This window comes from Chiloscyllium punctatum, chromosome 10, assembly GCF_047496795.1.
Source record: "Chiloscyllium punctatum isolate Juve2018m chromosome 10, sChiPun1.3, whole genome shotgun sequence".
Lineage (NCBI taxonomy): Eukaryota > Metazoa > Chordata > Chondrichthyes > Orectolobiformes > Hemiscylliidae > Chiloscyllium > Chiloscyllium punctatum.
The window spans coordinates 67158800-67635902 of record NC_092748.1 but is presented as its reverse complement, the minus strand read 5'-3'; the positions used below and the strand labels follow the sequence as shown (position 1 = coordinate 67635902).

Sequence of the window (477103 nt, the reverse complement as noted above, 5' to 3'; positions counted from 1 at the left end):
CAAACTAATTCTCAGTTCTCTGTGAATGGAATTTGACACATTCACAACCCTCAGAAGAAATTCTTCATTGTCTTAAATGGGTAACTTCTTACTCTGATACTGTGCTTTCTGGTCTGAGACTCTCCCACGAGGGGAAATAAACTCTCCACATCTACCCTGTCAAGTTCCACAAAAATAAAATGTTTCAATAGGTTGCCTCTCATTCTTTTAAACTCCAATGAGTACAAGCCCAATCAATCGGACCAATCCAGGAAATCCTACATACCTGAGATCAATCGAGCGAACTATTTCTGACTGTCCCCAAAAGCCAGTGTATCTTTCCTAACAGAAAATGGCCAACTCTCTTCCCAGTATTCAAAGTCAGGTATGACTAGTGCCTTCTAATGTTTTGGCAAACCTTCCTTATTTTTGTATCAAAGGGAATTATTCCACATGGCTTCCCTATTACCCACAGAACTTAGATGGTAGCTCTTCTCTTTAATTCAAGCATAAGGACCTCTAAGACCCCCTTCGCTTCACCTTCTTGGAGCATTCACTTTCAAACTATATACAGCTTTTCTGTTCTTCCTACCAAATTGCATAACTTTACATCTTCCAACAATACATTCCATCTACCATGGCTTTAGCCGTGCCTCAACAGTCTATATGCCTTTGTGCATTGTGTTATCCTCACCACTTACTTTGTCACCTAGAAACATAGAATCCCTACACTGCAGACAAAGTCATTTGGCCCATCGAGTTTGCACTGGTCCTCTGGAGCCTATCCCAACCTATCCGCATAAGCCTGCATTTATCATGGCTAACCCACTTAGCCTATACATTCCTGGGCACCATAGGATATTTTGGATGACTAATTCACCTAACCTGCACATCTTTGGACTATGGGAAGAAACCAAAGCGCCCAGCAGAAACTCAAACAGACACAGGGAGAACATGCAAACAAAGCTAAGGCCAGAAACAAAGCTGGGTCCTTGGCGCAATGAGACAGCACTACTAACCACTGTGTCACCTTATTTGTGTGTCATTTACAAATTTGGTGATAGTACATTCTCATCTAAGTTATTCATCTAAATAATTATGGTCCTAGTTCAGATCCCTATGGCACTTTAGTAGTTAGAGATTGCCACTGTGAAACTACTCCCTTTATCCCAATTCTGCCATCTATTAGCTAAACAATCCTCTATCCATTCTAACATTCCACTCTCAACATTATGGACTCATTTTATTAAGTGGTCTTATGTGCAGTATCCTAACAAATGACTTCTGAACATTAAAAAAATTACATCCACAGTTTCCCCTTTATCTATATGACTTCTTACCTCCTCAAAAGAATTCCAATAAATTTGTCAGGCATGGCTTCTTTTTGATGAAGCTATCTTGACTGCACTTGATTATAGCTGAAAATGTGTTGCTGGAAAAGCGCAGCAGTTCAGGCAGCATCCAAGGAACAGGAGAATCGACGTTTCGGGCATCAGCCTTTCTTCAGGAATGAGGAATGTGTGTCCAGCAAGCTAAGATAAAAGGTAGGGAGGAGGGACTTGGGGGAGGGGGTGTTGGGAATGCGATAGGTGGACGGAGGTCAAGGTGAGGGTGATAGGCCGGATTGGGGTGGGGGCAGAGAGGTAAGGAAGAAGATTGCAGGTTAGGAAGGCGGTGCTGAGTTCGAGGGATTTGACTGAGACAAGGTGGGGGGAGGGGAAATGAGGAAATGAGAAATCTGAGTTCATCCCTTGTGGTTGGAGGGTTCCCAGGCGGAAGATGAGGCGCTCTTCCTCCAACCGTCATGTTGCCGTGGTCTGGCGATGGAGTCGTCCAAGGACCTGCATGTCCTTGGTGGAGTGGGAGGGGGAATTGAAGTGTTGGGCTACGGGGTGGTTGGGTTGGTTGGTCTGGGTGTCCCAGAGGTGTTCTCTGAAACGTTCCGCAAGTAGGCGGCCTGTCTCTCCAATATTGAGGAGGCCACATCGGGTGCAGCGAATGCAATAGATGGTGTGTGTGGAGGTGCAGGTGAATTTGTGGCAGATATGGAGGTGTCCCTTGGGGCCTTGGAGGGAGGTAAGGGGGGGGGGGCGCAAGTTTTGCATTTCTTGCGGTTGCAGGGCAAGGTGCCGGGACTGGAGGTTGGGTTGGTGGGGGGTGTGGACCTGACGAGGGAGTCACGGAGGGAGTGGTCTTTTTGGAATGCTGATAGGGGAGGGGAGGGAAATATGTCCCTGGTGGTGGGGTCAGTTTGGAGGTGGCGGAAATGACGGTGGATGATACGTTGGACATGGGGAGGTTGGTGGGGTGGTAGGTGAGGACCAGTGGGGTTCTGTCCTGGTGGCGGTTGGAGGGGCAGGGCTCAAGGGCGGAGCACAAGGGCGGAGGAGCGGGAAGTGGAAGAGATGCGGTGGACGGCATTGTCGACTACGTTTGGGGGGAAATTGCGGTCCTTGAAGAAGGAGGCCATCTGGGTGGTACGGTTTTGGAACTGGTCCTCCTGGGAGCAGATGCAGCGGAGATGAAGGAATTGGGAATATGGGATGGCGTTTTTACAGGGGGCAGGGTGGGAGGAGGTGTAGTCTAGGTAGCTGTGGGAGTCGGTTGGTTTATAATAAATGTCCGTGTTGATTCGGTCACCCGAGATGGAAATGGGAAGGTCTAGGAAGGGGAGGGAGGAGTCTGAGACGGTCCAGGTGAATTTGAGGTCGGGGTGGAAAGTGTTGGTAAAGTGGATGAACTGTTCAACCTCCTCGTGGGAGCACGAGGCAGCACCGATACAGTCATCGATGTAGCAGAGGAAAAGGTGGGGGGTGGGGCCAGTGTAGCTGCGGAAGATGGACTGTTCCACATATCCTACGAAGAGTCAGGCATAGCTGGGGTCCATGCAGGTGCCCATGGCTACTCCTTTGGTTTGGAGGAAGTGGGAGGATTGGAAAGAGAAGTTGTTCAGAGTGAGGACCAGTTCAGTCAGTCGAAGGAGGGTGTCAGTGGAAGGGTACTGGTTGGTACGGTGGGAAAGGAAGAATCGGAGGGCTTTAAGTCCTTCGTGATGGGGGATGGAGGTGCACAGGGACTGGATGTCCATGGTGAAGATAAGGCGTTGGGGATCAGGGAAGCGAAAATCATGGAGGAGGTGGAGCGCGTGGGTGGTGTCCCAAACGTAGGTGGGGAGTTCTTGGACTAAGGGGGACAGGACCATGTCAAGGTATGCAGAGATGAGTTCGGTGGGGCAGGAGCAGGCTGAGACAATGAACTGCAAGGACCGCAATGTCCCTCCTCTATATTGGGGAGACAGGCCGACTACTTGCGGAACGTTTCAGAGAACACCTCTGGGACACCCGGACCAACCAACCCAACCACCCTGTGGCTCAACACTTCAACGTCCCCTCCCACTCCACCAAGCACATGCAGGTCCTTGGACTCCTCCATCGCCAGACCATGGCAACACGACGGTTGGAGGAAGAGCGCCTCATCTTCTGCCTAGGAACCCTCCAACCACAAGGGACGAACTCAGATTTCTCCAGTTTCCTCATTTCCCCTCCCCCCACCTTGTCTCAGTCAAATCCCTCGAACTCAGCACCGCCTTCCTAACCTGCAATCTTCTTCCTGACCTCTCCGCCCCCACCCCACTCCGGCCTATCACCCTCACCTTGACCTCCGTCCACCTATCGCATTCCCAACACCCCTCCCCCAAGTCCCTCCTCCCTACCTTTTATCTTAGCTTGCTGGACACACATTCCTCATTCCTGAAGAAGGGCTGATTACCGAAACGTCGATTCTCCTGTTCCTTGGATGCTGCCTGACCTGCTGCGCTTTTCCAGCAACACATTTTCAGCATCTCCAGTCCTCACTTTCTCCACTTGATTATAGTCTGTATATGTAAGTGTCTTATTACATCTTTTACAATATATCCTAACATTTTCCTAATGGCATATCAGCTAACTGGCCTATAGTTACGTATGTTTTTTTTGATCTCTCTCCTTTTTTGAATGAAGGTATTACACTGGAAACATTACTACTAGTACATCCATCCACTATCTCTACAGCGACAATCTTTAGTATCCTAGGAGGCAACCCATAAGGTCCAAAGCAATTATTGGTCTTTAGCTCCATTAATTTTCCTAGTACATTTTCTCTAGTATTCTACTGCATTCATATCACTACATTTGACCCTTTGATTTAGTATTTTGAGTGCTATTAGTTTTGTCTGTGAAGATTGATGCAAAATATTCATTCGACTTCTGTCATTTCCTGGTTCCCCATTATTATTCCCCAGCCTTGCTCTAGAAAGAACATACGTTCATTTAGGCCTCTCACTTTCCTTTTTTTAAGTTATACAATGTTCATTTTTATATTACTTGCTCGTAAACCCTCAGTTGATTTCTCCCTCAACTCTTTCTTGTTATTCTTTGTTGGCTTTTAAAACTTTAACAGTCCTCTGGTTTACACTAATCTTGACCTCATTATATGCTTTTTTTCTTTCAATTTGATACTATCGTCAACTGTCTTGGTTAACCATACTCAGTTTATCTCCTTCCAAGTATTCACTTTCCTTATTAGAATATATCTTTGCTGTTTTATGATTTATTTTCTTAAACATCAGCCATGTTCATCAAACGTTCATATGCTAAACTTGGTTCTCAGTCCACTCTGTCCTCATTCCTTTACAATTATCTTCAATTTACTTAAATTTTCTTATCTTTTTCTTGGTAATTATCCATAAACCAGATCGGAGGTTGCTCAAACTGTAAACATTTGCTACACTCATTCAATCTGGACGATCATAACGCCCAGCCGCTCCCACTCACTGCTGCAGCAATACATCAATCAGCCTGCCACTTTTTTTTTAAATCACCTACCCCTACTCTTCACATTTTATTTATTTTTACATATTAATATCAGTTAACTCAGTTGGCTAGATAGCCTGTTTATGATGCAGAGTGATGCCAACAACACGGGTTCACTTCCAGCACGATCTGAGATTACGATGAACAACTCTCTCCTTCTCAATGCCTCATCTCTACTAAGGTACGGTGTTACCTTGTATGAATGGAAATCACAAATTGCCCTTGAATATATTGTGCTAAAAGTCTCAAACTAAAGAAGACATGAATGTTTAAGGAGAAAGTACGATTCATGAACATTAATAAAATACAAGGCAGTGTCTAAAATAGCTGATTTTCATTTGAAGAATTAGCAGTGATATACAGTTTCAACGGCAAGTACATAATGCTCAGAAGAAGTAGAAGAAAATTGAACAGAAGTCAAAATGTTAGATCTAACACCAAAAATAAGATCAGGAATAACGTTTGTTAAAGGAAACCACTGAGCTCTAAATTCAGTAGCTCTACAGCTATTGAAAAGTAAGCAACTGCTCTGTTATTTGTCATTTATACCTGGAGACCTTTTGCCTGTCCATGCATGCATACTTAGCGACTGGCGTGGCAACAGTGGTGAGGATGGAAGTGACATGGACACTCCTTTAGACATGTTCATTTTGCACGTATCCTCTTGAATGGAAAACTGGCCAGAAGCATGATCTGACATCCCAACTTGCCCAGAACGATCAGTATAAAAGTCACCTGTTGAAAATAAATAGTGTACAATAACCATTTGCTAAGAATCAAGGATGATAGAAGACTATCAATATAACAGGTATAGGATGAGTCAACATCATTATGTCCAAAAATAAGCTAGAAATGGTGAAGGAAGACAAAAAGAGAAGAGAGAGAAAAAAGGATGACAAAAATTAGGAGACATTGTGGAAGGCAAGATGGCAAAGGAGGTTACAGAACAGCAGAAACAACTATCTGAAGAAAAGTGATTCCTAATTTTACTACTCTATTTGGTCTAGTTTCAACTTTACATAATGGAGAGGTCGCAAACAACATTGTGAATAAAGACATAAGGGGTTTGCAGAAAGATATACATAGGGTGATTGAGTGGGCACATTTCTGGCAGATAAAGAATAATGTGGGAAATGTGTGAAGTTGTTTACTTTAGCAGGAAGAATAAAAAAGTTTATTATTAGTTAAATGGAAGTAACTGCAGAAATCCAAGGCACGGAGGAATTCAGGTGTCCTAATACATGAATCACAAGTAGTTAATATGCAGGTACAGTACATAGTCAAGAAAGGCAATGGGAAGCTATCCTTTATTGAGAGAGGAAATGAACATAAAAGTAAAGATGTTACGCTGCAGTAATAGAAAACTGATGAGACTACAGAGAATCCCTACAGCAGGGAAGCAAGCCATTTGGCCCATCGAGCCCACACCAGCCATCTGAAGAATATCCCACCCAAACACGTCCCCTACCCTATCCCTGTAACCCTGCATTTCCCATGGCTAACCCGCCTAGTCTGCACACTCCTGGACATTATGGGCAATTTAGCATGGCCAATCCACCTAACCTGCACAGCATTTGGACTGTGGGAGGAAACCGGAGCATCTGAAGAAACCCCACGCAGGCACTGGGACAATGTGCAAACTTCACACAGACATCTTGAATATGGCGTGCAGTTTTGGTCACCTTATTTAAAGAAGGATATAAATACTTTGGAGGTGGATCAGAGAAGGTTTGTTACTTTGATACTTAGAAGAGTGGCTCGTCTTATGAGGATAGATTTGGATAAGCTGGGTTTCTCTCAACTAGAGTTTGAGCGATGATTTCATGGAAAAATAGAAGAACTTGAATGACCTTGTGAAAGTGGATATGGAAAGAAGTTTCCTCTTGTAGGCAAGTCTGGAACTGAAGGGCATCATTTAAAATTAGGGGTTGCCCATTTTGGACTGAGATGAGGAGAATATTTTCAACCTGAGCTGTGCTATTTTGAAACTGCTTGTGCCAGAAGGCTGCGTCATTGAATATTTTGAAGAGAAAGGTAGATAGATTTTTGAAAACCGAAAGAACTGTGGCTGCTGAAAAATAGACAAGAAAACAGAAATTACTGGAAAAGCTCAGCAGGTCTAGCAGAATCTGTGGAAAGAAATCAGAGTTAATGCTTTGGGTTGAATAACCCTTCCTCAGAACCGTTCTGAGGAAGGGTCACTCCACCCGAAATGCTAGATAGATTCTTGTTAGGCAAGGGAATCAAAGAATTTGGTGTATTGCAGACCCAGAGATGGTGTTGCTATTGTTGGGGCCATGGTCTGTAAAATATGATTCCATGAGTTTGACTACACAAGACAATTGCTTGACTAGTCTGAGACATAGGTCAGTCAATTTTGGCATGAGTCCCCAAAGTTTAGTCAGGAGGACTTGGTCGAATCAAAAGGGCTGAGTTGCCATAGTCACCAGTTACATAGTTTTGTGATTTCTTATAGTCCGTATTTTTAAAAACTCTCATGTCCACAGTGAACTGAATGCATCCCACCAACGATCGGGACTACTCAAGAATGCTGATAAGAGTGTCTGATGCAATTTCTGTAAGATATAATTCTGGGAGTATGACTATGCCAGAATGTTATTTAGCTTATCCATGCGACAGCTCTTCCAATTGTGGTACAATTTGCTCCTAGGTGTTACTAAAGAGAACTTTGTAACATCAACATCGAGCTTGTCATTGTGCATTTAGAGTTATTGCATGTTATTTAGACAAACACCCATGATGATAATTTGGTCAAAGTTAAATTTAAAATGATTGGAATGACTGAAAATATGAAGATGAGCGAATATCCAAAATATTTGTCTTACGAATAGCAGAATATGCAGCAACAAGTCAAGTTTTGCTGAATTCAGAATCTTACAGGGTAAACTTTACGTTCATCACTTGAGTTTTCAAACAAAAGCAATATCCAAAACTATGCTTTATTTTTAAGGTGTAATATGGACTGTTTCAACGTGTATTGCATTACTTGCCTTTCTTCTGCCGCTGTTGTACACCATCAATTGAGGGGTGTGGTTTCGCTCTCTGTTGCTCCATTTTGTACACATCTGCTTTATAAGAAAATTAAATGGAAAATAAACATATAAAAAGTGAATTCAATTACTGCATATTATAATACAAATCATGATTTAAATTCAAAATGAAATTCCTAAGGCTTTCACTACTTTTTGGATAGAGCCTTGTCACAATGTTGAATTGTTGAGAGATTTTAAACAGTCTTTGCAATAGAAATCTAAATATTAAAATCTACACAAAATCTTCACTGGGATTATCCATTGTTTCACATGATTGAGTTGGTAAATGCAGTGTTAGAAAAGGACAGTACTGTGTCAACTGAAGAGTGATAAAGCACACAACGGATCTGCAAATAACCTCACCTACTGCTTTGACTCCATGAAACACGAAGACTGATTCAATGCAAGGTATATCCTTTGGGACATTTTTCTAATGTTTAATTTCCTGCCTATCACCTTTGCCACCTCCTATTGCCACTGGCAAATTTCAGAATAGTATATTCAGTTAATGCATTATTAGGAACTGGGCTTTAACACAAATTGCCAGAGTACTCGAAGTCATCCCATCTTAGAACTTGTAAATTTCTGAAATCGGGCTAAAAGAAATGAGAATTAAATGATGGCCTTTTTCACCAACTAGTTATAATTTTCCATACTTACAAATGCTTGTTTTAATTTAAAAAGTGTGAGCAACATAATTCTTAAATAATAACAAAACCTTTAGATCCCAAACACGATTCCAAGATTCCATATCTTGAATATAAATGAGACCAAGGTTAAACACGTTAAAAAGGCTGAGAATAACCACCCAACGAGTAGGTGATATTAAATTTACAGTGTCAATAAGTGTAGCGTTGGAAAAGCACTGCAGGGTTTATGCCCAAAATGTCGACTCTGCTGCTCCTTGGATACTGGCTGACCCGCTGTGCTTTTTCAACACCACACTTTGACTCTGAACTCCAGCACCTGCAGTCCTCATTTTCTCCTATGAAATTTAGTGTTGAGAAAGATTTGAGAGAAGGTTTAGAGTCACCATGACAAGGCAGCAAAAATAAGCATGTATTCTAATAGTTACTTCAGGTGAAGAGGACATGGGAAGGACTGAACAGGTCTCAGAATTATGGTGAACACAGTTTCAAATTTAAAATGATTTGGATTAGGAAACTGAAAGCAAAGATGTCAAACTTATTATTAACACCCAGCTAAGAGCAGCATTAAAATCACAGCAGCAGCAGCAGCTCAAAAAATCACAGCAGAAGCAGCCAAGTAAAAGGTGCAAGTGCAAAGAAAAATGGCAGATGAAACCAAAGCTAGCAAAAACAGCAGCACACATCCTCCTTGAATGGTGCTGAAATAGTTGAGAATAAAGCTAAAAAAGGTTTAACAGACTTGAAATATCCAACAGATGCACAGGAATGATGAATGCCAGTGGCACAGTTAGCACTGCTGCCTCACAGCACCAGGGACTCTGGTTCAATTCCAGCCTTGGGTAGCTGTCTGTGTGGAGTTTGCACTTTCTCCCAGTGTCTCTGTGGGTTTCCTCTGGGTGCTCCAGTTTCCTCCCACAATCCAAACATGTGCAGGTTAGGTGAATTGGCCATTGTGTTCAGAGATGTGTAGGTTAGGTGCATTAGTCAGGGGTAAATGTAGAGTAATAAGGTAAAGAAATGAGTCTAGGTGAGTTACTCTTCAGAGGCCAGTGTGGACATGTTGGGTCAAATGGCCTGTTTCCACACTGTAGGGGATTCCATGAAAAACCACATGACACCATTCTGTGATTTTAATGAAAATACTGAACTACCTAACTGAACAATTGAGAAGTCAAGAAACATCTGACCAAACTGTTGGGGTCAGGCCACCTGAGTTTTATATTCAGCAGGCCGCACTGCAGTCTGCAGCTGGTTTCAATTGACAATACACACACATGAACCACATGCTAAAGACAATGCACAGAATAGCAAAAGGTCTGAACAACAAGACTGAAAATAAAATCTTTGCAACCTGGAAACATATGAAAGGTGATTTGAGGACATTTAAGATAGTTAAAAAATGTAAAAAGTAAATCCAGAATATTGAAACTTTTGTGTCATTCCTTCACAGGACATGTGCATTGGTACGAAGGCTGGTATGCAGGGCCAATTTTTAGTTACTGAAGATTGGTGATCCTTTTCTTTAAACACTGCAGTCCTGGGATAAGATCAGTCAGGATTGTTGCACATGGTGCAAACAAATAAAATGCATCCTCCGTGAACAGCAAACATGCATTAGAGACAGAGAGAAAACACAAGGAAGTGAAATCCAAACCAGAAACTCAAACTAAACTCAATTGTTTTTAATATTCTGCCCTATTTGCAGCAGGGCCGTCTGGCATATCAGCCTTAGTAAACATCTATGTACCCACTAGAATAATTGGGTGGACAGTTGGTCTGTAATGAGACTAGCATCAATAGCATAGACTCAACAGCGACTAAGGTTACCATGAAGGTCTGTCCTCCTTGACCTCTTCCCTTCACCTGAGGCATGGTGACCCTCAAGTTAAACCACCTCCCATCATCTCTCCCTAATGAGAGTGCAGCTCTATGGTCCATTAGGACTGTTGCAACTTTATAGAAGTCACCCAATAAGATGATCAAGTCTGCTCCACCAATGAACAAGATCACGCTGATCTGATAATACTCAATTTCACTTTCCTGAATTCTCCCCACAACTGTAGATTCCCTTACTGATTAAACAAAATGGCAGTCTTGGTCCACAGAATAAGTAAGTTCACACATTCACTACCTTCAAGAGAGAAAACTTTCTCATTTGTTTGAAGTGGGTGACACCTTATTCTGTGATGATGACTTCAGATTCAAGACTTGCACAAGAAGAAACAACTTCAGCATCTACCCTGTTTCAATTTGGTCACTTCTCATTCTTCAAAACCTCCAATGATTAAAGGCCCCACCTACTCAACCTCACCTCATTATAAAATCTCTTGCATACCCAGCATTAACTATGGGAATCTTTTCTGGACTGCGTCAAGTGCCAACATATCACTCCTTAGGTAGAGGAACAAAACTATTCATAGTATTCTAAGTGCCTTGTATAGGTTTAGCAAGAATTCCCTACTTTTATAGGCCATTCCCTTTGATCAACATTCCATATCCCTACCCTATTATCAGGGCTTGGACACCAGTTTGTAATTCACTTACAAGGACTCCCAAATCCCTCTGTGGCTTTTTGCAGTCTTGCTCCATTTAAATAATGTTCAGCTTTTCTAAACATCCTCTCACATTGTATTCTATCTGCCAATGTTTGACAGGTTATTACAGAATCACAGATAGATTGCTACAATGCTGTCACTTTAAGAAAGTTATTTCGGCCTCGGTTTTTTTTGAACAGAGGTTGTAAATGCAGAGCTGCCAAACTAGCTACTGAAAACAGCTTAAGTAAATAACTTAGGCGGCCTTTAGGCTTTCTTTAAACTGTTGTAACAATGGAACAAGAGTGGCTAGCTCTCACAGACCAGGTTTTCTAGTCAGAATCTGTTTGGCATACCAGAAGAGGTGGAAGCTTCAGCAAATGATTTCTAGCTGCTACTTTCTCTGAAACTTCTCGTTGTTACCTTCTGGCTTGATTGATTTATTGTCACATGCACTGAGGTACAGTAAAAGTTTTGCCTACAAGTAGTACAGGCAAATCATAGCAAGCAAGGATGTACAGATCAAAAAGACTTCGAGGTATACAGGTTACATTGCAGAGTGTGCACTAGTCAAGATCAGCATTAACAAGATCAGTATTATTTGAGGCTAGAGTTTATTCATCATTCTAATAACGGTTGGGAAGAAGCTATTCCTGAACCTGCTCGTGCGTGTTCAGACTTGGGTATCTTCTGCCTGATGGAAGAGATTGTATGAAATCATGACCATGGTGCAACAGGTCTACAATGATGTTGGCAGCCTTTTTGCGGCAACAAGTAGAGCAAATGAAGTCCATGGATGGAAGGTTGGCTTCCATGATGGCCTGGGGTGTGGACACCACTTTCTGTAGTTTTTCTTTTACACTCCCAGACAGAGCAATTGCCATACCAGGCTGTTGTGCACCTAGATAGTATGCTTTCAATGGTGCATCTGTAGAAGTTGGTGAGGATCCTTATGGACATGTCAAATTTCCTAAGCCAGCAGAGGAAGAGGAAGCGTTGTTGCACCTTGTTGACCATCACAACTACATGGTTGTCAGTTAGCGTCACTAAGGAACTTAACGCTTTCTGCCCTCTCGACCTCCGTTCAGTTGATGTAGATGGGGTTGTCTGTCTCTTTTTTTTCTCTCTTGATATCTCAGTCACCCTGACCAGTCCTGTGTAGCACTTGACTGGCATTGCTGTCTCTCCAAGTGATGCCCAGGATATTATATAGACAATTCTATTGAAAGATGTCTGATTATGTGACACATTGGCTGTTGTATTTCATGCTTTACTGGCATAGATTACAGGTCCTACAATGGATATACAGATTCGCGGTTCATGCCACATTGGTGGTGTTGGATACCAAAAATGTGCAGAGTTGCTCAAACATTTATAACTGCTCTGCCAATTCCAGTCAGAATGTTGAATTTTACATCACTCTTCCTGGAGATGTTGCTTCTTAGTTCTGTCGCCCAATGGTGATGAAAAGATCTTGTTTGCTATCCAGTCTTCACTTTCATGACTTTCTCAAATTGGATGCATAGAACAACCTTGGCACTGCTATAGTCAAAACTGATGATCACGTCTTTGATTCCATACAATTCTATGGCCAGCAAGGAGATGTTACTTATGAAAGTTAGGTGGGTCAATTGGTGGCGTTGCCAGAGGATGCCAAAATTTCCAACCACCATCACCTTTTTCATGACAAAATTACTAACCTAAAGGAAAGGAATAGGGAATATTACAAAATCTTTCCATATCATGTGTTGGTGTTGAAGGAGGCTGTGTGTCTTGATGTAGAAGTTGCAGAATAAGGGATTGAACATTTGATATAGTACTCGAGGATGTTTTACTAACCCTATGCTGGACCAAAGTGAAATGCCAATGGATGTCATCAAAAATCTTCTTGAAATCAGTCGAGCTTATAATGAGGTCAAATAACATTGAGGAAAGGGGGAAATCTTCAAAATAGGGATTAAAGAGTGTGCATAGGGGACTATATTGGGAGAAGAGAAACAAATAAAGAACGATGGATACTATAGAGTGTAACATTATGCATTAGTTTTGAAATTAATTTTCTACTTGGCAGCGTATTTAAACAAATAACAGTCCAGCACAGAAACAAACCTTTAGCACACCAAGGCCACATGACACACTATGCCCTTTCTAAATTAAATCATTTTGCCTTCACATGGCCCATATTCCTCCATTGTGTGTCTTTTCATATATCTTTCAAGATACCTCGAACACTTATTGTATCCAACTCCACTGGCAAGTATTTTCTGCCCTGTGTTTTAAAAAAAAAATTACCTCTCACACCTCCCCTAAACTTTTCCCCATTTACCTTAACCCTTTGTTCCCTAGTTAATAATTAATATTGCTACTGTGGTAATAAAAACTTCTACTCACCACTCTATGCATGACTCACATAATTTTGTAAACTTCTATCAGAAAACTTAAGCAGGAACTATGTTTTAAAATAGTTTCACTTCCTCGCATTTTCTACTTAAACCATTATGTTATAACATGGAGAAAGGCAAGCAAATCAAATCAGCCTCTCTAACCCTGTAAAACTAAAATGCTCAATAACTGTCAAAATTAACCACAATGGCACCAGCCAGAGTTTTTGAATAACCAATAGCAGACACCAGGTTTCTAGCTGAAATAAAAGATTGAATAATTTCATTATAATACAGTAGCTTTCGCAGAGCAAAGGTAAACCACATGTTAATCCAATTAATATGCAAGATTTAAACTTAAACTTCTTTGATTCTAGTCCTCCACTCACAAAGACAAATAATCTGACACAATAAAGGAATAAGTCAGAGTCATGGAGATTTACAGCAGAGTAACAGACCCTTCGGTCCAACTTGTCCATGGCGACCAGATATCCCAACGCAATCTAGTCCCACCTGCCAGCACCCGGCCCACATCCCTCCAAACCCTTCCTATTCATGCACCCATCCAAATGCCTTTTAAATGTTGCAATTGTACCAGCCTCCACTACTTCCTCTGGCAGCTCATTCCATACGCGTACCACCCTCTGCGTGAAAATGTTACCCTGTAGGTCTCTTTTATATCTTTCCCCTCTCATCCTAAACCAATGTCCTCTAGTTCTGGACTCCCCCTATCCCCAGGGAAAAGACTTTGTCTATTTATCCTATCTATCCCCCTCATGATTTTATAAACCTCTACAAGGTCACCCCTCAACCTCCGACATTCCAGGGAAAACTATATTGGGTCTGGGTGGGTTACTCTTTGGAGGGTCATTCTTCGGAGGGTCAGTGTGGACTGGTTGGGCCAAAGGGCCTGTTTCCACACGGTAGGAAATCTAATCTAACCTAACAGCCCTAGCCTATTCAACCTCCCCCTATAGCTCAAATCCTCCAACTCTGGCAACATCCTTGTAAACCTTTTCTGAACTCTTTCAAATTTCACAACACCTTTCCGATAGGGAGGAGACCAGAATTGCATGTAATATTCCAACAGTGACCGAACCAGTGTCCTGTACAGCCACAACATGACCTCCCAACTCCTGTACTCAATACTCTGACCAATAAAGGAAAGCATACCAAATGCCGCCTTCACTATCCTATCTACCTGTAACTCCACTTTCAAGGAGCTATGAACCTGCACTCCAAGGTCTCTTTGTTCAGCAACACTCCCTAGGACCTTACCATTAAGTGTATAAGTCCTGCTAAGATTTGCTTTCCCAAAATGAAGCACCTCACATTTATCTTAATTAAACTCCATCGGCTAATCCTCAGCCCACTGGCCCATCTGATCAAAATCCCATTTGTAATCTGAGGTAACCTTCTTCACTGTCCACTACACCTCCAATGTTGGTGTCATCTGCAAACTTACTCACCATATCTCTTATACTCATATCCAAATCATTTATATAAATGATGAAAAGTAGTGGACCCAGCACTGATCTTTGTGGCACTCCACTGATCACAGGCCTCCAGTCTGAAAAACAACCCTCCACTACCATCCTCCGTCTTCTACCTTTCAGCCAGTTCTGCATCCAAATAGCTAGTTCTCCCTGTATTCCATGAGATCTACCTTGCTAACCAGTCTCCCATGGGGAACCCTATCGAATGTGTTACTGTAGTCCATATAGATCACGTCTACAAAAGGAACAAAAAATTATTGAGATGCAACTGGTCAGTTCACATAAGCTTACCCCATGATCCATAATATCATAGATATATGGGATTGCAGCTTAGTCAGTTCCTGAAGACACCAAAACATGCAGATAGTTTGCAGGATGCTCATAATATTCATTTAATTCTTATAATGGAGATTCTATGCTTTGAACTTTTAATAAGTTGATAATGAAGGGTCAACCGGGGAGTAATCTAACCTCCATTCTGTAGCTTTTGTAGTCACAATGCTTCTGACCTTAACAGAGTTCAAAAGTAAGGTCAAGTTCTGGTTTCTACTTATTAGACTGGGTGTCTCTATAAGAGACTACTGTTACCATTCAAATATCTTCCATCTGCTTGAATATAATGCTTCTCTGGTGTCAAACTGTCTATATAGCACTCGTTTCTACAGTCAACCAGCAATCACCTCCAGGCCTAGCCTCAAAAAACAATTATTTGTTGAAGAAAACAAGCTGCTGTTCACAATTCAAAGCTCACCTTCAGCTCTCAGGTCACAGTTCACAGCTCCAACCCAAAAATGATAAACGTAAGAGAAAAATCAGGTGAGTTCTAGTAATTAAGAAGTGTGCATTCCTAATTAAAATATATTCCCCTACATACCAATCTCTTTCTTGCTCCCTCTTCCACCTTCACGACTTTTCTTCAGAACAGCTTTGAACATTGCACACGTTTTCACAACTCCCTCGTTAGTCTGCAATAGTAGAGGAAACATTACCTGTACAACAATCACAATTTGATATTGCCAGATTTTTCAGTACCTTCTGGAAACAGTAATATCATCATTAACAAATATAAACTTCATTTTAACCAAGTTAATCTATTTGAGAAATATCCATTTAAAGTAATAATCTTTGTTCACAAAGTGATTAAATTGTTTCACCATCATTAAGATCAATCTACAGTATTCTTTACACTGATAAGTAAACTTGAATTTTAAGTATTTAGCTACAGCTTCAGCAAAAATTGCCTCTGCGAGTCCAGATTTCACTATGATGGGGAGCGTTTCCACATTGGCAATAGTGGAACAGCCCAAAAATCATAAGTCTTGCCTGAAATGACACTCCCTATTTTCACTGTGATGGGAACAGGGAAAGTTCATCTGACTCTAACACACATTTACTAACGCAATGAGCCTTTAAGTCATCAGCTGCTTTACCTGAAGTATATTTAGGAAGTGTGCACCTTAAAATGTGCAGATCAGCTTAGTAACAGCCTATCAGAATTTTGTGGATGCATTGAATTACCAGTGGGGTACCTTTAGGGGAGGTAATGAGCCCTTTGGTCTGTCAGGTGAACTTGGAAATGTTACAAGTCATCACAAACATGTAACAAGTTCATTAATACGCAACAATCACGTTCATTAGATCTGTCAACAGAGTGATTAAAATTGACAGTCAAAAGCACCATCTAGAAAGTCTGTCTATTTGGTGTATGTTCCATTACCCGGAATGAGTGGATTGCCTCAGGAGGAAAGGCGAGGCACACAAGATTCTGAGGGGACTTGACTGAGAGGATGTGGAAAGGATGTTTCCTTTTGTGGGAAAATCTAGAATGAGGAATTATGGTTTAAAAATAAGGGGTCACCCATTTTATACAGAGATGAGGAAAACGAATTTGAGGGTCGAGGGTCTTTGGAATTCCCTTCCTCATTGGATTCAGAATAGTTAAATATTTTTAGGGCAGAGACAAATAGCTTCTTGATTACCAAAGGGATAAAAGACCATCAGGGGTACGCAGGAATGTGGAGTTGAGATGAAACACAAATCAGCCATGATCTTCTTGAATGGTCGAGCAGACTCAGAGGCAAGTGGTCTAATTATGCTCCTTATTTGTGTGCTCGTAACTGATTATGGGCATTTTATTTTCCATCCCAAAAAGGATAGTAATTGTAACAAACTTAGTGTGGTTGAAGTCTCTGCAGTGCACAGGATTTATTTACGATCTAATTAACAACGTAAGTGGTCACGGATGATCTAATCTTGCAACTGGGATTTGCATTCATCAGTTTTAATTTCAAGAGTAGTTAATTACTTCTAGTAATAGAATATTTGCTTGAATTAAGATTTGCAAGTGTTCCTGTTCTAAGCTTAACAAACACTCTCACCTAACATCATTAAAAAAGGGTGCAAGCCCAAAAAGTCAATAGATTTCAGAAAATCCTCTGTACAAGCTCAAAAGCTATTGACTTGTTAGAAATATGCACCACAAAACTTTATTCTCCATTTTTCATCTTGAATATAATTTGCACCATTAATTTGCTAGAAATGTAGGCTGATAAGTCAAAACAGCATCGGAAACCTTAATAACTTAGAGAACAAACAATTGCTTACTGAATTCTCAAATCTAAACCCCAATTTGTCTGGGTACAGATCTGCATTATTAGTTTGTCTTTACGTCACTAATGTGCAATCTCATTGAGAAGCCACGGAATGCTAACAATTGAAAAGTAAAAATGTACAAGTGTCACCCTTACTGCAGAAAGGGTAATCTGAACAGGAGGCTGAAACACAATGAAATTTTGTACTCTATCACATCATACTACATCTCATCTGGCAGAACAGGATTTGCATACCAAGTAACTGAAACAGGATCATTCAATGAGCCAAATGGCATTCTTCCATGCCATAAATGATTGCCTTCCATTAATATTCTTCACTTTGATGGACACAAGAAAATTATAGATTACTGGCACAAATTTTCATAAATAGCATGTTAGGCAATTATAGGTGGCACGATGTTTGATCAAGTTCTATGATCAGGTCTCACTTGAGTACAAAGGTAAACTACTAATGGCAGCTGTACCCCTCATATAACTTTAAACAGTTCCAGTTGGCAAGTTATCTCCAGCCCTTAAAGGGTGATACATTTTGAAAAGAGGTACAGAACATATTATGAGGGATCAGGTAATGTGGAATCATCTATAAATCCAAACTCCTGATCTGTGAGCAGTGCATTCACAATCTCAAGACCGGTTATTGGCTTTGCAGCTAATTTAACCCTCTTGCCACACTTACTAATTCTTCTCCCCATCATACACACCAAGGTATGCCCCATATTTTCAAAGGATTTCCACAGGTCACATTATTATCCCACTCTCATTTGTCACAAGAGATAGTGGCTTCAAGGGCAGGAGGGTGTTCCACTAGATTGAGAACTTGATGTCTGAGCAAGGCTCAGCTGTCACTATTGCTGTGGGAGGACACACAAGAGATAAAGCAGCTGTAAACTCTATACAGCAAGTTGTTTGCATATATTCCTTTTCTTTCTGGATCTAAATACCTCTTTCATTCTGATGAGTCACATCTTAGTTGAAAGTTAGACAATCAAACAAAAACAGTTAAGCATGGATATTGCATTTTATTAATTTGCAAGACTCATTACAGCAATAATGTTGCACTATTGTCACAAGCATGTGAAATATTAACTTATTTTGAGAAAGCAAAACATAGTTAACACAGTTTTGAACAATAATATGTTAAAACACATAACCATGTGTGTCTGCCATATCTGAAACTAAACCAATTTGTGAGGTCAAAACAAAGCTCAGTGCAGACGCTTATATGGGAAATGAGATGCATTAAAAAGTCTGAAATTTAACCATGATGGTTCCCGAAGTTCAACTGCCTTGAGAAAGGAAAATATATGAGGGGATAAAGATAACAACTGGTCAGCCAGGTAGATCTCAGAATATGGGGCATTTAACCTGGTCCAATCAGAGTCCTGGCTGACAGATATTCAGAGGAACCTCGATTATCTGAGGAAGGCTTCAAGGCTCTGTAAAAAGGTTACATCAAAGAGGTAAGTGTATTTGAATTATCTGGATGAAAGAACATGCGAAAACACTGGCAAAAACAAAAAAACACCAAGCAGCTCAAGCATCAGTGACTGCATTTTTTTAGGCAAGGTTTTTTTTAAGATTAGATTAGATTACTTACAGTGTGGAAACAGGCCCTTCAGCCCAACAGGTCCACACCGCCCCGAAGCGCAACCCACCCATACCCCTACATTTACCCCTTACCTAACACTACGGGCAATTTAGCATGGCCAATTCACCTGACCTGCACATCTTTAGACTGTGGGAGGAAACCAGAGCACCCGGAGGAAACCCACGCAGACAAGGGGAGAACGTGCAAACTCCACACAGTTAGTCGCCTGAGGCGGGAATTGAACCCGGTTCTCTGGCACTGTGAGGCAGCAGTGCTAACCACTGTGCCACCATGCTGCCCACCGTACTGTGTAACGGTTGTTACACAGCCGTTTGCAAAAGTAAGTGTTTCACAGTATTCCCGTCACTTTACCATGCCATTCATGAAATAAATGGCCGAGAAAGTAAATGCATGCGCAAGGCAGTACTTTTGTCTTTCTATCGCGAGACTGAGTTCCCAGAAACAAGACAAATGTTCATGATCGTAGCAGCTGTTCGGGACCTTTTTAATGTGGTCTTCACAAATCCTTACCAAATGCTTAACTACTGCTGCATTTTTAAAAAAGTTTTCTCGTGTTATCATTGCTTTATTTTGTTCATCACATGAAATCTGTATCCTCTTGCGCTCAATACATTAAAAGCATGGATTTAAACAAATTCTCCAGTAGACCACAACATTATATCAGCATGGCTTCCCTTGTTTAAGGTAAAATCAATTATCCGAATAATCAATTATCAGAACGAAATAATGCCTGGCCATCTCGTTTGGATAACCAAGGTTCCTCTGTGAACAGGAGTTTCAGAGGTTCTAAATAAAAAGTGGATGATGTAAATCAAAAACAAAATCAGAAATTGCTAGAAAAGCTCAGCAGGTCTGGCAGCATCTATGGAGAGAAATCAAAGTTAACATTTCAGGTTGAGTGAGGAAGGGTCTTGGTAATAAAGGAAGGCAAATGGAATTTTATAGAGACATACAGCACAAAAACAGACGATCAGGTACAACTCATCCACACCAAACAGACATCCCAATCTGACCTAGTTCCATTTGTCAGCACTTGGCCCATATCCCTCTAAATCCTTCCTATTCATAGACCCAACCAATTGCCTTTTTTTAAATAAATATACTAGCAAATTTTTTTTAACTTTACAAACATATAAAATTATTGAAAAATACAATAAATATCAGTATAATAAAAAGAAACAACAAATTACAATACAACTACTGTCTACTAACTACTAACCTACCCTATAATACAAAACAAACCCCAACACTGTGCAAAGCAACACCAATAAATAAGTAAATAACTAATAAATCAAAACAAACAAAAAAAAACACATAATACAGAACAGCTATGCTCGGCACAAAGCTCCCAAAGGAACGAGAGCATTGTACATATACCCATATTAACTCAGGAGACCCCCTCCAGGGCTGAGAGCTCGACAAACCTAACTGTCCTGGTTAAACAAATGCCCTAGATTAAATTAGATCCCCTAGAGTATGGAAACAGGGACTTTGGCCCAGCAAATCCACACCGCCCCTCCTAGTTAAGAAAGCTGAAAAAAGCTATATCCAAATAACTCAAGTAGGACTTCCATGTCTTATAAAAATGGTCTGTTGTGTGGTGCACCATGTTTGTAAAAAAGGTCCAAGGGAATGTGCTCCATAATTAATTTCTGCCATCCCAGCAAGCCCAACGGGTTCTCAAACACTCAGTTCATCACAATATTCTTCCATGCACAGTACGTAAGAATATTAAATAGTTTCTTCCCATGCCTGACTAAAGAATCCCACAGCTACCTAAACTACATCTCCTCCCACCCTGCTCCCGGAAAAACGCCATCCCATATTCCCAATTTCTTCATCTCCACCGCATCTGCTCCCAGGAGGACCAGTTCCAAAATCGTACAACCCAGATGGCCTCCTTCTTCAAGGACCGCAATTTCCCCCCAGACGTGGTCGATGATGCATTCCACCGCATCTCTTCCACTTCCCGCTCCTCCAACCGCCACCAGGACAGAACCCCACTCGTCCTCACCTACCACCCCACCAACCTCCATGTCCAACGTATCATCCACCAGCATTTCCACCACCTCCAAACGGACCCCACCACCAGGAATATATTTCCCTTCCCTCCCCTATCAGCATTCCAAAAAGACCACTCCCTCCATGACTCCCTCGTCAGGTCCACACCCCCCACCAACCCAACTTCCACTCCCGGCACCTTGCCCTGCAACCGCAAGAAATGCAAAACTTGCGCCCACACCTCCCCCCTTACCTCCCTCCAAGGCCCCAAGGGACACTTCCATATCCGCCACAAATTCATCTGCACCTCCACACACATCATCTATTGCATCCGCTGCACCCGATATGGCCTCCTCTATATTGGGGAGACAGGCCGACTACTTGCAGAACGTTTCAGAGAACACCTCTGGGACACCCGGACCAACCAACCCAACCACCCCGTAGCCCAACACTTCAATTCCCCCTCCCATTCCACCAAGGACATGCAGGTCCTTGGACTCCTCCATCGCCAGACCATAGCAACACAACGTTTGGAGGAAGAGCGCCTCATCTTCCGCCTGGGAACCCTCCAACCACAAGGGATGAACTCAGATTTCTCCAGTTTCCTCATTTCCCCTCCCCCCACCTTGTCTCAGTCAAATCCCCCGAACTCAGCAGCGCCTTCCTAACCTGCAATCTTCTTCCTGACCTCTCCGCCCCCACCCCACTCCGGCCTATCACCCTCACCTTTACCTCCTTCCAACTATCGCATTCCCAACGCCCCTCCCCCAAGTCCCTCCTCCCTACCTTAGCCTGCTGGACACACTTTCCTCATTCCTGAAGAAGGGCTTATGCCCGAAACGTCGATTCTCCTGGTCTTTGGATGCTGCCTGACCTGCTGCGCTTTTCCAGCAACACATTTTCAGCTCTGATCTCCAGCATCTGCAGTCCTCACTTTCTCCTAGGACTTTTAACTGCATAGCACATGCCCTATTCCAGATTGAGATCTTGCGAGCATTCTCCCATATGTTGTCCCATGTTACAGAAGAGATCTCCACTCTTAGCTCTTGCTCCCAGACCTCTCATAACCAGTTAACATCCTGCCAGGCCCTGCCACCCAGCAGGCGATAGAGGGCACTAACCAAAAGGGTGCTTGTGGAACGTAGCAACAACCTCTCTGTATCGGGCTTATAGGGCTTAGTGAGAAGCATAATCTTCTTCAGGATGAAATCCCTAACCTGAACAAAACGGAAAAGATCTCTGCTGGGCAGCCCGTATTTGCGGCTCAGTTGCTCAAAAGACATCTTATAACCTCCTCCTCAAACAAGCCTCCCAAACTAGAAACTCCTCCAGCTGCCCACAGTTTAAACCCTGAGTCCATCATCCCTGGTCAGAACCCTGGCATGTCAACTATAGGCGTAAGTGGTGAAGTCTTGGATAAGCAACCCTCACTCTGACGCAATGCCCTCCATGCCTTGATTGTTCTAATGAAAGTGGGGTCCCGGAATGGTCCATAACTGTCCTCATCTTATCCAAGAACAACAGGTTAATAAGAGGGCACTTTGCCCGGGAGACCTTAATATCTAATCATATTGAGTTCAGATCATTACCTACCAAGTTGCAAACAAAGGACAGCGGGATACTCAATTGATACCTCCTGATGTCTGGGAAATCAACCCCTCCCTCTCCTTGAGACAAATGCAATTTAGTGAGTTTGATGAGGGGCCGTCCACGATGCCAGACAAAGGAACCAAACCATTCCATTAGCTTCCGCAGCGTTGACCTGGGAAACATTATAGGGAGCTTATGCATAGGATAAAGCAAATGAGGAAGAACATTCATCTGAATGGGAGATATTCGGTCCAGCTATGAAATTGGAAGAGCCTCTCATCTCTGGAGATCTTGCTTAATATTGTCAAGCAAATGAACAAAGTTAGTCTGGAATAACAGATCAAACTTGGGGGTAATAAAAATGCCTAGATACCAGAACCCTGCCCGTGACAACTTAGGGCCACCTTCAACTTCTGGCACATTCTTAAGGTTCCCCAAAGGCATAGCCTCTGATTTTGAAAAATTAATTTTATATCCTGAAATAACCCTAAATGAATTGGTACATTGTATCAAATGGGGTACAGATGCCATCGGGTTCAATAAAAACAGAAGGACATCATCCGCATACAGTGTAATCTTGTGTGCCCTCGATTCCCACTTCTGACAAATGGCCTCTGCCAGCGCCTCTTTCACCAACGTAAACAACAATGGTGAGAGGGGGCAACCTTGTCGACTACCCTACAATCCTAAAATGCCCAGACTTCACCCCGTTGGTGACGACCACGGCCAGAGGTTGGCGATATAAAACCTCCACCCACCTAGCAAAGACTCCACCCAACCCAAACTGTTCTAAGACTCAACGTACGGCCATTCCACCCGGTCAAACGCTTTGTCTGTGTCTAAGGAAAATCGCTAACCCCTGAATCGATTGTTGCTGACAAACTTGGACCATATTCAGCAACCTCCTAATATTATTAGAGGACCTTCTTAAGCCTGTCTAGTCCTCTTTAACAATATGGGGCAACACCATTTCCAATCTCAGCACTAAAATCTTAGACAGAATCTTGAAATCTGAATTTAATAGAGAGATGGGTCTGTATGAGGCACACTCCTCAGGAACCGCCCCCTTCTTAAGAATAAAGGAAATATTAGCTTCTCTCAAAGATAATGGTAAGCAATCATGTATATAGAAGTGATTGTACATCTCCAACATTGGCCCTGACAGAATCCCTATGAACTCTTATAAAACTCACCCAGGAGACCATCAAGGGCCAGGTGCTTTCCCGCTCTGAAGTTGCCTAGCTGTCTCCTGTATTTCCTGAACTGTCAAGGGGGTATTAAGGAGAGAGGCCTGTTCGAAGGTTACCCTGGGAAGTCCAGGTTCTTAAAAAAGGTCTCCATTTTAGCCCGCCTGTCTTCGCAACCCTTAGACCGATACAATTCAGAGCAATCATTAATCATTTTAGCTTCGCTGTCTCCGATTGTAGTAATGGATTGAGGAGCATGCTATTTTCTAATCAGGTACGCTAAATACTTCCCTGGCCTCTCCCCATATTCAAACAGCCTTTGTCTAGCAAAAGCAAGTTCTTTCTGCGTTTTGTGTCAGTATTGAATTCAAGGCAGCCCGGAGGGCCGTGACCCGCTGTAGCTTAGTCGCCGAAAGCAGCACAAAACGTGCCGCCTCAATATTGTTCCTGTTTCTGTCATTTCCGGCTAGCCGAATAGGAAATAGCTAATCCCCTAGCAAAGGCCTTAGCGGTGTCCCACAGCATAGACTGACTACTAGCCGTGCCTGAGTTGATAGTCAAGAATTCCTGAAAGTCTTTCAGGAAGTATTCCACAAATTTGGAAACCTTAAGGAGAAAAGGGTCCAAACGCCAATGCCGCTCACTCTTGGCCTTAACCTCCACCTTTGAGAGAAGCTAATATTTCCGTAATTCTTAAGAAGGGGAAGGTTCCTGAGGATTGTGTCTCATATAGCTGCGTGATCAGAGATAGCTATGTTCCCAATTTTACAATCCATAAATCCAATCCAGAAGGGTCAAGGGAGCCAGAAAGCGATCATTCCTCGTGTGACATGTGGGTTTGAAAAAAAAGGTGAAGTCCCTGCCAGTAGGGTGAAGACATCTTCAAATATCCACCAGCCCCAACTCCTCATATAAGTCAGCCACCTGCTTGGCCTGCAAAGAAATAGTCGAGGGCCCACAAGGCATCCTGTCCACTGTTGGATCCAAAAGACAATTAAAATCCCCCACATAATAATATGCCGTGTTCCAAAGGCACTCAGCTTAGAGAAAGCACCAGTCAAAAATTTGAGGAAATGCGCCGGAGGACATTTAAAATGCCATATTCCGTCCCTCGTATCAGGGCTTTAAGTATCACAAACTGTTCCTGCTCATCTTTCACCTGCTCTAATAACGTGAACGGAAGATTTTTCTGGATAAGTACTGCCACTCCCCTACTTTTAGTTGTAAAGGATAAAAACAATATCCGGTCATAACGCCCCACTGAAACTTCAGATGTTCCCCATCATCAAGATGGGTTTCCTGCAACAAAGCGATATCAACCCTTTATATCAACCCTTTCCCTGTTAAGGCTAGAAAGCACTTTTTTCCTTTTAACATGCAAATGACTTCCTTTCCTGTTCCAGGTGCACCATTTAGTAAGACATTTAGCCATATCCCCTTTCAGAGACCCTTGAACCCCTGGGAGGGGGAACCGGAAGGGGAGCCCTGCTTACAAAGCGCTGAGCACAAGTAAATAAAGCTTCAGAGTCGAAGAATTATGTATACAAAACTACTCTATCATAACTATAAACAACTATTACTACCAAAAAGCTAGAAAGAAAACCAACTATAAAACCTTGAGTGGAAGACTCTTCCCACTGCCCAGAGGGGGCACTCACCCTACCCATCCCCTCTTCATAGCTCCTTCAAACCCAGACTGTGCTCCAGCCTTAGGCCAGGGGAAAAAAACAAGGAGATGATCCTTCAATCAACAGAAAAAAAACAAAGTCAGGATGAGCACTCCGCCCATCTCTAGCTTCATGGCACCCCTACTTGAGAAACAGAACAAAAAAAAAGAGACAACAAACATCCACAAAATTTCCCATTATAAAATCCAGTTATAAAAAAAGGAACTTTATTCCAAGTTTTTTTTCTCCCTTTTCCAAAAATAGAAATTATTAGGGAGAAAGAAAAGAATAAAAAAAAAGGGAAAACATAGGGAAAGATAGAAAAGAGGGCGAACATTACCCATATTCTTCAGGCCAGTCCGTCTATGTTAAAATGTCTACAAAGTTTTTAGCTTTATCCGCTGAGTCAAATGTATAAATTGAGCCCTCGTGGCTGAAACAGAGCACTTAGGGATACTTCATGGAGTACCGGATGCCCCATCGAAGGACTTCCTCTTTAGAATTAAAGCTGCCAAGAAATCCTGGAAAAACATGATTTTTTTTATCCCTTATACAGCAGTGCCTGCGGATCATTTCCCAGTAACCTGGAGGCTTCTATTACTTTTTACTTGTCCTTATATGAGTGGAAGTGCATGAGGACCGGGGATGGGGGGCACTGCACTGGCCCTGACCTATGCACTGTAACCAGATAAGCCCTTTCAAACTGCAGCCTGCTGGACTCAATGTGGAGGCCCAAAATCTTTGGTAGCCAACTTTCAAAGAAGCTGACTGGCTGCTCACCTTCCCCACCTTCAGGGATCCCGACAATTCAGAGATTTATCCTCCAACCTCAATTTTCAAGGTCATCAATATAGTCTTGCAAGGCCTGCAGCACCTGGATCTGACTGGATGAGGACTCCATCGCAACTTCAGAAGCCTTAGTTCGACCCTCCACCTCCTCCCAGAGGCCTGGATCTCCTACTCATGCTTCTGCAGCATGGATGTGATAGGTTGGACCTGGGCACGAATCTCCCCACAGATCTCCTCAGTCACAGCCAACTTTCAAGGTAAGTCTCTCCATCACCACAGCCAACTCCTGTGAGTCTGTCAGGTCGGGGAGGTGGAGGGATGCGGTCAGGAGGCGCTGCTAATGCTGCTGTCTCTGGTATGGCCTGGTACTGCAGGGGAGTGTCCTCCCTGCTGCTGTTTGCTTGCTCCTTTTCCCTTTGGCATCCTTCCCACTCCCAAATATTAACAAATGTGTTCTGTAAGGTTAGAAACTAATAATTCCACCACATAAGTTGGCCGGGGATGGCAAAAAAAAACATATCAGTATGCCTTAGCTGTTAGGCAGAGCTGTCCAAAGCAGTTCTACAGAATCGTCGCCATCTTGCCAAGTCCCCCAATTGCCTTTTGAAAGTTGTAATTTCACGCGCCTCCACCACTTCCTCTGGCAGCTCATTCCATACACACACCACCCTTTGTGTAAAAACATTTCTTCTTAGGTCCCTTTTAAAGCTTTCCTCTCTCACCTTAAACTAATGCTGTCTAATTTTAGACTCCTCCACGTTAGGAAAAAGACCTTGGCTATTCACCCTGCCCATACTGCCCACCATTTTATAAATCTCAACATGGTCACCCATTAGCCTCTGATGCTCCAGAGAAAAAAAGGCCTCAGCATATTCCTCTGACCGGCTCTTCCTTCCAGCTACCAACCACATTAACTCCTCCCATCGACCAACCAGGTCGAATCCTCTACCTGTATTCACCCATTCCCTCACCACTTCCACCCAAAACCCTCACCTACCCACTTTATCTGCAGCTCCCCTATCACCCACCCCCAAGGCCTGAAGAAGGGTTACACCCAAAACGTTGGCTTCTCTGCCACCTGATGCTGCCTGGCTAGCTGCGTTCTTCTAGCCTCCTGTTTGTCTGACTTGGATTCCAGCAGTTGCACTTTTTTTGTTTCTAACTCCTCAGCCCATTGGCCCATCCGATCAAAGTCCCATTGTACTCCAAAATAATAACCTTCACTGTCCACTGCAACAGCTATTTAATGTCATCTGCAAACTTATAACCATATCTCTTATATTAACATGTAAATCATTTTATACAAAATGATGAAAAGCAGTGGATCCAGCACAGATCCTTGTGGCACACCTCTGGTCACACACCTCCAGTCGAAGAATAATCGTCAACCACGACCCTCTGTCTCCTACTTTCAATTTTGTACCCAATTGGCACTTATTACTTTAGCAATGGAGTGTGACTGTAAGGAAGCAAAACTGCAAACTATACAAGGCATTAGTGAGACCATACCTCATGTCTTGTGTACAATTTTGGTCCCCTTGGGGACAGAGGTAGTCACACTGATAATAGATGCAGGAGTAGGCCATTCTGCCCTTCGAGCCTGCACCACAATTGGAGGCAGTTCAGAGAAGATTTACTAGATTAGTTCCAGAGAAGAGGGGTTTATCTTATGAACAGAATAAAGAGATGAGACTTGGAGGTATATTAGATGCTAATGGGGACTGACAACGTAGACATACAGGGGATGCTTCCATCCATGGGACAATCTGGAATGAGAGGTCAGAGTCTTTATTTTAGAATATAGAATAGCAGATTTATAGTAGAGATGAGAAATGACTTCTCTCAAATGGTTGTGAATCTGTAGAATTCACTATCCCAACACATGGACTAAATTTAAGGAGATAGGTAGATAGATTTTCAATTATTAATGGGTTGAAGAATTGTGGGGAGCTGGCAGAATAGTGGAGTTGAAGATGGGATGAGATCAGCCATGATCATACTAAATAGCGAAGCAGGCTCAAAAAGTCTACTCTCACGCCTAGTTCTTACATAACATTAACAACAAACATTCACCATTTGTTCAGAGAAGTGCTCTAAAGTTCATGAGAAACTCAACAATAAAGTAAAGTTGCAGCTGAATTGCCATTTGGTAGCAATTAGAAAAGGGCATAAGTAGAAGAAAAATATCTAGATGAAAAGCTATGGCAAATCCTGCACAGAAAACAGATGCCATAACTGGCTTAGCTTCCAGGACACAGATGATCACTGCAGGCTGTCACATAGCAGAAATGCAAATTCTTAGAATAATGCATTTGTATCTAACACAGCAAGACAATTAAATTTTAATTCTCTTAAAAACAGACTGACTATTTACAGAACAGTTTGCAGCTGAGAATGACATATTCACACCACTGTCGCATAATAACATATTACAGAATTGTGTTTTCTGAACATATACACGCTGCATTTCAATTTCAATTTCCACTAAAATATTTGCACAATAAAGCCCCATCTGCAAAACTCAACAAATTACCATAGAACAATTTCAGAGAATAAAAGTGACCTGGGAGCGTAAACATTTGCCTTTATTATATCAAAGCAATCACTGTAAAAGCAAAATGACACGAAATAGAGAAGCTAGATGAATCAATTCAGCTTAAAAACATTTATTACAATTCCCCAAGTATTTCGATATTTTATGAGAAGCTATTACACACAAACTAAGCTTCCAAGAGAAAGCAAGAATTATCTGCAAGAGCATCACCTATCAATGGTAAAATGAATCATATATATGAATTTCTTTATATTAGGCAAGAGATAGTGCAAACTTTGCTGCTTCTCAAATCAACATGAGGCTAGCTGAGGTGCCACAAAAGCAGTTCTGTTCTATTTTCCCCAACTAGCTACTGCTCATCAACTGGTCCAGCTCCAAAACACCATATCCCTGTAGCATTTTCATTCCCCGTGGAGGTGCTTTGATAAAACCTGTTAAATTCAGGAGTGTCACCTTGGCTCAGGTGGTAACAAACTTAGTTGAGTCACACCTTCAAATCCTATGGCATAACTGGCACAGTATATAAAAAAAAAGTACAACATTGTCGAAGGTGCCACAGTTCAGATGAGACAAACTAGACCTGTAGTTGAATTGGAACTCTTCAAAAATTCAGAAATTAATCATTCCTCCATAAATTAACAATGCTTCAAATTATCAAGTTACTGATATGTTGCTTGCAGTACACTGCTGTGTGCACTTGCTCCTGTCATGTTTATGTAGTTTAAAACACGAGTGTACAACTACAGGCTCAAAGTGGATTACAAAGAAACATGTCAAGACATGTAAAGACTTTGTCCAGGAGGTAACCTTTCACTGATGACTCATTGCGAAAATATACATTATGCATTGCCCAGAACTAAAGCTAAGAACCACAGGTGGGAAAAGGACTGTTTCCAGAATGCCAACACTGTATATGAAAGACAATGAAAGGCGCTTTCTGTGAAGGTCAGCTAGTTATCATAGAAAAAGACTGACAAAGAGATATTACATTTCGAACCATCCAGAGCATTCTCTCTTTCTTACTTTGAGAAGAGGGGTAAGAGAGAAACGGAAGAGAGATATGCTGCCTGATCTACTGAGTTTCTCCAGCACGTCCTGTTTTTATCTTAAAACAGCTAACAGCCCACTGGATGAAGTAACTGGGCAGCTAAAATAGGTAAAAACAATGACTGCAGATACTGGAAACCAGATTCTGGATTAGTGGTGCTGGAAGAGCACAACTCACATCATGAGCTCCTCAGATGCTGCCTGAATTGCTGTGCTCTTCCAGCACCACTAATCCAGAGCTAAAATAAAATGCAATGCCTGCATAACCAGAAACCAGGAATCCTCCCTCTCCCAAAAACGGCTGACCTGTTGGGTTTACCTGTACTTCAAAAAATACCAACTATTCAACTACAAGAGGCATCTTAGCTGCCAGATTTGACTTCAAGTATAACAGCCACATGTCAGCAAAAAGGAACCCAAACAACACAGGGGCAGGAGGTGGCCATTCAGCCCATCAACCTACTCTCCCCAACCCCAGCAATAGGTCCAAACACGATACCATGGAACTTAGTGGAGCAGGCTTATCTTATAGGTGTTTGTCTGATTGATATTTGTTTCAAACTTGATAGTAATTTTTAATTACTAACTTTCTCTTTATTCTTAAGGAGGCTTCAGTAATAGCACGTAGTAAACTAATGTTTAAATTGCTTAAACAAAAGCTAGACTGCTGGTCCATTTTAACGCAATTCATTAAAATACAAAAGTAGCTTTCAAAATAGGAAGAATAAAGAAATATAGTTTCTGTTGTGGTTCTGTTCGCCGAGCTGGGAATTTGTGTTGCAGACGTTTCGTCCCCTGTCGAGGTGACATCCTCAGTGCTTGGGAGCCTCCTGTGAAGCGCTTCTGTGATCTTTCCTCCGGCATTTGTAGTGCTTTGAATCTGTCGCTTCCGGTTGTCAGTTCCAGCTGTCCGTTGCAGTGGCCGGCCACTGCAACGGACAGCTGGAACTGACAACCGGAAGCGACAGATTCAAAGCACTACAAATGCCGGAGGAAAGATCACAGAAGCGCTTCACAGGAGGCTCCCAAGCACTGAGGATGTCACCTCGACAGGGGACGAAACGTCTGCAACACAAATTCCCAGCTCGGTGAACAGAACCACAATAACGAGCACCCGAGCTACAAATCTTCTCACAAACTTTGAAAATATAGTTTCTAAAAAGCATTATGTAATCAAATGAATTAGCTTATTGCAAGATGCTGATCAAGTACTCATAAATGCAATATTGAGAATGCTGGCACACAGTATTTAAATACGTTATCCAGACTATGAAAATGCAATTACAAGTGTTCATGCACTTAATTTTGAATCCAAGTCATCATCTTCATAAAGACAAAAACCAAAAGAACTGCGGGTGCTGTAACTGACAGACAAAAGCAGACACTGCTGGAAAAGGTCTGGCAAGATCTGTGGAGAGAAATCAGAGTTCAGAGGAAGGTTCACTTGACCTGAAACATTAACACTGATTTCTCTCCACAGATGCTGAGCTTTTCCAGCAATTTCTGTTTGTCTCTGATTTACAGCATCCACTGTTCTTTTGGTTTTTATCTGTCTTTAAGATAGCCTTTTTATGAGTATTTGACGAATCCTGTTGAAAGTTCAGCTACATTGCAGTTGGATTGACAATTCCTCAAAAGGTTCAGGGCGATTAATCCGACTTGATCTTTTGATTCTAAACCTAAATTATCAAGACTAAAATCATACAAGTAACTTATAGTTTTTCTCCTTAAAAAGAAATAATTTTACTTTACCCTGTAAATAAAGACCAATTAATCTGTAGTTGCACCTCGTTGCATGATAAATTTTTGTAAATCTTTCGCTGTGCTTGCCTGGCTCAATTTCAATAGTAGTACAACTTTATTCACTACCATGGGGTTGCAGACAAGAGATACGTATACTTTCAGGTCAAGTGGCTCTGTTTATTCATCCTCTCTTGAGGAGACATCTAATGTTAGTCTACCAAATTTACTAAACACTGTTTATTAGCAGTATGGAGTACAGAAATGATATTTAGAAACTAACCTTGTCTGTGCCTTTGAGGTCACCACTCAGGTAATTCCTGTGCTTTGGAAAATTGCTGCCAGACATTTCCGATTTACATAGTTTCTATCTACCAGGAAGTTTGACTTGCATGTATTATTATGGCAACACCTTGGTGCTCCTTGAATGTAACAAACGTATGTAGGGAATTGAAGCCTTCTTCCTTGCTAAATAGCTTTAGCTGACAAATCAGATTAGCTCCAGAAATCATTGTCATAGAGTCAGAGATGTACAGCACAGAAACAGACCCTTCGGTCCAACTCGTCCGTGCTGACCAGATATCCCAACCTAAATCTAGTCCCATTTGCCAGAACCTGGCCCATATCCCTCAGTCCTGATGAAGGGCTTTTGCCCGAAATGTGAATTTTCCTATTCCTCGGATGATGCCTGACCCGCTGTGCTTTTCCAGCACCACTCTAACCTAGACTCTGATTTCCAGCATCTGCAGTCCTCACTTTTGCCCATCCCTATTAACCATTCCTATTCATTTACCCATCCAGATGTCTTTTAAATGCCATAATTGTATCAGTCTCCACCACTTCCTCTGGCAGCTCATTCCATGCATGCACCACCCTCTATATGAATAAGTTGTCCTTAGGTTCCTTTTAGATCTTTCCCCTCTCACCCTAAACCTATGACCTCTAGTACTGGACTATCCGACTCCAGGGAAAAGGCCTTGTCTATTTTCCCTATCCATGCCCCTCAATTTTATAAATATCTATAAGATCACTCCTCAGCTTTTGATGTTCCAGCCCTAGTCTATTCAGTCTTTCCCTATAGCTCAAATCCTCCAACCCTGGCAACATCCTTGTAAATCGTTTCTGAACCCTCTCAAGTTTCACAACATCATTATGATAGGAAGGAGACTAGAGCTGCAAGCAACATTCCAAAAGTGGCCAAACCAATGTCCTGCACAGCTGCAACATTAGCTCCTATATTTCATGCTCTGACCAATAAAGGAAAGCATACCAAACACTTCCTTCACTATCCTATCTACCTGCGACTCCACTTTCAAGAAACTATGAAAGTGCACTCCAAGGTCTCTTTGTTCAGCAACACTCCCCAGGACCTTACCATTAAGTGTGCAAATCCTGCTCTGATTTGCTTTTCTAAAATGCAGCACCTTGCATTTATCTAAATTAAACTCCATCTGCCACTCCTTAGCCTATTGATCCCATTGTACTATGAGATAACCCTTTTCGTTGTCCACTACACCTCCAATTTTGGTGTCATTTGCAAAGTTACCAACTATACCTCCTCATAACATTTATATTTAAGAGCTTATGTATGGCATAGATTTTGACAAATGCAAATTAACATACAGCTTTGCTTCCAGGAAATTTTCATTATTTTCTGATCTTAATTGACAGAACTTAGTAGGGGGTGCACATGAAATCACCGATGTTGATGATTGTTAAAAAGATGTTTCATGCCCAGAGCACATAATTTACAATTTCACCTCAATTAAGAAACTGAATTTTAAACAGTTGTTTTACCAAAGCACTTCATCTTAACTAATCAGGACAATTTACAATAATACTAATTTTAAGGGGAGATAAAGACACTTAGACTCTATGAAAGAAAGGTACTGACTGGTTGGCAAATGGACTCTGCTAAGCAGAGGAGATGCCATGGAAAATGCACTAATGACTGGCAGTTAATCACCAGGCTTGTTAAAGTGCTTATGATTCTGATTGCTCTCTAAAATACATTTGTGAACTAGATGGGTTTTTATGACAATCAACAGTAATTTCATGGTTGCCATAAAGCAAACTTTCAATTCCAGATTTTATTGAATTCAAATTTCACAATCTGCCAATGTGGGATTTGAACAATGCCCCTGGAACATTAGCCTGGGTTTCTGGATTACAAGTTCAGTGACATTACCATACCCCACCATCTCCTCTTTCTAGGGGAAAAAGAAATCTGCAAAGAGAAGCAGGGAAAGAAGGGCTTCGAGGGGATGAGGAAAGAAGAGAGGTAGGGAATGGAGAGGGAGGCCACTTGGGGAGTTTAAGGTAAGGCAGTCGCTGCAAGGAGACAACAGTGAAGGAACACCTATGTACAGAGGAACCTTGATTATCCAGCATTCGATCTTCCAAGTATCGAATTATCCAGCAAAATCGCAAGGTCCAGGTGCTTAGCTAAACTATGTTATCCGGCGTTCAATTATCCGGAATTCGATTAACCGAACGAAATACTTCCCGCCCGTGTCCTTCAGATAATCGAGGTTCCTCTGTAGTTCCAACTCAAGATAGTGGATGGCTTGCAGAGGAACCTGCAAGAAATGGCATTCCTATGTATGTAGGGGGTGCACATGCAATCACTGATGTTGACGATTGTTAAAAAGATGTTTCATGCCCAGGGCACATAATTTACAATTTCACCTCAATTAAGAAACTCAACTTTAAATAGTTGTATTGCCAAAGCACTTCATCTTAACTAATCAGTTAATCAATTGAGACTACGGGATTAGAAGATGCAGTCCATGAAGCCTTGATGCATTATTGCAATACATTTTGTAGATTGTATACTCTGCTGCCACGATACAATAATACTGGAAGGAGTGAATGCTAAAGCTGATGAATGGGGTGCAAATCAAGTGAGTTGTTTTAGCCTGGATCATATAGAACTTCTAGAGCTGCCTCAGCAGGCATGCGATAAGCATTTCAGCATGTTCCAGACTTGTGCTGTGAGGAGGATAAGGCAAAAATGAGGACTGCAGATGCTGGAGATTAGAGTCAAGATTAGAGTGATGCTGGAAATGCACAGCAGGTCAGGCAGCATCCGAGGGGTAGGAGCATTCCTGATGAGGGGCTCCTGCCCAAAACATCGATTTTCCTGCTCCTCGGACGCTGCCTGACCTGCTGTGCATTTCCAGCACCACTCTAATCTTGACTGTGAGGAGGATATGACAGGTATTAGGGGTGAGGTGCCCACTGCAGAATTCGCAGCCTCAAAATTTATATGGTGGTTCACTTCATGGCTTAGAAAGGGTGGACGTTGGGAAATTGTTTCCGTCAGCAGGGATACTAGGACTCGTGGGCACAGCCTTAGAATTAGAGGGGGGTCAATTTAGAACAGAAATGAGGAGACATTTCTTCAGCCAGAGAGTGGTGGGCCTGTGGAATTCATTGCCACTGAGCGCAGTGAAGGTCGGAATGTTAAATGTCTTCAAGGCAGAGATTGACAAATTCTTATTAGATCAGATTACCTACAGTGTGGAAACAGGCCCTTCGGCCCAACAAGTCCACATTGACCCTCCGAAGAGTAACCCACCCAGACCCTTTTCCCTCTGACTAACGCACCTAACCTATGGGCAATTTAGCATGGCCAATTCACCAATTCATCTTTGGACTGTGGGAGGAAACTGGAGCATCCAGAGGAAACCCACACAGACATGGGAAGAATGTGCAAACTCCACACAAACTGTCGCCCAAGGCTGGAATCGAACCTGGGACCCTGGTGCTGTGAGGCAGCAGTGCTAACCACAGAACCACCGAGCTGCCATCTCTCAAGGAATTAAGGGATATGGGGAGAGTGCGGGTAAGTGATGTTAAAATGCCTACCAGCCATGATTGAATTTTGGAGTGGATTCGATGGGCCGAATGGCCTTACTTCAACTCCGATTTCTTATGGTCTTATTTTCTGGTCAATGATAACCCCCTAGGATGTTGACACATGAGGATTCAGCAATGGAAATACTAATGAATTTCAAGGGACAATGATTACACTATCTCATGTTGGAGACTGTCATTAAGTAGAACTAGGGTGAGCAAATGCTTTTTTGCCAATTTCACCCCAAGCCTATACATTATCTAGGTCTCACTTCACTTGGACACAGACGGTTTCAGCTTTGGAGTATTCATGAACAGTGCTAAACATAGTGATAAGTGCTGATGACTGCACAGTCTTATTATGGAAGGAAGATCATTGATGAAGCAGCTGAAGATGGTTGGGCCTAAGATACTACCTTGAGAAACTCACGTTGTAATGTCCTGGGACTGAAATAATTGACATTCAACAACCACATCATCTTCCTTCATGCTAGGTCTGATTCCAACCAGGAGTGTGTTCCTTTAACTCCCAATCGCTCTAGTTTTGCTCGTGCTCCTCGATGCCACGCTCGGTCAAATACAGCTTTGATGCAAAGGGCGTGCATCCTAATTTCCTCTCAAGTTCAACTCTTATGATCCATGTTTGGACTAAGCCTATAACAAGGTTCAGAACAGAGTTGGCCTGCTAGAATTCAAACAGTACCAGTGTGCAGGGTAAGAGTCACTTGATAGCATTGTCAACAACACCTGGCATTATTTTGCTGATGTTTCAGAGTAGACTGATGGCACGATAAATGACCAAGATTTATCCTGCAATTTGTGGACAGGACAAACCTGAGCAATCTTCCACATGGAGAAAGTGAGAACTGCAGATGCTGGAGATCAGAGTAAAGACTGTGTTGCTGAGAAAGCACAGCAGGTCAGGAAGCATCCGAGGAGCAGGAGAATCGACATTTCGGTCACAAGCCCTTCTTCAGGGATGAGGCTTGTGGGCCGGGAGCAGAGAAATAAAAGGAAGGGGGTGGGGGTTGGGGGGTAAGTAGCTGAGAAAGTAATAGTTGGATGAAGGTGAGGGAGAAGGTGATAGGTCAGGGGAAGATTGATGGACAAGTCAGGAGGGCGGGCACCGAGTCAGAGGCTTGAGCAAGTCCATCACTCCCCCCCTGACCTATCTCCTTACTCACCTTCATCCACCTATCGCTTTCTCAGCTACTTTCACCCAACTCCACCCCCTCCCTTTTAGCAAGGGTGCAGGTAGTTTTGGAGCACAAGGTTTAAAGTATCTGTGATGCTGAAGAGTTCAGCAGGAGGTCGATATGGATCATCATTCTGCATGTCTGCCTGAGGGTGGATGCAAATGCTTCAGCATCATCTTCTGAACTGACATGCTAAGCACCTCATCAGCAAGCATGGGGCTAACAGTGGAGCTTCCTCATCTCTTCCCTTCCTCCCCCTCCAATGAGTTGTTTACTTGTCCACCACTACTCATGATTAGACGTGGCAGAACTGTAGAGCCTAAGTCTGATCTATTGGTAATTGTTTCAGTTAAAGGTTCAACATGTACCTAGTCCTGTATTGTAGCTTGACCAATTGAAACCTCATCTTTAGAAATGCCTGGTGCTATGAGTGGCACACTCTCCTAGATTCTTAATTAAATCAGGGTTGATCCCCAGACTTTGTGGTAATGATAGAGATGGTAATGTACGAGACCACGAGGTTACAGATTGCCCTACAGTGCCTCGTGGATTTGGAATGGTAATTAAATTGGTAAAGATAAGATCAAGATAGGTTTTTGCCCTCACTACCTGCTGCAGACCTAGTCTCGCAATATACTGTTTAGGATTCGTGCAGCTCAGTGAGTAATGGTGCTACAATGCCACTCTTAGTGACGGCCATTGAAGTCCCGAATCATGATACAATTCTGTGGCTTTACCACTTTGAGTAAATCATCCAAGAGGTGTTCAATATGAAGAAGAACAGATCCGTCAGCTGAAAGAAGCAATAGGTGGTAATCCTAAGCAAGTTTCCTTGCTATCAGACATCATGGGGTTGAAAATCAATGTTGAAAACTCCCAATGTAACTCGACCCAACTTGTATACCACTGTGCCACCACCTCCAGTGACATTGGTGCCTGGGGCATTATCTCAAAGATATAATTTTGACACAATATGTCAGGCTCTTCCTTGGTTAATGTGTGGAAAAGCTCTCCCAATTTTGATTTTGAAGGGTTAACAAGACACTTGTATATGCAAGAGTCAACTTCACTGCTGTAGATCTTCCTTTAAAGGGCATTAGTGAACCAGGTCAATTTCTATGACAATTAACAATAGCTTTCATGATCACCATTAAGCTAGCTTTTAATTCCAGATTTATAGCTTAGCCTTTTCAAAATGCCTTCGATAAATCTATTGTATAGCACAGTCAAGGCTGTGGCAATAGCATATGCAGTAATGTGAAAGTTTCAGTAGTAAGTTAGCTATAGAACAGGAAATGAGTTAGGCTTGAGGGGTGTTATTCAGTTACATAGTGGCAAGTGGCATTACAGAAGGATTATCACCAAGACTACTTTTGTTCAGGAGATTCAGAAGAATAATTTTAAAATTGGCACATAACACAAAATTAAAGCATAAACTAATGAGAAAGACTGCAATAACATACAAGATAAGAGTAATTTTCAGAATGGGTATAACTGGCAAATGTAGGTAATTCTGAGAAGCAATTTTTTGATACAAATAGCAAAAGGGTCACATACCACTTTCATCATGAATCAAAATAGGATAAAGGAGCCAAGTGATCTAAATCAACAAGTGGCTACACTCGTAAGCCTTTAAAAATGATAAAGTACTGGGCTTCATTCTGTCATTAAAAAGCAAAAAAGTTATTTAAACTTGTACAGAACCTTAGATGAGACCACATGGAGGACTGCATTTTGATTTGATCACCATATTACATTAGCAATATTCTGACACTAGAGAAGATACAAAAGATCCACAAAATAGTACTAGTGCATATCAGAAAAGGCTGAATGATGCCTTGAGACTGCTCTGCGAATCAATAACATCGTGATGAATCGGACCTTGGCCTCAACTTCACTTTCCTGGTTGTTCTCCATAACCATCGGTGCACCTACAGCTAAACAATCTGCCCATAGTCAAAAATATCTTCACTGACTCTCACTCCACAGCTCTTCAGGTTGGAGAATCCCAAAACATTATGGTGGTATAAGAATTTCATCCTCAAATTTCTAACTGGCTGATCAGTTATTCTGCTTCTGTACCTCCTTGGTCAAAACTCCCCAGACTGAGTAATCCCCCAAGACAATGCAGATGCGACATACCTCTGGCCAGAAAGCATTTCAGAATGGAAGAGAACGAACAATAGTTTAACTTGACAATAACAAGGGGGTGTAGTTGCAAATGACTGTATAATGGGGGTGGGGGTCATTCGCATTCTTCCCTGACTGTCATCCCCACTCACTTCCAGAATGTTCACTCAGTGTAGTTTAACACTTTACATGTAACATTAATGTCCAGAGAGATATTATCATTTAACCTTTTAACATTACAAACCTAGTGAATATTCGGTGAACTAGTTCCAATGCATGTATATCTGGACACTGTGGTAGGGTCCCTATCTCTGGCCCAGAAGGCCCAGGTGAAAGCCCCACCTGCCTCAGATGTATCTGAACTAGCCGATTAAAAATTATCAACCAATTCTCAGTACTTAGCATGCGTGGTATCCCCTATGTCTGTACAGAAGTAGCAAGCCTTCCCCATATCTCTACACTCCATCACCTTAGAATAAAGACCAACATCTCACTTACCTTTTAATTTTGGTAAACTCTTTTGTTCTTTGAAATATTAATAGAAACTGTCCTTTTTGTTAGTTCTGGTCAGTTTTCTCTCATATATTTCCCCCATCACTAATATTTTGGTCATTCTTTCATCTTTTTCTCTTCTGCCCAATCTTCTGACATGTCACCTACTTGTACACAATTATTTGTTTTTTCTTCAAATTTGATACAATCTTTGACATTTTTATTTAGTCAAACATGGATGATTGGTCCATCCCTAGGAGTGGTTTCTTTTTGAATGCACCTGTCTTTTCCAAAATATCCCCTTAAAATGTCTGCCGCTGCACTTCCAATAACCTACTTCCAATAACCTAATTTACCAATTCAGTTTTGGCATCTCTGCTTTCATGCCCTCAAAACTAGCCATTTTTAAAATTTTATTTTATTGTCTCAGACCCACCCCCTTTCCTTCAAAATGAATGTAAAATTCAATTCCACTATGGTCTAGGATACTGCATGCACCTTTGCTGACAAATCATTAATACATCTCATGACACAATATCAGGTCTCATATGCATCCTGATCTCTGGTCATCTATAGAATAGGCAAGCATATATTTAAATACTTACGAAATACTGAGAGATTTTCTGCTTCTACCATATGACAGTGAGCGAAAAGGCCTTTTTGCCACACATCTCCTTTAAATCTTTTGTCCCTTTCCTAAAGTCTACGCCCCAGTCATTGATCCTTCCATCAAGGAGAAAATTTTCTTCCTGTCTACCCTATCTATTCTTCTCATAACTTTATACGTCTCAATCATATCCCCTCTCAATGTCCTCTGCTCCAAGGAAAATAGCCTCAAGTCTGTCCAACTTCTCTTCATCAATAAAACTTTACAGCCAGACAGCATCCTGGTAAGTGACATCTGCACCTTCTCCAGTGCTATCACATCTACTCTACAATGAGGACTCCAGAACTGCACACAATACTGTTGCCCAACCAGTTCCAGCAAAACCTCCCTAACCTTAAACTCTATGCCTCAATTATTCAAGGGAAGTAGATCATATATTGTCTTAACCACTTTTTCCACTTGTCCTGACACCTTTAAGGAGCAGTATACATATATACACCAAGGTCCCTTTGATTCTGTGCTTCCCAGAGGCCACTTATTCATCATGTATTCCCTTTTCTTGTTTGTCCTGTCCAACTTAATCACCTCATTTATCTAAAGTGAATTCCACTTGCCACTGAACAGCCTGACCAGACCTATTTACCACTCCACCAATTTTTCTATTATCTGTGAACATACTCATCATACCTACATTCAAATCTAAATCACTTACATAAACCATAAAACAGCAAGGGCCACAATGACCCCACTGGACACGGACTGCCAGTTAGAAAAACAAGCTTCAACCCGTTACCCTCAGCTTCCTGCCATTCAGCCAACCGTGGATGCAATTTGCAAAATTTACTTGGACTTTATGGGCTCTTATCTTTTCTATCAGTCACCCACGTGGGATCTTATTAAAAGCCTTGCTGATGTCTAAGTAGATTGCTTCAAAAGCAATGACCACATCTACACATCAGGTGACTTCTTCAAAAACATTCCTCTCCTCAGAGATTAATTCTATCCCTCAGAATTACTTCCAATGGTTTCCCCATCACCAAGGTTAGACTAACTGGCCCATAGTTTCCAGATTTCTCTCTTGGTCCCTTCTTGAATAATGGTATCACTTTGACTATCGTCTGGCACATCCCTTGTGGCAAACAGGGATTCAAAATTTCTGTAAGTGCCTCTGCTATTTTTCCCTTGTCTCTCAACTCTCTGGAATACATTTCAACCAGCCCTAGTGAATTATCTACTGTTAAGCCTGCCAGATCATTAAATCTCCTTTCCATATTAAATTTCCTTAATTGCAACACAGACCTTCTCCCTGATCTCTATACCTGCATCATCCTTCTCATTAGTAAACACCAACCCTAAGTATTCATTTAAAACCCTACCTACATCTTTTGTTTCCACATACAAATTACACTGTGGTCCTTAATGGCCCCAACATTTTTCTCCCATTATCCTTTTATTTTAAATGTACTTGCAAAACTAAGGATTTTCCTTGATTTTTACCTGCCAACATCCTTCCATGTCCACTTTTAGCTCTTCGAAACATTTTAAGCTCCTTCTTGCACATTCTATACTCCGAGGGTTTCTGCTGTTTGAGCCCACATTATCTGCTATAAGCACTTCTTTTTCTATTCATCCATTGCTGCATATTCCTCGATACTAGTGTTCACAGGATTTGACGGTCTCACCCTTTTTCTTTATTGCAATGTGTTGGCCCTCTACTCTCCCTATTTCCTTCTTGGATGGATCCCACTCCTGTGAGATGGTTTAACAGCAAGCATTTACTCCGAGTCTACTCTAGCCAATTCATGTGACTTATTAAAAATCAGCCTTTCCTCCAGTTGAGAACTTAGATTTCAGACCCATCCTTATCCTTTTTGAAACATGCAGGACTCTTAAAGAGCTTGACTGAGTAAACACTGAGAGGATGTTTCCCCTCATGTTACAGTCTAGGAGCACAGGGTAAATTCTCAGAATAAAGTAGTGCCAATTTAAGACTGAGGTGAGGATGAATTTCTTCTCTCAGAGGGTTGAGTGTCATTGGAACTCATTGCTACAGAGGAGTGGAGTCAGAGACCTTGTGTTTATTTAAGGCTGAGATAGCTAGATTCCTGATCAGTAGAGGAAATCTAAGGTTCTAGGAAAACACAGGAAAGTGGATGAGAAATGACAAAGCAGGCTCGAGGGGCCAATTGGCCTAATCCTGTTCTGTTTCTTATGGTCTTTTCCATAATAATCTCAAATCTAGTGGAGTTACGATCCCTGTTTGCAAAATGTTCCCATGCTGATATTTCAAGCCACTTGCCCTGTTTTGTTACCTCAAGTTAAGTCAAGGACGGTCAATCTCTTGGAGGGCCTTTCCTCTGGCTTAAAAGCTATTCTCTTCTGCTAAACCTTTCACATTATGGCTACCTCAGTTAATGTTGAAATAGGGGAAATTGAAATCCCCTATCACTACCCTATTATTTGTACACGTTCCTGAAATCTGCCGACATATCTGCTCTCCTACTTCCTTTGGACTATCAGGAGGCCAATAGTATGTTTCCAGCAATGTCCTTGCCCCTTTTCCATTTTTAAATTCTACCAACATGGCTTCATTTAAGGAGCCTTCTAAGACCTCATCCTTCCTTACTGCTTTAAGATATTCCTGACCAAAATTGTTACATTTCCTCCTCCCCTGTCCGACCTGAAGATGCTGTATCCTGGAATATTAAGCTATCAATCCTCCTTCAACCATGTCTGTTACAGCAATGACACAATTCCCCTATTTTCAATTTATGCCTTTAACCTGACTTGTTTGTCAGACTCCTAGAATGAGAATAAATACCATCCAAATTTGTCAAATTCTCTTGTGCCTTAAGTGGCCCAAGAAGTCTATCATCTTCCTGACTCACTTGCTGTCTCTTATAATTTTGGCTGTTCATCTTTGCCTAAACATTCTTTTTGGATCCCACTCCATGCCAAGTTAGGTTGAACTCTCCCCAAGAGCACTAGGAAACCTCTTCATGATGATGCTGGTCCATTTCAATTCAGGTACAACCTATCTACTTTGTACAAATCCTACCGCCCAAGAACAGTCTCAGAGATCAAAATCTCTTTCTCCTCGAGCACCTCTCCAACCATGCATTCATATGGATTAACCAATTTTTTCACTCATTCACACATGGCACTGGTAGATTACTACTTTTTGGGTCCTATTCTTTAATCTGCTTCCTAGCTCCTTAAATTTTGCTTTCAGGACTTCAGTTTTTAGACCATAAGGCATGTGACCAGAAATTAGGCCATTCGGCCCATCGACTGCTCCATCATTCGATCGTGGCTAATATGTTTCTTAACCCCATTCTCCTGCTTTCTCTCTGTAACCTTTGATCCCCTTGACAATTAAGAACCTATCTATCCCTGTCTTTACATTACTCAATGACCTGGCCTCCACAGCCTTCGGGGGCGTGGCAATGAATTCCATAGATTCATTATACTCTGGCTGAAGTTTCTCCTCATCCTCATTCTAAAGGGTCTTTCTTTTACTCTAAGGCTGTGTCCTCAGGTCATAGTCTCTCCCAATGTCAACTATGGCCAGGCCATTCAGTATTCTGCAAGCTTCAATAAAATGTATGCCTTTAAAAAGATGCACAAGATGTCAAAGTGTAGTTTCAAATCTAAGCAACAGTTCCACTGCTAATAATTTATTGGTTACCACTAAATGCAGCGAGGAATTACAATGGATGGATAGGCTAGATGGATCAAAGTCTTCTACTTGAAAATATTACTTCCAAAACGTTTTAAAAACAGAATGCCATTATTCAAACAACTCAACTGAATACCTACTTGTAACTATCATCTATTCATTTTGCATAGCAACATCTGAAAAATAGCTCTGTGACCAGCAAATCAATGAAAGAAATACACGTGACAATTTTCTTAATGGAGGAAGTTATAAACTTCAAACAGACATGGTCTCACTTGTTCCTACCATGGTGACATTGTTAAACATCAAAAAAAAAATTACATTTTGGAACTCAAAGGTATGACTTTGGCCTCCCCTGCTCATTTCAGGCCTGTTCCATCATTCCATAAAGACTACAGTTGATCTGAATGGGGTCACAATTTATTTTCCAGTTTGCCCCCTTCTACTCTTGATTACTTTGTCTCTCAAAGGATCTAACTAATTCAATAAAAGCCAAGCCTCGAATAGTTTCTGAAGAAGAGAATTCTACAGTCAACACCCCTCAAAACAATTTGCACCTCCATCTTAAAAGGAAGGCCCCCATACCTTTATAACTGTGTCTCCTAGTTCCAGTCTCCATAGCAGAAGGAAACATCCTCCTTGTGTTCACCCAAACAAGTCATCTCCGCTATAAAATCCTCATTTAAATGAAACTGGATGGACCACCTGGCATCGACCTGAGCACCAGAAAAGACAGAGCTCCTTCTGCTGTAAAGTTCTCCTTACTAACAACTGGGGACTAGTGTCAAAATTGGGAGGGTTGCCTCACAGACTAGTCAAGCAACAACCCGACACTAAGGTATGAACCTGTGAGTACGAATATGTCAGAGGCACCATCACCATCCCTGGCCATGTCTTGTCTCACCAGTAGGACAGAACCAGCAGCAGTGGTATGCATTCAGGAACAAGTTGCTCTGGGAGCCCTCAGCATTGATTCCTGACTTCATGAAGTCACATGGCTTCAGGTTAAACACAGTCAAGGGGAGAATCTGCTGGTTGCCACATACTGCCCTCCCTCCACTGATACATCAGCACTGCTGATAGGGCTGATCAGATCCTTAAGGACACAGCTGCTAGCAAGTGCTGAGGGAACCAAGCTGGAAAACCATACCTGGCCTTCCTTTTAATCTGCCAGTTACAGATGCATTGCTAACACTAACTACCGCATAACTGCATAGTCCTTTAGGCACCCAAGTACTCCCTTCACATTGACAATAACCTCCATAGTGTTGTGAGATATTATCACTCTGCTAAGTAGGACAGACTTCGAACAGAGCCTGCAGCTCAAGACTGGGCATCCATGAGGCCCTGTGGGCTATCAGAATTGTACTCCAGCACAATCTGCAACCTCATGGCCTAGCATATCCCCTACTCAAATATTACCACCAAGCCAGAGGATCAACCCTGATTCAATGGAGAGTGCAGGAGGGCTTGCAAGGAGCAAAACAGGTATACCTAAAAGTGAGGTATTAACCTGGTGAAGCTTCCAAACAGGACTACTTCTATGCCAAACAAGCAGCAAGAGATAGACAGAGCTAAGTAATCCTACAAACAACAGATCAGACCCAAAATCTGCAGTCCTGCCACATCCAGTCATGAATGGTGGTGGACAACGAAACAACTCATTGCAATAGGCTTACTGTTTAGCAAGTCATCTGTGAAAGACTGGTCAAATGAAACTAGATAGAAGGCAATTCTTTTTGGGAATTCAAGATTTACAAGTTTACAATTTGCATAAGGTGGACACAGTATCCCTTTAGCAAGTCCAATTTTTATGAATTTTTCCAAATTAACGGCAGGGTTTCAAAATAGGAATCTCCAGATTACACTCATTGGCAGGTACAAATCAGTACAGAAATAAATGAATAAGACAGCTGCAGACTTGTCCAGAAAAATGGTGTGGGTGGGGAGGGAAGCTTGTGTTGTAGCCCAAAACAAGCTGGGATAATAATTAGAGGGCATAGTTTTCAATTACAAGGCCAATAGAATAAGCAAAGAATAGAAGTCCCAATGACTTAGGTTTTAGTGGTTTCTAAGAAATTTAAAGATAAGTTGATAAAAGTGCAAAATGGAAAGATTTGGAAAGTTGAAAATAATTTGGTGCATACACAGAGGTGCCAGATGGAAGAGAAACCCTCCTCATGCAAGGAGATATGCACAGCAAAAATGCTTCCTGATGGTACATCTAAGCAAAGTGGCACAGGGTTTTGATAAGAAACTTGGCGATCTGAATACAAAAGTAGACTCCCCTACAGCAGGGAATACAAGTCTTAAGATATTCTTAGATATTTTTAGCAAACATATTTCTCAGTGTAAATCATGTGAATTAAAAGATGCATTCTTACAATGGAAAAAAAATTTCAAAATGAAATCACTGTAGGAAACTGGAAATATAAAAGGAAAACTGTAGAAATTGAATAAGAATATCTATTGTTTGAATAATGAATTAAGGATGTGGTATTTCCATCCTGCTGAAAGGGAATTGTATTCAGTTAAAAATTGTCTCAGCCACCCTTTACTGGTATCTCATGAAGAATCTAGCAGGCATGGTGATGATGTACACGTAATATTTGGCTGCATTCGCTGATGCTGTGTAGTATGCATGCTATTCCCCATGAATTTGCATTAAATAACAGATGCAGCTGTGAACTTGAAGGAGGGAGGGATCAGACTGTCAGTTCAGATGGGTGGTCTAATCTCATCTGTCCCACTCCCCACCCAATCTTGTCCCAGATTGATCTACCACCAGTCCCATCCAATTCCCATTTCAATGTCATATCTGTTTTATGAACATGTGCAAATTACACACTGCACATCTCGCAATGACATAATGGGTGTGGCACTGTGCACAGTTGCAGTGGCAGCAATCTCTGCTTTTATTTTCTGTAGACAGGTTCATTAGAATTAATGTATTATAGATTTTTAAAAAGAAATTTAAATTTGTAGTCAAGCGCTGGGGGAGGTGGTTTGCCTTACTTAGGATTAGATATCGAGCAAATTAAATCTTGAATGACCTTGGATCAATGATTCTGGATTAGTGGTGCTAGAAGAGCACAGCAGTTCAGGCAGCATCCAAGTAGCTTCGAAATCGACGTTTTGGGCAAAAGCCCTTCTTTTGCCCGAAACGTTGATTTCGAAGCTACTTGGATGCTGCCTGAACTGCTGCGCTCTTCCAGCACCACTAATCCAGAATCTGGTTTCCAGCATCTGCAGTCATTGTTTTGACCTCTTGGATCAATGATCTCCACTTAGATGTCCACCACTTCTCAATAAATAGAACCAGCTCATCACAAAAAGAGAATGCCACACCCAAGGCACAAACAAAACTGTTAAGAAGTTTGGTCAGCAGGGGCAGCACAGTAGCTCAGGGGACCCAGGTTCGATTCTAGCCTTGGTAACTGTCTGCGTAGGTTTCTGCTGGCTGCTCTGGTTTCCTCTCACAATCCAAAAGATGTGTGGGTCAGGTGAACTCGCCACGCTAAATTGTGTGTAGAATCCAGGAATGCGCAAGCTAGCCATCGTAAACACAAGGCTACAGGGATAGGGTAGGGGGATTGAGTTTGAGCTGGAAACTCTTTGGAGAGTTTGGACTCTCTTTGGGCTCTTTCTGCTCTCTAGGGATTCAATGATCAGTTGAACTGGTTGTATACTCAGGTCATAACTAGCATTATAGAGTCATAGAGATGTACATCATGGAAAGAGACCATTTGGTGCAACTTGTCCATGCCAATCAGATATCCTAAATTAATCTTGTCCCATTTTCCAGCACTTTGCCCATATCCTTCTTAACCCCTTCCTATTCATATACCCATCCAGGCACCTTTTAAATGTTATAATTGCACCAGCCTCCACCACTTCCACTGGCAGCTCATTCCATTCACAGACCATCCTGGCATGAAAAGGTTGCCCCATAGGTCCATTTTATATCTTTCCACACTCACCTTAAATCTATGCCCTCTAGTTCTGAACTCCCCTAGCCCGAGGAAAAGACCTTGTCTATTTACCCTATCCATGTTCCTCAATGATTTTATAAACCTCTAAGATCACCCCTCAGCCTCTGACACTCCAGGGAAAACAGCTCCAGCGTACTTAGCCTCTTTCTACAGAGGACTTTCCAGTCCTAGCAACATCCTGTATATCTTTTCTGAACCCTTCCAATAGGAGGGAGACCAGAATTGCACACAACATTTCAAAGGTGGCCTAACCAATGTCCCGTATAACTGCAATATGACCTCCCTACTCCTATATTCAATGCTCTGACCAATAAAGGAAAGCATACCAAGCGCCTTCTTCACTATCTTGTCTAGCTGCAACTTCACTTTCAAGGAATTATGAACCTGCACTCCAAGATCTCTTTGTTCAGCAATACTCCCCACAATCTTATCATAAAGTGTGTAAATCCCACCCTCATTTTCCATTCCAAAATAAAGCACCTCACACTTATCTAAATTAAACTCTATCTGCCACTCCTCATCCCATTGGCCCATCTGATCAAGATCCTGTTGTAATCGGAGGTAACTTTTTTCTGTCTCCACTACACCTCCAATTTTGATGTCATCTGCAAACTTACTAACTATACCTCTTATACTCACATCCAAATCATTTATAGAGATGATGAAAAATAGTGGACCCAGCACCAATCCTTGTGGCACTCCACTGGTGTCCACCACCACCCTCTGTCAGTCTAGCCTACGGGAACTAAACAATGTCAAAACATACTCCAGTTAAGAGAGATTTCTGCAGCATATAAAACATTGAAGAAATTAAATCCAAATCAATATTGAAGATATGAAATTTGGCATCTTCAACAATGCTTCACATGCCAATGCTTCAGATGGATATTTGAAAACAATAGTACCCATCATGGTGGGAAAGAATAAGAAATGTCCATTAGGTAGAAAAGCAAAGAAAATCAAAAAGGTAGTTAAAAGACCTCAGCTGCTGAAACATTAGCACCAGTGGAAGCAATAGGTATGGGGGGTGTAGTTGTCTCATCGTCTGATTTCCTTCAGGTTATCAGAATTGTTCTCTTTGGGAAAATGCTAATTTGATAAATGGCACTGCTGTGGGAAGAAAATCCCCCAATTAGTTTCTGAATAGCAAGCATCTCTTTTGTAAAACAGTCTAATTATTGGTAATTTGTTTTATTTGGAAATCTCTTTTCTTCTCAAAGTAGTGTAGCGTTATGGTCCAGGAGGGGAAAGAAGATAGCTACCATCAAATACCAAACTATTGTGTCCAAAACAGTGACTAATCTCATTTCATCTCCAGGTGAAGCAGCATTTTCCCCGCACTTCACTCAATCTAGTTGACGTATTCCCTGCTCACAATGTGGTCTCCTTAACACTGGAGAGATAAAATGCAGACTGGCCGCCTGATTTGTGGAATACCCACATTCTGTCTGCAAAAAATGACCCTGAGCTTCCAGTTGCCTGCCACCTCAAAACTCCACTACATTCCCTGGCCAGCAGCTCTGTCTTAGACTTGCAGATGTGCCTCAGTAAAGCTCAACACAAGCTGGAAGAACAGCATCTCATTTTCTTAGGCTTGGGAACCCTTCAGTCTTCAATATGAAGAGCAATAACTTTAGGACATTAACATCATCTTCAGTGTTCTTCTCCCACCCCACACACCAGGCCTTGTCATCACATGGGCTGCTTTCGCCACCCCATTCTCATCCATTAATAGCCCTCATTAGCAGCTTTTCTTTCTCCCTGACTCACCATTATTAATTCCTTTGTCTGTCTAAGCACTATTCTGTCCCTTTGGGCTTCATCTCCACTGATTGTTTACTTCCACTCCTGCTCAAATCTTCAGCATACAAACCAACCTTTTCCAAGTTATAATCAATTCTGAAGGGTCATTGGACCGGAAACATTCATACTACTTCCTCTCCACAGAAGCTGCCAGCCATACTGAGTTTCTCCAGCTATTTCGGTTTATGTTTCAGATTTTCAGCATCTGTAGTTCTTAATTTTTGTTGCCTGTTAGGGTCTTATGGCTCAGTAAGCTCACCTTTCATTGTTTTAAACTTGAAGGACTACAAAACTAATTTCGTCATGACTTTTTTTCCATTAAGACCTGGAATCAGCCCACTGAACATTCTCAGAACTGCCCCCAGTGCAAGAAGAAGAAATAAGGAAACCAAAACCATACACAGTACACGAAATCAATCTCAATTATGGGCTACACAGTTGTAGCAAAACTAATATAACATTCCATTTTCTCTTGTAATAAAGGCTACCATTCAACTTTATTTTCTCCTTGGGAAAAATGCCATCATGAGGTTTGGTTTCCAAATTATTTCCTCTATCCATAAGCTAACTTTCTGTAATTTATGTATGGGGACACAAATTACCAATAATGTTTGTTTCATTCTTCTGACCAAAGCAGTCAACTTTGCATTTTCTCCACACTGCACTTCATCTGCCAAAATTTTGCTTACACAATTAATCTATTACAACCCTCTGCGGGCTATCTTCACAAATCACTTTCCTTCATTGTCAGCCCATTTGACGACAATACACGCGATCCTTTAATCAAAGTCATTAATATTTAATCTGGCACCATAATTGCACAGTACTTTCCCAGCTACTGCTTAGTAGCATATGCACGCAGTTTAATGGGAATGTTGGTAAAGGGTTTTAATGTGTTGAATGGCTGCAACCCAAGATATTTGGATAAAAAAGTTCAAACTATAATAATGAAAGGTTATTGTACCCATTTTCCCTCTGTAATGCATTTGTCATATAAATTCTACCCACCCTGTTGTAAGTTTTATATCTCCAACTTGACCTCTCTCTGAACCAACACCTAAAAATGAATTATCTGGTCACTAGTTCACTACTGTTTCTGGAGTAATATCCATAGATTGTTTGCTGCATTTAATGTAGCAATGACCATGCTGAAAAAGGCACTTCATTGGCTGTAAAGCATTTTGGGATGGCCAGAAGTCCTAAAAGGCACTTTACAAATGTAACTTTTTAATACATATCCAATTTAATCTTCATAATTAATGTCATTGTTTCCTTTAATCACTAACACTAGAAGTTACTGCCACAATGTCACAGCTCTTATAAAAGCAAAGAACAGGTTGAGTGTACAATGCATGGTGCCTGTTCTGTCATTCAATTAGATCATAGGTGATCAATACCTTAGAACTACTTATCTACCATTGTTCCAAACCTCTTGATAACGATTATTTGAAATAGCAAGGACATACTACAGTCTTGAAAGCTGAAATGAATCCAGCATCCATAGCCTTTGAGGGAATTCTAGATTTTCACTATCCTAAGAAAAATGTTTCTTAATTGCACCATTAATATCAAAATTTAAGATTGTGCCCTCTGATATATATGTTGTTTTTAACTAAGCATCATACTAACATATCAAGTAATATCAACAGGTAAACATTACAAGTACTCAAATCCTCTACCTCTGAAAGCCAACATCCCATGCTATGCTATAAATGACCAAGAATAGGATTTATCATGTAGTGGTCTTAAAAGAACGCCATCCATGCTAACCTGAACCAGGTACCGACAGCACAGACCAGCAAGAACCTTTAACAATCGTGAAAAGAAAGTTATCAAGGGAAACAGACTAGTGCACATTTCTGTTATAAAATATAGTGTAAAGGAATGTATGAGGCCTAAGCAAATAAGGGAACAGCATAAATACATATTGATAGTTTAATTAAGAGTTAATTAGTCTCAATTGGCTACATAAATACTGAGAGCTGGTGTGTGCTTTTTGATGTGTTTTTAATTGAAGTAAAGCTCTCATTTAAAAAAACGTGAAATTGGACTCATGTTTAAATAGCTATCATCTAGTGTATAACAACTTTGAGTGAGTGGGATCTTTATCAATCTGATTTTAAACCCTAAAATTGCTCCTTTTCGTTTGGATTTCATTTCCTTATCCCTTTGCAACTCACCCATCTCTTCATTCAGACACCTCCGCATACAGTGACATTTGGTATCAACAATGCTTTTTTTTGTAGAGTAAGTATAAATCTCCCTATCCCACCTGTCCAGATAACAACGCTAATAATATTTCTGTTCTGCTCTGAACTTGAGAATTCCAATTATCCCACCTTGACTTTATAGTGCTCCGTACAGACTTCTTTCCCAATACTTGTGGATATACCTCTTGCATTTCTTCTCTCCATCAATAGCATTTATTCCTTGAATAGAACATCGTTATGCAAATAACTAAGATGCTGAAAGGCATAATCTCCTAATGTCTTTTCATTACCATATTCAAGATTTTAATTCATACGTACAGACTTCTACTTTATTATGCCATTTTCAAATCATCCAACCCACTAAACCCCATAAACTCACTACCACGGTTGCACCAAGATAATCTTCTAATGTATAACAATGTCAAGCCAAATTGATCTCAACCCCAAAACTGCTCCCATTTATTTAGGCTCCTTTTTTTTTAATACCCTTGCAACTCACATTTCACTACATCCAAATACAAAGCGTCCTCAGCTCCATACAATCCAATTACAAATAAATCTAGGTGCTGCCAACATAGCAAGTAAACATTTCCCGGGGGTGGGTGAAATGTAGTAGACAAATTATTGTTGTGTGTGCGTACCTGTCTGTTGGTGTGCATCTGCTTGTGCCTGTGTGGCTCAGTGGTTGGATACCCAAGTTTAATTCCACCATTGGGTAAGTATCCGTATGAAGTTTGCAGATTTGCCTAGTGTTGTGTGGGTTTCCATCAATATGCTTCGGTTACCTCCCACAGTCCAAAGATGTATAGGTTAGATAGACTGGCCATGCTAAATTGCCCATAATGCCCACAAATGTGCAGGTTGGGTGGATTAGCTATGAGAAATGCAGGGTTACAAGGATAATGTAGGGAGGCGAGTGTGGTTGGGATGCTCTTCAAAAGGTAGGTTTGGAGTTGATGTGATATTAATGAGTTAATTTCATCTGCTGGTCTGCAGGAAATTGCAATGTCCCGAGGAGAGGGTGAGATGGCTCTGATTTAAAAATCAATTGTAAAAAAAATTACATCATCTCCTATGATTCAGAGCCATTTACATCATCATCTCCTATTCAAAAGTCAATAAGAACACTACACTTGGAATTTGACTACTCTCTAAATGTTGAAACAAAATTCACACCAGATCTGGCCATTAAAGGATGATCTGCATTACATTATTTCTGGAGGTGAGGTGGTCACTGCATTGTGTCTTGAATGGCATGTGACTGTGAAGGAGTGACTGGGGGCTTGTCTTGTGAGCATTACTGACTGTGACGTAAAGATTTTGTATAAAGGAAGAACTGTTTCCTTTGTTCAGGGCAACCTCTCAACACACTTCGCAAGCATGGAGAAGAGTGTTAAGAGTTTCTCCACAGCTTGAACTGTATTTGCTTAATAGAATTTGGTTGTTGCTCACAGAAGTTAGCGTACTGCAGTTGCATCAAGTGTGTAAGAATCTAAGACAAAAAGAACTTAACATTGATGCACCGAACAGCCTGCTTCCATGCTGCTGGGATCCTATGATTACTAAGCATGGGGTCTAAATGCCCTGCTTTGCAGGGAAACTCCAGGGATTTTATGGGCTGAATAGCCTCTTTTCTGCTGTTAGTGAGCATGCCTATAAAAAAATACAGTAAATACATTAAGTCTTTTCATTTCAGGAGTCAGCTGCAATTGTCTAATTGTCTCTCACCTTTTGGATGGCAAATTGCATTGAGCATGATTATTTTGCTTGCCAAAACGAGAACAAAAGGTTAAATGATCAAGGCTCCTGGGAACTGGTTTACAGAGAAGAGGATATTCAAGTTTGGGAGAAGTCATTTACATAAATGATTTGGATGTGAGCATAAGAGAAATACACAGTTAGTAAGTTTGCAGATGACACCAAAATTGGAGGTGTAGAGGACAGTACAGAGGGTTCCCTTAGATTACAACAGGATCTTGATCAGATGGGCCAATGGGATGAGAAAGAGCAGATGGAGTTTAATTCAGATAAATGAGAGGTGCTGCATTTTGGGAAAGCAAATATTAGCAGGACTTTATACACTTAATGGTAAGGTTCTAGGGAGTGTTGCTGAACAAAGAGACCTTGGAGTGCAGGTTCATAGTTCCTTGAAAATGGAATCACAGGACGATAGGATAGTGAAGGCAGCGTTTGGTATGCTTTCTTTTATTGGTCAGAGTATTGAGTACAGGAGTTGGGAGATCATGTTGCGGCTGTACAGGATATTGGTTAGGCCAACTGTTGGAATATTACATGCAATTCTGGTCTCCTTCCTATCGGAAAGATGTTGTGAAACTTGAATGGGTTCAGAATTGATTTACAAGGATGTTGCCAGGGTTGGAGGATTTGAGCAATAGGTGGAGGCTTTATACAGCTTTACAAAATCATGAGGGGCATGGATAGGATAAATAGGCAAAGTCTTTTCCCTGGGATCGGGGAGTCCAGAACTAGAGGGCATTGGTTTAGGGTGAGAGGGGAAAGATATAAATGAGACCCGAGTGGCAACTTTTTCACGCAGAGGGTCGTACGTGTGTGGAATGAGCTGCCAAAGGAAGTGGTGGAGGCTAGTACAATTGCAACATTTAAGAGAGTCATTTGGATGGGTATATGAATAGCAAGGGTTTAGAGGGCTATGGGCCGGGTGCTGGCAGGTGGGACTCTCTTTGACTAAGTCCTCAGAATGAATGCCTAGTTGACCGAACTGTATTTCTGAAACCAATTCTTGCCTAAGCAAAAAATAGCTGTTCGTATACTTAATGGCTGTATATGCTGCTCAAATTTAATATTCAAGATGAATTTGTGCTTCAAGTCTTTGTCAGACCTGAATCAGTCTGTCTGTCCACAATCTCCAAGTAATGGGAGTGTGTGAGCAATGGGAACAAGTTTGACTTAAAATGATGAGAAGGTTGCCTGGCACGTGATGCAAATTCGGCTGACAGCTCAGGACCATACAGAAACCTCATCACCTCAGGAGTTCCCCCATCCACAGCTTCTAACCTCATAGTGCGGGAACCCCGCACTGCCCGGTTCTACCTCCTTCCCAAGATCCACAAGCCTGACCACCCTGGCCGACCCATTGTCTCAGCATGCTCCTGCCCCACTGAACTCCTCTCTACCTACCTCGACACTGTCCTATCCCCCCTAGTCCAGGAACTCCCCACATACGTTCAAGACACCACACACGCCCTCCACCTCCTCCAAGACTTCCGTTTCCCTGGCCCCCAACGCCTCATCTTCACCATGGATATCCAATCCCTCTACACCTACATCCGCCACGACCAGGGCCTCCAAGCCCTCCGTTTTTTCCTCTCCAGACGTCCCCAACAGTACCCTTCCACCAACACTCTCATTCGTTTGGCCGAACTGGTCCTCACCCTTAACAATTTCTCCTTTGAATCCTCCCACTTCCTCCAAACCAAAGGGGTAGCCATGGGCACAGTATGGGCCCCAGCTATGCCTGTCTCTTTGTTGGCTACATAGAGCAGTTGATCTTCCATAATTACACCGGCACCACTCCCCACCTCTTCCTCCGCTACATTGATGACTGCATTGGCGCCACCTCGTGCTCCCGCGAGGAGGTTGAGCAATTCATCAACTTCACCAACACATTCCACCCTGACCTTAAATTTACCTGAACCATCTCTGACACCTCCCTCCCTTCCTGGACCTCTCCATCTCCATTAACGATGACTGACTTGACACTGAGATTTTTTACAAACCCACCGACTCCCACAGCTACCTGGATTACACCTCTTCCCACCCTACCTCTTGCAAAAATGCCATCCCGTATTCCCAATTCCTCCGCCTCCGCCGGATCTGTTCCCAGGAGGACCAGTTCCACCACAGAACACACCAGATAGCCTCCTCCTTTAGAGACTGCAAATTCCCTTCCCACGTGGTTAAAGGTGCCCTCCAACGCATCTCGTCCACATCCCGCACCTCCGCCCTCAGACCCCACCCCTCCAACCGTAACAAGGACAGAACGCCCCTGGTGCTCACCTTCCACCCTACAAACCTTTGCATAAACCAAATCATCCGCCGACATTTCCGCCACCTCCAAACAGACCCCACTACCAGGGATATATTTCCCTCCCCACCCCTTTCCGCCTTCCGCAAAGACCATTCCCTCCGTGACTACCTGGTCAGGTCCACGCACCCAAACAACCCACCCTCCAATCCTGGCACTTTCCCCTGCCACCGCAGGAACTGTAAAACCTGCGCCCACACCTCCTCCCTCACCTCTATCCAAGGCCCTAAAGGAGCCTTCCACATCCAAAGTTTTACTTGCACATCCACGAATATCAATTATTGTATCCGTTGCTCCCGATGCGGTCTCCTCTACATTGGGGAGACTGGGCGCCTCCTAGCAGAGCCCTTTAGGGAACATCTCCGGGACACCCGCACCAATCAACCAAACTGCCCCGTGGCCCAACATTTCAACTCCCCCTCCCACTCTGTCGAGGACATGGAGGTCGTGGGCCTCCTTCACCGCCGCTCCCTCACCACCAGACGCCTGGAGGAAGAACGCCTCATCTTCCGCCTCGGAACACTTCAACCCCAGGGCATCAATGTAGACTTCAACAGTTTCCTCATTTCCCCTTCCCCCACCTCACCCTAGTTCTAAACTTCCAGCTCAGTAACTGTCCCCTTGACTTGCCCGGACTTGTCCTACCTGCCTATCTTCTTTTCCACCTATCCACTCCACCCTCTCCTCCTTGACCTATCACCTTCATCCCCTCCCCCACTGTACTCTATGCTACTTTCTCCCCACCCCCACCCTCCTCTAGCTTATCTCTCCAGGCTTCAGGCTCACTGCCTTTATTCCCGATGAAGGGCTTTTGTCCGAAATGTCGATTTCGAAGCTACGTGGATGCTGCCTGAACTGCTGTGCTCTTCCAGCACCACTAATCCAGCTCAGGAAAGAGACATGACAATAAAGTATGAATAGAGGAAGTTGCAGAGCATCGAGCCTGCCACCCATGAGTATGCCACATTAAAACAACGGTCAGTGGAGGGATCCAAACAAGTCAGCAGTCAGATGGAAGGATGTAACCCTCACAGCAAATGACAGCTCAGTTAAAAAGCTTTAAGATCACAAAAGTTAAAAATGATCCAGGAGGGAGCTTGTAGAACTCGAAGGCTGCATTTCAACAAATGATAGGCAAGTGGAATAGCTTCGGTGCAAGAAACTAGCGCTTGGAAAATTTTATTTTAAGATGCATATAGAAATGTCGAGGGTATAAAGGGGAGCAGGGTTAGGGTAAAAATTTGCAAGTGAATAATTTTAACATTCAGAAGGTGAGTAAACATACAGGACTTCAATATCGAGCAAGTCCTTGTTTAAAATGTTCCTAATTAATATTATTTTGTCTCAAAATTAAGAGGTAGCAGGGTGTGTAATTAACACCTTAATTTCAATATTTTTCTTACACGACCAAATTGCTGCCTTTCCCACTCCTAGTTGCAGTCTTTCTACATTTTTACTATCCATGGATGTTTGTTTTAAAAAAAAACAACTTTCAAAGCTGTTTCTGCTCTGCTCTTATCTCAAGCACTTACTACACAAATAGTCAGGAGAGGGAAGCAGTGAGCGACAGCATTTAAATAGATTATAAAAACTCCAGCCCTTATTAATCACATCCCATTAGATGCAATAAGTTCAATATTCAATTAGTTAATCACTAAGCTGAAGGATTTTCTCTTTCTTATTAACTGGGGTATGAACATTAAGTCATTTTTTCATTTTTTTGAAAATGAATCCTGAGATACAGATGTTCTTCAATGAACAAAGTACTTTTGAAGTGTAGTCATGACTGCATAGTTCTGTAGGAAAGTGCAACCACAATCAATTAGCAAATGGCAAGGTTTCAGATTGCTACAATTGACAAGTACTCTGCGTTAATAATGTTGGGTAAAGGATACACATTGCTCTTTATTTAGATTTATAAACTATGCTGTCATTTTATTTCATTACTATATACTATAGTGACTAATATATAACTACAAGTAATAGTAGCTCAAACTATTTGGAGTATATGGGTTACTGCCCTTAAACTAATGGGACAATTTTCTGCATGGCAATGCAACACAGAAATGCAAATCTCTCATTATCGCTTACACTGAATCATCTTACAAATCTATATGAGTGAGAAGCTAGAAGTATCAGTGAACAAGCTTAAATTTTTGCTTTTCAGGAATTCCATACAGGAATGCGGATTTAAAAACCAGAACGAGAAGTTTAAACATGAAACATTGCAGTGAAATTGCAGTAAATGCAGGTTACACCACTGTTATAGTCTAACAGATTTATTTGGAAGTACAAACTTTTATAATGCTGGTCCTTTGTCAGGTAGCTCAACGCAGCAAGTTACCTGATGGAGCAGCGCTCCGAAAATTTGTACTTCCAAATAAACCTGTTGGACTTTAAAGTTTGACCACCCCAATTCAACACCAGCATCTCCACATCAATGCAGTAGTAATAGCAGAGCAATGGACAAGTGGGATTTAGTGTAGAATAAGATTTGGTCAGCTTAGTTTTGAATTAACTTTTTAGGATGGCAAAGAAGTCGACCAATTCAGCACTGAGATAATCATTAGTGGAAATGACAAAAGGACTGAAGATTAAACTGCAATATACCAGGACATGCATCAGGCTTTGTTAGTTCTCAGAGTGAAGACAGCACTGCAAGGCCTGAATCAATTACTCTTCTCAATAAAGCATTGACTATCCTCCAGCATAATGTTCCCAGAATGGACAGGAATATTGTAAGATATGGATCAGTGGCAACAGAGAATCTAATTCCAGGTCAGAATAAGGCCAAAAATCACATGACACCAGGTTATAGTCCAATAGGTTCATTTGAAAATACAAGCTTTCAGAGCATTCTCCTTCATCAGGTGCCAAAAGCTATCGTTTTCAAATAAACCCATTGGACTATAATCTGGTGTAATGTGATTTTGACCTTGTCCAACCCAGTCCAACATCGGCACCTCCACATCGGGTCAGAAGACTGTGTGACTGGTGTGATTGCAATCAAAAGCTGAACTTCAAGTCAAACTGGGCAGACAGGAAACAAACAACCTAATTCACCCTGAGAAGCTGATGGAAAAGATATGGTCTGTGGCAGAGACAAAGCCAATGCTCATGTTAATAGGAAAAATTAAGACCCATCAAACATTTAACATCAAGCAAATTATTCAACAAAGTAGAGGTCATCAAGGTATACGCCATTGATACCACATATATGATATTGTGACTACAAACAATCATAAAAGAAAAGCACATAGCTGAAGGCTGCAGGAATACCTTCCTATATTCCAGGAGGTGACAATTGTAGAATGAGAGGCCATCACTGAAAATGCTGTGGCTATAATTTCATAATTTAGAATGGAATCATTTGGAAATTCACACAGTTGGTGAATCCAAATAAGATGTAAGGGAAAAAGTGTGGCCTTATCAAAGCTGCAGAGAGGAAAAACAGGAATAGTGCACCAGTTATATATTTGGTGCCAAAATAATTAAGAGAACAGAATAGCTTTTAGACTTTAGGGCTGGCAAACATAACTGCAAACGTCTTTTTAAGTCCTATATATTTTGCATTCACCTTTCAAATTATTTTGAAAATGGTCGCAATGAACTTTGTTCTTCACATAGATGTATTTGTGATACAAGAGTTAATCAAATTATAACATCTGATAGAAAAGTTACATATGGTAACACCTATCTCCCATATAATAAGTATTATGGAAAGATGAATAGTATACAAATAGTCGCATTTCTGATGCAGAAATATAATCATGATCATTGTAGGAAGATCAGAGAGCAAGTGAAGAAATAATAGCAGAGAGAGTAGCACTAAATAAAGAGGAACCCAGAAGTTTATAAACAGACATATGCAAAATAAAAGAGTAGTAAAATAATGGATGAGAGAGCTAACAAAGGTTCATGGTAAAACAGAAACCATGGCTAAGGTGCCGTAGTTAGACCAGCACCACCACCATCTGTTCCTCAGCTACATCGATGACTGTATCGGCACTACCTTGTGCTCCCAAGAGGAGGTTGAATAGTTCATCAATTTTTCCAACACCTTCCATCCCAACCTCAATTTCAACTGGACCATCGCAGACACCTCCCTCCTCTTCCTGGACCTCTCCGTCACCATCTCCAGTGATGAACTAACCACAGATAACTACAAGCCCACCAACTCCCATAGCTACTTAGGGTGGGAGGAGGTGTAGGCTATCTCCTGTAAAAACGCCATCACTTACTCCCAATTCATCTGCCTCTGCTGTATCTGTTCCCAAGATGACCAATTCCACCTCAAAGTCCCAGATGGCCTTTTTCCACAATCGCACCTTCCCTTCCCACGTGGTTGATGATGACCTCTAGCGCATCTCCTCCACTTCACGCACCACCACCCTTGAACCCCACCAACTTCCGCATACGACGCCACTTTCACCACCTCCCAAAATATATTTCCCTCTGCAACCCTATCAGCGTTCCAGAAAGACTCCCTTATCAGGTTCACGCCCACCCATCCCCACTCCTGGCACCTTTCCCTGCTACAAGTAGTGCAATACCTGTGCCCACACCTCACCCCTCACCTCCGTCCAAGGCCCCAAGGGATCTTTCCATATCCAGAGATATACTTCCATCCCCACTCCTATCAGCATTCCAAAAAGATCATTCCCTCCACGACTCCCTCACCAGCCCTCCTGGTACCTTCCCATGCCAATGCAGGAGTCGCAAAACCTGCATCCACACCACCCCCCTCACCTTCATTCAAGGCCCCAAGGGATCTTTCCACATCTGTCAGAAATTCACCTGTCCCTCTACCAATGTCATCTACTTTATCCGTTGCACCCGGTACGGTCTCCTCTACATCAGGGAGACAGGATGCCTCCTTGCAGATCATTTCAGATAACATTTCTGGGACACCCACAACCACCAACCTGCGGCTGAACACTTCAACACCCCCCCACCCCATTTTCACTCCATCTAGGACATGCAGGTCCTGGGCCTCCTCCACCGCCAAACCATTATCATCCGTACCCTGAAGGATGAACGCATCCTATTCCACCTTGGGATCCTGCAACCACATGGGATAAATGTGGATTATAACAGCTTCCTCATATCCCCTCCCCCCACATTATCCCAGTCCCAAGCCTCCAACTCAGCATCCCTCTCCAGACCTGTCCATCACTCCCCCTCTAACTTATCACCTTCTTCCTCACCTTCATCCACCTATTGCTTTCTCAGGTACCTTCCCCCCAACCCTACTCCCCTCCATTTACTTCTCAACCCCAACCCACAAGCCTCATTCCTGATGAAGAGCATATGCCCAAAAACATCGATTCTCCTGCTCCTCGGTTGCTGCCTGACCTGCTGTGCTTTTCCAGCAACATGCTCTCGACTCTTCTCCAGCATCTGCAGTCCTCACGTTTTCCTAAGGTGCTCAAACACAACTTAGAATCTGTCTTTTCTTAGATGTTGTCAATGTCAGATAACGGCTTAAAACAAAAGTGTATTAGAAAGGTTGATAAAACATGGAGCTGAAAGGGCACAGCAGGTCAGACAGCATCCAAGGAGCAGGAAAGTTGACATCTTGATGAACAGTCCCAACCCAAAATGTCGACTTTTCTGCTCCTCTGACCTGCTGTGCCTTTCCAGTTCCACATTCTATTGACTTCCAGCATCTCCAGTCCTTACTATCTTCAGTATTAGAGAAGTTGTTACAAAAGTTGATAAGTCACCAGGACTAGATGATATGCAGCTGAGCAGAGGGAAGGAGGCAAACAAATTAGAGACACTGGCCAAAACCATCCAACCCTCCTTGTATATGGATAGTGTCAGAGGAACTGCAAATGTTATATGCACATTCAAAAAAAGGGTGCAAGGATAAACCAAACCAGCCAGTTTATTCTCAGTGTGGGAAAGCTTTTAAAATAAAATTATTCAGGGCAAAGTTAAGTTACTTGAATAAGTGTGAATCAGTGCGAAATCAGATCCTTTAGAACAACTCGTCCGCGCTGACCATACATTCCAATTGATCTAGCCCTGTTTGCTAGCGTTTGGCCCAGATCTCTCTAATTCCTTTCTATGCATATACCCATCCAGGTGCCTTTCAAATCTTATAATTGTACAACCTCCACCACTTTCTCTGGCAGCTCATTCCATACATGCAGATTCCTTATGTGAAAAAGTTACCCCTTAAGTCCTCTAAGTCTTAACCCCTTTCATCTGAAAACAATGTCCTCTAGTTTTGGACTCCCCTACCTGAGGAAAAAGGCTTTGACTATTCACCCTGATGGTTTTTCTCTCTAAAGGTCACCTTCAGCCTCCAACGCTCCAGGGAAAAAAAACCCAACCTATTCAATCTCTCCCTCTAACTCAAACCCTCCAGTCACAGAAACATCCTTGTAAATTTTTTCTGCACCTACTCAAGTTTAACAACATCTTTCCTATAGAAGGACAACCAGAATTGTGCAGTATTCTAGAAGTGGCCTCACCAACATCTTGTACAAGTACAACGTGACATCACAACTCCGATAGTCAACGTTCTGATTAACGAAGGCAAGCATGGTAAACACCTTGTTCACCACTCTCAGTACCTGTGACCCTACGTTCAAGAGTCAATGAACTTGTACCCCTAGGTCTCATTGCTCGGCAACACTCTGCAGAGTCCTATTAGCTGTGTGAGTCCTGCACTGGTTTGCCTTACCAAATTGCAATATCTAACGTCGACCTAAATTAAACTCCATCTGCCACTCCTTGGTCCATTGGCTTATTTGATCGAAGTCCTGTTGTATTAAGGTACCCTTCTTCAGTCCACGGCACCACCTATTTTAGTGTCATTGCAAACTTACTAATCATTCCACCTATATTCACACCCAAATCATTTACATAAATGACAAAAAGCAGTTGACCCAGCACAGATCCTTGTGGCACACTGCTGGTCACAGGCCTCCAGCCCAAAAACCAACCCTCTACCACCACCCTTGGTCTCCCATCTTCAAGCTAAGTTTGAATCCAATCGGTTATCTCCCCCAGATCCCATGTGATCTAACCTTACCAGCCAGTCTATCATGCAGAACCTTACCAAATACTTTGAAGTCCATATAGGTGTCCTCTGCTTTCAATCTTCTTTGTCAACTCTTAAAAAAATGAAGACACTATTTCCCATGCACAAAATCAGGTTGACTATCCGTAATCAGTCTGTCTTTCCAGATGCATGTAAATCTCGTCCCTCAGAAGCCTCTCCAACAAGTTACCCACCACTAACAATAGGCTCACCAGTCTATAGTTCCCTGGATTTTCCTTACAACCTTTCCTAAAGGAACAGCATCACATTAGCCAACCTCGAGTCTTCTGGCATACCATATCCCAGCCCAGCAATCTCTTCCCAGTTTCCCACAAAGCTCTGGAGAAAACCTGATCAGGTCTCAGGGATTTATCTACCATTGTGTTTTAAGATTCCCAGCACATCCTATTCTGTAACATTAACTCTTTTTAAAAGATCGCTATTTATTTCCCCAAGTCCCCTAGCTTCCATGCCCTTCTCCACATTAATGAAAGTCAGCAGGGATTTGTTAAAGACAGACAGCGTTCAACGAACTTTATTGAGTTTTGAAAGGAGTTGTAGCTCAGGTTGAGGTTCTGGATGTAGGTTTGTTCACTGCGCTGAAAGGTTCGTTTTCAGATGTTTCATCACCATACTAGGTAACATCATCAGTGAGCCTCCAGATGAAGCAGTGGTGGCATGGCCCACTTTCTATTTATGTGTTCCGGTTCACTTGGGCTGATGATGTCATTTCCTGTGGTGCCATCATTTCCTGTTCTTTTTTTCAGGGGGTGGTAATTGGTAGTATTTGTTTTCCTGTAGGCGCTAGTTTGAAGTCCCTTATTGGCTGTTTGCTCTACTGCGACATGTAGGAATGGTAATTTGTTGTTCAAAGTTAAAAGTCACACAACACCAGGTTATAGTCCAACAGGTTTAACTGGAAGCACACTAGCTTTTGGAGCGACGTTCCTTCATCAGGTGCTCAATCCTAACAGAATTTATAGCAAACATTTACAGTGATGTAACTGAAATTATACACCGAAAAATTGATTGCCTGTTAAGCCTTTCATCTGTTAGAATACAGTGATAGTTTCATTTCTTTCATGTGTAAATCACATGTGAGTCCTCCACTATCACCTGAAGGAGCGTAGCGCCGAACGCAAGTGTGCTTCCAATTAAACCTGTTGGACTATAACGTGGTATTATGTGACTTTTAACTTTGTACACCCCAGTCCAACACCGGCATCTCCAAATCAATTTGTTGTTGTTTTCCTCATCAATAATACCCTTACTGGCATAAAATTCACTAAAGAGGAGGAAAGCAACAACAAACTGCCACTCCTAGATGTCACAGTAGAACGAACAGCCAATGGGGAACTTCAAACCAGTGTCTACACGAAAACAACACATACTGACCAAATACTCAACTGCAGAAGCAATGATCCCAACACCCACAAATGAAGCTGAGTTAGAACGTTATTTCAATGAGCCACACTCACTGCAGCACAGAGGAACTACGCAGAGCAGAGGGAAATCACCTATACCGTGTATTCAAAAAGAACTGGGACCCAATGAACACAGTCCACCGATTTCTCAGCAACAAACCCAAACAGACAAAACACGTCCAGAAACCCTTGCCACTATCCCCTACATCAAAGACTACTTGGAAATGACTGCCAGACTACTCAGACCTCTTGACATCATAGTAGCCCACAAACCTACCAACGCACTAAAACAGCAGCTAATGAACTTGAAAAACGCTATACAGACAACAAGCAAAACTAATGTCATTTACAAAATACCTTGCAAGAACTGTAACAAACACTACATTAGACAAACGGGCAGAAAACTAGCCAGCAGGATATATGAACATCAACTAGACACAGTAAGACATGACCCACTCTCAGGTATCCTTACATACGGATGAGAAAGGACACCAGTTCAACTGGGACAACACATCCATCCGAGAACAAGCCAAACTGATACATGCACGAGAATTCCTAGAAGCATGGCATTCCAACCAGAACTCTATCAATAAACACATGGACTTGAATCCCATTTACCACCCACTGAGAAAAACAGGAAATTATGTCATCATACGATATGACATCACCAACAGAAGGAAACTTAAACACAAATAGAAAATTGGCCATACCATTAGTGCTTCATCCGAGGCTCAATGATTATGTTAACTTAGTATGGTGACAAAACATCTGAAAACAAACCTTGCAGCTCAACGAGCAAACCTACTTTAGTGATATTTTAAAATAAACGTAGCACAGGAAATCAATGAAAGTGATACAACCAAGTTGGTGGTATATGGACTTGCAAAAAAGTATTTGATAAAATGCCATGCAATTGTATATACTGGAATTTCCCAGAGATCTGTTATTAGACAACTACTTTTCTTTACATATTGACTTGGACACAATTTCAAAATTTACTAATCACAAAACTTCAGAATGGTCTGAAGGAAGATCAATGGACTTGAAACCTCAACTTTGCTTTCTCTGCACGAATGCTGCCAGACCTGCTGAGTTTCTCCATCAATTTCTATTTTCATTCCAAATAACCTAATTCCGTACCATAACCATTCTATGGTCTGAACAATTTACAACAGCGGGTTCTTGCTGCGTAATATTAAATTAAGACGATCAAAATGTACTCGGTTCTGAATAAGTGAAAAAAGAAATGTCATTTTTTTTAAAATGTCATCGGTTCTGAATAAGTGAAATAAGAAAGAATTAACGATGAAACAAAATACTCCCAAAACAGAGCTGTTGAAACGAGTGGGATCGTCTGTTTCACACCCGTCCGCCAACAGCCACATCAAACAAAACTTGTTCATTTCGCGGTCAGGGCGTTCCCATTGCATCAGGAACAAGTCCTCGCATTTCCAGTTCTTTGCCAGTCCGCACCCTACCGTCCCCAACTGGTGACATGAGAACCAGAGCTTTCTCCTCTTCCACACCCAAAAAAAAAATACAGCATGGCAACCTCAGTAGAGCCGGCTCTCCGTACAACCCGCACTCCGTCCGCCACTCAACTTTTCCAGAACTTTCCTACAGTTCAATCCGTGCCGCTGCGGTAACGGGATCTCAGCTCGATACGGTCAGACAGCAGTTCCAACTCACCGACATTAATCGTTCCAGCTCATTATCGTCTCCGAAAATAAAATCGCGGTACGGAAGGAGGGGGGGGGGGGGGGGGGGGGGGAATTCCAACCGACTGCGAGGAAAGAGGCTCTCAAGCAACTATGGCACTCACTCCTCGGCTCAAACTTTAAAACTTACCGATTGTCGACGGAACTTTGCCGAGTCACAGCCGCACCAGGAATGACCACTGTCCGTTCGCCGCCTTTGACTGCACTGTAAATAACCACCGTCACGCCTTGGGCCACACTAGGAATAACCGCCGTCCGCCCGTGCTCGGTCCCGCCGTCCACCAGCCGCTCGCTCAGCTCTCTCTCGCGCCCCCCCCCCCAATATGAGGTCATTGGAAGAAACTCCAGCGTCAACACGCTAGACCCGCCCTCCCCCTATCGCCATTGGTCAATGCGCACAGCCTGCGGGCTTTCCTGAGTGAATAATTGGTCTACAAGGCATCAATCATTCCTCTCCCCCCGCCCAAATCAGAGGAATTATTAAACAAAATATTAAACAAAACAAGAATGTGCTGAGATCAGAGATGAATTAACAAGAATAGTAGGAGCAGTGGGAAACAAAGTAACGCTTAACCCCTACACAATTACAGTTAAATTTCATTAATTAAATTACAAGGAGTAGGTAATAAAGGCCATAATTTGAAACTAAGCCTGGGGTGAGGTACAAACAGGAGCTCCACAAATCTTTAAGGAGTATCATTACTTTAGGACAGTTGCCTCCAGTATCCATAGAACAGCTGTCTCAAAATTTGTATGTCCTTTTCAAACCTGTCACTATCCTCCACAGATAGGCTAGCGGAAGAAAAAAAAAACATCCTGGAAGTTGCAATCTCATGTAAAAGCGTGTGAAGTGATAGTTTTTTGGAAGGAAGAACGGAGCTGTTGAAAATGATGTGTCGGAAAGATGTTTAGTAGCAGAGACCAATAACCTATGTACTCAAGGCCTCGCAGATGGCAGAGCAGGTTGAGGAAGTAGAACTAAAGCAATAAAGTTATGGTAAGACTAAAAAAAATTATGTTCAAATCTTTGCACACTTTCGGAGGGATGTGAAAAAAACAGGAGGTGCAGAAAAGATCTGTAAAACGTTAATAAGAGACTTCAGTTATGAGGAAACATTGGAGAAACTGGGGTTGTTTACCTGAAGAGAAATGCTGAAAGGAAATTTGATAGAGATGCTCAGAAGCTTGGGGGCTTTAGACAGAGACAGGGAGAAACCATTTCCATCAGATACAAGAAGGAGAGGAGACAAAAGAAACACGACAGGATGACGATTGTTATGCAGTTAGCGGTTAGCTCTGGAATGCGCTGCCCAAGAATGCGCTGGCAGAATATTCAATTATGGTTTTCAAAAAGGGTATTAGATAATTCTGAAAATATTTACAGGTTTATATAGAAATTGGAGTGCAGCTAGCAAAACTGTACAGAACGTTTTTTTTATTTACAAGGTGAGGACGTTGCTGCCTCGACCAGCATTTGTTGCCCAGAGGGCAGTTAAGAGTCAAACACATGGTTGTAGGTCAGGAGTCGCATGTAAGCCAGATAAAGTGGGCAGTTTTCTTTCTTAAAGAGCATTTGTGGTTCAGATGGGCTTTTCCTGATGATCTACATTAGACTTCAGATTTTTTTTAAAAATGGAGTTCAAATTCCACCATCTGCCAGAATGAGATTCAACCCCCCCCCCTTACTAATCAAACACCAATCTGTCTTAAATATACTCAATAACTTAACCTCGCCAGTTTTTTAAAGGGCTGTCCCTTCACTGAGGCTGTGCCTTAGGTTCTAGTCTCTCCTCCTAGAGAAAATGTCTTCTACATGTCCAGGTCTCTCAGTAGTCTAAGTTTCAATCACGTTCCCCCTCATCATTCTAAACTCCATTGAGTACAGTCACAGAGTCATCAACTGCTCTTCATATGACAAGCCCTTTCTCTCTGGGATCATTCATGTAAATCTCCTCTGGATGCCTTCAATGCCAGTACATCCTCCCTTAGATATAGTACACAAAACTGAGTATTACAAATGGATTTTGAGCAGAGCCTTTTACAACCTTAGCAGCATATCCCTAGTTTTGTATTCTAGCCCTCTCAAAATGAATGCTAACCTTGCTTTTGCCTTCCCAGCTGTCAACTGAACCTGCACATTAGCTTTAAGAGAATCCTGAAGTAGGAATCCTAAATCCCCTTGTGTTTCAGGTTTACAGAGCCTCTTCACATTTCGAAATTAATCTTTGTCTCTGTTCTTCCCAAAGTGCATAACTTTCCCATGTTGTATTCCATCTCCCACTTCTTTGCTACCCTTCTATCTTGTCCAAGTCCTTCTGCAGCCTCCTCAATTCCAACACTAGCTGTCCCTCCACCCATCTTCATGCCATCTGCAAGGACTGCTCAGAAACAGCTCATGGTGAGATTAGTCTGAGGGTCACCATGCCTCAGGCAAGAGGTAAGATAGTGGGATCTTCAGTAACCTCAGCCAGTACAGGTATCTAACCTATGCTGTTCACATCACAAATCAACCATTCAGCCAACTGAGCTAACCAACCCCATGCATTAACCATTCTACGAAAGGATTGACTAATCTCCAGTTACTTAGGGGACATCCTGGGAGATAAACATAAGTTTTTGCAGTGTGATGAACCTGGATGGCTTTTTATTCATCTTCTTTGAAGTCTACGTAGGAGTAGCTCAAATTGGTTCCGAATGGTAGGACTGGCATGATCCCAGCTTTGTTAATATGGAGTCAAATCCAGGAGTGAAAACTGGCTCGACAGAACCCATTTACCTTTGTGTTAAAACCAAGGTCATTCACAAACATATTCACAGGTCTGCAAGTAGTGTACTTTTAAATAAGGTTTATTAAACAAGAAAAACAAACTATAGTCTCCCAGATTTAAAAAGTTGGAAAGATCCCAGTACAAACCCCAGAATAATTCACTTTCGTTATGTCTTTCATTGCAGACAACATCCTTACAAAAATCCTAGTGAAGATTCATCCCTATCTCCATATCAAGGATTTATGCTTAGGTTAGCACAGCAACCAATTTTCTTCTAGAGAAAACTTCTAAGTCTATAGTATAAGTAATCCAAAGCAAACGAAAATCACTTGAATTTCAGAGAAAACATGAGTTCCCGACACAGTTTTCAACAAGTTTTTTCTAAAACATTTCATTCTCCCATTTCCATTCTTTGGCACACCCATAATGACCATTTCTGGATTTCTCTCCCTGGATGAGTGTTGCTCCAGTGATTAAAAAGGTAGATGATACATTTATTGTAAAAATTCTAAAATAGTGTAAGATTTCAGTTCTATGGTGGTAAAATATTTTAAAGTCAAAGTAATTTGGAAGTGAACTAAATACATAGCTTCCAACAAACATGCCACTTCTCAAATTACTAGCAGAATATCTGCAAAGTAAACTGATGATGAGTTTTGAAAAAGTTTACATTTTATAAAATTTCTCAAAAAAGTTCAGTTCAGAATCATGAGAGGTTTATAGAATCATGAGGGGCATAGATAGGGTAGATAGCCAAGGTATTATTGGTTCTGGGTAACGAACCAGGCCAGGTATTAGAACTAGAGGTAGGTGAGCACTTTGGGGACAGTGACCACAATTCGGTGATTTTTAGTCTCGTGATGGAGAGGGATAAGTGTGTACTACAGGGCAAGAGTTATAGCTGGGGGCAGGGAAATTATGATGCGTTGAGGCATGACTTAGGATGTGTGGATTGGAAAAGTAGATTCCAAGGCAAGAGCGTAATTGATATGTGGAACTTGTTCAAGGAGCAACTATTGAGTGTCGTTGATAAGTACGTACCTATCAGGCAGGGAGGAAAGGGTCGTGTGAAGGAGCCGTGGTTTAATAAGGAGTTGGAATCCCTTGTTAAATGGAAGAGGGCGGCCTTTGTAAAGATGAGGCGTGAAGGTTCAATAGGGGCGATTGAGAGTTATAAGGTAGCCCGGAAGGACCTGAAGAGAGAGCTAAGAGCAGCAAGGAGGGGACATGAAAGGTCCTTAGTTGGTAGGATTAGGGAAAACCCTAAGGCTTTCTATAGGTATGTTAGGAATAAAAGAATGACTAGGGAAGGAATAGGTCCAATCAAGGATAGTAATGGGAAGTTGCGTGTGGAGGCTGAAGAGATTGGGGAGGCGCTGAATGAATACTTTTCGTCAGTATTCACTCAGGAACAGGACATTGTTGTCGATATGAATACTGAGGCACGAATAAGTAGAATGGATGGCTTTGAGATATGTAGAGAAGAGGTGTTGGAAATTCTGGCAAGGGTGAAAATAGATAAGTCCCCTGGGCCTGATTGCATTTATCCTAGGATTCTCTGGGAAGCAAGGGAGGAGATTGCAGAGCCATTGGCCTTGATTTTTGTGTCCTCTTTGTCTACAGGAGTAGTGCCAGAGGACTGGAGGCTAGCAAACGTGGTTCCCTTGTTCAAGAAGGGGAGTAGGGATAATCCTAGTAACTATAGGCCAGTGAGTCTCACTTCTGTTGTGGGCAAAGTCTTAGAGAGAATTGTAAGGGATAGGATTTATGCACATCTGGATAAGAATGATGTGATCAAGGATAGTCAGCATGGTTTTGTGAAGGGCAGGTCGTGCCTCACAAACCTTATTGAATTCTTTGAGAAGGTGACTAAGGAGGTAGATGAGGGGAAAGCGGTAGATGTAGTATATATGGATTTTAGTAAGGCGTTTGATAAGGTCCCCCATGGTAGGCTACTGCAGAAAATACAGAGATATGGCATTGAGGGTGAGTTGGAGGTTTGGATTAGGAATTGGCTCTCTGGAAGAAGACAGAGGGTAGTAGTTGATGGCAAAGATTCATCTTGGAGTGCCGTCACTAGTGGTGTTCCGCAAGGATCTGTTTTGGGACCATTGCTGTTTGTCATTTTTATAAATGACCTGGAGGAAGGGTTAGAAGGTTGGGTGAGCAAGTTTGCGGATGATACGAAAGTCGGAGGAGTTGTAGACAGTGAGGAAGGATATGGCAGGTTACAGCGGGATATAGAGAAGCTGCAGAGTTGGGCAGAAAGGTGGCAAATGGAGTTCAATGTAGCTAAGTGTGAAGTGATTCACTTTGGTAAGAGTAATAAAAAGATGGATTACTGGGCTAATGGTAGACTACTTGGTAGTGTGGAAGAGCAGAGGGATCTTGGTGTCCATGTACACAGATCTCTGAAAGTTGCCACCCAGGTAAATAGTGCAGTGAAGAAGGCATATGGCGTACTGGCTTTTATTGGTAGAGGAATTGAGTTCCGGAGTCCTGAGGTCATGCTGCAGTTGTATAAGACTCTGGTGCGGCCGCATCTGGAATATTGTGTGCAGTTTTGGTCGCCATACTATAGGAAGGATGTGGAGGCACTGGAACGGGTGCAGAGGAAGTTTACCAGGATGTTGCCTGGTATGGTAGGAAGATCCTATGAGGAAAGGCTGAGGCACTTGGGGTTGTTTTCTTTGGAGAAAAGAAGGTTTAGGGGTGATTTGATAGAGGTGTACAAGATGATTAGGGGGTTAGATCGGGTTGACAGTGAGAACCTTTTTCCACGTATGGAGTCAGCTATTACAAGGGGGCATAGCTTTAAATTAAGGGGGAGTAGATATAGGACTGATGTTAGGGGTAGGTTCTTCACTCAGCGAGTCGTAAGATCATGGAATGCCCTGCCAGTAGCAGTAGTGGACTCTCCCTCTTTATGGGTATTTAAGCGGGCATTGGATAGGTATATGGAGGATAGTGGGTTAGTGTAGGTTAGGTGGGCTTTGATCGGCGCAACATCGAGGGCCGAAGGGCCTGTACTGCGCTGTATTGTTCTATGTTCTATGTTCTATGTATTTACCCCAGGGTAGCTGAGTCCAAGACCAGAGGGCATAGGTTTAAAGTGTGAGGGGACAGATTTAAAAGGGACCTAAGGGACAGATTTTTCACAGAGAGTGGTGTGTGTATGGAATGAGCTGCCAAAGGAAATGGAGAAGGATGGGACAATTACAATATCTAAAAGACATCTGATGGGTATATGAATAGGAAGGGTTCAGAGGTACATGAGCCAAATGCTAGTAAATGGGAGTAGATTAATTTAGGATATCTGGTTCGCATGGACGAGTTGGACTGAAGGGTCGATTTCCACACTGTACAGCACTACAACTATGTCAATTCAGGAGAACTGTTCCACTGTAGCTAAAGGGGTTTAGCTTGTGAAGTCTCCAAGCTGTCAGAACTGAAAGGACATTTAGATTATCAGAATTGGAAAGAAGTCTCTCAGACATCAAACAGGAATTGGATCAGACAAGAAAGAAATTAAACATAGTGACATTTCACTGAGATTAAAGTATTTATAAAAAAGGACATTGGTAATAAACAAGTTAAACCTTTGTTTTGCTGTTTATGATCTTTCTAAACTGTCATGTAGTTCTTTAAGCTTGTATGACAAAATTTTTGTTGAAGGTCATTGGCAAAAGTGAGAAAATGTTTAGTGATTAACCACCATAGTAACCAACTACACAAATTAAGCTTCTGATCTATCAAGCCAAATTTCACTCTAGCTGGCTTGTCCATTATCACCATCAGTTGGGATTTAACATGAGGCAGTTTTTCGCAAGTTTAAATACACTAAACTTTAAGGACTGTAAAGCCTCACAAAAAAAAACACAAACAGGCTTCCAGACCTGTCACAAAGCCCATAAAAACAAACATAAGGGGTGATATGGTTTTAAAAATACAGAACTAAATTTAAGTTAATGTTGTTTGTAAGTGTGTTCTGGCTTTTGTCATATTGATCAGGTAAGATCTTCTTCACATAAAATTAGATCAAATTTTTAAATGTTATGTACGCAACAATAAAAGCAGACCATTTAACCCTTCAAGTCTGTCCCTTTAGTCAATGAGACCAAAGCTGATTTGCAACATAACTTCACGTACATGCTTTGTCCCCCTTTCCACAAGACCCAAAGTTGTAAAATCATGAAGTATTTCCCCAATCATGCAATGAAGTCTTTCCATAATTTCAGCCACAAAGGGCATGGTTCTGATCTTTTTAGATCAAATGACTATTTGTCCTCAAGTCGCCAACCAGAAGTCGTTTGTCTATCTGCGTACCACAATAACTTTGAACAAACTCCATTTGCCTTGTATATTCAAAAGATTGGAAACAATTGGTTTAATCTCACCTTTTTAGAAGAAGAATGCCTACAGTGCAAAAACAGACCATTCAACCCAACAAGTCCACACCGACCGTCCGAAGACTAACCCACCCAGACCCATTCCCCTACCCCATTACTCAACATTTACCCCTGACTAATGCACCTAACCTACACATCCCTACTCTATGGACAACTTAGTATGACCAATTCACCTAACCTCTTTAGATTGTGGGAGGAAAGCGGAGCACCCAGAGGAAATCCATGCAGACATGGGAAGAATGTGCAAACTCCACGCAGATTGTCACCCGAGGCTGGGATCGAACCCGAGTCCTGTGAGGCAGCAGTGCTAACCACTGAGCCACTGTTCTGCCTTTTTAAATTTGTGCCCCATGTGAGGATCGAACTCATGACCTTCAGATTATGAGACAATTGTATTCCAAGGCTAATATATCTCAAGGTGCAGTGTCCAGAACTGCGCACAGGAAATATTCTAGGTTGGGGTGGCACAGTGGCACAGGGGGGCAGCACGGTGGCACAGTGGTTAGCACTGCTGCCTCACAGCCACCAGAGACCCGGATTCAATTCCTGCCTCAGGCAACTGTCTGTGTGGAGTTTGCACATTCTCCCTGTGTCTGCGTGGGTTTCCCCCGGGTGCTCTGGTTTCCTCCCACAATCCAAAGATGTGCAGGTTAGGTGAAATGGCCATGCTAAATTGCCCGTAGTGTTAGGTGAATGGGTAAATGTAGGCGAATGGGTATGGGTGGGTTGCTCTTTGGAGGGTCACTGTGGACTTGTTGGGCCGAAGGGCCTGTTTCCACCCTGTATCTAATCTAGTCTGACATCAGCAAACCTTTCTATAGCGTTGCAATCTCAAAGGACAGAATTCCATTAATTTTTTTACAAGCATATAACATTTAATGATCCATGTGAATATATACTACTGCCACAAGCTAGAAACAGTGAAAGACTAAAGAAATTGTTTAAAATGGACCTAAGACAACATGATGTGGGTAACCTCATCCAACTGTACAAACCCATTTTCCAAAGCCTTGTCCATTCACTTTGTCTTTTCAATTTTAAACTGCAGCCGATTGTTTCCAATCATGAACAGAGTTAAAGCATCAGCATTGTTTGCAGTTTTCTGTGTCATCCAAGTCAGTGAGATCCTAATGGATTCACACCCATTGTCCCTTTGATTGACACCCATTCCTTTTCTATTCAATTTCCTAACTAGGTCAATCATTTCCCAATTTCACGACCCTCAAACTTCACTTAAAGTTGCAAATGAAAGCAGTATTTTATGAAGCCTTAAAAAAAGGTTTATTTAAATAATATTCATATTGTCCAATCTACTTTAGTCATCCACTTAAAAAGGGAATAATTCAATCATGCTGGTCAAACGTGAGTTACACTTTTACAAATTAATGCTAGTTCTCTAATAACATCCTTAACCAGAAACGTGAGTTAAAAATAACAACACCAGGATATAGTCCAACAGGTTTATTTGGAAGTAGTAGCTTTTGAATGGCTGCTCCTTCGTCAGCTCGTGCTTCCAAACGAACCTGTTGGACTTTAACCTGCTGTTGTTATTTTTAACTTTGTCCACCCTAGTCCAACATCAGCACCTCATGAAAAGTGTTGGGACTGCATTACATTTTCAGGTGACCACTCATTTCCTGATTATATATTAGGATAATTGACCAACAATTCTGACTTGTAAATGGTGCAGTGACATGTACAATTTTCCAATCAAAAATATTCTCAAATCTACTGAAAATGGAGGATGATTAGAATGTCAGCAATATTCAACTTTTAAAATCCATAAATGTCTTGGGATTGGATACTCTTTAGTACCATTATTTGAGTATGATTTGGAGATGCCGGTATTGGACTGGGGTGTACAAAGTTAAAAATCACACTAAGAGAAAGTGAGGACTGCAGATGCTGGAGATCAGAGCTGAAAAGTGTGTTGCTGGAAAAGCGCAGCAGGTCAGGCAGCATCCAAGGAGCAGGAGAATCGACGTTTCGGGCATAAGCCTATTCCTGAAGAAGGGCTTATGCCCGAAATGTTGATTCTCCTGCTCCTTGGATGCTGCCTGACCTGCTGCGCTTTTCCAGCAACACATTTTTCAGCCCTAAAAATCACACTACACCAGGTTATAGTCCAACAGGTTTATTTAGAAAAACTAGCTTTGAGCGCTGCTCCTTCATCAAGTAGTTATGGAGTATAAACTCATAAGACACAGAATTTACAGCAATAGTTTACAGTGTGATGCAATTGAAATTATATATTGAAAAAGAACTGGATTGATTAGATTTTTCGAGATGTTCAGCATGGAAACGGACCCTTCGATCCAACTCGTTCATGCTGACCAGATATCCCAATCTAATCTAGTCCCACTTGCTAGCACCTAGCCCATATCCCTCCAAACCCTTTCGATTCATAAAACCATCCAGATGCATTTTAAATGTTCCAATTGTAACAGCCTCCACCACCTCGTCTGGCAGCTCATTCCATACATGTACCACCCTCTGTGTGAAAACGTTGCCCTTGAAGTCTCTTTTATATTTTTCCCCTCTCACCCTAAACCTATGCCCTCTAGTTCTGGACACCCCCACCCCAGGGAAAAGATCTTGTCTATTTTTCCTATCCATCCCCCTCATAATTTTATAAGCCTCTCTAAGGTCACCCCTCAGCCTCTGACGCTCCAGAGAAAATAGCCCTAGCCTATTCAACCTCTCTCTGTATCTCAAATCCTCCAACCCTGGCAACTTCCTTGTAAATCTTTTCTGAATCTTTTCAAATCTTGCAACATCCTTCTGATAGGAAGACCAGAAATGCACGCAATATTCCAACAGTGGCCTAACCAATGTCCTGTACAGCCGCAACATGATCTCCCAACTCCTGTACTCAATACTCTGACCAATAAAGGAAAGCATACCAAACGCCTTCTTCACTATCCTATCTACCTGTGACTCTACTTTCAAGGAGCTATGAACCTGTACTCCAAGGTCTCTTTCTTCAGCAACACTCCCCAGGACCTTACCATTGAGTGTATAAGTCCTGCTAATATTTGCTTTCCCAAAATGCAGCTTCTCACATTTATATAGATTAAATTCCATCTGCCACTCCTCGGTCCAGTGGCCCATCTGTTCAAGGTCCTATTGTACTCTGAGGTAACCTTCTTTGCTGTCCGCTACACCTCCAATTTTGGTGTCATCTGCAAACTTACTGACTATACCTCTTATGCTCACATCCAAGTCATCTATATAAATGAAGAAAAGTAATGAACCCAGCACCAATCTGTGTGGCACTCCACTGGTCACAGGCCTCCAGTCTGAAAAACAACCTTTCACCACCACCCTCTGTCTTCTACTTTTGAGCCAGTTCTATATCCAAATGGCTAGTTCTCCCTGTATTCCTTGAGATCTAACCTTGCTAACCAGTCTCCCATGGGGAACCTTGTTGAACGCTATACTGAAGTCCATATAGATCATGTCTACCGCTTTGCCCTCAATCCTCTTACTTCTTCAAAAAACTCAATCAAGTTCATGAGGCATGATTTGCCACACACAAAACCATGTTTCCTATTCCTATTCCGTCTTTGCCTTTCCAAATACATGTACACCCTGTCCCTCAGGATTCCCTACAACTTGCCCACCACTGACATCAGGCTCACTGATCTATAGTTCCCTGCCTTGTCCTTACCACCTTTCCTAAATAGTGGCACCACGTTAGCCAACCTCCAGTCTTCCGGCACCTCACCTGTGACTATTGATAATTCAAATGTCTCAGCTAGAGGCCCAGTAATCACTTCCCTAATTTCTCACAGTGTTCTAGGGTACACCTGATCAGGTCCTGGGGATTTATCCACTTTTATGCATTTCAAGGCATCCAGCACTTCCTCCTCTGATGGACATATTTCAAGATGTCACCATCTATTTACCTACATTCTATACCTTCCATGTCCTTTTCCACAGTAAACACTGGTGCAAAATACTCATTTAGTATCTCCCCCACTTCCTGCGGCTCCACACAAAGGCCACCTTGTTGATTTTGAGAGGCCCTATTCTCTCCCTTGTTACCCTTTTGTCCTTAATGTATTTGGAAAAATCTTTTGGATTCTCAACCCTATTTGTTAAAGCTATCTCATGTCTCCTTTTTGCCTTCCTAATTTCCCTCTTAAGTATACTCCTACTTCCTTTATACTCTAAGGATTCACTCAGTCTACCTTGTCTATACCTGAAATATGCTTCCTTCTTTTTCTTAAACCAAACCGTCAATTTCTCTAGTCATCCAGCCTTCCATATACCTACCAACCTTTCCTTTCACCCTGACAGGAATGTACAGTCTCTGGACTCTCGTCATCTCATTTCTGAAGACTTCCCATTTTCCAACCATCCCTTTGGCTGTGAACCTCTGCCCCCAATCAGCTTTTTAAAGTTTTGCCTAATACCATCAAAATTAGCCTTCCTCCAATACATATCTCTACCTTTTAGATCTCGTCTAAACTTTTCCAACACTGTTTTAAAACTAATAGAATTATGGTCGCTGGCCCCAAAGTGCTCCGCCACTGACACCTCAGTGACTTACCCTACCTTATTTCCCAAGAGCAGGTCGAGTTTTGCATTTTCTCTAGTAGGTACATTAATATACTGAATCAGATCATGTTCTTGTACATTCTTAACAAATTCCTCTCCACCTAAATCCTTAACACTATAGCAGTCCCAATCTATGTTTGGAAAGTTAAAATCCCCTACCATAACTACCCTATTATTCTTACAGATAACGGAGATCTCCTTACAAATTTGTTTCTCAAGTTCCGACTGACTATTAGGGTGTCTATAATACAATCCCAATAAGGTGACCATCTCTTTCTTATTTCTCAGTTCTACCCAAATAACTTCCCTCGATGTATTTCCAGGAATATCCTGCCTCAGTACAGCTGTAATGCTATCCCTTATCAAAAATGCCACTCCCCCTCCTCTCTTTCCTCCCTTTCTATTCTTCCTATAGCATTTGTATCCTGGAACATTAAGCTGCCAGTCCTGTCCATCCCTGAGCCATGTTTCTGTAATTGCTATGATATCCCAGTTCCATATTCCTGACCATGCCCTGAGTTCGTCTGCCTTCCCTGTTAGGCCTTGTTATGAAGATATGAATGAACTATACCTTTTAAGAGAGTTAAAAGTTAGTAGTAACAGCACCAAGTGTTCTCTATAAGACACAATGTAACATGTGCTCCAGCTACTGGAGTAGCTGGTTGCCTAGAAACCAAAAAAAAATTCAAATTTGGCCAATCAGTTTAAATCATACCCTGAAAAATACCAAATTCCAATCAAGTTTGAATTGTGTACATTGACAATCTTAAAAGCCAATGACACAATCCGATCCTCTAGGGTATAAGACTGGGGGGAAATTGAACAGTTGAGAGGAGAGCTGCCAAGCCCCAACATGTACACAGACTGCCTGAAAAATAGCTCTCTTAAAAGGTACCTTATTGATCAGTAACTTGTGAAGCAGAAATCCCAAAGAAGAAAAGACAACATAGGAAGATTCAAATAGAAGAACCAAAAGCTGCCTGGTTTTGAGATAAGAAGTTTTGTTTTATAAATCCGAATTGGGAGTTTTATCAGACGAGCATTATAGAAGGGAGGGTAAAAGAAACGTTAGAGGAAGGACTTGTCATTTGTTGTTAATTATTCTGCTATACTTAAAGAAATAAAGTTGTTAATTTTTATTTTAAATAGTTCTTGCCCACTCTTTTTACAGATTACTAGGCATAAATGTTGTGTGTGTTGCTGGTTTTAAATTAAGCAGGAGGGTTGACCCTGTGTCATAACATTCTCTTACATTGAAATAAAAGCAGTTTTATTTATCTACCTTGTTCTCTGCTTTGTCCCTGCCTGCCCTGACTGTTTGAGAAGAAAGTGAGGACTGCAGATGCTGGAGATCAGAACTGAAAATGTGTTGCTGGAAAAGTGCAGCAGGTCAGGCAGCATCCAAGGAGCAGGAGAATCGACGTTTCGGGCATGAGTCCTTCTTCAGGAATGAGGATAGTGTGTCCAGCAGGCTAAGATCAAAGGTAGGGAGGAGGGACTTGGGGGAGGTGTGTTGGAAATGCGATAGGTGGAAGGAGGTCAAGGTGAGGGTGATAGGCCGGAGTGGGGTGGGGCGGAGAGTCAGGAAGAAGATTACAGGTTAGGAAGGCGGTGCTGAGTTTGAGGGATTTGACTGAGATAAGGTGGGGGGAGGGGAATTGAGGAAACTGGAGAAATCTGAGTTCATCCCTTGTGGTTGGAGGGTTCCTAGGCGGAAGATGAGGCGTTCTTCCTCCAACCATCGTGTTGCTATGGTCTGGTAATGGAGGAGTCCAAGGAACTGCATGTCCTTGGTGGATGGGCACTTCGATGGGCAGTATACGCTAATCATGTGTGTTCGCTCCTCCACCCGCCTTAATCTATTCAATTAGGTTGTGATTGCATTGTGCTGGCATTTTGGTGGCCCCAGGCAATGGCTATGTTTGCTCTGCTTTCTCCATGGTCTGGCAGCCATCTTGTGTGTCCATGTGCCTAGTGTCACCTTGCCCTGTGCCATCTCCCACTTCACTCTCCTCTTTGTGGTCAAGGAGGCAACTTTGGAGATCTCCCACAAACCACCCAATTTACATGTAGTGGTAGGTCATCTCTAGGAGCTCCTCCTCCTGAGGGGTGTCATGGAGTGTTAATTTCACTGGGGGCTCTTCCATAGTGACACTCGCTGCTGGTACAGTTCTCATCAGTAGTGCCTTACAGCAGAGCTTTAAACACCTGAGGCCCACACAGAATGAGTGCAATGAGGAGAACTATCCAGTGTGCCAAATAGGTTCCCTAAGATTTACCTATCAACCAATTTAGCCAGCTGTCTGTAATTGTGGCTCCCTGTCAAAAATTATCTAGCTGGTCTCGGATATTCTTGATGGCTTCTGTAATGTTATAGGTGGCATCAATAACATGGGTGATACAATTGTCACCAATAATTGTACAAGCCCCTCCTTGCTGTACTAATTGATAATCCACTGGCGATACGTGTCTGCTGTGTGTAGAGTCTGAGTTCAGCCAGCTCTGTATCAATCGTTTCCAGAGCTTTTGAGGTATTATTGCCTAAGATAGTCAGGCCACACATAAGGTAATTTTGGTTTTTAGTGCTGACAACCCCTGCTGCACACCCCAAAGATAAGGATCCCAAGAACCCATATCCCAATGATGAGCCCAAAGTGGTGGGGATCTGCCAATCAGCACAGAACTCCTGACTGATGGAGCGGGTCATTACCCTTCTCCAAACATGTCCCAGCTGGGGCATGGTACAGTAAGGGGTGCAACTGTCCATACTGCAAACAGGTTTGGGAGGTCTGGGGTGTCTGTCACATAAGTCCCCTTAAATAGAAAGACAAATCTCTTCGCAGTTTGGTAACATAAAATATCCTGTCCTTCAGTCTGTCTGTCCACCCATGTCGTCCCAATCCCCCAGGTGCCTCCCCAAGCTGGCAGGGGTCCTATGGGGCAGAGCTGACATGAGTGTCATTGCAGTAACCACATATGAATTGTCTGCCCGTGGTCACATTCACTGCAGGTGCAGATTAACGGTCTCTTGGTGACTGTACAGTGCTGATAAGTGCACTGTGTCTGGATGCAGGAGTCATTTTTGGGAACCAGGGCATAAATGTATCCCCATCCCTGTCCTGTGAATCAGAATGGGTAATGACAGAGTTTTAAATGGGTCTTCCCTTCCCTAGGCTGGGGGGCCCAGCCCCGTGGGCCAGTGGTCCTGCTCAGCTGCACACATCTACCCTGGAGCCCCCATTTGTATTTTCCTAACCTCCCCTTACATGGCATTCCCGAGGTGTCTACTGTATACAGGTCGTGAGGGGTCCACACCGGGGTGGCCACAAATAGGGATTCTACTGATCACACCAGTGGGTAGCAGACAGTTCAGTTCCCATGCAAATTTAAGTGTGTTTTATAGAAGCATTATCTTCAAATCCTGACATGCTCCCGACAGCTGCGACACTTAAACACAGTAAAATACATACAGGTATACACATTTTGCAGTTAAAATAAAGTTATCAGTCAAAGTCTTTGTTTTTGTCAGGAGATGCAATCATGCTTCTGTGTGGCTTGTTTTGTTGTGTTTTCAGCCAGCTTCTCCCCCCCCCCCCCCTAACCAGGATGACCATCTTGTCTGCTGTTCCTGTCTGCACCTGGAGAATGGTCAATGACAGTAGTTTGGTCACAGGAGTCTTTAAACGGTTTTAGTTGGGTCCAGTGCTTCCATGTGCCTTTTCCTTTCATGTCTATTCAGGCACAGGTGTCCCCACTTATTACCACATTGTATGGCCATTCCATTTTGGGACAAAGCCTGGTTTGTCAGGCAGTGCTCACATCAGGACACGGCTTCCTGTTGCTGGGACCTCAGGGAAGATTTCAAATTCCCTTTGCTTTGTCCTTTTTGTCCTGTTTATCAATTACAGATTTCCACATCCCTTTCAACTGGGTGCTTAATGCTATCATATACCATTAAATTTTGTCTTTTAGTGGACCCACATTGGTGCCACCTGTGACTATTGTCTCTGACAATTGCATTGCTCGCCCGGTCATTAATTCATATGGTGTTAGCCCGGTTGCCTGGTTCATGGTGGCTCTTTATTTCATTAGTATGGCTGGCAGCACTTCAACCCATGTTCAGCAGGAGGTTTGCAATAGCCTTAACTAAAGTGTTATTGAATGTTCTGTTCATTCTCTCTACCCGGAGGTCTAGGGATGATAGGGAGTGTGAAATTTTTGTCTAATGACAAGTAATTGGCAGACAGTCTTCAAGACCTTGCCTGTAAAATGCGTCCCTTGGTCAGGGTTGATCTGGAGGGGTACCCTCCCCCTCCTCGGCATTATCTCCTCTGCTAATATTCTGGCTACAGTGATCACAGTGCAGCTTTTGGTCGGACTGCCTCTACCCACCGGGTGAATTGGTCTATGATGAACAGGCTATATGTTTTCCCATGGGAAGGTAGTAGTGGCCCTATAAAATCTATCTGAAGGTATTCCCAGGGTCACCTACATCTGGGCTGGTGTCCCATTTTAACTTTTATGCATCTCCCTGGGTTATGTTGTGCACAAACCATGCATCTGCAGCAGTACTTGGCTACATCTCTTCCCATTCCCTTCCATCACCACACTCTCTAGGCTTGCTATCATGGCCTCTCTACGTGTATGGGGGAAGAGCCCATGGTGCAGTTCAAGCATTGTGTTGTGTATCTATGCTGGTGCTACCACCTTGTCTGCTCACCTCCAGACACTATCTCCCCTTTGAATGCCCCCTGCAGTTCCCAATGCTCTCTCTTCCTGCCGGGTGTCCTCATGTAGCTGCTAAATTTGGATAGCGTCTTCTTCTAATTCAATAGTGGATACTGCAGCCTCATCAATGGCTTCTTGTTGTAGGGCTTTCTGAGCTACTCGGTCTGCTGCCTCATTTCCATTGAATTTTAGCCAACTTGGATTCTCTTTTGCTGGCTCCTTTTGATGGACTTTTGTTTTTATTACTGCAGACTCTTTTGGCTGTTCACTGGCATGCAATAGTGCCCAAATTCTTAACTGGTGTCTGATAGGTGAACCCTCTTCTATTCCATGCCACCATGTAGTCGCAGACTACACAAAGGCATATTGACTGTTTGCATACATATTCACAATTTCTCCTTTTGCTAGTTCCAGTGCTTTGGTGAGTGCTAACAATTCTGCTACCTGTGCAGACTGACTTACATCAATCCTTCCTGACATAACTGTTTCTAACTTATCATTTACCTCAGCCCATCCTGTTCAGGGTGACCCTGCTACATATTTTCATGACCCATCCACAAAGAGGGTCTCCTTGGTTGTGTCTGGGGGGGTAGGGGTCTCTTTTACTCTCCCCCAATCTCCATCCACATCTATATACCCACAGTTGTGCATTTCCCATGTCTAGAAGCCCCTCAGCTGGGTTTTCTCCCATATCCCAAACTATTATCATGGACCAACTTGGGGGTAAAAAGAAGTGCCTCCTACTTTGCCCGTCTCATATTGGAGATGGCCCTCAATTTCCGTGTTGAGCATCTCTACTAGGGGTGTGTTTAGTGTGGAGGATGACATTCCCGGTCATTATTATGGGCTTCGCTAACCCTAATGGCCCAAGCAGCACAGTCTAAGGCTGCTATGCACCTGAGCAACCTGGTGACTACTGGCCCTTCTGTAGTTGAGTCGTACCTACGGGACTTCTCCTGCTACCGTGGTCTTGGATGACTAGAGTAAAACTCTCCCTCATTATTACAGTGGATATGAAAATCCTTGCTGGGATCTGGCAGCCCTAGCCTGGGGGGCTGATAAGAGTTGAGTTTTCAGCTGACTGTATGCCTCCTCCTGTTCTGGCCCCTAGGTTACAGGTTGCAAGGCAGGCTTGCCTCCTTTAAATTAATCTCTGGATCAGTTCAGCCAATTTTGTGAGCTCGGGTATAAAGCTCCGACTGTAGTTGAATAGCCCCAGACCTTTCAGACTCCCCTGACAGTGGCAGGTCGTGGCATCTGTTGGATTGCCTTCTTGCAGTCGATAGCATTTCTTTGAGTCCCTGGGATATAAGGTGTCCCACGTATAAGACTTGTATTTTGCCAATTTGTGCCTTTGTGGGGCTAACTTTTAACCCACCAGTTGCCAATTCCCATAATACTAGACATAAAGCTTCCTGGTATACTGACTGACTCAATTAGGATATCATCTACATATTGGAGGACAGTGCTACCCTCTGGTTAATCTATTCTCTTCAGAATGCTGCTCGTCACCCTGTGAAAAATAATGGGGCTGTTGTGGAACCCTTGTGGCAGGTGAGTCCATGTGTACTGCCTGTCCCTTGTGTAAAAGCAAATTTATTCTGAGACTCAGGGTGTAACGGGATAGACCAGAACCTGTTGGCTATGTCTAAAATAGTAAAAGTCCTGTACTCAGGGGTCAAGCTGTTTAAGATGGTGGAGGGGTCTGCTACAATGGGTTGCAATTTGGGGGGGCACCTTATTTAGTCCTATATAATCAATGGTGAGCCTGTAACACCCATCAGGCTTTATTACTGGCCATGTTAGAGGGTTAGTCATACTTACGGTTGCTTTCAGGATTCCCTGTCTCACTCATCCTTTCACGATCTCCACAGCTGTTTTTTCTGCATATATCCCCATGAAATTCTATGTATGCCAAAATAACAATAATAGCATTTCACATTTCCCGCTCTGCTGTTACTACAGGCATGTAAATTCTCCCCTCTCCCTTACCCTCACGAATGGGGGCAGCTAGTTGTCAGCTGTACTGAGCTCCAGATCCCCGAGGTCCCTGGTGATGTTTGGGGGTGCCCCATGCTTTTCCCCGCACACTGCTGCTATCTGTCCTATTCTGTTGCAGTGGCTGTAGTACTTTAACTTGTTCCCTGACTATTATCATTCTGCATTGACTCCGCATCAAACTGTTAGCATTTCTATCAAAGGTATGGGCTGGACCCAGACACTTCAGCCGGCAGTATACGCTACTCATTTGTATTCTCTCCCCCACCCACCTTAAACTAATCAATTAGGTTGGGAGTGCATTGTGCTGGTATTCTGGTTGCCCCAGGTAGTATCAGTGTTTGCTCTGCTGTCTCTCTACATAGACATAAGACCACACTATGTGCCTAATGCTCCCCTACCCCATGCCATCACCCACTTCACTACTCAAGGACTTTTTTTAAATTCCTGCCTACCTCGCTTTATTCTCCCTTCAGAATCTCATCCTTTTCGCTTCCTATGCCATCGGTTTCAATGTTAGCCCTCTCCCTAGAGGACATTCTGCACCCTCAGACGTCCTTGATGCTGGCACCATGGAGGCAGCACACCATTCTCATTTTTCGCTGCTGGCCACAGAAACATCTGTCTGTGCCTTGAACTAGACAGTCCCCCCCACACAAATCAATCTCGGAGAACCCATTGGCTCTAATACAGTGAGGGGTATCGTCTCAAAACCAGAAACTTGGCTGTTTATGCTACATACCCAAGAATCCATCACTCCTTACAAATTCCAAAACAGCAAACTTGTTTGAAATGGGGATAGTCACAGAAGACTCCTGCACTGCCTCTCTTGCCTTTCCTGGAGTTAACCCATTTATGTGACTGTGTCTGTGACTTATCTCCCTTCCTATAACTGCCATCCATCACACCCCCTTGCTCTTGTAAATTCCTCATTACCTCTAACTGTCACTCCAACCAATCCATTCAATCTGATTGGATTCACAGCCAAAGGCATTTATCGTAAACTCTCCCTAAACTCCCACATCTAACAAGAGCATATCACTAAGGGTCATTTTTGCTTCTTCCAATCTACAGACCCAGGAAAAAGCATCTTATTCCTTTACAAAAGGCTGCTCCAGGCTAACTTAAAATATAAGCCGTAAGTATTAAGTTTAATCAAGGGACATCTCAATAAAACAATCAAGAAAACCCACCTCTACTCACAACTGTAGATTTACAGCAAGGCTATACTTAAATCTATTCACATCTGTTTCTGTGCTGTGACCTCTCCCAATCAGGTTCCTCCAAGATCAGTTGTGAATTTCACTGTTTGGAGTGCACCTGGGAAAATTAACAATGTCCAATGATACATGAATTCAACAAAGGCAGTAACTGCGCAGTTTCACTGCTGTTAGTTAGCAGTGTGGGTTTCTCTGTTTTGAATGCTATTTTATATGGTTATTTTTCAAATCATAATTCAAATGCCAGGCTTCACGTACCAACCAGATCTTGTATACTTCCATGTTACAACTTGAGAAACCCAAGGAAATACCAAATGCCAGAATTAAAGATGTTGTTCACAGCTGCTGCCAATTTTCCCCAGGTCTGAATTTATAGAGTAATAAGCAACTGACCTTGCATTTCCTTGAGTTTCTTAAATTGTAACATGGAAGTATACAAGAGATCGGTGATCAGTAACTCCCCATCAAGGTTAGAAGGTGTATCACAAGCATAAATTCTCAAGATTTCTAACGAACTATAAATGTGTGCATGTCATAGACTACAGAAACAGACAGTTCAGCCCAATTTGTCTATGCTGGTCAAGTTCCCTAAACTACTACCTTTTGCCTGCATTTGGCCCATCTCCCTCTAAACCATTCGCATTCATTTACAATGTCCAAATGTCTTTTAAATGTTGTAACCTTACCTGCATCTACCACTTCTGGCAGTTCATTCCACATGTGGACCACCCAGTGTGAAAAGGGATTCTCAGGTCCTTTTAAAATCTCTCAGCTCACCTTAAAAAATACCCTCCAGTTTTGAACTTCTCTACCCTAGGGAAATAATCTTTTGTATTCATCTCATCTAAGCTCATGATGTGTTTAAGCCTCAGTAAATTGTAAGCCTTTAAATATGGAAAAATTGCTCAAGCAACATTTATACCTTTTAGCTAAGCAGACTACTGCCTATCATCTGGAAAAAAAAATCAATGAATCCAATTAGAATATATTGGCACAGATCTTCCAGGCTCCTGAGAAGTCTATTATTCAAGTTGTCATCTGATTGAAAGGATAAACCCAGGGTGTTTAAGAACTCTCAAGATGGACAATTCCTTACAGTTTGTGACCTGCAGGAACTTTGGCCTGGGTTAGAGCAAAGACTGAAGGTGCATGTATATGACTTGCCTTGTCAGTACACACAAAACATTAAAAACAGGTTAAAACCTGGTAACTCCACAACCAACCAACTCCTTGACTGACTGTCTTCCAATGGAGGGGTGGATGGGTCAATCTTTAAGTACATACTGGAAGACAGCAGCTACTGCCACAAAAAGACGGAATGTCTTCTCTTCCTGACTCTGCTCTCAGGAATTAGGCAGGAAATGCTATGGCTGTGCATTTGACAACTGGGATTAGAAGAACTGGATACCAGCACAGATTGGGAAAGTTTGCATGTGCTGCTTGCAGCTAACTGGAACAACTGACCCTTTTACTTCAAAAGGAAATTGGAGCAGGAATAGCATTTCAAGCTCCACCAGGAGATCATAGTCAATATGTTTCGACACCAACTTCCTGCATTATTTGATATTTTTAATATCTCAAAATCATTGATCTCCATATTGAAAATTCTCAATGCTCAAGTCTCCTGGGCCATTGGGGACAATTCCAAAGATTAACCAAGTGAGAAAAATTCCTTCTCATTTTGATCCAAAAATGGCTTCTTATTCTGTAATTGTGTCCCCTGGTTTTAGATCAGAGGCAGGCAATACCTTTCCTGCATCCATGCTGTTAAACAAGAAATTCTTACAAGATTCAATGAGATCACCTTAGATTAGGATAATCCCTCCTTCTCAGGAGGGAGTTAGGTGAACCTGGTTTTAATCCCTCTATAGCAAATATTTTTTAGCTAGGTAAAGAACGATCCACAATACCCCAGACATGATCTCACCAAAGCTCGACATATTGCAGTAAAATAAAATCCTCTCACTTAAATGCTTTTGAAGGTGGAAACACAAAGATGGAAAATGGAAACTAATACCACTGCAAATGCAAGAAAGTTTATTATCAATTCAGAGCAGGAAGGAGGATGGTGCAGTTGGTGAGACACAGCAAAGTCCTCATTTTGGTTCCTTGCATATAAACAGATTCAATACTTTGAAATAATCATTTGAAGTTTCTGCTGTCATGGGACTACTTATCATTTGTCATTCCTCAACATCACTAGGTTAAAAAAAAAGTGATGAAAAAAACTTAAGTTTCCATTGTATCATTTTAAGTAGTCAAATTTAACCTCAGGAGACACCAACTACATAAATCTGGTACACTAATAGACATATTGAACTAATATTGGATTTGGTCAAGAAGGTTTCTAGCAGGTTAGGCTATATGGAAGGCACTACATTGAATTATACAGCTATGGAGGAGACTGTCATTTATATTTCAAATACCATCATTGCTTTCTTCAGTTTGAATGGTGGCTGTCACATGGTGCAGAGTTAACCTCTTGAATCAGCATTTGCGTGGCTGATGAATAGTGTGAAGTTGTCTTGGTAGTGGAATCTTCTCCAGAGCAGGCTGAAACTTTTGCTGTGCAGCTTCAGGTGGAAATTTACGACTCAGCTGAAAAGAAGTGGAGAAAGACTAATCAGCCTGTAAGGAACTGCAGAAAAATACCTTTGAAGCATTTAAGGGCATGGGATCAAAAGGCATTATTTCACCTGGCATGTGCCCTGGAATGCTTTGCAAGTTATGAAAACAAATGAAACCACAGCTAGTCTGCCAAAAAATTTTTAAAATCTCAATATACAATTTAGTAGTTGTGCTGTGATTGCACCTGGATAGATGCCATTTTCAGGATCAGTGGGAGGACCTCACTTACAAGACTCTGGGTTAAGAGCTACCTCACAACAGGAGGCTGAATCTGTTTGCTATTTCTCACTGCCTTCTCAAATACTTTCTAAGTATTAACTGCTTGACCAAGTGTTTTGACACTGCTTTAATGACTCAAATGTACTTGTCTCATGGCAGGTCATCTTTGGTACTCACACTGTCAGGCAGCATACTGTACTATATTTAAACATTTTCTATTACACTTTGACAGGACGCGGGTTTCACTGACAAGACCAACATTGCTCTCAAGGTGGTAGTGATCACCTTTTTGATTTGTGGTCTGCATGATGTATGTACTCCTTCCTGTTAAGTGTGGTATTGCAGGATTTTGATTTAGTGACAAAGACAAAAAAATGTCAATACTTCCAATTTGGAATGCTGTAGTTTTTGGAAGGGAACATGCAAATGGTGCTCACATGCCTGGGACATTGTTCTTTGGTGGTGGTAAAAGTTGCAAGCAAAAATTGCTGCAATATAGCTTGGAACATAAAAATGTTGTCATGGCAGACAAGGTGCCAATTAAATGTGATTTACTATGTAGATGGTTGAAATGTATTTGTCAGGATTTCATTTACTTGCTGGGGAATTTCTAGCCTATTAACCTGCTCTTGCTTTGTGCACTTGGTCAGTTTGTGTTTCAGTTTAAAGTGTGAAAATTCAGTGACTATTTGAATACTGCTGTTAGATGTAATGCATTGAGCATTACTCATCTGCTAAGGAAAGAGTAAACTTACAAGTTCAAAAAATCCAATTGAAAAGATGAATAAGGATTATACTTTGGTGTAAGAGAAATGTAAGGATGTAATTATTAGCATGTTTTCCAAATGAAATTTGGTCTATTATCAATGCTTAAATTTAGCACAATATTTGGATACAGCAAGCTATTAGAACTAAATAAAGAGGCCTGAACTTTCCAATTGACTTTTGGGTCAATTTCCCAATAACCAAATACTCAACTCGCACAAAAAAAGTAATACTTCTAAACAAAATGTTTGGGATTGAAACTAAATGTTAGCCCTAGGTACAAAACTAACCAAATCCTGAAATCTGAGTGTTTCTCATCATGCTCATTTGAAGAGCCAAAAAGTTACATCATAAAAAGTTCGAATACAGTTTCAAATTTCCCAAGAAGCCCTCTTGTACTCAAAGGTTTTGTTGAAAATAGCATTAGTGGATTAATAGGTTTAAAATGCTTACTTTTGATAAAGCTAGGTTCAGTTGCAATAAATTAAACTAACTTAACACTTGAAAACAATGAGGAATTTAAACATCTTATTTTGAGAAACATCCAGTTGTGTTGTGCTGTGCTGGCTTACGGCTGGTGTTTGGTAATATGCACTGTAGAGAAACTCCGGAGCAGAAAATCTGTACAATTTCCATTGGTCCGTACAGTGAATACAAATTAGTTTACACTTTCACACATGGAGTGACACTTGAGTTTAAGCTAGAAACATGTTACCATAGATTAAAACTTCAGTTTAATTGGTATAAACAATAGTTTGTAAAGTCACCTTCACTCTGGTAGACACTTTGAAAGGTCAAGAGTATCAAGGAGCCCAATAGCAAAGTTTAATTTTTCTGATTCATTCATGAGATGACAACATAACTGACTGGGCCAGCACTTATTGCCCAATTGACCTTGAGGTGGTGGTGAGCTACCTTCTTGAATTGCTACAGTCCAGTTATTATAGGCATACCCACAGTGCTGTTAGGAAAGGAATTGCAGGATTTTGATCCAGTAACAAAAAGGTACAGCAATACACTTGCAAGTTAGGATGGCAAGTGTCTCAAGGGAACTTGCAGGTTGTGTTGTTCCTGTATATTTATGTTTCTTGATATCAGGCAATTCAAATACAGAAAAAGAAACAAATAACTCAGATTCCCAAGATTATCCAGCCAACAGGAGTGCCAGATAAAGTTTACCCTCCAATGGTTATATGAACCACAAATCAAATAACAAACATATCAGGGTTCATGTAATAAATGGTTACTTCAGAACTATTCTACAGCAAGTAATGCAATGAGGGGAATAAAAAAAACAAATTTAAGACTTTTTAGAAGGTACAATAGAGTGTGTTTTAAAAGAGGAGTTTTTTTTTAAAAAAAAAGAAAAGACAGGCTGAACAATCATTCTAAAAATACTAGTTAAGTTCCAGTGCCTTAAAAATCAGTGTGCAAGAACTGACATTTGAACTGCTGGGTTGAAGGGACATTCAGAAGAGAGGAGAAAGAAAAAAAAAAGGCAGAAAATAAAACTGAGTTACAACCAAAGATTACCCTGATTTCATCCATTTCTAGAATTGATTGACTCAACTGGAAATCAGAGTATATTCATTTTTAAAAAAATGCTATGTGCATATTGTGCAAACATTTTGAATTAAAATGCCAGTAAAATTGTTCCATATAATCCATTACTCACCTTATCCATAGTTTTAGCCAAATCAAAACTCCTTATTGACAAGTTGACAGAACTGGAAATAAAGAAAAGTGATGTAATTGAAGTAACCAAGTGGAGATTGAACTAGTTTGATTCATACATGGATGAGAAACCAAATAATCTTGCTCAGCCTTTTTGACTTTGAACTGCTTCCCAACATTTTAAAAGTGAGGTCACATTTTCAATTCCCTCAATTTTGTTCTCTAGTCCAAAAAAAACAAGCCTGTTCTCCAGGGCTGGGCTTTATTTGGACCAGCAGATCCACAACAGCTTTACAGAACCTGAAGGATTTTGGAAAATCACAATCAAGGCATCCATCATCTCTTGCTACTTCCTGGAAGACCTCAAGATGAAAGCCATCAGCTGAGGGCAAATCAGTCCTTAGATAAGGGGTCTTTTGTGGTACAGTGGTAGTGTCCCTACCTCTGAGCAAGGCAGCTTAGGTTCTGGTCCCACCTGCTGCAGAAATGTGTAGCAACATCAGTGGGCATGTTGATTAGTAAATCTCAGTCCTTTTTTCTAATAGTTTTCCCAGTGCCTTTTCCTCATTGATATTCACATTCCTTCCTCCCTTTACTTCTTGACTTTTAAGCATTCTTGGTTTATTGAACAGAATGAATAAGCAATTCAACAACATCACTTGCAGCTCACTCAATGCCAATTTGAAACTAATGTCAGGAAATATGAAATTCATGTCACAAATTGCTGACTGTGAAATCTGGACCAAAATCTTCAATACATATTGAAGTGTTTAATCCAGTTACCACACATTCAAGCACACCTTGATATAAAATTCTAAAAGCATAATACTGTTGATACTCACTCAAATTTGAAAAAAAAACAAAAAAATACTGGAAACACTCAACTGGTCAGCCGCTGTGGGGAGAAACAAAGGGAATGTTTCATGTTTATGGCCCTAAAACTGCAATTGGTTTGAACCAATAAAAGAGTGGATAAGGTCAGAAACGGAAAGGCTGTGATAAATGTGGAAGCCAGTAGAAGTTAGAGTCAGCGTGAGTAGCTAACAGCCGGCTGAAATGGAGCATAAATAGATAAAAGGAAGAAACAAGTGAACAACTTCCTTCTTTCTTGCCTGAAACATTGGCCTTTAAGACCTGCAAGGTTTTCTGCCATATTACAAGATCAAAGTTAGTTGCAGTCAAGTTAAATAAAAGTCACAACTAGAACAAATTGGAAAGACAAAACCAGTAAAAAAAAATAATTAAAAAAAGGTCAGATTATAAATCCTGTATTATGGTCACCTTGGTAGTGAATCAGGAAAACATTCTCCAGGAGTTCAACTCATTACCATTGCCAAATGGAGGAAATGTATAAATATGCATGGTCAGACATAGCTGTTATTTGTTAAATAGATGTGCTGCAGCCAAGTCCAAGTCAAAAATTGTTCAGTTTAGGAATCTTGCTTATATAATTTGGGAGAATATCAACCCCTAAACAGTCATTGTCAGAGTCAAAGCTTTAAATCAACCACAAAAGAAATTGCAGCATGCATCAACATTATCCATGAGAAATGTTCCTGCCAGCAACGAAGGATAATTGTCGTGAATAGGAAGGACATCTTCAGGTGAATGAATAGAGAATAATTGCTTCAGACAGGCATCAAGATCCTGTTTCTATTATATCCCAATTATCACAAATATTTTCCTGCTCTCTGAATAGTAGTTTTCCTCTTACTCCAGTTCAAATAAAAAAAAAGGGCATAAATTTACTTACCTCGAGCCCAGAATATATTTTGTGGTTTTTTGCTCACTTCCATTTTCCTTTTGATTCCTCATGACACCACTCACACCTTTCAGGAATAGAAAATAAAGTTGTAATTCAGTGCATGTTACTTGTACAGTTACAAAATGCTTGCAAGAGTATGGTGTTGTAGCATTTTGGGGAAAAAAAAAGTTAGATTGAAGGTCCATTAACTTTCACTAGAGAAAAAAAAAGTTTCAGAAGGGCTTTCAAGTTGACGTGGTTTTGGGGGAGGGTGCAGGTAGGTGACAGACATTGAACGACAACAGGATGAAGTGGTGTGCAGCCATTTCTTGTGTAGACACAGTATGCACACTTTCATTTTTAAAAAAAAAAAGTGATGAATTCACATATTAACTTATTTTCTTGCAGAAGGGGCAGCACAGTGGCAGCACTGCTGCCTCACAGTACCAGGGTCTCAGCCTCAGGCGACCATCTGTGTGGAGTTTGCACATTCTCCCTGTGTCTGCGTGGGTTTCCTCTGGGTGCTCCGATTTCCTCCCACAGTCCAAAGATGTGCAGGTCAGGTGAATTGACCATGCTAAATTGCCCATGGTGTTAGGTGCATTAGTCAGAGCAAAATAGGTCTGGGTGGGTTATTGTTCAGAGGGTCGGTGTGGACTGGTTGGGCTGAAGGGCCTGTTTCCACCCTGTAGGAAATGGAATAAAAAAACCTTTTGATTTCAAATCCTTATAAAATTAGAAATCAACAGGAATCAGATGGCAAACTCTGCTGATAAGGAGACATAACTAGCATATAGGAAGATGGTTGTGGTTGTTGCAATCCTGATAAAGAGCTTATGCTCGAAAGGTCAATTCTCCTGCTCCTCAGATGCGCTTTTCTAGTACCACACTTCTTACCATTGACCAGAAACTCCAATTGATTCACCATGAATACAGTGGTTACAACTGCAGGTCAGAGGAATACTGCAAGTAACTTATCACCTGACTTTCCAAAATCTGTCCATCAACAACAGATCAGGTGTGTGATAGAACACTCCCCACTTGCCTGAATAAGTGCAGCTTGAAAATCTCAAGGAGCTCATCATCCACAACAAAGCAACCGGCTTGATGGGCACCACATTCACAAGCATCCGATATTCATCAGTAGCACCACGTAATATCTACAGAAATTCAAAAGATCCTCAGACAGCACCTTCCAAACCCACAACCACTACCATCTAGAAATAAATTAGCAGCAGATACATGAGACCACCATCTGCAAGTTCACGTCCAAGTCACTCACCATCTTAACTTGGAAATATATCACCATTCCTTCACTAAATCAAATTCCCTCCCTAATGGCATTGCAGCAGTTCACCACCTTCTCAAGGGCAATTACAGACAAATGCTGGCCATCTACTGACACCCATGCCCCATAGGAGAATTTAGAAATATTGTTGAATTGCCAATAGGGGCAAGAACTCTGCAAGTGAAAATCTATCAAATGCTAGCACATAGTGGCTGGTTGGACAACTTCTTCCAGATAGCAAGAAATATTAAACAGCAGCCATCAAACAGGTAGGCAAGGCCTTTGAAATCTCATGACAAGCAACAACCATTAGACCAGGGTCATAGTTGATGAGTAGATAAGTTCCAAGTTGCCTTCGGGCTGCACGATAAGTGACAGTTGATTCAACAGTAGTACATTCACTTGTTGAATCAAGGTTTCAAACCCCATTCCAGAACTCCACTTCCAGAGCTGAAGCTATGCAGGGCCCAGAACCAACCAATTCCCCAGTGGAAAATATCATAGCCTTTGCTGCTGCCAATCACTGGAATGAACCATCTGTATTGCAGCTGCCAACTGCCAGGAGAAGCTGACTGTTCTGCCACTGGCACACATGCTGACGTTTAGAACAAAGAAAATACAGCACAGAAACAGGCCCTTTGGCCCTCTAAGCTGACCACCGCATTTTCCTTTTCATATGAAAATTGCCTTCACTTACAGGATCTGTACCCTCTATTGTCTTCCTATCGAGGGATTTGTCGAAGTGCCTCTTGAATACTGCTTATGTGTCTGCTTCCACCACCACCTCTGGCAATGTGTTCCAGACATTCTCCGCCTTGTATGAAAAGCTTGCCTCGCATCTTTTAAAACCCCAACCACACATATACAGCTTGAACCTGTCCCCCCGCTCCCCCACCCCCAATAACTGACACTTGCACTCTGGTAAAAAGCCTCATACTTTCCACTCTATACCATTCACAATCTTAAGCTTCTATTAGGTTGCCTCTCAACCTCCTCCATTCCAGTGAAAATAAATCCAGTCTATCCAACCTTACTACTTCGCTGAAATCTCCTGGTAAAAACAATGACTGCAGATGCTGGAAACCAGATTCTGATTTGTGGTGCTGGAAGAGCACAGCAGTTCAGGCAGCATCCAAGTAGCTTCGAAATCAACGTTTCGGGCAAAAGCCCTTCATCAGGAATAAAGACAGTGAGCCTGAAGCGTGGAGAGATAAACTAGAGGAGGGTGGGGGTAGGGAGAAAGTAGCATAGAGTACAATGGGTGAGAGGGGGAGGGGGGGATGAAGGTGATAGGTAAGGGAGGAGAGGGTGGAGTGGATAGGTGGAAAAGGAGATAGGCAGGTAGGACAAGTCCGGACAAGTCAAGGGGACAGACACTGAGCTAGAGGTTTAGAACTAGGGTGAGGTGGGGGAAGGGGAAATGAGGAAGCTGTTGAAGTCCACATTGATGCCCTGGGGTTGAAGTGTTCCGAGGCGGAAGATGAGGCGTTCTTCCTCCAGGCGTCTGGTGGTGAGGGAGCGGCGGTGAAGGAGGCCCAGGACCTCCATGTCCTCGGCAGAGTGGGAGGGGGAGTTGAAATGTTGGGCCACGGGGCGGTGTGGTTGATTGGTGTGGGTGTCCCGGAATGTTCCCTAAAGCGCTCTGCTAGGAGGCGCCCAGTCTCCCCAATGTAGAGGAGACCTGGACCATCTCTGACACCTCCCTCCCCTTCCTGGACCTCTCCATCTCCATTAACGATGACCGACTTGACACTGACATTTTTACAAACCCACCGACTCCCACAGCTACCTGGATTACACTTCTTCCCACCCTACCTCTTGCAAAAATGCCATCCAGTATTCCCAATACCTCCGCCTCCGCCAGATCTGCTCCCAGGAGGACCAGTTCCACCACAGAACACACCAGATGGCCTCCTTCTTTAGAGACCGCAATTTCCCTTCCCACGTGGTTAAAGATGCCCTCCAACGCATCTCGTCCACATCCCGCACCTCCGCCCTCAGACCCCACCCCTCCAACCGTAACAAGAACAGAACGCCCCTGGTGCTCACCTTCCACCCTACAAACCTTCGCATAAACCAAATCATCCGCCGACATTTCCGCCACCTCCAAACAGACCCCATCACCAGGAATATATTTCCCTCCCCACCCCTTTCCACCTTCCTCAAAGACCGTTCCCTCCGTGACTACCTGGACAGGTCCATGCCCCCCAAATAATCCACCCTCCAATCCTGGCACTTTCCACTGCCACCGCAGGAACTGTAAAACCTGCACCCACACCTCCTCCCTCACCTCTATCCAAGCCCCTAAAAGGAGCCTTCCACATCCATCAAAGTTTTACTTGCACATCCACTAAATATCATTTATTGTATCCGTTGCTCCCGATACGGTCTCCTCTACATTGGGGAGACTGGGCGCCTCCTAGCAGAGTGCTTTAGGGAACATCTCCGGGACACCCACACCAATCAACCACACCGCCCCGTGGCCCAACATTTCAACTTCCCCCTCCCACTCAGCCGAGGACATGAAGGCCCTTGGCTTCCTCCACTGCTGCTCACTCACCACCCAACGCCTGGAGGAAGAACGCCTAATCTTCCGCCTCGGAACACTTCAACCCCAGGGCATCAATGTGGACTTCAACAGTTTCCTCATTTCCCCTCCCCCACCTCACCCCAGTTCCAACCTTCCAGCTCAGCACTGTCCCCATGACTTGTCCTACCTGCCTACCTTCCTTTCCATCTATCCACTCCACCCTCCTCTCTGACCTATTACCTTCATCCCCTCCCCCACTCACCCATTATACTCTATGCTACTTTCTCCCCACCCTCCTCATTTATCTGTCCACCCTTCAGGCAATCTGCCTCTATTCCTGATGAAGGGCTTTTGCCCGAAACGTCGATTTCCTGCTCCTCAGATGCTGCCTGAACTGCTGTGCTTTTCCAGTACCACTCTAATCCAGAATCTGGTTTCCAGCATCTGCAGTCATTGCTTTTACCTAATTTTCCAAGTGTTGCCTAACCTTCAGTGATCTGTGGACCTGCACACCTAGATCCCTCTGCATATCAGTACTCTTATGGATTCTGTCATTCACTGTATAATTTCCACCTGTACCTGGTCTTCCAAAATGCATCATCTCACATTTGTCCAGATTAAACTCCATCTGCCAGTTTTCTGCTCATGCCTCCAACTGATCTATCCTGCTGTATCCTCTCACTATCCCAACTCCACCAATTTTTGTATCATCCGCAAACTTACTAATTAGACCAATTATGTTTTCCTCGAAGTCATTTATGTAGACCACAGAGGACTCAGCACTGATCCTTGTGGAACACCCCTATTCACAACCCTCCATACTGGCCCAACCAGCAATATCCACATCCCACAATTGAGAATATAAAGGCACCCTTTTCCTTCTGTTCTCCAAGTTGTTTGAAATTTGGCATCTGGTATTTGTCCTGATGACAAGAACACAAAAACTTCAAAAGCATACCCCTTCTTTCAGCAATATTGAAGTCCTGTACTCAGTGAGTGTTTAGCTGCATTACAAACTCCAATAAATTGCTTGTTTGATTTTTTTTGTCTAATAGTTTAGACGCTTAAGGAGCCCAAAAACGACACCACTTGTATTCTGACGTTTGCTCTTCCTAATCTCCTCTTAGATGAAAGTGAGACCGCGGAGGTTGGAGATCAGCATCGAGTGTGGTGCTGGAAAAGCACAGGTCAGGCAGCATCCGAGGAGCAGGAAAAATTGAAGTTTTGGGCAAAAGCCCTTCATCAGGAATCCGACTTTTGCTCGAAACGACGATTTTCCTGCTCCTCTAATGCTGCCTGTCCTGCTGTGCTTTTCCTGCACCACACTCGATGCTGATCTCCAACCTCCGCGGTTGGAGCCTACTTACTCTAATCTCTTCTTCAGCCTACTTACTAATGTCATGTTTTATCATTAGGCTACCCTGTCCTGTTTGCCCAATCTGTCCACCTTTTTTGAAAATGTTGTGTACCCTGGAATGTGTTTCTCCTGACCATGGTCACTTGATAACCATTATTCCATAATGCAAATTAGATCCAAACCTATGAGGCATCTATCTTGTTAGGAATGTTCCATATATTCAGATGGTGACTTTTTTTTAAAAAACAATTTCTTGTATGAGATCTTAGTGAATGCACTAAGAAAACTCTCCTCCTGTTCCACTGTCTTTTAAAAAAAGTACATAATCACCTCAACTTTGAACTGAATTGTATATCGCTGCTGAGCCAAAATCATTTAGAGCTTTCCTTTCCCCTACTGACCATACTTAACGCATTATGTTTGTACATTTCATCTTTCTGCAACACACTAGTTACCATTCACCATTGCGTTTCCCCTTAAAATCTTCCTCCTCAAAATACCCTTCTCTCCTTCAATACTATTAAAGCCCTCTCCACTGCTGCAGTCATATGATGCACCAGGACATTGATCCTAGCACCCCTCAGAGGTGAATACTGTCCCATTGATGGAGCTCCCTTTGTTCCTAAGTACTGGTGCTAACAATTGAAATCCATTTCTTCCATAATCTGAATCATGCATTCAACTTTGATCTTATTTACTCTATACTCATGGCTAGGAGTACGAAGACTCACCTTCATGCAGTGTAGGAGATTCTGCTTTCAATTTAGTTTTAATTGTTTGTAGAACAGCTTTGACATCAGCTGGAGAAACTCAGCAGGTTTGGCTGCATGTATGGAAAGAGAAACACCTGACATGGAGTTTGCTTTGACTCTTCAGAAATGAAAGATTTGGAAAATATAATTTTGACAGAAGCAGAGTGCATGAAGAAGGCAGCCTCCTTCTTTAGGGACTGCAATGTCTCTCCCCATGTGGTTGAAGATGCTCTCTAATGTATCTCACCCACATCCTGTACCTCCGCCCTCAAACTCCACCCCTCCAACTGTAACAAGGACAGAACTCCCCTCACCTTCCACCCTACCAACCTTCGCATAAGCCGCATCATCCGCCGACATTTCCACCACCTCCAAAACGGACCCCACCACCAGGGATATATTTCCCTCCCCACCCATTTCTGCTCCCTGCATGACTACCTGGTCAGGTCCGTGCCCCCCAATAAACCCGCCCTCCCGTCCTGGCATCTTCCCTGCCACTGCAGGAATTGCAAAAACCTGCACCCACACCTCCTCCCCCACCTACATCCAAGGAGCCTTACACATCCAAAGTTTCACTTGCACATCCACCAATGTCATTTATCGTATCCGTTGCTGTCTCCTCTACATTGGGAAGACTGGATGCTTCCTCACAGGGCACATCTCCAAGACATCCGCACCAATCAACCCCACCGCCCTGTGGCCCAATATTTCAACTCCCCCTCCCACTCTGCCAAGGACACGCAGGTCCTGGGCCTCCTCCACCGCCGCTCCCTCACCACCTGATGCCTGGAGGAAGAACGCCTCATCTTCCACCTCGGAACACATCAACCTCAGAGCATCAATGTGGACTTCACCAGTTTCCTCATTTCCCTTCCCCCTCACCTTACCCCAGTTCCAAACTTCCAACTCAGCACCATCCTAATGATCTGTCCTACTTGCCGATCTCCCTTCCCATTTATCTGCTCCACCCTCCCCTCTGATCTATCACCTTCATCCCCACCCCCATTCACCTATTGTACTCCTGGTTACCTGACCTGCTGTGCTATTTCAGCACCACTCTAATCTAGATCATATAGAGGCCCAGTGAAAAAGACAACAGCATTAATTGTGGAGCAAGAAAAGATAGAAGGTTGTTAATGAGACAGGCTTCGTCCTTCCTACTAAGTAAACAAGATACAAACAGGTCAGTTGTGGGGGTGGGTAGAGAGAATGTAAGAAAAAAAATTTAGAGCCACTGAATTCAATGTTGACAACTCAAGACTGTAGGAGAAAGCAAGGACTGCAGATGTTAGAGATCAGAATCGAGAATGTGGTGCTGGAAAAGCACAGCAGTTCAGACAGCATTTGGAGAGCAGGAGAATCAACGTTTCAGGCATAAGCCCTTCATCAGGAATCCATGAAGGGCCTTTGCCCAAAATACTGAATTTCCTGCTCCTCGGATGCTGCCTGACCTGCTGCGCTTTTTCAGCGCCACACTCTATCTCAAAACTGTGGACAGGCTAGGTGGAAAATATCCACTCCCTCCATGACACCCTGGTGCACTCTTCCCTTAATACTTCCTCACTCCCCATTGCATTTTCCTATATAACTGGGAAGGCAAAACTGAGCTATTCACCCCCTCCTTTCTCACTGTAGAAGGCCTCAAACAAACATTTTCCAGATGAAGCAGCATCGCATTTGTACTACAGAGTACCATATTTGTACTACTTATGGACAAGACAGAGCAGAGAGCTGCACTGAATAAGATGTTCAAACAAGTGCAGTGCTCACACTCTGCACCAAACGTGTTCTGCAGCTACAATACATAATCTACAAAGCAATTTACAAGATTACTTCGCACCTGTCCACAAGTGGAACAGCAACATTAAACAGCAATAAGAATGCAATAATCTTCAAAATTAAAAACACATTTAGACAGTGAACTACTGGCAGTAGGCAAATGATTAATTTCCATAATCTGCTGCAACAATTCAAATAGAAGGAACCACAGCCTCAAGAGAACAAGGGTCGATAAAAGTGGAAGAATGAAGCACCTCTACTCCAAACCCAAAAAGGAACTTTAAAAAAATCAAATAAGTAAGGCCCTTAGGGGTGTCGCTGAACAAAAAGACCTTGGAGTGCAGGTTCATAGTTCCTTGAAAGCAGAGTCACAGGTAGATAGGAATGTGAAGGCGGTGTTTGGTATGCTTTCCTTTATTGGTTAGAGTATTAAGTACAGGAGTTGGGAGGTCATGCTGCAGCTGTACAGGACATTGATTAGGCCACTGTTGGAATATTGCATACAATTCTGGTCTCCTTCCTATTGGAAGGATGCTGTGAAACTTGAAAGGGTTCAGAAAAGATTTACAAGGATGTTGCCAAGATTGCAGGATTTAAGTTATAGGGAGAGGCTGAACAGGCTGGGGCTGTTTTCCCTGGAGCATCAGATGCTGAGAGTTGACCTTAGAGGTTTATAAAATCATGATAGGCATAGATAGGATAAATAGATAAAAAGTCTTTTCCCTGGGATGGGCGAGTCCAGAACTAGGGGGCATAGGTTTATGGTGAGAGTGGAAAGATCTAGAGAGACCTAAGGGGCAACTTTTTCACTGAGGATGGTACATGTTTGGAACAAGCTACCAGAGGAAGTGGAGGAGGCTGGTACAATTGCAACATTTAAAAGGCATTTGGATAGGTATATGAATAGGAAGGGTTTGGAGGGATATGGGCTGGGTGCTGGCAGGTGGGATATCTGGTCAGCAAGGAAGGGTTGGAGCGAAGGTTCTGTTTCCGTGCTGTACATCTCTATGACTATGACTAAGTAGAAAAGGATGTGTACAGAATCGATCAAAGTGCTGAAATTTTAGAATTGTTTGCTCAAACTCAAAAAAGGAATGCAAATTAGATAAACCCAATTTCTCAAACTCTCCTTTCATTCTCTTCTCCCCTCCACCCCCAATTTAATGACTAAGCATGGGAAATGACTGCAGACACAGGCAACTCTACTGGTTCAATGATTATACACAAATTCTCGTCAGTAGTTATTTCTACTGTGGGTGGGTTTATGTGAGTTAAAAATCAAAATTCAAGCTGTACCCAACCTCCAGATAGCCAGAAAATAGCTCCTACAATTGATTGTACAACTAGCAATTGTACAACATTTATAGCAACCATGAACTAATTCACAAAGTGAAGGTGTTGATGTTGGACTGAGGTGGACAAAGTTAAAAATCACAACATGATTAGATTAGATTAGATTACTTACAGTGTGGAAACAGGCCCTTCGGCCCAACAAGTCCACACCGCCCCGCCAAAGCGTAACCCACCCATACCCCTACATCTACCCCTTACCTAACACTACGGGCAATTTTAGCATGGCCAATTCACCTGACCTGCACATCTTTGGAGTGTGGGAGGAAACCGGAGCACCCGGAGGAAACCCACGCAGACACGGGGAGAACGTGCAAACTCCACACAGTCAGTCGCCTGAGGCGGGAATTGAACCCGGGTCTCTGGCGCTGTGAGGCAGCAGTGCTAACCACTGTGCCACCGTGCCGCCCACATGAGTTTATTGTCCAATAGGTTTTATTTGGAAGTACAAGCTATCGTTAGGTAGCTAGTTGGCCAGGATTCTGTATCCTACAATCCTGCCCCAATAGCTACCAGTGGAAGGAGCAGCTCTCCAAAAGCTTGTACTTCCAAATAAATCTGTGGGACTATAACCTGGTGAGATTTTAAACTAATTCAGTATAGGCCCCAGGATCAAATTACCTTTGAGCTTTAAAGATTTGAACATATAGCATTAAACAAATTACAATTAAAATTAAATTACAATAATTAAAAAGGGCTGAGAGATTCTACTGAAAAATATATTTACATTGCAATACCTTCACTTTAAGTTCAATTTGTTTAATACATTCAAGCAATTAACCTGATGGTACACAAGGGATTTCAAGTGCAACTCTGGTGGTTTGCTTCACCAATCAAAATTAACCATAACTGAAGAAATCTAGCCAATTAATAACTAGCGCACCCAATCAGGTACTCAATGTCTAAGTACAACCACCATTCAATAGATAATGACAATCAAAATTTCCATAAACTCAAAACTATCAAGAGAAAATGGAATTGAAAGCAGCAGACTCAAAGTTTAGAAATAAAATCAATGGTAGATAATGAAAGCCAATACAAAGAATTCCAGAATAAAAAATGAGACAACTCAAAATGGTTATGAATGGTATTGAGACATGTAGCTAAGGCTAAAGTCTTAAAGAGAGATCTAAAGTTTTAAAAAGACACTAAGTCACTCATCTTGGAGTATGTAAATTTGGAAAAATCTCTTTCCTCGTATTCAGTTCCTCCCCCCTCCTCCCCCTAAAAGACTAATTACTATTTTTGAAGTCAGATATAGTTAGTTCAAGCCTTCAGTAATATCAAGACTACACATCAAAAACTTTAATTATTAACAATATTTCACAAAAACTTTCTTGCACTAAGTTACATCCTTCATAAACTATCAAGTAATTTCAGATCATGAATTTCACACCAGGACACTATCATAATAAACTAGAACACTAAAAAAAAAGTGGGAAAACTACATCCTAACGAAAGGCAAGTTAAAAATAACTAACAAGAATATAAAGCGAAAGCTTCCACATTAAATTCGTGTTAAAAGAGAATCTGAAAAGGAAAGCCAGCCGAGTCAAGTACCTCTCCTTTCATATGTGAAAGATAACGAGCTACACTATGTAGAAATTAGCGCTCACCTCTCTCGAAATTTGACCAAAGGGTTTTAAGACCAAAATAAATGTAGCTAGCCTGTGCTTTAACGAATAAAACTCTCGCCTACTCACTTTACACGAGCCAAACTAATCTACAACGCCGAAAAGCTACTTATAAGCAATTCTCCTCACTTTTTTAAAAAACCAACTGGAAACGGTTGATCCTGCGCGTTCACAGGTTTGTTGCTGAAAAAAATGAATGGAGTCGTCACCATTGATTTGTGTTTCCTAGGAGCAATAACCTTACTTTAAAATGAGTTACATGCAAATTACCTGTATCTGAATGAAAACTCATTCTATGCTTCGTATTAATTGGAAATTTGGAAAGACCGAAATCGTAAAAGGCGTCTACGATCGGACCGGTCCAGTTAATGTGACACCTGTAGAGTGTTTCAACAAATAGCGAATGACGCCAATGCCTAATTGAAAACGCTTTAAAACAAAATCCTAGATATCTCCGAATGGATTATCCACACCTGCCCCTCCCTACATTTAAAATCGTCACTCAACTCATCCTTCCTTCTCAGTTTAATTTTTCACTCGATTCTCTGTGCACCTGGTAACTTCTCATCCTTAAGGAATGTGATAATGTTTATAAACATCCAAAGCTTTGGCTCGCTGAGGTATGGGCTGATTCTTCTACTTCTCCTGTCGCTGAGGTGATGTTATTCCACTGGCTATTCATTAAGAGAAAGTGAGGACTGCAGATCAGAGTCCAGAGTGTGTTGCTGGAAAAGCACAGCAGGTCAGGCAGCATCCAAGGAGCAGGAGAATCGACGTTTCGGGCATAAGCCCTTCTTCAGGAGGACTGACTAATCATTAGGCCAGCATTAATGGGCATTAGCAGGGTTCAATCTTAGCAGACTGGAAAAGATTTGATCAGAAAATTAAAGATTCTGGTAGGCAATTCCCCAACGCCTAGAAATTTCCGAAAGTCGCCACATAATTTAAAGAATTGAGGGTTTTGATGAAATTAAGTACATAATTACTCAGGAAAAGTTAAGACTATTAAATAGAGTCACTCACACCTCTCTCAGATCCTGACCCATCGACCATACCCACACCCCCCCCCCCCCCCCCCCCCCAAGTCCTGCATCCTTTTGTGACAAAAGCACAGGGATGGAGTAACAATATATGTCAGAGATTGCCACCCCTTAGAGACATCTATTTCTCTCTACCTCTGGCCTCTTCTGCATTCCCAACTTCAATTGTTTCATGATTGTGTCCCTCAGCTACCTCATCTCAGGTTCCAGAATTGTTTTCTTACATCTCTCAATCTCATTTTCCTCCTTTTGAGATATCGTTAAAACTTCACACTGTCACCAAACGTTTGATTATCTTTATATGGTTGGTATCATTGTTTTGTAATGCTTTGCAAAGTGATTTGGGATGTTGCATTATGTTTACAGTGATATATTCTTTGATTGTTCTGCTCCTTTGCTGCACCTCATCTTTTTTTTAAATAATACATTTTTATTAAGAAATATAGATTAAATATTACAATAAATACAAAACAATGCAATTCAAAACAGTACAAAAATAGTACAAAACTAAACCCAAATAATAAAAAAATTCCCCAACCCACCCTCCTATACGAATGTATAAACATATATAGAGAAGTATAAAATTTAAAAAAAAACTAAACTAGCTATTTAACTAACTAAATAAATACCGAACAACAAACAAATAAATAGTAATAACTCAGCCCAGCCAAACAAAACACTCATACATTCATGGTTTCTCCTCCCTAGCTGTTGGACTCATGAAACACAATTGTTACGGCTATATAAAAGCCCTTGTTAGTGTGGCAGATAAATCTGTGTTCAGGTATTTCAAAAAGGGTTGCCATGTCTTGTAAAAATTCTCAGTTTTGTGGTGTACCATATTTGTGAGAAAATCCAGGGGAATATGCCCCATAACAATCTTCCGCCAACCCAACAGGCCTGGGGGGTTTTCTGATATCCAACCTAGCAAGATAGTCTTCCTTGCATAGAACGTAAGAATATTGAAAAGTTTTGCCTTATGCGAGTCTGCAGGAAAGACAATGGATAGGCCCAAAAGGAGCGACATAGGTTCCTTCTCCACCTCTACACCTAAAATCCTCTCCATTGCACCCACCATAGCGCTCCAATATGTTTGAAGCCTGTCACAAGACCAAAGACAATGGGTAAGAGTACCCATACAGACCTTGCACTTGGGACATGCTGAAGATACCCCTGGTTTAAATTTTGACAAACGGTCTGGGGCTAAAGTGGACCCTGTGGAGAATCTTCAACTGTAAAGCATGGGTCCTATTGCAAATTGATATCTTCCTTGCATTCTCCCAAATATCCTCCCATGCCTCTGAAGAAACTTCAACACCCAGCTCTCTTTCCCACATCTTGCAGAGTTGATCAGACTCATCTGAGGTGGCACCCCCAATTGGTGATATAAAGTACAGACAGAGAGTGTACTCTTAGCCCTTGGTACCCCTCTTTCTATGTCAGATTTGTAGGGATCAGTCAAAAGTGTTTTTTTTAATAAAATCCCTAACTTGTAAAAACGAAAGAGGTCTCTATTAGGTAACTCGTACTTCCGTACTAACTGATCGAAGGACATCATTACATCTCCCTCAAATAAATCACCCATGCGAGATATACCCCTAGCTGCCCAACGTTTAAATCCTGAATCTATCATACCTGGTTGAAAACTAGGCATACCCACTAAAGGCATAAACAAAGATGTTTTGCCAATATTACCTTCCCTCTGCCAAATTGCCCTCCATGCTTTAACAGTATTGATGACTATTAGGTTATGGCAATATTCCCTAACTGTCCTCACCTTGTACAAGAACAGCAAACTGTAAGGGGGCACCTTGCCTGGGAGACTTCGATATCTAGCCATATTGAAAGAGGGTCCCCACAAACCCAATCACTTACGTAGGTCAAAAGTGAGCTTAATTGGTAATTTTTAATGTCCGGAAGGTTTTCTCCCCCCAGTCTGTGAGGCAACTGCAGTTTGGCTAATTTAATGAGGGCCGTTTACGGTGCCAGATAAAGGAGCTGAACCAACCGTTCAGTCTCCTGAGTGTTTGTTTATTGAAAAATCAGGGGGACCATCCATATAGGGTATAGCAAACGAGGGAGAATATTCATCTTAAGTGCTATCCGACCCAACCATGAGACTGGAAGTGCCTCCCATCTTTGGAGATCTTGTTTAATTTTTTCAAATAATTGAGTAAAATTGGCTTTGAACTGGAGTAATGAATATGCCCAAATACACAAAACCACCCTGTGACCACCTAAATGGGAATCTATAGTCACTTTCAAGAGCCAACTCTTTCGTAAGACCACCCATAGGCATAGCCTCTGATTTAGCAAAATTAATCTTATACCCTGAAAAAGCACCAAATGCGTGAATGCATAGTTTCAGTGCCTTGCCTGATACAGCTGGATTTGTCAAGAAAATTATCTGCATCTGCATACAGCGAGATCTTATGTAATTTTGACCCCACTTCTGGAGCTGATATATTGAGATCCCCACGAATGGCTTCTGCCAACGGTTCAATCACCAACATAAAAAGTAATGGTGAAAGGGGACAGTCCTGCCGGCTGCCCCTAGAAATATTAAAATTGCTTGATCGTACCGTGTTGGCAATGACCGCAGCTAGGGGTACACTGTAGAGAACCTTTACCCATCTTATGAAAACTTCGCCCAGACCAAACCGGTCCAGAGTATAGAAAAGGTACGGCCACTCAACTCGGTCAAATGCCTTCTCTGCATCTAAAGAAATCACCAATCCCTGTACTGACTGTTGTTGACATGCTTGAATTACGTTAAGCAGCCTCCTAACGTTATTTGAGGATCTGCGACCCTTTATGAAGCCCGTCTGATCCTCTTTAATAATAGAAGGTAACACAGTCTCTAGCCTTAACAAGGATCTTAAAGTCCACATTTAAGAGCGAGATGGGCCTGAATGAAGCACATTCTTCTGGATCCTTCCCTTTTTTAAGAATAAGTGAAATATTGGCCTCTCTCAGAGATGGTGGGAGGCAAACATGACTGTATGAATCATTAAACATATTCAGCATCGGGCCTGACAATATACTTATAAATTCCCTATAGAATTCACTGGGAAGTCCATCAGGACCGGGCGCCTTTCCACTCTGAAGCTGCCTCACAGCTTCCTGCATTTCTTGCTCTGATAATGGGGCATTCAGAAAGGACTGTTGTTCGGGAGTCACACCTGAGAGCTTCAGATCTCTAAAAAAGGATTCCATTTTGGCCTGCCCCTCCTCACAATTCTCAGATTGATATAATTTAGAGTAGAATCTCTAGAACGCCACATTAATCTTTTTAGAATCACATGTTAGGTTCCCAGACCCTTCCCTAATCGCTGTAATGGTTTGTGGGGCACTTCTCTTTCTGGCAAGGTATGCTAAGTATTTGCTTGGCTTGTCACCATGCTCGTATAACCTTTGCTTTGCAAAAGCCAGCTCCTTCTTTGCCATCTGTACGAGCACGGAATTTAGTGCAGACCGCAGTGCCGTAATCCTCTGTAGTTTGACCAACGAGGGTCTGTCAAAATAGGCCTTCTCGGCTGCCTTCAACCGTGCTTCAAGGAGACGTTGCTGCTCACCCTTCTGCCGCTTCCTACTTGTGGAATATGAAATAACTAACCCCCTGGCATAAGCTTTGGCAGTTTCCCAGAGAACAGATGAGCTATCAACCGAGCCTATGTTGATGTCTAGGAATGCCTGAAATTGCCTAGAGAAAAACTCCACAAACTTGCTGTCCATGAGAATAAAGGGGTCCATTCGCCAGTACCTTGAATCCACTGTAACATCCTTAATCTTAACTATGAGATACACTGGACCATGATCAGAGATGGCAATATTACCAATCGTACAGGATGCCACCAGATCCAGAGTTACTGCAGGGGTCAGAAAAAAAATAAATCCTTGTGTGACATCTGTGCGGATTGGAGAAAAATGTGAAATCCCTACCTGTAGGGTGGAGACACCTCCAGACATCCACCAATCCTAATTCCCCACACAAAACCAATAACTGTTTAGTTTGTGCAGAAGATATCAAGGGACCTTTAGGCAACCTGTCTACTGTGGCATCCATGAGGCATTTAAAATCTCCCCCTATAATGATGTACCGAGACTTGAGACTTATCAGTTTAGAAAAAGCATCTACCAAGAATTTAAGAGGATGGGCTGGGGGACAATAAACATTTAAAATGCCATATCCCATTTATCAAGGCTTTAAGAATCACAAACCTCCCGTATGTGTCTTTAACACATTCCAACAATTTAAATGAGAGATTTTTCCTAACCAATATAGCCAATCCCCTACTTCTGGTATTAAATGATGAAAAATAAACTCTGTCAAAGCCATTCTGCTGTAATTTCAGATGCTCCTTGTCATCCAAATGTGTCTCCCGTAACAAAACAATATCCACCTTCTCCTTTCTAAGACTCAAGAGTACCTTCTTCCTCTTAACTGGTGAGTGACTTCCCTTGATATTCCAGGTACACCATTTAATCAAATCATTAGCCATAATCTTCTGCAATTACATTTAAATTCCGGAGAGGAGGAACCCGAACCACAAATTGCTGAGCCTTAGTGTCACATGATCCACCAAATATTACAAACTACATAAACTAAAACCACTACATTTAACAAACATACAAAATTATTAAAAATAAAAAACCAGAAAACAAACCAACATATAAAGCGCCAATAGCGCTGAGTAGGGGAGCTCACTCCCTGCCCAGAGGGGGCAACTACCCATCCCGAACTGCCCATAAATAGGCATCTAACCATCTCAGCTGAAAATGTGTTGCTAGAAAAGCGCAGCAGGTCAGGCAGCATCCAAGGAACAGGAAAATCGACGTTTCGGGGCTGATGCCCGAAACGTCGATTCTCCTCTTCCTTGGATGCTGCCTGACCTGCTGCGCTTTTCCAGCAACACATTTTCAGCTCTGATCTCCAGCATCTGCAGTCCTCACTTTCTCCATCTAACCATCTCAACCACCTTCACTTTTCCCAGCTAGAGTCGCATCGCAAGCACAAGCTAAAAAGAATAAATACCCCATAGAATATCAATATGAATAAAAAAAATTATTTTATAAAAAAAAAGGGGAATAAATACCCCATCCATCCTTTGGTATGTCCTAACTTAGAAATTTAAAATGTACATCTTAACCACCGCCAGACATAGTTTGAACCAAATTATTATCCATAGAGGTAAAAAAAAGGGGAAAAACAAAGTTCCAACCGGATTTCCTCCATTTCTTTTACAGAATGATAAATGCATACCCAAGCTACGATACTTATACATACTACAATTGTTTAACTTAGGTTAGTTTGTCCACAAAGTCTCTTGCCTTCTCCGATGTGTCAAAGAGATGCATGGATCCATCTAAGGTGATCCGAAGCACTGCCGGATATCTCGGAGTACTGAATCCGAAGCTCCTTCAATCTCCTCTTGACACCGTCATACAATTTTTGTTTCTGGATCACCACCGCTGAAAAGTCCTGAAAAAGCATGATCTTAGACCCCTCGTAAATTAGGGCCTTTGGATCCTTCCCCTGGAGTCTGGAAGTCTCCATGACTCTCTCCTTATCCCGGTAAGGATGGAACCACACCAGGAAAGGACGAGGGTGTTGACCCAGACTCGACCTCCGTGCTGCGACCCAGTGAGCCCTCTCTATCTTCAATCCTCTCCTACCAGTCTCCAAGTCAAGGAATTTCGGAAGCCAATTTTCCACAATTCTGCAGGCTGCTCACCTTCCTTACCCTCGGGCAGACCGATGATCCGAATGTTTTTTCTCCTGCCCCTGTTTTCAAGATCATCCACTTGGTCATGCAAATTACGAACCTGCGTCTTCAGGGCTTGGATCTCATCCTTGAATGAATTGGCATCAGCTTCCACCACTGTGACCCTGTGCTCCACCTCATCCGTCCTCTTCTCCAGGTCTCCCAGCTGCTGCTCGTGCTTCTGCAGCATGAGAGAGACTGGAGCCAGCTTATCTTCAATCTGTTTCCCCAACATCTCGCGAGATTTCGAGAGCTGGTTCACCAGGTCCTGGAGAGTAATCGGCTCTGAGGCTGCTGCAGGCTGAGCTGCAGGCCCGGCCTCAGATGTTCCTCCTCCCTTTTTAGGCATTTCTGGACAGCTGAAAATACAGGCAAGTCAATTTTTAAATGTTTCTTGGGGCTCCACAATCTTTCCAACACCAAGAAACCCCAAGAAATCCTGATGACCTGGGTTGGGTGGGTTAAAGGACCGTCCTGCTCCCGCTGCGATACAAAGCTCTGCAGTGTGAACTTCTCAGATCACCGCCATCTTAGATCCCCCACTGCACCTCATCTTAAGGTGAATCTTTAAATTCCGTGTCACTTTGTAGTACCCTGGCTATAGGTGTGTTTTAAAAATAGCTTATCAGACATGAAGTAACCATTATGACAGTAAACTCAGAATTTCCTTATGTTGCCCAGCCTTCTGAAGCCATCACTAACCAGCTCCTAACTACCAGGTAACTTAGTGTGTACAGAACCTTAAAAAAAGTAGGGGACTAGAACAGCACAACAGATCAGGTAGCATCTGAGGAGCAGGACTGTTGACGTTTCAGGCATAAGCCCTTCATCAGGAATTCTTGATGAAGGGCCGATGCTGACAATATCGACTCTCCTGCTCTTCAGATGCTGCCTGACCTGCTGTGTTTTTCCAGGGCCACACTTTTCAATTCTGACCTCCAGCATCTGCAGTCCTCACTTTTTTCAATGCACATGAGTTACATTATTTAAATATAAATGACTCTAAGTAAGTAAATTTTCCATTGGAGATAATGTTCGACAGCATTAATGTTCCATGGGAACTACCATGGAACTTTAAGATCCTTGCGCTTTTGTACCTGTAAACCAATACTATACAAATTCAATAAAACAATATCAATTATTAAGGGGATCAAGGCTTAGGGAGTAAGCAGGAGAATGGGGTTGAGAAACATATCAGCCATGATCAAATGACAGTGCAGACCTGAGGGGCCAAATGGATTAATTCTGCTCCTTTATTTTATGATCTTTCAAAGCATAAGTAACCATCCTCATCAGAACACTATTGCATTATATCACTGACCAATGAAATTGAACCATCAGCATTATCACAAAAATGTACCAATCGAAGTTTTTAGTAGGCGGTTTTAAACTCATTCTGCTCAGCATTCTGAAATAACCTAGGATATGATGACATAAAAGTACTAAAGAAGACATGAAAATATTTTAATAGTCAGTTAATGGCACTTGAACCATGTTGTGATGTGGTTTATTAAGGTAGTGCTTTGATTTATCCCTTAGAGGGAATACTGGAATTTGTCCTGAAGGCATTTTACTCATTAAATGCAACAATTTGTAGAGAAATTAGAATTATTGCATGCCTGCAGTTAATTATAGAATGTGATTCTGGTATCCTTTAAAATTCAAAGCACGATCCAAATAGTGTGATAACATTGAGAAAGTTATTAGGTTCTGCAAATAACATTAATGTTTTGTAAAAGATCAGCTGCTGGATATGGGGATTGTGAATATTAAATAACATGACAATTCAACAGAAATCAGTTATACTTTCCTCCAGTGAGGAAAATTGGTTTTGAAGTTATAATTACATCATTGCCTGGATTAATTTTGGCTTAATGCCAAATGTTTTGCTCTAACTATTGTTGCGATTAAGGTGAGAGTTACTTTTGGGTTGAATGTGTAATGATGGCAGGGCAATAAAACAGGCATCAGTGAATCAGATACCATTTATTCACTTTGTTTAATTTGTGTCCATTCACATTAGGGGAAAAGAAATAGAATTTAAGTTCCTGCATGTAGCTTTCATCTTTTCATGGGTATGGTTATTGCAGAAAGCCTAGCTACTTTTGTCAAAATAAATGGAACTGCAGAAGTGCTTGAAAGATTCTTACTATTTGTGTTTTATACACCTCAGCTGAAATTGGTGTTTGTATCTTACTATGGAAGATTCAGCACATGAAGCATAATTTACCATGACATGAATACATTTCAAAATAGTTGAAAATTTATAAATCCCAAATATCAGATATACTGGGCCAAATCAATAAACAATGATAAAATAACATAGCTGTTGTTTAAATTTTAACAAAACAATGGCTGAATACAAAACAAAGAAATATCAAAAAATTAACTTGATTCTTTAAAAAGAATTCATATCTAGTACATTTGAAAATTATGATGGCAGCTACAAAAATTCTTGTGAATTTATCATAAGACACTATTTTGAAGTCAATTTTGAGCATCTTGGACAACATTTCAAAGTTGGCTGATAAATGGAAATTAGTGTTTGCGCCAAACAAGGCAATGACCATCTCAAACATGAGGATCTAATCAATATCCCTTGACATTCAACAGGATTACCATGGATGAACAAAACACCATCAACATTCTGAGAGTTACTAATGACGAGAAACTTAAACAGCATTAGCTATATATAAACTGGTTACAAGAGCAGGAGAGGGGTTGGGAATTCTGTAATGAATAATTCACCTCCCAATTCCCCAAAATCTAGTCACCACCTACAATATAGTCTACAAAGACCTAAGTTCAGTGTAACAGAATATTTTCTATTTGCCTGGATGGCTGCAGCTCCAAAAACACGCAAAGCTCAATCATCCAAAGCAAAGCAGCCCACCTACCCCCTCTTCACAAAGGAGAAAACTGATACAAAAAAGACAAAGCTGAGGGGGTAGGAGAGCATATAAGGAAAATGGAGGACAGACATCAGATGGCTCGTTTCTGAAGTTATGGAATTCAATGTTGAATCACAGAGGCTGTAAACTGCCTAAACAGAAAAGGAGTGTCATTCCTCGAGCTTGCTTTGTGCTTCACTGGAACAGGACAGAAAGGCAAGCATGAAAGCAAGATAGTTTATTAAAAATGGTAAGCAACTGGAAGGTTGGGGTCATTCCTATGGATGTAGTAGAAATGTTCTGTGAAGCGGTCACTGAATCTGCACTGGTCGTATTCATATAAACCCTTCTTGTCTGGACAGATTGAAGCAGATCTGAAGGCTAGTGCCACTAGCCCTCACCAGTACCACCTTAAGTACATTCTGTGCTCTTGCTGAAGTAGGAATGGTGACATGACCTATTTTTTTCAAATTCCCATGTTCTAATAATCCTGTTCAGATGTCAGATTGATGTGTCACCTTGCAAAAGTTTTACTAGTTTAAATATCAAAAATGCTTTTGTTTGCTTTACAGACATACAAAGACTGTCAATATTATCTCCATATTTTAAAATCAGCTCGAGATAACATTGCATGAAAATCACTGGGAACTGATTAAGAAATTGCTGAAAGACAAATCTGCGTCACTGTAACTCAAACTGCCAATGCAAGGATGCATTGTCTTGCTAAAACCTTTGAAAAAAACTGACAAGTATATTAATTGTCACTGATCATCTCTGTAGCAGCATCGTGGTGATCTTGACATGAAGCAGCATGCAAGGATTCCTTTGGCATTGAAGGTTGTTAATGTGGGCACTTTGAAGTTATAAGCTGCAAATAAAAGTACTGCAGTAGATTTCCAAAAAGTGATGGAAAAGCTGGACTGATTCATGGTACAGAATTCAAGGCCCCTCCAACAGTGGTTCATTTGCCCAGGAAAAATGAATCATGTCGCCAATCAAAAACAGATCACCTCCATGCAGGGACTTGAGTAATTTTAAAAGCTGCTGCTCTAGCGATCAAAGGCTGTTTTTCCTCTGCAGCAAATGCAGAGAAATACTCTGTGGTTAGAGCAGCAACAAGAAGGTAAGTAGCAACATTGAATAAGGCTGGTGAGGCTATGCACAGCTGCCAGTCAAAGCCCTGCTGGGGGCTGGGATTTAGTCATGGGGATGTAGTTGTGGTTTGTCATGCAAAGCCAGCAGGAGGGAAGCAGCCAGATAGATTGTTGTTGGTGGTGATGGGGTGGAGAGAGAGAATTGAACAAGAGTGTGCAGACCGAGATGAGGGGTCGATGTCAACAAAAGGAGGAGAGGACAGGGTGGGTGGGTGAAAGAGAAGCAAGAGACTGCAAAGGGTACATTGGAAGACACACAACTGCAAAGGTGAAACAGAAGGGAAGTTGCCAAGGAGGACCTGTTAAAAGAGCTTAGCTAAGGTATACTTTGTTAGCTGGAAACACTGAAGTCACAATGAATTGATTGCAAATTAATCTGGTTTTTTAATGGAACGGAAAATGTGTTAGTAATTGAAAGAAAAATATTTGCTAACTTATGCCTGTTGTCTTGAACCAACTGTGGCGTCTAGGAAAGTTGTGCTTTCCTAATGTGGAGTGTGTATTGCTGGAAAAGCACAGCAGGTCAGGCAGCATCTGAGGAGCAGGAGAATCAATGTTTCAGGCAGAAGCCCTTCATCATGAATGAGGCTTGTGGATTGGGGCTGAGAGTTAAGTGGGAGGGGGTGGGGTTGGTGGAGGTAGCTGGGAAAGCAATAGATGGATGAGGGTGAGGGTAAAGGTGATAGGTCAGAGAGGGAAGTGATGGACAAGTCAGGAGGGCGGTGCTGAGTTGGAGGCTTTGGACTGGAATAATGTGGGGGGGGGGAAGAGAGAGAGGAAATGAGGAAGTTGTTGAAATCCACATTTATCCCATGTGGTTGCAGGGTCCCAAGGCAGAATAAGAGGCGTTCCTCCTCCAGCCATCATTTGGTAATATCTTGGAGGTGGAGGCGGCCCAGGATCTGCATGTTCTTGACTGAGTGGGGGAGGGCAGGGAGTTGAAGTGTTCAGCCACAAGGTGGTGGGGTTGGTGGGTGCAGGTGTCCCAGAGATGTTCTCTGAAATGATCCGCAAGGCAGCGTCCTGTCTCCCCAATACAGAGGAGACCACATCGGGTGCAATAGATGCAGTAGATGACATTGGTAGAGGTACAGGTGAATTTCTGACGGATGTGGAAGGATCTCTTGGGGCCTTGAATGGAGGTGAGGGGAGTGGCGTGGGTGCAGGTTTTGCAATTCCTGCAATGGCAGGGAAAGGTGCCAGGAGCGGGGTGGGGGATGGTGTGGACCTGGTGAGTTGAGGAGGGAATGATCTTTTCAGAATGCTGATAGGAGCGCAGATCGAAGTATATCTCTGGTGGTGGGGTCCTTTTGGGGATGGGGAAATGGCGGAGGATGATGCGATGTCTGCGGAGGTTGGTGGGTCGGAAGATGAGGACCGGGGGGTTCTGACCTTGTTGCGTTGGGAGGGGTGGTGTTCAAGGACGGTGGTGTGTGGTGTGTGAAGTGGAGGAGGTGCATCGGAGGGCATAGTCAACCACGTGGAAAGGGAATGTGCGATCGTGGAAGGAGAAGGCCACCTGGGACTTTCTAGATGGAATTGGTCATCCTGGGAATAGATGTGGTGGAGGTGGAGGAATTGGGAATAAGGAATAATTATTGAGGAACATAAGAAATTCTTTTAAATCAGCTTCTGAACTCAAATACTCCATACAATACAAATACATGACTGTGCCTTGCCTAATGAAGAAGTTTGTGAGAATGAAAAATAGCCCCCCAAAAAAAGTCAAAAGGTAGCTCGAAGAGAAATATTTAAGAATGGCCCTCGACGTAAAAATAATTTGGATTTTGCTCTGTTGATGGGCTTGTTTGAAGACTTTTTTTTAAAAAATGAATTTGAAAATTAATGAATTAGAATCAGAGTCATAGTTGCAATTTATTAATTACCAATGGTGGGTGAAAAGTACAAGAACAATGAGTGCTAACTCTTAAACAGCAGTGATAGGAGAGAAATAACTCAACTTCTTCACTATATGTATCAACATATACCATGGAAAACACTTTATAGTCATAAAAATAAAAGGCTGGTTGGATTTTAAGATGAGCTTTTCCAATCTGGAAGTACCAAATTAATAAATATGCCCATGTAGATACCAGATACACCAATTCTACCTTGAATTTTTCCAATAAGCAGAAACTTGAGCACAAAACGTCAGTGAATGAAATGATCACATTTATTTATAAATGCATATTGCAAATGGCAGTGAAAGTAGCCACAGAATGGGAATGGAAAAATAAGTATTCAGTTCACTGAGAAATGCATGTTCTTTGAAATTCCAAAACTCGTTTAAAACAAAATGTGACTTATTTTCATTTAGAATAATTCATCTTTTGTATATCACTTAGATTTTTAAATTTAATTTCGATATAGGATACTGCTTTCTGAAATAACAGCAACCCTTGTTCATATGGCATTTCCATATTTACACCAAAGAAAGCAAATTTACAAGGGGAAATGGAATACATAATTTGAAGGCTCATTATTTCAGTTAAACAAGAAGGGTATATATTCAAAATGTCTGTACAAACCAACAGAGTGAGACTATTCACAAAAGTTTCATATTTTATTTGGCCCATACTTTCTCCAATTATTTTCTTCCACCACAAACCTTTCATCACATGGCCTACACCTCCACCAAATTACAAGAGTTACACATAAGAAATCTAACATCTATACAGAGTTATAGACTCTCCCATCAATCTTCCTTTGCACTTACTTCCATGATTTCAATGTTAAAAATCACATCCTGAATTCCTTCCTGAAAGTTACATTCACATTGTCTCCACTAGAAATCTCTTACATCGATGATCACTTATAATCAGAAACAATCAGAGCAATAATATATTGTTCTTTTATTTTTCCTTCCAAGTGTTAAACCCAGGAATCTGGGGATCCTGGGTATTGGTCTGCTCTGTAAGGCGGCCGTGTAGCAGAGTATAAGTCCACGTAGTTAGTTGATGTTTTCAGTCCATGTTGTGATGCATAATCAGTGGCAGTTTGATAATGAATTTGGTCATCAAAATAGGGGTCATCATAACAGTGTGGAGACTGCATATACAATCTATATGCGTCATAATTTCTCCTGATTGATTCTTCTTGGCCATAGTACATCTGTGGATGCTGTAACAAGGAAAAATTAACAGATGCACAAACATCAGTGGTATAATGCTATTACATACATACTTAATATCAGCAAAAGAAGAAAAATATTTAAACAAATGAATTAAAAGCAGAGCAGATGTGTCCCCATTCAAGATATATGAAGTTTATTCAGTATGTTTCATTAACATGCAAGAGTGTGTTAGTTGGTTGTATTTAGTACCTTGCTTGATGTGAACAGCAAATGGAACAGGCTATTTGATACAATCTACAAATATGGACTGAAGGGTCTGTTTTCGTGCTGTATATCTCTATGACTCTATTTGGGATCTACGTAGCAGGCCAGGCTTGGAAAACCCAGTATCCAATTTAGATAGGATTCTGCATAAATAATCTTGAATGTGCAAAGAATTATGCTAATAACCTGATTAGTCAGCCATGCAGTATGGTGCACTTGTACATTCTGTGAGCTACATATATTAATACACAGGTTCCATTTCTTTGCAGACAGGAAAAATATGTACATATATTGCTCCTTTTCAACTCAATAAACCAGGGGACAGCCACACACTTGATTCTTTCTCTGGCAATGCCAGAGTCAACATGCCTTGTTTAAAATTTAAGCAAGACCTGCAGTCAACTGTCAGTCTTCACTAACAAGTGCATTTTCCATGGCAACACCTCTACTAAGAAGGTCCACTTGCCAACCAATCAGCATTATCTTCTTATCCAGGATAATGTTGTTTTTCCCTATTTCTTAGGTAATTTTTGCAAGTTGCCTTGATGAGTACAAGATGAAAAGCTTTGAAAAGAATCTGTCATTTTTCAACAATATTCAAGTTCTGTATTACCAAATGATTAAAAATAAGTGGCAAAACTAGAATTCATAATTCTTCTCAACCATCAAACCTGTGAGGAAAACAAGTTAAACCTAATGCGCTTAACTAGAAAATGAAGACTGCATTCAATGACTTGTCACAAATTCCTGGATAACACAGAAAGCTCAGATACAATACTGAGTACTCATCTAATGCTTTCCAGCAAATTTACTTGTGATCCTAACCTGCAAATGGGTTTGCACAATATTAACGTTTAATGAAATTTTTAACATTAATTTATCTGTTGGTCAAAATATTTACTGCAAAATAGATAGATCCTGCATAAACTCAATTCATAATAGACTCAACTGCTAGAGAGAAATGCACGTGTGTCTTTTTTTATTGTTGAATCTAAATTACAGGTAGTACTTTTGATTTTCTGTCTCGGACTTTGTATTATACTGCTTAAATGTTCTACTTATTTTCCTTAGAGGACTGTAACACTTACATGAAGTCGTCTTGATTCCTCTCTTGCTGGTGAAGAATAGGAACCAATGTAAATAGGTGACGGCTTACTGGAACCTACATAACAATACATTTCGATTAATATGGAAGAGGAATGTATTAGTTGTGTTTACAATTAGTAGCCAAAAATCAGGGTATGTAAGCCAAAAGGTTGTATGTTAGAAAGAAAATTAAACCATGGGAAACTAAGTATTAGAAAATAAAAAATGCATTGCCATTCTGAATTTACATTAAGAATTTATAATTTTAGATTGGCAATGGTAAACCTAGTGATGACTGAGGAGTAATAATATTAACCTTTATTAGGACAGGAAGTCCAGCTGTGCATTAACATTGAAAAGTGCAAAGAAGAGTGAACAAGACTGAATACAAAATGTTGGCAAAGTTAAATAAGATTAAATACATGTGACAAAATATTATAAAAGATTTCCTGTAATATCCTGTCAACAAAAGTAAGCATTCTAAAATGGTTAAACACTACCACTCAGGTTCGAAATCTTTGTGCCACGAATGTCTCATGAAACTGGAGGTAAATAAAATTTACTTCAAAGTACTTAGTATTTTTAAGATAGTTTAATAAAGAATCTGTTTAGTAAAACAAATAGAAGGTACACATCATATATTCTAATGGAGCATCAGTGTGAAGTTGTATATCTTTAAGGGACATGTTCATGACATCATCCCTGGATAATAGATTATGACGTAAGATCACAAACTTCATCTAACCCCAGATCACTTGAAGCTTGACGTTCTACTATAAGCATCTACTCTTATATTCTAACAGTTTAATGTTATTGCAAGCACTCATGTGCTTGTGATTGTAATGTTTGTATGTAATAGCTTGTTGTAATAGTGTCCATTTGATTCTTCAATACCACAATATCCACATCTAATGTGAAGCAAAACCCACATGACTTTGCACCAATGCTAAAACGCTACACATGAAGTTGACATGGTGACTGTTAGATGGGTCACAGACTATGTGGACAGCTGCATTTCAAGGTCCAGGACTACGTGGTAAGGAATGTGCTAAAGGCTGGGGAAATTGCAGCAAAGATTTCATGCAGGCTCCTAAACTCCAAATTAAGGCCATCCTATAAAGTACATTGATGGGCAGTCCCTCATGTAACAGATATTGTAAATACAATGAGGCACCTCAGAGTGCCACAAACCATGTGAAATACATTAACTGTATTGCATTTTATGACATTTGAAACATCACAATGTACTTTTTCAAATAATATGAATAACTATTTGTTGAACTCTAATTTCTACTCCAAAAAACTGCCAGACTTTAAAAACAAAACTGTCATTGCTCCATTCCTTACCTATAGTTAAATTTGTCTGTGTCATATTGTCTCCTGGGCTGTTGTAATATTGCATAGACGTCTTTGCCTTTTCGTAGTTGGAACGTTGATCCTTAATTCCCAAGAGTGCTGGTGAAGAGGTTGTGCTCGCCACTGTGAGCAAGATTTATATTTACAGCAAATTAGAAACCAAACTTCAAAAACTCTTGCCCTTTATGTAGCGCCTTTCACAACTCAAAAGAGCTCAAACAATTTACATCCAACAATTTATTTATGGAAATGTGGCATCAAAATAGCTCACACCAAAATTCTACAGACAGAAATGTGGCAAACCAAAAGCATCGAGTGGCAGGACACTGCAGAAGCTGTAAACCAAAAAATAAAATAAAAATTCCAGATATACTCAACTCTAGTAAATTCTGGGGAGAGGATGTTCGACTAAGTTTTCTTATCTTTTCACTCTTTGTCACAACCAGAAAGTCTTACGGGTGAACAGTGGCAGTGGAAAAAAATGTGGAGAAAAGGTCTCTATCATCTATGTCATTTTCAGTTTCTTGGTCCTAATTGTATATATTTCACTATGGGTATTCAATCATTTTTTTCCCCACTACCCCCTCCACTAGAAATTGGACATGTGGTACTCTGCTCTATGAATTGTGAGTCAACAGTGTGGTGCTGGAAAAGCACAGCAGGTCAGGCAGCATCCAAGAAGCATGACAGTCGACGTTTTGGGCATAAACGCTTTCTGATTAAGGGCTTATGCCTGAAACGTCAATTCTCCTGCTCCTCCGAAGCTGCCTGACCTACTGTGCTTTTCCAGCACCACACTCGACTCTGATCTCTAGCATCTGCAGTCCTCACTTTCTCCTCGACGAATATAGATCCAATGAATTTTCATCCATCAGCACTGTCTTCTTTCTTATGACTGAATGTGTTCTCTCATTTCAACATGGTTTTTAATTTCATAAACTTCCTCCAAATAAAAGATGTTGCAATGAGACCTCAAATTGGGCTTCGGTAAAGAAGTGCTGCATACCTTATAAAAACCACATAGCAAGGACCAGTGGAAGACAACCTTCCCAGTAGTTGAAATCAGTCAGCGTTGTATTCTGTTCTAATCTTGAGCTTAGAATTTCATTAATTTTATTTCTAGTTTCCATCCATTTTTTACTTTTGCAAGGTTCATCACTGACTCCGTCCCTTCCTCGGCTTCTCTATTTATAGGGACAGCCAACTTCACACTATTTACTGTGTTTCCCTTGCCTTGTTTGTCATCTTTAAATGCATCATCTCACAAGTCTCTGGACATTTTTCCATGCTCCACTTTCTGTCTACCTGACCACTCCACAGATAAGTTCCACCCATCTTCCTCTGATTACTTCTTCTAAATTTAAGTTTATATCAGTGATATATGCCGCAAAATGCGAAGGACCTAACATTGAACCCTGCACAACTTGGTAGAAATAATATCCCCGTCACAAAAACACTTGTCAATCCATAACGACCTCAACCTCTCCTCTCAGTTCCTCGTCTCACCTACTCAGACAATGCCACTTTTAAAAAATTTTTTTCCTCTCAAAGATTTCTCTCAATGGTAGAGCACATTGCAGTGTCTATTCTATTTGCACATTTCTCAATCATTCTCCTAAGTTCTTCTGCCTCATTGATATTATATTTCAAAAGAAAATTGCCCACCACCTTTGTCACAATCCCGCTTACCAAATATACTCTTTCTTCCCTTCCCAGCAATCTGCAGGACTGTGCTCTCCATGATCACCTGACCCACTTCACAATTAGCCCAATATCAATATCTACTACTTCCAACACCATTTCCTACTTCTGTTATCTCCTAGTATAAACGCAGCAGATGAAACACCAGCCCTTTCACTTCATACATGACCATGCTGAGAGCCAAAGACACCCACCGGGCGGGAGTTTTAAATGGTACTTTTTAAAAAAAACTTAACCTACTGTGCTCTTTTAGTGGTCTCCTTTACATCAGACATGTTAATTGCAGATGGCATTGCACATTTTCACTCTGGCTGGCTGTGAGATCCACTCAGAATATCTATTCCATTCTCCTATATTCTACTAAATATAGAAACTCAAGAAAGAGCACCTTATTTTCCAACCAGATAATTTATCACCTTTTGACCTTAATAACCATAATACTCAATTCTCTCAAACAGCCAGAATGGGGTTCCACACTTTCCAGAATGGGGTTCCACACTTGTCCAGCACAATGTTGTGTAGCAGTGATTTCATCTGCCTTTTATTTCTAACACTATCCTGGCCACTAAAATCATCTCGACATATTGTCCATACTTTCCTTTCCCTCTGCTGACCTACATAAAGATTTACACATCATCCATGTCATTGATATTTTTTAATTTCACTGTTTATTATTCTCTTTCATCCTACACAATTATCACTTCTGTCACTTAACTATTGCTAGTCCTCAAAACTGAAATACAGAAGTTTCTTTCCTGCTACCTTTTCCATGCATTGGGCTTCTTATATGTGAAGAAAAACATTTAAAACTTCCAGTTCCAAGGAAGACCCACAAGACTTGAAATTTAGCCCCACCTTTAACACTATCCACAGAACCATCCCACTCTAACCTTTGCTTTTGGCCTCTACATTACTCCAACAAAGCTTAATACAAAACGGCAGGTGCCCTCCCTTCCACATTAAATCTAAGCCTGAGGCAATCTAAAACTCTGCTGCCTGTGCCCAAACTAATGAAGTTCTGTTTACCCGTCACTTCTACACTTGCAGATCTACAGCAGCTCCTAGTTAAGCAACATTTTACTTTTAAAATTCTCATCTTTGTTTTCAAATTGTTCCATGATGTTGCCTTTCCCATATGTGTAATCTCCTCCAGATACATGGTCATGTAGTTCTGGTCTCTTGAGCAATCTTGATTTTGACCGCTATGTTACTGTCGTTATGCAGGTGCAAGGGGTACTGTACCTTTAAGAGAGTTAAACCAGCAAAACTACCTGACACAGCACCAAGTGTTCTGAATAAGGTAACAATGTAACATTTGGTTGAACAGCTGGGTTAGCTGGGTTGCCTAGAGACAACAAAACAAATTAAAATTCGGCCAATCAGTTTAAATTATACCCCCAAAATACCAAACTCTAATCAAGTTTAAATTTAGCATATTGACAATCTTAAAAGCCAATGACACAATCTGAAACAAAGTTGAACAGTTAGGGGAGAACTGCCAAAAGACCAACAGATGTAGGCTGCTAGCAAGAACTCTGAGGGGTACCTATTTGGTGAAGGAGTTTGCACAGGAAAAAAGATTAGCACAGACCTGAAGAGCAAATCAACAGAGGAAGATACCAAGAGAAGATTCTACAGTTGACTGGTTTTGAAATTTGAATTTTTCTGTAAATCCTAAATCGGGGTTTTATTGGACTAGTATTATAGAAGGGAAAATAAACGATAGGTTAGAGGGAGGAGTTGTAAATAGCTGTTAATTATTCTCGGTTAGGTTTTAAGAAGTAAAGTTGTTAACTTTTACTTTAAATACTTCTTGGCCTCTCGAATTACTGCACTGGGTAAATCTTTTCTGCATTGCTGGTTTAAATTAGCTTGGGGGGGAGAAAGGGAGAGGTTTAATTCCATGTGATAACATTATTAACAGATGTGCCTTCTGCTGCCAAGGCCTTAAGTGTTGGGATTGCCTCCTTAAAAAAACTCACTTCTCTCTCCTCTGTCTCTTCAAATAATGTGTGTACTGCATATCTTTAAGTGTCATGGCTTACTGTCACATTTTCTTGAACAACACTCCTCTGAAGCAGGTTAGGAATTCATATTATTCATTCATGACTTGGATATATGACTTTCTTATGAATTATCCAAGTGTGCTGTGACACAAGTTAGGCAGCATGGTAGGGAGTGTAAATGAAAACAAAATTACAAAGGGATATTAATAGATTAAATATTGATTAAATAAAGATATATGGTTCTTGGAGGGACTACAATGTAGGTTTTACAATAAAACTTGGTCTTCAGGAGTTTTGAGGAGATATTACACAAGTTAGACCTATTTTCTCTGGAATTTAGAAGGTTAAAGGGTAATCTGATCAAAGTCTTCAAGATCTCAATAGGAAAAGACCAGGTAAATAAAGATAACCTATGTCCAGTGGTTGGGGATTCTAGGACTAGAGGACAAAATCTGAGAATTAGAGCCATACTGTTCACGAGAGATGAGTCGAGAGTGTGGTCCCGGAAAAGCACAACAGGCCAGGCAGAATTCAAAGAGCAGGAGAAATCGATGTTTTGGGCAAAAGCCTTTCATCAGGAATTGAAGGGCTTCCTGAAGGGCTTTTAGTCAAAACGTCGGTTCTCCTGGTTCTCGGATGCTGCCTGACCTGCTGTGCTTTTCCAACACCACACTCTCGACTCTGATCTCTAGCATCTGCAATCCTCACTTTCTCCCTGTTCAAGATAGAGTTGTTAAGAAGCACTTCTATAGACAATGGATAGTAGATGTTTGGGACTCTCTTCCACTAACAGCAGTAGATGCTTCATCAGTTGTTAATTTTAAATCTGAGGTAGATGAATTTTTGTTAAGCAAAGGTAGTAAGGGATATAGCCAAAATCAGGTACATGAAGTTAGGCCACAGATCAGCCATGATCTCACTGAATGGCAGAACTGGCTTGAAGGGCTGAATGGCCTCCTGTTCCTATGTTCTGAAATGTACTGTATTAAAAGTGCTATATAAATGCAATTAGACTTGCTTATTGTTTTTAATATTTCATTTATAACATTTATGTCATTAATATTACAGGCATTTTGAGCATCAATAACAATTGAAGTGGCATTTACTAATACAAAGGTTTAAATTGCCTCAATTTGACTTATTCTGAAACTTGATTCTGTTTTGACATTGATATTGGTGAAAGCTTGCTTTGCATTTTCCTGAGAACCTCATTAGCACATACTTGTACATAAAACTGTGCAAATTAAAATTGTGGGAATCAGCATAAAGAATTGGGGCTGAGAAAAATGTAGTTCTGCATGAAATAACATTTCCAAAGAAAAACGCAAGAGTGGAATTTTCTTTTTTTCAGTATCATGGATCCTGATGTCACTGTAAAGAAAGCATTAAAATATAAAAGATACAGTGCAAGCCTCAGAGAGGAAGAAAAATACAAGAGCGGCTTTGGTCTTTGTGCTTAAAGGTTTGGGCTTAAAATTGACTGAACATTTCAATTTAACATTAATAATGTGAGAATTTAACAAGTTGAAAGTTTAGTTAATTTACTGAACAAAATTAAATGAAAAAAATTGAACATTAGCACAGATAAACTAGTATACTATCAAGCAAGAAATGCATTTTTTGCTGTGGTTTAGACCCCGAAAGTGCAGATTTTATATTCTAGCACATTTATAATCTGAACAATTCACATGAAATTTATGGACCCAGTCTAAGGCAAGCATTTATCAGAAAAAGTTTGAAGCTGAATCACTAAACAGCTGTATAATTCTGTACTACACGTGCACTAAAAAAATAAAGTTGTTGAACAATATCTACAACAATAGCAAGATCAAACAAGTAATATACCAATAGTAATGGAGCTTAATCCAAAAGGTCAATCAAAATAGTTAACACAATGAAGATGGTGTTTATAGAATGCAGTACTGGATTTCTTACCAGCAAGTTAGAGAAAATAACACAGAATATACATTATAGAAACAGGCCACTTAGCCCAAACAGTTCGTACTAGTCTTTATTCTCCACTTGAGCCTCCTCTCATTTTTTTGCATCTCCCTGGAATAGTGCGTGCAGAATTTGGTCTCCTTTTCTGAGGAAGAACGATATTGTTTTTGAGGGAGTGCAGCGAAGGTTTACCTGGCTGATTCTGGGGATGGCAGGACTGATGTATGAGGAGAGGCTGACTAGGTTAGGAGTGTTTTCACTGGAGTTCAAATGAATGAGTGGGTGGGTGGGGAAGCTCAGAGATTCAAAGTTCTAACAGGACTAGACAGGATAGATGCAGGGGGAATGTTCCCATGGTGGGTGTGACCAGAAGCAGGGGGTCACAGTCTGAGGATTCAGACTTGACCATTTATAACAGAAATGAGACATTTCTTCACCCAAACAGTAGTGAGCCTGTGGAATTTATTACCACAGAAAGCAGTTGATGCCAAAACATTGAATATTTTCAAGAGGTAGCTAGATATAGCACTTCGGACAAATGCGATCAAAGGTTACAGGGAGAAAGCAGGATTAGATCGTTGAGTTGGATGATCAGCCATGACCGTAATGAATGGTGGAGCAGGCTCCAATGGCTGAATGGCCTCCTGCTCCTATCTATGTTTCTATGTTGTCCAGCTTGCTCTTAAGAACATCTACAATATTCATTTCAACCACTCTCTTTTGCACAGTCCCAAATTCTCACTACTATTTAAGTAATTTCTTTTAATTCCCCATTGGATTACATGGCAACAATTTTATATTGATAATCTCCAGCTATACTCTATACAAAAGATATTTAAACATTCTTTTCTATATTCAATATCAAAACAGAAGCACATCAGTATTAATACAGAAATGGTATTGGAGGAAGTAATAGGATTAAAGACTAATAAATCACCAGGGCCTGACAAGCTAATATTCCAGAGTACTTCAGAAAGTAGCCCGAGAAATAGCAGATGCATTGGCAGTTATCTTCCAAGATGCTTTAGACTTTGGTACAATTCATAGACTGGAAGGTAGATAATATAACTGCACTCTTTCAAAAGAAAACTCGAGGTAACACAGGGAATTATAAACCAATGAGTCTGTCGTCAGTTGTGGGGAGGATACGAGAGTCCATTATCAAGAATTTTATTGCAGAGTACGTGGAAAACAGTGATAGAATGTGATAGCAAACAGAGTAGGAGTAAACAGGACTTTTTCTGAATGGTAGGCAGTGACTAGTGGGGTACCACAGGAATTGGTACTCTGATCCCAACTAGTCACAACATACCTTAATCATTAAGTTGAGGAAGTTAAATGTAATATATTAAAATTTGCAGATGATGCGAACAAGAGTGAGCTGTGAGGAGGATGCACAGATGTTGCGATGTGATTTGGACAGGCTGAGTGGGCAAATGCACAGCAGATATAATATGGATAAATGTAAAGTTATCCACTTTGATAGCAAAAATAATAAAGCCGGTTATTATATGAATGATTATAAATTGAGAGAGGGGAATGTTCAATGTGACCCGGGTGTCCTCGTGTGCCAGTAAGCACGCAGGTGCAGCAGGCAGTAAAGGTGGTAATTGACCTTTGTAGTGGGAAGATTCGAGAAGAGGAACATGGAAGAGTTGCTGCAATTATATAGGGCATTGATTATGCCACACTTGGAACATTGTGTGTTAGTTTTGGTCTCCTTATCAGAGGAAGGATGTTCTTCCTATAGAGGGAGTGGAGCAAAGGATTACTAAATTGATTCCTGGGATAACAGGACCAATATTTGAGGAGAGATTGACTTGGTTAGAATTGTATTCACTGGAGTTTAGAAGAATGAGGGGGAATAGCACAGAAGTCGACAAAATTCTAGGACAAGACCAGTTAGATGCAGGATGGGTGTTTTGATGCTGGGGAGTCCAGAACCAGGGATCAGTTTAAAGATAAGGGGCAAACCTTTTGGTACTGAGATGAGGAGAAATTTCTTCACCCTGACAGTGGTGAGCCTGTAGAATTCACTACCACAGAAAGCAGCTGAGAACAAAATGTTGTGATTTCAAGCAGGAAGTAGATGTAGCTCTGTGGCTAAAGGGATATGGGGAAGGGCAGAATTAGAGAACTGACGTCAATGATCAGCCATGATCATATTGAATGGTGAAGCAGGCTTGAGGGGTCAAACGGCCCATCTTACTCCTACGTGTCTACATAAACCTATCAGATCACCCCTCAGCCTGATTTTTAAAACCAAGAAAAGATAGCCAGCCTGCCAATCCTTTCCTAATATGTATACCGAAGTATTTCAGGTTACTATCCTTCTAAAAGGTACTCTGTACTCTCTCTAATGGGCCTGAGGTTTAGTAGTAAATAAGTGAGCCTGTACTCCAGAGGCCTAAGTTATTCCTTTTTGGACAAAGGCTCAAATTTCAGGTGCCTGCTGGTAAAGTTTAAATTCAATTATTAAATTGAAAGCCAGCCTCAGTAATGCTGACCATGAAAGTACCATTGATTTTTGTTAACAAAAATTCATCTGGTTTACTAATGTCCTTTTGAGATGTTAAAGGGTTAATTTGTTCTGCTGACCTGTAAGAAATTGGATGTCCTGGGGAGGGGGAGGGGGGAGGGGGGGGGGGGGGGGGGGGGGGAGAAAGGGTGGTATATTTCTGACTTGCAGAGAGAATGTAAAAACTTAGATAGCCATTTCCTGCAGTTAAGAAACAATTTAAATCAGATCCTGTAGTTAAAGAATGATCTAATCACATTGTTTCCGGAAATAATCAAATCACTACATTGTGTCTTTGGTGGCATGTGACTGTACTGTAAAAGCCTGTAAAAAGGAGGACTGTTCCCTTGTTTAGAGAGATCTCTTGACATGGCTCCGCAAGCCTTGCGAACTGTGTTAAGGACTCCTCCAAAAACTTGTACTTGTTTAATAAATTTTGACTGTTCACAGGAGTTGGCATATTGCAGTTGCATCAAGTGTTTAAAAATCTCAAGAAAAAGAACCTAGCACTTTAAGAAAGGATATCTACTGTCCTAACCCAATCTAGCCTAAATGTGAATCTGACCCACAGCGATGTGATTGATTCTTGATGATCCCTGTAAACATTCAGTTCAAGGGCAATTGGGCATGGGGGAATGAATGCTAGCTTTCCTAACAATGCCCTCATCATGAAATAATAAATCCATCCTTTTTATTATGCAACGATTTAAACCACATGCATTACTCCAAGGGTGGTCAAACCAAAACCTGATGTACATTCAGACTTTCAGACTTTTCAAATGATGTACATTCAGCGTAACTTTCAGACTTCCCTCTGCAAATAAAATCTGGCATCTGGTTCGCTTTGTTTTAAAAAAAAACTCTTCAGCCTTGCTAACTTGTAATGCAACTTTTAGTGACTTATGTATTTATACTTAGGGATTCATTTGTTCCTCTATCCCACCTAAACTTGCACTAGACAAGGCACAGTGACTTCCTTAAATTTTCCAACTAAGTATTCTATCTGTTGAACTGCATTTTTCAATTATTGTTCTTCTGAAATTCCTTGCAATTTTCTTTATTACTGATTACTACACATGATTTCATAAACTGGAATCATTTGCAAATTTAGAAATTGTATTTTTGATTCCAAATCAAAGTAAAATCTAAATTGTGACAGTTGCTATGATGCAGCTTCACTAGGCTGGCACCTCAGTTAGAAAATATTTGCATTACTTTCACATCTGCAGAGTAGCAGTTCACTTTACAGCATTTATATTATTTAGGTAACCACAAATTACTCACCAGATTGAAGAACAGGTGACATATTCTGATTAGTTGTTGATAAGGATGGGTGGGATGTAGAGAATTTGTGTCTGTCACGTTCCAGAGTAGAAATTGGAGTAATGAAATGGCTTTGATTCCAACCATCCTGCAAATACAAGATGATCAGGTGGGAAAACTATAATGATTAGATTATTGACTTCTAAACATAACAATGCTTCTTTATGCTATTGCAAGTTACCTTTTTGTAAATGCTGCGAAGGTCACGATATTGCCACAACGTGTTTAAAACTTGAGCTGCTGCTTTTACTACTTTCAGCGAATACCTTCATAAAATACCAAACAAAATGTCAAATATGAAAATTAAAATTGGGCAAATAAGCCTCCAAAACTGGATGGTAACCCCCAATGCTGACAAGCATTTCAAAATAAAACCTTAGTAAAGATATGCAACACTTGTCTGCTGTAAGATTGATTGAAAGGCCATACAGCCCATTCCTGTTAATATGTATAGCTTATTATTTCAGTTTAGCTTGCAAGGGTGACCATTATTTCTAGTCACTTAACATTTAATTGTCCATCCCACTCTATCACATTCCTACACTGCACCTCCTGTACTTTTCTCATGAAGTTTTACAGATACTCAAGGAATGGCATCTCATTTGTTATCGGATACATTATAACGGTCCTAACCCAGCATGTTGTTCGACAGCATTAGATCACAGTCACTGCAGCCAAGATTTCTGCCAATAGATTGTGAAGAATATATTGCTGTCATTTACAATTCATCTAGACCCAAAATGGAAACATAAAAAGTGTCAAATATTCAGCTTGTCGGGCAGCATGTGTGAACAGAAGTAGAGCTAACGTTTCAGGTTGGTAACCCATCCTAATGATAAATCAAAGCATTCTTGATAGCTATTGTGTCTGTTCAATCCCTGGGTGTACTGGCAAGGGTCAAAATGATAAAAGACAACTTCAGTTTGAGAAGGCAACATTAATTTCTTGCCATTGAAAGCCTCAACTCTCAGGCACTATTAAACATGACTAATGTCAGAGTGGTTAATTTTTATTGGTAGGGCAATGTTTTATCACCTTGCAAAATTTCTGTTTGAGCATCCTTCCAGGAGAGAGGATAACTGCTAGTTGAGAAACTTTAAATTAGCTAGATTAACTGTTGGGTCATTTGTGTTTTGCATGATCTGTACTTTAAACGTTGGTACCATCATCCCAGAGAAGTGAGTAGAAATGGTCAAGTACATTTCACCTTCTTAAAGCAAAGTTGTACTAAGAGCTCTTAGGCCAACAGGTTATATTATAAAATGTAAAGTTAATGCACAACTATAGCCAACAGTCATCAAAAAGAAGACAAAAAAATTCACCATAGGCTACAGAACAGTAACTAATTTGTAGCTTAGATTTGCTATACATTAACATAACGTACAAAAGATAAAGAGGATGATACAAAATGCAGTATTTATCACAATGTTTTTCAGTTGAATACTTGCCTTTCTCCCTTCCCCCTTGTAATATTTACAAGTTTCTCGACTCCTCCAGCATCAGCTAAAGCTTTGGCATTTTCCATATTCTTAATAGTAACCTCATGTAAAGCACAACAAACAGCAGCAACAGTATCATCAGAAAGCATTATTAGTGTTGAACCGCCTGGAAGACGATGCACAAGATCCCGCATTGCATACTTGCCTGGACCAAAAAAAGTTAATATTGAATTAATAAACAACACTAATTGTATTTCCACCTGTGTTCTTTATTGCACAGTGGTTCTATTACAAACATGTCAACATTCAAAAGCAAACAATTAACCTGAAACAGCCTAAAGCACGCTGCTCCTCTCCCACTGCAATATATGTCTCTTGCCTTTTGTTGCACTAACACTACAATGGCAACGGTTATTGTGACTTAGACAAAGTATTTGCTAATGTATCAGAATCTAATGTACTGTGGCTTTTCCCTTTATTTCTTGGAGAAATTTTGGGCTGTTACAAATAATTCTGAGAACTCTGTTAAACTGGATTGTTAATTTGTTCATTGCTGTCAGAGATTAAAGATACCTTCCCTGCTCTTTAACCATCCAGCTCATTGTGCAATTCTCTTTGGTTCTCTTTAATTCATAGTAATGTTACTGGATGATTTCAAATGAACACTGATGAGTGAATGCATGATTAGTGAACAAATTTCTTGAGTATAATAGAACCATGAAAAGGCGAGTGTTTTATGATGTCTAACTTTCACCTTAGAAGTATTGCAAGTTCTTAAAGATTGTTACAGTCACATTGCCTGCCCTGAGAAATTAGGATGCCATGTTGTATGTACCAAAAATGCTTGAACCCATTTCTAGCTATAACTCTTTAATAACACAGAAGAAATCTGTAAACATTTTGTTTGGCTAGCTTTCCTTAGTATACCAAAAAAAATTCATACACAGAAAGACTTGCACATATGAAGAAAGAATTTTAAGAAAGACAGAAGTCCAGAAAACACAAGTAGAATACACTGGTTGTAACACAAGGAACACTGCAAACACAATTGGCTAAATTGACAAAATACATCTTAAAGGAGGCGAAGTAGTCCAAGAGAGGCAGCCATCTATGGTCCCTTTGGATTATAATGCAAATTATTTGGAAGGAAAAAGTCTGCACAATTCATAGCTTCATCTTTAGAGTAACTTCAGCTTGAACTATATATGGCATGCCCAGGATTCCTGGTGCCTCATGAATCAACCATCATGTTTTATTACATAAAAAGACCCAGAAATTGATGAAGGAATTTTGCAGGTCTGGCAGCATCTGTGGAGAGAAAGCAGAGTCAACATTTTGGGTCTAGTGACCCTTGTCATTACTTTATCATGTTTTATTAATTTGTTTAAAGAACCACCATTTGCAAGTTCATGTTGATTTGCTCAAGTACCCAATTAGCATTAGACAGCTAGGAACTCTACCACAACCAATAAGAAAGTAGTAAGCCAGCAAAACCACAAATTATTTAATTACAAATCCAGAACCATAGATAACCACAAAACAAACAAGATTTTTACAACTCCTTTCAGTAGCTATGTCTTTTCAGCTTGCATGACCAAACTGCTGCACTGTACAGTCCCTTGTTGTGTAGCCATGCAAGCATGCACCTTAAGGGCACCACAGCTTTTGCAAGGCCTTCTTGTTTCTTGTATGGTCTAATTCTAATTGCTCCATTGACAGACACATAAATTGCTGAGTGATGTTCCATTCATGTTGTCCCCACAGCCAATAGACTATATTATATTAACATTACTTAAATTATAACATCAAATGCATGAGTTTACGGTAAAATTGAGCACTCAAAATTCTATTAAAATCTACTTAGGTTCATTCCAAATGAATATCTCTTCTCTGGGAATAATGCTCCATTACAAACTTATAGGTCTTCCTCAGGTTTGCTCTTGGGTCAAGTAGCACTGGTCACTCCTGTAAGCACACAATGTAACCTACTTCTATGGTGGCTCCAGCATTCATATTATACAGTAAAAGGTAAAAAGACATTGCAATCATTATGAAATATCATGTTTTCTGAAAGTCAACTTTTTTGGTCTCAGAGATTCAAATCTCTTCTTATTAAATGAACTTGTCAAAATGAATATGCACAGCTAGTAATAATCAAATCTCAAACTTCATTGCTTTGAGACTCATAATGGGCATAGTTCCTTCCTTTCTCTTAGGTCCTCTTTTCAAATCTGGCTTGATAAGCTGTCTATATTTTTCTTCTGTTATGAGGTGATGAGCTAGACCTTTTGTGATTCACTGGTTTGTGGTCCACCACATGAGAAGTTCACTTACCCTTCCACGAAACAGATCAACAATATTCTTAATGCCCCTAGTCATCGGGACAATGCCATCTCAAACTTAATTTTTAAAAAGTGATTAGATTATATTACTTAGATTACTTAGTAATCTAATCTAATCACTTTTTAAAAATTAAGATTTAAAAGATTTAAAAAAAAGGTTAAAAAATTTAAAAAGTGATCTTGGGCAGAAAGTATGATTTCATGTCATAATAAATTATAATACTTTAATCATGACCCACTCAAACTTTCTGTACATAAACGCAAAAACATATCCCTCATGGAGCTTTTGTTCTATCTGGAGAAGTTATAATTACCAAGGAATTAATACTGAATTATTGTGGAAGTGCTGTATTCCATTTACCATTGAAGCTTACCTGTTGATCGTTGTCATCATATTTAGACCTTAGTTTTCTCACTATTTTGTTGTCATCTCTGAAAGGTTAGGCAGGATGTTTTTTTAGCAAATTCAAGAGAAAGTAGGTTCACTTTTGTCTACTTTAAATGCTTCCCAAGTTTCCTCATTCCTTGAGTAATATTGGAATTCATACACCGAGTCCCCAGAGGCCGAATCTTGTTATAATATTAGAGCATGGAGAGTAAAGGGTAAAACCATTCCTGAACTGTGTCACCTTTTCCTGATGCCTCCCTCAAGGTCCTAACTATGGTTATGCCACACAGGAGAGGGAAAGGGGTAAGTTAGAGTAAGGTGGGGTCAGTATCGTACAACACAAAAACAGGTCCTTCGGCCCAATTCACATCTGTGGACATGACGCACAGCTTTCATCATCATTATTATCACCATGAAATTAAAAGCCAAAGTGCAGTGAAGGTTGTAAATCTCCCAATTACAGGTTTGAAATTGAACCCATAAGTGGGCGGAATCCACACATTCCAATAGTCAGAACTGTGAGAGCCTGTGCGTGCAAGGCCACTGCTTCATGTCTAGATGAACGAAAAGAGCGGCCCTGTGTGTGGCTGAATCCAAGTAAGCAGCTGAAATCACCACCCAGGCTAGAGTCCCTCTGACTTCATCTGTAACCTGTCTACACTCTTCTTTACATCTATGCAGATAAGGTTGAAAGGATTTTTCAATCCAACCAAGAGAATTTTAGCCCCTCACCAATGATGGAACAGATCTGAGTGCTAACCTGGAACTGCAGTAGGCCAACTAATGTGGAGCAGGGAGTAAGAGCTGTTACTATATTTGGGCTGGAGCTGGTAAAAGGATTCAAGTAATGAAGAGGTTTTTTTATTTACAATAATGGTTTTTCCAGAGCTGCGACATTGAAGCCCTTTTTGTTTTTGACAGTGTTGACAATGATAGGAGAATGCATGTTTTTATGTCCAAGGCTTACACAGTGGAGCCTGGAGGTTTACCAACCCCTTGGAGATCTTTGTCAGTGGACCAAGGCCTTTTGCTCCATCAGGTCCTTATGGTAGCTGATGTACAATTGCTACCCCATGTTAAAAGGCATCTTCTACCCTTCAAAAAAAAAATTAATAACATGGAACATTAGGAACTTATGGACAACCCCTCCAGCAATAGGCTGGAATATTGTACTGTGATTGCCTGGGAGCACAGATGTTTTGATATTGATAGCGCCACCCTGAGAGAGCAATGAGGTGGTGATTAAATGATCATCAGGAGGAGTGCTGCTTTTATAGGGTCGTCTTTACCATTAAAACAAATTAATTAGCCATTTCAGAGTCCCGATGTGGGGTAAACAAACATCTCATGACCCTTTGGCTCACTCTTGCCCAGAAATAGTGTGCTATAGTGCTTAATGGGTATAACACAACAGGACGTGAAATTGCACAATCTCAAACAATCCCTGGCCTGGGCTCCAGCAAGTGACAGGCTAATCCTTCTTAGTAACTTCATCCCCAGAGTTGGATAGGGCATAGACCTGTGGGTAGAAAATCTATGAGTAACAGTACTCTACTCTTGACAAGGTGTATAGAATCTGATCTTGTACGCAACACTTTGTTCTGTCAAACAGACAACTACAAGGCCTTGTGGGAACACCCACATTCCTTGCACTGGCTAGGACATGATCCAAGTGAGGGATTGCAAGGATATGTTGTCCATGCCATTACATCTGTAATTCCACTGGGCTAATCAATCCCTAATGGAATGAAAGACTTCTGCAAACAAGGTGAGCAACGTTTAGTACAGTATGATTGCAAGACTGCCTGAAGGGAGGGGAAGAATTGGATGTACTGTTACTTAAACACCAAATGGAGACCAATAAATTCACACTTGACCTCCAGCGTTAACGTACACATCACTCCACACCATATCTAACAGAAACACCTAGGGGTTAAGGTTCATAGCTCTTGGAAAGTTGCATCACAGGTAGATAGGGTGGTTAAGAGCGTATTTAGAATGCTTGCCTACTGACTACTGAAGAGAGGAGTTGGGATGTCATGTTGAGGTTGTACGGGATGTTTGGTGTGGTCATTTTTGGAATACTACTATAGGAGAGGGTGCAAAAAAGATTTACAAGAATGTTTCTGGGACTGGAGGGTTTGAGTTATAAGGAGGGGTTGTAGGCTAGTACTTTTTTCACTGGAGCATAGGAGGTTGAGGGGTGACCTTATATAGGTTTATAAAATCGTGAGGGGCTTAGATAAGGTAAATAGGTCTTTCCTTAGGGTAGGGGGCTTGTATGCACATTAATTTTGAAGGTGAGGGGAGAAAGATTTAAAAGCCCTCTGAGAGGCATCTTTTTCACACAGAGGGTGGTTTGTATGTGGAATGAACTGCCAGAGGAAGTGGTAGATGTGGGTACAATTACAACATTTAAGACATTTGGACAGGTACACGAATAAGAAAGGTTCAGAGGGATATGGGCTAAATGCAGGCAAATGGGACTAGTTTGGGAAACTTCGTTGGCATGGACAGGTTGGACCGAAGGGTCTGCTTCCATGTTGTACGTCTGACTCAATTACAGCAGAATGAACTACAGCCTAATTTATTCTTCGTCACCAACATGAATTATGGCAACAACAGCAACAGAAAGAATCAGCAGGAAAATCAATACAGATGGATACAAAGACTCTGCTAAGAGTCCCCTATTCAATTAGCACCTCCGTACCAACCTGACAACTCAGAGTGACGGACAGTACCGATAATTCCTGGTATGTTCAGCCTGGTCTGAAGGCCTTCATGATCAGTTCTTGCAAAGGGATGATCAGTCACTCAACAAGGAAATACCAAGTCCAGTTCAATAAGAATGATGAGTTCCAGGAGCTAATAAGCCATAAGTGCACAATATGCCTGAATCTGAAACAATGACCCATCCTGAGAACTAGAAAGCGCTCTATCAGAAGTGAGAGATCCAGCTAAACAACCCATGACCTATTCAGCAGGAAGTGAGTAGAGAAAGTGCAGGAAATTCAGTAGCTAGCCAATATCATAGTGTGTGGCTTCTTTAGCGTAGTCAAGATTATCTATAATTCACACACCCAAGACCTTATTCCACTCCCAGCCAAAATGGAGAGGTGCTCATCAAGGACAGAGAGGCAGTCAATACCTACTTTATTGAGCACTTTAAAGAGCTCCTAACAGAGACCCCAAGTTCAATGCTAGTGGGCTCAACTCCATCCCACAGCATGCTACCCACCAACATCTCAAACAACACAAACATATGCAGTAGAAAAAGCCATGCAACAGCTCAATGACAACAAGACATCTGGAGCAGATTTTGTTGGAGAAGCATTATTAATGTTATTATATTCCCCAAATTCTCTTAACTGGAAAGAGAAAAATATGCCAGGAGATTTCCCAGATGTTGAAATCATGACCATCTTCAAGAAATGTAACAGCCTTGACTGTGGTCACTAGAGAAAACAAATTCTCTACCGTCGGTCACAGTGAAAGTTAATGCAAGAACCTCAATTGCCTTCTCTATGTAGCTGTAAAGTTAATTTCATAGTGTAATGTGATTTCTGCCCTCAAAGGGGCACAACAGACAAGGATCTTCACCACATGGCAACTACGCGAGAGATACAGGGACCAGCATCAATCATTATACATGGCCACCTTTGACTTCACCAAGGCCTCTGATACTGAACTATATGGGATTATATGCTGATAATTAAGGCCTTTAGACCAGGCACTCTAAATACTGTGGGTCACTGGGAATTGTCTGGTTGGCACTGAGGTGCTAGCCGAATAGGGCACTCTTATCAGAGTCTTTGTGTCCCTTTGTACTGATTCTTTCTGTTGCTGCCATATTGAGGTGGGTGACAGAATGAATTAGGCTGTAGTTCATTTTGCTGTAATTGAGTCAGAGTCATACAGCACAGAAACAGACCACTGTTTTTACACAGTGGGTGGTACACATATGGAATGAGCTGCCAGCAGAAGTGGTTGTGGCAGGTACATTAACTTAGGTCTCCTTGCTAATGGCAAGCTGAAGTTGCGTTGATAGAGAATGGGCAATGTGAGCATCGTAACCTATATTCCCCCAGTCATGGTCTGTCCCACCTATGGCATAGATTGTAGATCATGTATTGGGCTCTTCAGTCACCAGAGAACTCATTTTTAGTTTGACCATGTGGAACTGCCCGAGAAGAATGTACTTGCATATGGTAGAGTGAGAACTAATTGCATAGCTGCTGCAAACTCCCAAGTTAGGCATTATTAATATATCTTCTTTAATTTAGACTAAGAATTATGAGGCATGGCAACTGCTAAAATCTTTGCACACAAACAAGTTTCTGGCAAAGGGAAATCTGGATATGTTGAATACTGGAAAATTCTTTTTAAAGCTTTTTTTTTTGCCATTCTGTCAATACACACTAATACTCAGGTTCAAGCCACTGGCAGATTTTAATGCCAACCAACATACCACCAGGGATCCCCTGTGAGTTTACTGTACACCATTAGCATTGCAGAGGGTCATCAAATTGAGTGGGGAGATAAAAACACAAATACTGACTTATCAGGTTAGGCAGCATCCATGGAGAGAAACAAACAGTTAATATTTCAGGTCAATGACCTTTTGTGAGAACAGAACTGTGCTAAATGTGAATTCACTTAACGGACCCAAGGAGGGCACAGTAAATTACTTTCCATGTGCAAAATTACATACATCACTATAATGTCATGACTGGGAGTAGAAAATACTCAAGGCAGCTGATGAAATGCCATCCTTTATATCTAATGATATAGAATACAAGAGTGTAGAAATAATGCTTCAGCTACATAAAGTCCTGGTTATTCCATATTTTGAGCACAGACAAATAATGCAGTCCCAACAATTTTATTTTTACCAAGAACTTAATGCTCATCATTGGAGGTGGAAAAAAACCCCAAAATTTATTCTTATTATTTGTCTGCTTGACAGTTGTTTACTTACTGTGATCAGGTACCTGATCCAGTATTTGCCCACCAGTGAGTTGGACAAATAGCAATGTTCTTCAGTAAATACATTGAAAACAGTCTACAGCAGAATTAGATTTATTTCTCTCTCTGTACATGATTTAAAGAGAAGGTAACGAAGGAGAAACATGACAATAAAAGTGAAAAAAATTAGTTTTTACTTTTAAAAGAAATTGAACACTACTCTGAACAATAGTCCAATTTATTGCGCCTTAATAGTGAACACTGACAGCATCATCATTATTCTAAAAGCAAAATCTGGAACAAAGCATTTTGGACTTGTGAAATACGGTTTAATTTTCACATACCTATAAGTTCTTTGTTTCGTACATCAAGAGCCATGTTTCTCAATGCAGTAGCAACAGAGCAAACAACCCGATCATTGTCCATTCTCAGAAGTTCCACAAGGATTGGAAGGCCTTTCTCTTTTCTGACTGCAGCACGTATGTATGCTGCCCACTGACATCAGGATAGGGAAAGATAAAACTAAATTGAGTCAAAACTTCAAAGCTTTAAACTGAAGCACAATACCTTTAAACACATCTAGATTTAGTTCGACAGCCACTTTTAAACACAAATGTGTAAGATATCAGAGCCAGTTTTCATGATCATCTAAAATTTTCTAGATTTTCATTCAGTTTTCCAAAAGATTAAAATCCAGTTATTGTGCATTATTACATCCTGCATCTCTCAGATCTTTTGCAACAGTGGGATTGATAGAACAGATTTACATGAAGGTATGACTAATTATTATCTAGAATTGCTGTTTCCAAGTAACCCAATTACAGCATGTTATACTATGAAACTGAACAGGGGAAGGCATAATGGAGCAATGATCAGTGCCCACAATGCGAGAAAGCATGGAAATTAGATGCAAAGCTATGTCTTCTGTTGTTAATGTCTAAAAGAGTGACGTCACCAGCTGATAGTACCAATAAGTTGCAGCTGTAAGACTACATGTGGACTGCTTCCCCTTCACTTGTTTCCGTCATTTCTTAATGTCCTACCCAATGAGCACTGATGGGTTGAAATGATTTTAAGCCCTTCTGAAGGATGCTGAATTACATTTCTTAATTCTGACACTTGCTTTTTAATTTTTTCCCATCCCATGGAGTTTAATTTACATTCAATGTCTACTACTTGTATGCTTCCTAAACCTATATAAATATGAAACCAGATTGCTGCATATGCAATTACCTCACCAAGGAATGTAAGCACTGTCAGAACTTTACTAATCAGGAGTTAGCAGAAATATTACATAATCACTTAAGAAGTGTCCAACAGATGAAAATCTCTGCATCTAGCACAGGTATTCTCATATTTTACTTCTGGTAGAACTGGATATGGCAATAAAGTTTTATATTTATGTAATATAGCTAGCATAAGCTATGACCAAAATAAATATTTTCCATTTTTCAGACCCATCACAACCACTTCTTCTGTTCTATCATAAGCTTATTCATTATTCTGTTAAAAAAAAACAAAGTTGGACAATTTAAGGCGGCATGGTGGCTCAGTAGTTAGCACTGCTGCCTCACAGCACCAGGGACCCAGGTTCGATTCCAACTTCGGACGACTATGTGTGTGGAATTTGCAAGTTCTCCCCTTGTCTTTGTGGGTTTCCTCAGGGTGCTCCGGTTTCCTGCCACAATCCAAAAGGATGTGCAGGTTAGGTGAACTGGCCATGCTAAATTGCCCAGTGTTCAGGGGTGTGTAGGTTAGGTGCATTAGTCAGGGTTAAATATAGGGCAGGGGAATTGGCCTGGGTGGGTTACTCTTCGGAGGGTCGGTGTGGACTTGTTGGACTGAAGGGCCTGTTTCCACACTGTTGGAATTCTAATTCTAATTAGAATTTTAGCAATGCAACTAATATTTCACATTAACTTTACACAAATGTAATAGAATTTACTGATACTAACTTAATAAAACTTCAGTGAAGTGCCTAAAGATACATGTTCCGTCAAAAGAATTCAACAAAAAGTCTGAGTTAATTTTAGTGTTTTGAAGCTAAAGATACAATAAAGGTGCACTTAGGCAGTTTTAGTGAATATCTAAGTGAAACATACCAAGAGGCTTTTGTTTGATCCTGTTACTACTGAGTTATTTTATCTTCAGTGGATCTCAAAGAATCAAAATTATACAGATTAGTGGAAGCTGTTTGACTCACTGTGTCTGCACTGTGTTTATTAAAGCTTTTTACTTCTACTCAGATCTTCACTTTTCTCCATATTCTTTCAAATGTTTAATTTTGAATTATTTCTTTTCTTCCAAAATATATGACAAATTTTATTTCCACTAACGTTGCTAGTAAAGCATTCCAAGTCCTAACAATCTTCTGCATAGAAGAAAAATTCTCCTAACCTTTCCCTTCATTCTTCTGGTATCAATGCTCCCTGCTCCCTCAGTTTGTATTGTTTCCATATAAGGTGTGCCTCTCCCAGCTGCAGCCTTTCCTGATGCCTAGATGCACTATATAGGTGGAACATACAGAATTTAATATATAAATAGCTAGACTGAATAGCCATAATATGCAACAACAAAACTGCTCTGTTGAGGATAAGACACATTCAATTCTATTAAACCCTGACTGGGATTGCAGGACTTTACGTGACTGAAAATACCATTTCCATGGTACATGCACAGCTTTATTTTTAGTCTTGGCCTGAAGTTGAACTATTGGGATGGATTCCACAGACAACAGACGGAGGACACAAACTAAGAAGGTCAAAATAGACTACCTCCCAATAATCCTTTTTGTAATAATGTCACACAAATAACAAAGATTATTAACGATGTAGTCTGAAATTTGCTTTAAATCAGTAGGCAATTTACTCATGAAAATTTAACATAAAACTGAGTTGTGCCAAACACTGAACAGGGAAGGGGAAGGGAAGAAAAATCCAAAATGAAGCTGCAAGTGAGTCACTGTGTTATATCTGTACCAACTGCTAGTTTCAAATGGAGAAATCTGGAGACAGAAATCTGTGTCCTACTGTTCAGAAATGAAAGAACATTTCAACAATTTCCATTTAAGTTTAAAGTCATAACAATTCCACACAGTGGCAAGGTTAAGGTACTACAAGGCAAATCATTTAATGCATTTGATTTTGCATCGCCAAAAACAGTAGCATATTCAACAATGACAACTATTGAACATTGGAAGATCTCTGTAACTTCCAGAGTGCATACGCATTGCAGTGTGGTAATGACAAGTTGTTTTGAAGCATCCAATTCCACTCTGAACGTTTTGTTACTTCAAAATCAAATTAAGAAACTGGCTTTTATTTGGGACAACTGCCTTAATTCATTACACTTTTAAATTTTACATCCGTATGATATATGGGGCTTCGTCACAACTTCAAAACAATTTACAAGCAGGATCTCTCATTTTAAAGTTAAAATGGATATATGAAATAGCTATCAACATAAAAATTCCCAAAAATCTTAAATTTGTTAAAAGGTAACTTCTATGACATTTTAAGCGTGATGTATCAGGCTTTTACTTTATTACTTTTAAAGATGAGTTTTCTGATGAGAATTATATATGTAAACTGCTCACATTTAAAAATTTGTAAAATTGACAATATAATAAATAGTCTTGTCCACCCAATATAGCAGCCATTTTTTGTAACCATACCCATACTGCCTGTCTTTCAACTTGAGCTAGCTTGTGCTGGTGTGACTCTGTAACTTTCACCAGGAGAGAATGATGCCACAGGTGAAATTCTTGTTCCCTGGATCACAGTAGGGTCATGTAGTTTTATTTGATTTCAATGATGAATACTGCTATTACATAAAATCTAGGTTATTAATGTTTGTACTGGACAAAAAGCATGATCTGCACCTACTACAACTACATCTTGATCAAGTGTAACTTCACAACAACCGGACTTCCCTTTTGGCAGCCTCTATTCTCAGCAAAGCCTGGGAAATATAGTGCCACCTCAACCCTTGTTAAATTTAGCTTAGACAAAATAACGGCAATGCTCCCTCTTCTGACATTAAAAATGGGAGGACAAGTTGAAAAAAGTCATAAAATGTGTGGAATTTTAGGTTTAATAGAATGAAGACCGATAACAGTAATGTCAAGTCTGCATAATTTACTGGCTAAGTTACAGTAATAACATTGCTTAGCTTTACAACATTTTCAAAGGAACATCAAGGATACCAAGAGGTTACAGACATGATGGCCTGAGATGATAGAGTGGTGGGACATGAAATTTTAGTTATGGGAGATTAGAATTTTTATTATTTCAAATGAAGAGAGATGTTAAAGCAGTTTTGATATCTAATTTGGGAAAAATATTTCTACTGAATGGTGAATTTTTATCTAGGTTGACAAATTTAATATCACCAACAAAAGGAGTTTTCTTTTATACAGAGCTTGGAATATTCTACTAGAAATATGCTGAAAGTAGAATCTGCAATTACTTCTTCAAAAATTAGACAGAATATAAAACAGAGGCACTGTTCATTTGGTCAACCAATCCATGCCAGTGGTTGTATATCATGCAAGCTTCAGATTGGGAAAAATACTTGGTTATGGTGAAAGGAACAGGATGAAAGGGATTGGAACAGTGGGCATCGTTTTCCAGAGAACTGGTACAGTTGATGATGGACCAAAGGATCAACTTTGTAATGTAAAATTTTACAATTCTATGGTCAGCTGCAATGTAGTGCAGTGGACAAACACAAAAGAATCTAACTTTTTCCCAATAGTTGAAAATTGCCTGTTTGAGAAAGACATAATGCAGTAGATGGTATTCTTCGTATGCTGAGCCTGAGTGCAAGGGAGCATCAGCCTGTATTTGAATCTACAAACACTGATATACAACCACTAGATACCAAAACAAGGAGGGAAAAGATATTGTAATTTATAGAAAGGACATTACTTACTCTGAGCATTAAAATGCATAAATTGTTATTTTTAAATAATTATACATTGCACATGTCATTTTTGACATACCTTCCAGTTTCCTGCTGATAGGTTCTGTAGAGATCCAGCAGATCCTTCCAATGTGGCTGGGTTTGAACTTTCAGCAAGAAGAGTGAGATATGGTTTCACTATTGATGGATGCCACAACATTTCAACTCCTTTTGGAGATTTTGAAAATCCGGGTATTGGACCTACTCCATCCCACTGTAAATGAGAGGTATTGGTTTAAAATGTTGCAGGATCCCTATAAGTGCATTCTATTCATCATTGAAAGTTGATAATTCGGCTATCTAACATCATACTACTTAACTGTGATACTATTTATTTAATTCAAATTATTTCAAGATGTCCTTTTTTCTTTCAATAATATTTAACTATGGTCAAGTAATTTTGCTCTGTATGACTGCAAGTCTCAGCCTCAAGTTTTTTCCTTTGTTTCATTAGAAGTGCCATTAACAGCAAGAACAAATAATATTTCTTTACTGTTGGAATACTAACTGTATCATAAGACCCTGCCATATTTATTGTGAAAGCTCATGACCACCTGTTTGAGGCATTCCAACACCCCAAAGTCTGATGGAGGCCTGCAACAAGAAATGAAGCAAGTATTCTTACCCAGTTAATACCTCCAAACCTTTCTCATCACAATGTGAAGTTAAAATTGGGCCACATAATTACCTTGATTAATCTTCTTAACGTACTTCCAAACAAAACGAAACTTCTAGAAATGGTTAAATTCTGAATGACGATCATGAATCTGCAAATGTCGAGCAGCTCTTGAGATAAATTCAAATGAACTTAAGGAGTTTGAGAGTCCATTCATCCAATTTAGGACCCTCATTTATTGATGATTACACTATTTCATCTAACTTGGATTAACCTTAAACATGTGGTGTATTCACCAGAGAATACACCATGTAATTATTGATAAGGAAGGCTTCTGACACTGGATATTCCAATGAACAATTCAGTCATGCATTTAAGTGACTATTTTATAATCACAGACAGTCTGTTACCATTGTTTGGGACCATTCTCTTGCTCTTCACTTTATTTGACCATTCAATTTTTTAAATTATTTAGATCCAATTGCAGCTTACAAACAAAGCTCCACTGAAGCAACCATTTACCTGATCTTCCTGGGGTTCTTTCTTTTTCTTTTTCTTCTTCTTACCCCAGCAACCAGTTTCAGCATCTTTATTGGGAGAGTCACTACCAAGTAATCCATCAAGTTCACTTGTTCCTATCAGTCGAGCTTGTGGAACCTCTAGTTCTAAGCGATAGGACAGATTTCTCAAGATGCAAACACAGTTTTCAACAGTCTGAAATAAGAAACATAGTTATAGTGCCACTTATTTAAATAAACATTGTCAAGCCACTGTAGCCAACCAGTCTCCAATTGCAGAACTCACAACAGTGTCCATTATTAGATGTCATCCTGCAATTGAATAACACTTGTTGGATAATCCTGAAATCTTATGAATCATGCTGAAAACTAATTCAGGATTATCAGTTGGAATCAGTGTGGCACACTAGTGCATACTGAATGCTACATATAAAACACAAAGCCCTGTTCTTTGTAGACAGAAAGAACATGAACATGCACTGTGCCTGTTTCAACTCAACAAAACAGGTAACAGCCATTCTCAGTTCATTTTTCAGGGCAAGACTCTGAGCCAGACTCAATCTGTCTGGTTTAATATCAATCAGCATTAATGGGTGCTCTCTTTGTTGCAACAGCTCTACCAAAGTCAATTTGCCAACCAACCAGCACTTTCATCTGATGCAGTATGATAAGTTTCCCCATGAAATCGTAGATATTTTTAATCAAACTGTTCAGAGATCTTATGACTCTCCTGGGACATGGGACTCAAATCTGAGTTTTCTGACTCAGAGATAGGGACATTATCACTACATCACAACAGCCCCCAACCCCCTGAAATTGTATTCTTGCAAAACGAGCTGAGTGCAAAGTAAAATGTTTCAACAAACAGTAAGTCTCTTTTTGGCAGTAATCATTTCTGAATTATCAAACAATAATTGAAGGAAATTTGGAAGATTACAAACAATGCATTCACACACTCTGTAGCCACTTCCCTAAAGATCCTAGCATATAGGCCATCAGGTCCCAGCCTTTAGCCTTATAAATTTCACTAATACTTTTTCTCTCATAAGGTTTTAACATTTGTCCTTAGGATGTGGATACTGTTGGTCAGGCCAGTATATATTGCATACCATTAATTGCCCAGGCGGCAGTTAAGGGTCAAGCATATTGCTTTGGATCTGGAGAGAAGTTAGCCAGACCAGGTAAGGATGGTAAAAGTTCCTTCTAAATATTAGAGAACTGGATGGATTTTTATGACAATTGATAGTGGTTCCATATTACGATTCGACTAGCTTTTTACTTCAGATTTTTTAAAAATTCAATTTTTAATATCTGCCATGGTGGGATTCAAAATTAGCCTGGGGATACAAAAATATCTGTTTTAAGATTTCTGCTTTATTATTTCCTCTGTCTTCTCCTTTAAGGAATCAATGTTTACTTTCGTTACTTTCTTCCGTTTTGAATATTTGAAGGTTTTACTGTTGGTTCTTACCTTCTCTAGCAGAGTGTCAAATTCTAATTTCTTCCTGCTTACCTTTTCCTTATTTCTAAATATTTCTCAATCTTGTGGCCGTTCACTAATCCCTGCATCATCAAATGCCCTTTTCTTTCTATTTCATATCTTTAACTTCTTTAGTGAGGCACAATAGTATGTCCTTCTTGTGGAATCTTTCTTGGAGTGGAATACACATTTGTTAAGTTTTACAGTATCTCCATAAAAGTCTGTCTCTGCTTATCTTCTATCTTATCTTTTAACCTATTTTCCCAGCCCACTGTTTCCTACCTTATCTTCATAAATTTAAAAAGATAATTACAAAAGAGAACGCATTACTTTCAGACCCAAGTCTCTTGAGAATTCATGTTATGATCACGCTGGTAGAGGATTCTTTAATGAGAAATCATTGAATAATCCTGTTTCAATTAGGTTCAATATAGTGTACACCTGGTTGGTGCAAGAACACAAACATATTCTAAGACACCATCTTGAATACATTCTATGTGCATCCTCAAAGGTACCTTTTCAAATTTGATTTGTTCAATCAATATGCAAATCAAATTACCTATAGTTATTAGTTTAAAATCACACAATACCAGGTTATAGTCCAACAGGTTTAATTGAAAGCATAGTAGCTTTCGGAGCGACGCTCCTTCATCAGGTGATTGTCAGATGAAGGAGCGTCACTCCGAAAGCTAGTGTGCTTCCAATTAAAGCTGTTGGACTATAACCTGGTGTTGTGTGATTTTTAACTTTGTACACCCCAGTCCAACACCGGCATCTCCAAATTATAGTCATTAGTGTATCTTCCTTATAATCCCCTCATAGTTTTTGAGTTATATTATGTTTCACAGTATAGCTATGATTAGGGGCCCTATGAACACTAGTAACTACTATTTCTAAACTCCACCTAAATCTGATTCCACACCTTGGCCTGCTGAATCAAGTTAATTTCTTATATTTTTACTGATCTCATCCTGTATTAACAGAACTACCCAGCACCACCTCGTTTCTTTCTAAAATGTCAAAAACTCTCGAATATTCTGTTCCAGCTTTGGTTATTTCACAACCATTTTTACAATACCTGTCACATCATAATGATTTATTTCTAGTTGTGCTATCTCACCTTGCAAAGTGGACCTTGGATCTGTTGTTAAGAAACATGCTGGTGGCTTTGTGTGAAAGCCTGCCTACCCTCCTTCAGTTAAGGGATTACCACAAATCTGTATTGTTAGTAATTTATGGATCCTATCATTTATCTCAAAAATTGAAAAAAAAATTTTACATCAAAAATAAAATTCTATTTTATTCCATTCGATAATTTTTGTGCTCAAAGAAATCGAAAAATGAAAGACTACAGAAAAAATGGAAACGTTGCCACTATCTGTGATGTCATGTCAACAAAATTCAGTGCCCTCAAGACAGAAGTGGAGACTAGGAGTGAAAACCAGGAACTAAAACAAAATGAAGTGCTTTTAACAATTTATTGTCAAATTCTGCTCTGTAAGTGTTTTGCAATTCATACAGAATCAAATTAAAATAATGAATACAAGCTTGATTAATGAAGTGCATTACAGGAAACACCCTGACCAGGAAACACAAATCACAAACCTTGCTATCATAATCTGCAGTGTTAACGCACATCTGGATCACATATAGTAATGAATCCACCAATCCCTCACAAGATCGGATCTTCTTTCGAGCCTCTTCACCTGCAGAGCTAAGATTTCTGCAAGATGGCAAACTTGTTTAAAAAAAAGCTCGCCAACACATACAGGTAATGATAAACATTTCATTGAATTTAACATAATAAAATTAGGCACTTTTTGTAAAACAGCCACTTGCATGAGGCATTGGTTGCCCCTGGCATTAAAGTCCAGGAGATTTAACATCTTATTTAGCAGTGACAAAAAAAAGGAAGACTGACAGATGAAATGAGTGAGAAGACAAAATTACAACATAAATAACCACTTCATTTAGCTAAAAGCAGTTATTTGAAAACAATTTTTGTACTTGAAAACATGCAACTACAATCCTTCACAATATTTCCATACTCATGAGTGAGGGGGTTAATGAGGATAATTTAGTTATTTACCTTAGACATCCAGTAGTATTTCGTAGTACTAAAGAAGTATGGAATTTCACTTTTCTATCTTCATCAAAAGAAGAACTGCTCCACCCTGAATGAGGTATCACTACACTATTTGTGAGTGTTGTTAGAGCATCACGAATAATTGGCATCTTCACTGCATCGCATGAAGACAAATTCCACAGAACTCCTTGAAAAAAAAAATTGGAAAATGTCATAATTTCCCAGCATTTTCTGGTTTGACCCCAGAAATTTTCTCCCCTGCAAAGAGTAAAAGCTGTTTAAATCTTCAAAACTGGTTGCATGGGGTGCAATGCGCATACACTGATTTACGCAAAGCATCACAATTGGGTGTAGCAGGCTGAATGGACCAAAGTTTGTTTCCCCTGTTTTTAAACTACAATAGGTCCTCACTGAAGTTGAGGCTGTGTTCCTGAAAATGATAACATTGAACTAATGTTAAAATGTGTTGTTAAGTTCTGCAGGACCTTACTCAGAAAAAAAAATAAAAACAGTATGCCTTCTGATTTAAAATATTTTACACTGCTAAATTCCTATTTTAAGAACAAATAGCAATACAACACAGGAACAGGCCCTTCAACCCTCCAAGCCTGTGCCAACATATTTTGCCCTTCCATACTAAAACTACCCTTACTTAAATAATCCATATCCCTCTCTTCTCTTCCAATTCATGTATTCTTGAATGTTGCTATTGTATCTGTTTCCACCAACTTCGCTGGCAGCATGCTTCAGGCACTCACCATCCTGTGTATGAAAAACTTGCCTCGCATATCTCTTTTAAACTACTTTCCCCAACACCCTGAGCCTGTGTCCCCTAATAATTGAGCCTTCCACCCTGGCTAAAAAGCCTCATACATTTTATTCTATCCGTGCCATTCACAATTTTATAAACTTCTTTCAAGTTGCTCCTCAACCTCCCAGTGAAGATAAACCCAGTCTATCCAACCTTTCTTCATAACTAAAATCCCCTGGGCCAAGCAACATCCTGATAAACATTTTTTGTACCCCCTCCATAGCATCCATATTCTTATGGCAGTATGGTGACCAAAACTGTATGCAATTTAGTATTAAAAGTATTTGACACTGTGAGGATTAAATTAGGTTAAAGCGATAAGACATGGCAGGAGAGTTCCAAATCGTAGTCCGATCCTCCTGCTTGATGTGCAAAGCCAGGCACATTTTCAGTGCCCGGGACCTGCATGCGTTAAAGAAATGTCTCTAGCTGCAGCTTCTGGAAGCCAGAGTTTCAGAGGTGAAGCGGTGTTTGGAGTCACTGTGGACCACTCGTAGGGCAGAGTGGATTGTGAATAGCATGTATAGAGAGGTAGTCACACCGCAGACTCAAACTCCACAGGTAGCAATGGAATGGGTGACTGTCAGGCAGAGCAGGAAGGCTAAGCAGGCAGTGCAGAGATTTCCTGTGGCTAATCCCCTGCAAAACAAATGCCCCGTTTTGGATACTGTTGAGGGGAATGGTCTTTCAGAGAATAACAGCAGCAGCTAAAACATGGCACCATGGTTGGCTCTGCTGCAGAGGGAAGGAAAATAGACATAGAAATGCTATAGTTATGGGGAATTCAATCATATGGGGAATAGATAGGTGTTTCTATGACTGCAAACAACAGTCCAGGATGGTGTGTTGCCTTCCTGGCGCTAGAGTCCTGGATGTCTTGGAGCAGTTGCGGGACATTCTGGAGTGGGAGGGCGAACAGACAATAGTCATGGAACACTTTCACACAAATGACACAGGTTTACAAAAAAAAAGATGAGATCCCAGAAGCAGAATAGAGAACTAGGAAGAAAGTTGAAATGTAGGACCTTAAAAGGTAGTTAGCTCAGGATTACTATCAGTGCCACGAGCTAATAACAGCAGAATATACAGGATGAACACATGTCTGAAAGGATAGTGTGAGGTGAAGTTTTCAGATTCGTAGGGTATTGAGACCGGTTTTGAGGGAGGTGGGACCTGTACAAACTATACAGGACTGTGGACCGATGTCCTTGGGGAAGGTTTAACTAGTGTGGTAAGGGGATGTAAACCAGAGGAGTAGAGCAGTTGATGCAGAAATTGAGGGAAGAGTTAGAAACCAACGCAAACATGACTAAAAACAATAACAGACAGTGGAGATGTTCTGAAATACATGTGTTTCAATGCACAAAGTAAAATAGGCAAGATGGGATGAAATTAAAGCTTTGGTTAGTATGTGGAACTATATTATTGCAGTTATGGAGACTTCGCTAAAAGAGAGACAGGACTGGCAGCTGAATGTCCCAGGATTTACATATTTCAAGTGTGATGAAAGGGGATGTAAAAAGGGTGGGGGAATTGACCCTAGTAAAGGAGTATCTCCCAGCTCTATTGAGTCGTTCCTCATGCGATGCTCCTGAAATGTGCAACTTTAAATGAAACAATGTTAACTTGACTACTGGATTACCTCATTGCAACCAATGCAAATCAGAGACCTGTGCGGCAAGGCAATAAGGGTAGAACTCAAGAACAGGAAAGGGGAAAATCACATTGCTGGGATTATACTACAGACCTCCTAACAGCCATGATAGATACAGGAAAAAAAAATGTGTAGACAGATTTTGCAAAGATGCAAAATCAGCAAGGTTGTTGTGATAGGCGATTTTAACTTCCCCCACATTGAATGGGACTCACTTCATGCTAGGGACTTGGATGGGGCAGAATTTGTAAGGACCATTCAGGAAGGTTTCTTGACAGTATGTATTAAATAAATTTTAATATAAACTAAGTTTAAAAACATGGAAGAAAAGCATAACTTTCTACCTATAGCCAACTTGCTACTTGTCCAGTTTCCTGAATCTCCTGTTACCCAATTCTCTTGCTTGTGACAGATCCTCTCTGCTCTCCAACCCTCCATGTTGTTAACACTGCCAACCTTCAAACCACTGACCCATTAAGTCTCAGAAGTATCCTTTATTTCTTTGAATTATTTCCATAATGCACGCTTTCCATGATCCAAAGTCTGGAGCTAGAAATAAACACAAATTGTAGACATTTTAAAATATTTCTGTAAAAATGTATTAAGGGGTGATGATGGCAAAGTGGTAATGTCATCAATAAGGGACTAGAAGTCCAGAATCCTAGTGTAATCTGCTGCCGACATGGATTCAAATCTCATCACAGTAGCTGTTCCTTATCCAGTTTGACCTACACATGACTCCAGAACCACAGCAATATGTTTAATGCTTAATTACTCCCTGAAATAGCCTAGCAAGCCAATCTGTTTAAGAGAAATTTGGAACTGACCACAAATGATGCCATTGCCACTGACATTCATGTTCCACCAAAAAATAAAGAAAAGTCATTCTTGAAGCCCTTAAAATTAGACAAATCCGGGCTTTAATTTTCCAGCCACTGCTTAAGCAGTTAAAAAATTGGTGTTTCCTTTTGGAGTTATCTTTCAACTGCCTTTCTAACATCTCTATTCTGCTGTTAACTGTTATTCTCATAATAATTTTTGTACAATTCCTCATCTCACTTGACCTTCATTGCTGCACTTTTACAAATATGTCTGTTGGTCTCCATGAGCTTTAGTGACTTTGACTTTGTTCTTAAAATGTATATTTATAGTGGTCCTTGTACTGCAATAAAATATTTAAGACTATTCACAGTCTTTCATTTTTAGTTATTCCCTGTAAATTTCAATTTGTTCTTTACTTGGAACATTCCTCTCACTGCTTCATCAACTATATTCAGATTAGAAGCTCAATACAGCAAACATTTTTCTTATAGTAACATTTTAAACTTTTCAGATTTATAGATGCCCTATTCCCAGTATTTAGGAATCATCTTAAAAGTGCTGCATGCTATTGATACAAAGGTTTTCAAATGCTACAGCTTTGATGCATTTTCTCTTAAACCAAAATACAGTAGTTCCTCATGCAATGCTCCTGAAATGTGCAACTTTAAATGAAACAATGTTAACTTGACTACTGGATTACCTCATTGCAACCAAAGCAAAAGCTTCAGTTAGGTTCTGCAGGATCTTACCCCTCAGAAAAAGAACATTCAAACATTATACCCTGCAAGTTTGGACACCCCTGAAATCCTATATTTCACATACTAAACTATATAATCACTAAACTAAAGGAAATGTTCAAGCATATTAAAAACCACTAAAATAATTATCACTGCTGGTGATGTTTCCTATACTTTTTCAGAGATTTCATTATTATGTTTCCTTCAAAATCCCATTTGTTAAAATCACATTAAAGCTTTACATTTAGGCTTTTCACTGCAGCAACAATCCAATTACTACTTTACAACCTTTTTAATCCTTATTTAGGGAGGCATTACTTAATAGCATTATTATAGCTGAATTCCCCACTATCAATATTCTGGCAGTGACCACTAATCACACACTCATCTGGGCCCATCATATAAACACTGTGACTACAACAGCAGGTCAGAGGCCAGCATCCCTGCAGTGAACATCTCCTGCCTCCCCAAAGCCTGTTCACCACTGACAGGGCACAAGTTGAGAATGTGGTTGAATACTCTCCATAGTCTGAAGGGTTGCAGCTCCAATCACAGTCAAGAAGCTTGACACCATCCAGAACAAAGCAATCCATTTGATTGGCACCCCATCCCATCACCTTCAATATTAATTCCCTTCACCAACAGTGCATACTGCTACCTGTGGATCTACAAGATTCACTGCTTTAACTTAAAGTTCCTTTGTCAGAATCTTCCAAACTTGTGATCCCAATCACCTAGGAAGACAACAGCACATGCACGAGAACCTGAAATTTCCCCTTCATACCACACAGCATCCTGACTTAGAACTATATTATCATTCCTTTACGGTGACTGGTTTAAAATCCTGGAACTCCCTTCCTGACAGTACTGTGAATGTCTTTACATCTTAAGGAGAACAGTGGTTTGAGAGGCAGTTCATGAATACTTCCTTCAGGAGAATGAGGGACAGGCAGTAAATGCTCACCTAGCCAGCAAAAACTATATCCCCGACAAATAATTCATTGTGTGCTACACTCTCCATGCAGATTTACTTTTGGTGAACCGTTTGTATGCCTGTAGCAGAGCACTGAATGCAGCCAATCAAGAAGAGAAGGTAAGAGTGCTTAAGGTGAGTAGAACAAGAGCATTGGGATGCTGGAGAGTAGTTGAGTGCAGTAACGAAAGCAGGGAAAACACACAGGGACTAGGAGAGTGCCAAAGACAACACCACCAAGGTGTCAGAGCAGAGTGGCATACATTAAATTTAAAATAAGCAAAAACAGAAAATTACAACAAAACTTACCACTTAAAAAAGGTTGATAAAGAAAGAGTCAGATGGACTTATGCTACCTATATGGGAGAACTGGAAAGCAAATATAACAGTAATGCAAGCATATGTTATTTCAGATAATAGTAAGTATTGCATGTCAGAAAAAAATGATTACAGAGGATATGTGACAACGGGAATGTTTCATCATAAGAAAATTGAGTGCAGAAGCAGGCAAACAAAAATACTTGAGGGCAAATGTCCTGTGATATGTTATGATAGGGTCTATCAACAGTCTGTAATTGAAGGTGATGAATATGTCATGAAGTGTATGAACATTGAGCAATCGGTCCCTCTTTTGTAGAGTATTAGAGTATTAAAAAGGAACCTGTGTCCTCCCATTTTGGTGGCTGCTGCATTTTTACATGCCAACTGTTAAGGCTTCAGGAATGTATACCATAGCAAGTTAAAAGCTGTGGTGAAAAGAAAAAAATTGCAGCAGGACATAAAAGTATGCAAGATGTCAAATGTACAAGTACAGAAATGCTTAGTGTTTTAAAAAATAGAATTAACATTCAATTAGATAGCAGAAATAGACAATATAAAGATAAGCAAGGTACATTTCTGTGTCAGACATCCACTTTATATGGGTTAAAGTACACATTCAATAGCGGGGAAAGTCCTAAAATTCAAAATGTGATCTTATTTTCTTAGTATTTGAGGCTTGTCCATGCTTGCTTATAGTGCAAAATCAGTGCCCAAAATCACATAACTGCATGTACACAAATACAGCAAGCAAGGTCAAGAAATAATTTTTTCTGAGCTGCACAAAATAACAAAGGGTTTCCATACAAAAGCCTCAAAAATTAACATTTTCAGGAGAAATTACTTCTGTATCGGAAATAAATAATATAAATTGATAGATTTATTAATTTACAGAATATAAATTGAAAAAGTAGGGAGATAGGACTAGTAAGTCTTTATGGACTCCTTCAAAGGGCTCCCTCTAAGCTACTAATACATAGAAACGAGATTCTAAATATGCAAAGCAGCATTGGCAATGTTTAACTTGAAACTATTCGACACAATAGTTCAAGTGAACATAATTTTTTTTAGAAAAGGTTACATTACTATCACAATCAGAATCATATTGCACTGGGGCATACAAGACAAAATGTTAGAAAAAAATGTCAATGAAATATTACATTGATTTATACCAGGCTTGTCCAACAGGCAGCCTGATTTCAACCTGATTCTAAATACAGCAAGAACTGGAAAATTCAACAGGATGCTCCTCCCATGGGATGTTACTTCTCACCTGCATTTCCTGCTATCAGCTCTTCAGTGGCATCTAAATACAGTGCTGAGAACTATGAAAACAGCAGTTACTGGGATCAGGCTGAGCCCTGAGCAATGTAAGTGACAATAAAGAGTCTTCTTGGAGGGTCAGTGAGAATGCAATGGAGGGGACTTCTGGAAGCCTGATGACAGTTACAGGGAACAAAGCTCTGAGTTAGCAAGCAACTCAGACGGAAGACAAGGCTCTGCTCTTCCAGTGCAGGCACTGAGTGCCCAAAAAGACAACTATCAAGATGGCAGAATAGGTTTCTGAAATAGTGAGGGTGTCAGGGGTACGTGTGATCAAGGGAGGGAAAGTGGGGGATGGGGGAAAAGTAGGCAAGAGCAAGAGAGACAACACGCACGTGACAGTGTTTGCGAGAGATCAGGTGCAAGAGAGAGCTGGAGGGATGAAGAGGGAAGAAAAGGCTGCAGGGAAGGAGGGAAATTTGAAGAGTGTAGGTAGCCTGAGATGAAACCAGCCTCTTCCCGCTCCTACTCTCTCCCCTAAACCTATAAGGTGATGAAAACCCAAGCTGAAGGGCAACCATTTTCTCACTTTCATGTGATTTCTGCTGAGGCCAGCTCAGAATGTGCCGTGCCAGAGGCAAAAACAAGGTCATTCTAAGTTAAACCCAGCTCCTTAGACGGATCCGCAGATCCCTCCCCCTCCCTGATCAGGTCAAAAGTCACACGACACCAGATTATAGTCCACATTCCTGTCTGGCCCATTCACTTGGGGAACACTTCAGCGGTCAAGGACATTCAGCTTCCGATCTTCCAAAGTGGCCATTGTGATACACAACACAGAATCGCCAAGTGAAAACTGATAGCCAAGCTTCATACCCATGAAGGCGGCCTTAACTGTAATCCTGGGTTCACGTCATGCTACATGTAACCCCACTATACCGTTTTGGTCTGTAAAATCTTCCTTACTGTACTGTTCTGGCACAGTCATCTTGATAACTTATGATCGCTTTACTCCTTAGTTTGTACAGTTTTGGATTACTTGTTACTTTGGTTAGACCCTCAGCATGTGATTCTTATACCTATAATATTATTCCATCCATTTGATTTGTTTACAGCATTATTGTTATGAAGTTGAAAACATGTATTGTACCTTTAAGAGAGTGAATGCTGTCCTGCACTAACAGCCTACAAGAGCAGTCTTGGTATGTACTGAAAAAATGAGAATATGTAACATTTGGAAATAGATACCGAATTGGTTGCTGTTTTGACAACAATTTGAATTTAACCAATTTAAATTATGCCCTAGGAGATTAAAACCCAACCGAGCTTGAATTTATTGTTTTGTCAATATCAAACCAATGAGAGGATCTGATGTTTGGGATATAAAAAAGGCAGGCGTTTTGAAAATCAGACAGAGCAACTGTCATTAAGACAGATCCAATAAATTAGGAACAGTATCAAAGCTATCTTTTCATATGAAACATCTTCACAGTAAAAAGAAAGATAACTACTCAGGGAGATCTTCAGCCGGAAGAAGAAAGACACTGAAGACGACAGCGCTATGTGGTTTTGAATTAAGTTGATGTAATTTTAATGAGTATTTTATTGGGACAGTATATTGTTATAGAGTTAGAGGCAGGTAATAGGCAGTTAAGAGAAAGAAGGGCTTAGATTTGTGAATAGTTGTTGTTTAACGTTCACTTTTAGAGTTAAAGAATAAATTGATTTTATTTTCTTTAAATAGTGAAATTTGGAGAGTTCTCGGTTACTCTTTTCAACAGATTACGAGATGAGGTGAGCTTGTTTGGCTGTTTAGTTTAATTAACAGAAGGATTCACTACTGTGTGTTAACATTTCCTTACTTTTAACTTTTCAGAACTGTCTCTACCTCAATTAATCAAATTATTAGTAATTCCTTCACTTGTTAGTCAGCTGTTGACACTTTACTGTCAGTTTTGGTCACCTGCAGAGACTTATTATTCAGCTTGTCAAAAATCCACTCACATATTTGTATTATCTTTTGATCTCTCTGCCTACAAATTCTGTGCCTGTATGCTTTTCTTCACTCCATCTGATGAAGGAGTTGTGCTCCAAAAGCTTGTGATTTCAAATAAACCCCAAACAGACCATAACCTGATGTCATGTGACTTCTGACCTTGCCCACCCAATCCATATCATGGCTTCCCTACTCATGACTTGGGGCACGGTCTGCTCCTCTCTAGCTCTGCTTCTTGACTAAAATAAAGCAAAACAATGAATTAGATCTGCTGCATGAAACTTTTCAATAGCTATTCTTAATTACTTATTTAACTTATCAATTTATTGACTGGATTGTTCTTCCATGAAATGAACAATTACAGTTAAATCTTTCTGAAATTTGCTCAGCAATTAAGTGAAGACAAAACTCAAAAATGCAGAACGGTTGGACAAGCCTTTGGTACCGGTCCTTTATCTTGGAGACTGGAACATCCTGGGCCATAAACTTCCCATCATAGTGAATGGATGTACTCAACAACTACAATTAGTAATATTAGTGCCCATATTGCTATACAAGCTAGAAAAATTGCCTTTTAAAAAAAATGTATTAACCTGGACCTGCCTTCAGATGGCTCATGGACTTATGCTAGGGTAAAGAGCTATATAGAAGTTTGAAAGGATGCAGTTTTGAGCAGTTGTCAACAAAGCATACGATGTTAGCTGGAGCAAAATCACTTCATAAACAGTAGTTCCATAGTCATAATTTATAGTGTGTGAACACTCACCAGTAATGAGTTCCCGCATTTCTGCATCCACTGTCTTTCGTAACAAACGCAATAAGGCTGGAATTCCACCGGCATTTTTTACGGCTATTTTATTCTCATCAGTTGTTTTTCCATAAACCAGGTTCCGAAGTGCGCCACATGCATTTTTATGTACTTCGAGGACTTTATGATCCAGAAGATCAACTAAGTGTTTAATTCCACCTAACATACACACCTTGGGGAAATAAATAAGGTACATAAAGAATACTTAAATGTATTACTGTACACAAATATACAATTTTGAAAACATGCATGAATAACCCGAGACAAAATATATGCTCTCTTGAACTTCATGGATTCATCCTTCCACCACCAAACCTTCTCATTTGATAGATTTCTGTGTATGACAAAAACATTTGACAATAGAAGGACAAGATATGGAAAGTAGATGACTGTATTTGTGAGAAAAAACACATTATCAAATTCTTCAGAAGTTATTTATAGATATCAAGGATGGTGAAAAACAGGCATAAATGAACATTCAAATTTTCCTCACCTTGACAAATAGTCTTAAATGTCATATTAACAAACCAGTGTACAAATTACATAATTTCACATGTTGTGGGTCATAATCAACAAGGTTATCAGCTAAGCTGAAATTGCTTCCAGGGCATTTTCTAGTTTTATCCAAAATATCACATTCTCCTCTACCATTCACCACTAACAGGCCATTAGATTTAGTCAAATGTAATACTAATTAGTCACTATGAAATCATTAGAAGCAAAAAAAAAGAAAAATAAACTCTTCAATATATCTCTCCCTCTTTGTAGGGGAAGTGAGTTTTTACATGTGAGAGCACCTTATCACACCCACAACAGAATGATCAATATCAGCAACTTGTACATGAACTTGATGTCAAAAATCATTAGATGCTGTCCCAACATTATGTGTTGTTACTAAACTATGACATCATTTCAAAATTAAAGTTTACATAATTAATTACTTTGAAATTGATTTCAGTAGATATGTGCAACAGTTTGATGAATTGCACACCCAGAGCTAGTCATCATTGAAATATATGACAATTATTTTTTAGCCATTAAATGCAGTAATAGCAATTTTACTTGCATACATTAATCACTTTCAAATATAAAGTTGAATGCTGTTTCTCAATGCACTTAATTTGGCAATTTGCATGCATAGATGGCAATACAATATACAAGAAAAAGTAGTGGAGTAACTTTGTACCAAATCCTATTATTGCAAGGGCAAAGTATGCAAATATATGGCTTGGTTGATTGTTTCGAGGTGATACTGTGCAGAAATTATGAGCAGAAATGTAGTTGTTCCAAAAACAAAACTTCTAACAACCAGAAAGTAAATGCTCTCAATACCTGAGCAAATGATTTCACACATGCAGTATGAACACAGAAAATGTAGGCAGCCATTCAGTATTTTAAGCCTACCCTGCTATTCAATATGATCATGGCTGGTTGAACACTTCAATGCTCTTTACCCACTCCATCTGCATAACCCTGCGTGCTGCTGGTAATCAGAAATCTATCAAACTTTATCTTAAGCAGACTCAAATGCTGAGCTTCCACAACCTTCTGTGGTAGAGAATTCCAAAGGTCTATAACCTTATGAGTAAAAATCAATTCTTCATCAATGTATAAACTGTGTTGAAGCAAAAAAAAATTTTGGCTTTGTAACTGCATTAATGTTGCAGCCAACAACAACAGACAAGTACGTTAGAACAAGCCACCAACACTAAATAACAGCAGACCAAAGCAAAGACTAGCCCTGCAAGAAAAACTGGCCAAGCCCTAAACAGCAATAACATGGACAACTCAGACTTGGATAAAGAACCTGTCTGACCAACCGCTGTCAGACATGGAAGAAGCCGTCCTAATACAAGGGATAAACTTCAACCACAGGGAGCCAGACTAAAAGGACTTCCTAGCAGCACTGGAATCCATCCTGAAAGACAACAGAATTACAGAAGAAACCCAACAGGTCATCAGACAGATAGAAGCAGCAACACTAAGCAGAAAGAAAGAAGGGGATACCTTTAACACACTGGAAAGAAAAGCCCTGGGAGAACTCAGAAAAGACAGAAATATTGTAATTGTAGCTGCAGACAAAAGACACATGACCGTCATCCTGAACAGAACATAACACCTGTACATTGAAAAAGCAAACACTACTCGAAGAGAACAACAGACTCTCCTTCCTAAATGTCACAGTAAAAGGAGAGCTGCAGACCAGCAAGTACAGGAAAGCCACACACATAGACTACTGGAGCAATCATCCCAACACCCACAATCGGAGCTGCATCAGAACTATTTAAACCAGCCACAACACACTGCAGCATCCAGGAGCTACAAGAAGATACTAACAGGTGGCGATGGACCCGACTCCACAGCAAGAAAACCACATTACAGCATACAGAACAAAACTACACAAAGCAAGTGAAATTAACAAGACAGATCTCCAACGAATGAAACATGAAGGATCCAACACACTCCGTTTCTACGAATTGCCAAAGTACATAAACAAGGACCACCCCGCTCAGACCATAATCTCACTTCCAAGTACACTGACATACAGACTAGTAAAGGAGCTGCAATGCAAACTGAAACACCTAGAAGACTCAACCCATACCCTCCACTCCACAGGAATTCCTTAACATCAAAGGCACCAAGGTAGAAAACAACAAGGTCATGGTTTCCTTCGACGTGATGACCCTATTCACATCAACAATCATCACCCCAGCCAAAGAAACACTGGCCTCACTGCTAGACAAACAAAGGACACAAACACCTGACAACACCAAATCCATCAGCAAGGACAGCATCCTCAAACTGTGCCTCACAACTCACCACCTTCAATGACAAGATCTACAAACAAATCAATGGGATGCCTACAGGATCGCCAATATCAGGACGCTTAGCAGAGGTAGTTACGCAGAGGTTAGAACGAACAATCCTTCCCATGATCCAGCCCAAGCTTTGGGTCCGTTATGTGGATGACACCTTTGTCATCACGAAATGCAATAAATTAAAAGAAACACAAACATCCTTACCAAGAAAGTTCACCAAAGAGGAAGAGAACAACAGACTCTCCTTCCTAAATGTCACAGTAAAAGGAGAGCTGCAGACCAGCAAGTACAGGAAAGCCACACACATAGACTACTGGAGCAATCATCCCAACACCCACAATCGGAGCTGCATCAGAACTATTTAAACCAGCCACAACACACTGCAGCATCCAGGAGCTACAAGAAGCCAAGAAAAATACCTATACAACATATTCAGCAACAACTGGTACCCAATAAGCACAGTCTGCCAATTCCTGCACAACAGACCTAAACAGGAAGATACAACATGCCCAGAGACTCTAGCCACCTTGCCATACATCAAAGACATCTTGGAGATGACGGTCAGACTACTCTGGCCCCAAGGTAACATGGTAGCCCACAAACCTACTACCACACTGATACAGTTCTTGATGAATTTAAAGGACCCCATACCAACAACCAGCAGAATGAACGTCATATACAAAATACCCTGCAAGGACTGCAACAATCATTACATTGGACAGATGTGCAGGAAAGTCACCAGGACACATGAGTACCAACTAGTCATCAAAAGACATGGCCGACTATCACAGGTATCCATACAGACAGATGAAGAGAACACCAGTTCGACTGGGACAGGCTAAACAAAGACATGCACAGGAATTCCTTGAGGCCTGGCATTCAAACTGGAACTCCACTGATTTGGACTCCATTTACCAACCTCTCAGAAACAGAACCAGAAGTGTCAATCCCCACAACAGACCAAGCCATACAAATAGCAAGGACAGAACATCAATGTTTCATTGGAGATTCACGATGATGTTACCTAGAATGATGACGAAACATCTGAGGCAAATCTACCAGCTCAGCGACCAAACTTTCAATCTTGTAGCCAACAATTTGAAACATTGAGGTAATGAACATTATAATTATGTTCCCTTAGTGACGCATTTGTCACCAAGATAACCTAGTTAATAAGGTAAGGTTCATTCTAAACTTCCTCAATTGAATATAAGTTTGTTATTAATTTTATAGCAACTTGAACTAGGCTTTCTACTTTAGTAGTGAGTGGGTGTTCAGATAGCTGGGGTATGGATGCTAGGGCAGTTGCTTGCTCCTCCTGCATAATGTGGCAGGTGGGAGACATGGCACACGTCTCCGCTGGCTACATCTGCGGGAAGTGCATCCAACTCCAGCTCCTTGAAAACAGTGTTAGGGAATTGGAGCTGGATGAACTATGGATCATTCGTGAGGCTGAGGGGGCAATTGAGAGGAGTTACTGGGAGTTGGTCACTCCTAAGGCTCGGGACAAGGATAGATGGATTACAGTTAGGGGGAGGAAAGGGGACAGACAGACAGTGCAGAGATCCCCTGTGGACATTCCCCTCAGCAATAAGTATACCATTATGTACACCGTTTTGGATACTGCTGGGGAGTGGGGGGGGGAGAAAAGGATGACAAGCATGACCTACCAGAGGAAAGCCATAGTAATCAGTTCTCTGGCACTGTGGCAAAGAAGGGAAGGGGGCAGAATAGAAAAGTACTTGTAGTAGGGGACTCGATAGTTAGGGGAATTGACAGGAGATTTTGTGGTCAGGATCGGGATTCCCAGGAGGTATGTTGCCTCCCTGGTGCCAGGGTCCGGGACGTCTCCGATCAGGTGTATAAGGTTCTAAAAGGAGAGGGCGAACAGCCAGAAATCATGTTACATATTGTCACTAATGATATAGCCAGAAAAAGGATTAAGACCATAAGACATAGGAGTGGAAGTAAGGCCATTCGGCCCATCGAGTCCACTCCGCCATTCGATCATGGCTGCTGGGCACTTCAACTCCACTTACCCGCATTCTCCCCGTAGCCCTTAATTCCTCGAGACAACAAGAATCTATCAATCTCTGCCTTGAAGACATTTAGCGTCCCGGTCTCCACTGCACTCTGCGGCAATGAATTCCACAGGCCCACCACTCTCTGGCTGAAGAAATGTCTCCGCATTTCTGTTCTAAATTTACCCCCTCTAATTCTAAGGCTGTGTCCACGGGTCCTAGTCTCCTCACCTAACGGAAACAATTTCCTAGCATCCACCCTTTCCAAACCATGTATTATCTTGTATGTCTCTATTAAGTCTCCCCTTAATCTTCTAAACTCCAATGAATACAATCCCAGGATCCTCAGCCGTTCCTCATATGTTAGACCTACCATTCCAGGGATCATCCGTGTGAATCTCAGCTGGACACGTTCCAGTGCCAGTATGTCCTTCCTGAGGTGTGGGGACCAAAACTTGACACAGTACTCCAAATGGGGCCTAACCAGAGCTTTATAAAGTCTCAGTAGCACAATGGTGTTTTTATATTCCAACCCTCTTGAGATGAGTGACAACATCGCATTCGCTTTCTTAATCACAGACTCAACCTGCATGTTGACCTTTAGAGAATCCTTGACTAGCACTCCCAGATCCCTTTGTACTTTGGCTTTACGAATTTTCTCACTGTTTAGAAAGTAGTCTGTGCTTTTATTCTTTTTGCCAAAGTGCAAGACCTCGCATTTGTTCACGTTGAATTCCATCAGCCATTTCCTGGATCACTCTCCCAAACTGTCTAGATCCTTCTGCAGCCTCCCCACTTCCTCAGTACTACCTGCCTGTCCACCTATCTTTGTATCATCGGCAAACTTCGCTAGAATGCCCCCAGTCCCTTCATCCAGATCATTAATATATAATGCGAACAGCTGTGGCCCCAAGACTGAACCCCGATTAAGGATATAAAAAGTGATTTCAGGGAGGTAGGATGGAAGCTGCAAAGCAGGACGAACAGAGTAGTGTTCTCTAGTTTACTACCGGTGTCACGAGATAGCGAGGCGAGGAACAGGGAGCGGGTGCAGCTTAACATGTGGCTGCGCAGCTGATGTAGGAGGGAGGGCTTCAGATACGTAGATAATTGGGATGCCTTCTGGGGAAGGTGGGACCTATACAAGAAGGACGGGTTGCATCTGAACTTGAAGGGGGCCAATGTCCTGGGCGGAAGGTTTGCTCGAGTAGTTCGAGAGGGTTTAAACTAGTATGGCAGGGGGGTGGGAACCTGAACTGTATACCGGAGGTGAGAGCTGATGCAGATGAAGCAATAGCAAGAGGTAGACCAGCTAGTGGGAAGGATTTTCCTGGGAAGGAACCAAGGGATCAGTTAAAGTGTGTTTGGCTTTAACGCAAGGAGTATCAGGAATAAAAGTGATGAATTTAGAGCATGGATCAGTACCTGGTGCTATGATGTTGTGGCCATAACAGAGAGATGGGTTTCTCAGGGGCAGGAATGGTTGCTGGGTTTAGAGCATTTAAAAAGAATAGGGAGGGGGAAAAAAAAAGAGGAGGAGGTGTAGCACTACTAATCAGAGAGGGTATCACAGTTACAGAAGCTTCCATTGTCGAGTAAGATCTGCCTACCAAGTCAGTATGGGTGGAAATTAGGAACAGCAAGGGAGCAGTCACCTCATTAGGGGTTTACTACAGGCCGCCCAATAGCAGCAGGGAGATTGAAGAAAGCATAGGTCAGCAGATTTTGGAAAAGTGTGGATGTAGTAGGGTTGTTGTAATGGGTGACTTTAACTTTCCCAATATTGATTAGAACCTCCTTCGAGCAGAAGATTTGAACGAAGCTGTTTTTGTAAGGTGTGTTCAGGAGGGTTTCCTAGCTCAGTACGTTGACAGGCCGGTGAGGGGAGAGGCCATTCTAGACTTGGTGCTCGGAAACGAGCCGGGGCAGGTATCAGATCTTGTGATGGGAGAGCATTTTGGTGATAGTGACCACAACTGCCTCACATTCTACATAGCTATGGAGGAGGAGAGGATTAGGCAAAATGGGAGGATAATGAGAGGCATAGATAGAGTCGATAGCCAGAGACTATTTCCCAGGGCAGAAATAGCTAACACTAGGGGTCATATAGTTTTAAGCTGGTTGGAGGAAAGTATAGAGAGGATGTCAGAGGCGGGCTTTTTACAGAGAGTTGAGAGAGCATGGAATGCATTGCCAGCAGTAGTTGTGGAAGCAAGGTCACTGGGGACATTTAAGAGACTGCTGGACATGCATATGGTCACAGAAATTTGAGGGTGCATACATGAGGATCAATGGTCGGCACAACATCGTGGGCTGAAGGGCCTGTTCTGTGCTGTACTATTCTATGTTCTAAGATTGAGATTGCCTCTGCTACTTCCTTGACTTCTGCTAAGGACAATGGGTCAAACATCCACTAAAGCTCACTCCACTCTACCCTGAACTTGTATCTTTTTTCTTATTTATTTCCTATTCCCCAGTGAACCCTCTCTGAGCTCATGTTGGTCACGAGACCGATTGTTTGTTCCCTTCACCTAACTCCCATTAAACCACCAGCCATTAAGGATCCCTTCATGAATGAATTTATGAATTAGCTTTATTGTCATATGTACTCAAATGAGTACAGTAAAAAGTTTATAAGTTGCCACTTACAGCACCATCTTAGGGACAAGGGTATCTAGGTACAGCTTCTTTGTTACAAAATTAGTTACAGCATAACAATGTCACCAACACATGGTGCCACCTTAGGTACAAAGTACATGGACATAATCCCTGGTTACAGAATAGAGGAATGAAGAGAAAGGTTACATTACAGCTATGTATCATATAACCAAAGGTCAGAAAAACAAGAAGCAAAGTTAAAAAGACAAATATCACAATCTCTCTCCAAGAGCTTTCTGCAGCAGATCAATGCATTTGGTTTCCAAATGGTCTGACCACTGGCTGCCATCACGCTTCCATACCAGTCCGCTGGCTGTCCCACACTGCTCTGGACGGCCAACCACTGACCCAATTTTAGAGGACAGCAGTCAGAGGCTGGGGCCAGATGTCGGAGGCCAAGGGTCCGAGAAGGCAGACAAGAAGAGAACCACAGAAGGGAGGAAAAGACGGATAATGAAGGAGATGTGATTCAGGGCTTTTGGGGTGCCATGATAGTGCCCCTACCTCTGGACTAGCAGACTCTGGTTCATGTCCCACCTGCTCCAGAGGTGTGTAAGAACATCTCCGTAGTAGGCCTAGTTACAAAATATCTGTAACACAAAAAAAATTCAAGGAGATGACTCTCATGCCCCTGCAACCGAGTAACTGTCTGGGCCATTTCAAAATCAGCCAGTAATTAACCACATTGCAATGGGTCACAGGTAGGCGCGATCAGATGACCAAGGCTGCACATGAGCACAAAATGGTTGACAATTGCCAAAACAAGCTCTGCAAAATATTGCTGACAATAGTTACAGCGTATGGGAAAGTATTTGCTTAATGTAGCCTCAGCAAGTCGGCAATAGCAGCTCTGTAAGGATCAAGGTTACTGGCTGAGATAGAATGTGCAGCTGCAATTTCTTACATAGAAAAGAACATTTTCCACAAAGTTGTTCTTCTTTTGAATTATTTAATCAACCTGTTACAATATTAAGAGTAGGTTTCAGTTACAATTCTTCAGACATTCATAGATATAGATTCCATTGTAGCTATAGATCCATATATATATATATATACAAAAAAATCATTAAAAAGATAATATTCAGGCATTTGAAGTGATCCCTTCCTTATTTTTAAAGTCTGTAAAAACATCATGACCAGGACTGGACCACTAGTCTGTCCATCTCTAAGATGTAACAGAGAGCCAATCACAGGGATAATCTGGTGCTGCTGACCAATAATATCAAAAGGGGACATGTACAGTTTTAACAGTACATAATCTAAAATTTGTGTGCAGCTTACTGCAAAGAAAGTCTGTAGCTGTCACAAAGTTGTACCTGAATCTACCACTGGATTCAGACTCTAATTGGAAAATATATGAGATCGAACAACTTGGTGCTGCTAGCAGGGTCACTGGACCAAATCTCAGACAACAGACCCATGCCAACCGCTGGGGGTATTTTCTTCTCCTTTTAAACGTTCTTGGTCGTTGTCTAAATTTGGTTTATCCTCCACAAAATTACAAAATTCTCCAAATGATATGCAGCTCCAGGCCCCTTAACAGATGTCTAACTTAGCAGAGAAAATAATATTTCTGGCCCTCTGACTATATGGCTAGCCTATAACTCGAGACCCATTGAAACTGATAATCATGAGAAATAATGACAGGGTAAACGAGACAAGAACTTCCCACAACAACAATGGGTGGGCAAGCCCCACCTGATATATCAGATGATGAAATTTTACAGAACTTGAAGGAATATATACAAAATAACAAATCGACCCACCTAAAACCTCTGTGGAAATCAAGCAAAAGTACAATACTTTCATGGGACAATGGTCTTAGGATGATATTAAAAAGGGTCTGAGGAAGGATCACATGCATGAAAGAATGAATAAGGTGATCCCTCATTCTAATGGGACAGCTCTGACAATGGAAGGAGATAACACAGAAGTCAAGTCATGACAGAGAAAAAACAGAGTTGAAAAGCCAATAATAGATGTCTGAGAGGAATTGAAATGCACCAAAAGGAGCCTGGAAGAATGGGAAGAAACGTCCTGACAAAAGAATCCAGATCCCCAACCAAGCTCTCCTAATCCTACTATCCTGAAACTTGTTAGAAGACTGCTCTACACCTTGCTAAGGCAATTGGAACGCGAAATATGAAATGAGAGCCTAATCTTCCGCTGACTCAGCAACGACGAGACACCTGTTTAGCCCCCTGATGGACCAAGCAATGCAAAACCCTGTCCCAGCAAAAAACTGAAGGAGCGGGGAGGGTCAAATACAAATAAGATTGGGCCGACTGATACAGACAGGACTCAACGCTGCTTTTGAATTATTTAATCAACCTGTTACAATATTAAGAGTAGGTTTCAGTTACAATTCTTCAGATGATCATAGATATAGATCCCATTGTAGCTACAGATCCAAATATATACAAAAAAAAATCATTAAAAAGATAATATTCAGGCAGTAGAAGTGATCCCCTCCTTATTTTGGATGGTGGACAAATGGTCCAAAGAACTACACCCGCCACCAAAAGGGGAGGCCTAAAGGCTTAAAGGCTGAAGGGGATCTACAGTCTGCACCTATTGAACAGATACTAAATGTTATGATCCTTGTCGGTGCATGCTGACAGCTTGTTAGAAAGGTCAGGGATGCCTTAAGAGAAGATGGACATAGATTAGAAGAGGGAAGGGAGGCCATCTGAAAGCAGATTGGAGTTTAGTCCAGTCAAGACCAACTAGGAAAAGATAAATGCCTGCCAACAGAAAGGTACTTAGGATGGTCTTATGGTCTTATGTGTTAGAATACAAGGAGTGATTTAAGGCAGCCTGACTGGAAGATTTGGGATTGAATAACAGGGCCAGTCAGGATGTAGACCAGAACTGTTTAGGCTGTTTTTATGATGGGACTAAAGCCAACTGTAAAGCTTGGATGAATCTGGAAATCCACTCCCTACTGAAGGCCAGATGTGCAGCATTCAAGTCGGATGACCCAGGTCAATACAAGAAATCCAGATAATGACCTCCGCAAAGCCATCAGAGATGCCAAGAGGCAGTACTGGACCAGGTTAGAGACCCACACCTACCAGACACCCAACACCTAAGGCAAAACCTAAAACAACATTACAGGATACAAAATGAAGCAGAGCAAGACAGTGGACAAAGGCACATCCCTCCTTGATGCGCTCAATGCTTTCTGTGCCCAATTTGAGCAGAATGCCAATGGAGTGATGCCTGCCCTGACAGCTCCAGATACACCTGTTCCCTCATTTACCACTGAAGACATCAGATCAGCTTTCCTGGGAGTCAACGCAAGGAAAGCGACAGGCCCAGATGGTGTACCTGGCCAAGTACTCGGATCCCTTGGGGACCAACTGGTGAAGATATTCATCAACATCTTCAATCTCTCCCTACTACAAGCCATAGTCCGCACCTGCTTTAAAGGAGGCTGCCAACCCCGTACCTAACAAAGCACATGCCATATGCCTTAAATGAGTTCCACACAGGGGCTCTGACCTCACTAATCATGAAGTGCTTCAAGAGGCCGGTCATGGCCCACTTTAACTCTAGTGTCCAGCTGGCCTCGATCCCATACAACCTGCCTTTAAATTCACTTGGTGTATTTTGGACACCTCCCTCCTTTTTCTTGACTTTTCAGTTTCCATCTCCAGCAACAGTTTATGAACTAGCATTCACTACAAACCCACAGACTTGCATAAATACCTGGACTCCAATCCTGTATCCTGCAAAAACTCCATTCCATTTTCCCAATTCCTCAGTGTCTGTCACATCTGCTCTGATGAGATGATGTGCCCCTCCCAAGCTTCCCAGATGGCCACCTAATTTAAAGGTGCTTTTCCCCTTTCTGGTATCCAGATAGCCCTCCACTGCACCTCCTCCAGTCCCTGCTCCACTGCTCTAAACTTCCTCCCCTCCAAATACAAAGACAGGGCTCCCCTTTGTCCTCACTTTTCACCCCATTAATCCAAACATCTAACATATCATCCTCAAACACGTCTGCTAACTCCAACCAGTACCCACCACCAAGAATGTCTTCCCCTCCCAGCCCTCGCTGTCATCTTGGGGACAGCCCATATCACAGTACAGAAGATGTTGGACATATTTGAATGCATGAAGGTAGATAAATCTCCTGGTCCTGACCAGATATATCCAAGAACCCTGCAAAAGGATAGAGAAGAAATTGCGGGGGCCCTGGCAGATATTTTTGCATCATCGTTAGCCATGGATGAAGTCCCGGAAGACTGGAGGATAGCAAACATTGTGCCATTATTCAAGGAGGGTTGCAAAGAAAAACCTGGGAACTATAGCCTCATAAGCCTAACAACCTGTGGAAGGTAAGTTACATGAAAAGATTCTGGTTTGATGAGTAGTAAGCATGGCTTTGTTCAGGGGCAATCATACCTCACAAATTTGTTGGAGTTCTTTGATGAAGTGACTGGGAAGATGGATGAGGGCATGGCGGTAGACTTAGTCTACATAAGGCCTTCAATAAGTTTCTGCATGGAAAGCTGCTCTGGAAGGTTAGATAATATGGAATCCAGGGACAGCTGGCAAATTGGATACACCATTGGCTAGATGGTAGGAAGCAGAGGGTAATTGTGGAAGGATGCTTATCAGACTATCACCAGTGGTGTGCCTCAAGGGCTGGTGCTGGGCCATTGCTGTTTGTTATCCATATTAATCATATGTATGAAAATATACAAGGCATGATTAGTAAGCTTGCAGATGACACTAAAATAGATGGTATTGTGGACAATGAGGGATGTTATCAGAATTGCAGCAAGGCATTGATCAGCTGGGGTAGTGGGCTGAGAAATGGCAAATGGAGTTTAATATTGATAAGTGTGAGGTCTCTACTTTGGAAAGCCAAATCAAGGTAGGAGTTTCATGGTGAATGATAAGGCATAAAGAAGTGTAGTAGAACAGAGGGATCTTGGAGTTCAGGTGCATGGTTCACTGAAAGTGGAGTCAGAGTCATAGAGATGTACAGCATGGAAACAGACCGTTCTTCGGTCCAACTCGTCCATGCCACCCAGATACCCCAACCTAACCTGGTCGCACCTGCCAGCACTTGGCCCATATCCCTCTAAACTCTTCCTATTCATATACCCATCCAGATGCCTTTTAAAATGTTGCAATTGTACCAGCCTCCACCACTTCCTCTGGCAGCTCATTCCATACACGCACTACCTTCTGCATGAAAAAGTTGTCCCTTAGGTCCTTTGTATATGTTTCTCCTCCAATCCTGAACATATGCCCTCTAGTTCTAGAATCTCCGACCCCAGGGAAAAGACTTTTTCTATTTACTCAATTCATGCCCCTCATGATTTTATAAATCTTTGTAAGGTCAACCCTCAGCCTCCGACACTCCAGAGAAAATAGCCCCAGCGTATTCAGCCTCTCCCTAGAGCTCAAATCCTTCAACCATGGCAACAACCTTGTAAATCTTTTCTGAACCCTTTCAAGTTTCACAACATCCCTCGAAGGGAAGACCAGAATTGCATGCAATATTCCAACAGTGCTTCGAAATCAACGTTTCGAGCAAAAGCCCTTCAGTTTTATTCCTGATGAAGGGCTTTTGCCCAAAATGTCGATTTCGAAGCTCCTTGGATGCTGCCTGAACTGCTGTGCTCTTCCAGCACCACTAATCCAGAATCTGGTTTCCAACATCTGCAGTCATTGTTTTTACCTCATATTCCAACAGTGGCCTAACCAATGTCCTGTACTGCTGCAACATGATCTCCCAACTCCTGTACTCAATATTTTGACCAATAAAGGAAAGCATACCAAACGCCTTCTTCACTATCCTATCTACTTGCAACTCCACTTTCAAGGAGCTATGAACCTGCATTCCAAAGTCTCTTTTATCAGCAACACTCCCTAGGACCTTACCATTAAGTGTATAAGTCCTGTTAAGATTTGCTTTCCCAAAATGCAACACCTCACATTTTTCTAAATTAAACTCCATCTGCCATTCCTGAGTCCATTGGCCAATCTGATCAAGATCCCGTTGTAATCGGAGGTAATCTTCTTCACTGTCTATTACAACTCCAATTTTGGTGTCATCTGCAAACTTATTAACGATTTCTCCCATGTTCACAGCCAAATCATTTATATTAAACAAAAATAGTGGACCCAACCCAGCACCAAGCCTTGTGGTAATCCACTAGTCACAGGCCTCCAGTCTGAAAACAACCTTCTGCCACCACCCTGTCTTCTACCTTGGAGCCAGTTCTGTATCCGAAGGGCTAGTTCTCCCGGTATTCGATGAGATCTAACTTTACTAACCAGTCTCCCATGGAGAAACTTGTCGGATGCCTGACTGAAGTCCATATAGATCATGTCCACCGCTTTGCCCTTATCAATCCTCCTTGTTACTTCTTAAAAGAACTTAATCAAGTTTGTGAGACATGATTTCCCATGCACAAAGCCATGTTGACTATCCCCAATCAGTCCTTGCTTTTCCAAATATGTAGAAATCCTGTTCCTGAGTATTCCCACCAATAACGTGCCCACCACAGATGTCAGGCTCACCTATCTAGAGTGCCCTGGCTTGTCCTTACCACCTTTCTTAGACAGTGGCACCATATTAGTTAACCTCCAGTCTTCCGGCACCTCACCTGTAACTATCGATGATACAAATATCTCAGCAAGGGGCCCAGCAATCACTTCTCTAGCTTCCCTCAGAGCTCTAGGATACACCTGATCAGGTCCTGGGGATTTATTCATTTTTATGCATTTCAAGACATCCAGCACCTCCCCCTCTGTAATACAGACATTTTTCAAGATGTCACCATCTATTTCCCTATATTGTACATTCAGGAGGCTCCTGCACTCCTGAACTCAGGTTCCCCCTACTTGCCTCACTTACAGTCACATTCTGATGTCCCTGATCACTAACTGAATGTGAATTATTTAATCTCCCAGGTGTGACTGCCTCCTGAAACAAAGCGTCCAGGTAACTCTCCCCCTCCCGGATGTGCCTCAGTGTTTGAAGCTCAGATTCCAGATCATCAACTCTGATCCAGAGTTCTTCCAGCAACCAACACTTGCTGCAGATGTGGTCACTGCCGTTCACAATGGGATCAGCCGGCTCCTACATCATACAGCTACAGCACACCACCTGCCCAGCCATCTCTGCTTAGTTAATTATTTTATTACTTTGTACAGGTTTGAGTTAAAATACTTTCTGATACAACATTAACATTTAAATGAAACTTGGACAAATACACAAATAGGAAAGGTTTAGAGAATATGGGCCAAGTGTAGGGAAATGGAGTTAGTATGAATGGATATTTTGGTCAGCTTGGACCCATTTGGACCAAAGGGCCTGTCTTCATGCTGTATGACTCTATGATTCTTTCAGAATGCCCTGGAGGTACTTAGAAACATTGTTGACTCACAGGAATTTAGCAAATCGGAACAGAAATAGATCATTCAGCCCTTTCAGCATGCATTGGCATTCAGTGTGATCATGGCTGATAATCCAACTGAGTACATTGTTCTCATTTTCTCCCATATCCTTTAACCACATTAGTAATAAGGAATTATATCTAACTCTTTCTTGAAAACATTCAATTTTTTGACATCAATCGTTTTCTTTGTTGAGAATTTCACAAGCTCACTACTCAGTGAAGAAATATCTCATTCTCTCAGTTCTCAATCACCTGTGTCAGATTATGCTGTGGCCTGTTTCTGGGCTCCCCAGCCATTCAGTGACACCTTTTAGAATGGGTTTGCTCATTTTGGCTCTTTAATATGTAAACCTCAGAGCTTGTTTTAATTCGCATTCTCAAGATAACTTCAGGTTTTCTAACAAAGATGCCACCTCAGCTCAGATAATGCATTAAATGGTATGAAGTTAAAGTCTGTCTCTGCCCCAATCTTGAGTCAGAGTGGTGCTATTTCCAAAGTAGGATGTGTAGAATATTACATGGATTGACTGTAGGTTATGCATTTTTTGAACAAAATAGAATCTATCTGCAAATATAATTCTGCAGATACAAATTCACCCCATAAACTTATATGTGTGCCTGTGCAGGAGAGACAGAGTGAGTGTGTGCGTGCGATTGCATGGGAGAGAGTGTGTGTTTGCATGTGATAGGGTATAAGCCTGTGAGAGGGTGCTTGCGTGGGTGAGAGTGTTGGGCGAGTGTGTGTACGAGACAAAGCTTGTACGAGTTTTAAGTTTTATAAAATTTTAGGTCTTCATGACATTCCTGCCTTATGCTTCTTAACTTAGCATCCCAATTGATCTAACCTCTCTGGGGGGGTGGGGGGGCTGGGCTCAACCATTGCCAGCTTTTTTTTTCTTTTTCTCTTTACTGCTGTTTTTGTTTTCTCTTAAAGCCTGGAGAATGATGGGTGAAGATGGTGGTTTCGGCAGCAGCGGTAGCAGCAGCAGCAACGCCAGGACAATCCTGACGTGGCTCCCGGCGAGCAAGGATCAGGACCTAGACTTGAGTCTCCCACCTAGTCTCGCAGGTTGAACCGAACCTTCAGGTCTGCAGCTAGACCCAGGCACCTTAAGAAGTAGTGGTCTTGTCCCGGTGTGAAGGTCTCATTCCAGTGTGGAGGTCTTCTTCATCTTCTGCTTTCAGGTATTCCAGTGGGATTCCGCAGACAGTCTCAGCCACATAACAATCTTCAGCAGATGCTTCTTGTCCAATATTCCAAGAGCCTGCTTCATCCGGTGTGACATTCTTGTCCCAGCTGCATCAGCTTATTCAGCATTCCCAGAGCACAGAAGCGTTTAACCGAATGTTGTCTTATTTTCATTTCCTTTTTATTATGAATGACTTCTGTCATTAATATTGGCATTGTGGTTGGGTGACAAAATTTTTCATTATTTTTAATGTAAGAGTACACGTGACAATAAACTTTTATTATATTTATAAATCAGTTCTGCCTTCCCAGAAATCAGGCTGGTAAATCTTTATTACGCTCCCTCCTACGCTAGAACATCCTCCCTCATAAAGAGATCAAAACTGCACACAATACTTCAGGTATGTTATCACCACACCCTGTACAGTTGCAGCAAAACATCCCTGCTTCTGCAGACAAATCCTTACACTATGAAGGCCAATATACCATTTGCCTTCTTCATCTCATTCTGCAGCTGCATGCTTACTTTCAGTGACTGGTATACAAGGACAGCCTGGTCAGCTGCACATCCCCCTTTCCCAGTCATTCAAATAATTATTTGTCTTCCAGTTTTTGCTACCAAAGTGGATAACCGCACATTTGTCCACATTATACTTCATCTGCATGCTACCTGATACCAGGGAGGCAACAGACCATCCTGGTTTCACATGTGCAGTCACAGATATGTCCCTCTATTCCTCTTACATTGGGAGACATTAAAATAGCTTTGATCAAGTCTGTTTAAGCAATGTGACACTGAGAAGTTGTAACTAAGCAGTTGATTACTCTTCTTAAAGTTTGCTCTCATGAATCTATATTCTTTCTCCCTACACCTTCTGATGATATTTTTTACATTGAAATCTAATGAAATGAAAATTGCTGGTGTGTGCCTGACATCAGAAATTAGATGGAACAGAAGTTAATTTCACACAGTTAAGTCTTGCCAATGTCAATGTCAATGTCAGAGTGGATGAAATAATCAGTAATGTCAAACTATGTTGGGATAGAAAGGAATGCATGAGGAAGATTCTCAATTTGTACTCCATTAATGCATAGCTGAAATATAACAAAAATTAAGTAGCAATTCTAAGGCACAAAATGCTACAATGCACATTTCAAGATGAATGATTTTGTACAAAAGGATTCAATATCTCAGTTTGCAGAATTATTGTAGTTTTGCAATTTGAATAAACTGTAGCGCATTTTTCTGCACTATTTCAGAGCTCTCTTAAAACATGAAACAGAAATACTATACATATGCACCATACCTCTGTTTTCACTTTGTTATCACCAAAACAGAGGTGCTGCAAATAGGCTGCTGCATTTGCTTGAACAGATGGAAACTGGTGTTGGAGCATATGAATCACTTCTGGCAATTCTGGGTCACGCCAAGCAAATTCCCTGATTTAAAAATTGAAATGAGAAAATCCCAGTTAGACCACATAGGTGCAGGAGGTCATTTGACCCACTGAGTCTGCTCCATCATTCAAAGAGATCATGGGTAATCTGATAATGCTTAAATCAATTTTCCTGTCTGTCCACCATAACCTTTGAGTCGTTTACTGATTAATAATCTACACCATAATTGTTAACCCACAGTACAAACTGACACACCATATCTTAGAAAATCTCATTGCAAAGCATTTCCATACGTAATGTTAATAGAAATGCCTCAGGTGTAATCAAACCACCATTCCAGGAAATGCAGTTGTGCTTCTCCTTCTTCAATAGTTATAAGAAATTTAAAAAAACATTTTGGTTTCTGTTTCACAATAAGTCTACAGTCTTTAATAATTAACTAATTCTCTGAGCCACACGTACAGAATACCTTAGTTCTTTGCAGTCAAGCATCCTTATCTAATGTGAAAACTGGATATTTTTAATTGGTTCTGGGGAAACAGTTTTTGTCCTGTGTCACAAGGTGGTCTTCATTTGACTCTTCATAACATAAAAATCAGACACTGTTTAATTAAAACTGAAATTAATTACTTCATTGATTTGTAGGCGTGTGCTGAATTTCTCCGCATTCATTTTATTGTATTTCCAATTTAAGCTTTGTACTTTTCAGCAAGTTTACATACTCAGTGTCAGCCTCTAAAACCATCTACAAGGCACTTAAGGAATGATGGAATACTTCTGCCTTGCCTTGCTGAGGGCAGCTTCAAAAACACTCAAGAAGCTTGACTCATCCAGGACAAAGTCAGCTGCTTGATTGGCACCAGATCCACTCCCTCCACCACTGACACTCAGTAGCAGTGTGTACGATCTATAAGATGCACCACAGAAATTCAATGATCCTTAGATCATCTTCCAAACTCAAAACCACTTCCCTCTAAAAGGGAAAGGGCAGCAGATAAATGAGAACACCACCACTTGCAAGTTCCTCCCTAATAGCATTGTGGGTCTATTTACAGCACATGGACTGCAGCAGTGCAAAGCAGCAGCTCACCCCACTTTCACCAGAGCAACTTAGAAAAATTCTGGCCAGCTAGCAATGCCCCTGTCCCAAGAGTGAATTCAAATAAAACAACATTCAGTCATCATCTCCCATTTGACTGAACTTATGCTCTAATTTAAACTTTTTTTCAATTCCATCTCACACTGGCCTTTGCTATGCCTGCTTTTTACTGATTAAAAAATGAATGTCCACTTTTCCAACCCTTTCTAGATTCACTCCCTGGGCCTCTTTTTCCATTCCACTGATAACTGTTAATTGCTTCTTCTTGTGTCTGTTTAATCAAAAATGGGACCTGTTTAATGAATGGATTAAAATAGGTCAGACGGGCTTCCTCAATTGTTTGTATCTTTTGGCACTTGCAGTAACTTGAATTAATGGGATGCTAGAGAGGAATTTACTAATCAATTTTCTTGTTCACTTGTAGTTTACGAATGCTTTACTAAAGCCAGCATAAAAGCAACTTCTGTTAGCAGGGTCTCTCAAAACCCCAGCTACACCTACCTTGGATCCTTCTGAATACTGTCAATTGATGGAGATCTTGTAGTAGTTTCATCTGCTGGAATGTTGTAATGATATCTGGAATAATTAGATTCAGATGGTCGGTATGGAATTGCTCTGTATGGATCAGTGTAATTACCCACTGAATTTAGAGCAAAATTATTTCTTTGGTAAGTCATAGGGCCACGTTGACTAGCTGATCTCTGCAGGTTTCCAGTAGCTAAAAATAAAAAGAAAGTATATCTTAAACCTACATCATTCTTTGGAAATATTAGAATATTGCAATGACAGATTTTTAAGCACATTTTCTATAATACAGACATAAGCAAAAAGATTGACTAATTTACTCAGAACAAGGTGAACAGGATGCAGTTAATAAACTGGTTCAACATTATGGCGAAGCATGACAAGCTATTTATTATTTTAACAGGTGGAAACAATTTTATTTGGATCCCAATAATTAATATACACAAACCTACAAATAGAATGCCAAATGCAATTGCTGTCTTGCATTACAGATTTCATATGTTTCTAATTTCACAGCAATTTCATTCATTAATGTACATGGAAACAGTTTTCTTTTCTCCCATATACATTATTCATCTTTGTTAAATTCAAGTGCAATTTAGATCCTATTGTTAATGTTTACACCACAATTCGACTCGACTTAATTAAACCAGAGACTTTAATTATTATCCTGAAAAGCCCGAATGAAATATTTTCCAATAATCGTATCTGCCCTCAAGTTCTGATATGCCAACTTAAAATAGGCTAAATTTAAATTGTTTAGACACAGGTTATCAGCTTCGTGGCATGGGCATTCAGCTAGGATCATATCAAAGAAATATCATAATTTTACGTGGCCTGTAGTTTTTGCCAGAATAGGTTTCAGAGTTTATATTCAAATACATGTTTTCTAATGAAAACAATATAAACCACATTCAGTAGCCAACTTCAGCAAAAAAAAGCAAATGGAATTGCTCCATACAAAAATCATTTGGAGGTTCTCACTGCTTTTAATAAACTAAATTGTGAAGTGATGTTGCAGCTGTACAGGACTTTGGTTAGGCCACATTTGGAGTACTGTGTGCAGTTCTGGTCACCTCACTTTAGGAAAGATGTGGAAGCTGTGAAGAGGGTGCAGAGAAGATTTACCAGGATGTTGCCTAGAATGGAGAATAGGTCGTACGAGGATAGGTTGAGTGTGCTAGGCCTTTTCTCATTGGAACGGCGAAGGATGAGGGGTGACGTGATAGAGGTTTATAAGATGATCAGAGGAATAGATAGAGTAGACAGTCAGAAACTTTTCCCCCGGGTACAATAGAGTGTTACAAGGGGACATAAATTTAAGGTGAGGGTGGAAGGTATAGGGGAGATGTCAGGGGTAGGTTGTTTACCCAGAGAGTGGTGGGGGCATGGAATGCGCTGCCTGTGGGAGTGGCAGAGTCAGAATCATTGGCGACCTTTAAGCGGCAATTGGATAGGTACATGGATGGGTGCTTAAGCTAGGACAAATGTTCGGCACAACATTGTGGGCCGAAGGGCCTGTTCTGTGCTGTATTGTTCTATGTTCTATAACATAATTCAAGACATTGAGAGGCACAAGACACTGACAGGCAGTCAGCATCACTGCATAGTGGGGTGGAGAAAGAAGTGAAGACCCTTGCAGAGAATTGGACAGATTGGTGGTGGACCCGACTCAGGATACTTAAGTAGGAACAAAGGTAATATAAAAGCAAGAGTCATGTTCTGTGCAGTTAAGCTATGGCTGGGGAGCTCTGCGGTTTGTACACACTGCACTATATGGTAAATTCTAGACACTCTTGGTAGTTTGAAGACCATGTGTACAAGAGGTGCCTCCAGCTGGAGCAACTCATCCTCTGGGTTTTGGAGCTTAAGCATCAGCTGGGGACAAGACAGTGCATTCATGAAACAGAGGGGTTCATGGATGGCACACTTCAGGTTGTTGTCACCCCACAGCTTAAGAAGTTGCAGGCAGAGGGAGTGGGTGACTGTCAGATAAAATAAGGAGGTCAAGTAGGTAGGGAAGAAATCCACCAAGTGTATTCCACTTGCAAACCTTTTTTCAGTCTTGGAAATCAGAGAATGACAGTTTATCTGTGGTGGCCAGCCAGGACCAAGGACAGAGGACTGTGGGTGCTCCAATTGTGTGGGGGGTGTTGGGGGAAGAGGGAGAAGAAAATGCAGAAGGATAAAAGAATTAGGGAATTCATTAGTGAGCAGAGTAGACAGGTACCTTCGCAACCATAAACATGACTTCAGATGGCATGTTGCCTCCCAGATGCCAGGGCCAAAAATGTCACAGAACTTTTATGGGGCATTCTGAAGGAGGAAGATGAACAGCCAAACATCACGGTTTGTGTGGGAACCAATAACATTGGAAGGAAATGAAATGCAGTCCTGAAAGCAGATTTTTATGGAGCCAGGTAAGAAACTGAAAAGCAGGATCCAGAATGCTTCCAATGCCACACGGTAATGAGCTTAGAGATAGAAGGACAAAGCAGTTGAATGTGTGGCTGGTGAGATGGTGCAGGAAGGACGGCTTTAGATTCCTGAGGCATTGGGGCAGTTTCTGGGTGAAGTGGAAACTGCATACATTGATTGATTACATCTAAACTAGAATAGAATAAGCGTTCTCATTGGTAGGATGGGTGGATTTAAAATAGATTGTCAGGGAGATGAGATTCTTAAAAGATGTTCAGAGGGAGAGAAGTGGAGTTGCAATAAGAAGTTAAAACATGGAGTAATTGAGCTTAGAAGGCAGAGGACACATTGGCTTGATAAGGAAGAACCGAGGCCAGCAAGGTTAATAGAATAGGTTTTAAGTCAAGGAATCTGAGGACGAAGACAGACAAGCAGATGAAGGGAAGGTAATGGCCTAATGGTATGACCACTAGACTATTAATCCAGAAACAAAGTGTGGTGCTGGAAATGCACAGCTGGTCAGGCAGCATCCGAGGAGCAGGAGAGTTGACGTTTCGAGCACAAACTCATGCTCAAAACGCCGACTCTCATGCTTCTCGGATGCTGCCTGCCCGCCCCCGCCCCCCACTGTGCTTTCCCAGCACCACACTTTTTGATTGTAATCTTCAACATCTGCAGTACTCACTTTCTCCTGTTAATCCAGAAACTTATGTAATGTTCAAGGACCTAGTTCAAATCCTGCCATAACAGTTGGTGGAATTTTAATTTATAATTCTTCATTCTCAATCCAGTTCTCCTGTATATGGGTCAATGACACAAAGGTATTTCTATTTTGGTACAATTGCCAAGGTTAGCAGATAAGCTTAGACCAGCAAGGACTGTAATCGCATATCAGCGCCACCATCCCGAGAATAGTGATTTGTGGACTAGAGCCTCTGGCACTACAGATGAAGAGAGAAATAATGGGAGAGCGTATTCCATAAAGCAGTGCAGTTACTCGCTTGAGCGTATAAGTGACAATGCAGTGTTCTAACCCAGAATTCTCTGCCATTTTTTTGATGTGCAATGTTGGACAGGTAATTATTGAAAATAAATTGTTACTTTGATGTAATTTAGGTACTGGAGAATAGTTTTACTTCATAACTAGATTTTAGGGTTTTGTTTTAATGAACAGTGATAAACAGAAGATCACAAGTTAGAAATGTTTGACGGATCCAAAGGGTCATTCTTAGAATCTTAAATAACTTAAGATAAATAACTGAATTAGAGAGGATATGCTAGGTTGCAACCTAGTTTATAGATAATAATAAAGGCAATGAAAATGAGAAAACAAACAAGTGATTGTTGCAGTTGAAGGACTCTTGCCCAAAATGTTGATTCTCCTCCTGTTCCTCAGATGCTGCCTGACCTGCTGTGCTTTTCCAGCACTACACTCTCAACTCTTGCAGTTTAATGCAGATATGTAACTGACTGATAAATAAATGAAATATTATTTGAAGTGGAAAGGCCATACAGCATGTTGATTAGGAGGTTGCCAAGAGACTTGATGTCTTAAGCACAACAATAGCAACAGCTGAGTAATAGGGTAGATCCAGTCCATTACTTGAAAACAATATTAATGTCAGCCTAGATTCTTGGGACTATGCTGCATTGTGCAAGGTTGGGGAGGATTTGAAGCTGGCATGCAATGGTCAACAATGACACTTAACTGAATAATGAATTGACTGTATGAAGATAAATTATTTCTTGTTTCCACTCAGTCCTTGTGATTGATTTCAAAAAATGTGAAAAACCCTAAAACACTTGAGTAATAAAACAGTTTGCAAATCAAACATTTAAAAGTCTACTCCAGATTACACCTTACACAGAATCTACCATTTTACCTCTAAGCATTTTTAAAAAAAATTCACTTCCTGTCCAAAACATTCAAACAGATGGCCTTAATTTAAGATAGTTTTCTTTAGTAGTTTGGGCTTTGTCATTATCTCAAGAGAAAACAAACCCTACATAACCAATACCTGAGCCTGTGCGAAACACTGCAGTTTGATTGCCATGAAGAAGTTCCACACCTGCATGACTAGGACTACGATAAACTGGACTTTGAAGTGTTCTTCCTTCATAGATTGGAGTAATATGCAAATCAGGAGACACAGTAGAACGCAACTCATGTCCCAGTTGACTATGTTGACTGGCATATGAACTACGCAATCCTGAAAAACAGAATCCATGGGTGAGTGAATCAAAGCTGATTTGCACTGAGTGTAAAACAATTGTTTAAAAATAAAAATGCTTTGATATGCTTATTGATTAGTATATTTTTCCACTAGGCATAAACAGTGGTTTTAAAAATAAAGATGCTCTGGAAGTCCAAAACAGTACTAAACACAATAGGATGTTAAAGAGTGGGAAGAATGTGGAACTTTCCCACAAGGATCAGATGAGATGTATAGCAGTGCATTTAAAGAAAAATTAGATTCATTTAAATTAAGTTTAAGGGAGAAAGAACAAGAATATACTTAAAGATTCAATGAAGAATCGTAGGAGGTCTTTTGCTGCAGAGTTTTATGTCTGATTCCATTTGTTTGCATTCAAAACAGATTGATTGAAGATAGGTAAATAGGATAGTGAAGGCAGCGTTTGGTATGCTTTCCTTTATTGGTCAGAGTATTGAGTACAGGATTTGGGAGGTCATGTTGCGGCTGTTGGAATATTGCGTGCAATTCTGGTCTCCTCCCTATCGGAGAGATGTTGTGAAACTTGAGAGAGTTCAGAAAAGATTTACAAGGATGTTGCTAGGGTTGGAGGATTTAAGCTATCAGGAGAGGCTGAACAGGCTGGGGCTGTTTTCCCTGGAGCGTTGGAGGCTAAGGGGTGACCTTATAGAGGTTTACAAAATTATGAGGGGCATGGATAGGGTAAATAGGCAAAGTCTTTTCCCTGGGGTGGGGGAGTCCAGAACTAGAGGGCATAGGTTTAGGGTGAGAGGGGAAAGATATAAAAGAGACCTAAGGGGCAACTTTTTCATGCAGAGGGTGGTACGTGTATGGAATGAGCCGCCAGAGGAAGTGGTGGAGGCTGGTACAATTGCAACATTTAAGAGGCATTTTAATGGGTATATGAATAGGAAGGGTTTGGAAGGACATGGGCTGGGTGCTGGCAGGTGGGACATCTGGTTGGCATGGACAGGTTGGACCGAAAGGTCTGTTTCCATGCTGTACATCTCTATGACTCTATACCAAGGCCTGGGCTTCTTTATAACATGGTTTGTTATACATGGGCATGAAGCTTACATCATTACATTATAGACAAAAACAAAAACAAAAATTGTTGGAGAAACACAGGAGGTCTAGCAGCACATTGAGAGAATCCTAGAATCTCTATAATGTGGAAACAGGCCCTTCGGCCCAACAAGTCCACACCCACCCTCTGAAGAATAACCCACCCAGACCCATTCCCCTACCCTATTACTCTACATTTACCCTTGATTAATGCACCTAACCTATACATCCCTGAACACTATGGGCAATCTAGCATGGCCAATTCACCTAACCTGCACATATTTGGACTGTGGGAGTAAACCAGAGCACCCGGAGGAAGCCCACACAGATACAAGGAGAATGTGCAAACTCCACACAAACAGTTGCCAGAGACTGGAATTGAATCCGGGTCCCTGACACTGTGATGCAGCAGTGCTAACCACTGAACCATTATGCTGCCCTTAATGGAGCTTATTGGAAATGCCGGGGATTGAACCCAGGACGTCACACATGCAAAGCGCGTGTTCTACCAGTGTGCTACATCCCCAAGAAAACAGTGTTAACATTTCAGATGCAGTGACTCTTCTTCAGAACTTATTCCAGCTAGGAAAGAGTTGGTCGACTGGGCTATCACTTTGCAGAATACAAAAACTACTCAATTTTTGGTTGCCTGCCAATACAACAAACCGACACATACCCTGTCCAACATAGTTATTTCGGGCTTGCTGTGGTGCTCCAGCAAAGTTCAGTGCAATCTAGAAGAACTGTACCTCATTTTTGTTTTGTTCAGATTTCCAGCATTTGCACTTCTTTGATTATTTTATTTCATAAATTATATTGCTCGTCGACTTCACTTGGCCAGACTTCATGCTCCTGCCGTGCTCTCCAACTGTTTTTTTGAAACCCTCTCTTTCTCAGTAACTCCATTAACACACTGGTGTGGCCACGCTTGGAGTATTACATACAGTTTTGGACACCACATTATAGGAAAGGTGTGGAAGCTTTGGAAAGGGTGCAGACGAGATTTACTAGGATGTTGCCTGCCTACTGGGGGCGGGGAGGGGTCTTATGAGGTAAGGCTGAGGGACTTGAGGTTGTTTTCATTAGAGTGAAGGTTGAGAGGTGACTTAATTGGTGGGAACACTCTGCCTTCAATAGTAGTAGATAGGCCAACTTTAAGGGCATTTAAATGTTCATTGGATAAACATATGGATTAAAATGGAACAATGTAGCTTAGATGGGCTTCAGATTGGTCCCACAGATTGGTGCAACATTGAGGGCTGAAGGGCCTGTACCGCGCTGTTATGTTTAATGTTCTAACAATGTCATTTAAATGCCCAGTAAGGAATTGTTCTGTGACCTCATTGCAAAGTTGCTCCAGGGTCCTAAAGCTTTTACACAGGAGACAGTGAGGAGTGTGGAGCATAGACCAGTTGACTGAAAATGAATGATTTTATTGTCACGTGTATTTTAGTGAGAAAACAGTAAAATACAGTGAAAAGCTTTTTCACTGTCGACATGATTCAATGCCACTTTGAATAGTTTTAAGAATAAGGGAAAAAAAAAGATATAGATTAAAGACAGTCTGTCATTGCTGAGCCAGCTCATCATCACTGGTGCCTGCACCGCCATCCATCCTCTGGGCCTAAAGGTCTATTGCAATGCAGTAAATATATTAAGAATGAGGTTGACTCCATAATGTGTAGAAGTCAAGAAACTGATTAAATTTGATGTACTTTGCGATCAATTATTTGCATTTACATTCCACTTATTCTTAAATTCTGAGCTTCGAAATTTGAAACAGGAGTATACACTCAATGGAAAGACAAATAATATCCTAAAAATATGACTATGATGACAAGTCAGCTACTTTCTTTACCTTCCTAATTTAATGGATAAACATTCAAGGCTGGAGAAATATCAGGATTTTGTCTGCAGTCAGATTTGATCATTTTCATACAGATATTTGCTAAAACAAATGGAAAACTTTGTTCACTGAGTCAGTTTTCTGCATGTTCATTTGAGAGCCCAAAACTTACTTAATGTTTTTTCCCCAAATACAACCCTTTTATTGACTAAATAAAATCTGGAGACAGGATTTAAAAATAGCAGAGGAGAGAAAAAGAAAAATTGTTTTGCAGGCAAAAGTGAAATTAATGAAGGAGGAATAAAAAAAAAATCAACACTATGCATAAGTGGAACCAGAAATAAAGCTAGGTTCAACCACTTATTCATAAACCTCTAAACTGAGCAATGAAATTAACAGATATCATATTTAATTAATTTGTTAATTATAACTTTTGAAAGTAATTAGCATTAAATTTGTAACCATAAACAATAAGTGTATCAAGTAAATAACGGTAGCACAAACATTACATTGAGTCATCAGCAAGGGCATCATTTATACAACATCTCAAATAACCAAAGCTTTAAAACATATGTAGGTCTCAGATTTTTCTGTCAAAATAAAGTGAAATTTGCAAATAATGCTCACCATTATGTATACACAGGAGTACAGAAGTTTGAAAAGAGCAGAGACAACATGCATTTGTTGTGATCAGTTGTACTATTTTGTCATTAACCTTTCATTGCCTGACACTCTACTGACATTCATTACATGCTACAAAGTTATTGTTTTGCATGGTAAACTCAAAAGTAAAACCAAGTCATTAGAAGCATCCTTTAACAATGTGATAATTGATGTATTACCATTCTTCCCTGTGGCACTGAAGAATTAATGAGCCTAATGTCCCTCAAATTGTATAGATCTGAATCATGTTGCCTCTCATTTCCTCCATTCTGCTCCAAGGAAAACAACCTCAGTCTATCAAATTTTTCTTCATAACAAAGTCTCCAGCCCAGGCAACATCCAAGTATATCTCTTCTGTACCCTCTCCAGTGCTATCACAACCCTCCCAACATATGGATTCCTGAACTGCATACAATACCTAATTGAGGCCTAACCAATATTTTGTACAGTTTCAGAATAACCTCCCTCCTCTTAAATTCTACACCTCATTAATAAATTCAAGAATACGGTATGCCTTTTTAACCACTTTATCCACCTATCCTCATATCTTGAGGAACCCATGTACATGATCAGGAACCTGAAGAAGGGCTTATGCCCGAAACGTTGATTCTCCTGCTCCTTGGATGCTGCCTGAACTGCTGCGCTTTTCCAGCAACACATTTTCAGCTTAGTGGGCGGCACGGTGGCACAGTTGTTAGCACTGCTGCCTCACAGCGCCAGAGACCTGGGTTCAATTCCCGACTCCGGCGACTGACTGTGTGGAGTTTGCACATTCTCCCTGTGTCGGCGTGGGTTTCCTCCGGGTGCTCCGGTTTCTTCCCACAGTCCAAAAAGTGCAGGTCAGGTGAATTGGCCATGCTAAATTGCCCGTAGTGTTAGGTGAAGGGGTAAATGTAGGGGAATGGGTCTGGGTGGGTGCGCTTCGGCGGGTCAGTGTGGACTTGTTGGGCCGAAAGGCCTGTTTCCACACTGTAAGTAATCTAATCTAATCTCCAGCATCTGCAGTCCTCACTTTCTCCTCGAACCCATGTACGTGCACACCAAAGTCCCTCTGATCTTTGGTGCTTCCCAGGGTCCTGCCATTCATTATGCATTCCCTTGCTTTGTTTGTCCTACTCAAGTGCATCACCTCATTTTTCTAGATTCAATTCTATTTGCAAATGATCTGCTCATCTGACTAGCCCATCTATATCATCCTGTAATCTAAGGCTATCCTCACTATTTACCAACCCACTAATTTTTATATCATCTGTGAACATAATGATCAATCCTCCTAACATTCAAGTCTAAATAATTTATATAAACCACAATCAGCAAGGATTCCAACAATGACCCCTGTGGGACTCCACAAGACACATACTTTTAGTCAGAACAATACCTTTCGATCATTCCTGCCAGTGAGCCAACTTTCCTTGGATCTAGCAGATCAAATGTAAGTGGTATGTTACCTTTCCCACAAAGCGATTGGATTATAATATTAAGGAGTTTTAGTGTTATTATAAAAGTGAGGTTATGCCTAGGGAACTGTATGTAGTTTTGGTTGTCCAAGAATGAACATACTTGCCCCGAAGGAGGTGCAACAGTTTTGCAAGAATGGTTCCTGAGAGGAGGGGTTGAGCAGAATCGATCTATTTCCCAAGAAGTTACAAAGAACGAGAAGAGATATAATTGAAATGTGGAATCCTAAGGGTCTTGATTGGGTAGATGCTGAGAAAATGTCTCTCTGGCTGTGGAATTGAGATCACAGAATCAGAGGAAGGTAGACAAAAAAAAAGTACAAATTAATAGGAGCTGAGAGGGTCATTTTACTTTTAAAGTCTGCTCTGGCATTTAACAAATCATGGTTGATCTTCCATCTCAACTCCACTAACCTTTTAATTCTCTTAGAACGCGAAAAATTTATCAAGCTTTTCTTTTAACATATTCAATGACTGACCACCATTTTTATTGAGGGGTGCAAGAGAAGAGTGAAGGACTGCTGGGAAGGTGGGTATAACAGTTTAAAAAATTTACCTCAGGCCTTGGGGCTTCCATTTGGTGATAGGTGCAAGGGAGGAGCGAAGGACTGCAGGGAAGGTGAGTAAAAAACAAAATTTTTTGAACAGAGCAGTGAGGAGAGAGGGCGGAGAGAAACAAGGGCTGCCGGGAAGTTTTTAAGTGGGTGAGATCTAAACCCGAGATCCTACATCCTAGGGCCTCCCTCCCACCCACCACCTCAAACTGAGTCTGTAAACTCAGTAAGTTTTCAGGCTTTCTCCTTTTTTTTCTCTTCATTGTTTCATCCTGCGTGGGTTTTCAGATTAGCGGGATATGGATGTTAGGGGGAGGTGAGAGACACTACACATGTCTCTGCCGACCACATCTGCGGGAAGTGCACCCAACTCCAGCTCCTCGAAAACCAAGTTATGGAACTGGAACTGGAACTGGAGCTGGGTGAACTGTGGATCATCCGCGAGGCTAAGGGAGCAATTAAGGGGATGTACAGGGAGGTGGACACTCCTCAGACACAGAATAAGGACAACTGGGTTACAAACGGGGGAGGAAATGGAACCAACAGATATGGCAAGGATCCCGGTGGCCATCCCCCTCAGCAATAAGTGTACCGTTTTGGATACTGCTGGTGGGGATGGCCTACCAGGGGAAAGCCATAGTTGTCAGGTCTCTGGCACTGAGGCTTGGAAGAGAAGGGGGGGGAAAGAACAGAACAGCGCTGGTGTTAGAGGACACAATCGTTAGACGGATTGACAGGACAATTTGTGATCAAGAATGGGAGTCCTGAAAGGTATGCTGCCTCCAAGGTGCCAAAGTCCAGGATGTCACCGATCAGGTTTACAGGATTCTGAAGGGGGAGGGCGAGAAGCCAGAAATCGTGGTACATATTGGCACCAACGATATAGCCAGGAAAGGGACTGTGGATCTGAAAAGTGACTACAGAGAGCTAGGTTGGAAGCTGAAGAGCAGGACGAGTAGATTAGTGATCTCAGGTTTGCTACTGGTGCCACGAGATAGTGAGGTGAAGAACAGTCGCGAATGCAGCTTAACACGTGGCTGAGGGGCTGGTGCAGGAAGCAGGGCTTCAGATACCTAGACCATTAGGATGCCTTCTGGGGAAGGTGGAACCTGTACATGAAGGATGGGTTGCATCTGAACTGGAGGAGTACAAATGTCCTGGGTGAGAGATTTGCTCACGTGGTTTGGGAGGATTTAAACTAGTTTGGCAAGAGGGTGGGAATCAGAGCTACATATCTGAAAGGGGGGTAGTTGTACATGGGGCAATGACAGGATGTAGTGAATCTTTTGGGAAGGTTTCTCACACGATGAAACAAAGGGATCGGTTAAAGTGTGTCTGCTTTAAAGCAAGGGGGGAGTGTCAGAAATAAGAGTGATGAACTTAGAGCATGGATCACGACTTGGGGCTATGATGTTGCAGCCATAACGGAGATGTGGGTTTCACAGGCACAGGAATGGTTGCTAGATTTTCCAGGGTTTAGAACGTTTAAAAATAACAGGGAGGGTGGAAAAAGAGGAGGGCGTGTAGCATTGCTAATCAGAGAGTGCATCACAGCTACAGAAACAAAGATTGTTGAGGGAGGTTTGCCTAGCGAGTCAGTATGGGTGGAAGCTAGAAGTAGCACGGAAGCAGCTACCTCATTGGGGGTTTTATACAGACCCATTAACAGCAATAGAGATATTGAAGAACTGATAAGCCGGCAGATTTTGGACAAATGCGGATGTAGCAGGGTCGTTGTTATGGGTGACTTCAACTTTCCCAATATCGACTGGAGCTTCCTTAGTGCAGATGGTTTGGATGGAGCCGTTTTTGTCAGGTGTGTTCAGGAGGGTTTCCTTACTCAGTATGTAGACAGGCCGACAATGGGAGAGGCCATTTTGGATTTGGTGCTCGGCAGTGAGCCAGGACAGGTGTCAGATCTCTTGGTGGGAGAACACTTCGGTGACAGTGATCACAACTGCCTCACATTTACCATAGCCTTGGAAAGGGAAAGGAGCAGTCACCAAGGGAAGATATTTAATTGGGCAAAATGAAATTATGACACTATCAGATAGGAGTTTGGAAGTACAGACTGGGAGCAATTGTTCCACAGAAAGGGCATAGCAGAATGTGGAGACTGTTTAAGGTGCAGTTGTTGCAAGTGATGCACAAATTTGTTCCCCTGAGACAGGTAAGGAGGAGTAAAATTAGGGAACCTTGGATGACAAGAACAGAGGAGCTTCTCGTCAAAAGGAAGAAGGCAGCTTACAGAAGATGGAGGAATCAAGGATCTAGCACAGCTTTAGAGGATTACACGCTTGAAAGAAAGGAGCTCAGAAATGGACTGAGGAGAGCCAAGAGGGGTCATGAGAAAGGCTCGGCAGGAAGGATTAGGGAGAACCAAAAAGCATTTTAGTCAGACATGAAAAATAAGAGAATAATCAGGGAGAAGGTAAGGCTGATCAGAGACAGCGTAGGGAACTTGTGAGAGGAGTCTGAGCAGATAGGGGAAGCCCTAAATGAGTTTTTTGCCGCAGTTTTCACTAAGAAAAGGGACCCTGTTGCGAATGAGAACTTTTGAGGAACTGGGATATGGGCTTGAACAGATCAAGATTGATAAAGTTGATGTGTTGGAAATTTTGGCAAACATTAAGATTGATAAGTCTCCGGGGCCAGATCAGATTTATCCTAGGTTGCTCCGGGAAGCGAGAAAGGAGAGGTTGCGAAGCTGCTGGTAAAGATCTTTGCTTCCTCACTCTCCGCAGGAGCCATACTGGAGGATTGGAAGGAGGCGAATGTTGTTCCTCGTTTCAAGAAATGTAATAAGGAAATCTCTCGCAATTACAGACCAGTCAGTCTTACGTCTGTGGTCAGCAAGATTTTGGAAAGAAGGCTGACGGATAGGATTTATGATTATTTGCAAAAGCGTAGCGTGATTAAAGGCAGTCAGCATGACTTTGTGAGGGACAGATCGTGCCTAACTTAATCTTATTGAGTGCTCCGAGGAGGTGACAAGACAGGTCGACGAAGGTCGAGCAGTGGATGCGGTGTATTTGGACTTCAGCAAGGCATTTGATAAGGTTCCCCATGGTAGGCTCATTCATAATGTCAGGAGGTATGGGATACAGGGTGATTTGGCTATCTGGATTCTGAATTAGTTGGTTGACAGAGAGCAGACAGTGGTTGTAGATGGAAAGTATTCTGCCTGGAGGTCAGTGTTGAGTAGGGTCCCGCAGGGCGCTGTACTTGGGCTTCTGCTATTTGTAGTTTTTATAAATGACTTGGAAGAGGAGGTTGACGGGTGGGTTAGTAAATTTGCAGATGACACAAAGGTTGGAGGTGCCTTTGATAGCATTGAGGGCGATTGCAGGCTGCAACGTGACATAGACAGGATGCAGAACTGGGCTGAGAAATGGCAGATGTAGTTCAACCTGGATAAATGCGAAGTGATGCATTTTGGAAGGTCGAACTTGAACGCTGAATATAAGATTAAAGACAGGATTCTTGGCAGTGTGGAGGAACAGCGGGATCTTGGTGTTCAAGTACATAGATGCCTCAAAGTTCCTACCCAAGTGGATAGGGTTGTTAAGAAAGCATATGGTATTTTGGCTTTCATTAACAAGGAGATCAAGTTTAAGAGCTGCGAGGTTTTGTTACAGCTCTACAAGTCCCTGGTGAGACCACACTTGGAATATTGTGTGCAGTTCTGGTCACCCTACTGGGGGAAAGATACAGAGCGTGTAAAGAAGGTTTACCAGGATGCTGCCTGGACTGGAGGGCTTGTCTTACGAAGAGAGATTGACCAACTCTGACTTTTCTCTCTTGAGAGAAGGAGGAAGAGAGGGGACCTGATCGAGGTATACAAGATAATGAGAGGCATGAATAGAGGCAATAGCCATTGATTTTTTCCCAGGGCAGAATTGACTGGGACAAGTATCATAGTTTTAAGATATTAGGAGGAAGGTATAGAGGAGACGTCAGAGGTAGGTTCTTTACGCAGAGAGTTGTGAATGCAGGGAATGCGTTGCCAGCGGCGGTGGTGGAAACAGAGTCATTAGGGACATTTAAGCACCTGCTGGACATCCACATGGACAGCAGTGATTTGAGGAGTGCATAGGTAAGGTTATTTCATTTTACGTTAGAATTAATCCTCAGCTCAACATTGGAGGCCGAAGGGCCTGTTCTGCGCTGTACTTTTTTAATGTTCTATACTTACGATCAGTCCTAAATGTTGGAAATGTGACGAGGAGTCACATTCCTAAGAGAACGCTATACAGCTGGATATCCTTACACATAGATTCCAAGTGAAGAGCTCCCTATCAGCTCTCAATGTAATGGAGAGAAGGTTTTAAGCTGAAGAGCTCTGGTGAAGTCTAATCAGCAGCAGACATCATTAAATGACCTTCTGTGCAGAAACTTAGTTCTAAAATAATAACTCTTCTTCAGAACTGATTATAGCTTAGAAAAATGGTATTTATATTGAAGATCGAGGTGGGAAAGATGAAGGAGACACATGATAGCTGTAGATGGAACCTGGAAATAAAACAGCAATTGGACAAAGGAATGGATAATGTTGAGCTGCTAATGGGGATCATCAGTGGGTGAAATGGTCTGTGATAAAAGCTGCCAGGGACCATGCACTCAGAGACACCCATGTCCACTTCTCCACTCCTAACACCTCTTACACCCAACACGGTACTTTCCCACGCACAAGGTGTAACACCTGCCAGTTGACTTCCTCTCTCCTCAATATCCAAGATCCAAGACACAGCTTCCAGGTGAAGCAGCAATTTACCTGCACTTCACCCACTCTAGTCTACTGTATTTGCTGATCACAATACGGTCTCCTCTATACTGGGAAGAAACAACAGAATGGGTTACTGCTTTGCGGAACATCTACATTCTGCCCACAGAAACCACCATGAGATTCTAGTTGCCCGCTACTTGAACACACTATCATGTTCTCTGGCCAACATTTTTGTCCTGGGCCTGCTGCAGTGTTCCAGTGAGGCTCCGTGCAACCTGGAAGAACAGCATCTCATTTTCTGCTTGGGGCCTTGCAACCTTCATGACTCAATATCAAGTTCAACAATTTTAGGGCCTGAACACCTCCATATATTGACCCCACCACTACAACCCAGGCCTAGTCATCAAATGGTCAACCCATTTTCACCCCCTGATGGCTCCTATTAACAGCTTTTCTTTCTCCACAACTCACTATGATTATTCCTTTGTTTGCCTAACTGCTGCTCTTTTCCCCGCTGGGTTCCATCTCCACCTGTCAATCACAGGTGGAGATACTGCCATACCTGGAGTTCTTCAGCAATTCCTGCTCTTATTTTAAGCATCTGTATTTGTGTTACAAATTTCTGAACTATTTTTTAAAAACTTCAGGGATGCACCCATAGCTTGGAAGGGAAGATCTTTCCAGTTTTATTTTCAGCTTGTGATAGTTCTGCAGACAATTAGATTTGTCAATACTGAATTAATTTAGAGTAAGGAATTAGTATTAGCCCCAGTGTGTCTTTGGACAAAACACTAATATTATTTGAAGCTGAGAACATTTAAACTAGGAGGCTGCTCTCAGATTTTACAGACTAGGAGTTAAAGTCAAGTCATACCATAAATAAAAGTCTAGTTTATTTGATTTCTTCATTTCTTTTGCTTAATAAGCTTCTGCTTTATTGTTAAAATCAAATCTGCAGCATTGCATGTTTATATTTCAATAAGAGTCAAATAAAACATTATCTATTGAACCACATTTCAGCCTGAGATTGAACTTGTCCAGTTCAACAATGTTACAGGAACATATAGAAACATAGAAGACAGCTATTCAATCCCTTGAGTCCTTTCTGCCATTCAATACGACTGTAACTGGTCACTATCATATTCAATACCCTAATCCCACCCTCCCCCCATATCACTTGATCTCTTTAAATCACAAGACCCCCTTCTTGATGATAATAAGAACAATGCTTTGATCTCAATTGCTTTCTGTGGGAATGAATTCATAAGCTCATTGGGTGAAGAACATTCTCATCTCAGTCCCAAGACATTTACCCCTTAGCCTGAAACTATGACACCTGGTTTTGGACTCCCCCACCATTGGTAACATCCTTCCTGTCTCGTCCTTTAGAATCTTCATTCTGATAAACTCTAGTGAATACAATTCTGACTCAATTTGCATCTGTCCTGCCATTCAGGAATTAATTTGGTAAACCTTCACCACATTTTCTCGATAACAAGAACATCCCCTCCTTATGTAAAGAGACCAAAAGCCACACAATTTTCCAGGTATGGCATCATGAACGTCCTGTATAATTGCAGCAAGACATCCTTGTTTCTGTACTCTAATCCACTTGCTATAAAGGCTAACATATAATTTGCCTTCGTTACTGCCTGCTACCCTGCACAATTACTTTCAGGGTCTGGTGCATGAGGATACCCATGTTTCTTTGAACATACCCCTCAATTTCCAACCAAATAATAATCTGCTTACCTATTTTTGCTATAAAAATGTGGACAACCTCTCATTTATCCACATTATACTGCATCTGCCACGCATTTGCCCACTCACTAACTCTGTCCAAATCAAACTGCAATATCTCTGATCCACCTCACAGATTACCTTGCCACCCAGCTTTGTGTCATCTGCAAATCTCCAGATATTACATTTAGTTCCCTCAACTTAATTATTCTTATATTGTGAATAGCTTGGTTCCTCGTACCAATCCCTACGGCACCCCATCAGTCACTGCCTGCCATTCAGAAAAAGATTGTTTTACTGCTGTTGTGGTCCCTCCCTGCTAACCAATTTTTAATCCATCTCAATATGCTGCCCCTAATTGTGTATGCTTTACTTTTATACATTAATCACTTGTGGGACTTTTGTCGAAAGCCTTCTGAAAGTCTAAACAAACCACATCAATTGGCACTCCTGATCAAGGCAACTAGCCAGATCCTCGAAGAATTCCAGTAAATTTGTCAAATGTGATGTCAAAAACTACATTACTTTTCACCAATATTTTTCTTTACACACCTGTAGACACTTTTACAGTCAGTTATTATGTTCCCTGCAAACTTACTCCTATACTCTATTTACCTGTTCTTAATCAATCCCATAATTCTCCTCTGCTCATCAAATGGTGCTGCAGACTCAATCGGCTGAATGGCCTAATTTTACTCCTGTATCGTATGGTCTTCTAAACTGTTCCAAATCCTCAGGTCTAATATTGCTTTTCTTGTCAATTTGTATTACAAGCTAATCTCTGACTTCACTCATAAGCTATACTTTGGCCACTTCTCTCTGCATTATTTTTTGCTAGACAGGAATAAACAATTTTGTAGTTTACCCATTCACTCATTGACTGTATGCCATCACCTATCCACGGTCATCCCTTTCAGTAATATTTATTAATCCATCACGACCACCTCATGTCTCACATATTGTAATTATTAAGAACCCTAATCTCAGAATCAGCTACCTCACTTTCCATATTGATGAAGAATACTATCACATTATGGTTGCTCACCCCCAAGGGGTCTCCTGAAATTACATTACCAATTATGCCTTTCTCATTGCATAATATCCAGTTTAAAATGGCCCATTCTCCAGTTGGTTTTTCAAAATATTTCTCCAGGTGGTTTTTCAAAGTATTGCTCCAGAAAACTATCCCCTATACACTCTAGGAATTCCTCCATGGTATTGTTATTAAATTTAATTCATCCAATCTATATGCAGATCAAAGTTATGCATAAATACATAAGCTCCTTCACTGTATCTATTTGATTTCCTAGTTAATACTATTACCAACACCAGCACAGTTTGGTGGTCTATATACCACACTCACTAATGTTTTATGTCCCTTGGTATTTCTCAACTTTACCCCCACAGATTCTACATTATCTGAGTTAATGGTTTTGCTCAATATTGTGTTTTATATTCTCTTTACCAGTAATTCAAATATACAACAGATAATTTTCTAAGTGCCTTGTTGCTACCCCATGAATAATGGGTTCCAGTACTGAGAATGTGTATTGGAAATAAGCAGGCAGGGAAAGAGTTAAGTCTTGATTTTTGTGAATCAAGTGGTTCAGCTGAGTATGAATCAGATCAGATAAGAACTCACAGTTAACAATGGGTGTTGAAGGCAAGGGTAATTGGTTAACAAGGTGGAAAAGCAGTCATTATGTATCACCATTTAACAATATTGAAAACATTCAGCATGCAAGGTCTGCTAATAAGGGGGAAAATCCATTGTATGAGTCCAGTTAACAAAGTTAAGAACACCTATTGTATAACAGTAAAGGGCTTGGCCTTTTCTATCGATACTCATTGATTTTAATGGTCACCTTATTAATATGTATGTTGCCTTATCTGGATGCAACTCCCTGTAAAAGGCTATATAATTCATTGAGAAGTTGTTGTTTGAGAGAAGACCGTACGCATGGGTGATTGTTTTCTCTCTCTCTCTCCCTCTCCCCAGGGCCTGGAATAAAAGAAGGTAAAAGAACTGTGTCTTCAAGTGTTTTGCTTCAATTGAAGGGGGAGTGGGATGACAATACTGGCATAGTCGGCAGGATCTAAACAGATAGTTACAATCAGAAGGTGTCAGCTGGAGCATCAATGTCTCGAGACGGATGGGCCCAAAAGATAAGATTTTAAACCTTGGTCCCTCTCAATATTCCTATGTGCCAGAGATGGTCCCCTTGTTCAATTGCTTTCTATCCTACGGATTCCTTGAATGGTAATTAGCACAGTCGCAAGACAGTTTCGCAAGCGCGCTAGCAGGCAGGGGTTAGAGTCCTCTGCATTGCATGGGGGGATGGGGGTGAGAGTGAGGTTTGAGTCCTCTGCATGGTACTGGAGTTCGAGTCCCCTGGGGTGAGAGTGTGAGAGTGAGGTTTGACCCCTCTGTGTGGTACAGGGATTAGAGTCCCATGGGATGGGCGTATATGAGTGAGGTTAGAGCTTTCTATGTTTATGCGAGCTTCGAGCTCTCTGTGCTGAGGGTTGAGTTTTCTGTATTTAAGTGGGATTTGGTTTTTGTGTGTTTAAATGGGATTCAATTTAGGGTTATGATTGTTAAATCTGAAACAGTTAAAGTACCTTTAGTCAAATAGGACAGTCACCTGAAAAATTGGGTCTTTTGTTCCTGTGAGGAAAAATCTGTCGTGATAATCCATATGATGAGTTAAATTATCGTAGGTTGAGCACCCGACTGAACAAAGTTTTGGGAAATGAACAATGGCCATTGGGGGGAACTTGGAATCTAGATAAAATGTTCACAAGTGGAAGATGAGGTGTGGAATTCTAATATTTTACAAAAGTGGAAAGATTTAATTACTAATTGGAGAAATGGTGGCCACCCAAACAAACAAAAAATCCCATCAAATTTCATGGAAACACACCGCTAAACAAAAATATTCCTACTACTGATGATAAAAAGGAAAACCTGCCATTGGGAGGTTTTGAAGGCATGATGTGAAATGTACAATCTTAAATCTCAATCTCAATCAAGACAAAAGTGAGGAAAGAGTCTCTCAGGCACCACCGGACATGTCTGGACTGTAGACTTTATTTGATAGTGGGGAAGATTCCAATGAAAATTGTTTGCCCCGTAACCGCCTTATAGCACTGATGGCAAACCTTCAACCCCAACCTGACAATCAGATCCAGAACATCTCCTCCCCCCACCAAAAGCTCCACCACGGCCCCCTAAGTTTTCCTTGAACTGCCCTCCCCAGCCTTAGAGGCTCAGCTCAGCAAGGCTATTATCCCAGTCACACACACTGACCAGTCTGTTGCCGGACTCGCAGTCGTTCTAATCATGGTAAACCAAAATTGAAGCCTATTCCTAACACCCTCCATGGAAGCCTGAGCGGTTCCCAGAAACTTCGTCAAAACATGTATTTGACTGGTTGCCTAGATCTTGATTCCTTGAGTAGAACACCCGAATCTGACTCTAAGACTGACTTCCCCATGAGTACTAATGCTATAACTAATTGCCCCAACAGCATGTTCCACCGCCCAGAACCTGAACCACCACACCGACAGTTTCCGCTGCGCCAAGTACCCAATCCAGACTCCAACACTGTTGTTCAAAGGCCCACAATCTCAGTCTATACCCCATGGAAACCACAGGAAACGTGGATGATTATGAATGGCACCCAAGACAAAAAGACCCAACCAGAAGATTTTATTGAACATCTTGTCAGTACTATCTGAATCTACCAAGTCACACCCTGGGACCTTTTTAGTCTCTGTTGCATGACACTCACCTGAAAAATAGCAACAGTCTTTGGGCAACCATGTGACTTGGGAGGCCTTTGCTGCTGCTGTCCTGAGAGAAAATGATCAGACAGATGCAATATGAAATGCCCTTCAAAAGTGCCACATCCTTCAAAAACCCATTGATCTTACTAAAATTCTAAACTGTAAACCTAAGAAAGATGAACACGATCTGGACTTTTACAACAGGTTCTGTTCCACTTATGACACCTATGCTGGCGATACCTCCTTTAAATGTGGGTAACATCTCTGCCCAGTTCTGTGCACTTTTAATGCAGTGTCTCCCTAACAAAATAGGTAGATCAATCCACACTCATGCCCTAGATTGGTCAGAAAAAAAGTAGGCCCCAGATGAAATTACTGGTCACCCACTTCTGGAGTTTGAATAAGTCTGGCCCGCCTGTGTCTGTTAAACATGAAATGGTTCAGAGACCTGTCTGCAATATGGCCCCATGATATGACACCACAGGCTATCAAATGGAACCAATGTTCTGTGTTCTGGGGTGGGCTAATTCATACAGCCACAGCTACACTACATACTCTATAGGTCCTGCAATACCCCCCTATACAACAGGCATCCCTCCTCGCCCTGGGCCAGATACACGGGATTTTCGAGATCAGGGCCGGGAACCTCAACACAGCCCCCAGCCAAATTGTTTCACTTGTGGTTCCTTTGGCCACTGGAGGCGCAACAGTCCACATAGACAGTCCTTTGTCAGGCCCATCGAAACCCTTCCCCCACACAGCAAAAGGCTGAGATAGGACCCCGACCACCATGCCCCTTTCTCCACCCACAGCCCGTTCTCTTACTGCCTGGCACTCTACAGACAAGAACACAAATTTTCCCGTCCTCACCTCCTCTGAGAAGGAGCACATCCTTTACCTTTGGGTCGAGTCTGCCTGCTTACCCTTCCTCTTAGACACCGGTGCTACATCATTTACTCTAGACGCCGATGTCTACTCTTATTACCAATTCCCCTTAACTGCTCCTCTCTGGCCTTTCCTCCCAGGTCCAGGAATTCCCCTTGACCTCTAAACTCATGGTTCGTTATGGGCAACAGAGTTCCCTTATTCAGTTTGTGGTCACTCCCTTTCTGGGCCTCAACCTTGCTGGTAGAGACATTCTTTGCCATTTGAATCTGTCAGTCACTTGTGTGGATAGGGGAATTAGTATTTCTAGTATTACTGACCACTGCACCTTTTGGGTACATAGACCACCCCAACGGTGGTCCTTAGACATCTCTGACTTTTCCCTGCCACCTGACGTACACCCACCCAGTGAAAAACTCAAACCTCATGTTACTGTTGCATACGATCCCTCTGGACGTTCTGATATACTAAAAGCCCTGTTTGCCCCTTACTTAGGACTGAACTTCCCTGTTACCATCTATGCCCTTGTTAACGGCAATGCTGGGTCTGCACTGGCTGTTAAGGTGCCTAGTTTCCTTTGGTACCAGTTACCAGGCATTAGCCCTCACATTACACTGCTTGTGCTTAACGGCCATGCGGCCCGTGAAATGGGGCCCATGATTTTTAATGCCCTGGCTAACTCTGTGCTCTGCGGTAGTCCACAATGGTTCAGGGGATACTATTCTCCCCTACTCCACATTAAGTTCAAGTCGTGGAATCCTCCATCACCATCACCATCACTGACCTGACCTCCTCCCCATCATCCAGGGTCTGGGCAATATCCAAGACAGACGTTGGGTTAACCTCGGTCGATCCTGTCGTTATCCGCCTACAGGAAAATGATATACCCCCATGCGTCTCATGGTATCCCCTTAAAAAGGGAGCAGTAGACTGTCTCCGCCACCGATAAAGTCCCTATTGCAACAAAATGCCCTTGTTCCTTGCCTTTCACCTTGTAACACCCCAATCCTCAGCATTCCCAAGCCAGGGAGACCTGAGTTGCACCTAGTTCAGGACCTTCAGTCCATGAACGACATCATTGCGCCCCTCCATGCCACCGTCCTTAACCCTGGCAGCTGTTTCACCATCAGTGATTTACAGCATGCTTTTTTTCTCTATCCCTCTACATGAAAAGTCACAGTATCTCTTCGCCCTTCACATTTGAAGATAAATAATATATGTGGATCCGTTTATAACAAGGTTTCATCCACTCCCCCACCATTTTCTCTCAAACTCTGTGGTCAACTCTGAAACTTGGAAATCTCTATGGATTCTGCCCTGGTCCAATATGTTGATGACTTACTTTTAGCAAGTAATTCCAATTAAGCCAATAACGTTGACAAAAACTTGCTCTTAAATGAGCTTCACTCCCTAGGCTGTCTTCCCACCCAGTAAGATTAAACGTGGTCAATCAGAAGTCACGTTTTTTGGGTATTCTACTGAGTGCTCAGAACAGGTCTTTCACCCAAGACAGAGTGAGTCATATCACCCTAATCCCTACCCTGGGAATGCCCAAACAGATGTGGAAATTCCTTGGATTAATTAATTTCTGCAGGCAATGGATCCCGATGCTGCCTGCCTTCTGGAAATCCTGAGCTCACTGGCCTCACCTAACGCAACCTCACGTTTCACACTCAATTCGAAACAGTTAAGTGCATTTGAATCCTTAAAGGCTGCGCTTTCTTCCCCACCAGTGCTGGTATGACCTTGATATGACCGACCCTTTTACCTCTACGTGTCCATTGTTTGATGGCTGCACATCCGCCGTCCTAGCACAGAGCCATAGTGGCAGCAAGCGACCCACTGCTTACTTTTTGGCCCAACTCAACCCAGTCGCCCATGGGTTTGCCCCCCCTGTACCCAGATTCTGCCTGCCATTTACCTTATCGTCACTGCTGCAATGAACCTGACCATCCAGCAGACTGTCACTGTGTATTCTTCCCATATGATCATAGCCCTTCTGATGACTCACCAGTCATAGTATCTGACATAGACACGCTTTAGCAAATATGAGATGGCCCTACTTCACAACCCTCTCTTGACTTTTGCCTGCTGTATGACCATTAATCCTGCTACATTTGTTACCCATCCTCCCGAGGAACTCTCCGAACCCCCTCATTCATGTCCAGAACTAAATAAATCACTATAATTGACCACATTTTATTGGAAAGATCAACCAAGAATTGTGTACCATCCTTAACAGTGACCAACAGTTCCATTGTGCATATCATCCTAAGGCAGCAGGACGAGTGGAATGTGCAAATGGAATCCTGAAGGAAAAACTTGCTAAACTCAGTCTAGAAACAGGACTGAATAGGCTAAAGATCCTGCCCCTCACCCTGTACCACATGCGCATTACTCCCCAAACTGGTACTGCTCTCACAGCAGCTGAAGTAATATATGGTCGCCCTGGATGACCTCCATGGGATGGCAACCAGGAAACTGGCGACAGGGTCTTAATCAGAGACTGGGAAAGGCCAAAACTGGGACCATGCTGGAAAAGACTGTGCCAGGTGTTGCTCCAAAACCCCACCACAGTGAAGGTTAAAGAAGAGGATCGCTGGATTCATTTGAGTGACTGTACACAGTGGATCACGGATCATGAGGAGGAGGCGGAGGCGGAGGCGAAGGACCAAAAAAAGACAGATTTTAAAAAAACCTTTAATCTGTACCTCTATTTCCAGCCCTGCTATTGATACACGACGTGTCCACCGGTAAGGTGATGGGATGGGGTTGTCAAGGGAGATGAGCATTATGATAGGCTTAGCAGGAATGTGTTTAATTCTCTCAAAGCAGGGTATCAAAGGGAGGGTCAAGATTTTCAGGTGAGATAGACGTAACCAGGTCTATTTACGCAGGGGAGATGTTCTCGCTTGTACCAATACGCAAGGGAACCAGTTTGGGATATACAATGTGATTAAAATAGTTACTGTAATAGACTGCTTGCCCAAACAGATCACAAGTTGATCCTGGACCAAAGAAATGTGTGGCAACTCCTGTGTTGGCACTGGGGCTGCAAGTTTGACTTTGCCTGCAGAAGGGACTCCTGGAAGGGAGAGACCATCACCTATTGTATGATGGGAAGTGCAATAGGGAGGGTCTGGAAGATAACCCCTCCCTACAAAGAACATCCTTCCCCCCCACACCCCCCCCAAATGTCCATGACTTGGTCCCGCGGAGCCCGCCCCTACATGGAACAATCCATACTGACTGTCCAGGAATACACGGTTGGCAATTATTTCTACCAAGTCTTTCAAAGACTCTATGGCGATGGCACTGTAGCTTGCTTCTTCCGACCCGCCGGAGTGAACTCTCTTCTCCATTTTTCCTCAGTGGGATTGTGGCCTACACTATCAGTGTGCTCTGGCCAGCAACAGTTGGCCACAGTCCTAAAGAATAACTCTTCAGTACGAACGTGCACAGGCCCCCATGGCAGACTGCATGTATTTTCCCCAACAATCTGACCACACAGACAGGGATTGGCTGAAGGCGGATATATGGTGGGGAAGGCAAAAGAGGGAAGCTCCCTAGTAACCAGGATATGAAAGATGCTTCACTGGTCATGTACGGGGATGTTTGGAAGTGTTCATCTGCAAGGAAAAAACCCTTGCCTTTACCAGTCCTGCCACTGTCACAAGCGCGGACCTACCCAGGACATGTGAGGTATAAATTGCCATTGCGACAGATCCAATTATATTTCCTTCAAAAGAGGTGAACAGCTCCTATGTGGAAAAGTCAATTGTACCCACCTTACAGTGGATGACTGTGTCTTTACCCTTCCTCAAAAAGGTGGAAACCCACGCAGACTCAGGGAGAATATGCAAACTCCGCAGAGGGACGCTCAAAGATGGAATCAAGCCTGGGTCTCTGCCGCTGTAAGGCATTAGGGCTAATCACTGAGCCATCGTGCCGCCATCACCTGATGGTGATGTTGGAATTAAGAAAATTTTTAAAGTTAGCCTACTGAGATCAAGTTTAACACTCAATTGTTGTAAAAATGCAGATACTGATCCTGTCCCTTATTTGGTTTAATAAGGGTTCTTTTGACTCTGAACCCACAGTCCTCCGAACAAACAGGAGGTCTTATGCAAAATTGAGAGAGATGCCCCATGGATTAGTAAAGAAACGGCCTGACACAGTCATTTAATGGTATCATACATTGCATATCATGTCTGAGATACCCAGGGTTGGGGATGATGTTTTATCCTGCCCCATCAGTGGGATGGATCCTCCACAGGTGGTGCACAATGGTACACAGTCAGGGAGTAATTGCCCCAGAAGACCTCAGCATTGACTCTTAACGTACAAAATCCATGTCTTTTGGCAACAGGGTGCAGCAAGGGATTATTATTATGTATCATCGTGACTCAGCTGATGAATCAGTATTTCATCATGTTGAACACCATGTGGAGTGGCAAGGATACAGAATGTACCCTGGGTGAGGGTCTTCCAAGTTTATTGCCAAGAGTGACTCAATAACACAGCTACTATTTGTGTCTGAAAGGAAATAGCTATTAGGCTGGATCTATGATAGGTGAGGGAGTCAACAAGAGGGAAAAACCACTTGACCTAATCCATACCAATTTATCTGTCTTAGGTGCCTCCATCTATGACTGCATTGGTAGGAATGGCCACCACATAACCCTTGTGAAGATAAAGTCCTGTCTTCATATTGAGGATATCCTACCTTGTGTTATGTGGCACTATCACCATGCCAAATAGGATAGAATTCAAACAGATCTAGAAACTCAAAACAGTTCAACTATGAAGAACTTCGGGTTCTTCGCAGCAGCAGAATTGTATTCAGCCATAATTTGTGACTTCACGGCTCAGCGTATCTCCCAGCATATCTCCCACTCTACCATTAAGTCAGGAGATCAATCCTGGATAGCGCGGTCGGTAAGCCAGGAGCAACACCAGGCATAACCAAAATGAGATCTCAACCTGTTTATGCTATAACACAGGACTATTTCTATACTAAACAGCAGAAGCAGCATGCAATAGTCAGTTTTTAAGTGACTTCACAACCAATGGATCAGATCTAAGCTCTGCAGTCCTGCCATATCCAATTGCAAATGGTCATAGACGGTTAAACAATTGAAAGGACATGGAGGCTCCAAACATATCCCCATGCTAAATAGGTGAGCCCACCACACCAATGGAAAAGACAAGTGTTTACATTAATTTCTAGCCAGATTTGCTGAATGGATGATCCCTCTTGGTATCCTCCTAAGGACCTCAGCAACACCGACATCACTTCAACCAATTCAATTCATTCCACCAGATGTCAGAAAACATAATGATATTGGATTCTGAAAAGCCGATAGGCCTTGCCAAAATTCCAACAACAGTACTGAACACTTATGCCCTAGAACTAGATGCACCCTAGCTAAGGTCTTTCAGTACAGCTACAACACTAGCATCGACCAACAATGTGGAAATTGCCCACATTTGTCCTGCCCACAAAAAGCAGGACAAATCCAACCAGGCCAATTACCACCTTATCAGTCTACTCTTGATTAAAGTTATGGAAGTAGTCACAACAGTTGTCAAGCAGTACTTGCAAACGAATGACTGATGCCCAGTTGGTTTCCACATGTCCCATCAGAAGTCTCCAAATCAAATCTCTTTGGTTCTGGCTTGAACTGAGCGAGAGACAGAGGTGCTCAGACAAATAAGGGACAGGATCAGTATCTGCACAGCTTGCTCTAAACTTTGATCACATTTTGATATGAGTTGCAGGTGAGCTAGTGTGACTGCAGAGTAAAGGAAATTATAGTTTACCAAAGAATGAAGATCTATGGAAAATGAGAAAGATGCTTATACTAACTATCTGAGAGGATATAGAGCAAGACTGTCTGAAGGGCAGCCAAAATGCTGATGTTACCCACCCTTGATCAAAAAGTTATTAAAATGGGGGAAGAGAGAGAAGGCAGAAATAGTGAGTGATTGTAAAGGATGCCACAATTTGCAAGGGTGGGGGTGACACTATACCATCCTTTGTAAGTAAGAATGATGTATACTGCCTAAATGGTGCCAGAAGGGAAAAATGAATCTGGTTGAAAAAAATGTTTGGGCAGGAGAGTGGCTAAAGATCCTGATGCTGCACCAAATAAGCAAGAGATTTTGTTTGAAGAATACCAGAAAAAGGAGTTAAACTAAAGGACAGGACCTTAGATTTATGATCTCCAGATTACTGCCTTAGCCATTTGGAAATTGGCACAGGGAAATACAGATGAGGGAGGTAAAAGCTGAAGAAGTGAATTTCGTGGTTGAAAACTTTGCTGCCATTTTTTGAATAGGTGACAGAAAATCAATAAAGGCTATACTGTTGATGTTATGAACACAGTCTTTCAAAAGCATTCAAAACAGTGCCGCACAACAGACTGGTGAGAAAAGTTATAGTTCAAGAAATAAGAGACAGTGACAATAGGGACACAAAATTGCCCAAGTCATGGGAAATAGAGAATAGCAGTCAATAGTCAATGCATGTTTTTCAGGCTGAAAAAAAATTTGTAGTGTTGTTTCCGAGGGTGGGCATTGAGACCCTTCTTTTCCTAATATATATTAATGATCTAAATTTGGTGTACAGGGGACAATTTCAAAGTCTGCAGATGGTAAGACACTTAGAAACATTGTAAACCATAAGGAGGACAGTGTAGACCTTCAAAAGTGCATTGATAAATTACTAAAAACATAATGCAGAGAAACGTGAGGTGGTGCATTTTGCTAAGAACGTGGGAAGACAATATAAAATAAGAGGATCAATATGAAAGGGATGCAGTAGATGTGTACATAGATCACTGAAACTGGGAGGACAAATGGAGAGAACAGGTAATAAAGAACTTTTATTAAAGGAGGCACACATTCTAAGAGCAGGGAAATTTGCAGAATTTGTACAAGTCATTTATTAGAACTCTGAGCACTGTGTACATTTCTTTGCACCACACAATAGGATGGAATTGTACATTACACGTTATCTTTCTTCAAATAATCACCTAGTGTTTATTTGAATGCCTTAACTGACTATCTTCACCACACTTCTAGGCAAGACATTCCAGACCCAAACCATGCTTTGTGTGGATTCCCACGTCATACTTGCTTTGTTTGCCAATCTGTTTAAACCTATACACTGTTGTCCTTGATCCCTTTACAGTTTCTTCATATCCAATCTATCCAAACTGGTTATGATTTTTGAAAACGTATATGCAATTTCCTCTTCGCCGCCACCGCCTCTCTCCCTCAGTATACAGAATCTCTACAGCATGAAAGCCCATTGAGTTCACACTGACCCCCTGAAGAACATCCCAACCAGCCATGTAACTCCATATTTCCCATGGCTAATCCACCTAGCCTGCATACTACAGGGCAATTAAGCATGGCCAATCTATCTAATGAGCAAATCTCTGGACAGTGGGAGGAAACTGAAGCACCCAGTTGGTGCTTTCTTTGGTGGTGCTGGTGGTTACAGGGTCAGTGTGCAAACTCCACTGAATCTGGGTTCTAGTAGCGCTAGCCACTGAGCCACCATCCTGTCCTTATACTCACTCTATTATTTGATTGTCAGCCTTGAGTGAAACCTGAATGCACATCCTCTGATTCAAATGCGACAATGTCAAGGGAAAATGGGACAAGAGAATAAGTGAATAAGGATGTAATCACTTCAATAGTAAGAAATGACTTTCCAAGAAATAGACAGGCAGCCGTGACTAATGATTTAAAAAAAACAGAAATGGGTACAGCAATGTTCATGGGGAATGCAGAAGAACACATACTGGAGTCGAAGATAATTTCTTGTATGTGTCAGAGATAAGATTTTTGTAGCAACACACCCTTATATAAACAAGGAGGCATGCCACAGTGCACTCAGTAATGAGTGATGGGCAGATTTAGTCAACAACCTATCAGTGCATGAACATTTATCAATCAGCAATCATAATTAATGAGTTCAAAGTTGTCTTTGAAAAGGGAGGAACACAAAACAGCAAAGATCTGTTATTGGATAAAGCTAATTGCAACATGACAGACTATCCACTTCATGCTCAATAAATCTACTAATTGAGAAGATCTACTAGCTGGCAGTGACCAAAAAAAAGAATTTAACATTATACAAGCAAGACATAAGAGAAAACATAAAATTTTTAAAAAACACAAACATGCATAGATCCTGGTAGAACGGTTAGGAAGAAAAGCAAACGGCAACAAATACATATTGCAATAACAGCTATGAAAAGGGACCATGAAAAAAGAAATTTCAAAACCACGTAGTTTTTTTAAAAAACAAACATGTTAGGAAATAAATTCTGGATTAGTGGTGCTGGAAGAGCGCAGCAGTTCAGGCAGCATCCAAGGAGCAGCGAAATCGACGTTTCGGACAAAAGCCCTTAATCAGGAATAAAGGCAGAGAGCCTTAAGCGTGGAGAGATAAGCTAGAGGGTGGTGGGGGTGGGGAGAAAGTAGCATAGAGTACAATGGTTGAGTGGGGGAGGGGATGAAGGTGATAGGTCAGGGAGGAGAGGGTGGAGTGGATAGGTGGAAAAGAAGACAGGCAGGTAGGACATGTCCGGACAAGTTATGGGGACAGTTACTGAGCTGGAAGTTTAGAACTAGGGTGAGATGGGGGAAGGGGAAATGAAGAAACTGTTGAAGTCCACATTGATGCCCTGGGGTTGAAGTGTTCCAAGGCAGAAGATGAGGCGTTCTTCCTCCAGGCGTCTGGTGGTGAGGGAGCGGCGGTGAAGGAGGCCCAGGACCTCCATGTCCTCGACAGAGTGAGGGGGGAGTTGAAATGTTGGGCCACAGGGCAGCGTGGTTGATTGGTGCGGGTGTCCCGGAGATGTTCCCTAAAGCGCTCTGCTAGGAGGCGCCCAGTCTTCCCAATGTAGAGGAGACTGCATCGGGAGCAACAGATACAATAAATGATATTAGTGGATGTGCAAGTAAAACTTTGATGGATGTGGAAGGCTCCTTTAGGGCCTTGGATAGAGGTGAGGGAGGAGGTGTGTGTGCAGGTTTTACAGTTCCTGCGGTGGCAGGGGAAGGTGCCAGGATTGGAGGGTGGGTTGTACGGGGGTGTGGACCTGACCAGGTCTTCACAGAGGGAACGGTCTTTGCGGAAGGCGGAAAGGGGTGGGGGAGGGAAATATATCCCTGGTGGTGGGGTCTTTTTGGAGGTGGCGGAAGTGTCAGAAGATGATTTGGTTTATGCGAAGGTTGGTAGGGTGGAAGGTGAGCACCAGGGGCGTTCTGTCCTTGTTACGGTTGGAGGGGTGGGGTCTGAGGGCAGAGGTGCGGGATGTGGATGGGATGTGTTGGATGGCAGAACGCCCCTGGTGAATACCGTGAATTCATGCATGTTAGCCTTTTATGTGGAACTATGGAAAATGTATTCTAGAAATCCAAGTACAGTACATCAACAAACTCTTCATCCCTAGCACATGCTGCTCCTTTAAAGAATTCTAACAAATTGGTTAAACATGATTTCCCTTTCACAAAATCCACTGTCTCTGTGATTACTTTGAACTTTTCTATTTGTCGAGTTAAAACCTTCTTAATGAATCTAACACCTTCCCCATGACACACATCAAGCTAATTGGCTTATAGTTTTCTCTCTCATGATTTTGGTCTTCCCTTAAATATAGATTTTCTACTTTTCATTCTGATAAGAACTGGAGCCATGACTCACCTTCTCTCATCCTAGTATAAATACCTCCCTATTTCTCCCTTTTTTTGCTTTGACAAAGGGTCAGTTAGACTCGAAACGTCAGCTCTTTTCTCTCCTTACAGATGCTGCCAGACCTGCTGAGATTTTCCAGCATTTTCTCTTTTAGTCTTAAAATGTTGTAATTTGAACCCCTATCCACCAATTCCTCAGGAAGTTAATTCTACACATGAATCATCCTGTGTAAAACTTTGCCGCTCAAGTTTTTTAAAAACACTCTCCTCTCACCTCAAAAATGTGCCTGCTCGTCTTGAAATTCCCTATATTAGGGAAAAGACAACTACCATCAACTCTATCCATACCTCTCACGATTTTATGAACTCTTATCAGGTCAACCTCCTATAGTCCAGTGAAAAAAGTCCCAATCTTTCTTTAGAACTCAGACCTTCCATACCAGCAACATCCTGGTACATCTCTTCTGAACCATGTCTAGCTTAATAATGACAACACAAGGTTATAGTCCAAAATACTAGCTTTCAGAACACTGCTCCTTCATCAGGTAGCTGTTGAGCAGGATCATAAGACACAGAATTTATAGCAAAAGATCACAGTATCATGCATGCAACTGATACGATATACTGAACAAACCGAGATTGCTGTTAAGTCTTTCATCTTTTAGAAAGGGTTGCAGGCTTCGGTTCATTAATATGTAAATCCCAGAACATTTTTCAAGTCACAGTCTCGAGATAACAAGGTTTTATTAAAAAAAAGTGACTTCTCAGCTCAGACATGTATGCGGCAGGTATTTGTGAGATTCGGCCATCATTGTCTATCTCATATGCTGCAGGCAAGGATGACATAAGGTATGGTACATTATCGAGACGCAGCATACGCTAGGACAATGGACAAATGAGTACTGCCCAACAATTGCTAGACAGGGATATTTTCTCCTAGTTGGACATTCGACCTCAGATCTTAGGGTGACCAGCCTCTAAGGCGAACGTCAGAATATGTAGCAACCCACAGTGGTCAAGCAGAAACTGATAGCTAAATTTGGTACCCATGAGGATGGCCTCAAATGGGACCTTAGGTTCATGTCATACTACAGGTGACCCCACTACACTACTCAGACACTCATTCTCTCTCAGACACGCATGCAAACACCCGCACACACAAGTCTATGGGGTGAACGTGTATTTGCAAAATTGTAATTCCAGATACATTCTATTTTGTTCAAAAAGCACACAACCTGCAGGCAGTCAATCCATGTAACATTTTATAAATTCCTATCTTGGATACAGAACCAGTCTGATTCAAGATTGGGACACAGACAGACTCTAATCACATCTTTAATGAACTGTCGGAGCTGAGATGTCACTTTTTAAAAAATAAACCTTAAGTTATCTCAAAAATATGACTTGAAAGTAGTTCTGGCATTTACATACTAATGAATCAAAACCTGCAACCCATTCTAAAAGATGAAAGACTAAACAGCAATTTAATTTTGTTCAATATATCATTTCAGTTGCATGACACTGATCTTTTGCTATCAATTGTCTTGTGATCCTGCTCCACAGCTACCTGAAGCAGACCTCCAAAAGCTTCCAAATAAACCTGTTGGATTATAACCTGGTGTTATGTGATTAGTAACTTTGTCCATCACAGTCCAACACTGGCACTTCCACATCATAGCTTAATAATATTCTTCCCATAACAGGGCAACCAGAATTGGATACAGTATTCCAGAAGAGGCCTCACTGTACTGTACAACTTCAATATAACATCCCAACTCCTTTATGCAAAGGAAAGCAAGTGTGCCTAACGCCTTTTTAACTACCCTGTCCAAATGTGATGCAATTTTCGAAGTATTATGTACCCAAATCCCTTTTGTCTACAATACTACCCAAGGCCCTACCATTAATTGTCTAATATTTTGTACCAAAATGCAGTATCTCGCATTTATCCACATGGAACTCCAACTGCCATTTTTCAGGGAGGAGAAGGTGAAGACTGCAGATGCTGGAGATAAGAGTCAAAGGGTGCGATGCTGGAAAAGCACAGATGGTCAGGTAGCATCCAAGGAGCAGGAGAGTCAATGTTTCGGGCATCAGGATGAGGCTTGTAGGGCCAAGGGGGCTGAGAGATAAATGGAAGGGGTGTGGGGCAGGGCTGGGGGAAGGTAGCTGGGAAGGTGATAGTTAGATGAAGGTGTGGGCGAAAGTGATAGAGGACGGTGGAGCAGATAGGTGAGGAGAAGGTAGGACTGTTCGGGGGGGGGGGGGCTGAGTTGGGACATTGAGACTGGGATAAGATGCGGGGGCGGGGAAAATGAGGAAACTGGTGAAATCCACATTGATCCAGTGTGGTTGGAGGGTCCCAAGGTGGAAGATGAGGTGTTTTTCCTCCAGGCGTGGGTGGTTAGGGTTTGGCGATGGAGGCAGCCCAGGAGCTGCATGTCCTTGGTGGGGGGGTTAAATTAAAATGTTCAGCTTCTGGGCAGTAGGGTTGGTTGGTGCAGGTGCCCCAGGGATATTCTGAAATTATCCACAAGTTGGCATCCTGACTCCCCAGTGTAGAGGAGACCACATCAGGTGCAATGGATGCAGTAAATGATGTGTGTGGAAGTGCAGGTAAATTTCTGTCGGATGTGGAAGGACCCTTTGGGGCTTTGGATGGAAGTGAGGGTGGAGGTGTGGACGCAGGTTTTGCACTTCCTGCTATGGCAGGGGAAGGTACCGGGAGGGAATGATGGATAGGTGTGGGGCGTGGACATGATAAGGGTGTCGCAGAGGGAATGGTCTCTCCGAAATGCAGATAGGGTTGGGGAGGGAAACATATCTCTGGTGGTGGGGTCTGTTTGTAGGTGGCGGAAATGGTAGAGGATGATGCGGTGTATCCAGAGGTTGGTGGGGTGGAGGGGTTCTGTCCTTGTTGTGATTGGAGGGGTGGGGTTCAAGGGGAGAGATGGAGGAAGTGGAGTAAGTTTTTCAGCCCACTGCAAAAGAATCTTGATCAAATGAGTCAATCTTAGAAAAGCTTCAACACTGTCTACTATGCCAATTTTGATGTCATCCATAAACCTAACGATGCCTTCTGCATTCTCATCCAAAACCATTTATATAAACGACAAAAGATGACCCAAGCCAATCTCTGCGGACGACTGCTGGTCACAGGCCTCCATTCCAAAAGGCAACCCTTCACCATTACGGTCTCCTGCCATTTAGCCAATTATGAATCCAATTGGCAACCCCACCCTGAACCCTATGTGACCTAACTTTACTAATTAGTCTACCATGCAGAACCTTGTCAAAGGCTTTACTAAATCCAAATAAATGACATTTGCCACTCTGCCATCAACAACCCTTTTGGTAACTTCCTCAAAAAACTCAATCAAGTTTGAGAGACACGATTTTCCTCAGACAAAACCATGCTGACTATCCCTAATCAATCTTTGCCTCTCTAAATGTCCATAAGTCCTATCTTTTATAATCGCCTCCAACAATTTACCCAACTGAAGTCAGACTCAAAACATCGAGAGTTCCCAGTTTCTCCTTACAACCTTTCTTAAATAAAAGGTACAACATTAGCCACCCTCCAATCATCAGGCACCTCACGCACAGTTTATAAATGATGCAAATATTTCTGCAAGGGGTTTCGCAATTTTCTCCCTTACTTCCCACAACATTCTGGGATACATTAGATTAGTGTGGAAACAGGCCAACGAGTCCACACCGACCCCCAGAAGAGTAACCCACCCAGACCCATTCCCCTACATTTAGCCTTACTAATGGACTTAACACTATGGGCAATTTAGCATGGCCAATTCACCCGACCTGCACATCTTTGGACTGTGGGAGGTAACCGGAGCACCCGGAGGAAACCCACGGGGAGAATGTACAAATCCACACAGACAGTGATCCAAGGTGGGAATCGAATCTGGGTCCCTGGAGCTGTGAGACAGCAGTGCTAACCACTGAGCCACCATGCTGCCCCAGTTAGATCAGATCCTGGAGATTTATCCACCTTTTATATTCTCGAAGACCTCCTGAACTACTACTTCAGGAACGTGAACTGTTTTAAAACATCAAAGTTTACTTCTCTACATTTTCTAGACTCCACCTCTTTCTCCACAGTAAAAACTGACAAAATATTAATTTAGAATCCCTCCCATCTCCTGGGGTTCAACACAGATGAACTCCTTCATCTTAAGACCTTCTACCCTCTCTCTAGTTACCCTCCTACTCCTAATGTACTTGTAGAATCTCTGGATTATCCTTAACCTTATCTGCCAATGCTATCTCACATCCCTTCTTTGCCTTCCTGATTTCTCTCAATCAATACACAGAGTGTAGTGCGTTCTTAACAGATTCAATTGAACCAAGGTGTGTATATCTAAAATATGATTTTCTTTTATTCTTGACTAGAACCTCAATAGCTTTATTCATCCATTGTTCCTTAATCTTACCAGCCTTACCCTCCACTCTAACAGGAACAAAATGCCTTAGCTCTCATCACACTCGAACACCTCCCACCTGTCAGATGCTCTTTGCCTGCAAACAGTCTAATTCAATCAATTTTTGCAAGTTCTTGTCTCATACATTAAAATTTGCCTTACTCCAATTAAAAACTGTAACTTTTATGGAAGGCTTATTCTTTTCCATAACCATTTTGAAATTAATAGAATTATGATCGCCGCACTTTTACTTCAATCACCTGCCCTGTCTTATTGCCCAAATAAAGATCTAGCTTTGCTACTCTCATAGAAGCATCCACATATTGATAAAGAAAATTTTCTTGAACACATTTGACAAATTCTTCAGCATCCAAACCTTTAATACTATGGTAGTCCCGGTCAATGCTTGGAAAATTAAAATCCCCCATTATTATAACTATTATATTTATCTGCAAACTCCCCATGTATTTGTTTCTCAATTTCTCTTACTGCTGGCGGGCCTATTGCACAATCCCAAAGTGATCTTTCCTTTCTTATTGTAATTTCTACACATTTTACCACTGGACATTTTTTAGAAAAATCTTCCCTAGTGACAGCAGTAATGTATTCCTTAATCAAAAATGCCATCCCCCGCAACCGCTCCTCCTTTTCTACCCTGCCTATAGCATCTAAAACCCAGAACATCAAGCTGCCAGTCTTGTCCATCTCTCATGCAAGTTTCTATTATAGCTATGATGTCCCAATCCCATGTTCTTAAACATCGCCCTGAGTTCATCAGCCTTACCTGTAAGACCCCATGCATTGAAATAAATGGAATTTAGTTATTCAGCGTTACTACATACTCTGACTCTCTCATCTTTCTTTTCTAACTGACATGCTCTTCTAACATTCAGAACCTTCCCCATCAATCTTTCCATTTCACTGCCACTTAGAGGTGGTGAGTGGAGGAATTCTCAGTATTAAATGTCCCATAATAGAGTGAGCATTTCTCCCTGCTAAGACATTGGTCCCTTTCCAGTTTATGTTAGACCTATCTGTTTTTGAACAGGTCTTTTCTATCCCAAAAGACATTCCAACTGTCCACAAACTCAAATTTCTGAACAATACACCAGCTCTTCAGCCACTGATTTATCTCCTTTAACCTTTTGTTCCTTTCCTCCATTTGAGTTTGGTATTGGGAGTAAACCAGAAATTACTACTTTTTAAAAGTTTTTTTTAATCTTCTACCTAAATTCACTCTCTACTCCTTTAATCTTTTCACCAAAAAAACCACTCCAACCAATGTGTACACTAATTTCTAGCTTCTCAGTTTCATCTTTAACAATATGGCTTGAAACATTTAGAGATGTCCTTTATCCGAGCACCAGGAAAGCAACAAACTATGCTAAATTTACGCTCACTGCCACAGAATATCCTGTCAATGCCCTTGACATGAGGGGCTACATGAACAATAATTCTATTAAATGCTGTCAAACGCTGTCTAACATAATTATTCCAACTGTCCAACAACTGACTGGCCCTTCCATTTTCCTCAGACAGACTATTTCTTTAACAGTTCCAAAAACTGAATCTCTATTTGATAGAGCAATAACCACAAGAGACTTTTGAACTACTTTCCTACCTTTCCTGACAGTCACCAACCTGACTGATCCTGCTGGGTAATAACTTTTCTAAATCTACTAGCCATCTTACTGTGTACCTTGTATATGTCCTTAATAACAATAAGCTTAAAAAAAAGGATGCTTCAATAACACCTTATAAATAAAATAAACTACCTTTTATTATCTACAGAAAATAATGTGAAAACAGAAAAAAATTAAAAATGTATTTATATATCCATATCTCAAACATACAAAACTTAAATAAAATCAACCACTTAGCTCATTAACTGAATAAAAACAATCCCTCTTCAATAAACTTCTCAAAGAAAAAAATCTTCTCCAGGGCTGACAATGTGTAGGACTCTCCAGAAGGAAAACATAACACCTTATTTAAAAAAAACTTCAGCCTTTTCAAAATAAAACCGTTTGCAATGCTAAAAACACACCCTTCTAAAACGGACTTTAATTTCTGAATTAAGAATAAAAAAAAGCCATTCGCTGTAGGCCCTTAAAAAGCTCATTTTGAAAAAAAAAAATCAAGTTTTTGATTTTTTTAAATGATAATAAAACAAAAGGGAGAAAAATCTTCTATTAGTAAACTATAATGACTATAATAACTAAAAAAAACTTAACTAAGCCTACAATCCCAGGAGCAGCTGCATGATTTTCACTGCTCCATATATTCACTGCAACGCCTTTTCTTCCCCTTCACCTTTGTTTTCTCTGCCTTCTAGATTCACCCAGCAAATGTTTTTGCTGTCTGTTTTCATTTTAGATTTTGTCCCATCTGAATCTACCTTCTGGTCTCCACCTGCCTGCCAAATTAATTTCAAGTACTGAGTACCATATTCTAAGGTTCAATACTGCAATTTTCCTTTAGCAGCATCAAGCCATTTCATTGATATTTTTCAAAAAGCTTTGAATTAATGGATCAAAAACTAAAAATTGAAGCAATGTCAAAGCAATTGCAAAGTCATGACCTGACCACATGACCTCCAAATTGGACTCTAATTTGACAGTAATGTGATCAATTCCTCTTTTTTTTGATGTTGGAAACTGGTGTAACCAATGTCGTAATTTAAAGAGGAAGCAGGTGTGAATTGCATCAAGAGGCAATCTGCAATACTCACAAACTTAAATAAACACTCCCTTGGGCATGGCATATTACTTTGTTCTGCCACGTACACAACATAGCTATATCCCATGGTGTTTAGTTGTCATGTTATTCCCTGCAATGCTTGTTTTTCTTAAAAACAATTATTCAGTCAATAATTCAAGATTACTCTAGGATTAATGCTTATGAAATAAACACTGCTCCCATGGTATTAATATGTAATCTAAATTGCAGTTACTCGAATTACTAAGGAATTCAACTTTTTAAAAGAAGTGTAGGAAACTGGTTTGGATTAGTAGGATTAGTAATATTAGGCAAACAATAGAGAGAGATCAGTTCTGGGAATGAGGAGCAGAGTCCTGATGGATGAGAAAAGAACTCAAACTTTCATGATATTTAGGGGGTGTAGGCAGGTAAATTAAAGACTAGATTTCAAACGTGCAGCAAGGGTGGGGAATCAAAGGAGGTCCATCTATTACAACTGGTCAGGCGAGATAATGGGTCAAGAGAGGCAGAGGAGTGGCAGAATTGGGCATCTATCTTATGTGTAGAAACTGTCTTTGCATCTGTAATCTCACTGCAGATAATATGCAGCTAAGGATGTTGTTGGAGGTGAAGAGAAGTAAGGATTGATTATTAGGAATTGGTCATGAATCTTCAGGGACAAGAAAATAACATTTTACTGAGTATGTTCAGGTTGGTTTCAGATGTCTCAGATCTCCTAGGCATGGAAATAGGAGTTAAAATTCTTAGGGAGCATTTGCTTCAAAATCTGTAATTGAATCTTATACCACAGATTGGTTTTTCAACTTGCCATTCCAAACCACAACCAACAGGTTCAACACCTACTGCCACAGCTCGAAATCTAAATGATCCAGGTTTTTTGGTCCATTTGGGCACATCTAAACATCTCAATCCTCACATGTGTTTGTACATACTGTTGCTGCTAGTTAAGGCAGCCCTTCATAGTAAGCTAGTAACAGACATGCTGTCATCTTGCAGCCTTTTGTATCAGATGTATGTTGTCAGATGATGGCATAACTTCAAGATATAATTCTTAAAATTATCATGTTTCCACCACTGTTTGGACATTTACTTTCCTTATGTTGTGATCACAAAGTGTTTTATGTGGATGAAAAATCATTCATCCCTCTATTCCCTTTTGTCTAATTTCTCACCTAAATTTCTGTTCAAATTCTTTCATGAGTTTATACTCTGAGGCTATACTTGTGAAACCACTGATAAACTCCTCCACAATTATGATCTTTGAACTTCTTGACCTATCTTACACACCTTTTTAATGCAATTTTCCTTCACTTCATCAGTATTGTCCTCAAGCAGTTGTTACTCTTACTTGTTCCAATGCAACGAGTTCTTAAAAAAAAACCCACAGTTCTCACAGGGTCATTTGAGATATCCTACAGGATCCATCCTTGGCCTCTCTCCCTTGCGTGTATACCAAGTTCATGGCACCAACACAAACATGGAGCATACTTCCATGTTTATGTTTTTTCATTATCAATTCTATTTCTCCCTTCGCTTTACCACCAACTTATCTTTGTGCTTCACACCAGACCTGACACACCTAACTCCCAGCTGGAGCTGGTATCCCCTTCCTCACCAGACCTGGAACTACCTCCTCTGCCAGATTGGAAAGCATCTCCACTGTCTGACCAAACCAAAGGCATTACGATTGGACAGCTAAAATTCAAAGTCTAAATGCATCAGAACCCTTGGTGTGTTTGAATAACCATGTGCAGGAAGGGGCACTATTTGTTTGAATTCAAGCTAAATCTATTGAACCTTGAGAAATGGCTTGAATCACTGGAGGCCATAGGGTCTAATTTTGTACCGGAAACAAAAATTCTGTAAAGCATTTATGTTAAAATGATTATTCATAATCCAACATCTGCTGCCCATTAGCAATTATGGACTTAACGTATGAGGAACTTAATGGTGAGAAAGTAAGGGCTATTACTCGTGTTAAAAGTATCAAAATGCAGTGGTGAAGAAATGACTGAGTAACTGGGTAATTGCAAGTGCATTCTGGCAGAGACCAGAGGTGAGCTAATTGGCAGTTTAAAATGATTTGGACAAAGATTTTTCAAGGATGAAGACAAAGAAGTGGAAGGAAGATGATATAATTGCTGAGGGATATCAGGAAGTGATCAGAGTTAGCCTCATCTGTGACTGAGGCGGTGGATATAAAAAAGACAACTTGAATTGGCGAGGTTGGGAAGGTGCCCCTAAGTAGGTAATCAAACTTTTGTTTTGCTTGCCTCATTTTGTGTCCTCGCATTCAGGAAGGAAAGTAACACTATTTCACGGAGCTGAAATTTATAATGGTTATCAAGATATCAGTAGTAAAGTCAGCATAAATACAAAATGAATCAACTTTCACTTTTTCTCAGTTGGGACTACTTTTAAATGGCTGCAGTCTGTAGCATTTTTATGCAAGCATTATCATGTTCCTCAAATTTTATTATATAATTTTTCACTTTTTTTAGGATACATTAGAAAGTTTGAGATGTTAACTGAGGATTAAGTGCTAGAAAGTGTTCAGATTACATATCATTTACCCACTAAAATAAACCTTTCCATGAAAAGAGTTGTAGTTTATACTGTTATCACAAAACAGACCTGCAAGGCTGTCTGGTCGTGGTGGAACCATCCTCTCATAGATTTCTGGCGACTGCAGACAATAAAAATCAGTATCAATGGCATGGGATCTTTGCAGTGGTGCTGCCATACGTTGAGGAACAGCAGTCATAGTGGACCGTGCAGGAGATGATGATCCAGTTTGAGCTTGGGGTGGAGAATTTATTCTTGTTTGCACGTTTGCCAAAGTGAGAGGTGAACCCAGTCTCAGTGAAGAACCTAAAGCCTGGAATGGAGAGGTGGTTCTGCTGGAGTTAGTGGGTTGTCTTGTAACTGAACCAATTCGTCTAATTGTAGCTGGTGATGTAGATCTCTGCGCAGTATGTGGAGAGCCTGCTCTTTGAGCTGGCAATGTAGAGGACAAATACACTGTAGAGTTATTGGACCGAGGTTCAGTTAATGCTGGTGACCCATAAGCACTCCCAAGAGATGTTCTCAGAGATCCCCTTGATGGTGACATTCCAGTACCATAAGCTGGTGATTGTGTTCTAGATGGAACTGAACTAACTCTTCTCATTGCCCTACTGGCTGTAACAGCAACATTCATTGGACCCTGTTTAAAACAAAAGTTAATGTCAATTGAATTAACAGCATTTTTTTAAAGATAAAGATGAGTGCATTGATAATACACCTGGTCAAAAGGTAGTTGGGATCCACAAACATTCCTCAAATACCGTCATCCTTATTTTTGTCTTAAATTTGATAAGGTGGAATGCCTTCTATGAACAATGTTTACATCCTATCAATTTCATCCTGTGAAAACTTGTCTTCAATCAAGCTGAGCAATACAGCAAAGGGATTCTTTGCATAAGGTTCCTCTATATTATCCCAGCCATCAGCAAGATTGACAATTCACCCACATGGAGCTTGAAAAACATTTTCAATTTTTCTCTATTTTATTAGTAAATTTGAAATTGGACATCAAATTCACAGTTCATGAGGTCTTGTGCCATCCTGTTATTTCAAAACATGAGCAAAATCAAAGTCAAATATGGAAACCATAGTTAGAAACACTAAAGAAATTAAGTCAAAGTTCAAGAACAAACATAAGAAACAGTGTATGTTGAAGTTGTGCCATGGAGTGAAAAGGAAGAATATCAATTTCCAAACTCTCAATCTCACCCATGTTGCTATAGGAAGACACCTACTGGAGATAAATCACCTCATCACTGGATGGCCAAGACCTGAAATATTAGTTGCTCATCCTAACATTACGTTTGCAGAAACTATGTGTGCAGCCCAGGGAAAATAAAAGTCTGTCCTCAACCACCTACTAATGCTCTCATAGTAGAAATTTTTCTCATGCACTTCAGAAGGTTAATGTAGCATGTTAGTATTGGTATTTCCAAGTGTATTGTTACAAATGCATGAGTTAAGATTATTTTTATCTTGGAAATTGTAATGCTTAAATGTAAAATAAATGAAAGAACACCAAGTCTGACAGGAATGCAGACAGGCCAGGTAATTATATTTCAAAGGGAGTTAAAATTAAACAATGAAGACTCCATTAACTCTCTCAAGGGACTAATTGGTCTGTGAGGGGTTATATTATTTGTATAATTTCTTTGGATTAGCAAAGGTTGAAGGCAATTGTTTAACAGGACAAGGTTTTAAACTATGCTTTTCTGATCAAAGGACATCTTTGAAGTTAAAAGGTAACAAAGTACAGGTGGGCTTGACAGTTTTTTTTGGCTGTCAGTCCGTGAGGCACAAGTTTGGAGAAGGCAGAGGGAATAACCACAAAGAACAGAGGGTTATAGGAATTGGGCGATTTTGATTTAGACTCACTATGCAAAGATGCACTCAAGTCCAATGCTTAAAGTGTAGAAATCCAAATGTGAGAGATGTTGAAGGTAGGGGTGGAATGTTTGCCTATCTGGATGCTCATGGAAGCTTTCCTAGGACAGCTCTCACTTTGAAGGGGAGAAAAGGAGAAAAACCACAAGGTGAATCACTGGGCGCCAAGGCACATGACACTGGGCTGGGTCCAGGAGAATTGAATGGACACTCAAGGTACTTTTAAGTTTCAGATTCATGGTTAAATCTGAAAGTAGAATACGTAGGGGCCATTTTGGGTGTTTTGTTTAAGGTATTTGAGATAAATAGTGCTTGTTCTTCGTTGGTTAGTAAAGGATTTTTGTGGAAGGGTCATAGAATCACAGAAGCATAGAATACCTACAGTGTGAAGCAGGCCATTTGACCCATTCAGTTAACACAGACTCTCTGAAGAGCATCCCATCCAGATCCCCACCCCATCTCCACACTCTCCCTGTAACCCTGCATTTCCCATGGCTAGTCCACTAACCTGCACATGCCAGAACACTCAATTTAGCATGGCCAATCCACCATATCTGCACATCTTTGGATTGTGGGAGGAATCCATGTTGGCTCAGGGAGAATGTTTAAACTCCACACAGACAGTTGATTAAGACTGGAATCAAATCTGGGTTGCTGGTGTTGAGACACAGCAGTGCTAACAACTGAGATGTTAGGTCACCTTGCAGCAATCTTTTCAATTAATAAATGGGAATTTGAAGTAAAAAAAAAATCACTGTCGACAAAGGTCTTATCACTACTTTAGTACAAAATCACATCTGCATTCAACTACGATTTCTCATGATGATTTCCAAAGTTTTGAAATAATCTTTGTGAAAACTTCACCAATTGAACGTGATTAGCAATGACCACTTGACACAGAATTTATTATTTACTGTGACATTTAACATAAACAAGCTTAGTTTTAGAAAATAATTATATTTTGGACCCAAGACTCCACAGGCTACTCCAATAAACATGTAGACCAGAAGTAAATGCATGCCAATTAGGCCACAAAGTGGAAGCGAAAGGACATTGCCTCAGATGCCACTTTCTGTGGGGGTTTGAAATGGAGTATCTTTCTGTTTCAAATATGCCTCCCGACAGAGTAGGAAAGGGGAGTCCCGGGGCTTCCATGGACAGAGATATGCCTGGTGGCTATTCAATACACTACAGCATCTCATTTGGTGGACTTGGGGGAAGAAAAGTGTACACTTTGTTCTTCAGATCTATACCCTGGAAGCTAAAAGACAGGAATCAACTGATAGAACTCAAAAGGTTGAGGAGTCTGAGGTTTTGATCACTAGAAGAGTAATAGTTCTTAATTTTCACCACTTGCTATGGCAGGTACCCAGTATTTACCAATAGTGAAAAGGGTACCTATCAGAAATACTTAAAATGAGTAAACCATATCTATTTGCCAGGGAAAATGAAATTTGTTATGACCACATTCCAATGCATATGCCTGAAACAACAGTTGTGGATGATTTTTGCCTATACAGTTTAAAATGCCAACCGTATAGAAGAGATTGATATGATGATTGTGGAGAAATTAAATTAAGGCATCAGCTTCCTGAAAATGTAGTACCTGGCCAACAGTCTGTCCCTCTGGCCTCGAATTTCGCACCAGATGATTACTGTTGGTGCTGCTCTGAACAGATTCCTGTAGGTTCCTTGTGTTAGTCTTGATCAAGTTCTGGCTGCTATAATAACTGCCTGCAGTCTCCTGGTAACCACTATCAGAATAGGAGTTCATTTGTGTGGAGCTTCGGGAGTTTCCAATAGATCCTGCACAGTTGGAGCAGACAGGTATAGCTTGTTATAATACAGGTGATTTGAGGAAATGTCAAAGTACATTTTATTTTAGAACAGAGGATCTGAAAAAGTTGGTATTGGTACAAATTGAAATTCATATACAACAGACCCTCACTTTCATGAAGAGAAGTTTGTTCAGGCACAGGAGTTGGCAACTTTTCACAGCCTGCTTCAATACTAAAGGATTGGGGATGAGTGTTTTCAGTAATTCTGCGTCTATTAATTCCTCCTATTGGTTCATCTGCAAGAAAAGTTAGGTGTTTTAAAATTCATTTCAAGATTAAAAAATCTCTCAATTAAGACTTGTATTTTTTTTCTTTAAGAAGTTAGCTATGCTGTTTCCTTTGATTAGAAATGATTGGTTTGTAATTTGGTATCTACACTTCTAACCACATTCTCAGGTGAGGAACTGTAGTCTGTTTCTGCCCTGCAAATTCCATGTAATCAGCAAATTAATATGATAATTCAAACAAGGATATACAGAATCCCATTGTCATGGATAAACCACCTCAGATGTCAGGAAGCATGCTTGGGAACACTGGAGACCTTCACAAAAGGACCCCAATTTATTTTTGTGACGGTCAAATATAAATGCAGTTTTGAAGAATAAAAATGGACAAGTCAAATTTGGGCAAACTTCAGCACAACACAATGACTTTTGGCTGCTCATTACCCAGCCCACAATAAAAGCTCCCCTTCAATAGACAAAATTCACTCCACACATATTACCTACCACATTGATGATAGCTATTAAAAAGGGAAAGATGGTAGTAGTCGTCTATAGGACTAACAGTAGCTATACTGTGGGACAGAGAATAAATCAGATGGCAAGTAACAAAGGAATATGTCGACCATGGTAACCTTTATCTTCATCTGGATTGGGATAGCTGGATCGGCCAATGAAACCAGGAAGAATTCATAGCGTATTCAGGATTTGGAGGTGCCGGTGTGGGACTGGGGTCTACAAAGTTAAAAATCACAACACCAGGTTATAGTCCAACAGGTTTATTTGGAACCACTAGCTTTCAGAGCACTGCTCCTTCATCAGGTGGTTATTTGTAACTATCAACCCACCTGATGAAAGAGCAGTGTTCTGAAAGCTAGTGTTCCAAATAAACCTGTTGGACTATAACCTGGTGTTGTGCGGTTTTTAATCTAGTGCATTCAAGACAGTTTCCTAGAACAACATACGATGGATCCAATGCGGGATTAGGCCATTTTGGATTGGATAATATGTAATGAGGCAGGCTTAATAAATGTCATAATAAAAGATTCCCCAGTGACCATAACATGGTAGAATTTCAACATTAAATTTAAGAGTGAGGAAGGTAGAACACAAAGCAGAGCAGCACAGGAACAGGTTCTTAGTCAACCATGTCTGTGCCAAAACCTGGGTTGAAAACAACTGTGCTAGGTTTTCAAAAAAAAAAGGGCAATTACAAAGAAATGGTGGCAGAGCTGGCTCGAGTGGACAGGGAAAGGATATATCCCAGTGAGGAAGAAGGATTCTAAAAAGGGGATAAGCTCACCATGGTTAACCAGCAAAGATAAGAATAACATCAAATTGAAAGAAAAATAATTACAAAATGACCATGATTAATAATAAGGTAAAGGATTGGGAAAGGTTTAAAAACCAAAAGATGGCAAAAAGAGACGGAGAAAATAAACTCCGAGTTTAAGGTTGCAAGTAATATCAAAATGGACAGCATAAAAAGGAAGTGAGAAACCAAAGTGAATAAAAGTCTTTAGAGAATGAGGCTGAAGAAATAAGAATGGGAAGCCAAGAAATGGCACAGGTGTTACAAATAAGCAATTTGCATCAATCTTCACAGTAGAAGACATTAACAATATTCTAAAATTACTGAATGATTGAAGGTCAAAATGAAATAACTGCAATAACTATGACTGGAGAAAAGTGTTAGGAAAACTATTGAGGTTCAAGACCAAAATGTCTCCTGAACCTGATGGAATGTATCCTAGGAAATTAAAGGAAGTAGCTACAAACATAAGGGACATATCAGCAGTAATCTTCCAAGTATTCTTAGATTCTAGAAAAAAATAGAGGGATGAAAAACATGCTAATGTAAAACCTTTATTTAAAAAGGGAAGGTGACCAAAAAAGGTAACTATAAGCCAGTTACTATGTATTTTAGTTTGAAAATGTGAGAATCTATTTTAAAGGATGTAATAGCAGAGCATTTCTCAATATAAAGTATGATTAAGCAGCGTCAACATTACTTTATGAAGGGGAAATCATGCCTGACCAATTTAGGAGAATTATTTGAGGTGGTGACAAGCTGGATAGATAAAGGGGAAGTGGTGGATGTAATATGTTTGAAACTTCAGACAGGCTTGAAACAGTACCGTACATTAGATTACTTAAGAGTCCATAGTGTTGGAGGTAGGACATTGGCATGGATAAAGGATTAGCTAATTAATAGAAGACAAGAAGTTGAGATAAGGATAGCTTCTTCAGAATGGCAACTTGCAACTGGAGTACCACTGAGATCAGAGTTGGGGCTCCAATTATTTAGAATACACATTCATGACTTAAATGAAGGAACTGAATGCACTATTACCAAGTTTGTAGATGATACTAATAGATGGGAAGGTAAGTAGTGATAATGGCAGGAAGAGTTTGCAGAAGAATGTGGACAGGTTAATCGATTGGGTGAAAAACTTGAAGTGAGGTTAGGCAGTTTGGCAGGAAGACCAGAGGAGCGAAATATTATTTAAAATGGAAAAATGGCCCGCAGAAGCTACAGAACAGAGATTTGAGAATCCTCGATCTTGAATCACAGTAAGTTCAGCATGTAATAATGAAGGCAAACAGAATGTTGACCTTGATTTTAAAGGGAATGGAGTATAAACATATATATAATTTTGCCAAAAACTGTGGACAGTTTTGAGTCCCATATCTAAGCAAAGATTTACTAGCATTGGAGGTTGTCCAGAGAAGGTCAATTAATCCTGGGTGTGGTCCTTGTTTTATGAGAGGTTGAGCAGGTTCAGCCAGTACCTTTTTAAAATTTGAGAGAATGAGAGGTGACCTTGCTGAAACATTCAAGATGCTTAGTGATTGACAAGGTGGATACAGAAAGGTTGCTTCCCTTTGTGGAGACGTCTAGGACCAGAATGCATTAGCTCAGAATAAGGGGTTGCATAGTTATGACAGATGAGGACAAATTTATTCTTTCAGTAGGTAGTGGAATTATTTACTGTACAGGACTGTACAGGGTGGGTTTTGAAGCATACACAAAGCTGAGATACATATTTTTAGTCAATTAGAGAACCAAGGGTTTAGCAAAATGTAGAAAAGTGTCATCTCTGACAAGAGAAGTCAGGAGCAGCATATTAGCCAAGAAAAAGCATACCATTTGGTGAAGATTAGTGGGAAGCCCAAGGACTGGGAAACCTTTTAAAACCAGCAGAGGAAAACTAAAAAGGAATAAGTGAGGAGATAAAGACATATGATGCTAAGCAAGCTGGCAATATTAAAGACTGCAAGAGTGTTTTTTAGCTAGAGAAAAGAGAAGCAAGAATGGACATTGGGCCACTGGAATATGAGGCTAGAGAAGTAGCAACAGGAACAAAGAAATAATGGAGGAACTGAACAGGCACTTTGCATCAATCTTTACAGAGGAGGACATCAGTAACATACTAGAACTTCAAGGGGGTCAAGGGACAGAGATGAGTGTTGTGGCCACCACTCAGAAAAGTTGTTGAGGAAGCTTAAAAATCTGATGGTGGAAAATTCCACAAGGACCAGACAGATGAGTAATTGGAGACTGGCTAATGTTGCGCCTTTGTAAAGAGAAGTCTAAGAACTAAGTCCTGACAGTCTGACTTCGGTGGTGGGTAAGTTGTTCGAAGGGATCTAAAAGGATAGGACTTATGTATTTGGAGAGGCAAGGAATGATTAAGAATAGTCAGCATAGTTTTGTGCAAGGGAGTTAGTGTAGAATAAACTTTGAATTTTTTTGAGGAAGTCACCAAGATGATGGATAAGAGCAGAGCGATAGACATTATTTACTTGGATTTCAGTAAAGCGTCAACAAGGTTCCACATGGGATTCAGGGCGAACTTGTCAATCAAATACAAAAATTGGTTTTACGACTAAGATGTTAAGGGATTAATTTGCTCTGCTGACCTTCAATAAATTGGATGCTCCAGGGGTGGGGTAGTATGTTTCTGTCTTGCAAGTACAGTGTAAAAAAATTTACATTGCCATCTCCTACTATTCAGAGTACATTTACAATATCTCCTATTTAGAATGAATAAGAATATTTTTGAAGTCAATCAGGTCACTGCATGGTGTCTTGAGCGGCATGTGACTGTGGGGGATTGGCTGGGGGTTGTCTTGTGGGCATTAGTGACTGCGATATAAGATTTTGTATAAAGGAAGTAGTCGCTTTGTTCAGAGAGCTTCTCTTGACATGCTTCGCAAGCATCCTCCAAACCTTGTACCTGCTAAATAAATTTTAGCTGTTCACAGAAGTTGGCATCTTGCAGTTGCACCAAGTGTGTAAGAATCTCAAGAAAAAGAACCTAACATGGCAGGAGACAGTGTGATGGTAGAGGGTCGTTTTTCAGACTGGGGGGCCTGTGACCAGTGTTCCACGGGGATTGGTGTTGGTTCCACTTTGGTTTGTCATTTATATTATTTTGATATGAACAGAGAAAGCATGGTTAGTAAGTTTGCAGTTAACAATAAGATTGGTGGTATAGTGGACGGTGAAGGTTATTTAAGATTACAACAAGATCTTGATCAATTGGGTCAATGAGCTGAAAAGTGGCAGATGGAGTTTAAACTAGATAAATGGGAGGTGTTGCATTTTAGTAGGGCAAATCAGGGCATGACTTATACACTTTACTATTAAGTCCTGGGGAGAGTGTTGCAGAATGAAGAACCCCCTAGGGGTGTAGGTTCATAGTTCCTTCAAAGTGGAGTTGTAGGTAGACAGGGTCGTGAAGGCAGCTTTTGGTATGCTTGCCTTTGTTGGTCAGTGCACTGAGTATAGGAATTGGAAGTCATGTTGCGGCTGTACAGGACACGGATTCCAAAAGTTGCCTAATCAATCACCTTTGGTTCAATTCTGGTCTCTCTGCTGTAAGAATGACGTGAAACTTGAAAAGGTGCAGAAAAGATTTACAAAGATGTTGCCAGGGTTGGAGAGTTTGAGCCATAGGGAGAGGCTAAGTAAGCTGTGGTTATTTTCCCTTGAGCGTTGAAAGCTGAGAGATGACCTTTTAGAAGCTGATAAAATGATGCAGGGCATGGATAGTGTGAACAGTCAAGGTCTTTTACCCAAGTTAGGGGAGTCCAAAACTAGAGGGCATAGGTGAGGCAATGAGCTCCACAGATTCCCCACCTTCTGGCTTCAGAAATTCCTCATCGGAGTCCTAAAGGATTGTCCCTTCAGACTAAGGCTATGCCCTTGGGTCCCAGTTTCTCTTCCTTGCAAAAAGAGCTTCTCCATGAGCACTCCATTCAGGTCTCTCAGCATTCTGCAAGTTTCAATGAAATCCCCCCTCATCCTTCTAAACTCTATCACGCACAGACCCAGAGTCCTCAACTCCTCATTAGGAGGAACCTTTCATCCTCAGAATCGTTATAAGGAGAGGCTGATTAGGGTGGAAATTATTTCCCCTGGAGCATAGGAGGCTGACAGATAATCTTGGAGGTTTATAAAACCATTAGTAACAGAGATAAGGTGAACACCAAAAGGTGCTTTTCCCACAGTGTGGTGAGTTCAAAGCTGGAAGGCATAGGTGAGATGAGAAAGATTTAAAAAAAGGACCTGAGGGGCAACATTTTTTTTAAAAACACAGAAGATAGTGCAGATATGCAGTGAGCTGGCAGAGGAAGTGGTAAAAGCAAATACAACTGTAGCATTTAAAATACATTTGCACAGATACGTGGATAGGAAAGATTTAGAGTGATATGAGCCAAATAGGACAAGTTCAGTTTAGGAAACCTGATTGGCATGAATTAGTTGGGCTTAAAGGTGTTTCTGTGCTGTATGGCTATCATTCTTGTAAAGCTCCCCAGACCCCACCAACAAGCAACACCTGATGCAGCCTCAGCAGTACATTGCTGCTGCTGCTGCTGTAATCTAGACATCTTGAAATTAATGCAAACAATGCACCTGCCTTCCTAACTGCCAATGAAACCTGCATGTTAACCGTTTGTGCTTAAGATTTCTAAAGCCTTTTCCTGTTTAGAAAATGGTACATGCCTCTATTCTTCCTAACAAATCCTAAAGGATTGTCCCTTCAGACTAAGGCTATGCCCTTGGGTCCCAGTTTCTCTTCACATTGTATTCCACCTGCCATTTCTTTGCCCACTCTCCTAGCCTGTCCAAGTCCTTGTGCAGCCTCCACACTTCCTCAACACTACCTGTACTCCACTATCTTGGTATCATCTGCACATTAGCAATAATGCCTTCAGTTCCTCCATGCAAATCATTAATGGATAACATGACTAATTTTGGTCCCAACATGAAATTCTGCAGAACTCCACTAGTTAACGGCTGCCATCCTAAAAACAATCCCTTTATCCCTGCTCTCTGCCTTCAGCCAGCCAATCCATATCCATGCCAGTGTCTTGTCTCTAATATCATGGGCTCTAATCTTATTTAGCAGCTTTCTGTGCGGCACCATGTCAAAGGCCTTCTGGAAGTCCAAATAGATCTCAGCCACTGGCTCTGCTATGTTCAACTTTCTCGTTACCTCCTCAAAGAGTTTAACAGACTTGTCAGGCATGACTTCTCCTTGAAGCTGTGCATGCTCAGCCCTGTTTTACCATACACTTTGAAGTATTCTGCAATTTTGTCCTTAATAACGGACTCAAAACCTTACTGATGACCAAAGGTCAGACTAACTAGTCGGTCTCCTGCCTGCCTGCCTCCCTTCTTAACCAGCCGTATTACATTAGCAATTTTCCAGTCTTCAGAGATCTTCTTGGATACCAGTGATTCCTGGAAAATAACCACCAATGCCTCCACAATCAATTCAGCAACCTCCTTCAGTACCATGAGTAGTAGTCCATCTGGTCCAGATGACTTATCTACCTGCAAACCTTTCAGCTTTCCAGCATTGTCTTTAAAGATGGGCATGACACTGACCTCTGCCACCCAACCCTTGAAGTTCTGGTTTTTCCCAGCGTAAAGACTGATGCAAAGCACTAGTCATTTCCTTCACCATTTCTTTGTGCCTCATTACTAATTCTCCAGCCTCATTTTCCAGCAGTTCATGGCCCAATTTTGCCTGTCGTACACCTTTTTCTTTTAAATAAATGCATTCATTGAACATGGGCATCACTGGTCAGTCAGCATTTATTGCTCATACCTAGTTGCCCTTAAGGTGGTAGTCCACATACTACAAGTTGACGACATACCTTAAAAAAACTCTTGCAATCTTCTTTTATATTACCAACTAGCTTACCGTCATATTTCATCTTCTCCCTTATTGCTTTTTCAGTTATCCTCTCCTGGTTTTTAAAGATTCCCATTGATGTTCATCACACCATATGCTTCTTCTTTTACGCTGTCTCTGACTTTTCATCAGCCACAGTTATAGAGTCATAGAGATGTACAGCACGGAAACGGACCCTTCGATCCAACCCATCCATGCTGACCAGTTATCCCAAGGTAAAAACAAGGACTAGAGTCTAGATTAGAGTGGTGCTGGAAAGGCACAGCAGGTCAGACAGCATCCAAGGAGCAGGAAAATCGCCGTTTTGGGCAAAAGCCCGTCATCAGGAATGTTCCAGCACCACTCTAATCCTGACCAGTTATCCCAAGCCAATCTAGTCCCACCTGCCAGCACCCTGCCCATATCCCTCCAAACTCTTCCTATTCATATACCCATCCAAATTCCTTTTAAACGTTGCAATTGCACTAGCCTCCAACACTTCCTCTGGCAGCTCATTCCACACACGTACCACCCTCTGGCCTCTTTTATATCTTTTCCCCTTTCACCCTAAACCTATGCCCTCTAGTCCTGAACTCCCCCAACCCAGGGAAAAGACTTTGTCTATTTATCCTACCAGTGCCCCTCAATTTTGTAAACTAAGGTCACCCCTCAGCCTCCAATGCTCCAGGGAAAACAGCCCCAGCCTGTTCAGCCTCTCCCTTTGGCTCAAATCCTCCAACCCTGGCAACATCCTTGTAATTCTTTTCTGAACCCTTTCAAGCTTTACAACACCTTTCCGAGAGGAAGGAGACCAGAATTGCACGCAATATTCCAACAGTGGCCTAATCAATGTCCCGTACAGCCACAACATGACCTCCTAACTCTTGTACTCCATACTCTGGCCAATAAAGGAAAGCATACCAAACGCCTTCTTCACTACCCTGTGACTCCACTTTCAAAAGGAGCTATGAACCTGCACTCCAAGGTCTCTTTGTTCAGCAACACTCCCTAGGACCTTACCATTAAGGTGTATAAGTGCTGCTAAGATTCGCTTTACCAAAATGCAGCACCTCGCATTTATCGGAATTAAACTTTGTCTGTCACTTCTCAGACCACTGGCCCATCTGATCAAGATCCAGTTGTAATCAGAGGTAGCCTTCTTTGCTGTCCACTATACCGCCAATTTTGGTGTCATCTGCAAACTTACAAACTGTACCTCTTATGATCACATCCAGATAATTTATATAAAATGACGAAAAGTAGAGGACCCAGCACCGATCCTTGTGGCACTCCACTGGTCACATGCCTCCAGGATGAAAAACAACCCTCCACACCACCCTCTTGTCTTCTAGCTTTGAGCCAGTTCTGTATCCAATTGACTAGTTCTCCCTGTATTTCGTGAGACCTAAGCTTGCTAACCAGTCTCAAATGAGGAACCTTGCTGAACACCTTATTGAAGTCCATACAGATCACATCTACCGCTCTGCACTCATCAATTCTCTTTGTTACTTCTTAAAAAACAAAGCCATGTTGACTATTGCTGATCAGTCCTTGCCTTTCCAAATACATGCACATCCTATCCCTCAGGATTCCCTCCAACAACTTGCCCACCACCAGGCTCACTGGTCTATAGTTCCCTGGCTTGTCCTTACCACCCTTCTTAAACAGTGGCACCACGTTTGCCAACCTCCAGTTTTCTGGTACCTCACCTGTGACTATCGATGATACAATTATCACAGCAAGAGGCTCAGCAATCACTTCCCTAGCTTCCCAGAGAGTTCTAGGGCACACCTGATCAGGTCCTGGGGATTTATCCATTTTTATGCATTTCAAGACATCCAGCACTTCCTCCTCTAATATGGCCTTTTTCAAGATGTCACCATCTATTTCCCTACATTCTATATCTTCCATGTCCTTTTCCACTTTAAATACTGATGCAAAATACTCATTTAGTATCTCCATTTTCCACGGCTCCACATAAAGGCTGCCTTGCTGATCTTTGAGGGCCCTATTCACTTCCTAGTTACCCTTTGGTCCTTAATGTATTTGTAAAAATCCTTTGGATTCTCCTTAACTCTATTTGCCAAAGCTATCTCATGTCCCCTTTTTGCCCTCCTGATTTCCCTCTTAGAGTATAAAGGCAGTAGGAGTATACTTAAGGATTCACTATCTATCCTGTATATATCTGACATATGCTTCATTTTTTTTAACCAAACCCTCAATTTCTTTAGTCATCCAGCATTCCCTATACCAGCCTTTCCTTTCACCCTAACAGGAATATAATGTCTCTGCACTCGCGTTATCTCATTTCTGAAGGCTTCCCATTTTCCAGCCGTCCCTTTACCTGCAAACATCTACCCCCAGTCAACTTTTGAAAGTTCTTGCCTAATACTGTCAAAATTGGCCTTTCTCCAATTTAGAACTTCAACTTTTAGATCTGGTCTATCCTTTTCCATCATAATTTTAAAACTAATAGAATTATGGTCGTTGGCCCCAAAGTGTTCCTGCACTGACACCTCAGTGACCTGCCCTGCCTTATTTCTTAAGAGTAGGTCAAGTTTTGCACCTTCTCTAGTAGGTACATCCACATACTGAGCGAGAAAATTTTCTTGTACACACTTAACAAATTCCTCTCCATCTAACACTATGGCAGTCCCAGTCTATGTCTGGAAAGTTAAAATCCCCTACCATAACCACCCTATTATTCTTACAGATAGCAGAGATCTCCTTACAATTTTTTTTCTCATTTCCCTTCAGACTATTAGGGGGTCTTGCCTTGCCTCCCCTTCGTATGGTTCTTTTTGTTGGGATGAATCTCTGCTGTGCATCCCGTATTACTCCCAGAAACTCCAATCACTGCTGCTTCACTCTCTTCCCTACTTTTTCCTTCCAATCAACTCTGGCCAGCTCCTTTCTCATGTCTTTGTAGTTCTTTACTCAATTGTAGCTTCTCCAACTCAAACTGCAGGGTGATGTCCAACACATTATGGTCACTGTCCCCAAAGGGCTCCTACACTTTAAGCTTCCTAATCAAGTCTGCTTCATTAGACATCAAATCCAGAATTACTTGTCCCCTAGTGGCTCTGCCAAAAGCCGCTCAAAAATAAAAACATCTCTTAGAAATTTTACAAATTCACCTTCATGAGATGTACTACTACCCTGCTTTTTCCCCTCAGTCCACCTGCACATTCAAGTCCCATATGACTGTTGTAAAAGGTGGAAGAAAAATAGTAATTCTATTTCACAGAATTTGAAACTTGAAAGTAACAGCACAGTGCAGTTTTGCTGGTCAACCGAATTCAAAGCTTTATTGGAAGTATTGTTTGCAGTATTTCAGTACAAAATTTTAAAATACTTCAGAATTGAAAACAAGGGAAATAAGGCATCATTGTACTATTACAGAATTATTCAAACTTTCAAACAGCAGAATTTAAGCAGTGTTGGCTTACTCTAAGAATACAAGCCTAAAGATGCATATTACATACAGCACTAATGCTACAAATGTAAAACACTTTTAAAAGGATCAATAAACAGAGATTATTTCTCCTTCCATTTCTTCTTAAAGATTCCAAAGAGATTTAGTCTCAGATGAATCAAACAGAACATAATTGACTTGGATAAAATAATTCCTATGGTACAGAATTGTTTTAAAACAAAGTATTAAGTTTGGAGCTGAATAAGTTAAATTGTATTTCATTTCCGGTATTTGACCTGCTAAAGAGTAGTGTTAACATCATGGAACAACAGAATTTACAAGCAGAGGCAATGCCCTGGCAATGACAAAAGAATGCTGTGTATGCAAAACTGTACGCCATTTCAAGAGAATCTGTAGAAGTCGGACACAATTTAAGCATAGTAAAAATTCAAAAGCTAATTCAAACAATGACAGCAAGCTTGGACCACCTCCAGGAGGAAAACCTTGAGCCATTCCTACATGACAGCGACTTTCACGTAGTCCATTTACATCAATCTTAGAGTCATAGAGATGTACAGCATGGAAACAGATCCTTTGGTCCAACTTGTCCATGCCGATCAGACATTCTAAATTAATCTAGTCCCATTTGCCCATATCCCCCTAAACCCATTCTATTCATATACCCATCCAGCTGCCTTTTAAAATGTTGCACACCTCCTGTGGCAGCTCATTCCACAATTTCAGCTTCGTACATGAGCAAATATCATTGTCCCATCACATCAAATACCATGGCTGAAGAATCAGATGTTACAGACCTGACACTACACAGCAAAAAAAGAGGAAATACTGAATATTGCAGGCATGCTACAAGAAATGCCATAAAGTATCAGAAAGTACAGAATGCACACACAAAACTACCAAGAAATCAAGCCAGAGGGCATGTTAGAAACTAAAACTAATTTTAAAAGTTGAACAATAGGCAAGACAGGAGTAAATAGTACATTGGACAAAGAAATGTGCTAAATTGTTCACAGAATATGGTTTACTTGAACTTTCAGAAGGATGTTGATAAAGTCTCACATGCGATATTTGCTTGTAAAATTGAAGTGTATGGGATTTGAGGTAGTGAACTAAAATAGATGGAGAACTGGTTTGCAGACACAAAGTTAGGAATATAGATAACCGGGGGTTTGAGTTGCAGCCAGTGACTAGTGTGGTACTGCAGAAAGCACTACTCGGACCTCAGCTATTCACTACATATAATATTAATGATTCAGATGAGGGAACCAAAATGTAATATCCCCATGTTTGCAGACAACAAAACTTGGCAGGCGGGTAAAACATAGGTAAAAACGAGGACTGCAGATGCGGGAAACCTGAGACTGGATTAGAGTGGTGCTGGAAAAGCACAGCAGGTCAGGCAGCATCCAAAGAGCAGGAAAATCGACGTTTTGGGCAAAAGCCCTTCATCAGGAATAGGACTCTATTCCTGAAGAAGAGCTTTTGACCGAAACGTCGATTTTCCTGCTCCTTGGATGCTGCCTGACCTGTTGTGCTTTTCCAGCACCACTCTAATCCAGAGGCAAGTAAAACGTGCAGAGGATACGGATATGCTTTAGTGTGATTTGGACAAGTTGAATGAGTGGTCAAGTGGATGGCAAATGATATATTATGGATAAATGAGTTTTATCCACTACGGTATCAAAAACAGGGGCAGATTATTGAATGGCTTGGGAAAGACTTCATGCAAGTGATGGACCAATGTTCAGTAAGGGGCAGCACAGTGGCTGTGAGATTAGCACTGCTGCCTCAGTGGCAGGGACCTAGGTTCGATTCCAGCCTTGGGTGACTGTCTGTGTGGAGTTTGCACATTGTCCTAGTGTCTGCGTGGGTTTCCTCCAGGTACTCTGGTTTACTCTCACAATCCAAATGTGTACAAGTCAGGTGAACTGGCCATTCTAAATTGCTCATAGTGTTAGGTACATTAGTCAGAGGGAAATGGGTCTGGGTGGGTTACTCTTCTGAGGGTCGGTGTGGACTTGTTAGGCGGAAGGGCTTGTTTCCACACCGTAGGGAATCTAATCTAATCAATCAGAGAGATGCCCCTCATAGAACAGGGGCATCATAGCCCTTTTCCAAAAGAGGGAGGATTGGTCTTCCTCAGCACGGACTATAATATGGTTGCAAGGCAAAGTCTTCCTGCCCTGTACCACGAATCACATGGTTGACCCTGACCATTCTTACATAGTTCCAGGCCGGATCATTTATGACAAACATTCATCTCGACTGGGACCCGATTCTCATCTTCCAGAGCGCTGGCCCACTGGCCACCTTCCTGCCCTTTTATCAGGAGAACGCAGCACCAGGGTAGAGAGCAAATATTTATTGGGAATTCTATATGCATTCCAAATTGGGATGCAGTTTGTTGCCTGGACTCAACTTCTGTATGCTGCTACACAGAATGTCTCATCAAGGACAATGTGTCCTTAATGTGCCCATTCATTTTGGGAGAGGTGTCGTCTCAGGACTGTCCTTACCTGGTTAGTAATTTTCTACTTGTGTGGAACCACTCCTGCACCTGTTTTGAAGAATATTGGCAGGATTGGTTCTGCGTAGGTCGAGCTTCCTGGTAAGCTTTTTGACTTACTGTTAACATGCTCATATTCAGAGCTAAATGATGCATGTTGGATATGTGCACGCAAAAACATGCACACAATAGTGTTCTCTGCAAGGAACACAGCTGGGGAACATGTTCCAGATTCAGTCAGTGGCAGATGGATCACCTGGGATGAACCTGGAGCACAACCTCCCCCTATATAGAAGTTTATTTTAGATCCGTTGAGAGATCCTGGCTGGTCAACTAGCAACAGCCAAATGCCAGAATCACCACTCAAGGACTGTTCTACAGGAGTCAAATATTGGCCTGAAATCAAATGATCTCTGCCATGTTGTGGTATGTGGTGGTCACTTTGATTCCTTCCCCAGAGTTTGACACAAGATGTGTATAGATTTCTTCTGCGACAAAAGGCAGCACACGGTTGCAGCTGAGGTTCCAAATCTTTTTTTTTGGGGGTGGGGTTCAACGTGGGTGCATCTTCACACCAAGATAGTGTTACCGCAGGGTTTGAAATCAGAAGCTTTCAGTTAAGCCTCCTTCTATGATGTACCACAGTGACATATTTGTTGCACTCTGTGCAGTCTCATACAGTTCTTGTCCATATATGGATATGATCTCATTAATTCAACACAGGAGCTGCCTGGCTTTTAGCAGGACCTAATTAATGTTTGAGACACAGTTACTGTGCATGGAAGTAATGTCATGCAGCATAGATTAAACTTAATTAAACTTGAGTGTTGCTGAACAAAGACCTTGGAGTGCAGGTTCACAGCTCCTTGAAAGTGGAGTCGCAGGTAGATAGGATAGTGAAGATGGCTTTTGGTATGCTTTCCTTCATGGATCAGAGTAAGAGTATAGGAGTTGGGAGGTCATGTTGCAGCTGTATGAGGCATTGGTTAGGCCACTGTTGGAATATTGCGTGCAATTCTGGTCTCCTTCCTATCGGAAAGACATTTGTGAAACTTGAAAGAGATCAGATTTGGCCATTAAGGGATGATTTACATTATATTGTTTCTGGAAATGATAAGGTCACTATATCGCACCTGGAGTGGCATGTGACTGTGGGGGAAATGGCTAAGGGTTGTCTTGTGGGTGCTACTGACTGTAAGGTGAAACTCTTGTCTTGTATAAAGGAAGGACCGTTTATTCAGGGAGATCTTTGACATGATTCCGTAAGCCCTGCTAAGTGTGTGCATATGTTAAGCGTTTCTCCAAGAGTTTGCACTGTATTTGTTTAATAAAATTAAGCTGTTCACAGAAGTTGGTATATTGCAGTTGCATCAAGTGTGTAAGAACTTTGACAAAAAAAAACCACTAGAAGGACCCTCTCATAGGTCAGTTTTTGGGTCTAGTAAGGGTGGTCATTAACAGGTCAAGGCAGCAGACTGAGGAGAGTGCTGCACACACTGCCTCTCATCTGTGGTTATGTGCATGGCTGTGGGGCCAAGGTGGGCACTGCATGCTCTTCAGTATTGTTCAGAAGTTCTATGACCAGCAGGTACAGACAGTGTATTCTCAACCCCCATGTTTCCCCACCAAGCTGGGGAATGATACATGTCAACAGAAGGGGTGGAAAAAAAATTAAGGCAGACTATAATTTAAGCTCTCAAAGGAATAAGGATTAATCATAAATGTTATCAATATGGTAAACATTTTTAAAAACATTAGCTGAAGTATTAGAACAAAGGGACAAACCTTTTGCAAGTGGTCAAGGAATATGATGAAGAGGTAGTTGTGAACAGATTGCCCTGACTGGACAAAGATATGGAAGAGTTTTAAATGTTAGTATAACAACCGTATTACTTGTCCTTTTTCTTATGATAAGCTGGGACTTTGGCATAGATGGTATAATTTTGCAGATGGTACAAAACTTTGCAACATAGTTCGACATGGAGCAGGATAGCAGACAGATGAAACAGGTAGAGACCAAGCAAATAATTTAATATGGATAAATACAAAATAAAACATGAAAAGAAAAATAAAATAGGGGCAGTAGGTTCAAAATGGTACAAATTTTAGGGGTAGTAAAACAGCAAAAGGACTTTGGGCAGCATACTCAAGTTTCCTGAAATTGACGGGGCAAGTTGATAAGGGGGAAGACCCCATAGGGATACTCAATATTACAATTAAGTCGATAGTTATTGATGCATGGGCTACAGGAAACAGAACAATGGAGTAGAAACTAATTTACAAAGATCAGGTTGCATGTTTTCTCACTGAGCTGGAAGATTTGTCGTCAGATGTTTCGTCACCATGCTAGGTAACAGTAAGCCTCCAATGAAGCGGTGTTCTGTCCTGCTTGCAATTTGTCTTGTTCTGTTATGATGGGTGATGTCACTTCCAGTTCTTTTTCTCAGAGGTTGGTAAATGGGGTCCAAATCAGTATGTTTGGAAATGGAGTTCTAGTTTGAATGCCAGCTGCTAGGGATTCCCATTCATGTCTTTGTTTAGCCTATCCTAGTCGAAATGGTGTACCTCTGTGTGTATGGATACCTGTGATGGCTGGTTATGTCTTTTGGTGGCTAGTTGGTGCTCATGTATCCTGGTGACTAGTTTCCTGTGTGTCTGTCCAATGTAATGTTTTTTGCAGTCCTTGCAGGGCATTTTGTTTATGACGTTCATTCTGCTGGTTGTTGGTATGGGGTCCTTGAAACAGCTCCTGCTGAATTTAAGTGTGGTGGTAGGTTTGTGGGCTACCATGATGCCTTGGGCCAGTAGTCAGTTGTCATCTCAGAGTGGTCTTTAATGGATGGCAGGGTGGCCAGAGTTTCTGGGCATGTCATCTCTTCTTGTTTAGGTCTGTTCCATCAGAATTGGCAGACTGCGCTTATTGGGTACCCGTTGTTCCGAATACGTTGTACAGATGTTTTTCCTCTGCTTCTCATAGTTCTTGGGTGCTGCAGTGTGTTGTGGCTGGTTTAAATAATGTTCTGATGCAGATCCATTTGTGGGTTTTGGAGTGATTGCTCCTGTAGTCGATTATTTGGTCAATGTGTGTGACTTTCCTGTAGAAATCTGAAGGATCCAACACATCCCGTTTCTACAGATTACCAAAAGGTACATAAACAAGGGGCTCCCCTCTGACCCTTAGTATCACTTCTGGTACACTGACATACAGACTAACAAAGGAACTGCAACACAAACTGAAACACCGAGTAAGACTCAGCCCACTCCACCCAGGAATTCCTTAACAAAGACACCAAGGGAGAAAACAACGAGGTCATGGTTTCCTTCGACATGATGGCCTTATTCACATAAGCAAACATTACCCTAAACAAAGAAACACTAGCCTCACTACCAGACGAACAAAGGACACAAACGCCTGACAGCACCAACTCCATCAGCAAGGACAGCATCCTCAAACTTGTAGACTTGTGCCTCTCAACCCACTTTACTTTCACAACAAGATCTACAAACAAATCAATAGGACGACTATGGGATCACCAATATCAGGACTCTTAGCAGGAGCAGTTACACAGAGGTTAGAATGAATAGACCTTCCCATGATCCAGCCTAAGCTTTGGGTCTGCTATATGGGTAACACCTTTGTCATCATGGAAAACAAATTAGAAGAAACCCACAAACACAATCATCCTTACCAGTATAAAGTTCACCAGAGAAAGAAAACAACACACTCCCCTTTCTAGACGTCACAGTAGAATGAAAAGCCAATGGAGAGCTGCAGACCACAGGAAAGCCTCACAGAGACCAAATACTCAACTACAGGAACATTCACCCTAACACCCACAAATGGAGCTGCATCAGAACATTTAAAATCAGCCACAACATACTGCAGCACCCAGGAATTACGAGAAGCCAAGGAGAAATACCTATACAACATATTCAGGAACAAGGGGTACCCAATAAGTACAGTCCACAGATTCCTACACAGACCTAAACAAGATGACACAACATGCCCAGAAACTCTAGCCACCCTGCCATAGACTAAAGACAGCTTGGAGATGACGACTAGACTACTTCGGCCCCAATGCATCATGGTAGCCCACAAACCTACCACCACACAAACAGCCCAAATTTAAAAAGAACCCATACCATAAACCAGCAGAACGAATGTCATATACAAAATACCTGGAGAGGACAACAACAAACATTACATTGGATAGATGAGCAGGAAACTAGTCACCAGGACACATGAGTACCAACTAGCCACCAAAAGACATGACCAACTATCACTGGTATCCATACACACAGATGAAGAGGGACACCAGTTCGACTGGAATGATATATCCATCCTGGGTCAGGCTAAACAAAGAAATGCACAGAAATTCCTGGTGGTTTGGCATTCAAACTGGAACTCCATGAGCAAACATATTGATTTGGACCCCATTTATCAACCTCTCAGAAAAAGAACCGGAAGTGACATCACCCACCACAAAAGACCAAGACACAAATAGCAAGTGGGACAGAACACTAGCGCTTTAATCAGAGGCTCACTAATGATTTTACCAAGTATAGTGATGAAACTTCTGAGAACAAATATACCAGCTCAATGAGTAAACTTACAACCTGATCCAACCCAAGCTACAAATAGTCTCCAAGATCATAGTTTACAAAGACTTAACATAATTAGTGAGAGAACTACTTTGTGGTGGTAAAGAACAAGTAGTATGAGCAAAAATTATTCCATAATCTAGAAAACACTAACTGAAAAGGGTGAGGAAACAGATTTAAATCAGAACTTTGAAAGACAAGTAGACATGCATTTGAACAGAACTATTTCACTATTATTACAGAGTAAAAGATGAGGAAAAGGATGAAACTGAACATTTCTGTCAAAGAACCAGTAGAGGCAAAATAAGCCAAATTGTTCCCTTTGGATCTGAATATTCTATAATACTAATTTTATTTATGAACTGTATCTCTGGATGCATGTTATTAATTTGTATGGTTGAGAAAATCTTTAACAGATCACATAACATGTGAATTTTCAGACTTGGTTAACAAAAATAAAAAGATTGCAGATGTATTTTGAGCACATTGTTGGAAAAGGTAATATCAATAGTTAAACCGCTGTAAACCAAGATCAAGTATTGTAGAAATGGAACAATGCAAACATGCTAATTAAAAAGGAACATTCAATGTTCACTTTTAATAATAATACTTTGGAAGCATTATTTGTTATAAAGATTTCAATCAGATAAACATATTTCATATTCTTTGAAGGGTTCAACGTGCTTAAAGCAGTCCAGCTGAACCTGAAACTCACTTGCCCAAATTGGCCTTTTTGCTAAAATATAACCAGGAAAGCAAGAACTTATTTTTTTGATGACCTACAAAAGGTACTGAACTGCTAATACCAATTATCTATGCAGGAGTTAAAGTTCAGGAAGTTTAAATGTTCACAAAAGGCTTCGTTTTTTATGGATAAGATCAATAAAATAGCAACTAGTGAAGTTTTGTAAATTTGGGAATGTAATAATTTTCACAACATTTAAACCAAACATTTGTTCCAGATTTCTTCCATCCTGAAGACATTCCCTCATCGTGGAGTGGCTATCCACTGTGAAGGCCGAGATTTCTGAATACTTGGAAGTGTATGGTAAAATAAGGCAAAGTCAGCATGATTTCATCAAGGTGAGGTCATGCCTGACAAATCTGCTAGAGTTCTGAGAATTTGTAAGGAGATCTCAGTAATCTGTAAGAATAATAGGGTGGTTATGGTAGGGGATTTTAACTTTCCAAGCATAGACTGGGACTGCCACAGTGTTGAGGGTTTAGATGGAGTGGAACTTGTTAAGTGCGTACAAGAAACTTTTCTGATTCAGTATGTGGATGTACCTACTAGAGAAGGTGCAAAACTTTTCCTACTCTTGGGAAATAAGGCAGGGCAGATGACTGAGGTGTCAGTGCAGGAGCACTTTGGGGCCAGCAACCATAATTCTACTGGTTTTAAAATAGTGATGGAAAATAATAATAAAAGTTGAAGTTCTAAATTGGAGAAAGGCCAATTTTGACAGTATTAGGCAAGAACTATCAAAAGCTGTTTGGGGGCAGATGTTTGCAGGTAAAAGGGACAGCTGGAAAATGGAGAGCCTTCAGAAATGAAATAACCAGAGTCCAGAGAAAGTATATTCCATCAGGTGAAAGGGAAGGCTGGTAGGTGTAGGGAAGGCTGAGTGACTTAAGAAATTGAAGGTTTGGTTAAGAAAAAGAAGGACGCGTATGTCAGGTATAGACAGGATAGATTGAGTGAATCCTTAGAGGAGAAAGGAAGTAGGAGTATACTTCAGTGAGAAATCAGGAGGGCAAAAAAGGGGACATAAGATAGCTTTAGCAAATAGAGTTAAGGAGAACCCAAAGAATTTTTACAAATACATTAAGGACAAAAAGGTAACTAGGGAGAGAATAGGGCGCTCAAAGATCAGCAAGATAGCCTTGGCATGGAGGCGTAGGAGATGGGGAAGATACTGAACGAGTATTTCACATCAGTATTTACTGTGGAAAAGAACATGGAAGTTATAGAATGTAGGGAAACAGATGGTGACATCCTGAAAAATGTCCATATTTCAGAGGAGGAAGTGCTGGATGCCTTGAAACGCATAAAGGTAGATAAATCCCCAGGACTTGAACAGGTGTATCCTAGAACTCTGTGGGAAGCTAGGGAAGTGATTGCTGGGCCTCTTGCTGAGATATTTGCATCATTGATAGTCACAGGTGTTTTACCAGAAGACTGGAGGTTGGCTAACATGGTGCTACTGTTTAAGAAAAAAGGTGGTTAGGACAAGCCAATTAACTATAGATCAGCCTGATGTCAGTGGTGGGCAAATAGGAGGGAATCCTGAGGGACAGGATGTACATATATCTGGAAAGGCAAGGACTGATTAGGGATTGTCAACATGGCTTTGTGCGTGTGGGAAATCATGTCTCTCAAACTTGATTGAGTTTTGAAGTAGTAACAAAGAGGATTGATGTGATCGATAGGGACTTCAGTAAAGCATTCAACAAGATTCCCCATGGGAGTCTGGTTAGCAAGGTTTGATCTCATGGAATGCAGGGAGAACTAGCCATTTGGATACAGAACTGGCTCAAAAGGTAGAAGACAGAGGGGGATGGTGGAGGGTTGTTTTTCAGACTGGAGGCCTGTGACCAGTGGAGTGCCACAAGAATTGGTGCTGGGTCCACTACTTTTTCTCATTTATATAAATGATTTGGATGCGGGCATAAGAGGTATAATTAGTAATTTTGCAGAGGACACCAAAATTGGAGGTGTAGTGGACAGCAAAGAAGGCTACCTCAGATTACAATGGGATCTTGATCAGATGGGCCAATGGTCTGAGAAGTGGCAGATGGAGTTTAATTTGATAAATGTGAGGTGCTGCATTTTGGGAAAGCAGGATTTATACACCTAATAGTAAGGTCCTAGGGAGTGTTGCTGAACAAAGAGACCTTGGGGTGCAGGTTCATAGCTCCATGAAAGTGGAGTCACAGGTAGATAGGATAGTGAAAGCGGCGTTTGGTATGCTTTCCTTTATTGGTCAGAGTATTGAGTACAGGAGTTGGGAGGTCATGTTGCGCTGTACAGGACATTGGTTAGGCCACTGTTGGAATATTGCGTGCAATTCTGGTCTCCTTCCTATCGGAAAGATGTTGTGAAACTTGAAAGGGTTCAGAAAAGATTTACAAGAACGTTGCCACAGCTGGAGGATTTGAGGTATAGGGAGAGGTTGAATAGGCTGGGGCGGTTTTTCCTGGAGTGTCGGAGGTTGAAGGGTGACTTAAGAGATTTATAAAATTATGAGGGGCATGGATAGAATAAATAGACAAAATCTTTTCCCTGTGGTCAGGGAGTCCAGAACTAGAGGATTTAGGGTGAGAGGGGAAAGATATAAAAGGGGCAACTTTTTCACTCAGAGGGTGGTACGTGTATGGAATTAGTTGCCAGAGGAAGTGGCAGAGGCTAGTACAATTACAACATTTAAGAGGCACCTGGGTGGGTATATGAATAGGAAGGGCTTGGAGGGATATGGCCAGGTGCTGTCAGCTGCAACTAGATTGGGTTGGGATATCTGGTCAGCATGGACAAGTTGGACCGAAGGGTCTGTTTCTGTGCTGTACATCTCTATGACTCTGACCTGAACTGATGAGCAGGTAGACCAAATATAGCCAGTGGATGTTAACTACCTGGACTTCACAGCAGCCTTTGACAAGATGTCACACAGGAGGCTACTGAGTAAGAAAAGGATCCATGAAGTTAGAAGCAAGGGTCTAGCATGGATAGAAGCTTGGTTGTCCATCAGAAAGATGATAGAGTTAAAAGTGTATTTCTCAGGATGGCAGCCAGTGACAAGTGATGTTCCACAAGGTTCCACAATGTTTCACTTCATACATTAACGATCTAGATGTAGGAACTGAGGGCATTTTGGCTAAGTTTGCAGAGAATATAAAGATAGGTCGAGGGTCAAGTAGCATTGAGGTAGTGGAGAGGCTGTAGAAAAACTTGGACAGGTTAGAACAATGGTCAAAGAACTGGCAGATGGAGTACAACATGGAAAAGTGTTGGTAGGAAGAGAAGCATGGACTATTTTCTTAATTATGTAGAGGTGCCAGTGCTTGACTGGGGTGGATAAAATTAAAAATCACAACCCCAAGTTATAGTTGAACAGGTTTATTTGGAAGTACAAGATTTTATATCTACCTGACAAAGGAGCAGTGCTGTGAAAGCTGTACTTCCAAATAAACCTGCTCAACTATAACCTGGGGTTGTGATTTTCAACTATTTTCTAAATGGAATGAAACTTCAGAAGTCTGAAGTGCAGTGTGTGTTTTGGGACTTTTCATTCAGGATTCTCTCAAGGTAAACTTGATGGTGAGTACCAGTTTGGAAGGCAAATGCAATTATGGCATTTGAGAGGACTTGAATACAAAAGCAGGGATATATTTCTGAGGCTCTAAAAAACTCTGGTCAGACCATATTTGGAGTATTGGGCCCAAAATGGTGCACAAAATCTCAGGAAGGATGTACTAGCCCTGGAGCATGTTCAGAGGTGGTTCACGAGAATGGTCCCAGGAATGGAAAGGTTAACATATGAGGAATGTTTGAAGACTCTGCGTCTATATTTGATGGAGTTTAGAAGGATGAAGGGAGATATAATTGTAACATAGAATAAATCACCTGGACAGCGTAGATGTTGTGAAGATGTTTCCATTGGTGGGAGACACAAAGAGCAGAGGGCAGAGCCTTAGTGTAGTGTAAAGGGAAAACATTTTAGAATGGAGAAAAGGAGGAACTTTCTCAGCCAGACAGTGGTAAATCTATGGCATTCATTGCCACAGAAGACTGTGGAGGCCAGGCCACTGAGTATATTTAACATAGATACATAGGTTCTGGAGTATCAAGGGGCTCAAGGTTTACAGGGAGAAAGCAGGAGAATAAGGTCGAGAAACTTATCAAACTTGATTGAATGGAGGAGCAGACTCCATGGGCCAAATGGCATAATTTCTGCTCAGATGTCTTATGATTTGGAGATGCAGTGTTGGACTGGGGTATACAAAGTTACAAATCACACAACATCAGGCGAGTGTCCAACATGTTTAATTGGAATCACTGGCTTTTGGAGTGCTGTTCCTTCATTAGGTGGTTGTGGAGTGCGCAACTGTGAGACAGAATTTATAGCAAAAGTTTACAGTGTGATGTAACTGAAATTATACATTGAAAAATACCTTGTTTGTTAAGTCTCTCATCTGTGTTAGCAACCCCTTGCAGATGTACATTGTACTTTGCTCAAAAACTGCATGAGCCCATGTAAGACTCTTAATGCACCTTTTAGATTTGAATCAGTCTAAACATTATGGTACAGACAGGGAACACAGGGGGCTAACACCTTGAACATCTCAACATCTTACCTGGGCTGACACCAATTGTTACAGTTAACCTGAGAATGTACCTTTTAAAAAACCTTTTGCGATTTACATATGAAAGAAGTGAAACTATCATGGTCATTCTAACAGATGAGAGACTCAACAAACATTCAAGGTATTTTTCAAAGTATAATTTCAGTTATATCGCACTGTAAACTTTTGCTTTAAATTCTGTGTCTTACAATTGTGCACTCCACAACCACCTGAAGGAGCTGTGCTCAGAAAGCTAGAGCTTTCAATTAAACCTGTTGGATTATATCCTGGTGTTGTGAGATTTGTAACAGGTGTCTTATGGTCTTGTAGATCACCAGGTGGAAATGACCAGCTTCAAATAACATATCAAAGTTCTGATTTATGGTAAACAGAAGTTGCTGGTAAGCTCAGCATTGTGGACCATCCCCAATTGTTAAGAGTCAACTATATCTTTATGGATCAGGCATTATCAAATCAAACCAAGAACAATAACAGATTTCCTTCAATGAAGGACATTCAGGTGAATAATCTCATTTTACAATAAATGAGAGCATCTTCAGAGGCAGAGGCATTCAGGACTGTTCCAAGGTATCAAGTATTAGAACACAATGTTACAGGGCAGTACAGGCCCTTCAGCCTTCGATGTTGCGTCGACCTGTGAAATTAATCTGATGCCCATCTAACTTACACCGTTCCATTACTGTGTTCAATGCCCATTTAAATGCCTATAATGTTGGCAAGTCTACTACTATTGCAGGCAAGCCACGCCGTGCCCCTACTACCGAGTAAGGAAACTACCCCTAATATCTATCCTAAATCTAACACCCCTCAAGGTAAAGCTATGTCCCCTCGTGTTAGCCTTCACCATTCGAGGAAAAAGGCTCTCACTGTCCACCCTATCTAATCCTCTGATTATCTTATACAACTCAATTAAGTCACTTCTGAATCATCATTTCTCCAACAAAAACAGCTTCAGTTCCCTCAGCCTGTGCTTGTAAGACCTTCCTTCCATAGCAGGCAACATCCTAGTAATCTCCTCTGAACCCTTTCCAAAGCTTCCTCATTCTTCCTATTGTGTGGTGACCAGAAATGTACGCAATACTCCAGGTGCAGCCTTACCAGTGTCTTGTACAGCTGAAGCAGGATCGCGTGGCTCCGAAACTCAATCCCCCTACATACACTATACGCCTTCTAACAACCCTATGAACCTGGGCACTAACTTTCAGAGATTTATGCACCTGGACACAGATCTCTTCACCTACACTGCCAAGAATTTTACTATTAACTCAGTACTCCGCATTCCTGTTACTTCTTCCGAAGTGAACTACCTCATACTTTTCCACATTAACCTCCATTTGCCACCTCAGCCCAGCTCTGCATCTTATTGTCAAGGTTATGACCAGTGATGTACAGATTAGGAAACAATGAACTCCTGGTGTGTACAATTTTAGCTCTAACAACCAGCAAGACCTTTACCCAAGTTATAGGTTACCAGATTTTACGTTGCAATTTTTAACCAATAAAAATAACCTTTGTACCAGATTGTTCCAGGTTTTAAAAAGCTGAGTATCTCGTCCCTTTTAACTACACTTGAAGCTGAATTAACAATTAAAATGTTCCAAATTACATGGGCTGAATTTGATTCAGAAGACGGAGTTCCAAGCTGATGGACCTGTAAGTCAACAAAAGTTTTCAAATGGGTGGGAAAGACTCAGACTAGAATCAAGTGATGGCCAACTTGAGAAAGTTAAGACCTCAGGTTTGGGCCCTTTTGTAGATTTCACAGATCATGCTGCTTCTGGTGTCAGCAGATGTTTCCCTTAGCTGCTGAGCTTGTATGTACAACATTGTGATTTTCATTAAGAAAGGAAGGCAGATTTATAAACTCTGTTCAACAAACAGCGTTGTTTTACACTGGGGTGTTGGAACAATGATCGGTGATTATATTTAAAAATTTTTAAGTTTTGCTACTCTTGGCTCATTCCTGTGGTATTTGATTTCAGAAAACTCGCTCTGATGTCACTGACATCAGGTGTATGGAGTTTAAATTGACAAAAATTCACTGGTTGCTATCTTACATTCTGCCCCTCCAATTGTTCCAAATCAACAACCTCTGCCACCTTAATGAAAATCAGCTGCTTCAACACTGAACTTCCACTTGTTGGGAATCAGACAGCCTGTGTTCCCTGCTCCCCAGTTGCTCAAATTGCCAAAAGGAACAACTAATTCCATTCATCAGCAGGCAAATTATTAATTGCCTTCTTAGCTCTTTCAAATTAGCTTTCTGCTACAATGATGCAGGTTTGTTGTCTCACTATCTTCTGGTCACAAACCCCACATGGTGGGTTGCACAAAATTCTGTCCAAAGTTTCCCAGTATTTGACATTTAGGTATGTTGGTTACCTTCAGCCCTTTCCCCTTTACCAACAGTCCAATATCTGTAACCTTGGAGTTTTCTGGCAGTAACTGTATATCGAGGAATGTTTGAAACATTGTACCTGGACATGAATTCTGATTCTTAATTATCTTGATATCTTCATTCATTTACTTTTTTACTCTGCACTCAAAGACTTCCCTTTTAAGATTCCTTTTCATTTAGATAGCCATGAAGGATAGACTGGATCTAAAAGATGAAGTTCTAAATTGGAGCAAGGCCAATTTTTATGGTATTAGGCAAGAACTTTCAGAAGTTGATTGGGGCAGATGTTTGCAGGTAAAGGGGTGGTTGGAAAATGGAAAACAGTCAGAAATGAGAAGAGTCCAGAGACAGTATATTCCTGTTAGGGTGAAACATGTAGGGAATGCTGGATGACTAAATAAATTGAAATTTTGGTTAAGAAAAAGTATATGTAAGGTATAGACAGGATAGATAGTCAATCCTTAGAGTACAAAGGCAGGAGTATACTTAAGAAGGAAATCAGGAGGACAAAAAAGGGACATGAGATAGCTTTGGCAAATACAGTTAAGGAAAATCCAAAGGGATTTTATAAATACATTAAGGACCAAAGGGTAACTAGGCAGAGAATAGGACTCCTCAAAAGGATAGCAAGGCAGCTGGTGTGTGGAACTGCTGGAGATGGGAGAGATATTAAACGAGTCTTATGCATCACTGTTTACTGTGGGAAGGACATGGATGATATAGAATGCGAGTAAAAGATGGTGACACCTTGAAAAATGTCCTTTGAGGTGTTGCTGGATGTCTTGAAATGCATAAAGGTGGATAAATCCCCAGGACCTGATCAAGTGTACCCTAGAACTCTGGTAAGCTAGGGAAGTGATTGCTGGGCCCCATGCTGAGATATTTGTATCATCGATTGTCACAGGGGAGGTGCCAGAAAACTGGGATGTTGGCTAACCTGGTGCCACTGTTTAAGAAGGGTGGTAAGGACAAGCCAGGGAACTATAAAATCAGTGAGCCTGACATTGGCGGTGGGTTAATTGAAGGTAATCTTAGGAACCTTGAGGAACAGGATGTACATGTATTTGGAAGAGCAAGGATTGATTACGGATAGTCAACATAGCTTTGTGTGTGGGAAATCATGTCACACTAACTTGATTGGGTTCTTTGAAGTGGTAACGAAGAGGATTGATGAGCGCAGAGCAGTGGATGCGATCTATATGGAATTCAGTAAGGCATTTGACAAGGTTCCACATGGTAAGCTAGTTAGCAAGGTTAGATCTCATGGAATACAGGGACAACTAGCCATTTGGATACAGAACCAGCTCAAAAGGTAGAAGACAGGGTGGTGGTGGAGGGTTGCTTTTCAGACTGGAGGACTGTGACCAGAGGTATGCTACAAGGATCGGTGCTGAGTCCACTACTTTTCATTTATATAAAACCGATTTGGAAGTGAACATGGAGGTACAGATAGTAAGTTTGCAAATTACAACAAAATTGGAGGTGGTGTACTGGACAGTGAAGAAGGTCGCCTCAGAGTACAATGGGTTCTTGATCAGATGAGCCAAATGGGCCAAGGAGTGGCAAATGGAGTTAAATTTAGATAAGTGAGGTGCTGCATTTTGGAAAGGCAAATCAGGGCAGGACATATTCGCTTAATGGTAAAGGCCCTGGGGAGTGTCGCTGAATGAAGAGACCTTGAAAGTGGAGTCGCAGGTAGGTAGGGTAATGAAGGCAGCGTTTGGTATGCTTTCCTTTATTGGTCAGAGTATTGAGTACAGGAGTTGGGAGGTCATGTTGCTGCTGTACAGGACATTGTGCAAGCCACTGTTGGAATACTGCGTGCAATTCTGGTCTCCTTCCTATCGGAAAGATGTTGTGAAACTTGAAAGGGTTCAGAAAAGATTTACAAGGATGTTGCCAGGGTTGAAGGGTTTGAGCTATAGGGAAAAGCTGAGTAGTTTGGGGCTAATTTCCCTGGAATGTCAGAGGCTGAGGGGTGACCTTGTAGAGATTTATAAAATCATGAGGGGCAAGGGTAAATAGACAAGATCTTTTCCCTGAGGTGAGGGAGTCCAGAACTAGAAGGCATAGGTTTAGGGTGGGTAGGGTGGGTGGGGTGGGGGGGGGAACATTTAAAAAGGGACCTCAGGGGTAACTTTTCATGCAAATGGTGGTCCGTGTATGGAATGAACTGCCAGAAGTGGGAGGAGGCTGGTACAATTACAATTACAATATTTAAAAAGGCATTTGGATGAGTATATGAATATGAAGGGTCTACAGGTATATGGACCAAGTGCTGGCAAATGGGATTAGATTAGAATGTCTGGTTGGCATGGATGAGTTGGATCAAAGGGAGTTTCCGTACTATACATCTATCTCATTACTCAACAGTCATATTCTTTGCCCTTAATTCCTATTTTTGATCTCCTCTGTGGATTGTTCCTCCATTGAGGAATGACAATAATTATAAGCCTTTCTCAGTTTCATTTTAGGCAAATTATTCTTTAGTTTTAAAAGGACACTTTAGCTTTGGATGTCCATCCACCCTCCTCTTAATAAAATGGAATATACCAGAATTCTCCTTTTGAAGAAATCCCATTGTTCAATTACGTTTTAGTGGCTTGATTCCAATCTACCTGGGCAATGATCTCTAACCAAAGCACTGAAGTTAGCCCTTCTTTGGTCAAGTATTTTACACTTACTTTTCCTTCCATACAAATGAAAATGGTGCTAAAAGTTGAACAAAGGAAATTAAATTTCAAGGGACAACTTGATGGGCAAATTGGGATTATATGTTAATGTATGATGGTATATAAGCAATGGATAATCTTCAAACATTACTATACAGTATACATCAATTATTCGTCCAAAGCAAAAAACACCAAAACTTCTGTCAACAGTGGCTTTAAAAAAGTTACAATTATATAAAGATGAATTGCTAAATTGCCTTGTAGTATCCAGGAATGTGCAGGCCAGGTAGACTAGCCATGATAAATGCAATGTTATGGGGATAGGTGGTCTGGGTTTTGGTGGGATGCTTTTCAGAGAGGGTCAACATGGACCTTGACAGAATGGCCTCTTTCTGCACTGTAGGATTCTGTTCTAGGAGTCTATGAAAATGAAAGGCATATAAAGTTGCCAGGAACAGTAATTAACCAGAGAGGATTTTAGAATACAGCAAATAGGGACCAAGAAATGCTAAACACAATGAAAGCAAATTAGTAAAAAAAAAACAGGATTGTACAACTTTATACAGATATGTAAAAAGCAAACATTTGCCAGAGGCAAATGTAGGTCCCTCATATTCAGAGATAGAAGCAGTCAAGTCAGTGGATGCAGTATACATGGGACTTCCAAATGGCTTTTGATATAGCAACCCCAAAAAAGGTTAGTATGCAAACTTAGAATACATGGACAGAAGTTATAATGCTCATGAGTAACATCCTTATATTACAGTAGGTTTGGCAAGCACAAATTTCTCATTCACAAATCCATGCCAGCTTATGCACAGATCATTACTATGCAAATTGCCCTTTATCACATCTTTTACACTTATAACAGGAGAGGGAGGATTGAATCCACAGGTTGAAATGAGCAGAAAATGCCGATGGGGAGGAAAACTAATGGAAGCACAAAACTTTACAACCAGAGATGCTCATGGATGTCTTCAGGGTACAAACACAGAATCTGGAAGGGAAGGTGGACTGATGCATGGTTACAAAGAATGGGGGAGGGGAGCACAGCAAGAGGCCACAGCATGTTGAATGCACTGTACTCTGCTGGGCAGGACAGTGGATGGCAAGTTTTATTGGGTTTCATGTTGACAATTATGATTAAGTTAATATGTAAATGGTCATTTGACTGAGAAAACAATCAGGATATCTCATTTTAGTGCTCATTTCCCAAAGACTTGCATAGCATATTAAAAAAATGACATCTCAGCTTAGACAATGCATTAAAAGGTGTGAGGCCAGAGTTTGTATGTATACCAACCTTGACTCAGACTCATTCTATTTCCAAAGTAGGAATTTATAAAATGTCACAGATTAAGTCCTGCAGATTGTGTGCATTTTGAGCAAAATGTATCTGCAAGGACAATTCTGCAAATTCTCCCCATAGACACACATGGGTCACCCACTCCAACCTCTCAACCATCAATACACAGCCCTCCACTTCCTCGGCTCCAACCCCAACATCAAACCAGTGGATAAAGAGGGGGGGGGGGGGGGGGGGGTTGGTGGTGGTGGTGCAGTGATAGTTTGGCACACTGACCTCTACACCGCTGAAGCCTGGCATCAACTTGAAGACACCTCCACCACGACCTCACCCCCCTATCACCAAACCATCATCTCCCAGATCGTACATAACCTTGTCACCTCAAGAGGAGGAGATCTCCCACCCCCAGCTTCCAACCTCTGTTCGGGAACCCCGCACTGCCTAGTTCTACCTCCTACCCAAGATCCATATGCCCGACTACCCCAGCTGACCCATCTTCTCATCTCCATATACCTCGATACTATTCTATTCCCCCGGTCCAGAAGCTTCCCACATACGTTCAGGACACCACCTTCAAGACTGGTGTTTCCTTGGCCCCCAACACCTCATTGTCACCATAGATGTCTAGTCCCTATACATCTCCATTTGCCATGATCAGGGCCTCCAAGCCCTCACTTTCTTCCTCTCCCAACGTACCACCAGTACCCTTCCACTGACTTATTCATTTGGCTGAATTGGTCCTCACCCCCAACAATTTCTCCTTTGAATTCTCCCATCTCCTCCAGACAAAAAGGGTTAGCCTTGGGCACCCACATAGGCCCCCAGCTATGCTGGTCTCTTTGTCGGCGATATGGAACAGCCTATCTTCCGCAGTTACACTGGCACCACTTCCCACTTTTTCTTCCACTACACTGACAACTGCATTGGCGCCACCTCGCGCTCCCACAAGGAGTGTGAACAGTTCATCAACTTCAACACATTGCATCCCGACCTTAAATTCACCTGGACCATCTCTGATACCTCCCTCCCGGCCCTCTCCATCAACAGGGACCGACTCAACACCGACATTTTCTATAAACCGACCGACTCCCACAGCTACCTGGATTACACCTCCTCCCCACCCTATCTCCTGCAAAAACGCTATCCCTTTTTCTCAATTCCTCAGCCTCCACCATATCTGCTCCCAGGAGACCCAGTTGTACAACACATACGAGATAGCCTCCTTCTTTAAAGACTACAACTTCCCCTCCCACGTGATTGGTGACACCCTTCAGCGCATCTCATCCACTTCCCGCACCTCCAACCACAACAAGGACAGAACCCTCCGGTCCTCACCTTCCACTCCATCAACCTCCACATACGTCACATCATCCTCCGTCATTTCTGCCACTGACAAATGGAGCCCACCAGAGATGCATTTCCCTCCTCACCCCTACCTGCTTTCCGTAAAGACCTTTCCCTCTGTGATTACCTAATCAGGTCCACGATGCCCAACAACTCACCCTCCCCTCTTGCACCATCCCCTGCAACCACATGAATTGCAAAATCTGCACCCACACCTCCCCGCTCACCTCTGTCCAAGGACCCAAAAGGAGCCTTCCCCATCCAAAGTTTCACCTGCACTTCCATGTGTCATTTGCCCTATCTGTTGCTCTCAATGTGGTCTCCTCTACACTGGGGAGACAGGACACCTACTCGCAGAGCGCTTCAGAGAACATCTCTGGGACACCTGCACCAACCAACCCCACTGTCCAGTGGCCAAACACTTCAACTCCCCCTCCCACTCCGCCGAGGACATGCGGGTCCTGGGTCTCCTCTATCGCCACTCCTTTACCACCCGAAGCCTGGAGGAAGAACACCATCTTCCGCCTTGGGATCCTCCAACTCCATGGCATCAATGTGGATTTCAACAGTTTCATTTCCCCTCCCCCCTGCCAGACCCCCCCGCCAGACCCCCCCAGCTTATCCCAGTTCCAACCTTCCAACTCCACACCACCCTCATGACCTGTCCATCTTCCTTCCCATCTAGCCGCTCCATCTTCCTCTCTGACCTATCACCATTACCTCAATCTCTATCCATCTAATGCACTCTCAGCTACCTTCCCCCAGCCCCACCCCCTCCCATTTATCCCTCCACCCCAGAGTCTCCCAGCCTCATTCCTGATGATGAATTATGCCCGAAACATCAATTCTCCGGTTCCTCAGATGCTGCCTGACCTGCTGTGCTTTTCCAGCACCACATACTCACCTCTGATCTCCAGCATCTGCAGTCCTCACTTTTACCTATACAGTGTAATGGGTCACCTGTAAGGTGACATGAACTCAAGTCCTGGTTAAGGCCAGCTTCATGGGTATCGAACTTGCCTATCAGTCTCTGCTCCGTCACTCTGCATTGTTGTGTATCCCAAAGTCCGCCTTGGAGGACAGCCACCTGAAGATCTGAGACCAAATGTCCCTGTCCACTGAAGTGTACCCCAACTGGAGGGAACATCTGGGTTTTCATCCCAGAATAAATTCTCAAAAAACTCTTTTGCAATCTCTAATGCATTCACATCTTCCTAAAGTGTGGTGCCTAAGATTGTACACATTATTCTAGCTGAGGTCAAACCAGTGTTCTATTTAATTTCAGCTACAAGTTCCCCTGCTCTTGTACCCTATGCCCCTATTAATGAAGCCTATAATACCGTATGCCAGATTGTGAACTGCTCTGCATACCCAGTGACTTTTAATGACTTGGGTCAGCCCTTGGAGTAAATCCAAGTACCTGTAGTTGAAACTAGACACATTCATCATTATAATTTTTTAAGCTATGTGACAAATACCAAAATTACTGATATTTTGTATGAGAAACTATCATACATGAGAGACAAATCATGCATTGCTAATTAATACCTGTTGGTCTCCAGTGGAAGGACTTTTCAGTTGAGCTGCAAGCAGAAAAAGAAAAATTATTTCACTTAATTATACTCCCAAAATTTACAACAAGTAAATGTACATTCGCATGTACAACAAATGCATGTTTGTCATGGTAATAAAAAGCATTTTCTGAAAAATTTCCACCAGTCCATTCTGAAGGCCAGCTTTTGAAATACTCTAAATGTTTAGATTTTGGGATTAATGTCACAGTTTCTTTCAATCAAACAGAAGAGATGCAACTATGTTAGAAATAGCTTGCGCATTGAGATATACAAACAATCCTGAACAAATTTAAATTACAGACACTTAGGTGGGGGATAGTTCTGGAAAATGTATTGATATATTAAAATCACTCAGAACAGTGGGTAAGGCAGGAGTGGAAACGGAGATCAACAACTGGGACAGAGCTGTTGAGGCTGCAAGTAATGGGCTCCTTTGAGCAAATGTGGTGAATAAAAAAGGGCTCGAAAGAACTCAGATGGATATGAAGCCATGTGGTGATCATATATCTGGGCCAGGAGCAAAGGGCCAGCTCAGAAAAGGAGGCAGAACCACAAAATGGTACAGCAGAATAATATGCAATTTAGTCCACCCTAATCTGCACAGCCCATTCAAAATGCAATCAGTTAGTCCCAATCTCCTGCTCCTTCCTTTCAAGTACTTAACCAACTTCAGTTTGGTACATTAATGAGGGGTACAATTTCAAAAATCACATTTGACTAATTCTGAAGTATCATAACAAGGAGGATAATGATAAAGTTAGAGGTAAAGTTTAGTGGAATGAGCATACACATTGCTGATATTTAATGCAGAAAAGAGCAGTAGCATATTCATGAGTGAAAAAGAAAACAAGGCAATGATATATTGCAAGTGGTACAAGACAGAAATATATCTTGTATTTCAGTACAAAAAAGGGCAGTTTGAGAAAAGGAACTAACAAAGCAAATATGTTTTCAAGAGGTCACGCTAAGGTGATATAAAATGTGAATTTAGCCCCACCTGGTGTACCATACCCAATGCTGGCATGTGAAGGCTGATGGAGGAAAAGCATAAAAAGGGTGCATAGATATCATTTTGGAGATCAGATTTTAAAATACTGGTATGACTGTAGTGGCTACATTTCTGAAGTGATTTCTTTTTTACAAAAAAACGTCAGAGTCCTTCCACAACAGTGACCTGATCCAGCGATCAAGAGCAAATGACTGCAAACCTCTGGAGTATTAATGCAACAAAATAATTACACTGTGGAGTGAACATGTAAAGTAAACATGGGTCCCTTGTTTTCATTTCAATTTAATTTCAGAAAACCAGAGATTAAGTTTTTAATGCAGCTTGGAGGCAACCTGACTGGGTCAGAAATAAATTTAGTACTCTAATAAAAATGGACTTTCCAGAGTTGTTCAGGGAATAGGTTCCTTGAGCACAGTTTTAGTCTGTGCAGAATCAAATTCATTCACAGGATGAGGGCATCACTGGCTAGGTAAAAACAATGACTGCAGATGCTGGAAACCAGATTCTGGATTAGTGGTGCTGGAAGAGCACAGCAGTTCAGGCAGTATCCGAGAGGCAAAATCAACGTTTCAGGAAAAAGCCCTTCATCAGGAATAAAGGCAGAGAGCCTGAAAGGTGGAGAGATAAGCTAGAGGAGGGTGGGTGTGGGGAAAAAGTAGCATAGAGTACAATAGGTGAGTGGGGGAGGGGATGAAGGTGATAGGTCGGGGAGGAGAGGGTGGAGTGGATAGGCAGAAAAGAAGATAGGCAGGTAGGACAAGTCATGGGGACAGTGCTGAGCTGGAAGCTTGGAACTGGGGTGAGGTGGGGGAAAAGGGGAAAATGAGGAAACTGTTGAAGTCCACATTGATGCCCTGGGGTTGAAGTGTTCCGAGGCAGAAGATGAGGCGTTCTTCCTCCAGACGTCTGGTGGTGAGGGAGCGGTGATGGAGGCGGCCCAGGACCTCCATGTCCTCGGCAGAGTAGGAGGGGAAGTTGAAATGTTGGGCCATAGGGCTGTGTGGTTGATTGGTGCGGGTGTCCCGGAGATGTTCCCTAAAGCGTTCTGCTAGGAGGCGTCCAGTCTCACTAGTGTAGAGGAGACTGCATCGGGAGCAACAGATACAATAAATGATATTGGTGGATGTGCAGGTAACACTTTGATGGATGTGGAAGGCTCCTTTAGGACCTTGGATGGAGATGAGGGAGGTGGTGTGGATGCAGGTTTTACAATTCCTGCAGTGACAGGGGTTGGTGCCAGGATTGGAGGGTGGGTTGTAGGAGGGTGTGGACCTGACCAGGTAGTCACGGAGGGAACGGTCTTTGCGGAAAGTGGAAAGGGGTGGGGAGGGAAATATATCCCCGATGGTGGGGTATTTTTGGAGGTGGCGGAAATGTTGGCGGATGATTTGGTTTATGCGAAGTTTGGTAGGGTGGGGTCTGAGGGCAGAGGTGCGGGATGTGGACGAGGTGCAGGATGTGGACGAGGTGCAGGATGTGGACGAGGTGCGTTGGAGGGCATCTTTAACCATGTGGGAAGGGAAACTGTGGTCTCTAAAGGAGGCCATCTGGTGTGCTGTGATGGAACTGGTCCTCCTGGGAGCAGATACGGCGGAGGAATTGGGAATACGGGATGACATTTTTGCAAGAGGGAGGGTGGGAACAGTTGTAATCCAGGTAGCTGTGGGAGTCAGTGGGTTTGTAAAAAATGTCAGTGTCAAGTCGGTCGTCATTAATGGAGATGGAGAGGTCCAGGAAGGGGAGGGGTGTCAGAGATGGTCCAGGTGAATTTAAGGTCAGGGTGGAATGTGTTGGTGAAGTTGATGAATTGCTCAAGCTCCTCGCGAGAGCACGAGGTGGCACCATGCAGTCATCAATGTAGAGGAGGAAGAGGTGGGGAGTGATGCCAGTGTAATTATGTAAGATCGACTGTTCTACGTAGCCAAAGAGACCGGCATAGCTGGGGCCCATGTGTGTGCCCATGGCTACCCCTTTGGTCTGGAGGAAGTGGGAGGATTCGAAGGAGAAATTGTTAACGGTGAGGACCAGTTTGGCCAAATGAATGAGTGTCACTGGAAGGGTATTGTTGGGGACGTCAGGAGCGGAATAAACGGAGGGCTTGGAGGCCCTGGTCATGGCGGATGGAGGTGTAGGGTTTGGATATCCATGGTGAAGATGGGGCATTGGGGACCGGGGAAACAAAGTCTTGAAGGAGGTGGAGGGCGTGAGTAGTGTCTCGAACGTATGTGGGGAGTTCCTGGACTAGGGTGGAATAGAACAGTGTCGAGGTAGGTAGAGAGGAGTTCCGTGGGGCAGGAGCATGCTGAGACAATGGGTCGGCCAGGGTGGTCAGGCTTGTGGATCTTGGGAAGGAGGTAGAACCGGGCAGCGCGGGGTTCCTGGACTATGAGGTTGGAAGCTATGGGTGGGAGATCTCCTGAGGTGATAAGGTTCTGTATGGTCTGGGAGATGATGGTTTGGTGATGGGGGGTGGGGTCATGGTCGAGGGGGCAGTAGGAAGAGGTGTCGTCAAGTTGGCGTTTGGCTTCAGCGGTGTAGAGGTCAGTGCGCCAGACTACCACTGCGCCCCCTTTATCTGCTGGCTTGATGGTGAGGTTGGAATTGGAGGGCTGTGCGTTGAGGGTGAGGTGTTGAAGGGGGGTAGACAGGTTGCGGCTGTTAATGTCCTGGCGGCAGGTGGAAAGGAAGAGATTGAGGGCAGGTAATAGGCCAGCGTGGGGTGTCCAGGTGGATGCAGTGTGTTGGAGGTGGGTGAAGGGGTCCTCGAAAGGTGGGCGGGAGTCCTGATTGTGAAAGTAAGCTCGGAGGCGGAGACGGCGAAGTGTTCGACGTCACGCCGTGTATTATATTCATTGATGCGTGGACGGAGGGGGATGAAGGGGAGTCCTTTGAGGTTCCAAGCTACAAGCATTTGGTTAAGAATCTGTAGATTATTAGAAGCTAAAGACCAGACAAACACCTCTTGGTGCCGGCTCATAGTTCCTGGAAAGTGGAGTCACAGGTATACGGGATAGAAAGGCAGCGTGTGGTACACTTGCCTTTATTGGTCAGTGCACTGAGCATAGGAGCTGGGAGGTCATGTTGTAGCTCTACAGGTCATTGGTTCAGCCACTTTTGGGATCCTGTATTCAATTTTGGTCTCCCTGCTTTGGAAAGGTGCTTTTAAACTTGAAGGCATGCAGAGAAGATTTACAGATTTGTTGCAGGGGTGGAGGGTTTGAGCTATTAGGAGCAGCTGAATAGACTGGGGCTATTTAACTTTGAGTATCGGAGGTTGAGGGGTGACCTTAGAGGTTAGAAATTCTGATTGGAAGATGGTAAATAGACAAGGTCTTTTTCTCAGGGCAGGGGAGTCCAAAATGACAAGGCATAGATCTTGATCGAATGGGCCAGTGGGCTGAGGAGTGGCAGATGGTGTTTAACTTAGATAATGAGAGATGCTGCATTTTGGAAAAGCAAATCAGAGTAGGGCTTATACACTTAATTGTAAGGTCCTGGGAATTTTGCTGAATAAAGACCTTGGAGTGCAGGTTCATAGTTCATTGAAAGGAGAGTCGCAGGTAGATAGGATAGTGAAGGCAGCAGTTGGTATGAATATTGGTCAGAGTATTGAGTACAGGAGTTGGGAGATCATGTTGCGTCTGTACAGGACGTTGGTTAGGCTACTGTTGGAATATTGCTTGCAATTCTGGTCTCCTTCCTATTGGAAGGATATTGTGAAACTTGAAAGGGTTCAGAAAAGATTTACAAGGATGTTGCCAGGGTTGGAGGATTTGAGCTATAGGGAGAGGTTGAATACGCTGGGGCTGTTTTCCCTGGAGGCTGAGGGGGGACCTTACAGAAGTTTATAAAATTATGGAGGGACATGGATAGGATAAATAGACAGTCTTTTCCCTGGGGTGTGGGAGTCCAGAACTAGAGGACATAGGTTTAGTGTGAGACAGGAAAGATATAAAAGAGACTTCAGGGGCAAATTTTTCCACATAGAGGGATGAGTGTGTATGAAATGAGCTGCCAAAGGAAGTGGAGGCTGCTGGTTAAATCGCAGCATTTAAAAAGCATCTGGATGGGTATATGAATAGGAAGGGTTGAGAGAGATACGGGCTTAGTGCTGGCAAATGGGTCTAGATTAGGTTAAGATATCTGGTTGGCATGGACAAGTTGGGCCGACAAGTTGCCTGTTTCCATGCTGTGCACCTCTGACTGTACATAAAAGGGACCCAAGGGGCAACCTTTCCACACAGATGGTGGTACATATATGTAACAAGCTGCCAGAGGAGGCTGTGACCATGATAATAACCACAACCACATTTAAAAGGCATTTGGATGGATATGAATAGGAAGGGTTTCAGAGGGAGATGGACCAAATGGGACTGCATTAATTTAGGAAATCTGGTCAGCACGGATGAATTAGACCAAAGGGTCTGTTTCTGTGCTGTATAACTCTGACTATGAAAAAGCTGAAGCTGCCAGCTTTGAGTATTTATATAAAGACAGCACGGTGGTTCACAGACAAAAAAAAGTGAATTTAAGATTTGAGGTATACATAAAAAAGGGTAGTCATGGTGTAGTAGTACCATTGCTAGACTATTAACGTAGTAACTTGGCTAATGTTCTGGAGACCCAGGTTCCAATCCGAACATAACAGATAGTAGAAATTGAATTCAATAAAAAAGTATTTGGAATTAAAGAATCTACTGGATGACCATGAAACCATTGTCGCTTGTTGGAAAAACCCATTTGGCTCGCTCATTCTTCAGGAAAGGTAATCTGCCATTCTCACTTGATCCGGTTTACAAGTGTCTCCAGAGCACTGCAATGTGATTGATTCTCAACCACCCTCTGAAATGTTGTATCATTTGTTATGAAGTCTCAACAAAAGTAGAAAAACCGTACAGATGACCCGACAGCAACCTAGGCACCAGAATAGATAATGACAGAGACCTATTAACACTGCAAAGTTCCTTCTTAAGATTTGGAAAAGGGGTCTCAGACTAGTCAAGCAATAGCTTGACAATCATTCCCAAAGAAGCATACCTGACAGTGTCTCCCACACTATCATTGTACATGTCCTGTCCTACTGGCACTTTGGGGAGGGAGTTAGCCTGGGAGTCAGAGGTGTACAGCATGGAAACAGACCCTTCGGTCCAACCCATCCATGCCGACTAGATATCCCAAACCAATGCAGTCCAACCTGCCAGCACCCCACCCATATCCCTCCAAACCCTTCCTATTCATATACCCATCCAAATGCCTCTTAAATGTTGCAATTGTACCAGCCTCCACCACATCCCCTGGCAGCTCATTCCATAAACATACCCTCAACATAGATTCTGGACCCCATGAAGTCTCATGGCTTCAGGTGTTTCTCGTGCTGGTTTCTACATACCATCCTCCCTCAGTTCATGAGTCAGTACTCCTCCACGTTGAACACCATGAACAGCACTGAGATAAGCAAGGGTGCAAATCATATTCTGGGTTGGGAAATTCAATGTCCACCACCAAGAGTGGCTTGGCAGCAACCCTACTGATCAAGCTGGTAGAAACCTAAAAAGATATAGCTCCTAGACTGGGACTACAGTAGGTGGTGAGGGAAACAGACAAGAAAAAAAAACAAACATTCTTGACCAGATTCTTACCTATTTTCTGGCTGCAGATGCACCTGACCAAGACAGTACTCGTAAGAGCGATCACTGCACAGTCCCTGTGGAGCCAAAGTCCCTCATTCACATGAAGAATACACTCCATGTTGTGTGGCACTAATCAACGTGCTAAAATGGGACAAATTTCAAATAGATCGAGCAACACAAGACTGGGCATCCACATGGTTTTATGGGCCAACACTAGAATTGTACACCAGCACAATTTGTAATCTCATGGCCCAGCATCTCCCCCACTCAACTCAGGGAATCGACCCTGGTTCGACAGAGTGTGCAGGAGGGCATGCCAGGAGCTGCACCAGACATAACTAAAAATGAGGTGCCAACCTTAAAGCTACCAAGACTACTTAATGCCATACAGCATAAGCATTAGTTGACAGAGCTAAGCAATCCCACAAACAACATATCAGAATTTGGCTCAGCAATCCTGCCAGATCCAGTTGTGAATGGCGATGAAAAGTTAAACAACTCACTGGACGTGGCAGCTCCACAAATATGCCCATCCTCAATGAGGAAGGGCTCAACTCAGTGCAAAAGAAAAAGGTTGAAGGATTCACTGCAATCTTCAGTCAGAAGTGTTCAGTGGATGATCCATTTTTGCCTCCTCCAGTGGTCCCCACCATTAGATTCCATCAGCTAATTTGATTCACTCTACGTATTACCAAGAAATAGTTGAGGGCACTGGATAGTACAAGGGCTACAGGGCCCAACAACATTCTGGCCTTGAGTGCCAGAAATTGCTGCTCCCTTAGCCAAGCACCTCCAGTATAGTTTCAACACCGGCATCCATCCAATGTGGAAAATTGCCCAGTTATGTCCTGTACAAAAAAGACAAAACAAAATCCAATCCAGTTAATTACCATCTCAGTCTACTTTCGATCAGTAATGGAAGGTGTCATCAACAGTGCTATCAAGCAGCACCTGTTCAGCAATGCCCAGTTTTGGTTTGCCAGGGCCGTTCAGCTCCAGATTTCATTACCGCCTTGGTTCAAACTTGGACAAAAAAAAAGGTGAATTCCAGGTGAGGTTAATGACAACCCCTGACATCAAAACTGCATTCAACTAAGTGTGGCATCAAGGATCCCTAGCAAAACTTGAATAAATGGGAATCTGGGGCAAACTCTCTGCTGGTTAGAGAGCTAGTGACAGATAGGAAGATGGTTGCCATTGTTGGAGGTCAGTCATCTGCGTTCCAGGATGTCTTTCGTGTAGTGTCCTACAGTGTGTTGCTGGAAAAAAAAGCACAGGTCAGGCAGCATCTAAGGAGCAGGAGAATCAAAGTTTCAGGCAGATGGCCTTCATTAGGAATGTGTGGGTTGAGAGATAAATATAAGGGGATTAGGGCTGGTGGAAGATAGCTGGGAAGGTGATAGGTAGATGCAGGTGGAGGTGGGGGGTGGGAAAGAGAGAAGGAGTGTGGTGGTGATGATGATAGGTGGAGGGTGGAATGGATAGGTGGAAACGAAGATGGACAGGTAGGACAGTTCAAGAGGGTGGTGCCAAGTTGGAGGGTTGGATCTGGGATGAGTTGGGGGAAGAGGGGAGATAAGGAAACTGGTGAAAATCAACGTTGATGCCCCGTGCGGTCAGAGGGTCCCAAGGTGGAAGATGAGGCCTTCTTCCTCCAGACGTTGGGTGGCTCGTGTGATATTTAAGAGTTTATAACTTGTTCTGCTGACCTGCAGGAAATTGGATGTCCTCAGACTAGGATGGGATGCCTCTGACCTACAGATAGAATGTAATTTACATGGTCATTCCTTGCCATTCGCATCATCATCACCTTTTCAGAAGTCAGTTGGAATATTGCAATTGCAATTCTGACTGCACCCTATTGTTACAAAAGAAAATGATTTGCAACAGATTTGACCATTAAGAAATGATTCGCATTACATTGTTTCTGGAGATGACGTGGTCACTGCATTGCGTCTTGGGTGGTGAGAGACCGTGAGGGAGTGGCTGGGGGTTGCCTTGTGAGCATTACTGTGATGTAAAACATTTTGTATAACGGAAGCACTGTTTCCTTTATTCAGGGAGAGATTCCCTGGACATGCTTCACAAACTTGGCAAATAGTATCCAGGATTTCTCCAAAGCTTATGTGGTATAAAATTTTGGTTGTTCGCAGAAGTTGGTGTGTTGCAGTTGCATCAACTGTGTAAGAATCTCAGGAAAAAGAACTTTACATGAGGATTTGGTGGTGGAGATGGCCCAGGACTTACATATCCTTGGCAGAGCAGGAGGGGGATTTGAAGTGATTGGCCACAGGGCAGTGGGGTTGTTTGCTGTGTGTTCGTCTCAGATGTTCTCTCTCCCAAAACGAAGAGAACCACATCAAGAGCTGACACAGCAGGGTCCTATCCGAATCATCTTCGGATGCTTCAATGACCTTCCCTCCACAAGTCAAAAGTGAGAATGTTTGCCAATTATTGCACAATGTTCAGCACCATTCATGACTCATCAGATACTGAAACAGTCCATGCTCAAATTAAACAAAGTCTGGACAATATGCAGGCCTGACAGATGGCAAGTAATATTCGTGCTACAAATACCAAGCAATTACTATGTCCAAAAGAAGAAAAGCAAACCATCGCCCCTTCACATTCAATGGTGTTACCATCAATGAATCCCCTACTAATCAAGATCTTTGGGGTTGCCATTGACCAGAAGCTCAACAAGACTCACTATATAAACAGGCTACAAGAGCACAGAGGTTAGGAATCCTGCAGCACATAACTCACTTCCTGACTCCCCAAAGCCTGTTCATCTTTTACAGGGCACAAGTCAGGAATGTGACAAACTCCTCGGTTGCGACTCCAACAAAACACTCCAAAAGCTTGACACCATCCAGGACAATAACAGGCCACTTTATTAGCACCACATCCACAAGCATCCACTCCCTCAAATCACTGATGCCCCAGCAGCAGCGTGTGTGTTATCTACAAAATGCACTGCAGAAATTCAAACAAACATCGAAACCCACAACTACTTCCATCGAGAAGGACAAAGGCAGTAGAGACATGAGAACACCAGAACCTGCAAGATCCCCTCCAAGCCACCTCACCATTTTGACTGGGAAATATATTGCCACTTCTTCACTGTTGCTGGGTCAAGATCCTGGAATTTCCTCCCTAATGGCAGTGGGTCAACGTCCAGCACATGGACTCTGGCCGTTAAAAGCAGCAGCTCACCACCACCTTCTAAAGGACAACTAGGGATGGGCAAGAAATGCTGGCCAGTCCATGTGCCATTAATAAATATTAGAGTAATTTCTCTAGATTGGAATTGTAAAAATAATGTGAAAAAGTAGGTCAAAATTATTATTTAAGATCTTTGTATACTGTACTTTAAATTCAAGTAACTTACTTTTATTTGCACAATAAACATCTGTTGTTAAAGAAAACATGCAGCCTTTTGTAATTAGAATTTAGTGATTACTCACTAAAACAATATATGAGTTTTAAAGTCGGGTTCAATTCTGGAATCTGACTTCTCCAGTAGTACCATCAGCTGGGGGCACAAGAGATTGCCTAGTTTGTTTCGAAGGGCAGGATGGCTGTTAGAGGGGTAAAAACCGACAGGGCACAGAGACCCACAGACAGGGCACAGAGACAGACAGGCGAGAGTAGTCATTGCAAACAAGTTTTCAGGGGAAGCAGTTATGACAACGTTAAAGTTTAGTTTGTACAATTTCCAGACCAGGTGTTTGGTTAGAAATCTGCAGAAAATATTTGAAGCCTTAGCAGGACTTTATACACTTAATGGTAAGGTTCTAGAGAGTGTTGCTGAACAAAGAGTCCTTGGAGTGCAGGTTCATAGCTCCTTGAAAGTGGAGTCACAGGTAGATAGGATAGTGAAGGTAGCATTTGGTACACTTTCCTTTATTGGTCAGAGTATCAAGTACAGGAGTTGGGAGGTCATGTTGCAGCTGTACAGGACATTGGTTAGGCCACTGTTGGAATATTACTTGCAATTCTGGTCTCCTCCCTATAGGAAAGTTGTTGTGAAGTTTGAAAGGGTTCAGTAAAAAGATTTGAGGATGTTGCCAGGGTTAGAGAATTTGAGCTATAGGGAGAGGCTGAACAGGCTGGGGCTGTTTTCCCTGGAGCGGCAGAGGTTGAGGGGTGACCTCGAGGGGCATGGATAGGATAAATAGACAAAGTCTTTTCCATGGGGTGGGTGAGTCCAGAACTAGAGGGCATAGGTTTAGGGTGAGAGGGGAAAGATATAAGAGAGACCTAAGGGGCAACATTTTCAAGCAGAGGGTGGTACGTGTATGGAATGAGCTGCCAGAGGAAGTGGAGGAGGCTGGTACAATTGCAACATTTAAGAGGCATTTGAATGGATATATGAATAGGAAGGGTTTGGAGGGATATGGGCCAGGTGCTGGCAGGTGGGACTAGATTGGGTTGGGATATCTGGTCGGTATGGACGAGTTGGATCAAAAGGTCTGTTTCCGTGCTGTACATCTCTATGACAGGTTCAGTTCAACATGACTTCATGATTTACAGCAAAGAAAGAGAGAGAACCAGTCACATCAAAATTAAAAAGGTTTGATAAAGAGGGACAATTTCTTCAGCTGCAGGCAGCTTAATAGCATTGGGAAATGCGATGACTTTTTGCTGATGGGTGAAGAGCTTCAGGGTAGAGGAGAGGACCTGGGGGTTGCAGTGAGGGGGAACCTGACAGATTCTTGTCGAGAGAGGAGGAGAACTTCAAGGGTAGGCAACCTTGCAAGATTTGCAGTAAGGTCAAATTCAACTAGGCAAAAAAAAGTGACGACTGCAGATGCTGGAATAGCATCTGGATTTGAGAAAAAGACCTTGGATATTCATCTCATCTATGCCTCTCATGATTTTATAAACCTCAATGGTCATCCCTCACCCTCCTACAGTCCAGGGGAAAAGTCCCAGCCTATCCAGTCTCTCCTTCTAACTCATGAGTCACAACTGAAACAGGCTTCAGATAATAAATCTGATCAATCCAAGGACAAGAATCTGAAATTTAACAATCAGATCACTCCTCCAACAAAACTTGTGTCAAACAACCAAATACCCAGCTAGTGTGATTTTTCACTTGCAAAGATTCACCTCTCCCAAAACTCAGCTAAGTTCATGGTCACGCGATAGTTTTTAGGCTAGAGTGAAATTCATCCGGGGGGTCAATATTGTGACCCTTGCTTTTCTGGATAACTTATCAGGATGTACAGGGGACAATTTCACAGTAACTAAACTCTGAGGAATTGCAAACTGATAGGATGATAATGTGAAAGTCCAAAAGGATAATGACAAATTGTGAAATGGGCAGATCAGGTCCACTGTAGAGAAATAGTAGTGAAGTGATGCACTTTGGTGAGGAGAATATTGAAAGACAACACAAAATAGGGTATACAATTTGAAGAGGTGCAGCAGAGGGACCTGGGTGTGTGTATACATAGACACACACACACACACACACACACACACAATCTTTCAAGGTGGCAGGTCAGGTGGAGACAGCATTTGATAGAGCAGTGTTTTCAGCTTTATAAATAGCGACAGAGTATGCAGGAGCAAGGAGGCAATGTTGAACATGTATAAGACACCTGTTAGACCTCAGCTTAATTATGGACAATTGTTGTTGCCTATTATAGGCAATATGAATGCACTGGAGCTAACAAAAAAAAACTTAAAACGCTTCCAGGAATGAGAAACTTCATTTATGAGGGTAGCTTGAAGAGACTTTCAAGACAATGACGGACTGGACAGAGTAGACAGGAAGAATCGGCTCCTGCTTGTGCAAAGGGAAAACAAATTTGGGCATGGGTTTAAAGTAACATACATAGCAAGGGTTATGTGCAGCAAAAAAAAAAACTCATACACTGAGTAATCATGGTATAGATTGTACTACCTGGAAACATGGTTGAACTGAGGCATGTAATAGGTCATTGGAACATTTTAAAAAATGGTGTGCAGGCATAAGGGGAAATAAAGACAGGAGACTGGCACTAGGTAATAGAACTGTGAAGGAATGATGGGATGACTGGCCTGCTTCTGGGCAGCATAGTGGCACAGCAGTTAGCACTGCTGCCTGACAGCACTAGAGACCCAGATTCAATTCACACCTCAGGCAACAGTCTGCATGGAGTTTGCACATTCTCCCAGTGTCTGTGTGGGTTTCCTCCCACAGTCCAAAAATGTGCAAGTTAGATGAATTGGCCATGCTAGATTTCCCATAGTGTTAGGTGTAGGGGTATGGGTGGGTTGCTCTTCGGAGGGTCAGTGTGGACTTGTTGGGCCGAAGGGCCTGTTTCCACACTAAGTAATCTAATAATCTAACATTATAACTCCATAAAGCAAAAGAAAACTCTTACAGGCATCCAATTTGTGCCTTTCTAAAAAAAAAGGACTTCAACCCGAATGAGACTTGCTATTTCTGCTTTTCACTCAAATATACATTTTCTCTCTAGAATCTCTTCTTCCTTGCATTATCAGTTTGTGTGCATGAAGTAACGCATGATGCTGCATTTAGATTTCAGCATGTTGAGTGTAAACAAGTTATTTTCTTCAGATTTAAAATCTTCCAAGAAAGACCGTATTGCACTTAGTGCCAAAAATCCCAATACTTAAAAGGATTTAAAACCCATCTTGTTGTGGACACTTGCAAGGCAAGAAGAAAGGGGGAAAATTATTCTACCATCTCCCTCCCTTTCTCTCAAAAAGAGGGGCATGCTTGCATTACCCTGGGGGGTTACCACTGACCTGAAACTACTTAATGAGCCATTAAAAAACTGACCACAAAGTTCATAGTTCCTTGAAGATGGAGTTGCAAGTAGATTAGGATAGTGAAGGCAGCATTTGGTATGCTCTTTTATCACTACATTGAGCATAGGAGTTGGGAGGTCACACTGCAGCTGTTCAGGACATTGGTTAGGTCACTTTCAGACTATTGCATGCAATTCTAGTCTCTCTCCTATGGAAAGGATGATGTGAAGTGTGAAAGGTTTCACAAAAGATTTAGAAGGATGTGACCATGGTTGGATAGTTTGAGCTACAGGGAGAGGCTGAATAGGCTGGGGCTGTTTTCCCTGGAGCTTTGGAGACTGAGATTTACCTTATAGAGATTTATAAAATTATGAAGGGCATGCATAGGGTGAATAGACAAGGTCTTTTCACTGGAGTGGGGGAGTCAAGAACCAGAGAACGTGGATTTTGGGTGAGGGGGTAGAGATTTAAAAGGCACCGAAGGGACAACTTTTTCCACGCAGAGGGTGGTGTGTGTACGGAATGATCTGCCAGACAAAGTGGTGAAAGCTGGGGCAATTACAACATTTAAAAAGGCATCTGGATGGGTACATGAATGTGAAGGGTTTAGAGGGACATGGGCCACGCGCTGGTAAATGGGACTAGGTTAATTTAGGATATCTGATTGGCATGGAAGAGTTGGACCAAATGGTCTGTTTCTGTGGTGTACATCTCTAAGACTTGATAAGTGGTTCAGCCGCTAGGAATTCTGTGGGAAGTAACACATCACCTTAATCTTCCATGCCTGTCCACAGAAGTGCAAATCAGGAGTGTGATGGAATACTCCTCACATACCTGAATGAGTGCAGCACCAAATACATCCCAAGCAGCTTGACATCAGGACAAAGCAATATTCGATTGATACCCCAGCCACCACTTCAACATTCACTCCCCGGGAGCAGTACATATCATCTACTATGTTCAATACAGTAAGTCAAGACAATACTTTCACCATCTTCCAAACCCATGACCAAACTTTAAAGGAGAAGGGCAGATGCATGGGAGCAATGTTGCCTCAGAGCATGCATGCAATACAAAACTGTGCACAGGACACAGATTGTGGCACTAATTTCCAGAATTGGATTAGACGAGCTCTGCAGTACTCTGTTCTGTAACTAGTTCCAGCGTACGGGAAACAAATTTTTGCTTAGCAGCTACAAAAGCTAACCATGTGTCTGTGAAAACAGACATCAGAACAAAGATTCAACAGTTACATAACGTATGTAAATAGCATTCATTACCAATCTTAGACAATAGCTTAAAATGTTTTAAAGCCATGCGACACAGCAAGTTGCCTTGTAAAAATTTTAAAGATGTTACAGAATTTATTTATTAAAATTTCTTCTCCAAATTTACATTCAAAAGCAAATGCTACATTTAAAAGACCAAAAATTGGGAGCCAAAAAAGATCAATGTTACAGAACTAAAATGCACATAGCCATTTATAACCATACTTACATAACAAAGGGATGGATTTGTTACTGCTGCTCAGCATGGCAGCTTCAACAAACTCCATCTCTGAATAAAGGCATGTTGCGCACAGAAAAGTGTCAGCTAAGATCCTGGAGCTCAAATGAAGCTCAGCAGCATTGAACTAATCTGCATGGACTTCAGTAGGCCAAAAAAGGGCCCTGTGTGCTACGTAGAGAACAGGAGGAAGAACAAGCTGCACATTAATAACAATAATGGAGAAAAATTTGCAGGTGAAATCAAGTAGAACATAGCATAAATAAAAAAAAGCTGCCACTCAATGATAGAAGTGTGTTTAAGGATGAAATCAGTAATTTTCTAGGTTCAATATTTTTAACCACTGCATAGTTGCATTCAAGGTCAAGAATGAAATACAGAGTCAAAACATCAGAATCCAAGTCAACAAAAGGTTAAACTATATCATGCGTGTTGACCTTGTACATTGCCTAGTGACAGAGCAGAGTTCTAACACCGGAAACTACTGAGAAGAATTACACAGAAAATTCCTAATATCAAGTATCACAATAAGGAGTCAAAAAGAAAAACGTCAACACAGTGGAAATAATTCTAAACTTCATCTTAGAGATTGTCAATAGAGTCAGCAATATGCAAAAAGTCAATTGACAAAATTTCCTTAAACCAGGAGGACATGGGTTGAAACTACACAAAGTTCTGGTATAACATGTTTCATTAACACGAATTAGTTATAATGCGACTGATGAATTGTGGATGCTGTCTGGATAATGCTAACTTTCTACTGTATGGGTATAACTATTTTCCATAGCAATTGTGCAGAGTACAAATTTTCTATAGTGGTTTTCCGTAGTGCGATATTACATAGTGCAGGGTTGCAGAGGAACGCAACTTGCGCATTATATCTGAATGGCTTGTACAAGCAATGTGGGGTTCACTTTTCACTTTGAGGTGGCACGATGGCTCAGTGATTAGTGCTACTGCCACACTGCACCAGGGACCCAGGTTCGATTCCAGCCTGTGACTGTGTAGAATTTGCATATTCTCGGTGTCTGCATGGGTTTCATGCAGGTTTTTGGGTTTCCTGCCACAATCCAAAGATGTGCAAGTTAGGTGGATTGGCAAGGGTAAATTGTTGAGAGTGTCTAGGGATGTGAAAGCTAGGTCAATTAGGTATGGGAATCACAGGGTAAGGGTCTGGGTGCAATGCTTTTTGGAGGATAAGCTGTGGACCTGATGGGCCAAATAACCGGCTTCCACACTGTAGGGATTCTACAAAGGGAAAAATGGAGACACAGTAAATATGTCAAAACTAGACAGCACACGAGTGAAGTACACAGCAGAATTTCTTTCCGCTTTGCCTTACTAGTCATTAGCACAACATTTTCTTTCACTCAAAATATGGACTTGGAGCGTATACAATGAATCAGTTTGCTTACAGCATGAAATTTTGCAATAAATAGATTTTTGGATTTAAAACTAATAAGCGCACTGAAGAACCTTGCCTTCCCCACCCAAGGTGGGACTACATTTCATCAATATTGAATACAAGTGTATTAGAATCTTAAAATTCTGAAGTACTCACAGCAAAACACTATACAATAAGAATTACAGAAGACTTGATTTGTATAGCAAGTTCTTTAGATATTAATATACATTCTATAACTGTTATCCAGTGCAACAATGCAACTTGTGCAAATCAATGTTCAAGTTTTGCATAATTAAATTGTTCACGCCAAGGCTGTCACTTTAATTCTAATAATTGCATTGATAAGTTTGTATTTGAAATGCACAGGTTTATATCTAGAATATTAATAATATATTACTGACTTCAATTCTTATTTTCTAATATTTGATTAGGAAAAATACTTCTTTATAGATCTCTTTTCCATATTATCACCATAACATGCAATATTAGAAATTATGAACCAAAAGGAACTTCGATGTATAGTCAACTTGAATTGGAAAAAGGAGAATCCTTTCTGCAGCCATCACAAAACATTTGATGGTAAATTTAGCAATAATTTATTAAATATTGTTTTAAAGTTAAGCAAATAATTATGAATTTATATATATATTGCACAGACTTTGGATAGGATGGCCTGCAGTGGACCAATGAATAAAGTCAAAGAACACAAAACAAGGATGAGCAGTTGAACAGGTTGCTTTCTGGCTTCAAGAGAAGCCAAGAGTGTGAGTAAAAGGGTAGTTATTCTGTGTTGTATAAAGTGGAGGGTGTTGCATAGAGGTCACTACTGGAATGACTGCTGCCCAAGATCATCCACATTTTTTTAGACACTGGAATCAAAAGAACCAAGGGATCAACGGTATTGGCAAAGAGGATTTTCCGAAAAGAATGAGAGATGGATTTTTAAAAGGTCAATATGTTGAGGAACCAGATAGTAGGCCACCATAGGCTTGGAACATTTGATGACAATGTATTAATTAAGTCTTTTTGTGCAGGGTCCCTGGGGGGGGTGAAACAGGGGAGAAAGGGGAAGGGGAAAGAGCACAACCATGACAGAATTCTTCGTTAAATACAGAATGTGAAGGACGCAAAACAAAAAAAAACTTACCACACTGAATCTATACAACAGGAATAAGGGTATGAGACACAAGTTAGTAAGGGTAGACTTGGATACCTTAAAAAGATGTTGACAGTGAATAAGCAAATGGTTCATACGTAAATAATGTGTGCATAAATTATAACAATCCTTCTTTCCTATCTGTTTCAAAAGGTGGCACAATCATAGCTTACAAAAGAAAATTAGGGATAGTATTGATCCTAAAGAAGAAACAAAATTGCCAGTGAAAGCAGCATGCTTGATGACTGGAAACATTTTAGAATCCAGCATTTAAAGAAAGAGCAAAGTTTGATCAAGATGGGAAAAATAGCATACAAAATTATAAAGGCAGGGAACATAAAAACTGACCATAAAAGATTCTAATAAATGTGTGAAGAAAAAGACATTCGTAAACAGAATGTAGGTCCCTTACAGTCAGCAAACAGGGAAATTAATAAGGAACAATGAAATGTCAGAGGGATTGAACACATTCATTGGTTCTGTCTTCACAAAAAAAAGAGGGCACAAATAACTTCAGAGAAATATTAGGGAATCATGCATCTAAAGAGGGACGAAATGAAGGAAATCCATATTAGTAAGAAAATGCTGCTGGGAAAATTAATAGGGTTAAAGGCTGACAAGTAACCAGTTCCTGATAATCTATGTCTTGGAGAACTGGAAATTCTAGATGCACTGGTCATTTTCCAACATTCTTCTTTACAGATCATAGGGTGGCAAATATATCAGTACAACTTAATTATAGACCAGTCAGCTAAAACAAAAAAAAAATCAGTAAATGGGAAAATGGTAAAAGACAAAACACATTTGGAAAACATTAATGGGAATGGACAAGTTCAGCATGGACTTCTGAAAGGCAAACCATGTTTAACAAATCTATCAGAGTTTTGAGGATAAAGAGAACCTGCACATGTGGTGTATTTGAATTTTTACAAGGCTTTTGTTAAGGGAGTGCAGTGGAGGGTTTACTCAGTTAATATCAGGGATGACAGCATTTTCCTAGCAGGAGGGATCAGTTAGCCAGCGACTGTGCCTGCATTCACTAGAGTTCAGAAGGGACCAGATTGAAACGTACAAAATTCTAACAGGGTTGGACAGACAAGACATGGAAGAGGTTTCCCCTGGTTGGGAGGTCGAGAACCAGGTGATTTCAGAATTTGGGGTAGGCTGTTTACAACAGATGAGGGAAAAGTCTTCACTGAATGGGTAGTGAACCTGTGGATTTCTCTACCAAGGCAGGCTGGAGAGCTAAGTTACTGAATATATTAAAAAAAACACGAGAGTGAGACATTTCTAGATTTTAAAGGCAATGAGAAAATAGAAATATGGTATAGAGATAGAGGATTGTTCATGATCATACTGAATACTCCATTGGAGCAGCAGCTATGGCAGCAACAGGAAAGAAGCAGAATGAACCTGATAAAAAGCTTGAGGGGTAGGGCCTCGATCAAGCTCAGTTGCAGCAGTGGCAACAACAGGTGGGAAGCTGAGCATATCTAAACTTTGGGCAAATTGTTGATGCCAGACTTGTTGATAAATGGAACTTTTCAAAATTTAACAGCTTTAAAATGAAATGCCTAAAAATGATACAATTACATGGTTGAGGACAAAATGTGCGTGCTACTAGTTTAGCTTTAATTTCAGACTGTATTGACATGGGGTGGTATAAGTTAAACAATTCATATGGCAGGGATTGCCCATAAACGGTGTGAAGCTTTAAGCGCATAGCATAATTTAAGCTTGTCACACTTTCAACTGTCATAATTAATTTGTATTAAAACTGCAAGTAGTATTTTGTCAGCAATTAGAAAATAGTGCTTAAAAACTGACCAAAACATCTATTATTCATGACAAAGTTCCCAACGTGATTGAAAATAACAGCTGGCAAAACCCTTTTTAAAAAGTGTTTTATTCGCATGAATGTTGTATATAACAAATCATAAGATTCCTCACATTTGCCCTCAACTCTGGAGATGGAAGCTAGCCGAATCAGAGCATTTTTTTTACTTTGTTTGAAATTGTCAGATATCTCCTTTAAATTTCTAAATTTAACATACAGAAAGATGTATAGTTTGTCATCTCCCAGAACTGACTGTTCTTAGTTTGCTGATCTTGCAAACACCCTTATTTTGTACTTTGGCTATTCAAGGATGATACAAGTTATCACAAGATATTCATTCAACAACTTCTGTGAAGGCAATCCTAATCATCAAAACAATCTTTATCAGCAATAACAGAGTACTGTGTACAATTCTGTACCAGGATACCAGTGATGGTTAAGTTAGCAGGCTTCTGAGTTGACATGGTTACAAGAACCACTGCTGTCTTTTCTCACAACAGTCCTATTGTCAATCAAATCACATCTTTGAAGCATTACTCGCTTCAAGAAACATGAGTTGCAACAATTTATATAGCCCCATTATACATTGCCTTTGTTTTTTTTTCCCAATACACATTTCAATACAAACATTTATTACTTTGTTCTTGGTACAGTGTATTTCATTCCTACTTTGTAGTAAAGTTACTGTTTTTGGAACAATGTTGACTGTATAAGTAGCATGCCAGTTGACAATTGCTTTGTGAACTAACGGAGAAAAGTATTATTCAAATCAATTCATTTTAAAAAAAAATCAAATCCACGAGTCCCTTTTCAATTAACTAATTAAAAAATTAAAAACCCTCAGCAGTTTGTAGTTAGAGATCCCACCAAATCAGACTTAAAAGCTCCACCAAAACATACTGTTATCAATGATAGCACTTAACTTGATAAAGAGCATTTATCATTGGTTAGAATAAAAGGAAAAATCTATTCAAGCATCTCAACATAGATTCTGATACTCTGCACAAGTGACAATATCCTTTCACTGAATGTTATGAATTAAACAAGGAAAGAGAAAATCAAATAAGAAATCCATTTGTAAATGGAAGAACACAGTCAGGAATAATATGTCGAGGCAATTGAATAGCAATAAATAAAAATGCAGGTCTTTACCTGATACTAGCAGCACTCGGTGATTCAGTTCCCAGCTTGCATCTTTCTAGCTGATTTGCAACAATCTGCCGTTCCAACTCAAGCTCTCGTGTAAGCCTTTCAAACTGGAGCTCCTGCAGCAAAGAACAAGATTGTAAATGCACTGGGTTACAGACAATATTCAAATCTGTTGCATACCAAAGTTTTATTTACTTTAAATTGCCACATGTCACTGTGTTCAATGCAAACATTTTCACTTATCTTGCCCCGCCCACTCATTAAGAAACAGCCTGCAACAAGATTAAGCTTTCCATCTCAGAAGATCATTCAGCAGGAAATCTCTACCCTTTTACTTGAACTCAGATGTTTAGGGACTTGTACAAAATATCTACAGGCATTTACTAATTCCCTTGCACGCAGTTATTTCAGCAATCCTTCCCAGAGTTCCATCGATTACTGGTACTGCAGCATATGATAGCTGGAGTACAGACTCCTTCCATTTTGTCTCAACTGAAGATATATTTTTCAGCAATCATTTTTAATCACAATTTAATTTTATTTCAATGTTCAAATTAGCTAATACATTTAATATTTAGACTACTGATGAGCACTGCCTGTTTCTTAAAAATTTCATACTGGAGAGAATTTTCGCTCAGCTCTATTGGACAGATTCAGCAGCATAGCTTTGCATCATAATAGCTCCCATCTCCGAAGCTGGTCACATGTAAACTGTGCTGGAGAAAACAGACAAATACACAAAACTCAGCTTTATCTCCTGAAGACGCTGTTACAATAGGATCCCATAATTTTGATGTTTTAAAGAAAAAATTTCAAGACATCCAATGCATGCAAATAAAAATAAGCTGTTGCCTAGCAATTTAGTAATACCACATACCATCATGTTTCTTTGCACAAAGTCTAGTTGTTTCATACATAAAAAATACTTTAAACCACTCAAGGAAATTAATATTCATTCAAATTATAGTTTTTAAAAATCTAGTTATTTCTATCAGCATCTGAACATACCAAATATTGATATTTTATATCTGTTTGGATTTTATTGAATTGAATTTTAAACATTCATTGAGGGCTCAGTCAACATATATTTACATAAAACTGGCATGCAAATTGCTCTACCTTTCTACAGCCAGTCTCCAGCTGTGACAAGAAATGTAGTTACATCATACTGACAGTTTTTATCTAGATATTTTTAAACCAACTGGCTCAGAGGTTATTGCACATCTGTACAGCACATTGAATTTGAACCCAGGCCTCCTGGATAGCAAATTTACTGCTAGGCTTAAAGTTTTGTATCAAGTAGTACTTGAATCACATTTACAAAATTTCACTCAACTCAAACTGTAGCTAATTTTACATAAATGTTAAGTGACTTTTAAGTAGCAGGAATCAGCTGATTGTTTGAAACAAAGTAAAAAAGGTGTGCCCCTGCTGAATAAATCAAGAATTCAAAAGAAGAAATCAACTAAGATGGACTGTAAAATTGAAGGTTAACTTGTTCAAACAGAAAGGTGCAATATCCAGAAAGAAACATTTTTCCCCTTTCCATAATAGAGACCCTCAATAATTTTATCATTTCCATAGGAACTGTGAACTAAGTAAGCTGAATGAGATCTTTGAATGGCGAGAAAGTAAAAAGAGAAAGTACTGTCATATGTTTGGGGCCAGAAGTTAATGCAACCTGATTCTTGTTCAAAGTAGACTTTTTGATTCTGGCAAGGTATAAAGCTCAAACAGATGACAGTTGTTTGAATGTTAATGGAAGCCTGGTAGGGAGGTCGGTGCCAAGTGACTGATTAATAAAAGAGAGAGAGAAACCAAAATCTATTGGTTTTGAACTGCACTTTTGTCAGAGAGACTGTGGCTGTGAAAGTTACAGGATGAGGTTTAATTGCTCCTGGTTATCCAACTGCCCCCTCCCCCCATTCCCTTCCATGATCAACTTACTCAAAAGTTTAGTGAATAGAAGATCAGTTATAATGATTAAGTGAATGTACTTCACAACTTACTGGAAGCTGTTTGCATTGACCAGTGTCTTCAGAATCCAAGCAAAATACAATCCCACATGCCTGTGATATTACAGATCATGGAGACTACTTAAATGAACTGGTCAGTTCTATCTCCGTCAGCTTTCCTCTCATTTATCCCTTAATTATGTCTGCTTGACTGCAAGTCTTTGACAGTGTGAGGGGCTAGAATCAAAGAATTTGGGTTTAAATCACAGACATTTAGATTATCCTGTTATTTAAACTTTGCTCAGTGAAAGCCACTGTATTATTAATGAACTTAATTATTTTATTGAAGCTATCAACTTGCTAACTGGTATTGGTTACTCAAAGTCTGGTATTCATTTTTTTTTCTAAAACAAAAGTCTGCTTGGGAACCACTGGGCAATTTTGATGGTCATTGAATAGTTTATGTTGCAAATATAGAGATAGGGAGGCTCCATACCATAATATTAAACACTGATGTAAATGATTTATCATTGGCAGAAGGAAGGAACTACAGTTAGGCTGGTCCAACTGGCCTGAGAGCACATTTTCCAGAGAAGTTTACGTCCCTCCTGCACAGTTTTGCTTAGTGCAGCTATGCAGGTAATTATGAAACAAACACAATTATCCTCTAAAAAACTAGAAATTAGAACTTGTGAAATACTAATCTTTAATAAATATTCTAAGTAATTCTAAGTAATGGCATAATTAATTAGATTAAATTCAAACATTAACAGCTGTTCAAATTAGCATTTTCCAATTGGATGTTATAGAATTTTTAGTCACAAAGCAGTGTAATTATACAATTATGATTATGCATGCACAAAAGGGCTTATTCACAGTATCTTAAACATTGTTAAAATTGCTGAAAAACAGTTTCACCTTTTCAGTAATGCTGAAGTTCCAGCACATCTTTGAATTTCGATACAAAATTAATCCTGCAATGTGATATCAACTGGGCTTGATACTGTATGGAATACAGCTTCAATATAGTGTTAAGTTTATGCACTCTATTCTTGTAGCTGATGTGAACATTTCAAGAACATAGATAAATATGATGAAGGCAGCGAACAGAGTCCTAGTGGGTTTCTCAAACCATTCACATGTAATAGGCTGGAATGAAACTCTGAACTCGGGCATTTAGCATAAAGCTCCCTATTCTACAAAGATTTACTAACAATCTCAGATTGTTAGCGAACATATTCATATCCTGAAGTACTGCTGGGAAATGACACATTAGTCAGAGACTGAACTGCAGATTACCACTCAACAGGTGTAGCATAACTTGCTAATGCGGGGGGAACTTCCTCCCATGTCCTAAATTCAAAATTTATCCCAGCACCCGAGCAATTTTCCCCCATATTCCCCAAATAATTTGCCAATTAATGCTGAGTATGTTCTATAAATGAACGTATGTGTACAATCTCATTACTGGTCTTATTTTTAATAAGTCTTTGATGGCATACAATGCCCAACAGTATGGTTTTCTACAGATTTCAAAACATAGGATACCACAAAGTATTTTGTTGTTATCCTGAATAATTTCAGAAATTTTGCCACTGCCTGATTAACTATTCAGTTTCAAACATGACCAGATATTCTGTGTATAGAAGACAAATCCTGGCTTCAAGAGAAAAAAATAATTTATGCTGATTATATTGTGAAAGCAACTTTGGGAGATGGAAAACCAACACTTGTAATAAATTCACATTGCAACGAATTCACACTCAAATGAAAGAGTACACAAAACATTTAAATTCCACATCACAACTATTGTGCCAATATTTGTACTAATCCCCAGTTCGGATCATTGATAGTTTACTCTCAGAAGTTTTAATTGGCAATTGCTTTGGCCCTCAACACCCTATCCTCTTAGGTCCTCTACTTTGCTCTTTATGCTAATATCCATTGTTTCACATTTTCTTGCTATGGACTTATTCAAAAAAAGATTGGTTCCAAATAGTCATCTTGTACGCAGCAGAACTATAATAGCCTCAACTCTTCCTGGCAGTTCTCTGTTTAAAAAAAAATCACAACAGCAGGTTATAGTCCAACAGGTTTAATTGGAAACACTAGCTTTCGGAGCTAGTGTGCTTCCAAGTAAACCTGTTGGACTATAGCCTAGTTTTGAACAATGCACACCCCAGTCCAACACCGGCATCTCCAAATCATGGCTGTTCCCTGGTATGGTTTATCACCACCACTAAGTCCAACTGGCAAACCAAGTCTAATTAGGTTAGCCATTTGCTGCTACATTCTTTCAAAAGAAATTAACTTTCTGGAGACCAAGAACGATCCTTGGCTTCTTAGCTCCATTAAAATCCTGCCTTTATACTTTTGTCTCTTCAATTTTAACTATTCAATGTGAGAGGCAATGTTCTCATTACAGATAGAGACCATACATATTCAACTGCTTCTAATAACTTGGTTATCAAAACAAGCCTCCCTACCAAGTCACCAATCAATTCCCCTCCAAACATACAAGTCTACGTCAAGGCCACAGCTCTGCTCAAGCACATCCCGTCCACCAAGCCAAAATGCTACTCTCAATGGTGTTTCTACTAAACTTGTAAACACCAAACTTTCTTCATGACCCAAATAGTATAAATGGTTCTTTTCTCAGATACTAGCATCACCCTTGTGACCATGCAAGATACCAGCAATTTCCATTTGCCTTGAAAGCTCAAACTTAATGCATAACCATTTCTCAGACATGTGCCCATCTCTTACTCTCAATTTTTCCTACAGTACAAAAACATTCAAAAAAAAATCAAAATTATATTCTTACTAACTGAGCAGAGAACAACTGTTACACCCCTAACCACTCCATTCTCCCAACATCTCTCATCTCCAGTTATGTGCAACAACCCTCACTTAGCTTCCTCTAATCTAATTTTAGCTACAAAATCTCCAGCATGTGTTTTTCACCATTCCCATCCTTAATCCACATTGTTTTTTGGGGACATGACTCAGATGGGGCTCAGCTTCCACAAATACACTAAACTCCATCACTGACCATCTCCATTACTTGGCATCCTGTCTTAAACTAGCCATAATTTCCTCAAACACCATTACCAATGTGCCATCTGATAAATTTTCAGAACATGCTTTAAAAAGGGCATTAGAGTCATACACAATGGAAATTGATCCTTCAGCCCAATTTGTCCCTATCAACCAAGTTTCCGAAACTAAACTGTGTCTACTTGGCCCATATCCCTCTAAACCGTTCCTATCCATGTATCTGTCCAAATGTCTTTTAAAAGTTCTAAGTGTACTTGCCTCTACCATTTCCTCTGGCAGCTGATTCCAGAAAAGTTGCTCCTTAGAATCCCTTGAAATCCTTCTGCTGTCATCTTAAACCTAAGTCCTCTAATTTTGGACTCATTGAGGAAAAGACTTTTGCTATTCACCTTATCTATGCCCCTCAAGAGTTTATTAAATCTCTTCAAAGTCACCCCTCAGCCTCCTACACTCCAAGGGAAAAGTCCCAGCCTATCCAACCTTGCCTTGTAACTTCAACCCTTCAGTTTCGGTACACTGTTGCAAGATGTCCAGAATTGTACACAGTAAGTCATGCGCCCCTAGGTCTCTGTTTGACAAAAATGGCCCTACCGTGGGCAGCACTGTGGCAGTGGTTAGCACTGCTGCCTCACAGTGCCAGAGACCTGGGTTCAGTTCCCGCCTCAGGCGACTGACTGTGTGGAGTTTGCACATTCTCCCCGTCCTGTGTGGGTCTCCTCCGGGTGTTCTGGTTTCCTCCCACAGTCGAAAGATGTGCTGGTCAGGTGAATTGGCCATGTTAAAATTGCTCGTAGTGTTAAGTTAAGAGGTAAATGTAGGGGTATGGGTGGGTTGCACTTCGGTGGGTTGGTGTGGACTTAGTGTGGAAACAGGCCCTTCGGCCCAACAAGTAATCTAATCTAATCATTAACAGTTAAATTCTGCCTCGGTTTGGTCTTGTCAAAATGCAAGACCTTTGAATTCAATGCAGATAAATACAACAGCCATTTCTTGGCCCAATCGAGATCCTGTTTGCACAACCTTCTTCACTGTCCACTACACTGCCAATTTTGGTTCCATCCGCAAACTTACGAACCATGCCTCCTATAAACGATTTGGATATGAATAATGAAACCAGCACAATCCTTGAGACACACCACTGGTTTTGCTCTACACAACCACCTCTTACCACCACTGAGTACTGTCAAGCCAATTTTGTATCCAATTGGTTCTCTGTCCATGGATCCCATGTGATCTACCCCTACTGACAAGTTTACCATGCAGAACCTTGTCTAAGGCATTGCTAAAGTCCATGCAGATGAAGGCACAGCAATAGACATTGTCTTTTTTTTTTGAAGAGACTAAAAAGACAGACAATCGTGTTAGCAAAACACAATTTCCCATGTACAAAACCATGCTGACCACCCCCTTTAGTCCTCGCCTTTCAAAATGCATGTAGATCCTATCACTCAGAATTCCTTCCAACAATTTACCCACCACTGATATAATCTTCACTGGTCTGTAGTTTCCTGGCTTTTCCTTGCAGCATTTAAATAATGGGATAACGTTAGCCACCTTCCAGTCTTCCAGCACCTCACCTGTGGCTATCAATGTTATAATTAATTCTGTTAAGAGCTCTGAAATTTCTTCCCTAACTTCACACAATCCCCACACTTGATCTGGGATTTATTTACCTTTATGCATTCAGACCTCCAGCAGCCCCTTTTTGTAATGTGGGCTCTTTTTAAGACAATTTATTTTCTTAAGTTCCCTAACTTCCATATCGTTCTCCACAGTAAATATTGATGCAAAATATTAATTTTAGGATCTCACCAATCATCTGCGACTCCACACAGACCACCTCATTGATTACAATTTTAAAAATCCGTACACTGGGAATCAAGTTACAAAACATCTTTTCAAGATGGAGGTCATACTGGCCATGTCTGTTACAGTGGACTATTTCAAATGCTACTGAACTACAATACCTCTATCAAGTTACAAAAGGAAGTCTTTTAGAATGTATTTGTCCCTGGGCAACGAAAGATGCCCTTTAAGTTGCAAAACAGTGTTTTGTGCCTCAACAGGGAACCAAAGTGATAACAATGGTACTTGAAAACCTAATTGCCTCAACTAAAAATACAATGAAGTCCAGTCCCAAAATTTGAACTAATCATCCTTCACAGCTGGAAAGATGACGCAGTCAGGAACAAATACTCTTATAAATTGATATGCATGCAACTGTCTGTATAGCCATCTTAATGTGCAGAATAGAAAAGGCTGCAACTTTGAGCAATCACCCTCAAGAGATATTAGACCAAGGGGACAAAGGTAAACAAAATACTGCTCCATTGGAAATCAGGCAGAAGAAATCAAAATCACAGAACTGGTGAATATGGAACTCTTTCCTTCCCAAATTTGCTGTTGAGGAAACTTTGAGGAAAAACACCACCTATTCAACCACAGAATTTATTGCAGCTGCTGGATTTGACTTCTTGCATTAATCTTTTCACATTAACAAGTAATGGGTCCAAACTGGACAAGAAAGTCCCGATATGTCTTTAGCACAAATATCCTGGTTTTATCAGTAACTGGAGTCTTGGTTCTGCAATTTCACCTTGTTGTCTCTGAAGTTCTCTCTGTAATAACTTGCAACAAACTGACTTGTAACTTATTTAAACGAAAGCTTGACTGCTCGTCTACTCCAACTGCATCATTATAAATAAAATGGAGGCTACACAAGTTATATTAAATTATGGTTGATGAACACTTAGTGGACACAGCTGGTGCTCATGACAACTGGGCAAAAAAAAAATCAGTGAGATCAAATATTTCTGATCTTATTTTTTCCAATCACACAGTACTGACACTCATCAACTACCTTGCATCCCTATCTGAGACCACATATTTCCGAAAGCTTCCTGTTTATTCGATACTTCAAAACCATTGTATGGTCAGTTTTTGGTCAACACTCAGCTGGATGGGAATATTCTGCCCCATCTATGTGCTGCCTTTCAGTGACACATTCCAAATGAACAGTGCTAGGTTTCCCACATACATGAGAATTATACAACTCCACATTACCACCATTACTCCCTACTGTTAAATCAGAAAACCATCCTGAATGAGAAGAAGTTTCCTCCTGATGACAGACAGACCACTGTTTTCCATCACTGTTCCAAACTATTCTCTAGTGACATATTCTATCCTTCTCCTGGCAATAGTCTGCGATAAAGCCAGTCTGTTTGCAACTGTGGAGTCATATGCAATTCTGAAATAAACTGCCAAACTCATTACTAAAGACAAACATCACAACTTCACCAGGCTCAGCTTATCTTCTGAAACCTGTGTTATCTCTAGATTTGATCATTCCAATTCACTCCTTCGTATCTCATTTATCTTCCAAACTAGAGGTCATGAAAACTGTTCTAGGTCTTAACTTGCAAACATTTGACAGATCAGATGGAAGCCATTGGCCCATTCTGTCTGTGCTAGTTAAAGATCTGATTATACTAATTTAGCTAGTTTTGAGAAGATGTACAGCTCAGATGCAGGTTTGCTCATTGAGCTGGAAGGTTTGTTTTCAGACATTTCGTCACCATACTAGGTAACGTCATCTGGAGGCTCACTGATGAGATAATTCAATTTTCCATCTTTTGGACTATAGCCCTGAGGCTATGGCAACGTAGGTGAATGCCTACATACAGCTCAGTGTTACAGGAAATTCTGACTCAACTATCTCTTCATGCACCAATTTACATTCTCCCTTCAGTTTCCAAATGAGAAAAGAAAATCACCTCAACTTTCCTCTTTCTTTAAATCTATACTCTCCAGTTGCTGATCCCTCTAATTAATGGAAAAATGTTCCTTATCTATCCTATTCCTCAATCCTATACTCTTGAGGTCTGCTCTCAATCTTCATAATAACCCCAGCCTGCCCAATCCTTCCTCCATTGGGCTGGAGGTCTGGGCTATCTAGTAAATTTCCTCTGCAAGCTTCAGCGCAATCACATCGTTACTATCACATGGTGACCGAACCTGTACAGTACTCCAGTTATGCAGTAACTAGATTATGAGTTCTAGCATAACCTCATTGCTTTTGTAGTCTATGCCTCTGCTGAGCCTCTATCACCTTATCTCTTGCCCTGCTATGTTAAAGGATCTGCAGATGTGCACACCACGATCCTTCAGATCTTCAGTACTTCTGTCAAAAGCATTTGTTCCCATTAATCAACACACAAGGGCTCATTACTTTAAAAAGTAAAAAAAAGTAGGAGGTTGAGGGGATTTGATGAAATGTTTTTACACCTAGAGGGTGGTGGGGAGCTGTAATGCACTGACTGGAAAGGTAGTTGTGGCAGGTAACCTCAATCTTCAAAATGTATTTGGATGAATACTTGAAGTATCACAACATTCGAAGCTTAGTGGCCCAGTGTGGGAAAGTGAACTAAAATGTAGGTAGCGATTTTTTGGCAGTACAGACCATCTAGACTGAAGGGCCTCTTCTGTGCTGTATGATTCTACAATTCCAGGCTCCTACAATTGTTAATGCAATATCTTGCCTTGTTGGCCCACCACAAATATATTACCTCACTTTTGCAGGATGAATTTAATTTATAATACAATATAGCACAGGAACAGGCCCTTCAGACCTCCAAGCCGGCACCAATTCACGTTCCTGATTTATACCCACTACTTAGTGTCCCTTCACTGTATGCATCCCTCTGTTCATCTCAGATTTGTGTCCATCAAGATATGCCTTAAAAACACTTGTCTGCTTCTACCACTGGCATTCCAGGCAGCCACTACCCTGTGTAAAATGATTTTCCCCCTACACTTCATCCCTAAACTCTTCCCACACCCTCAACCTTAAGCCTGTGCCCTCTTGTAATTGATCACTCCACCCTGGGAAAAAGAATTTGACTATCCACCCTATTTAAGCCTCAATTTTGTAGACCTCTATCAAGTCATCCTTCAGCCTCAGTCTTTCCAACGAAAACAGTTCGTCCAGCCTCTGCTCAGAACCAAAACCCTCCAAGCCAGGAAATATTTTGGTAAACCTTCTCTGCACCCTCTCCGAAGCATTCATGTTCCCTCTGGGGGTGTGGCAATCAGAATTGCACACCACATTCCTTAAGTTTTACATAGCTGTCATACAACTTGTCACCTTTTTTGCCTGTCATTTCTCTGCCAAAATCTGCAACCTATATCCCACTGTCTCTTTTCATAATTCTCACTCTTCGCAACTTTACCAATTTTGGCATCGTCCACAAACTTCTTAATCAGGCCACCTACATTTTCTCCCAGATTATTTATATATATTACAAAGGTCCCAGCACTGCTCCCGGCAGTACACCATGAGTTACCAATCTCTACTCAGAAGAGTACCCTTCCACCACTACTCCATCTTCAAACCAGTTTTGAATCCACCTGGCCAGCTAACCCCAAATCCCATGAGACTATCTTCTGTACAAGCCTGCCATTAAGTACCTTATCAAATGCCTTAAAGTTCATGTAGAGAACATCCATTGCCCTTTCCTCAAATCATTGTCATCTCAATAAAACTAACCCAAATTGGAGACATGACCTTCTGAACACAAACCCATGCTGCCTATCACTAACAAGTTCATTAAATTCCAAAATACAAATAAACCCGGTTTCAGTATCTTCTCCAACAGCTCTCCCACCACTGACATTAGGCTCAGCAACCTGCAATTATATGAATTTTGTGTTTCCCTTCTTAAACAAGGGAACAACACTGACCATTCTCCATACCTCTGGATCTTTGCCTGTAGCAAAAAAGGATGCACAGGTATCTGCTAAGGCCTCAGCTATTTCCTCCCTTTGCTCCTACCATATCCTAGGATATATCCTGTCTAACCCTGGGAACTTGTCTACCTTCTACGTATTTCAAGACACCCAAAATTTCCTCCATGGTGTTCACCTGTCCAACAGTATTTACATACCTTTCGCTAACCTCAACATCCTTCTCTTTAAAGAATACCAATGTGAAGGGTGCAAAGATCTCACTGATTTCACACAACCTCCCTATTTTATCCTTCAGTGGGCCTACTCTTTCCCTGGTACATGTATAAAATGCCTTGGGATTCTTCTAACCTGATGGCCAAAGACATTTCACAGCCCCTTTTAGCTTTCCTAACTCCCCATTTGAACCGCTTTCTACTTTCGATATTTCTCAAGGACTTCATCTGTTTTTAGTTACCTAGACCTTATGTAGACTTCTTTTTTTGACTAAGCTAATAATTTCACGTCATCCATGGTTCCTAAATGCTGCCATTTGTCTTCATTTTCACAGGATTTTGCCTGTCCAGCACACTGACCACCTGCTCCTTAAAATACTCCTATGTCAGATGTGGATTAACCCTCTAAACAGATATGACCAATCCACATTCTCCAATTCTTGCTTAATTTGGTTATGGTTGACCTTCCTCCAATTTAACACCTTCAATCAAGGTCAATTATTGTCCTTCTCTAAAAGTATCCAAAAATTTACAGAACTTTGGTCACTATTCCCAAAATGCTCTCCCATTGAATATTTTAGATTAGATTACATTACAGTGTGGAAACAGGCCCTTCGGCCCAACAAGTCCACACCGAACCGCAACTCACCCATACCCGTACATTTACCCCTTACCTAACACTACAGGCAATTTAGCATGGCCAATTCACCTGAACTGCACATCTTTGGACTGTGGGAGGAAACCAGAGCACACTGAGGAAACCCACGCGGACACGGGGAGAATGTGCAAACTCCACACAGTTAGTCAGTCGCCTGAGGTGGGAATTGAACCCGGGTCTCTGGCGCTGTGAGGCAGCAGTGCTAACCACTGTGCCACCGTGCCACCCAAAATCACCTAGACAGGTTCATTTCCATTTCCACATCCACTCTCACCCCCTTTCACATTAGAATATACACTTCCTGTTTCAAAACACCCTCCTGGACTCCCCTAACAAACTGCTCCCTTCCAAAGCCCCAGCACTAAAGTACACATGCGTGCATGCAGCAGAGTTAAAATCACCTACTGCAAAGCCCTCTTTTCACATCTTTCCAGAAACTGACTACATATCTCATCCTCTATTTCCTGCTAGTAGCTGGGTGGTCTCTAGTACAGTCCCAGCGTTGTGACTATACCCTTCCTATTCCTGAGCTCTATCCATAATGCTTAACTGCAAGATCCCTCTAGCATATTTTCTCTCAAAATAGCTGTGATATGTTCCTTACCCAGTAATGCAACTCACCCATTTTTGCTTCCTTCTCCATATCATCTAAATATTGGAGAATGTTAAGCCACAAATCCTGCCTCTTTCAACCGCATCTCCGTGATAGCAACATCTTAATTATTTGCATTTATCCAGGCTCTAAATTCATCCATCTTACCTATTATACTTTTTGCATTGAAGCAAATACAGTCCAAGCTTATTTCTGCTGAGCTCAACAACTTCTCCCTGACTGCTCTTCTGCTCAGCTATATTTGCCTTAGACTTGAGCTCTTCCATCTCTATACTTACTGACCTGCTGCTCAGATGCCCAATACCCCACCACACTAACTTAAGCCCAGAATGTCACTATCAAACCTCCTTGCCAGGATATTGGTGTCCCTCCAGTTTAGGTGCAACCCATCCTTCTGGTACAGGTCCCATCTTCCCTGGAAGACACCCCAATGATCCATACATCTGAAGCCCTCTCCTCTACACCAGCTCTTCAGCCACTTATTACACCAGAGGTACTATTTTATTCCCTGAAGTGTCATTGCAGGACCTTGTCACACTGTCTATATTGGCACAAATGATTAAGTAGGCAATGACTGTGTACCCTCCCACTTCAGGATGCACTGTCCCCGCTCAAGGGCATCCATGACCCTGACACAACGAAGACAGCAGACCATCCTGCCACTGCACTGTCTCGCCGACCAGTCCACTGATGTTATCCTGCAGTTTATAAATAGCCTCTTAAATCATACCTACTATACTTAAGTTCAAATCAAATCAAATCAAATCAAATCAAGTACATCATGAACAGTAAAGGCCTCAATACAGAATTGTACCTAATGCCACTTTTCTTGAATCTGCCCTGAGAGACCTTATCAAAAGCCTGGCTAAAATCCAAGCAGACCACAATGGATTCATTGCCCTCAACACTCCTAGTTACCTTCAGAAACTAGTACAGTAACAGATCAGTGCTGCTGGTCACGATTATTTACTACATATAAAAATGACAAGTGGTGAGGGTGACAATGAGTCTATTGGAAGGATATAGACAGGTTAGGGAGTGGGGCAGAGACTTTACAGATGGAATATACTGTGTACACAGTAGAAAGAATAGAAGAGTAAACATTGGGGAATAACTGCGGAAAGAAATTAGTGAGTCCTTGTGCTTGAATTGCAAAAAGTACCATCCAAAGTTCTTCCGGTAATAGGGAAAGCAAATGGTCTGTCGGCTTTTACTCAAAAGAATCAAGTATAAATGAAGAGGGGGCTTTGCCAATACTACACAAGGTACTATAGCCAGATCAAAACAAAAACAATAAACAATTTTAACCCCCTTGTTCAAGGAAAGATTCATTGTACAGCCTCCAATGCCAGTGCAAGTTTATTTGCTTGATTCTGGGTATGGAGAGTGAGCATGAGCAACAAAAAGGAGGAATTTTTAAACATTTGTTTACGGGAAGAGGGCAGTCAAGAGTCAATCACATTGCTTTGTTTGGAGTCATATGTAAGCCACACCAGGTAGAGATGGCATCTTCCTTCTCTGAAAGGACATTAGTGAACCAGATGGGGTTTTCAATTATCTACAATGGATTCATGGTCATCGTGAGACTCAACTCCAGTTTTGCATTCAATTCAAATTCCATAATCTGCCATGGCTGGATTCAAACTTGGGTCCACAGAACATTTGGGTCTACAGAACATTTGGGTCTTTGGATTAACAGTCCAAGAAGATTCACTAGGTCACTGCCTCCCTTTTTTCCTGGATTAGTATCTAAAGTATGGGGAAAAAAAAAGCCATTCAACCCACCAAGTCTACACCAACTTTCTAAAGAGCATCCCTCCCAGATCCCTGACACGGAGGAAGCAGTGCTAACCACTGAGCCACCACGCTACCCAAAGACGGAAGGATCTGCAAAATTTCTTACCACAGAAATGTGTTGAGACTGGGTCATCAAATACATTCAAAGGCAGAGATGAAAATTTTCATTAAAAAGGATCATGGGGAAAGAGACAGGGAAGTGGAATGAGGATTATATCAGATCATTATTTCATTAATTGGCAGAGCAGACTTGTTCAGATAAACTGCCTACTTCTACTCCTAGATCTCATAGTTGACCTTAATATAACTGAGCCCCAAGCTTTGGAATATCTGTTCTCAACCTTCTTTCCTCCAACATATTCCTTAAAGGCAGCTTCCTTAACCAACTGTAAAATACAAAAAAAATGTCTGCAGATGCTCCAAAAGCTAGTGGTTCCAAATAAACCTGTTGGACTATAACCTGGTGTTGTATGATTTTTAACTTTGTACACCTCAGTCCAACACCAACACCTCCAAATCAAAACAAAATACAAATTGCTGGCAAATTCAGATCTGGCAGCACCTGTGGGAGGAAGACAGTAACTGTTTTGAATCCAATGGTTCTTCTTCAGAACTAAGTGTTTGATCATCTGACCCAATATCGGACACATCATGCTAGTTTTAAAGTTATTGTGAAGCACCTTAAGACATTATTATGACCAAAAAAAGGTACTATTTATTATTTTTCTTTCATGTTGACATCCTAACTTCTATAATGCTCATGTCCTAATGCTGCAGCCAAATCTATTGGCAAGTTTGGCCTGTCCACCATCTCTTATTTTTGATGCAGTGGCTCAGATTCCCAATGTTTGCAACTTTCATAATTAGGTTAAAGTGTCCCACAGTCTTGCCCTTCAATTAAATCTAATTTCTTGCTGTCCGATAACTCTACCGTTCCCACATATAAAATTCTCAATTCTGGCATGCATCCACCATTCCACTTTCCACGTGTAAGGTAACCTTTATCTAATCAATGGGTCACTCCTCACATTTCCATTTTTGTTTGGAAAATATTTTTAGGTTGATTACCCTGATATTTGTTTTTGATTTTTTGTTGATTTTAAGAAGTAAAATACAGGTCTTCCACATGAAGTCCAAACATTAAATCTGTTAATTTAGTTATCCCTGAAGAATGTGGTTAGTTGTCTCCAAAACAGCCAAAGAAACATTTGTGCAAATACTTACCAAATCCTGAAAACAAAAAGTAGCTGTTCTTCAAGTACAAGTAAAATTCCATACTTAAAATAGTATTGAACTAACATACCTACACTACTGTTCATGGCAAGTTAGGTCACTGAAACAGTTGCCTGGCTGCTACAACTGTCTCAGTCTTCAGATGGATAAAGGCAGGAGGACAGATTTTCTACACACTGGTTGCTCTCCATTAGTTACTAGTAGAGTAGGAAATTGACTAGTTTCTAATAAATTAAGCCAGCTGTTGCTCAGTAGACAAGCTCAAGGGAATTACTTTCCAAAACTGCTGACAGCCACAGAAAAATAATACAGCATAAAACCATTTCAAATAAAATGTGCAAGGAAGGAAAAGTAATGCAGAAACATTTCTTACATTAAATTACATTTTCTGAGTGTAACTAAAAATGAAAAGCACAAATACTAATTAGAAGATGCCATTAAGATCAACATCTAAAAGTAAACAGTTAAAAAGATATAGGTACAATTCTGCTTCCGGCGCGACTTTCATGCTGCACTTCTCAGCTCGTATGGTCAGGTATTTGACGAGTCCGAGACACATTTCATTGCATAGAATATGAATGCTTCACATCAATGAATCTCACCTAATAATTTAAAAGTTTGCCAATTTCACAACTGTTTCTTTGGAGCCCTATCAAGCCTTGTATTTTCTGACACTAACATTTAAAAATATTCATGAATTAAAGGCAACAGCTTTTATAGTAATTCCATTTATATCATCTATGCTCCAGAACACATTCATTCAGTAAATCCATTCTAAAAATACAACTGGCTTCACTGCATTTCTCTAGTAAACTTCACAAGTGAAAAGAGCTAGGAATAAGAACAAAAATAAATTTAAACAGGATGCATCTTGCTATTCAGTCCTTTTACCTAATACAATCTGGACATAATGAGATACTGCATAGTAACATATTCATGTGGCTATATCTGTAGTTTTAAATCATTTCCAACTAAGCTAAGATTTAAAAAAAATACAGTTCAATTGAGTTGTCAATTAAACGGGAATTATCCAGAATAATATACAAGGACGACAAATCAGCCTATAATATCTATAATTAAGCAAAATTATAACTTCTGTACCTGTTCTTTGACTGAAGCCAAAATGGTAGTTGCTGTGGTCTCAGACTCCATGGCTGGATCAGTGGGAGGTTTTCCCACAAGGGCAGTAGCCCCTATTCCCTCAACAGGAATGTGTCATCAGGAGCTGACATGTTACCTAAATGTAGCAAAAAATAAAGGTCATTTGAAAATGGTCTTAGTTACCATTATTTTCCTTGAGATAATCTATAAAAACAGTAGACACAAGGCGGCATTCAACTCCTCTTTAATGCCTATTCTCTAGCATTTATCCCGAAACATTATCCTTAATTCTTCCACATATCTAAATAATATTGTCAACAGCCAATAGAAGTAGCCAACTTGCAGAAACCAAAGAACTGAAGATGCTGAAAACAGCTGAAAGCATCAATGGAAAGTTTAGCATAGTTAACACTTAACAACGCAAAATCATTCAACATTGGTTAGGCCACTGTTGGAATATTGTGTGCAATTCTGGTCTCCTTCCTATCAGAAGAAAGATGTTGTGAAACTTTAAAGGGTTCAGAAAAAATTTACAAGGACGTTGCCAGGGTTGGAGGATCTGAGCTACAAGGAGAGGCTGAACAGGTTGGGGCTGTTTTCCCTGGAGCTTTGGAGGCTGAGGGGTGACCTTATGGAGGTTTACAAAATTATGAGGGGCATGGATAGGATAAATAGGCAAAGTCTTTTCCCTGGGGTCGGGGAGTCCAGAACTAGAGGGCATAGGTTTAGGGTGAGGGGGGTGGGGGGGTGGGAGAAGATACAAAAGAGACCTAAGGGGTAACTTTTTCAGAGGGTGGTACATGTATGGAATGAGCTGCCAGAGGATGTAGTGGAGGCTGGTACAATTGCAACATTTAAGAGGCATTTGGATGGGTATATGAATAGGAAGGGTTTGGAGGGATATGGGCTGGGTGCTGGCAGGTGGGACTAGATTGGGTTGGAATGTCTGGTTGGCATGGACGGGTTGGACCAAAGGGTCTGTTTCCATGCTGTACATCTCTATGACTCTGACTATTCTGTATAAAGTTTACACAATCGAAAGCAAGTGACAGGAAGAGCTCATTATCCACTTAGCACTTTACAGGCTTCTGGGTGGAACAATTTCAGACTACTTTTTTCTCCATTTGATAGAATAGAGGCAATGGAGGAAGGTCTCACATCATACCCAAAAAAACTTCCAACAAGTATACTGGGGAGGTGACGGCCTCATGGTATTATCAGTGGTGATCCAGAAACCCAGGTAAAGTTCTGGGTTTGAAACCCACTATGGCGGATGGTTGAATTGGCATTAAATTTTTAAAAATTTGGAATTAAATATCTAATAATGACCATTAATCCATTGTCGATGGTCAGAAAAATGTCCTTTAGGGAAGGAAACTGCAATTCTTACCTGGTTTAATCTACATGTGACTCCAGACTTACAGCAATGTGGTTGATTCTGAAATGCCCTCTGGGCAATTAGTGATGGGTAATAAATGCTGCCCAGCTAACTCCCTCGCCCTACGAGTGGATTTTTTAAAAATTATAAAATAAGTACTCGACTAACTTATCACAATGCACTGTGGACCCTTTCATGGCACAGAATGCAGTAGAACCAGGGAGAAGAAAGAATAAAAAAAGCACAGCACAGCAACAGGCCCCTCAGCCCATCAAGACTGCATCAATGATGGATAACTTTCTAACTAAAAACCTTTTGCCACTTATACAGTCTGATTCCCTCTCTTGCCTGCCTACTCAAATCTGCCAAAATGTCTCTTAAACATTACTATTGGATCCACCTCCATAATGTCCTCTGGCAGCACACTCCAGGCACTTGCCACCCTAAAAAATATTGCTTCTCACATCTCCTTTAAATTTATCCCCTTTAACCTGAAACCTACAAACTCTAGTAATTGGCATCTTTATCCTGGAAAAAAAGCAATTATCCATGCATCGCATAATTTTGTAAACTAAGATTACCCCTCATTCCTCAGTGTTCAAGTCAAAACAAACCAAGTTTGTCCAATCGCTCCTTATAGCTAATACCATCTAAGCCTTGCAATATTCTGGTAAACCATTTCTGTATCTTTTCCGAAGCCTCCACATGTTTTTGTTAACAGGCAACTGAACTGTATGGAGTCCATGTGGAGGAGGATTCATGGGCCCAGAGTCAGTGAGCAAGAGAAAAAGATCTTCAAACAAGAATTCAAATCGAAAGGTCAACAGATAAAACTAACTGAACAGTTCAGGTGCAGTCAAAGAAGAAAGCAAGAGGAAAAGGAAGAATTCAGAATTTGGTGTGTAGCCAACTGAAGGTACAGCTACCAAATGGTGGAACAATTATTATTGGCAGTACTTAAAAGGCCAGAATTAGCTTGGCACATATTTGAAGGTTATATGTTTGGAACATATAAAGTAATGTCATGGAAGGATTTGAAAAAAGTTAAGACATTGCTTGACCAGAACACTAGATCAAAGCTCCACAGCAATAGAGAAACAGGATTGCTCCAAGTTAAAAAAGCAGGTAGAGTTTTGAGTGGCCAAGTTTACAGAAGGTAGAAAAAAAAGGTTAAGGGCAGGTGGAAGTGCACTGGAATAGTCAAAGCTAGAAGAAATTGATATGGTTTCACTAGATTGCCTGAGACAAGGAAGCCAAATGATGTTATGGATGTAACGCAGCAATTTTAAAGATAGTGTGAATTAGGTCAGAAGTTCACCTCAATCAGATCTGACCATGTTGTGAACAGACTGATAGTGAGGAAAAGTATTAGAATGGACAGCTAGGAAACAGTTTTCAGTCCCTGCGCCAAACTATGGCTCCAATCACTCCAACATTTAAAGTGAAGAAAACTGCTGCTCATCCAATATTAGAGGTTAGATATATGGTCCAATGATTTCACTACACTGGAGGAACCAGGTTAGATGGAGTTGGATGCCTCAGTTTACATATCGTAAACTAATGAGACTTTTTGATGCCATCACCAGGGGGCTGCAAATAGATCAGAGGTAGGAAGGGATCAAAGATTACTTATGATCCTTTGGGAACACCAATGATATGGGGACAGGAAGAGAAGATATTGAAAATTTTCTAGCTTGAAATAATCAAAGGCTGATATTTTGAGGGAGAACTGATGATGGCTGATTATTAGAAAGGAAAAAATAAAGGATCAACATATGAAATGAGAACCATTTATCAGGTAACATTGGGGGTGGGGGTGGGGAGAAGAACAGAGAAATAGTGATGAGAAATTTAGCTGTAATAGAATCAAGGGGAATAAAGGAGCTGTCCCTCAGTACAAGATGGAGCTCAGGCTAAAAATCAGTTCAGCTCAGTGATCCAATTTACAGGCGCAGAAATGTACATACACTCGTGAAATCATTACTGGAGTGCAGTTTCAGAGTCCAAGGAAGCAGAAACCCAGGAAGTGTGACTGCCTAGCAGTTGAGGTAATACATTGTGGAACAGATTGAGGGGGTGCAAAATTTGATGGTCTGGTACAGAATCATAAATTGTGATAGCGTACTAAATGCAATGTACAAATAATTTGTTGTTTAGCTTGGAAGGATTATTTGAGACCTTTGACAGCAGAACAAGAGCTTTTTCACCACCTCCAAACCATATGCGGAAATGTAGGTTAGTAAAAAAAATGTTGTGGGTGAATGAGAACAGGACCAGGGTTCTGCCAACGGGAGAAAAAAACTCTTCAGAATACTAAGGAGAGGGAGAGGATATGTTTGATGGTGGCATCTCAGCAGTCAATAGAAATGGTAGAGGATGATCTGTTGAAGAGAGGCTGCAATGGTGAGAATGAGAGAAGTCTTATTGTGGTTAATAGCTTTCCACATGAAATGGTGGCTACAAACACCAAGGAATGGAAAGAAAAGAACTGAAGATGGGCCATATGAATACAAGAGGAGGCTGGAAATTGAAAGCAAAGTCTTCAAATGGTGTGGTTTGTGGAAAAAATAGAAAGCGATGCCAATATGCTGAATGTATAAGAAAAAAAAAGGAGCGAGGGGGCAGAGGTCGACTGAAAGGGCAGGCACAGCAAGGACCCAAGCTGCTACCCACAGCAACACTCTTTGGGGAGTAGTTGTTCAATGTGAGAAGTCAGCCATGGTTGGTTTGCAGTTAAATGAGAGAAGCAGATGCTCTCAGACTTTCTTGGTGGGGAATGGCTGTTGAGATAATGTAAATTTTTTTTGTTCCTGAAGGACTGTTTGATTTTTTTTTTAAAAAGCCATTAAAAGTAACCAAGTTCATATGCCACTACTTTGTAACCCAGACTCAGTGACCAAATGTGCTAGAAATAAGGGATGCTCTGAATTGTTAATGGCAATGTTTTTGAACTGCGGTGGCTTACGGCAGATGGGATAAAAATTTCAGCTTGTGTTTGGTTCAGGATAACGAAGGACTAATTTAGAAAGCCCAGAGATTTTAAACAGTTTGAAGGAGACTTGACTGGGAGTACTGGCAGAAAGAATAAGAGCATTTTGAGTAGTAATGGAGACTGTGTACTAGGAAGAGATTCAACTGCCAGACAATAACAGGTCATTGACAAATGTTAAAGTTAGACCAGAGAGATTAGAGTGCTGCAGAGAAGTACAGTAGTTTAGAAGAAATGTGATTAGCACAGAAATTGAGATGTGAGGACATGACAGCAGCCCTCAATAAGTAGGCAAGAGGCCAGGATGTGGTGACACCACAACGGTACATCCTTCACATGTAAGGAAAATCGAAATTAGATTGTTCAATTTCAGATGGACAAAGCATGGAAGCCTTTAACCTAGCTCAGTAACTGGGAAATGAATGGGATTACTAATTAGGCAAAGCACAGAATATCATACAATGAGAAACAAAATAAAAATCTTTTTCTTCACTTTTCTGCCTTTACATTGCATTTTTTGTCTTAAAATGGTGGATTAGCGACATTACACAACACATCACTATTTTGTAACAAGATACACATGGCAATAAATCAATCAAGTATCTCCTGGTTTGTTCTTGGAATATCACCTGTAGTTTTATTGCACAGGTGATTTAAATGCATGGCTTTTTTGCTGTATACACAGCAATTTAATACAGCTGACTTGTGCATGATCTTTCAGGTTGCTGTGCAGTTTTAAAGTGATAATATCCAATGTATTTCAGAAAAAAACTTTGAGCCAACTTGCTGGTTTGGGGGCTATTTGATGTCATACTTTGTATTAAACAGTCAGAAGTTATCAGATGAATCATAGAATAGCAATTTATCTCGTGTACTTACATATGAAAAAAGTGAAAAGTTTTAAAAGCTGCCCCACCACAATACCTACAGTGAAAGTAGTTATACATAAAGTAGTAACAACAATACAATCAGAACAATAAACTCTGGCATTGGTATGCTTCCCTTATCATTCATACCTTGCAGCTTTTGGTGCTGGACTAATTTTTTTCTCTCTGCTTGGTTTCATCACACTTATTCTGGTCTGGGTCCTGGATTTTCCCACTGACATCAATCTAATCAGAATGACCCTGCTTCATTCTGGTACTTAGCAAATTAACCTCTCATTCTCCTCAATTACAGTCAGTCAGTCTTATGGTTGGTGATCCTGCCTTTGACTGACCAACAGTGATTTACACAGCTGTTGCAAATATTACAATCCAAATAATGCCCTTTGTAGTAACCATCTCAATAGGCTTCGACATGGTGTTTTTTTAAAAATCTCAAACATCTACATTCCACCAGCAGTTTCTCTCAACATCTTTCAGACTTTTCTTTGCTGCAGCAAGCTCATGTGACTAACTCCCAGAATCCAAGTCTTCCATTTTACTACAGTATAACAAAGAATATTCCGAATAAAGTTGGTGTTAATTTCTAGCACTTTAACATTGTGTTCTGGTTATCTCCTTAAATTTAGAAATTTTAGTGTTTTCAGAAAGAAAAGTCAAAGAGATGATATCCCACCTTAACAAGGGGGAAGGGAATTACAGATATGATGTACTGAGAAAAGTATTAACTGTAACAAGATTCCAAGAACAAAGGGAAATTCATTATGAAAGCAAGCTCAGTTCATTAATTTACCTTCATCTGAAAGTAGAAGTGCAGTCAAAATCAAAATAAATTGAAAATGAGAATCAACGAGAAAACAAGGTATCAGATGCTTATGGATTAAGGAAAGCCAATATAGATTTGCTGGAAGCAAATCATTTTTAACTCGACTGAAGTTAAAACAAATGTGAATAAGGTGTATATAGACTTAAAACAAAAGGAGGTATTTCATGAAATGCCACAAAATGGACTTTACATTTGAAGCCATTACAATAAAATAGGATCCTTGAGCTCATTGATCAATCTTACTGAATTTGTTTAGGCTCCATCTCAGCCAGGGGAAAAAAAAGTCGTAATATAAACTTGGAGGTTTGATTAAAAAGATTTTAGGAGGAATATTTCAAATTGTCTCCCAAGGAAGAGTTATCAATACCATTGGGAGAGTTAAATCAGCAGTAAATCTCAACTAGTGTTACTTAGGATGTGAATACGTTGGGGTCACCAATAGGACAACCACAGAGCAAACAAACATGTTCAAACTAATTCAAAAGAAAAAAGTTAACATGGATGTTCAATATCAGCAGATTTAGAGTAATTAATTAGTTGTATAGAAGACAGGCTGAATACAACTCAGTTCAAGTTAATACTAAAGGTTGCGACGACCAATATCCACAGATTCAAAACAAAAAACATGGCTTGGTGCAGAAATGTAGGATGCTGCAAAAACAAAATATGTTTTAATACAGCATCCACATTCTATGAAGGAAAAGGTCTCCAGATGATGTTACTGGCAAGTACAGTAGTGCCTTGACATACAAACAACCCCGTTCACGTACAAAATCGGTTTAGGAACAGGATTGTATGTAAAATTTTGCTCCAACGTACGTACGAAATTCAAGGTACGAACAAAGGTACGAACGCAAAAAGCCCGTGTGCAACCACATGGTTTCATTGTTCTGCTTTGCTACACGTTTGTTGAACGCAAGCGCTTTCGGGCCCCGCGTGATCTCATTCAGTTCGTCTTTGGCGCGTGCACTGTGAACAGCCATCCGAACAATGGGAAAAATTGATTCAGTTCGCGAACTGGGTCCCGGAACGGATTAAGTTCATAAGTCCAGGCGCTACTGTACTTGATTTAGCAGTCCTCAAGTCATCCAACTGCCAATCTTCAAAGCGTAAAGAGAATACGTTCTCGAAGAATTGTGAAAAATCGCCAGACCTCCTGAATTTGTGAATTCAGAGTTTAAGGGTGAGATGGAGAACAGTAACTGTAATTATACACATGAAATGTATAAATGGTACCAATAGAGCTTGGTGGGATAAAGAAATATTGTATAAGGTAATGGTTCTGAAATGATCAACGTCAGAGAACGCATTAAGTTCCACTCAGATGATACCATCAGAACTTGGTGGCAAAAAGGCAGAACATCTTAGATTCTTGTAGAATGAAGACCCTATGGTTTTCTAAAAGTAAATAACAGTGTACAACTTTCAATCAAGTTTAATTGGCTAATATGCAGTAAACTAAAGGCAAGAGCTTCTTCTCAGACTCACTAGAACATTTCCTCTACCACTATTAAATTGGCCCTTTGATCCAAATAAGAGGATGGTAGCAAACCAATCTGACCACAAGGTGGGAACATTAATAAGACCAGCTTTTTAATCTATATTACCTTGACATTGAAGTGGAAGGTTTAAGTTGTAAAGAAAGGCTGGATAGACTGGGACGTTTTTCCACTGGAGTGTAGAGGTTGAAAAGGTAACCTGACAGAAGTTTAGAACATAGAATATTCCAGCGCAGTACAGGCCCTTCAGCCCTTGATGTTGTGCTGACCTGTCATACCAATCTGAAGCCCTTCTAACCTACACTATTCCATGTACGTCCATATGCTTGCCCAATGACAACTTAAATGTACTTAAAGTTGGCAAATCTACTATAGTTGCAGGCAAAGCATTCCATACCCTTATTACTCTGAGTAAAGAAACTACCTCTGACATCTGTCCTATATCTATCACCCCTCAATTTAAAAGCAATGCCCCCTTGTGCTCACCATCACCATTCTTGGAAAAAGGATCTCCCTGTCCACCCTATCTAACCCTCTGATTATTTTATACGTCTCTATTAAGTCACCTCTCAACTGAAAACAGCCTCAAGTCCCTCAGCCTTCCCTCCATACCAGGCAACATCCTAGTAAATCTCCTCTGCACCCTTTCCAAAGCTTCCAAATCCTTCTTATAATGCGGTGACCAGAACTGTACACAATACTCCCAAGTGCGGCCGCACTAGAGTTTTGTTCAGCTGTAGCATAACCTCATGGTTCCGGAACTCTGTCCCGCTATTAATAAAAGCTAAAACACTGTATGCCTTCTTAACAACCCTGTCAACCTGGGTGGCAACTTTCAAGGATCTGTGTACCTGGACACAGATCTCTCTGCTCATCTACACTACCAAGAATCTTACCATTAGCCCAGTACTTTGCATTCCGGTTACTCCAACTAAAATGAATCACCTCACACTTGTCCGCATTAAACTCCATTTGCTACCTCTCAGCCCAGCTCTGCAGCTTATCTATGTCTCTGTAACCTACAACATCCACAACTCCACCGACCTTAATGTCGTCTACAAACTTACCAACCCACCCTTCTACGCCCTCATCCAGGTCATTTATAAAAATGACGAACAGCAGCGGACCCAACACCGACCCTTGTGGTACACCACTGGTAAATGGACTCCAGGATGAACATTTCCCATCAACCACCACCCTCTGTCTTCTTTCAGCAAGCCAATTACTGATCCAAACTGCTACATCCCCCACAATCCCATTCCTTCGCATTTTGTACAATAGCCTATTGTGGGGAACCTAATCAAACGCCTTACTGAAATCCATATACACCACAACCAGTTTACTCTTATCTACCCGTTTGGTCACCTTCTCAAAGAACTCAATAAAGTTTGAGGGGCACAACCTACCCTTCACAAAACCGTGCTGCCTATCCCTAATCAAATTATTCTTTTCTAGATGATTATAAATCCTATCTCTTATAACCTTTTCCAACACTTTACCAACAACTGAAGAAGGCTCACCGGTCTATAATTACCAGGATTGTCTCTACTCCCCTTCTTAAATAGGGGAACCACATTTGCTGTCCTCCAGTCATCTGGCACTATTCCTGCAGACAATGACGATTTAAAGATCAATGCCAAAGGCTTGGCAATCTCCTCCCTGGCTCCCAGAGGATCCTAGGATAAATCCCATCCTGCCCAGGAGACTTATCTATTTTCACACACTGCAGGATTTCTAATACCTCTTCCTTGTGAACCCCAATCACACTAGTCTAGTAGCCTGTATCTCAGTAATCTCCTCGACAACATTGTCATTTTCTAGAGTGAATACTGTCAAAAAATATTCATTTAGTGCTTCCTCATCTCCTCTGACTCCACACACAACTTCCCACTACTATCCTTGATTGGCCCTAATCTTACTCTTGTCATTCTTTTATTCCTTAAATACCTATACAAGGCCTTCGGGTTTACCCTGATCCTATCCACCAACTTCTCATGTCTCCTCCTGGCTCTTCTGAGCTCTCGCTTTAGGTCTTTCCTGGCTACCTTGTAATCCTCAAGCGCCCTAATGGAGCCTTCACATCTCATCCTAACATAAGCCTTCTTCCTCTTGAAGAGAGATTCCACTTCCTTCGTAAACCACGGCTCCCGCGCTCTACAGCTTCCTCCCTGCCTGACAGGTACATACTTATCTAGGACACAGCAGCTTTTCCTTGAATAAGCTCCACATTTCTAATGTGTCCATCCCCTGCTGTTTCCTTCTCCATCCTATGCTTCCTAAATCTTGTCTAATCGCATTGTAATTGCCTTTCCCCCAACTGTAACTCTTGCCCAGTGGTAAACACCTAACCCTTTCTATCACTAGAGTAAACATAACAGAATTGTGATCGCTATCACCAAAGTGCTCACCTACTTCCAAGTCTAACACCTGGCCAGGCTCATTACCCAGTATCAAATCTAATGTGGCTTCGCCCCTTGTTGGCCTGTCTACATACTGTGTCAGGAAGCCCTCCTGCGCACACTGGACAAAAACTGACCCATCTATAGTACTCATACTATAGTGTTCCCAGTCAATATTTGGAAAGTTGAAGCCCCCCATGACAACTACCCTGTTTCTCTCACTCTTATCGAGAATCATCTTTGCTATCCTTTCCTCTACATATCTGGAACTATTTGGAGGCCTGTAGAAAACTCCCAACAGGATGACCTCTCCTTACCGGTTTCTAACTTCAGCCCATACTACCTCAGTTGACGAGTCCACAAACATCCTTTCTGCAACTGTAATACGGTCCTTGACCAACAATGCCATGCCTCCCCCTCTTACCATCTTCTCTGTTCTTACTGAAGCATCTAAATACTGGAATCTGCAACAACCATTCCTGTCCCTGCCCTAACCATGTCTCCGAAATGGCCACAACATCGAAGTCCCAGGTACCAACCCATGCTGCAAGTTCACCCACCTTATTCCAGATGCTCCTGGTGTTGAAGTAGACACACTTCAAACCAACTTCTTGCTTGCCGGTGCCATCTTGCGTCCCTGAAATTTGATTTTGGATCCCTACTCTCAACCTTTTCTATACTCGAACTAGAATTTTAGTTCCCATCCCCCTGCTGGATTAGTCTAAACCCACCCCAATAGCCTTAGCGAACTTCCTCCCCAGGATATTGGAACCCCTCTGGTTCAGATGAAGACCACCCTGCTTGTAGAGGTCCCACCTACCCCAGAAAGAGCCCCAATTATACAAGAATCCAAAACCGTCCCTCCTGCGCCACCCCTGTAGCCACATGTTCAAGTCCTCTCTCTCCCTATTCCTGGTCTCACTAGCACGTGGCACAGGCAACAAACCAGAGACAACAACTCCGTTCGTCCTAGCTCTAAGCTTCCATCCTAGCTCCCTGAATTTCTGCCTTAAATCCCCATCTCTCTTCCTACCTATGTCCCCTCCCCCTTAAGATCCCAAAAACATGATCAGAGGCATCACACCAACAGTGAGTCTCTCTCGTCCCCACAGAACCTCCTATTTGTCCCCCCTAACAATGGAGCCCCCAATGACTACTGTTCTGCTCCTCTTCCCCTTCTGAGCAGGGACAGACTCTGTGCCAAAGCCCTGAACCCTACTGCTTTCCCCTGGTAAGTTCCCCCCCCCCGCAACAGTATCTAAAACTGTATACTTATTGTTGAGGGGAATGGCCACAGAGGATCCCTGCACTGCCAGCCGGTTCCCTTTCTGTCCTGACTGTAACCCATTTGCCTTTTTCTTGTACCTTAGGAGGGACAACCTCCCTGTAACTCCTCTCAATAACCCCCTCTGCCTCCCAAATGATCCGAAGCTCATCTAGCTCCAGCTCCAATTCCCTAACACGGTTTGAGGAGCTGGAGTTGGGTGCACTTCCTGCAGATGTAGTCAGCAGGGACACTAGTGGTGACCCTTACCTCCCACATTCTGCAGGAGGAACATCCCACTGCCTTAACCTCCATTCCCACTGTTCTAAATTCCCAGACTGATGAATAAATAAGAAATAAAAAAAAAGACTCGTTACCTTACCAATCTGGCGTACAGGTCCCTTTTTTTGGGTTAGACGAGGATGGGTGGGAGACACTACTCGAGTAGTGTTTCGGGTAACGCAACCACACAAATATTGACTTCCCAGAAGTCCTTCGCTCCTCCCTCGCACCTCTCGGCAAATGGAGGCCCAACTCCTGAGGCAAGTCCCTTTTAAGTTTATAAAATAATGACAGGTATAGATAAAGTTGATGGTAGTCTTCTTTTCCCTAGGTTGGGGAATTTCAAGACTAGAGGGCACAATAAGAGGAGAGATTTAAAAAAAGACGTGAGGTAATCCTTTTTTGAAAAGGTGGTTCGTTTGTGGAATGAACTTGAGGAAGTGGTGGGTGCGGGTACAATTACAACGTTTAAAAGATATTTGGATAGGTAAGGGAAAGGTTTGGAGATATGGGCCAGAAGCAAGCAGGTAGAACTAGTTTAATTTGGGATTATGGGGGTCGGCATGGACTCGTTGGACACAAGGGTCTGTTTCCTTGCTGTTGGACTCAAAGGTGTCCTACAAAACCAAAACCTTTAGCCGACAGTATTGAGAGCTGTGGAACTTAGTTATAGACATTACAATATACCATAGAATAGAAAGGGAAGACGCATAGCAGATAGTGATATAAAAAGAGACAGACTGACAAGAGTTGTGGCAAACTTTCACCCTGAAAGTAATATAGCAAGGCATAATGTTAGTACTCTAGACTGTCTTTAGAACACAATCAATTGAGGTACCAGAAATGACAATGACAAACCTAGCCCCATTAATCCAGCAAAAATCTTCCTTACAAATGTCAGAGCTTATCAAAATTGGGACAGCTATCCCACAGACTAGTCAGACAATTGTGTGACAAGGTAAAACTTTCAGAATCATGCGAAGTCCCAGACACTATTACTATCCCTGGACATGTTCTCACCCACCAGGACAGATTCAGGTGATATAACAAAGAACAATTTGGGATAAGCAATCAATGAGAGCTCACGGTGTAGGTAATAGCATATTAGCATGGAAAAAAAAGATTAAGAAACTAGGCAAAAATTGGTCTTTTTCAGATTGGCAAGTCAATGGTTCAGGAATCAGTACTGGAATCTCAACTATTTATAACGGAGAAAAATAACTTGGATGAAGACATTTGCCAAAATTTGCAGAGGGCACAAAGAAAGGAAACTTAAGTTTTGAAGAGGACATGAACAGGGTACAAAGATACAAATAAGTGAGTGGGCAAGGATGTGATGAGACGTGAAATTGTCCACTTTGGCAATAAGAATAAAAACATGCATTCCCAAAATGAAAATTTATAGGGTTGGAAGTGCAGAGAGATCTGGGTACACTACTGTATGAATCACAACAGGTTAGTATGTGGGGACAGCAAGCAATTAGGAAAGCTAATTAAAAAGTAAATTATTGCAAGCAGTTTTAGCAACGAAAGGTGGTGGTTATGCTTTGTTTACACAGGATATTGGTGAGGTCACATATTGAGAACAGTATATTGTATTGGTCTCACTACTTACAAGGAGATTGTAAATGCTTTGGAGGCAGTTCAGAGATGGTTTCCCAGACCAATACCCGGAATAGTTGGGCTATTTTCAGGAAAGGCTGGGCAGATTAGGCTTGAAATTGCTGAAGTTTAAAATGAGTAAAGAGACAACTTGATTGAACACAAGATCCTGAGGAATGCTTATAGAGTGGCTGTGAAAAGGAGGTTTCCTCTTATCAGACGTTCTAGAATTGAAAGACCACCATTTAAAAATAGGGGTCACACAATCACAATGGTAAAAGGTTACTAGAGTACAGGCTGACCTTGATTATCTGAACGAGACAAGCAGGGTGTATTTTGTTTGGATCACAGAGTTCGGATAATAGATAGCATTTTTAACGGAACCTTGAGATCTTGTTCGGATAATCCAAAATTCAGATAATGGACGTTCAGATAATCGAGGTTGTTCTGTCGTGGGATATGGATTTGTGGTTTCAGTCAGATTAGCCATAGTCTTAATAACAGAGGTGGCTCAAGGGGCTGAATGGCCTGCTCCAGCTCCTTGTTCATGTTTGTATGTGACAGACTGCACTGGTCACATGCAAAACTATTCACAGAAGCAACTGTTTCACTGCACTCGATTCAATATACTTCATATGCTAACAGTCAGAAAGAACAGGTCAAATTATCCAAAATATGAACTAAAAATAAGTGTCACGAAAGACAAGTAACATATTATAGTGCTGTTGCAAAACTGGTAGGTTACTATCCAGAAATGATGATTATACAGGCTTCAGCGGATTCTATTTTGAATACTTAGATATTAAAGAGTTAATTTGCTCTGCTAACCTGGAGGAAATTGGATGGCCCAAGGCTCGAGTGGTACGCCTGTCTTACGGGTAGAACATAAGCAACTTACATTCCCACCCCTTGCCATTCAGAGCCATTTGCATGGCCATTTCTTAGTTACTCAGTAAAAAGAATTATATTATTATCCCCACTCAGAAATCAATAAGAATATTGCAATTAAAATTCTGAGTACTTCCTGCAGTTATTAAACAATTCACAACAGATCTGGCCATTAAGGGATGATTTACATTACATTATTTTTGGAAATGTCGTCACCCCAACATTGCGTCAAGTGGCATGTGACTGTGGAGGAATGGCTGAGGGTTATGTTGTGGGCATTACCAACTAAGATTAAACTCTTGTGCTGTATAAAGAAGGACTGTTTCCTTTGTTCAGAGAGAGAGATCCCTTGACATGACTTTGCAAGCATTGCAAAGTGTGTTAAGGGTTCCTCCACAGTTTGTACTTGCTTAATAAAATTTTGGTTATCCACAGAAATTGGTGTATTGCAGTTGCATAAGATGTGCAAGAATCTCAGGAAGAAGAACCTAATCAGTTACTTCATGCCAACTGAAGAGGATAATAGATTTTGGACAACCATATTGTGTTTGCTGCATAGATTGAAAAACAAATGCAAATGAGTATTATTAAAATATGAGTCATGGTGCTTCTATACTCAAGCTCTTGTCTTATACTTCTATACTTTGCCTCTTGTCCTTCACTTTGTGTTCATGTTTGAAAATGAGGTGACTTTATTGGAACAGGAGCGGATTGGGTGGATACTCACAGCTAGTTTCTTCTTGTTAGGAAGAATAAAATTATAGGTCTTCCCCTTAAAACAGATTAGGAGATCTTTTTCTCTCAAGCTCATCGGAGTACAGATTTCTATTTCAGAGTGGTAGAGGCTGGATCTTTTAAAAATAAAAAAAAATTATTCTAGGCATAATTCTACAATTGTAGAATCCCTACAGCATGAAAGCAGGCCATTTGGCTCAATAACTCCACTCCAAACTCTATCCCTAACCCTGCATTTCCCATGGCTAATCCATCTAGCTACTCATCCGTGGACATTTTGGCCAATTGACTTCAGAGTCCAAAAGTGTGCAGGTTGAGGAAACCCATACAAATACCACAAACATTCACCCGAAGATGTGGTTCAGGTGTAGGGTGTAAGGACTACAGTTGGGAGAAGGTGCAGCTGAGTTGTATGGGGTAAATAGTCGGTTATTCTCAGTTGTTACCAAGGAGCAGTTACATCCGTTAGACCAGCTTTTTAAAAAAATTCTCTCATTTTTCCTGGGTAACTATGAACTATAATGGAACCCTCCATATTCAGACTAAAATGAATGTTTTTAGAGGATTCCAGGCAGAGGAATCATCTGCTGGATGATTCAATTTCCTGGTGAAGTCAACGTTTCAGGTCTTCTTCAGGACTAGGAGAGGATGTGCCAACCAAGTCGTACTCTCTACCTGTGTTCACCTATCCCTACCACACCACTCTGCACCCTCCCCCCTACACCAACCCCAGCCCTGAAGGAGGGTTACACCCAAAACGTTGATTTCGCCACCTAATGATGCTGCCTGGCTTGCTGTGTTCTTCCAATCTCCTGCTTGTCTACCTTGGATTCAAGCATCTGCAGTTTTTTTTTGTCTCTATTCAATTTCCTGAGCAGTATCCTTGGAGTTTGTCAAAAATTCCATAGGGCCTGATGCACAACTCCATCTACACTGCAGAAATTAATATTTGGCTATTGGAAAATCTGGGACTTTAAGTCACATCATTGCTGAGTTTAAACAATTACTCAGTTATCTGCTGTAATAAACATGGCTTATTTATTTTAGCACAAGGTATTTTAAAAAGTTACCCAAAAAGAGGAGCTCCACTATAGGCAATATACTTAAGGGATCAAATCAAACACATCACGTAAATACAATGTTTAAAAGGAGACCGACTCAAGTTATCTGCTGCAATTCTTTTTGCCTTCTATTCCCAACCCCATTCATATTACCTACAGGTATCTGATACCCAGCTGATCAGCATTCATATCAAGGCTTAGCTAGCAAACTCCGCTTATACATGGAGCAAACACCATGCCTTCATTCTATTCTGCCATTCTGGCTGCCAGTTCAAGTAAAAGAAAAAAACAAGTGAGGACTAAAGATGCTGGAGATCAGTCAAAAAAAAAGTGTGGCACTGGAAAAGCACAGCAGGTCAGGCAGCATCTGAGGAGCAGTAGATTCGATGTTTTGGGCATAAACGCTTCACAAAGGGCTTATGCTCGAAACAGACTCTCCTGCACCTTGGATACTTCCTGACCAGCTGTGCTTTTCCAGCACCACACTTTTTGACTGCTACTTCAAGTAGCCTGGACCACTGGCTTCCTTCTACTTTTGATTAATAACCATGATGCTTTAGCTTCTTGTTCCAGTGCACTCTATTAGGCACCTCTTCATCCTACTGTGATGTTGCCCCCTCACTTCCTCCTTTCAACCCACAAAAAAGAAAAAAAAACACAAAAACCACTACTGCAGACAATCTATATTTGGTTGACAGTAATTCGACACATCGGGTGCTAAAGCAGTTGCTTTGGTGCCATTGTTCTTTCAGGTTGCTGCTTTTACTACCATCTTTCAGGATTACTTATGATCTCTTGTAGAAATTTCCAAGAGTCCCTCAAAACTAAATGTACCATGACATTCCAGTATGCATTCAAAAGTGACAAATTGCTTTATTCCGTTACCAAACTTCAAATCAGGCTCAGAGACCTGGACAAAAAGTTTTTTTTAAACCAGAAGTATGCTCATTCAACTTAACTGGAGTTAGCCTGAGCTGTGATTCAGGCTGCATTGAAATTTGTTCTTATGCTCAAGAAGCTTAATGCTCTCCCAAGATGCAAAGGATCTGGAAAACTGTCTAATTACTTACTATATAGAAAAGATATTTTTCCATTTTTGTTTGTCAAGCACTATACACGTATCATCTGGTCCTTCTACCAAGGTAAAAAGTTTCTTTTCCACCTGTCAGGAATCCTCTTTCTTGAGCAAATCTATAAAATTTCCTTTTAACCTTCTCATCTGAACTTTAGCTTGTCCAACCTTATTTAGGTAGCTCAGGATTAATTACAGGGACTAATTTCCATGAATTTATCTGATCCTTTTGAATACTTTTAAATGTTCCTGAAGTGCAGCACCCAGACTACTACTCAAGACAGAACAAGTCTATTGTATGTCTGTCATGACCATCTTGTTTCATACTCTAAATGAATCAAATTTGCAATTTGGGCTCCATCTCCACTTATCATTTACTACTCCCATAACAGCATACTACTAACTTTTTCATAGCTAAAATTAGCTTTGAAGTGGAGTCACTGAAGCCGAAAATGTTAACTGTGCTTTCCATTTGAAATTTCCCTTTCATTGTTAATCTCAAAATTTATTATATACTGGACCCATCAGCTTTGCCTTATGCAGCTGGCAGGGTTGGGTGTACAGCTACCTTCAATTTGAAAAAAAAGTAGTCATTTATGCGTAGTGGGGTTGGTTGGGATGGGATTGGGGGATCATCATGCCTCAGATGTGGGGAGAGTTTGAGAAGTAGAGTCCTTCATGGTAACTTCAGCTGGTGCAGGAACAGAACCCACGCTGTTGATGTTACTTTGCATTGCAAGCTTGCCAGTCAATTGAGCTAACCGACTCCACGTTCAAATAGTAATGAAGAGTTTGCAAAACCTTCAGTATAAAATCAGTCACAAACATTTTAATATAATTAATGGTGTGGATCAGTGATTAGTCAAGTTACTAACATGAAAATTTCTTCAAAGCAACATCCCAAAAGTTCTTAACTGTGTTTTGCTGGATTAGACTTGCCTTACTCAAATACCACCTAAGGATGCTTCTGCCCCAAGGCAGTTCTGAATTTTTTTTGCTAGAATTTCTTTTTCCTGGTCATAAAGTTTCATTACTATTAACTATTTTTCAGCTGAGAGAATATGTAATCAGGTTCCATATCTGCATTCTCACCTAGATGCAGTGAAGTAGTAGTAGTTGCTAACCCAGGAAACTTTGTTCACTTCCTATTTTAATAAAGCCCTTGCCAAGTCTTGTTTGATTAAAAAAAATAGTTTACTAAATCGTGTGGCTGAACTTGCAGGTTAGTAACTTGACTAACTACAAGTCACTGATCCAGGCCATTCATCATATCAAAATCACTTAGTTCAATTGACTGGCTTGCTCACAATGCAAAGTAACATCAACAGCGTTAGTTCAGTTCCCCCACTGAGGTTCCTGAAGGTCTCTACTTCTCAACCTCTCCTCACGTCAAAGGAATGCCAACTCTCCGGTTATTCACTACCTGCCCCATCCCAACTTACCCCACGTAAATGACTAATTTCTTTAGGCTTGTGAAAGTGGCTATACACATTCCCATCCTGAAATGATAGCAAGGCCAGTATAATGGTGCATAAGACAAAGCTGACACATTCAATAATTCGTTATTAATTTCAAAATCAGATGGGAATTTCAAATAGGAAGCACAGTTAACATTTTGGGTCCAGTGACGCTTCTTAGAAGAAATTTTAGCTAGGAAAATGTTATGTGCACTGAAGATGGTATGAGGGGAAAGAGTAAACGATAGGTAGAGATGGAGACCAGATATTCAAATGATTCAATTTGCAAAGAAACAAGGAAATGATAGAGTATTCTAGGCACTGCACTTCAGGAACATCTAAAAAGTGCCTTAGTAATCCAGCCATACAAATTCTGAAGAAGCACTAATACAACTTTTAGTTAAAGCATTAAAACACATTCCAGTTCAGTGTTGAAATCTGGTATTATTTGCATTTTTGCATAGCTGAACTGATATATCAGAGAGGTAAAAACAATAACTGCAGATGCTGGAAACCAAATTCTGGATTAGTGGTGCTGGAAGAGCACAGCAATTCAGGCAGCATCCAACAAGCAGCGAAATCGACATTTCGGGATGAAGGGCTTGTGCCTGAAAAGTCGATTTCGCTGCTCGTTTGGACGCTGCCTGAACTGATATAATCAGAGAATCAGGCCATTCGGCTTATCAAGTCCACACTAAACCTCCGAACAACATCCTACACAGACCCAACTGCCTACTCGAACCCTCCATTTTTCATGGCTAACCCACCTAACCTACACAGCCCTGGACACAATGGACAATTTTTGCATGGCCAATCCACCTAAACTGCACATCTTTAGACTATGGGAAGAAACTGGATTACCCAGAGGAAAGACACGCACACAGAATTGAACCTGCGCCCCTGCTGCTATGAGGCAGTTGATTGGTATGGCTTCCTCAACATCCAGATTGCTAAGCAGCAGCCAACAAGTTGCATTTAAATTTGGCTTATCATCCATTCTGAGGACAAATAGCTTTCGCTTGCTGAAAACAGCATTACAGCTTCTCCAATAATGTATTACTGAAACGCTGATTTCATTAGAGAAATTTGGACGAGAAATATTCATGATTCAATTTCTTATTTGAGCAAGATTGAACATCTTACACAGTGACAGTTAGGACAATACAAATTTCCTTGGGTACTTCGGAGGAAACAATATATGTACACAAGACAATGCTTGCTACTGAAATGTTTGTCGAATTTCTTCCGTTAAATCATTTGATGCTCGGAACAAACAAGCGGTGTTTGCACCTAGCAATGAGATAATGCTCTACCCTAACATTACGCTCATTCACTTCAGCAGTCACCTTAGAAATGAAGTAGGACTCCCTGGATACAAATGAAAACCAGGAATGGAAAACAAAAAAAGTCAGCTGCACCTTTCAGTTCAGACTATAGTACAGAAACTGACCAAACTCAAAATGAATTAGTAAATAGTCACTCTATAAAAGAGCTATTTGTTCCAACCATGGTATGCACAAAAAAGATTAATCTTTTCATTTTTGCCACAGATGCTCTCTGACTTGGGACAGTTTCCAATAGTTTCATTTATGTTCAATGCTTAGCATCTACAGCATTTATTTTTGCAGCAGCCATATTGCTTCAGTTCCTTCTCATTTGAAAGGTTACAAAAATCTTGAATAATTTCAACTGACAAGAGTAGTTCAAGTTACATATGCTGGACTGGTGCATATCAAGTTAGCGAAAAATGTGCATGCTAGTATCAACTAGATGACAAAATACCTGAAAGCAGTATTCTGATCTGAAAAGCATTTTCTGATCTTTTAATAAAAAGATCTCTTTAATAATGAACCAAAATTAGAGAACTGGTCTGGTACTGAGTTATCAAATAACTGAAGACCCATCTAAAATAAGACCTCAAGGAATTTCAACTGCAAATAATCAAAAAGGGACACATCATTCAGAACCTATTCCACACCAGAAGAGAAGTTCGGATTCTGCTAGATAGCAAGTGAAAAATAAATAAGGCCACACATTAAGGATTTAATTACCAAAGTTTAAGAAATCCTGACAAAGTTCATCACCCTTGCTTTGAACAACAAGTCATGGATGTTTATAAGGTTCAGGTTGGCAATGTTTCTCACAGTTTATCACTGAAGTACCCAGCCATTCACATTACCAATGTAAATAGCCAAAACAGAATGGTACAGCAACTAGAGAACTGGGCATTGGCCTCTCATATCCACCTGGTATCTAGGCCATGGTACTAAACAGCCAAAGTACATACATGGGGTACCCGATTTAAGAAAATCTAACTTACGAATGCAAGCCCATAGTGATATAATTTTAAAGACACTTTTTGTCATGAACGACTACTTTATATTGTTCTGTACTGCGAGCCGATGTACAAGCGGACTCTGATGTGGAACCCACTTGCAACACAGGACTGCCTTTTTTTTGCACATGACCGGAATGCTCAATAGCAAACAATCTGCGACAAAGAATTATTGCTCACCTACTCCTGAAAGGAATTTCTCCATTCAACAGACCCAGTGATGCAGACGCAAGATTAGAAAGGTGTTGTTCATCACCATAGCCCTGAAACCCAAAAGAGGGGCCATTAAGGCTCGTGGAAAACAGTTACAAGCATTACTGAGAAAGTAGTAAGGACTACAACTGCCCCCCAAAATTAATTTTTTGCTCACTTGAAATTGAAATATCACAAACATTTTGCACAGATATAGCAAACTGTATCATGCTGGTCTCAAGAAAGCAAGGAGAATTTAATGTCACTTATAATTCCTTTGGTAAAAGATTAGCACAGTGGCAGGTAACTATTACCAACACCACTAAAAATAAAACTGAAAAGCTATTTGAGTTTTGCTCTGTCCTCTACATTTGAGTGGCCTTCACCACTCGAGAGAGAGGTAACACAGCACCAAGCCAAAAATCAATCAATAGTACCGATACTGAAGTTTCCAAGATTTAGGGTTAGGTGGACAGTGGTGAGTTGCTAAACTCGCAAAATCACCAACAACAGGATACTCCCCATAAAAACTGAAATAACTACAGCTGCTTAAATTAGAAACAAAAAAATAGAAATTCCTGGAAAAAGCTCAGCAGGTCTGGCAGCATCTATGGGGGAAAAAATTAGAGTTAACATTTCGGGTCAAGTGACCCTTCCTTAGAATATTCCCAAAATTGATTTAGATCCTATATGTTTATTGGAGGAGTTCTGGTTAGAATGGCATGCGTCCAAGAATTCTTGTTGGTGTCTTTGTTTCACCTGTCCTAGGATGTGTGGGGTGTCCTTCTTTGTCTGTATATATGAAAGCTAGTGATTGTGGGTCATGTCTTTTAGTGGTTAGTTGGTGTTAGTGTATCCTGGTGTCAAGTTTCCTGCTTGTTTGCCCGATGTAGTTTTTTTAATATAAAACAGTTGTTGTTCTGTTCGCCGAGCTGGGAATTTGTGTTCTTGCATGGTATCTTGTAAATTATGTTAGATTTGCTGGTAGTGTGTAATGGGTCCTTTAGTTTCATTAGCCACTGCTTGGGTGTTGGTAGATTCTACTTTCCCTTGAAAAAAAAATCGGAAATGGTATCACCCACCTTAAGAAACCAAGATCTATAAATAGAGATGTGGGACATATCACCAGCACTTCACCGGGGACTCTCACTGATTATGTTACCTAGTATGGTGATGAAACATCTGAAAATAAATGTCCCAACTCAGCAAGCTAACTTACACTTATTATAAAGGGATATCAACTTGCCCAACAGTAACTGGGGTAATCATTGTGAGACAGGTTTAGAGGGAGAAGGGTTGTATGAAACAATTCCTGGAGAGCTTTCTGAGCCAGTACATAGAATGTCCTACCAAAAATGGGGTGATACTGGACTTAATTTTAGGTGACGAAGCCAGGAAAGTATGGGAACATTTTGCACTCAGGTTCAACTTTGTATGGAAAAGACTGACCTGAACTCAAAATTCTAAACTGGGGGGGGGGGGCAGATCATTTTATTGACCCTTTGACCCTTTCAAAAGTAGGATTATTGTAAAGGCAAACAAGTTCCAATAAACAATGTGATCAACATCTCTAACAAATCCTATATAAAAAGGGATATACAGGATTGGATAACGGCGAAAAAGGGAGGCTTATGGTAGATACAGAGGGCTCTAAAAGGAAGTACAGAATGTGCAAAGGAAAATTTAAAATTAGATGAAAAAAAAGGGGCAAGAATAATGGCAGGTAAGAAAGGAAAACCCTAAGCAATATTTTACAAGTTCATTAAAAGGGGAGCTTTTTCCACTCGGGAGGGGGATAATGTGGGTGTAGAAATCAGGGAGAAAGATTGTGACCTATTTAAAGAAACTAGCATACAAAGAAGATTGAATTCTGAGGAAAGGTCACTCAACCTGAAATGCTAACTGATTTCTCTCCACAGATGCTGCCAGATCTGCTGAGCTTATCCAGCAATTTCTGTTTTTGATTTATAGCATCTGCAGTTCTTTTCCAGAGAAGATGATGGAGTTGACTAGCAGACTTAAAAGTAGATAAATCTCAAGAATCCAGATGAAATGTATTCCAGGCTGTTGAGTGAGGCAAGGGAGGAAATACAAAAGGACACTGAATATTGTTAAAAATCACAACACCAAGTTATTGTCCAACAGGTTTAATTGGAAGCACACTAGCTTAGAGAGACGCTGCTTCATCAGGGGATAGTGGAGGGCTCAACCCTAACAGAATTTATAGCAAAAATTTAGTGTAAATGTAACTGAAATTATACATTGAAAAATTGATTGTCTGTTAAGCCTTTCATCTGTTAGAACACAGTGATAGTTTCACTTCTTTCATGTGTAAATCACATGTGAGCCCTCCACAATCACTCGAAGGAGTGTCACTCCGAAAGCTAGTGTGCTTCCAATTAAACCTGTTGGACTATAACCTGGTATTGTGTGATTTTTAACTTTGTACACCCCAGTCCAACACCAGCATCTCCAAATCATGACAATTATTTGAAAGATGTAACCACGTGTACTTTTGACAGTCTATGTGGGTTTCAGCAGGGCCCTTAAGATCCTGCATAATAAACTGATAGTGAAATTAAGGGCCCATGGGATCCAAAGGAATTTGGATAATTGATCCCAAATTGGCTGATGACAGGAAGCAGAGGGTGTTGTTCAAGGGCTCAGAGACTGGAAGCCAGTGTCCAGTGGGATTTCACAGGGATCAGCATTGTGGCCCTTGCTGTTTGTGGTAATATATAAGTAATTAAACTTGAACTAAGTAGTATTGATCAGGTTGACCAGGATCCTATAGAAATTCAACTTAATTTCACTACTTAGAACATAGAACAGCACAGCAACAGGTCAACTGCCCACACCCTTCCTAATTCCTATGAGCAGACCCTTCGGCCCACCATTTTAATGCCATTCTAAACTCATCCAATTTGACTGCATATGGTCCATATCCCTTTATTCTGTGCCTATTCATGTATTTGTGGAAATGCCTCTTAAACACTGGTATTGTCTGCTTCTACTATCTCACCTGCCATGTATTCCAGGCACTTAGCACCCTCTTAAAAAGAACTTGCCTAACATGTTTAAATATTTCTCCTCTATCATAAACCCCATGTTGAGAGAGAAACGGATTCCTGATGAAGGGCTTATGCCCAAAACGTCAATTCTCCCGTTCCTTGGATGCTGCCTGACCGGCTATGCTTTGCCAGCAACACACTCTTGACTGATCTCCAGACCTTATTTCTCCTCCTCCATAAACCCACGTCCCCTAATACAGTAAACTATTAACCAGCACCTGTAGGACCAGGAGTGTGCCAGTTGATTAAATATTCTGGATAATCAAGAGGTATGCACAACCACAATAAACCCTGACCAAGCAAAGATTTAAGACATCATTCCTCAAAATAAACTTCAATACACCTCCTAAATTCAAGGTAAAAACAAAGTAACAGAAACAATGTGGTGTTATACTTTATGTACAGAATAAATCACTGAAAAAGTAAAGCAACTTTGCCTCCAATAAAAAAAAACTTAGCAGCAGAGCCTTCTCACTCTCACCTTTAACTGACTAGTCCAGTGAAGAATGCGATAATACAGTCAACTTTCAGTATACATTTTAATTATGCAGACCTCTTGATCAACTGGAACACTCAGTCCAACAGGTGCCAGTTAATAAACACAGTTTGTCATACTATCATAATTTTCTTTAAAATTCAATGTCACTCTCCATCCTAATGAAGAAATCAATCATATCGTAGTTACTTTTCCCCCCAAGGGCCCACACAAAACTGGACTGTCAATTCCTTCCTTGTTACATTATGCCCAGTCAAGGATGGCCTGGTCTCTAGTCAGTTCAACATTGATTCGCAAAACTAAAATAGAAATGCAAGCATTCCTACTCTATGGTATTGCTACAAATTTGATCTATATGCAGACGGAAGTCAGTCAATTACAGCTACACATTTGTTACTTTCTCTTTTTTTTAAAAATCACTTCAATTTTACTACTACAGTTTGGTTGTCTATACAATTTTTTTTGTTTTCTGCCCAGCGGTGTTTCTAATCTCAACCCATATGGAGTCTACTTTGCCAAGGCCAAGGCCAACATCCTTCCTCACAAATCAAATTTATTTCCTTTTTTGATTAGAGATACACCACTTCATTTTCATTTTTGTCTGTCCTAAAATCAGTAAACTCCTGGACATTCATTTCACATTCCTGGTCACCCTTCAATCACTCTGCAATCCCTACATCATGCCCATGTAGAAATATGTGCATGACAAATTCATCCAGTATATTGCAAATGGTGTGTACATTAAAAGGCACAAGACCTTAAGGCTGGTCTTTTTAACATTCTTAATCCCATTCAGTGCGGTTTTACTCAATTCCAGCCCTTTAATTATTTCCCAACCACTCTTATTTCACACTTTTTTTATTTCAGTCTTGCTACCATCTCCCTGTCATTTTAGATTAAACCTTCCCTGACCACACTTGCAAATACACCCCCTAGGATAACTGTTCCAATCATGCCCAGGTGTAACGCATGCATTAGGATTGAAGTTTGGATTATCTAGGGAAACAAAAGCAAAACAAGCAAACAAATGTGACTTTTACTTACCTTTCCTTTTTTTTTGCAAAACACTTAATTTTGTAAAACAGAAAAGTCTACAAAATTATTGAATATATTTTATCTACAGCAACACTGGTAAGTGAAGCTTTAGCCCAGTACACCACCATAAAATAAGCTGGATCTCCAACAAACTGGAAACTTTATTAAAAGACTAATGTGTGCAATAGAACAGTTATCAATTTGTTAAGAATGGAAGAGACTGAAGACCTTTTTTTAAACTGAAAAAATAGCAGTAAACAAAAAAATGCACATTAAACCAAAGTATACCAAACTTGGTTTTAACCAGCACCTTATCAACTAGGAAATATTCTTGAAATACTACAAAATACTGACAGCCAGAATGTGGTGGTAATGTATAACCATGATATGTACAGCCCCTGCCATATGCTTCTATCACTTAGCTTGTCTTTTTACAATGGGTTTAGGAGGCATATTTGATATTTTTACATAAATTTTTAGAGGAGCATCAATGCTGCGAAGCATCACTTGGTCAGAGTTTATTGCAGTTGTATATACCTCTTGATTATCTGAATTATTTGATCAAACTCCTGGTCCCATGGGTACCAATGAATAAAAAGTTTGCAGTTTAAGTGACTTCTTTTCAAATCTGCCATCACACCTTCATTGTCAAAGACACGCTTGACTGTATGTCCTTGCTAATTATAGGTAGTTAGAGTTACAGACAACACAGAAACAGATGCTTCGGTCTAATTCTTATTTACTGATCAGATATCCTAGATTAATCTAGTTCCATTTGCCAGCACTTGGCCCATATGCCTCTAAACACTTCCTATTCATATACCCATCCTGATGTCTTTTAAAATGTCATAATTGTACCAGTTGAACAGTCCCTCTTCAGTACTTAGCCAGGCACTGTGCCCCAACTCTTCCATAATTACATCAATAACCGCATCAGGGCAGCTTCCTGCACCCAGGCTGAACTGGAGCAGTTTATCGACTTCGCCCACAACTTCCACACAGCCCTCAAATTCACTTGGTCCATCTCAGACACCTCCCTCACCTTTCTTGACTTCTCCATTTCCATCTCAGGGAACACTGTCTCCAGATGAATGTTTACGAGAAACCCAAAGACTCCCATAACTACCTGGACTACACCATCTCCCACCCAGTACCCTGCAAAAACTCCCATTCCGGTCTCCCAATTCTTCTACCTCTGCTCAGATGAGAATCTACCCCAGATGTCCACCTATTTTCCTCCCTCTCATCCAAACAGCCCTTCACTGCACTGCCTCCGTTCCCCATTGCACTGCTCGAAATCACCCCCCCCCCCCCCCAAACACAATAAAGACAGAGAACCCCTTGTTCTCATCAACCACCCCACCAATCTGTGCATCCAATGCTCCAGGGAAAACAGCCCCAGCCTATTCAGGCTCTGCCTATAGCTCAAACTCTCCAAACATGGCAACACTTTTATAAATCTTTCCTGAACGCTTTCAAGTTTCACAACATCTTTCCTGGAGGAGAGACCAGAATTGCACGTGCACTATTCCAAAAATAGCCTAACCACTCCTATACCTTTCTCCTTTAACACTGTAGTTGCATTCCAGCAAAACCATGCTTAATATAAATAATGGGGCCTATGGCAAAAGTGGGGTAAGGGCTGACCAGCAAAAAAAAAGTCACTCAAAAATCACCCAACACAAAGTATAGCACAGCCTGAATAAAATGTATAAAGTAAATTTAACAGTACATTTAAAAAATATTGTTAATGCAAGGACAGAGGGTCATCATGAAGTAACGTAGACTCCCTCATTCCTGTTAAGGAGTGAATGTCAAATAGCTCACTTAGATATTTATAAAGGCTTTTGAGCCTAACTTCTTTTCCAGTGTTACAGCCTCTTGTGTTCACCACCCAGAACATTAATCACCAAAATGTTTCTTGCTAACACTAGTCACTTTACTTCTATTTTTGAAAAAAAAAGGTAATCTAAGAGTAGTGTACCTTTCACAAGAAGCTGCTCAATGTATCTCTCACAAAAAGCTGCTCTGTCGGCAGATAACATCAGCACATGCACAGAATGGCACGAAGACTTCAGCACGTGCACTGAACGAAGTGCACAAAACAATCACTGCTGGAAATCACACTATTGCCAGAAGTGTTCCCATAACTCTCCTTTCTTAATTCCTCAGTGACATTAAGCAAATTGCACGGCCAGAACACACAGAACTACTTGTACTACCCAATCTCCAATTTTTTCCACCTGCCAAATTTTTATCAACCTAACCTCACCAAATCTACTTAAAGTGTCTATTAATTCATTCTCAACCCAGTTGGAGTAGAAAGCTATACCTTTTAAAAAGGTGACAATCAGAATAATCTTTGCAGCAGTTACATGGGCATATAGAGGTCCTGCTCTCATCCTACAGCACAAATGTAAAGCAGACTGGGAAATTTAATTGGCATGGTTCAATGATACCATACTCAAAGTCGGAAACTTTATGAAAAGCTGAAAATTCTCTCTAGCGTCTTGGTTGATTTTTATCCTTGAGCCAAGAACTAAAAGCAAAATTATGCACGCACATTACAGTTGGCAGGATCTTACCATCTACTAAGTGGCTGCTACTTTAAGCACAGTTTACTTGCAGGCACAAAATACTTCTCCAAAGTTGTGCAATCCACTTATTAACGAAGTCACCTTCATGTTGACAGCCTATACTGGTCATGAAAGGGTTAGGGCTGCTAGTCTAGCAAATTACTCTTTAAAATTTTCAACCTTGCTTTCAAATTATTCCATCACCTCACTCCTCCCATATCTGTAACCTCCAATTCTGGAACTCCCCCATGATCTCAACTGGACTCCAAATCTGGCTCCATCTCACTGATTTTAAGTTGCACCAGAATGAATGCATGGGTTTTTAAATTATCCCAAACTCTGGAATTCCATTCTTGAATCTCACCATCTCATTACCTCTCTTCTGCTTTAAAAAAAAAGGTGCTCCTCAAAACATAAAAGTCTTTGTCTAAAGACTGTAACAGTACCAAAGGCAGTTCACCACCACCTTCTCCAGGGCAACTGGAAATGGGATAAAATGTCCACATTCCATGAACAAATTAAACAAAAAGTCTTGTGGCATCTGTCCTAATCTCTCATGGCTGGCTGTCCAATTTGACAGCACAATGCTTCTGTGAAATGCCTCAAAACCCTTTATGTCTAAAAAGTGCTGGATTATAGATGGTTGCTGAAGTGAAGCATTTTTGGACAGAGGTTATGAATTTGAGGCATGTGGGAAAAGCAGTTGAGGCGGGGGCTGTATAAACCAAACTGTGCTTACAAATTAGGTGCAAATAATTTCAAAAATTGTGGCAAATGTTTTTCTGCATTCTCTATCTTCATTTCTAACCTCATGTATTAATCCCTAGAAGAACAAGCAGCAACTTGGAGTATTTTAATACACTATTAGCATGCTAATACTTGCAGTCACATTCCACAGAACAAATCAGAGGTTACTGGTAAGGAAGTAACATGGAATTGCCCAAATGAAAATTTATTACTCACTCCTGATTAATATTAAAAAGTATGTACTTGTCACCAGATCAAAAGATGACGTGCTAACTAATCTCAATTCATTCATCTAAACTTTACTACTAGCGCCGAGAAAGATAAAGTAAAGGAAAAACAGAAGTGATGAGAGGTAAAGAGTTGGAAGTATCTAAGAATGATATGAAAACAGACTCATGCATGTCTTGGATTTTGCTGTGGAGGTGGAGACAAAAGTGATTGTTTTAATTACTGCCCCAATGAAATATGTATTTCCATATTCCACAGACAAAAGCAAAAATCCAGAAGTTGCTCAGTTACTTGGTGGCAAGTCTGAATATTGCTGAAGAGGGACATGCAGCTGAAGCATATAATCTTATACGTTCAGACAGAATTTTTTACACTGCTTTGAAATTTATTGTACACCAGGGGCACCAATTCCGAAATGTCATTCTCACCTTTGTCCAGTGTGTTCAAGATAATAAAACTTTTACAAAACAGCTCTTTTCAGAAATATTTGAGTTGGTAAGTGAAATGGCTCTCCAGAGCAAGTGTTGGACAGGTTTCCACAAAATTCCCACCCATCCAGGTAAATTTCAATGTAGAGAAGAGCAAGGTGACACTTTGCTAGATGAAACATGGAAAGACAATTTAAAACAGGAGGAGTTGGGGGTGCAGGAGTAGAGGGACCTGGGCACAGATTACTAAAGGTGGCAGGAAAAGTTGAGAGCGCAGTAAATAAAAAAAAAGCATACAATGTCCTCAACTTTATTAAAAGCAACATGGAGTATAGAGGAAGGTGATGGTGAACTTGCATAGGACACTTGTTAGACCTCAGCTGGAGCTGGAAAAGCACAGCAGGTCAGACAGCATCCAAGGAGCAGGAGAATCGATGTTTCGGGCATGAGCCCTTCTTCAGGAATGAGGAAAGTGTGCCAAGCAGGCTAAGATAAAAGGTAGGGAAGAGGGACTTGGGGGAGGGGCATTGGAAATGCATTAGGTGGAAGCAAGTTAAAGTGAGGGCGATGGGGCGGAGAGGTTAGGGAGACGGAGGAGAAGACGGAGGAGGAGGAAAATGAGGAAACTGGAGAAATCTGAGTTCATCCCTTGTGGTTGGAGGGTTCCTAGGCGGAAGATGAGGTGCTCTTCCTCCAGCCATCATGTTGCTATGGTCTGGCGATGGAGGAGTCCAAGGACCTGCATGTCCTTGGTGTAGTGGGAGGGGGAGTTGAAATGTTGAGCCATGGGGTGGTCAGGTTGGTTGGTCCCGGCGTCCCAGAGGTGTTCTCTGAAACGTTCTGCAAGTAGGCGGTCTGTCTCTCCAATATAGAGGCGGCCACATCGGGTGCAGCGGATGCAGTAAATGATGTGTGTGGAGGTGCAGGTGAATTTGTGGCGGATACGGAAGGATCCCTTGGGGCCTTGGAGGGAAGTAAGGAGGGGGGGGGGGGGGGGGGGGAGAAAGGAAGGTGTGGGCACAAGTTTTGCATTTCTTGAGGTTGCAGGGGAAGGTGCCGGGAGTGGAGGTTGGGTTGGTGGGGGGTATGGACTTGACGAGGGAGTCACGGAGGGAGTGGTCTTTTCACGCTGATAGGGGAGGGTAATATTTCCCTGGTGGTGGGGTTTGTTTGGAGGTGGCGGAAATGACAACGGATATGATGTATATGGAGGTTGGTGGGGTGGTATGTGAGGACCAGTAGGTTTCTGTCCTGGTGGCGATTGGAGGGGCGGGGTTCAAGGGCAGAGGAGATGCGGTGGAGAGCATCGTCGATCACGTCTGGGGGGAAATTGCGGTCTTTGAAGAAGGAGGCCATCTGGGTTGCACGGTATTGGAACTGGTCCTCCTGGGAGCAGATGCGGCGGAGACAAAGGAATTGGGAATATGGGATGGTGTTTTTACAGGGGGCAGGGTGGGAGGAGGTGTAGTCTAGGTAGCTGTGGGAGTCGGTTGGTTTATAGTAAATGTCTGTGTTGATTCGGTCGCCCGAGATAGAAATGGAGGGGTCTAGGAAGGGGAGGGAGGAGTCTGAGACAGTCCAGGTAAATTTGAGGTTGGGGTGGAAGGTGTTAGTAAGGTGGATGAACTGTTCAACCTCCTCGTGGGAGCACGAGGCAGCGCCGATACACATCGATGTAGCAGAGGAAAAGGTAGGGGGTGGAGCCAGTGTAGCTGCGGAAGATGGACTGTCCCACATATCCTATGAAGAGGCAGGCATAGCTGGGGTCCATGCGGGTGCCCATGGCTACTCCTCTGGTTTGGAGGAAGTGGGAGGATTGGAAAGAGAAGTTGTTCAGAGTGAGGACCAGTTCAGTCAGTCGAAGGAGGGTGTCAGTGGAAGGGTACTGGTTGGTACGGCTGGAAAGGAAGAAGCGGAGGGCTTTAAGTCCTTCATGATGGGGGAATGGAGGTGCACAGGGACTGGATGTCCATGGTGAAGATAAGGCGTTGGGGATCGGGGAAGCGAAAATCATGAAGGAGGTGGAGGGCGCGGGTGGTGTCCCGAACGTAGATGGGGAGTTCTTGGACTAAGGGGGACAGGACTGTGTCGAGGTATGCAGAGATGAGTTCAGTGGGGCAGCAGCAGGCTGAGACAGTCAGGTTTGTGGATTTTGGGCAGGAGGTAGAAACGGGCAAGGTTGTGGGACGATGAGGTTAGAGGCGGTGGATGGGAGATCCCCTGAGCAGATGAGGTTATGGATGGTCTGGGAGATGATGGTTTGGTGGTGGGATCATGGTCAAGGGGGCAGTAGGAGGTGTCCGCGAGGCTGGCATTTAGCCTCAGCAGTGTAAAGGTCAGTGCGCCAAACTACTACCACGCCTTGTCTGCCGGTTTGATAGTGAGGTTGGGGTTGGAACAGAGGGAGTGGAGGGCTGCACGTTCCGAGGGCGAGAGGTTGGAGTGAGTGAGAGGGGTAGAGAGGTTAAGGCGGTTAATGTCGCAACTGGCTATGAAGAGATCGAGGGCAGGTAAGAGGTAGCACAGGTGTCCAGGTGGATGGGGTGTGTTGGAGGCGGGAGAAGGGGTCGTCAGAGAATGGGCGAGAATCCTGGTTGAAGTAGAAGACGCGGAGGCGAAGGCAGCAGAAGAATTGTTCGATGTCTCACCGCGTGTTGAACTAGTTAATCCGAAAGTGTAGGGGAATGAAGGTGAGGCCTCTGCTGAGGACTGATCTTTCATTCTCAGAGGGGTAGTTCTGGAGGGATGGTGAAAACACGGCAGGGCTGGAAGCTAGGAGCGCAGGGGCGGAGATCGGCGTGGGGGTGGGGACGCATGCAGCGTGGTCGTTGTACAGGTGAGTGATATCACTGGGGGCAGAAGTGGCTGTGGCAATGGCAGAAACTGTGTTGTTCCCGACAGCCGTGCATCCCGCGGAGGCCGCGAATCTGTCGGCAACGATCTTCCTGGCGATCGTGGAGGCAATCGCGGTGGGGGCGGAAGCGACGTCATGGTGCGCGGCAGTGGTTGCTGCCGCAGGCGCTGCAGCAGCCGCATGGTTAATGGCGCCAGAGTGATTCCGGAGGCCGATGGAAGATTCTGGAACAGTTGAGGAACCCAGAGTGTGGGGGTAAGCACATGAAAGTTTTTGGTACTTACTGTCTTTACCTCAGCTGGAGTCCTGCATACAACTGCCACATTTTAGGCAAGATGTGACTGCAATGGAATGGTTCCAGGAATGAAAAACTTCAATATATACAGATTAAGCAGCTGGAAGATTTTTCCTTGGAGAGGAGGCAGTCAAGAAAAGATTTGACAGAGGCTTTTAAAATCATGAGACAGTTGAATACCATAGCTACTCAGAAGCTATTCCTACTATAAAGGAAGAAGGAGGGCAGAGATTTAAAGTTATGTACAAGAGAGTGATGCGAGGAAAAAACAACACAAACTTTCAATCAGTGATTCGTTAGGGTATGGTATACACTACCTGGAAATATGGTTGATGCAGGGTCAACAATTGAGGCATTCAAGAAAGCATTGAATGATAAGGGTGCAGAGGAAAAGCAAAAAAAAAATTGGCTCTAGGTAATTATGCTTGTTTGAAGGGCTATGTAGGCACCATGGGCCAAACAATTTTATGATCCTATGTTGAATGATTTTTAAACTAAAGTTGTTGTTAAACACGTTATAGGCTCTGAAAAGAACTTCATTTGCAATTTCTCAATTATAATTAAACAACAGTCAGCTGAAAAATTAAGTTTTAAAAATAAAAGTTTTCATGTCAATATTGGGTATCAAATCGCAGTTGGTTTGCTCTCAAAATTCAGGTGAAGAATTGATTATTTTGAACTTCCTGGCTTGTCTGCTGAATACTTCACTGTGTTTGGAATATTTATAAGTAAACCTATTCAGAGATGATATTTTATACGTCTACAGCAACTGGGACTTAAATCTAGACCTCTGGCTTGAGGTAGGGGCACTATCACGATCACAACAGTCCCCTCCATGTGATTGGATGCTTAGCCTGCTTGCTAATATCATTGCTATTACACACCGAAAGATCCTTTTGTTTTTGTAAATATATTAGCGAAATAAATTTTGACTTCACAAAAAATAAGTTACTAAAAACACAATCAAATACCAGTATAGAGAAAAAAATTACAATATAACTACTGTCTGCTAACTTCAAATCTACAATACAAAACAAAACGTAACTGTGCAAAACACCAATAAATAAGTGACTAACAGATCAAAGAAATAAAAGCAAAAGGAAAATAATAGCAATGCTAGACGCAAAGCTCCCAAACAAAAGAATGGGAGCATTGTTTTTATACCTGTATTAACTCAGGAGTTCCCCTCCAGGGCCCTGGGCTCAACAAACCTAACCACCCTGGTTAAACGAACATCCTAGTTAAGATAGCCAACAAATCTATATCCAAATAACTCAAATAGGGCTGCAGTGTCTTATAAAAATGGTCTGTTGTGTGATGCATTGTTTGCAAAAAAAAATCCAAGAGAATGTGCTCCATAATTAATTTTCACCATCCCAGCAAACCCTGCAAGTTCTCAGACACCCAATTCATCAGAATATTCTTCCGTGCACAGAAGCAAGTAGTTTCTTCCCATGCCTGTCTAGAGATGATAAATTCTGTAGACCTAAGAGGAGAGATATCAGGACTACTTCAACCCTTAATACCCTCCCTCTCTCCCGCCACAGCGCTCCAAAAAAACAACACGGAGCCTGTGGCATGTCCAGAAGCAATGGGTAAGAGTACCTACACTTATTTTACATTTGGGGCACATTGAAGATGTCCCTTTTTTAAACTTCGCCAGATGGTCCGGTGCTAGATTATCCCTGTGCAGAACTTTTAACTGCGTAGCACATACCTTATGAAAGATTGAGATCTTTTGCGCGTTCTCCCATATTTCAGAAGGGATCTCCACTCCTAGCTCTTGGTCCCAGACCTCGTAGAACTACTTAGTATCCTATCAGGCCCGACCACCCAGCAGATGATAGAGGGTACTAACCGAAACTGTGCTTTTGGAACATAGCAACTACCTCTCTGTATCAGGCTTATAGGGCTTAGTGAGAACGCAGTCTTCTGGATGAAATCCCAAACCTGCAAAAAACAGAAAAGATCTCTGCTGGGCAACCCGTTCTTGCAGCTCAGTTGCTCAAAAGACATCATAACCTCCCCTTCAAACAAGTCTCCCAAACTGGAAACTCCTCTCACTGCCCATAGTTTGAACCCTGAGTCCATCACCTCTGGTCGGAACCCTGGCATTAGTGTAAGTGGTGAAGTCTTCTAAGCAACCCTCACTGACGCATCGCCCTCCATGTCTTGACCGTACTAACAATAGGGCTCCAGCCCATTGAGATACCTAGTGGAAAACTGTGGTTGTAAAATTTTCAGAGTCACAGTCAGATGTACATCATGGAAACAGACCCTTCGGTCCAACCTGTCCATGCTGACCAGGTATCCTAAATAAGTCCAGTCTCATTTGCCAGCGTTTGGCACGTATCCCTTTGAACCCTTCCTGTTCATACACCCATCCAGATGTCTTTTAAAACATTCTAATTGTACCAGCCTCCACCACTTCTTCCGGCAGCTCATTCCACATATGCACCATCCCATGTGTGAAAAAGTGTATATTCAGTTGGTTCTGATATAACAACAGTTCTCATGCAATCCTGCATTACAAAAGAAATCATACAATAGCCGCACCATGTAAACTAATGGGGTCGGAACTGCATTATAGCCAATATAGGTAAAGAAAGTGGTAGAAATTCTTCAATCGTGTTAAGCCAATTCACGTTGAAGAAACATGCATTATAGCAGAACCAACTAAATTCTCAAAAAGGTAGTGCCGTGACTTAACAAAAGACAGCACAATGATTGTACCACATTGTGACAGATGGTGGAACAATTTATAATTGCATAAAATCCCCATGAGATCAAAATGACCAGTTTGCATAACTGACTTACCTTTCTGTTGCTGAAAAATCTTGGGAGTTGCTTTGGCACCGAGGTAACTATTCATCATAACACTCCAGTTTAAAAAAAACACTTATAAAGAAAGGATTTCTAAAGCCTTGCAAGTAAAATCCAACCCCTTCAAAACTCCAAGTACCCACAAAACATTTCTTAAATTAAAATAAATTTGCTGAGAATTGAATCAACACTACATTCCCTACTGTAAAGGGCTTTCAGAAAATCTGAAAAGCACATTGGACAGGTAGTTGAAAAACAAAATGGCAAAGCAATGGCAGAGTTTAAGAGCACAGATACAACCCAAAATACCTGCAGCCAGCATTATATTAGAGACAAAACACCCCTAAATCTAGAAAAATATAGGTCAATTAGCTTCAGTGTCGGGACAGACAAAATTTTGCTACAGGATGAAATAACAACAGAACAATTGATAAATAATCACCAGCATGGAATGTTAAAAGGAAGCAGTAACGTTTAATCAACTTCGCTATCCCTTAGAAAAGGCAGACGACATGAGGTGAGTGTTGAAACATTCTAAGTCAGAAAGTTGCTTCAATTTTTTTGTTTCAATATGCCCAGAATAATGAGTTGAAAAGATAGAATATTCATTAATCAATCAAGAACAATATAAATGGGGGAATATTGAGACAGTTTCACATTTCAATACTAACTTCCATGTGGAATGGATGATGCCTGATACAAATACATGAACAAGATACAGACTCTCACTTTGGATGAGAACTTACTCGAGGAGCTAAATGGCCCCCCCATGTTCCTGTCAATACTTCAGTATGATAAGAAATTGTCATTAATGCAGTAAAATGGCATATATGCACCATAACCGCTAGTATAACCAGTTGGGTCATAATATGCTGTAAGTTGCACATGTCCCATCTCAGCTATCTGAGATCATTATTTGCAATTATAAAGTTGTACAGCACCAAAGCAGACCCTTCAGTCCAATTCATCAACGCCAACCAGATATCCTTGATTAAATTGGTCCCATTTGCCAGCATTTGCCCCATATCCCAAACCTTTCCCATTCATGTACACATCCAAATGCCTTTGAAGTGTTGTAATTATATGAGCCACCACCACTTCCTCTGGCAATTCATTCCATACACCCACCACCCTCGGCATGAAAAGTTGCTCCTTAGGTCCTTTTTAAATCTTTCCCCTCTCACCTTAAACTGATGCCCTCTAGCTTTGGATACCCTATCTATGCCCCTCACGATTTTATAAGCCTCTATGAAAAGGTCACCCCCTTAGCCTCTGACACTCCAGGGAAAACAGCCCCAGCTTATTCAGCCTCTCACTATAGCTCAAACCCTCCAACCGTGGCAACATCCTTATAAATCTTTTCTGAACCCTTTCAAGTTTCACAACATCATTCCTAAAAAGGAGGGAGACAAGAATTGAATACAGTATTCCAAAAGTGCCCTAACCACAAAATGGCATTCCAACTCATACTCAATGCACTGATCAATAAAAGGCAAGTGTATCAAATGCCTTCTTCACTACCCTATTCACCTGTGACTTCACATTCAAGGAGCTATGAACTTACACTCCAAGGTCTCTATTCAGCAACACTCCCCAGGGCACTACCATTAAGGACAGAATTTCTGTCCTTATTTGCCTTACCAACATGCTACACCTCACATTCATCCAAGTTAAATTCCATCTTACACTCCTCGGCCCATCTGATCAAGATCTTGTTGTACTCATCTTTCTTCATTGTTCACTACACCACACTGAAGTATTCATAAAAGTTGAAGAAAGAGAAGGTACTGTGCAAGTGTCTATTAATTTTTTTTGCTCAACACTTTAATCTGACAATAGTACTTGCTTGAACAAGAAGTTAAATTTGGGAGGCAACTTCTATTATTGCTGCTCTCCCCACAATGCCACATCTGCAAATCTAACAAAAAAAATCCCATATTTTATGTAATTTGCTTCTCTCTCCCGGCAGTTTTTTTTCCCACCAAGAGAATGCAAGATTTAATATGTTTTCATTTGGGGCTAGACTTTTTACAGGTGCTCCAAACATCATAGGTTCAGGCTTGAAAATCAAAGTACATTATTTATAAATGCTAAGCATGTAAAGAAAGCAACGAGTGGGTTAAATTGATAAACAATATATTCTGTCTGAACAAGGAACTGGTCTTCCAAAACTGACTTTTGTAAAACTCCCTGTAGAAAAACACTCCTGTTGCACAAAATAATTTTATTTGCCACTTTTGAAGTGAAAAGTCACTAAACTATCTGGAAATAAGATTGCCCTGTAAATAACCCAATTTGCATCACGCTTACAAAATGTCATTCAACAGCCAAATTCAGAGGATTTAGCAGATATATTGGAGATGTGCAGTCGACAATGCTTCGCTGTAGGTTTCTGCAGTGTCTCGAATAGAGTTGCTTGAATATAAAAATGATTTGGAGCAACTACGAAGAATATTCGACATTAACACAAGTCGACGAACGAGTAGAAAGTTAAACAGCAACCACAGCCACACACACACATTTGGTAACGCCCAGTTACCGCACAGGGACTGTTTTATCACCATTAACAATCAAGGATCGTATTCTCGACAGACCAGTACAGCCAATGCAGCACATTGGCGCAAAGGCGTATTTTTCCTAATAATGATGCTAAATAAGCGCTCAAACCCCTTCGATTGGTTTCTAAACAGTGGCCATATTCTATTACCATGGTTCTGAAAAATATACAGAATAAGGGGCAGGGAAGAAAGATATGTAGCCAACAACGGACACGAGGTCAAAATGCAGATTTATCTCAACAGAAATTTTCATTTTATTGCCGCCACACCTTCACTGCAGGAAGGACTCGTTCAAGTGAAACAGTCCGCAATCGCGGATCACCGCGGCACCATTTTCAATTAAAATGCATCATTTCGGGAGTATTCTCGCCTCGGTTTTCATCAAGAACAATAGAGACCCAATGGTCATTGAAGCCGTTCCGTTCCTTGCCTTTGAGCATTGGGACACGAACGGGAGAAGGGTGGCACGAGTTGGAAATAAATAAAGCACCCGAGCTCTGGATCAGAGCCACCCAATGAAATGTTTCTCACCTTCCTCTGGCCCGTGGGTATGTGAACACCTGTCTGCGACTCGTGAACGAACCAACCCCCCTGTTCACTCACTCGCTCGCTCCCTCCCACATACACGCTTTATTTAACACCGAAACACTTACTGCTCTGGCTGACCGGGCCTGACTTCGAAAGGAAGCACCATAGAAGATCAGACGGGAACGGTAACCCCGTTCCGACACCCACAAGCTCTCACTCTCACATCTCCCAACTTCAGGGGAAAGGGGGAAAGAGAAAAAAAAGAGAGAGAGCGAGCTGGCTCCGACCGTCCCTGCGTCACCGCCCTGCTCCCAGGCACGGCTTGGCCGCATTGGTCAGCCCACCAACTACCCTCGCCTCCATTGGGCGCTGCCCTCGCGAAACGAGCCAATTGGGAAGGGCGTACTTGGTTGCCATCGCGGCATCGCCTGTCAACAATCCGCGGTTGAGTGAGGAAGATGGAAAGGTGAGTGCGGCCTCCTCCACTGCAGCGGGCTCACCTGGATCCCCCAGCACTGGAATCCGCCTCTGGGAAAGGCTCACCCATCAGTTTGACCTGCCAGGACTCCTGAGATGGGAGTCAAATTTCCACCAGTTTACACAGTAAAAAGGAAGAAGTAAGAGTAAATTGTTTTCCTAGTTTTTCGCTCCGGAATGTTTTTGTGGATGATGTACGTTAGCATTGTGAGTCCAAGATAAATATTGGCGGCAAGATAAACTGGCGTTTTACCATTCATTGCAAGGTATGGTGACTGATAAATAAGTAGCTTCGTAAGTATGTATTTTTTAATTTCTCATAAATTCCGTTGTTAAACGTTATGCCAAATGTTCAGTCTAATGACTAGGTTCCGTAGATTGATCTTACAAAAATGCTCGAAAAGGTAGTGTCTGATTTGTTCTCTTTCTCCCTGCCAGAAAGATTAGCTTCTTCTTGTGCTCTTCGCTGTCCACAACCTCCACATCTGCCATTTCCACCTCTTCCAGAATGAGATCATCCAAGTATATTTCTATTCTTTCCCTTATCAGCATTCCAAACGAACCATTCCCACAGCAACGTTCTAGTGGGCACCTTAAAATCAATTAATTCTGAGACCATGCCAATACTTCTCCCTGTTCCCAACTTCATCATTGTTATAATGAAATACAATCAAAACTTACAAACTGCACATCACTTCGAGATTGATGCCCAAAGCTTAAGTGCCACTGTTGAGTTTGATTTCAGATTGTAGTCTGTCGCCTATTTTCACATAGTAGTGTTAGTGATGATTCTACTTATCCAATTTATACTCAGAATTTTTATTCCTTTACTTGCTTTTGCTTTATTCCTTTTGCTTTATGCAACCATCCCATTTGTTATTTAGTCTCTCTAAGCACAGATCTCCCTTCTAAGTTCCATCCGTAAGCTTTGTACTTAAAATTTGTTATCATTAATATTTCAAAGCCGGAAAATATCATCAACCGAAGATCCTATTCTGTTTATCGCCACAGGTGCTGCCTAATGAGTATTTCCAGATTTTTAAAAAAGAAAACAAAGTGTAAGCCTGCTAGGAATTTCACGCTGTGCATTTCTCATGTTAACATTTTCTTTCTCTTCTTGTGAAGGGATTAGCTAATTGTTAGATGGCTGGTCACTTTACAATATCTTGCATCTAGTTCATTAACTGGTGCTTGAAGCCACAAGTAATTTTGAGAGTTTTGAATGAACATTTCAGCACCTTGTTTCTGGACAAAGCAGGAATTCTTTTTTCCCTATTTATTGACATGACTACTTTCAATCTCTAGTGATTGTCACCAAAACATTCAGTTTCAGAGTCACGTTATAAATTTCATATTTTGGTTCGAGTGAATCAGACTAATTCTAAAGAAGAGTATCCCATCACCAAGTCCTCTATCGATACACAAATAGTCCTTGACTATATTACTGTCTCATCAAATCAATATCTGACAACCTTTTTATGTCAGTCAGAGCTCTCTAATTAAATGAGATTAACAATCCCTATCAGGGGACTCATTCTACGAGGTCCAGCTGGCTGATCTCGTTGTAATTACTACATAAACAAATTATTGCATTTGTGCAATAAATGCAGTCAAATATTATGATGCATTGAACTGTAGTATTGTGCCAATGAGCTAAACTCCAGACATTCAACATTCTCCATCTCACTATATTCAACCTCAACTAATTGTATTTCCATTGGCATCATTGCTTTCAGATTCCTGCCAATTTAGGTATTGACTCACTCAGAAGCCAGATAATGAGCATAAAACCAAACAACAACTGAATGTTACTGGGATTCATTCACCAAATGTTAGTCCAATTCTGTTGTAGAGCCAGAACTGCAAAAAAAAACTTCATTCTTGTGAAAGCTGCTGGAAATCTCTACTTTTCCAGGAATCTTTCCAAAGAGCAGGGATTTGATTTTAAAAAAAGGCTATCTTCGTCAGAGATAGAGCACAAGTTAAGACCAAGAACTATCTATTTGACACATCAGCAATTTAAGTGTGACTCATCATGAAGAAATTTCTAAATTGTAGAAGCTATTACAGAAATTGAGTCTTTAGATCCATGACATTGCCCTATTAACCATTCACCTTTTGAAATCTATCAATTTAACCATGCTTCATTTGGTATCTAAGAGATGGTCTTTCTGGTAAATTTCATCCATGAAGCTTAGAAGATCCAAAACAAATTGTCAGCTAGCTGATATAATACTTCATTTCCAATTTTTTGATTTCCGCCCCCCCCCCCCCCCCCCCAAATAAAAGAAATTATGCTAGTCCTTGTGTTAGTCCAAGTCCACATAGCCATTAAACTTTTTTCCCCACATTTCACAAAATTCAGATTCCAAGAACATGGTGGGTAATTTACACTTAGTTTCAGCCATTATTCACGAAAGTAATTCATTAGAATTTGATTTCCCATCCACCACTTCCCAGCTTTTACCTTAAGGCAGTATTTTCTGCTATATTTTCATTCTGAAGCCATATAGGGAAGTAGAAAACCAGTCAATAACTAGATTTAATCTAGACTTACTCATTATATCTGCGTGTCTCCTCAGCATTTCAACAGTCTCTTTATATTTTAAATAAATATGTAACAGTCAATTACACTAATTTAAAAGTCATAAGGCTCTTAAAAGGACAAAAGAGTTCAAAAGAAAATTAAATTAATTAAAATGTAATATGTGCAATGTTTGAGCAATGTAATTCTGACTGGTTGCCCATCTTTTACACTCCATGGACTGCTCCTCAAAACTCTGCTGCCTCATTTCTTATTGATTCATCACACTTTATGGTTGCTAGCTCCCAGTTTAACCAAACATGCATTTTAATACAATTATTCCAATCCTTCATGGTCTTTCCCTTCCCTATCTTTGTAACCTCCTCCACCTGTACAACCATCTAGACACTCTTCCTTCCTACATCATTAACTTCACTACCAATCCTTTCCTTCATGCTATCATTGAAACATGTTCCTGCAGTGGTCTGAGCCCTAGGTTATGAATTTTTCTGTTTCTCTATTTGTTCATTTCTCTTTTCCTTTGAAACACTTCCTCTTTATAACAAACTAAACATTTGGTCACTTTCCTGTAAAGCACCATTTGCTACATCAAAGGAACTATATTAATCCAAGTTATCGTTAAACACCGTGGCGGCACGATGGCACAGTGGTTAGCACTGCTGCCTCACAGAGACCCGGGTTCAATTCCTGCCTCAGGTGACTGACTGTGTGGAGTTTGCACATTCTCCCCGTGTCTGCGTGGGTTTCCTCCGGGTGCTCCGGTTTCCTCCCACAGTCCAAAGATGTGCAGGTCACATGAATTGGCTATGCTAAATTGCCCGTAGTGTTAGGTAAGGGGTAGATGTAGGGGTATGGGTGGGTTGCGCTTCGGCGGGGCGGTGTGGACTTGTTGGGCCGAAGGGCCTGTTTCCACACAGTAAGTAATCTAATCTAATCTAATAGCTTGTAGCTGTTATCTCATTAGAGACCAGGAATTGAACTTGAGGCATGTTTGGGCTAGAAGATTCATGTATTCACTGAATAACATGTATAAGATAGCTAGCACTTGAAAGGGTTAGCACATCATGAGCTAGGCATTGCCAATCAAGATAGGAAGAACATTAGACCACTTTCGGAAAAGTGGGTTCAATTTTGATCTATCTGCTATAGGAAGGATGTTGTAAAACTTGAAAGGGTGCAGAAAAGATTTACAAGGATATTGCCAGAGTTGGTGGGTTTGAGATATAGGGAGAGGCTGGGGCTATTTTCCCTCGAGTACTGGAGGCTGCAGGGTGACCTTAGAAAATCTTGAGGGGCATGTATAGAGTCAAGGTCTTTTGCCCTGTGGAGGGGAGCCCAAAGTAGAAGACATAAGTTTAAGGTAAAATGTGAAAGATTTAAAAGGGACCTAAGGAGCAACTTTTTTCAGGCGGAGGGTGGTGCATGTATGGAATGAGCTGCCAAATGGGGTGGTGGATGTACAATTACAACATGTAAAAGTTATCTGGATGGGTACATGAATAGGAAAGGTGAGATGGATATGGACCAAATGCTGGCAAATGGGATTAGATTAATTTTGGTTATCTGTTGGCATGGAAGAGTTTGACTGAAGGGTCTGTTTCCATACTGTACATCTCTATGACTGTTCTTTGGAAGAACTGTGTATCTTTACCAGTATTTGTATAGTTTTTCATAGTGTGTTTTAATGCTAAGTCAATGTAGTTAACTATAATGTGCATTTTTATGTTGAACCTGATGTCTTATAAGAGACATCCTATATCCCAGATGTAATTCAGCTAGCTTAAATAATAAAACTATTTACTTTTCATCAAGATCAAGCTTATCTTCTACCAAAGACATCATGTGGCCAGCCATCACCACTTGGTACTTGTAGCTGAGACTAATGCCAATACAAAAGTATGTGGCAATGAACTTTTTCAAAGTTTCTGAATCACACCAATATAGTGTGCTGAGAGCTTAGAGCCACAACATTGTAATAGGTAAGATCATTAAACCAAATCATTTTGTTCTGATTCTTTTCCAAAGTCTTTTGAAAACTCACGCCAAAGCAGATTTATCAATTAGCTGTATATATTAATATTATTACTAAAACTTTTCAAATTACAAGAAATATTCTATTATCATTTTGTTTGATAATATGAACAGTAAAAGTACTAAAGCGGCCGAATTTTCATTTTTCTTTGGCTAAGTGTCAGTTTCACCGAGTTTTGTGAAGAGTTTCTCTCTGCAAGGCCAATGAGGCCGTTGCCACATCTTATAAAACTTACCTTACTAACCACTTACTCTGCTCCTATTGCGCCCATGTTATCTGATTCTAGCCCTGTTTTACCACTTGTACCGGCAAAAATTCAACTTTGTAGAAATGGTCCAGCAACCCTAACGCCATCTTGAAAAGGCCATTGTGGATCCAGACAGGCTCTGTCTGCTTGGACCTGCCATGCATGGTCACCGACATGAGCTCCAGACATGGTAGAGAAGGAAAAATTAGTGACCTGATTTGCATGTGGGGACCTGGATGACCTATTGAACAGGATGGTGCCAGGAACAACCATGTAGCCATTACACCAAAGCATGGTCCAAGGTTGCCCTTTTGGCCAGTGCAGTCTTTGGAGGAACCCACAGCACTGTAGGAAAATGGTCAATGGCCTTCACTCCATCAGTGTAAGCACCACAATTTTCTCTCCAAAAATTTGTACTCACTTTGTCTCTGCTGCTGGACCCATCTCCAACCAAGGCTCATGTTGTACTGTACTCACGACTGCCTGCAATATCAACCCTCACTTGCTATAACTCACATCCCCTAACAGCACTAATCTAGCATGCCCTCTGTGCTGCCTACTCACACATCTGGGACACCTTCTCTTACACTGCTGTGCCACCCACTTTCATCTTTCTTAGTACCTGTCCCTTTCAGTCATTCCAGGAGGGAAACAGATTACAATAGGGCAGGAAATGTCAAGATGGGTGCCAGGCTTCCTGACATTTGGCTGAAACTCCTTATGAGATGATGATCTTGACTCGGACCACTGAGCAGCTGACTGTGTCCAAGTCCCTGACCAGAAGTTATCTCGTTTGACCTAACTAAGGTCGCTGACAACCATGACAAGCTGCTTGGTTTCATGTCTGTGCTAGATGGCATAGCAATACAGCAGAACTGTCAGTTTGATACCTCTGGCAGGATGGATAAATGCAAGTAAAGAGAAGGCAAACATGAATGCTTTGAGCATCCAAATAGGATTAAAGTGAGTGAATGTGAAAAGAGCAAGTCGGGTTGGATACCTGAACTTGAACACAAACTGTTCTTGCTGGACCGTTACAAGATAGTTTCCATTGAACCCTGAAGTATAACAGCGAAGTGCAGAAGCTTACTGTAAGTGGATTGGAAATCTGTCATTAGGGTTTTTAGAGCCTGACATATGCTGGATGCCAATGTTTGGGCTAGTATATAGAGTGCATGTACCCATGTAGTGTACCCTGAGATCATAGAATCCCTACAGTGTGGAAACTGGCTAATTGGCCCAACTATCCCGCACTGACCCTCCGAAGAGTAACCCACCTAGACCCATTCTCCTACACTGTTACTCTACATTTACCCCTGATGAATGCACCTAACCTACACATACTGAACACAATGGGCAGTTTAGCATGGCCAATTCACCAAACCTGCACATCTTTGGATTGTGGGAGGAAACCGGAGCACCCTGGGAAACCCACACAGACACGGGGAGAATGTGCAACTCCACACAGACAGTCGCCCGAGGCTGGAATAAAATGCGAAGTGGATACCTGATGTTGGTGCTTGCTGTTCAACATAGAGTTCCTTCAGAGCAAGCAGTGAACTAAAGTTGCCAAATACTTTCTGTGGCTTCCATGACAAGAATTAATGGCAGTTGGAATGATGGAAAGTTGCCTATTAATTGAACAAGATGTGCAGTTAATAAAGTCATCAGCGAGCAACAATCTCCCTTAATAGGCAACTTTCAATTCTCTCGTGAGAATTTTGCCTTAACTGGAACTTAATTAAAGGATACAGAATGTTATTCCTGATGTTGAGATGGACCTAATCTACCACACCTCTAGCCATTCATTTCCCTGTAAAACTCTGCCTGTAATACTTAACTTACATTGACAACCATTAAAGATAAGAGAAAGTTCCTGATGAAGAGCTTATGCTCGAAACGTCAACTCTCCTCCTCAGATACTGCCTGACCAGCTGTACATTTCCAGCACCACACTCTTCGACTCACACCATTAAAGATAGGGAATCAATAAAGATGATTGTGTTAAATGAAACAAAAAAACCCAGAAAATGCTGAATAACTTAAAACCTCAACGACAATGTATTCCATTTTGAATTGTAACTCTAAATCTTAAATAATTTGTTGCTTCATTTGTATATAGACTAATATTTCACATGATTATACTTGAATTTTGTCACGACTCATAGGAGTAATGCACTGGAAATCAAACTCCTGTTTCTGGAGTTGTCACAAATGTGGAAATTTGTTTAAAACTTTGAATTTTCCAATTGTACCTATGTAATTCAGGTTATAAGAATATGCACAGCTGGCTTTTATCATTCCTAAGAAAATCACTAATTGTTAAAATCAAATTGTGTTCAATCAATGGCAAGAAAGAACTGTGAATTGCTAAATCTATAACTTAAACTCTACCCCTTTTTAAAAAGAATTCCTATACACATAATACGAACATAAGAGATATGACAAGAATATTAGGGGTAGGAAAAGAAAAAGAGAAACAATTTAATAACATCAATCTGGCTGCAGGAGTTAGAGTTGTTTCTTTTTGGTTTCTGCCACTTTCTTTCATTTTCTGCTGATCATATGACTTTGTTTGCACATTGATGTTGTCTTTTATTCACTGGTTGAGAACTTGCTCCTTTTAGTGTCTCTGAAGGTGGTTTCCTCAACCTTTGCCCCCCTTTTTCCTTTCACCAGGCAGTTCGCAAAGTCAGCAACTTACAGGAAAATAGCGAGAATAGTTCCTTGGAGCTTTTTGTGTTACTTGAGATTGAGGTGCTTTTGGTTTTAACAGGTTAGGTGTTTCTGTTCTATTATTCACACCCAGGACTGTAGCCACTTTCCCAGGAGCTAATCAAGTGGCTTTTGCTATGCTGAGCCCCACACAACAGCTGTTCAGTTGAAAAATCAAGCAAATGACATTCCTTAGGCAATACTGCCTGAATGCACACCTGGAGTCAATGCTTCTGGAATTCTCCCCCAACTATTTGAATAAGGCAACATTGTACATCCAACTCAGAATGAGTTCTAGTAACTTATTAAAATTGTAACATCGTCTTCCACACATTGCTTGGTTTAAAGCAATATCCTTTCCAACATTTTCGTCTACAATCCAAAATAAGTAGTCTTTACAATTATCTGAATGTTTAAAAATTCAATGTATAAAACTGGGATAAACTGTGTTTTTTTTCTTCAGGAGCAATGAGTGGAAGGGATCTTCGAATGTTCATCACAAATCACAGAGCAGATGATGCAGGTATTTATGAATATTCTTTAATAGTAACTCACCTAGTTACTCAGTTTTGTAACCCATTCAATCCAGGTTTGATTTCCTCATTAGTGCATTAGGTCATCTATCGTAGCTCAAAGATAACATTTTCAGAAAGGAAAAAATCTTCCAGCTTTCCCAATTCTGACTCTGATGTCTGGGCTGGTACAGGCAGTGATCTTCTGAGGTATACAGACCCAGTGTTTCACTTTGTTCAGAGCTAGCTGATCCTCAACATATCATATCATATATTTAAATAATTTGTCACCATTGCTGTCTGGTCTCTCTCAAGAAAAAAATGACATGTGGCAAGGAACCCGATAAATTTGACAGGAATCATTATTGGGAGAAAAGAAGTACAGATTAGAAAGTAAACTAGCAAAACAATTTTCAAATCCTTATTCTCTAAGTATATTTTGGAAATAGTTTTTAGTTTTCTTCAATTTAGATTTATTCAAAATATACATGTTTAATTGCCTGAATGTTATAAGCCAACCTGTTAAAAATATAGTATAAAATTTAACACTGGCATGATAAAGCCATAATTTTGATTAAGAATAGAGACACAATATTAGCGAACATGCAAATGATCAGTGGCAATTACACTATTAAAATCCAGAGCAGTTAAGTACAAGACAATTTTACACTCATGTTAAAGTCTGTTCTAGATCAGACCAAACCCCCTCAAATCATGTCAAAGATATAGCCTAGACCCTTTTTCTTATTTAACATGCAAGTGCAGTGTGTTACATTCTAGATGCAATTCAATTGGCCAAACTGTCGGACATGAAACAAAACACGGTTTATTCATACACTCTAATTAAAATACAAACAAAAGAAAGGATTGGAATCACTTAACCCTATTGGAAAACTTAACAGAATGATAGATTATTTAACTGTTAAACAGCAACTGTTCCAATATAGTAATATACCATAAACATGCCCCTGACAAAGACAAATTCAGTAAAATAGGCTGTCTCACAATCAGTTCTAGCAGCATGAAGAGAACCCAAGCTTTTAGCTGTAGCAAAGAGAGAGTGAGGGAGATATAGCGACTTCCACAACTCCAGTAGTAACTAAAAGCTAGACTAAAAATCCTGGTTCTGTGGGAGCATGGCCCCATCCATTCAGACTACTTCTATTAGAGTCCTAGAGATGTACAGCATGGAAACAGACCCTTCGGTCCAACCTGTCCATGCCGACCAGATATCTCAACCCAATCTAGTCCCACCTGCCAGCGCCTGGCCCATATCCCTCCAAACTCTTCTTATTCATATACCCATCCAAATGCCTCTTAAATGTTGCAATTGTACCAGCCTCCACCACTTCCTATGGCAGCTTATTCCGTACATGTACCACCCTCTGTATGGAAAACGTTGCCCCGTAGGTCTCTTTTATATCTTTCCCCTCTCACCCTAAACCTATGTCCTCTAGTTCTGGACTCCCTGACCCCAGGGAAAGGACTTTGCCTATTTACCCTATCCATGCCCCTCATAATTTTGTAAACCTCTATAAGGTCACCCCTCAGTCTCCGACGCTTCGGGGAAAACAGCCCCAGCCTGTTCAGCCTCTCCCTATAGCTCAAATCCTCCAGCCCTGGCAACATCCTTGTAAATCTTTTCTGAACCCTTTCAGGTTTCACAACATCTTTCTGATAGGAAGGAGACCAGAAGTGCACGCAATATTCTAACAGTGGTCTAACCAATGTCATGTATAGCCGCAACATGACCTCCCAACTCCTGTACTCAATACTTTGACCAATAAAGGAAAGCATACCAAACACCTTCTTCACTATCCTATCTACCTGCGATTCCACTCCAAGGAGCTATGAACCTGCACTCCAAGGTCACTTTGTTCAGCAACACTCCCTAGGACCTTACCATGAAGTGTATAAATCCTGCTAAGATTTGCTTTCCCAAAATGCAGCACCTCGCATTTATCTGAATTAAACTCCATCTGCCACTTCTCAGCCCATTGGCCAATCTGGTTAAGATCTTGTAATCTGAAGTAATCTTCTCCGCTGTCCACTACACCTCCAATTTTGGTGTCATCTGTGAACTTACTAACTATACCTCTTATGCTCACATAGTTCCTTGAAAGTAGAGTCGTAGGTAGATAGGATAGTGAAGAAGGTGTTTTGTATGCTTTCCTTTATTGGTCAGAGCATTGAGTACAGGAGTTGAGAGCTCATGTTGCAGCTGTAGAGGATATTGGTTAGGCCACTTTTGGAATATTGCATGCAGTTCTGGTCTTTTTCCTATTGGAAGGATGTTGTGAAACTTGAAAAGGTTCAGAAAAGATTTACAAGGAAGTTGCCAGAGTTGGAGGATTTGAGCGATAGGGAGAGACTGAACAGGCTGGGGCTGTTTTCCCTGGAGCGTCAGAGGCTGAAGGATGAACTCATAGAGGTTTATAAAATCATAAGGGGCATGGATAGGATAAACAGACAAGGTCTTTTCCCCAAGGTGGGGGAGTCCAGAACTAGAGGGCATAGGTTCAGGGTAAAATATAAAAGGGAGCTAAGGGGCAACTTTTTCATGCAGAGGGTGATGTGTGTATGGAATAAGCTGCCAGAGGAAGTGGTGGAGGCTGGTACAATTACAGCATTTAAAGGCATCTGGATGGGTAAATGAATTGGAAGGGTTTGGAGGGATGTGAGTCAAATGCTGGCAAGTGGGGCTAGATTAAATTAGGATATCGTCGGCATTCATGAGTTGGATTAAAGAGTCTGTTTCCATGCTGTATATCTCTATGACTCTAAATACAAAACGGAGATAGTGAGGATAAAACTAGATTCAGGAAATACACAAATAATTTAAACCCCATTTTGGTGGAGTACAGTTCATTAATTTGATGGTACGTTATCACAATGTATTGTTGAGACCAAATGTTTATTGAAAGTATTCTTGAGTTGTTGTTTGTAAAATTAATCACTGGATTATTTTTCTTATCCTTCATTTTCTGTACTATTTGTTATGTTAACTGAAGAATCAGTAATAATGATAGAATTATGAATCAAAACATACTTAATTCAATATTGTGTGTAATGTCATTGTCAACATTTCAAGGTGTTTTGAGTCTGACTTCTAACTGTATTTTAGACAGTATTTTAAATTTTTTTTCCATTTTGACACTAGGATTTTATATATTTTGTGAATTTTCATAATTAATATAATTCCAATGGGTTTAAAAATCATTATGTCAATAAAAGAGGATGTCCTCCACTTAAATACTTTTGCGTCAGTGAGGTGGAGCTGCATATTCTGTCAAAAGTGGAGCAACAAGCAATTAAAGTAATCCATATGAATCAACAAAGTAAAGGTGTTGAAAAAGAAATATCAAAGATGATTTTGGACCATAAAGGGGACCTAGGCAGGGAGGCAGAGGGCATGTCAAAGGTACTAAATGAGCAGTTTGCATCTGTCTTTATTGAGGAAGCTGCTGCTGCCAAAGCCGTAATGGATGAGAAGATAGTTGAAATACGAGATTGGGTAAAAATTGGTTAGATAAAGATACTGAGACAGACTGCCTGTGTTAAAATTGTTAAGTCATCAGGACCAGATTAAGTGCAACAAAGATACAGGGAAATAAAGTTAGAAATTGTGAAGTAATGGCTGTACTCTTCCAGTCCACCACCACTTAGGGTGGTGCTTGAATAGAACAGAATTGCAGATTGTTGTTCAAAAAAAAAGAATCAACCCACCAACTACAGGCTGGTCAATATTAATCTTATTTGGTGACAAAGTTTTTTAAAATGATAATTTAGGAGAAATTAAATCACTTGAACAAGCGTGGGTTAATCAAGAAAACATATGAACTTACAATTTAAGAGCAGGAATAGGCCATTCAGAGTCTTGAGCCTATTCCACCACTTGATGAGATCATGTCTAATTTGTTTGTGGCATCTACTGTACTTCAGTATCTAGCCCCTATACCTTTTCATTCCCTTTATTAGTCAATAATCTAATTCAGCTTTAAAAATATAAAGATAGTTACAGATATGAATAACCCTCAGAGAAAAATCTCATCCTCATTGCCATCTTAAATGGAAGACACCTTATTTTAAAGTTTAGTATCTCACATAACAAGATTGTTGGCATTCATCCTGTCAAGTTCTCTCAGCATCATTTGTTTCAATAAGATTACCTCCTATTCTTCTAAACTCCAGTTAATATACATTCAATCTGTATAGTCTTTTCTCATTAAGTAATTCCCTCATCCCAGGAAGAATGTAAGTGTAAAAGTATTTAATTTGAGTAATTTCTTTTGAAGAGGTAGCACAAATATTTGATGAAGGCGATGTTGTTGACGTGCTATACATGGATTTCTAAAAAGTATTTGGTAATGTACCATGTAACAAGCTTGTCAACAGAGTCGAGCCCATTGAGTAAAAGAGACAGCAGCAGCATGGATACGAGGTTGTTTGAGTGACAGGAGACAGAACGTAGTGTTTGTTTTTCAAAATGTAGGAAGGAATATAATGGGACTCCCCAGTGATCAGGTTTAGAACCACGCCATTTCTGATTTTATGAATTTTGATTTTAAAACAAAATTTTATTTTATTCTTAATGACCTAGACTTGGGCACATGTTCAAACTTTGTACATGACAAAACTTAGAAATATTGTGTACTGTAGGATATTGGTAGATTTTGAGAAGACATTACTGATGGAATGGGTGCAGGGGAGTGGAAAGTAACACATGTTGGTATGAAAAGTCAAAATAAGCAATACAAAGGATACAATTTCAAAGGGAGTGGAGGAGTAGAGGGACCAAAATATTGATGAATTGTTGAAAGTAGCACAGCAGGTTGAGATAGTGCTTAGAAAAAGCATATGGATTCCTGGGTTTTATATGTGGAAACATAGGGTACAAAAGCAAAGAAGTACTAATGAACGTTTATAAAGACCAATTCAACATCAACTGGAGTATTGTGATAATAGAGTCATAGGGTTTTATGACATGGAAATAGATCTTTCAGTCCAACTCATCCATGCCAATCAGACATCCCATTCTGTCCTAGTTCCATTTGCCAGGATTTGGTCCAGATCTCTCTGAACCCTTCCTATTCATATGTGTTCAACTTTGAGCACAGCACTTCAGGAAATATGTGAAAGCTATGGAGATGTCACAGAAAACAATGATGAGAATGATTCCAAGAATGAGACTTCAGTTAAATGGAGCAATTAGCAAAGATGGAACTGTTCTCCTTAGAGAAAAAAGATTGAGAGAATATTTGATAGAAATGTTCAAAATGATGAGGGGTCTGGACAAATTAGATATGGTGAAACCATTTCTATTCCTAAGAGTGAAGAGCTAGAGGATACCTATTGAAAGTAATTGCCAAATGAACCAGAGGCAACATAAGGTAAATAACATAAGTGCATGATCTGCAAAAGGCTGATGTGTAGGCCTAGCAAGTAATTAGGAAAGCTAATGTTAAAATTTATTGTGAAGGGAATTGATTCATAAGAGAGGAGATTATGCTTCAGTTTTACAAAATGCTGGGAAGATCGAATCTGGAATATTGTGGAAGAATTAAGATGTCAAACTCAAAACCAATATTTTTATGTGCTCTTTTATTTCAAATTTCTATGCGTAAATAATCGTGACACTGCAATGAAATTTCTAATGCTTTAATAATTTTCTATTAGAGAAACTGGTTATAAGAATGAAATATGGCCTTGGAAGTCAGAAGTATAAGCCAGTTGACTATGAACAACTTAAGGCTCTTGCTGAAGCTAAAAAGGTGGCATGTCTTCACACCGATCTTAAGGTAAATAAAATTTATGCAAAAGTAAGAACAAAATGCAATACCACAACTAATAATAGTGAATGGTAAATAAAAGTATATCAACAAAAGAGAATATGACATAATGATAATGTCACAGAATTTGTAATCCAGACACCTAGACTGATGCTCTGGGGTTCTGGTCCAAATTCCATCATGGCATCTGATAGAATTAAAGTTCAATAGATGAAAATGTCTGGAATCAAAAGCTAGTAATTGTAACCCTGAAACTACAATTGATTGCTATAAAAACCCATCTTGTTCACTGGCATCCTCTAGCGAATGAAATCTGCCATCCTAACTTGGTCTGCCTTACATGTCATACCAGATCAACAGCATTGTGATTGACCATAAGCTCCCCTCTGAAATGCCTTAGCAAGTTTTTCAGTTCAAGGGAAATTAAGGGTGTGCAACAAATGCTGACCTGCCAGCAAGAATCATATCCTGAGTCAATAGAAAACCTTTTTGTTGCTAATATGAAACTAAGAACTGTGGATGCTGGAAATCTGAAACAAAACAGGAATTGCTGGCAAAACTCAGCAGGTCTGGTAGTATCCATGGGAAGAAAGCAGAGATAACATTTAGTGTCTGGCAACTCTTCAATAGCTTGTTAAGTCTGCTTTCTTCTTGGACCTACTGAGTTTCACCAGCAATTCCTGTTTTTGTTTCATTTACTTATTTCTCAAAGAGAACAAAGAAAATTTACAACCCAGGAACAGGCCCTTCCGCCCTCCATGCCTGGGCCAATCCAAATGTACTGTCTAAACCTGCCAGTCAATTCCTAAGCATTTATATCCCTCTGCTTCCCACCTACTCATGCATCTATCCAGACGTATCTTAAATGAATCTACCGTGCCTGCCTCTACCACCTCTGCTGGCAACGCGTTTCCAGACGCCCACCACCTTCTGTGTGAAGTACTTGCCACATGTATCCCCCTTAAACCTTCCACCTCTCACCTTGAAAGCATGACCTCTCGTTATTGAATCCTTCACCCTGGGAAAAAGCTTGTCTCTATCCACCCTGTCTATACCCTTCATGATTTTGTACACCTCAATAAGGTCCCCCCTTAATCTCCTTTTTCTAGTGTAAATAAACCTAACCTACTCAACCTCTCGTCATAGGTCACCTTCATACCAGGCAACATCCTCATAAACCTTCTCTGCACCCTCTCCAAAGCGTCCAGATCATTTTGGTAATGTAGCGACCAGAACTGTGCACAGTATTCTAAATGCAGCCGAACCAATGTTTTGTACAATTTTAACATAACTTGCCAGCTCTTATACTCCAATGAAGGCAAGCATACTCGATCCACATGTGCAGCAACCTTCAGGGTACAATGGACCTGCACTTCCAGATCTCTCTGCCCATCAACTTTTCCCAAGGCTCTTCCATTCATTATATAATTCGCTTTAGAATTAGACTTGCCTAATTGCATCACCTCACATTTGTCTGGATTGAAAGCCATCTGCCACTTTTCTGCCCAACTCTCCAGTCTATCTATATCCTCCTGTATTCTCTGACAGTCCCTTACGCTTTCTGCTACTCCATCAATCTTTGTGTCATTTCAAACTTGCTGATCATACCAACAGTGCCCTCTTCTAGATCATTCATGTATATTACAAACAACAGTGGCCCCAATACTGACCCCTGTATAACACCACTGGTCACCTTTCTCAAATTTCGTGAAACTCCCTTCAACTACTATTCTGTCTCCTGTTGCTCAGCCAGTTCTTTATCCACCTAGCTAAAACACCCTGCACACAATGTGACTTCACTTTCTCCCTTAGTCTACAATGGGGAATCTTATCAAACGCCTTACTAAAGTCCATGTATATCACATCAACAGCCCCTCTTTCCTCTAACAACTTGGTCACTTGCTCAAAGAACTCTATTAAGTTGGTAAGGCACGATTTCCCCTGCACAAAACCATGTTGCCTATCACTGATAAGTTCATTCTTTTCTAAATATAAATGGACCCTATCTCTCAGTACCCTCTCCAGCAACTTCCCCACAACCGACGTCAGGCTCACTGGTCTGTAGTTACCCAGAATATCCCTATTTCCCTTCTTGTACAGGGGGACAACATGAGCAACCTTCCAGTCCTCCAGCACCTCACCTATATTTAAGGATGCCACAAAGATATCTGTCAGGGCACCAGTTATTTCCTCCCTCGCCTCCCTCAGCAACCTGGGATAGATTCCATCCGGTCCTGGGGATTTGTCCACCTTAATAACCTCCAGCATACCTAACACATCTTCCCTACTTACGCCAACGTGATCCAAACTAATTAAACTTCTATCTCTAATCTCAAGATTCATCGTGTTCCTCTCCTCAGTGATCACTGATGCAAAGTAATCATTCAGAATCTCACCCATTCTCTCAGCTTCATCACATAGCCTTCCTTCATTATCTTTTAGTGGACCGTTCTCAATTTGGTCTAGTTCATGGGAGAATTGTGTTGAGACATATCTCGGATGATAATTTCTGCATATTTCTCCATATTGACTTCCAGAAAGCAGGTTGCCAACTCGCCCTAACAACTTGAAAACCTTGTATAAACCTTACTTTTTTTATAGATACACAGTAGAAAGCATTCTATCTGGATTCATCAGAACATGGTTTGGCACTGCTCTTCCCAAGACCATAAGAAACTACAGGGAGTCATGTACACAGCCCAGTCTGTCTCGCAAACCAGCCTTCTATCCATTGACTCTATTTCCTGCTGCCTTGGGAAACCTAGCAACACAATCAAAGACTCCTCCAACTGGGTTATACTTTTTTCCAACCTCTTCTGGGCAGAAGATATTAAAGTCTGCATACACATGCGAATAGCTTCCAGAACAGCTTCTTCCCCACAGTTATTAGACCTCTGAACGGACCTCTCAAGTTTTAAATTTAATGTTGATCTCGCTCCCTGAGCACCTTCTCTGCAGCCTTAACATTATATTCTTTGCTCTGTTCTATAACCTTAATGCACTTTTTATGTACTGCAGGCAAAGCAAAGCTTTGCTATACCTAGGTACATGTGACAATAAGAAATCAAATCAAATTAAATCAAAAGAATGCAGTATTTTAGAGCAGTAACTCAAACAGGTCTGCATACCAGCTATGGAAATGTTAGTTCATTTATATGTTTAATCTTTGGACTGATAGAAACTTGCTAACTGGGTTTTCTTGTTCATCTCTTGTGACTTTGAGATAACCATAAGAATACAGTTACTTGAAGATTAGAAACTCAACTTAATGCAACATAGAGACAATTTTAAAGTTAAAGTTCTGAAGACTGATCACTGGTTCCAAAATGTTGACTCTGTTTTCTCTACACAGATGCTGCCAGACTTGCTAAGTTTCTGGAGCAATTTCTATTTGTTTGTGACTTTAGAGAGTTTACACTGTTTTTCTCTTTCCTTTCTTCCTTACCATTTTCTTGCACACACAAGGTAGAAAAGACCATCATTCTCAGTCCATTAGACAGTGGAACCTCATGCATCACCCTCTAATGTATCTAGTAAATCCCATCTTGGGGAATGCAATTACATGTAAAAACATGGTCAATTTTAAAAAGAATTGAGAAATTCATGCCTGAAACTGTAAGGCAATCCAGATGAGTGTGGTATGTAACAGATAAACTAATTATTCCACTCATGAGATCTAATTTTCTTGGAAATGTAGACTATTACAGGACCAATTACAAATATTTTCATCTGAATGACTGAATTCAAATGAACAAACTAGTTATTATCTCTAATCTTCAATAACACCTGTCTCCCTTTTAAAGCTCTCCCATTGGCTTGGCCAAATGGTTAAAATTTTCTTCAGCTTTTCTGCCATTGAAATCATTGATAAATAATCTGGGCTGTACTAAGAAACCAGAAACCAATTTACAATTATTAATCAGGTTCAAAATGTGATACATTTGGGTGAGTTAAATTTACATATAATAATAAAAAGGCAAAATAAATACGCACATCCATTGCACCTTTATCGTAGGGAAAAAAAGGGTTCATGAAGCCAATTCATGCTACATTCCCATGGTAAAACCCTGACTATTTCGAGTCTCACTGCTTGGTATGAGAACTAAGATTGCCAATTAACTGCATGTCCATGCCAGTGACGGCCCAAGGAGTCAGCACTCTCCCCTGATTCTGCATCAATCAGTCTCTACTTTTTTCAAGTTTTTGCGTCCTGATGTTGTGATGAGTGCAATATGAAAAACTTTGATTCCGTGTCCTGTTTTAACAATTTTAATGTTCTGTTCTACCAGAAAAAGTATTTAAATGCATCACTCATAATATTAAATCGGTTTCTAGTATAATTTGTAGCACATGTGCAGCAAATGTTGTCTTTTGGCTCACTCAATTTCTCCTAACCAGGTCAATAATTTGCCTTCAATTTTATAAATTTTAGTTGGCACTCTCATGTGGAATTTATCAATTGCCGAAGAGAAGTCCATGTAAGCTATACAACATCATAGAACAGTTCCAGCATGGAAGGAAACTCATCATGTTTGTGCCATGTCTCTGTAACAGCTACACAGCTAGTCCAATTTCCCAGACTTTTCACCATAGATCTGCAACTTTTTGTTTGTAAATAATTATCTAATTCCATGAGTAATTCTGCCTCCACCACAGACTAACGTTTTGCTGTGTAAAATAATTTTTCCTCATGTCACCTCTGTTTCTATTGTCAATTATCTTAAAATAGAGTCCTTTGGTCCTTGACCTCTCCACAAATGTGAACAGTTTCTCTCTATCTACTCTGTTCCAAGCTGCCATACCTTTTACCATCTGTATAAAGTACTTCCCTCAACCTTCTCTTTTCAAATGGATAGTTCACTTTCCCACTCTATCCATGTAACTGATATCGATTGTCATCAAAACCATTCCTGTAAATTTCTTCTGCACCCTCTCCAATGCCTTCATTCTTTTGTACAGTAAAGTGTCCAAAACTGGAGACAATTATCTTTTTAAACTCAGATCAGTGATTTATAAAGATTCATCATAATTTGTTTCTGTACGCAAGATTCAGGTATGCCTTATTAACTGCTTTCCCAATATGTAGTGCCACCATTAAGGATTTCAGAGTCTCTCTGCTACTGTACAAATTTTAATATTGTGTCCTTTGTTTAATACTGCTTTCCCTTGTTCTTCATATGAAAATGAGTCAATTTGCATTTCTTTCTAGTAAATTTCATATGGTATTTTTCCACCATTCCATTACTGTTCCCATTTCTACAACTAGCTATTTCCTTAAAAATCTCTGTTAAGATTAAATATGAGCTGCATTCTATATATTTACATTAGCTCTCTCTAATTAGCTAAAATTTCTATGAAATGCTCAGTTGCTCTGCACCTCTCAATCTAAACATGTCTGCTTTTGCTAAAAGCCTTTCCACACTATGACATAATACTTTCTACCACTTGGTCACTGCTATTGGTAACCTAGAAGTTCCATTGCAGTTTTCAGTGCTGTCTTCATTTATCAATTCTGATAGTTTCTGTTGATTGCATTCTATTCCTTATACCTTTTTCTAATTGTAAGAGATTCATTCTTTTCCTTGCATTTTCTTTTACTATTGTTCAAATAGTATTTTGTTATCAATGAAATTATCTTTCCTGTGCCACTTGCATTCTTGTCTTTGAACAGCCAACGTTGGATGACTGACTCAATTAGTTTAAAACAAGTATCTCCTTTTTAAAGGAGCAAAAACAATTCAATATTTGCTGTAAAACTAAAATAAAATTAATATATCATATCATAATATTATTGTTCATATCAGCAGTGCACCACACCAGTTCCAAGATTAGATTTGAAATTTGGGAGGTCCATTCAGAAGTCTAATAACAGCAGGGAAGAAGCAGTTCTTGAACCTTTTGGTACGTGTTTAAACTTTTGTGTCTTCTGCCTCATGGCAAGGTTAGAAGAGATTACAACCAGGGTGGGAAGGGTCCTCTTATAGGAGAACATAGAACTAGCACTATTTGAAAATTTGTGGTGACCCATTTAAACAGAGATGAGGTGATTTTTTTTGTGGGGATTGTGCATCTTTAGATTTCTCTTCCTGTCAAAGTAGTGGAACCAGAGTTATTGAATATTTTTAAGGCAATGGTAGATAGATGCATGTTATGCAAGGAAGTGAAAGCTGATCAAGAGTTATGTGAGTGTTTGGATTTGAGCTTCTAGTCAAATCAGTTATTGCAAGGTGTAACAGGCTCAAGGGGATTGAATTACATACTCGAGCAATTAATCTGCATGTTTGGGAGCAAGGTAAACAATTACATTTGTGTTGTGGCTCGTGGAATAATGTAACTAGAGAAAGACAGTGCATTTCTCCCATCTTGGTCAACACAAACCTTGTGCTATTCTTTGTCAGAACAGTGAGTAATTCATATGTCTGAAGAATTAAGTCTCAATAGGATCATAGTAATGCTCTGTGCATTTGTTTATTAACTAACTATTTGGGCAAAAGACCCTGACCTGTCCTTCTGCCCTTTTGCTGTCTTCTTCATATCTCTCAGCTTCAACATATTATTTTTTGATTCTGCTTAAATACTTACTTTAATGTTCCTTTCATGTAGAGTATGCCCATCACCGTTAGTGATTTGAATTCTGCACTTGCCGTTTTCATTTTATTTAGTGCTTTAAGATATTTTTACTTCTTTTATAATGACTTTGCCACATCTCACCTGCTCAATTTTTTTTTAAGAATTCCTAATACTTAAAGTTAAATGTTTCCATTGGCCTTATTCCATCATCCGTTTTGGATGCTAGCCTAACATGACAAGTAATTTAAAATCTGACAAAACTGATTTGAGCGGGTCATTTTTGAAATGACTGTTTTGGAATTGAATACGTATTGCAGTAGTATAAAAATTATTCTGCCTAAGGTGCCAAACTTCAGGTACCTTAGGCAGAATATAAGAATATAACTTTTAAAATATAGGTTTTATGCTCTATGGGCCAATTCAATTTAATGTAACAATTCTTCAAAAGTAATTGGTTTAAAGGAATAATCTTCTAATAGCCATGTAATGGTACTGAGACACTAATTGAAAAATACACTTTATTATTTTGTGGCTAGATTTAGGTTTGTCTTCCCAGTTATCTAACCAAGCCCACATCTGAACCAGATATTAACTAAGAAGGTTGGAGGAAAAGTCCAATGGCATGTCAAACAACTACTTATGCACCTTCTAATCGTTGATTCAAAATGAATATTTTTAATGCTGTGGTAGTAGAATCATTTTCATGCCTTTTCTATTGCAAACATGCACAGCAATAACAGGAATTTGATTCTTTGGCCGGTTTACAATACCACAAATGTTTAATGTACAGTAGCTACACCATTCAGTTTTGCAGAACTAGTCTATTGTCATGGACATATTGTCACACACAATGTTGAGTAGCGATGTTCAGGTATTACTAGAATCTTCCACACATGGTTTAATGTTAACGTTATGTCTATATGTAATGCAGTGACCCATGCCAATATCAATATTGTGTGTGGCCTTTAAATCTCTTAAGCAGAATTAATTAGTTCTTTAAGTAAAATTCACCAACGCTTTGGTATTAAATTATATAGGTATTCCAGCATTTGATTTGGAATTTTCAAAAATTAATACTTTAGATAAGTAGGTTAATATCATATCAATTCTAGCCTACCTGCCTCGATCCTTTGCAATTCGCCATAGATACAACAGGTCCATGGCAGACACTATCTCCCTGGCTTTACACTCATCCCTGGAATATCTGGATAACAAGGACACCTACGTCAGGCTCCTACTCATTGATTAATATTATAATTTCAACCAAACTAATCCCCAGAGTCTGAGACCCAGGTGTCTGCTCTGCCCTTTGCAACAGGATCCTTGGCTTCCTGACCCATAAACTGCAATCAGTGAGAATAGGCAAGAGAACTTCCTCCACAACTATCCTCAACACTGGCATCCCAAAAGGCTGCGTACTCAGCCTCTTACTATATGCCTTGGATACTCATGACTGTGTGGCCAAATTTCGTTGTAAATTCATCTACAATTTTACTGACATCATCATCATTATAGGCTGGATCTCAAACAATGACGAAACAGAATACAGGAAAGAGATAGAGAGCCTGGTGGCATGGTGTAAAGCTACCAATCTCTCTCAACATCAGCAAAATCAAAGGGCTGGTCATTGACTTTAGAACACCTATCTACGTCAGCGGAGCTGAGGTGGAGATCATAAGACCATAAGACATAGGAGTGGAAGTAAGGCCATTCGGCCCATCTTGTCCACTCCGCCATTCAATCATGGCAGATGCGCATTTCAGCTCCACTTACCAGCGTTCTCCCCGTAGCCCTTAATTCCTCTAGACAACAAGAATCTATCAATCTCGACCTTGAAGACATTTAGCGTCCTGGCTTCCACTGCACTCTGTGGCAATGAATTCCACAGGCCCACCACTCTCTGGCTGAAGAAATGTCTCCGCATTTCTGTTCTGAATTTACCCCCTCTAATTCTAAGGCTGTGTCCACGGGTCCTAGTCTCCTCGTCTAACGGAAACAATTTCCTAGCATCCACCTTTTCCAAGCCATGTATTATTTTGTACGTCTCTATTAAGTCTCCCCTTAATCTTCTAAACTCCAATGAATACAATCCCAGTATCCTCAGCCGTTCCTCATATGCTAGACCTGTCATTCCAGGGATCATCCGTGTGAATCTCCACTGGACACGTTCCAGTGCCAGTATGTCCTTCCTGAGGTGTGGGGACCAAAACTGGACACAGTACTCCAAATGGGGCCTAACCAGAGCTTTATAAAGTCTTAGTAGTACATCTCTGCTTTTATATTCCAACCCTCTTGAGATAAGAGACAACATTGCATTCGCTTTCTTAATCACGGACTCAACCTGCATGTTGACCTTTAGAGAATCCTCGACTAGCACTCCCAGATCCCTTTGTGCTTTGGCTTTATTAATTTTCTCACCATGCTTTTATTCTTTTTGCCAAAGTGCAAGACCTCGCACTTGCTCACGTTAAATTCCATTAGCCATTTCCTGGACCACTCTCCCAACCTGTCTAGATCCTTCTGTAGCCTCCCCACTTCCTCAGTACTACCTGCCTGTCCACCTAACTTCGTATCATCGGCAAACTTCGCTAGAATGCCCCCCGGTTCCCTCATCCAAATCATTAATATATAATGCGAACAGCTGTGGCCCCAGCACCGAACCCTGCGGGACACCGCTCGTCACCAGCTGCCATTCTGAAAAAGAACCTTTTATCCCAACTCTCTGCCTTCTGTTAGATAGCCAATCCTCAATCCATCCCAGCAGCTCACCTCGAACACCATGGGCCCTCACCTTGCTCAGCAGCCTCCCGTGTGGCACCTTATCAAAGGCCTTTTGAAAGTCTAGATAGACCACATCCACTGGGTTTCCCTGGTCTAACCTACTTGTTACCTCTTCAAAAAATTCCAACAGGTTTGTCAGGCATGACCTCCCTTTACTAAATCCATGTTGACTTGTTCTAATCAGACTCTGCTCTTCCAAGAATTTAGAAACCTCATCCTTAATGATGGATTCTAGAATTTTACCAACAACCGAAGTTAAGCTGTTTGGCCTATAATTTTCCATCTTTTGCCTTGATCCTTTCTTGAACAAGGGGGTTACAACAGCCATCTTCCAGTCATCCGGGACCTTTCCTGACTCCAGTGACTCTTGAAAGATCTCAACCAATGCCTCTGCTATTTCCTCAGCCACCTCTCTCAGAACTCTAGGGTGTATCCCATCGGGGCCAGGAGATTTATCAATTTTAAGACTTTTTAACTTTTCTAGCACTATCTCTTTCGTAATGGAAACCATACTCAACTCAGCCCCATGACACCCTTTAATTTTTGGGATATTACTCATGTCTTCCACTGTGAAAACTGACGCAAAGTACTTGTTAAGTTCTCCTGCTATTTCCTTATCTCCCATCACTAGGCTTCCTGCATCAGTTTGAAGTGGCCCAATGTCTACTTTTGCCTGTCGTTTGTTTCTTATGTACTGAAAGAAACGTTTCCTATTATTTCTAATATTACTGGCTAGCCTACCTTCATATTTGATCCTCTCATTTCTTATTACACTCTTTGTTATCCTCTGTTTGCTTTTGTATCCTTCCCAATCTTCTGATTTCCCACTGTTCTTAGCCACTTTATAGGATCTCTCTTTTTCTTTAATACATTTCCTGACTTCCTTTGTCAGCCAAGGTTGTCTAATCCCTCCCCGGTTAATCTTTCTTTTCTTGGGAATGAACCTCTGTACAGATCGTCAAGAGGGTCAAGTTCCTGGGTTGATGATTGCCAATAATCTGTGTTGGTCCACCCTCATTGATGCAATGGTCAAGAGAGTGAAACAACATCTCTACTTCCTCAGGATGTGAAGGAAATTTGGCATCTCCATAAAGACTTACCAATTTTCATTTTATAGATGCACCACAGAAAGCATTCCATCTGATGCATCACAGCTTGCTATGGCAACTGCTCTGCCCAGGACCATAAGAAACTGGAGAGAGTCATGAACACAGCTCAGTCCATCATGCTAGCCAACCTTCTATCCATTGACTCCCTCTATACTTACAACTGCCTCAGAAAGGCAACTAACATAATCAAAGACCCCTCCCATCCCAGTTATAATCTCTTCCAACCTCTTCCATCAGGCAGAAAACATGACAGCTTAACACACATACAAACAGGTTCAAGAACACCTTCTTTCTTACTATTATTTGACTTCTCAAATTTCAAATTTAATGTTGACGTTGCTCTTTGTACACTTCTCTGTAGCCATAACATTGTATTCCTCATTCTGTTCTATTACTGTTGTGCATTTTGTATGGTATGATCTGCCTGTACTGCATGCAAAACAAAATTTTTTGCTGTACCTAGGTACATGTGACAATAAATCAGATCAAATTAAATATAGTCAATTTACATTAATGAGAAAATGTATTGTCCAGGGTACTTTTGCACTATGCTATGGAGTGGTTGAAAACAAGTGTGATCTTCTCCATCTCACTGAGTTCTAGATTTCATTTGTGTTGTTGAGTTGAGGGAGGGATAAGTAAAACGTAGGGAGGACAAAGATAACATAAGAGTTACCCTGTGTGCACCTCATATTTTCTTAGGAGTAGATAATGGTCTGGTTAAGCAGACAGAGGTGATAATAGAAGGCAGACATAATAAACATAATGTCCTGTTTATGGATGGAACAGATCAAATTCCCAGACAAATTTCTGTTTACAATGTCAGATCTTAACAAGTGCTATCTCTGCTCAAATTCATTTACTACTCGTAAACAATTGTGTTTATAGTCCTCACTTGATTTTGCAAGCTTTGATTTTGTAAATGTTGAATTCAGACCATATTTTACAATAGCCTACATTTATATGGTATCTTTAACATAGCAAAAGTTGCACAAAAATTGGTATTAGGACAGATGATAAGCTTGGACAAAGAAATAGGTTTTAAAGTCGGTGAAGTAGTGGACAGTGTGGAAGAATGTTGCAGGTTGCAGGGGAACTTGGATAAAGGCAAAATACTGGGTCAATGGAAAGATTCTTGGTAGTGTGGATGTGCAGAGGGATTTTGGAGTCCATGTACATAGATCCCTGAAAGTTGCCACCCAGGTTGATAGTGTTGTTAAGAAGGCTTACGGTGTGTTAGGACTTATTGGTAGAGGGATTAAGTTCCGGAGCGGTAATATCATGCTGCAACTATACAAAACGCTGGTGCGGTTGCACTTGGAATATTGTGTACAGTTTTGGCCACCCCATTACAAGAAGGATGTGGAAGCATTGGAAGAGGTGCAGAGGAGATTTACCAGGATGTTGTCTGGTCTGGACGGAAGGTCTTATGAGGAAAGGCTGAGAGATTTGGAACTGTTCTCATTGGAAGGAAGAAGGCTAAGAGGGGATTTGATAGAGACATACAAGACGATCAGAGGATTAGATAGGGTAGACAGTGAAAGTTTTTTCCCTAGGATGATGACGTCAGCTTGTACGAGGGGACAAAGCTACAAATTGAGGGGGTGATAGATTTAAGACAGATATAAGAACGAGGTTCTTTACTCAGAGTGGTAAGGCATGGACTGCCCTGCCTGCTAATATAATTAACTCAGCCACTTTAGGGAGATTTAAACAATCCTTGGATAAGCACATGGATGCTAATGGGCTAGTGTAGGGGAATGGGCTTAGATTAGTTCACGGGTTGGCACGACATTGGGGACTGGAGGGCCTGTTCTGTGCTGTATTGTTCTATGTTTTATGTTCTATGTTCTAAGGAGCACCTGGAAATATAAGTGAGTGTGTTTAGGAAGAAATTTCACAGCTAAGGACCAGACAGTCCAGCCAAAGTTATACCCACCAATGGCAGAGGTGAAGGAAATTGGTTGAAAATGAAATTGAAGTAAAAGTTTCCAAGGCTGAAGGAGGTAACAAAGATGGGGAAGAATGAAATGCAATGGTTCACTATTTTAATTTTTTCTTCTGTTTGAATCATGCGAACATTTTTCCTATACAGCTAATGCTGTATAGTCCTCAGTTGTTTTACTTTGGTGGCTATCCTTCATGCTTGAGTTTTTCATGAGAAAAGTTTGGTAATTCATTCCACAATGTTGACACATCATAGCCGTTCATGATGTTGGCTTCAACTTAGCCCACAGACAAATAAAAATTTCACGAATGGATGGTTAAAGACAAAAACTTGGCTGACATTTTTTCCCCTCATCCCTTGCCAATTGTAGTGTTCTTACTGTTGTTTGAGGTCAGATGATTTAACATTGATCAGTAACTCTCAATTTCCATGACTCAGTAGTCCATTTCCTTGCGCAATTTATTGATTGAAGAATGGGGATTCATACTATTTTACCCCTTTAATTTTATGTATAGATTCAGAAAATCTTGCAAGCAGGAAAAGTGAACAAAGAACATACTTTGATTAATCAACATCAGCGGGTATGGTGGAAGAAGCATCCAAGACTGATGGAAGTAAGGTGAGAATAAACACCTGAAATGTTCATATAAGGTAAAACTTTCATCAAGTGATACAAGAATATCTTTGTCATCATCAAGATTACAACTAATATAGAACAGTGCCACCACCTTAAACAAAGGTAGACAAGCAGGAGGCTGGAAGAACAAAGCAAGCCGGCAGCATCAGTAGGTGGAGGTCAATGTTTCAAGTGTAACCCTTCTTTAGACACCTTAAACAAAAACAGTAAGTGTTGTAGAAACTGAGCAGGCTTGGCAGTATCTTTATAGAGAAACACAGAATTAATATTTCAAGCCCAGTGACCCTTCATTGAAACTGAAAATAACTGGGAAAAGGTGATACTTATGCTGATGAGTGAATAGAAAACATGGAGTTGGTGCCCGACAGGGAGATAGAGGAAGAAAAGTTAGTAAAAAAGGGATAGGCAAACATGGATTGCTGATGTCAAGCCAAGGGAGATATAAATGCTGGGTAGAATGTTAATGAGAAATGTAAAATTTGAAAATGGGTTGGCTGTGCTGAGAGCAACCCATTCAAAACAGGAACTAAGGGTGTTGAGGTAGTGAATGAACATAGAGGAGAGTATTCATATTCGGAAATTGTTAAACAGTGTTCAGTTCTGAAGGCTGTAAAGTAATTGGGTGAAAGATGAGGTGTTATTCCTGCAGTTTGTATTGAACATTGCTGGAGTACTGCAGCATGCCTGATTCAGAAATGTTGGCATGTCCTCTTACTATTCCAAATTCAGTATTTTCTGTGCAATACGCAACTTCATAAAATAGCGTTGCAATAGCAAGTAGCCTTCTACCAGCATAAACAAAAGAACAAAAGGATTGTGAAGAGAAAACAGAGTTGATGTTTTGGGTCCAGTGATCCTTTTCAGAATTGGTTCAGGTCACTGGACCTGAAACATTAACTCCATTTTCTCTCCACAGATGCGAGACCTGCTGAGTTTTTTACAGAAATTTCTGTTATTGTTTCTGATTTCCAACATCTGCAGTTCTTTATTTTTTTAAACAAAAGATTTATCGGTGCCTCATTTCCCAAGTGAGGTTAGTTCAAAAGAAGGTTTTGTTCTTAGAAAGTTTGAAAACTAATCTTCAGTTGGAGGCAGGCAAGGTTATCTGCCATCATGACTAGCTGTCCCATGGTCATTGGCTAAAAGGATTCAGAACTCTGATTGACTTGCTGTAAGTTATTGACCCCTAGAAATAGAATATATTAAGTCATGCTCAGGGAATAGGGTTCTCCTGAATGGGTGGTCTTCATCGGGCAGTCCCCAAAGAACTGTCTTCTCTAAATGGAAGATGAGCTAGAAGAGGAGGAAGATACGGTAAAGTGTTTCCTAACACTTCAGCTAGAGAGCTTGATGCTGCCTTCACAACATTAACAAGACTGACACATTACACATTAACAATCCGTTTGTCTTCTGGTGTTAGTGAACCATCCCAATTGTCATGGTTCTATACTTTTTTTGTCTACTTTAACTAATGTATCATATTTAAACTATTGCTTTGTAACAAATTCAATAAACTGTCAGAAAACTGCTGCAAATCATTGACTGCTTATAATAGATAACTGATCAAAAACACACCAAAAATCAACAGTACGTCAGGAGTGGGACATCGCAAAAGTCAAGGATTAATTGGTTTTAAGTTTGAGAAGCTGAGAAAAGCAACTTTGACTGAACCTATAATGGTACTGGGATTTTTAAAAACAGAAATGGTAGATAGTTCAATGGAAAAGTTATGATAGTAGATAGCAGGAGCTGTACTGAAAATTGGAGAAATGTGTGATGGTAATTACAAGTGTATCTGACAGGTTTTCAAAAGAAATGAACAATTAAAAACAGTCCAGAATAAATTAGCCATCTACTGTAAGGATACCCAAATTTGTAAGGATACTACAAATCTGAAACCTTCAACAATGATTCTCTTTCCAGATCCTTCGCTCCACGCTATCAGCTATGCACCGCCATCTACTCTAACATCTACTACAAGCCCACTGACTCCCACAGCTATCTAGACTACACCTCCTCCCACCCTACCTCCTGTAAGATCGCCAGTTATTCCTAATTCCCCTACCTCCACCGCATTTGTTTTGAGGATGACCAATTCCACCTCCAGAAAATCCCAGATGACCTCCTTCTTCCATGATCACAACTTCCCTTCCTACGTGGTTGATGATGCCCTCCAGTGCATCTCCTCTACTTCATGCACTACCGCCCTTGAAACCCATCCCTCCCAAAGCAACAAGGACAGAACCCCCTGGTCCTCACCTTCCACCCCACCAAGCTCCGCATACATCGCATCATCCTCTGCCATATTTGCCACCTCTAAAAGGACCCCACCACCAAAGATATATTTCCCTCCCTACCCCTATCAGCATTCTGAAGAGACTATTCCCTCTGCGACATCCTTGTCAGGTCCATGCCCCACCCACCAGCCCACGTCCTGCCACCTTTCCTTGCCACTGCAAGAACTGCAAAACAAAAGATTTATCAGTGCCTCATTTCTCAAGTTCGGTGTTTTCAAAATAAGGTTTTGTTCTTAGAAAGATTGAAAACTAATCTTCAATGGGAGGCAGGCAAGGTTATCTACCATCATGACTAGTTGTCCCATGGTCATTGGCTAACAGGATTCAGAATTTTGATTGACTTGCTGTAAGTTATTGGCCCCCAGAAATAGAATATATTAAGTTATGCTCAGGGAATAGGGTGCTCCTGAATCCACACCACTCCCCTCACCTCCATCAAAGGCCCCACATCTGTCAGAAATTTACTTGTACCTCTACCAATGTCATCTACCGCATCCGTTGCACCCGGTGTGGTCTCCTCTACATCAGGGAGACCGCACGCCTTCTTGTGGATTGTTTCAGAGAACATCTCTGGGACACCCACACCCACCAATCCTACTGCCCCGTGGCCGAACACTTCAACTCCCTCTCCTGCTCCATCAAGGACCTGCAGGTCCTGGGCCTCATCCACCACCAAACCATTACCACCTGACGCCTGGAGGAAGAATGCCTCATATTCCGCCTAGGGACCCTGCAACCTGACTGGATAAATGTGGATTTCAGCAGCTTCCTGATTTCCCCTCCCCCCATATTATCCCAGTCCCAAGCCTCCAACTCAGCACCATCCTCTGGACCTGTGCATCCCCCCCTCTGACCTTCTCCCTCACCTTCATTTACCTATCGCTTTTTCAGCTACCTACCACCCCCCCCCCCCCCACCCCACTACTTATCTCTCAGCCCCAACCCACAAGCCTCATTCCTGATGAAGGGCTTTTGCCCGAAAATGTTGATTCTCCTGCTCCTCAGATGCTGCTTGACCTGTTGTGCTTTCCTAGCAACACACTCTTGAGAATAAGTTAGCCTTCAGTACCCATTTAGGTTTTTTACACTGGATAAGGAAAATAGAGATCTCTTTAAAAAGCTAGCCACAAGGCAAGACTGCCAGCAAGAAAACAATATCCCATTCATGTGTAAGAAGAAAAAAGCTGCAGGTGGACCTAAGTTTGCAATTGGAGATGGGCCAATGAGCTGAGAAGTGGCAGATGTAGTTTAATTCAGATAAATGCGAGGTGCTGCATTTTGGGAAAGCAAATCTTAGCAGGACTTATACACTTTATGGTAAGGGCCTAGGGACTGTTGCTGAACAAAGACCTTGGAGTGCAGGTTCATAGCTCCTTGAAAGTGGAGTCGCAGATAGATAGGATCGTGAAGAAGGCATTTGGTATGCTTTCCTTTATTGGTCAGAGTATTGAGTACAGGAGTTGGGAAGTCATGTTGTGGCTGTACAGGACATTGGTTAGGCCACTGTTGGAATATTGCGTACAATTCTGGTCTCCTACCTGTCTGAAAGATGTTGTGAAACTTGAAAGGGTTCAGAAAAGAATTACAAGGATGGTGCCAGGGTTGGAGGATTTGAGCTACAGAGAGAGGCTGAAAAGGCTGGGGCTGTTTTCTCTGGAGCGTCGGAGGCTGAGGGGTGATGTTATAGATGTTTACAAAATTATGAGGGACATGGATAGGATAAATAGACAAAGTATTTTCCCTGGAGTCGGGGAGTCCCGAACTAGAGGGCATAGGTTTAGTGAGAGGGGAAAGATATAAAAGAGACCTAAGGGGTAACCTTTTCTTGCAGAGGAAGGTACGTGTATGGAATGAGCTGCCAGGGGATGTGGTAGAGGCTGGTACAATTGCAACATTTAAGAGGCATTTGGATGGGTATACGAATAGGAAGGGTTTGGAGGGATATGGGCCGGGTGCTGGCAGGTGGGACTAGATTGGGTTGGGATATCTGGTCGGCATGGACAGGTTGGACCGAAGGGTCTGTTTCCATGCTGTACATCTCTATGACTCTATGACTTCTCCCCTGATAAAGCGAAAATCAAAACATGTCAAGCAGAAAGCTGTGAACAGACAGTAGAAGAGACTGAGATTGTTACTGACAGAGCTTCACCCATTGATCCTGTCCTTATGTAGTAATGAGATGAAACTGGACTGCAATGTTAGTCAAGACAGAGCATAAGATCATAAGAAATAGAAATAAGAGCAGTCCCCTTGAGCCTGTTCCACCATTCAATAAAATCATGGCTAATCTGACACTCCTAGCCTTTCCCCTTAACCCTTGATTTCCTTGATCACGAATGTGGAAACAGAGGCAGAGGCAAAGGATCTTAAGCACAGTTGACAAAGAGGATTAAGACCTGTTGAATTTCCTTTCCTCCAGTGAAGTTAAAACAACATCCTGTGAAAATTGGATGATGTTCAGAGAGAATTCCCACATCTGATACAGTCTGAAAGCAGGTTTATTTATTCATTTTGTGGAATGTGGCATCACTGGCTGGCCAGTATTTATTGCCCATTCTTCGTTGCCTTTGAGAAGATGCTGGTGAGCTGCCTTCTTGTACCGCTGCAGTCCACCTGCCATGGGTTTACTCACAATGCCATTAAGGAGGGAATTCCAGGATTTTGACCCAGTGAAGGAACAGCAATATATTTCCAAGTCAGGATGGTGAGTGGTTTGCAGGGTGATGGTGATGGTGTTCCCATATATCTGCTGCCCTTTTCCTTCTAGATGGAAGTGGTTGTGGGTTTGGAAGGTGCTTTCTCAAGACCTTTGGTGAATTTCTGCAGTGCATCATGTGGCTAGGACACACTGCTGCTACTGAACATTGGTGGTGGAGGGAGTGGATGCTTGTGGATGTATTGTCAGTCAAGCAGCCGCTTTGTCCCGGATGGTGTCAAGCTTCTTGTGTGTTGCTGGGGCTGTGCTCATCCAGCCAAATGGGGAATATTCCTTCACACTCCTGACTTGTGCCTTGCAGATGGTGGACAGGCTTTGGGGAATCAAGAGGTGCATTACTTACTGCAGTATTCCTAGCCTCTGACCTACTCTTGTAGCCACTGTGGAGAAAGTGAGGACTTCAGATGCTGGAGATCAGAGTCAAAAGGTGTGGTGCTGGAAAAACACAGCCCGTCAGGCAGTATCTGAGGAGCAGGAGAGTCAATGTTTCGAGCATGAGCTCTTCATCAGGAATATGGGTGGGCAGCCCAAGGGGGCTAAGAGATAAATGGGAGGAGGGTGAGGTGGGGGAAAGGTAGCTGGGAATGTGATAGGTAGATGAAGGTAGGGAGTGATTGTTATAGGTCGGAGAGGAGGGTGGAGTGGATAGGTGGGAAGAAAGATGGACAGGTTGAACAGTTCAAGAGGGTGCCAAGTTGGAGGGTTGGATCTGGGATAAGGTGAAGGGAGGGAAGATCAGGAAACTAGTGAAATTGACATTGATCCTATGTGGTTGCAGGGTTCCAAGGTGGAAGATGAGGTGTTCTTCCTCCAGGTATTCAGTGGCAAGAATTTGGCGGTGGAGGAGGCCCAGGACTTGCATGTCCTTGGCAGAGTGGGAGGGGAAGTTGAAGTGTTCGGCCATAGGGAAGTGGGGTTGATTGGTGCGTGTGTCCCGGAGATGTTCTCTGAAATGTTCCGCAAATTGATTTCCTGTCTCGCCAGTGTAGAGGAGACCACATTGAGAGCAACAGACGCAGTAGATGACGTGTTTGGAAAAATCTTTGCCAGATGTGGAAGGATCCTTTGGAGCCTTGGATAGAGGTGAGGCGGGGAGGAGGTTTGAGTGCAGGTTTTACACCTCTTGCGGTTGCCTCCTCCACTGCCAAATTCTAGCCACCTGATGGCTGGAGAAGGAACACCTCATCTTCCGTCTTGGGACTTTCCAACCACAGGAGATCAATGTCTATTTCACCAGTTTCCTGATCTCCCCTCTCCCCACCTTATCCCAGATCCAACCCTCCAACTCAGCACCATCCTCTTGAACTATCCTACCTATCCATTTTCCTTCCCACCAACTTACAAGGACATACTTGGGCAATTTTCCACTTTTTGGATATTGGAAGAGCTTGGTTAGGGAAGTGGCAAGTTCTGGAGCACAAGTCTTCAGTACTATTACTGGAATATCGTCCTGGTGTATTGTCAAAAGGGATGTGTGAGAAGCCCGAAGTCATTGTCAACATCAGTAAGAGCAACATAGTTAGGGAAAGGGTTGAAGTTTTTCAGAATGAATATAGGAAGTTGGGTAGAAGGTTAAAAAGCAGAACTTCAAAGGTAGTAATTTTTGGATTACTCCTGGTGCCATGTGCTAATGAGAGTATGAATAAGAAATAGGGCCGAAAAATAATTGGCTGAGGAGATGGTGCATTGGGCAAGGATTCAGATTTTTGGATCATTGGGATATCTTCTGGGCCAGAAGAGACCTGTTCAAAACAGACAGTTTTCACCTGAACTGGATGGGGAACCAACTTCCTGGCTGGAAGATTTGTTATTTCTATATGGGAACCTTTAAACTAGTCAGAAGTGAGAGAATAGAAAGACAGATGAGGATGGCTCTGAAGTTAAAGAGAGCAAGTTAATTAGAAAAGATAGGCAAGAGCAAGTAGAGAAACTGGTAACTCTGATGAATTAAACTGCATTTATTTCAATACAAGGGTTCTTACAGATAAGGCAGATGAACTCAAGAGAATGTATGGGAACATGGGATGGGACATCATAGCTATTACAGGAACATGTCTGAGGGACGGACAGGACTGGCAGCTCAGTGTTCCGGGGTTTTAATGCTATGGGAAGGATAAAAAAGATAGAAAGGGAGGCAAGAGAGGAAGGGGAGTAGCAACACCATTTGGGAAACCATTACTCTGTATTTAGAGAGGATATTTCTGAGGGATCGTCCAGTGAAGCTACATGGGTGGAACTCAAAAATATGAAGGGGGTGATCACCTTGATGTATTGTAGGTCCCATTAGTCAGTGGGAAACTGATAAGAAGAGCAAATATGTAGAGAGATCTCAGATCATGTAAGAGTAAAAATGCTTTAATAGTAAGGGATTTTAACTTTCCAAAGACAGACTTGGACTGCCATTGTGTTAAGGCATTGAATGGTGAGGAATTTGTTAAATGTGTTGGAAAAATGTACTTTATCATTATGTACTGTCTAGAGAAGGAGCAAAACTTGACCTTCTCTTGGAAAATAAGGCAGGGGAAGTGACTGAAGTGTTGATGGGGGAGCACTTTGGGACCAGTTATCATAATTCTATTAGTTAATAAATAGTTATGAAAAAGAATAAGCCTTGTTTCAAATTAAAGTTCCTAATTGGAGTAAGGCAAATTTTGATGGTATGAAACAGGAACTTTCAAAATTTGATTGGAATAAACTGTTTGCAAGTAAAAGGATGACTGGCAAGTGAGAGGCTTTCAATAGCGTGGTAATGAGAGTACAGAGACATTATATTCCTGTTAGAGTTGTTATGGACCTGGCCAGACCCCTCAAAATATTAAGAAAGTAGCCCAGACCCTAACTTGTATTTTTTTAAAGGCAGATGTAAAGTAGATATTCTAGGAGTGGTGCAACTGATCAAACCACTCAACTTCAAACAAAATAGAATTTATTTACACACTATGGTTGAAACACAAACAAAAGAAAACAGAATTTAGAATAACTTAACCATTTGAAAACCCACCAGACTCAAAATCGCAACTTAACGAAGCTGTTCCAATTTCCACAACATCCCATAAACACACCACCTGGCAAATGATAAGTTCAAACACCAGTTCTTACAGGCAAGAGAGGTTTCAAAGAGGAAGTTCAGGCAAGATCTCTGTTGAAGCATGGAACCTCTTTTCACTATAGCTGCTTCTCTGCTACCAGTCGCTTCTGACTGCTAGCTAAAACTAAACCAAACTAGAAAAAACCTGAAGTGGCAGAACTGGCCACTCCCCTTTCATTGTGCAACTGTGTTAAAAACCTAAAGGGCTCCTCTTATTGTTGACTTAGGCAGTGTCTATTAACCATTTCAGCACTACTGACTTTACAACCCCTCTTCAAAAGGGGCAGCATCGTCACAGAATGAAGGACAAGGCTGGTCAGAGTAGGGGACAATGAATTAATAAAGATATTGACGCATATGTTAGATATAGACAACTGGGATGAAGGGAAGGTCTTAAAGAGTTTAAGGGATGTAGGGGCGTTCTTAAGAGGGAAATCAGGAGGGAAAAAAGGGAATATAAAATGGCAGATAAGGTTAAGGATAATCCAAGGAGATTCTACAAGTACATTAGGAACAAAGGTGAAAGCCACAGAGAGTGGTTTGTGTGTGGAATACACTTCCAGAGGAAGTGGTGGATGTGGTTACAGTTACAATGTGTAAAATACATTTAGTTAGATCGATGAATAAGAAATGTTTGGAGGGATATAGGCCATGCACAAGCAGGCGGGATTAATTTAGTTTGGAGTTATAATCGGTATGGACTGATTGGACTGACGGATCTGTTTCCATGCTGTATGACTCTATGACTTTATGAAAGAGCAACTAGGGAGAGAATAGAATCCCTGTAAGATCAGCAAGATCATCTATATGTGAAACGATGGGAAATGGGAAAGATACTAAACAAATATTTTGCATCAGTTTTTACAGCGGAGAAAGATATAGAGGCTAGCGAACTGGGGGAAATAAATATTGATGTCTTGAAAACAGTCCACATTACAGAAGAAGAGGTGCTGGAGGTCTTAAAAAAACATAAAGGTGGATAAGTCTCCAGGACCTGATCAAGTATATCCCAGGACATTGTATGAAGCTAGGGAAGAAATTGTGGACCCGTAGCAGAGATATTTGTATCATCTATAGCCACAGGTGAGTTGCTGAAGGACTGGAGGGTGGTTAATGTTGTGCCTTTATTTAAGAAAAGCTGTAAGGAGAAACCTGGGAATTTTCGCTATAGGGAGAGGTTAAATAGGCTAGGGCTGTTTTTCATGGAGTATCAGAAGCTGAGGGGTGACCTTTATAGAAGGTTATCAAATCATGAGGGGCATGGATTGGGTGAATAGACAAGATCTTTTCCCTAGGGTGGGGGAGTCCAGAACTAGAGGACATAGGTTTAGGGTGAGAGGAGAAAGATATAAAAGAGACCTAAGGGACAACCTTTTCCACACAGAGGGTGGTGTGTGTGTGTGGAATGGGCTGCCAGAGGAAGTGGTGGAGGCTAGTACAATTGAACATTTAACAGGCATTTGGATGGGTATATGAATAGGAAGGGTTTGGAGGGATATGGGCTGGGTGCTGGCAGGTGGGACTAGATTGGGTTGGGATATCTGGTCGGCATAGACGGGTTGGACCGTAGGGTCTGTTTCTGTGCTGTACCTCTCTATGACTCTATTGACCAGTCTGATATCAGTTGTGGGTAAGGTGTAGGAGGAGATTCTGCAAGCTAGGACTTACAAGTATTTGGAGAGGCAATAACTGATTAGGGATGGTCAGCATGGTTTTGTGCATGGGAAATTGTATATCTCAAGTATACGAGTTGGGATGTTATGTTGAGGTTGTACAGGATGCCAGTGAAGTCATTTTGGAGGACTCTGGTCACCTTACTATGGAAAAGATATTATTACATTGGAGAGGGTTCAGAAAAGATTTACAGGATACTGCTGGAACTGGAGGTTTAAGTTGTAAGGAGAGGCTGGATAGACTGGGACTTCCTTTACTAGATTACAAGAGGTTAATGGTTGACCTTACAGAGGTTTATAAAATCATGAGCAGGATAGATAAAGTAAATAGTAAAGATCTTTCACTCGGCTAAGGGAGTTTAAAATTAAGGGGCATATTAAGGTGAGAGTAAAAAGATTTAAAAAGGACCTGAGGGGCAACTTTTTCACACAGAGGGTGGTTCATAACCGAAATGAACTGCCAGAGGAAATGTTAGATGCAGAGATAGTTACAATATTTAGTGGACATTTGGATAATGTAGTGATTGGAATCGGGTGGAGCCTATTGACTACAATGTCCTTGATTGGGAGTGTTAACCTGGGCCAATCAGCAAAGCCCTGGCTGACCAATACTAACAGGAAATGCACTTTGTGTCTTTCACTGTGTCTCACATCTACACACACACACCATGGGTGCTGGGGAAAAATAAGCACTAAGAGGAAAAAAAAACAGGAGGAAAAAAAATACTAACAGGAAATGTAGAATCTCCGTAGTCTAGGGGATTGACTATTAAGTGGCTGGTCACAGCTAGTGCATTGCCTGCAAGTAAATAAAGGGTGACTTTGTGATGGGATTCTGGTCTCTGTGAAGTAATTTCAGTGGAAATGAAAGAAAACAGTATGTGCCTGAAGAACATTTGCTTGCAACAGTCATTGTGGAGTTGGATTAAGCATTTCTAGCATCATGCCTTTATTTGGGAAACTTGACTCATTTGATCTTGCTGTTAAAGACTGGGGCCAGTATGTGGAAAAAATGATTTTTTTTTCTGAGCCACTGGCATTGGGGCAGATGAAAACAACAAGTAATCTTTCTGACTGCTTGCAGACCTGCAGCATTATTGATTATAAGGGGTTTAACTTTCCCAAAGGCACCAGACACTTGAATGTTCCAAGAATTGATGCAGTTGGTTAAAGAATATTACAATCCCAAACCTTTTCTAATTCTGAGATGCTATTGCTTTAATTGGCTATTAGAGAACTGGAGAAATCTGTATTGTGACTTTTGATGAGGTTGAAATGGCTGGCAGAGGCATGTAATTTTGGTTTGACCTTGAATGAGATGCTGAGAGACTGTTTGGTGTGTGGGATTAATGATGTAGCCATGCTGAAGTGCCTATTACCTGAAGCCTAACTGTAGTTCAAACAGGCATGACAGCTGGCATTGTCATAAGAAAATGAGGAAAGTGGAGCATGGGAGCTATAGGGCATCCCATTGGAAGTGGACTCCATCACTATTTGAGTATAGGCAATTGCAGAGGCTCACGCAGGGCATATCTGGAGTAGAGGGACCCTATGCCAACCCACAGCAGAATCCCACAGCAAAGTTGAGCTTTGGCCAAGTGGCTAAAAAGTTCTTCGGGATGTGGGCTGGCAAACCATTGTAGTCACTTCTGGTATGCGGAATTGAGACAGCAAAGGGGTTCTACAAGGCCTGACTTGAATAAGAAAACTTATAGGCTGAGAGAGTGCACACCCTGGAAAGTCCACCTACGTGTGGGTTCGAACTATTAAATTGCTTCGTGACATTCAAATCGGAACCGATTTAAAATTAATATTTGTTTAAATGTTCACCCAGTTCCCATGGAGACCAATACCGGCGCAGCTATATCTGTGGTTGCAGAATCTGTCTTTAACAAGATTTGCTTGGGACTCCAACCCTTAAGTTTGTGCAAGACTTCAGCCAGACTGAGACATGTGTTAGGGACGAGTTGCAAATTAAGGGTTCAACTTCTCCTATGAGAAGCAGTTGGTGCAGTTACCTCTGAAGGTAGTAAAAGACTTGGGCCCAAGCCTATTGGGGCAGAATTTGTGAAGAAGATTCACCTAGATTGGCTCAAATTTTTTGATGAGAAAACGGCTGCCTCAGTGAAGGCCTAGTGAAATCCCCAGAAACTTTTCAGGAAAGGCTTGGGACCATCAAAGGGACCAAAGCTGCTTTACATGTTGACCAGGAAGCGATTCCAACATTTTGCAAGGTCCGCCTGGTGCCATTTGCCTTGTCAGCAAAATAGAGGCAGAAATCAGGAGGCTGGAGAATGAATGAATCATCAAACCAGTGCAGTTTGCAGAATGCATAGTACCGATCATACCGAATGTGAAGCCTGATGGCTCAATTTGTCTTTGTGGGAATTTTAAGCAAATGGTAAACCACTTCTTGCAGCTGGATAAATACCCAATCCATTGCATAGAGGACATGTATACAAAGGTGGCAGGGGGCTGTCCTTTACGAAGTTGGATGTGAGCCATGCCTCCCTGGAATTGACTGGCTGAGTAGTCCTAGAAGTACGCTACAATTAATACCTACAAGGGTTTGTACCAATATACAAGACTGCCATTTGGAGTATCATCAACCCTTTTCCAGTGAACCATGGAGAACGTTTTACAAGAGTTACTCTAAGTTGCCATTTATCTGGATGATGTATTAATAACAGAAATGACTGATAAAGAGAACTTGGACATAGTGCTTAAATGTTTCTCCTAGGAGGAAGAAGGCAAAAATGTATGGTCCAGGTGCCTCAAGTGACCTACTTCGGTTACAGAGTTGACAAAACCGGGTTACACCAGTTGGAAGATAAAGTGAGGGTGCCTCAGCTCCCATGTCTGTACTGGGGCTTATGTCTTTCCTTGGGTTAGTGAGTTACTATGGAAAAGTCAAATGTAACCTGACCTCTATCTTGGCACCCTGACACCTGCTATTAAAAAAGTGTCAGCCTTAGAAATGGTTAGGGAAGTGAAAAAGCAGCTATCCTCAACTAAGGTGTTGGCCCATTATGATCCGAAGTGAGAGATAGTGCTGATAGTGATGCCACCCTGTATAGTATTGGGTAGTGCTGGTGCATTGGTGGCCCAGTGGAGAGGAATGCCCATTAGCGTATGCTTCCCAGGCTTTGACTGATGTTGAATACAAATATGCTCAGACAGAGAAGGAAAGTTTGGCAGTCATCTTTTGGTGTGACGAAGATTTGCCAGTATCTTTATGGCCAATAATTTGTCATAGTAACAGATCATAAACCCCTGCTAGGGTTGCTGAAGGAAGACAAGGCAATTCTGGTAGAATTCACATTGGGTCCTTTTTCTTGGCATATACAATACAAGTTAGAACACTGTCCAGGAAGCCAAATGGCTAATGTGAATGCCTTGAGGTGCCTCCCATGGAAGACACCCTACCAGTCACAGCTGACAATATCTGACTGTGGACACAAAAATTCTGTTCTAGCGAAACTAAAATGACTGGTGGTAATGGGGGAAACAGAAGGGCCATTGCAATCAGAATTGAAACCTTTCTGCACCTGGCAAGACCAGATCACCATTGAGGACAGCATATTACTATGGAGAACAAGGGTGATTATCCTGAGTAAAGGTCACTGCCAGATACTGGCCAAACTCTACCAGGGTCAGCCAGGCATTTCCAAGACAAAGATGCTAGCAAGAAGCTATGTTTGGTTGTCAAAGTTGGATGCTGACATAGCTACATTGATAGGACAGTGCCCAGAATGCCATCAAGGTCAAAAATTGCCACCGCAGCACCATCACATATGTGGGAATGGCCAGGTAAATCCTGGACACCATTACATGTCGTCAATGCCAGTTCTTTCATGGGCTCAATGTTCTTGGTCATCATGGACATCCATTCAAAGTGGTTGGACGTGCATAAAGTTCATTCAGCAAACTCGGGATGCCAATTGAGAAGCTGCGAGCATTATTTGCGATGCACAGACTCTTGCAGATATTGGTCACGGACAATAGGATGTAATTTACCAGCAGGCAGTTGGTCTATTTCCTAAAGTCCAATGGCATAAGGACCGCTTCATATCAACCATTGTCCAATGGCCTAGGAGAAGGAGCAGTTCAAATGTTGAAGGCAGGCATAACGAAGCAACCTACACATCACTTGATATCAAACTGTCCTGGTTCCTATTCAATTATAGGGCCACCCCTCATACAACAGGGATATCCCCAGCAGAGTTGCTGACTGGGAGAAGACTCTGCACCAGGTTAAACCTGATATTTCCAGACCTGGATGGAAGGGTGAAACTGCAGCAGGAACTCAAATGCTGGCCACAAGCGTACTGTAAGTGAGAGAGACAATTTAAATCAGGGGTGGGGGGAAAACAAAGTTTGGTGTCAGAATCATGGAATTGGCTCTGTATGGGTTCGAGAGGTCAGGTCCTGTGACTTACAAAGTTCAGGTTGGCACAGCAGTCCTGAACAAACAAACAGATGACCTGAAAGCTGTAACCGCACAGACTGAGTAGGAGAAAAACATACCTGGTCCCTCACAACAGCTAGAAGGCCTGTTAAACTGTAGTTTCTCCCTCCTCCATCTAGTGTTGAGGAAACCTCAGAATCTGAGATGGATACAGCCTTCATGCTGTTACTGCAGGAAGAAGAAAAAACTGTCCTGTGATGCTCCGGATGCAAGAGATGGTCCACTGTCCAATACACCTCGCCATGTCACAGTCTAAGTCAGAGGAATCTGACCTGGGGCGTAAATGATACCGGAAAAGCTACAAGAGAAAGACCAGGCCTACATCCCCGGAGTTGGGTTGGGATGGGATGAGGGTGCAGTGATTGTTAACTACTATGTCCTTGATTTGGGATTGTTAACCTTGGCTTTGGCTACCAATATTAACAGGAGATTTAGAATTTCCTTCCTTGAGGGGACTGACTCTGAACTGGTTGGCCACAGCCAGTGCACTATGCACAAGTAAAGGGTGACTTGGTGACAGGATACTGACCTCTGTTCAGTTATTTCAGATAGGTACATGAATAGGACAGGTTTAGAGGGGTCGGCATGGATGGGTCGGACCGAAGGGTCTGTTTCTGTGCTGTACATTTCTATGACTCTACGTCTCTATGTGGGCCAAATGCAAGCAAATGGGACTAGTTTAGTTTGGGGAAACTTGGTCGGCATGGACAAGTTGGACCAAAGCATCTGTTTCTGTGCTGTATGACTGATTGACTATGTGTATAATACTAAATTTTTACCATGGCCCTCTGCTGTGCTAAATCACTGTTCTTTTTCAAATCCTTTGCATTTTTGATATAAGTGTAATCACCTTGCTATTTCTCTCCAAATTCATTTGTGATCTGTATCTCCCGTTTCGTTAGTAGCTTGGAAATTTCTCTATTTTGTTCATCGTGTTTTCTTTGATATTGTGGAGTATTATGAAATACCAAAGAATTAAAGAAAGAAGAAACTTCCTTTTCTTCGTTGTCAACTTCGTGAAGGCAAAATATGGTTCATTGATTATCATACAAATTATACCATTGTTAATTCTCCTCCTGAATAAAGCCCTCAAGTTAAAGTACAACAAAATCCCATGATTTCACTCAAGAGTTAAGAAGTGCAACAACAGTAATGTTCCTTGTCCTGCTTACCATTCAGCAACATTTGCTGGTACAGCAGATACGATAAATGAATATATGTATCATGGTGATACCATAAATGAGTATCAGTGATATTACAATATATAGCTATAACTATACAACTTAATAATTTTTCTTTTTACAGGAAAAAGATAGAATCACAGCTTCAGCAATTACTTGAAGATGGGAACACTGAAAATGTGTTCTATTTTGAAATGAAAGAATATGGTACGTGTAATCCATGTGTATAGTGAATTTTGGTTGTTTGGAAGATGAAATTGGGGAGTTAATAATTAGGAACACAGTAGTGTTGAAGTCACTAAGTCAATATTTTATTTCCATTTGTATATTGAAGGGCACTACTTGTTACTATTGGAATGCAGATTTTATAGAAAAGGAGGTATTTAAGGGGAAAATCTAGGCGGGAAAAGTACTGAACTAGCTATTGGAATTAAAGGCAGATAAGTTTCCAGGGTCTAATGGCCAACATTCTAGCACTTGAAGGAAATGGCAACAGAGATTGAATCCATTAGTTATAATATTCCAAAGTTCCCTGGACGTGGGAAAAGTTCCAGTGGATTGTAAAATTGCTAACACAACAAACCTATTCAAAAACGAGGTAGTCAGAAAGTAGGAAACTACAGCCCAGTTAGTTTAACCTGTGTTGTTGGAAAATTGTTAGAATTCAGGTTTGTTATTTATTGACTAACACTACAAAAATAGAGATAAGAGCTTTTTGTTTGTACAGAGTTGGATCATCAGGGAAGAGCATCTTACCACCCCATCTGGTTCAGCTTCGGTGGTGGTAGATTTCCTTCTTTGATGATCCAACTTGGGAGTATCCTCTTTCTTTATCATCTCTTCAAAAAATGTAATCAAGTTAATGAGACATGATTTCCCACACAAAACCATGTTGACTATGTAGTAAACAATCGAATCCCTAGGACAGATCCTTGCTACACTCCACGAGTTACATCATTGTCAGCAATGTGCTGATCAATCCTCAATCCATGCTAATACATTATCACCAAAACCATGAGCTGCTAGTTTGTGCAATAGTATTTTGTGTGGTAACATATCAAATGCCTTTTTTGAAATCCAGATATAGCACATCTACCAATTACTCTTCTTTTATCTTTGCTAGTTTTACCTTAAAGAGCTCTAGCAAATTTGTCAAATATGATTTCTCTTTCACAAAGCTTTGTTGGCCCTGGTTGATTGCATTAAGCTTTTCTAAATGCTACTTAGAGTCATAGAGTCATAGAGATGTACAGCATGGAAAAAGACCCTTCGGTCCAACCTGTCCATGCCAACTAGATATCCCAACCCAATCTAGTCCCACCTGCCAGCACCCGGCCCATATCCCTCCAAATCCTTCCTATTCATTTATCCATTCAAATGCCTCTTAAATGTTGCAATGGTACCAGCCTCCACCACATCCTCTGGCAGCTCATTCTATACACGTACCGCCCTCTGTGTGAAAAAGTTTTTGTTTTTTTATATATAGTAGCCCAGTGCAGGTTGCATCTGGCCTCTAATTTAAAAGGATATTTTAAAAGGATTTATGGACTCAGTCTTGGCATAATATCAATACACCTGCTCTGGTATGGAATGTAAAACTGGCTTCTCCCCAATTACTTTCTGCTCTATGTCCCAAAATGCATCCTCTGGAACTATACCAGCAAAGAAATTAAATCCTTGTTGTACACCTCTCTCATCTCTACAGAAGAGTTCATTCTGCCACTTTTTCTCCCTTACTGGTGGAAATCTGCTATGGCTATTTTTAATTTTGCATGCTGCTTCTGCTCTCTTACCCCAGCATTGCACTCATGACTTTCTCTAAAACTGGTTGGGTTGTCAAAGTGAAGTTCCTTTATGGCTTGGATCACACCTGGCTCCTTTGTGCACTTCCCATTGGTGTATTTTGCGTGTTCCTTTCTTTCCCATCCCTAAGTTTTGTCTGTAATATTTTACTTATTGTCACTAATTTATTTCTTCCTGTTGCTAACTGCGTTCTCTTTCCCACACTTCCTCCAACTTCCTATTCCATGGTTCAGTGCCTAGGTACACCTTGAACTTCCTCATCAACTTGCCTTTATCAGCATTGAGCTTCTCTTCAGGTATTTTCCTCACCGCTGGGTTTTGATTTGTCACCTGGCCTCATGGTTTATTGTTACTTGTCTTCAATTCAGCCTCTTGTCACCAGCCTTAGGTTCCATATCTCTGATCACTGTTGCCATGTAGTAATATAAGCATAATGTGAATATATTCATGTGAGCAAACAGGCTTTATTGAATAGAACTGTATATAGTCAGGGCAGGCAGGGACAAGGTAGGACTATAAATTAAACTGCATTTATTTCAATGCAAGGGGCCTAACAGGGAAGGCAGATGAACTCGGGGCATGGTTAGGAACATGGGACTGGGATATCATAACAATTACAGAAACATGGCTCAGGGGTGGGCAGGACTGGCAGCTTAATGTTCCAGGATTCAAAAGCTACAGGAAGGACAGAAAGGCAGGCAAGAGAGGAGGGGGAGTGGCATTTTTGATAAGGGATAGCATTACAGCTGTGCTGAGGGAGGATATTCCCGGAAATACATCTAGGGAAGTTATTTGGGTGGAACTGAGAATTAAGAAAGGGATGATCATCTTATTGGGATTGTATTATAGACCCCCTAATAGTCAGAGGGAAATTGAGAAACAAACTTGTAAGGAGATCTCAACTATCTGTAAGAATAATAGGGTAGTTATGGTAGGGGATTTTAACTTTCCAAACATCGACTGGGACTGCCATAGTGTTAAAGGTTTAGATGGAGAGGAATTTTATAAGTATGTACAAGACAGTTTTCTGATTCAGTATGTGGATGTATCTTCTAGAGAAGGTGCAAAACTTGACCTACTCTTGGGAAATAAGGCAGGGCAGGTGACTGAGGTGTCAGTGGGTGAGCACTTTGGGGCCAGCGACCATAATTCTATTTGTTTTAAAATCGTGATGGAAAAGGATAGACCAGCTCTAAAAGTTGAAGTTCTAACTTGGAGAAAGGCCAATTTTGACGGTATTAGGCAAGAACTTTCAAAAGCTGATTGGAGGCAAATGTTCGCAGGTACAGGGACGGCTGGAAAATGGGAAGCCTTCAGAAATGAGATAACAAGAATCCAGAGAAAGTATATTCCAGTCAGAGTGAAAGGGAAGGCTGGTAGGTATAGGGAATGCTGGATGACTAAAGAAATTGAGGGTTTGATTAAGAAGAAGAAGGAAGCATATGTCAGGTATAGACAGGATAGATCGAGTGAATCCTTAGAGGAGTATAAAGGAAGTAGGAGTATACTTAAGAGGGGACATGAGATAGCTTTGGCAAATAGAATTAAGGAGAATCCAAAGAGTTTTTACAAATACATTAAGGACAAAAGGGTAACTAGGGAGAGAATAGGGCCCCTCAAAGATCAGCAAGGCGGCCTTTGTGTGGAGCCACAGAAAATGGGGGAGATGCTAAATGAATATTTTGCATCAGTATTTATTGTGGAAAAGGATATGGAAGATATAGACTGTAGGGAAATAGATGGTGACATCTTGCAAAATGTCCAGATTACAGAGGAGGAAGTGCTGGATGTCTTGAAACAGTTAAAGGTGGATAAATCCCCAGGACCTGATCAGGTATACCCGAGAACTCTGTGGAAAGCTAGAGAATCCTGGGCCTCTTACTGGGATATTTGTATCATTGATAGTCACAGGTGAGATGCCGGAAGACTGGAGGTTGGCAAACATGGTGCCACTGTTTAAGAAGGGCGGTAAAGACAAGTCAGGGAACTATAGACCGGTGAGCCTGACATCGGTGGTGGGCAAGTTGTTGGAGGGAATCCTGAGGGACAGGATGTACATGTGTTTGGAAAGGCAAGGACTGATTAGAGATTGTCAACATGGCTTTGTGCATGGGAAATCACGTCTCACAAAATTAATTGAGTTTTTTGAAGAAGTAACAAAGAAGATTGATGAGTGCAGAGCAGTAGATGTGATCTATATGAACTTCAGTAAAGCGTTTGACAAGGTTCCCATGGGAGACTGATTAGCAAGGTTAGATCTCATAGAATAGAGGGAGAACTAGCCATTTGGATACAGAACTGGCTCAAAGGTAGAAGACAGAAGGTGGTGGTGGAGGGTTGTTTTTCAGACCGGAGGCCTGTGACCAGTGGAGTGCCACAAGGATCAGTGCTGTGTCCTCTACATTTTGTGATTTACATAAATGATTTGGATGCGAGCATGAGAGATACAGTTAGTAAGTTTGCAGATGACACCAAAATTGGAGGTGTAGTGGACAGCGAAGAGGGTTACCCCAGATTAGAACAGGATCTGGACCAGATGGGCCAATGGACTGAGAAGTGGCAGATGGAGTTTAATTCCAATAAATGCAAGGTGCTGCATTTTTGGGAAAGCACATCTTAGCAGGATGCATACACTTAATGGTAAGGTCCTGGGGAGTGTTGCTGAACAAAGAGACGTTGGAGTGCAGGTTCATAGCTCCTTGAAAATGGAGTCGCAGGTAGATAAGATAGTGAAGAAGGCGTTTGGTATGCTTTTCTTTATTGGTCAGAGTATTGAGTACAGGAGTTGGGAGGTCATGTTGTGGCTGTACAGGTCATAGGTTAGGCCACTGTTGGAATATTGCGTGCAATTCTGGTCTCCTTCCTATTGGAAAGATGTTGTGAAACTTGAAAGGGTTCAGAAAAAATTTACAAGGATGTTGCCAGGGTTGGAGGATTTGAACTATAGGGAGAGGCTGAACAGGCTTGGGCTGTTTTCCCTGGAGCGTCGGAAGCTGAGACGTGACCTTATAGAGGTTTACAGAATTATGAGAAGCATGGATAGGATAAATAGACAAAGTCTTTTCTCTGGGATAGGGGAGTCCAGAACGAGAGGGTAAGATTTAGGGTGAGGGGGAAAGATATAAAAGAGACCTAAGGGGCAACTTTTTCTCGCAGAGGGTGGTATGAGTATGGAATGAGCTGCCAGAGGAAGTGGTGGAGGTTGGTACAATTGCAACATTTAAGAGGCATTTGGATGGGTGTATGAATAGGAAGGGTTTGGAGGGATATGGGCTGGGTACTGGCAGGTGGGACTTGATTGGGTTGGGATATCTGGTCGTCATGGACAGGTTGGACCGAAGGATCCGTTTCCATGCTGTACATCTCTATGACTCTATAACTCTATCAGCTTGGTAAGAGAAGACATCTTATTTAGAACCCTACAGGTCTATGATTGAATTCCATGTGATGTAATGTCATTCTAACATAGTTCCCTTTGCATATTCTCTGTAGTTGTACCTAAAATAAATGTGCAATTTACGTTACAATCTCCTACAGTTGGTGCCAAACCCTTCACTCTATGGAACCTCTCTCATCATCAATCACCTCTGGCCTGTGTCAATCATGACCCTTCATCCATCACTCCCTGGTGGGAAAACTGAGCAAAAGAGTTGTTTGTTTCTGTATGGCTGGCCTAAGGGTGCTGACCCCATGAAAGGCTGCCAGCGGCCTCCTAATTACCCGGTTGTCTCAATTCAGTGGATCATCTCCAAAGGAGACAACAGGGGTTACATACTTCCTCCAGCTGGCAGCTGAGATCACTGCTTGTGTTACTGTGATTCCCTCTTATTATTACTCAGAAACAGGTTGCAGAGTTTTGGATGAGCTAAGGACTGTCAGATATATGTTATTTTGAACACCAGCAAGAGCTTAGTTTTTTCACAGTTGAGGATGAAAATGCATGGAATGGAGCAAACAAGTTATAGTTTAAATATAAATAAAAAATTTCAGTGATAGTTGAACACAATGTTAAACCAATGTCTTTTATACTCAGCAACATAAGTGTTCTGCAGTGGAAATAGAATGAGGGAAAGTGTTTGCACTATGAACAACTAAAAAATTATTGAACAAAGATCAATTTTGATTTGGTTTTGTTTCATGGGGCTGCTTTTCGTAGGTCTCACCAAGATAACTCTCCCTTCTCATAGTTCATGTGTTTCATCATGTCTCATCCATATATGTCATCCTGAGCCTTTTTTGAATAAGGATGTGAAACAAATGCTGGCCTTGCCAACAATGCCTACATCCTGTGAATGCATAAAATAAGTCTGGAACTGCTGATAAGTTCATTTTTTAAAAACTGTGTTAATTGTTCTATGAAAATTTAAGTAATTCCTTGTACATTACTACTTTCACATGAAAGTGGTAAAATATCACTACAGGGATTGAAGAATTTTTAAAATGTATTTACCCTTTCAGTAGTAGAGTGAAATTGTTCAAACTGTATCCTTTTAAAGAATCATTACATAGCAGGCACATTGAGAATTTCTCTCTAACATAAGGTGCAATGTTGCAAAGAGACCAAGAAGCTTTTAGAACAGCTACAGTGGATCCAATCTTGCAATTGAAAAAAGACTTGAAACAAAGGCTAATTGAAATACAGCATTGTTACCAGGGTGATGGACTTAATTCCTGCCAGATACAGCAGCAGGTACAAAACTATTTAATTTAATTTTTATTTACTTTGGGCTTCATAGCAAGTCATCAAACAATTTTTGCATTACTTTGCTTTGCATTTAACTTACTGTCAGTGAACATTTATGCTCATTAATGTCTAATTTCTATATTTATATGTAGAGATTACTGAAAAAGGTAATGTATTCTAGAAATAGAACAAAATCACAAAAATCAGGTATTTGTGTAAGTTGTCCTTAATTTTGGTTTAACAAAGCAACAAAGAACAACTTGTTTTTAAATAGTGCCATTAATATAACAAAATATCACAAGGCACTTGACAAGAGTGTTCTAAAACAAATTCCAAAACCATCAAGTTGCATAAAGCGTTATTAGGCCAGATGACTGACAGCTTGTTCAAGACATAGGTTTCTAAGGTTGTTTTTATTGACGTTGAAAAGATTGGGAGGTGACTATATTGAAAGAAATAAGATTCTAAGGGGACTTGACACCGTTGATGTGTCTCCTCATGGGAGTATCGAGAACTGGAAGCACACTTTCACAGTAAAGAATCTCATTAGAGAGAAAAAGTGGAACTTCTTCTCTTAGAGGGTCATTAGAGTCATGCAGCATGGAAACAGACCCTTTGGTCCAACCAGTCCATCCCAAACATAAACTATCCCACCTGCCTGTGCTTGGCGAACATCTTTCCAAACATTTTTTATTCATGTACTTATCTAAATGTCTTTTAAATGTTGTAACTGTACTTGCATCCACCACTTCCTCTGGCAGTTCATTCCACACATGAACCACTTTTTTTTGTGTAAAACAAAAATTGCATCTCAGTCTTTTTTAAATCTTTCTCCTCTCACCTTAAAAATATGCCCCCTTGTCTTGAAATTGCCTACCCAAGGGAAAAGACTTTTGCCTTTCCCCTTATCTATATTGCTCATGATTTTATAGAACTCTATAAGGTCAACTCTCAACCTCTGTGCTCCAATGAAAAAAATTTCCAGCTTATTCAGCCTGTCCTTTTTTTCTCAAACCCTCCACTTCCAGCAACATCTTGGTGAATGTTTGTATTGGACTGATTTGACCAAAGGGTTTGTTTCTGTGCTCTATGACTCTGTCAGAAGGTGATTTACATGCCTCAGCGTTCCCAATCCCAGTACCCGTGGCCACTGTATTCATATGGTAGTTCAGTTTCATTTCTGATCAATGGTATACCCCACAGATATTGATAATAGGAGGTTTAGCAAAGGCAATACAATTGAATGCCAAGGGAAGATTGGTAGATTCTGTCTTGTTAAAAATAGTCATTGCCTGGAACTTATGGTCTGAATGTCAAGCCCTAGACTGACTGTTGGCTAGATCTTGCTGTATAGGAACACAGATTACTTTGGTATCTGAAGTGTCATGAATGGCACTGGAACATTCTCTGATAATCTGTAATCCCTTCTTCTGACCTTACGATGGTGGGAGGTCTTGGTGAAGCAGTTAATGATGGTTCTTATGTTTCTATGCATTATACTTCTGAAAGCCTCTGGTACAAGTGGTTTGAGAATAAGCTGTCCCCAAGATTGTTGTATGTTTTGTCTTGGAGCTATGCAGAGATGGCACTAGTTTTCATGTGTGTAACAAAAATTTATTCACAATACTTCAAAATATCTTCATAGCTTCATAGTAATTGAAACATTAGTAGACCTTTTGGCCTGTCGAGCCGGCTCCGCCATTCATTAAGATCATGGCTGATTTGTCTATCATCTCAGCTCCTCCTACCTGCATTCTCTCCAAAACCCTTAATTCCCCTACCATGCAAAAACCCATCCAATTGTATCTTGAATCTGCACTATATTTGTGGCTTTTTTGTTTCCAGCAACTCTATAACCTTTTTACTTTTCTGTGAATCCTGAGCCAGATTTAACAAATCAAGCATAGTGAACATCAGTAGTAAACAGACTCACATAATCAAGCACAGAGCTTTTCAATGATCTTTAACAACCGCCAGGACAGTGAATAGAAGAATGCAAATGCCAGTAATAGCACTGCTCGCTTCTGCACAAGTTCACCGGTTCTAACATGCTCCTGGGACATTTTTACAGAGATGGAATGGCATGTCAGCAGGGCTACCCACTGCATGAAGCAGAAAACCAATGGCAGTAATTAAGGGTGACTTAAAAGCTCCTAAAGGACTATGACTGACTGGCATTTTCCACTCAGCCACAAGGTTTCCACAGGAGGCAGAAGCTAGTTTACCTGCCTGAATGTGACCACCTCGTGGTCAACCTAAGAAGGAAGAGAACATAAATGTCAGTCAAAGCTTTCCAAAATTTCTCAAATTATTACTGTTTTAAATTACCTAGAGGGGAAACTAATTGTAACTCCTCAACACTTGCTATTCTTCTGCTTATGAAACACATATATTTTCTTGATCTTTATATGCAATTAGGTGGAATCTGTAAGAACCCAACAGAAAATGATAACAGACATGCTTGAACAAGAGAGAAGCATCTTGGAAGAACAGATCAAAAATATTGAATTTGAGGTAAATAATAGTATCCTTTCCTCTGGTTCAGAAAGTCTTGGTACAGATCCAGCCTGTCACAGGTGTGTCATAACATATCCAAGCACACTGATAATGCATTAGAAGAAATTGTGATAAATTATTGCTGTGACAACCTCTAAACTGGAAGTACTACAGTAAGGAAAATTCCCTTAATATTCTGTGGAGTTTGCAAGTCTTTTCAAGAATGTTTAATTAAGTCTTTTAGTAGTTTGTATAAATCATAAAGTGGTTATTAAATATATGTGTGTGGAAGGTAACTTTGCCCCTCATGAAAAATTGGCCAGAAGTATGTACTCATAAGATAAGTAAAATCTCTGCAGTTTTTCTGCTCTTGTTTCATGCTCACAAGGAAATTAACTTCATTAACCTTATTTCAGATATTATTGGACATTAGGATCATTAGGTGGAAAATTATAGCAACGGTCATTACTTTTCATAATTTTCTCTCTTTCTATATAATCAGGAAGAAATCTCTCCTCATCTTGATGAAATTCCAGAGGATGTGCACTACTTGGAATGTCCATATCTCAACTTGAAGGCCTCTGTTCTGCAAGAGTTCCAGAACCTGAATGCAAAATACAAATCTCAGCTAGAGGAAATAAATCACCAACTTAAATTTATGGACAGGTAGGATAACAATTACACAAGAAATGAATAATGAGATTAACCTAATCCACAAGTGGTCTTCCTGCCAATTAGATTTTTAAAAATCCTTCACCCTGCAGCGGATGTGTTTGCATAACTATGAAGCAGAGATTTTCATCTGCCTGCCACCCGACTCATGCTGAAAATCAGGGGAGTCAGTGGATACTTAAGGAAGAGCTCCCAACTTTCAATTGCAAGCATTCTACTAGATATGGTTTTAGGCAAAAACTCAACAAGGATCAGAGTTGCATTGTGTTTCTCTGCAAATGTTGTTATGATCCAAGTAGATCAGCGACTTTTTAAAAAAATAAATTCAATCATTCCAGTTATTCAGAAATTCCAGTTATTTATTAAAAGAATAAAGCTATAATAACCTACAGTTAAAAACTAAAGATTTTTTTCTTCCACAAGAGTCAATAAAGCAAATACTATCTTCATCACCTATACTCTAAAACAAAAAAAGTAAATGTTAGTTAAACATGAATCAACTGCGAGTTGTGGTTTATTGAAGACTATAAATTTACACATTAAGTGGCAGGTACAATTAAGATGCATCATGTGATTTGACTCAATCATAGAGTTCTTCAAAGCTGTGTTTTCCTTAAGTATTTTAGCTCCTTGCTTTCCAGGATGTAGATTAATCCCAAGCTACTGTAAGTGCATAACCCACTTGACCAGATGGTCTTCACCAAATTGGCACGTGTCTGCAAAACCTCCTCAGCTTGATCTGGATGGCTTAGATCACTAGTGTTATTTGTGAATAAAAGAAATAGCTCCAGCAACTGGCTGTGTCCATCTCTTCCTCAGCCAGATGGCAAGTGCTGCAGAGGGGGTGGTGTGAGTGAAACACACCACACTGTGAGTTACACTTGATTATGTTACCAGGATGAAGCCATCTCTCTTTTGTTCTCATTCGATTTATAATTCTACAGTAATATTGTTTGACATTGATTAGTCTTCTGTGTATTAATGGATTGTGGTAAAGACTGAAAAGAAAGTTGTAGGGTAAGTAAGCACAATAGATATTGTCATGAACTGGGCCCATAGTCCATGTGGGATGATGATCATTGAGGCTTCATGCTTCATGTGCTTGTGTAGCAATGGGATGATTGAAATGTGTGTGCTCACTGGATAATTTATCTCTCTAATGGAAAGCCTGGGACATTGCTTTTTGCTGAGTCAGGTTGTCCTTGTAGCCATCAGTCAATTGATTGTTCTGAAGCCTATATGGCTTCAGCAGCCTCCCTTCAGTATGTGGATCCTGACTTTCTCTGAGATGCCTCCTTCATGCTACTCATCCCTGTCCAGCTCTGAGCAAGAGTGTTGTATCAGTCCTTTTTCCTGATCCAGCTCTACACCTCTTTATATATCTCTTGTTGTGTAGTGATGTTGTGGAGCATGCAGCAAAGCTGCCACAAAACTGGACATTCTGCCTGGCTAATACTGGAGGACACTACTATATTAGTGAAGGCAAAGGAAGCATATCTTCAACGTGCCAGTAGTCTGCTCAAAGCAGGTCCATGTTGAAAGATGATTTTGGTAGTCACACCTCTCTGCTTCTCTGCCTAGATAACTGACAGGAACACAACACCAGGTTATAGTCCAACAGGTTTAATTGAAGCATGCTAGCTTTCAGAGCGTCGCTCCTTCATCAGGTGGTAGTAGAGGGCTCAATTCTAACACAGAATTTATAGGAAAATTTTACACTGTGATGTAACTGAAATTATACATTGAAAAATTGATTGTCTGTTAAACCTTTCATCTGTTAGAATATCATGATAGTTTCACTTCTTTCATGTGTAAATCACAAAGCCTTTTTTTAAAAGGTTGGTTCTCAGGTTAGCTGTTAACAATGGTGATAGCTAGACAATATGTTGAAGGTGTTAGCCCTCTGTGTTCTCTGTCTATGCTATGATGTTTAGATTGATTCTAATCTAAAATGTGAGGTACGCAGACGTGCACACAGACACCCACACACACCCTTACAGCCACACACACTCCCACACTCACACATGCACCCCCTCACAGACTTAAGACACTCTGCACTCACTACACACACACACACTTATACACACTGAATTCATGCAGTTTTTGAGCTCAGAGTTCTACATGAATGCATGCAGTTTTTGAGTAAAGTACAAATTCACCCCACAAACTATATGTGTGCATGTGGGGTCTTTGTCTGTCTCTGTGTCTGTCTGGGTTGGGGGTTGTTAGTGTGAGAAAGTGTGTGTGTAGTGAGTGCAGAGTGTCTTAAGTCTATGAGGGGGTGCATGTGGGAGTGTGTGTGTGTCAGTAAGGGTGTGTGTGGGTGTCTGTGTGCGCGTCTGTGTATATGTGTGTATAGGAGTGCCTGTGTGTGTGAGAGAGGGTGTGTGTGTGTAGGAGTATGTGTGTTTAGTGCAGTGGTGGTCACCTGCTGAAAATGTGTTGCTGGAAAAGCGCAGCAGGTCAGGCAGCAGCATCCAAGGAGCAGGAGAATCGACGTTTCGGGCATGAGCCCTTCTTCAGGAATGAGGAAAGTGTGTCCAGCAGGCTAAGATAAAAGGTAGGGAGGAGGGACTTGGAGGAGGGGCATTGGAAATGCGATAGGTGGAAGGAGGTCAAGGTGAGGGTGATAGGCCGGAGTGGGGTGGGGGCGGAGAGGTCAGAAAGAAGATTGCAGGTTAGGAAGGCGGTGCTGAGTTCGAGGGATTTGACTGAGACAAGGTGGGGGGAGGGGAAATGAGGAAACTGGAGAAATCTGAGTTCATCCCTTGTGGTGGTCACCTGTAATGTGACATGAACCCAAGATCCCGGATGAGGCCCTCCCTACGGGCCACTTTTCGCTGCTGCCTGTCCCAAAGTCGACCTTAGAGGATGGTCACCCGAAGGTCCAAGGTCGAATGTCCTGGACCACTGAAGTGTTCCCCAACTGGGAGGGAACACTCCTGTCTGTTGATTGTTGTGTGGTGCCCGTTCATCCGTTGTTGTAGCCTTTGCTCGGTTTACCCAATGTACCATGCCTCCAGGCATCCTTGCCTGCAACGTATAAGATAGACAACATTGGCTGAGTCACATGAGTACCTGCCATATACAAGGTGGGAGGTGTCCCCACGCGTAATAGTGGTATCAATGTCCACATTCTGACACGTCTTGCAGCGCCTACCGTGACAGGGTTGTATGGAGTTGTGCTGAGAGCCGGGCAGCTTGCTACGAACAATGATCTGTTTGAGGTTTGGCGGGTGTTTTAAGGCAAGTAGTGGAGGTGTGGGGAAGGTCTTGGTGAGTTGCTCATCCTCATTGATAATGTGTGCAGGTCACGAAGAACATGGCGTAGTTGCAGCTCACCAAGACCTTCCCCATACCTCCACTACTTGCCTTTAAATAACCACCAAACCTCAAACAGCTCGTTGTTTGTAGCAAGCTGCCAAGCTCTCAGGACAACTTCATACAACCCTATCACGGTAGGTGCTGCAAGACGTGTCAGAGTGTGGACATAGATACCACCATTACGCGTGGGGACACCTCCCACCTTGTACATGGCAGGTACTCATGTGACTCAGCCAACGTTGTCTATCTTATATGTTGCAGGCAAGGATGCCCAGAGGCATGGTACATTGGGGAAACCGAGCAAAGGCTACAACAACGGATGAACGGGCATCGCACAACAATCAACAGACAGGAGTGTTCCCTACCAGTTGGGGAACACTTCAGTGGTCCAGGACATTTGACCTCGGACCTTCAAGTGACCATCCTCCAAGGCAGACTTCGGGGTAGGCAGCAGTGAAAAGTGGCCGAGCAGAGGCTGATAGCTAAGTTCGGTACCGATAGGGAGGGCCTCAAACGAGACCTTGGGTTCATGTCACATTACAGGTGACCACCATTGCACTAAACACACACACACATACTCCTACACACATACACCCTCTCACATACACAAAAGCACTCCTATACACATGGACACACATATAAACAGATGCGCAAACAGACACCCACACACACCCTTACAGACACACACACTCACACATGCACCCCCTCACAGACTTAAGACACTCTGCACACATACTCCTACACACACACACACATTCTCACACTCACAACCCCCAACCCAGACAGACATACACACACAGACAGACAAAGACACACATGCACACATATATTTTGTGGGGTGAATTTGTACTTGCAGGGTTACATTGTACTTTACTCAAAAACTGCACGCATTCATGTAGAACTCTGAGCTCAAAAACTGCATAAATTCATGTAAAACTCCATTATCTCACAATTTAGATTAGAATCAATCTAAACATCATGGCATAGATAGAGAACACAGGGGTCTAACACCTTCAACATATTGTCTAGCTATCACCATTGTTAACAGCTAACCTGAGAATGCAACTTTTTAAAAAAAGGTTTTGTGATTTACACATGAAAGAAGTGAAACTATCATGATATTCTAACAGATGAAAGGTTTAACAGACAATCAATTTTTCAATGTATAATTGCAGTTATATCACACTGTAAATTTTTGCTATAAATTTTGTGTGTTAGGATTGAGCCCCCCACTACCACTTGATGAAGGACCGTCGCTCCGAAAGCTAGTGTGCTTCCAATTAAACCTGTTGGACTATAACCTGGTGTTGTGTGATTTTTAACTTTGTATACCCCAGTCCAACACCAGCATCTCCAAATCATGGCAGGAATATGGACCACCCCTTTAGGCAATGAATATTATCACCTAGCAGCTACCCACAGAGTCTGTGTGTTGGCTTGAAGATGTGCAGTAGCTAGTGCTCTCTCAGGAACCAGGTATTATTACAGTTGCCCTGACTGTAGACATGTAGACAGGAATTGAGTGAGTGGAGACCATTTCTACTGAAGAATCGAGTTTTCTGGTCTGTTTGGTGTCTTAATAGCTACTTGGATGCAATTTTTAAACTCCTGGAGCTACAAGAATCCAGTAAAGCAATCTCACAAATTCCAATTAACTTGCCGTGCCTGCTGACTGAAAATCTGAAACTGTGACAATGGGGCCTTTTAATGAGCACCATGACCAAGCACTTCATTAGTGCCATTGTTGGTTCCAGACACTTTAAAGCTGTTTAATTAGTACCCCAACTGCCACTACGTTCAACATTAACTCCCTTTTGCACCAATGCTGAGTTGCAACAATATACACCATCTGCAAGATGCGCTGCAGCAACTCACAAAGGCTCCTCCACTAACACCTGCTAAACCTGCAGCCTCTACCTCCTATGACGAGGACTGTAGTAATTCAAGAAATCGGCTCATCATACCTTCCCTAGACCAATTAGATATGGGCAATAAATGTTAGCTTTGCCAGTGAAGCCCATATCATGAACATTTTTTTTCTAAACCTTATTGGAAGCGTGGAAGTTGATGTCAACGATAACTTGTTCTTGCACAGGTCAATTGTTACAACTTATGTAAATATAATCAGCACAGAATCTGTGCTTGGATTTGAGCTTCAAGTTATTATGCACTATTCTCAGTAAAATCCATTGAAGCTGTTATGTGTTGTTGAATAAAGAATATGAGATTTTAATTACAGCTCAAGCCATATCAGTGATGAATAATCTCTCATCTCTGACAAACCAATATTAGAAGTCTGGATTATCATTTCATCCATTCTGTTATAAAACTTACAGAGAACTTTTCTCAAGTTTGTTTTGTTTTCAAGGTATGGCACTAACCCAAGACCAGTTGGAAGCTATTTAACTTTGCAGAAACCCTCCTGAAGTTTGATGAAATGGAGGCATTTTATTTCGTTTGAAAAGATGGGGTGGTACTGTTTGTGCAAAGCAAGCTCTCTAACAGAGCTCAAAGTCCATGTCATGCTTCCTGAGGAGGCTTCTACAGATTGTAAGAGGGAAAAAAAAGGTTACACTTGGAGCATATGAGTTAGCCTCTGAGGCTTACAGGCAGAACTTTTGGAATCTCTGGAAGTTGCTGAATACTTTTTAGTTAGAATTAGTTAGAATTTAAGAGGGTAAAGCAAAATAACTTTGATCGTTGGATGTAGGCATTAATGATAGAGATTATGTTTGAGACCCTTACGGAAATAACTCCCTGGAAGAGTTCAAAAATCCAGTGTTTCCAATTGTAAGAATGCATATTAAAAGCAAGAGATTTCAACTGCCAGACAAGCAGCTAAAATGGGCCTGTCCATAAGCCCAAACCCTTTTCCATCACCACAAACCTGAGAAAGATAAGCGTGTTAAAAGGAGAAAAGTAGCTAAAGAGGAGAAAGGACAGCTGAGAATTCCCTGGGATCTCCAAATTAGCCCTGAAAGGAAGGTGCTAAGAGTGGAAGTAATGCCCTTTAAGGCTTTGTATGGATTGCTGGATGTTTCCAGATAAACCCATAGGACTTGCCAGGTTCACAAAGTCTTTTTTTTATATTTCAAAAATATACTTTATTCATAAAATAATTTGATGGTCTGTACAGTTGGTCATGCCATACATACATAAACATTTACATACAGAGATCAGAATTTATCATTTTTATACACAGGTCTGTACATTTATCCATCATATATCCATATATTTAGCTGAGGCGTCAGCAGAGCCCAAATGAATGCGTGGGCCCCCTGTTCTTCTTAGGCAGGCAAATGTTACACGGTGGTCTTTCCCCACCGCGCCTTGGCGGCAGCTGCCCCAAGCTTCAGTGCGTCCCCTAAAACGTAGTCCTGGACCTTGGAATGTGCCAGTCTGCAACACTCAGTCGGGGTCAACTCCTTCAGCTGGAAGATCAACAGGTTTCGGACCGTCCAGAGAGCGTCCTTCACCGAGTTGATGATCCTCCAGGCACAGTTGATGTTCGTCTCGGTGTGCGTCCCAGGGAGCAGACCGTAGAGCACAGAGTCCCGCGTCACGGCGCTGCTTGGGACGAACTTCGACAAACACCACTGCATTCCTCTCCAGACTTCTTCTGTGTAGGCACATTCCAGAAAGGGGTGTGTGACAGTCTTGTTTCCCCCCCCTCAGCCGCTTCGAGGGCAGCGTGCGGTGCAGCTGAGAGTCCGGGCATGCATAAAGGATCTCACAGGCAGAGCCCTGCTCACCACCAGCCAAGCCATGTCTTTGTGCTTGTTGGAAATTTCTGGCAATGAGGCATTATGCCAAATGGCTTTGATAGTCTGCTCAGGGAACTGCTCGATAGGATCCACCCTCTCCTTTTCCCGAAGGGTCTCAAGGACACTACGTGCTGACCACTTCCTGATGGACTTGTGGTCAAAGGTGTTTTTCTTCATAAACTTCTCCACGAAGGACAGGTGATAAGACAGACAAACTTGTATATTTGTTTACGGTACAGAAGGCAACAAACTATTTTGCTGGGGATTAGCATATCTCTTTCACCAGAGAGCACATTGAATGGTTTTAATGAACAGTATTAGCAGGAGTTTATCTCACCTTTGTACTGACTCCTTCCTAACGTGACCTAAAATCTGAACTGTAACTGTTTGTAGTTTGCCTATAAGTAGAATTGACTTACTCTTGGGGAGTGATGGCTGGAGTGAAAGTCATAACTTCTCCATTAGTAACAGAAATACCAAGTGAGGTCAAGAATACAAAGCAGTTGCAGAAAAGATTCCAGGGCTTTATCCTTTATGTGTAGTGATCTGAGCAGTGACCAAACACATTCCAGCAGCAGCCACATTGGCATCACAGAACCTGACACAAATGGCTGTCTGAGCCTTTCTTTAGGGAATTGAATAATCTGAAGGAGATGTTCAATAAGCTTTCTGAGGATCAACAGACTGATCCAGACCTAACTAGTAGAACAATTGGCTCAAAATTAAACTGAAGGGAATTCCAGAATGTTAAAAAGGGTTCTGACGAGGAAGTGGAGACTTCCTTGCAGACGAGAGAATGAAAAGTACTCAATATTTTGCCAAGAGTGGTGCCACCCAAATATTTTCAGGACATATTAAGCATAGCCCATGAAGTTTCTATGGCTGGACATTAAGGGATCCAGAAAATCGAAGCACATGTCAATTTTGTTAATGACCAGGATTTCATAAAGGCATGGTGCAGTTTTGTAAATATGCCAGTGTGTCAGACTGAGGGAAAACAGAAGCTTCCATACAAATTGTATCTCTCAGTCCCATGCCAGCTTTTGGGAAACCATTTAGTAGGTTGTCAGTGGACTGCATGGTACTAGAAAGAGACAGTACACTGCTCCAATCTTGGTCAAAACATAAAACTGGGGGCTTGTCCAAGTCATAACACTAATCACTCTGTCAATATGTGTTCTTATATGCAAAGATCTATGCACATGCCCCTTAAATCCTCTTCAGTGTACATTCTTTAGAACAAACCTCTATTGTCTCCCTCAATCATTTCTGCAAAATAGATCAGCTTGCAATAATCTGTATTCAATTCCATTTGCCACTTGTCTACCCATTCAGCTAACCTATTCATGTTCTACTACAATCAATTTATATCATCTTCACTGTTTAACACTCTTTCATTTTGGTAGTTTCAAACAATTTCACTCTGCATTCCAACATCCATATCATTTATATGCATCAAAAAGCAGTTGTCCTAACACCTACCGTCCTACAGTCTGAAAACTAACAATTTATCACTACTGGCTCTTTTCTGTCTTTAAGCCAAATTTTAAAAAATTCAAGCTGACAATGATCCTCCTGACCATGAGGTTGATCACCCTTTATATGGTACTTTATAAAACATTTCAGTTAAAATCCATACAGACAATGCTCATTGCATTAAGGCTCATTATCAACCTTCTCATTAGTCCATAAAAAAATTTAAAAATTGAGCGAGAGTAAGCTTACTTTTGTATTTGTACACCACGCGAAAGATAGACAGTTTTTAGCTATCAGCAAGAAAATTCTGTTGCTAATTGTATTATTTGCAGCAGTGACTACGTTTCGGTATACTTTTCCAAACTCAAGGTCCTACGATGAGGTGGGCCTGTATTTCTTGGAAGGATGCCTTGAGCTTAGGCTGACATTCTGTACATGCAAATGCATGTAGGTTCAGATTAAGTCATGTACAATGTACATGCACACAACAGAATGCTGTGTTATAGAGCAATTTGTGTCCATAGAGACAAATTATGAAAGGTTAGCTTGCAAATAGAGTAACTAATTAGAAAGACAAAATGTTTCTTGAAAGGAGAATGGTTTATAAAAATAGTAAAGCTTTTGTTAGAACTGTACATGGCATTGCTGAGACCAAACCTTCAGTAGCATATGCATAAGAATAAAAGGTGATCATATGATAAGATTGTGATGGTACTTGACAGGGTAAGTACTAAGATGATAGTTGCCTCATGGCAAAATCTGGAAAGAGAGCATAGTTTCAAATTAAGGAACAGTAGCACCTTGACGTACGAACGAGCCCATTCATGAACAAATCAGTTTACGAACAGGATTGTACGTAAAATTTTGCTTCAACGTATGTACAAAATTTAAGGTACGAGCAAAGGTACGAACACAGAAAGCCTATGTGCGACCACGTGGTTTCATTGTTCTGCTTTGCTACGCGCTTGTTGAATGCAAAAGCTCTCTGGCCCCACGTGATCTCATTCAGTTCGTCTTTGGCGCGTGCGCTGTGAATAGCGTTCGTTGCTACGTCCAAGCATTCTTACGCTATCTGAACAATGGGAAAAATTGATTCAGTTCGCGAACTTTTTGGTTCGCAAACCGGGTCCCGGAATGGATTAAGTTCGTAAGTCGAGGCACTACTGATCTTCACATTTAATGTGAAGATCAGCTGGAATGTCTTCTGTCAGAGGGTCCTGAATATTTGAAATTCTTTAACATTGGAGGGTGGATCATTCAATATATTCAAGATTAGAGTTTTGATCTACGAAGGAATCAAGGGTTTGTGGGAACTGGCAGGAGAGTGGAGCTGAGGCAGCTACAATCCTATTGAGTAACAGAGCAAGCTTGAGGGACCAAGTAGTCTACAGCTGTTTCTTTTGTTTTTGTTTTTGCATTTTTATATTCCTTAACTGACGAGTAGCTACATGCAATGTGTGTCCATCACAGGAGGTTTCCAAAAACATTATAAAACCCAAAAAAGCCATCCTGGAAAAATTTTCTTTTGTGCTTGAGCAGTCTAAATGCATTAATAGTGGGGAAATGCAACCTAATTAGATTTTCTTTCTGATACTGCAAAAAAAAATTTATGTTTAACTTTGCTGTTAAAGGCATTTCTCCCTTTTTTTCAGGAATTGTGGTTGGAGTGAAGAAGATCATTGGACATTTCTAGTTATTGTGGATTTGTACTCTCATGAGACACAGAATCGAAATATGCTCTACATGGATATGCTGTTGAGGTTGTTGCCACATAAGTCCAGGCAAGAACTGGTTAGTCCCTTACTTTGAATTTAGAGGACCTATATGTGGGATTTTGAAATGTTATTCTAAGATTATTTCCTCTCTTATAGTGTCCACTTTTGGTTACTATTTACAATGGGAACATTCAGTGCTTAGAGACAGTTAAGATGCTGTTATCAAGTGTCAGAATTGAACTCTAAAGGAAACCCTGGCCTATTAAACCTTGAACTTCAGCACCTTGCAGTGCTGAACTCATTTTGGCATTTACCAAATTGGATCACCTGTGATAACTTCCACACTTTGAGGCATGAACTAGTCCTCTGTGTGTTTCTGATTGTCCATGTTGCTGTCTCTTTGACATCTATGAATTGTAGAAGCATAATTACTCCACTGTTGTGGATGCCATTGACTAATTCAAAGATTAGTTCAGAAATCTTTTGATAGTATTTCTTCTGTTAAAGATCCCACAGTCCACTGCCAGTCCCTCAACCATTGACCCTCCCTATATGAACATAAAACATTACAGCACAGTACAGGCCCTTCGGCCCTCAATGTTGCGCCGACCTGTGAACCAATCTGAAGCCCATCTAACCTATACTATTCCATTCCTGTCCATATGCCTATCCAGTGACCATTTAAATGCCCTTAAACTTGCTGAAACTATGATTATTGCAGGCATTCCGTCTCGACCCAATTTTCCCTCCTCCCGCATCTCACCCCTACCCCCACCACACCACACACAGCCTCACCACCACCAACCCCCCAGACTCTGTGTCAGACGGAGAGGGAAGAACCAGGGAGACAGAGTGAGTCAGAGAGAGAGGGTAAAGAAACTAAATTTTGACATCTGTTCTATATCTATCACCCCTCAGTTTAAAGCTATGTTCCCTCACGCTAGCCATCTCCATCTGAGGAAAAAGACTGTCACTATCCAACCTATCTAACTCTCTAACCTTATGTCTTAATTAAGTCACTTCTCAACCTTCTCTTCTCTAATGAAAATAGCCTTCAGTCTCTCAGCCTTTCCTCTTAAGACCTTCCCTGCATACCAGGCAACATCCTAGTAAATCTCCTCTGAACCCTTTCTAAAGCTTCTACATCCTTCCTATAATGAGGTGGCCAGAACTGTACACAAAACTTCAAATGTGGCCGCACTAGAGCCGCAGCATGATCTGATGTTTTCGAAACTCAATCCCTCTACCAATAAAAGCTAACACACTGTATGCCTTCTTAACAACCCTCTCAACCTGGGTGGCAGCTTTCAAAGATCTATGCACCTGGACACTGAGATCTCTCTGCTCATCTACACAACCAAGAATCTTACCATTAGCCCAGTACTCTGCATTCTAAAGTTAATCATCTCACGTTTCCGCATTAAACTCCATTTGCCACCTCTCAGCTCAGCTCAGCAGCTTATCTATGTCTCTCTGTAACCTACAACATTCTTTGTCACTATCTACAACTCTACTGACTTTAGTGTCTTCTGCAAATTTACTAACCCATCCTTATATGCCCTCAACCAGATCATTTATAAAAATGACAAACAACAGTGGACCCAAAACAGATCCTTGCGATACCCCACTAGTAACTGAACTTCAGGATGAATATCACCAGCCTCTGTCTTTTCTCAGCTAGCCAATTTCTGATCCGAGCTGCTAAATCACCCTCAATCCCATGCCTCCGTATTTCGTGCAATAGCCTACCATGAGGAACCTCATCAAACGCCTTACTGAAATCCATGTATACATCAACTGCATTACACTCATTCACCTGTTTGGTCACCTTCTCAAAGAACTCAATAAAGTTTGTGAGGCATGACCTACCCTTCACAAAACCGTGTTGACTATCCTTATTCAACGTATTCCTTTCTAGATGATAAATCCTATCTCTTATAACCCTTTCCAACACTTTACCAACAACTGAAGTGAGGCTCACAGGTCTATCATTTCCAGGGTTGTCTCTACTCCCTTTCTTGAACAAGGGAACAACATTTGCTTTTCTCCAGTCTTCTGGATCTATTCATGTTGACAATGACAACATGTGTATATGAATAGGAAGGGTTTGGAAGGATATGGGCCAGGTGCTGGCAGGTGGGACTAGATTGGGTTGGGATATCTTGTCGGCATGGACGGGTTGGACCGAAGGGTCTGTTTCCATGCTATATATCTCTATGACTCGATGACTGTATAAAGATCAAAGCCAAAGGCTCAGCAATCTCCTCCCTGGCTTCCCAGAGAATCCTAGGATAAATCCCATTCAACCCAGGAGACTTATCTATTTTTACACTTTCCAGAATTACTAACACCTCCTCCTTATGCACCTCAATCCCATATGGTCTAGTAGCCTGATTCTCAGTATTCTCCTCACCACATTGTCTTTTTCTAGTGTGAATACTGACGAAAAGTATTCATTTAGCATTTTCCCCATCTCCTCTGATTCCACGCACAACTTCCCACTACTATGATTGATTGGCCCAAATCTTACTCCAGGTTATTCTTTTATTCTTGAAATACCTATAGAAAGCCTTAGGGTTTTCCTTGATCCTATCCACCAAATGACTTCTCATGTGTCCTCCTGACTCTTCTTAGTTCTCTCTTTAGGTCTTTCCTGGCTAACATGTAACTCTAGGCACCCTAACTGAGCCTTCACATCTCATCCTAACATAAGCTGCCTTCTTCCTCTTGACAAGTGATTCAATTTCCTTAGTAAACCGTGGCTCCTGCGCTCAACAACTTCCTGCCTGCCTGGTCGATATATACTTATCAAGGATCCATAGTCGATAGTCCTTGAATAAGCTCCAACCCCTGCAGCTTCCTTCCCCATCCTATGCATCCTAAATCTTGCCTAATTGCATCATAATTGCCTTTTCCCCAGCTAAACCCTTGCCCTGCGGTATGTATCTATCCCTTTCCATCACTAAAGTAAACGTAACCGAATTGTGGTCACTATCACCAAAGCCCTCACTTACCTCCAAATCGAACATCTGGCCAGGTTCATTACTCAGTACCAAATCTAATGTGGCCTCGCCCCTTGATGGCCTCTCTACATACTGTGTCAGGAAACCCTCCTGCACACATTGGGCAAAAACTGACCCACCTAAACTACTTGAAGTATAGTAATATTTGGAAAGTTAAAATTCCCCCATAACAACCACCCTGTCACTCTTGCTCCTATCGAGGATCATCTTTGCTATCCTATCCTCCAATTCTCTGGTACTATTTGGAGGCCTATAGAAAACTCCCAACAGGGTAACCTCTCCTTTCCTGTTTCTAATCTCAGCCCATGCTACCTCAGAAGATGACTCCTCAAACATCCTTTCTGCAACCGTAATACTGTCCTTGATTGACAGTGCCACACCACCCCCTCTTTTACCATTTTCTGTGTTCTTACTGCAACATCTAAATCCCGGAACCTGCAATAACCATTCCTGTCCCTGCTCTACCCATGTCTCTGAAATGGCCACAATGTTGAAATCTCAGGTACCAAACCAAGCTGCAAGTTCACCTCCCTTATTCCAGATGCTCCTGGGTGTTGAAGTAGACACACTTCAAACGAAATTCTTGCTTGCTGGTGCGTTCTTGCAATCTTGAAATCTTAGTTCTGTCTTCACTAGTCTCAACCTCGCGTATACTCGAACTACCATTTCTGTTCCCATCCCCCTGTTGAATTAGTTTAAACTCACCTGAAGAGCATTCACAAATTTCTCCCTCAGAATATTGGTACCCCTCTGGTTCAGGTGAAGACCGTCCTGCATGTAGAGGTCCCACCTACCCCAGAAAGAACCCCAATTACCTAGGAATCCAAACCCTCCTTCCTGCACCATCCCTATCGCCACATGTTCAACGTCTGTGTGTGTGTGTGTGTGTCTCTCTCTGTCTGTGTCTCTCTCTCTGTCTGTGTATGTGTGTCTGCTACCTTCCCAGCACAAAGCATGGGCAATCAACCAAAGACAACAGCTCTTTCTTTGCTCCAGCTGTATGCTTACACCCTAGCTCCCTAAATGTCTGCCTTAAATCCCCATCTCTCTTCCTACCTCTGTCATTAGTGCATATGTGGACCACAACTTGGGCTTCTCCCCATGCCCCTCAACGATCCCGAAAACACGATCAGAGACATCACAAACCCTGGCACCTGAGAGGCAACACACAGCGAAGAGGGTTACCTCAGATTACAGCAGGATCTTGACCAGATGGACCAATGGGCTGAGAAGTGGCAGATGGAGTTTAATTCAGATAACTGCGAGGTGCTGCATTTTGGGAAAGCAAATCTTAGCAAGACTTATACACTTCATGATAAGATCCTAGGGAGTGCTGCTGAACAAAGGGAGTGCAGGTTCACAGCTCCTTGAAAGTGGAGTCGCAGGTAGATAAGATAGTGAAGAAGGCGTTTGGTATGTTTTCCTTTATTGGTATTGAGTACAGGAGTTGGGAGGTCATGTTGCGGCTGTACAGGACATTGATTAGGCCACTGTTGGAATATTGCGTGCAATTCTGGTCTCCTTCCTATCAGAAAGATGTTGTGAAACTTGAAAGGGTTCAGAAAAGAATTACAAGGATGTTGCCAGGGTTGGAGGATTTGAGCTAGAGAGAGAGGCTGTACAGGCTGGTGCTGTTTTCCCTGGAGCGTCGGAGGTTGAGGGGTGACCTTATAGATGTTTACAAAATTATGAGGGTCATGGATAGGATAAATAGGTAAAGTCTTTTCCCTGGGGTCGGGGAGTCCAGAATTAGAGGGCATAGGTTTATCGTGAGCGGGGAACTTTTTCACACAGAGGGTGGTACGTGTCTGGAATGAGCTACCAGAGGAAGTGGTGGAGGCTGGTACAGTTGCAATATTTAAAAGGCATTTGGATGGGTATTTGAATAGGAAGGGTTTGGAGGGATATCGGCAGGGTGCTGGCAGGTGGGACTAGATTGGGTTGGGATATCTGGTCGGCATGGACAGGTTGGACCGAAGGGTCTGTTTCCATGATGTACATCTCTATGACTCTCTGACTATGATGTTTCTGAGATTCTCCCTTATTCTTTTAAAGAATATAATCCTAAGTGATCAAGTCTCTCCATAGTGAAGATATAAACAAAGTTGTGAAGACAAAACACATGGGCTCACTTAAAAAGCAATTTGATTCCAGAATGTGGGTTAAACTTTTTGTCTTGCACACTGGGAAATCTTATGAAGCACATTCATTGTCCCTACCCACTTCTGATTCAATGACTGAAGCTTTTACTTACTTTGCTACACTATTTGGGTGCTTCATGACACATTGTAGATTAGGTGGAAAATCTGTAGGATAGGTGAAAATCAGCTCCAATGAGTTTGGGCATTCTAATCTAGTGAACCTGTGTCAATATCCTGAAAAGTCCCTAACTTTCTATGAATTAACATGATTAATGTGGTATTGCACCAACATTTCTCACACTACACTTCGGAAACTAAGATGAATGAATTTTATTGTACAATATGAAGAGTGCTTTACACGTGTCTTGTGTACCTTAGTTTTGGGAAAAAAAATCATTACACGCTCCATCCTTTTAAGTCGAGGTTCAAAATGCTGACCGATTGAATTTAATATCTGTAAATAAATATGAATCTTTTAAGATTTTTGAAACAGATCAGAACACCAATAGATAAAGAAATGGCCTAAAAATGGATTTTTATTGAGAAAGTAACAAAGTCTTACTTGCAGATTGATCACTGGAGATTATGGGATGGATTTCAATTTAAGAAAGAGCACCGGAGAGTTCTGATTCAGAGTTGGACCCGTGACAAGAAAGACTTGCTTATGAAGACAGTGATGATATTTGCTGAAGCTTGTATTGCTCATGAGACTGACGTATTGCTGGCAAATGACAGACGGAAGCAGCAGGAAATCTGTGCTGAATTAAACTACAAGGTGAGAAGAAACATCGATTTATACAAACATCAGACCAAATTCAAATGTTCCTCTATCTTTATTTGCCACAAATAATTAAAATAACTTGATAATCTCCTTATGCTCCTAAAAATTGCTGTGCACAGTGGCTGATGTGACAATGTTTGGTGTGTGAATATTTGCAGATTTTAATCTTCAGTGTTGAGATGACTTTCTGACAAGGCATAAATCCAGATAAGATATTTCATGGTTTCAATACTTACTAAAACTGAGTCTTTACTCCTTACAGCCTTATTGAGTTCTTTGAGAAGGTAACCAAACAGGTAGATGAGAGTAAACCAGTTGATGTGGTGTATATGAATTTCAGCAAGGCGTTCAATAAGGTTTCCCACAGTAGGCTATTGTACAAAATGCGGAAGAATGGGATTGTGGGAGATATAGCAGTTTGGATCAGTAATTGGCTTGCCGAAAGAAGACAGAGGGTGGTGGTTGATGGGAAATGTTCATCCTGGAGTCCAGTTACCAGTGGTGTACCGCAAGGGTCAGTGTTGGGTCCACTGCTGTTTGTCATTTTTATAAACCACCTGGATGAGGGCGTAGAAGGTTGGTTGGTAAATTTGCAGATGACACTAAAGTCAGTGGAGCTGTGGATAATGGCATTGTAGGTTACAGAGAGACATAGATAAGCTGCAGAGCTGGGCTGAGAGGTGGCAAATGAAGTTTAATGCGGACAAGTGTGAGGTGATTCACTTTGGTCGGAGTAACCGGAATGCAAAGTACTGGGCTAATGGTAAGATTCTTGGTAGTGTAGATGAGCAGAGAGATCTAGGTGTCCAGGTACACAGATCCTTGAAAGTTACCACCCAGGTTGACAGGGTTGTTAAGAAGGCATACAGTGTTTTAGCTTTTATTCATAGCGGGACAGAATTCCAGAACCATGAGGTTATGCTACAGCTGAACAAAACTCTAGTGCAGCTGCACTTGGGAGTATTGTGTACAGTTCTGGTCACTGCATTATAAGAAGGATTTGGAAGCTTTGGAAAGGGTGCAGAAGAGATTTACTAGGATGTTGCCTGGTATGGAGGGAAGGTCTTATGAGGAAAGGCTGAGGGACTTGAGGCTGTTTTCATTAGAGAGAAGAAGGTTGAGAGGTGACTTAATAGAGACATATAAGATAATCAGAGGGTTAGATAGGGTGGACAGGGAGAGCCTTTTTCCAAGTATGATGACAGTGAGCACGAGGGGGCATAGCTTTAAATTGAGGGGTGATAGATATAGGACAGATGTCAGGGGTAGTTTCTTTACTCAGAGAGTAGTAAGGGTATGGAATGCTTTGCCTGCAACTGTAGTAAATTCGCCAACTTTAAGTACATTTAAGTTGTCATTGGACAAGCATATGGATGTACATGGAATAGTGTAGGTTAGGTGGGCTTCAGATTGGTATGACAGGTCGGCGCAACATCGAGGGTTGAAGGACCTGAACTGCGCTGTAATGTTCTAAGTTCTATGTTTGTGCAACTATGGCTCATAGCTTTGAGTCTGCAGGCTGCTTGAGAGAGCCAAAAAACTCATAGCCAGACATGATGGCATTCTGAGAGAATATAAATGCTGCACTGACTTGAATTAATCCATGTAGAGCACTAATGTGGATTGGTCAGTGGTGCTGAAGAGAGGAATTGTGAAGTAAATACCAGTTGTACCTAGCTGGTTCAACTCCAGCCATCAAAAACACTATCTAAAGACTGGGGAGGTCAATAATGATGAGGAAGCTAAGGAAACGATCCATTATGGGGCACTTTCTCAATAGGTTTTCTTGGCCCCTCAGACTGTGCCTGTGGAGCCCTATGACAAAGATGCACATTCAATGAAATGGGTCCAGCAACTGTTGGAGGGATGTCCTCTGGCACCTGCATAATGAGGGTAACTGCAGTGGGCATTTCAGCTCCAAGCAAGTCATAAGTGAGCAGGCTGTATCTACCTCATCTGTGGGCCCAGGGGTGCACAGTATAAAATTGGCCAATAGCAGATGCTGCATGATTCACTGGGGCTGTCAACACTACGATTCCTTGGAAACTATAAATTCAATGTTTATTCAATAGAAATAAAAATAGAAACAAAAACATAATGTGAGACTTTTAAAATACGGATGGAAATATGTTAGTACATCCTGGTTGAGTTATCCCCGTCATCCCAAGTAACATTCTCAATGTCCCTTGAATTAATGTTCAGATCCTGTCTGCAACTCCTTGGAAAATCAACTAGTATTACATTAACTCTTATAGTATATGTATCAAATACAGTTTAATTTTGTCATATTTGATGTAACAGCTGCTTGTTTAAATCAGGGACAGTATGTAAGACTTAAACCATACCTTACTTTACTTTTGCCTACACTATTACAAAAATTGTGAATTTTTAAATTGTATTCTTGGCTTCCAATAGTAACAAAAAAATTATGTTGAGATTGTGTATTGTTTTAGACATGGTTATGCCAACCTATTTGATATGAAGTTGACAGCTACAATTTTTTAACAAACCTTCGCACCCTATCAAATGCTTAAAATGATCGAAACAAAAACAATTATTTGAATAGAACATAATTGACAAATTGAATAGTGTAAGAATACTCAAATCAAAACCACAACAAATATTTAACAAAGCACTTGTCAAATTCTAACTCCTTTGCCTTAACTGGGTTTTCTGCCCAACATATGCAAACAATGCATAGATTCTGTGCTGAGTATTATGGTTCTTTGTCAAGTGTCAATAACCAGGGTTTCGCAGAAAATTTCTTTATGCGAGGCCCTGGCAGGTTTTCTCACCATATCATCCTAAACGTGTCTCATTAACTACCCACCTCCCCAGCAGGGACACTCTTTCATCCAACATTAGCCTAATCTTACGATCACCATACTCAAGAACTCATCACTCTCATGATCTCCTGGAGTGGACTGGCAACTTTGGGGCCAATGCCATCTCTAAAAGGGCATTGAGTACCTGGACAAAGGCTGTCAGTCTTGCATCATTTGTGATATTTGCCCTGGACATGAAAAATTTCAGGAAGTTAGCACCTTGCTTTGTGAACAAGAACCTGGATGTTTTGGTGCAGAAGAGGTATGTCCTCTTCCTCAGCAGAGGAGCCCCATCTGTGGTAGCCTCCCATGTATGTGCAGTCTCATCCATCCAGAGGAATGGGCAGCAATATGAAAAGAATATCAATGACTTTGTTTGCTGTATAGTTTAAGTGCTCCATCATCTTCTCTCTGCTAACTTACACTTATTCCATCTGTCACTGTACCCAGTCCTCACCAAGGCTTGCATTCTACCACTTACTATTGTTATTTAATGCAGATCACCACTGCCAACCCAGCATGGTCTCCACACTACTTAGTCATTTAGGACAGCTCACCACTTCCCCTCCCCTAATTTACATCAGCATTAATAGCTTTGCCAGCCACTTGCATCTTCTTATATACCTCCCTTTTTCTCAATCCAGGAGAAAATGGCCAATAACAAAGCAGAAAGAGTCAAGAAAGATGGTAGGCTATCCAACATTTGGCTCCTGCCCCCAAGAGGAAAGGATCATCACCCTGACTGTCCCATCAGCTACCCTTAATTTACTGTGCTGGGACTTCCTGAATGAAAAGTACTGCCCTTGACTTGACTGAAGACTGCTGGCACCCATGACAAGCTTCCTAGCTTTGTGTATGTGCTAAATAGCAAGGAAAGACTAAACTATTAGGAGCCTTTCATTTCTACCTGAAGGGAAAATGTGCAAAATATTAAGGCAAGGAAAGGCAGAAATGCTGTGTGTTGCACCTAGGCTCAAAGTGAGCGATGCTAAGAGATTAAGTGAACAGCCCTGAGATGCAGCGTGATCCAATCTGTCAGGTTCGATCCTAGTCCCAGTATATAAAGTTACCTTTTAGCAACATTTCAACGAGTTGCCGGTGCATCCAAAGTGCAGCTTTAAAGTGCTCAAGCTTATTGTAAGTGGATCAAAGATGTGCCATGATGATGTAGAGAGGTTGGCACATGCCCACTGCCAAGGATTGTTGACAAGGGGTACATGTAGTCAGTGCTCAAGGGATGTGCTCTGAGATGCCGTGTGCCCAAGGTGGAGGGCTGGTGGATCAAGCAACAAGCTAGAGTCACCATGCACCCACTCTAACTTCCTTGTCAAGCATCTTCAGCATCAACTTTCTGTGCAGCATCTGATAGATTAGAAATCAGCATTAAAACTGAGGTGACGTGTGCTTTTAATGAAGCTAACAACTAGCAATAATATCTATAAAATGCATCTTATTGCTGCCAAGTGAGAATCTCATTCAATTCCCAGGACTTAATTGGAAAATGCAACTAGTTATTCCCAAGTTGAGAAATGTCTCACAAGACTTCTCACACAGTTCTTCCAGATTTCTTGCCATCATTCAGGCCCAATAAAGTTCTGCCCAGTATTGAAGATCAACCAATTTGTGCATTCTTTTCACCAGTTAGAATTCCCCTCCAAGCTTTCCTTTTAGTTTTATTCGTATGTTATGTGGATGAATGAATCAATGGCTTTGTTGCTGGATTAACAGAAATGTGATACTCCAAGTCTTCAAAATGTCCCACTGTTTAATTGGAACATTCTGGGTACATTTGTATCAATTCTTCTTTGTATCACCCTGTGATTACAGGGTACTTTTCACTGAGTGTACTATCTTCAACCCTTAGCTCCCTTCTTTGTCTCATGATTCGTTGAGACAATCTGTAGTCCTTCACATCTGCTCAATCCTAGTACATCAGGACTGTCTGTCTGTTTTTGTAATATAGACTGTGCGATTAACATTCTTCTCTTTGTCTGTCTGATTTGGGTGGTTCCGCATGTCAATGTATGGTGCTCAAAAAGCACTGCAGGTAAAGGAGCATCTGAGGAGCAGGAGAGTGGGTGTTTCACGCATAAACCCTTCATCAGGAATAAGAACAAACCCTGCTGGCTTTCTCTTGGCTTAACTGATGTCTAGCTGTTTTGGTCATCAGGATCTTCAACTGTCTGCTTGTGCCTTCATGTGTTTTGTAGTGAACATACCCTGCAGTATTGTGAGCTTGTCCTTTCTAATTGGTGTTTTCTGCAGTTCAGGGTACAGAACCCTAACTTAATTGGTCTATCAACCTTTCATCTGTGTCCTTCAATTTCTATTTTCTGCCAGCATTTTTAATCTGTGACAATTCTTTTAATATGCTCATTTCACTCCTTTCTGAGGCTTTCATATTCATATTGGTAGACTGACAATTTGATTATACTTGGAGATAGGTGCTGTAGTTTTCAAAACAAAACTAGATTTCTGCTGTATTCTTCAGTAAGCTTTCAGTTGTTGAATAAATGTAATCTTTTGTCTGTTGCCTGCAAAAGATTATAGCTGACACTCTCTTCATTGCTCGTTCCTTTTAGGAAACGACTAAAAGTCAGTCAGCTCTTTTGCTTAAACTTTTCAACTGCCTCCCATGATATCATCGGCTTCTCAATTCATTATGGGTTATAGCATGCATTAATTCCTGTGCACATTGACATTCCATTTTTTAGTTTTATTGTGTTGAACTTAGATTTTTTCTCTCTCTGCAACTAATTGGGGTGATTTTGCTGACCAGCATTAAATTAATTGAATAAAAACAAAGAACTGTGGATGCTGAAAATCTGAAGAAAAGCAGGGCGTGCTGGAGAAATTAAGATGCTTTAGGTTTGTTCACATCTGTCACCACATTATATATTGTGGTTGCCCTGCCCCCCAGATTTTGAAATAATCATACTTCAGCCTTAAAAAGGTTAGTACATTTCATCTTTAACTCAATTTGCCATGCTGTCAAATTAACAGACTACCTTAAGCCATTGTAGTGTTCCTTACAATCTGGCTCTCCAGGGCAGCTATGCGTATGGCCCTTTGGAACATTTAGATATTAAGTTGGTTCCTGACAGATTAGTTCCTCGCTCTTTGTTGATTGTATAATAACTTATATCAGTAACTGACAAAATTATTAGAAGCAAGTTAAGGAGAAATTCTTTCACGTTTGAAGTCTGGGATTTGGAACTTATTGCCAGTTGGGATGGTAGAAGCAGGAACTCTCATCAAATTTAAAAAGTATTGGCATATGCATTTGAAGAATCTATAAGATCATGAATCAAAAGTTAAAAGCAAATTTTGAACTGGATAACCTTTATTTTGCCTGCACAGATAGATTTGCTGAATGGCCCCCTGTCTGAATTTTTGTACAGACAACTGATTATCTCATAAATTAGAAACATGTTTGTTTGTTTTAGGAACATATTATAATGTTTCCCCTGTGCCTGCTCAGGGAGCTCAAGCAAGAGCATAAACTAATAATTGAAACCTAGGATACTCTTGACCTTTTGTGTTCAGTATCCCATTACTCAGAACATTTACCAACTAAGTTATCAAGAAACCTATGAATGAAGTCTCATCTGGAAATCACCAAACCTACAACTAATATTGAAACATGATGAATTACAATTTATCAAATCAACCATGAACTGGATATATACCTGTAATTACCTGCATTTAATTTATGAATTTTTAAAAATTAAGATTAATGTGTTTCTTTACTTGTTCCATAGAGTACATATTATGCTCTCCAATGATTTTGATTTTACTTAATTAAAAGAACAGTACATTTCACTAGGTTCAGGAAATGCGTGCACATCAAGAGGAAATGGCTAGACTGGAAGCAGCTATTGCTGCGCAGAAGAGAGAAAGAGAATTGGAACAAGAGAGGAAGGAAAGAGAAAAGGAAATGTGCCGTAGAACCATGGATAAAGAAAAAGTAAGGAGATCTGTACAATGTGAATAATAGACTTTGGTGCTCTGCCTATTCGTCCTGTTTTTGTAATTAATTGCTGTAATTTTTTGGAAGTCTGAAATAAATATGATTCTGCACATAGCTCTGAGTGTAGGATCTCTAAAGTGATTCATGTAATTACACTACATTTTTGTCATTGAGGGCTAACCTCTTAACACAATTGTGCTATAAGTATTGAAATGACTGAAGCATGTGATTTGATATTAATAGTTTGTTAAGCATAATGACATCACTTAATCTGCTACTCTGGATTGTTAAATTTAAAATAATCGATTTACTTTATTATAGCTTTCTCTTATATACAAAACACTTGCTAAAGTGCAATGTTTGCTCTATTATTTCAAAATTGCTGTTGTACATTGGATGATTTTTTTACTGCAGCAGGACATTTGACAACGCCAGTTAGACTTGGGCCTTGCATTTTATGTTTCCCATCAGAAGTTGCTGAAAGTGTGAATTTAAAACATCATATTGAAACATGACTTTTGGAATGTGCATGATCAGATGGGCTGAGGTGTGGCAGATGGAGTTTAATTTTAGATAAATGTGAGGTGCTGCATTTTGGAAAGGCAAATCAGGGGCAGGACTTAAACATTTAATGTTTAGGTCCTGGGGAATGTTGCTGAACAAAGAGACCTTGGAGTACAAGTTCATAATTCCTTAAGTGGAGTCACAGGTAGGTAGGATAGCGAAGGTACACTGCCTTTATTGGTCAGTGCATTGAGTATAGATTCTGGATTAGTGGTGCTGGAAGAGCACAGCAGTTCAGGCTGCATCCGAGGAGCAGTAAAATCAACGTTTCAGGCAAAAGCCCTTCATCAGGAATGTTGAGACATATTGCGACTGTACAGGGCATTGGTCAGGTCACTTTTGGAATACTGTGTATAATTCTGGTCTCCCTGCTCAGGAAGGATGTTGTGAAGCTTTGAAGGGTTCAGAAAAGATTTACAAGGATGTTACCAGAGTTGGAGAATCTGAGCTATAGAGAGAGGCTGAATAGGCTGGGACTATTTTCCCTCGGGTGTCGGTGGCTGAGGGGTGACCTGGCAGAGGTTTATAAAATCCTGACTGGCATGGATTGAATAAATAGGCAAGGTCTTTTCCCTGGGTGGGGGGAATGCAAAACATAGGTTTAATGTGAGGGGGAAAGATATAAAAGGGACCAAAGAGCAACTTTTTGTGGTGCATGTGTGGAATAAGCTGCCAGAAGAAGTGGTGGAGGCTGGTTACAATTGCAAGATTTAAAAGGCATCTGGATGGGTATATGAATAAGAAGGGTTGAGAGGAGTATGGGCCAAATGCTGGCAAATGAGACTAGATTAATTTAATTTAGGATATCTGGTTGGCATGGATGAGTTGGACCAAAGGGTCTGTTTCTGTGCTGTACATCTCTTTGACTCTATGAAAGCACCTGCATCTCTTCTGAACTAATTAGATTGAAGGACCGTGTAATCTGTACAATAAGGATTATGAAAAGTTTAAATCTGAGTGAAAAATTAGTTACAGAAAGATAAAGCAAGATTTGAGCAATCAAAAATCGACAAAGAAAAACTTAAAAAGATAAAACAATTGTAACCTAAAGAAATGAGTCTGCACTTTTAATAGTTAAAAGAACCCTTACCTAGTGAATTTTTACTCCCAGCTTTCAGACATAACAATTTGGCATAAATCAGTGGCACAGAATTACCATCACTGGTGTTGAGAGGCTTACATTTGAGAACTTTTAAGTTGTTGGACTGTACAGAAGAAGATGAGATTTCTGGCATCACTTGGGCATTTCAAGGCTGATAGAGGTAACACTTGTGAACCAATGCATAGCAGGAGTTGGAGTTCAGATGAGATCAGGCTACATTGATAAAAGTAAAATATTTTGAAGCTGGAAATCTAAAACAACCACAAAGAATGCTGGAGAGTCTTAGCAGGTTTGGCAGGTCTGTTTCTCTCCACAGATGCTGCCAGACCTGGTGAATTTCTCCAACGTTATCTGTGTTTGTTTCCGGCTACAGTGATATTGATCAGAGTGGCTCGGACATATGGTATGCTATCACACAATCAGCTGCCTACAAATACTGAGATTTGGCATTGGATGTTTGTACTCTGGTTCAGAATGACTTGCTGATTTGTATCCCCTGGGGGAGTCCTCTACCTACAAGACATCAAAGCCACTTTGAAACTGCATTTTAATGCATTGGAATTCACTAAACCTAAAAGATTCATCTGTTTGTTTTTAGATAAAGCAGTTCTATGCTGAAAAGCAACATAAGAGGGAAGAATTAGAACAAAAACATCAGCAGCGACTTAGAGAATTGAAAAATGAAATGGCAGAGCAAGCTAAAAGGGACAGAGAGCGGTAAGGATGAATTGCCAGTTCTCAAGTTAAATGTTCCCTTCTGTCATCCACTGTCTTTGTCCTTCAAGACCATTGATTTTTCTTCTGGTGTGATCAACAATGTCACAAATTACAAATATACCTGCAATACTTCAGAGCTGTACACATACCATGTTTCTCAATGTTGTCACAAAGCTGGTCTTTTTTTTCTAAAAGCTGCTCCTTTTCTCAAGGATACTGGTCCTTGGGTTATTTTCAGAGAGGCTGTAAACTAGCTCCCAGCCCCAGGGTAACTAGTTTGGTACAGAGATGAGAGAGGATTTTGAGAGGCCTTTTGTTTATATGTAAACAGATGAGACTTCAGGCCATGTGGTCATGTTTTAGATGTGACCTGTATAATGAAGGAAGAATGGTCAGCTCTCTAGCTGAGCAGTTCAGTCCAGAACTAGTTAAAAGTTCAGCAGTGGACTGTGTGAACAGGCTGCAAAAATTCTCTTTCCTTCTGCCCTTACAACTTCAATCTGTAAGCATTTGTTCAATTTTTACTGTTGTTTCAGGGGGTTTGCTTGTTGTATATATTCAGAACAGCATAATTAAGTCCAGTTTGGATAGACTGACTTCTGTAGGGGTTCTTTCTTCTATCTTTGTTCCATTGTGTAATTTTGTGAATACATTTTTGTCTCTTTTAAAACCTGGTAGTAAACCTAGTTAACTTACTCTAGGTACTTTTCACTGTACACTTATAAAAACAAATTGCAAAGTTATGGTCTGGGCTGCCTGCTTAATGTATTGAGTGGTCTGGCCTAGTCCATAACAATGTGGATGTGATTGGCTTTTTATTTCCCCTTTAGTGATACTGCACTGTAAAAGTTTTTATTTTTCTCACCAGTGTTCAATGCAGTATGTTTCTCATGTGAATATGATTGCATATTTTCAGTGAAGAAGATTAGATTAGATTAGATTAGATTAGATTACTTACAGTGTGGAAACAGGCCCTTCGGCCCAACAAGTCCACACCGCCCCGCCGAAGCGTAACCCACCCATACCCCTACATCTACATTTACCCCTTACCTAACACTATGGGCAATTTAGCATGGCCAATTCACCTGGCCTGCACATCTTTGGACTGTGGGAGGAAACCGGAGCACCCGGAGGAAACCCACGCAGACACGGGGAGAACGTGCAAACTCCACACAGTCAGTCGCCTGAGGTGGGAATTGAACCCAGGTCTCAGGCGCTGTGAGGCAGCAGTGCTAACCACTGTGCCACCGTGCCGCCCACTGATTATTGATCTGAACAAAAATTTTACAAGTATAATTGGTGATGAGTGTGCATCTCCGACTGCAGTGAGAGCAATGATTCAGAGCATAGAAGAACGCCCTTTGGTCCATCAAGTCTGTGCGAGTTCAAAACAATCACCTAACTATTCTAATTCCATTTTCCAGTATTTAACCCATAGCCTTGTATGCCATGGTATCAAAAGTGCTCAGCTAACTTCTATTTAAATGTTTTAAGGATTTTTGCCTCTACCACCCTTCCAAACTGTGAGTTCTAGAATCTCACTACTCCTGAGTGAAAAAAGATCTTCATCACATTTCCTCTAAGATACGTGTGGAGTCAGAAAATGGGTGAGATTCTTAACGAGTACTTTGCTTCAGTATTCACTGAGGAGAGGGACGTGACTGATGTTGAGGTTCAGGATAGATGTTTGATTACTCTAGATCAAGTCAGCATGAGGATGGAGGAAGTGTTGGGTATTCTGAAAGGCATGAAGGTGGACAAGTCCTCAGGTCTGGATGGAATCCATCCCAGGATACTGAGGGAAGTGAGAGAGGAAATAGCTGGGGCCTTCACAGATGTCTTTGCAGCATCCCTGAACACAAGTGAGGCCCCAGAGGACTGGAGAATTGCTAATGTTGACTCCTTGTTTAAGGAGGGCAGCAGGGATGATCCAGGTAATTGTAGACCAGTGAACCTGACGTCAGTGATAGGGAAGCTGCTGGAGAAGATACTGAGGGATAGGATCTATTTATATTTGGAAGAAAATGGGCTTATTGGTGATAGGCCACATGGTTTTGTGCAGGGAAGGTCTTATCTTACCAACTTAATAGAATTCTTTGAGGAAGTGACAAAGTAAATTGAGGGAAGGGCTGTAGATGTCATAAAAATGGACTTCAGTAAGGCATTTGATAAGTTTCCCCATGGTAAGCTGATGGATAAAGTGAAGTTGCATGGGGTCCAGGATGTACTCGCTAGATGGATCGAGAACTGGCCGGGTATCAGGAAACACTGGTAATGGAAGGACGATTCTCAAAATGGAGAGCTGTGACCAGTGGTCACAGGGATCCGTATTGGGACCACTGTTTGTGATACATATAAATGATCTGGAGGAAGGTATAGGTGGTCTGATTAGCAAGTTTGCAGATGACATTAAGATTGGTGGAGTAGCAGATAGTAAAGGGAACTGTCAGGGAATGCGTTAGAATATAGATAGGTTGGAGAGTTGGGCAGAAAAATGACAGATTGAGTTCAATCCAGGCAAATGCGAGGTGATGCATTTTGGAAGATCAATTCAAAAGCAAACAATGGAAAAGCCCTGGTGAAAATTGGTTGTACAGAGAGACCTGGGTGTTCAGGTCCATTGTACCCTGAAGTGGCAACACCAGTCGATAGTGGTCAAGAAGGCATACAGCATGCTTTCCTTCATCGGACTGGGTATTGAGTACAAGAGTTGGTAGGTCATGTTACAGTTGTATAGGACTTTGGTTCAGTCACATTTGGAATACTGCGTATAGTTCTGGTCGTCACATTATGAAAAGGATGTGGATGTTTTGAAGAGGGTGCAGAGGAGGTTCACCAGGATGTTGCCTGGTATGGAGGGCGCTAGCTATGAGGAGAGGTCGAGTAGATTAAGATTATTTTCATTAGAAAGACAGAGGTTGAGGGGAGACCTCAGTTAGGTCTCAAAAGTCATGAGAGGTAGAGACAGGGTGGATAGCAAGAAGCTATTTCCCAGTGTGCGGGACTCAATTACTAGGGATCATGAGTTCAAGGTGAGAGGGGGAAAAGTTTAAGGGAGGTATATGTGGAAAGTTCTTTACGCTGAGGATGGTGGGTGCCTGAAATGTGTTGCCAGCGGAGTTGGTAGAGGTGGGCACAATAGCATTATTTAAAATGTGTCAAGACAGATACATGAATGGGCAGGGAGCAGAGGGATACAAACCTTAGAAAATAGGTGACAGTTTTAGATAGAGGATCTGGATTCTGTGCTGTAATTTTCTTTGTTCTAACCTTACTGCCCCTTACCTTAAATCTATATCCATGGTCATTGATTCCTCCAAGAGGAAATGTTCTTTCCCGTCTAACCTAGGATTCCCTTCTATAGGAAAGATGTTGTGAAGCTTGTAAGAGTTTAGAAAAGATTTACTAGGAGGGTTTGAGTTTTAGCAAGAGGCTGAGTAGGCTGGGGCTGTTTTCCCTGGACCGTTGGAAGCTGAGGGATGACCTTAGAAGTTTATAAAATCATGAGGAGTATGAATAGGGTAAATAGACAAGGTATTTTCCCTGGGGTGGGGCGTCCAGGACTAAATGGCATAGGTTTAGGATGAGATGGGAAAGATTTAAAAGGGATCTAAGGGGCAACTTTTCCACGCAGATGGTGTTGCATGTGTGGAATCAGCTGCCAAAGGAGGTGGTGGAGGCTGGTACAATTACAACATTAAAAGGCAACTGGATGGGTATATTAATAAGAAGCATTTGGAGGGATATGGGCCCAGTGCTGGCAAATGGGATTAGATTAATTTAGGTTATCTGACAGACATCGAAAGGTCTGTTTCCATGCTGGACATCTCTATGACTGTATGACTGTCTATGGCCCCTCATGATTTTATATATCACAATCATGTCCTCCCTCAGATTCCTTTGCTCTAAGTCTATCCGAACCCAGTCCATTCAATCTGTCTTCGTAACTAAAACTCTCCAGTCTAGGCAGCATCCTGTTATATCTCCTCTGCAATCTCTCCAGTGCAATCATATTCCTCTTATAATGCCTATAATCCAGAACTGCACACAATCCTCTAGCTGTGATCTAATCAATATTTTATACAGTTCCAGCATAAGCTCCCTAAACTTAAACTCTGTCCCTTAATTGATAAAGGCAGCTATCTCATATGCCTTCTTAGCCACTTTATCAGCCTGGCCTACTACCTTAAGAGACCTGTAGCTCTGCACACCAGTGCTCCTCTGATCCCTAATGCTCCCAAAGGTCTGACTGTTTGTTATGTATTCCCTTGATTTGTTTGTCATGCCCAAGTACATCAACTCACACATTTATTGAATTCCATTTGCATTGATCAGCCAGTCTGACCAGACCATCTGTATCCTTCTGATACTCTCCTCACTACTTATCACCTAACCAATTTTTGTATCATCATTAAAATTATTGATCAACTGTCCTACCTTCAAGTCTAAATCATTTATGTATTTGGAATAAGATTATTGGACTATTGAGATTTACAACTTTAATGTAACCAAAACCATTATGATGAATTTAAGTCATATAATAGAAAATTATTCTTCAAAACTATTTCTCCTTTGAATACGAACACACACAGAGGGGAACTAGAGGGAAGAGGGTTAATTACTGACAAAGGAAGCCCACGTACCAATCTCTATTTCCTGGATAGGAGTGTAATAGCTGTTTGAAAGTTTGACATCTGTTTCATTGAGTGGCATTTTAATTGACTCATCTTTATTGGATTTATTAGCATGAGATTGTAAAAGTATTGATTATATATAGTATTGTTAATGATAGTGTGAAGCACCGACAGGAATTGTTACAGAAACGTCGTCAAGAAAGAAAAGCACTAATTTTGCAGCAAATGCAAGAGGAAGAAGAAAGGCAAAAAGTACTCGATGCTTACTGGCAGAAGGTACTGATTTAGTTTTTTAAATAAAATTCTTGACCTCACCATAAAGCCTAGACTCTTAAATTTTAAACTCTTATCTTATATAAATGCATTGTACTGATGCAAATGCAGCAACTAGTCAACTATGATGCTGGTGTTGAGATGCATATGATAACAACAAACCAATGCCTCACACATATTAAGATCCCTACTTTGATTTACTTTTCTTTCAACTAGATTTTGTAACTAATATGATTATGACAATCAATTGAAAATCTGATATCTCTTTGTTACAACCATGATGATTCACTGTCCTACCATCTTAACTCTAATGCCTAGCCTTCGACCTTTGCTGCTTGGTTTGCAAGATACATTTGTCAATGTGGTCAGATAGGTATTGGGTCAAATTTACTGTTGAGGTGAGATACTTTGGGATATCCCATATGACCAAATGATGCTGGGATACGTTTCCATGAACATCAATATTTCTGTTATTTCATCCATAGTTGTTCTCATCTGAGTCAAGGTAATTAATTTTGCCAGGAAAATCAATTTATTTTGACACCAGTGCCAACTGATGCCACTTCCCTTCATTAGACAAGGAAAGGAAAGGGACTGGCCTATAGTAGTGACCTTATAAGGTAGATAAAACCAGATGACAGGACACAGTACAAAATAATTATATTGAATAGCTCCATGTTGATTTTAAGTTGCCAAAAAAGTAGTAATGTCATCATTATGGGGTTGGAATAGTCATCATCCCGTTAATAAAGACAGACTGTCTGTTGCCATTTCTATGGGGACCTGCCTTTTTAGCAACTAAAAATTGCTTATTTCAGGTGGTAATCCCCAATTAATATGCACATTTTTGACATTTATAGGAATCATCTTTCATTTCCAAATTTATGTAAACAATGGACCTAACATCTGATAGGCATCTAGCTGAGTACATGATTTTCAGCCACTAAAGCTCATGGCGCCGTGCACGATCTTGAACCTTTTAGCCCCCTTTTTTCAAAATTCGCTCACAGGTTGTGGGTATTGCTGGCTGAGCTAGCTAGACTGGTTGCCCATCCTTAATTGCCTTTGAGAATGTGGTATTGAGCTGCCCTCTTGAGCCATTATAGCTTGTGGTGTAGGTACACCTACAGTGCCTTTAGGAAGGGAGTTCCAGGATTTTGGCCCAATTACATCAGCTAAACAGAGTGTTGCACAAACTTTTTTCTGGACCCTTCTACTATTAGTACATTTGGTCTGCAGATATTACATTATTTTAGAAAGTGCTTTGAGTATTTGAATAGTATTTAATAAGGTAAATAGTTTAAACTTTAAGAGATAAAGTATATTTGCAACAAAGACAATATTTACTTAATTTAATAGCATTTTCTAAACATTATACTTTATCTAGAAAGGAATTATAATGGCCACCTAATTCAGATTGATGCATTAATTGTGTTCACAGTTTTCTGTCACTGCTCAGTTTGATCCTGTCAGGATGATGGGTGACACAGAAGCATCGAAAGCCCGAACTGGAACTGGGACACAAGAAGAATTCTTGCTCCAAAAACCTTTATTTCATTTGTGCACATACACAGATAAACAGGTACATCACAACAGCATTTCCATAATATAAAACACAGTTTATCTCTGGTATATATTGTACATATAAATATAGATATTTTCTAATCAGCCTGCTCAGAGGTATTACAACACAGCTCTGGAGTGGGTGGGACTTGAACCTAAGTCTCCTGACCCAAAGGTAGATACTCTACCAAAGCACCACAAAAATTAAAGTTATATAACTGGGTATGTTCTCAAAATATTTATAGTATTTCCTTTAGCTATTCTGTCAGCTTTTAACTGTTTAAATTACAACTTTCCATATATAGAACATAAAAACATAGATATTTGATAAAATATCGATACCAAGCCAAACTAAGCCTTCTTCAGCCATTCCTGATGAAGGTCTTATGCCCAAAACATTGACTCTTCTGCTCCTCTGAAGCTGCCTGATCTGTGCTCTTCCAGCACCACACTTTTCGACTCTCCAGCATCTGCAGTCTTCACTTTCTCCTAAGTCAAAGAAGTAAAGGTGACCAAAGGATGGTCTTTCAGGAAGAGATGTTGGTGGAAAAATAGAGGACTTGAAACAGGGAATAGTATGTAAGAGATGGTCTTGTAGCACAGTAGGTAACATCCCTGCCTATAAGCCAGAAGCTCTAAGTTTGGGTCCTACTCAAAGGCGAGAAGATGCATTCATGATGTGGCTATCTAGGTTGGTTATCAACCTATAAATCCTTCCAACATGCCAATGGCAGGCTATAAGAGTAGGGCAGTCTCCTGGTCAGCCATGCTTGATGTGGAGTGGCTTCCCTCTGCCAGAATCTCTGGTGACAGGAATAAAATCTCTGGTAGCAGGAATAAAACTTGCTATTGTAACAGACAAAACCATGTACTTTGTCTGCCTCGGTTCACACTGTGCATGGGAAAAGAGGAGTTATTGTGTAGAAGAGGCCATTTATGCACTGGAATCACAGAATTGCTATAGCACACAAGGATGCCATTTAACCTGTCAAGTATATGCTGTCTTTTCCAAAGAAGCAATTCACCAAGTGTCACTTTTCTGCCCTCTCCTTCAGCTCTGCACATTCTTCCTTTCTAAATTATAACCCAACTCCTTCTTGGAAGCCACAGTTAAACCTGTTTCCATTGTGCTCTCAAACAGTGCACTCCAGACTGCATTAAAAGATTTTCCATCATGTCACTGTTGTTTCTTTTGACAATTAGAGTCATACAGAATGGAATCAGACCCTTCAGTCCAACTCGTCTATGCCAACCAGATATTCTAAACTAATCTAGAACCATTTGCCAGCATTTGGCCCATATCCTGCTAAACCCTTCCTATTCATATACCCATCCAATTGCCTTTTACATATTGTAATTTTACCAGCCTCCATCACTACTTCTAGCATTTCATTCCATACATGCACCATCCTCTCCACGGAAAAAGTTGCCCCTGAGGTCTCTTTTAAATCTTTTAAACCTATGCTGTCTAGTTTTGGACTCTCCAACCCTGGGAAAAGACATTGGCTATTCACTCTATCCATGCTTTTCTTGATTTTATAAATCTCTATAAGGCCACCCCTCAGCCTCTGACGCGCTAGGTAAAATAGCCCCAGACTGTTCAGTCTCTCCCTATAGCTCAAACCCTCCAACCCTGGCAACATCCTTAAATCTTTTCTGAAGTTTCACATCGTCCTTCCAATAGCAGGGAGAACAGAATTGCACAAAGTATTCCAAAAGTGGCATGACCAATTACCTGAAATCCATGCTGATTCTGTTCCCAGTCCTTCCACTGGTACAAACTGTGTTTCCTAATCCAAGTCCCTCATAATTTTAAACATGTCTATAAAATCTCCTCTTAACTTTCTCTTCTCAAAGGAGAACAGTCCTGACTTCTCCAGTTTGTCTCCATAACTGAAGTTCCTCACTCTGGATATGTCCTTGTGAATCATTTCTGCACTCTCTCAATGCAATCACATTTTTCTGACTGGAGGCATACACTAATTGAGTCCAAACCAATATTCTTGACAAATTTAACATAACCTCAATACCCCTATTTATAATGTTAGGGCATCTAAGTGCAACAGCAAAAGTAAAAAGAAGAGGGGATAACAAGATGGCAGAGTCAGAGGAATGAAGGTTCAGGTGTGAGGGATTGACTTGGTACCTGGAGGCTATTATTTCTGATGCCACAAATGGTTTTAAAAGGGCTTGTCTAGTGCAGTGGTAGTATCCCTGGGTTGAAGTCCAACCTCCTTCAGAGTTTGTATGAATATCTCGAAACAGGCTGCTTAAGAAAGTATCTAAGAGGTTTTAAGTTAGAACAATGCAAGTGGACATGGTGGAATTGGTATGAGACCAGATATTCTCGCAAGAATTTTGGCTGAGCAGATGTTTGTAGAGGATGGGAAATTGGCTGGGTGCATTGGGAGTTGTTAAGACATACACAAGGGTCCCACAGCAATGTTAACATAGGATGAAGGTAGATGATGTTATGGACGTTAAACTAGACAATCTTTCTGGTGCAGAGGGTTAAAATCTCATCCGGATATGCAATGGTTGAGTTAATAAATGGAGAGGGAGAGCTGGGCTTCTTGGAACTATGAATATAGAATGATGAAAAGTAGAAGTGGACCAACTATTATCTTAGAATGCCAGAACTACAGGTTTAAAGAAACTGAAAGAGCCACAATCAATTAAGAGTGAAACTAAGTGAAATAGTCCTAATGGGTTGAACAGCATTGCCCCAATTTTCCACTTTGGGTTGGAATCGCATTTTCCAACCCAGATCAGACAAACATTTGTCCTCATGTCCATGGAAGAGTTTTTTATGGGGGTGAACCTCCAGGCCAGAAATCTTCCCAACTCAGCCCAGGAATCTGCGGAGGCAGCTGTGGAGGGGGTTGCTGCTGAAACCACACCTCTCTTGTGTCAGGAGCTGCAGTATTTAGTGGCTTATGGTCCAAAGCAACTTTGACAGTATTGAGAGAACGAATGTAAGATTTGTAGAGGGATGGGGGTAATAGGATGGCAGATAGGTGAGGTGATAAGGTGCCAATTGAGTGAGGGTATACTGGTAGCAGGTAGAAGTTGGTTGAGGGGAAGAGTGCCGTATAAGTGAGTGATGGTAAGAGAAGTGGGTAGTGTAGCCAGTAACTGGGGCTTAGGTTAAATTGGAGAATGTCAGGTGAGGCAAACTAGTTCATAGAATCCCTAAGGTGTGGAAACAGGCACTTCAGCCCAACAAGTCCACACTGACCCTCTGAAAAGAAACCCAGACCCATTCCCCTACCCTATATTTACCTCTTGATTAATGCACCTAACCTACTCATCCCTGAACCCTATGTGTAATTTAGCATGGCCAATTCACCTAACCTGCCCAATTTTGGATTGTGGGAGGAAACCCACACAGACACTGGAAGAATGTCCGTGTGGTGTTTGCACAGTCACCTGAGGCTAGAATCGAATCTGGATCCCTGATGTTGTGAGGCAATAGTGCTAACCACTGAGCCACCATGTATCTACTCGTTGAACTACTAGTTGAAAGTAGTTGAGTCAGTTGTTAAGGTAGAGTGGGTAGGGTAGGAAGTCTGATTAGGTCAGCTGGGCAATGAGTTGGGAGTTGCTGGTTGAAGGGGAAACGAGTAGCATCCAAGGAAAGATTTGGGTTTGGGCTAACATTTGGGAGGTGGGAGTCAGGGGAGGGTGTGTAGAGTCCATGAGAGGGTGGAGTCAGGTTAGGGGGAGAAGTGGGATTTAGGTCAGACCCATGGAGGTTGGTGTTCAGACTGATGGGGGAAGATGGGGATTGTGTCCTAAATATTGGATCAGTGGGTGGGCAGAGGTGTATGAGCGCATGTGTCGAGTGGAATGCATTTGAGGGTTGGGACAGTGTGAATTGAGGTTCAGTTTTATGGTTAGCGAGGAGGTTTAAATCTCCCTAATTTTGCCTGGCTAATGATTTCAGGAAGTGAATTGGGATCAACCAACTCTGATATGGAGACTTTAACAGAGGGTTTCAGATGCTAGGTGATTGACCATTTGGAAGTTCAGAATTCCTAGGCAATACCCTCAATCAGCTGTGTTAGGACTTTCTATACCCAAAACTCTCCAATTCAGTTTGTTCTTCAGTAACAACTATCTTCCTTTCAGGAATCTAGGCCCATATTTTTGAATGAAACATCATTATAATGAAGTAACAAAAATGTAAGACTTGTGCATTAAAAATTGTCCATTCTATAAATGGAGTTTTTTCCTATCCAAATGGCATTCTTGGGGGTTAAGGATAGGAATTAGGAGGTAAGTGCATTAGTTACATAACTGTCGCGTGATATTTCTACAAATATTTTTTAGAAGCTAATGATTTCTAGCATTATGTAGAGTCCCACATTATTACTGCATTTAGTTTTGCTGGATTAATTTGTATCTCTTCCTATTGGTATATTGTCCCATTAAACATTATGTACCACTGATTCCTACCTGAACAGCCATTCTTTGAAACACTAGGTACCTGCATCAGTACAAGCACCTGACAATTCCAGGCCCTCTCCCTGATGTCAAACATACTCGAGATCTCATCCCATGGATTTTTGACTCAGTATTTTCTCAGTAAACTTCTAACTTTCATGTTTATCTTTGAAAATCAAAACTAAACTCTACTTTTTCTGAGTAGGTGGTGGCTGATCCTCGTGTTCGAATTGAACAAGCACTACGAGAAGCAGGACTTCACAATACCTTTTATGCACGGGAGGTTTTATCAAAGATTCCTCCAACAAGGCCACCAAGGAGAGATATGGAGTCTACTCTTTTTAAAGACTGAATTTATTTGAGGTAAAATGGTTCACAGTTTATCTGTTACATTGTTTTCTTTCCATGTAAACTGTATTTGCTGGCTCACTCAAACAATCTATTTACATTAACTTAAATGATGAACAATGGAATGGGATAGAGAAAATTGCAATGGAAAATCAGTTTTAAACCAAGGTTATAATGTATCAGGTAATACAAAGCTGATTATTTTCAAGCTTGCCAGCCTTATTCAAGTATTTGAAAATGCAACAACAGAAATTAATTAAAATGCAACTTAAAAGAATTTGATAGACCATCAATTAAAAACTTCATGGCAAAGCATCTTGAATGAAGGGAAATGTGGCTACATGGATAAAGGCTTGTCACTGGATTAATATCCATACCAGCAGAATGAGGCCTTAAGTTGCTCATGCAAGGGCCTAAATTGGCAGCTGGGGAGAAAGGTTGTACTTTGGTCTTGCCACCACAGACTTAATCAGGTTTGCAAGTAGAAAGATGTTGGGATTCCCATCCTCCACCCTCCTGCCTAGTTAAATAACCCCCATAACTAAACTCACAAGGTGCTGCTCTGTAATTTCCTGTCTCTTGTTTTGTGCCGAGCTGTGAGGAGAGTGCAGTGAGACTTCAGAGCGATCTGCTTAAGTTGACTGAATGGGCAAATACATGACAGATGTAAAAGAGATGTAGAAAGGGATCTGGGTGTCCTTGTGCAATAATAAATGAAATATCTTTCTTTCACAGAGATTGGCAATCGGACATGTACCATTCTCTCAACATCATGGCACGTCTCTGACTCACTTAGAGTTCTCCACTTCAGTATTAAATTTTGTAATGCATTGACACTTTATATTGTACGGTTGCTGCTGGACGCATGTGTACAGTGACAAACACCCATCTCGTGCATCAGAACAGGGTGCATCTCAGGACACTTAGCTTGCTATTTAGAGTTTATTCACATTGTAACTCCTTGGATGTTCACAACTTCTCTTCCTTCCTTTGCCTTGCACTTTGCTCCCTCATTCAAAGCTTACAGGCTCACAATATGTCTGTCTTCTAGTGAAGACACAAAGCCAGGCAGCCAGTCATGTTTGTCGACAATAAAAAGCTAAGGCAGTGGACATGTACTGTACCACACTGCTATTTCAATGTCATACCTGCAGTATGTGCCAGCAGCCTACACAACAAACACACAGTGTGCTTCAACCAAATGCCCATATCTCAAAGCCTAAGATATGTCCTCCTCCAAGTCAACGGGTACTGCCTCCAGTTAGTGGATACTGGTACAGTAAGTCAAAGGCTGATATCATCCAATATCAATCCAAGGGTTTGGATACAGTCAGTGTTTGGGATGATCAGAGTGAGGATGTTCATATCACTACAGTCCTGGGAGTGAGCGTCAGTCACTCATGTAGTGGTAAGTCATTCAGGGGTCTAGCCATTCATCAGTCAGAGCAGTCTTTCCATGTCGGTAAGGGCATTGGCCATGGTTTCTGCAGGGTATTTTAACTTCTTTAACTTTTAGTGATCAGAAGCCAGCACTGAGGTGGGAATGCGTGAGAAGTCATTTTGTGAAGACCGAATGTAGCATGCTGGACTGAAACTCAACATCTTGGGGTGCAAGACAACAAAGCAATGGACATTGTGGGGAGAAGGGTGTCATCGATGATCATTGCCACCTTACTTGTGGAGACAGTGTGTTTTGTATACCACCGAATGCCTGTGGCTTAGGGAGTAAAGTGTGAAGGTAACCAGATAAATAAGAGTTGGTTGGGAAAATAAGGAAGATCAAAGCTGATAAAGCTGACAGGGAGGGCAAATCAAAAAGTAGCATGAATGTTTAGGAGATCACCGAGATTAAGAGGCTAAGCTTGTGACTTACTCTGTGAGAAACAAAAAACAGAAATTGCTGGAAAAGATAAGTGGGTCTAGGAGCACCTGTGGAGAGAAATCAGAGTTAACATTTCGGGTTCAGTGACCCTTCCTCAGAACTGATGGCAACTGAATCTGCGATAGATGCTGCCAGCCAGACCTGCTGAGCTTTTCCAGCAATTTCTGTTTTTGTTTCTGATTTCCAGCATCCACTGTTCTTTCATTTTTTACTTAATCCTTGAGGTTTACCTGTGTTACGTTCCATCCACATTCAAATTGCAAATATGCATTGAAGTGGAAAATAACTGCCACCACACTCAAAGTGCGTGGAGTGCATGGAGTTCTCCTCAGAACGAGCTCTACTTGTAAACAATGTGAGGCCCTTAAAGGGATGATAATATTAAACAGAGGCTAATAGAGTACAAGTTAAAAACTTATGTTGCCATACAATTTTGTATATGGACCAACAATTCTGCATTCATCAAGTGTGTCAGCTAAAAATCCTGGGCACCAAAAATCTTGTCCATTTCATTTGACATGACAAATCATTCCTGATAATGGCTGTGAAGCAAAGTAATGTCAGGTTAGCTGTAAAGATTCACCTTCATTGTAAAGTTCACAATCAAATTCCAAGATGACATGGCAGGAGTTGTTCGTTTTACATCTTGGCCTCCTTCTGCACCAAAAACCGCGGCACAATTCAGACTTGTCAAAAAATACAGAATGCAGCCTAGAGTTATAGTCAGGTCTGATATGACTCTCATTCAGAATTGTCAACAAATCTAGGTGGCAACTTGCCATCTGTCAACCATCTCCGTGGCAACTGTGGATGGCAATTCCTGATTTCCAGCAATTGACCTGGTGTGCAGCTGAGCTTTAAATATGGCACCAGTGATGGACATCTCAGTAAGTCCTGGCGGTGGCAAGTACTTCCTATGTTGCTAAGTGCAGTATAGTGCATGAGTGCACTATGAAGGCATAGAGTACACATAATGTGGTGAGCAACAGAGAATTACATGAGTTAATTCACAAGGGTTCATGGAACTCAACCCTCTGGCACATGAAATATTTTGGTAAAATTCAGCCACCTGTTTCTCTCCCAGAAGTTGCCAGACCTTCTGAGTGTTTGCAGCATTTTGTATATTTATTTCAGATTTCTAGCAACTGGAGAATTTTGCCTCTGGATAACATTTTTCACCTTGTTTGTAAATGTTTGATTCCCATTTAAATGGGGATTTTGAAATTAAAGAGTTATGAAAACTGAATGTTTGTTTCAATTTTTAATGTTTTAATAGAATTATTAGATTATGTATGATATGAAAGATTTCATGAACTGTTAAAATGCTGACTCACATAGATACTTTATATGCAATTCTGCATTAAAAAAACTCTCAAAGAAATGGCCACAAAGTCAAAGATATTTTATTTACATGAATTAAAAAAAACAAGTAAATATATTTACATGTAATTAAAAATATCATTTAAAAATGATTTCTGTTGGTCTTTAGCAGTAAGTATGGAAATATGCCATCCTCATTAAGTGCATTTAAATTGTCAAATGTGACCTGTGACATTTAAAAATTGGATTTTGCCTTTAATGCATCATAAATAAATTGAGATTAGCAAGGATAATGGATGTAATTGATAAGCTTGTCTCAAGTATCAAGACTATTTTCTTAAGTTCCTACATTTAAACAACAATATTTTAGATTCATTTATATTAAACTATAACTACTATTGCAACTTTTTTGCATATTATTGTTAATGTAAATTGCAGTGTACAAATCAATCCAATAAATTTACTTAATTTTCTCAGCAGCAAAACTCATACTCTTATTTGCTTGATATATAAGTTGATTTCCCCTTTTCAGTTCTGAAATATTATACACAAATTAATGGTCAGCCTCAATTTTTATCCCAGCAAAGCACTCATGCACACAGAGATGACTGCACATAACATGGCAAATGATGAACGAAAATTAGCCCTCTAGTAAAAAGAATGAAATACTGAAGCTGCTTTCAAGTTAAACGTATCAACATTTGCTGACTCATCAAAAAAATTGCTACAGCGAGGGGTTTCAGTGCCCATGAAAACCTCTGTGAGAATGGAAAAGGCAGGAATCTGCCCTGAAGAAGATGCTCAAGACTAGTATACCATCTGAACAGGGACCAATCACTGAGCTTCAGAAGCATGAATCAGAACCAGTCCTCAAATGGTCAGAACTGTTACATTGTTACCAAAAGTACAATGAGTCATAGACTCATAGAGATGTACAGCATGGAAACTGACCCTTCGGTCCAACCTGTCCATGTCGAACAGTTATCCCAACCCAATCTAGTCCCACCTACTAGCACCCAGCCCATGGCCCTCAAAACAAACTTCCTATTCATATACCCATCCAAATGCCTTTTAAGTGTTCCAATTATACCAGTCTGCACCACTTCCTCTGGCAGCTCATTCCATACATGTACCACCCTCTGTGTGAAAAAGTTGTTCCTTAGGTCTCTTTTATATCTTTCCCCTCTCACCCTAAAACTATGCCCTCTAGTTCTGGACTCCCCCATCCCAGAGAAAAGACTTTGTCTATTTACCCTATCCATGCCCCTCATGATTTTGTGAAACTCTATAAGGTCACCCCTCCGCCTCCGACGCTCCAGGGAAAACAGCCCCAGCCTGCTCAGCCCCTCCATATAGTTCAAATCCTGGCAACATCCTTGTAAATCTTTTCTAAATCCTTTCAAGTTTCACAACATCTTTCCAATAGGAAGGAGACCAGAATTGCATGCAATATTCCAATAGCAGTCTTACCAATAGCTGCAACATGACCTCCCAACTCCTATACTCAATACTCTGACCAATAAAGGAAAACATACCAAATGCCTTCTTCACTATCCTATCTACCTGTGACTCCACTTTCAAAGAGCTATGAACCTGCACTCCAAGGTCTCTTTGCTCAGCAACATTCCCTAGGACCTTACCTTAAGTGTATAAGTCCTGCTCAGGTTTGCTTTCCCAAAATGCAGCACCTGAATTAAATTCCATCTGCCACTTCTCAGCCCATTGGCCCATCTAATAAAGATCTGGTTGTAATCTGAGGTAATTTTCTTCACTATCCGCACCACCTGCAATTTTGGTGTCATCTGCAAACTTACTAATTATAGAACATAGAACAATACAGCGCAGAACAGGCCCTTTGGCCCTCGATGTTGCGCCGACCTGTGGACCATTCTCAGCTCGTCCCCCTACACTAACCCATCATCATCCATGTGCTTATCCAAGGATTGTTTAAATCTCCTTAATGTGGTGGAGTTGACGACATTGGCAGAAGAGCATTCCACGTCCTTACCACTCTGAATAAAGAACCTGCCACTGACATCTGTCTTAAATTTATCACCCTTCAATTTGTAGTTATGCCCCCTCATGCAAGCTGACGTCATCATCCTAGGAAAAAGACTTTCACTGTCTACCCTATCTAATCCTCTGATTATCTTGTCTGTCTCTATCAAATCCCCTCTTATCTGCCTTCTTTCCATTGAGAACAGGCCCAATTCTCTCAGTCTTTCCTCCTAAGACCTTCCTTCCAGACCAGGCAACATCCTGGTAAATCTCCTCTGCACCTTTTCTATTGCTTCCATATCCTTCCCGAAATATGGCGACCAGAACTGTACACAATATTCCAAGTGTGGCTGCACCAGCGTTTTGTATAGTTGCAGCATGATATTGTAGCTTTGGAACTCAATCCCTCTACGAATAAAACCTAACACACCATATGCCTTCTTAACAGCACTATCAGTCTGGGTGGCAACTTTCAGGAATCTATGTACATGGACTCCAAGATCCCTCTGCACATCCACACTACCAAGAATCTGTCCATTGACCCAGTATTCTGCCTTCCTGTTATTCTTCCCAAAGTGCATCCCCTCACATTTAGCTGCATTGAACTCCATTTGCCACCTCTCAGCCCAATTCTGCAGTTTATCCAATCTCCCTGCAACATGTAACATTCTTCCAAACTGTCCACTACTCCATCGACTTTAGTGTCATCTGCAAATTTACTAATCCATTCACCATTGCTTGCATCGAAGTCATTTGTAAAGATGACAAACAGCAGTGGTCCCAAAACAGGTCTTTGTGGCACACAACTAGTAACTGGACTCCAGGCTGAATATTTTCCATCAAACACCACTCGCTGCCTTCTTTCAGAAAGCCAGTTTCTAATCCAAGCTGCTAAATCACCCTCAATTTCATGCCTCTGCATTTTCTCCAACAGCCAACCAAGTGGAACCTTATCAAAGGCTTTACTGAAGTCCATGTATACCACGTCAACTGCCCTGCACTCATCTACACACTTGGTCAAAAAACTTAATGAGGTTTGTGAGACATGACCTACTCTTGGCAAAACCATGTTGACTATCTGAAATCAAATTATTGCTTGCTAGATGATTATAAATCTTATCTCTTATAATCCTTTCCAAAACCTTTCCACAACAGAAGTAAGGCTTACTGGTCTATAATTACCTAGGTCTACTGCCCTTCTTGAACAAGGGCACAACATTTGCAATCCTCCAGTCCCCTGGTACTAAACCGGTAGACTCAAATATCAAAGCTAAAGGCTCTGCTATCTCCTCCCTGGCTTCCCAGAGAATCCTCTGATAAATTCCATCCGGCCCAGGGGACTTGTCTACTTTCACTCCTTCTAGAATTGATAACACCTGTTTGTAACTAACCTCAATCCTTTCCAGTCTAACTATACTTCTTATGCTCACATCGTAATCATTTATATAAATGATGAAAAGAAATGGACCCAGCACCGATCCTTGTGGCACTCTACTGGTCACAGGCAGCCAGTCTGAAAAACAACCCTCCACCACTACCCTCTGTCTTCTACCTTTGAGCCAGTTCTGTATCCAAATTGCTAGTTCTCCCTGTATTCAGTGAGTATAACCTTGCTAACCAGTCTCCCATGTGGAACGCCTTACTGAAGTCCATACAGATCACGTCTACCACTCTGCCCTCATCAATTCTCTTTGTTACTTCTTCAAAAAACTTAATCAAGTTTGCAAGACATGATTTCCCACGCATAAAGCCATGTTGATTATCCCTAATCAGTCCCTGCCTTTCCAAATACATGTACATCCTGTCCCTCAGGGTTCCCTCCAACAACTTGCCCACCACCAACATCAGGCTCACTGGTCTATAGTTCCCTGGCTCATCCTTACCATCCAAGACATCCAGCACTTCCTCCTCTGTAATACGGACATTTTTCAAAATGTCACCATCTATTTCTCTACATTCTATATCTTCCATGTCCTTTTCCACAGTAAATACTGATGCAAAATACTTGTTTAGTATCTCCCCATCTCCTGTGGCTCCACACAAAGGCCGCCTTGCTGATCTTTGAGGGGCCCTATTCTCTCCCTAGTTACCCTTTTGTCCTTAATGTATTTGTAAAAACCCTTTGGATTTCCCTTAACTGTATTTGACAAAGCTATCTCATGTCCCTTTTTTGCCTTGATTTCTCTCTTAAGTATACTCCTATGTTTTTATATTCTTCTAAGGATTCACTCGATCTATCCTGTCTATACCTGACATATGCTTCATTCTTTTTCTTAACCAAACCCTCAATTTCTTTAGTCACCTAGCATTTGCTATACCTGCCAGCCTTCCCTTTCACTCTAACAGGAATATACTTTCTCTGGATTCTCGTTATCTCATTTCTGAAGGCTCCCAATTTTCCAGCCACCCCTTCACCTGCGAACATCTGCCCCCAATCAGCTTTGAAAGTTCTTGCCTAATACCATAAAAATTGGCCTTTCTCCAATTTAGAACTTCAACGCTTAGATCTGGTCTATCCTTTTCCATCACATGCTGTATGCATTTTAGTTTATTTGTTATGGAGTGATGTTCTTGAATGCAGAACAGCCGAATTTAATCAAGAGGTGGTTCCTTATGATAATTCCATTGCTAAAGTGATTCAATGAATTCATTGAACTCCCTACATCAAATGCTTAAAACAATTAATTTGATAGTTTTAAAATACTTCAATTGCACTTAAAGGAAATTTTAAAATAGTTAATTCATTCAGTGAACTACTTGAAGTGAATATGAAATAAGTTTGCTATTGACATGAAACTAAATGGAATAAGAGTTCTGAGGAGGATGCAAAGAATCCTCGAGAGTAGTAAGGTTAAATGAGTGGGCAAGAAAATGATAGATGGCATATAATGTGGAAAAACATGAAGTTATCCCAATTCAGTTGGAAAAACAGAAATGCAAAATGGGTGGCAGATTGGAAAGTGTAATATCCAAAGGGACCTGGGTGTCCTTGTTCTTAAGTCACTGAAAGCCAACATGCAAGTTCAGCTAGCAATGAAGAAGGCAAATGGTATGTTCGCCTTTCTTGCAATAGGATTTGAATATAGAAGGAAAGAAGTCTTGCTGCAATTGTAAATTATATAGAGCCTTGCAAGGCCACATCTGGAGTATTGTGTACAAGTTTTGGTTTCCTTATCTCAGGAAGGATTTACAACAAATGCATTGAATTCGTTGGCCTATGAAGAGTGATTAAGGAAACTAATCTTATATTCTCAAGAGCTTAGAAGAATGAGAAGTGATCTCAGTGAAGCATAAAAAAATTCTTGCAGTACTGTACAGGGTAGATGCAAGAAGCATGTTCTCATGATCCAGCTGAATGGCAGAACAAGTTTGAGGGACTGACTGGCCCACTTTTAGTCCTAATTCCTATATACTGAGATTGTTTCATTCGCAGATAGCAACAGCCAACACCAGTGATTCACATTTTATACATAGACCCAATTTTTAGAAGGATTTTTGGAGACTTCCAATGTTGTCCTCTGTGATATTTTTATTAAATTATTTTTAAAATTATTCCACATTGTCTGTGGAAAATAATTCAGATTTTAACCTGACATCCACTTTAAATCTTTCATTTATCTCTTTAGATTAATGTGACAAGGTTAATACAAGCCATGAGTTCTATTCTTCTTTAAAATTACATTCTAAGACATTCCTCATGTTTTGCACAAAATATTTCAATTATATTTTACATTTTCAATTATATAGCGTAGGTTTTTTTTATGAACATCAACACCAGTTTCTGTGGACGTTTTGGTACTCCAGCAGAACTTCATGAGGAGCTGTGATTTGATCACCATCAAATCGATTTAATAAAGTCACACAGACGACAGCAGCTGAGAGAAAAAAAATTAATAATTGTTTTACGGTTTGATTGTTTTGCATTGTAAATGAAATATTTATATAATTCTCAAGTTTTGCTCTTTTTAAGTCAATATTATTAAACTATCCAAATTTAAAGTGCACATAAAGTTTATGCAAGGGTATGCATAATAGATTTCACTTGGAAGAGCTTTTCATTCTAAAGGTGGTGGGTGAACAAGGTCCAATCAAATATGGACGGAATACTTGAACAATCCAGTAGGCAGAAAGGACATTGTATGATTAGGCATATGGGAGGTCCAGAAAGATGAATTGTATCTATTTCAGTGCAAGGAACTTGACTAGTAAGGCGGTTGAATTTAGAGCATTGGTGCAGTCACTGAGACATCGTTGAAGGAAGGGCAGGCCAGACAGTTCAACATTCCAGGATAGAGAAGTTTCAGGCAGATTAGGGAGAGACGTAAGAGAGATAGGGCATTACATTTTTAAAAAAGGAAATCATCAATGCAGTAATGAGGGAGGATATCCTAGAGGGTCTTCAAGTGAAACCATCTTGGTAGAGCTTAGAAATAAAGAAGAAGCAATTACTTTGCTGGGATTTTATTACAGGTCTGCCAATAGTAAGAGGTAGAGAGAGGAGCAGTATGTAGGCATATCACAAAGATGTTATAGGGGATTTTAAGTTTGGTAATATTAACTGGAGTTGCCTTAATATGAAATGATTAGACAAGGTAGAATTTTTAAAGTGTATCCATGAGAGTTTTTTTTGTGCCAGTGTGCAGATAGTACTATTAGAGATGGGGAAGTGCTAGATCTAATCCTAGGGAATGAACCAGTCAAGTAGTTGAAGTTTCAGTGGGCAACCATTTTGAGGGTATCATTAGACAGGACCTGGCAAACATGGACTTGGAGGAGCTAGTTGCAGATAAGTCCATATTTGGAAAGTGGAAGTCTTGTAATGGTAATATAATGAGAATTCAGGGCACGTGTGAACCTACCAAGATTGAAGGGCAAGGGCAGCAAGTCCAAGGAACCCTTGACGGTAAGGGATGTTGTGGGTTTGATAAAGAAACAAAAGGAAGTATATGTCAAGTACAGCACATTAAAAGCAAGGGAGGCCCTTCAAAAGTATAGAGTGTAGAGAGTTGCTTAAAAAGAAATTGGGAGGAGCCACAGATAGGAAATCCCAAGGTATTTTGTAAGTACATTAAGAGTCAGAGATTACCAGGGAAAGAATAGGGTCAATTAAAGACCAAAGGGGCAAACCTGTGCATGAAGCCAGAGGACATGGGTGAGGTCTTAAATGAAGATTTTTCATCTACATTTGCAGAGGAGAAAGACACAAGGAGAACATTGGGATGGGGAGGTTCTAGAACATGTTAAGACTAATAAGGAGGAGGTCATAGATACTTTGGTGGATGTAAAAGTGCATAAATCTCTAGGGCCTGATGAGATGTTTCCCAGAATGCTATGAGAGGCAAGGAAGGAAATTGATAGGGCCCTGGTAGAGATCTTTGATGCTTCATTGACCATAGATGAAGTGCCACATGACTTAAGGATAGCTAATGTGGCTCCTTTGTGCAAAAAGTGGATTCATTTGATTGGGAAGAACAGGACAATTGGTATAGGACTGAGTGCAGCTGACAACAGGTTTTGTCATTGTCTGGGCATGACTCAGGAATACAAAGGCTGTGCTTGATCTTAGTGGCTTTCACTGGAAAATTGATAGTTATTAGCCTCAGCCAAGAAAGGTCGAGTAACCTGAGGAGTGTTGTGGGAAGTTTCAAATAAAATATCCATAGGGAGCAGCCTTCTCTCTGCCTGGTCATTGCCATTTATGAGTTGTTTTAGTACTCTGAGTTAAGTGTGTTTTGCCAGACTTTCAGTTCTTTTAATTACTGCTGTGCTAGGCAGACTATGTCAAGCCAGATGTTTGCAGGCAATGTTGCACAGATATGATATTACCTGACCATACAATATACAGAGAGCTCTACTCCTCTTGTCAGTATAAGCACTTTTTAGGAGATTTGCCATAACTTCAATTATGCTACAAAAATATTGGAACTATATAGGAAAACTGTCAAAAATCATTTTCTAGAGAAACTTTAATATTGCAAATAAAACTGCATGGAAAGACCTCATTTTAAGAGGTCCTTAGTCTGTGGGACTTCTCTTACTCCTATTTCAAAAGGATGTACAAAAAATACAAAAAGGTGCACCCAATTTTACGAATTTTGTTATTTTGCATGAAACCTGGTACCTTAGACTGGAGAATGAAGTAAGTTCAAGCTGCTTGAAGCATAGTTGTAAATTTCATAGAGTGACGTATTCCTGCTACCTGTAACTGAAAAATTGGTTTGTGCCTACCAGTTTATAAACTGGCTATCTGACAGTAGCATTATGTTGAGAGCAGCTTTAATTGATTCACTGTGGAATTTCTGTCCTATCTGGGAGGAAGTCCTGTCTTGGAGAGCTGCCAGTCAGCTGCTCTGTAGTTCTCACAGCACCAGATTCAAACAGTGGCCACTGCTGGGACTATAGCCAGTTCCCAAGAAAGAAAAGCAATGTAACTCAAACTCCAGTAAGTGCAGTGTTTTTGATATGCCTGGCTGGGAGGTCCTGGCACGGAGTTGCCCATGGAAAGGGGAAAGGTGGCTGGGAGGCCAGGTTAGAGAGGCCAGCTAAGGAGGGTTAAAGGAGGGAGTCTGCTCTTGGAGGGGATGCTAATAGTGACTGGGATACCTGATGGTAAATTGCACAGTGAAAATTGCTGGATTAGTGGTGCTGGAAAAGCACAGCAGTTCAGGCAGCACCCAAGTAGCTTCGAAATCGACGTTTCGGGCAAAAGCCCTTCATCAGGAATAAAGGCAGTGAGCCTGAAGCGTGGAGAGATAAGCTAGAGGAGGATGGGGGTGGGGGTGGGGGTGGGGAGAAAGTAGCATAGAGTACAATGGGTGAGTGGGGGAGGGGATGAAGATGATAGGTCAAGGAGGAGAGGGTGGAGTGGATAGGTGGAAAAGGAGATAGGCAGGTAGGACAAGTCCGGACAAGTCATGGGGACAGTTACTGAGCTGGAAGTTTAGAACTAGGGTGAGGTGGGGGAAGGGGAAATGAGGAAACTGTTGAAGTCCACATTGATGCGCTGGGGTTGAAGTGTTCCGAGGCGGAAGATGAAGCGTTCTTCCTCCAGGCGTCTGGTGGTGAGGGAGCAGCGGTGAAGGAGTACCCTTCCACCGACACTCTCATTCGTTTGGCCGAACTGGTCCTCACCCTTAACAATTTCTCCTTTGAATCCTCTCACTTCCTCCAGACCAAAGGGGCCATGGGCACACGTATGGCCCCAGCTATGCCTGTCTCTTTGTTGGCTATGTAGAGCAGTTGATCTTCCGTAATTACACCAGCACCACTCCCCACCTCTTCCTCCGCTACATTGATGACTGCAATAGCGCCACCTCGTGCTCCCGTGAGGAGGTTGAGCAATTCATCAACTTCACCAACACATTCCACCCTGACCTTAAATTTACCTGGACCATCTCTGACACCTCCCTCCCCTTCCTGGACCTCTCCATCTCCATTAATGATGACCAACTTGACACTGACATTTTTTACAAACCCACCAACTCCCACAGCTACCTGGATTACACCTCTTCCCACCCTACCTCTTGCAAAAATGCCATCCCGTATTCCCAATTCCTCCGCCTCCGCCGGATCTGCTCCCAGGAGGACCAGTTCCATCACAGAACACACCAGATGGCCTCCTTCTTTAGAGAGCGCAATTTCCCTTCCCACGTGGTTAAAGATGCCCTCCAACGCATCTCGTCTACATCCTGCACCTCCGCCCTCAGACCCCACCCCTCCAACCGTAACAAGGACAGAACGCCCCTGGTACTCACCTTCCACCCTACCAACCTTCGCATAAACCAAATCATCCGCCGACATTTCCGCCACCTCCAAACAGACCCCACTACCAGGGATATATTTCCCTCCCCACCCCTTTCCTCCTTCCGCAAAGACTGTTCCCTCCGCGACTACCTGGTCAGGTCCACGCCCCCACACAACCCACCCTCCAATCCTGGCACTTTCCCCTGCCACCGCAGGAACTGTAAAACCTGTGCCCACACCTCCTCCCTCACCTCTATCCAAGGCCCTAAAGAAGCCTTCCACATCCATCAAAGTTTTACTTGCACATCCACTAATATCATTTATTGTATCCGTTGCTCCCGATGCGGTCTCCTCTACATTGGGGAGACTGGGCGCATCCTAGCAGACCGCTTTAGGGAACATCTCCGGGACACCCGCACCAATCAACCACACCGCCCCGTAGCCCAACATTTCAACTCCCCCTCCCACTCTGCCGAGGACATGGAGGTCCTGGGCCTCCTTCACCGCCGCTCCCTCACCACCAGACGCCTCGAGGAAGAACGCCTCATCTTCCGCCTTGGAACACTTCAACCCCAGGGCATCAATGTGGACTTCAACAGTTTCCTCATTTCCCCTTCCCCCACCTCACCCTAGTTCTAAACTTCCAGCTCAGTAATTGTCCCCATGACTTGTCCGGACTTGTCCTACCTGCTATCTCCTTTTCCACCTATCCACTCCACCCTCTCCTCCTTGACCTATCACCTTCATCCCCTCCCCCACTCACCCATTGTACTCTATGCTACTTTCTCCCCACCCCCACCCTCCTCTAGCTTATCTCTCCACGCTTCAGGCTCACTGCCTTTATTCCTGATGAAGGGCTTTTGCCTGAAACGTCGATTTTGAAGCTACTTGGGTGCTGCCTGAACTGCTGTGCTCTTCCAGCACAACTAATCCAGAATCTGGTTTCCAGCATCTGCAGTCATTGTTTTTACCTCGTGAAAATTGCTGGGCTATTCACCTTACTCCACCTTATTTTGTCACTCAAATAATAGTCCAGGCAAACTGAGGCCCTTAACTGGGTGACATCGTGGCACAGTGGTTAGCAGTGCTTCTTCACATGCCAAGGACCCGGGTTTGATTCTAGCCTTTGGTGACTGTATGTATGGAGTTTGCACATTCTCTCCATGTCAGTGTGGGTTTTTGCTGGGTGCTCTGGTTTTCTCCCACAGTTCAAAGACGTGCAGGCCAGATGGATTGCCCTTGTAAATGTTGGTTGGGGTCCGAGTCAGATCCTCTTCAGAGGATCAGTGCAGACTTGATGGGCCAAATGGCCCTTTTCTGCACTGTTAGGATTTTGTGATTCTATGATTTTAAGTGATCACTAATTGGTGAGTTAAGGGCCTAAGTGACGGTGGGCTGCCTGACACCTTCCCACATGTCATAATATGGGAACAGGAGAAAGTGAGGACTGCAGATGCTGGAGATCAGAGCTTAAAAATGTGTTGCTGGAAAAGTGCAGCAGGTCAGGCAGCATCAAAGGAACAGGAGAATCAACGTTTCAGGCATAAGCCCTTCTTCAGTAATATGGGAACAGGTTGGTGTAGGTGGAAAGTGTGGTGCTGGAAAAGCACAGCAGATTAGACAGCATCCAAGGAGCAGGAGAATTGATGTTTCAGGCATAAGCCTTTGGGCATAAGCTTCATGGGCAGCACGGTGGCACAGTGGTTAGCACTGCTGCCTCACAGCGCCGGAGACCTGGGTTCAATTCCCGCCTCAGGCAACTGACTGTGTGGAATTTGCACGTTCTCCCCGTGTCTGCGTGGGTTTCCTCCGGGTGCTCCGGTTTCCTCCCACAGTCCAAAGATGTGCAGGTCAGGTGAATTGACCATGCTAAATTGCCCGTAGTGTTAGGTAAGGGGTAGATGTAGATGTAGGGGTATGGGTGGGTTACGCTTCGGCGGGGCGCTGTGGACTTGTTGGGCCGAAGGGCCTGTTTCCACACTGTAAGTAATCTAATCTAATCTTCCTGATGAAGGGCTTACGTCCAAAACGTCAATTCTCCTACTCCCCAGATGCTGCCTGACCTGCTGTGCTTTTCCAGCACCACATTCTAGACTCTGATCTCCAGCATGTGCAGTCCTCACTTTTTTCTGGTGTAGATGGAAATGCTACAAGCCATAAAACTGAAGCTTAGTAGGAAGCAAATGCACAGCCAACACTTAGAGTCCTCTAGTTCCCTGCACCTGTCGCATCCAAGCTGTCCTGTGGCACAATCTGTGATCTGCCTCTTAATATCTATGCTTAGAAGGATAGCAGTAATATTTTTCAGCTACAATCTGAAAATAAACGTTTCTGTGGTATTAGTTTGTCAACAGATCTAACATAATTTTTTTAAGCAGTCGTATAACTGAGGTTTCTTTCTGAAGGATGGTCACTGGATCCAAAACATCATCTCTGCTTTCTCTCCACAGATGCTGCCAGATCTGCTGAGTTTTCCAGCAGTTTTTCTTTTTGTTAAGGTTTCTTTCTACCTCTTATCAAAGGATACGTTTCATTTTTATTTGCTGGTATATGGAACCAAATTTATTTTGACCATAGATTGATAAACACAGTAATAGTTGACATGGACAAGTTGTGTAATAAATTTGAGAAATTGTAGAAGAAAACAAAATCACACTTTGTCCTTAAAATTAGTCAATTTAATGCTTTTGTTTACTCACATTTTGTGGATAGATATGCAATGGAGAAGAAGAACTAAATGTATAATAGAAATTATTAAAAACCTATTAGGCTTAGGAACTTAAGTAACCAGGAACAGATTCTTACATTTCCATAAATTCTGGTTAAACATGTGTCTATTATCCTCTGGTTATAACTTTGGAAGCAATGCTTACCTTTTAGCTCACAGCTGTGGCACATAGCAGCAAAGACAGTGGACTCCATTTCAATGTTTCTGACACCAGCTTTATATGCCTTTCTCAAATACTCCAATTTTTCATCATTTGAAAATGAGCATAAAGCACCATCCAAATGTCCTTGCCCTACAACAAAGAAAAGGTATGATTTTGTCAAGTGTTTGCAATTAATTTGTGAAAATTGAATCAGTAAAGAATTATTTTAAAATTCAAGTGAATTAATTCTGTTGTCTATGGGATGAAGACTTAGTTTATATATTCCCGAGTTCTGAGGAAGGGTCACTGGACCCGAAATGTTAACTTTGATTTAGATATGATGCTGAGCTGGGCTGAGGAGTGGCAGATGGAGTTCAACCCTGCCAAGTGTGAGGTTGTCCATTTTGGAAGAGCAAATAAGAATGCAGAATACAGGGTGAATGGTAGGGTTCTTAGTCAGGTGGAGGAACAGAGGGATCTTGGGGTCTATGTACATAGATCTTTGAAAGTTGCCACTCAGGTGGATAGAGTTTGTAAGAAGGCCTATGGAGTATTATCGTTCATTAGCAGAGGGATTGAATTCAAGAGTCGTGAAGTGATGTTGCAGCTGTACAGGACTTTGGTTAGGCCACATTTGGAGTACTGTGTGCAGTTCTGGTCGCCTCACTTTAGGAAAGATGTGGAAGCTTTGGAGAGGGTGCAGAGAAGATTTACCAGGATGTTGCCTGGAATGGAGAATAGGTCGTACGAGGATAGGTTGAGAGTTCTCGGCCTTTTCTCGTTGGAACGGCGAAGGATGAGGGGTGACTTGATAGAGGTTTATAAGATGATCAGAGGAATAGATAGAGTAGACAGTCAGAAACTTTTCCCCCGGGTACAACAGAGTGTTACAAGGGGACATAAATTTAAGGTGAAGGGTGGAAGGTATAGGGGAGATGTCAGGGGTGGGTTCTTTACCTAGAGAGTGGTGGGGGCATGGAATGCGCTGCCCGTGGGAGTGGTAGAGTCAGAATCATTGGCGACCTTTAAGCGGCATTTGGATAGGTACATGGATGGGTGCTTAATCTAGGATAGAAGTTCGGCACAACATCGTGGGCCGAAGGGCCTGTTCTGTGCTGTATTGTTCTATGTTCTATGTTCTATGTTCTATGTTCTATGTTCTATTTACAGCCACTGCCAGACCTGCTGAGTTTTTCCGTCAACTTTTGTTTTTGTTTCTGATTTACAGCATCTACAGTTCTTTTGGTTTTTATGGATTACCTCTCTGTTAGCCCCAGAAATAATAGACTACATTGCTAAGAGAGGGTTAAAATGTAATATCATCTTTTTGTATCAAGGTTTTTGCTTGTTTCATATCGGATTGATAAGTTTATCCTGTGTGTTTTTTTTAAAATTACCTTCATAGAAATCATAGGTGCACATAGTGTTTCCAATGATAACAGGATAATCATCAACCTCACTGCCACAGTTCAATAATTCTTGTGCTCGATCCTTGTCCAATTCAGTGCTTCGCGTAATTATTTTTCCCAGAACCACTTGTTCAAACTTAGGCTGAAAGAATGAATCTACTGCTGTACCTATAATGACCACAGTTCCAGGATCCAACCCTGAAGAACAAGCACAGTTTGATAATAAAATGTCGACATTTAATACCGTTTAAATGACAATGTAAGAGAGGATTACTGTGTTGCATCATGTCATATATTATCACTTTCTCAGATTAAATTTTCCAGACGAAGCTCATAGAATTAGGAGGCGCATATTTAAGACAGATGAGATTTTTTTTCTCTCAGGGGTTGTGAATTTTTAAAATTCTTTTCATTCACTTGTGGGATGGTGGGCATCCCTGGTAGGCCAGCATTTTTATTGCCCATCCCTGTTTGCCCTTGAGAAGATGGTGGTGAGTTGCCATCTTGAACTGCTACAGTCTGCTGCACTCTGCCATTAGGGAGAGAATTCCAGGATTTTGACCCAGCAACAGCGAAGGAACAGCAATATATTTACAAGTCAGGATGGTGAGTGGCTTGGAGAGGAACTTGAAGGTGGTGGTGTTCCCATATATCTGCTGCTCTTGTCCTTCTAGGTGGAAGTGTTTGTGGGTTTGGAAGTGTTTGCTGCTGAGGATCTTTGGTGAATTTCTGTAGTGCATCTTGTAGATAGTACACTCTGCTGTTACTGAGCATCAGTGGTGAAGTCAAAAAGGCATGGGGCATACACAGTTCAGGTAATCTGTGACTGATCATGTTCTGTCCATGCATTGGAACCCAGTTTGAGGTCAAGATGTTTGGTTCATGCACAAGGTGTATTAGCTAGCAAAGGTTAATCCATGGTGATTCTTAGTGGTTCAGTATACAGGTAAAGAAGGTTAAAGATAGAAATACAACTTTAGTCATCAGAAGAGAATAAAAGGCATATGCCCAGTCAACTGATGTCACAAACTGGTGTCCCAAGTGTATCAACTGAAAACTACTAGATCAATAAGTATAATTTCCTTTATGGCTTCTATGATAAATTAATAAATTCCATAGAACTTATGAAATCATACATACCCAGAATGAATGTTGTAACTAATCAAGGCTGTTAAGCTGGGTCAGTGTAACTCACTTCTATAATTATATTTGGGAGTTACAATCAAGTTTAACATTATTGTAAGATTTTGGGATTCATTTTATCAAATGACACCTATTCAGAAAAGACTTACTTGCTGAAATTCAGTTGGACTTAGGCCAGGGCTGCTCAGCTCCTGGTCACATTCCACCCTTGGTCCAAAAGTGGATAAAAGAGCTGAACTCATGAGATGAGATGAGAATGACTGCCCTTGGCATCAAGGCCATATTTGACTGAGTGTTGCATCGAGATGCTGCAGCAAAATGGTGATTCGCATCATTAAATCCCCACTATTAACATTCTGGAAGTTGACCAGAAACTGAACTTAATCAGAGCAAGTCAGTGGCTTGGAATAGTGGAGGGAATAACTCACTTCCTGATGTTCCAAAGCCTGTGTACATCTATAAGGCATGGTCAGGAATATGATGGAATACTCTCCATTTGCCTGGATGAATGCAGAGCCAACAAAACCCAAAAAAAGCTCAACAATCCAAGTCAAATTGGGTAGCTTGATTGGATACCTCGTGTTTTTTTTTGTGTGTATACATCAAGTCCTTACTTCGGGTAAAAAAAACTATAGCAGAGAGGTATCAGTAGGTATTCTAATTCATACTTGTACAAAGTAAGTAATTAACTAACTAAGCAGAGATGGCTGGGCAGGTGATGTGCTGTTGCTGTATGATGTGGGAGCTGGCTGATCCCATTGTGAACGGCAGTGACCACGTCTGCAGCAAGTGTTGGTTGCTGGAAGAACTCCGGATCAGAGTTGATGATCTGGAATCTGAGCTTCAAACACTGCGGCATATCCGGGAGGGGGAGAGTTACCTGGACGCTTTGTTTCAGGAGGCAGTCACACCTGGGAGATTAATTAATTCCCACTCAGCTAGTGATCAGGCACAAAAGAGTGTGACTGTAAGTGAGGCAGGTAGGGGGAACCAGAGTTCAGGAGTGGAGGAGCCTCAGCCCTTGACCTTGTCCAACAGGTACGAGATTCTTGCTCCCTGTTCGGATGAGGAAAAGGGCTCTGGACAGGATGAGCCAACTGACCAAGGCACCATGGTGCAGAAGGCCATTCAAGAGGGGGGAGCTAATAGACAGGTAGTGGTTATAGGGGATTCTATAATTAGGGGGACAGATAGTATCCTTTGCAAGCCGGATCGGGAGTCTCGCATGGTGTGTTGCCTGCCCGGTGCCAGGGTGCGAGACATCTCTGACCGGCTTGAAAGGATATTGGAGCGGGAGGGGGAGGATCCAGTTGTTGTGGTCCACGTTGGTACCAACAACATAGGCAAGACTAGGGTGGAGGACCTGTTTGGGCATTACGAAGCACTAGGCAGGAAATTGAAGCACAGGTCCTCAAGGGTCATAATCTCCGGATTACTGCCCGAGCCACGTGCCAATTGGCATAGGGACAAGAAAATTAGGCAAGTAAACACGTGGCTAAGGGATTGGTGTGGGAAAGAGGGATTCCACTTCATGGGGCATTGGCATCAGTTTTGGAACAGGGGGGATCTGTACCGTTGGGACGGTCTCCACCTGAACCGATCAGGTACCAATGTTCTGGCGAAGAGGATAAATAGGGTGGTCAGTAGGACTTTAAACTTCTGAGTTGGGGGGAAGGGAAAGTGAAAGCGACAGGGAGTATGGAGGTAAATGGAAAGATAAGCAGCAGGATAGCATGTTTCCAGGCGGATTTAAAATTGAGGCAGACTGAGAATGCAGAAAAAAGCAAGGATAACTTAGGACATATGACTTACAACATCTCTAATAAGGAAGTTAGCATTAAGGCACTTTACCTGAATGCTCGTAGCATTCATAACAAAGCCGATGAATTAATGGCACAGATAATAGTGAATGATTATGATGTAGTAGGCATCACAGAGACTTGGTTACAGGGGGGTCAGGACTGGCAGTTAAACCTCCATGGTTTTTCAACTTATCGAAAAGACAGAGAGGTGGGCAGAGGGGGTGGGGTTGCCTTGTTAGTTAAGAACAAAATTAAATCTATGGTATTGAATGACATAGCGTCGGATGATGTGGAGTCTGTGTGGGTGGAATTGAGGAACCACAAAGGCAAAAAAACCATAATTGGAGTTGTGTACAGACCTCCTAACAGTGGTCAGGACCAGGGACGCAACATGTACCGGGAAATAGAGAAGGCATGTCAGAAAGGCAAGGTTACATTGATCATGGGTGACTTCAATATGCAGGTGGACTGGGTAAATAATGTTGCTAGTGGATCTAAAGAAAGGGAATTCATGGAATGCTTACAGGATGGCTTTTTGGAACAGCTTGTCATGGAGCCCACAAGAGAGCAGGCTATTCTGGACCTAGTGCTTTGCAATGAACCAGACTCTATAAAAGATCTTAAAGTAAGGGAACCCTTAGGAAGTAGCGACCATAATATGGTAGAGTTCAGTCTGGAGTTTGAAAGGGAGAAGACAAAATCTGATGTAATGGTGTTACAGTTGAATAAAGGTAATTATGAGGGCATGAGAGAGGAACTGACTAAAATAGACTGGAAGCAGAGGCTAACCGGGAAGACACTAGAGCAAAAATGGCAGGAGTTTGTAGGTATAATTGAGGACACTGTACAGAGGTTCATTCCCAAGAAAAGAAAGATTAACCGGGGAGGGATTAGACAACCTTGGCTGACAAAGGAAGTCAGGAAATGTATTAAAGAAAAAGAGAGATCCTATAAAGTGGCTAAGAACAGTGGGAAATCAGAAGATTGGGAAGGATACAAAAGCAAACAGAAGATAACAAAGAGTGTAATAAGAAATGAGAGGATCAAATATGAAGGTAGGCTAGCCAGTAATATTAGAAATAATAGTAAAAGTTTCTTTCAGTACATAAGAAACAAACGACAGGCAAAAGTAGACATTGGGCCACTTCAAACTGATGCAGGGAGCCTAGTGATGGGAGATAAGGAAATAGCAGGAGAACTTAACAAGTACTTTGCGTCAGTTTTCACAGTGGAAGACATGAGTAATATCCCAAAAATTAAAGGGTGTCACGGGGCTGAGTTGAGTATGGTTGCCATTACGAAAGAGATAGTGCTAGAAAAGTTAAAAAGTCTTAAAATTGATAAATCTCCTGGCCCTGATGGGATACACCCTAGAGTTCTGAGAGAGGTTGCTGACGAAATAGCAGAGGCATTGGTTGAGATCTTTCAAGAGTCACTGGAGTCAGGAAAGGTCCCGGATGATTGGAAGATGGCTGTAGTAACCCCCTTGTTCAAGAAAGGATCAAGGCAAAAGATGGAAAATTATAGGCCAATCAGCTTAACCTCGGTTGTTGGTAAAATTCTAGAATCCATCATTAAGGATGAGGTTTCTAAATTCTTGGAAGAGCAGAGTCTGATTAGAACAAGTCAACATGGATTTAGTAAAGGGAGGTCATGCCTGACAAACCTGTTGGAATTTTTTGAAGAGGTAACAAGTAGGTTAGACCAGGGGAACCCAGTGGATGTGGTCTATCTGGACTTTCAAAAGGCCTTTGATAAGGTGCCACACGGGAGACTGCTGAGCAAGGTGAGGGCCCATGGTGTTCGAGGTGAGCTGCTGGGATGGATTGAGGATTGGCTATCTAACAGAAGGCAGAGAGTTGGGATAAAAGGTTCTTTTTCAGAATGGCAGCCGGTGACGAGCGGTGTCCCGCAGGGTTCGGTGCTGGGGCCACAGCTGTTCGCATTATATATTAATGATTTGGATGAGGGAACCGGGGGCATTCTAGCGAAGTTTGCCGATGATACAAAGTTAGGTAGACAGGCAGGTAGTACTGAGGAAGTGGGGAGGCTACAGAAGGATCTAGACAGGTTGGGAGAGTGGTCCAGGAAATGGCTGATGGAATTTAACGTGAGCAAGTGCGAGGTCTTGCACTTTGGCAAAAAGAATATAGGAATGGACTACTTTCTAAATGGTGAGAAACTTAATAAAGCCAAAGCACAAAGGGATCTGGGAGTGCTAGTCGAGGATTCTCTAAAGGTAAACATGCAGGTTGAGTCTGTGATTAAGAAAGCGAATGCAATGTTGTCTCTTATCTCAAGAGGGTTGGAATATAAAAGCAGAGATGTACTACTAAGACTTTATAAAGCTCTGGTTAGGCCCCATTTGGAGTACTGTGTCCAGTTTTGGTCCCCACACCTCAGGAAGGACATACTGGCACTGGAACGTGTCCAGCGGAGATTCACACGGATGATCCCTGGAATGACAGGTCTAGCATATGAGGAACGGCTGAGGATACTGGGATTGTATTCGTTGGAGTTTAGAAGATTAAGGGGAGATCTAATAGAGATGTACAAAATAATACATGGCTTTGAAAAGGTGGATGCTAGAAAATTGTTTCCGTTAGGCGAGGAGACTAGGACCCGTGGACACAGCCTTAGAATTAGAGGGGGTCATTTCAGAACGGAAATGCGGAGACATTTCTTCAGCCAGAGAGTGGTGGGCCTGTGGAATTCATTGCCACGGAGTGCAGTGGAAGCCGGGACGCTAAATGTCTTCAAGGCCGAGATTGATAGGTTCTTGTTGTCTAGAGGAATTAAGGGCTACGGGGAGAACGCTGGCAAGTGGAGCTGAAATGCGCATCAGCCATGATTGAATGGCGGAGTGGACTCGATGGGCCGAATGGCCTTACTTCCACTCCTATGTCTTATGGTCTTATACATCCACTACCCTAAACAATTCACTCCCTCTACCACTGATATGCAGTGGCAACAATGTGTACGATCTATGTGGTGCACTGTAGCAGCTCACACAGGTTCTTTCGACTATGCCTTCCAAATCTATGATGTCTACCATCTAGAAGGTCTTCAGATGCATGGGAACGCCACCACTGTCAGCTTCTCTCCAAGCTACACACCATCCTGATTTGGAATTATATCACTGTTCCTTTACTTTGGCTGCTTCAAAATCCTGAAACTCCATCACTTACAGCATGTGGGCAAACCTACATCTGTGGGACTGCATCAGTTCAAGAAAGCAGCTCACCACCAACTTCTTAATAGTGATTAAGATGGTCAATAAATTCTGGCCTGGCCAGCACTGCCCAAAGCTCATGAAAGAATAAAAATAATGCACAGCTCTAGGGAACTCCATTAAGAAATTGAAAATATCTCTGTTACTTTCCTAGTACTCCTTGATCCCACATTCAGTAACTGAGCTTCTTCACAATTGTATAAGAAGAAATGAGAGAATTACATTTGTAGCATGTCTTTCATGAATTCAGACCATTCCAATGTACTCACAGTGAATGATGTACTTTTGAAGTGTATCCAGCATTGTAATGCAGGGAAATATGGCAGATAAATCTCGGCACAACATTGTGAGCCAAAGGGCCTGTTCTGTGCTGTACAGTTCTATGTTCTATGTTCTATAACTGATCATCAAAAAGGATGTAGAGAATATGGATAACAGAAATGTCACTATCCAGCATATTTAATATATAGGGCAGAAATTTACAAGAATCAGAAAACAGAACACTGCAGATGCTAGAAATCTGAAATAAAAGCAAAATATTGGATCAGACTCTCAGATGCTGCTTAACCTGCTGATATTTTTTACCCAATCAGTTCTGCTTTTATGAAGTTACGATAGTTTAATGAATAGGAAAGCATTAGAGGGATGAGGGCCATTTGCTGCCAAATGTGACTAGATTAATTTAGGTTATCTGGTCGGCATGGATGAGTTGGATTGAAGTGTCTGTTTTCATGCTGTACAGCTCTGTGACTCTATAAACACAAAGAGAAAGTTGAGATGGTTTGATTGCAGAAAACCCGGTCAGACTCCATTTATTGAGCATTCTGTTCAGTTCTGGGCACAGGACCTCAAACAATATATATTGGCTTTGAAGGGATTACAGTCTAGATACAGACACAGTTGAGTCATGTCATGGAGGTTTGAGTCCGGTTTAGTCGACAATCAGAGGAAACCTCAATTTGTAACCACTGAAATGTATGATAATAGTTAGCTCAATTTAGGGCAGCAGGTTAAGTGAGGTTCACTAGCATTCTTAAAAGCTGTTTTAACATGTCTTTTATGACACAATCTTAATTTGCATTGAGATTTTGCTGTCATTGCAGAAAGACAAGAAAGAGCAAATTGTCCTTCATCCCCTTTTAGCAAGGTTTTAGGAATTATGTATATATTATATCTAGTATCTATCTGGTACAAGATTTAATGAACAATAAGACAGAAGATTCTTTAAATTTGAAATCAGTACCTTTGACATCTCTGTTGAGACTTTTAAGATCATGAACCACACTTGGAGGCACCAATTATTAAATGCTATCAGTTAACACGTTGCTCAAGATGATCAGGAAGTTTAATTGTTGAATACAATGTGAAAAGAACAAGGTAATATTTTCAGAAATGCTTTCAGACCATTAAAGGCCATCCCATATGTCATTAGGGATGATATCATAGAGAATGTATGCAGCTGATAACATTGCCTCACTTGTCTTTGGATAGATTTTGGTTCAATGCATGTTTCATTTACTCTATTGGGGACCTTGGAGCTGGAATACATGGGAAAAATGATAATAAAGACAGTCTTGGCTTCTGCAACACTTTTCTCTATCCACTCTGCCTGCTCACATGTTCCTTTCACAGAATCCTGGTGACTTTCCCTCCCTATTATTTATCTGAGTGTTGGTGGTGATCTCTTCCCTTCTCAGGCTGTAATCCCTACTTTTGAAATCATATAGAAATCATCCCAGATATCAGAAAATATTGCTTCCGCTTCCTTAATAACACTCATCTCTACATTTAGTTTACTGTTTCCAAAACCTCTGTCCATGCTGACTTCCAAAATACTCTATTCCAATGCTATGCTGGTTGTTCCCCACCCTCTTTGCTCTGTAAACTTTAATTTATTTAAGCTTTCTGCTGTTATTTAAGGTAAGAGTGGGAAAGGAGTGAGAACTAGATTAACACATTTTTTGACATACTATACCACCTGATGTTCCCATATGTGTGATAGTGACAATCACGGCACTTGGCATGGTGAAGTAATTTAATAAATTCATGAAGTATGATTGATATAGATGGCACACCCATTCCATGCTGCAAACATTTAAATAGATTTGAATCAACTGTTTGTTCATTTTTTTCTTGGTATCAGAACACAAGGAAGGGTAGAACAAATACTGTTTCATAACTCTCTCTTATTCATATCCTTAACTTTGTTGATGCAAGCATTGCTTTGGAAAATATCTGAAGCATCAAAGTCAGAAGATACAAATTGAAAAATGGTGGGTGAGTTTCTGTTGGGCATTTCCTGCCTCGCCCCTGCAATATCAGCAGATGTTTGGCAGAAAGCGAGTTTTGGCACGCCAATGTAGTTTCCATCAAACCCTTGACAAAATTACACCCACAATATAGGAGAACAAATTATCTCTGATATATGACAAGACTAATATATATGACACAATTTGTTTATAACGAAAGGGAGAATTGTAATATATTTCATTAAAAATCTAGGGTAATATGTGTACTTGCCGTAAATAACCTTATTTTCATGAATTATGGAAATATTATAATGTCAGTATTTATCTTTGAAACTGCCAAAATGAACCTTTTGTAATGTTATTTCCCCATGTAAGTAATTGTTTTAGTAATAGTATGGTGTGGCAAGGATCGATCCACTCTGAATATTTTTTGAAGAACATTTTGCTTATGACAAATAGCCAAAATTTTTAATGTTTAAAATGTGCTTTGAAACAAAATTATAAATATAAAAGTTACCTATATGGCTGCTGAGTGATTAAAATTTATATGCATCCATCTTGTTCTAGTCTGTTTATATATACTCAGAATCAAAGCACCATTAAATTATCACAAGACATCTAAACACAAATGTTCAAGTTCTTAAATGTTAACCTTTACAGGAAGGTGTGCAACTTGCATACCATAGGATTACAGAATATAATAATTTTATAAACATCATAATAAAATATTCTGAAATATCTGTCCCACATTTATGTTTTAATTTTCTATAACAAACAATCTTCTACCAATGCTAAGATGTCCCATCAACATAAACCACTTTCCCAGATTCTGGGGCTGCTCCAAGCAACACCAGTTTCACATTTTAATTTCTCAATACCAATGCACTGGAATCTCCCTGCAAGTATCAAATCAGATTCTAGTACTCTCAAAAGGTATTGTGAGATTTTGAGACATCTATCCACTGATGCCAAATTCCAGGCACCCACTCCCCTATTCTTCAATCCCAGCATATCCTCTCACTGAGAAATCAGTGTTCCTGGTAGAAGGTGGCCACCTTCTATCTTGTAAGATATTGATTTATGTGATGGTGGTCAACTCTGTGTAAACCATTGCCTTATGTGGCTCAGAAGACCCACACCAGCATGGTAGTCTCTTTTATCAGCTGAGGATGAAGGCACTAGACTGAGAAAGTGCAGGATTTGGTGTTTTCAGTTTTCTCTGGGACTCTTCTCAGCAGCTGAACTTTCCATCTCTGCTCACCTCTTCCAGTGTCCTCGCTGTCAGCCTGCAAAGATCATGGTTGTCAACAACTGTCTCTCAGTTATCAGTGTCAATATCAGATCTTCATATCCCTCTTGCAATTGTCCTTTTAAGTATAGATTCAGATACCCAAAGGGTCATGAGTCAGTGCTCAGTTCACCATGCAGGAGAACTTTGGGTATATAGTTATCAACCATCCAATGAGTGTGACTGATCAAGCAGAAATGTTGTTTTCTTAGCGGTGACTGTATGCTGATGGAATGAGCATGACTCAAGGACTCGGAGTTGTCTCAGTTTCAACACTTCAAAGGAGTGCCTTGAGGATACATACTTTATAGACTCACAGTATGGTGTACTGTGTGGTACAACACTCGCACTTCTTTAAAAAAAACTGACTCACTGTGAGTACTCCATGTTTTATGGTCTTGCACAGGGCTTTGCTGAGACCATATCGACATACTTTTTATTTACCATACTTATCACTTGCCATTTGAGAAATACTTTATACATCTGTTCCTTCGCATTTTCCATACTATGTTCCATTTGCTATTTTCTTGCCAAAAACTAAGTCCTCTTGAAACCACTTTGCATCTTCTTAACAGCCTACATTTCCACTTAGCCCTGTATTATCCACAAACTTAGTATTTTACATTTAGCCATTTCTAAATGATTCATTTATATTGTGAACAACTGGAGCCCGAGAACTAATCCTTGCAGGACCCCACCAGAAACAAATTACCAATGCAAGAATGACCCATTTATTCCTGTTCTGTTTTCTACCTCTTAACTAGTTCATAATCCGTGGCAGTTTCTTACTTCCTAGTCCATGTGCTTTAATTTTGCAAACCAACCTCATGTGGGGGACTTTATCCAAAGCCTTTTGAAAATCCAAGCACACTACATCCATTGTCTTGGCTTTATCAATTTGTTCATGTAATCGTCGAAAGTCTCCATTAGGTTCATCAAGTACAATTTTCCATTCACATTCACATTCACATTCACATCAATTTTTATAATAGATTCTAGCATTTATCACTACAACTGATGTAACACCAATAGGTCTACTGTTCCCCAAATTTGTCACCTTTTCATTGGCATGGACTATTCCAGAATCTATATTATTTTGGAAGATGATGACCAATGCATCCACTGTCTTCATATCTACCTCTCTCAACACTCAGGGAAGTAAGACTGGACCTTGTTTTTTCACACAAGACTGAGTTGTGTTGAATTTCTTACTGAGCGGCAGACCAAGTTTTCTTGTGTTTTATTCCTGAAGAAGGGCTCATGCCCGAAATGTCGATTCTCCTGCTCCTTGGATGCTGCCTGACCTGCTACGCCTTTCCAGCAACACATTTTCAGCTCTGATCTCCAGCATCTGCAGTCCTCACTTTCTCCTTTTATTATATATACCTCATTACTTACCTAATACATTCCTCTGACAACTCTCACCAATTTCTATCCTGTCTTACCATGCACCTTCCCAGAACAAGGTGCTGCTCACCAGTGTCCTTTGTGATCATGTCTTCTTGAAAAGGCTGTTGTGTACCCAGACAAGCCCTGTCAGTCCAGAGGTGTTCTGCACAGTTACTGACATTTGCCCAGGACATAGCAGATGGGGGAAATTGACACCCACTTTCTGGTCAGGGCACTAGAGGTCTTGCTGGACAGTGTGGTATAGTCGTGGGATTCTGTCTTCCACCAGTATCAGCAGTGGAGGCCACAACACCAGACCATTCCAGCCTCATCCATGATTGCCAATTGACTTGAAGAAGTTTCAGCTATCTGGGAGAATACCCAGCAATGTAGGGAGAAGGTTAATGCCCTGCTATATTCCATAGTGTAAGTGCTACTATCTTCTCCGATATCTCACACTCAATCTATCTCGGCTACCGTACTCACCTCTTATCAAGGCTTATGTTCTATCTCTCTAACTGTAGGCTGTAACATCTTCCTCAGTCACTCAGACCTATTCCAACATGAGGTGAATTGTTCTGTTAAGAAGACACTTAACAAACGTCAATCCCTGTCATATGACTTCTTGCCGGTGCCTAGCAAGAAAATCATTGTACTGCTTATGAAAAACATAAAAGAATGTATAAGTTCCTCCTGACTTTGAGGTGAACTTGTCTCCACTTGTTGCTAAATTCTGCCACATATCTTGCCTTAGTCCATGGCATTCAAGTCCTTTTAAGATTCCACCTGTAGAATATCAGGTCCTGAAGGCTCATTAGCCTTCATTTTCTTTCTCCAACATAATCTTCTTAATAGTCATAGTTGCCTTCAATTCCTTATTCTTTCCAATATCTTAGATCTCTAAAGTTGGGAGATTTTCAAATCTTTCTCAGTGAAGACAGACACAAAGTAATCATCTTTCATAGAACATAGAACAATAGAACATAGAACAATACAGCACAGAACAGGCCCTTCGGCCCACGATGTTGTGCCGAACTTCTATCCTAGATTAAGCACCCATCCATGTACCTATCCAAATGCCGCTTAAAGGTCGCCAATGAATCTGACTCTACCACTCCCACGGGCAGCGCATTCCATGCCCCCACCACTCTCTGGGTGAAGAACCCACCCCTGACATCTCCCCTATACCTTCCACCCTTCACCTTAAATTTATGTCCCCTTGTAACACTCTGTTGTACCCAGGGAAAAAGTTTCTGACTGTCTACTCTATCTATTCCTCTGATCATCTTATAAACCTCTATCAAGTCACCCCTCATCCTTCGCCGTTCCAACGAGAAAAGGCCGAGAACTCTCAACCTATCCTCGTATGACCTACTCTCCATTCCAGGCAACATCCTGGTAAATCTTCTCTGCACCCTCTCCAAAGCTTCCACATCTTTCCTAAAGTGAGGCGACCAGAACTGCACACAGTACTCCAAATGTGGCCTAACCAAAGTCCTGTACAGCTGCAACATCACCTCACGACTCTTGAATTCAATCCCTCTGCTAATGAACGATAATACTCCATAGGCCTTCTTACAAACTCTATCCACCTGAGTGGCAACCTTCAAAGATCTATGTACATAGACCCCAAGATCCCTCTGTTCCTCCACCTGACCTTTCCTTTCAGTCATTTCTTTACTTTCCACTATGAACTCCCCTGACTTAAATGACTTTGCCAAATATTTCCTTTTAATGTACCTAAAGAAGCTTGTATTTTCTTCATTTCCTTCCTTTCTTTAGAAGTTTCCTGGTGCTCCTTTGCTGAATTTTAAACTACTCCCAAACCTCGGATTTACTATTGTTTCTGGCAACTGTATAAACCCTTTCTTTTAATCTTTTACAGTACTTAACTACTTGATTAGCCACAGTTGACTGACCTTTTTAGATTTTGTATTTTGAAAAGTGCTTTGGAAATTGTTGACTTCCACAAGTTTCATGTGTTCCCAGCATTCAGATGAAGGTTAGCTTTAACTCAGCATCTTACATTGTCAGTCCCTCTCATTGCGATTACTTACATGTGGTGCCCTAAAATACTTTCCTCTTCTTTATCAGTCTCATGGGACAGAAACATCAGGAAGTGGCGAGGGTGGCGCTGATGGGCCCAATGGATTGGCTCTTGTTGCGGGATATCTGTCCATGTGCAATCACATGTCAGCATACAATTGGGTACTTGTGCATGAATCACGTGGTACTTGTGCATGACTGGAAGCCATGATTATCTCATGTGGTCTAGGGTCTAAGCACCACATTTACAGGGCACCAAACAATCTGTCATTCCCTGTGAGCCGCAAGCATTATTTGTGCTCTTCTGATTAATCCTTTTATTTGAAAGCATATTTTGTGTTGTGCAAGCCAGCCATCTACGAATGGTAGCATTCCTGGAGTAGACAGTTCCAAGTGTTGTTAGGTGGCTATATTCAACTCTCTCTGGTAATAGTGGGTGGAGTTTATTGCAACGTTTTCAATATGTCACTCAAGACAGTTCAAGGATGACTGAAATTACATATTTGGGGAAAGTCATTTTGTGAGAGTGTCAGATAAAGATATCACTTCCATGTTAGGCAGTGCTGCTTTTTTGCTGTACTGTTGAAAAGGCACTACGCAGAGTCAGTGGAGTTGCGGCCTCAGTGAATTGGCTATGTGTTGTTAGAACTAAGGGAGAAGTTTTAGGAGAGTTTGTAGGCAGCTAAGAGTTGGAGTCAGGGCACAGGAAAACTGCTGGGATTGTATTGTACATTTTATTATTATTTTAGCATTATCTAGTAAATTTTATTGTTGTTTATTTAAAACCATGGAATCTTGTGGCTTTGTCTGCTCATTCAGTCCCATAGACCTCCCACATTGTTGACTTGAAAAATAAAAATTACTGGTGCCTAGCCAGATTATAACAAATTTATATTCTGGTCCAGGGTGATAACACTCTCTAAGGGGAGGTTTTGAGAACTGTCATACCTTCTCCACCTGGTGATCCCTGGATCTGTTACCACCCATACAGAAGTGGCAATGCCTAAATGCAGGCAAAGCATGGCCCCATAGTTCAATGATCCTCCTTAAAATGTCTCTTCCAGGCCATTAGGAATGGCATAGAGTACTGATTTCCTGAGATAGCAGCAGAAGGTCTTGTGTCCAGTTCTGACCCCTATGACAAGTGGGATGCTCTATACTTAGCATCAGCCATACCACAGTCACCATCCGTGGTCAACTTCATCCCTCATGATTCACTGCAGATTCTCTGCTTGTCCACATAGCCATGACTATGCACACACGCAGTGGAACCAGAACTAGAAACCATCACCCTGTATACTGCAGCAATAATCTTTGATCTCCCCTCCAACCTCACTCTTACACCCCTGCACTGCTTTCAGTCACCAATTCTACCAATTCCCCTGTTACTTTGATCAGCTACCATTAACCCTTGAATTTCCCTCAAGTGCAATAGGAGTGCCTTCTCACTACCCTTGACCTGCTACCCATCATCCTTGACATTCCCCACTACCTTCAACTTTCAGGACTTCACCATTAACATTCCTTGTACAACAGCTGATTTCTTACAATCAATCTGACCTACTTTCAACACTGATCGTCTCTGTGTAATCCAGCTTTCTGCCTCTCCTCACATAATATTCTGCTGGGCTGCCATTTCCATCCCTTCCTCCCTCGGTCAGCCATGCCAAGTTCACCTTCTGTCACTCGATTTCAACTCTCCTTTGTTCAATAGCTAAACAAAATTCCCCAGAGAAGCAAAAGCAACTCTTGCTCACTCCAAATCCACCAGTAAGACTATCTTACCTGTTGCACACCACATTTAATCAACTGTGAATCTAAAGTCAAATGTTTCTCATTCCCTGATTACTTAATTGAAAAGGGACACTAATACTTTTTAATGAGCATGCATGGCATGCAAATGTATTAAAAAGCGATTCCAATGCTTGTTACCTTGTCCCTTAAACCTATCTTTAACCACCTTGTCCTCATGCAGCTACAGTGTTCCACATCATTTCCTATCTCCTAAACCCTGAACTAATGATTCTCCACCAGTCTTAATTATTACTCTCCTTTCCTGCAAAGCTAATATAGCAAAGGGCAACAGTGGAAGGAAGATGGTCGTGGTGAAGAGTTGCAACTGCATGATGTCGCCAACTTGATAAAAAAACAAAAGAAAAGGATCTTATTGCATGTGCTCCTGCGAGGGGCTAAATAAATATAGCATGATGGAATGTCTGAAAATCTACAAATAACCTCGTCCTGTGAAGAACAATCAGAAGCAAGTAATACCGTCTCTAGGCAGAATATTTAAAAATAAAGTTTACACAATAATTTCCTATCTACAGAAAGTTCCAGAAGCCTGTTTTAAACATGTAACTATGAGAACTATTGCATCTGACTGGACCGCATCTACTTTATCCTGGATTCAGCTCCAGAAAACATTCATCTGCTGCATTTCCAGCTTTTACTTTGACAAATTCAAATCAGACCAACACTAAGTAACTTGGAGAACAGATTGTTGGAATCTCAGGCTCATGTGCAAACTTGAGGAAAATATTTAAATGAGGAGGTTAGGCAGAAAAGAATTCCACCTGAATTTCCTCATAAAGAAGAAATTACTAATACTGTTTCTGCAGGGCAGCCATGCCCAAATGATAAAGAAATTCACCCACCAAATCACTTCATAAAACTGTGAATACTTACACTTATGGACAAATACAGGGCCAGTTTTGTACATATTGTATCTGTCAGTCCCTGCGCAAATATCCAGGAGGTCACTGTCACTTTCATTTAGTCCAAGTTCCGTATGCATGAACTGTGCAAAAGCTTTCATCCAGATTGCACTGCCTCCGACACAAACAAACTGAAAAATACAGGACCAAATTTCAGATTCTATATTAAGTCAATATAATATTTTAACTCTACCTGTAATTTCCCAAACAGTTCATCTTAAGACTATATTGTACTTCCATCTATTTCCTCTTTCGGTAGGGTCTATCAGTTTCCATAGGTTTCATGCATCCATTACCAGTCCCATTATAAACCTCTAAGACTTTCCATTATTAGCCACCAAGAATGAAAACTGCAGATTCAGGAAAATCCTCCATTAAGTTATGTTTAGCTCTTCACTATATTTCACGTGAATTTTTTTTGATTAAAATCCACTCTTCAATTCCTGGACTGATCTCTCAACCTGTTTTTCCCTGTAGAAATGCTCCCAAACTATGTGATCCCTTCATTCCCTTTCATTCATTCATTAAAAATGGGCATTGTTAGCTGGGTTGCATTTATTGCCCATCCCTAGTTGCCCTTGAGAAGATGATGGTGACCGACCTGCATGAATTGCTGAAGTCCATTTGGTGTAGGTACACCTGTGATGCCATTCAGGAGCGAGTTATAGGATTTGGACCCAGTGACTGTCGAGAAATGATGATATATTTTCATGTCAGGGTGGTGTGTGATTTGGAGGGGAACTTACAGATGGTGGTGTTCCTATGTACCTGCTGCCCTTATAGATGGTCATGATTATAGGTTGGAAGATGCTATCTAAGGAGCTTTGGTGAATTTATGTATTGTATCTTGTACTTGGTGCACACTGCTGCTACTGAGTGGATGTTTGTGGACATTTTATTTTGAGTGGTGTCAAACTTCTTGAGTATTTTTAGAGATGCACCTATCCAGGCAAGTGGGGAGTTTTCCATCACATGCTTGACTTGTGCCTTGTGGATAGGTTTTGAGGAGTCAGGATGCAAGTTATTTCCTGAAATATTCCCCATTTCTGATCTTATGATGGCAGGCCCAGAGGATCAAAACAGAGATTTCACTGATACGTGAGGTCTGGTGTTGACAACTGAGTATACAGTGGTAATTCATTAAATGCTTGATGGGAAAAGAGATTATGGATAGTCATCAGATAATTCTTTGTGCTCTCTACCCCAGGTCCTTGCATCAAGTCTAAAAGCAAGAAGAAGAAACAGTTTTCCTCCAGCTCCAACTCCACCTTCACTTTAAGCACTACCTCTAAGGATGATGGTTTAGAAGACTTAGAGGAAACACCATCACAGCCTTCACCAGCTCAGAGACATTCAGCTCACTGGGCATACATTCCAGATTAGGCTCAGAGTCACAGTCTGTTGAATACATCACTGACACATGGTGATAGCAATGGAGGATGTGAGTGCTGATGTCTCTGACATTTGAATGACTGTTAGAGACCAGGTCTCTACAGAGACTCTCACAGTGATGCAGAGTGTTTGAAATTAACCATAAGAGATTTCATGGAGATATGGAGGCTTGGCAGGAATACCAGAGGTTATGTGTAGATTTCTACAGAAGGAGTTTAGATCAGAGTGGTGCTGGAAAAGCACAGCAGGTCAGGCAGTATCCGAGGAGCAGGAAGATTGATGTTTTGGGCTCAGGAAACCCTGATGAAGGGCTTTTGCCAGAAATGTCGATTTTCCTGCTCCTCAGATGCTGCCTGACCTGCTGTGCTTTTCCAGCACCACTCCCATCTAAACTCTGGTTTCCAGCATCTGCAGTCCTCACTTTTGCCTTCTACAAAAGGAGTGCTAATCTGTCCAAAGTTGTTTTCTATTTTGGCTCCAGAATGTGAATGCTTGGCTGCTCTCATGGAAAAGATGGCAACTAGTTTAGACAACCAGATACAGATAAACAGGTCATGAGTGCTGGACATGTGCTCAAACTTGTACTCCATCATTGTAGCCAATGTGGCAGTAGCTAGGCAAAAGTGAGAGAAAACACATTGATCTTGTTCCAGGTGTCCCTTCTCCCAAAGGATGTGCCATCATGCACTGAAGGGAGGAAGGGCTAGCAAGCCATCTTTGAGGCCTCACCTCAGAAACACTCCAAGGGTGATCTTCCTCTGTTAGAGTCCTATCACCTCCAAAATGAGGCTGCAGACACTGCAGGAGAAGCACAGCAGGCCGAAGCTCTTTAGGTTTGGGCCATCAAATTACGGCTGCCAAGGTTATCTCCGGTAACAAGATACTGCAGCAAGTATACTTACTTCTTATTCTCACAATTTAACTAAATATCAGGGAATCACCTTAGTTGGCCAAATACGCAGATCATTAGCTCCACCCAAAGCAATCCTTCTCTCTTTTCAAGGAATTGCGTTTTTAGAGCAACTGCTTCAAAAAAGCTTGTAAGGGGTGGTGCATGTTACTTTTCACCTTTAGAGCACATAAAATATAGTACAATGAAAGCTATGTAGGTTAATCTGATCTTAGAGTGAGATAAAAGGTCAGCCCAACATCGAGGGCTGAAGGGCCTATGCTGTGCTGTACTGTTCTGTGTTTTATGTTCTATGTCCATCAATCTTGACCATCAAATATAACCTTTCCTCTCCTTTCTGTTATCCTTGAACCTACCTCACATTGGCCTTAAACCTGTAATCATTATCCTACACATTCCTTCTCTCATCGCTGGCCCTACATCTCACCAACACAATGTCTGCTTTGATGCTGAGCCCCTATTAACTGCCTCACCTCTTTTCTATAATCCCCACCCCCTACCATGAAATCATTTGATCCTGACCTTGGACTTTTTTACCCATCACATCTCATCCCTCCACTGCCCCCTCCCCCACCATCAATGCGACTGGCCTCTTTGCTTCCCAGTACTCTCAGTCCAGCTCACAGGACCCCACCATTGAGTGCTCTAGCCCCACTTATCTCTCTCTTCAATCAGCCATCCTAGAATGTCCTTCATCCAATCCAAGAACAGAACTCCTGCACTTGTGATGCTGGGATCCATCCTCCTCCACAACTCCCTATACAAAATTTCTCCCTGCCTCTCTTTCTTTCTCAGTCCCTGTCACCCTCCCTCTCTCTCTGAACTTCTCTCTCTCTCCCTCTGCTGCTCCATCCCTTCCTTTCACCATTCCCCTTAGATTGCCACCCACCTGCGTTCCCCCTTCCTCACTGCTTCTAACCATTCTGGTTAGACTGTTATCTGCCTCCTGACCTTTCTTTCCTCCCTTCCTTAGACAGCCCAATTCTCTCTTGACTGCCACTACCCGATCTCAATGATCGCCTCACAGAGATGTACAGCATGGAAACAGGCCCTTCGGTCCAACCCATGCCAACCAGATATCCCAACCCAATCTAGTCCCACCTGCCAGCACCCGGCCCGTATCCCTCCAAATCCTTCCTATTCATATACCCATCCAAATGCCTTTTAAATGTTATAATTGTACCAGCGTCCACCACTTCCTCTGGTAGCTCACTCCATACATGTACCACCCTCTGGTTGCCCTTAGGTCTCTTTTATATCTTTGCCCTCTCACCCTAAACCTATGCCCTCTAGTTCTGGATTCCCCCACCCCAGGGAAAAGACTTTGTCTATTTATCCTATCCATGCCCCTCATAATTTTGTAAACCTCTATCAGGTCTTCCCTTCGCCTCCGACACTCCATGGAAAACAGCCCCAGCCTGTTCAGCCTCTGCCTATAGCTCAAATCTTCCAACCCCGGCAACATTCTTGTTAATCTTTTCTGAACCCTTTCAAGTTTCACTTTCCGATAGACAGGAGACCAGAATTGCATGCAATATTCCAACAGTGGCCTAACTAATGTCCTGTACAGCTGCAACATGACCTCCCGACTCCTGTACTCAATACTCTGAAAGGAAAGGAAAGCATACCAAACACCTTCTTCACTATCCTATCTACCTGCAACTCCACTTTCAATGAATTATGAACCTGCACTCCAAGGTCTCTTTGTTCAGCAACACTCCCCAGGATCTTACCATTAAGTGTATAAGTCCTGCTAAGACTTGCTTTATAAAAATGCATCACCTCGCATTTATCTGAATTAAACTCCATCTGCCACTTCTCAGCCCATTGGCCCATCTGATCAAGATCCTGCCTCAATGAACAATGGTCAAATGAAGGAAATAGCCATTTATACTCATTCTAGAAAGTTGACTACCTTGCTGAACAAGGGTCACTAGACTTGAAACATTGACTTTGCTTTCTCTCCACAGATGCTGCCAAATCTGTGGACCTTCTCCAGCAATTTCTGCTTTTGTTTCAGATTTCGAGCATCTGCAGTGTTTTATTTTACTTTAGACTACCTTGCCTTTGCATACCATTTCTTTGCATTTATGAATCTGCAGGTACATAATTCTCATTTGTGGATAACTTAATTAGACAGGTTCAAGGAAATCTGGTGAGATTCTCTTTGAATGAATATGCATGATATGCAGACACAATCACACGCTTGCTGTCAGGAAACTCAAACCACCATCGAACCTTGCAGATCTTAATACAATAGTTTCACCCCACCATCGGGAAGCTGATTTTTAACTACACAAAATTTAGCGACCCACCTACTTTGATTCCCTCTCCGAGAGAATCATAAATTTCCATTTACTGTAATTATCAACTGCATTACAAAAAGTGAATAAGTGTTTGTAACAAGAGTTACAAGAGTTTGTTGTAAGCAATATTAAATGATATTAATTTAACTAAATGATACATCAAGGAAGTGAAATTCCAATATTTTACATTTACACGCATTTCTGAAGTTTTTTCAAAAATTATTCAGTGCTAGGAAACCTGTTTGGGATACAGGGGTAATGTAGGAAAGGAAGTAATGGCATTATTATAAATTCTTGTGAACTGGGCGAGATGCTCAATTATCATCTATTATTTGCCTCATACACATAATTTTTCCCTCTCAATTTAATTTATTTAGGCATTGCCATTTTTGTTCATTTCCTTGTCCAAAAGAAAAAAAATGCTAAGGTAAAGGATAATTTTTATTGCTTTCTCCTGGCTGGTCTGTTCTGTCCCACTATAAATAACAGCCTACCTTCACGTCTCCAAACATTGCTTAAAGATTATGTGTTTTTGTTCCCAAATCAAAATGATACAGCAAGTCTTCAGGCATTGAGGACAAATGTGGGTTCTTTACATGTACTACACCATTTCTGAAATAATTGAAAAAAATTTAACATTAGTTTTCTCAGCAAGCAAGTTTCAATAATCATTTCTAATATTTCATATTACACAACAAGATATTACTTCGTTAGAAAGAAAATCACAATCTCTTTTAGTTCATCATAAACAAGGGGAAAGTAGATAATCGTATTTTCAAGCTGAGTTATGAAGGAAACCAGAAAGTACTCACTCTCTATAGCCCTTTTGTGCATTTGCAATCGCTTCAGAATTATTGGTTAAAATTAGGCCATCCTGATCCCTTCCAGTATGTACTAAAAAATCTGCAGAAATTTGAAGAAACGTTATTATCAACAGTAAGTTAAAGTAAGTCAGTTCTAAATAAAATAGTTTAACTAATCTAAATTCTTATAAATACTTAAATTAATGACAAATTATCAAATAGGAACAAAAGCTTACAGTTAAATATAGAATTTTAAAATATCCTGAAAAATGCAGAAAACTGCTAGAAACTGATAAAGATTCTTCTTTAGTTTCTAGGTTCAGTTGTCCTAGTTTACATCCTTATGAATAGCATCGAAGTGACAAGTCCATTTTATGTACACTCTGCTTTGATACGCAGCAGGTACAGCACTGTTGTTTTTCAATCCATTGGTTGCTTATTTCTGCTTGACCTGACTAGATACACAGTGACGCTCAATATCAGGAATTCAAAATAAACACATAACTTGAGAGGCCATTGACACAAAGTTCCTGATGTAACTACGCTAACTAACAGCAGGTTTATTTTTTCACAATACCAATGAGTAACCGATAGGCCTTTGATCCTTTAGCACTTCAGATATATCAATGAAACAAAAGGTGATTTTAAGTGGAGCTACATTGTCATATAACACTAACTGGGAGCTTCTTCAATCAGAAATAAGTACAGAAATATCACACTGTGCCTATGTGACTTTAAAAGGGAAAAAATAACAAATGTGCCTAAGTTACAAATAATACAAAACAGCAGAAATGCAATAGCAGAACATTCAGAACAGACTAGGAAACTCAGCTATGAGGTCAATGGCATAGAACATAGAACATAGAACATAGAACAATACAGCACAGAACAGGCCCTTCGGCCCACGATGTTGTGCCGAACTTCTATCCTAGATTAAGCACCCATCCATGTACCTATCCAAATGCCGCTTAAAGGTCGCCAATGAATCTGACTCTACCACTCCCTCGGGCAGCGCATTCCATGCCCCCACCACTCTCTGGGTAAAGAACCCACCCCTGACATCTCCCCTATACCTTCCACCCTTCACCTTAAATTTATGTCCCCTTGTAACACTCTGTTGTACCCGGGGAAAAAGTTTCTGACTGTCTACTCTATCTATTCCTCTGATCATCTTATAAACCTCTATCAAGTCACCCCTCATCCTTCGCCGTTCCAACGAGAAAAGGCCGAGAACTCTCAACCTATCCTCGTACGACCTACTCTCCATTCCAGGCAACATCCTGGTAAATCTTCTCTGCACCCTCTCCAAAGCTTCCACATCTTTCCTAAAGTGAGGCGACCAGAACTGCACACAGTACTCCAAATGTGGCCTAACCAAAGTCCTGTACAGCTGCAACATCACCTCACGACTCTTGAATTCAATCCCTCTGCTAATGAACGATAATACTCCATAGGCCTTCTTACAAACTCTATCCACCTGAGTGGCAACCTTCAAAGATCTATGTACATAGACCCCAAAATCCCTCTGTTCCTCCACCTGACCAAGAACCCTACCATTAACCCTGTATTCCGCATTCTTATTTGTTCTTCCAAAATGGACAACCTCACACTTGGCAGGGTTGAACTCCATCTGCCACTCCTCAGCCCAGCTCTGCATCATATCTAAGTCCCTCTGCAGCCGACAACAGCCCTCCTCACTGTCCACAACTCCACCTATCTTTGTATCATCTGCAAATTTACTGACCCACCCTTCGACTCCCTCCTCTAAGTCATTAATAAAAATTACAAACAGCAGAGGACCCAGAACTGATCCCTGCGGAACTCCACTTGTAACTGGACTCCATGCTGAATATTTACCATCTACCACCACTCTCTGACTTCGACCGGTTAGCCAGTTTTCTATCCAATTGGCCAAATTTCCCTCTATCCCATGCCTCCTGACTTTCCGCATAAGCCTACCATGGGGAACCTTATCAAATGCCTTACTAAAATCCATGTACACTACATCCACTGCTCTACCCTCATCCATATGCTTGGTCACCTCCTCGAAGAATTCAATAAGACTTATAAGGCAAGACCTACCCTTCACAAATCCGTGCTGGCTGTCCCTAATCAAGCAGTGTCTTTCCAGATACTCGTAAATCCTATCCCTCAGTACCCTTTCCATTACTTTGCCTACCACAGAAGTAAGACTAACTGGCCTGTAATTCCCGGGATTATCCCTATTCCCTTTTTTGAACAGGGGCACAACATTCGCTACTCTCCAGTCCCCTGGTACCACCCCAGTTGCCAGTGAAGACGAGAAGATCATTGCCAACGGTACTGCAATTTCCTCTCTTGCTTCCCACATAATCCTAGGATATATCCTGTCAGGCCCGGGGGACTTGTCTATCCTCAAGTTGTTCAAAATGTCCAACACATCTTCCTTCCTAACGGGTATCTCTTCTAGCTTATCAGTCCGTTTCACACTCTCCTCTTCAACAATACGGTCCCTCTCGTTCGTAAATACTGAAGAGAAGTACTTGTTCAAGACCTCTCCTATCTCTTCCGACTCAATACACAGTCTCCCACCACTGTCCTTGATCGGACCTACCCTCGTTCTCGTCATTCTCAGGTTTCTCACATACGCATAGAATGCCTTGGGGTTATCCTTGATCCTATCCGCCAGGGATTTTTCATGCCCTCTCTTAGCTCTCCTAATCCCTTTCTTCAGGTCCCTTCTGGCTATCCTGTATCCCTCCACTGCTCTGTCTGAACCTTGTTTCCTCAACCTTATGTAAGCCTCCTTCTTCCTCTTTACTAGACATTCAACCTCCCTCGTCAACCAAGGCTCCCTCACACGACCATTTCTTTCCTGCCTGATCGGTACATACATATCAAGGACACGTCGTATCTGCTCCTTGAAAAAGTTCCACATTTCCACCACATCCTTCCCTGACAGCCTATGCTCCCAACGTATGCTCCTCAAATCCTGTCTTACAGCATCGTAATTTCCCTTCCCCCAATTGTAAAAACTTCCTTGTTGTGCGCACCTATCTCTCTCCATAACCAAGGTGAAAGTCACAGAATTGTGGTCGCCATCACCAAAATGTTCACCCACTAACAAGCCCACCACTTGTCCCGGTTCATTACCGAGTACCAAATCCAATATGGCCTCCCCTCTGGTTGGACAATCTACATACTGCGTTAGAAAAGCTTCCTGGAAACACTGCACAAACACCGCCCCATCCAATCTACTTGATCTAAAGAGCTTCCAATCAATATTTGGGAAGTTGAAGTCGCCCATGACTATGACCCTGTGGCTTCTGCACCTTTCCAAAATCTGTTTCCCAATCTGTTTCTCCACATCTCTGCTGCTATTGGGGGGCCTATAATAAACACCCAACAAGGTGACTGCACCTTTCCTATTTCTGACTTCAGCCCATACTACCTCCAGAGGCAGATCCCCCTCAAACTTCCTTTCTGCAGCCGTTATACCATTTCTAATTAGCAATGCCACCCCCCTCCTTTTTTACCACCCTCCCTAATCTTACTGAAACATCTGTAACCAGGAACCTCCAACAGCCATTCCTGTCCCTCATCTATCCATGTTTCCGTGATGGCCACAACATCGTAGTCCCAGGTACCGATCCACGCCTTAAGTTCACCCACCTTATTTCTGATACTCCTTGCATTGAAGTATACGCACTTGAGCCCATCTCTGTGTCCGCAAGTAGTCCCTGTCAGTGCTACCTTCTCCACAGCCTCCCTACAGTCTTGGACATCCTGACACACAGCTAGCTTACTTGCTGGACTACAAGTCCGGATCCCATCCCCCTGCCAAATTAGTTTAAACCCCCCCGAAGAGTGCTAGCAAACCTACCCCCCAGGTGTTATGGGAAAGATATGTAATTACACAATACAGAATTTGGCAGGTCCCACATAATTTGAACAATGGCTCAAGTCAAGAAACTGGTTAAGGATGAATACTCAGTGGCAATATAAACCTAAAGAAATTTATAAGTAATGACACAGTGAAGAGAAGAGCTATTCAATGGATGGATTATTGAAGTCATTGGTTCATTGCTCAGCGCAAGTAAATAAAGTGAACAGGACATTGAGCTTGATAGTCAGAAGAATTTGATTTTGTTTAGAGCACATGACATAGTTAAGAAGTGATTCTGAGTTTTTACCGTATGCTTCTCTGGGCACAACAGGAATATTATGTATAATTCTGATCATTGTGTTATGGGAAAGATATGTAATTACACAATACAGAATTTGGCCATTTAGCCTTTTGTGCCTGTGCCAGAACTTTGATGGAGCTAGCCAATTAACTACATTCCCCTGCTCACTCCCCATAGCTTTCAAAATTTCTAGGTCCTTATATACTTCGGCATTGGAGAGGATGGGGTGGAGGACAGTTAAAATGCAGAGTGATATTTTTGTATTGTAAGAAGTGCCTACAGTATTTTCCCTTGCGGAAGAAATGCTCAGGGTGATCTTATTGAAGTATTCAAAGTGCCAATGGGTGTACACAAGATAAATGTTTAGCATGTTAATATGCACATTCTGCAGCAAAAATGCATATCACCAAATGTTTGAAGGAAGAATAAAAGCATTTTGGGCTTAGCAAAGATGGTGAATATATGAATGAAAGATGATTGTATCAGTAACTTCAAGAGACAGTTTGGATATATACTTAGAGAATAATTTGATGGACGAATATGAAAGGAATATTTGTGGAGTCTTTTCATCCAGCTAGTTGTTGCATTATCCACATCATTCGCAGCTAGATATAGTAGGACTGCAGAGTTTTGATTTAATATGTTGGTTGTGGGGTTGGTTAGCTATGTCTATTCCATCTGATTCCACGGTTTGGTGTCGTCTGTGTTTTCACCAACTTGACATCTCATTTTCAAGCTCCCAGCATGCCCTTCTGCATGCTCCATTGCATATGAATGATGGGATTTGATCCTAATCTTCTCTTCATCTGATATTAATCTAAGTACACTTCCAGTACCCACAAATGAGAAGTCTGTCTGAGGTTGCTTACATCTTAAATAGTAGCATAAATGCTGAAGAATTGTACCGAGTTCTTCTGAAGAAGCAATGATAGTGGCAAAAATTGAAATCTTCATGTTTAACAGATATGCATTCTTGCCATATATTTCTATAATATCTCTCTGTATGCCTTGTTGGATCCATGTGAAAATGACTAAATTCAGAAATGTGCCTGAACAGCACACGTGTGACCCACCTACTACAGCGATGTTTGATTTAGGCAATTAATGTCATCAGGAGCAATTTAAAGCATCTGAATGCTTAAATAATAAATATTGTTGTCCTTACACAAACAGTGCCCTGGTAGGAAAAGGCTGCAAGTCAGATTTCAATAATTTTGCAGTTTTGTTTTATGGTTTTAAAGAGAAAGCACAACCTTCTCAGATAAAGTCTGTGCGAAAAGTCTAGATAGGTCCTTAGTCATCTGTAGGTCTTAGTATGCACATATCTAAGGTCAGGTTTTGCTACCACTCCATTCCTTCGTGATATTCTCATCGACTTCCTCACTTAAAACATAGGCACAATGGAATCTCCAGAACAAAATCAATGATATCACTTTGCAAAACTTTATTGAACTTTGTAGAAGTTTAGCTGCTGCTTCTTCCAATGTGATTCACAGCTAAAACTATATGGAGATTTGCACATCAAGGTGACCGAGCACATCCTTATCCTCTGGGGAGCACAGCAAATGAGAAATACAGTCTTACAAGATAGAAATTCAAAAGAGTCTTTACAAGCTCAATTTGGGAATGGAGAAATGGAAGATTCAGAGAAATTTAAAATTATGAGATTTGACAGTGGGTAAGTTTGGATGAATCATGTACTAAGTGGAAATATTGGAACAGAAAGTAGACCTTTAAGTTCTCTTGAACAGTTTGCTCACCATCAGTTCAATGATTCTAGATTGTTAAAAAATGCTGAGATGCATGAGCACCCACATAAGCCAATCCATAACTTTAAAGCGGCATTGACACTTGTGTTTCCCCTTCTGAAATATTGGGCAGAATCTTCTGTACTTTGAAATATTTTAGGCATTGGGGCTATGTCTAGGTTTTGCCCACAGGGTACTCACTAGGGATGATAATAGATGCTCCAATATCGGTGTTCCTCCTTCAGACCAACATCCTGATTATCTAACCATCGGTCACGTAAATCAACTGTTTTGGAAAGAACGCTTTGTCTGCATGCATGAAATAAGATTTCCAAAACAAGATCTCCCTACTCTGAACTTTGTCATGGCAGTGGTGACCTGGAGCACAGAAAAAACCTCTTCGAGGAAGTGCTCAATGACTCCCTGAAAAAAGATACACTCATTAACACACTGGAATTTCTGATCTAAGACTGCCCAAACTGGAGGAGAAGCATCTGTGAAGGTGCCAATCATCTTGAGAATCTCTGATAGACACACGTCAAGGCTAATCACTAACAGTGGAAGGAGTTTGCAAAAACCCAAGCATCTTCACAGTGAGAGTGACAAATGCAGTGGAAGGGAGGAGTGGAAAGGCATGAAGAACAATAGTGGTAGGACACTCAACCATGAGTGGTACAATCAGACATTTAATCAGCTGTAGATGACATTTCATTGCCTCCCTGAGGGCAGGGTCAAGTATATCACGGAATAGCTGCAGAATATTCTAAAGTGGGAGGGCAAGCAGTTTGAGGTTGTTGTTTATGCTGCTATCAATGATATAGATATAAAGAACAGAGTAGTTGGAGGAAAATGACCAAGGGACAGATGGAAACTGTGGCAAAGGCATGGAGTTTTTACCTGGGACTGAAGACAATGACTTGTACTTTACAAGGATGTTGTAGACATTATGTCCAGGTAGAAAGTTGAGAGCGAGCCTGGCTGTGCTGAACCTGGGAAACACAACATTATTCATATAGTTCAAATAAGACGTTGTCTGAAGTCATGGCCTTTAGCCATTGACAGTAGGATGTCCTACCTCCAAGTGCTTCCAGCCATCAGAAGGTTGACGGTTCTTCAATCCTAGTTGGGCCATCAGGAGCAGTGGGCATGCAGAGCAATCCCACTGTTGGGACTGCAATAACCCCTGAACTAATGATTCTGGAGCAGGTCCAGTTTTACAGATTTTCCTTACGGTATTGCTTCTAAGTCTAAGTTCATTGCAGAAGCATTTTGGCTCTTACACTAGGCAAAGACACTTCTCTTTAAATAATACAACACATTAAAAAAATCACTTGTCCCATTGAGTCTGCTGGATCAAATCTATTTTGTCCTGCTCTCTTGCTGTTTACCCACATCACTGTAATGTTTTCTCCTTCATGTATCCATCAATTCCCTTTTAACGGTTACAATTGAATCTGTAAACCTCATCCAATCAGGCAATTCATTTCAAATCCTAACCATTTGTTACATAAAAATGTTTTTCTCATTTTGAATCTGGTTCATTTGCTAATCACCTTAATTCAAAGCCCTTTGCTTATAGACTCTGAAACCATTAAAAACGATTTCTTTTTGTTTACTCTATCTAAATCCTTTTGATTGTAATTACTTCTATAAATCTTCCTTCACATTGTCTGCTCTGAGAAGAATAATCTCAACTTCTCTAGTCAATCCAAGTTACTTTAATTCCTCACCCTAATACCATTCCAGTTTACTTTTTCAGAAAATTCACCAAAGTCTTCAAATTCCTCCTCGAGTGTAGTGCCCAAACTGAGCATAATATTTTTCAGGACGTGAACATGATGTTGACCTATACTCTGTCAATGAAGAATCTCTATTTCAAGGGACTGATCAGGGTTAAAACAGCTGCAGGAAAACCTGCTTTGGTTGACAAGATGAAAGGAAGACCTGGAAGGGCTGACCTCTAGTTCTTGGACTGTTGTCCGCTAGACAAGTGCCAGACGTGTGCAGATGCTGGTGTTGGACTGGGTGGACAAAATCAAATCACACAACACCAGGTTATGACTAGATTTAGACTACTTACAGTGTGGAAACAGGCCCTTTGGCTCAACAAGTCCACACCGACCCATCAAAGCGCACCCACCCAGACCCATTCCCCTACGTTTACCCCTGCACCTAACACTACGGGCAATTTAGCATGGCCAATTCACCTAACCTGCACTTTTTTGGACTGTGGGAGGAAACCAGAGCACCCGGAGGAAACCCACGCAGATACAGGGAGAATGTGTATCGGTACCAGAGATGGTTAACAACAGGATATTGGTGACTAGGACCTAGTTTCAGTGTCCCGTTAGAACAGGAAAGGTGAGGGTCATGCCAGTTGAAGGTGACCTGTCACCTTTGACTTCCTCAGCATTCTCCTGCCCAGCATTCTGATGGACTGCTGTACTTTTTACATATTCCTTCCTCTACAGGCTCCTTCTCAAATCTCCACTATTTCTGATATTGTAATAAATGACTACACTTGGAAAGAAGTTAATTGACTAGAAAACATTTTAAGACATTCAAAAATAGAAGGAAAATAACTACATATGTAGGAATAAGACAGGAATACTATTGGAGAGATCTCATTGGAGGGCACAGATGCTTCAAACCCTACACAGAAAAAAATGAATTAATTTCTGTCAGCATTTCCAGAAACATTGTGCACCTTTAAGAGAGTGCGATTGGAGGAGCATGAACATCATGCTGTCTCGGGCATTTGATCTGGTGTCAACTCACATGGAAAGAATGGCCACCGTGTGACAAAGCTTCTCCCAGTTTTCTGGGTTATTACTTATATAGAAGGTCCAGATAGACAGATTTTTAATCAGTAAAGGAGTAAAGAGCTCTTGGGAAAAAGCAAGAAAATGGATTTGAGAATTATCAGATCAGTCTTGATTTTATTGAATGTCAAAAAGAAATTGATAGGCTAAGTGGCATCCTTCGCTCCTATGTCTTATTGTTTTGGCATCTTATGGGATGATGCCAAATTTTTGCTTGATGCAGTTATGTGCATTGAGACATTTCATGACAATAGAGGTCATATATAAATGCAAGTTAGTCTTGACAGTTGGCTTGTTGCTTTAGGAATGTAAATCTTGCTTTGGTGCATTTAATGAATATATGTGTGAGAGATAGTGAGTTCACATCCTGTGTGAGCCCTTATGGAGTGTAATTTACTTTCAATTTTGGCTCCTGTGGCATGGTAGTAACGTTCCTACTTCTGGGCCAGAAAGTCCAGGTTGATGTCCTGCTCCAGAAATATGTCATTCCATCTCTAAATAGATTTTTAAAAAATGTGTATGAATGTAAATTAGAGAGAATCTAGGCTAGTGAACATGAACAAAGGGAACTGGGGGAAAGCCTGAACTGTAACAAGCTGATCATAAGGAAGTGTCAGAACTACAATTAAGGCCATTATGGATGGTCTGATCCAACTAATTGGAGTCTCAGGGTAGTTTCTGAATATTTAAATACTCCATAGCAGTGTTGACTACATGTTAAGTTTAGAGCTGTCATTAATGTTCTGAATAATTCAGTAAATGCAGCAAGGGGATTGCTGTGCCTTAATTATCCTGTCATGGTGTCATTAACCTTTCACAGGAGGGTTAGGAAGTAGAGAATGGTTTGATTGGCATCGACTTATTCTACTCATAAATAATCCGCATTAAAAATATCAAGATTTTTTTTCTATTGGTGATGATGTGATAAGGATTTTTTAAAAAGAATGTGCATTTAGCTAGAATGTGTGTAGTTATGTGTAGATTCAGTTATGTGTAGATTCACGTTTGAAAATTGAGTAGCCTATTAAAATGCATTTAATGCACATTAGCAGTGAGAAATCTAATTAACCTCAAAATACATTTTAATAGCAGTACTTGTGCCATCATATGGATGATGATAAAACTAAGGTAAAATAAAATCAGTCTCTCGATGTGGGCATCTATTTTGCCTGATGATGTTGTCAAATTTGCACACATTTAAATTCTAACAGATATGACAAATCGTTTGCAAAGATTTCCAGTAAAAAAGAATTTCAAGTCCATCAACAACCCAACAGAAAATAATTTTTATTTTCTTTAAGGTTAGAGATCCACAGCCAAGGTCATAAACAGTTTCAGCAGTTGAAAGTATGTTATTATTGTGCATTTTTCCAAATGCCACTGAGCTCAGATTTTGCTTTCTATTTTAAATAGACAAATTAAGAACATAAATGGTTGTATTATATGTTCAAAACTATTTTTATTTCATTGGAATTCCCAAAACATTCTATAGATTTCCAAGGTATACAACATAAATTCTAGCAGTTTACAAGCTTCTGGCTGCAAACATATCACCAGACTCTGCCAATTCCATGTTAGGGGAAGATACTGGGGGTATTGGGGAAGTGCAATCTACATGGATATAATTTATCTTTTCAACAATCCCATTACAGTACATCTGATACAGCACTTTACCAAACAAATGAAATAAAACAATATGAGCTGTTGTTAGGCTTGAATCACCAGTTCATTGTCCCTGGATATACAGCTGCAAGCAACATTAATAATGCTATCTCCTGCTTGTATATTTAGTACAGATTTGGCAGTGATTGTGTTTTTTTTTCATTAAAGTGAGGTGACAGCTGTCAAATAGGGTGCTGTGATATGAAGACAGATGCACTTCCTGATGCAATGAGTTGATTCAATTTTAAATGTCTGACACTGGTTTGAATGTTTTGCTACTGATTACATAGCTCTATAATAACCGCATGAATGTGCTTAAAATTCCATATGAGTATCAAAATGAAAATTGCAGATAAAGGTATCTTTTTCTTAATAATATTCAAGATCAATGTTTTAATGTAATACAGGTCCTTACAAATGTATGAAAACATTGGGCAAAAAAAACTGGCACATATGAAACAGGAGTATAGGTAAACAATTCAGCCCTTTAAGCCTAGTCTGCCATTCAGCAAGATCATGGTTGATCTGTTTGAGTTTCAAAATCCATATTCTCATTCACCCCCAATAACCTTTGATTTCCTTGCCAAACAAGAATCTATCTACTTCTATCAGAGCCTGTCCACTATCTACAAGTCACAAGTCAGGAATGTAATAGAACATTCCCCATTTGCTTAGATGAATGCAGCTGCAGCAACAGTCAAAAAGCTTGACACTATTCAGAACAAAAAAAAACATATCTACAAACATTAATTTCCTCTAGCATAAATGAGCAGTAACAGCAGAAATTCACCCAGAGATGTTCCCTGAAACAATCCGCAAGGAGGCTTCCTGTCTCCCTGATGTAGAGGAGACCATACCGGGTGAAAGGGATGCAGTAGATGACATTGGTAGAGGTACAGGTAAATTTCTGATGGATGTGGAAGGATCCCTTGGGGCCTTGGACGGAGGTGAGGGGAGTGGTGTGGGCGTAGGTTTTGCAATTCCTGTGGTGGCAGGGAAAGGTGACAGGAGTGGGGTGTGGACTGGTGGGGGGCTTGGACCTGACGAGGGAGTCGCGGAGGGAATGGTCTCTCTGGAATGCTGATAGGGGTGGGGAGGGAAATATATCTTTGGTGGTGGAGTCCGTTTGGGGGTGGCGGAAGTGGAAGAGGATGATGCGATGTATGTGAAAGTTGGTGGGGTGGAAGGAGAGGACCAGGGGTGGAGTTCAAGGGTGGTGGTGCGTGAAGTAGAGGAGATGTGCTGGAGGACACCGTCAACCACTTGGGATGAGAAATTGCGATCTTGGAAGAAGGACGCCATCTGGGACTTTCTCAGGTGAAATTTGTCATTCTGGGAACAGATGTGGTGGAGGCAGAAGATTTGGGAATAAGGGATGACATTTTTAACAGGAGGTAGGACGGGAAGAGGTGTAGTCTAGGTAGCTGTGGGAGTTGTGGGCTTGTAATAGATGTCTGTGGTTAGTCAGTCACTGGAGATGGTAATGGAGAGGTCCAGGAAGGGGGCGGAGGTGTCCGAGATGGTCCAGGTGAATTTGAGGTTGGGTGGAAGGTATTGGTCAAGTTGATGAATTGTTCAACTCCCTCATGGGAGCACAAAATGGTGCCAATACAGTCATTGATGTAGCGGAGGAACAGGTTGGGTGTGGTGCTGGTATAACTGTGGAAGATGGACTGTTCCACATACCCGACAAAGAGGCAGGCATAGCTGGGTCTCATGCGAGTGCCCCAGCTACCCCTTTGGTTTGGAGGAAGTGGGAGGATTGGAAGGAGAAGTTGTTGAGGGTGAGGACCAGTTCAACTAGGCGGATGAGGGTGTCGGTGGAAGGGTACTGGTTGGGACAGTGTGAGAGGAAGAAATGGAGGGCTTGGTGACCTTTGACATGGCGGATGGATATGTACAGGTACTGGATGTCCATTGTGAAGATGAAGCGTTGGAGGCCAGAGAAACAAAAATCATGGAGGAGGTGAAGGGCATGGGTGGTGTCACAAACATAGGTAGGGAGTTCCTGAATTAAGGGGGACAGGACGGTGTTGAGGTAGGAAGAGATGAGTTCAGTAGGACAGGCACAGGCTGCGACAATGGGTTGACCAGGGAAGTCAGGTTTGTGAATCTTTGGTAGGAGGTAGAATTGGGCGGTGCAGGGTTCATGGACAATGAGGTTGGAGTCCGTGGATGGGAGATTCCCAGAGGTGATGAAGTTGTGGATGGTCTGGGAGATGATGGTTTGGTGATGGGAACTGAGGTCGTGATCAAGGGGGTGGTAGAAGGAGGTGTCTGTGAGCTGGTGCTTGGCTTCAGTGGTGTAGAGGTCGGTGTGCCACACTACTGTCTGCGGGCTTGATAATGAGGTTGGGGTTGGAGCAAAGGAGTGGAGGGCTGCGTGTTGTGAGGGTGGGAGGTTGGAGTGGCTAAGGAGGGGGTGGACAGGTTGAGGTGGTCGATGTCATGGCAGCAGTTTGAAATGAAGAGGTCAAGGGCAGGTAACAGACCGTCACAGAGTGTCCAGGTGGTTGGGGTGTGTTGGAGGCTGGATGAAGGTCCTTGGTGATTGGGCGGGTGTCTTGGTTGAAAAAGTGGACCTGGAGGTGGACACAGCAGAAGAAATGTTCAAGGTTGCAGCGTGTGTCGAACTCATTAATCTGGGAGCATAACAAGATAAAGGTGAGATCTTTGCTGAGGACTAAACATTCATCCTCTGTGAGAAGGAGGTCTGGGGGAATGGTGAAGCTGGAGATGGGGGTGGAGACAGTTGCTTAAGTGGGCATGATTTTAGGGTCAGGAGTGATGTCACCAACGGAAGTGACATTCACAAAGGGGGCAGAAGTGGGGCTTGTAGCGGTTTTTCTCAACCCCATTGTCCTTCTTTCTCTCTGTAACTCTTGATACAATCAAGAACCTATCTATCTCCATCTTAATATACTCAATGGCCTGGTCTTCACAGTCTTCGGTGGTAATGTATTCCATAGATTCACTACTCTCTGGCTGAAGAAATTTCTCCTTATCGCAGTTCTAAAGGGTCTTCCCTTTACTCTAAGGCTGTGCCCTCAGTTCTGAGTGTCTCCTACCAATGGAAACATCTTCCCAACATCTACTCTGTCCATGCCTTTCAGTATGCTATAAGTTTCAATTAGATCCCCCCTCATCCTTCTAAACTCCATCAAATATAGATCCAGAGTTCTTAAACAATCCTCATATGTTAAGCTTTTCATTCCTGGGACCATTTTTGTGAACCTCCTCTGAACATGCTCCAGGGCCAGTACATCTTTCCTGAGATATGGGGCCCAAAACTGCGCACAATACTCCAAATGTGGTTCAATCAGAGCCTTATAGAGCCTCAGAAGGACATCCCTGCTTTTATATTTAAGTCCTCTCAAAATAAATGCCAACACTGCATTTGCCTTCCTAACTACTAAGTTTACCTTGAGAGAATCCTGTACTAGAGCTCTCAAGTCTCTTTGCACTTCAGACTTCTGAATTATCTCCCCATTTAGAAAATAGTTCATGCCTCTATTCTTCTTACCAAAGTGCATGACCTCACACTTTCCCAAGTTGTACTCCATCTGCCACTTCTTTGCCCACTCTCCTAACCTATCCAAATCCTTCTGCTGCCTCCCTGCCTTCTCAATGCTACCTGTCCCTCTACCCATCTTTGCATCATCTGCAAACTTAGCCACAATGCCCTCAGTTCCTTCATCTAGATCATTAATGTATAAAGTGAAAAGTTGTGGTCCCACCACTGACCTTTGCAGAACACCACTTGTCACCGGCTGCCATCCTGAGAAGGACCTTTTTATCCCCATTCTCTGCTTTCTTCCAGACAGCCAAGCTTCTATCCATATTAGCATCTTGCATCTGACACCATGGGCCCTTATCTGACTCAGTATCTTTCTGCATGATGCCTTGTCAAAAGCCTTCTTAAAGTCCAGGTAGATAACATCCATTGGCTCTCCTTGGTCTAACCTGCTTGTTACTTATTCAAAGAATTCTAGAAGATTTGTCAGGTATGACCTCCCCTTGATAAAACTATACTGACTTTGCCCTATTTTACAATACACTTCCAAGTATTCAGAAATCTCATCCTTCACAATGGACTCCAAAATCGTTACCCACGACCATGCATGGTAACAGTGACTACTTCATGCATTTACAAATGCTGTGCCTTAGTGCCCCCACAGACCTTTTCTGTGCTAGAGACAACTGCTGAGCATGGTGCTCCGTTTGCCTGAATGGCCTCAGCAACATTTGTTGGTTAACTGAGATCAGGAAGGCCCTGCCATTTTGAGTGAGTCTTGCCTCATGGCAGAATTCTCGTCTGTTGCTGTGGCATTTTGAGGTACTTGTGTTACTGGTAGATGGATGGAAGCTTTCAATATCAAGACCACCCTGCAAGGAGCTCTGGATGCACACTGGTGCTCAATGGCATGAGGTTGAATTGACCCTCCCTACTTACTAAGATGAATTCCTGGGCATTAATATTTCCCTGGTATTGCACATTGTGTGTCAGGAGCTTGGACTGTTATGGCTTCTGGCTACTGGTATGACGGTGCTCAAACCAGTTGGTGCCACATCACCAGATGACTGATGTCCAAGCATGCTGGCACTGAGGGTGACAAAGAAATAAAAGCTCGGATTACTAATGTGTTATATTGCTTGCTTTCTTGGAATTAATTAACTTCCTGCAGAACTGGTGTCTATCTCGGAGCTGAGAGTTGACACTCAGTAAAGTGTCATGTCCTTTAAGTTGGTGCAGATGTCATTTCTGGCAGGTTCACAACCATGAGAATCTCTCCATCTGTGTTTTTGTTCTTAACTTTAAAACGTGCATGCAGGTCAGAGTTTTGAAATTGTACATCTTCTCTACCCTTCTGCTATTTCAGTTCCTTTGTGTGGTTATGTATACCAACTGCACCTGTAGCAGACATTCTTGACAAATGACAGGATAAGATTCACGAGGCATGCAGTCACTTTGGTTAAAAGAAGAGTGAATGATCAAAGTGCTGCTCTAAACTGATTGCTTGTCCCTTATTTTGTTACACTGGGTAGTCATTATTTTAAAGACAGCAGGATTGAAAATTCCTTCATACTCTCACCTCTGTTTTGGATGTGCTTTATGTCACTGACTCTTCATTTGATATACAAATGAGCAGACTGACAAAGCTGATATATATATTGCTTTCAAGACTTATAGCTGATAAAAACTTTTCTCAGTGATGGATAAGTTCTGCAACTCACCATATGGAAGTTCAAAGCTAGGGTAATCCCAGTTAAAGTATCATATAGCTTATGTCTTAGTCACCTCACCAAATCTGTATTTTCGATTAAACCTTCAAAATGATATTTCTCATTTCCCAACTCAAACCAAATCATATGAACCCATATACCATAACCTACATTAACCACATTATAAAAAGTTTTTTAAAATTTTATTCTCATGAATTGCCTGTCCCTAATTGCCCAGAGATCAGTTAAGAGCCAAACACATTGCTGTGAGTCACATGTAGACCAGAGAAGGTGAGGATGACAGTTTCCTTTCCTAGACAACATCAGTGAACTTGACAAGTTTTTCCTAACAATCAGCAATGGATTTGTGGTCATCATAGCACTCTTAATTTCAGGTTTTTATTGAACCTTAGTCTCCTGAACATTCCTTGAGTCTCTGGATTAACAGTCCAGCAATAATGTCAGTAGGTCGGCACCTCTTAGTTTAGGAGCTTGTCATAATTTCAGTTCTCCCTGCTTGTAACTTCCCCCAACCCTCCCATCCTCTGAGATTTTTGTGCTATTTGGCCTCTTGTTCATCTCCACCTTTCTTTACTCCATCATTGATTATGATATCTTTAGCTGATGATGACCTAAGTTTATGAATTCTCTACCTAAATCTCTCTTTATATCTTCTTTACCTCACGAGACACAGCTCAAAAAACTTACTTTTGTCAAACTTCTGATAAGCTATATTAATATCTCCTGCTGTGGCTAAGTGTCAATTTTTGTTTGACTGTATTGACTGTATTCCTGCAAAGTACCTTGGATGTTTAATTATGTTGAAAGAGATATACAGGTGCAATGTTTTTAAAGTAAAGAAGTGCAGGAAATTTGTCTTCACCCTGACCTTCACGGTCAATCCAAAATTTGCATTTTATTTTGCACCCTATCCCAATGTCGTGCTTATAATTTAAGGAATGTACGAGATCTAACTCTTTTATAAATCCTACCATCATATATCTCTAAAACGTCACCACACTGTTGATGGAGTCAAGTCTGAAAAGTCACATTTCTTTTTGATAAGCATGAGATTAAACTTTTTTTTCTTTTATGCAGCCTGTAGGATTCAAATATCTTTTTTTGTGGTCAGTGACTAGATCTGAACCCTTTTCTGAAGAATGTAGTCTGATTAAAATCTGTAAAATTTAAGCACATCTTTCTTTGACCCATCTTCCACTACTTTGCCAATCCTGTTGAATACAATAAACTCCAAACAAATTATAAACAAATGCATGTCAAAGCATAAACATAATTGACAGTGTCAAGGACCTAGAGGTTTTATATCACGTTATAGATTCATTCTGTCCTTGAGGAATGTTGCAAAATGATCTTAACAACAGCCAGTTCTTGGTATTTTAAAAAATATCAATTAAGTCCCAGTAGGTGAAAATAAATTCTGAACAATATTTTACATACTACATTAGTGTGGAATTTTCTTGCACTTGAGGTGGTGGGTTAAGAGGGGAATGTGGCAACTTCTCAGGACAGTAGTCCAACATGTCCCCACTGCTGTTGATGTTTACCAGAGGGGTTATGTTTCTAGATATGAATTGTGCTTGCTGGGAGCAGGCAGACAATTGAGCCTGTTAAGAAACCAATTCATACTTATTTTCTGGAGGTTTTTACAATTTTTCAAGGACACTTATGAGGGGAGAGGTGTGCAGGGTACATCTAGAGGAATACAATCCTGCTGTCCTTCACTGTCTCAATGACTACAGGATATTTTTGCTTTAGTTCGGCCACAGCTGGAATACTGTGTCAAATTTTGGGTGCAATACATCTGGAAGGAAGTCAAGGCCACAGAGAGGGCAGAAGAAGATTAACTAGGTCACTAGCATAATGCAAGACATGACTTCAATTACCTGGAGAAATTGAGGTTGTTAGCCTTATAGCATAGGTTGTGAAGAGAAGATTTAATAGAGGTTATTCATGGTCACTTGGAGACATTCTTGTGATTGTTCCACAGGAGAGGGAGCCCATGGGCTGCTGTGAGTCAATGGAGGCATGACCCTGATTGAAACTCATTTCCAAATATGAGGTGAGCATTGCAAAACAGATAGACCCTAAGGATTAACTGATCTTTTACTCCAACATTGCATTCTGCAGGTAGGCCTGTCAGTCCTTGTCAGCATTGCCCTAGTGAAAGTTTATATATCTGACAGTTCAGTAACATATCACTGATCTCATGTAGCAGTCATAGAATCATAGAATAGTCACAGCACAGTAAGAGACTTGGCCCCATTATGACCATGTCAGCTCTTCACGAGAGCAACTCATTAAACTCTTCAAAATTGTGAGGAACTTGTTTGGTGGAAGGAGAAACAGCTTATACTGACAGATGAGCCAATCACCAGAGCACATATATTAAAAACTAATGAGGAAAGAACCAGAAGCAGGGTTTTTTTTTAATTCTCGGGGTGGTTAGGAATGTACTGCTGGGATTGTTGGTACATTCCAAGTTTTTTATCCTCTTTTCCTTCCTGCTACTTTCAAACCTTTGTTTCCCATTATACTGTTTCCTTTCTCTCTTCTCTTTGCTTCTTTGATCCTTTGCTCGCACTATTTAGTTGAAAATCTTCATTTCTTCACTAGTTATATGGTTTGCAAGGACACTGACCCCAGCACAGATCAGGTAGAGACAGTCCCAATGATTCAGTCCCACTTTCCAGATCACTGGTGCCAGTGGCTCATGAACAAGAATCCACTTGTCCCACATTAGCCTTTGAGTTTTGCATTAATCTCTAATTTTGTGTACCTTATGTTAATTTGCACGCAGCTCAGATAATATTGGATGTAGGTTTGCTCGCTGAGCTGGAAGGTTTGTTTTCAGATGTTTCGTCACCATACTAGGTAACATCTTCAGCGAGCCTCCAGATGACGCACTGGTGGTGTAGCCAGCTTTCTATTTATATGTTTGGGTTTCCTTGGGTGATAAAACGTCTAAAAATGAACCAGCCAGCTCAGTGAGCAAACCTACATCCAGAATCTCAACCTGAGCTACAAATCTTCTCAAAACTCGCTAGCTCAGATAATAATTCAGAGATTATACATTTTAAATTCTGCTTTTCAATGTAGTGAATAACTCTGCATATTCTCTATGTAGAACCTCTTTCCTATTTCTACCTATGACATTGGTGCCCACATAGACCACAATCACTGGATCCTTCCCCTTTCCCATTATACCATAAGTTCCTTTCCAGTTCTGAGTTGTCCTGAATCTTGGAGCGAGTCACAAACACAATTTTCCAGACTCTTGCTTTTTGACATATGGAACAGTGTCAATCCCCCTCACTATACTATCACCTACTAATACTACCATATTCCTTTGTCAACCACCCCCCCCCACCCCACCCAATTGAATGACTTCTACATCCACTGTGCAAGTCCTGTTTTCATCCAAACAGGTTGAGAGAATCTCGAGCCTATTGGACAATGGTAGAATCCATGCCTTTCCAATATGTCTACACTCTGTGTTCCATAATTTGCTTCATTTGCATTCCTGCAGCGGTGTGTCAGCCTCCTGGTATAAAGAATCCAGCTAACTTCCTCCTCCCTGATGGGTTGCAGTATCTATAGTTCAGCCTCCAATTCAACACTCTCAACCAAAGTCATTTGAACTTCAAACACTTACCACTAATGTGTTTACCCTGAGCCACAAGGTTTCCAGGAGTTCCAGTATGCTACTGCCTGGACATGTCATCTGAGCTAGGAGAAAGTGAGGACTGCAGATGCTGGCGACCAGAGTTGAAAAATGTGGTGCTGTAAAAACACAGCAGGCCAGGCAGCATCCGAGGAGCAGGAGAATCGACGTTTTGGGCATAAGCCCTTCTTCAGCTCCTGCTCCTCAGATGCTGCCTGGCCTGCTGTGTTTTTCCAGCACCACATTTTTCAACTCATGACATCTGAGCTGTCAGCCTTTGTGAGTTTTAATTATTTATTTGCACCATTTGCTTATATATGTGCCTTTTATACAGTTAACTTTGTCATCATTTTGTATTGGAGAAAATGATGACTGCAGATGCTGGAGATCAGAGTTGAGAATGTGGTGCTGGAAAAGTGCAGCAGGTCAGGCAGCATCTGAGGAGCAGGAGAATCGACCCGTTTTGGGCATAAGCCCTTCATCATTTAGAATACTATGTCAAAATGTACAAAAGATCATAACCGCTTACCAAGCATTTTCTCTATTGTACAGCAAGCAACAATTCTAATCAACTCCAATGGATCTAGCTGCCTCTGACCTCCTGCTTCATGGCCCTCACCTAGCCTCCTTCTCATATGTAAGATTCTGTGAGGGCTTGACAGGGTAGGCATTTCTCTTCATACGGGAAATCTAGATCTTGGAAGTAAAGTTCAAAATAAGGGGTCTCCCATTTATCAAGTGATGAGAAGGAGGTTCCTTCTAGATGGTCATGGTGTTTGTAATTCCCTACACTAGAGGGGAATGGAATTTGCATTACAGAATGTATTGATTTCTGATCAACAAGAGAATCAAGAGTTATGGAGAATAAACAGCAAAGTGGAGTTAAGGCTACAAACTAGATCAAGCAAGTACTCACTGAGTGGTGGAGTAAC

At 41.2% G+C, this 477103-nt stretch overlaps 5 protein-coding genes across 19 annotated transcripts in view; 1 reads left to right on the top strand and 4 right to left on the bottom strand.

Moving 5' to 3' along the window:
• LOC140482253 (protein TANC1-like) overlaps positions 1–66272 on the bottom strand; it is a 245970-nt gene extending 179698 nt beyond the window's left edge. Inside the window, exons 1-4 of one of the 3 annotated variants that reach the window (XM_072579410.1) lie at positions 66099–66272; positions 15818–15908; positions 7841–7915; positions 5379–5564 (exon numbers count right to left, since the gene is read on the bottom strand). In XM_072579410.1, coding sequence (XP_072435511.1) covers positions 5379–5564; positions 7841–7915; positions 15818–15878 — 322 coding nt within the window. In that variant the 5' untranslated portion in view covers positions 15879–15908; positions 66099–66272. Of the gene's footprint in view, positions 1–5378; positions 5565–7840; positions 7919–15817; positions 15930–66098 lie in introns of those variants that run through there. The other 2 variants (XM_072579411.1, XM_072579409.1) reach the window with 2 other exon arrangements.
• Positions 66273–87713: 21441 nt separating this feature from the next.
• Positions 87714–103743, bottom strand: LOC140481797 (death-associated protein-like 1.S). Of its 2 annotated transcripts, XM_072578325.1 has the most exons (5): positions 103645–103720; positions 103504–103557; positions 92694–92769; positions 90942–90993; positions 87714–88252 (listed from the first exon to the last, which is right to left on the bottom strand). In XM_072578325.1, the coding sequence occupies exons 3-5, from the start codon at positions 92753–92755 to the stop codon at positions 88142–88144; spliced, it is 225 nt and encodes a 74-aa protein (XP_072434426.1). In that variant the 5' UTR covers positions 92756–92769; positions 103504–103557; positions 103645–103720; the 3' UTR covers positions 87714–88141. The 2 variants fall into 2 exon arrangements, with proteins under 2 accessions (XP_072434426.1, XP_072434425.1); XM_072578324.1 differs by lacking the exon at positions 103504–103557 and having other exon boundaries at positions 103645–103743.
• A 12636-nt stretch (positions 103744–116379) lies between these two features.
• On the bottom strand, positions 116380–329582 carry pkp4 (plakophilin 4). 9 transcript variants are annotated; one of them, XM_072579401.1, is made up of 24 exons: positions 329392–329582; positions 311616–311698; positions 302381–302553; positions 290765–290900; positions 274394–274506; positions 253905–253939; positions 221425–221556; positions 221089–221288; positions 217668–218238; positions 181240–181431; positions 176780–176996; positions 175089–175221; positions 157629–157842; positions 148292–148475; positions 147808–147925; positions 144727–144918; positions 143629–143802; positions 138971–139121; positions 130941–131136; positions 129674–129758; positions 129454–129580; positions 119995–120126; positions 118650–118723; positions 116380–117344 (listed from the first exon to the last, which is right to left on the bottom strand). In XM_072579401.1, the coding sequence occupies exons 4-24, from the start codon at positions 290813–290815 to the stop codon at positions 117096–117098; spliced, it is 3540 nt and encodes a 1179-aa protein (XP_072435502.1). In that variant the 5' UTR covers positions 290816–290900; positions 302381–302553; positions 311616–311698; positions 329392–329582; the 3' UTR covers positions 116380–117095. The 9 variants fall into 9 exon arrangements, with proteins under 9 accessions (XP_072435502.1, XP_072435504.1, XP_072435501.1 ...); XM_072579403.1 differs by having other exon boundaries at positions 302386–302553; XM_072579400.1 differs by lacking the exon at positions 302381–302553.
• A 137-nt stretch (positions 329583–329719) lies between these two features.
• On the top strand, positions 329720–421670 carry LOC140482249 (coiled-coil domain-containing protein 148-like). Of its 4 annotated transcripts, none has more exons than XM_072579396.1 (16): positions 329720–329883; positions 337746–337805; positions 343471–343592; positions 356507–356610; positions 372176–372258; positions 378396–378544; positions 380957–381052; positions 381537–381700; positions 391923–392061; positions 397718–397924; positions 404582–404722; positions 406990–407108; positions 411901–412018; positions 413457–413597; positions 418230–418387; positions 419108–421670. In XM_072579396.1, exons 2-15 carry the CDS (start codon positions 337751–337753, stop codon positions 418374–418376), a joined length of 1785 nt encoding a protein of 594 aa, XP_072435497.1. In that variant the 5' UTR covers positions 329720–329883; positions 337746–337750; the 3' UTR covers positions 418377–418387; positions 419108–421670. The 4 variants fall into 4 exon arrangements, with proteins under 4 accessions (XP_072435497.1, XP_072435495.1, XP_072435498.1 ...); XM_072579394.1 differs by having other exon boundaries at positions 411886–412018; XM_072579395.1 differs by lacking the exon at positions 329720–329883 and adding an exon at positions 329982–330037 and having other exon boundaries at positions 411886–412018.
• A 27-nt stretch (positions 421671–421697) lies between these two features.
• Positions 421698–457238, bottom strand: LOC140482251 (uridine phosphorylase 2-like). Its single transcript, XM_072579398.1, is given in 8 exon segments — positions 421698–427364; positions 427367–427447; positions 434189–434335; positions 435583–435792; positions 451429–451588; positions 456560–456677; positions 456878–456968; positions 457105–457238. Coding segments are annotated over 6 exon segments (669 nt in total). The 5' UTR covers positions 456578–456677; positions 456878–456968; positions 457105–457238; the 3' UTR covers positions 421698–427311.
• Between the last annotated feature and the right edge of the window lie 19865 nt (positions 457239–477103).

What these genes read in the sequence shown, in the direction of transcription:
- LOC140481797 (XM_072578324.1), bottom strand. Translation starts at nt 103,666, where the DNA reads ATGAGTTTTCATTCAGATACAG. An exon ending in GAGTTTTCATTCAGATACAG is followed by an intron (nt 92,770 to 103,644) that starts GTAATTTGCATG and finishes TATTCCTGAAAG; the next exon opens with GTGTGAGTGGTGTCATGAGG. An exon ending in AAATATATTCTGGGCTCGAG is followed by an intron (nt 90,994 to 92,693) that starts GTAAGTAAATTT and finishes CTTTATTTCCAG; the next exon opens with TTCTGTCAACTTGTCAATAA.
- LOC140482249 (XM_072579394.1), top strand. Translation starts at nt 337,751, where the DNA reads ATGAGTGGAAGGGATCTTCGAATGTTCATCACAAATCACAGAGCAGAT. An exon ending in GTGCTGAATTAAACTACAAG is followed by an intron (nt 397,925 to 404,581) that starts GTGAGAAGAAAC and finishes ACATTTCACTAG; the next exon opens with GTTCAGGAAATGCGTGCACA. An exon ending in GCTAAAAGGGACAGAGAGCG is followed by an intron (nt 407,109 to 411,885) that starts GTAAGGATGAAT and finishes GATTATATATAG; the next exon opens with TATTGTTAATGATAGTGTGA.
- pkp4 (XM_072579401.1), bottom strand. Translation starts at nt 290,815, where the DNA reads ATGGAGTCTGAGACCACAGCAACTACCATTTTGGCTTCAGTCAAAGAA. An exon ending in TGGCTTCAGTCAAAGAACAG is followed by an intron (nt 274,507 to 290,764) that starts GTACAGAAGTTA and finishes TCTTTGCTGCAG; the next exon opens with GAGCTCCAGTTTGAAAGGCT. An exon ending in AGGGACAGACTGTTGGCCAG is followed by an intron (nt 218,239 to 221,088) that starts GTACTACATTTT and finishes TGTTTTAAACAG; the next exon opens with GGTCCAATGAATGTTGCTGT.